Source organism: Pongo abelii, chromosome 5 (assembly GCF_028885655.2).
Source record: "Pongo abelii isolate AG06213 chromosome 5, NHGRI_mPonAbe1-v2.0_pri, whole genome shotgun sequence".
Taxonomy (NCBI): Eukaryota; Metazoa; Chordata; class Mammalia; order Primates; family Hominidae; genus Pongo; species Pongo abelii.
In genome coordinates, this window is record NC_071990.2 from 109159236 (window position 1) to 109645951 (window position 486716).

At 41.2% G+C, this 486716-nt stretch overlaps 3 protein-coding genes, 2 long non-coding RNA genes, 2 other non-coding genes and 3 pseudogenes across 12 annotated transcripts; 7 read left to right on the plus strand and 3 right to left on the minus strand.

Moving 5' to 3' along the window:
• Positions 1 to 32172: 32172 nt before the first annotated feature.
• LOC129060019 (uncharacterized) lies at positions 32173 to 70716 on the plus strand. Of its 4 annotated transcripts, XR_008526336.2 has the most exons (6): positions 32358 to 32813; positions 33988 to 34028; positions 34926 to 35004; positions 37050 to 37389; positions 69503 to 69574; positions 69863 to 70658. It is a non-coding gene; the product is annotated as an uncharacterized LOC129060019 (long non-coding RNA). The 4 variants fall into 4 exon arrangements; XR_008526334.2 differs by lacking the exons at positions 33988 to 34028; positions 34926 to 35004 and adding an exon at positions 32173 to 32236 and having other exon boundaries at positions 32663 to 32813; XR_008526335.2 differs by lacking the exons at positions 33988 to 34028; positions 34926 to 35004 and adding an exon at positions 32177 to 32236 and having other exon boundaries at positions 32657 to 32813.
• On the minus strand, positions 46829 to 50683 carry LOC129060020 (uncharacterized). Its single transcript, XR_008526337.2, has 4 exons — positions 50537 to 50683; positions 49563 to 49709; positions 47833 to 48045; positions 46829 to 47403 (listed from the first exon to the last, which is right to left on the minus strand). It is a non-coding gene; the product is annotated as an uncharacterized LOC129060020 (long non-coding RNA).
• Positions 70717 to 79680: 8964 nt separating the features above from the next.
• Positions 79681 to 102412, plus strand: NR2E1 (nuclear receptor subfamily 2 group E member 1). Its single transcript, XM_002817218.5, has 9 exons — positions 79681 to 80450; positions 85127 to 85272; positions 88494 to 88581; positions 90160 to 90395; positions 91753 to 91899; positions 93976 to 94072; positions 94460 to 94609; positions 95198 to 95303; positions 100923 to 102412. Exons 1-9 carry the CDS (start codon positions 80426 to 80428, stop codon positions 101083 to 101085), a joined length of 1158 nt encoding a protein of 385 aa, XP_002817264.1. The 5' UTR covers positions 79681 to 80425; the 3' UTR covers positions 101086 to 102412.
• A 23481-nt stretch (positions 102413 to 125893) lies between these two features.
• On the minus strand, positions 125894 to 175599 carry SNX3 (sorting nexin 3; the record flags this gene model as incomplete). Its single annotated transcript, NM_001133205.1, is given in 4 exon segments — positions 125894 to 126634; positions 128880 to 129004; positions 137303 to 137398; positions 175412 to 175599. Coding segments are annotated over 4 exon segments (489 nt in total). The 3' UTR covers positions 125894 to 126528.
• Positions 157552 to 157655, plus strand: LOC112134070 (small nucleolar RNA U13). Its single transcript, XR_002915653.1, has one exon. It is a non-coding gene; the product is annotated as a small nucleolar RNA U13 (small nucleolar RNA).
• Positions 175600 to 210126: 34527 nt separating the features above from the next.
• Positions 210127 to 210226, plus strand: LOC112133966 (U6 spliceosomal RNA; annotated as a pseudogene).
• Positions 210227 to 212225: 1999 nt separating this feature from the next.
• Positions 212226 to 454456, plus strand: AFG1L (AFG1 like ATPase). 3 transcript variants are annotated; one of them, XM_054557953.2, is made up of 14 exons: positions 212235 to 212554; positions 243949 to 244172; positions 267140 to 267191; positions 275769 to 275870; positions 276807 to 276937; positions 286353 to 286452; positions 323491 to 323549; positions 368683 to 368765; positions 398371 to 398441; positions 398698 to 398798; positions 433705 to 433845; positions 444111 to 444224; positions 446722 to 446846; positions 453831 to 454456. In XM_054557953.2, the coding sequence occupies exons 1-14, from the start codon at positions 212416 to 212418 to the stop codon at positions 453865 to 453867; spliced, it is 1479 nt and encodes a 492-aa protein (XP_054413928.2). In that variant the 5' UTR covers positions 212235 to 212415; the 3' UTR covers positions 453868 to 454456. The 3 variants fall into 3 exon arrangements, with proteins under 3 accessions (XP_054413930.2, XP_054413928.2, XP_024104359.2); XM_024248591.3 differs by lacking the exon at positions 453831 to 454456 and having other exon boundaries at positions 212236 to 212554; positions 446722 to 446891; XM_054557955.2 differs by lacking the exons at positions 444111 to 444224; positions 446722 to 446846; positions 453831 to 454456 and adding an exon at positions 435165 to 435256 and having other exon boundaries at positions 212226 to 212554.
• Positions 292580 to 327586, minus strand: LOC129060021 (mitochondrial import receptor subunit TOM5 homolog; annotated as a pseudogene).
• On the plus strand, positions 313380 to 313484 carry LOC112133965 (U6 spliceosomal RNA). The gene has a single exon (XR_002915563.1). It is a non-coding gene; the product is annotated as a U6 spliceosomal RNA (small nuclear RNA).
• Positions 378613 to 378736, plus strand: LOC112131765 (U2 spliceosomal RNA; annotated as a pseudogene).
• Positions 454457 to 486716: the final 32260 nt, after the last annotated feature.

Here is a 486716-nt window from a genome sequence, read left to right on the forward strand (position 1 = left end):
TACAAATCTTGTGGGATTTCAGGAAGGAACAGATCTAATCATGTGTTCAACTTGCTGTCTTAAGTGGCAATCTTTTCTGTATTTTACCTTGCTCTTTATTAAAGTCAGCATGTATATCTTATGTCACCTCCAGCCATGAGATGATCTTATGGAGGATGTGGACTGAGTCCTATTTATATTTGTATACTTAGAAGCACTTAGCCTGATGTCTTGTACAGAGAAGGCACCCAACACAATTGTTACATTGAATTTGTATAATACAAATGCACATCTGCTTTAAGTGCTTTTCAGATTGATACATCAATGGAAACATATTTTTATTTTTGTAATTCTTTAATGGGCAAAACAATGCTGTAAGTAAATGCCCATAAGCTTTGCATGCCTGAGCAGAATGACCTGAACACATGGGACATGTAAATCATATTGTTCATTCATGATACTTTGCAAAAGTCTAATCTACTCACTCCAGTGGCCAATCTCATTTCCAGATCTCTCACCTAAAGATAGATTTTTTTTCACCGGAAGATAGATTATCTTGTAGCTTCGGCATTAGGAGATATTTTTAAAACAATGAAGTTGAATCACATTTACTTGACAGACTCTCTGGTTGTAAATGTATATTACAACCAGAACTTTGAGTTTGTATCAACATAATTTTAATAAATTTGTTCAATTTACAAATGAAAATATACATTAAAAATATGTGTGCTTCAGTAGATATATATTATCAGTGACCAAAGTCTGATCACTGAACCCATTTCCTAATATAAGAGAAACTCTCTTGTTAATTAGATGCCTAATATGTGGTACTATTTCTTGGAGAGCCAGCATTCATAAGTAGAAATGAGAATGGCACCACTCACTATTACTCCTAGTGACCCACTAGCAAAATTTTTGCTTCCTGTTCTAATGACTTTATGCCCTGCTGGGCTAGAGGTCTTAGTCCCAAAAGGAGGAGTGCATCCAGCAGGAGATACAAGAATGACGGAATTGGAATTTAAGGTTGCCACCTGGCCACTTTGGGCTCCCTCTAAATCAATGGTTAAAGAAGAGAGTTACTGTGCTGGCTAGGGTGATTGATCCTAACTTTCAAGGGGAAATTGGACTACCACTCCACAGTGGAAGTAAGGAAGAGTATGTCTGAAATACAGGCGATCCCTTAGGGTATGTCTTAGTATTATTATGCCCTATTATTAAGATTGATGGAAAACTACAACAAGCTAATCTAGGCAGGACTGTGAATGGCCCAGGCCTTTCAGGAATGGAGGTTTGGATTGCCCTACAGGTAAAGGATCACCACCAGCTGAGATGCTTGCTGAGATCAAAGATAATACAGAATGGGCGGTAGAAGGTAGTTATAAATACGAGCTATGACCATGTGACCAGTTACACAAATTAGGAATATAATTATTATGAGTATTTCTCCATATTTTGTTATGAATATGTATGTGTGTATATATATATACACATATATATACATACACATACACATACATATATACACACACACACACACACCCCCCCCCCAAAATCTTTATTTTCTTCTCTCTTTTATTCTCTTATAAGATATATTGACTTTAGGCTGGGCGCAGTGGCTCATGCCTGTAATCCCAGCACTTTGTGAGGCTGAGGTGGGTGGATCACCTGAGGTCAGGAGGTCAAGACCAGCCTGACCAACATGGCAAAACCCCATCTCTACTAAAAATACAAAAAAAATTAGCCAGGCATCGTGGTGTGTGCCTGTAATCTCAGCTACTCCAGAGGCTGAGGCATGAGAATCGCTTGAACCCAGGAGGCAGAGGTTGCAGTGAGTGAGCCGAGATCATGCCATTGCACTCCAGCCTGGGCAACAAGAGCGAAACTCCATCTCAAAAAAAAAAAAAAAGATATATTGACTTCATATTATCATACTATAATATAATATGTAAGTATTGTTAATTTTATATCATAATATTTAAGTTACAAAATATCAAGGACAAGAGTTAAACATCACTCAAGGACTTTATCTCCTTTTCTGGAATAGGGGTTAGTGCATGTTCAGTTGTATGAAGATAGTTGTATCATACTAAGTATAATTATGATCTTGCTATTGTCTTTATTTGGAGATACATATAGATGCCAGGTTAACAAGGAATGGATTTATGATGGTTAATTTTTTGATCAAATGTCATTCTGGGTGCATCTGTGAGAGCATTTGTGGATGAAATTAACATTTGAATTGGTAGACTGAGTAAAGCAGATTGCCTTTCCTAGTGTGGGTGGGCTTCATTCATTCAGTCCATTGAAGACCTGAAGCGAATAAAAATGCTGAATAAGAGGGAACTCCTCCTTCCTGACTGTTGAGCTGGTACATTAGTTTTTTCTGCCTTAGGACTCAAACTGAAACATTGACTTTTTTTGAATCTCCAGCCTGCTGGCTTTCAGACTGGAACTACACATTAACTCTCCTGGGTCTCCAGCTTGCAGAATGCAGATGTTGGGACTTCTCAGTGTCCGTAGTCATGCGGGCCATTTGTTGTAATTAATCTCATTGTCTACCCATATCTAGATACATATGTTTCCTATTGGTTCTGCTGTGACTCATAAAGATACATTAATTATATGTAGAAAAGTGATTGCACTATTTAAAAATCTTGTTGTTCAGGCTGGGCATGGTGGCTCATGCCTGTAATCTCAGCACTTTGGGAGGCCAAGGCAGGTGTATCACCTTAGCTCAGGAGTTCAAGACCAGCCTGGCCAACATGGTGAAACCCCACCTCTACTAAAAATACCAAAAAATACAAAAATTGGCTGGGCGTGGTGGTGCATGCCTGTAGTCCCAGCTGCTTGGGAGGCTGAGGCAGGAGAATCACTTGAACCCCAAGTAAGCAGAGGTTGCAGTGAGCCAGGATCACGCCACTGCACTCCAGCCTGGGCAACAAAGCAAGAGTCTGTCTCAAAAAAAAAAATTGTTTTTCAATGCTTATTAATAACCACATATGGATTTTATATGTCTCTTGACAGTTTTAAAGTATGTTTTATTATTTATTGCTTATTATCCATTTAATTTCCTAAAATATATAGATTATTAGAGAAATCAACAAGATGTTATTTCTATGCAGCATGTCTTTAAAAATATATCAACATTTAAATATTCTTTGTAAATAAGTTATATTTCATATTCACTGTGTACATAACAAGAGAAGCATAGGAAGCAAATGTTACAGTCAAGATGAAGTGTACGAATGTTCATGTCTCAGAGAAGTGGATGTTCCTGAATTTACCTATGGCAACATTTGGAACAAGTACCACTTGTTACCATCCTTATGCTATGCTTACTTGAAGACAGGGCCAGTGTTAAAATGTTTGCTTCTTTTATAAGCTATTTTATTTTCCTTTCAATTCTAATTTTGCCCAATTGCTCTATTCAAATAAAGTCATTTAATCTCTGCTCTTCTGATTGATATTTTAATTATTCAGTCCTTTCCAGCTATGTCCACCCCAGCTCCTTATGAAGAATGGAGAACTATGCTTTCTATATTTGAATGATAAAACTATTGACAGCGTCATTTTTTTCTTCCAAAAAAAAAAAAAAAAAAAGAAATTACCCACCATTCTGCTGCTCAGAATACCACAGGGAAGATGGTTGCATATCAGTTCCCTTTTATTGGTCTATTAACATTTTAAAGACTATGACAACTATTTAAACTAATTATTTGGTTTTACAACAAAGAAATATGTATACATTAATGTATACATATAAATCTTGGATTAGTCGGATGTAAGCCAAGATCTCATTTTGATTCTCCTGGGGTACCTTGTTTGTATTCCTAGGTCTTCAGAGACTAGATTCTCTGTGCATCTGAGGATAACTACTGGCTGATCTGGTAGAGGCAATAATGTGACTCTGGGACTGACCAATGGACTTCCATCAAGACAGCCTATCTGTTGGATCTTTATTGGTTTTAAGAAACAGAAACCAATGCAAGTTAACTTCAGCAAAAAGTGAGAAATTCAAGGATGAAACCAAGACCACGTCTCAGAATGGGACTGGAACTATGGACCAAACACTCTGGAACTATGGACCAAACAGTCTGTCTGTCCTTGTTCTACTCTACATGTCTTCCCAGGCTTTGTGGTGGAAAATATAGCTACACAAACTCCATTATTATTATATATATATATTTTTTGAGGCAGAGTTTCGCTTTTGTCACCGAGGCTGGAGTGCAATGGTGTGATCTCAGCTCACTGCACCACCGCCTCCCAGGTTCAAGTGATTCTCCTGCCTCAGCCTCCCGAGTAGCTGGGATTACAGGTGCACACCACCACACACAGCAAAGTTTTGCGTTTTTAGTAGAGACAGGGTTTCACCATGTTGGCCAGGCTGGTCTCGAACTCCTGACCTCAGGTGATCCACCCGCCTCAGCCTCCCAAAGGGCTGGGATTACAGGTGCGAGCCACCTTGCGCAGCCTAAACTCGTTTTTATATGTCTTGCATTAAAGATTTCAACCCAGACAAAGACCAGACCTCTTATTCCCAACCCCAGATTTTCCAAGGAATCTTTATTTAGCCCAGACTGTAGCCAACATGATGGTTATGGGCCATAATATATGTCTCAGGTGAGCAGCAACTATCTGGGCTGGTGGTGAGGCGTGGGATTTGGGGGGGATAAGAATTTACCAAGGCAGTTGTAGGTAAAGAAAGGCAGATTCATTAAAGAAAGTATGAGAATATGTTGCCAGGGAGCAGTGGGCAGAACCAGCAGAAGAGGAGCTGACTACAAGGAAACAAAGGCTTGCTGGAGATTTTACTGGATGGTTCTTGGGCTGATTGATAATGCGAAGGTAGCAGAAAGCCAGCTTGTATTCTTCTGTCAGCCAATGTGTTTGATGATGAATTGAAGCGTTTGGTGATAAGCAGAAAGTTTGTGAGTTGTGTATGTTATTTGCTCAGGAGGACTATATGTCCTGGGCCATAAAAAAAGACAGACTTGTAGTTTATCTGCTTCCTCTTTTTGTTTATATGTTCTGGACCATGAAGAAAGGCAGACCTATAGCTTATTTGCTTTATCTCTTTGCTTTCCCTTCATCCCGCCAGTCTGGCTCCTTTTCCCTAATTAGGACTCCACAATATATAACCATGGCTGCTTGAAAGCCAACCTGTGACCATGTGGATGAGCAGAGAAGAGAGAAGTTTGTAGAAAAGAGGAACTGGGTGCCAAACCTAACAGGTGCCCAATGCAAGGCCCACTCTTCCCTCTTAATGGAAAATGGATCTTAAACAGTGCCCTTCTGGAGACCATACTGGGGAAAAGGAGGTAGATGGTATTAAGTAGGTTTGGTAAAGGGAGGAATTTTGAGGCAACTGGACCTTTCTGGGCCCCTTCAATTCATACCATATGTATGGTTCTTTAAAAAATATATAAAGCTCATTATTTGGGCCATTCTTTTTTAAACTTACATTTTATGTTTTATTTTTAAATTTTTATCTATTTACCTATTTTGAGACCAGGTTATAAGACAGGCTAATTTTTGTATTTTTGGTAGAGACAGGGTTTCACTATGTTGCCCAGCCTGGCTCAAATTCCTGGGCTCAAGCGATCCACCTGCCTTGGCCTCCCAAAGTGCTAAGATTACAGGGATGAGCCACCACGTACAGCCGCATATTTGGGACATTTTTATACAAAAAGATTTAATTGATTGTGGCAAACTTATTCTTGGATTATGATCCATCTTCAAATGCAAATATATGTTGATTATCTGGATCATCTTTGCAGAGATTCAACTCAGTTACCATAGTGCCTGAAATGACCATAATGTACATGCAGTGACTCCGTTGTTTCCATTCTGTAAACCAATGGGTTTCAGCCTCAAATCCCGGGACATCTAAGGATCTACAAGGAAAAAACTGAAGATCCATAAGGTATTTCTAGTATTTCATAAAGTCTAAAGCAAATGATACACTTACCTGGCACAAAGCCATGATGGACTACCTAAAATATCAAAACCATCAAATTTCTCTGCTTTAGAATGAAATGATATCAACTCAGGACAGCAAGTCTGTTATTCCACGCTGGTCTTAAGTTCTGTTTTAGTGCGTGTGTGTGTATGTGTGTATGTGTATCCTTGGTTATACATTCTGAGCAAATGAATGCCATCCTGGGAGAAATGGGATTTAATGTCATCCTGGGAAGCATTATATGTGGCCACTACTATTCAGGTTATATTCTAAAAATTGTAGAAAAAGAAATTTAAGGCTCAAGGTTAATAAAGTCATCTTTCCTGGAGATCTTTAAACATGAGATAATTAGCCACCTCTCTAAAATAATTACCTCTAGAAGATCCTTCTACTTCCTCTCAAAATATATTAATATATCATCTACCCCATTATTAGAAGTTGTACTGATTAGGATAGTATATTGTCTTAATGACAGAGACCTGTGGATAATAAATTGTCTCCAGAGATGCTCTGCATTTACAGCATAAATTCTGGGCCACCCTCTGAATGTCAAGACTTTGAGTGTTCTGGATTTCCTGTAATTTCTGGTCTCCATGTTTGCAAGCACTTGGTTATTTCTCTGCTTCATCCCATGATTGGGCCCTCTGGACTTGGATGTAAAGAACAGGATGGATAGAAAAGATTTCTATGATACTAATCTACTTATAGTCCAGGTTATCAGAAACCTTTCAGGACTTATACATATAATTTCCAGAAATCTACTTTGGAGCAAAGTCACTCCTCTTTCTTATAGTCAACTGATATCAATAGGTCATTTTCGGCAGCCTCACCAAAGCTCACAGGTCTACGCTAAATTGCTATTCCAACCCATCATTCAGAAAAGCAATTAATCTCAATTCAAATGAGAAGCATGTTTAGGGTGGTATGGTTGTAGATGCAAATCACCTTTAAATATACCCTCTGTTTCAGTCTTTGAAATGGTATTTCTAAATTTGAAAAAAAGTTAATGGTATTTCTAAATTTGAAAAAATGTTAGAAGACCCAAATTCTAGTAAGTATTAGTTTTTGAAAGCATTGTTTAAAGTTATATATTTATTAAAAATCAATTCATATGTGATGGACAAATCACTTCCTAAACGTGCATCTTTGTGAGGCTATAAAAAAGTGGGAGAGGACCAGGCGTGGTGACTCATGCCTGCAATCCCAGCACTTTGAGAGGCCGAGGCAGGTGGATCACGAGGTCAGGAGTTCAAGACCAGCCTGACCAACATGGTGAAACCCTGTCTCTACTAAAAATACAAAAATTAGCCAGGCATGGTGGCGCGTGCCTGTAATTCCAGCTAGTCAGGAGGCTGAGACAGAAGAATTGCTTGAATCTGGGAGGCGGAGGTTGCAGTGAGCCGAGATAGCACCACTGCATTCCAGCCTGGGAGACAGAGAGAGACTCCATCTCAAAAAAAAGAAAAAAAAAAAAAAAGGTGGGAGAAGTAGGTAGGACATGTATTAAGGAGAGTAAAGTCTTCTTCTCACCCTTGAATGCTTGTACAGGATGTTCTTTGTAAAGCACGTGTGCTGAAAATTCCCCTTTTCTTCCTTGAAGCATCTGTGAGCCTTTCTTTTTTAGATAAAATGAATTTTTTTGGTGGACACATGACAAGGAAGAGGTTCAATGTAACAAGTAATCATGTTATTTTAAAAAGCTCCATCTCAAATTAAGTTTACATATGGTAGCCTTTTAAGGCTGTGGGTTGCAACATGTGAACAATTTTAAAGTGTAACATTTCATCTACAGGTTCAGAGTAGCTTTCAATTCCCTTACTAGTGTGCTTCTAATTAAATCTTAATTGTACCATTCATTGTGAAAAGAAAGAAATGCTGTTATACTGGGTTTTTCCTAAGGGGAAATCAAGATGGCCCTCATAAAAAACTAAGTCATCCATGGAAAAGGAATAAAACTATGTGGAAATGAGCCATAAAATTAAAGCCTAACATTTGGATTTGCATAATTAAAAAATTATCACAAGTAATACCTTTTTTGATAGACCCAAGTGATTTAAATATAGGTGATTAGTTATTATAAATCATTTGAATGCATGAAGAACACTGAGTAAGTGGCAGGCAACATGTAATGAAAATGACATATTCAATAATTTAAGTTGCTACTTTACCATATACTAATTTTAAAATATATCCTTGTGAAATTTTTTTTTTTTTTGAGACAGAATTTCACTCTTGTTGCCCAGGCTGGAGTGCAGTGGCACAATCTCAGCTCACTGCAACCTCCACCTCCCAGGTTCAAGCGATTCTCCTGCCTCAGCCTCCCGAGTAGCTGGGATTACAGGCATGCACCACCACGCCCGGCTAATTTTGTATTTTTAGTAGAGACGGGGTTTCTCTATGTTGGCCAGGCTGGTCTTGAACTCCTGACCTCAGGTGATCCACCCACCTTGGCCCCCCAAAGTGCTGGGATTACAGGTGTGAGCCACGGCACCCAACCAATAATTTTGTTTTTGAGACAGAGTCTCACTCTGTTGCCCAGGCTGGAGTTCAGTATATGATCACAGCTCACTGCAACCTCGATCTCCTGGGTTCATGATCTTCCTGCTTCAGCCTCGTGACTAGCTGGGGCTACAGGCATGTACCAACATGCCTCACTAATATTTGTGATTTTTAGTGGAGATGAGGTCTCTCTATGTCGCCCAGGCTAGTCTCCAACTCCTGAGCTCAAGCAATCCTCCTATCTCAGCCTCCCAAAGTGATATGAACCAACACATGTGACCTTTATTTTATATAATTTTCTATATCTGACCTATTCCAATTTTGTGTAGGCTTTTGTGCCACTCTATCACTATTTTAATCAATGTCATTAGTGTTATTCATAACTCTCAAACTGAAGCAACCAAGATGTCCTTCAATAGGTGCATAAACTATGGTATATCCACATGATGGCCTATTTTTTGGCAATTAAAAAAATATCAAGCCATAAAAGATGTGGATAAACCTTAAATGCATATTGCTAAGTGAAAGAAGCCAGTTTAAAAATACTACATGCTGGCCGGGCGCGGGGGCTCACGCCTGTAAATCCCAGCGCTTTGGGAAATTTGGGAGGCCGAGGCGGGCGGATCACGAGGTCAGGAGATTGAGACCATTCTGGCTAACACAGTGAAACCCCGTCTCTAGTAAAAAATAAATTAAAAAAAAAAATTAGTTGGGCGTGGTGGCGGGTGCCTGTAGTCCCAGCCACTTGGGAGGCTGAGGCAGGAGAATGGCGTTAACCCAGGAGGCAGAGCTTGCAGTGAGCCGCGATTGCACCACTGCACTCCAGCCTGGGAGACAGAGCGAGATTCCGTCTCAAAAGAAAAAAAAAAGAAAAAGAAAAAAAATACTACATGCTATATGATTCTAACTATATGGCATTTCTGAAAAGGTAAAACTGTAGAGACAATAAAAAGATTCGTGGTTGTCAGGGGTTTGTGAGGAGACAGGAGGTCTGAACAAGTGAAGTACAGGGGATTTCGAGGAGTGATGAAACTATTCTGTCTGATACTCTAATGGTGGCTACATGATTACTATGCATTTGTGAAAACTGTAGAAGTTTCTAGCAGAAAGGGTGAACTTTAATATTAGGCAAATGTAAAAAAATAGTCATTTAGGATGCTGGAGGATAACAGGACAGAATGCATACAGTGACAAGAAAATGAAACTGTATTATAAATGTACAAAACAACCTCACTGAGGAGGATGGGCAGTAGAGGGGGTTCTGATCTAAGTAACTTTGGAAATGAGTAGAATCTGTAAGACTAAATACATCCTAGTCAACATACTACTGAAAGTCCTAGCCAGAGCAATTAGGGAAAAGAAAGAAATAAAAGGCATCCAAATTGGAAAAGAGAAAGTCAAACGATCTCTGTTTATTGATGACATGAAAACCTCAAGACTTCTCCAAAATACTCCTAGACTTGATAAATGATTTCAGTAAAGTTTCAGGATACACAATTAACGTACAAAAGTGAGTAGCATTTCTATACACCAATAATGATCAACTTGAGAACAAAATAAAGAAGTCACTCCAACTTACCATAGCCACACATAAAAATAAAATACCTAGGGGCCGGGCGCGGTGGTTCACGCCTGTAATCCCAGCACTTTGGGAGGCCGAGGCGGGCGGATCACGAGGTCAGGAGATTGAGACCACGGTGATACCCCGTCTCTACTAAAAATACAAAAAATTAGCCGGGCATGGTGGCGGGTGCCTGTAGGCCCAGCTACTCAGAAAGGCTGAGGCAGGAGAATGGTGTGAACCCGGGAGGCGGAGCTTGCAGTGAGCCGAGATCAGGCCACTGCACTCCAGCCTGGGTGACACAGCGAGACTCCGTCTCAAACAAAATAAAATAAATACCTAGGAATACACTTAACCAAGAAGATGTAATATCTCTTCAAGAACCATAAAACACTAATGGAAGAAATCATATGACACAAACAAATGGATAAACATGCTCATGGATTGGAAGAATTAGTATCACTAAAATGACCATCCTGCCCAAAGCAATCTACAGATTAAATGCATTTCCTATCAAATTACCAATATAACTTTTCACAGAATTAGAAAAACCAATCCTAAAATTCATATGGAACCACACAAAAGCCTGAATAGCCAAAGCAATCCTAAGCAAAAAAAAAAAAAAAATCAAAGCTAGGCCAGGTGTGGTGGCCCATACCTGTAATTTCAGCGGTTTGGGAGGCTGAGGCAGGATGATCGCTTGAGCTCAGGAGTTTCAGACCAGCCTGGACAACATGGTGAGAACCCATATCTACAAAAATCACAAAAAAACAGTTGGGCTTGGTGTCACTCACCTGTAGTACAAGCTACTTGGGAGTCTGAGATGGGAGGATCACTTGAACCTGCGAGGCTGAGGCTGCAGTGAGCCAAGATCATGCCACTGTACTCCAGCCTGGATGGCCGAGCAAGACCCTATCTAAAAAAAAAAAAAAAAGAAAAAGAAAGAAAGAAAGGAAGGAAGAAAGAAAGAAAGAAAGAAAGAAAGAAAGATAGATAGATTAACAAGTAACAAAGCTGGAAGCATCACATTACTTGACTTCAAATTATTCTACAGGGATATAGTAACCAAAACAGCATGGTACTGGTACAAAAATAGACACACAGATCAATGGAACAGAAAGAGAATCCAGAAATAAAGCCACATACTACAACCAACTGATCTTTGACAAAATCAACAAAAATACACAATAGGGAATGGACACCCTATTCAATAAATGGTGCTGGGAAAATTGGAGCGCCATATGCAGAAGAACGTAGCTGGACCCCTATCTCTCACCATAAACAAAATTTTTAACTCAAGATGGATTAAAGACTTGAATGTATGACCTGAAATGGTAAAAGTCATAGAAGAAAACCTAGGGAAAACTCTTCTAGACAATGGCCTAGGCAAATAATTTATGACTATGACCTCAAAAGCAAATGCAACAAAATCAAAAAGAGACAAATGGGACTTAATTAAATTAAAAACCTTCTGCACTGCAAAAGAAATAGTCAACAAAGTAAACAAACAACCTACAGAATGACAGAAAATATTTGCAAACTATGTGTCCAACAAAGGACGGATATCCAGAATCTATAAGAAACTCAAACAGCTCAACAAGAAAAAAAAATTAAAAAGTGGGCAAAAGACACAAACAGACGTTTTTCTAAAGAAGATACACAAGCAGCCAATAAACACAAAAAATGTTCAACATTACTAATCATCAGAGAAATGCAAACTAAAACCACAATGAGATATGATCTCAACACCAATCAGAATGGCTATTGTTAAGATGTCAAAAAAGATGTTGGTGAGCATGTGGAGAAAAGGGAAAGCTTATACACTGTTGGTAGGAATATAAATTAGTACATCCTCCATGGAAAACTGTATGACAATTTCTCAAAGAACTAAGAATAAAACTAACATTCAACCCAGCAATCCCACTACTGAGTGCTTATCCAAAGAAAAAAAAATGTTATATCAAAAAGATACCTGCAAAAAAAAAAAAAAATGTACAGGATCTGGATTTTATACAAAAAAAAAAAAAAGACACCTGCATTCATAGGTTTATCCCAGTACTATTCACAATAGCAAAGTCATGGAATCAACCTAAATATCCATCAACAGATGATTGGATTAAAAATATGTGGTATAGGCCAGGTGCGGTGCCTCATGCCTGTAATCCTAGCACTTTGGGAGGCCGAGGCAGGTGAATCACGAGGTCGGGAGTTTGAGACCAGCCTGGCCAACACGATGAAACCCCATCTCTACTAAAAATACAAAAATTAGCTGGGCGTGGTGGCGGGCGCCTGTAATCCCAGCTACTCAGGAGGCTGAGGCAAGAGAATGGCTTGAACCCAGGAGGCAGAGGCAGAGGTTGCAGTGAGCCGAGATCATGCCACTGCGCTGCAGACTCCAGCTGGGGTGACAGTGGGAGACTCTGTCTAAAAAAAAAAAAAAAAAAAAAAAAAATGTGGTATATACACACCATGGAATACTATGCACCCATAAAAAAGAATGAAATTATGTCTTTTGCAGCAATGTGGATGAAGCCAGAGGCCATTATCCTAAGTGAACTAACTCAGAAACAGAAAATCAGATACCACATGTTTTCACTTTTAAGTGGGAGCTAAACAATGGGTATACATGGACGTGCAGAGAAAAATAATAGACACTGGGGACAGCAAAACGGGGGAGGACAGGAGAGGGGGAGGGTCGAACAATTACCTATTGGGTACAACGCTCACTGTTTAGGTGATGGGTACACTAGAAGCCCAAACCTCATCATTACATAATATATCCATGTAACAAACTTGCACATGTACCCCTTGAATATATAAAAATTAAAAATAAATAAAAATAAATAAATTGCAAAGAAAAAAAGGCTAAAGACAAAAGGGACTCTACATGAGCAGTATACTCTGGTTGATGTCATTTCTCACAGGGGTACAGGTTAACAATTCTGATACTATTGTATATGTATGCTGCAATTGAACAATTAAATAAACAAACCCTACATTGGTGGGAATATGTCAAAAGGACACAGGAGCCAACTGAAAGAGCTTCCAATGGTGAGAGGTGGAACAATTTGAGCAATAAAATAAAATAGTTCAAGTTGAACATCCCTAATCTGAAATGCTCCAAGTCCGAAACTTTATGAGTGCTGACATGATGCCACAAGTAGAAACTTCCACACCTAAGTACTTAACACAACTTTGTTTCATGCACAAAATTATGTTTAAATATTGTGTAAAATTGCCTTCCAGCTATGTGTATAAGGTGTATATGAAACACAAATGAATTTTATGTTAGACTTGGGCCCCATCTCCAAGGTATCTCATTATGTATATGCAAATATTCCAAAATCCAAAATCTAAAATATTTCTGGTCCCAAGCAGAATACTCAACCCACACTGAATTATACCATAAATTATAAACATTCAGGAGTTCATACTGATATAAATAATTGAATATATAAATGGGGGAGGAGACAAATCTCCTTTGCAGAAGAATTCCAAATAATTTATGTAGATGCTCTGTCCTCAAGAAGGTGGAATACAGCTCCCCATTCCTTAAGTGTGGAATATTTATAGTGGCCTCCTTCCAAAGAGTACAGTATGGAAAGGAGGGGGAAAAGAAGAGTAGCTTTATGGTGGAGAACTCTGACAAATACCACCTCAGCCAGGTGATCAAGGTCAAAGGTAACAATGGTAGAGCGTGTTAATAGTAGGAGCCCTTGCTATAATGTGATGAAAATGGCACTTTACCTTTGTGATATCCCTCATAAAAACCCATAACTCCAGTCTAATGATGCACAAAACATCAAATAAATCCCAGGAGAGGAACAGCACACAAAATATTTGAGTCATATTCATCAAAACTGTCAAGGTCATCAAAAATAGGAAAAATCTGAGAAACTCACAGTTAAGAGGAACCTAAGGAGACAAGAAAACCAGATGTAATGTGGCATCTTGGACAGGATCCTGTAACAGAAAACAAATATTTCCTAGAACAAAGGAAACCTGAGTAAATAGTGGGCTTTAATTAATAAGAACATATAAACAGTGGTATGTTAATAGTAATAAATTTATTATACTAATGTAAGATGTTAATAACAGGGGAAAAGGTATGGGGTATATGGGAACTCTGCACTATCTTCTTGGTTTTGTAAAATCTTTAAAAAAAATAACTGCTCAGAATATTTCCCTCTTTCACTCTTTTATTTGAAAATAACCTTTAATATTTTCTCTGAGTTTTTCTTCTGTTAAAATTTTGTTTTCTCAGGTCCCAATCTGATAAAATTGGGAGTTATTTGGGGCATATAATAAACCTATACAATAACTTTAGGGAGCGGCGCAATCAGGCATTCTGTATTACTGATTAATAGGAGACCCAGCTGTTCTAGCAACCAGGCATAGGAGAAACCATATGAAAGAGTAAGGCTTTGCAGGCTTAGCCAAAACTTTTCCCAAACAGATCTACACCACAAACAACCATTGAATTTTGAAGTCAGGAGTTTCTATATAAACTGCTTCCACTATTCAACAAAGTTCATATTGTTCATGTAGAATGCTTAAGTTTGAGTAGTACAGTTACCTTAAGGATCTTAATAAGGTTCCCCTCTTTAATCGAAATGTTAATCTGATGGGTGGAGTTGTTTAAAATTACCCAACTGAGAATTGTGGTTTTCGAACTGTGATCTGAAAGTCTTCAAATACTATTATGAGTTGAACTGTGTCCCCTCCCAAATTCATATATTGAAGTCCTAACCCCCAGTACCTCAGAATGTGACCTTATTTGGAGATAGCCTTTAAAGATGTAATCAAGTTAAAATGAAGTCAATTAGAGTGGGCTCTAATCCAATGTGACTGGTGTCTTAATAAAATGGTGATAGTTGGATTCGGGGATACATAGAGGAAAGACAAGGTAAGGAGACACAGGGGAGAAGGTGGCCATGCACAAGCCAAGCAGACAAGCCTGGAACAGATACTTCCCTCACAGCCTGCAGAAGGAACCAGCCCTGCTGACAGCTTGATCTCAGGCTTCTACCCCCAGAACTGTAAGACAACACATTTGCTATGTAAGCCCCCTACAGTCTGTGCTACTTGGTCATGGCACCCTAGCACGCTAACACAAATAGATTTTAGGCACTTTCTGGAAGCAGGATACAAGTGGAAGCCCAGTTCTCTTTGTTTGTACCCTGGATTTCTGAATAAGATTTCTTTATATAAAGAGCTCCAAACTAATGTTTGAAAAACATTGTTGTTCAAAAATGATTTTGATGTAACTAATTTTGAATTATTTCTAATAAACAGGTCCAATTGTTTCTTGAGGCCAGGGCATTCCCCACCCCCCACCACCCCCACCCCCTTTTTTTTTTAAAGAGACAGGGTCTTACTTTGTTGCCCAGGCTGGAGTGCAGTAGCACTATCTAGCTCATTGCAGCCTTGAACTCCTGGCTTCAAGTGACCCTCCTACCTCAGCTTCCTGAGTAGCTGAGAAACTAGAACTACAGGCACATGTCACCATGCCAGGCTAATTTTTTTTTTCTAATTTTGTTTCTTTGTAGAGATAGGATTTGCTATGTTGCCCAGACTGATCTCAAACTCATAGCCTAAGTGATCCTCCCACCTTGGCCTCCCAAAGTGCTGAGATTAGTGGCGTGAGACATTGCACACAGCCTGAAGCCATTCCTTGATAGTAAATTTCTGTCACTGTCTCAACCTAGATGCTTCCAAAAAACAGAGCTTGAATTAAAGACTTGTGCTGAGGCAGTTTATTTAGGAGGTGATTCCAGGGAGTTTCAGGTGCTTCTCCAGTGCTATGCATTCATTATTCTCCTTTTGAATAAACCATTGCCAGCTGTGATGTATTGTTTTTGCTCAGTGTTTTTCTTCTTAGATATTAAACAGTTAGATTTCAAAACAGCATGTATCTAAAGAGTTAAAATTCCACACTAATAAAATTCTGAGAGGAAGCCAAACTAATTTGCAATATACACCATACATATGCTCAAAATTATTCTGGTCTATAAAGCAGATTTTATCAGTTAGGGTTCTCTGGAGAAACAGAACCAGTCGGATATATACTGTATATATTAGATGATTTCTTTGTGGAATAAAGGCATTGCCTCACACAATTGTGGCAGCTGGCTAGTCTGAAATTTGTGGGGCAGGCCAGCAGGCCGGAAACTCAGGCAGGAGTTGATGTTGCAGTCTTGAGGCAGAATTTCTTCTCAAGAAACCTGTTTTTGCTCTTAAGTCCTTCACTGATTAGATGAGGCCCCCCCTACCTATTGAGAGTCATCTCTCTTATGTAAAGTCAACTGATTGTACATGTGAACCACATCTACAAAATACCTTCATGGCAATATCTAGATTACTGTTTGATTAAATACCTGGGTACTGCTATATCTTAGCCAAGTTAATACTTAAAGCTGGCCATCACGCTGGTTAAGAACTAAAAACCTAGAGGCATGCATCTCCTTCCCTGTGTCACTCTGGGGAAGTCCGAAAATCTTCTGGTTCAGTTTCTTTTAAGGGGCAGCCACAGTGACACCATCATTTTAACCCACCTAAGTAGCATCACAGAAGAAAAGAATAAGGAGATAGTGAAACAAGTGTATTCTTGTAGGGAAAAAATGCTACCTTAGATAGAAATAATGTTTGCGACTATGATAGAACAATTTCTTTCTGCATCATCCCTGAACTATCCCAACAATGTATGAAAATACAGCCAAATAATCCTTAGGCCTACAGGTTATCAGCTCTTCAAATACTGGTCCGTCCTCTTTGTTTACAAGCAAGAGACAAAGAGGAATTAAGCAACATATAAGTGGCAGACCCAAAAATAGAACCCAGGTGTCCTCAGCCCTAGAATGCTGTTCATAACACCAAGCTACCTTTGTGGACAATAAAGATGAATATCAGTCGCTAGAGAATGGGTTTCTATACTTAATGTTCATAATTCCATTTACCCATGAAATGACCCTGTGAAGCTTATTTTGTAAAGTAGATATTAGAGAATATTTGCTAATTTTGTCAGGTGTGATAAGGCATTGAGGCTGTGTAGACAAATTGTTCTTAACTTTTAGGGATGTATACTGCATGTATTTTCTTCAAAATACTTCAGCAAAAAAAAAAATTAAGCAAATGAGGCAAAATACTAACAATTGTTACACATAAGTGATTGATATATGGGTGTTTATCATATTATGTCCTCACTCCTTGTAATGTTTTAAATTTTTCATAATAAAAAGAAAAAAAAGAAACAAGTTCACTTTCTCTCTGTTCATAGGCTTGTAGGCAGCTAATGCCTACATATATCCAAATACATCCATTTTCATACATCCAACATGCACTCTCCTTGCATGGTCACTGAGTCAATAAACTTATACCACAGACCTGTGCACACTCACTTTTCTAGACTAGGAAGTTTTTTTTTTTTTTTTTGAGACAGAGTTTCTCTCTTGTCACCCAGGCTGGAGGGCACTGGCGCAATCTCGGCTCACTGCAACCTCTGCCTCCTGGGTTCAAGCGATTCTCTTGCCTCAGCCTCCTGAGGAGCTGGGATTACAGGCACCCACCACCATGCCCAGCTAATTTTTGTATTTTTAGTAGAGACAGGGTTTTACCATGTTGGCCAGGCTGTTCTCGAACTCCTGACCTCAGGTGATCCATCTGCCTCGGCCTCCTAAAGTGCTGGGATCACAAGCATGAGCCACTGTGCCTGGCCTAGACTAGGAAATCTAATTTCATGGCAGGGGATCCCAAATTGACCCTACTTTGGCATGCCCATTTCCTCTTGATACTTGTTCTAATATTTTCAAAAAGAAAAATTATCACAACGTGTTTATATCTCTTAAAAAGGCACAAAATCTTTGTATCCTTTCCTTCATGGGTCATCAAATTTTAAAAAAAGAAATTGAAGATTGAGCTAGAGAAAGAATGCTTACAGTGGTCTCTCAGCTTTTTTTTTTTTGAGACGGAGTCTCACTCTGTCGCCCAGGCTGGGGTGCAGTGGCACCATCTCGGCTCACTGCAAGCTCCGCCTCCCAGGTTCACGCCATTCTCCTGCCTCAGCCTCCCCAGCAGCTGGGACTACAGGCGCCCGCCCCCAAGCCCGGCTAATTTTTTTTGTATTTTTAGTAGAGACAGGGTTTCACTGTGTTAGCCAGGATGGTCTTGATCGCCTGACCTTGTGATCCGCCTGCCTTGGCCTCGCAAAGTGCTGGGATTGCAGGTGTGAGCCACTGCGCCTAGCCTTATTATTATTATTTTTTTGAGATAGGGTCTCACTCTGTTGCTCCCAGCTTTGCTGCTCAGCATGAAGACAAAGTAGGAGCTCTGGAAAGAGGAAATAGGAGGTAAGAACCTCTTACAGCCTAAACTGGGATCCTGCTCAACCCAGCCACCTCCTCTCTCATGCCTCTGTACTACTCAGACCAATTGTGAAAACCATTGATTTGTCTGCCTACCATCCAATTTCCCAATCTGCAAAGTCAGTTTTGCCTCAAGCGATCCTCCCACCTCAGCCTGAGGAGTAGCTGAGACCACAGTCACTCACAACCACACCTAGCTAATTTTTAAATTTTTTGTAGAGATGAGGTCTCCTTATGTTGCCCAGGCTGGTGTCAAACTCTTGGGCTCAAGTGATCCTCTCCCCTCGGCCTCCCAAAGTGCTGGGATTACAGGCATGAGCCAGCATGCCAGGCTAATCTCCCAGCATTTTTATTCAGCCTGAAACTATACAACATACAATGAAGCTTTTATTATTAGTAGTACTTTGTGTGTAAAAAGATTTGATGGAGACGACCATGCTATAAAATGTTAGTTATCACCCTCATCATTAAGCATTAATTAAGCACCCACTGTACACCTATGTTAAGAACTGGATTTGGGAGGCCGAGGTGGGTGGATCACTTGAGGTCAGAAGTTCGAGACCAGTCTGACCAACATAGTGAAACCCCATCTCTACTAAATATGCAAAATTAGCCAGGCGTGGTGGTGTATGCCTGTAATCCCAGCTACTTGGGAGGCTGAGGCAGGAGAATCACTTTAACTCGGGAGGTGGAGGTTGCAGTGAGCCGAGATCGCACCATTGCACTCCAATCTGGGCAACAAAATTCTGTCTCAAAAAAAAAAATTAAAAAATAAAAAAAGCTAGATTGATTAACATGATAAAATCTAGGCTTTGGACTCTAAGTTACTCAAAATAAGCTACCTAAGGGTTCAAATGAACCAAATAATTACAAATCTCTGCTTCATTGACTGTTATTTGGTTATAGCCATCTCTGTGTTCCAAAGTCCCACAGCCAGCACTCACATTCCAGAGACATCTACTAACAGTATAGTAAACTGCATATAAACTGTATAAGCTAATGAATAAAAATTGCATTGTCTGCTACAGTAAAATTGGAAGCACTCCATTCCTTTGTGATTATCATTTGCTTGACCTTTAAAGAATTTAAAGATTGTGCCGATGTGGTAAGGGTTGGGAGTGGGAAGACAATGTTCAAACTGAAATTCAGTTTAGTTCACAGCTAAAGCTCAAGATTACTAAAGAATTTTTACCTTCTCAAATTAGAATATGTACGCTAATGCTATATAGATATGTAAGTTCCCATTCAGATATTCCACTTTGTAAAAGTTTCACTTAATTTAGTCCTTTGACTAATCAACTCTGTGACTCTAGACTAGTCATTTAATCTCTCTGAGCCTCAGCTTACTTATCAAATAAGAGAGGCAAATGATTTTAAGGCAATCTTAAGATACAATGTTCTATTGGTATTATAATTTTTAAATTCGGTGATAATTTAAAACATTTTAAATGAATGTTGTTGCTTACACACAGTTTTGATGAAGTTCTCAATACTATTTCACGTATTGCTTTTTTCCTTGGTTTTCACACGTGTGGGACTATATTTTTCAGGCTTAGTATTAACTTTTTCTGAGGACATATAAGGTAGCAGAAAAATAGAAAAGCAGTGAAGCAGATGGCATACATAACAAAGGCCCCAGCAGATACATAGCAGATGTGGGCACAGGGATTTACACAGGAGCATGGTAAGGCCCTGGAGGGGAGGCGGCCCACTAGAGGACTGGAACTTGAGAAACCCAGGAGCTTGCTGGGGTGATAATGGCTTCCCAGGGGCAGGGACTTGACATTTGGTTCAAAGACAAAGGGCTGGGTAGAGGAGAGAGATGATATTGAGCACGCCAGGAAGTCTGACATGGACTCCCTTCCCAAGGCCAACCGCCTTCCATTTCTTCTGTTTCGAGCAAAGGGGCTGCAGTGGAACCAGCAGGAACTAAAAGATGTTGTTTTGTTTTAAAAATTATAGTAAGTTAAGAGGCACCAATATCCCCAGGGGCAATATCAACAACTCTACAGGCAGCATTAGGGACTTGTCATTGATGGGAGAAAGGCCAGCAATGTGTTCTAATGGTGGCATCAGGGGCCTTGCACAGCTAGGCTGTGCACAGAGACTAGAAGTGCTCAGCATGGGGACTTTGGCAGGCAGCCATGGGATATGTCACCAGAGTGCATCAGAGGAAAGGGGTTAACACCCCAGGATTGCCACAGGACTAGTTCTAGGAACAACATGCAACTCTCCCTAGGGCTCTCAGAAGCATAGGGCCTGGAGCTCTCATAAAGTAACGATAACTTGACTGTTATTGTGATGAACAGAATTCTTACTACCTATTTGGAAAAGATAAGTTATGTTTTTCTGACCCTAGACTTAGCCTTCTGCTCATTTCCACATTTTGTAGTTCTGCCTTACTTCTTTTCTTCAGACAATCCTTCCCCACTCAGAGGAGCTAATATTGGTTCTTGAATGGACATTACTTTCCTATTGCACTGGACCTCTTGCCAGCCCCCAGCTGCAATTCTCTTTCCCTGTTGTATATGAATGTTGAGGCTGTGGGGATGGTGTCTTTTATTCTGATATGAATATCCTGCAAAGGTCATAGTCAGGCCCCAATCTTGTGAATACACCTCTCAGCTGAAGAGGGAGGTCATTTGGGGAGTCAGTCATGTGAGTAAGTTGTGGGAGATCGGACAGGGAACCAGAACTCTAGCCAGAATCTAAAGGGGCATACCTTCAAAAGATCTCTTTCCCTGGGTTCCCTGAATAATGGCATGGGTCTTTAATCATGGAGTATCAGCTGTGTCTGAAAAACTGGATTATTAAATCAAGAAAAAAAATTTTTTTTAAAGAAAAAACCAGAAACTGTATTATCTATGAGCTATTTGTTTCACTTTTATTATGCCTTTTGCTATTTAGCTTCCAGCAAAGTCTTTGGTTTTTTGTTGTTTGTTTGTTTGTTTTTGGAGATGGAGTCTCACTCTGTCGCCCAGGCTGGAGTGCAGTGGTGTGATCGCAGCTCACTGCAACCTCTGCCTCCTGGGTTCAAGAGATTCTCCTGACTCAGCCTCCCAAGTAGCTGGGATTATAGGCACCCACCACCACACCTGGCTAATTTTTGTATTTTTAGTAGAGATGGGATTTCACCATGTTGTCCAGGCTAGTCTTGAACTCCTGGCCTCAAGTGACCCACCCACCTCAGCCTCCCAAAGTGCTAGGATTACAGGTGTGAGCCACGGTGCTCAGTCCCATTTGTTTAATATTCTAACTAGAACTCTGCTGTGCTACAGGACACAAAAGGACTGATTTCTTACTCTTGGCCCCTGGAAGTGAAGAATCTGAACTTTATTTGTTAATATAAAAAAATGGTTTTTTGTAGGGACAAGCTCTCCCTGTGTTGCCCAGGCAGGTCTCGAACTCCTAGGCTCAAGAGATCCTCATACTTTGGCTTCCCAAAGTGCTGGGACTACAGGCATGAGCCACCGCATCTGGCCTGAACTTTATTTAAATTAAATAAGAATGACATTATTTTTCCTATCAGCCCTTTATATTTTGAAAAAAAAATTAAGTTAAGGTTAATTTTCCAGAACTATTTAAATTTTAACATTATTGCTAACTATGATACAGATTTTGTCCACTGTAACGGGGAGTTTCAAACATTCAAAAATCATATGTGGAAGATATTGAACAGAGGTAGCTAGAAATCCTGCTAAAGTGAAAATCTCTTGATGTCAGGGCTACTTTCTGACTCATGATACGCTGGCTTCTGTTTTGTTTTCTGCAAATCTGCCCTGGCCTCTCACTCTCACCCCAACTCCATTCTCATATCATTAATGTCCTCTAATATCCTTAAACCAACATAGAATTGTCAGATGAGTCAAAACCTAACTTTAGGCCAGGTGCAGTGACTCATGCCTATAATCCCGACACTTTGGGAGGCCAAGGTGGGAGGATCACTTGAGCCCAGGAATTCAATACTAGCTTGAGCAACATAGGGAGACCCCCATCTCTACTAAAAAATAAAAATTTTTAAAGTTAGCCAGGTGTGGTGGCACATGCCTGTAGTCCCAGCTACTTGAGAGGCTGAGGTGGGAGGATTGCTTGAACTGGTAGGTCAAGCCTGCAGTGAGCTGAGATTGTGCCACTGCACTCCAGCATGGGTGACAGAGGAAGACCCTGTCTCAAAACACACACACACACACACACACACACACACAAAACTTTATCTACCTTAGTGTCTCGGAAAATACCTGAGATGGGGCAATTTATAAACAATAGAAATTTATTTTCACATAGTTCTAGAGGCTGGGAATTCCAAGATCAAGGCACTGGCAGGTTTGAAGGCTGGTGAAGGCATATTCCTCATAGATGATGCCATTTAGGTATCCTTACATGGCAGAAGGAACAGAAGGGCAAAGAGGGGACAAATGCTGTGTACTTATATGGTGGAAGAGCAGTAGAGAGCAAACCCATTTCCTCAAGCCCCTTTATAAGGGCCCTCATCCTATCCATGAGGGCTCTGTCCTCATGACATAATAACCTCCTAAAGGCCCCCACCTCTTAATGCTATCACATTGGCAATTAAGTTTCAACATATGAATTTTGAGGAACACAGTCGGAACACATTCAGAACACAGTACTTAGCATCCAAGGTACTCATTCGCTCCTAGAGGTTGGAGGCAATCTTTGTCTGATTGCCATCTGTTTGGTCATTCAAAGTGGTTTATGGACACACTTATTCCTTTCCATTTGTCCTACAGAATGTATGGCTAGAAATTTATGAAAATGTAGGAGACAGGATATGTCAGAGGGCAAAGACAGATAACATTGGTGTAGGGGGATATGCATTTCACTTAAGTCCAACCCCCTTTTTGGCTCCAATATAGAGATTTAAAAGCCAAATACTGTTTCCCCAGCCTCTCCAGCAGCTCAGGATGCCACATGAGCCAGTTCTAACCCAAGAGAATTCTGCTAGGGGGACTTCTGATAAAGCACATGTTTTCCTATTAAAAGGGACAGAGGTGGCTGGCACAGCCCTTTCCTGCATTGAAAGCAGACATGGTGGTTGGAGAGGCAGTGGCCATCTTGAGACCAAGTGGACAAAGCTAAGAAATAACATGTGCCCTGTCATCACCAAGCTGCTTAAGCAAAGCCAGCAACTACTAATTTCTGGCCTTCTTGTGTGAGAAAAATAAAATTCACCTTTAAATGACATTGATGTGTGGAATTCACCTTAAAATACCCTAGCCAAACCAGAAAGGAGGTATGAAACAAGAAAGCAAAATATGGCGGGGTGCGGTGGCTCACACCTGTAATCCCAGCACTTTGGGAGGCCAAGGCGGGTGGATCAGTTGAGTTCAAGTGTTCGAGACCAGCCTGACCAACATGGTAAAACCTCGTCTCTACTAAAAATACAAAATTAGCTGGGTGTGGCAGCGCGTGCCTGTAACCCCAGCTACTCAGGAGGCTGAGACAGGAGACTTGCTTGAATCAGGGAGGTGGAAGTTGCAGTGAGTTGAGATCACGCCATTGTACTCCAGCCTGGGCAATAAGAGCAAAACTCCATCTCGAAAAAAAAAAAAAAAAAAAGGCAAAATATGATGGTTATTAAAGCTAGGAGATGGATTTACAGGGAGTTATTATACTCTATTTTTGTGTATAGTGGAAATTTTTCTTTATAAAAGTTATGAAACAGAAAGATTTCATGTGCTATATAATGCAGCATATTAAGTTTTGACACTTTGCATTGAATACTAATTTGTGTTCATTTTTCTTTTTATCTCAATATAACATGAGTGGATTTTCAGAGTTTGTTTCCAAAGGGATGATGGAGTCCCAACAAACCATTCAGAGTACTAAGCTTTTCCTCATACACTCTGAGAATACCCAAAAAGTTTCTCCTAAAGAGCAAGCTTGTATCTGTAGTGAATAAAGCAAAGAAAAATGAGACCATCATCGGGTGACAGAGAGAGTGGGGTACACAATTCAGGTGATTAAGTGTATATTCAGAGCTGAATCATGCACTTTGGCTGTCTCAAAACAAAAAGTGCTTTGGGGCTGGGTGTGGTGGCTCATGCCTGTAATCCCAGCATTTTGGGAGGCTGAGGCAAGAGGATTGCTTGAGCCCAGGAGTTCAAGACCAGCCTGGGCAACATAATGAAACCCTGTCTCTACAAAAATTAGTTGGGCTTGGTGACACACACCTGAAGTCCCAGCTACTTGGGAGGCTGAGGTGGGAGGATCTCTTGAGCCTGAGAGGCAGGGGTTGCAGTGAGCCTAGCAGAGATTGAGCCACTGCACTCTAGCCTGGGTGACAGACTGAGACTGTATCCAAAAAAAAAAAAAAGAAAAAGAAAAATGCTTTGATAATTGTACACTCTTCTCTCTGCTTTGTACTGTTTAGACTCAGTCCAAAATGGAAAAAAGAAATCAGGAAATCACCTTTTAAATTAGCCGGAGCCACCATGGGTGTTTTCAGGACAGTGGTTAAAATACTAGGATGAGCTGATGTGTCATGATGCTCTGATGAACAGGAAAGACTGAAAAGGATGCCAGCTAATGAGGGTTCAGGAAAGCCTTAAAGATGAGACAGAGTGGGCTGGGGAGAGTGCCCTGGGCCAAAGTCGGGTTGCCATAGCTCTGCCTCTGGCTCTGGTTCATTTGCCAGGGTTCTCTTTGTTGACCTGGTATTTCTCATCTCAAGTCTAAGTCATGTACTCTGCATGTCTTGCCCTCTTTCCAGCCCCACTCATGTTTGGCACTTCCATGAGAGAGACACAAGCACAGCATACAGTTGTCCTCCCTGTAATACTCAGACACAACCTCCAACAGCATCCTTGAATCACACCCATCAGCAAGGGCTGTTCTCAGTTGCCAAGGAGTGGCTGTGGTTCACACCAGAGATTACAGAAAAACCAGCCCAAAACCTCCCTGCTTCTAGCCTAGGTTATAAACTCAAACTCTGAATCTTAGAAAATAGTCAACAAGGCCAGGCATGGTGGCCCATACCTGTAATCCCAGCACTTTGGGAGGCTGATGCAGGTGGAACACTTGAGGCCAGGAGTTCGAGGCCAGCCTGGTTAACATGGTGAAACCCAGTCTCTACTTAAAAATACTAAAATTAGCAGGGTGTGATGGTGCATGCCTGTAGCTCCAGCTACTCTGGAGGCTGAGGCAGGAGAATCGTTTGAACCCGGGAGGCAGAGGTTGCAGTGAGCCGAGATCGCGCCACTGCACCCCAGCCTGGGCAACAGAGTGAGACTCTGTCTCAAAAATAAATAAATAAAAAGAAAATGGTCAACAATTCAACAAACATTTGCTGAGAACTGATGCAGGGCAAGGGCAAAGTCCTAGATTCAGTGCCATGGGCTATACTAGCTGCAGGTACTTACAAACTAGCAGAAAAAATAAAAGATTTATACAATTAACTGCCTTATGAGGTAGCTATGATATAAGAAGAAAATGGAAGGAAAAGTTAGTTATGATATGAGTAGAGTTTAAAGGTGGAAGAAATGACAAGGAAGTCGTTTTTGGAAGAGTGGCATTTGAGCTTTACTTTAAAGATGGGTAAGCCTCCAATAAATGAATGGATTAGGGTGGTTTCCAAGAAAAGAAAATGCTTGTGGCTTGACATGGATGCAGGAGAAATAGGATGTTTGAAAGAAGTCCCTGCGGAATATCAGTACACATAGGAGAGTATGGGAGAGAAGGTAGAAAGATGAGGGAGCAAACACGGAGGCACATAGTGATTGTGGATTCAAGAGAGGCTTTAGAAGGAGCTCAACCACACTAATGCCATCTTTGCTCTTCCTTGATTAACCCAAAGTGCTCACTCCAGGTAGACAGTGATACACTCACCAGTGAGATCTTGTCTCTGATTTCACTTTTTCTTTCTTTTTTTCTTTTTAACTGCTTGGCTCTGGACATCAGCAGAGGCTTCAGGACAGTGGTTCTTCCTTGTTTTTGTTTTGTTTTGTTTTTTTGAGATGGAGTGTCACTCTGTCACCCAGGTTGGAATGCTGTGGTGCATCTCAGCTCACTGCAGCCTCCACTTCCTGGGTTCAAGAGATTCTCCCGCCTCAGCCTCTCAAGTAGCTGGGACTACAGGTGCTTGCCACCAAGCCCAGCTAATTTAGCTAATTTTTTTTTTTTTTTTTTTTTTTTTTTTTTTTTTTTTTGTATTTTTAGCAGAGACAGGGTTTCACCATGTTGGCCAGGCTGGTCTCAAACTCTTGACCTCAGGTGACCCACCCGCCTTGGCTTCCCAAAGTGTTGGGATTACAGGTGTAAGCCACTGGACCCAGCCCTTCCTTCACTGTTTTGCTCTAGTGTCTGAAATTCCTCTATCCCTTGGGCTCCAACCTGTGCCCCAGATGTTGCCTACTAAAATTGAATAACAAATAAATACTAGAGAGGAATGGGGCTTGTATTCTAGCCATTATAGATTGGAGTTTTGTCTTAGTTGCCATCACCTGTAGAAGACTGAGAGGTCAAGATGGGAGGCAGAGGTTTGTTTGGAAAAAAAGAGAAGGAATATTCTGGATGCTCTCTAGGGCAGGCAGGCAGACAGTAGCTGCAATGTCCAACAGAAACCTCGATCTGCCCTCTGTAATCACAGAACTTCCAGACTTACACTGGAGAGAAATTGAAAATTAGGTGTCCTTGCCTGACTCCTGACACTGGCCAGGCCACAAGGATTAAGGAAACAAGCTTGATCAAGGCATAAAAGGTCGGTCTCTCTGAGCCTCATTCCTCCCAGCTTTCTCCACCTGAATTCCATCTGCTATATAGCCTCTCCTGTTCTCCGTCTTCCAATTTTCCTTTTCATTATTTATCCTTTCCTTCCCCTCTACTCCCTCTTTCTTCCCCACACTTTCTTGTACAGAGGTTTAAGCATGCGATTCCCTCAAACCTTATATTCTTAAACTTTCGTTTTCTTCCACCAGGGGTCGGCTTTGTTTCTTTTTTCCAAGACTGATGCGGCTCCCCTACTGCCAGAGATCTTAGTCCAGAAACAGCCTTTTTTGGGAGGTGTGGGAGATGCCGTGGTCAGGCCAAGGGCGAGATGCGCCTCCGGGTCGGAGTCGCCCGAGTGGAGACTGGACACTCCACGGGGGAGGCTGGAACCCCCTGTGCCACAAATAAATGCTCGTTCTCCACCACATGTGAGGCATTTGAATAGGAGCAAGTCTCCCGGGTTGGGAATACCAGGAAGTGCTGGGGGACAGGCGAGGTCACGGCATCCAGGCTGCAATGCAAATGCCTAGGTAGTGCGCACGGCGGCGGTGATCCAGAATCCTGCCCAAAGAGGGTCCCGCAATCACCGCCCACTTCCAGGAGGGCTCGGGGAGCCAAGGGACTTCGCCTGCTTGGGTCAGAGCCCAGGAGGTGGCGTGGTAGTGGTGGAAGGGCCTGAGCGTCTCAGCCCTGACGGTCTAGGCCAGGTTTGTGCGCTGGGGCCAAGACTCAAAGGCCGAGGTCTGTGCCTCCAGCTGTCCCACCAGTCAGCCAGTGTACTAGGCGCAAACAACCAAAGCCCACTCCCCTGAGAAGCCAGGATGGGACATTCATCTCCAAAAGCCTTTTCTTCCTCTTCTTCTGTTTCTTCCCATTTGTATCCCTCTGGCTGCAAACCAAGAGAGGCCCCCAAATATAAAAGTCAAGTCGAATTGAAAGCGTATGGCTTGTGCGCTCCCAACGACCTCCCCTCTTTTTAAAATTGTGTTTCAAAACAACATGGTGACTTTTGGACAAGATTTTTCTATTTCGCCCACACCACAATAGAGATGCAATGAATGCTGCTGGTGAAATGTTTGGCTGTGTCAAATTCAGTCCCGCAGGCTGGCTTGGGCCAGCACTGGGGCTCCGCTTTGTGTTATGTTCACGGAGAAGATATTAATTAAAAGAAATACATGATTAAAAAGTAATGAGTTGAATAAAAATTATCTCAGCTCATTTTCTGATTATGTTAATTGTTAAAAACCCTTCAATCACGCCGTTGCAGTCAATGGGCTTTAATGTGAAATTAGTGGGCTCTTGATAACTTACAGTCCAGAATAATCCTGGCGGTTTAGTCATCATTCCTAATAACAAGGATGTTGCTAAGAACAGAAATTTTACATGATTTTGATACATTCAGCCCTTCCCCCCACGTGTCATTAAAAAAAAAAAAAAAAAAAAAAAGGCTTAGCCTGCCTACGATTTCCAACTTCTCTTTCCACGGATCGACCGCGGCCTTGGCAAGGACTTGAGTCTGTGTTCCAGCCCCTTCCGCTCCCAGCGCGTACGCAGCCTCTCGCCTTTGCGTCGGAGGGTTGCTGGTTGCCGGTACCCGCTCAGCAGCTAGGAGCCTTGGGGAACCCTAGCGCGTAGCTTCCCCGCCTGGCGAGGCCAGAGCGCCAAGTTGCTCACTGGGCTGTGCTGAGGGATGAGGGGAGAAAAGAACGGAAATCGCAGCTACGAGGGCTAGAGGGACGGCGCGGCTGCTTGAGGACGGGTCGCCTAGCGGTGGGCGAGTAGGGCTGTGCGTAAAAGGATCTAGACAGACAGTCGTGCGCCCGCAGGGTTGCAGGACAGGGGCAGGCCGAGTTGTGGCGCGTGTGTGTTTGTGTGTGTTCGCCTCCGGGTTGCGCGCTTTCAGGGCTTTGGATGCCAGGGATTTTGAGGACCCATTCAAAGCCCCGAGGGGGCGGAGGCTCAAGCGAGCCAGGGAAAAGGTCCCCTAAGCCTCAGAGCCTGGGCTGCGCCCCAGACAAAGTGCCTAATGCAGAGTAGGCTCTTAATAGGTTTGCATTGGATCTAAACGAAAGCTAGTGAAATTCGTACCTGATTCTAATGAGAGATGACGGCCAGGTGTTCTCAGCAGCCCCTGGCCCTCACGGGGCGACCTGAAATTTCCCACTCTACCCGAGACGAAACTCAGAGCCGAGGTGGGGGCGAAGGCTGGGTAATGCACTGATCGAGGATGAGGAGGGATATTTCATATCCTTTTCCGACATACCTCACGACAAAACACCTTTCACTCTAAGAGCAAAGGAAAGAAGAAATGTCTCATACCCTCTATTTTGACTTCTTGGGAAACACAATGCCTCTCAAATTGGGCCTGCGAGAAAGGTGTGACCCAGGAGGGTTGTGGGGTCCCGGGAACTTGGCCGGGTGTGGGTGACGGGACTGCCCGAGGCCAGAGGATAGGTTCTAGGTCTCAGTCCACCTGGTGCTGGACGTCGAGGAACCCAAAACTGTCCACTGGAGGCGCCCTGACGCTTTGGTCAACGAGGGCTGCTTCTGCACACTCGAAGGGACTCAAGCACCATTTTTCTCCCAAGAGAACTATGTGAGGGACATTGCATTTCCCGAGGTCGGTCTGAAATTAGACATACACACACGAAAGCCTATAGATACTGGTATGCAGAAAGAGGTGGGGCGGAAGGGTTGTGTCTGTGTGTGTGTGTGAGAGAGAGAGAGAGAGACAGAGACAGAGAAAGAGAGAGAGAGTTATTCCCAGAACATGAGGCTCTGTGTCTCAAAGTGCCTTTTTCGAGGCTTCCACCTTTAAGACTACCTGGATGGGGTGGGGGCCTGGTGTTTTAAAAATTGTCTTTCTATTTCTCTGGCCCCTTTACAAGAGCAAATTTCTTTTAAATACTTTTAAATATCTTTATTTTCCACCTTTTCAAGCCCCAGCAGTAAGGAGTCTTCCTTTGGGATTGGGGGCAATGGAGTCAGGGGCTGGCTGGGACGATTCCCAAGGCTAATTCTCCTTGTTCGCCTATTTGCATCCGCTGTTAGGCTGAGGATCATTTTAATAAATAACAATGAACAGGAATGGCATCTAGAGGGCTTGTCGGCAACATTTAAAAGCCAATAGAGTTTATAATTCTACTCTATCATTTCTTATTGATTAGAGTAATCAAGATAAAAAGCTAGCCGGGCTCGGAGAACTTCAGCAGCATATCATTAAAGATAAGAGTCAGTTAATTCTGGAGCTGGGGTAATGTGGCTGAAATGAAGAGTTCATTTGCATGAGATGCTGAGCCCAGTAACAAGGGGACAAAAATCACTAATTAGGATTGCAGAGTGTCGGCCTCTCGGCAAGCACCCTTTCCAGACTGCGGACCAAGCGGAGATTCGCATTAATGTAAATCTGAGGAGGACTAAAAGCTCTCACTGGCTTTGTAGAAGAGGACAATCACTCCCGCCCTCTACGACGTCCTCCCCGGCCCGGGCAGCCCAACTGGGGCGGGGATGGGGGTTACTCGGGTCGGATCCCCTTTTCTTCCCTGTCTATCCTACCTCCACTCCCGCGGCCACGCGAAGGCGTCTCACCCACCCCCTTAGGGGGCACGTGGGCGAGTGTCTGGTGGCCGGGTGAGTGGAACCCGCTGCCCAGTCCTTTCTGCGGGCTCTGGTCGAGTGGGTGAGGATCCCTGGGGAGGTTCCAACTCCGGTGCAGCGTCCGCGGGGTGAAGGGCGCGAGTGCATTCAGGCCCCAAGGGAAACTCGGGGACATCTGCACAGACAAGAATCCCCAAGGAGGCCCAGGTCCCACGGCCAAAGTCCTCGACCCCCACCAGGCTGTCTCCCTCTAGTCCTCCCCACACCTGACCTGCCATTCGGGACGGAGCCAGTCCGCAGGCACCCAAGGGCGCAAGCTGGTACAAAAAGCACCCGCAGGGGTGTGCCTGGATGCGCAGGAGTATGTGTGTGTGTGTGTATGCGTGTGCAGGTGAGTCCAGCTGTCGTGTAAATGTGACTCTACATAGGCTTGTTGCTGCGTAAATGTGTTTTTTCTTGGTATAGGCACAAACGTGTGAACGTTGGTCTAAATGGTATGTAGTGTGTGTAATAGTACACATGTGATGTGTGAGCGGTGTGTGATGTGCGTGTGGTGCGAAGAGGGGAGGTGACAGGCCAGAGAGATTTCCCCAAACGGAGAGGTACGCAGGGCTTCCAGGGTGAGGGTGCCCGGGGGTGAGGCGGGAGCTGGGCACTGCCCCCACCCAGCCCGGTGCCTCGAGAGGCTGAGGCGCGAGGCGGGAGCCGGGCCGCGGGGGGCAGCGGCGTCTCCTGGGCCGGGTGAGGTAGGACAAGGGGAAGAAGGAACCGCCTCCGCGCCTCCCGCGGCCCTGCCCCACCGCCCCGCGGCCGGCCGGTGGAGGCTCTGTCGACCCATCCCCTGGAAAATGAAAGTACCCCAGAAGCACAAGTTGGCCTGCGGAGCGCGAGAGCGCGGAAAGGCGGCTGACAGCAAGGACCGCGCGTGCACCTTGCGGCCCCGGACCCTTCTCAGCCAGAGGAGTTTGGGCTTCAGGCCCTCCCAGACACGGTGCAAGGAGAGGCTCGGGCTGCCGCCCCCGAGTCCATGAGCGCCGGAGCAGTTCCCGCCCTCGAAGTTCCTCTCCGGGAGAGAGGGAGAGAGCGAGGGAGAGAATGAGACAGGGAGGGAGGGAGAGAGGGGCGCGCGGCTTCTGGGGCGACCCCTCCCGGAGATGCGGCGGCCGCGCCCGGAATCCGCCCAGCGACCTGCTTTGCCCGGCCTTCTTAGAACTAACTTTGGCCCTCACTTGGCTGTAGCAGAAAGGAATCGAGGCCCCGGTCCAAAATCGCAGGTGTCGGCGTGGAAAGGAGCCATGCGTGCACACTCACGGGTCTCACCGCGCGGGCTCCCGCGGCGCCGCAAACCGCTGCGCCTGCTTCGCCCGCGGCCCACAGAGCCCGTCCGCGCGTGCCCCGCACACCTGCGCCCGCGCGAGGGACCCAGCCGCCGAGGCCGTGCGCCCGCGGGGCTGCGGGGGCCGTGGGCAGGGGGGGCAAGGGGCGCAGGAGGCGGCCGGCGCGGCGGCTGAATCCGGGCGGGCGAGGCCCAGCCGCCTGCGGGGCCCGGAGCGGGAGGTACCGGCTAGGGGCGCGTTTCTTTGGCATCCACACCCCGCCCCCAACCCTCTCTCCAGGGATTTCTTTTTTTTTTTTTTTGTATCCAGACACAGCTGGGGGCTCCCTCACCACCCACCCCTGGCCTCCCCATACAGAATAAAGTCAGTCTGTATTTAATGGTTATGGCGGATGTGAGGGGGATTTGGCAGAGGCAGAAGAGAGGCCTTTCGCTCTCAAATATCGCCCCTTACGTCGTGTGAGTCTACCAACCCACCACGACCTCATATTCTTGTGCGGGTGTCTGACTCGAATGACAAGCGAGCTGATTTTTTCAGTACATAGCTGGGAAATGTAGTGAGTGATAATAGAGATTTCTCTTTCATTTTTTACGCTTGACTTGGTTATTGTTGCTTTTCTTTTCCCGTGATTCCTTCTGAGGATTAGCTCTGACTTCCCCACTATTGGCGGTCAAAGTGGCCCCGACTCGGGATGACAATTGACGGGGATCAAGGGATTGCCCATTCTGTGCCTGTAAGAACCGATTCGTGCCAGAGAAACTCATCAAGTGGAGGCGGAGAATAAAGACCGTTCGGGGGTAAATGTATTCATTGAGAAGGGTTCTCCCAAATTGCTTCTAAGTTTTTTTAATGAAAAGTAACGATTGCGGCAATCAGCGGCTTTTTGGCGGATTACAAATCTGAAGGGAGCTGCGGCGCTGCATTGAAAAGTGCCCCCGCCTTCGCACCGGGCAGCCGGTTCACAGGAGCAGTGCGAGGGGCGGGGGTCCGATCGCGGGACAAAGGCGGGGAGGGGGCGAGCGGAGGAGGGCGGCTCGGGGCGCCGGGGCGCGCATCGGGCAGGAGACGCGGAGGTGCCCACCCCAGCGCAGGCGTGGCAGGGCGCCCCCCACCGAGGAAGGCGAGGGGCAGGGTGCAGGAAGGGGACCGAGGGAGGTCTACCCCAGCACCACTAGCACTGGGGAGATTCGGGGCATCTGGAGCGAGGAAGGTGTGCTATAGGGGTTGAGTCCATCACCGTGGAAGTCCGGGGAATGGGAGGTGCGACTCGGTCCCCCACCTCTACCCCGGGCACGCTGGTGTCTTCTTTTAAAGACGCCTCACTTTGCAATTGGAATCGGAGCGTGGGCGGGTGTCGGGTCTTCCTGGTGTTACAGGCAGGAGGAGGGAAAACTGGGTCCTTCCTGGGGTGGGGCAGGACCCTCACACGCAAGAACCCACTGAGCTGGACTGGAGCGGGGGCGGATCCCTTCTCCCAAATGCTTCCGAATGGCGCGCGACCTGGTCCCCTCTGCCACACGGACCCTGCGCGCACGCCCTGGCCCTGGCGGCCTCTGGGGACACGGTCTCCAGGCCCGCACGGCGCCCCGGACTAGGCCGCAACGCCCCCCGCCCAGAGGAGTTGCCTCAGAAGATGGGCGGGGGACACACTAGAGGGCAGGGACAAATCACTGTTCCCACAGAGGCCGAAATCAGCAGCAGCAGCCTCAGGCAGCCGCATTCAGCCTGACTTTTTATACATTTATTTTTAAAATAGTGTATCTTAGCAAGGGGGTGGGAGGTATGTTTCTTTGCTCCGACTTCTTTAAGGCTCTCTGAAGTAAATAGCGGGTGGGGGGGGGGGGCGCAGAGAGACAAGGGTGGAGAAGAGGAGAAGAAAGACTCTCCCTCTTCTTCTCCCCTCCTCAAGTTTAAGAATAAATCCAGCAGGCAAGTCCGCAGCCCTGAAGGTTTAACTTTTTTTCTTTGCAGCTTGTCAATGCGACCATTGCTTTGATGGGAGGCTCCTCAAGGTGACACATTTCTGAACTTCACCCTCTTTTCAAACTAACTCCCTACCTCCTTGTTAGTGGCCAGCTCTGAACTTCTGCAGAGTGTTTTTGTGTGAGTCAAGGCTCATTCACGGGCGCCTTTGTGGGCCTCTCCTCCTTTCAGGCCTCAGCGTGTTACACCAATTAAAGGGCGACGTGCTGTAAATGTAATGGGCCGCGCAGCGATTGTTTCTGACAAGCAACAAAACACATAGATCCACCCCTTAGATTAGGCCGTTGAAGGGGAGGTTGAGGCCGGTCAGTTTACTGAATAGTTTGTGAACTGTAATTCTGAGGGCTCATGTGAAAAAAAAAAAAAAAAAGTCTCTTCCCACCTCCCTCGCCTTGCTCCTCCTTCCCAAAAGCTAAAAAAAAAAAAAAAAAAAAAAAAAAAAAAAAAAAAAAAAGAAAAGAAAAGAAAAAGAAAAAGAAAAAAACAAGTGACATCCATGGGGCAGAATGGGGTCACTAGAGAAAAAACCTATGTGAGGGGCTTGGTCTGTTACTTGGACAGTCCTGAGAGCCCCTTCAGCTCTTTGCCCTCCCCGCTTACTCTTTGAAAACGTCCAGCCTGGCCCTCAGTTTTACTGGCCACAGCAGCCTTCTCCTCTGATGGCAGGCCTGACCCCCCGCATGAGGACTTGAGATCAGGGTGGGAATGAGAGAAAGTCGGGTTGTCTTGGAGAATTCCGCTGGGGTTTGACCTGGTCCTGGTGGGACACTGATGAGTCACGGGCTGTGGACACCCCCACCCATTCCTCCCCTGGAAGGAACCTCGCCCTCTGTCTCTCCCTCCAGCCCCCAGTTCTTTCTGCAGCCCCGGGTGCTGCAGAGGCCTGGGCTGTCTCTAGCCTCCTGGGATTTCCTCCTCTTTTCCAGCACCTGGCATCCATCCTGGTTCCTGCAACTCTGTCATCACCTGAGTGTTAAGGAGCACGATTCACCTGGAAAGGAAAGGGTTAGAGATAATCTGCTCCACCATCCTTACAAATTCTGGGGCCCAGAGAAGTGACTGGACCAAGATCACCAAGCCAGGCACTGAGCTGCAACTGGAATTCAGCTCTCTCACCTGCCAGGTCATCCCATCCCACATATCACCACCTTCCCACACCTCACTGTCTGACCCCTGAACTTGCCCAAAGGACCTCCCCCCCCGCCCCCGCCCCAACCCAAGGATGGCTGACCTTTCAGCCCCCATCATCTTTGTCCTCAGGCGATTCCAGCTTGAGGCTTCACGCAGGTGTTCCTCCCCCAACTCCCCCAGCTCCTGTCCTTCCAGCCTCTGCCCATCTCCAGCCTTCTCAGCCCAGCTCCGTTCAACAAATAGTTATTGACTGTCAGTTATGTACAGCGGGTGTTTTGCCTTTTCTATGAAACTTCCCCAGCTACTCTTCCTCAGTATGCCCCTCCCCACTCAGACTCCTCTACCTCCCTTGTCCATCACTTTCTGTTTGGAAACCTATGCATTATTCAAGCCCCTGCTCACATAACACTTCTGTAAAGCCATGCCAGGGTGGAAAGACCCCGAGGGAGGAAAGTGAGCCTGATGGAGGAACTGAACGAAGTCCCATGTGGCTGGAACAGAATGAGGCTGGGGAGAGGGGCAAAGGTCAGGTCTCAAACAGCCTTGTGGGCCACACAGGGATTTTGGATTTCACCCTGGAAGCAACGGGAAGCTATGGAACAGGTTTGAGTAGTGAAGCCCCCCTTGTCTTGACTGAACTTCTGGAGAATAGAAACTACATGCTTTTCATCTTCGTGTTCCTCTACTCCTACCAATGTCTGGCACACGATGCTCAAGAAACTTTTGCTGAACCAGTGAATCCATAATTCATTAAGCATATACTACCCAGCTCTTCCTTAGCTCTTCGTGGTGGCTAACCAGGTTGTAGTAACCAAGAGGGCAGAAACCAAGTTATGGTGTTTCTGAATTCTCAACAGTACCTGATTGATACTGAATTCATGCTAGGAATACAGTATGGTCATCCTTTGGTATCCATGGGGGATTGATTCCAGGACACCACCTCATGCCAAAATTTGAGGATGGGCCGGGTGCAGTGGCTCATGACTATAATCCCAGCACTTTGGGAGGCCGAGGCAGGCAGATCACTTGAGGTCAGGAGTTCGAGACCAGCCTGGCTGACATGGTTAAACCCCATCTCTGCTAAAAATACAAAAATTAGCCAGGCGTGGTGGTGTGTGCCTATAGTTCCAGCTGCTCGGGAGGCCGAGGCAGGCGAATCGCTTGAACCTGGGAGGCAGAGGTTGCAGTGAACCGTGATTGCACCACTGTGCTCCAGTCTGGGAGACAGGGTGAGACTTCATCTGAAAATAATAATAATAATAAGTTGAAGATGCTCAAGTCCCTGATATAAAATGGCATAGTATTTGCATATAACCTATGTACATCTTCCTGTATACTTTAAATCATCTCAGATTTAATACCTAATGCAATGCCTGCACATCAGTCCCAAGGAATTCAATGTAGTACTTAGTGCCACAGATTCAAATGTGTTTGCTTTTTTAAAACCTTGTGGAAAAAGTTTCCAAATATTTTGGATCTGCAATTGGTAGAATATACAGAGGCAGAACCCACAAATACGGAGGACTGACTGTCCTCTCCTGTCCATTGACTAAAGGTATGCAAGGGGAAGAATTCAAATCAGGAGGCCAGATTCTGAGGACACTTCTTGTCCTTGCCAGTAACTAATGGCCTCACCTTGGGAACACATTGCCTAACTACTCTGAAGCCTTGGCTTCTTCATTAATAAAATGGGGACAATGCCCCTTAATTCACAGATTGTGAGAACTAAATAGCATTCATATGTGAATGGCTTGATTTTGAAGGAATACATTAATGAATGAAAATTAGTGCATGTCCTGGAGCCAAGGTAAGACCAGTGATGACAGCGCCACTTTAAAATGACAAAAGACAGTCTCGGAGCAAGTGGGATCCTTGGAGAACTGCTCTGTCTCTCATAGCAGGCTTCCCCTCTTTTGCAGTTGGCCCAGGACCCAGCTGGTCCCCCATCTTCCCCCAAGGCGTGCCACCCCGGCTGACATCCTTCACACTTGGCTGCCTACGCTCCTGCTCTAAGAAGCCTGTTTCAAAGAAGCCCACATTCCCTTGTTGCACGTAGAAGGCTGCAGTTGGAGACGGGACAACTAGGTTCTGGGAAGCCATGGCAGAAATCACGCAGACTCTGATTCCCACCGAGAACCAGGCTAAAGAACCACTCATGGCAAGACGGGGGCACACCGGCCTGCTGGCTCCTCACCAAACTCTACTCCGCATTGACTGTGGGCTCTTGTTCTAGAAGTCCCCGCATCCTCAGGATGAAATGTGAGTACAAGAGCAGAGACTGCCGGTGCTGGTGTGTGCGTGTATGTGTGTGTGTGTGTGTGCACGTGCGTGTCCACAGCAATTAGCCTCTGATACACATAGTGGGAGAAAAGAATCCCCAAAGAGGAAATAAACAAGTCTTTTTGTTTAAGTTTCTACATCCGAATCAAATTCTTCTTTACAAACTATCTCTACATTTCCACTCAAGAACAGAAAGGAGAGAGACACAGGCTTCTTACCCTCGTAGCGCCTTCATCTGAAGAGATTTTTAAGCTCAAAGAGCAGATGTAGAAGCTAATGTTTGTAAAACCTGATGAACTGTCAGCGAGCCACCACCCTGCCAGGGAGAGCTCCGGGAGCACAAGGGGGGTGCCTGCCTGGGGTGGGGATTGTCCGGCAAGCCTGTCCTCCCTGTGGAGCTGGTTTCCCGTCCCCGGGCTGAGGAGATGCCCAGCCAGAGGCCTGAGGTCTCAGAGGCTATCATGGGAACGAGTGCGTCCTTAGAAACCTTTCACTCCAACCTGTTGTAGGTACTGCTAAATCCTTTCCTGAGCCCCACACAACAAAAGCTAGGGATTCGTGCTCATGCTTCACGGATCCCTTAGCCACTAGGAATGCATGTTGCTTCAGCTCAGTGGCAGCTAGTGCAATCCTAAGTGATTTCAGTCAAGAGTTCTAGACTTTTTGTTCATATTTTCTCCCACTCAATTGCTCCCAGAGACTATCTCTTTCTCAGCAAAGGGGTCACTCATTTTCATAGTCGAGTAAACTTTGGTGATTGGGGTGCAGAGAGGTGGAGGGGGGAGTTGATAAGTAGATGGGGGAGTACAAACAAGGTCTGGAGGAATTTCTCAGGGGTGGGGGGAAAACAGTAGCTGTAGAAGAAAGGACTGAGAGCCTCAGAGATCTCTGGCCAATCCCTGGAGAAGTGGATCCCAACATGGCCTGCAGACTAAACCGTGAGCCCTGTGAGAGCTAAGCCACACTCGTATTGCCACCGGATGAAAGGTGGAGGAGGCAGAAACCTAAACAAGTGAAGTCAATTACATCTGAAAAAGAATAGGCTAAATTAGGATTCATTCCTTGGGCCAGTTCCAGGAAATATTTGTGAAAAGTTGGTTGAAAGAGTACCACCATCTAAACCCTAATTTTGCTATTACGTAAAATCCCCGATTCCTTTGCAGTAAAACATTAGAAAATGTTTTCCTCATTTGGTCTTTGCTACTCGTGTGTGACCTCTTAATTTAATTTTGGTTTTTGCTCATATAAATCAATGGCCGTGGAAACTTTTTCCTGTGGTGCAGCAAAGACAGGGGAAAAGTAGAACATCAGTAATTATATTTTAGGCACTTAATTTATTTAATGAGCAGTTATCAAGCACCCTTAATGGTTCCAGCCATAAACTAGGTTTATGTTAGAGGATATCAGCCTGCTTCAGAGATCCTTCATGTGTGTCTCCAAGATGCAGAAAGAAGGAGTGTGTTCTTAGGCGAGACATTAGTGGACTGAGGTTAGAATTCATCAGCCTGATGCCCCGATAATTTCCTGCTGCCTTCTGCCTCTGCTGTGCCCCCAGTTGGAGCCCAATCAGTGATGCCACTGCCCAATTTACCCAAATAGCCAGCCAGTGGGAGTAAAGACCCAAACATCTCATATTTTTAAAATTAATTTTTTACCTTTCTGTCACCTGCCTAAGGTGGTAAAGAAAATGTTTCTCGGGTTTCTTCAATTCCTCTTCTCAAGGAGTGCTGTTAACCCTTTGAGGGAACTCACATATCTATGGGATATGTTATACATTTGGAATGTTTTACACTTGGGAACAGAAACTAAATTAGGCAGATAGCTCAAATTTAGAATACAGTACATGCATTTTTTTGGTCATGTGCCATTTCATGGTGGATGGAATTCATAGCTGCAGCTTACAGTTATATAGGTTCCACATTGCACTGTGCTGGAGGGAAACATTCACACAGACTATGGGTGGACAGAATTGTGTCTTCTGCTCATGGCGGTAGGAGGTGAAGACAGAGGGGTCACTCCCATCCTTTATTTCAGCAACTTAAGAAAACTGTGATAGATGTTGAAAGTAGTGTACTTATTTGGGATGAAATAACAACTTTTTTTTTTTTTGAGATGGAGTTTCATTCTTGTTGCCCAGGTTGGACTGCAATGGTACCATCTTGGCTCACTACAACCTCTGCCTCCTGGGTTCAACTCAGCCTCCCAAGTAGCTGGGATTGCAGGCGCCTGCCACCATGCCTGGCTAATTTTTTGTATTTTTGTTAGAGGCGGGGTTTCACTATGTTGGCCAGGGTGGTCTCAAACTCCTGACCTCAAGTGACCCACCTGCCTTGGCCTCCCAAAGTGCTGGGATTACAGACATGAGCTACTGCACCCAGCCTGAAATAACAATTTTTAAAGTTCTAGACTCAGGCAACTTGAGTTCAAACTGCCTCTGCCATATTGCTTAACCTCTCCATTTCTTATCTATGAAATAATAGATAGATAACATTAAATAATAAGAGTAACCACTCATAGGTTTATGAGGATTAAATGAGTTGATACATGTAAAGATCTTAGAATAGTGCCTGGCACATAGTAATTGCTCAATTAATATTAGCTATTGTTATCATTATTCTTTGATGTGTTGGAAAAGATGTGCATTTCCCTCCTATTGTGGGAAGAAATAGGAAAACAAAGTTCCCACTGTTCTGTTTAGAAAAGACTATAGGCCCTGCATGGTTAGGCAGGAAGAGGAAAGGCACTCAAGTAGGACAGAACTGGGTTTATTTCTGTTGTAACCACCTATTGTGATCTTGGCCACATCCTCTACAAGCTGCAATTTCTTCAAATGCAGATCGAGAACAGTAATAGTATCTACCTTGCAAAGTTGTTATGAGGATTAACGACAAAATATGGAAAGTGTCCAACACAGTGCCTGACCCTTCATAGGCTCTCAAAAATATTTGTTACTGTCAGATTGAAGTTAAACCAAGACATGGCATTTGGATACTGTTAAAAAAAGCAGGATCACTGAGAATATTCTAGCCTCAGTGACAAAAGAAGAAAAAACAAGCTTTCCAACTCCCAGCCAAGAACTGTGATCTGAAAATCTTGATGTGGGGTTTGTGTTCAGTCCCCAGCCCTTTTCTGGACTGCTGGACCCTCATGTTTGTCCTGCTTTCCCCACTTCTTTCTAGTCCTGGTCAAAAGTGACTTTGGAAGAGACTGAGAAAACCCATGAGGGAGAGGTGAAGCATCTCACCAGTGCCTTTTTAATGTATGAGGGTACTTCAATTACCAGATTGTCAGCTCCATGAGGGCAGGGGCCATGTTTGTTCCTGTTCAACAACATAGCCCTTGGTAAATATTTGTTGAATAAGTTAAAAAAACAGAATACATTATTAATGACTTTATTGTATAGTAGCAGCTCAGTTAAACCTGAACTCAATGAACTGAACCCTCAATTTACTATTTTTTTTCTACATCTCACTTTGTGAAAGAAAGTGCTAACAGGACAAGCTCATATGAGGAATTTAGTATCAAGAAAACTAATCACAGTTTTTCAAACTGTGATCTGGGATTGGTACAGATTCAGCCCAATTTCCTAAGTCTTGTGCATGGAGCTCATTAGCACTGTAGAAATCATTCAACAAACATTTATAGAGCTAGTCCTATGTGCCAGTGGTCCCCAACCTTTTTGGCACCATGGACCGGTTTTGTAGAAGACAATTTTTCCACAGACAGGTGTGGAGGGATGATTTTGGGATGAAACTGTTCCACCTCAGACCACCAGACATTAGATTCTCATAAGGAGTGAGCAACCTAGATCCCTCGCATATGCAGTTCACAATAGGCTTCGCACTTTTATGAGAATCGAATGCTGCCGCTGACATGACAGGAAGAGGAGCTCAGGTGGTCATGCTCACTCGCCTTCTGCGGCCCAGTTCCTAACAGGCCATGGACCAGTACTTGTCCATTGCCTGGGGGTTGGGGACCCCTGGTATATGCCAAAGACTAAAATAACAACATAACTTTCAATTTACTAATTACTTTCACATATAAATTTAAAGTAATTATCCCTGATGAAAAGGGCAAGTATGACCACCTTCATTTTCCCTCCCCATAGTAGGAAAGCAGGACTCAAAAAGGTTCAATGACATGCCTGAGGCTCCTCTGATGTCACCGCTGGGCTGAGGCGTGCTCTGACCCATAAACCCAGTTCTGTTTTAATTTCTTCCTGTGATCCCTTCCATGGGAACTGCTGTTTAAACTCATGACTCACACATCACCAGGAGAGCACAAATATTGTCACTATATTTACAAAGAGAGGAAAGTAAATATTTTAGAAACACTTTTGGGTACAGTTGTTTTTCTTTTCTTGTCTTTTTTTTTTTTTTTAAGAAAAAAGCATTTTCCAGTTAACTTGAAGTTTTCATCAGAAAATAAAATGAATCAGATTACTTCATTCCCCAGTGTACCCATTAATCCAAATTTGAATCTAGTTATTTAGGATTTAAAATAGAAAAAAAAGGTATATTTGGCTGTTTCTAACGATCTGAATAGGAATTTTCAGCATAAATTTCCTCAGTAGATGCTTGGTAACTTAAACCCCTTGCCAGGTCCATCCCTGACTGTTGTGGCTGAGAGAGCTATTGTGCAGAGGGAGTGGGCACAGCTGCCCAGGTGGTAAGCTAACACAAGAAGCTACAGGGCCACAGAGAGGAAAGACACACAGAGGGAGAGAGAGAGAAATACCTACAATTTCCCAAACGCTCTGCTATATTTCCAGTTTCCACTCAATAACCACCATCCCTTCTCCCAATACATAAGGAAGTTGGAAGGGTTCTCTTACCCTTTGATATGGTTTGGCTGTGTCCCCACCCAAATCTCATCTTGAATTGTAACTCCCACAATTCCCATGTGCTATGGGAGGAACCTGGTGGGAGGTGATTGAATCATGGGGGCGGGTCTTTCCCGTGCTGTTCTCATGATAGTGAGTGGGTCTCAAGAGATCTGATGGGTTAAAAATGGGAGTTTCTCCGCAAAAGCTTTCTTCTCTTGTATGTCGCCACGTGAGACATGCCTTTCACCTTCCGCCATGAGAGTGAGGCTTCCCCAGCCACAAGGAACTGTAAATCCATTAACCCTCTTTCTTTTGTAAATAGCCCAGTCTTGGGTATGTCTTTATCAGCAGCAGGATAACGGACTAATACTCTCTTACAATTTGCTCTGATTAGGACAGTTATGATAAAGGTCACCCTCAGGATGACTTGGATGGGAAAGATGGAGGGTTCGTTTGATCAGAAAGCCTGGGGGAAATGGCAATGCAGGCCAGGTTTGACTTGTATCCTTCAATCTCCCATTGCCCTCCCTAACCTGCTTCCTAGCCACTTCTCCCATGGGTATCCCCTACCCGTGCTGTCCTTCGCTCCTGAAAGTTTGTACCGCTACACACTTCCTGGGCTTGTCCTTTTTGGAAGTGCCTCAGGCTTCAAAACTACTGTCACAACCAGCTTTTTAGTTGAGTATTAAGATTATCTGACCAAGTTAACTCACTGTAACATGAATTATCACCAGAGAAGACACAATTCAAAAGAAGGTCTTCTTAACCTAAAGGAAGCTCTAATTTGTGGATTTCATGGGGGAAATGTTACAGGGGCCTATGACCGGGGTGGGGGTGCGTTACCTGGGTCAGGTGCTTACCTCTGGTCAATAAACTGAGGGCACCAGGAGCATGTGGCCCACAGGGCAGCTGGACCAGTGGGCCAGAGTGGGTTATTTTAAAAGGGAACATGGGTTGGGGCAGTGATTGGTATCACCTTTGTATGATTCTTATATTAGTCTGCTCAGGCTGCCATAATAAAATACCATAGACTAGGTGAGTTAAACGACAGAAATTCATTTTCTCACAGTTCTGGAGTCTGAGAATTACAAAATCAAAGTGCTGCTTGATTCGGTTTCTGGTGAAGGCCCTCTTCCTGGCTTGCAAGTGGCTGCCTTCTCTGTGTCTTCACATGGCAGAGACAGAAAGAGCTCAAGTGTCTCTTCCACTTCTTTTAAGGGCACCAGTCCTATTGAATTAGGGCCCCACCCTTATGAGCTAATTTAACCTTTATCACCTTCTTACAGACCCTGTCTCCAAATACAGGCACATGGGGGTTTAGGATTTTAACAAATGAGCTTTGAGGGAACACACATATCCAGTCCATAACATTCTGCCCCCTGGTCCCCCCAAATTCATATCCTTCTGACATGCAAATACATGCATTCTACCCCAGTAGCCCCCAAAGTTTTAACTAATTCCAGCATCAACTCAAAGTTTCAGGTCCAAATCTCATCTAAATATCACCTAAATCAGACATGGGTGAGACTCAAGGTAGGATTCATCCTGAAGCAAAATTCCTCTTCAGCTAGCAACCCATGAAACCAGAAAAATCATATGCTTCCAAATTACAATGATGGGACAGGCATAGGGTTGACATTCCCATTCTAAAAGGGAGAAAGAGCAAAGAAGGAAAGGGTGATAGGTCTCAAGCAAGTCCAAAACCTGGAAAGGCAACTTCCATTAGATGGTAAGGCTTGAGAATAATTCTTCAGCTCAGAGGGTGCCTCACCTCTCCAGCTCTTGAGGAAGGCCCTGCACATATGGCTGTCTTCAAGTTCCCCACCTTCTGAAACTGAGGAGAAAATAGTCTTGCCTCTGGGCTTGTGGCGGGAGTGACAGCCTTGGTGATCTCTGAACTGGCTTCAGGTCACTCTTTTTCTTAAAGGACAGCTCATGTTCACAGCCTTCCTTCATTCTGGCCAGATTTCTCCCAGCTGGTGATGTTTTGCTGGTATAATCCTACCTCTATTCCTGGCTTCTGCTGAGATGGCTGATTAGATCATGGTTCACATCCACATTACGTCATTATTAGTCACTCAGCCACACCCATAGTCTTCTCTTCAGAACATGATTCCTCATTTTTTTGCAATATGAATAGGCTAAGAATTTTCCACATCTTCAAGTTCTGATGCCTTTTCGTTTAACAACTCCTTCTTCAATGTATCGCTGCCCTCTTGCATTTTACTATAAGCAGTAAGGCAGACCCACGCCTCACTTTCAATACCTTGCTTGGAAATCTCTGCTAAATATCCAATTTTATTGCTCACAAATTCTACCTTCCACAAAACACTAGAACACAGCCCAGCAAAGTTCGTTTTCCCTTTACAGCAAAGAGCACCTTTCCTCTAGTTTCCAATAACTGTTCATCATTTCTGTCTGAGACCTTACCAGATTGGTGAGGTCTACATTTCTACCAACATTCTGTTCATTGCTATTTATGTGTATTCTCTAAGAAAATGAAGGCTTTCTCTCCAGCTCTCTTCTCTTTCTGAGTTCTCACCAGAACTGTCTTTAAAGTCCATATTTCGGCCAGCCATGGTGGCTCACGCCTGTAATCCCAGCACTTTGGAAGGCCAAGGCAGGCTGATCACTTGAGACCAGGAGTTCGAAACCAGCCTGGGCAACATGGCAAAACCCCATCTCTACCAAAAATACAAAATATAGCTGGGCGGGTGGTGTGCACCTATAGTCCCAGCTACTCGCGAGACTGAGGCAAGAGAATTGCTTGAACCTGGGAGGCGGAGGTTGCAGTGAGCCAAGATCGTGCCATTGCACTCCAGCCTGGGCAACAGAGCAAGACTCTGTCTCAAAAAAATAAATAAATAAAGTCCATATTTCTATCAACAACCCCTCCTCAGCAATCTAGACATTTTCTAGCATGCACCTCAAAAATTCTTTAGCCTTGGTGGGGCACAGTGGCTCATACCAGTAATCCCAGCACTTTGGGAGGCTAAGGTGGTGGATCAGTTGAGGGCAGGAGTTGGAGACAAGCCCAGCCAATATGGTGAAATCCTGTCTCTACTAAAAATACAAAAATTAGCCAGGCGCGGTGGTGTGTGCCTGTAGTCCCAGCTACTCAGGAGGCTGAGATGGGAGGACAGCTTGAACCTGGGAGGCAGAGGTTGCAGTGAGCCGAGATCCTCCAGCCTGGGTGATGGAGTGAGACCCTCTCTAAAAAATAAAAAGAAATTAACTAACATAGTTCTCAACTTCATAAATCTCGACTACATAAATCACCTTAGATTTAGATTTATAAGTGCACATTGGAATCCCCTGAGGAAGCTTTAATAAACATACCATACTCTAGTTTCCCCCACCAGAAATTCTTATGTAATTGGTCTGAGGTGCAGCTTAGGTCTTGGGAGTTTTTTAAAGCCCATCAGGTAATTCTAATATGCTGTTTAGGGGCAGACATGGTACCTCATCAAGCAAAGTTAGGGGGACGGAGGAGCTAGATGGGGCCACTTTATGTAGCTCAGCCCCAGAGCTACACCAATTGACTACTAACAGTCTCTTAGTTCAATTGGTTGAGGGCCTTTATACTCTTCTAGCTGTACCTGCAAAGGAATATCGAGCAATTTAACAACATAGGTGTGCTAAGTACACATGCAATAAAACTGAAATCAAAGGCACAGAGCTTTCGGGGGAAATAGAGATTCTTTGGATATGGGAATGGTGGGGTTTTGTTTAAACTATGGTGTTGGTGATAAATAGAGCTCTGGCTTATGTTTCATAATGTATGTAGTTGTTTCCATGCACTTATCATCATTTAGCTGATTTGTTTTGTTTCTTTTTGTTTTTGAGATGGAGTTTCACTCTTGTTGCCCAGGCTGGAGTGCAATGGCTCTATCTCTGCTTACTGAAACCTCCGCCTCCCAGGTTCAAGTGATTCTCCTGCTCAGCCTCCCAAGTAGCTGGGATTACAGGCTAATTTTTGTGTTTCTAGTAGAGACGGCGTTTCACCATGTTGGCCAGGCTGGTCTCGAACTCCTGACCTCAGGTGATCCACTCCCCTCGGCCTCCCAAAGTGCTAGGATTACAGGCGTGAGGCACTGCACCCGGGCCCAGCCCATTTGGCTGATTTTTGACAATTACTACTTTTTCTTCTGGGAAGTTGGGAGCATACCACCCTCCCTCATTTTTCCCACTTTTCCCAGCTCACAGCCAGGAAAAGAGGGATGATCCCACTAAAGGGCTACTGGGTCTAAGTTTGGCCTCCTGCAGGGTGGGGAGGAGATGGGGCTGGGAAGACGACAGGGAGAGAAGCTCCTCTCCATCCTAGCTGAGGAAGCCACTGGGCCTGGATGTAGGTGGTGTCACCAGATATGATTTTGTCTGTGGTTCTTTCCTCTGTGCTGCTAGGAGCGGACAGTGACACTTCCCTCTTTGCTAAGGGGCAGCACCTCTTATCCACTCTGCCATGAGGGAAGTAAAGCAAACCAAAATGGCAATGTACCGTCGAGGCGAGGTTTTGTATAATATTCATTAAATATCAATATGGTGAGAGGCCAAAAGTACACTGACATTTTTTGCATGGTAAACAAGGGCCATGTGACATTGTTCCAGCTTTTGCCATAGAGAACTACGCAAAAACTCCAATCCATTAAAAGATGCTAATTCCTTAAAGAGAATCCATTGATGATAACTTGAAAAAGATGGAACCAACCCTGCCATGTAGTTTCAAAAATAAGTTCCACCGTGCATACAGAGTTGCCATTCGGGAAGATGACAAAATTCTGGAGAGGACTGTGGTGATGGTCGCACCACAATACGAACGTACTTAGTGCCACTGAACTGTACACTTTCAAATGGTTAACATAATAAGAAGCAAAAAAAATCCACATTGAAAACTAAAGGCATCCCATACTCAGAGTTAACACCATCTTTAAATACATGATATTCAAACCGAAACCCTTTAAATACATGATATTCACACTGAAAGATACAGTCTTGTATGTGCAGGAGAGAAGGCGAGCGAGGGCATGGCAGGCGGGGCGTGTCTGTGCCACCACCAACACCAGACTTTCCATTCGCAAACAGCTTGTCAGACTGGAGCTCTTCCTTCGTTCAGCTGGTGTTTCGGTGCCAGACAATCAAAGGAAAAGGAGAGAGAAACCAGGGAAGCCCTAGAGAGACAGGGAGAAAACCTCAAAGCAACGGAGACAGAGCCGGGCCCCACCGCACGGCCGGAGGGCCGCCCCCACACGGAGCTGCCCCAGCCCAGGGCCTGCGGGGCCGAGTCGCCTCCCGGCAGCTGAGTGGCAGCCTCGGCTGCGGACCCAAGCGCAGCTTCCCCCAGAGGCCGGCGCTATTAACTCCCGGGGCCTCCTGCGGCGGCGAGGCGGTGGCACGGCTCCTCCCGCTCCCTCCCGCTCCCTCCCGCTCCCTCGGCCTCCAGGTTCAATAAGGATTACATCATGGAGCAAGTATGCGGGGCAGCCTGAGAATCAAAGCCGTCAGCACCGGCGGCTGGTTAACTGTACTGTTGCTGAAACACATCCTTCCCACCCCCTCCCCGCGCCCCTCTCCCTGCCCCGGCCCTCTGCTTTTCGTACCATTAAGGATAGCATTATTGGGGAGAGGAAAATCTGATCAAAACTGTCGACCTCCAACGACAGATTTTCTATGGATTCTATAAAGGCCACCTTAACGATTTCCCTAATTAATGGATGACATCTTTGGCTGAAGGAGAGGCGATGGATTCGACTCTGTCTTCGTCTTTGTTAACCTTCTAATTAACTTTCGTAGGTCACCCAGGTCTCCCAAACCTGAAAAGTGAAGAGGCCCATTGTGCGAGGAGCAGTAAACTTACTTTTTCTGCTGGGGTACTTAAAAGGGAGAGCGGCTATAGGCCGAGAAAAATAACTCCATTTAAAAGCTTTGTGGCCGCAGAGAATACATAGGTCCCTCCCTTAGAAAATAATTGAAACACCTTTTATACCAATATTTCTATGCATAATAAAAACAAATTAGCAAAATGCATCTAAATTCAGCAGCACTTTCAAATTACCTTTTTTGGAATGTAAGCCTCTGCAAGTCAACAAAAGGAGTTGGGTTTAGAGAGAAAATTGCAACTGCAACAGCTATCAGCCTTTATGCTGAGAGAGCAAGGAACTCGGATGCCTCCGAGTCAGGGCCAGGAACTCTCGTATACCTCGCAGTCACCTCCCTGAGGAAATGCTCCAAAATACACTGCCCTTGCAGAAGCTGAGCTATAAACTGCCTGAGGGACCTAAAGACTCTTCACAAATGAGCAGGACTTTTTCTGGATAGAGTGATCTTTTGGGGTTCAGAAATATTTTAATGGTGTCAGTGAAAAACAAACTGCAGTGGAAAAGCCAGAAAACGAAATAAAGCTCCACTGTGATCATAATATTGATAGAGCAGAGCAATTTATTTTAAAAAGTTAAAAAAAATTGAGTTTTATTTTTGGTAGATTTGCCAAACTATGCAGATGAGTTGTGGACACTACTCTAGTTCCTTGGCATCTTTGAGGGCAATGTAAAGGAGATACTGAGGGAACAAACAGCAGGTGCCCAGCCTAAACTGGAACCAAATGGAGAATCCTTTAAATAATTTTGCTAAAGGAGCACTCCTCTGAGATAACTTGCAAGGGAATGAGATTCCTAGCCCAAGGACAACAGCAGCTATTTGATCATTGTTTTCTGGTTGTAAACAAAATCAGAGCTAATTATCGAAAAGCACAAATCTTTAAACACTGTCAATATTGTAATTTTATAAATTAAATTATAATTTTATAAATTTAATTGCTATTAATATTTAATATTTTAATGCAATATTTTAATAGTGTCTGTTCATTTTTCTATGTCCCCTCAAATTTTTACATAGTTCAGATTATATTCTACTTTTTGTTACTTTAATACCTTAATACCATATCATTAGCATTTTTCTTTCTTTCTTTCTTTTTTTTTTTTTTTTTATAAGGAGTCTTACTCTGTCACCCAGGCTGGAGTGTAGTGGCATGAACTTGGCTCACTGCAACCTCCGCCTCTCAAGTTCTAGCGATTCTCCTGCTTCAGCCTCCTGAGTAGTTGGGGTTACAGGTGCAAGCCACCATACTCAGCTAATTTTTTGTATTTTTAGTAGAGATGGTGTTTTACCATGTTGGCCAGGCTGATCTCAAACTCCTGTCCTTAAATGATCCACCCGCCTCCACCTCCCAAAGTGCTGGGATTACAGCCATGAGCCACCGCACCCAGCCTGTTTTTCTTTTTCTTTTTTTAACATTAAAAAAATTGTTTTTCAATTTAGAGATAGGATCTACCTGGTTATGTTGACCAGTCTGGTCTCGAACTCCTGGCCTCAAGCAATCCTTCAGCTGCAATCCTCCTGCCTCAGCCTTCCAAAGCCCTGGGATTACAGGTGTGGGCCACCATGCTTGTCCATCATTAGCATCTTCTGTTCCCTTTTTCTGTAAAAATGGGAACAAGATCCCTTTTGGGTCCACATACCCAGATTAAAGGTGGGGGCAACTTGATAATCTATTTCTAGAAAGCTCTCTGTCACTTGTGGGGAAATAAGTGCTCTCATGCACTGCCACAGGCATTTAAATTGTTACAATCTCTCTGGGCAATTTGGCATTATCTATCTTGGTAATTTTTGTAAATTTTGTAATCTTGCTTTGATGTAGCAATTCCTCTCTGGGAATTTTCCCTAGAAGTATATACTTGTACATGTAGAAAATATTATATGTAGAAGGTTATTCTTTGCAGCATTGTTATAATAGTGAAAGACTGAAAACAATCTAACTGTTCAACAGTAGGGAACTGGTTAAAGAAATATGCTACATCCTAGACAGGACTATTATGCTGCCATAAAAAATAGATGAGGGTGCTCATTATGTACCAATTTGGAATAGTCTCCAAAATAGCCTGCTAGGTAACAAAACAAGCAAACAACAGCAACAAGGAGCAGAACGTTGTGTAAAGTATGTCACTGTTGGTGGGGAAAGGTGGGATTTGACATAGAAATTTCCTAGTAGTAGTTGTTTTCAAGACGAGAATGGAGTGGCTGAGGAATGGCTGTGGGAGGGACACTGCACTGGAACTTTCACATCTTTTGAATTTCCTACCGTGTCAACACTGGTTAAGCATCCCTAGAGTCCAAAAACCTTACATCTGAAATGTTCCAATGAGCATTTTTTTTTTTGAGGATCACGTCAGTGCTCAGAAAGTTTTGGATTTTGGAGCATTTCAGATTTTGGATTTTTAGATCAGAAATATTTAATGTGTATATTACCTATTCAAAAAATAAGTTAACTCTTGAGCCCAGGAGTGTGAGACCAGCCTGGGCAACATAGCGAGACCTCGTCTCTAGAAAACAAAACAAACAAAAAAATAAGTTAAAACATACATCTACATTTTTAAAAGAGAATGGGTTGCGATTTTCCAGTGCGCTCTCTGCATAGCTCTGTACAATTCAAGGGTGGCCCGGTCTTAAAAGTGTCGTTGTTCATTTCCGTATACTAAATAGCTCATTTTAGACTTCTCAAAGTCTACCTGGGTTAAAAGACCCCTAAAATGGAAGGTACACAGTCACTCTCTCTTTGAAATTTTTAAATGTTTTATAACAAAAACAGAATAATGCATTCTGTGATTTAATTGTTCAAAATTAAAATTCAACAAACTGTTAATTCTGTATAAATAAAACATTCACAGGCTTCATCAGCACGTGCGTCGGGACAAATGCTTTGGGCCTTGGAATTGTGAAAATATTTCCTAACATTTGAGATGTGCCAAGAAAGAGATAAAGAAATCAAATAAGATCTTGTATTATGCAAATTCTTCTTGCTCACAGGAGTCTGATTTACTTGTATCAATCAATGTAAGTGATTCACACTTCATGAGCTATATTAAGTGATTGAACTAAAACCTAGGGCCAATATTATTCTCTCCCCACCCCTCAACCCAGGCTGTCTGTTTAAATAGGATTGGAAATTACTAGGTTGAAGATATGAAATTAGTGTTGTGTCAGTGGTTCAATACCAGCACTTTTTTTCTTAGAGAGAGGGTCTTGCTTCGTCAGGCTGGAATGCAGTGGTGTGATTATAGGTCCCTGTAACCTCAAACTCCCAGGCTCAAAAGATCTTCCCCTCTTAACCTCCCTAGTAGCTAGGACTACAGGCACATGCCCCCATGCCTGGCTAATTGTTTTACTTTTCTTTTCTTTTTTCTTTTTTTTTTTGAGATGGAGTCTCACTCTGTCGCCAGGCTGGAGTGCAGTGGCACGATCTCGGCTCACTGCAACCTCCGCCTCCTGGGTTCAAGTGATTCTCATGCCTCAGCCTCCCGAGTAGCTGGGATTACAGGCGCACGCCACCACACCCAGCTAATTTTTGTATTTTTAGTAGAGACAGGGTTTCACTATGTTGGCCAGGATGGTCTCGATCTACTGAGCTCGTGATCCGCCTGCCTCGGCCTCCCAAAGTGCTGAGATTACAGGCGTGAGGCACTGGGCCTGGTCTACTTTTTTTAAAAGATGGAGTATTGCTATGTTGCCCAGGCTGGTCTTGAATTCCTGGCCTCAAGCGATCCTCTCCCTTCAGCTCCCAAACAGCTGGGATTACAGGTGTGAGCCACTAGGCCCAGCCCCAACAGCAGCAATTTTAAGATTCAACCTAATATTTCACATCATTGTGATATTATGTATCACATCATTATGTATCACATCTGATACAGATATCAACAGATATCTGTAGCAGAGACACTGTTAGTTGCCTGTCCAGCATCCATTTTTCCCTTTTTCTCTGTTAGTACTCCCATTTAATTCCCATTTAGGAAGGTAGTAAATCTCACTTCAGCTAAATCATAGAAATGGAATTCCAACTTCTTTTGCCTGTGATGGGTTTAGATTTGGGCATGTGATAAAGTTCTAGGCCCTTGAGGTGTCATAAAAGACAGCCAGAGGTTTCTGGGAAAGGTTTTTCTTCCACTGGATATTTTCAGGTCTAGAATTCCAGCGGCCACCTTACCACTACAAAGGCAGTCAGCATACAGACAAAATGAGCATGCTAAGGAGACACAGAAGAAAGGAAGGAAGTTGGGTCGCAATGATAGTACTGGGTCATTATATTAAACAACTATGTAATCCCCCAAACTTGCACTTTTGCTGTGTGAAATAATAATTTTCCTTATGATTTAAGCCATTTTGAGTTGGTGTTCTATTACACATTTTCACCACATAAAGTAGTGTGAGGCTCAGGTAGTATTTTTTAAAAGCTCTTCAAGTGATTCTATTGTGCTCCTCTGGTTGAGATTATTGTATTATTTTATTTTATTTTGAGACAGAGTCTTGCTCTGTCACCCAGGCTAGAGTGTAGTGGCGCCATCATGGCTCACTGCAGGCTCAATCTCCCTGGCTCAAGCCATCCTCCCACCTCAGCCTCCTGAAGAGCTGGGACCATAGGGGTGCACCACCACACCCAACTAATTTTTTTATTTTTTTTGTAGAGACAGGGCTTCTCTATGTTGTCCAGGCTGGTCTCAAACTCCTGAGCTCAAGTGATCCTCCTGCCTTAGCCTCCCAAATTACTGGGATTACAGGTGTGAGCCAACACCCCCAGCCAAAATTATTTTAAATCATAAAAATAAATGCCTCCTCAACATCATTAATCATTAGGAAAACACAAGTGAAAACCACAATGAGGTACCACTTTACACCCACTAGGATAACTATAATAAAAAGGATGGACGATAGCAAATGTTGTCAATAATGTAGAGAAATCAGAACCTTCATACGTTGTTGGTGGGAATGTAAAATGGTGCAGCCACATTGGAAAACAGTTTGGCAGTTCCTCAAGAAGTTAAACAGAGTTACTGTATGATCCAGTGGTTCTGCTCCTAGATATATGCCCTAGAGAACTGAAGACATACATCCATATGAAAACTTACACACGAATGTCATATTAGCATTACCCATAATAGCCAGAGAGTAGAAACAACTCAAATATCTATCAACTTATGAAGAGATCAACAAAATGTGGCATATTCACACAACAGAATATTATTTGACAAAAAAAAAAAAAAGAAATGAAGTTCGGACACATGCTACAAGATAAACTTTGAAACGTTGTCCTAAGTGAAAGAAGCCAGAGGCAAAAGGCTATATAGTGTATAGTTTTATTTATATGAAATGTCCAAAATAGGTGAATCCATAGAGATAGGAAGTAAATTAGGCTGGGTGCAGTGGCTCATACCTGTAATCCCAGCACTTTGAGAGGCCAAGGTGAGTGGATTGCTTGAGCTCTGGAGTTTGAGACCAGCCTGGGCAACATGGTAAAAGCCTGTCTCTACAAAACATTTTTTAAAAAATTAGCCAGGCATGGTGGTGTGCACCTGTAGTCCCAGCTACTCAGGAGGCTGAGGTGGGAGGATTGCTGAAGCCTGGGAGGTGGAGGTCGCAGTGAACCAAGATGGCGCCACTGCACTCCAGCCTGGGAGACAGAGTGAGACTCTGTCACAAAATAAATAAATAAAATAAAATAAAAAAGGAAGTAAATTAGTAGTAGTTGCCAGGGGCTGGTATGGGGAAATCGGAAGTGACTGCTAATGAGTATGGAGTTTCTGTTTTGAGTGATGAAAATTCTGGAATTTGAGAGTAGTGATGGATATGCAACCCTGAATGTATGAAAAACTACAGAATTGTAGACTTTGTAAGATGAGCTTTATAGTATGTGAATTATATCTCAATAAAGCTGTCATAAGCCGGCCGCGGTGGCTCACGCCTGTAATCCCAGCACTTTGGGAGGCCGAGGCAGGCAGACCACGAGGTCAGGAGTTTCAGACCAGCCTGGCCAACATGGCGAAACCCCATCTCTACTAAAAATACAAAAAATAGCCAGGCGTAGTGGCGTGTTCCTGTAATCCCAACTACCCGGGAGGCTGAGGCAAGAGAATTGCTTGAACCCGGGAGGCAGAGGCTGCAGTGAGCCAAGATCATGCCACTGCATTCTAGCCTGGGTGACTGAGCAAGACTGTCTCAAACAACAACAACAACAAAACAACAACAACAAACTGTTATAAAAAATTAAGAAAATAAATGCCTCTTATAATTATTTAAAAGATCCCAAAATTACCATACAACTAAGAGCCAACTTTCAAAATTAAATATAACCAGTTTAATAGAAAGACTACTTTTTCTCTAATTAGATTTGGATTTTTGTAGTCATTTAAGCAAAATCAGTGAAGATTCTATCTCCCAGCAGACTATAAGCTTCCTAAAGACAGTATCCACCTATGTGTCTTTGTGCCAGCATGTCCAAATGGATTACACATACAAATGAATGGATCTTGGTGTATCTTCTTAATGAGCACTTGTGGGCTTAGCCTCTAAAATTTAGGCCTCTGTTTATTTATCTGTAAAATGGGTTAAAGCAGTAACTACCTTACAGGATGGATGTGAGAGAATTAAATAAGATAATGGAGCTAAAGTTTTACGTAGTTCCTGGCATATAGTAAGAGTCAGTAAAAGGTAGTTATTGCCGTTTTATGATGTAGCTATTATGATGATTGTATTTTGGGACTTTGTGTCAACTCATCACAAGAGATAAGAAATTTCCTATCAGCTGGTGTGAGCAAATCTTGAGTGATTATTTTTAGAATATATAGTCATTATTATTACAAAATGGAAGAAAAAGGAATTAGCAATTTTCAGATTTTGAAACAAAAAAATTTGAAATTGGAATTCAACAATCATAAGATTTTACAAGTCTATGAGTATGTGAAAAAAATCTAAAATATAGATTTGAATTCCTATAAATGATTTAGTCTGAAATAGCTTTCTAAATTTCTACTGTTTTTTTTCAGTTACTCCATGAAGTTTAAATACCAAAGGCCTTTCTGTTAAATGGTGAGCTTTCGGCCTGTGCTGCTTACAACTGTTTGAGAGATGTCCCTCCTTCTCCCCAACCCTTGTATCCCTCAGTCATCAGGCTATAAGATGTGCCTTATTTGAGTTCAATGCTTTTCACTTTGCATGAAGTTTAACACACACTGATAGGACACAAATTGAGTTGACAACTGTTTGGGGTAGGTAGGGGTGTGCTAGAGGCCAGACTTTGGTCCTTCCATCTCACACAGAGAAAAGCAAGCATAGGTAAGTGATTTACCCAAAATCATATAACTTGGTAAAGGGACTTTGAAAGGAAAACTCAGGACAAGCCACTTTTTTTCCTGTTACTACAACACATAAAGCTCCTCTATCATATAACACACAGATAAACAAGGGACAACAAGCACCCCCCGCAAACCATCTCCCAGCAGCCATGACAGCAAGTATTAGGAGAAGGGACAAGCACAATGGGGAAAAGCACAAGATTTTCAAGGAAATTCTTCGAAGTTTCAATGCAGGTTTTGATCATTTATCCAGTCACAAGTTTTCATTAGATCAATATGCTTCAATTAGCCTTCTTGTTTGCTTTTGTGAGGAAAATACAATGGCTAGGGAAAAGCAGGGGAATGATGAGCGAGGAAATGTTTTGCTGGAGAGATTAGATAATCTCTGCTAGAATCAATTCCATGTATTCACACCATAGCCACCCACCTGACAAAAATAGAGAGAGCAGAGGGCAGGATGGAAAGAAGAGTCTTCTCACCTGAGGTCAGGAGTTAGTGACCAGCCTGGCTAATATGGCAAAATCCCGTCTCTATTGAAAAAAAAAAAAAAAGAAGAGTCTTCTAATCCCAGGCATGAACGGGGTGAGATATCACCAAACTGGGCCAGAAATAATGGATGGCAACCCCACCATTGCACAGCATCCCTGGTATCAGTTCCTTTTTCTTTGTTCTCAATATCAGTAAGACCCACTCACAAGGGGCAAGATTTCCTCCCAGTGTGAAAAAACTTTCTAACAACTGAGAAAGTTGGATGTTTTCTCTGCTGAAAGGTTACATCTTGTTTATGGGTTGGAGTCTCTATTTTAAAAGTTCATGGGAAGAAGGACCCTGTGGAGAAGTATTATTCCCCATTCCCCCCAATTTAATCCTTTCATTCAATTCACATTTTTTCTTCCTCCTTTACCCTTTCTGGTTTCTCTCTTCTTTTCTCCCCTCCTTCCTCCTATTTTGCACCTCTATTTTTATTTCTCTTATCTATTCTTCCCTTCTCTTTCATCACATCAATCTTTAGTCGTATATTTAATGTTTCTCACCAAAGTGAGAAAGTCCTGCTTCTGAAACCCTAACTGCTCTGCTGTATAAAAGATGGGTTTAACATTAAGAACTGCAAGTGGTCCAGCATTCCTTCTCATATCAGCCACCAAACAAGGAAGCCCTATATCTATCTAGAGATATTTTGTGGAGCTTAATTCAGAATACATGTAATTTACGTGTACATATGAAAGAATTTTCTGGATGTGGTAGAAACCTTTGAAGTCTCTTCTGCATGTTAATTTCTCTGCTAATCCAGATGCCACTGCTCTTTGTGACATTAGAGAGGTCACTGAGCACCATCCCGATAACCCTCCAGAAAACAATGGCATGCCAGTGCAGAACCTTTTTTTTTTTTTCTACTAACCATTTAGTATTCTTTTTTCTTTTCAAGAAAAGCCAGTCAAGTCCTAGGAGGTCTTATCACTAATACTAATTTCTCCCCAGCCTAGTCATTAGTTACCCTCCGCAGCGAAACTTACAAGCGTATCTGTTCACAGATTTACACATTTCCTATCTATGTAATTACTCTCCAGAAGGAACTACCTTGAGCTTCTGTGCCCCTAAACTGATCTTTCTGGCCTTTCCATAATTATGTAGTCCAAAGAATCACAGCTTTTACAGATGAATTTGCCTCCTGATGTGGACTTCTAAGAGCTCTAACTAGAGCTAAACTGTGTATAGACGATAGGGGTCTGAAAGAAGACTGTAGCCTTTTAAGCTACGTCATCGACAAGCAAAATACCAGCTTGAATTGAAAGCTGGGTTTGTGTGTGTGTGTGTGTGTGTGTGTGTGTGAGAGAGAGAGAGAGAGAGAGAGAGAGAAAGGCCTCTCACTCTGTTGCCCAGGCTGGAGTGCAGTGGTATGATCTTGGCTCACTGTAGCATTGACCTCCCAGGCTCAAGCGACCCTCCTACCTCAGCCTCCCAAGTAGCTGGGATCACAGGTGTGCACCATATCCAGCTAAATTTTTTTTTTGGTAGAGACTGGGTCTTTCTCTGTTGCCCAGGCTGGTCTCAAACTCCTGGGCTCAAGCAGTCCTCCTGCCCCAGCCTCCCAAAATGCTGGGATTACAGGCATGAACCACCATGCCCAGCTGGAAAAAATATTTTTGTTTTAGCAAAAATGTAAATGTAAAATTAATAAATTCTGGAGAAGAGCTAAAATATTAAAACTTTCCATAAGTTTATAAAATTATGTTAATTTGTTACTATTTGGTAAGTTTTAATTTTGCTGGCATGAAAATAAGTTTTTTGAAACTAAAATATCTTATTTGGATATGATTTTATAGCATATAAAAGCTTAGTTTTATATACTGTGCATCTGGCCAGGTGTGGTGGCTCACTCTTGTAATCCCAACACTTTGGGAGGCCAAAGTGGGACCATCGAGTGAGGCCAGGAGTTCAAGACCAGCCTGAGCAACATAGTGAGACCCCTGTCTCTACAAAAAAATTTTTAAATTAAATTAGCCGGGCCTTGTGCCACTGCACTCAGCCTGGGCAACAGAGCAAGACACTGTGTCTCTAAAAATAAAAAATAAAAAATTATACTGTGCATGAGAAAAACCCTTTTTTTGTTTGTTTGTTTTGTTTTGCTTTGTTTTTTTTGAGATGGAGTCTTCTTCTGTTTCCCCAGCTGGAGTGCAGTGGCATGATCTCAGCTCACTACAACCTCCATCTCCCAGGTTTAAGCGATTCTCCTGCCTCAGCGTCCCAAGTAGCTGGGATTATAGGCATGTGTCACCACACTCGACTAATTTTTGTATTTTTAGTAGAGACGGGGTTTTGCCATGCCACCCAGGCTGGTCTCAAACTCCTGACCTCAGGTGATCCTCCTGCCTCGGCCTCCCAAAGTGTTGGGATTACAGCATAAGCCACCGCACCTGGCCTGGAATTTTCATTTTAAACACAAATGGGGCTGGGCACAGTGGCTCACAACTGTAATCCCAGCACTTTGGGAGGCCTGGACGGGTGGATCACAAGGTCAGGAGTTCAAGACCAGCCCAGCCAAGATGGTAAAACCCTGTCTCCACTAAAAATACAAAAATTAGCCAGGCATGGTGGCAGACGTGGTGGCAGGCGCCTGTAATCCCAGCTACTCGGAAGGCTGAGGCAGAGAATTGCTTGAACCTGGGAGGCAGAGGTTGCAGTGAGTCGAGATTGCGCCACTACACTCCAGCCTGGGTGGCAGGGCAAGACTTCGTCTCAAAATAAACAAAAAACAAAAAACAAAAGAAGAACATCATGGATAATTCTACCATCCAGATAACTACTGCTCGTATTTTCTCCCAGTCCCTTGGCTATGCATATATTTTGAAATTCCTTTTAAAGATTTTCACTGTCCTGTTTTAAAGCAATCAATAATGTTTCATGCTGAGGCATGGCTCAATTTTCATAATAAAGGAGGAGACAGAGAGAGAGACAGAGAGATCAAGAACAAGGAAGATTCAAATGTCTGGGAGGATTGGTAAAAGAAAGAAAGAAGAAGAGGCAGGCAGCCAGATCCTCTTGCCTCCTTTCCCTTTGACTGCTGACACTGCCCCCCTACATCTTCTTCCCCTGGAGGCATTCCCCAAACCTTCAAATAGAACAAAAAAGCTGTTTCAGACCCAAAAAGCATCACAAGCCAGTCTACTATTATTCCTTGTGAGGAAAATATCAATGTATATGATGGCTAGGTAATTTCTGGATGTTTGCATTTCTATCACGACGTGTTTTTAGGCGTCTAAGAAATCATGAATATATTTTTCCCCAAAGGATTTTTTTCAATCCCCTGAAAACATATTTTACATTCTAACACGAAGATGACCATTATTCTGACCTCCTGGCCATCCAGTTATCACTCTGCATTAAGCCTTCTTCATATTTTTAGGATTTTTGCAAGTTTGAGTAAATAACCCAGTTTCCAGAGTAGCTTGCATCACTATGGCCTAGAACGTGAGACAATTACATGTATCCTCCTTTTCCTGTAATTCCGCAGAGGAAGAACACATGACCTATAGTACCTATAGTGAGCACTAGGCTATGCAAACAGAACAGTCTGTCAGCCTCTAAGAAGATGCTCAGTATCTCCTTGGGCCTCTTTTTACTGAAGTCTCTAAGCATGACGGTACTGGGCTTCCTGATCATACTAACACCTTATCATGAGATAATTATAGCTCTGCCTTCTGTTTCCAGAGCTCTGGTGGATTAGGTACTATGATGGTTAATTTTATGTGTCAATTTGGCTAGTTTATGGTGCCCAGTTGTTTGGCCAAACACCAGTCTAGATACTGTTGTGAAGGTATTTTTTAGAAGTGGTTAACATTTATTTTTATTTTTAGAGTCATGATCTCAGTCTGTCATCCAGGCTGGAATGCAGTGGTGTGATCATGACTTACTGCAGCCTAAACTCCTGGGCTCAAGTGATCCTCCCACCTCAGCCTCCCAAGTAGCTGGGACCACGAGCTCACACCACCATCCTGGCTTATTTTATTTATTTATTTATTTATTTATTTATTTTACAGAAGGGTCTCAATATATTGCCTAGACTGATCTCAAACACCAGGGTTCAAGTGATCCTCTCACCTCAGCCTCCTGAGTTGTTGGGATTACATGCATGAGCCACTGTGCCTGGCTGCATATGGTTAACATTTAAAGTAGACTTTGAATAGAGCAGATTGCTCTCCACAATGTGGGTGGGCCTCATCCACACAGTTCAAGGCCTTGAAAGACTGAGGTCCCTAGAAGAGGAAGGAATTCTGCCTCTAGACTCAAACTGCGATATTAGCTTCATGTGAAATTTCCATCCTTCCAGCCTGCTCTATAAATTTTGGACTTGCCAGCCCCCACAATTTCATGGGTCAATTCCTTAAAATAAATGTCTCTGTCTTTCTGTCTCTGTGTGTGTGTGTGTGTGTGTGTGTATATATATACACACATACATATATATGTGTGTATATAAATACATATATATGTATATATATACACACATACATATATGTGTATATATACACATACACATATATGTGTATATATACACATACACATATATGTGTATATATACACATACACACATACATACACAGACACACATACATATATGTGATAAATAGAAGATATACATACATCTTACATATGTATCTATCCTCTTTATCCTATATATTCTATAGGTTCTGTTTCTTTGGAGAACCCTAACTAATACAGACATACTGAATGACAATCTCAATGGACATAACTAAAATGCTGGGTAAAATATTTTTAAGATATCTTTTAAAATGCATCACTGAGCCGGCACAAAAGGGAGGGATTTTCATATCCCAAAAAATAAATGAAAGCAGGAACCGTGGCAGGTAAGCATTTTCCAAAAAGCACTTCCAGCTTTCACCCTGAAAGTTTCTGTCAGATTCTGGAGACCCTGAATCTCAACTCTGAGATGATGTTTAGGTATTGCCCAAGGTGGGGAACCTGTCAGGAGAATCCTTGCATAAAGCTGAAACCACAAAGGGTTACATCCTCAGTATAAAGATAATTAAGCCGGGCACAGTGGCTCACACCTGTAATCCCAGCAGTTTGGGAGGCCAAGGCAGCTGGATCACCTGAGGTCAGGAGTTTGAGACCAGCCTGATCAATATGATGAAACCCCGTCTCTACTAAAAATACAAAAAAAAAAAAAAAAAAAAATAGCTAGGTTTGGTGGCATGCGCCTGTAATCCCAGCTACTCGGGAAGCTGATACAGGAGAATTGCTTGAACCCAGGAGGTGGAGGTTGCAGTGAGCCGAGATCGCGCCATTGCACTCCAGCCTGGGCAACAAGAGCAAAACTCCATCTTAAAAATAAATAAATAAATAAATAAATAAATAAATAAATAAATAAACCCTGCCCCAAAGAGGAGTGCCATTAGCCAGGACATTTGTCTATCTTGTTGACAGGAAAGGACGGACACAAAAAAAGATCTCCTCTAAGAATTTGAAACAATTAATACAAGGAGATCTCACACAGATTTTCTATCCAGATCCACCATTTATGTGGTCCAAAAAAAGAACCCTAATAATACAGTATTTCAATATAAAAGGACTCCACATTAGCAGTACAACCAGGTGACTTGACTAGAAAGAGCAAATGCAAATCTTCACACAAGTTCATCTTTAACCTTAACCTCCAAGAATCCCCAGATAGAGTGCCAAGGCAAAACCTAGGAGAAAACACAGCACCAGGAAGTGAACTAGAAGAGGCAAGCAGCAGACAACAAAAGTAGTCCCTCCAGAACATCAAATACTGGCATTTTTAGTTACCAAATACAAATATTACATGTTAATTAAATAACAGAGGAGCTTAAAATATTAGCAAGGAACTGAGACTATAAAGAAAATCCAAACAGGTCTGAAACAGAAACAAACAATACTTTAGAAAATGAAAAATACAATGATTCAGTTTTGTTTTTTTTTTTTTTTGAGAGAGTCTCACTCTGTCATCCAGGCTGGAGTGCATTGGTACAATCTCTGCTCACTGCAGCCTCAACTTTCCAGGCTCCAGCAATCCTCCTACCTCACCCTTCCAAGTAGCTGGGACCACATGTATATGCCACCACGCCCGGCTAATTTTTGTATTTTTAGTAGAAATAGGGTTTCGCTATGTTGGCCAAGCTGGTATCAAACTCCTGGCCTCAAGTGATGTGCCTGCCTCTGCCTCCCAAAGTGCTGACATTACAGGTGTGAGCCACAGTGCCCAGGCAATGATCCATTTTTTAAATTAGGGAGGAGGGCCTTGAACAGCTGGTTAGACCCAGCAGAAGAGAGAATTAGTGAACTGGAAAACTGGCACAGACATTTTCCAGAATACATCCAGAATCAAAGAGATGGAAAATATGAAAGAGATGAGAGTTATAATTCATCATCAGGGTTTGTGAAGGAAATAATAGAGTAGGGAAGAGAAAATTTCCAAAGAGATAATAACTGAGAATTTTCCAAAATTGTAAATGACACCAACCTTCAGATTCAAGGAGCCAAGTGCATCTGCAGCAGAATAAATAAAAAGAAATCCACATGTAGAACTATGATTGTAAAAATGAAGCACTCCAAGCCGGGCATGGTGGCGCATGCCTGTGGTCACAGCTATTTGGAAAGCTGAGGCAGGAGGATCACTTGAGCTGCAGAGTTCCAGGCTGCAGCGAGCTGTGATCATATCACTACACTCCAGCCTGGGCAACAGAGCAAGACTGTGTCTCTTACAAAAATTAAAAAGGCAGAACTCCAAAGGGGAGATAAAACCATAAAGGTAGACAGAGGGGGAAAAGTCACTTTTTTTTTTTTTTCTTGAGACAGGGTCTTGAGCTCTGTGGCCCAGGCTGTAGTGCAGTGGTGTGATCATGGCTTATTACAGCCTCAACCTCCTGGGCTCAAGTGGTCCTCCTGCCTCAGCCTCCTGTGTAGCTGGGACTATAGGCACATGCCACCAAGCCCAGCTGATTTTTAAAAAATTTTTTTTGTAGAGATGGGGTCCTACTGTGTTGCCCAGGCTGGTCTCAAACTCCTGGGCTCAAGTGATCCTTCTGCCTCAGCCTCCCAAAGTGCTGGATTACAGGTACTATGCTCTGTCTGACAGGTTACTTTTGAAGATGCAGCCTTAAACTGAATACTGACTTTCCAACAGCAACAATAACAACAATAAAACCAAAAGATAGTGAAATCACATCATCGATGTGCTGAAAGAAAATAACCATGAATCTAAAATTATATCCCACTTGTAGTCCCAGATACTCAGGAGGCTGAGGCAAGGGGATCACTTGAGCCCAGGAGTTGAAGGCTGCAGTGAGCTATGATCAAACCACTGCACTCCAGCCTGGGTGACAGAGTGAGACCTTATCTCTAAAAATAAAAAATAACAAGATAATATTCCCAGTGAAATATCTTTCCAGAATGAAGGTAAAATATAGATATTTTCACTTAACCAAAAATTGAGAGACTTTCCCACTGGCAGACCCTCACCAAAGAAAATTATAAAGGATATGCTTTGTAAAGAAGCAATGGGCTGGGCACAGTGGCTCACACCTGTAATACCAGCACTTTGGGAGGCTAAGGTGGGCAGATCACCTGAGGACAGGAGTTCGAGACCAGACTAGCCAACATAGCAAAACCTCTTCTCTACTAAAAATAAAAAAATTAGCTGGGTATGGTGGCATGCACCTGCAATCCCAGCTACTCAGGAGGCTGAGGTAGGAGAATTGCTTGAACCTGGCAGGCAGAGGTTGCAGTGAGCTGAGATCACGCCACTGCACTCCAGCCTGGGCGACAGAGAAAAACTCTGTCTGAAAAAAAACCCCAAAGGGCTGAGATTACAGATGTGAGCCACCATGTCTGGCCAAATTTTTTTAAATTAAAAAAAAAAAAAGCAATAGAAACCTTCCCAGATGGAAGGTTTGAGAAGAAGAAATAATCAGCAAAGATATAGGTAAATATGTAGGCAACCCTATATAAATCTATGTGATTGTATGAACAATAATAATATCTAATTTGTGGGGGGAAAGATTAAGCTAGAACTGGATCCCAGTACTAGAAACAGATGATAATATATAAAGATTTCTAAGGTTTTCATATTGTTCAAGAGGCAGAAAGATATTAACTTTGTTAACTGAAAATATTAAAATAGGTAACCACTAAAAGAATAAATGCACAAAGAATATAACTTCCAAACAAGAATGGGAAAAACTGGACTGAGAGGGGAAAAAAATTCTCAGTCAATGCAAAAGAAGGCAAAAAGGAAGAGGTAAAACATGGAAATATAAAGCACCAAAAAGATGGTAGTAACAAATTGAATATATCAGTACTCACAATAAGATAAATGTAATAAAGACTCCACTTGAATGATGAAGATTGTCAGACTAGGTTTTTGAAAATCAGCAATATACTGTTTACATGAGATTTTTAAAACATAAAGTCATAGAAATGTTGAAAGTCAAAGGACAAGAAAACAAATATTAATAGAATAAATCTGATGGGGCTATCTATATTAATATAAAAAAGAGACTATGGCCAAAGCATTACTAGAAATGAAAAGGATTGCTACCTAATTCACGAAGAACATAGACCAATTAATTCTATGCTCATACACACCAAAAATCATGTACTCTTTTTTTTTTTTTTTTTTTTGAGACAGTCTTTTGCTCTGTCACCTAGGATGGAGTGCAGTGACAGAATCATAGCTCACTGCAGCCTCGACCTCCTGAGCTCAAGTAATCCTCCCACCTCAGCCTCCTAAGTAGGGGACTACAGATACAAACCACCACACTCAGCTAATCTGTCTTATTTTTTGTAGAGATGGGGTATCCCTATGTAGCCCAGGCTGGTTTCAACTCCTGGGTTCAAGCAATCCTCCCACCTTGGCCTCCCAAAGTGCTGGGAATACAGGGATTAGCCACTGTACCAGGCTGAAAAGACATTTTTAAATTACTTAAATAAATGGAAAAACAGCAAGTTGTTAGTAGAAAGCTTTATCAATAGCGTGAAGATGTTAATTCTCCCCAAACTGATTAAATCCAATTCCAGTGAAAATATCAACAATACTTTTCACCAAACTTGACAAGCTAATTCAATTTAAAGGGAACAGCAAAAGGTCAAAAATAGCTAAGTGTCCCTAAGAAAAAGAATAAGGCAAGGGGACTTGCCCTCCCAGATATCAATACTTACTACATAAGCTAAGTAAATAAGACAGTGTGATATTAGCAGAGGTATCTCACAAAGGGGCCAATGGAAGATGATAGGGAACCTGGAAACAAACCAATGCATATATGGAGACTTGATTTTATAATAGAGTGGGCTCCAGAGATGAGTAAAGAGTCAATCAATGAGCCAGGTGCGGCGGCTCACGCCTGTAATCCCAGCACTTTGGGAGGCCGAGGTGGGTGGATCACAAGGGCAGGAGATCGAGACCATCCTGGCTAACACGGTGAAACCCTGTCTCTATTAAACATACAGAAAATTAGCTGGGCGTGGTGGCAGGCACCTGTAGTTCCAGTTACTCGGGAGGCTGAGGCAGGAGAATTGCTTGAACCCAGGAGGCGGAGATTGCAGTGAGCCAAGATCACACCACTGCACTCCTGCACTCCAGCCTGGGAGACAGAGTGAGACTCCCATCTCAAAAAAAAAAAAAAAAAAAAGTCAATCAATAGTACTAGGAAGTTTGATTTTTTATTTTTTTTTATTTTTCAAGACAGGGTCTCACTCTGTCACCCAGGCTGGAGTGCAGTGGCACCATCTTGGCTCAATGCAACCTGTGCCTCCTGAGTTCAAGAGATTCTCCTGCCTCAGCTTCCTGAGTAGCTGGGATTACAGGCGTGCCACCACACCCGGCTAATTTTTGTATTTTTAGTAGACATGGGTTTCACCACGTTGGCCAGGCTGGTCTCGAACTCCTGACCTCATGTGATCCACCTGCCTCAGCCTCCCAAAGTGCTGGGATTACAGGCGTGAGCTACTGTGCCCAGCCAGGAAAATTTATTAAACAACTGCAGGAAATTAAATTGGAACCCTACTCAAACCATACACAAAAATCAATTTTAGTTGTATTAAGGACTTAGATGTGGAAAGCAAAGCTATAAAACTTTTAGAACATGGTTTAAGAGAATACCATTACAATCCAATAAAGGGTAAGTTTTTCTAAAACAGGAGACAAAAATATCCACTCATGAAGGAAAATGTTGATAAATTCTACCGCATAAAATTAAAGCTTTGTTTCACCAAAAGACATTTAAAAGAGAGGAAAAGATAACCACTAAATGGATGGGGGGTGGGGGTGGTTGGGGAATGGTTTGGAATGGAATTTGCCAAATATATAATTGGGACAAAGGATTAATATCCAAAATATATGTTTTAAAACTCCTATGAATCAAAGGGAGAAAGAAAAAACAAGCCTGCTAACATAGCAGGACCCCATCTCTCTCTCTCTCTCTCTCTCTCTCTCTCTCTTTTTTTTTTTTTTTGAGACAAGAGTCTCACTCTGTCACTCAGGCTGGGGTGCAGTGGCATGATTTTGGCTCACTGCAACCTCTGCCTCCTGGATTCAAGTGATTCTCATGCCTCAGCCTTCTGAGTAGCTGAGATTACAAGCATGCGCCATCATGCCCAGCTACTTTTTGTATTTTTAGTAGAGACGGGGTTTCGCTATGTTGGCCAGGCTGGTCTCGAACTCCTGGCCTCAAGTGATCCACCCACCTTGGCCTCCCAAAGTGTTGGGATTACAGGCGTGAGCTACTGCACCTGGCCAAGACCCCATCGCTTAAGTAAATAAATAAGCTAAGTGTGGTGTCAGGTGCCCGTGTTCTAGCTATTTGTGAGGCTAAGGCCAGAGGTTCACATGAACTCAGGCGTTTGAGGCTGCAGTGAGCTATGATTGTGCCACTGCACTCCAGCCTGGGTAACGGAGCAAAACCCCGACTCTCAGAAAAAAAAAAAAAAAAAAAAAAAAGAAAAGAAAAAAGAAAAAGATAAACGATACAATGGAAAAATGGGCAAAAGTCACAAACAAGTATTTTACAAAAGAGAAAACACAAATGGCTCATAGATACCTGAAAAATGTTTGATCTTATTAGTAATCAGAGAAATGCAAATTAAAACCACAGAGGTATTTTTTCCCATCTGAATAAGAAAAATTTAAAAGTAAGTCAATAATAAGTGTTGACAAGGATGGGGAGCAATAATAACTCTTACTACCTTCTGGTGGGAGTGTACATTAATACAACCATTTAGAGAAACAGATTGATAGTAAAATTCAGTAGGAAAGTCAATTCTACTCCTGGGTTTATATGCTAGAAAAATTCTTGCATATGTACACCAGGAGGCATGCATTACAGATTCTCATAGCAGCATTGTTCAGAATTACTAAAAAGAGAGAGACAGAGTAAGGGAGAACCAAATGTGCATTCATAGTAGTAAGGAGTAGTCACTTGCGGCATATTCACACAGTGGAATACTATACAACAATGAGAATGAAGAAACCCCACTGTGCAAATGTAACACAATTAATTTAATATCAACATTAAACAGAGTGTTGGGGAAAAACCCAAATCACTGAAGCTATATAATGTATGCTTCTGTTTATGTAACATTCAAAAAAAAAAAGCAAAACTTCACATGATTTTAGGGATGTATATGTAGAAGTCGTAAAATTATAAAGAAAGCAAGCAAACGAATAAAACACAGCTCGGAGTGGTGATTATCTCGGTGTGTGTTGGTGGGGAGGGGAGACACCATCTAAGAGGGCATGAAGAGGTTCCTGTGGATACTAAGATTCTATTTTTTTAATGTAGCTGCTAGGATATAAACATTCATTTTATTTCATTCTTTTAGTTGCACAAATACATTCATACTGTATTTTATATGTATGGTACGTTTCACAATCAAATGGTCAATGTGGCCGGGCACGGTGGCTCACACCTGTAAATCCCAGCACTTTGGGAGGCCGAGGCTGGTGGATTGCTTGAGGTCAGGAGTTGGAGACCAGCCTGGCCATCACGGTGAAACCCCGTTTCTACTAAAAATACAAAAATTTGCCAGATGTGGTGGCATGTGCCTGTAATCCCAGCTACTCGGAAGGCTGAGACAGGAGAATTGCTTGAACCTGGGAGGTGGAGGTTTCAGTGAGCCAAGATTGTGCCACTGCACTCCAGCCTGAGACAGAGCAAGACTCCGTCTCAAAAAACAAACAAACAAATGGCCACTGTGTGTTATTTCTGGGATCTTGACTAAACACATTGAGGCTGGGCTATGTCTCCTCTGTTTCCCTCTCCAAGAATGAGTTAGAAAATTCCATCTGGCCAGGCGCGGTGGCTCATGCCTGTAATCCCAGAACTTTGGGAAGCTGAGGAGGGTGGGTCACCTAAAGTTAGGAGTTCGAGACCAGCCTGGCCATCGTGGTGAAACCCAGTCTCTACTAAAAATACAAAAATTAGTCGGGCATTGTGGTGCATGCCTGTAATCTCAGCTACTTAGGAGGCTGAGACAGGAGGATCACTTGAACCTGGAAGGCAGAGGTTGCGGTGAGCAGAGATTGCACCACTGCGCTCCAGCCTGGGCAAGAGAGCAAGACTCCGTCTCAAAAAATAATAAATAAATAATAAATTTTTAAAATGAAAATTCCATTCTCTTATTGATTTAAATCTAGTCGACCTCTGGACAAGCCCTTCCCTTTGGCTTATTACTACCATATTCCAAATCTAGTGCTATACTTGTCCCTGCTCCGCAATTATCAGCAGTCAGATTTTTGTACTTTTCTGGCAACCTAAGCTTAGGGGTACCAAGATCATCCTCCTGCCTTTCCAACAGTGTTTGCTCAGCCTGCAAGTGTAAGAGGAAAAAAAAAAAAAAAAAAAAGGTTTAATTATAATCACTTCTCCAGGAACTGCTTTCCTCTAATGATGTCCACATCAAGTGACTCCAAAATAATTCTTCATTCTAAAAGAGAGTAATTCTGGCCGACTGTGGTGGCTCACGCGCTTTGAGAGGCCGAGGCGGGTAGATTGCCTGGGCTCAGGAGTTCGAGACCAGCCTGGGCAACATGGAGAAACTCCGTCTCTACTAAAATTACAAAAAATTAGCCAAACGTGGTGGTGCGTGCCTGTAATCCCAGCTACTTGGGAGGCTGAGGCACAAGAATTGCTTAAACCCTGGAGGCAGAGGTTGCAGTTAGCCGAGATAGTTTCACTACACTCCAGCCTGGGCGACAGAGCAAGACTCTTGTCTCAAAAATAAATAAATAAATAAATAAATAAATAAATAAATAAATAAATGTAATTCAAGGCCTTGAATATCAACCAGAGTGAGTGATAGCAAGGCTTGATAACAGTATTTCACTCACGCCTTTCATGGGTAGACCTTTTCAAAATCATCCAGTGTCCCCCTCTCTGAAGACCTTCATCTGTAAAACAGAAATAATAAGCAACTGTGCTGAATGTTCTTAGAAGGTGTGGTCATAAACTTTCTGTTAATAGGCAGTAGAGCCTGTTGTTAACTCTAGCTAAATCTACACATTAATTTGGAAGTTTCATCAGTCTGACTCATATTTTCTTTTTTCTTTCTAATAATTCAGTATCCCAGCCTTTACACCCTCACTCAACTTCTGGCATGGACATTCTCAGCATTGCCACACTTGCTAATAAAGGTAAAAACTATACTATTTTTTGGCAGGCTTTAATAACTTTCATAATGAGCTACCATTCCTGTTATTTATTTGATTTGAACTTGCAAAGGCATCAGTAAATTAAAAGAAAGCACACTGAGATTTGGTGTAGGAAAAAAATGTCAATTCCCAAATTCGTCTTTTGGGAATTCAAAATACACAATAGAGCAACAGCTGTTCTAGATTTCCATCAGAGATTAGCAGATAAGTTATTATTGAAATTCAAAGTTGTGACATCTTTAGATAAATATTTGCCCTTGATTTTCACAGCCTCTGATTCAACAGAAATCTGGAAGGGTTCACAGCTTGGCCCAGAGAAGATCGTTTTAAATCTACAGCTTTAAAATGTGGTTGAAAAGGAGCCCAGGTTGGATCCTGCCAGCAGGTCCGCTGGCCGCTGTTACCTCCCCACTGTCAATGCCTAGGTCTCTGCCTCCAGCCCTATTTCAGCCTGTCCTTGAGGATTTGCTTCACCTCATTTACTGAGCCTGCCACAGATTCATTACCTGGCATCAGAGCTCCCCTCTCACTGCGCCTGCCCAGAGGAGTGCCAGTATACTAGCCAGATGCCGCTGGAGGGACTCCACAATAAAGCCTGGCTATTAAAGACTTCAACAGTCTCATAAAGTCACTTTGCCAACTGTAGAGCACACAAGTGCCCGCAGATCCAAGCCTCCTTCCTTCCCCAAAGAAACACCTTGGATAAAGCCTTGGGATATCATCCATTAGCACATGGCTCCAGCCAACACATGAATTCCCTTACACCAGCACATGGTCTCTCTTTCCTGTTCATTCACTTTGGAAGACAGTCCTTGAAATGACAAGGCCTGGAGTGTCTTGTACAACCACCCCCAATCCGGTTTCCAGCAGAGGCTTGTGGGCTGGGGAGTGTATCGATTTGTATTGTTAAAGGAATTTCCTGCTCCTCTCAGTGTCAGCTGAAGAGCCCTCTGCAGTCATTCTCCTATTTTGAGAGAAGAGAAACAAGAGGAGACAAACTCCTGGTTCCTTCCTACGGGGTGGACAATGTTAGTCCTACAATTTGGATTTATTTGTTTATTTTTTAATCACCGCCACTTCTCCAAGTACAAAGTCTGTGTCTATAAAGTAATTAGATATCTTCCATATGTTACACCGGCAAGTCCATCTCATCATTTTACAGAGGGATGGTGACTTCCTTTAGCCCCCCATACTGACCGCGGTCCCTCACCTACTGACTGATTGACTTATAAATCTGCCCCCCACCCACTTGTCTGTCCATTGAAGGCAAATTCGCCATCGGGAACACAGTAGTTTCTCAATAACTATCTAATGCATGGCCACCCTTCCCGGGATTTAGAATATCAAAGGGGCGTGTTCTTTCCTCCGAAATCACCTGCCTGCGCTTCCCCCAGCCGGGTGTCCCCAGCCTTCACCTCGGTCCTGCCACCACCTCATCCCGCTTCTTCGCGGCTTCCAGGCCTCGGGCTGGGATCTCAGCCCCTGCCTGTAAGTGCGGCCCAGAGGTTGCGACACGCGTCGGAGCGGGGCAGCGGAGGCGGGGACAGGGACGCGGCAGCCACGCCCGCATCTCTTTCCCCTCTCGGGCATCCCCGAGGGCCCTTCTGCCTCCAGTTCCTTGAACCCCCGAAGCCCCCCGTGCGGCAAGAGCGAGTCGCAGGAACAAGTGGGGAATCTTGGCCGCGGCCCCCTCCCCCGCCTTATAAAAAAGAAATTGACTTTTGTTTGGAGTTTGTGAAAAGTGGGGCTCGGGGCCCAGTCAATGGGGCGCCCCGCGGCGCGGGCTGAGTGGAGCTAGCGCGAACCGCTCAGCCGCGGCCCCAATTAATCCGCCCTTTGTGCGGCCCGCCCGGCCGCCCCCGCCGCAGCCGCACCAGCGGCCCATTGTTCGGCCTCGCCGGGCCGCGGGATTTACCCTTTTCAAACAGCCGGTTTTGTCCAGGGCAGTTCGAGCGGAAGTTTCTCACTGACAATTTGCCCCAAATAGATAGATTTGTCAGAAGCGACCTTCGGGAAGGAAGCAAAAAGCCACCGGCCCGAAGGTTGGGCCCGAAACAGGGACTCTGCGTCCCACCCGCGGCCGCGCCGCCCCCCAGCCCCCCGACCCCGGCCCTGCGGTCCCGAATCCCCGCGGGGGTCCAGACCATGGCGCCTGCTGAGCCAGACACTCCGCGGACCTGACCTCCGTTTTACCCATCTGTAAAATGGAGCAGCTGGGCGCTGGCAAGCCGTAAGTCCAAGAGCTTTGGCTCCACCAGCGTGTACGACGCTCATTTCCTTTCTCTCTCCCCACACCCTTTCCAAAAACTGTAAGCCAGAAAACCTGGCCAGGCCTCCGCGACGGCGAGAAACGATCTTGAAGGTCAGTCGCGGTAACGCGGTCCGGATCGTGCACGTGCTGTTTCGCCGCTGCCCTCCGGCTCCTCCTTAACAAAGATGTCAACCGTGCTAAATCACAGGTGGTGCCTTTGTAAGACCAGCTATTGTCCCCTCATAAGTCAAGATATAAAACGCTTTGTACTGAATGGCCCATGATCTGGAGCTCTCAACTTGGGAGTCGAGCTGTTAGATTTTTTTTCCCCACCCACCAGAGCCACTCTTCTCCCAAATGACCTCACTTAATAAGCAAAATTTAAATGGGGAGTGGGGGGAACTCAACATGCTGTGGATGAAAAGAATAGTTACTGATTTCTTAACACTTAATGGCATGTAGGAGTCTTTTAAAATACAGTCTCATACCAAACAGATCTGTGAATTTTAAGCAGAACTGAATTGTATTAATCAGTTGATGGGTTTGTTCATCTTCTATCACTAGATGAGAAATACAAAGGTTGGGAATCCACAGCGTCTAATTCTACTGTACTTAAGCAATCTCTCCCTTTAGTCCAGAAAATTTCCTGCTAGTTGCACATGAGAGAAAAATTGAAGCAAAAAAAAAAAAAATCTGTTTTTTTGTTTATCCATCAGGTGAATGAATACACACTTCAGCATCATACAGAGGAAACCCTAGGTGGTCTTTAGCAAGATTTCAGTGGTTAAGAGCTACAATTTAGAAAAGATGACAATACATACACAGTGTCAATAGTATTTAAACAAACATCCCAGACAACAGAATAATGGTTATTAACTATGATGCTTTGGGCTTCTGACTAATTTCCCATGTCTGTCTGCAGCCAAACAGCTGCAGGATTTTTCCCCCTTTAAAAACTGTTTGTGCATCATTTTAAAAATTGCATTTAACAGCCATATTCTCCAGAGCAGTCCCTCTGTGTGGAACTGAAGTGAATAGTTTAGCAATAGCGATGAAGCCAGTAAGTAGTAAGAATGTCTTTCATGCCAAAAGAACTCTAACCACTCTGCTAGAAATGGGCTACTTTAAAAGATTTTACTCTCTGAAATGTAGACAGCTGTCTGCTACTGTATGACCTTCAGTATGGTTTACATGTCTAAATAAATGGAATTCTTTAACCCTGCTCACACTTGCACTAGTGTTTTCAAAATTGATTAAGTTGTGCAACTGTACTAAAGTGTACCTTTCTTGGGGTTTGAAAATATTAAAGAAATCAAAAGAGAGGGTAAGATTATTTTGCAAAATTGCTTTCTCACTCTTCCAGATAAATATTACATTTTAAAAATTACTTAGTGATCCAAAGATTAAAATGAATGCATTTCTGTACACCCCAAATATGCAATTCCAATGATTATTTAGCTACTGCAACTAATATATTTAGGGATACAGATATGTACAATTATGAATACTTGGGTAATTACACATTATAACTAACTATTAATGCATGGACTAAAGTCAAATTACCTCCACTGTTTTCATTGTTATTTAGTACTTAATAAGTATTCACTTGGCACTAAAAGATGGTCAAAATATATCAAACAATGTTAGCCTTCCAAAAAGGCATCAAAATACTTATATCCTAGATAGATCCACATATGTTGTATGTAGTGCATGTTGGTGTTTCAAATATCTCATTATTTAATGTTCTGATCTGATAGAAATGTTAGATTTCAAATCACTGTTTCATCTACCCCAACAGTTATACCTGAAATTTTAGAGGCTGAGGAGAAATGTCTGCAACCTACCTCCTCAGTTGTGAACTCCTGTACCTGAAAGGCCAAATCCTCCTCCTCCCAGCAGGCAATCATCTTATGCCCTGAAGCATGAGATCTGATTACCCCTATCATCATCTTAGCTTGCATAGATACAGATGTTATTAACGGCTGTAGTTTATCCAACCCTTTTTTAAAACGCAGCTGCAGCATTTGACTTGGGGACCTCCTGTGAATCCCACTGGTTGACTCCGTCTTGCACAAAGCACGTGGGGTTTGGGGGAGGGAGAAGAGAGAGGGAGGTTTGTTTTGTTTTGGAGGGTTTTTTTTTTTTTGGAATCAGAGTTCCCTAAATAGCCACTCGGCATCTTTGTAAGTGATGTGAATTCTGAAATTACTTACTAGAATAGGACAACAGAGTACTGTGTGAACTAGATCTGTTGGAAACAAAGCATAGTAGAATGTATGATGCTTTTCACTTCATTGGCAGAGATCAAATATGTGGTCCTGATATGCTCATCCACATAATGAAGAATTGTAGCTTATTTTCAAATATATTGGCCACATTCAAACTGGAGTACCTGGTTTTACATAACAATTGTTTCTACAAGTGTTGAAACAGTAATCTGGGTAAAGTAGGTCCTAAAGCTGCTGTGAAGGGAAGACAGGGACGTTTTTAAAATCTGATAGGCCCAGATTGGCAATCCAGGTAGATCAAATTCAGCGATTAATTGGTCAATCTAATCATTGACTTTTTCGCAGCATCTATGATTTGTGTCTCTAAGTATTGTTCCTGTAGGTCACATCATCCTTTCTATAAAACAGAGAGGACACCTCACAGATTTTCTATACCTTGGAACACAGCAAATTTTAGGTACTGGCAGAAAGGGAATTTAGAAAAAAAACCCTGTGAAGTAAAGGAGGCTGACATTGCACAAATACTGAACTATAGTTTCAAGATGCACAAATCACTGTTCTTAATTCTGATTACTTCACTAGTAAGTAAGTGAAATTGCTTTAATTGGAGCTTCTAGAAGCCCTTCTGGGAAATGAGAGGTAGCTGGATGCAGTAGAATGCAGTGGAATGAGTATTTCAAAGAGCACTGGACTCAGCATCAGGAGATCTGGGTTCTGGGGATGATCTCTGTCTCTCAGTGAGTAAGCAAGGACAAGTTGTCTCTAAGGTTCTCACTTTCCTCATCTATAAAATTACTACATTAGAGGAGTGCCTTGTAACTTATGTGCTCTGTGATTCCAGGCTAAATGGAAGCCAAGTCAGACTGTGTAATTCACAGGAAATTAGGAGGCTGAAGAAAGCTTGGCAGCCAGTATCTCCCTGGATGTAGTCTGTATTCTGCTTTCTTATTTCTCTAGTCATTCTTTTGTTTTCAGAAAGCCAAAAATGACCTGCACTGCTTCCCAAGGTTTGGAGATCCAGAGGACCTGTCCCTGTTCCCTTCCTACCCCATTGCTGGGGCTGAGCAAAAATGAGCCCTTCACCTCAAGCTTCAGTAGCTTTCATTGAGTATCATTAGGCAGGTTCACTCATACATTCCACATTTACAAAGCACCACTATGTGCCAGGGTGCAAGGGACTAGAAAGATGTTTCTACTTGATTATTCTTGGAGCCAGAGAATGTCAAGATGCAGCAGGACTCTAGAAGCCTTGGAGTTTCAGCCTGACCTTAGAACTGAATTTTTGCCCAACCAAGGGTGTGAATAAATGCAAAGACGTGACTTGTTATTTGTTAAGGTTGTAGGGTGAGTGGGGCGGTCACACAGAGCATTGTCTTCTTGTTGCTGTTAGCAGCATTCATCTTCCTACTTGTGGGGAGTAACAGACTACTTTTGGCAACACAGTGCTCAAAAGTGTCAAGAAAAAACTCTGCAACTCAGGACCCACTGGATTCTAGAGAACAAGGGTCCCTTTTCTGGATTGTTCTTGTTTATTTGGGGGGTAAATTTGGATAGGAATCAAACACTTGTAGAGAGATCCACAGCAGAATCAAGAGCAAGCCTGCAAACACTGTTTCTTTCATTTGGCACTTAGCAAGCACCTACTATGTGCCAGACACTGCTCCATGACCCACCTCTTCTCTCACCATTCACTGGGCAAACAACAGCCATAGGTTGAATTATGATGTGGAAGCAAATGCAAATCAACTTCCTCCTTCATATAAACAAACAAACAAACAAACAAACAAAAACTTGTATCAGAGTGTTTTTGGATACTAAACATCAAAACTCAGCCAAGCTCAGCTGGTAGGTTTTCCCAGCCATTTCCTGGGTCTGAGCATCTCTTAACTCTGCATGTCAGTAAGGGGAATGGTATTTTAAAGGAGTGACTCTCTAGAGGTTGAATGGCCTCTGTGAGGGGTTGATCACAGGGGATTGCGGAAGGGGTCTCTTTAACACCAATTCCATCAGCTCTGCTAGCTGATGGGAAAGCTTGTCCTTTCACCTTCGGTATTTTAATTTAGAAGAATGTGTGTGTGTGGAGGGGGTGTTAATGGAAAAAATGTCACTGTTTTTAGAGAAGCTAGTGAATGGCAGGGCTAGCAGTCAACCTCAGATAGCCTGAAACTTAGAGGGGTGCTCTGTACCCCTGCCTCTCTCATACAACCTAGTTAATAGGATTCTCTTTAACAGGGCATTAGCAGAGGAATGAGCTATAATACAATACAGTCCTCAGAGGACTGTAGAATCAGTAGATTCTCCTAACACAAGGCCAGCTTTCCAGGGCAATTCTGGACAGCCTATCTCACCACACACTGGTTTAGGGGCTCCTTGTATATATCTCCAGTGTCCTGTGTTTCATCCCAATCTAAAACATTTATCACCTTTTATGTGTCTGCTCCCTGCTACATGGAGAAAGGAGTCATGTCATTATTCTCCTATATCCCCAGGGTCTGGCATATAGTGGGTGCTCAGTATTTGATGAGTGGGTAGATTGATGGATGGGCAGAAATACCCCTTGATCCATGGTCCTCTCATGGTCTTATTTCCTATCTCTTGGACCAAAATGTAAACATTCTTTGATAAAAGATACCTTCCCTGCGTTTTAGGCTTTGGTTTTGGTTGAGAGCTCCATACTCACAAGAGCCTACAGAGGAAACTAGGGGCTATGTCTGAACCTGTTTAGAAGGGTTTCAGAACCTCTGAGGGTGTGCCTATCCCCACCACCTTCCAAAGCAATAAACTTATCCTTGTAACTTAAGGTCTTGTCTCTGTTAAAAGATAATTTTGAGACAGATGGCATTTGCCCCTTATCAATCATTTCCTTTAATGGACTCACAGGAAAATCTTTGAAAATTAAGACTGAACAGGGTGAGAATCCTTTTACAAATAACAATCTGGAACCCAGAGAGGTATAGTCACTTGCCTAAGGTCACACAGCTTGTTGGCACAGCCCTGAATCCCTATCTCGTGGTTTCCAGCGTTTAGCCTGGCTGTGCCTCCTGTGGCCCCTCAGGGCATCTGCAGGTGACTTCCCTTCATTTGCCCAACATTTATGCAGCACCTACTATGAATCAGGCAGCATGCTGGGGCCTGAGGATAGAAAGATGAAGAGCCATAGTCTTTGTCCTGCAGAGGCTTTCTTCTCTGAGCTGTACCCAAGGTAGCCCCAAGTTTCTACGCCTTAAATCCGAGGTCCCCCGTGGCCTGCAGCAGCTTTGCCTGAGTAGAAGGCAGCCGGCACTAAGGCTCCAGGCTTATTTGGGACCTGGTGGGCGACGGGGCCTCAGCCCCTCCCGCCTACCCTGGAGATTGTTGCCGCCGTTACCACTGAACCAATCATGCCAGAAAGTCATCACGATGATTTCAGAACTGTATTGTGATTTATGCAAAGCGCGCCGATAATTACAGCCGGGCGCACAGAACACAGGATGCATATGCTGCGGGTGTGTGCGCGCAGTGTTGTGCCTTTTGCCAGGGCTGAATGGGGTGTGTGTGTATTCCGTAGGCATCTTCTTGACACCCTGCTTGATTAGGGACTGGTGACAGGAAAAAGAGGGAAGATACCCATTTTGATTTTGAGACAATTTGATGAGCCTTTTGAGTATTTTCCAGAAGTTTTGGTGCCTACAAATGAGCCAGCCTGTCAGGAGTGTTCGAGAGTAGGGGAAGAGGTGGTTTGGAGCCCAGGAAAGCCATCGTCCAGCCCCCGCACAGGCAAAGCAATTCGTAGTTCTCCTTCTCGAAACAGACCCCTAAATGCTTCCCCTGGAGACAGGCCTGGGTCTAGTCACCACCCCCCACACTGCCCTCATCTTCGCCCCAGATAAATTAGTTCCACCCTTGAAGTTCTTTGTCCTGAACCAAGCACCCTCTTTCGCGTCCGCGTTATGGGGGTGGTGGTGGTAGGTGGCTGAAGCAAGTGGATTTCTGGCGTGAACCAGAACCCGAGGATTCCACACGGAGCCTGGCATCTTATTGTGTTTCTCAAATCCTGCCCGAAATTCCTCCCCTCTCTGGGCGCCGAGTTCGAGAAAGTGCTACGCCGCCGGTCAGGCTAGCTCCACAAGCGGCTGTACAAGTTGGTTGTCAAAAAACGCTGATTTCTCCTCCTGTCACCTAATAAAACCCTACGCGCTTATGGCCTCGTCCCACAATTCCCCAGTCTCGTCCCAATTCGAAAAACCCAGGAGGAGGGAATAACCTGAGAGATAAAGATCCCCCATCTTGCTCTTTCCCCGGGACCCCAGCCTTGGTAGCGGCGCTCCACTAGGGAGGACACAGGCTCTGGTGTGTGTGATGTGCGCGACCCCCAGCTCGAGGCCGAGCCAAGGCTGGGCAGAAAGTTGCAATCACGTGCTGTCGGAGCCCACTGGAGCGCACAGCCCGCTCACCCTGGGACGCCCGGGCGGAGGACCTGCTGCGCCCTCCCAGGGCTCGGGGGACTCCAGCATTCACTTGCACGCACAGGCAAACTCTGATTGAAAGCCCAGGATGACACCCAGTCTGGAGAAAGAGGGACCGGGGGCTGGGCTGGCTGAATTGCAGAGCGCCGGCCACAACTCCCCTCCCTGCGAACGTCGGGAGGAGGGCGGGAGGTGTAACCTCTGACCTCTGGCCGGGCCCACGCCCTGAGGAGGGACTGGCAAGCTCTTGTTCGACAAGTTCAAGCTGCCGAGAGAGCTTAAATAGAATTAATCTCTTAGAGATCGGGGATCATCGCTCCCTCGGCATGCGCTCTCCCAGCGCCGCGCACAGAGCAAGGCGCGAGAGAGCTCAGGAATCGCGGGAAGGCAAGCGGAATGGGGAGGGGGTAGGGGATGAGGGCCGCTCTTCACTATCCCTCCGCCCGGAGAGCGGGATCCCGCAACGCCCGCCGAGGACGAGCCGCGGGAGGGAACGCTCTGCCCTCCAGCCGCCCTGGTGCAGATAATGGAGGCGACAAGAGATTCGCTCAGCGTCGGATGGGCCAGCTCTGCTTGGGGAAGCTGGCGGCATCCTCCCCTCGGCTGGTGCCCAAACGCACCGCGCGAAGGCCGAAGGAATGCGGAACCTCCAGAAGACCCCATCCTCAGCCGTGACTTTCCGTAGATATGTGCAAAATGAGTAAATTACTCACCTCGGGCCAGATCCAAGTTTTACCCAACAGAAGGGGCACCGGACCAAGAATGAACCAACTCACATGGCCATGTCCGGCGCGCACAATCACACGCCAGCACACAGCCACCCAGTTTCTTCCGCGAATCTATCTGGCACTCTGGGAGAGGGGGAAAAGCGTTTTGAGAAAGCCCCGTCACCCCTCCCCTTCCTTCTTGCCGTGAAATATACGAATTCATTTTTATTACGAGCCGCACCGTCCTCACCATCACGCACTCACAGAGCCACACTCCCATATTCACACTTTCCAACTCGTAAGCTCCGACAGCGACTGCATTTTCTTTGGGAGCCGCTTGGAGGTTCATTAATATCATTAGCATTTAACCCCCTCCCTCTTCCCATCCCCTCCCCGCACATGGCTGACGTCAGACCCCGCCAGGAGTTGGGGGAAAAGCTAAGTGGGCCAGGGACGCCCTATTCCCCTCCCCGCGGCTGCCTGTCAGAGCGCTTCTGGAGATATTACAGAGGACCCAGCCCGCAGCGACAGGCACAAAGTCACGGGGTAATGAACTTCGGGGACCCTTCGCCGCTGCGTGCGCGGCTCTCCCCGGAAACCCGGACCTGGCCGCCTCTTCCCTCGGAAGATTTCCCAGCAATCTAGTTTTCCCACTCTGCGCTCGGGTTCCGGCAGCGCGGAGCCCGTCTGCCTCTGAGACTGCGGTTGTGTTTTCCTTCTTTCCTTGGGAGACCAGCGGTCGGCAGAGATTGCCCACACTCTGCATGCCTATGTAGAAGGAGAGATTGAAGACTGAGTGACAGGAATGGGGAAAAAGAGGGATTTCGCTCCGTAGGAAGGCCATTTTCGTGTCTCCATCTCTGTCTTTCAACATCCCTCTCTTGCTGTTCTTCCTTCTTCTTCAGTCTTCCTGTCCATCTCTCCATCTGTCTGTCCATGTGTGTGTCCATATCAAGCAGCATTCCCAGCAGCTGCGGTTTTGCAAGAGCCGGGAAGAAACTTAAGGATGCTTAAATTTCCACTGTGGAACGAATTCTGAGCGCCCAGGGAGCAGCGCAGCGCGCGAGACACCCACCTGTCCCGCCCAGGAGCCTTGCAGGCTGGAGGGCGGCTGGAGAGCGGCGGCGCCCGGCGGCGAGGCGGGCGCTGCCGGCCGGGACTCGGGCAGCGCCCACCAACCGCTCCGCCCCGGGACAGCCAACATGAGCAAGCCAGCCGGATCAACAAGTGGGTACCTCTCGGGCCGCCGTGGGGCCTAGGCGCGCAGCCTGGGGCGGGCGAGCGGGGAGGCTGGGGAGGTCCTGCCTGGAGCGCTGCGACTCTGAGCCCCTGAGAGGGACTCCAGCGGGCGTGTGCCTTCGGCCCAGCCCTGTAGACCATGAGGTGGAGCATTTCGTGGTGAGGGGAGAGCTGCTTCGTTGCCTCTGGATTGCTTGATCCCCCCGTCTGGTGCGGTGAGAAGGTTACGACCCGCGCAGCCCACCAGTCGGATGAGTTGTCTCCGTTTAGCCGCCAGGTGCTGGGTGGGGGGGCCATGGGGGCGGGAACTGGGCCGCAGCTCCAGGCGGTAGCACAATAACACACTCGCTCAAAACTCCGAGCTCCAGCGCGCAAAAGCAACTCTGTGCAAAGCGGATTTTGAATGGAATGCTTTGCACCCCGTTTCTAACTATTTCAAATAATCCTGCAAACTGGGAAGCAGAAACAATTTAAAAGTCACATTTTCCTTAATCCTAAATCCGCGTAGGTCATAACTGGGGAATTTAAAGTATGGCGAACCACTCTAGCAAAGAGAGGACCAAATCCCTAATCCCAAGGACTTTTCGAGCCGGAGCCCAGCAGAGGCAGGAGTGCGAGGCCTGCTTCCTCCGTGCGCTTCTCTCCTTCCTCGAACTTCCTTAGCTGCCGGCTCTCCGAACGCCAGGCCGCAGCTGACCTCTCACCACCCCGAGACTCAGGAGCGCAGGGCTAAGTGTGTGTGCGAGGGCATTTGCTTGCACCCTGCTTGCGGAACCCAAGAATGTGCAGGCCCGAGCCAGCGTTGAGCAGGCGCGACCACGGTGCTCAGATCTCCCGGGGGCATTTCAGTTCCCGCCATCCCGTGGCCCACGGCTGCGGGCTCCAGGGTCTGAGGCTGGGGACGACCGTTGCCGCCGCAGTCACCATATCCCGAAGTTGCCTTGCTGCCCGTGTTGTTTTCGCAGATAGCATTTTTGGCGCTCTATGCGTTCCTTCCCGCCCCCTCCCCCTTTCACTCGCCCTCATTGTCCTGAGTCTTTGAAAGTTGGGAGAATCGGAGATACTTCTGAGGACTGGTAATGAAGTCTCACTTAAGTGGGATGCAATTCCCGCCCTCCTACCCCACTCCAGGAAGGAGGTTGTGTTTTCATTTTGTTTTGCTTTGGGTGCTGACCTTTTAAAAATTAAAGTAAAATGAACGTGAACAAAAAGAAAAGGAGAAATATTTCAAGCTGGGGCAGAGGGAGCAGAGAAGGAGCCCTCACCGCGGCCGGAATGCAGAGCGGACCCTGGCGCAGGACTGGGTTTCCCTTTAGGCTCGGGCCTACCCTGGCCCTCGCTGTTGGAATCTCCAGGAGGCAAAGCTCGATTTTTGTTGCCCGCATTCCCGGGCGTGAGTGTCCTTCCCAGGAGGCGCAGGAGGCCGTTTCTGTTGCATTCTGAGCCTCCATTGCAAAAACTGAAGCCCGTGGGTCTCGGCAGGCCTCCTAGTTCGCTCGCCCCGGGACAGGCCCTCGCCTACACCCCTGGAAGTAAGGAGCCCCGGGCTCTTTCGTCCTTTTCGGGGTGTGGAGCCCCTGGGGCCCTTGAAAGGTGAGGCCTCAGAGGCGAGGGAGGGGTGAGCGGGGAGCTCTGCCCGCCTGCGGCTGCGCCCCCGCTGTGGACTAGGAGGCAGGCCAACCCTCCGGACTTTGGGGGAAAAACCACAGCGGGCTCCTTGCGGAAACTTTGGTCGTTCTAACTTCCCAAGAGCCTGAGTGAGGCCTTGGAAGCCTCCAGCCCCGGCTCAGGTCGGGACGCGGCTGCTGAGCTTTCTCAGGCCCGCAGGACAGCGGCCCCCGCCTGTGGCGCCGCTGCATCTAGGCCCTTTCCAGACCAGTGGCGGCAGCCAACCCGAGACCTGCGTCCCTCGGGCCCGGGGCAGCGAGGAGGTCGGCGCGCAGCGGGCCGGGTCAGGACTGGGTCGAGCAGCCAGAGCTGCAGCCCCCCGCCTTGCCCGGCTTCTCGCGGCTGGAGAGCAGAGCGATGTCACCCGGAGCCCCGCCTGGGTGGTAACGAGACCCTGGCCAGTCACCCCTGCAGCCCAGACTAACTTCTTTCAACAGCCTCTGATGGTAATTACAGTAATCGAAGCTGCCATATATCTTTAGGCAATTATGACACACAAAAAGCCCCGAGGGGACCCCCTGGCGAGGGAAGTTAAGAACGGTTTTCCAGCTTCAGGAAACTCCGGCTCGCCTCACGTCGGAGCTCGCTCGGCTTGCTAAATGAGAGGAGCTTTGCAACGGGGTCAACCAGCTTGTCTCGTGACCCCAAGTCACCCTAACGTGGCTGGGTGGCGGAGTCTGAGGCACAGACCCGCTATGCCCCGGAATTTTCGCGTCCCTCCCTCCTGGGCCCCGCCCCAGCCCGGTTGCCTGTTTCTAATCTGCCCCGGGAGCCGCGGCTCGGAGGTCTGCTCAGAGGCAGGACTCGCACTGGTGGTGGCCTAGGGGGCAACAGTCCGGAAGCTCGGGCGGGGGAGTCCGAGGAGGGGCCCCCACCCTGCACTGGTCTTCCCTCCACCTTCATCGGGTTCTCCAGAGATGCTGTCATGGGCCTCCTGTCCGGATGGGAAGTGGGGGAAAAGAGACCCCACCACTGCTCCTCCCACTCACTCATCTTGGCATCTTCAACAGTGCCACGGGGAAGAGGACAGCTGGGGTGACAGTACTGCTGGGCCCCAAACGTGGACCCTGGAGCGGTCAGAGGGCGCGTGTTAAGCAGAGGATGGTTGTAAGATATGGAAACCAAGTTTACTGCTTCCAGAGTGAGTGCCGTGCAGCGCAGCTCCAGACCCGGTTCCTGAGAGACCAGGAACTCCCTTGGGCGCAGTGACAGGCCCGAAGGAGTGGAGGACAAGACCCGCTGTGCCCTCGCCTGGCCCTCTCCAGCCCCTCCCTCCCACAGCACAATCTCCCCTCCCGCCCTGTGGGAGGGGGGCGCCGAGCCGGTGGCCGCCGCGCCGCGCGCCTCCCCTGCCCGCCTTTGTCGCCGTCCGAATTCCCATGCTACTCTTTTTGACGGGTCACTGGTGGCTCTATAGGCAGGTGCTGCCGCGGGGTTGTAATTATCCGGCCGAGCCTGGTCGTTACCGAACACCCCCCCACCCCCAAGCACGGTCCCCCGCGCTCTCCCTCCCCCACCCCCTCCACCTGAGACGAGTCTGGGACCCACGGTGCAAGCTCGCACGGACGCCTCGGGTTTCAGGAGGAAGTTTACACCTCCGGTGCCTCGAGGCCCTCCCCGCGCCACGCCCTCACCTCCCCTGCTCCCCTCGCCCAGACGTTTCACTGCCGCCCCTCCCCACCTCAGTCTCATCGTAGTCCCCAACCCAAGCGCTTTCGGCAGCAGTTGTCGAATTTCAGGGAGGCCTGAGGCCGCTGGGGCCCAAACTGGAGGCCTTCGGATAGGTAGAAGAAGAGAAAAGCAAGTGGATTTAATAAGTCAATTGTTATCAACTATTGTTATTTTTAAAATTAAAGTGTTAATTAAGTTAACAGTTTAATACTCCCTTTGTTTTGCGGGAGGAAGCATTTCTAAGTCCCTATAAACCGCTTCAGGCACTTGTTGGACTCTTGAACCTTAGAGAAAAAGAATCCCTCCCTTTCTAAACGGCCAGATATTACCCTCTCCCTGACACTCCTCCAGGGTCGGTGGCCACCCCAAGCTTGAAGGGATTCCAAGGAAAGTTCTCTTGAGGTGGGGTCCATGGGGGGTGGGGGGGATACAGCCTAGATAAATCAGTCAGATTCTTAATAAAAAAAAAAAGAAATCAGGCTCAAAGAGCACTGGAAAAACCGGGAGGAAGAGACCCACACAGGACCAAGTGCGTGGAGGCCAGTCTTCTAGGGAGAAAGGGCTTAGGAAATGGAGGGAGAAGGACGCCTGTCCCAAGCTAACCCGACAGGGAACCGACAACTTGCGTCGCTCCCCTCTCTCTTGCCTAGTCCCGAACCACTTTGCGGAGAAAATAATTTTTTCCTAAAAGAAATAATTTCTCTAAAGCGACTCACCAAGCATTTTTTAAATAGGTAAAGCGAAAGTTGGCCAATTACCACTACCCTTATTATCATTAATAATCCAAGTATTAGCATTACAATAATAATCCTAATAATAACACCGCCCGGCGGAGCTCAGAGAAAACTCGATTGCCTTCCAGCTGCCATCCCTGGTTCCAGCCGTGTTTGTTTTTCTTCTTTTCCCTTTTACATTTCAAGTTTGTCTCCTCGAGCGCTCACTAACAACTTTCTCTGTTAAATGCAAAAGCGAAGGAGGGAGGCGGCCAAAGTTTCCGCGGAGCAGAAAGGCAGTGGAGGGCCGCACTGCCGCCCGGGCCTGCTGTCATCTTTTATTCCAAAATGGGTCTCGGCGATTAGAGGAGACCCAAATACATGTAGCGGTGCATGAATAATGCTCATTGTAGGAAACTGACACTTGCTCAAGGAAAAAAAGTTTGGCTATAAAATCACTTCATTATTTGCTTTTACCGCAGCTTCGGTGCTAATCCCTTCAGAGGTCAGATTGCTTAGCATCTCTCTCTCCCTCTCCCCTTTTCTCCCTCTTCTCCGCCCTCCTTTCCCTCTCGCCCCTTCCCCCCTTCCCCGTCTTTCCTGCGATTTCAGGCCGCATTTTAGATATCCCCTGCAAAGTGTGTGGCGACCGCAGCTCGGGGAAGCACTACGGGGTCTACGCCTGCGACGGCTGCTCAGGTTTTTTCAAACGGAGCATCCGAAGGAATAGGACCTATGTCTGCAAATCTGGAAACCAGGTACCTTAGCCAAGGCTGCACTGCTCGGCTCCGCTCTGCTGCCTCCTCACTCTTTTGTTTGTGCCAAGGCCTCCTCTGAGTTTCCACGCAGTTGAGCAGAGACCCGGCCCTGACCTCTCCCTTCCTCTCCCCTCCTTCTTGCCTCAACTGTTGGAGGCCCTTTGGCGGGGGAAAGGCGGGAAGAGGTAAGGGAAGATATGAGTTTACAGGAGGAAGTCTGAAGTCCTAGAGCCTCCCTACACTTTTTTAAAATTATTATTATTCTGATAGATTTTGACACTGGGTAAGGCCCACACCCAGTGGCTCTAAAGCCGGCCCAAGGGACCTAAAGAATTTAGCATCTAAACCACAAGTAGCAAGCAGGAGAAAGAGCTTTGTTACTGTGCCTGCCTACCCCACACTCACTCCTAGCAGCATCAAGCTCAGTCCCCTGATCACTTGCCTGGGATGCAGAAGTAAGTGACACACAGACATCTGAGTCAAGGTCACCACCACCTTTAGCCGAGACCACCAAGTGAGTGCTAGCCACTTGGAAGAGAGGCAGTGCTTTCTGAAGGGTTGTGCCTTTTCAACTCCAGAGAAGCAGGGCTGCTCTGGAAGTGGGCAGTGGGAATTCAGCACCCATGTGACCTTAGCTATGCCTTGTCAGAAAAGGGCAGGGTGAGGAAGAAGAGAAGATTCAAAAGGAAGGTGCAACTGGGACCCTCCTCAAGCTTCCATATCCCTGTCCTCTTTCTCTGCTTAGAATTTGGGCCCAGTCGGTTGTTTTGGTCTTGAGTAGGCAGAACTGTCTCAAAGAGACAGAGGAATCTGGCATGGGCTGAGTATGAGCCAAAGCTTCTAGAAAGAGTGAGCAGAACCTCTTGACTCAGTTTCCAGCTCAGTAATAGGCTGATTTTAACTAAGGAGATCAACCTTCTGGTCCCACACTTTGCCCTCTGCTTATCAGCGACTCAGACCCTCAGTACAGAGGTCTCTATTTCACTCTTGGAAAGATCCCTGAGGATGCATTAGTCAGGAGTCATCCTTTGGTAACAAAATAGTAAAACACTTTTCACTAATTAATAAATATAGGGTACATGTATACACATGCATATATTGTCTGCTGCTAGTGAATTGTTCTGACGTCTTTTTCTGAAGTCATGTCTGCTCATATCGTTTTCTAATAGTTTTGGATTAACCACAAAAACAGAAGATATTTGCGTTGAGATAAATTTTGCTCTCTAGCCCTGTTATCTGTTTAATTGGATACTGTATCAGTTTCTAGCTTCACCATATGGACACATCACATTTTACACGCATAGGACTGTATCCCAATAACTCCACAGGATTGTGCGATTACTGGGGGTTGTCAGATTTGAACCAACTTCTACTTAGATTGTCTTTTGCTTTTATGCAGCGAACAGAATTAGAAAATCAAGATCTCTGATGTTGTGCTTGATCTTTTAAAAGGGGATGGCTATCAATTCAAGCATATTGATATCAGTCCAAGTGCTTGTAAAGGACTGATAATAGACTCATCAGGCCTGGTGTTCTTCTTGCAAGGAGAGTAAATGATCAGAGCTGAGGCGTTTTTCCTTCTCTCTGGCGCTAGATATTTATATACATTTGATCTGATTTGAAGACACAGTTAAGAATTTATGAAGGTTTCCATTTTGCATTTGCATGCTTATAAGCATACTGGAAAGATACCATCTGAGGATAGATATATGATTACATTTAATAATAAGTTTTAAAAAACCTATTTACAATGAACTATTACATTGGCCAGCAAAGATGCCCTAAATAATTCCCTTTGGACCCCAAAATTATTTCCTTTCTCTCTTATTCTAGGATTAAATTATATTCCAATTTATTATTAACAGTAATGAGTACATTTAGAAATGGATATGAACATCTGTCCCACCTTTATTTTAAATAATCATATTTTAAATTGGAGAAGTGTGAACTCATAAAACTGCATTCTAATGTGTAATTTTCCCCTAAAGGGTTTCAGGGGGAGGAAAAACATACTTACTCCAACTCCAGAGTATATGAATTTTTGAGATTATGAAGAAAATAAAAATACATTTATTATCTTTCTTCTCACTACAAATGTAACAGTAGCAACTTCTATAAATATAGGAGAGCACACAATGTCTTAAATATTTTCTGTGTATAAAACTCATGCACATGACTCTTTACGTATCCCTCAGTAATGTGTCCCCTCAGTAATGACATCTAATACTGAATAAATTCCAAAGGAAACTTTATCTGTAGATTTCCTCTTTCAATGGCTAATGTTTTTTCAGAAAATTGCATTAGGTAAAACATCTATTTTCTCATGCATCTCAGATAAATATTTCTAAAGAAGTGACTACCTTTATTCAGTTACCATGTTAACAGTCTCAGCCCATATTATCATTTAGTCTGACAGTCCGTCACATTACCTTCCTGGTCCTGTTTACATGGTGAGCATTTCTATATTTTGCTCAAGCCTTGAGCTCTTCCTTTTTCACCCTCACCTTCTCTAGGCCTTGCCCTCCTAACCTGTCACCTTCCAGGAAGGGCTGTGTTTCTATGCACCTGGGCCGAGGCTAGTCTTTAAGGCAACTCTCAACTTGCTGATAATAAGGTTGGCTTCATACAAAAGCAAAAGTGAGGTAATAGGAGAGTGAAGAATAAATGGGAGAGATTTATCTGATAGATAAACGGGCTCTCCCAGAAAGTGGCAGAAAGAGGTAGACTCAAGTACTGAAAGCAGAAAGAATCGTTGGTGGGAGGGCGGTATGGCGTGAATCCTGACCCAAAAACCAGCTGTTAACGGAACTCAGAGGCCTCCTTCTCTGGGGCCAAGTCGCTGTCTTCGGTCCTGAAGTCTCCTCCCCGTTTCACCACTCCGCGACTGGCGGAGGTTCCCCTAGCGAGAGCCCCGAAGGCCTGCGGGGTCTGCCAAACCCGGCTCTCTAACCTTCACCTGCTTGGAGAAGGACGTTTCCCCCTTATCCGCTTTCTTGGGGTCCGGGACTGGCCCTCTTGAAGTAGCCTGGGACGTCTCAGCCCCTTCTCGATCTGGCGCTGCTCATGCCCAAGGCCCTCGCGTTTTGCAGGCCCAGGCTCGGGGCTCCAGGGCCTGCGGCCAGGCAAAGTCGCGCCTCCACGCCGTTTTCCCGCCCAGGTGCGGGCTCCGGGTCTTCAGCCTAAAGGCCCAGGGGACCGCTGACCCCCGCACTCTGTTCCAGGGAGGCTGCCCGGTGGACAAGACGCACAGAAACCAGTGCAGGGCGTGTCGGCTGAAGAAGTGTTTGGAAGTCAACATGAACAAAGACGGTAATCAGTGCATCCCTTTATTCCAATGTTGATTGAGTAGTAAGTAAATTATATGTACAGAAAATACATGGCACTCCTATGCATGTAAATCAACCCCGGAGCGCTTCTTTCCAGATGCTGGGAATTGGCCTCGGGCTTTCAGTAGTATCCTTCCCGTCTTTCAGCAGGAGCCGCTGGCGACCCTTAGAATTCCCCAGGGCAAGACCCATGCCCACATCAGGAACTTGCGCCCCACAATCATCTCCACACAGGCAGCGCTTGGCGGGACCCCATTCTCCAGGGCACCGGCGTGCATTTTCTGCCTCCGGTCCTAATTCCTCTTTGCAGCCCTTCATGGCCACCCTTAAGCCTGCTAGCCTCCACCAGGATCTTAAAGTCTGGATAGTCTCACGGGGAGGAGATCATACAGGCTTGAAGATCGCAGTGTGTTGAAAAAGGGAGGGCAGAGACGCGAAAAGGCAGAATTTCCAGCCCCTGTTTGCAAATTCTCCAAGATGCCAAAATCAGTACGGCCATTGGGTCGATGTGAGTCCAGGGCCTTCTCTCTGTTCTACAGAAAAGAGGGACGGGGGCTGGAGAGGCAGGGTGACGCCCGTGGGTGCCTCGGACACCCAGCTCTCCCAAGGCTCTTAAGCGCGCAACAGCAAGAACCAGGACGTCAGAGTGCTTCCTGGGCCTGGAGCACGGTCCGAGCTGCGTCCCCCGCTGCAGCCTGTCGAGGGCGCCCCAGGCCCAGGCAGGGGGCGAGGGTAATGGGCTGGAGGACACTGTGGGGCCTGGGAACAGGGTGCGAGTGGGTTTTGCTGTGAGGCGGCCCGGGCCGGGTGGCAGCTCCAGGAGGAGAGAGCCCCTTCCTCTGCGGCGCAGGAAGCCGGAGGGAGCGTCCAACCTGTTGAACTTGTGTATTGACAAGTTGTCAAGCTCGGCGGGCGGAAGATTGCCCTGAATTAATTTGTTTGTTTAAACTGTTGGTGGTAATTGTCACATCTCCCCTGCCTTTCTCCAGCATACTCGGAGACGGGTTCTCCCTCGTTCCATTCCCTAGCAATCCCGGGGCTCGGGTCCTTTCCTCCTGCGGCCCTCGAAGGCCAAAAGCTATTTCTGTGGGGGCGGGGCCTGGGCGTAGGGAGGTTTGGTCTTGGACGGAGCTGGAAACGTCTGTGCAGAGACGAGGTGTCTGGCGTGCGCGACGCCCCCTCTTTTTTGGATGGGGGCGAGGATACCTGGCTACTCCAGCCCAGAGGGTCTCTGGTTTCCCTGCGAACCCCCTTCCCTGGTGGGGAGGAGCCCTGGACCGAAGGAGAACACACCTAGTCTTGCTTGAGGCTCTGCCATTATCGTGGCACTTTGAGCACGGGCCCCTCTTCTAAGCCTCAGCTTCCGAATCTATTCAGTGTAGTGGTTAGACGATCTCAGAATCCCTTCCTCCCTCAGATTCCCTCTCCCTTCTTCTTTTCACCTCTTGGGCGATTTTGCCTGCCCAGACTTGACATTGGGGCGGGGCTGAGGGGAGCGCCGCAGCGGCTGTGTCACGACGTCTCTAATCGCCGGCATGCGTTTCTCTGTTTGCCTCTGCAGCCGTGCAGCACGAGCGGGGGCCTCGGACGTCCACCATCCGCAAGCAAGTGGCCCTCTACTTCCGTGGACACAAGGAGGAGAACGGGGCGGCCGCGCACTTTCCCTCGGCTGCGCTCCCTGCGCCCGCCTTCTTCACCGCGGTCACGCAGCTGGAGCCGCACGGCCTGGAGCTGGCCGCGGTGTCCACCACTCCTGAGCGGCAGACCCTCGTGAGCCTGGCTCAGCCCACGCCCAAGGTCAGCGGCCTTGCTAGGCCCAAAGAGACTCGTGCCAGCGAATGGAGGAGAGGGACGCACCCAGTTCTTCTGAGCTGTGATTGGAGTCAGGCAAACTGGGGAGAGAACTCCAGGGTGCTTGGCTGGTCTCTGCATGGAGCTCCAGCCCGCCTGCTCTCCCTTGTTCAGCCAGGGGTGCTCAAACTTGAGTGTACAGTAGAGTCAACCTCCGAGTGGCTACCAGTGTGCACTCCCGATCTTATCCCCCCAGAAATTCCGTTTCAGCAAGTTTGGGGTGGAGTCCAGGAACCCGCACCTTTAGGAAACACCCACTGGTAATGGGTGATGAGTGGAGACCTCCTCTAAATCCAGAGGGCAGCCTCAGGTGTTCCTAAAGGCTAGAAGAACCAACGTTCATTTTTAGAGGAGAAGAATTGGCTACAGCTGGAGGAAGGGCTCCAGAATTCCAAATCTTGGCATGTATGATCTTGGGCAAAGCCATGAGTTTCTAATGCAAGAGCGAAATGTGGAGATCACACTGTTAGAACAGTATGAGGAATCTGAGTTCATTTCCCATGCTCCCCTCACCTACTTCTGAGGCAGGCGGATTTACAGCAGGGTTGATTCCATAGGAGCAGGGCCACAGCCTGAACCACCTGGAAAGGCTGCCACCTAAGGCCTACCCTCCAGGCCTCCAGCTGATACCTACTAACACCCCTACTCCAGGCCGATGAGGGCCTAGGATCTCCCTCAGAGGAGGGCCAGCTGCAGCCCCACACTGCAGGGAAGCCAGACACCTGGGCACATGCACACGCACAATATTTAATATTGCTTTCTTACCCTTGATGTGTATAATAAGCTCAGGAAAGTAGTGTTATGAATATGTTGTCAGTTATGAATGGGAATGCTCTGTGAATGATTAAGATGTCTAATTGAAATATTTCCATAATATACTAATCCTTTCTAAAAATACTCGTATGCATATTTGTGTTTGGGATGCCTATTAATTTATACTTTTTCACATCTATTTTTATTTACACAAATGCAAGCAGCTCTTGTCTAAATTGGGAGCCAGGCTTGGCACTTGGCTCAGCCCAAAGAAAATTTGCTGCAGGGGATAGAAAAGCCAGAGGACCCTTTGGAAGGGAGAGGCTCCCAAAGAGTGGAAATAGACCTCCCCCAACCAGTATTACTTTTCAAACTCTATAGATAGAGATGTTCGATTTTTTTACCCACCAATGTCAACTGCATGTTTAAGCAAAACATCCGAATTCTTTTTTATCCCCTTCCTTGCTTTAATTAGAAATTAAAAGTTTGGTTCTTCTTGCAAAGCTGTGGTTTCCTCACTTCCAGGTGTCTTTCTTTCTCCCCCACCCAGTACCCCCATGAAGTGAATGGGACCCCAATGTATCTCTATGAAGTGGCCACGGAGTCGGTGTGTGAATCTGCTGCCAGACTTCTCTTCATGAGCATCAAGTGGGCTAAGAGTGTGCCAGCCTTCTCCACGCTGTCTTTGCAGGACCAGGTATGACCACACTGAGGCCTTGGGAGAAAGAGAGCTGGGAAAGAAGCAGTAGCACTCAGCCTTATAAAACTCCCTCCATCCCTGGGTAAACCACCCAAGGCAGGCATCCATTCTTAATAGCAATGAGGAAACTACTTGTTTTTACTTGCTTCTTCCCATGGGTTCAAAATATCTACCTATATGATCCTTAGTAAGAAACGTAATTACATTATTTCAGAAAAGCTGGGTCCAGTCTACGAAAAACACACATACAAGAACATTACCTCTTTTTGTTTGATTGAAACAGCAAATATAATCTCAAATTTTAAAATTGTAATGATTTTCTAAAACTATTGATGAAACAATGTTTTACTAAGAACATTGGAACTGAGAGAAGTAGAAGATGGTAAGAGTATGCCCTCATGAGATTTTTCAGAACTGATGTTATTATTTTATATTCCCAGCTTTACGTTCTCCATTGCGATGCTCCCAGTTTTGGTCACTAATTGATCAGCATGTAAGACCAAGGGGCACAGTGCACACCTCCTGTAGGCTAGGATCTTCCTTGATTCTTCATGTACTTTTAGACATTTTGTAAACAAATAGGCATTTTGCATAATTCCGTGGTTGTAAATGACATTCAGAGGAAGAAAAAGTGTGTGCAGCAAAACATTGTATTGTACTGAGACCCAGAAATTTTGTTGTTAGGAATATCAGAAATGCTAACATTTTTCTAACCTTAAAGGAAAGAAAGAAAATAAAGTGTTCCCAACCATTGGCTGTTACCAGTGCATTCACAGGAATTAATGACAAATTTTCCAAAAGGCTAATAAGTAGTTCTAAAAGCAAAGGATTTATTTCTTCAATTCATTTCATACCTAATTAAAGCATAATAGTGCCCCTTTATATGAAGTATGTTTCCTACGGAAAGATCGGGCAATGTGCTAAAAGTATTTCATTTTCTAGCATGAGATGTTCTTTTTTCATGGCCTGCCCTTTCAAATATGGCCAGAATTAGATATTGTTTACCTTGCATTTTACAATTATTTCCTGTACTTGATGCAATAAAACTAAAAATAAAACATTAAAAAAATTAAACTCTTTGGTCTAATTGTGATTTTGGTTACAAGCCTTCATGATTCAGCTCTTAGCTCCCAAAAGAAATCCTTTTACATAAATCATTTAGAGTAGACTGGCTTTTGAGTTTTGAGATTTTTTAAGGTAGTTAGGTCCTATCTTTGACCAGGTTTACTGGTTAGCTTTAACCATTTGCTGTTTGTGTGTGCGTGAGTGTATGTGTGTGTAGATTGGCTATTTTTTTTTTTTCAAAATAAGTATTTGTATACTCTCACCCAAACAAAATTTACTTACTGTCTGCCACTTAGCCCTTTGGTAGAAATCCTTCGACAACAAGCAACCTGCAGTGAAGTGGAATCTGGTGTATTAATTTGGAAAAAGAGACAGATTTTCATTTTAAATATTCAGTAGCACACTTTATTAGAATAAAATTGACAAGCACCTTGATGCTGTCCATTTATGGGTCTCAGAAAAATCAAGCAGTGAGACGAGGAAAACTCAGCAAAACCCGATTAACATAATTACACCCTGATTTCCCCCAATGCCTCTTGGGAATTAGTGATCTCTGTCTCTCTCCCAGCCCAGCCCCCTCAACCCTCCAGGAAGATGGGGACCCAGCTCTGCAAGCGTCTGAGGAATCCTCAACCCTGCTAATAGCAGCATTCTCTGTGAGGGGAATCCACCTGCTGAGCTGCTGGCATTTCATAAAGCCTCGCTCTCTAGAGGAGCTTCTAGGTGGTCAGGAATGGGTGGATACAAGGACAAGAGGGGCAAATCCTTTTCTGAGAGAAGGAAACTTTGGAGAATTGGAATGGCTGACTCTCAAATCCATGTGCATATCTATAGGCACCTTTTCAAAAGGAAAATATGGGAAAATAAGGGAAAGCTAGAATATTCAGAAAAAATTACCAAGACAGGCATTTAAAACACTTTTTAAAATAATGGAAATTTACATAGTGAAATTGTTTATAAATTTATAAATTACACACTATATTATATTATACATCTATTGTATGACAGCTGATGCTTTTGGAAGATGCTTGGAGAGAACTGTTTGTTCTAGGAATAGCACAATGGGCCATTCCGGTTGATGCTAACACTCTACTGGCTGTATCTGGTAAGAATTGCACAATTTAATGACTTTGTTGTAGAAATTACCATAAAAATACATTACTGAAAAAAGAACAACATGTAAAGAATAACAAATTCCTGCTGAACAATAGAGTATACCTGTCATTTATAAATCTATATTTAAATGCAAATAATGTTGTTTTGTTGTATTCATGACTGCTTGCATTGTTATTTAAATGCAAATTACTGTGTTTGTTATCATCCAAGAGAAGATTTTATATTAACTTTCATACAATATAGCCGGTTTACATGGAATCAGATATCTTAGAGTGACAATTGAATAGATATTGATATGCAGGATTTTGTCAAAAATCAATATTAAATCATGAAAATGCCTTCATATTAGGGTATTTATCCCATATTTTTATTCTAGGCATGAACGGTGACAACACAGATTCCCAGAAGCTGAACAAGATCATATCTGAAATACAGGCTTTACAAGAGGTGGTGGCTCGATTTAGACAACTCCGGTTAGATGCTACTGAATTTGCCTGTCTAAAATGCATCGTCACTTTCAAAGCCGGTAAGCAGACACAGACCCCTGTTTCTTCTCCTTCCCCAGTTTTGCCACCTCACTAATTCAGCCACCTCGAAGTCTGAACTGACCCTTGCAAAAAGAGGTGACGGTTTTCAAGGGAGCTGATACTCTTAATCTGGACCCATTTTTTATTGCTATGGGAACCTGCATGTTCTGCTGGGCATCCACTTCCAGAGAGGTGCATTCCCAGACCCAATTTCTTTTTTTCTTTCTTTTTTTTATTTTTAAAATTTTTTTTGAGATGGTGTCTTGCTCTTGTCACCCAGGCTGGAGTCCAATGGCGCCATCTCGGCTCACTGCAACCTCTGCCTCCAGGGTTTAAGCAATTCTCCTTCCTCAGCCTCCCAAGTAGCTGGGATTACAGACATGTGCCACCACGCCTGGCTAATTTTTGTATTTTTAGTAGAAACAGGGTTTCACCATGTTGGCCAGGTTTGTCTCGAACTGCTGACCTCAAGTGATCCGCCTGCCTCGGCCTCCCAAATTGCTGGGATTACAGGCGTGAGCACTGCGCTTGGCTCCCAGATGCAATTTCTATGCTGTCTATCACAGTTTCCTGGTCTTCATTTCCAGTTCCTACACATAGTGGTTCTGAACTGAGAAGTTTCCGGAATGCTGCCGCCATTGCAGCCCTTCAAGATGAGGCTCAGCTAACGCTCAACAGCTACATCCATAACAGGTGACCCTTGTTTGCCTTGAACATGTACTTAAGAAAATTGCCTCCATTGTGAATGCCTGAGCAGGCGGTAATAAGCCAGTTCAAACATTGTGACTAATTATCTTGTTGCCAGCCAGTTAATTTAGGGAGAATCCATGTCCTTACCTATCTCTCAGGGTGGGTGAGAGGAGCAAATCTAATTAGATGAGCAAAGTGAAAGCACTGTCAGACATATTACAGTTGTCCTGGTGGAACAAATTGATCCATCAAAATAATGGAACAACATTTGTGTGAATGGGTATGGAGGGGTCAAAAATGAAGCCTAGGCTGGGCACAGTGGCTCCCAGCACTTTGGGAGGCCGAGGCGGGTGGATCACAAGGTCAGGAGATCGAGACCATCCTGGCTAATACGGTGAAACCCCGTCTCTACTAAAAAATACAAAAAAATTAGCCGGGTGTGGTGGTGGGCACCTGTAGTCTGAGCTACTCGGGAGGCTGAGGCAGGAGAATGTCGTGAACCTGGGAGGTGGAGCTTGCAGTGAGCCAATATTGTGCCACTGCACTCCAGCCTGGGCAACAGAGCGAGACTCTGTCTCAAAAAAAAAAATGAAGCTCAAAATATAATGGTTGGTATGTGAGAGAGTGGCCACATCATCCTTGAGAAAACACAGGTGCCTTTCTTCAGATGCCAATCTCAAATAAAAGGATGAGAGAACTTTCCAGAGAGGCTATCTTTTTTTTGAGACAGGGTCTTGCTCTGTTGCCCAGGCTGGAAGGCTGAAGTGCAATGGCATATGAGCATGGCTCACCGCAGCCTTGAACTCATGGGCTCATGTGATCCTCCGACCTCAGCCTATTGAGTAGCTGAGACTACAGGTGCCTGCCGCCATACCCAGCTAATTTTTTTTTTTTTTTTTTTTTTTGAGACGGAGTTTCACTCTTTCACCCAGGCTGGAGTGTAGTGGTGCAATCTCGGCTCACTGCAACCTCCGCCTTCCAGGTTCAAGCGATTCTCCTGCCTCAGCCTCCCAAGTAGCTGGGATTACAGGCGCCTGCCACCACACCTGGCTAAATTTTGTATTTTCAGTAGAGATGGGGTTTCACCATGTTGGCCAGGCAGGTCTTGAACTCCTGACCTCGTGATCTGCCTGCCTTGACCTCCCAAAGTGCTGGGATTACAGGTGTAAGCCACCACGCCCGGCACACCCAGCTAATTTTTAAAGTTTTTGTAGAGACAAGGTCTTGCTATGTTGCCCAGGCTGGTCTTGAACTCCTGGCCTCAAGTGATCCTCCCACCTAAGTCTCCCAAAGTGCTGGGATTACAGGCCTGGGCCACTATGCCCAGCCTAAAGAAAAGCCATCTTTTCACCGATCATAACTGTTGTTTGGCCTTGGTGACTGGTATCTGTTATTTTGTGTCATAACATCTACCAGGTTACTTCTGGCCATGCAGGGCCCACAGGCAGAGGCTGTTTTCGGCTGTTTGTAGGAACTCTCAGACACTGGGGCTCCAACAAAGCTCTTGCTGTCCCAGCACTGGGCAAACCCATTAAGAAGTATAGACTGGGGGCTGAGGTGGCTCCACACCTGTAATCCCAGCACTTTGGGAGGCCAAGGCAGGCAGTTCACCTGAGCTCAAGAGTTCGAGACCAGCCTGGGCACAACATGGCAAGACCCCATCTCCATCAAAAATTAAAAAAAAAAAAAAAAAGAAGAAGTATAAATTGTATTATGCCATTTAAAAAAAAAAAAAGCCAGGCTTTTAAAGAGAAATGGAATCTTTCTAGTTTCCTGAGTTAGGACTGGTAGATTTGAAGTTAGAATAGAGTTACTGTTCTCTAGGCTGATTTGAAAGGAACCTGCGAAAGCTCAGCTCCATAATCTCAACATCAGCTGTAGACACTGTGTGGGGAATAAATATATCAAATGGGGAGAGGCTGTGGGTCAGAGAAATCCCAAGTCAACTCTGTCCATTTGGGGTGATACCACTTCTGCTAGAGTCTCCCTATTTCTATCATAAACCCTTTTTTGAATACTAAATGAATGAAACTGTTACCTGTCCATGGAATATCACTGAAACTATGTTGACAGATAGTGCACCTGAATATGTTTTTTCAAATTAAAATGCCAGGATTTGAATTTTAAATGCATATTGAATTACAGAATATATATAGTAGGCAGTTAATATTTGTTCAAAATTATTAAATGGAGCAGTACATAATCTGGGTGCTTCTACTAACTTGTAGGCCGGGCACAGTGGCTCACACCTGTAATCCCAAGCACTTTGGGAGTTCAAGGAGGGCGGATTACCTGAGGTCAGGAGTTCAACACCAGCCTGACCAACATGGTGAAACCCGTCTCTACTAAAAATAGAAAAGTTAGCTGGGCATCATGGCATGCACCTGTAGTCCCAGCTACTCGGGAGGCTGAGGCAGGAGAACCGCTTGAAGCTGGGAAGTGGAGGTTGCAGTGAGCCGAGATTGTGCCACTGCACTCCAGCCCCAGGTAACAGAGTGAGTGAGTGTCCGTCTAAAAAACAAACAAAAAAATTAAAAAGACAAAAAAAAAAAAACCAAACTAACTAACTTGTATGTCCTAACTGACCTTTGACATTTAGAGCCATTATAGTATTAAGAACTTACAGATGAGAAGGACGTGGTATCCAGTTATTGATCTAGTCAAGCCTTTGCCAAGTACTGGCCACGTGCAGGGCTGCAGGTGGGCGTTATGGGATACCAGAAGGAGCAAGACGCTGCCCCTTACCATCGCAAGAAGTGGGCAGCAGTGTCACTCCAATCCAAACTAGAGAAGAGAGGAAAGCAATGTGGGGAGTGTGAGAGATGAATCCTAGTCAGAGGGAGTGAGGGACAATCGGAAAATCTGAAAGTCTGATGGGTGGAGGAAAGAACATGTGAGTTGGTCCTTCAATGGGAGCAGGATTTCAGCAGGGGAGAAGGTGTGTCCTGAGAGTGGTGGAGGAGCTGGTAGGGGTCCTGTGGGAAGTGCCAGAGAGGTGAGTGAGGAGGGGAGCCTGGTGTGCCAGGAGCTGCTGATAGCGTGGCCCGAGAGAATTTAACCGTGGGTTAACAACAGCCTATTTTAGAGAAATGGCAAGTAAACTACATCTCCCTAACACCGCAAAAGAAGAAAATTATGTGTGAAAAAAACACATCTGCTTTGCCATGGAATTCTTATTATTTCTATTAAATATTAGAATAGTAAATATTAAATAAGTATCTTATTTCTTATTAAATAATGGAATTATGGAATTTCTTATTTCATGGAATTCTTATTTCATTCTGATATCAGCTACAGCTGTAATTTAATATTTATATCTAGGGTCATACATGTGACAAAAATGACTACGCCTTATTTCTTAGCCCTTCAAATCAGTGAACACTTTTTCCTCCAGCACTTTCCTGTCTAGAAAAATAAAACCTGAAATAGAAATGAAAAGTTAACATGCAAACTGAAACTGAGCCTAATTGTATATTACAGCTCTCTAAGCTATTTCTCTAATTATCCAGGACGTAAGGAGAAGGCTAGGAATTGACATTCCATACAAACTATATTCTATAAATGAAGATCAAATATGCAAATCCATAATAGACCTAAAACACTTAAACCTAAAAGAAAATCCAATTATTGATGCTAATGGATGAAGACAAGGGCATAGGTATTCTAAAAAATAATTTTGATTAGTCAGACTGTCTCTCTCTAACACACACACACACACACACACACACACACGCATTGTTTTTGTTTTGGATGCCCAGGCTGCATTGCAGTGGTGCAATCATGGCTCACTGCAACCTCTGCCTCCGAGGCTCAAGCAATTCTCCCACCTCTGCCTTCTGAGTATCTGGGACTACAGGTGCCCAGCGAATTTTTGTAGAGATGAGCCCTTGCTATGCTGCCCAGGCTCATCTTGAACTCCTGTGCTCAAGCGATGCTATTGCCTCAGCCTCCCAAAGTGCTGGGATTACAGGTATGAGCCACCACACCTGACCTCATACATTGCTATTGTTTCTGGTAGTACCGTATGCTACATGTAATAGACAATTAATTTTTGTTGACTGACTAACCAACCCTTTCCCAACTAGAGAATAAAATAAGTGGGAGAGTAGATGAGTGGGTAATCTATTCACAGAAAATCAGGAGTTGGTTGTCTATGGATTCCCCCAAATTCATCCTTTCTGAAGGTGATTATTTCTCACAGTGGTTTCTCACCATGGGAAATGTTCAGCATGTTGGGTGGATGCTGCAGATGGCAGAGGTTGTCGAGGCAGCCACTGCCTCTGACTCGCTGCAGAATTATCTCTACTATGCCTGGTCCTGGGAAGGGAAATAGAGCTGTTGAAGAGAAGTGGCCAAGGTGAAAGGGAGACATGGATTTGGGGATTACTTTCCAAGAAACATTAGAAATACATTCAACAAGGAGAACAAGTGATAGGATTTAAGTATTTTTTTTTAATGTAGATAAGCTTCACCATTTCCACACCACACTACTAGATGTGGTCTGGTGGCCCCTATTCGCAGGTGGTCATGAAGCTGGGCAGTGAAAGAGCCAGCTGAGGTCCTGAGAGGCCCAGAATGAACTATAAGCCTTGTATTCTGTGGAAGAGAAGGACTCTCATGTGCCCAGAGCTAAATAGACAAGCATGAAAGTTGCTCCCCTGAACTTTATTTGCAGGGTGGAGTTATCAGGCAGTTAAACACAGCCACCTGACTCCTTCGAAGGAATTTTGATATCCCTTAGTTTCTAGCACCTTGTGGCCTGGGTTGAACCCAGCTTAGTCACAGATGTGTATCTCGGAAGTTCAGTTTTTTAGGTGTTTCATTTCAGTGGAGGGAGCCCTCCTTATGTATATTGATATCTAATTCTAACTATTGGCTGAAGAAGTATCAGGGCTGCAGTGAGGAGGTGGCTTGCAGACATCTAAAGGCAGCAGAAGATTGAACTTGCACATCTGAGCACCGATATATGTTGGACATCAAGAGAGGAAATTGTTAAGCAATTTCTCACATCTTTAATTACATGCCAATTTCATTGACATGAGAGTTGGGTGGCACTGCCACCCAAAAGAACTTAGTCTTTAATTTGCAGTGTAATAAGGATGGAATTATTCCTGAGAGAGACTAAGTATAATGCCTGAATAATAATTTGGAGAATTGCTTAGAAAAAGAAGCCATTTTATTTGAGGGAAATAGCCTTGTGAAGGAGTCCTGAGAATTAGAAAACATGGGTTCTGTTGCTAGCTTTATCCTCAACGCCCTGGTCGTTTTCTATTATAGAAAGAAAAGGTTTCCATTATGGAAACCTTAAATTTATTATTTGGCTTAAAATTAGTATTATGTTTCTTAAATTTCTTTTTTTTCCCAAACAAAATGCAATCCTTTTGTTAATATAGAGAGAGTGTCCGTGTGATTTTGGCAGCATCATTTATGGTCTCCCTGCCTCAAGTAGTCTACCTGCAAAACAGGGACAACAGTGCCTGTCCAGAACTTTGCTGCAGGGATACTGTGTTATTCAAGAGACCTAGATGAGCAATGCTGGAGATGATGTGTGTTCCAGTATAAGACATTAGTTTCCATGAGTAATGGCCTCTGACCTTGTTTTCATGGCTTCTCGCATTCCAGATATCCCACTCAACCCTGTCGCTTTGGAAAACTCCTGTTGCTTTTGCCAGCTTTACGTTCTATTAGCCCATCAACTATAGAAGAAGTGTTTTTCAAAAAAACCATCGGCAATGTGCCAATTACAAGACTGCTTTCAGATATGTACAAATCCAGTGATATCTAAGCTCACAAGGTACCCACTTTTCAGGATGGGACAGTATCAGATGAACTTCAACCCATGGAGAACAAGCCTCAACTAACAAACCCTTCAGGAAGCATATACCGGGGAATGTGTAGCCTTCAGGAAAAAAATGCCAATTGACACAAAGCATTCCAGTAGCTATGACCTGCCGCCCTGACCAGGGTAGGGTGGCTGGGAAGGAGAGAGGTGCAACAGGACCGCCTGCACTGAAAACTCACTGCTGCCATGCCCTGGGAGGGGGCAAACTGGGGGTTGCCACAGGCCATGCCATTCTGCCTCTTACCTGGAAGATCAGGCTGAACGATCAAAAGCTGAAACATAAGTAGTGCTTTCTCTTCCTTTTTAGCATATAAAGTTTGGTAACCAAATATAGCTCTGTGTATAACATCGTACTGCGGCCTTCAAAACTACGTTATGTTGGAGCATTTATTTTAAAAATAATGGTAGGTTTTAAATTAAAAGTGTTATCAAAAGTTTCCCCTCTATTGTAATACATTATTAAGTGGCCTTCAGAACTGAGTTAATAAGTGAAAAGTAGCTTATGCCATGTGATTTGCTCTTTCTCTATCTTCTTTTTTCTTTTCTTTCTCTTTCTTTTGTTCTTTCTTTTTCTTTTTTAATACCATAGGCCAGGCAATCTTGTCAAAGGAATTGGTGGACAAAATGAGATTCTCACCAGGACTTCAGGTTGGATAACATGTCAAAAAGAGAAGAGCTTTACTAAAAGAACATAAGTCAAGGGAGGATGAATAAAAACAGCAAAACCAAATAAAGTGGAGATGAGTGATTGAGTGAGGTAGATTGCTGTCCCGTTAACATAGTGCTGAAACCAAAGGCAGTGGGGGTCCAAACTCGTGGTGCAGCAAGTCACACCGGACAGGAAACGAATATGGACGTAATTGCAGAAGGAACTTCAAGGAGATGAATGCTAAAAGGGTTCTTGATTGATCCATTGCTAACAGCCTGAGACTCTTCAATGCCTTTCTGAAAACTGGTTTCTAGTAAAGCCTTGAATGAACACACACACACACACACACACACACACACACACATCGTCCTACACTTTAAGCTGCTCCTTTGGTATGACTCTATACTTATGGAAATGTAGAAACAAACATTTTTAAATAGCTGCTGTACTTTTCACATTTTGATTTATTAGGTACTAGCACTGAGGAAAAAAATTCAGCACTTGGACTATCATAGGATGAGTAAAACTTTTCTTGTACAAAGTGAATTAACTGATTTGTGAAGTTAAAAGGTTGTACTCATTGTATTTACAAAGAATAAAAATATATTGAATTTAAATGAACTCTTTCTGATTTCTTACCCTCTCTCCCTGGCTGGTTCTCACCCACCAGAAACAAGGTAGGGGCAGCAGCTGGTGTTAAAACTGAAGCTCGGAACACTCCAGCACAGAGCCTGCAGAACTGAACTACAAAGGCAATTTCCTTCTTACAGTGAATACCATTTGGAAAATGATGAATAAAGAAATAAAACATAAGATTCTGTTCTCTACAGCTCTCAAATGTAATTGCATCTGTTAGAAAAATTGCTGTGTGAGGAGGAAGGAGGCCGATTAACAGAGCCTTCGTTCCTTCCTCTGTTTCTAACTCTCTTGCCAACATTTCAATCCTGACCAGTCACTTGAAATCATTTAATGATCAAAAAGATAAAGTATGTTAAAGTTCATATGGTGAGTAAGATGTGGAGGGAGCAGTAGCAAGGTCATCCAGATGTTCCCAGCAAGTCTTAAGGCACGGGTCCCACAAGCAAAGGCCAGAGATGGAAATCAGAGGTGCCCAAGGCCACAGGCACTGTGGACTCCTTTTGAGTGGCAGCTCCAGCAAGAGATGCTCGTGCCTCTGCTCTTGCTAAAATGGCCTTGCAGACTGTATATGTGAAATTTCAATCAGCCATGCACTTCTTGTCTACTTATTCTACAAAGAATGAGAATTGGTCTTAAACAAAAGCATAGTACTCAAAGATTGTGTAAGAATGTCCCTCACAACACTGTTCGTATTTAACAACTTTAATATCCATTGACAGAGAATAGGTACATTGTGGTGAATACAGACAATGTTATCGTAGGCAAAATGAATGGCTAGAGCTAATCAACATGGGTAAATCTGAAACACAGTGTGTTTGTGTGTGTTATGGGGAAAGTAAATTGCAGAGGGCACATACAGCTTGGTATCATTTATATAAAGTTTTACAACCTACAGAACAATACTAGACAATGTTTATGGGTATGTAAATGTATAGGAAACATTTAAAACAGCATGAGTATTATAAACACTAACTGCTTGATAGTGGCTACTTCCAAGAAGAGATGGGATGGGTGAAGGGTACTTACAGGACCCTCAAATGTTTCTGTAATGGTTAATTTCATAAGAAAAAAATCTCAAACAAATATGAGATCAATGACAAGATTTAGTAAAGATGAGTGATGGGTCCAAGGCTGTTCATCTGTGTATCAGTCAAGTTTTCCTTCAATAATACTGAATAACAAACATCCCTCAAAGCTTACAGCAACAAACTCTTATAACTTGCTCACAGGACTGCCAGTCTTGTGTGGCTGTGCAGGGCTTGGCTGGGCTCAGCTGGAGCTGACTCCAGGCTATAGTTTGGGTTAAAATATGCTCCAGGGAGTCTGGGGGAGGTGACTCACACCTATAATCCCAGCACTTTGGGAGACTGAGACAGGCAGATCACAAGCCCAGGAGTTCGAGACTAGCCTGTGCAACAAGGTGGAACCCAGTCTCTACTAAAAATACAAAAAATTAGCCAGGTGTGGTCACGTGCACCTGTGGTCCTAGTTATTTTGGAGGCCAAGGTGGGAGGATCACTTGAGCCCAGGAGGTCAAGGCTGCAGTGAGCTGTGATCGTGCTACTGCACTCCAGCGTGGTGACAGAGTGAGACCCTGTCTCAATAATAAATAAATAAATAAGCTTCAGGGTTTCCTCATCCTGAGCTAACAGCTTTCCTAGGATAGCTTCTTTTCATGGCAACGTGCAGAAGTGCAAGAGGCTGATGCAAACACATTTACAGCTGCTACTCACTTCACATTGCTTACTTTCCCCTGGCCACAGCTAGATCGATGGTCAACCTTCCCAACCTTAAGTGGGCAGAGAAGTGCACTCCTCCCATAGAGGTGGAGTGAGGGGAGAAGATTTACTGAATTATAACAAAATCTAGTATAATCACAATCTACTTTAGTCTATTATAAATATTCTCAGGAAAATTAAAAGGGAGTAAGATTCTTGTGACAAGCCACAGAATACTGATTCCTACTGGGATTGCTTTTCTTTTGGGCATCTCTGCCATTATTAAAAAAAAAAAAAAAAAAAAAGAAAAGCAAGCCTGGCTTTCAACATTTGAAAAGGCCCAGAATTTAAAGCTCAGTAGCAGTCTTTTCTGGGATTTGGGGTTTTCTGCTGGATGTAGCCTGAGGATGGGCTCCTTTGCATCCTTGAAGAACATTACTACTTGCATGGACTTAAGTAGATATTCTCTATGGCTGGTGTTGTGGGGGAGGCTCAACAGTGGTCCGTGAATACACAAGTTCGAGATATACAATCCAAATGGACAAATAAGAGATGCATTCAGCCAAGTGATTATTCCAGTAAAAAAGAAAAAATTGTCTTCAATGCTTCTCTTTTTTTTTGACAGAGTCTCACTCTGTCTCCCAGGGTAGAGTGCAATGGCCTGATCTCGGCTCACTGCAACCTCTACCTCCCGGGTTCCCGGGTTCTAAGTGATTCTTGTGTCTCAGCCTCTGGAGTAGCTGGAATTGCAGGCGTGCACCACCATGCCTGGCTAATTTTGTGTTTTTAGTAGAGATGGGGTTTCCCCATGTTGGCCAGGCTGGTCTCAAACTCCTGACCTCAGGTGATCCACCCTCCTCAGCCTCCCAAAGTGCTGAGATTACAGGTGTGAGCCACCATACCCAGCCTAGTGCTTCTCCTTTGATAAATGTTTTTTCTAAATCTTGGAGGGTCACTTTTCAAAAGTGTTATTTACATACCATGGCTGTTAGCTATGATGTCTTACATTTGTGTTTAACTTACTTTTAGTTATCCTTTGATACAAGAGAAGAGAGAGAACAGGGGGTGAGTTCAGTCTCTAAATTGAGACTCCTAAATTATTTTACATATAGCTCAAGGTTTTCAGTCCAATGTAGGAGCCCAAGCACTGAATCCATTGGCCAGAGATTACTCATGGCTGCCTTCCTTAAACATTTTTATAAAAATGGAAACACTACTTTTCTGCAAGTTTCTTTTTTTGCCTAAGGCTATCTCTCCTGATGAATACATATGGCTCTACCTCATTCAATTTGACATCTATCTAGTATTCCATTTTAAGGATGGACCACTGTTTACCCAACTAATTCCTTGTTCAGGAACTTGGGTTGCTTGTAGTGTTTCACTATAATAAATTAAACTGCAAAGAACTCACCTTCCATATACACTTTTGTGGGTTTGTGGGGGGTGTTTCTGTAGGATAAACTCTTAGAAGTGGCATTTCTGGGTCAAAGATTATATGCATTTTTGATTTTGGTAGATGCAGCCAAATGGCTCTCCAAAGGGTTGTATCAATTTGCACTCCTGCCAAGAGGGTATGAGAGGGCCCATTTCATTGCTCAGAATTTAAAAGTGCTTAATCAGACACAGCCTTGATGAACACTTCAGAAGCTGTTAGAAAAATACAGAGAATGCATATGTTTCTATTGTGAATATGCCACTGCTACAATGCTTACTGGACTCATTAAGTAGGTCTCACCCTGTACTGATAGAGCTTGGTTCCACCAAATTTTTAGTGCAGGCCACTTCTAAGAACTTTTGGGAGTGCCCATGCTACAATGAAGGTTGAGAGAAAGGGTAAATGAAAATGTGAAAATGTAGAACCAGGTTGGCTGAGGCTTTTTATTTTATTTTAAAATTTTAATTAAATTTTTTTTTTTTAAGATAGTATCTCACTCTGTCACCCAGGCTGGAGTGCGGTGGCACCCTCTAGGCTTACTGCAACCGCCGCCTCCTGGACTTAAGTGATCTTCCCACCTCAGCTCCCGAGTAACTGGTACTACAGGCATGCGCCACCATGCTCGGCTAATTTTTTCTATTTTTTTGTAGAGATGGGGGTCTCGCCATGTTGCCCATGATGGTCTCGAACTCCTGGACTCAAGTGATCTGCCCATCTCAGCCTCCCAAATTTCTGTGATTATAGGCGTGATAATTTTTTTTTTTTTTTTGAGACAGTCTTGCTTTGTTACCCAGGCTGGAGTGCGATGGTGTAATCACAGCTCACTGCAGCCTCCAACTCCTGGGCTCAAGGGATCCTCCCATCTCAGCCTACTGAGTAGGCTAGGAGTAAATGTGCATGCCACCATGCTCAGCTAAATTTTTTACTAAATTTTTTTTTTTTTTTTTGTAGAGACAGGGTCTAAGCTATGTTGGCAAGGCTGGTCTCAGATGCTGGCCTTGAGTGATTCTCCTACCTCAGCCTCACAAAGCACTGGAATTACAGGTGTGAGTCACTGCACTTGGCTGGCTCGTGCTTTCTCCTACTAAGATGCTGCTCTAAGGATCTTGTACTATGCATTTTACAATATCTTTTTAAAAACAATCACTTATGGAAATTGAAGAACAACAACTCTCTTTAACTGAATAACTCCAGTACCTTTACCACAAATTACAAATGGTTTCTTTTCAATGTAGTCTTCATTTTTAATAATGTTTTCAGATTTTTGAAACTCATTTTGTAACATTGCTGAATATTGAATATTGCTGACCTCAATATAGACCATCAGGGAGTCTCATCAGAGCTTTCACCACATACTGTTAGGCAGGCTCGTCAGCAATGTAGCAGAGGGCAGACTCTCAGATGAAGAAACAAGGATGTTGCCACATATCCTGGGCATCTTCGCGATGTGCCAAGATGTTGCAATGCTCTGCTGGGAAACCATGGGTGGAGTCAATGTATTGAGGAGACTAAGGTCATAGGTTGGATTTTCAGGTGAACCAGGTGGCCTTATTCTGTCCATGGAACTGGTATCTCTAATATCTGTCAATCACTATGTCCCAGGAAACTGAGCAAGAGTCAGGAGAGACCTGGACTCTTCTACCATGCAGGCTAGAAAATAGCTCACAGCTCCCAACCCCCGACGGTCAGAGCAGAGCATCTTGTTTAACACAGCAATGGGCCTAGTAGAAGGAGCATCAGCCAGGGGGAAGAGGCTAACTTTCCAGCTGTGACCACTGTGATCTCTGGCAGGTCAGCTAACCTGTTTGCACCTCTGGGTTTTCATCTGTGAAAAGAGTATTAGGCTCAGTGATGCCTAATTTTCCTCCTTCTGTTCTAAAATCTCATCATCATCTTTAACTGGTGTGGTGCCAAGAGACCCCAGAAGAAATTCTCCTTTGTGGGAAGAGCTAATCAGAGTGCCCAGGTGCAGTGACTCATGCCTGTAATCCCAGCACTTTGGGAGCCCAAAGTGGGAGGATTGCTTGAGGCCAGGAGTTTGAGACCAGCTTGGGCAACACAGTGAGAAAAAGAAAGAAAAGAAAGATGGGAAGGGAAGGGGAAAGAAAGGAATGAAAAAGAAAGAAAGGAAGAAAAGAGAGAGGAAGGAAAGGAAAGGAAAGGAAGGAATAAAAGAACAAATCAGATTAAGTACATTTGCAAATGTGTTCAACCTTGGCCACTTGCTTCTTTTAGACTGGTCCTTCTCAATCTTTGTTGCATATGGAATCACCTGGGGAGTGTTAAAAATGCTCGGTACCCCAGATAGATTACACTAGCATTTCTGGGGCAGGGCCCAGGCATCAGTGTTTTTTTGTTTGTTTGTTTTTTGAGATGGAGTCTCACTCTGTTGCCCAGGTTGGAGTGCAGTGGCGCTATCTCGGCTCACTGCAACTTCCACCTCCTGGGTTCATGCCATTTTCCTGCCTCAGCCTCCTGAGTAGCTGGGACTACAGGCACCCACCACCGCACCCAGCTAATTTTTTTTTTTTTGTATTTTTAGTGGAGACGGGGTTTCACCATGTTAGCCAGGATGGTCTCAATCTCCTGACCTTGTGATCCATGAGCCTCAGCCTCCCAAAGTGCTGGGATTACAGGTTTGAGCCGCCGCGCCTGGCTGGCATCAGTGTTTTTAAAGCAATTCCAGTGTGCAGCTAAGGATGAGAAGCACCGATGCTGGCCTTTGGTCAAGAACCCTGGAAAATGGGCTTATCTTCAGGCTCCAGAGTCATCTGTACCCTCATCCGTCATGCCTGGTTGCTCTCCCCCTACTCTCTGGTGACCTTTTAAAAAGTTAATTCTTTCCCCTATTTTTTGCTCTGGCTTGTCATTGAACTCACCCAGCTGATTGTGGCGCTTATGATTGAGAACCTCTTCTGACCGCTTCCCTTTCCCCAGAAATTAACATGATCATTAAGGCTTATAATTTTACTCACCAGTGCTATCAATCAAGGGGCTGCAAAAAGGAGTTAAGAGTCCTTTTGTAATTGGCAGCAGCCTGTGATTTGGAGCAGAGCATCCAGGGTCTGTGGGAGGCTGGAGGTGGGGAGGGCCTGGGGTGCAGGGAGGGGCTCTGCCCCCCTTGAGCTGACTCCCAAAGCTTCCCCCAGGGGTTAGCAAGCTTCAGTCTTCCTCTTCCCCGAATATCAAAATAAGGAAGCCAGTTCTTGCCAACAGGACTCCAGGCTCACCCCAAGCTCTGCAATAGGAAGGAAGGTCTCTCACAGCATCCCTGGGATAAGGAAGATCAGGGAATTCTGTATACACTAGGCAACCCAGGTCTGGCTGGGGAGGGGCAGTGGGCCCAGATTATCTGTAGTTCAGAAGTGGGGTTGAGACTGTCAGGCCTAAGGAGGTGTATCCATCCTTCCCTAGTCCCCTTGGAACTTTGTTTAGGGCAACAAAAACGACAACTGAGCCTGATGCAACGCACCCTCTGCTGCTCTCCGCAGCCCAGGTAACTCCATGCTCCTTCCACATGCAGCGAGCTGCAGAATCACAGTGCCCCGGGACAAGTGCTGACCTTCCCTTCTGGGAGGGCTGGGCTGTCTGAAGACATTTCTGACCCATGCAGTGCCTTGTGGAATATTTTATAGATACATGGTAAGTGCTATGTATGCCAGAAGTGATAGGATAGTTATTCTCTCTCTTTTTTTTTTCTGTTTTTGAGACAGCGTCTCACTCTGTCACCTAGGCTGCAGTGCAGTGGTGCGATCTCCACTTACTGCAATCTCCACCTCCCAGGTTCAAGCTATTCTCCTGCCTCAGCCTCCCAAATAGCTGGGATTACAGGTGCATGCCACCATGCTTGGCTAATTTTTGTATTTTTTAGTAGAGATGGGGTTTCACCATGTTGGCCAGGCTGGTCTTGAACTCCTGGCCTCAAGTGATCTGCCCACCTTAGTCTCCCAAAGGGCTGGGATTACAGTCATGAGCCACCACGCCCAGCCCTATTTTATTTCAAATACAACATTGTAACAACATGAAAGTGATTTATTTTTATTTTCATTATTTATTTATTTAAGATGGAGTATCACTCCGTTGCCTAGGCTGGAGTGCAGTGGCGCAATCACAGCTCACTGCAACCTCCGTCTCCTTGGTTCAAGCAATTCTCCTGCCTCAGCCTCCTGAGTAGTTGGGATTACAGGCGCCCACCACCACGCCTGGCTAATTTTTGTATTTTTAGTTTTGTATTTTAGTTTCACCATGTTGGCCAAGCTGGTCTTGAACTCCTGACCTCAACTGATCTGCCCGCCTTGGCCTCCCAGAGTGCTGGGATTACTGCCAAAGTGGCATGAGCCACTGCATCTGGCCTTTTTTTTTTTTTTTTGATAACACTATAGGAAAATCTGGAGAGGGATAAATCACCTATAATTCTACTTCTCTAATACAACCATTTTATTTTTGCCTATTTTTTTTCTATTTCCTGCACATGTACCTATGTATTTTAACATAATTGTAATCAGAGTAAACATGTTTTGCATTCTGATAGCCCTCTTAACATTCGATCAGTGACATTGTTAGTAGTGGTTATGAAGTCTAGAATTCCTTTTGGTGTTTGCATAATAATTCTGTTACTTGGTGTGTGCCATCATTTTACCTGCCACTCACTGTTTTGGCTAATTAGGCCCAACAAAAATGTTTAAGAAAATCAGTTCACAATATACGAAACAGCATGACTATGACTTACCCGTGGAGATTATATTCCCAGTTCTTACCTCCTGAGAGTGGGACTCAGCAAATGTGAGGTAGGGCCCTGGCACCTGCATTTCACAATGCTGATGCCATTGGTCCTCACTCTGTACTTCCTGAACACTGCCCTGAGGCTTGCTGAGTTTCTTCAGGGACCATCAATGATAGGGGCTTGGTTACAGCCACCAGAGAAACACCAAGAGCAGTTGCTTTCATCTTCCCTTCCAATTAACACCAAGGTTGGGCAGAAGATTGGAGTTAATATCTCTTAAAAAATCATGGGTAGGGGCCGGGTGCAGTGGCTCATGCCTGTAGCCCAGCACTTTAGGAGGCCGAGGCAGGCAGATCACCTGAAGCCAAGAGTTCAAGACCAGTCTGGGCAACATGGTGAAACCCCATCTCTACTAAAAACACAAAAAATATAAGTAGCGGGGCGTGTTGGTGCAAACCTGTAATCCCAATTACTAGGGAGGCTGAGGCAGGAGAATCGGTTGAACCCGGGAGGCGGAAACTGCAGCGAGCGGAGATCACGCCACTGCACTCCAGCCTGTGTGACAGAATGAGACTCTGTCTCAAAACAAAACAAAACAAAACAAAAATATATATGTATATATATATGTGAAATACATATACATGCACACATATATATGCATGTGTGTGTGTGTGTGTGTATCTCACATGGGGGTGGACCAGGTGCGGTGGCTTATTCCTGTAATCCTAGCTGCTTGGGAGGCTGAGGCAGAAGGATGGCTAAAGCCCAGGAGTTCAAGGCTGCAGTAAGTTTTGTTTGTGCCACTGCACTCCAGCCCAGGCAAAAGAGTGAGATCCTGACCTGGAAAAAAAAAAAAAAAAGAAAGAAAAGAAAAAGAAAAGAAAAAAAACCCCAACAACTGTGGGTCACACTGGAGCTTCTTCTCCATGGGGCTGTTCTCCCCCACCTGGGCACTGGCTCTCCTGGAAGGCGGTGCCGCAGGACATGTCAGCACCTTGTGGCCCTAGGTCACATCTGCTCCAGGTGCCTTTGTTCCAGTAACTCAATACTCAGATGATGGGGTAGTGGGAGGGGCCCACATTTTCCAGCTGGTGGAGATCTGGGCAGTCAGCACAGGGAAGGGGGCAGTGAGGGATGGCTTGGCTCATGCTGGGCCTTGCTCCCGGCAGCCCGTGCCTCTCTCTCTGCACACACAGGCTGCACTTGCCAGCATCTCTTCTCTCCCAAGCTGAAATCGTCTGGCAGTCTCTTTGACCTGTTCTCTTTCCTCCTTTGTGGTGTCTTGGTGGTCCAGAATTATCTGCAGAAAGGAAAATGCCTGCCTTACCTTCCTTTATTTGCCTTAAACCTCCCAAATCTGGGTCTAGCCCAGCTATAAGCAGAGGCTGAGCAAGCAGGCCCCGGGAGTGAGGCTGGGCTCAGAAAATGGCTCCAGAAACCACCAGATGACCACGAGTAGACTATGGTGAGCACTTGGAGTAACTGCCATATGATTCCACCCAAAATCTGGCTGCGGCTCAACTTCTTTCAGAAAGGGAGAGGGAGCTGCCACGTCTGAAAAATCAAGTCAGTGACCAGCCCAGCCACCTGCCATGTCCTAGCCTGAGTTTTGTTTCAGGGCCGCAGTCATGAGCTTATTCTTCGCTTTGTTACAGGATCTCTGGGGTGTTGATTTTTCTGGCTAGAAACCTCTGTGGCCTGAGTTTCTGTCCTGCGTCCAGGAAGAATGAGGTACATAGACAAGTGAAGGGTGAAGAAGATGAAGAGTTTTATTTAGTGTTAAAACAGCTCAGAGGAGACCCACAGTGGGTAGCTCCTCTTTGTGGGCAGATCATCCCGTGGAGTGTTCAGCTCTCAGCAGAGAGGAGGCCCTGGAGAGGTGGGCTCCTCTCTGCAGGCAGGTCATTTGGATGTCTCTGCAGGTCTCTGAAGCTCTCAGCAGAGAGGTTCGTCTTGTCTTCCCACCGTCTCTCTGCCCTCTTCTCCTCTGGCCATCCTCTGCCCCACTCTGGCTGAGCCCAGCTTTCATGGACCTCAGACGGGAGGAAGTGGGTGCCAATTGGTCCACGGGCGGCCATGGGTGCCGTGAAGAGGCACCACCAGTCCCCACTCCAGTCTGTGGGACTGGCAGCCCGGCCTTCAGCCTTCAAGCCCTCTCTGGCCTGCAAGTGGGGACTTGCTGGAGACCTGCCCCCTTCAGGCCAGGACTCTGCCACTGCCATTCAACGCCCGGGGGGCTCAGCACCAACCCCACTCCAAGATAGGAGCAGGCGCCAGGAGTGGAGAGAGGCCAGGCAGTGGGAACAGACACCCTCGAGCCTGTAGGGATGCGGAGGAGGTGGGGAGTGTCCTTCCTGGGGCCCCTGAATGTGCAGGCTGCAGCGATGCAGAGGTCCTGCACCTAGGAGGGCCAGGCAGTGGGAGAAGACACCCCCGAGTCTGCAGGGATTGGGGCGGGGAGTTTCCTTCCTTGGTCCCCCCGAGGGTACAGTACAGGCTGCAGAGACGCCAGGTCCTGTGCCTAGGAGGGCGGCTGTAGTCTCAGCAGATCCTGCCTGCACCCGGCCCTCCTCCAAGAGCATAAGGAGGCTCGAATCCACAGCTGCAGTTTGGGTGGCTGTAGCCCCGCCCAGGAGTCGCGGGACTACTGCCTGCTCCATAGAGCAGGAGGCCTGGGTCTGCAGCTGTGGTTTGGGAGGCTGCGGCAGCTCCGGGAGTTCCCATCCCAACTCAGAAAGGGCAGAGCTCCCGACGGGGCTCCCGCTGGCTCCACGGAGTGTGCAGCGCCAGCTGTGCCTCCCTGCTGCAGTCGGCGTGATGGCAGCATTTAAGTACAAGCCATAAGAATCGTTATAAAGGACCAATAAAATAACTGGGATGATAATTTAAATATATATATTGCCTGGTTTCTGAGGGGATAAAAACCAACTTACATTTTCTCATCAGCTTCATATCCCTCATATTGTCTTAATTTTAGTTTTGTTTCTTAATTGCCTTATTTTATTTTATTTTACTTTTTTTTTGAGAGCCGGTCTTGCTTCGTTACCCAGGATGGAGTGCAGTGGCATGATCTCATCTCACTGCAGCCTGCATCTCTTGGGCTCAAGCGATCCTCCCACCTCAGCCTCCTGAGTAGCTAGGACTACAGGTGGGCACCACCACGCCCAGCTAATTTTTGTATTTTTTGTAGAGACAAGGTCTTCCTATGTTGCCCAGGCTGGTCTTGAACTCCTGGGCCCAAGCAATTCACTCACCTCAGCCTCCCAAAGTGCTGGGATTACAGGCATGGGCCACTGAGGCTGGCCTTAATTGCCTTATTAATGTAGATTCACGGCATGAAAGGAAGGGTGCAATGGTAAAACCTACCAAAAAAATTGAAGCTGTGTAACTAGATACATCAGCTCTGAAAAATCAACAAATTATTCTCTAGGACTGTAGTCCTTTATTTCAAAAAGGATTCTCAAATGCATATTTTAGTGGAATTGGCAAATTTACTAAAATTTCCATTTGCTTTGAATTTTTATGTGGTGCACACATTCACTCTAGGAGGTGCTGCCCGTCTCTGGAGAGAGAATCAAAGAGAGAAGAGGAAGCTTTATGACCTGACCCCCGGGGGCCCGGGAGGCTGGACCTCACACCGTCAGTGCCTTCTTCCTCCAGAGAGGTGCAGTCATGGAGGTCAGCAGGCTTGCAAGACAAGATCTGGACAGTTTGAATTTTTTTGGCGGTGGGGGTGGTGGGACGGAGTTTCGCTCTTGTCACCCAGGCTGGAGTGCAGTGGTGTGATCTTGGCTCACCGCAACCTCCGCCTCCCAGGTTCAAGCGATCCTCCCGCCTGGAGACAGGGTAGAATCCCAGACTGGTCTCAAACTCTTTGCCTCAAGGGATCCTCCCACCTGGGCCTTTAAGTTATCTTTTCATCTACATTTTCCAAAAAATCTATCATGTGGTTTTTAATTTGCATTATTTTATTTATTTATTTAGAGACATGGTTTCGCTCTGTCACCCAGGCTGGATGGAGTGCAGTGGTGCACAGCTCACTGCAGCCTTGACCTCCTGGGCTCAAGCCACCCTCCCACCTCGGCCTCTTGAGTAGCTGGGACCATAGGCACACACCACCACGACCGGCTAATTTCCCCTGCTTTCTTTCTTTCTTTCTTTATCGAGACGGAGTCTCGCTCTGTTGCCCAGGCTGGAGTGCAGTGGCACCATCTCAGCTCACTGCAAGTTCTGCCTCCCGGGTTCACGCCATTCTCCTGCCTCAGCCTCCCGAGTAGCTGGGACAACAGGTGCCCACCACCACGCCCGGCTAATTTTTTGTATTTTCAGTAGAGACGGGGTTTCACTGTGTTAGCCAGGATAGTCTCGATCTTCTGACCTTGTGATCCACCCGCCTCGGCCTCCCAAAGTGCTGGGATTACAGGTGTAAGCCACCGCGCCCGGCCTCCCCTGCTTCTTTCTTAATATGGAGGTACTGACTCAGTGTTTACATTTGAGGCTTTCTTCTGATTCCCCCTGCCCGAAGGCTTTGTCTCACAGTGCTCTTGCCAATTGCTTCCCTGCAGGCCCTCCCCAGCAGCAGTGCCCGGGCTGAGGACAAAGTGCACCAAGCAAGCTTCTGTTTGGTGCTGAAATGTGCGGGAATGTCTATAGGAAGGTGAGAGAGTGGTCAGTGGTGTCGCATTTCTGCACAAGTACAGATCCAGGATAGAGAAACATACTTCCTTTTCTCAGTAAATTCTTAGAAATCAGGAATACTTCTTCAAGAAACTATTTTTAATTTTTTTTGGTCTTTTAAGCAAATTATTGATTTGCCCCACTCCATGTGTGCAACATGGATGACTCTTAAAACATTATGTGGAGCGAAAGAAGCCAGTCCGAATAGAATAGAAGTGTAGTGACTGGCCCAAGTCTGGGTGACTTCAAAGCCTGTGTTCTTTCAACCACTCCCCAAGGGCCCCCAGCTCCCTGAATCCCAGGCCCCTCCCCTTGGTTTCTAGTCTGAGTCCCAGGTCTGCTGTTAGGGGAGGCCCTTGGACAAGTCCCTTCCCATAATGAGAGGCTTAGATGAGATTGCTTCTAAGATTTGTTACAGTTCTAACATCCTAGCACCTTCCAAGTCTATTTCTTTTAAAAAATTTACTTGTTTTTGGCTGGGTGCGATGGCTCACACCTGTCATCCCAGCACTTTGGAAGGCCGAGGCGGGCGGATCACAAGGTCAGGAGTTAGAGACCAGCCTGACCAACATGGTGAAACCCCGTCTTTACTAAAAATACAAAAATTAGCTGGGCGTGGTGGCACATGCCTGTAATCCCAGCTACTCAGGCTGAGGCAGGAGAATCACTTGAACCTGGGAGGCAGAGGTCATAATGAGCCAAGATGGCACCACTGCACTCCAGCCTAGGCAACAGAATGAGACTCCACCTCAAAAAACAATAAAAAAAAATAAATAAAATAAATAAATAAATAAATAAATTTACTTGTTTTTGAATAGTTAAGAGTCACATGATACAAAGTTCAAAAGGATATACATGTCACAGACCAGGAAACTAAAGAGACAGGAGGACTAAGTGAAATATGGTTTCCTGAATTGGACCCTGGAACAGAAAAAGGATATTCTTTTTTTTTGTGAGACGGAGTCTCGCTCTGTCGCCCAGGCTGGAGTGCAGTGGTGCAATCTCCGCTCACTGCAAGCTCCGCCTCCCTGGTTCACGCCATTCTCCTGCCTCAGCCTCCCAAGTAGCTGGGACCACAGGCGCCCGCCACCACGCCCGGCTGATTTTTTGTATTTTTAGTAGAGACGGGGTTTCACTGTGTTAGCCAGGATGGTCTTGATCTCCTGACCTCATGATCCGCCTGACTCGGCCTCCCAAAGTGCTGGGATTACAGGCGTGAGCCACCGCACCTGGCTAGAAAAAGGATATTCTTTAAAAACTAGTGAAAGTGGCCCAGCACTGTGGCTCACACCTGTAATCCCAGCACTTTGGGAGGCCAAGGTGAGTGGATCACTTGAGCCCAGGAGTTGGAGACCAGCCTGGGCAACACAGTGAGACCTGCACCCCTATCTCTAAAAAAATTTGAAAAATAATTAAAAAAAAAAACAAACTAGTGAAAGTCAAAGTTTGGAATTTGGTTAGTAACAATGTACCAATGCTAGTTTCTTTCTTTTTTTTCTTTTTTTCTTTTTTTTTTTTTGAGACGGAGTCTCACTTTGTTGCCCAGGCTGGAGTCCAGTGGCATGATCTCGGCTCACTACAACCTCTGCCTCCTGGGTTCAAGCGATTCTTTGGCCTCAGCCTCCCGAGTAGCTGGGATTACAGGTACGTACCACCGCGCTCGGCTAATTTTTGTATTTTTGGTAGAGATGGGGTTTCACTATGTTGACCAAGCTGGTCTCGAACTCCTGGTCTCAAGTGATCGCTCGCCTCGGCCTCCCAAAGTGTTGGGATTACAGGTGTGAGCCACCACACCTGGCCCACTGCTAGGTTCTTAGTTTTGACAAATATGCCATGGTCCTGTAAGATGTCAGCATGAAGGGGTGTATAACTCTTTGTACTCTTACAACTTTTCTGTATATCTAAAATGACTCCAAAATAGGCCAGGCGCAGTGGCTTACACCTATAATCCCAGTACTTCGGGAAGCCAAGATGGGTGGATCACCTGAGGTCATGAGTTTGAGACCAGCCTGGTCAAGATGGTGAAACCCCGTCTCTACTAAAAACACAAAAATTAACCAGGTGTGGTGGCAGGTGCCTGTAATCCCAGCTACTTGGGAGGCTGAGGCATGAGAATCACTCGAACCTGGGAGGTGGAGGTTGCAGTGAGCTGAGATTGTGCCACTGCACTCCAGCCTGGGTGACAAGAGCAAGACTCTGTCTCAAAGAAAAAAAAATTATTCCAAAATAAAAAGGGTTTTCGTGTTTTTTGTTTTTAAAGTAATGTTTTCCTTTTGCCCCTGTCCTTGAGCCACCCAGTCCCCAAGCCAGACAACCAATGTTCAATGTTATCTGTTTCTTATATAATCTTTCAAATATATTCAATTAATATTCAAAGAAAATTTATATTCTACAAATATATCTCCAAATAGAAAGTGTGCCTCTGAGATAAATTCCTAGAAGTGGGATTCCTGGGCATATAGTTTTCATAGTTATTGCCAAATTGCCTTCCATAGAAGTTGTACCAATTTATCCTCCCACCAGACAATGTGTGTGAGGACCTGTTGTCTCATCAACTCAGACTGTGGTCTGAGAGTGAACTGGTATTCACTTACTTCAGTTTAAGTCAGACTGTCAACTCTCGAAGTGCTCTTGAAAAAAACTTATCTAGAAAGCTGCCACAAAATGGCGGCTCCATTCTCAAGGAGGGAGTAGAGGCAAGCGGGGAGCTGGCTGCAGTGGCAAAGGGCAGCAAGGCCATGAAGAAGCGCTTGCCAAATGATTAACATTCCTGTCGCCAATTACTACTGTCCTCAAGAGGAGAAGACATTCACAGAAGGGCATTGTCTCTGCTCCACAGCACACAAAGGGTCAAGCCTCACAAATTTGCTCCTAGTTGGGGGAAAAAACCCTCACAGGTCAAAGTGTTCAGATTACAGATCCAGGAAAATCCCTTTGCAGAAAGAAGACAGCAAATCCCCAGTGAAGTTGAAAGGACAAAACTTTCCTCACCTCAGAGACACTCCAATGAATAAACCGGTTAAACATGGTTTGGATTTAGTGAACATGAAAACAACTGGATTAAAGTGTAATCTAGCTAGAAAGGAAAGGACATGAGCTGAGATAACTAGCTAAGTAATGACAAAGCTTCAGTGTTTACATCTGTCAAGCAGGAACGGCCATTCCAGCTTTATAACTGAATTCTCTTAAATGTTTAATTTTTCTTTAGCTCAACGTGAGCCTCTGCTCGTGTTGGCCTCTTTGATAACACTGGCACCAAGGCAACTGTGTGAGCACGAGGGGTGTAGAGTCCAGGAGTCTGCAGGCAGCAGCTGTCAGGGCGAGTGTTCGGCATGGGCCTTGGCCAAGCTGCACACGGTCCAGCTTGGAGGCAGCATCCATCGCACAGGTGCAGGTTTTAGAATCACAAAGACTTGGGTTTAAATCCCAATTGTACTTTTTACTGGCTGTGTGACCTTGGACAAATTAAACTCTGTCCCATTTCCTCTCTTGGTAAAATGAAGATAATACCCATCCAATAGGGTTGTTTTGAGAATTAAATGAGGTAATACATGTAAAAGCCTACACCGAAACCTAAACACTCAATAAGTGGTCGGATAACCAGTCTCTTTCTGTCTCTCCTGTTCCTGCTCCCCCTCCCCCTTGCACACACACCTGAGCACCAAGTGAACCTGTTCCACTTCAGACTAACTCCAGGCACTTCAGATCTTACTCTGTGACAGGAGCATTCAGTTTTTACATTAGGGCTTCTTAAACGTGTTTGTGAAGATCCCTACTCAAATATCTGTTTGTAAAAGTATAAAATAAAATACATAGGATTATAAAAGAAACCAACTTATTGAAGTATGTTTATTAAAATATTTTTAAAACTTGTGATAAAATATGTGCTTCTTTGGAAAATGTTAAACAAGCTGGGTGCGGTGGCTCACACCTGTAATCCCAGCACTTTGGGTGGCTGAGGAGGGTGGATCACTTGAGGCCAGGAGTTTGGGACCAGCCTGGCCAACATGGTGAAACCCTGACTCTACTGAAAAATAAAACAAAACAAAAAATTAGGAATGTGTGTGCCTGTAGTTCCAGCTACTTGGGAGGCTGAGGCTGGAGAATCGCTTGAACCCGGGAGGCGGAGGCTGCAGTGAGCCGAGATTGCACCACTGCACTCTAGCCTGGGCGACAGAGTGAGACCCTGTCTCAAAAAAAAAAAAAAAATTAAACAAGATCAGGGAGTGAGTCTGATAACTACAATAATTTTCAAGCAGTGATCAATGTATTTCAAGATTTGCAACAACAAATGTGATATAATTAATATACTTGCATTTTTTAATTGGTGACAGTCAAAAGTCCTGCTTCTATTAATACTCTGGTTTACTTCTACATTCATAATGGAAGAAATAATAAATTTCAGTTACAGAATATTAAATATGACCCCCTATCTCTCTTCCTTAGAGCAGAAGAAAAAAAAGAATATTAAAGATACACCATTTTCCCATTCAAATTAGACTCCAGGTATTATAAAATATTACCACCTTTGTTCTCAAGACTACTGATAAAAGATACTTACAAACTGTCAAGCCAGCAGTCCCTTACTTTACTTTTTTCTCTGACTTCAAGATTTTATCTTGGTCTTTGGTTTTTTTGCAGTTTGAACGTGACATACATGACATCCCTAGGTGTTTTTGTTATTTTTTTTTTTTTACCAACAAGGTTATCATTTTTAAATTTATTCTGCTTGGTGTTCTCTCAGCATCCTGGATCTGTGGTTTGGTTCACTAATTTTGGAAAGGTCTCAGCCATTATTACTTCAAACATGTAGACAGTTTGAACAATACAGGTTTGAACTGCGCAGGCCCACTCATACGTAGCCTTTTTCAATAAAAGTAACAACGTGCCTGTCCCTCCTGCCTCCCCTTCCACCTCCTCCACCTCTCTGCCTCCCCACCCCTGAGACAGCAAGACCAACCCCTCCTCTTCCTCCTCCTCAGCCTACTCAATGTGAAGATGAGGATGAAGACCTTTATGGTGATCCACTTCCACTTAATGAACAGTGAATATGTTTTCTCTTCCTTATGATTTTCTTAGTAACATTTTCTTTAGCTTACTTTAAGAATACAGTATACAATACATGTAACATACAAAATATGTGTTAAGTATGTTATCAGTAAGGCTTCTGGAAAACAGTAGGCTATTAAATTTTGGGGGAGTCAAAAGTTATATGCAAAGTTTCAACTATATGCAGGGTTGGCACCCCTAACCCCTGCATTGTTCAACTGTATATATTTTTTTGCTCTACTCTCTTTCAGGTATTCCAATTACACATACGCTATACCTTTTGAAATGATCCCAGTTTTCGGATGGTCTGGGTTTTTTTCCTACTCTTTCTCTTCCCATTTCAGTTTGGGAAGTTCCTATTGACCTACCTTCAAATTCACTAATTGTTTCCTAAATTTGTCAAGTCTACTTACGAGTCCATCAAAAACATTTTTCATTTTTATTATAGTGATTTTGATTTTTAGCATTTCCTTTTGAGTTTCCATCTCTCTGATTACCCATCTATTCTTGCACATCTACTTTTTCCATTACAACTTTTAATAGGTTGTAATTATCAAACAGGGAATCTGTGTCATATCCAACTCTGGTTCTGATTACTTTCTCTTTTCAAACTGTTTTTACTTGCTTTTTGGCATGCCTTGAAATTTTTTGTTGAAAGCCAGGTATGTTGCACTGGGTAATAGAAACTGAGGTAGACGGGCCGTAAGTGTGAAGGTTCATGGTAATCTGGCTAGAGGATGGACTATGTTTAATGTTTGCTGTAGTTACAGGTGCCAGAGGCTTCACCTTCCTCTAGTGTCTTTGCTTTTGCCTGTCTCTTAACTTTGGGTTTCCCTAATTACTCCTCCACAGAGGGGGACTTCCAGCTGTAATCCACTATGATTACACTCGAATCCCATTGGTGCGGTGGTAAGGTGTGGGAAGGGGGATATTCTATAATCTTCAGATTAAATCTGTGTCTTAGCGGGCCTGTGAGCTTCACCAGTGTTTTTCCAGTGGTAGAGCGTTTCCTTTCTGGCCCCCTACTCCCTTCCCTGGCTGCAGCATTTCCAGTCTATTTCCTTGAAATCCTGACCCCTCTTGACTAAGTTCCCATCCCCGCCCCATGTAAGTAAGACAGGAAGCCTAGAGCGGGGCTAGAGTGGGAAGAACGCCCTTCTCCAAACTGGCATAAGGCTCTGGCAGTCTTTCACCCTGGAGAGTAAGCCTTCGTAATAAAGGTTTTGGACATTATTTCATAATGATTATTAATCCCTTTTCACGTCAGAGCCACAGATCTTACTAGATCTTCACTGAGAATGTGGTAGGATTCTTGGAGGTAAAGCCCACGAACTTGTGGAGACCCCTCTTAACACTGTGATCCCCAGGGACTTCTCACTCTCATGCTCGCCACACTCAGCCGCTAGCAATTCATTACCATCTATGTGTTTCTAACTAGCTTATGGCTCCAGTAGCTTTTGCTCCAGATAAGCAGATTTTGGCTGTCTCTCTCTAGATAGCCCTGTTTCTCCAGATTTTAGGGTGGTGGTTTGCCCTTCAACCTCAATTCTCTGATGGGTCCAAGAAAAGTCATTGATTTTGCATTTGTACAGATTTTTCTTGTTGAAAGGACAAAGTGATAACTTTGTCTCTTGAGACAGGGTCTCACTCTGTCACCCAGGCTGGAGTGCAGCGGCGTAATCATGGCTCACTGCAGCCCCACCCTCCCAGGCTCAGGTGATCCCCCACCTCAGTCTCCCAAGTAGCTGGGACTACAGGTGTGTACCACCATCCCTGGCTAATTTTTTTATTTTTATAGAGACTGGGTTTTGCCATGTTGTCCTGGCTGGTCTTGAACTCCTGGGCTCAAGTAATCTGCCTGCCTCAGCCTCCCAAAGTGCTGTGATTACAGGTGCACACCACTGTGCCAGGCTTGGTGCCAACTTTCAAGCTTTTTACCTGTAGAAGCTTAAACCAGAATTCTTTTATCTCATTTTGGCCATTCCCTTCCATCTATCTGAACTGCTGTGTCCCTTCTTGTCCTCACATTTGCAATGACTACTGTCCCTCTTAGTGAGTCTTTTCATGACTGGGTTTGAGGAAAGGGCTGGTGTTCGATCTCTCCTGTCTGTTAGCACTTTGCACAATCAAGTGCTTGGTGTTGCTAGTTGAGTCCACTGGGTCGCTTTCATTTCTGGCACTCACTCTACAGTAAAGAGCATCTGGGATGAGGTGTTGTTGCCCAGCATCCTCTAAGCTTCCTTTGTGCTTTTAAATTAATTTCCCTGGCCTCCAAGTCAGTCTTATTTTCTTAGCAAGGTTGGAATAAAGCAAACTTCACTTCCTGTAAATCAGGATTTACAAAAGTAATTTCTCAAGATCTGGTAAGTCCTTTTTTCTCAATTTCTTGATTTCTTTTTGTAATGACTTAAGTAGCCAGGTAAGATCAGATTTGACCAAGTTCAAGGAAATCATAGGGCCTCATAGCTAAATGACTAAACCTAACGATTTTAGAATTACTTGGGAAACTTTAAAAAAGAAAATCCTAAACTCAGTCCTAAGAGAGTAATTGTGGTGGGCAGCTATGTTTAGGAAAATACGATACTTCTAGTAAGCTGTGCATGTCCAAAAGAGCTACTTACACCTAAACTTAAAATCAAAACTAAAAAACATACTAGGGAGACAAAGTGAAAATACTATTAGAAAAACCAAACCAAACCTATCCATTCATAACAAAGGATATAGGAATTGTTTCTTAACATTCACCCTTTTCACTCATTCAGTAACTGTACTGAAAGTCATAGGCACGGCTGGGCGCGGTGGCTCACGCCTGTAATCCTAGCACTTTGGGAGACTGAGGCGCGTGGATCACTTGAGGTCAGGAGTTCGAGACGAGCCTGACCAACATGGTGAAACCCCGTCTCTACTAAAAAAATACAAAATTAGCTGGGCATGGTGGCGCACGCCTGTAATCCCAGCTACCTCGGGAGGCTGAGGCAGGAGAATTGTTTGAACCCAGGAGGCGGAGGTTGCAGTGAGCCAAGATCACACCACTGCACTCCAGCCTGGGGAACAGAGTGAGACTCCATATCAAAAAAAAAAAAAAAAGTCATAGGCCCTGTCCACAAGAAGGAAGTACACCAAGCCATGGCCTTTAGAATCAAACGTCTTCACAGTTTAAATGCAGTACCATCCTCTCCTGGTTAACCTTGAAAATTTTGCTCAAGCTTTCAAAGCCTCAGTCTTCTCATTTGTAAAAATAACATTATCTACTTCATAGGGAAGTTCTGTGACAGATCACAGTGGAATTATTACAAACTTATTCTCTCTATCCCAAAACAGTTTTAACTCCTTTCCTAGCCTAAACACTGGCATATTGTTAGCAACAGCAGCTGGCACCCACTGAGTATATGCGAGGGAGTGGGCTAAACTCTGTCCATCCATACCTCAAACACATTTTATCTGTAAAGGCCTTGGAGGCCACAGCCTTATTCTTTCACTGGCCATATTCACCCCACTCATGTAACCAAAAAAGGCAAAGCAAGCGGAGGCAACAGGATGGAATTTTAATCTAGGGTGGCCTCCTAGCAAAGAGGGCTGAGTGGAAAAACCATGGGATGTATAAAAAGGAGATGCTCCTCCTCTCCTAACACCCCTTCCTCAAAGTCATAATCACTACCAGGGGTCACAATGTTAGAACCTGTGCGTAGGAAACCAAATACCAGATAAACCTATTCTGGAACTGCCATGGCAAATGAGTAAGAGTGGTACCATTTGCTACTACTACTATTGTATCTATGACTACCACTGCCAACCGATAACTATTATTACGCTTTTATATGTTCCGATGCTGTTCTATGAATTTTACATGTAATCCTCAATGTAAGTTACTAAAGTTACCACTGATATTGACCCTTTATAACTGGCAGGAGTTGAGACAAGGCAATTAAATACTTTAATAATGGACACAGAGCCTGAGATTCCTTAGAATTACCCATCTATTGCTTTGTAACTCACTGCCAAATTAAGTTTTTTTTAAGGAAGATTCTTAAGGGATTCTGGAACCCCCTCCTATGTAGTTAGAATTAAGAGCACCTGCATTTTTACTTCAGTGGGTTAAAGGCATAGTTTTACTATAAACCATGGTCTCAGTTCCCTACAAGACAACACTGAAAAGCACCTTCCTCCATCAGGCAAAAACATGTTACCTGGAATAAACTTTTCACCTACTTTAAAACCCTTGACTTTTCAAGAGCATGCCTGCCCTTAGGAAATTGTGGTAGAGGTTAAAAGTGGGCAGGCTGGTTAAAAGTGGGCAGGCTGGTACAACCCATCCTAAACCACACTATTCCTTGTCTGTAAGTGATCAAAATCAAGACTCCACAGTGAGTGGAAACCTTGACACTACTGACATTTTTGTGTTGTGGGAGGCTGGCTTGTTCATTGTAAGAGGTTTAGCAGCATCTCTGACATCCACCTGTTAGAGTCCAGTAACATTCCCCAGTTGAGACAACCAAAAATATCTTGACATTGCCAAACGTCCCCTGGGGGACAAAATCATCCTTAGTTGAGACCCACTGCTTTATTTTAATGTTTAACAGAAAAAAAAATTTTCTTTTGAGACTGGGTCTCACTCTTGCCTAGGCTAGAATGAAGTGGCATGATCTTGGCTCATTGCAACCTCAACTTCCTGGGCTCAAGATATACTTCCACCTAGCCACCCAAGTAGCTGGGACTACAGGCACACACCACCATGCCCAGCTAATTTTTAAACTTTTTGTAGAGACATAGTCTCACTATGTTACCCAGGTTGCTCTCAGAACTCCTGGCCTCAAGCAATCCTCCTGCCTTGGCCTCCCAAAATGCTGGCACTACAGGTGACAGCCACTGTGCCTTGCTGAGAACCACTGCTTTAAAGGAATTATTTGGTTTTGCAGAGCTACCATTATTCTGTTCTGCATATCCAAAACTGACAGCCTCTGACTTTACTTCTCTAGTTCACTGAAATAAAATTTACGTGTTGTTTAGCTTTGTACCTTCTTACTTTACAGTAATTGAAACATCCAGTATTAAGGAACTGTGAAACACTGAGCAACAAAAGGCCTTATGGGGCAACTCTGACTTCTTCCTATGACTTCCATCTGCTTGGTGGACATCCTAGTTTGGCCAAGACCTAAGCTTGTTTCCTTTTAAATGGACTGATCCATCTTCAGAGGAGACGCATCTGCTGTAGGAGGACAAAATTTCTTTACCTTGGGATTTAACTCCAAGTCACAATGGGTCCCCAAACCACCAGAAGTTGTACAGACTCAAACTAGAGACCACATTCTGGCTGAAAGGTCTGAACACAACACAAGTTAGGCAGCAAGAAGTCATGTGTTTTCTGGTATCTTATCATTTTTGCAGGTCAGGCTAGAAGATTGTGCCCTTCTCTTAAAGAGGATAAAGTGTGCTACTATCCCAAACCAAATTAAAGAGAAAGCACAAACCTGCTGACTAAGAAGAGTTATTACAGCCTTGCTAAGTTTGTTTAAACAAGTCTCTCAGTTGAACTAGAAAAAAACTTCTGAAAAATAGGAGAAATGGCATTTTATCTTTAAAAGTCCTTTTAATAAATGAATTGAGATTATAAAGCAGTTTTCAAATACACAAAGTGCTTCAAAATGATTCAATAAGCCTTAAGCAATACATTTTTTAGTATATCACTTTTGTTGTTGGAAATACCCCATTCAATGGATGGAAGTATATTTGATATCACCACTGTTTAAAGGGAATGGAGTTACAGTAATGAGAAGTATATAATTAGTAAATAATCCCTCTCAACAAGTGACTTAAGTAGTCACTCAGAGAGAGCAAAGAAAAGCTGGAGGCAACACAATCAGTGCATATCAGAAATGCATTTAATTTTTATTTGAAAACAACTTAAATTTTTAGACAAATGATTTTAGTATATAAATTTGCTTTTGTTTTTATACAGAATATAAAGATTTCCCTCATCAATCTTCCATGTGAAGGGTATTACAAGCCTGAAGGAAGATACTTTCTGCACACAAGTATGTATCTTATGTGTGCAGTATTGGAAACCAATGGTGTAGTGCTCCTACACATAAATGGGGTCAAGTGACATCACACATTAAAAGGGGGAAAGAGAAATATTCTAGTTAATCAGATGCAAGAAGCAAACAAGACACAAAAACTGTGCAAATAAGATCAAGCCAGTAACTTTAGTTACGACACTACAGATTACATTGGAATAACAGGTTTGTGAGGCTATAGTGTGCACCACATTAAAACAGCAAGAAAGAGTTATTTATATAGAAAGGCTGGAATGAGGGATTTTTACTAAAGCAAATTAACTTCTTGTCAACTGCCAAAACAAAACAAAACTGAGCATATGAGTGTTAGTATACTGAAGGCATGTTATACCAGTTTCTGTGCAGCATGCTAAAAGTTAGAACTTCTCCACTGGTGCTTATCAATCATTAATAGTCATGTTTTTGCCCCTTCTTGCCAAATTTCAGGCATGTCTTATTTTAGATGGAGTATAGCTTTTATCTATTATTTCATCTTGTAAAAACATGTGAAGACAACGTTCATTCTGTGCCAGAGGATGACCAGCGACCCTGAGAATAAAAAATATAAATTTAGTCCAATATTTTATACAAGGTGGGGGAGTTCAAAACACATATTTTAAAGTTGAGAAGCATGTATAATTTTTTTTTTTTTGAGATGGAGTCTTGCTCTGTTGCACAGGCTGGAGTGCAGTGGCTGATCTTGGCTCATGGCAACCTCCATCTCCTGGGTTCAAGTGATTTCGTGCCTCAGCCCCCTGAGGAGCTGGGACTACAGGCATGCGCCATCATGCCCAGCTAATTTTTATATTTCTACTAGAGACGGGGTTTCACCATGTTGGCCAGGCTAGTCTCAAATCCCTGACCTCAAGTGATCTGCCCACCTCAGCCTCCCAAAGTGCTGGGACTACAGGCGTGAGCCACCGTGCCCGGCTCAGAATCATGTACAGTTTACTAATAAGTATTATTCTGGACTGTCCATAAAGCTATACACTACCAACTAATGGTATATGTTCTTTTGTTTGGTTCACAACTCTAATTAAGAAAACATTAATCGCAAATTTTTCACTGCTTGTGGCACATATACCCAATTAGCTTTACATAATAGCTGGTGTATTCATAAGAAACTTAAATTAATTGTAATGTTAAAAGTGAAGCATGTCAATTGATCCTAAGAATTTTTTTTTTTTTTTTGAGACAAAGTGTTGCTCTATCACCCAGGCTGGAGTGCAGTGGCATGATCTTGGCTCACTGCAACCTCTGCCTCCCAGGTTCAAGCGATTCTCCTGCCACAGCCTCCTGAGTAGCTGGGACTACAGGCACATACCACGACGCCCCACTAATTTTTGTATTTTTAGTAGAGACAGGATTTCACCATGTTGGCCAGGCTGGCCTTGGAACTCCTGACCTCAAGTGATCTGCCCACCTCGGCCTCCCAAAATATTGGGATTACAGGCATGATCCACTGTGCCAGGCCAGAATCTATTTTAAAGAGGAGAAGATACAGGATTGAAGTTAGAAATACAATGAAGTTCAATAAGAGCCCAAAATAGTAAAAAAAAAGGCACAAATATCCAGGTATTTTGTTTGTTTTTGCCTGCTTAAAACCAGACTGGGCAACCAGACTACTATTTCAGAATTTAAAAACATCTAATATAGGCCAGGCGTGGTGGCTCATGCTTGTAATCCCAGCACTTTGGGAGACCAAGGCAGGCAGATCACTTGAGGTCAGGAGTTTGAGACCAGCCTGGCCAACATGGCAAAACCCTGTCTCTACTAAAAATACAAAAATAAGCCAGACATGATGGTGCGCAACTATAATCCCAACTACTCAGGTGGCTGAGGCATGAGAATCACTTGAACCTGGGAGGTGGAGGTTTCAGTGAGCCGAGATTGCACCACTGCACTCCAGCCTGGGAGATAGAGCAAGACTTTGTCTCAAAAAAAAAAAAAATAAATAAATAAAAATCTAATATAGTACTGCCTTCTCCAAAAGGAAAACAGATTCACAGACAATGAAGACTGAATGCTACAGTAGATAACCAAGGGCTTTATGTAACCCTTTCTCTCCTGTTTACCATTCATGGATCTTCAAATCACTAGATAAAATTTAAAGTGTAAGCTCACATTACCATATTCTGTAGGATTTGATTTACTTTTGCTAGTTTAAGGCCAATGCACAATTACAGTGAGGTCTTTCTTGGCATAAATCTTTCTATCACTCTGGCTTTCTATTACTTTACAAAATAGCTATATTTCAAATGGGAATAAAATTAAAAGCTAAAAATATTGGTTTGAGCTTATCAAGAGTTTCTAAAGTAAAAAAGAAACAATCCTAAGTCTTCTTACATTTTCAAAAGAATACATTTTACCATGAAAATGAAAAACACACACCTTTATACAAGACATGCTAATACCTCCATCTGCAATCAAACAAGATGATTGCAAGTGTATTGTAAGTTTTATTGTTCATGCTAGAACATACCTTAAATCAGAAAGAATCATAAGTAAAACTGTATTTTTTAAATGCCGTAATTTTAAATGTAATTTGCATAAATTAACCAAGAAAAACAAATACAAAACTTAGGTCAACACAAAGATGCTCATTTCAATCACTCAAGTGTGTTAATATTTATCACATGATATTCAACTTGTCAGATACTTTTACTTTGTTTAAATGATATGAAAAGTTAGGAAATGGCTGAAAGAAAAGGCAACAGTGCAGTTTAGCTTAACATCTAAACTACAAGTAGTCACTTAAAGTAGTCCTACACTTTGAGGAATAGGAGGCACTTACTTGTTTATAAACTGCTCCAGCCCTTGTTTTCTTTCCTCAATAAAATTGTCATCAAATATTCCATCATCTCCTCTAAAAGGAAGCTGACGCAAAAACGCTTTCCCAGGGAGCGGGGGAACTACGACCTAAAACGTGAAGACAGAAACTCCTTGATCATGACGACTGGGTTGTGAAAATTTATAGAGCACAACATGAAGACAAAGCATGTCCTCACTATCACAGCCATCGCCCGGTCAAACTAGTTTAAATATAAAAGAGCAAAAAATACACTGAAAAAAGACCAAATGTTTAGACAAATGCACAATAGCCCATCAGACAAAAGCTCCTAACTCAAAGGCGGGGCCCACAGCTTATATCATTTTTCTTGGCCATCAAAGCCCAGGTATACAAAGAGAACACTCACAACACTGAAATAAAGGTTACCATGCCCCTCAGACACTTTGTGATGCCACTTGGAGAAGGCAATGCCTTACTGCAATGGAAACAGCAGAGATCAAAATCAACACTCAATTAAATGAAGAAACATTAATGTTCTCTCTGCAACATGGTTAGATAAGAATTCTGGTTTCAGCCGGGTGCGGCGGCTCACGCCTGTAATCCCAGCACTTTGGGAGGCCGAGGGCAGGCAGATCACGGGGTCAGGGGATCGAGACCATCCTGGCTAACACGGTGAAACCCCGTCTCTACTAAAAAATACAAAAAATGAGCCGGGTGTGGCGGCGGGCGCCTGTAGGTCCAGCTATTCTGGAGGCTGAGGCAGGAGAATGGCGTGAACCAGGGAGGCAGAGCTTGCAGTGAGTGGAGATCACGCCACTGCACTCCAGCCTGGGCTACAGAGTGAGACTCCGTCTAAAAAAAAAAAAAGATTTCTGGTTTCTTCAACCTCTTACACATCTGCATACAGTCTTTCCTACTTGTGTTTGAGGTGATGACAAAACACCAATAACTCTAGTTGTCACTATTCTGTTTCCTAAATTAAGAAACAAGTCAACTTTCTCCCAAATGCCCTATCCTGCTGTCTTTTCCCAAAGACCCATCATTTCTCCCTTCTCGCACTATAGGAAGATCCCAAATTTTCCCCTTCAAAGCCTAACCAAGGGTCAACTCCTGCTGATCTCTCCCTTCTGGGAATTATCTGGAGCTCAAATATTATTCTGGGCCAGGTGCAGTGGCTCACGTCTGCAATCCCCGCACTTTGGGAGGCCAAGGCAGACGGGAGGATTGCTTGCGGCCAGGAGTTCGACACAAGCCTGGGCACATGTCTACAAAAATAAAAAAAACTTAGCTGGGTGTGGTGGTGTGAGCCTGTAGTCCCAGCTACTTAGGAGGTGGAAGTGGGACGATCACTTGAGTCCAGGAGTTCAGGACTGGAGTGAACTAAAATCATGTTGCTGCACTCCAGCCTAGGGGACAGAGAGACCCCGTCTTAAAAAAAAAAAAAACTTTTAAAAATGTTATTCTGGAGCTCAAAATACTTGTTTTGATTAAATAGCACCTAGCTCTTTCACAGGTTAGTTTGGTGTCTCTACCCTAGCACTATGAGAATCAGATAATTTTTGTACTGGGGGGCTTTCTTGTGCATTCTTTTCTTTCTTGAGATGGGGTCTTGCTCTGTCACCCAGGCTGGAGTTCTGTGGTGCGATCACGGCTCGCTGCAGCCTCCCCCAGACTCAGGTGATCCTCCTGCATCAGCCTCCCAAATAGCTAGGACACTACAGGCACACAGCGTGCCACCATGCCTGGCTAATTTTTCTATTTTTTGTGGAGATGGTGTTTCACCATGTTGACCAGGCTGGCATTCTTTTCTTTAGCAGCATCCCCAGCCTCTACCCACTAGACATCATAGCACCCCCAGTTGAGACAATAAAAAATGTCTCTAGACAGTGTCAAATGTCTCCTGGGGGATAAAACTGCCTTTGGTGGAAAACCATCAATCTATCATACTAATGTCTTCAAATCAAGACCCTTGTCTTAGGCTTCTTGTGGTTATTTTAAGAAAAACTGGGCATACAACAGAAGCTCAAATATCTGTTAAATGACCAACCACTTAGCTGGATCCTTACTTTAAACCCAAACAGAGAAATGTGTAAGCAAACAATCAGAACAAGGAGAAATATATATAGTAAACTGATACATACATATTTTTCTTTTCACCAATAATACAAATTACACATATTCAAAAAAATTAAAACTTTAAACCATAGATATAGTTTCTACAACGAGTTGTTTATCCTCAAACAAAATCCAATAGGGTAAAAAAGGGAAAGAGCAACTCGACTTAATATAGATTAACAAAAAACAAAATAAAAACAAAAAAACCAAATGTCCAAATAAACTTTATAATCCCTTCCTAGATTTACTCTCCTCATATGACCAATGATGAAGATATCTATGGATTTGTCTCTGTAAATTTATGCTAGCATTCTCAGATCTCACCCCCATGTTAGCATCTGTTTAGTTGAGAGTTAAAATCTGCAGGGACCTTCTATAACTGAGAAACAAAGGAATGCTAACCATTACGTTCCAGGAGAATGGCTATCTGGTGGGCAGGGAAAAATATCTGTATCTACACAATTATTATTTAAAAAAAGAATTCTGGAACCAGTGCGTTAAATAAATGACCACCATTAATTCAGGGTAGAATTTAGCATGAAACTTAAGAAAAGTATAGCTCAAGGATGTCAGTTAAAGAAAGAAGGAAAATCATAAAAAATTTAAGAAAATATATATAATTAAATATACATAAATTTCATATATAACGGGAATTTAAGAAAAGGATAGCTATGCATTATCCTCTGTAGAGATACATTCTTCCTAACATATTCAAACTAGTCATTCAAATGGATGGGGAGGTGGTAGGCAACAGGATTAATGATCTATAAAAATCATAAATGGCTCATCCAGCTAAGATTCTCTTCTACATCAAATTATTTTTGCTGAAGCAGTCTGAAAACACCTAACTGGAATTCTAACACCAGGTTGGGTGCGGTAGCTCACATAAGTAATCCCAGCACTTCAGGAGGCCAAGGTGGGTGGATCACGTGAGGTCAGAAGTTCGAGACCAGCCTGGCCAATGTGGTGAAACCCTGTGTCTACTAAAAATACAAAAAATTAGCCGGGCATGGTGATGCATGCTTGTAACCCCTTTACTCAGGAGGCTGAGGAGAATTGCTTGAGCCTGGGAAGCAGAGATTGCAGTAAGCCAGGATTACTCTAGCCTGGGCAAGAGCTAGACACTGTCTCCAAAAAAAAAAAAAATTCTAATATTAATTAAAAAGTCATGAATACAAAGATACGTGCGTGCATGTGGGGTGAGAAATAGGAGAATATCTGGTGAGCACAATATATTGAAAGCTTAAGCAAACTAGAATAAAAGCTAAAAGATCTGACCATAATACATGTCAGCTAATTTCTAGCTTAGTTTAACAGATCTTAGTTAAAAGTACTAATATACCACAAAATAACTTGATTACATTGTTCTTAGCAATACTGTAATACGAGTAAAACTTTCACATGGATTTAACTCTCAATATATTTAACTGGTATAATGTTAAATGTGAAGTATTGTGCTTCAAAGGACAACATCAAGAAACTGAAAAACAACCCAGAGACTGGGAGATATGTGCAAATTATGTATCTGATAGGGAACTCTAAGAATCTTATATATTCTTGACATACTCCATAATAAAAAGATGAACCCATTTAAAAAGGCAAAAGATCTCAATAAAGATTTCTCCAAAGAAGATACATAAATGACCAATAAGTACATGAAAAGAAAATCAACATTAGTGGCCATTAGAGAAATAAAAATCAAAACCACAATGCAATACCCCTTCACAAACAGTAGGATAGCTATAATAAAGAAGACAGGCAATTAGTAAGGATATGGAGAAAAGCAGAACCTCACATTGCTGGTAAGAATGTAAAATTATGCAGCTGCTTTGGAAAAACGGTCTGCCAATTCCTCAAAAGGTTAAAAAGAGTTATGATATGACCCAGCAATGTACTGGTAGGTATATACCGAAAAGAAATGAAAACACATGCAGACAGAAACCTATGCACAAATGTTCACAGCAGCACTACTAATAATAGCCAAAAAGTAGAACAAAATGTCCACCAAATAAGTGTATAAATAAGATGTGGTATAAGCATACAATAGGATATTATTTAGGAATAAAAAGAAATGAAGTAACTGATGCATGTTAGAAAAGCATGAACTGTGAAAACATGTTAAGAAGCCAGACAGAAAAGATCACATATTCTGGGCTTCCATTTACATATGCCCAGAATGGGCAAATCCACAGAGAAAGGAGACTAGCAGGTGGTTGCCATAGGCTGAGTGAGGAAGGGTTGGGGAGAAATCAGCAGTGTCTACTAATGGGGACAGGGTTTCTTTTATTGGGTAATAAAAATGCTCTAAAATTGACTAGTGCTCTAAAATAGTGATGGTTGCACAACTCCGTGAACATATTAAAAACCAGTGAATTATACACTTTAAATGGGTGAATTGCATGGTATGTGAATTATATCTCAATAAAGCTGTTACTAAAAACAAAAGCGGCTGGGCGGGGTGGCTCACGCCTGTAATCCCAGCACTTTGGGAGGCTGAGGCGGGCGGATCACGAGGCCAGGAGATCGAGACCGTCTTGCTAACACGGTGAAACCCCGTCTCTACTAAAAATTAAAAAAAATAAATAAATTTACCAAAAAAAGCAAAATATACATTCAGCAAAAGTTTATTAAACATTTCCAGTGTGCCACATGGTATGTTAAGCAAAGCCCAAAGCCTATGTATCAAGACACTTCTCAGCTAAGTGCGGTGGCTCATGCCTGTAATCCCAGCACTTTGGGAGGCCAAGGCAGGAGGATTACTTGAGGCCAGGAATTGGAGACCAGCCTGGGCAACATAGTGAAGCCCCATCCTTACAAAAAAATTTTAAAAATTAGCTGGACATGGTGGCTCATGCCTGTAGTCCCAGCTACTTGGGAGGCTGAGGCAGGAAAATCACTTGAGACCAGGAGTTAGAGGATATTATAGTATGCTATGATCACGCCACTGCATTTCAGCCTGGGCAACAGAGCAAGGCTCTGTCAATCAATTAATCAATCAATCTCCTAACCATCTGTAAGTTGTATATAGTGAGATATAAATCTTTATTTCCTAATAGACAAATATCTCAACTCCATTTGCTGAATTCCTTTCCCACTGAATGACAATGCTATTTTTGTTATGAACTAAATTCCCTATAAATACATGGGTCAAAGTCTAAACTCTATTACATTCCACTAATCTATTTGTCCAACCTAAAGCAATATACACTGCATAACAGTGTTTCCCATCAGAGATGGACCACTTAAGATAATAACTGTGGTGCCTTAAGATTATAATGGAGGTGAAGAATTCCTATTGCCTAGAGATGTCTTGGTGATCCTGACTCTGTGCAGGCCTAGGCTACTATGTATATTTGTGACTTAATTTTTAAGAAAAAGTTAAAAAAATTTAAATAGAGAAAAGCTTATAGAATAAGAATATAAAGAACATATTTTTGTACATTTGTTCAATGTGTTTGTGTTTTAAGCTAAGTGTTATTACAAGAGTCAAAAAGTTAAAGTGAAAAGTTTAAAAAGTAAGCTAAGGTTAATTTATTATTGAAGAAAAATATTTTATAAATTATAAATTTCAATGTACAGTGTTTATAAAGCCTACAGTAATAAACAGTAATGTCCTAGGTCTTCTCATTCACTTGCCACATACTCACTGACTCACCCAGAACAACTTTCAATCCTGCAAGCTCCATTTATGGTAAGTGCCCTATACAGGTGTACCACTTAAAAAATCTTCCATGCTTTAAAAAAAAAAAAAAAATCTTCCACACTTTATTTTTTACCATATCTTTTCTATCTTTAGATGCACAAATGCTTCCCACTGTGTTACAACTGCCTGTAGTATTCAGTACAGTAACATGTTGGATAGGCTTGTAGTCTAGGAGCAATAGGCTGTACCATATAGCCTAGGTGTGTAGTAGGCTACACCACCTGGGTTTGTGTGAGTATACTCATATGATGTTTGCACAAACAATGAAATCACCTAACGATGCATTTCTTAGAATGTATTCTCATCATTAAGTGCCATATGACTACACCACATTGTCTGAATTACTATAGCCTTAAGATATGTTTTGGGTCAGGTGCAGTGGCTCACATCTGTAATCCCAGCACTTTGGGAGGCCAAGGAGGGAGGATCACCTGAGGTCAGGAGTTCGAGACCAGCTTGGCCAACATGATGAAACCCCATCTCTACCAAAAATATAAAAAAATTAGCTGAGTGTGGTGGTGGGTGCCTGTAATCCCAGCTACTCGGGAGGCTGAGGTAGGAGAATTGCTTGAATCCAGGAGATGGAGGTTGCAGTGAGCCGACATGATGCCACTGCACTCCAGAGTGAGGCTCAGTCTCAAAAAAAATAAAAAAATAAAAAAAAATAAAAAGAGATGTTTTGATGTCTGGTAGAACAAATACCTGCTGCCCACTATATACTGAAAATATTTTTTGGTTATTCTTGAGCTTTTTCCAGTTCCAAAGCTCATACATAAATCTGCAACTTTATAAACACCCCTACTGAAATTTCTACTAGAATCTTATGAATTTATAAATAAGTTAGAAGATACGCTCTACTTCATGCAGGTCTCTGCTAATGTCACCTAGAGTGAGGCCTTCCCTTGTGCTCTATATGAGAGTGGCTCCCCTGGCACTTCCTACTTCCCTTAGTTTAGCTTTGTTTTTTTTAGAGCTTCTCATCATCTGACATCTATATATTTTACTATATTTTTCCTGCCTTCTCTTCAACAACCCCCTCCCCCGCAATTTATCTAATGGGATATAAGCACCATAAAAGAGGGGACCTTAATTTGTTAATAGCTCTACCTGTAACTCCTAGAACACAAAGAACGAGCTAAAATGTTCATAAAATAAAAAAATCTTCAAAAGTAAACATTCCAAATGAGGAATACAGTATTACACTTCTTTTTTTTTTTTTTTTTGAGACAGGGTCTGGCTCTGGTGCCCATGCTGGAGTGCAGGGGCGAGACTACAGCTCACTGCAACCTCTGCCTCCTGGGCTCAAGTGATCCTCTTGCCTCAGCCTCCTGAGTGCTGGGACTACAGGTACATGTCACCACGCCTGGCTAATTTTTGTATTTTTGGTAGCGATGGGGTTTCGCATGTTGCCCAGGCTGGTCTCGAACTCCTTGGCTTAAGTGATCCACCCGCGTTGGCCTCCTGAAGTGCTGGGATTATAGGCGTAAGCCACTGCACCTGGCCCCTCTTTATTTAGGTCTTGTCTTTTGGTAAAGTTTGAGAGCTTTCTTAACACAGATTTTGTATTTCTAGTTTTATTCATATTTTAAAATTTTGGAAGAGATGGGGCCTCACTATGTTGCCCAGGCTGGTCTTGAACTGCTGGGCTCAAGAGATCCTCCTGACTCAGCCTACCAAAGTACCGAGATTATAGGCATGAGCCACCATGCCCGGCCTTCTTTACATTTTTGTTGGAATGCTATGATCTGCATATTTTGTGCTCATATGCAGCCACTTTTATCTTAAGCTAGAAACAGAAAAAAAAAAAAAAACCCCTTATTAAACTTCAGAAATGAGTACAGACTAGCCTTCATCTAGTTCAGGACTCCTACCATACCCATACCTTTTTACCTACTTTCTAGTCACAAAATAACTTTTCATCATTCTGAGCACACCACGTCCTTCCATGACTCCTTGCCTCTGATGTCATTCTGAGGCAGGGCTGAAATGAGAGACATGAGTGAGACCTTGCTTTAATTTATTTTGATGCCAAAGCTACCAAATTCTATTCTAAGAGAAGATCAGGCATGTAACAGTGTTTTTAAATTGCAGGCAGCAACCCATTAGTGGATCATGGCCATCATTTAAAAATGCTAATCTGAAGAATATCAGCACATATCACACAGAGTGAAGTCATTACTGCTTTATGAAACTTCTGTTACATGAACATATGTGTGATGAAAAAAACTTATGTGTCACTAAAACAAAATTGGAAATACACTGACATTTATAAAATGTATTGAGGAAGAGAAACTTGGCTTAAGTGTGTGGAGAAGGGAAGATGGAATAGGACGATGAGGGAAAGGAAGGAAGTAATAGCAAGAAGGTTCTAAGAAGTGTTATTAAAGTGTGAGTCAGCAAAGACCTCAACTGGGCCAAAGTAGACAAGAGAAAGAGTTCTAAGGAAAATTTACACAGACTCTACCTCTATAAAATGACACTGAACTATTTGAAAAAAAGGAATCATATTTGCTTTTACCCATTTTATTCAATATCATTTTCCTGAGAAATATTAAACATTAAAACTTGGAATGTTTTGCTTTAAAGTTGCATTATAAATCATTCTTACCTTGCTCTCTCTTTCTAATTCACTTCGCAGCCATTCAAAGTCACTGTATCTTCTTCTAACAGTAGATTCTTTCAGCTTGAAAATAGGAAGATTTGTCTGAAACAAAAAAAGTTACTCCTAAATTGAAGCACATTAAGGAAACTTCAAAAAAATGGGGGGACGGGGGAATCTAGGCTTGCCAATTGATAATATGGCAAGCCTGATTACCTTAACAAAAGAAATCATGACTTTTTCTTTTTTTGAGACAGAATCTCGCTTTGTCACCTAGGCTGGAGTGCAATGGCACGATCTCGGCTCACTGCAACCTCCACCTCCCAGGTTCAAATGATTTTTCTGCCTCAGCCACCCAAGTAGCTGGGATTACAGGCACCCACCATCATGCCCAGCTAATTTTTGTATTTTTGTAGAGATGGGGTTTTATCATGTTGTCCAGGCTGGTCTTGAACTCCTGACCTCAGGTGATCCGCCTGCCTCGGTCTCCCAAAGTGCTGGGATTACAGGCATGAGCCACGGCACCCGGCCAAAATCATGTCGTTTTTAAGATGAACTTTTACCCATAACAAAATAAAACTTTGCTAGTTCCTTTTTTTTTGAGACAGAATCTCACTCCGTCGCCCAGGCAGTGATGCGATCTTGGCTCACTGCAACCTCCGCCTCCTAGGGTCAAGTGATTCTCCTGCCTCAGCCTCCTGAGTAGCTGGGATTATAGGCACCCGCCACCAGGCCTGGCTAATTTTCTTGTATTTTTAGTAGAGGCGGGGTTTCACCATGTTGGCCAGGCTGGTGGTCTCAAACTCCCGACCTCAAGTGATCTGCCGCCTCAGCCTCCCAAAGTGCTAGGCTTACAGGCCTGAGCCACTGCCTGGCCCACTAGTTCTTTAAAAGTATTTACACAAGAATACAACTTTTAAATGTACCTTTGCATGCATGCTTTTGGATGTCATTCTGCCTGAGGTTATTTGCATAAATGTAGGTCATTTTCTTATTATTTCAGTGAGCTTTAAAAATGTCAACTAAGCAGGGGTGAAAAAAGGCTAGCTCTTGACTATTCTCCAGCTTAGCTAGTACCTCAGCAAACAGTCCTCATAGGGTAAATATACCTTACCTTTTAATTTTTAAAATTTTATTTTCTTGGTGCTCATTCATTATAGCAAAACCCCAACTTATGTCTCAATGCCTATCACACTGCCCGTTGATGTAGAAACTCTTTTTCTTCTCCCAGAGACAGGGTCTCACTCCATTGCCCAGGCTGGATTTAAATTCCTAGGCTCCAGCAATCCTCTCGCCTTGGCCTCCCGGGTAGCTGGGACTACAGGGTCATACCACTGTGTTGGCTCACTTTTTTTTGATTTGATTTTATTTTTTTGAGGCAGAATCTCACTCTGTCGCCCAGGCTGTAGTGCAGTGGCGCGATCTTGGCTCACTGCAATCTCCGCCGCCTGGGTTCACACCATTCTCCTGCCTCAGCCTCCCAAGTAGCTGGGACTACAGATGCCTGCCACCATGGACGGCTAATTTTTTGTATTTTTAGTGGAGACGGGGTTTCATCGTGTTAGCCAGGATGGTCTCCATCTCCTGACCTCGTGATCTGCCCACCTTAGCCTCCCAAAGTGCTGGGATTACAGGTGTGAGCCACCACGACTGGCCCACTTAGCTGCTTCTAAATGAAACCAAAATATTTTGTTATGAGGACTAGATTAGATCTTGCATAATAAAAGACCTAAATAAAACATTATTCTTAATGGCTTTCTAAAAAATGCCAAGAAGAGCAGGGAAAGTGCTGCATACAGTGTCTGTGGGTCTTACCACTAGTAGGAAATTAAATCGTACTCAGTAGACCAAGCTCATAAACCCAGAGCTTTGAAGGCGGAGGGCAAGTTCAAGAACTGAAAACATAACACTCAGTACTTTGAAGTTACACCTGAATGTAAGAAAATTTCTGGACACTGTTCTTTATAAGATTGCAAAGGCTACTTGTTGCCACTTCAGTCAACTTCTAAATTTAAAAAAAGTAACAAGAAAGATTTCTATTATCTTTTACTGGATCCCCTTTAAAGAAAAAACATGTGGCAGGGCGCGGTGGCTCACGACTGTAATCCCAGCACTTAGGAAGGCTGAGGCGGGCGGATCACGAGGTCAGAAGATCGAGACTATCCTGGCTAACGCGGTGAAACCCCGTCTCTACTAAAAATACAAAAAAATCAGCCGGACATAGTGGCGGGCGCCTATAGTCCCAGCTACTCGGGAGGCTGAGGCATGAGAATGGCATGAACCCAGGAGGAGGAGCTTGCAGTAAGCTGAGATCGCGCCACTGCACTCCAGCCTGGGCGACTGAGCGAGACTCCATCTCCAAAAACAACAACAACAACAACAAGAAAAAATATGCTAGGCCTGGCGTGGTGGCTCACGCCTGTAATCCCAGCTCTTTGGGAGGCCGAGGTGGGCCGATCACAAGGTCAGGAGTTCGAGATCAGCCTGGGCAAGAGATCAGCCTGGCTAATACGGTGAAACCCTGTCTCCACTGAAAATACAAAACTTAGCAGGGCATGGTGGCGGGCGCCTGCAATCCCAGCTACTTGGGAGGCTGAGGCAGGAGAACTGCTTGAACCCGGGAGGTGGAGGTGGCAGTAAGGCGAAGATCGCTCCACTGCACTCTAGCCTGAGCGACAGAGCAAGACTCCGACTCAAAAAAAAAAAAAAAAAAATGCTACCAAATCCAATAAAAAATGGTTTATGACTAACAACACTAAAGACTATTAGGAGTGGTATGAGACCAGTATTTTATCATTAAGAATAGATTTTAGACCGGGCATGGTGGCTCATGACTGTAATCCTAGTGCTTTGGGAGGCTGAGATGGGAGGACTGCTTGAGGCCAAGAGTTACCAGCCTGGGAAACATAAAAAGATTCCATCTCTACAAAAAATAAAATAAATTTACTGGGTATGGTGGCATGTGCCTGTAGTCCTAACTACTTGGGAGGCTGAGGTGGGAGGATCTCTTGAGCCCAGGAGTCAGGAGTTCAAGACTGTAGTGAACTACGATTGCACCACTGCACTCCAGGATGGGCAACAAATGAGACCCTCTCTCAAAAAAAAAAAAAAAAAAAAAAAAGGGAAGAAAAATTTTATTTTATTTGAGACAGGGTCTCACTCTGTAACCCAGGCTGGAGAGCAGAGGCATGATCATGGCAGGGTCAAGTGATTTCTCCTACCTCAACCCCCTGTGTAGCTCAGACTACAGGCACATGCCATCACACTTGGCTAATTTTTGTACTTTTGGTGAGACAGGGTTTCACCATGTTGCTCAGGCTGGTCTTGAACTCCTGAGTACAAGCAATCCATCTGTATTGGACTCCCAAAGTGCTGGGATTACAGGCATGAGCCACCGTGCCCAGCCAAAAAGATTTTAAAATGTGCAAAATATCACAAAGTTTGTAGGAGACAGAAATGACTTAACATAATAACTAATGCCATACCCTACCAAAAATACTACTCAACACTATATATTCTCTTAGATTACATTCTGTCCGTTAATTCAGACTTTGAACTAATTAGCACAGAATTTGCATAGAACTGCAAAGTGTTTTACAATTGGAAGAAAAAAGTTAAGTGCCACCTGAAGCAAAGACTGGCTTCCTACTGTGTATACAGGGACATCATCTTGTAATATTCACTCCTAAGAAAGTTCTACTTATTTGTTAAGCTTAATGCTACTGGTAAGTAGCTGTCATTCAGTACAAGAAAAGCTTTTTATTCAGGACCTTAAATCCATTTTGTAGTGGTCTCAAGTTTTTCCTAAGTGTATTAACTTCTCTATGTTGTATACCTTATAGCTTAGGATTTTCAACAGATGCTATTGGGCATAACAGTGTATAGGTTTCAAGCATGAAACCAAATCTCACAAGAGATTTAAAAGCACTTGAATTTTCTTTCCCAGGTAACCACAACATTTGTTCATTGTATTAATGACTAAGGAAAAAATTGCACCTAACAAGACTCTTATTATACTAAAAGTCAAGCTTATATTTAAAGATGCTGGCTTGTTGTACAGAGGGTATTCTCATTCCCCACAGGGAATAAAATTAGGTCCCCTGGAGAGTAGAATAATTCCCAGAAAGAAAGCACTGGATTATTTCTCTCTAATTTCACCTATTGGCTTTTTAACCAAGTTCACCCTTCCGCATTAAAATATTAAGTCTTTGTAAATGTCTTAAAGATAAAAAGGCCTTTACAGAGTTGAGTGTTTTCTGCAGGTGAGATTTTACATTCTGAATTCCCTCCTCTCAAATTACTTTACAAAGGGGATTAACTGCTCTCTTTATTCAAATACGTTAAGATCAAGCTTGTGAAAAGAGTCCCCTAAGAATTTTCATACTTCTGGGTATGGAAGTCTATAAAGTTAATCTCTGAAACAACATATCAAGCTTACAGGTACCATGTTGAGAGAAGAGTGCCAATTCAGCTCATTTTACCTTCCATTTTCCCTTTTGAACTTTTGACACAATCATGATTATATCTGATTCACTCTAATAGAAAGGGGAGGGGTGAGGGGGAAAAGTCCTTTCCCTTCTATGATTAGCTAATAGTTTGACAGTTTATATACTTAAATTTAGAGGACCATGATAGCTTAAGAAAGTTCTTTTAGTTTTCTTAACTGGTTATGATTTCTCTTTTTGCATGAGGACTGCTTTAGAGTTTAAAGTCACATCAAGAAATTCAAACATCACTTGCCCATTACATATGCAGTGGTTAACTTACTTAGCCTGTTAAACGTCTTCCCGATCATTACAAGGACTTGTAATTCAATGTAACTGATTAAAATAACTAAGTGCAAAATGTGGGGTTTTTGTTGTTGTTGTTGTTGTTTGTTTAAGGTACTGAACTATCACTGCTGAAACTCCTGTGATTGGTCACTTTCAATTTATTTAACTTTTATAAAATGATTGAAGGGAGGAGAGGTTTTTTACCTACAGCTTCAGGAGGACTAAACTATTATTTACTGATCATCTATAAAAGGGCACCATGCTAGATAAGGGAGAATCATTATTTATAATGATGAATAAGATGCAGACCTGGCCCTTATGAAACATACACCAATCAAGAAGGTTAGAAAATAAGCATATAAAAAGTTGAATTTCCATGGTTAAAAATACTACAAACTGGCTGGGCACGATGGCTCAAGCCTGTAATCCCTGTACCTTGGAAGGCTGAGGTGGGAGGATCACAGGAGTTTGAGACCAGGCTGGGCAACATGGTGAGACCCCCATCTCTACAAAAAATAAAAAATTACCTGGGCAGGCTGGGTGTGGTGGCTCATGCCTGTAATCCCAGCACTTTGGGAGGCCGAGGCGGGTGGATCATCTGAGGTCAGGAGTTAGCGACCAGCCTGGCCAACATGGTGAAACCCTGTCTCTACTAAAAATACAAAACTTAGCCAGGCATGGTGGCGGGTGCCTGTAATCCCAGCTACTCAGGACGCTGAGACAGAATTGCTTGAACCTGGGAGGCGGAGACTGCAGTGAACCAAGATTGCGCCATTGCACTCCAGCCTGGGCAACAAGAGCGAAACTCTGTTTAAAAAAAAAAAAAATTAGCTGGGCATGGTGGCACATGCCTGTAGTGGGAAGATAAGGTGTCAGGATGGCTTCAGCCTTCGAGGCTGAGGCTGCATGAGCTGTGATCACATCACTCACTGTACTTCAGCCTGGGTGACAGAGGGAGACGGTCTCAAATAAAAGGGGAGCATTTTGGTGAATACATTATCCATTACTCTATTAAATGCACATAACTTTTAAATCAACAATTTCAATGGGAATTAATCCTACAAATATTTCCACACATACAAAAATATTTTAGCATTGTTTGTAATAGAAACAAAAAAACCCAAAAAAGACCAGAAACAATAAATCTTACATTACAAACTTATATTACACAGCTTTTTACAAAATATAACTCAGCCATAGGTTAATCAGAAAAGCTGTCTAGAATGTATGACATGTAAAAAGTTTCAGGCCGGGTGCGGTGGCTTATGCCTATAATCCCAGCACTTTGGGAGGCTGAGGCGGGTAGATCACTTGAGGTCAGGAGTTCAAGACCAGCCTGGCCAATACAGTGAAACCCCATCTCTACTAAAAATACAAACATTAGCCGGGCGAGGTGGCACGAGCCTGTAATTCCTGCTACTCCGGAGGCTATGGCAGGATAATCGCTTGAACCCGGGAGGCGGAGGTTGCAGTGAGGTGAGATCATGCCACTGCACTCCAGCCTGGGCGACAGAGCGAGACTCCACCTCAAAAAAAAAAAAGTTTCAGAACAGTATATTATATAGCATAATACCATTTGTATAATATGAAAAGCACGGAAGAATTGACAATTGATTTGGCCCAGATTCATTCATTCTTTCCCTTCCTTTTTTTTCCTTTCCTCAGACTCTCTGCTTCCCATCCCTCTCTCCCTCCCTTCCTTCCTTTAGAGACAGGGTCTCCCTAAGTTGCTCAGGCTGGTCTTGAACTCCTGGGCTCAAGGGATCCTTCCACCTCAGCCTCCCAAAGTGCTGGAATATGAGGTGTGAGCCACCGCGAACGGCCAGTCAGGACTCTTTTTTGTTTTGTTTGTTTTTGATACAGAGTTTCGCTCTTGTCGCCCATGCTAGGGTAAAATGGCGCGAGTGCAATGGCCTCAGCCAGGACTCTTTTAACACAGAGCTAGCCATACTATAAAACAGTTGAAAATGGTGAAAATAGTGTGAGCTAAATGCAGAGAAGAAACAAGTACAGGGTATATTTAGTATATAATTCTAAATATTCTAAAGCATAGGGAATGATGGGAAATAAAACTGAAAAGTTTAAATTGCACTCTAAATATGGGGCTAAGGCGACTGACTACCTGTGAGCGCCAGGAGTTAATAAATATGTTTGAATAGAAAAATGATAGCTATGAACAGAAAAAACAGAACAGAGAAGTTACTACAGAAGTAGAAGCCACAGATGAGCTGCATGTAGGATTAAGGTGTAGAATTAAGAACAGATGGCTCTAGTTGATTCTTAGGTTTATCTGCTTTGAAGTGTATGGACAAGAGTCAGACTACTGAGGCAAATTACAGCAAAAATCCCTTAAAGGTTTTATCTTGGATGCCACTTTAAATGCTCTAGATTTACCCAGAAAGAATGCCGAATTCTGAAATTAAATGTAAATCAGGCTTAAATATTGTTAACTTACTTTAAGATGACTAAAACTTTTGAAATTTAAGTAGCAAAGATTTAGTATTCTCTCACCCTAATATTCATATTTTCCCCCTAATTTTAAGAGAAGTTGCTTAGTATCAGGCTGAGTATAAAGTGGAAGCCACAATTTTCTTCCTAGCTACTGTTCATTTTATTTCTTAACAGGCAAAAGTGTTAAATACAACCATCTGTATGAAATAATATTTGTAGGAAATACAAGAAATATGTTATTTGTGGGAAATAACAATAGATCAGCTGATACGGGCACAGTGATCACAGACAGGTAAGATGGGAGACAAGCAAAAGTAAAGTACAGCATGGGGCAAGAACCAAAAAGCAAGCCACAGCCTTCATCTATTTGTATAGGTATATACTAGTAAATGCTGAAGAAGATGAGTTTGAGTAACCCTGGACTACTTTAGACTTCAATTTTGTTCATGGAGTTCAAAAGTTCTGCAAATCACATTTCATTATAAATCTGAAGCAAAGACAGAGGCTCAAATAATCTGGATAGCTCTCAAGGGTTCTATATAAGAAACCCAATATTAACAGTCACTTAAAGCTATGTCAGGGCCCAAACTAACATTAAAAGAGCAGAGAACTGTAATTGTCTGCATCTCAAAAAAGTTAAGTTGGTTTCGTGGAATCCACTGAGTCTATAAAACTATCTTATTCCACACTCAAAATATGCCTTTGTTAATTGTTATTTGCCAAATGCTAGTTAATTTGTTACCACTACTTAGTAACATTTCTTTGGAAAACTATAAAATAGATTACCAACATTATCAAAGAAGACAGGAAAAAAAAAGAGGGTCTCCCTGTGTTGCCAAGGGTGGAGTACAGAGGCAAGATTCTAGCGCACTACAGGCACTCGGGCTGGAGGGATCCTCCCACCTCTGGTGGGTTTTTTTTTTTTTTTTTTTTTTTTGAGACAGAGTCTCCCTTGTCGCTCAGGCTGGACAGAGTCTCCCTTGTCGCTCAGGCTGGAGTGCAATGGCGCGATATCTGCTCACTGCAACCTCCGCCTCCTGCCTCAGCCTTCCGAGTAGCTGGGATTACAGGCACGTGCCACCACGCCCAGCTAATTTTTTGTATCTTTAGTAGAGACAGGGTTTCACCATGTTGGCCAGGCTGGTCTTGAACTCCTGACCTCGTGATCCACCCGCCTCAACCTCCCAAAGTGCTGAGATTACCGGCGAGAGCCACTGCACGCAGCCCTCTGGTCGTTTCTTTAGTCACCTTTAATCTAGAAGAGTCACCCCCTGTCTTGTTGTCATTCAAGACATTGACAATAAAGAGTTCAGAGCAACTCTACATTTGGGTTTGTCTGTTTCCTCATGACCAGCTTTGTTTTGCATTGTTGGCAGTAATGTTCCTAAATGGCAGGAATGTTGACGCTTTCCATCAAAAGGCACATAATGTCAGTTTGTCCCATTACTGGGTCACTTGGTAAGGAGAGGTCAGATTCCTCCAATAGTTAACTTTTCCCCACCTTTTAATACCTTTTTCTTGAACCAGCCTTTCATAATAAAATTTATTGCCATTTAGAATTTGCCTAGCTAATTCGAACTTACAAAACTATCAGACTACAAAATAAACTCTGCTTCCTAGAGAATTCACATTTTTAGGTGAAGTTATTTATCTAACTTTAACCATTAGGAGAGAGATTGCTTTATTGAAGGAAAGCCCCACTCCCTGCCAAATACAGTATGAATATACCGATGTATTAAGTACAGAATGTTCTCAATTTGTTGATTTAATAAACAGAATTAAACAAGGGTTTATAGTCTACTTGGATATTTGTACTCTTCTCGAGAAATTCGGGGTAATGCTCAAGCTGCTGGGTATCTTGCTTTTCATTTGCAAGATGAGAATATATTTTGCTTGGCTTATGAAAAAGTGATGAAATAATTACAAGATCCTGAGACATTCAAAGAACTAGAAAAGAACAAGACTAAAAACCTGAAGAGAATTGTTCAATGTTATTTTGTTGCTGTCTATTTGTTCTAATATACTAGGAACAAAACTGCAAAGCAATAAAATGTTAAAACAGATATGTGTATGCCAGATACTCTTAAACTACTATTTTTATAAAAGAGAAACCAGCCATTTTCCACAAAAAGTATTACTAATCACACAGGGTAAGAACATCAGGAATGCAAATGGATATTATATACTAAGGAAAAGATTTCTGAAACCATGGTATAGAGGTCTAAAACAAGTGTTCCCTTCAAGTCTAAGCACAGGAAACTACCACATTATTGGTCTCCAAAAAGGTAGGTCTTATACACTTACACGGGCTGACCTATTAAAGTCAGCAGCTCACAGATACCCTATATGTTACCTGATTATCACTGATAGCCAAGCAGAAAACCAAGCCTCAAAATGTGATCACCTGAATATAGCTTAACAATAGATATTAGAAAAATGTTTACTAGGTGTTTCTAGTATTTCTTCAGATAGTGTCACGTGTACATTTGAAAAGAGACTGGCAACAACATCAAAAGTATATTCAATAGGCCATACTCTATTCAACCAACCCTAAGAGATGTAAATGGATGCCCCACTACAGTTCTCATTAAACAGCTGCATTTCTCCAAATATCTACATCTAGAGATAAAAGATAAACTGAGAAGTGCTTAAGCTATTGCTTCGCCCTTCAGTACTTTTGATACCTGTTTTACCCAATCTGGAACAGCATGAATAACTGGAGATATGGTTTATAACCTAGATGAACTCTTAGTAAGGCTGAGAAGAAGTCATTTAAATGAAGAATAAGCTTTTAGTCCAGAGAACCTTTGAAATGTAGATTGTCACTAAGCCAATGTATTTAGTTTCTTTCTTTAAAAAATAAGGACATGCCTTCCAGTGATACAATTCCTCATTATTTTAAAAGAAGTATCCATTATGGTATAATTTCCCAAACAGTAGAGAATAAATTATCTAGACTAGCTTAAATGCATAAACCAAGGAATTCCAGATACTTTTCCTACATTGTCCATATTCTTCATTTGTGAATTAGCAACAAGACTCATTGGAGAGCTCACACAAGGTTTTCAATGAGTAATCTCTAATGAAACTGTGCAGTAATAATTCTATTTTAAAGGAAAATTCATTCATAACAATTCATGAAGATTTACATAATCCTACAGGCTTATGCTGAAATAAAACTTTCTATTAATAGTATAACACCTTTTTTGGACAATCTTTAAAATGCAAAACTATTTTCTGGTATCTTCCCAACTTGTCCAATCCTAAGAAACACACTCAAGTGACACCAACTAGAGAATCTCATGCAACTGATCTAGGGTGGAATCTGAACATCAGTATTTTCAAATGATTCTCAAGTGCATCCAGGGTCAAGAACTGCTGCCCTAGGAGTTCGAGACCAGCCTGGCCAACATGGTGAAACCCCGTCTCTACTAAAAATACAAAAATTAGCTGGGCATGGTGGCACACGCCTGTAATCCCAGCTACTCGGGAGGCTGAGGCAGGAGAATCACTTGAGCCCAGGAGGCAGAGGTTGCAGTGAGCCAAGGTTGTTCCAGTGCACTCCAGCCTCGCCAACAGAGCGAACAACTGCTGCCCTAGACTTAACAAATGTGAAAGAGGGTAGGAACTTGGGAATTTCTACAATCACCAAGTAATTCTGGTTTAGCTTAGCTGGGACAGATATGGGTGATAATATTTTACCTCTTTAAGGGTAGTGATTTGGAATAATACTGTGAGAATGGAGTGTAAAGTCATTATAAGTAAAACTATGATGTGGAAGCCAGTTAAAGAATATTGGTTAAGAAGCTCTATATTCAGTAAGTACTTGTATTTTCTAAGCTTCTACATATGATGCATCAGGCAGCTATGGACTACAGGGACCTCAAGACATCCTCCTCAAGGGTTATATTTACAGTGTAAAGAGCGGGTGGGGAGGGGAGAGTGGAATACTCTTCCAAGATTCATTACATGTACCATTTACAGCCGCAATTTATCACACAGCTCTTTGATGTTTGAATGAAAGGATGGAGACCAGTATTTGAGTAATCAGGGCAAAATTAAAACATAAAAAACATATATATAAAAAAATATACATATAAAACATATACATGTGACAGCTGGGTGCGGTGGCTCACGTCTGTAATCCCAGCACTTTGGGAGGCCGAGGCGGGTGGATCACCTGAGGTCAGGAGTTCCAGACCAGCCTGGCCAACATGGCAAAACCCATTTCTACCAAAAGTATAAAAATTAGCCAGGCGTGGAGGCATATGTCTGTAGTTCCAGCTACTCGGAGGCTGAGGCAGGAGAATCGCTTGAACCCAAGAGGCGGAGGTTGCGGTGAGCCAAAATTGCACCACTGCACTCTAGCCTGGGCAACAGAGTGAGACTCTGTCTCAAAAAAACAAAACAAAACAAAACAAAACATATACATGTGAATATACTGAGTTTGCATAGTGGACTTATAAAAGATATCCTTACAATTAAAAAACATACATACTGACTTGTAGATACACCATTTCAGTATATAGCCTTTTAGATTTTTACATATACAACTCTTATTTTTATTAAATATATTATCAGTTTCTCATATCATTAACATGATTATATATAGACATCTCTGGGTGAGAGGCTGTATAGTACAATGATGAAGCACACAGTTCTGGAACTAGAAAATCTGGGTTTAATCTGAATTCCTGCATTAACCAGCTATCTAACTCTGGGCAAAATGCAATGGATGAAAACTAGATGAAGCCTTGATACAGATCCAGGGAGTTTAAATATTTTCCTTAGAATAAACCCTAAAGGTGAAATTACTAGGCCAAAGACTATAAATGTTAAGTCTTCAAGTTTTCCTCCAGAAAGGCTACTTTGCTATAGAATGAGAAGGAACACTGCAGTAGTAGTAGCTACTTTGGTAGCCTACAACAAATCATGACACTCAATATTTAAATATCTTTCTGTATCCTCTCTCACACTGGTTTGGCCATATGACTGCCTTTGATCAAACATTTGTGAATAGGGGCCTATCCTCTTGGAACATTTGTTCATAAAGACATTCTCTCTTGCGGTCCTGTCACCGTTATTCTGTGAGAAGTCTAGCTCTCCCCATGAAGGAGAACTGAGGACCTGATCTACATCCCCATCTGAGATCCCAGCTGGCAGCCGGCCATATGACTGAGTTATCTCAAAAATAAATCCTCCAGTCCCAGTCAAGTGGCCCCACAGATATCAAGTGGAATAGAGACAAGCCATGACTTCAAGACCTGACCAAACTGTAGAACTGTAATGAAGTGAATGTTTAATTGTAACTGTTTTCGGTCACCAACTTTTAGGGTTTTTACATAGCAATAATCAACTGAAGCAATAATCTGACTTTGGTAGAGTTATGCTAAACAAGATGCAGATCATGAGAGGATAGTATTTCATCTTTAAAAACTTGGTAACTCAAAAGTACACAGACTTGGGCCAGGCGCGGTGGCTCACACCTGTAATCCCAGCATGTTGGGATGCCGAGGTGGGTGAATCACTTGAGGTCAGGAGATCACAACTAGCCTGCCCAATATGGTAAAACCTCGTCTCTACTAAAAATACAAAAATTAGCCGGGCATGGTGGTGCATGCCTGTAGTCCCAGCTACTTGGGAGGCTGAGGCACAAGAATTGCTTGAACCCGGAAAGCGGAGGTTGCAGTGAGCTGATACCACGCACTGCACTCCAGCCTGGGCGACAGAGTGAGACTCTACCTCAAAAAAAAAAAAAGTATATAGACTTGTTATTTATTTAACTCTTCGCTCTTTACTTCTTTTCTACTTCCTTAATTAGCTTCTGATTATATTCTGAGTAGTTGAAGTTCCTCAGTAATATAGAAAAGTCAATTAATTCTTGATTATTCAGCAAGGAAAGTATTCCTTCATAACTTAGAAATCTGATAAAATCAGCTAAGTTTTTCTATGCTAAAGAAAGGTAAGATTCTAAATAAAAACTGTAATTTAAGACTGAGTTGCTCTCTACAATAAATAACTTAATAAACCTCTAAGAATAGTCATATGAAACAGTTTTGGCTGGGCACAATGGCTCGTGCCTGTAATCCCAGCACTTTGAGAGGCTGAAGCAGGATGATTGCTTGAAGCCAGGAGTTCAATACCAACCTGGCCAACATAGCAAGACCCTGTCTCTCTCTCTCTCTCTCTACCTCTCTCTCTTTATATATATCTATATCTATATCTATATATATCTCTATATATATCTATATGTCTATCTATATATCTATATCTATCTATATCTATCTATATATATATCTATATATATCTATCTATATATATCTATATATCTATATCTATATATATATAACAGTTTGCAACCTATATTATAAAAGAACAAAACTAAGCTGTTTCTTCAAAGCTTGAAGTATTACTTGGAAAACTATAAAAAACATGAAAATGAATGTTTAATAAGTCTAAATTCTCTAACACATGAGTGATACATATATTAATAAACTCTTCTAGTCAGAGTGATTAGCTATAATAACAGCAACTAGACATCATGACATTAAACACTATACACATGCATATGCTTTAAATTTGCAGATGGACAGTAATGCCATTACAATACTTTACTCCTTTCATAAAGTTCCACAAAGAATGTTTATTGTTCTAACAGCCTGACAGTACTCAAATCACTTAACATAAATATCTTTTTATTAGAAATGGAAAGAAACTCTTTGGCTAAGAATCCCCTAAATAAACCATGGCTAAGAGGAGCTGCAACTTGCCATCAAAAGTTTCAATACATAATCAGCTTAGCACAATTTAAAATATTTTCTGGCTACTATATCTTCTTTAACTGTTAGGTATAATAAGTGTTTGAGGTGGAGCTGGAGAGCAGAATATTCTGGTTCTTTTCCTTACAATTTAAAATTGATTTCTAAGTACTTTGGCCACCTTTCTCTCCACCTTCCAATACCTTCCCCTCTACTCTGAGTTGCAGAGTTTGTAAGAAAAGGAAATCATTCCAGATCCTTTATCTCTAGCCCTCAAATCTTACTTGGAAGCATGGTAAGATTTTAAACCATGACATCTATAAATATTGATTATGGCAGCTCATTAGCCATTAAAATGATGTTACTTAGAATGCTAGTAAGTATACAGCATAAAAGGCATTAAGAATCTACCATGAGGCCAGGTGTGGTGGCTCACGCCTGTAATCCCAGCACTTTGGGAGGCCGAAGCAGACGGATCGATCACCTGAGGTCAAGAGCTCAAGACCAGCCTGGCTAACATGGTGAAGCCCCATCTCTACTAAAAATACAAAAATTAGCCAGGCATGGTGGTAAGCGCCTGCAATCCAGCTACTCAGGAGGCTGAGGCAGGAGAATCATGTGAACCAGGGAGGCGGAGATTGCAGTGAGCCGAGATCGCGGCACTGCACTCCAGCCTGGGGGACAAGAGTGAGACTCCGTTTCAAAAAAAAAAAAAGAATCTACCATGATGGGCTGGGTGTAGTGGCTCGTGTCTGTAATCCCAGCACCTTGGAAGGCTGAGGTGGGCTGATCACTTGAACTCAGAAGTTTGAGATCAGCCTTGGCAACATAGCAAAACCCTATCTTTACTAAAAATACAAAATTAGCCAGGCATGGTGGCACGCGCCTGTAGTCTCAGCTACTCGGGAGGCTGAAGTGGGAGATCACCTGAGCCCAGGAGGTCAAGGCTGAAGTAAGCTGAGATGGCACCACTGCACTCCAGCCTGGGCAACAGAGTGAGATCCTGCCTCAAAAAAAAAAAAAAAAAAGAATCAACTATAATGGATACCCCTCTCCTCCAAAAAGAATCTACCATGAACTAAGTACATGAACATTGTCCCTGTATCAGCTGATTTTATGACCCAGTTAAGAATTGTAAGAGGATGCCCAAGCAGAGTAGGTGTCACAGAACAGACAAACATAGGTCAGGAAAGAGAATTAAACAGATGGAATACCACTGGGGAGGTTTCTGTAAGAGAGTACATAATTTTTGGAGTACATTGTGATAAAAACATATATATAAAATGTTTTAGGCTCAGAGGCTTTAAAGCTAACAAAATTTTTCTAAGTATACTTTTTATAGCTACTTACACCACTATGTATCAAAAATGTTCATGAGAGCCAGGTGAGGTGGCATGTGCCTATAGGCCCAGCTACTAGGGAGCCTGAGGTAGGCGGATCCTTTGAGCCCAGAATTTGAGGCCAGCCTAGGCAACACAGTGAAACCTCCACCTCAACCCCCTTAAAAAAGAAAATTTTTTTAAAAAGTGTCCAAGTTTTGATGCTCATATTTGTGGATGAAGAGTTTAAAGCCTCTTATTTTTCCGCTCATCTAAGAAATTCCAGGTTTTATTCACTAAGGCTGTATCTTAGAGAAACACACAAGGTTCAAATAATTGGTATATCACTTTTGTAGTGGAAGTTCTTGACATGTTGCATGGGGTGGGGGGAAAATGCAAACAAACATATGTAAGTATAATTCAATATTTGCTTTGTACCAATGATAGGAGCTAACCACAAACTTGTGACACCTTTTCTTTTTTTTTTTTTTTGGAGACAGAGTCTCACATGGTCACCCAGGCTGGAGTGCCATGTGCAATCTCGGTTCACTGAAACCTCCACCTCCTGGGTTCAAGCGATTTTCCTGTCAGCCTCCCGAGTAGCTGGAATTACATGCATGTGCCCCCACACCCAGCTAATTTTTTTGTATTTTTAGTAGAGACGGGGTTTTGCCACATTGGCCAGGCTGTTCTCGAACTCCTGACCTCAGGTGATCCACCCGCCTCAGCCTCCCAAAGTGTTGGGATTACAGGCGTGAGCCACTGTGCCCAGCCCTTGACGCCTTTTCTGATTTCTGGAAGTAGCAGGGAAAAATGAATTAGTCAAGCAGACCCGGGTTCAAGTCCTCTTTCTGGAACTCATTAACAGTATGATCATGCCAAATTACTTTCCTTCTCTGAGTTTTACCATCTTTAAAATGAGCCAGGTGCAGTGGCTCATGTTTGTAATCCCAGCTACTCAGGAGGACTGCTTGAGGCCAAGAGTTCAAGACAAGCCTGGGCAATATAGCAAGACCCTGTCTCTTAAAAAAAAAAAGAAAGAAAATACTGTCAGTTACCTTAATAATTAAGTAGAAACTATTATTATATATTCTTCTCACACATTCTCACAAGTTATCACTTACTGAATACTTAATGTAGGGCAAATATTATGCCTTAAGTCACATTTACTCCTCTGAAGTTTTATTTTATGGCTGAAGACATTCAAAAGAGAAGAATTAAGTAACTTGTTCAAGGTCACATGTCCATTAACAGAGAGAGGATTCTTGCACACATTCAACTTCAAAGTCCATGCTCTAAAGTCACACTATGGTTATAGTACCTGACCCAAAGCAGATATTAAATAAACCTTTAAAACTCTACTAAATGAGCATTTAATGAATATCTCAACAACTACGTTCAAGGGGCCTGGAAATATTTGATTAAGAGGCTTCTAAAAACATTTAAACACTGCATAAAAAGTGTTTCTGAGCACCTATAAATTAAAAGCATAAGAATGTAAAGAAAAACGTAATATGAATAAGACCATTTCTCTTAAAAATATGAGAACCTAAAAGAAAGGTATAAAATAAAAAGGTAAAGGGGGAACTGCTGGAATAGTAGAGAGAGAAGCTCAACAGAGCCTCTCTCCAAAATTCAATGAAAAAACTAGACAAACATGTCAAACCACCATATCAGAACTCAGGAAAGTGGGCACAGGTGTATAACAAATTGAAAAGTAATCATTCAAGAAAAACTACTCAACTCAGTTAAGAAGAGAGAAGTCTGTGTGTGGGTTTGTTTTTGTTTTTGAGAAGGAGTCTTGCTCTTGTTGCCCAGGCTGGAGTGCAGTGGTGCGACCTTGGCTCACTGCAACCTCCGCCTCATGGGTTCAAGCAATTCTCCTGCCTCAGCTTCCCAAGTAGCTGGGATTACGGGGACCCACCACCATGCCTGGCTAATTTTTGTATTTTTAGTAGATATGGAGTTTCACCATGTTAGCAAGACTGGTCTGAAAATCCTGACCTCAGCTGATCCACCCGCCTTGGCCTCCCAAAGTGTTGGGATTACAGGCACGAGCCACCATGCCCAGCCAGAAGTCTGTGTGTTTTAACCTAGGGCTATTGTTACCATGCTCCACCAGCTCTATCAATGGTAGTTCTACCAGGAAGTGGCAAGCTGTGAAAACCAACACCATCACTGCTGGAGGGGGGCCACTGGTCAGGAGTAGAATATAGAAGTCCCAAATGCAGGACTATTGTTGAAACCAACAGCAACACTGGCAGCAAACAGTGGGGAAGGCTAATATTGCAGCAACCCAAGGTTGCAATACTGGGGGCAAGCAACAAACCAGCAGACTTACCAGAAGAATTACACAGCCATGGTGGGGGCTTGATTAACTTCCAGGTATCTGCGGAGGTCCGAAAATCTGTGTGATGTCGGGCGCAGTGGCTCACGCCTATAATCCTAGCACTTTGGGAGGCTGAGGCGGGCGGATCACAAGGTCAGGAGTTCGAGACCAGCCTGGCCAACATGGTGAAACCCTGTCTCTACTAAAAATACAAACAATTAGCTGGGCATAGTGGTACATGCCGGTAATCCCAGCTACTTGGGAGTCTGAGACAAGAGAATCGCTTGAACCTGGGAGGTGGAGGTTACAGTGAGCCGCGATCGCACGCCACTGCACTTGAGCCTGAGGGATAGAGCAAGACTCCGTCTCAAAAAAAAAAAAAAGTATGTGTGCTTACACAAAGCTGTATGCATGCTCAGCTGGAGAGAACCCTAGTTATCTAAACATCCATGGCTGAATGAGACCTTTCACAGACAAGGGAGAGCCATGGACATGAGAAGACGGCACGAAGTAAAAGCTGGGGCAAACTTGTAAACTGCCTGAACTTTGACTTTGTTTCCCAACCTGCATTGGCAAAAAGCAGAAGCTGGTCAGGTGCAGTGGCTCACGTCTGTAATCCTAGTACTTTGGGAGGCCAAGGTGGGAGGACTGCTTGAGGCCAGGAGTTCAAGACCAACCTGGCCAACAGAGCAAGATCCTGTCTCTTAAAAAAAGAAAAAGGCTGAACCCTCACTGGCTCAAGTAGCTACGCATAACCTTTGACCAGTCATTTCTGACCACTGAGATAAGCTGACAAACTGACTCAGGGTGACCCTTAGAAAACCTGGCTTAAAAAAAAAAATTTGATCCATGCTATCACCACCTCATACTGCAGACTTAATGTGGGCAAGTCCCTAAAAAAAATAAATAGCAACAACCACCTCCCCTTTGGGGAGGGGCAGGAGGCAAACTAACTCAGAGTCTCTACAACGTATTATCTAAAATGTTCAGTTTAACAAAAAATTATGAGACATGCAAAGAAACTGGAAAGTGTGAGCCACAGACAGGAAGATAAAAAGTCAGAAACCGTCTCTGGGGTGGTTCAGCTGTTCAGCTGTCCAGGATTTCCAAGCAGCTATCAATATGTTCAAATTAAAGGAAAACATGCTTAAAGAACTGAAAGACAGCATGATGACAATGATTCAAGGAATAGAGAATCTCAACAAAAAGATTATTTAAAAAACACTGAATTGGACCTCTACAGCTGAAAAATATAATAGCTGAAATGAAAAATTAACTGAAGGGGATCAACGTGGATTCAAACTGGCAGACAAAAGCATCAGCAAACTTGAAGACACATCAAGAAATTGTCCATTCTGAAAAGCAGAAAGAACGAAAAAAATAAGAATGAACAGAGCATCAGGGACCTGTAGGATACCAACAAGCCTATCAACACACATGTAATGGGAGTCCCATGATGAGAGAAAGAAACAATAAATAATGGCTGAAAACTTAAAAAATTTGACTAAACCCTTAATCTATACATCCAAGAAGCTCAATGAATTCTAAGTAGGATAAACACAAAGAGATTCCCACCCAACAAACATCACAGTAAAACTGTTTAAAGCCAAAGAAAAGCAAAATCTTGAATACAGTGGCAAGAGAAATCTACTCATCACTACAGGGGACCCATAATAAGATTAACAGCTGACTTCTCACCAGAAACAGTGGAGACAAGGAAGCAGCAGCATATTCAGAGTGCTCAAAGAAAAAAAGAAAATCAACAAAGAATTCCCTATCTAGTGTGGTAGGCTGAATTCCAAGATGGTGCCTAAAATTGCCACCCCTTGGCATACACACCTCCCCTAGAATGTGAGTGAGGCCTATGAATGCAATGGATGTCACTTCCATAATTAGGTTACATTACATGGCAAAGGTGAAGGGATTTTACAGATGTTAATTAAACTCCCTAATCAGTTTGACTTTGACTTCACCAAGTTTTGTGAGTAGTCTTGACTTAATTAGGCGAGCCCCTTAAAAGGGGGCTTTAGTCTTCCCTGAGATCAAAGAGATTTTTTCCACTGGCCTTTAAGAGGAAGGCTACTCTAAACTCTACAGCTCCAAGAAAATTAATACTGCCCACAACTATGTAAGCCTGGAAGAGAACTCCCAGGCCTCAGATGAAACCACAACCCTGACCAACCTCCTTCATTGTAGGCATTGTGAGACCCTGAGCAAAAAGTCCAGATAAGCCATATTCAGACTTCTCATTTACAGAAACTCGTGAGATAATATTTGGTGGTGTTTTTTAAATAATTAAAAACTCCATTTATTTATTTAAATTTTTACTTTTTTTTAAGAAACAGTGTCTTGCTTATTTCCCAGGCTGGAGTGCAGGCTATTTACAGGCATGATCACAGCACACTGCAGTTGCCTCAAACTCCTGGGCTAAAGTGATTCTCCTGTCTTAGCCTCCTGTGTAGATGAGACTATAGGCACAAACCACTGCACCTGTCTGGGGGTGTTTTGAGGGCTACAATTGTGGTAATTTTTAATTCAGCAATAAAAAACTAATACATCTAACAAGACTATCCTTCAAAAATAAAAATATAAGACAGTCTCAGACCAAAAAAAAAAAAAAAAAAAAAAAATCCTTCTGTAGTTTGTAAGCATGATGATTGGGTTTTCATGCTCATGTGTGTGACATGCCTCCTTCAAACCTTGTTATGACTTCAGCACATTACCCATCTGATGGGAACCTTAGAAAAAGAAAAAAGAAATCCTAAAGAAAGCCCTTCCGGCTGAAAAAAATGATACCAAATAGTATATGAAATCCACATGAAGAGCCAGGCGTGGTGGCTCACACCTGTAATCCCAGCATTTTAGGAAGCCGAGGGCGGGGTGGATCACCTGAGGTCGAGAGTTCGAGACCAGCATGGTCAACATGGTGAAACTCCGTCTCTACTGCAAATACAAAAACCAGCCAGACATGGTAGTACGCGCCTGTAATCCCAGCTACTTGGAAGGCTGAGGCACAAGAATCGCATGAACCCGGGAAGTGAAGGTTTCAGTGAGCCAAGATCATGCCACTGCATCCCAGCCTGGGTGAGAAAGTGAGACTCTGCCTCAAAAATCAAAACAGGTTAAAAGTGAAAGGACAGAAAATTACACACCCTGCAAATACTCATAAGAAAACTGGACTGGCTATATTAGTATCAGGTAGAGTAGACTGTAAAACACAATAGATGACTAAGAACTGAGAGTTCTTGGCAAAAAAGACATAAGAACTACTTTTTTCCTTGCTTTGATAGTTTGAAGGGAAAGAAACTGCCTCTCCAGTTTCCACCCCCCCTTTTTTTTTCTTCTTTATGAGATGGTGGGTCTCACTCTGTCACCCAGGCTGGAGTGCAATAGTGCAATCCTGGCCTACTGCAACCTCGACCTCCTGGGCTCAAACAATCCTCCCACCTCAGTCTCCCGAGTAGCTGGGACTATAGGTGCATGCCACCATACCTAGCTAATTTTTGTATTTTTTGTAGAGAGGAGGGTCTCACTATGTTACCCAGACTGGTTTTTAACTCTTGACCTCAAGTGATCCTCCTGCTTTGGCCTTCCAAAGTGCTGGGATTACAGGAGATAGCCACTGTATCTGGCCCCTCCATATTATTTGTTTCCATATTTATTACTGTGGTAAAATGTACATAATATAAAATTATTTTAAGCATGTTTAAGTGTACAGAGTTCTGTGGCATTAAGTAAATCCATATTGTTGTGCAAACATCACCACTATCAATCTCTGGAATAACCACATTTAAGATAATATAGTCTATAAGAATATAAATAAGGAATTCTTTTTTTTTTTTTTTTTTTGCTCTGTTGTTGCCAGGCGGGAGTGCAGTGGCACGATCTCAGCTCACTGCAACCTCCACCTCGTGGGTTCAAGAAATTCTGTCTCAGCTTTCCTAGTAGCTGGGACTACAGGCATGCGCCACCATGCCCAGCTAATTTTTTGTATGTTCAGTAGAGACGGGGTTTCGCCATGTTGCCAGTCTGGTCTCGAACTCCTGACCTCAAGTAATCCACCTGCCTCGGCCTCCTAAACTGCTGGGGTTACAGGCATGAGCCACTGTGCCCAGCCAAGAAAATAAGAAATTTTATTTTTAGTTCTGGGATACATGTGCAAAATGTGCAGGCTTGTTACATAGGTATACATGTGCCATGGTGGTTTGTTGCACCTATCAACCCGTCATCTAGGTTTTAAGCCCCACATGCATTAGGTATTTGTCCTAATGCTCTCCCTCCCCTTGCCCCCCAATCCCCGGCAGGCCCTGGTGTGTGATGTTCCCCTCCCTGTGTCCATGTGATCTCATTGTTCAACTCCCACTAATGAGTGAAAACATGCAGTGTTTGGTTTCCTGTTCCTGTGTTAGTTTGCTGAGGATGATGGTTTCCAGTTTCACCCATGTCCCTGCAAACAACATGAACTCATTCTTTTTTATGGCTGCATAGTATTCCATGGTATGTACGTGCCACATTTTCTTTATCCAGTCTATCACTGATGGGCATTTGGGTTGGTCCAAGTCTTCACTATTGTAAATAGTGCTGCAATAAACATACGTGTGCATGTGTCTTTATAAGAGAATGATATATAATTCTTTGGGTATATATCCAGTAATGGGATTGCTGGGTCAAATGGTATTTCTGGTTCTAGATCCTTGAGGAAATGCCACACTGTCTTCCACAATGGTTGAACTAATTTACACTCCTACCAACAGTGTAAAAGCGTTCCTATTTCTCCACAACCTCACCAGCATCTGTTGTTTCCTGACTTTTTAATGACTACCATTCTAACTGGCAGGAGATGGTATCTCATTGTAGTTTTGATTTGCATCTCTCTAATGACCAATGACGATGAGCTTTTTAAAATGTTTTTTGGCCGCATAAATGTCTTCTTTTGAGAAGTGTCTGTTCATATCCTTTGCCCACTTTTTGAAGGGGTTGTTTTTTTCTTATAAATTTAAGTTCCTTGTAGATTCTGGATATTAGACCTTTGTCAGATGGATAGATTGCAAAAATTTTCTCCCATTCTGTAGGTTGCCTGTTCACTCTGATGATGGTTTCTTTTGCTGTGCTGAAGCTCTTTAATTAGATCCCATTTGTCAATTTTGGCTTTTGTTGCAATTGCTTTTGGTGTTTTAGAGATGAAGTCCTTGCCCATGCCTATGTCCTGAATGGTATTGCCTAGGTTTTCTTCTAGGGTTTTTATGGTTTTAGGTTTTACATTTAAGTCTTTAATCCATCTGAGTTAATTTTTGTATAAGGTGTAAGGAAGGAGTCCAGTTTCAGTTTTCTGCATATAGCTAGCCAGTTTTCCCAGCACCATTTATTAAACAGGAAATCCTTTCCCTACTGCTTGTTTTTTGCCAGGTTTATCGAGGATCAGATGGTTGTAGACATGTGGTGTTATTTCTGAGGCCTCTAAGTAAGAAATTCTTAAAAGAGCTTTGAGCGTTCCTTTTTTTTTTTTTTGAGATAGGGTCATGCTCTGTTGCCCTGGCTAGACTACAGTGGTGCAATCTCGGCTCACTGCAACCTCTGCCTCCCAGGTTCAAGTGATTCTCCCGCCTCAGCCTCCCGACTAGCTGGGATTACACGTGTATACCACCACGCCTGTCTCTTTTTTTTTTTTTTTTGTATTTTTAGTAGAGATGGGGTTTCACCATGTTGGACAGGCTGGTCTCAAACTCCTGATCTCTGGTGATCCACCCGCCTCCACCTCCCAAAGTGCTGGGATTATAGGTGTAAGACACTGTATCTCCTGCCCCCCCCTTTGTTTTCTTAAAATTGTATTTTTTTTTTTTAATTCTTTTGCCTGGGAACACAAATTCAGTATAGAATAGAATGTGTTCTCAGCATTCTCATCAGAGATAGAGTTCGCTGTGTTGTCCAGGCTGGAGCGCAGGGGCAAGATCATAACTCAGTGCAGATTCTAATTCCTGGCCTCAAACGATCCTCCCACCTCTGCCTCCCAAGTAGCTAAGGCTACAGGCTCAAGTCCACACTGGATTAGCTTTTGGCAAGAGGAATCAGGAAAGATCATTAGAGTTTAGCATGGGAAAAGAGCAGGTAGACTTTCTTAGCTATATCATAAAGCATGGTCAGGATGTGATATGGTTTGGCTGTATGTCCCTACCCAAATCTCATCTTGAATTGTAATCCCCATGTGTAACCCCCCAAGTGACCGTATCATGGGGGCGGTTCCCCCATGCTCTTCTCGTGATAATGAGTGAGTTCTCACGAAAGCTGACAGTTTATAAGGGGCTCTTTCTGCTCACTTTCTCTTTCCTGGGGCCTTGTGAAGCAGGTACTTGCTTCTTCTTTGCCTTCCATGCTTGTAAGTTTCCTGAGGCCTCCCCAGCTATGCAGTACTGTGAGTCAATTAAACCTCTTTCCTTTACAAATTACCCAGTCTCGGGTAGTGAATTTATAGCAGTGTGAAAATGGACTAAGACAGGAGGAAACAGTAAATGATTATTGCTAAGTAAGAATGATGAAGTGGTCAATATCTAGGATGTATTTTTTGAGTGTGACCGGGTCTCACTCTGTTACCTAGGCTGGAGTGCAGTGGTACGACCATGGCTTAATGTAGCCTCAACCACTTGGGCTCAAGTGATCCTTCTACCTCAGCCTCCTAAGTAGTTGGGACTACTAGTCCATGCCACCACGCCCAGCTAATTAAAAAACAAAAAACAACAATGTTTAAGTCTCCGTATGTTTCCCAGGCTGGTCTTGAATGCCTGGGCTCAAGTGATCTTCCCACCTCTGCCTCCCAAAGTGCTAAAATTATAGGCATGAGCCACCACGCCCAGCCTATCATTTGTTTTAACCGGAAATAAGAGTAATTAGTTTGCAAGAAAATGCAGTAGAATAAACTGTATCAGAGAAAACACAGAGTGAAAGTGCCTACCATACTGCCTGAACATAGATGTTTAAAACAAATTATAGCCGGGTGTGGTGGCTCATGCCTGTAATCCCAGCACTTTGGGAGGCAGAGGCAGGAGGATTGCTTGAGCTCAGGAGTTCAAAACCAGCCTGGGCAACACAGCAAGACCCTGTCTCTACTTATTAAAAAATAAAAATTAAAATAACAATTTTAAAACCAAATTATACATTATATATAAAATTATAAATAAAAATCGAGAAAAATGTTTGAGTCAGAGAGTAACAAAGAATCACTCCAGTATTACTACTGAGTGATTCTGGCATGTCATTGACGTCAGATGCTGGCAGTGAAGCACAAAAGAGACAGGTGCTCCCCCTACCTAGAATACTACTGGCTCACTTTTTGCCCACACACACTCCTGGCCCCTCAGGGCAGACCTGGGTTCCCACTACACATTATGCATATTTTATGAATTTACCTCTCCCCACTCTCCTTACCACCAGTTTGGAAGCTTCCAAAGGCTAGGCATATCTTATTCATCTCTTAAACAAGCATCTAGCAATGTCTGGAATATAGCAGACAGTTCATAAATGTTCATTTATTGGACAGCTCTGGGGAAATCTTATCAGAGAAATCTAGCCCTGTTTCAGGTTGCTGTGAACTTACTGAATGCAGTAACATGTGTTATTAAACTTAGCATTCCAAGTACTCAATAAAGCAACTGGAGCTACTCAAATTAAAGTTAACAACTCTAAAAAAGAAATTTAGTTAGAAAAAAACAATTGATCAGATGTCTTGAGGGAAGAAAACTGAGCAAATATCAATTATAGATAAGAATCATATCCTGAGGTCTAAACAAAAACGCTCTAAAACTGCAATTTATCCCAACTTAAGCATATCAACATAATCTGGCCTTCTAAACTAAGACAAAAATTCTATCAATTTACTATGTTGTCCCATTTAGAGCTGGTATCACAGTTTCTCAATTTTCAACTTAACTCCTTCCTTTCTTTTTTTTGAGACAGGGTCTCACTCTGTCACCCAGGCTGGAGTGCAGTGGTACCATTATAGCTCACTGCAGCCTCAACCTCCTTGGCTCAAATGATTCTCCCGCCTCAACCTCCTGAGTAGCTGGGACTACAGGTATGCACCACCACACCCAGCTTTTAGACAGAGAGACAGAGAGTTTGTAGAAAGGACTTACCTATGTTAATAGTTCAACCAATACCAACTTAAATATTATTAAAAATTATTTATATAATGGCACACTGCCATATTACATGGGGGTTAACATGTAAGAACACAAAACATTAAGACAGGTGTAATGGCTCACATCTGTAGTACCAGCTACTCAGAAGACTGAGGCAGATAAGAGGATCGCTTGAGCTCACCAGTTCAAGACCAACCTGGGCAATATAGTGAGATTCTGTCTCCTAAAACACACACACACAAAACCCCACAAATCGTTAAATAATGATACTGTATAAGAAATTAATTAATTATACAAAAATTAGCTGGGCATGGTGGCACACGCCTGTAATCCCAGCTACTTGGTAGGCTGAGGCAGGAGAATTGCTTGAACCTGGGAAGTAGAGGTTGCAGTGAGCCGAGATTGCACCACTGCACTCCAGCCTGGCAACAGAGCGAGACTCTGTCTCAAAAAAAGAAAAAAATAATAAATTAATTAATTCTGGCTAGAAAATATCTAAACCATGATCGTGGCTAGAACTGATTGCAATCAATCTTGTTTGGCATCATCTTCAGTGTTGGCACTGGTTTGCTGACCGACCCTGAACCACCATGAACCTGCTGCCCACTAGTTTATCAGCACTAACTTTCTTTCCTTTATGCGGGTATTCAAAGGAGTTTACATAAAAGGTTTCGAGTGAGAAAATAAACTTCAAAAGTTGAAAAACCTTGTGCCTGGCCTTAATATTATCAGTGGGATGACAACACAAAGTTACAATTTCTATGTAAAACTGGGCCTATAGGAGTAAAGAATGGTATCTAATATTTCATTTACCACGCAACAATAGGGTTATGCATTAAGATCTTATTATTTGATGAATGTGCAGTGTTATATTTAACGACTATTTCCTCAGTCGTTTACTACTGGCTTCCTAAATGAATGTTTTTTCCATAGCCTCATGATATTTTTTAGGGTTTGAGACAGGGTTCTACTCTGTCACACAGGCTGGAGTGCAGTGGTATGATCTTGGCTCACTGTAACCTCCGCCTCCAGGGTTCAAGTGATGCTCCCACCTCAGGTTCCTGAGTAGCTGGGACTAGAGGGGCACACTACCACAGCTGGCTAATTTTTGTATTTCTAGTAGAGACAGGGTTTTGCCATGTTGGTCAGGCTGGTCTTGAACTCCTGACCTCAAGTGATCCACCCACCTCAGACTCCCAAAGTGCTGGAATTACAGGAGTGAGCCACCATGTCCGGCCTCATGTTTTGATAATAGATTCTCCAAGTGCCTTTTGATTTCCATTATTTCAATGTTACATGAGCAAACTCTAGATATAAAATTGGCAAACCTTTTCTTAAAGGGCAAGATAGTAAACATACTGTTTCAACTACTCAATTCTGCCCTTATAAAGTGGTCTTAGATAATATGGGAAGAAATGGGTATGCTGTGTTCCAATAAAACTTTATTTATAAAAAAAGGTAAGCCCACAATTTGCCAACCCTGCTCTATCTAAACTCCTCAGTGTCCTAAGAATGTCCTCAGTTATATACCATGGGGGAATCTTTAGGTGTAAATTTAAGACAAGACCTGGTGATATACACATACATGCCTAGCTGACAAGATTTTTCTCTACTTGTTTCCACTTGAAGATAACCAGTAAAGTCAAGACAAGAGAGGGGTGAGATACCAAGACCAGACACAAGGAGGGGCTTTGAGACTCCTCTGTTTCTCAATATGGATGAGACTTATACAACAGAGAAGTTCATCCCACAAGCGCAGGACTAGAAAAAACAGAAAGCAAACAAGCTATAGGCGGCAGGTGCTAAAATAACTTTAGGAAAGCCAAAAGAAATGCTCCATCAGTGATAAAATCAAAGTTTACAGAACAAATAATTATCAAATGACCATTCCAATACTGCTGGACACAAAATAACTTTACAAAATTATTTTAAGTAATTCTCTGCTTCTCTGCTAAGAGATTAAGTGATTCTCTGCTAAGAGACACTGGCTTCATTTATTTTGGTGGCTCAAATTATATACTCCATCATTCAATGTCAGCAACTACAATGGTGGTCCTAAGTAAAACCAATATAGTTTTAAGCAGCCTTGGAAGGAAAAAAAAAGGTTAATCAACTATTTTTAGAATCTCTAGCCCAATCTCAAGGTATACCCCTATCAGATATGCCATGTTTTCATGCTTACCTTTTTTCTCAACTTAACAAAATTAATTATCATGAAAGAATCGAAACTTACTCATTTAAGACTTCCAAACTAATGAAAGTACAATTTTATTTCTTGCAAATCAAATGAACTTACTCTAAACTGAAATTCCAGGCATTAGCAAAAAAAGGAAATAAGAGATGATCACAGTGTAGCTTAAAGCCATATCCTAGAAGGGCCAACCACAATCATTTGTTAATGTGGCAAAGCAAAGAACAGTGTCTACTCTCCACTTCTTCACATGGCCACCTGGTTAAATTTCCCAGCTTCTTTTGTAGCTAAGTACTGCAATGGGGCAGAAACAGAAATAATACAACTTCCTGGTTGTGTCCTTCAAGGGCAGAAATAAACCTTCCCCTTGGCTAGAATGTGAATATGATGTTAGAAGCTGATAGTCAAGCCACAATACTAACCCTGGACTGTACCTGAAACCTCTCCATGTGGAGAAAAAAACCAAAAAAACAAAAAATTATCTTCTTTATCTGAGAACAGCCCAAACTCTATACTACTTGATACAACCTTTCTGGCAAGCTATAGCAAACGTCACATTTTACCAACACATTCCAAATTCCTAGGTTGTCAGTTAAATATTTCTTTAAAGAAGTAGCAGCCAGGTGCGGTGGCTCACACCTGTATTTTGGGAGGCTAAAGTGGGCATATCACTTGAGGCCAGGAGTTCGAGACCAGCCTGGGCAACACGGTGAAACCCCATCTTTACTAAAAATACAAAAATTAGCCAGGCATGGCGGTGCACGACCTATACTCCCAGCTACTTGGGAGGCTGAAGCACGAGAATTGCTTGAACCAGGGAGGCAGAGGCTGCAGTAAGCTGAGACTGCACCATTGCACTCCAGCCTGGGCAATAGAGTGAGACTATCTCAAAAAAATAAATAAATAAATAAATAAAACAAAAAAACAAAAAACAAAGTAGAACTCTGGTTGAAAGCTTTGTCTTTTAACTAAGGAATCAAAACAGTAAACTGCAGTTCCAGTTTCCTGTGCTGGGTCTAAGGAAGGGATGGCAGGCACCACGTCCAGCTTCCTGACAGGCACTTACAGCAAGAAGCCCCTGACAAGAAACAGGCCAAGGAGATGTATGAGGAAGACAAGGATTTCAAGCAGAAACAAAAAGAGGAGCAGAAAAAAACTTGAGGAGCTAAAAGCAAAGGCCACAGGGAAGGGTTCCCTAGATAGGTGGAATTAAGAAATCTGGCAAAAGTCTATGGCCATCTATCCTGAATGCACCCAATTGCTCGTCTGATCTCAGAAGCTAAGCAGGATTGGGCCTGGTTAGTACTTAGAAGGGAGAAATCTGGAAAACAAGAACAAAAACCAAAAAACAAACCACTGTGTCCGAGGCAATGATGACCCTTGATCCTATTCCTATTTAAATATCTGTATTTCCTACTATAAAATCTTCTGCTTCCACTCTAGGAAGCAAAGGATGAAATGTCTTGGATCTTGGAGCCTGTTGCACATTTAAGAATAAACTTTTTTTCTCTTTTTTTTTTTTTTTTGGCACAGAGTCTTGCTGCCACCCACCGCAACCTCTGCCTCCAAGGTTCAAGCAATCTTTGTGCCTCAGCCCCCTGAGTAGCTGGGATTATAGGCATGCACCACCACACTGGCTAATTTTTGTATTTTAGTAGATACGGTGTTTTGCCATGTTGGTCAGGCTGGTCTCGAATTCCTGATCTCGAGGGATCCACCCGCCTCAGCCTCCCAAAGTGCTGGGATTACAGGCATGAGCTACCGCACCCAGCTCTAAGAATAAACTTCTGGAAAAAAGAAAACAGCAGTTCCAAGATTTTCTTGGACACCATCTTTCTTATCTGATGTTCAAGAAATTGCTGGCTCTGTTTACATGAAAGCAGCATAACATGGTACAAACATCAAAGTATCTAATAATAACAGTCTACTCTTTTTTGGAAAGGATGAGATAAGCATGATGATGAAGGTGAGCAGGAGAGGAAAATGTCTATTGCATGTGATCACCAGGATAGCTCAAAGCATTTTTTTAGATTTTCCCCTTTACAGGTATAAAGTGACAATATTTACAAAGATTCCTTTTTTGACTCAGCCATCCCATTACTGGTTATATACCCAAAGGACTATAAATCATGCTGCTATAAAGACACATGCACATGTATGTTTATTGCGGCACTATTCACAATAGCAAAGACTTGGAACCAACCCAAATGTCCAACAATGATAGACTGGATTAAGAAAATGTGGCACATATACACCATGGAATACTATGCAGCCATAAAAAATGATGAGTTCACGTCCTTTGTAGGGACATGGATGAAATTGGAAATCATCATTCTCAGTAAACTATCGCAAGGACAAAAAACCAAACACCGCATGTTCTCACTCATAGATGGGAATTGAACAATGAGAACACATGGACACAGGAAGGGGAACATCACACTCTGGGGACTATTGTGGGGTGAGGGCAGGGCGGAGGGATAGCATTAGGAGATATACCTAATGCTAAATGACGAGTTAATGCGTGCAGCACACCAGCATGGCACATGTATACATATGTAACTAACCTGCACATTGTGCACATGTACCCTAAAACTTAAAGTATAATTAAAAAAAAAAAAAACAGAATAATCTAAAAAAATAACAATAAATAAATAAATAAAGATTCCTTTTTTGAGGCATGTTTGATGGCATGCAACAGTAATCCCAACTACTTGGCTGAGGTAGGAGGCTCACTTGAGCCCAAGAGTTCAAGACCAGCCTGGACAACACAGCGAGAACCTGTCTCCAAAAATTCCTTTCTTAAATGAATACATATGTCTTTTTTTTTTTTTTTTTTTTTTTTTACTTCTGGCTTACTTTCATGATTATTATACAGGGATATAGACATGGATGATGCAAGACAAGGGCAAAAAGATCTGGCTTGACTGAATGTAGTCTGTGTCTCCCCTTCCTCCCAAAAACTTAAGCTGTAGAGATTGGTATGCTTTCAGTTAATATTTAAATGCCTCCCCTCCAAAAAGTTTTCTATCTTTGACAAATGTCGCTGGTTTCCCTCTCTGTTGCCAAGATCTGCTATTCATTTTATGTTTTACTATTTTAGAATCTATTTTTTTTAACCCCATCAAAGCTACCAACCATTGTGGTTCTACGTAAATTTCTCCTCCTTCTCTACTGTCTATCTCAGTGAGACAGACAGCATGATAAGCAGCAGGAGAAATCCTTGCTGCATATAAGTGTCCTTACTGGGATGCTTTTTAAACCACCACTGCCGGCCGGGCTTGGTGGCTCACGCCTGTAATTCCAGCACTTTGGGAGGCTGAGGTGGCCGGATCACGAAGTCAGGAGATGGAGACCATCCTGGCTAACATGGTGAAACACCATCTCTACTGAAAATACAAAAAAATTAGCTGGGCGTGGTGGTGGGTGCCTGTAGTCCCAGCTACTCGGGAGGCTGAGGGAGGAGAATGGCGTGAACACAGTGGGTGGAACTTGCAGTGATCCGAGATCGCACCACCTCACTCCAGCCTGGGTGACAGAGATTCCGTCTCAAAGAAAAAAAAACCCGCCACTGCCCAAACCCCACCCCACCCCACCCCAGTAAAAGAGAACCTGAATGATTTCAAAGGCTCCTCAGGTGATATGAATTTTCTGTGAGGGCTCTGGGCAACCATGGTGAAACCTTGTCTGAGACAAGCCTGGGCAACATGGAGAAACCCTGTCTCTACAAATACAAAAAAATTAGGCAGGCATAGTGGCATGCTCCTGTAGCCCCAATTACTCAGGAGGCGAAGGTGGGAGGGTTGCCTGAGCCCAGGAGGTCGAGGCTGCAATGAGCCCAGATTGCACCACCGTGCACTCTAGCTTGGGCAAGAGAGTGAGACCCTGTCTCAAAAAAAACTATGGGCTCTGAAGGTCAGAAAATCTAGGTTCAAATCCCTGTTTTACCATTTAATAGCTGTGACCTTGGGGAAGTTAACTTTCCTAAACTTCATTTATTTGTAAGTGTCCACTATGTGCCAAGCAGTGTTGGATATTGAGTAAGGGTGATTATGACAGTCCCTGTCCTCTAAGAGCTTATAATGGGTGATATAGGAACTTACAGGAAGCCAAAGACAAGCAAACAAATTTATTCCTAACAAGGCTACCAGGGCACATAGGAAGGAAATCTGGTCCAGAGTCAAGGGATCAGCAAAATCTTTTAAAAGGGGACATTAAGGCTGAGTCCTGCAGGATAAGTGATAGTAACCAGATGAGGCTGTTAAAGGAAGCCTGTTCTTAACAGAGGAGGAAGTGTGTGCAAAAGGCCTGGATACAAAAGAACCCAGCTTAATTGGGAGATACCAGTTCAGGACCGGAGTTAAAATGAGGAAAGGACAAGAGATGAGGATCAGTTGATCAGCTTCTACAGGAATATTATCTACTCTGCTTGGTTACCTCAAGATTAAATTTTATAGATAGAGCACAGTGCCTTGCACATAATAGATACTCAAATGATACATCCCTTAACAGAACAGAATCCCTAAAAACTCAATATAACAGGACTACTTTAAAATTGCCACTGTCTTCCTCCCCCACTCTCCATTCTCTTAAGGGATGGATTAGATAAGGACAGAATCTTCACTGCTAATAGCATGCTTCTCCTTGATGGAGATCCTGGAAAAGTCAGCCGTAGCTGGCAGCAACATGTGTAACAGACAACATCTCATAGGCCAATTGATAGAGCTACATAGATTCTGCAGATGTCCTTTGGCATCAAAATGCCCTGATTTTTTCTTTTCTTTTCTTTTTTTAGAGGCAGGATCTCACTGTGTCACCCAGGCTAGAGTGCGGTGGTGTGATCGTGGCTCACTGCAGCGTTGACCTCCTCCTGGGCTCAAGAAATCCTCCCACTTCAGCCTCCCACATAGCTGGGACTACAGGCACACACCACCATGCCTGGCTAGTTTTTAAATTTTTGTAGGGACAGGGTCTCACTGCATTGCCCAGGCTGTTTGGCAACGCCTGAGCTCAAGTAGTCCTCCCATCTTGGCCTCCCAAAGTGCTGGGATTACGTACAGGAGCCACTGTGCCCGACCCCCCGATTCTTTAAAATACTATTAATATTTTAGCCCTTCAATTATACATGTTTATAATTCCTAAAAATAAGTCTAAGATTTTAAAATTTATTTCTCAGCTTCCAATCTGGATATTAATGACTCCTAATTTAAGATTAGATGACTGACCCAGAGGAAAAAACATACACGTTTAGAATGGCAAGCACTGTCAAGATAAGATGCTACATTTATTTAGCATCTTGTCAAAATTTTTATCAGCCAACATTATTATTCAGCTTTATGCTTTAATAAAGCTCAACTTTAAAAGATTATTTGGAGCCTGGCATGGTGGCTCACACCTATAATCCTAGCAGTTTTGGAGGCTGAGGTGGGAGTATCACTTGAGCCCAGGAGTTCAAGAGCAGCCTGGGCAACATAGGGAGATCTCGTCTCTACAAATAATTTAAAAATTAGCTGGGCGTGGTGGTATGTGCCTGTGGTCCCAGGTACTAGAGAGGCTGAGGTTGGGAGGATCACTTGAGCCTGGGAGGTCAAGGCTTCAGTGAGCTGTGACTGCACCACTGCACTCTAGGCTGAGAGACAGAGGGAGACCCCGTCTTGAAAAAATAAATACATACACAAAGGTTAGTTGGTTAAGTACCAAATAAGATGGCTTCTTTTTATACCATGCTTACTTAATGAAGGTATACTTCCATGACAAGTAGGTTTCTTGATAAGAAAATCTAACAATTTTAGTAACTCAACTACACATTAACACACAGAAAATGTAGTTGATCACTGATGTTTAATTTAGAAAATGTCTATCTTTAGAAAGAGCTAAATTTTGCATGCTTATTATGTGCCAGGCACTGTGCTAGAAAGATTCATGTGCCTTATCCCATTTAGTCCTAAGAGGTAGGTACTATTATTAGCACACCTATTTCACAGAGGGGAAGTGGAGCTTTGATTTTGTACCTTACCCAGCTAGGAAATGTTAGATCTATTCTTTGAACTGAGGACTATGTCAGAGCTCAAGAAAGATTCTAATTCCATTCCTGTTCAAAACAGTGGTCTCCAGGTAAAATAGATCTTGATTAATTTAAAAATCTCCAGAATATTAAAGTTATATTACAGCACAAACTTCATAAACAGCAACTGAATTTTACTTTCAGCCTTCTCTTTAATATGCCTAAATAATTCTAGACCTTGAACTTTCCTAAACCTTTAATCATTTATGGTGCTCTGTGCTGTACCCACCCATTAGAACAATTTTTAAAAACATAACACTGTGTAATTATTTTCAAAAGCCCAGAGATACTAATCAAGTGATCCTAATAGTCTTAAACACTATCCTCAAACCAAAAGATAAATGGAGACTGGGAAACTTGCATTCTAAGTGCCACCATCCAGATAAAATTGCCCTGTGAATTAGAGTAATTTCAATCAGATCCTGTAAAACTGAAAATTTTTCTCAAGACCAGAATGAGACAGTAACTGTAAGATAGTTTAAAAGCCCAAATTCTGGAACATAAAATGGTTTTCCACATAGCAAATTCAATAGCAAAAGGTAGTCAGTAGGGGTTCGGGAGAGCAGCAACGTTTAGAGAATAATAAATAAAATTGCAGGGCTGGGTGAGGTGGCTCATGCCTGTAATTCCAACACTTTGGGAGGCTGAGAGGGGGAGGGTCACTTGAGGCCAGGAGTTCAAGATCATCATGGGCAACATAGCAAGTCTCATCTGACAAAAAATAAAAAACTAGCTAGGTATAGTAGCACCCTGTAGTCCCAGCTACTTGGGAGGCTGAGGCGGGGGGAACACTTGAGTCCTGGAGTTTGAGAATGCAGTGAGCCACGATCATGCCACTGTGTTCCAGCCTGGGCTACAGAACGACTCTTATCACAAGAAAAAAAAAAAATTACAAAATATGCAACTATTCATGTCATAGCCACTCTGCCTTAATGCAAGACTATAATTACTCTAAAAAATCATACGCTGCTCACATAAGGCCTAATTTCCTTACTATATGGTGTCCTTAGTTTTAAGTTAACACATTACATACTAAAAGAAATCCAAGCCGGGCGTGGTGGCTCACGCCTGTAATCTCAGCACTTTGGGAGGCCAAGGCAGGCAGATAATGAGGTCAAGGGATTGAGACCATCCTGGTCAACATGGTGAAACCCCGTCTCTACTAAAAATACAAAAATTAGCTGGGCGTGGTGGCACATGCCTGTAGTCCCAGCTACTTGGGCGGCTGAGGCAGGAGAATCGCTTGAACTCGGGAGGCAGAGGTTGCAGTGAGCTGAGATCGCGCCACTGCACTCCAGCCTGGTGACAGAGCGAGGCTCTGTCTCAAAAAAAAAAGAAAGAAATCCAAAGGCATTTCATGCATTAAAAACTCAATTAGGTTTTCACATAGGCACCGGCACTTATGACTGTTAACAGCTATTAACACCTAGTGAGTTGGTTTATACAAAAATACAAACCAAAGTAAGTGTATAATTTGTTAGTTCCCTGACTCATTAATCATTCTTAAAAAAGATTATTTTCAGGCCGGGTGCGGTGGCTCATGCCTGTAATCCCAGCACTTTGGGAGGCCAAGGCAGGTGGATCACGAAGTCAGGAGTTCAAGACCAGCCTGACCAACACGGCGAAATCCCATCTCTACTAAAAATACAAAAATTAGCCAGGCGTGGTGGCACATGCCTGTAATCTCAGCTACTCAGGAGGCTGAGGCAGGAGAATCACTTGAACCTGGGAGGTGGAAGTTGCTGTGAGCCAAAATAGCGCCACTGCACTCCAGCCTGGGCGACAGAGGGAGACTACGTCTCAAAAAATATATATATATATTTTCTTTAACATGTAAATGACTATACCAAAACCCTTTTTTCTCTCTCTCTCCTGAGATAGGGTCTCATTCTGTTATGAATGAGTATAGTGGCCTAATCATAGCTCTCTGCAGCCTCAACCTCCTGGGCTCAAGTGATCCTCCCACCTCAGCCTCTGGAGTAGCTGGGACCTCAGGGATGCGCGCCACCACGCCCAGCTAATTACTTTTTTTGTGGGGAAGGGGTTTCAACGTGTTGCCCAGGCTGGTCTCAAACTTCTGAGCTCAAGGGCTCCACTTGCCTCAGCCTCCCAAAGTGATGGGACTAGAGGCGTGAGCCACTGCGTCAGGCTCAAAAACCATTTTTAAGTGTCACATCAGCTATTTGCTAAGGTATTAGGTGTATTAAAAAAAAAAAAGATGATTAAATTATTATACTAGAATCCATTTAATATAATGCACTCAGCAAGATAAACTCAAAGTAAGTGGAGGAAGTGTAGCCAGGAGATTCCAATTCAATTTTGTGACAGGAAGTACCTGCTATGGAAGTCTAGAAACAAGAATACCAAGTGCTGTTTTAGCACAAGAAAGAAAAAAAAAGAAAATACTAGTGAATAGGGCAAAAGAGGAAGTTCTTTTTAGTGAACCATCTGTCATGTATTACAGACAATTAGAAAAACATTCACTTTTCCACTAGGTTTATGTGTGAATGTAGTTCCCCAGGTGTACTGAAGTCTGGATTTTGAGTTTCCCTATGACAACATATCCTATGATTCAATTTTTATTTATTTATTTAGAGAAGGGATTTCGCTCTTGTTGCCCAGGCTGGAGTGCAATGGCCCGATCTAGGCTCACGGCAACCTCTGCCTCCCCAGTTCAAGAGATTCTCCAGCCTCAGCCTCCGGAGTAGCTGGGATTACAGGCATGCGCCACCACACCCGGCTAATTTTGTATTTCTAGTAGAGATGGGGTTTCTCCATGCTGGTCAGGCTGGTGTCGAACTCCTGACCTCGGTGATCCGCCCACCTCGGCCTCCCAAAGTGCTGGGATTAACAGGCATGAGCCACCGCGCCCGACCTATGATCCACATTTTACACATCCATAAGAAGACAACACTGGCTTGAAACATTAAACTACTCGTTTCATACCTTAAAGTTTGATTAACTTTTTAAAATCAATGCTAACTACATAAGAATCATTTTTTAAAAATACTTAAGTTTCACAACAATGTGAATATACTACTGAGCTGTACACTTAAAAATGGTTAGGATGGTAAATTTTATTTTTGTGTTTTTCACGACACAAAGTGCATAAGTTAATGAGAAATTTTTTCACTTAAATGTTAACAGTAGCTTGTCATATAAATTTTGATTAAAGGAAAAATCGCTTTACACTTAATTTTTAATAATTTGCTGTCATCTTTAAATTAATGTAATTAATTTTTAAAGATGCTTCCATACATGGGCAAATTCTTTAATCCTGAATTATAGAGTGAAAGTGAAGCACTATTTTCAATTAACATCTTTCAAATCATCTGAATTATTGCCAACAAATACTAGTTACGAAATTAGGTATATTTTATTTCTGTTGATTTCTTTATTCAGTTAAGTGCAAATCTCGAATTAAGAGAGCAAGATCCCTAGTCTTTTCTTAAAGCAACTGTAGTTTTGGATTATGAGGTAGGTGACACCACCACACCTTAGCCTTTAGCAGGGCGGTGGCCCAAAATGCTGAAGTCAACCATGTCCAATCACCCTTCTGGTCTGGCTCAGCCCTATCAAAAATTGTCAGGCTTCTGTGAACTTTCATTAAGTCCCATTCAGAAGACTGCACAACCCAGGTTACTTTAGCAGCTCGGGAAGAGCCTGGAGCAGCCGGGTTGGCTTGCTACCTCTGGGAAGTCTCCAGGAAGACAAAACTGGGAAACGGCTTTAACTTTGCGCAAGCCCCTTTTCTCTGTCAACATCTCTTTCCCTTCCCAGTGAAGGGATGTGTTCTCGAAAGATCTACCCCTTTCCAACTCAAATGTCATTCCCTGATCAGCTGCTGGAGGGGCAAGCGGCGCTCAACCCACGCCCTCCTCTTCGAGCACCTTCTTCAAGTGCCAGCGCGCCGGGCTCGCTCTGCAGCCCCCCAAAACCATCCCTACAAGAAGAGGGGCCCTGGCTCACGACCCCGGCCCGCCTCTGCAAGGGGGCTCCCGGCCTGGGAGGCTGTGGCTGCCCGCGGGGGTCCACTCCTGGGCCGAATGGGGGTGACCAGAGCCAGCGGGAGGGGTTTCTTGGGAGAGGGGAGAGACGGCCTCACCTTGACCCTGATTTCGTAAGTGGTGAAGCGGCCCCGGCCGACCCCCACCGTCTGCGGGTTGCTCACATCGATCTCGAGGAAGTTGCTGGGGGGTCCGTAGGCGTCATTCAGGTTCTGCGGCTTAGTGATCAGCCGCCGGGTGTCAGCCACGGTCTCCGCCATTTCGCTGTAGCTGCTACCGCCGCCGCGGGCTCCCTCCGCCCCCTCTGCGTTCAGCCGACGCCGCCGCTGCTGCCCGCCGTGGGGACACGGGGCTCGCGCGCAGCGGTCGCGAAGCGAACGAGCACGTACAGCGGGCGTTCACCCCGCACGCGAAGCTCCTCCCCGCGCCCCTCAAGCTTCCGCCTCCGAGCCCAGGGGAGAAACGGCTGACTAGCTGGAACGCCACGCCCGGCTCCCGGGAGGCCCGGCCGAGGCTGGGGAGGGGCACTGCGGGCTGGGGTGTGAGAAGCGGTGTCATGGGACTTGCGGTCGCAAACGGGTTCCGGCCGGACTACAGCGCCCACAATGCACCGCGAGCGCGCCGCCGCGGGGCTGCGGCCGAGAAGGCGAGGACCCAGGCGCCCAGAGCTGGCGCTTCCTGTCTCTCTGCGCCAGCCTCGGCCTGCGGCGGGGCAGAGCGCCGGAAACGGCCTTAGCGGCTTTGGGAATTGCGGGCGAAAGTTAAACGGAGAGATCTTAGAGATTTGCCCGCAAATCGAAACAAAACTGCTCCTACTAACTCTGTGCCAACCTGTGCACCGTCTCACTGTGCACCCCTGAAAATGCCTTTCTGGAGAGGGTTAAGCAAATGCCTGAGATGATTTTGCCATAAACCCGAGCGTTCCACCAGACACGCGTCTGGATTGATAGGTTGAAACCAGTAAAGTGGGGGAGTGAAATAAAAACTAAAGCCCTAGTTAAATCCTACCATTATGGTCAAACCGATTTTGGAGACAGGTCGGCCCGCTAAAACAAAGTAACAGTAGACCGGCTGCAAGCTGCTTTGGGTGTCCACTTTCGTTTCTCACGAAGTCCTGATAAGTTTTTTTTTGAAAAGTATTAAACGCACCTCTACAGGACTGGAAATGCAACTCACATGAGCCTTTTTAAGAAACGGGGAGGAAGGCCGGGCACGGTGGCTTATGCCTGTAATCCCAGCACTTTGGGAAGCCGAGGCGGGCGGATCACGAGGTCAGGAGTTCGAGACTAGCCTTGCCCACATGGTGAAACCCCATCTCTACTCTGGAGGCTGAGGCAGGAGAATCGCTTGAACCCGGGAGGCAGAAGTTCCAGTGAGCTGAGATCGCGATATTGCACTCCAGCCTGGGCAATAAAGTGAGACTTCGTCTCAAAAGAAAGAAAGAAAGAAACGGGGAGAAAACCCAATTAATTAGGTCCTAGTTCATCTCTTATGCTCCAATGGGAAATGCAGATTTTAAATGTTGAGATATGATACATTTCTATCTCTGCCCGGAGAGTTATCCCTCACAACTATTTCTGCATTTTTTAATATGTCAAGTTTAACCCTAAAATTACTTTAAATAACCTGATCTTCCCCGCCCCCCTTTTCTTTAGATTTTAAATTATTAGTAATTATTGGTGGAGACGGGATCTCACTATGATTCCCAGGCTGGTCTCCAACTCCTAGCATCAAAGTGATCCTCCCGCTGTGGCCTCCCATATGTGCTGAGATGACAGGCATGAACCACCGTGCTTGGACTGATCTGTCCCTTGAACTGCAATTTTCTTTTCTTTCTTGTTTTTGTTTGTTTGTTTGTTTGAGACGGAGTCTCGCTGTGTCGTTCAGGCTGGAGTGCAGTGGTGCATCTTGTCTTACTGCAATCTCCACCTTTTGGATTCAAGCGATTCTCCTGCCTCAGCCTCCCGAGTAGCTGGGATTACAGGCGTCCGCCACGACACCCAGCTAATTTTTGTGTATTTTTAGTAGAAACGGGGTTTCGCCTTATTGGCCGGGCTGATCTCGAACTCCTAACCTCAGCTGATCTGCCCGCCTCAGCCTCCCAAAGTGCTGGGAGTACAGACGTGAGCCACCGTGCCTGGCCAACAGCAACCATTCTTAATAACACTAAGAAACAATGGAATAAAAAGAAATTACTTGGCTGGGTGTGGTGGCTTGCTCCTGTAATCCCAGGCCTCCCACCTGGGAGGCCAAGGTGGGCAGATCACCTCGGGTCGGGAGTTCAAGACCAGCCTGACCAACATGGAGAAACCCCATCTCTACTAAAAATACAAAATTAGCTGGGCGTGGTGGTGCATGCCTGTAATCCCAGCTACTCGGGAGGCTGAGGCAGGAGAATTGCTTGAACCTGGGAGGCGGAGACTGTGGTGAGCCAAGATCTTGCCATTGCACTCCAGCCTGGGCAACAAGAGCAAAACTCCATCTCAAAAAAAAAAAAGGCATTACTTAAACACAATGTATACTATTTTTCAGAAAACAGCATTCATTTATTAATTCAACAAATATTTGTTGAAGACCTACTAGATGTTTTCATTCTAAGTACTAGAGATGAAAGGGGAGATGTCAGGTTTATAGCCTAGTATATAGTCTATCTTAGGGAGACAATTCAGTAAATAATACACCTGCCAATATGGTTGGTGCTATGAGGCAAATAAAACTGAATAATGTGGGGAGGAGCCAAGATGGCCGAATAGGAACAGCTTCGGTCTACAGCTCCCAGCGTGAGCGATGCAGAAGACAGGTGATTTCTGCATTTCCATCTGAGGTACCCTGTTCATCTCACTAGGGAGTGCCAGACAGTGGGCGCAGGTCAGTGGGTGAGTGCACCGTGCGCCAGCCAAAGCAGGGGCGAGGCATTGCCTCACTCAGGAAGTGCAAGGGGTCAGGGAGTTCCCTTTCCAGGGGTGACAGACGGCACCTGGAAAATCAGGCCACTCCCACCCTAATACTATGCTTTTCCGACAGGCTTAGGAAACGGTGCACCAGGAGATTATAGCCCGCACCTGGCTCAGAGGGTCCTACGCCCACGGAGTCTCGCTGATTGCTAGCACAGCAGTCTGAGATCAAACAGCAAGGTGGCAGCGAGGCTGGGGGAGGGGCGCCCGCCATTGCCCAGGCTCGCTTAGGTAAACAAAGCAGCCTGGAAGCTTGAACTGGGTGGAGCCCACCACAGCTCAAGGAGGCCTGCCTGCCTCTGTAGGCTCCACCTCTGGGGACAGGGCACAGACAAACAAAAAGACAGCAGTAACCTCTGCAGACTTAAATGTCCCTGTCTGACAGCTTTGAGGAGAGCAGTGGTTCCCCCAGCACGCAGCTGGAGATCTGAGAACAGGCAGACTGCCTCCTCAAGTGGGTCCCTGACCCCTGACCCCCGAGCAGCCTAACTGGGAGGCACCCCCCAGCAGGGGCAGACTGACACCTCACACGGCCGGCCAGGTACTCCAACAGACCTGCAGCTGAGGGTCCTGTCTGTTAGAAGGAAAACTAACAGAAAGGACATCCACACCAAAAACCCATCTGTACATCACCATTATCAAAGACCAAAAGTAGATAAAATCCACAAAGATGGGGAAAAAACAGAGCAGAAAAACTGGAAACTCTAAAAAGCAGAGTGCCTCTCCTCCTCCAAAAGAACGCAGTTCCTCACCAGCAACGGAACAAAGCTGGACGGAGAATGACTTTGACGAGCTGAGAGAAGAAGGCTTCAGACGATCAAATTACTCCGAGCTAGGGGAGGACATTCAAACCAAAGACAAAGAAGTTGAAAACTTTGAAAAATATTTAGAAGAATGTATAACTAGAATAACCAATACAGAGAAGTGCTTAAGGAGCTGATGGAGCTGAAAACCAAGGCTCGAGAATTACGTGAAGAATGCAGAAGCCTCAGGAGCCGATGCGATCAAATGGAAGAAAGGGTATCAGCCATGGAAGATGAAATGAATGAAATGAAGCGAGAAGGGAAGTTTAGAGAAAAAAGAATAAAAAGAAACGAGCAAAGCCTCCAAGAAATGTGGGACTATGAGAAAAGACCAAATCTACGTCTGATTGGTGTACCTGAAGGTGACGGGGAGAATGGAAACAAGTTGGAAAACACTCTGCAGGATATTATCCAGGAGAACTTCCCCAATCTAGCAAGGCAGGCCAACATTCAAATTCAGGAAATACAGAGAACGCCACAAAGATACTCCTCGAGAAGAGCAACTCCAAGACACATAATTGTCAGATTCACCAAAGTTGAAATGAAGGAAAAAATGTTAAGGGCAGCCAGAGAGAAAGGTCGGGTTACCCTCAAGGGGAAGCCCATCAGACTAACAGCGGATCTCTCAGCAGAAACCCTACAAGCCAGAAGAGAGTGGGGGCCAATATTCAACATTCTTAAAGAAAAGAATTTTCAACCCAGAATTTCATATCCAGCCAAACTAAGCTTCATAAGTGAAGGAGAAATAAAATACTTTACAGACAAGCAAATGCTGAGAGATTTTGTCACCACCAGGCCTGCCCTACAAGAGATCCTGAAGGAAGCGCTAAACATGGAAAGGCACAACCGGTACCAGCCACTGCAAAATCATGCCAAAATGTAAAGACCATCGAGACTAGGAAGAGACTGCATCAACTAACGAGCAAAATATCCAGCTAACATCATAATGACAGGATCAAATTCACACATAACAATATTAACTTTAAATGTAAATGGACTAAATGCTCCAATTAAAAGACACAGACTGGCAAATTGGATAAAGACTCAAGACCCATCAGTGTGCTGTATTCAGGAAACCCATCTCAGGTGCAGAGACACATATAGGCTCAAAATAAAAGGATGGAGGAAAATCTACCAAGCAAATGGAAAACAAAAAAAGGCAGGGGTTGCAATCCTAGTCTCTGATAAAACAGACTTTAAACCAATAAAGATCAAAAGAGACAAAGAAGGCCATTACATAATGGTAAAGGGATTAATTCAACAAGAAGAGCTAACTATCCTAAATACATATGCACCCAATACAGGAGCACCCAGATTCATAAAGCAAGTCCTGAGTGACCTACAAAGAGACTTAGACTCCCACACATTAATTATGGGAGACTTTAACACCCCACTGTCAACATTAGACATATGAACGAGACAGAAAGTCAACAAGGATACCCAGGAATTGAACTCAGCTCTGCACCAGTGGACCTAATAGACATCTACAGAACTCTCCACCCCAAATCAACAGAATATGCATTTTTTTCAGCACCACACCATACCTATTCCAAAATTGACCACATACTTGGAAGTAAAGCTCTCCTCAATAAATGTATAAGAACAGAAATTATAACTATCTCTCAGATCACAGTGCAATCAAGCTAGAACTCAGGATTAAGAATCTCACTCAAAACCGCTCATCTACATGGAAACTGAACAACCTGCTCCTGAATGACTACTGGGTACATAACGAAATGAAGGCAGAAATAAAGATGTTCTTTGAAACCAATGAGAACCAAGACACAACATACCAGAATCTCTGGGATGCATTCAAAGCAGTGTGTAGAGGGAAATTTATAGCACAAAATGCCCATAAGAGAAAGCAGGAAAGATCCAAAATTGACACCCTAACATCACAATTAAAAGAACTAGAAAAGCAAGAGCAAACACATTCAAAAGCTAGCAGAAGGCAAGAAATAACTAAAATCAGAGCAGAACTGAAGGAAACAGAGACACAAAAAACCCTTCAAAAAATTAATGAATCCAGGACCTGGTTTTTTGAAAGGATCAGCAAAATTGATAGACCGCTAGCAAGATTAATAAAGAAAAAAAGAGAGAAGAATCAAATAGATGCAATAAAAAATGATAAAGGGGATATCACCACCGATCCCACAGAAATACAAACTACCATCAGAGAATATTACAAACACCTCTATGCAAATAAACTAGAAAATCTAGAAGAAATGGATAAATTCCTCAACACATACACCCTCCCAAGACTAAACCAGGAAGAAGTTGAATCTCTGAATAGACCAATAACAGGAGCTGAAATTGTGGCAATAATCAATAGCTTACCAACCAAAAAAAGTCCAGGACCAGATGGGTTCACAGCCGAATTCTACCAGAGGTACAAGGAGGAGCTGGTACCATTCCTTCTGAAACTATTCCAATCAATAGAAAAAGAGGGAATCCTCCCTAACTCATTTTATGAGGCCAGCATCATCCTGATACCAAAGCCTGGCAGAGACACAACCAAAAAAGAGAATTTTGGACCAATATCCTTGATGAACATTGATGCAAAAATCCTCAATAAAATACTGGCAAACAGAATCCAGCAGCACATCAAAAAGCTTATCCACCATGATCAAGTGGGCTTCATCCCTGGGATGCAAGGCTGGTTCAATATATGCAAATCAATAAATGTAATCCAGCATATAAACAGAACCAAAGACAAAAACCACATGATTATCTCAATAGATGCAGAAAAGGCCTTTGACAAAATTCAACAACCCTTCATGCTAAAAACTCTCAATAAATTAGGTATTGATGGGATGTATCTCAAAATAATAAGAGCTATCTATGACAAACCCACAGCCAATATCATACTGAATGGGCAAAAACTGGAAGCATTCCCTTTGAAAACTGGCACAAGACAGGGATGCCCTCTCTCACCACTTCTATTCAACATAGTGTTGGAAGTTCTGGCCAGGGCAATTAGGCAGGAGAAGGAAATAAAGAGTATTCAATTAGGAAAAGAGGAAGCCAAATTGTCCCTGTTTGCAGACGACATGATTATATATCTAGAAAACCCCATTGTCTCAGCCCAAAATCTCCTTAAGCTGATAAGCAACTTCAGCAAAGTCTCAGGATACAAAATCAATGTACAAAAATCACAAGCATTCGTATACACCAATAACAGACAAACAGAGAGCCAAATCATGAGTGAACTCCCATTCACAATTGCTTCAAAGAGAATAAAATACCTAGGAATCCAATTTACAAGGGATGTGAAGGACCTCTTCAAGGAGAACTACAAACCACTGCTCAAGGAAATAAAAGAGGATACAAACAAATGGAAGAACATTCCATGCTCATGGGTAGGAAGAATAAATATCATGAAAATGGCCATACTGCCCAAGGTAATTTACAGATTCAATGCCATCCCCATCAAGCTACTGATGACTTTCTTCACAGAATTGGAAAAAACTACTTTAAAGTTCATAAGGAACCAAAAAAGAGCCCGCATCGCCAAGTCAATCCTAAGCCAAAAGAACAAAGCTGGAGGCATCACGCTACCTGACTTCAAACTATACTACAAGGCTACAGTAACCAAAACAGCATGGTACTGGTACCAAAACAGAGATATAGATCAATGGAACAGAACAGAGCCCTCAGAAATAACGCCACATATCTACAACTATCTGGTCTTTGACAAACCTGAGAAAAACAAGCAATGGGGAAAGGATTCCCTATTTAATAAATGGTGCTGGGAAAACTGGCTAGCCATATGGAGAAAGCTGAAACTGGATCCCTTCCTTACACCTTATACAAAAATTAATTCAAGATGGATTAAAGACTTAAACGTTAGACCTAAAACCATAAAAACCCTAGAAGAAAACCTAGGCATTACCATTCAGGACATAGGCATGGGCAAGGACTTCATGTCTAAAACACCAAAAGCAATGGCAACAAGAGCCAAAATTGACAAATGGGATCTAATTAAACTAAAGAGCTTCTGCGCAGCAAAAGAAACTACCATCAGAGTGAACAGGCAACCTAAAAAATGGGAGAAAATTTTCGCAACCTACTCATCTGACAAAGGGCTAATATCCAGAATCTACAATGAACTCCAACAAATTTACAAGAAAAAAACAAACAACCCCATCAAAAAGTGGGCAAAGGACATGAACAGACACTTCTCAAAAGAAGACATTTATGCAGCCAAAAAACACATGAAAAAATGCTCACCATCACTGGCCATTAGAGAAATGCAAATCAAAACCACAATGAGATACCATCTCACACCAGTTAGAATGGCAATCATTAAAAAGTCAGGAAACAACAGGTGCTGGAGAGGATGTGGAGAAATAGGAACACTTTTACACTGTTGGTGGGACTGTAAACTAGTTCAACGCTTGTGGAAGTCAGTGTAGCGATTCCTCAGGGATCTAGAACTAGAAATTCCATTTGACCCAGCCATCCCATTACTGGGTATATACCCAAAGGACTATAAATCATGCTGCTATAAAGACACATGCACACATATGTTTACTGCGGCATTATTCACAATAGCAAAGACTTGGAACCAACCCAAATGTCCAACAATGATAGACTGGATTAAGAAAATGTGGCACATATACACCATGGAATACTATGCAGCCATCAAAAATGATGAGTTCATGTCCTTTGTAGGGACATGGATGAAATTGGAAATCATCATTCTCAGTAAACTATTGCAAGAACAAAAAACCAAACACCGCATATTCTCACTCATAGGTGGGAATTGAACAATGAGAACACATGGACACAGGAAGGGGAACATCACACTTTGGGGACTGTTGTGGGGTGGGGGGAGGGGGGAGGGATAGCATTGGGAGATATACCTAATGCTAGATGACGAGTTAGTGGGTGCAGCGCACCAGCATGGCACATGTATATGTATGTAACTAACCTGCACATTGCGCACATGTACCATAAAACCTAAAGTATAATAATAATAAAAAAAAAGAAAAAAAAAGAAAAAAAAAAGAGGTGGGAATTATGAACTGTGAAAAAAAAACAACACTGAATAATGTGACAGATAGTGACAGACAAGCTCATTAGATATTAATGCTGGGCATGTCTCCTAATGCAACAGACCAAATGGGAATTTTACTGGAATGATTAGAAATGTAAGCTCAAGAAATATATATAAATGACTCTGAATTGAAGTCTATGAAAGCTAAGAGACCAGGAACTACTGTATTATGTTGTCATCGGTGACACCTGAACAAAGCAATCATGGAATATTCTCATAGAATGCTTCTGTCTGATTCCTTGGCGACCACTCAGGGCAGCCTTGGGCAGCCAGAACAAATGTCTGCAGTGGGGAAGTGGCTAGGAGGGACAGCAGCACAGCATCATAGCACAGTTGTATAGCCAGAGAAGACCTTCTTGGTGTAAATATCAGGAAAAAAATTATCTTTATTTTTCAGGAATTGTGATTGCATTTCTAGAATACAAATCCAGAAATAATAAGCTACTAGAATTAACAAGCGAATGTAGTGGCAAGATAGAAATAAAGAGTGTAATAGCTTTCCTTTGTCTATGCAATATCTAGTTAGAATGGAAATGGAAGAAAATACCCTGTTTGCAAGTGACCAGAAGTACAAAATACTAGGAAGGAAGGGATAGGAGCTATAGGGAGCAAAGGGAACATAGGACTAAAACTATGAAATTGTATTCAAAGATGTAAGACAAAATGTAAAGAGAAAAGAGTCTATGTTCCTGGATGGGAGGACTTAATATCAGAAAAATGTCACTCTATCTAAAATTAATAACTTAATACAATTAGAATCTCAATGTGGTTAGTTTTACTCACCCACTCCCACCCTGGATGGGTGGGTGGCACTGAGTCAAGTTTTTTTTTTTTTTTTTTTTTGAGACAGATTCTCGCTCTGTCACCCAGGCTGGAGTGCATTGGCACAATCTTGGCTCACTGCAACCTCTGCCTCCAGGGTTCAAGCTATTCTCCTGCCTCAGCCTCCCAAGTAGCTGGGATTACAGGTGCCCACCACCACACCCGGCTAATTTTTGTGTCTTTAGTAGAGACGGGGTTTCACCATGTTGGCCAGGCTGGTCTCGAACTCCTGACCTTGTGATCCGCACACCTAGGCCCCCCAAAGTGCTGGGATTACAGGCGTGAGCCACCCCACCTGGCCCAAAGGTTTTATCATTCAGAAATGGCAAAACTAGGCTGGGCGCGGTGGCTCACACCTGTAATCCCAGCACTTTGGGAGGCCGAGATGGGCGGATCATCTGAGGTCAGAAGTTTGAGACCATCCTGACCAACATGGTGAAACCCCATCTCTACTAAAAATACAAAAAAATAGCTGGGCGTGGTGCCGGGCGCCTGTAATCCCAGCTACTCAGGAGGCTGAGGCAGGAGAATGGCTTGAACCTGGAAGACAGAGGTTGCAGTTGAGCCGAGATTGCACCGCTGCACTCCAGCCTGGGTGACAAGAGCGAGATTCTGTCTCAAAAAAAAAAAAAAAAAAAAAGAAATGGCAAAACTAGCTCCAGAGTTTATATACTTACCAATATTTTATGCTGCCTCTTAGGCAGAAAATTCAAATGGACAATAAGCATAAAAAAGAAATTAAATTACTATCAGCTGACTGTTTAGTGAGCTCAGAATAAAGACGAATTGATAATCTTAATGGCCAGAGCCTTCAAATTGTGATAATTAATACTCTACTCAAATGACACACCTCTCAGGGCACCCACAGCAATACCAGTATACAGACAATGTATTTTTCTAGAATTAGGCCACTTTAGGAAAACATAAAATTGATGATAGTTTTCTAACATTTTAGCTCATCCTTAGAATATGTTCATGTCTTCTCCTCCTACCTCCACTTCAACTGCCACTATACTCAAACTCACTAATCATATAAATGCACATTAAACATGAAATACTTTTTTCTGTCTATCAAAATGGCAAAAATCCAAATGAACAGAAACACACAGTAGGAAAGTAGGAAAACAGGCATTCATATTTCAATGACATGAGTATGAATTGTTACATATTTTTGGAAAAGTAATTTGATGATATTTATCAAAAGTAAGACTATTAGAGTAGTTTTACCTGCAAATCTAACTTTTGCTGCAAAAGACCATGGTACATAAGGTTGTAAGGGAAGGATGTTTATCGCATCTTTTTTTGTAGTGGCAAAAACTGGAAACAGCTCCAAGGCTTATCAATTTTTAAAAATGCTTGAATTAGGCTGGGCAGTGGCTCATACCTGTAATCCCAGCACTTTGGGAGGCCAGGTCAGGCAGATCACTTGTCAAGACCAACATAGGGAGACCCCATCTCTACAAAAAATTTAAAAATTGCAGGGCATGCTGGTGTGTGCCTGTAGTCCCAACTACTTGGGAAGCTGAGGTGAGAGGATTGCTTGAGCCCAAGAGGTTGAGGCTGCAGTGAACTATGATCATGCCACTCTACTCCAGCCTAGGTAACAGACAAATACCTTGTCTCAAGAAAGAAAAAAAGAAAAAAAAAAAAAGAAAAAAGACAAAGAAAATGCTTGAATTATAGTATGTTTAAACTGTGGGAAACTGTATAATGATTAAAGTAAATGAACTAGTTATATTTCATTTATTAGAATACTCTGTTATTTAGTTATTAGAATTAGAGGAGGAATATCCATGATGTATTGGTGAAAGCACTGAATCCTAGCCACTAGACTACCAGAGACCATGATACTGGTAAGTGAGGATCACAAAATAATCTGTCTGCTATGGTCCATTTGGGTAAACAAACAAAACCCTATCAGTAGGCCGGCCACAGTGGCTCACGCCTGTAATCCCAGCACTTTAGGAGGCTGAGGCAGGTGGATCATTTGAGGTCAGGAGTTTGGGACCAGCCTGGCCAACATGGTGAAACCCAGTCTCCACTAAAAAATACAAAAAAATTAGCTGGGCATGGTGGTGCATGCCTGTAATCCCAGCTACTAGGGATGCTGAGGCAAGAGAATTGCTTGAACCCAGGAGACAGAGGTTGCAGTGAGCCGAGATCATGCCACTGCACTCCAGCCTGGGTGACAGAGTGAGACTCTGTCTCAAAACAAACAAACAAAAAAACCCACCTTATCAGTGATTATACGTACATTTATATTTGTATATGTTTATATGTGCATGGGGAGAAGTATAGAAGGATATACACCAGGGTATTAGTGCTGGTAGCTTAAGAGGGTGGCAATTAAAGTGGAGGTAGGAGGAGAAGACATGAACATATTCTAAGGATGAGGTAAAATGTTAGAAAACTATCATCAATTTTATGTTTTCCTTAATGGCCTAATTCTAAAAAAAAGTTGTCTGTGTACTGGTATTGCTGTGGGCAACCTGAGAGGTGTGTCCCTTGAGTAGAATATTAATTATCACAGTTTGAAGGCTCTGGCCATTAAGATTATCCATTCCTTAGCTGGGCATGGTGGCACATGCCTGTAATCCCAGCTACTTGGAGGCTGAGGCAGGATAATCACTTGAACCCACAAGGTGGAGGTTGCAGTAAGCCGAGATTGCACCATTGCACTCCGGCCTGAGCAACAAGAGCAAAACTCCATCTCAAAAAAAAAAAAAAAAAAAAGATTATCCATTCCTGGCTGAGCATGGTGGCTCGTGCCTGTAATCCCAGCACTTTGGGAGGCCAGGGTGGGCAGATAACTTGAGATCAGGAGTTCGAGACCAGCCTGGTCAACATGGTGAAACTCTGTCTCTACTAAAAGTACAAAAATTAGCTGGGCACAGTGGCATGCACCTGTAATCCCAGCTACTCGGGAGGCTGAGGCAGGAGAATCTCTTGAACCTGGGAGGTGGACATTGAAGTAAGCCGAGATCACACCACTGTATTCCAGCTTGGGTGACACAGTGACACTCCACCTCAAAAAAATAATAATAACTAATTAATTGGGATTCTGTTTTATCAGCCAGTCCCTTGTGAACTTGATTAATGTCTCACTTCCTCAAAACCTGATCACTTCTAAAGGAAAAGGATAAAACCAAGTCACTGAACCTCTGAAGTGTCAGACTCTGGAATTATGGCTATCAACGAAAAGAGTCAAACTGTGTGAAATATTTGAAGAGATTTATTCTGAGCCAAATACGAGTGACCAATGGCCCATGATACAGGCCTCAGGAGGTCCTGAGAACATGACCCCAGGGTGGTCGGTGTACAGCTTGGTTTTATACATTTTAGGGAGACATGAGACATCAATTAATACATGTAAGATATACATTAGTTTGGACCAGAAAGGCGGGACAACTGGAAGCCAGGGCTTCCAAACCATTAGGCAGATTCAAAGGTTTTCTGATTGGCAATTGGTTGAAAGAGTTATTATCAATAAAAAAGAATGTCTGGGTTGTGATAAGGGGTTATGAAGAAATAAAAGTTTTATTTTGCAGATAAAGCCTCCAGGTGGAGGGCTTTAGAGAGAATAGATTGTAAATGTTTCTTTTTTTTTTTTGAGATGGAGTCTCGCTCTGTCACCCAGGCTGGAGTGCAGTGGCGTGATCTCAGCTCACTGCAAGCTCTGCCTCCCAGGTTCATGCCATTCTCCTGTCTCAGCCTCCCGAGTAGCTGGGACTACAGGCGCCTGCCACTACGCTTGGCTAATTTTTTGTATTTTTTAATAGAGACGGGGTTTCACCATGTTAGCCAGGATGGTCTCGATCTCCTGACCTCATGATCCGCCTGCCTCGGCCTCCCAAAGTGCTGGGATTACAGGTGTGAGCCACCACGCCCAGCCGTAAATGTTTCTTATCAGGTCTAAAGAATCTGTTCTATCAGTAATTCCAAAAGGGAGGAGGGTATAATGAGGCATGTCTGACTCTCCCTTCCTGTCATGGCCTGAACTAGTTTTTCAGGTTAACTTTGGAATGCCTTTGGTTCAGAGGAGGGGTGCATTCAGATGCTTGAGGGAACTTAGAATTTTATTTTTGGTTTACATGGCAAACCTAATGAGACCTGTCAACTTCTCAAGTGCCAGCTGGGTTTCTTTCACATCATTTTTCCTATGTGGAGCATTTCAATTCTCACACCCTGACCTACTCCCCAAACTTCTGCTCCCAGGCTGCTGAGCATTCCTGAAGGAAATCTCAGACCTAATGGCACTCTTGCAAATTTATGGTTTCCAACTTCAGTTGATCCTTAGACACATCTCAGAAATCCCATTTAATTCTTTTTAAAAAAATTTTTTTTTAGATGCAGTTTTCCTCTTGTTGCCAGGGTGGAGCGCAACGGCGTGAGCTTGGCCCACTGCAACCTCCACCTCTGGGTTCAAGCAATTCTCCTGCCTCAGCCTCCTGAGTAGCTGGGATTACAGGTGCCTGCCAACATGCCAGCTAATTTTTGTATTTTTTTAGTAGAGATGGGATTTCACCATGTTGGCCAGGCTGGTCTCAAACTCCTGACCTCAGGTGATCCACCTACCTTGGCCTCCCAAAGTGCTGGGATGACAGATGTGAGCCACCATGCCTGGCCTCCCCTGTTTAATTCTCTTCTCACATTTTGCACTCCTCTTCCTTACTCTCAGCAGATAACCTTACTTCTTCCTGCACAAAGAAAAGTAAAAGCCATGAAGCTCAGTATCTCCCTCCTCACCACCAAAAGACTATTTACAGTATGAGTCAATTTCAGAACTTCTGAGAGCATGAGGCAGACCCACACCACTTCCAGCTTTTGAGGATCTGGACATTTTCAACTTTGGTACTGAGGAAATTATTTAAGGGCATTGTGAGTTGTTTGTTAATTTTAAGTAGGTAAAGCATTTACGTTATTTAAAAATCAAAATGTATTTAAGGGTATTCGTTGAAAAATCTGTCGCCAATCCCTATCTCCAGCCATCCTCCCTTTTCTACTGACAGCCACTGTTGGCAGTTTCTTATGTATCTCATATATATATATGTATCTCATATATATATGTATCTCATATATATGTATCTCATATATATATGTATCTCATATATATATGTATCTCATATATATGTATCTCATATATATATGTATCTCATATATATGTATCTCATATATATGTATCTCATATATATGTATCTCATATATATGTATCTCATATATATGTATCTCATATATATGTATCTCATATATATGTATCTCATATATATATGTATCTCACATATATACACAAGAAATAGTACAATAGGATACAAACACTTTTGCACCTTACCTCACTTAATGTTATATGCCCAGGTAGTTACACATCTGTATCTGTACAAGAGCAAAGTATTCTATGATATGCTATAATTATTTAACTTGTCCTCTACTGACAAATACATGTTGATCCCAATCTTTTACTATTATAGTGCTATAATGAATAACCTTGAATATGCCAGTCATTATACACATGGGAGTATATCTATAGCATAAATTGCTGTGAATAGAATTACTGAGGCAAAGGATATATGCATTTGTAATTTTGAGAGATATTGTAAAAATTTCCTTTCGTATAGATGAGAAAAAAATAGTTTAAAGCAGCCTGAGCTAGGAGAGCTATGCAAAATTTATCAGGCCCAGAGAAACTTTAAGCAATAAAGACCTTTTTTTTAATTTTTATTTATTTTTATTTTTTGAGACAGGGTATCACTCTGTCACCCAGGCTGGAGTGCAGTGGTGCAATCATGGCTCACTGTAGCCTCAACTTCAGCTTTGACTTGCTGGGCTCCTGCAATCCTCCCACCTCAGCCTCCTGAGTAGCTGGACCACAGGTGCATGCCACCACCCCCAGATAATTTGTGTATTCTTGGTAGAGTTGGGATTTCGCCTCATTGCGCTGGTTGGTCTCAAACTCCTGAGCTCAAGCTATCCACCTGCCTCAGCCTCCCAAAGTGCTGAGATTACAGACATGAGTGACCGTGCCTGACGAGACTTTTTTTTTCTTAATAGGCAAAAGGAGGTATTGCCTTGTGGGAGCAGATAGTTTATATTTCTTATTTTAAATTAGTAAATTGGAATTCTGTTTTAACAGCCAGTTCCTTGTAAACTTCATCAGTGCGTCACTTCTTCAAAATCTGGTTGAACATGGTGGCTCATGCCTGTCATCCCAGCACTTTGGGATCACTTAAGGTCAGGAGTTCAAGACCAGCCTGGCCAACATGGCAAAATCTCGTCTCTACTAAAAATACAAAAAAATTAGCCGGGCGTGGTGGCTCATGCCTGTAATCCCAGCACTTTGGGAGGCTGAGGCAGGCGGATCATGAGGAGATCGAGACCATCCTGGCTAACACGGTGAAACCCCGTCTCTACTAAAAATACAAAAAAAAATAATTAGCTGGGCATAGTGCTGGGCGCCTGTAGTCCCAGCTACTCAGGAAGCTGAGGCAGGAGAATGGCATAAACCCAGGAGGCGGAGCTTGCAGTGAGCTGAGATGGCGCCACTGCACTCCAGCCTGGGCGACAGAGCAAGACTCCATCTCAAAAAAAAAAAAAAAAAAAAAAAAAAAATTAGCGGGGCGTGGTGGTGCACACCTGTAATCCCAGCTACTGGTGAGGCTGAGGCAGGAGAATCCCTTGAACCCAGGAGGTGGAGGTTGCAGTGAGTTGAGATTGTGCCACTGCACTCCAGCCTGGGCCACAGAGTGAGATTCTGTCTAAAAAAAACAAACAATAACAATAAAAAACCTGATGAGTATGGGACTTGAATCATGACCCCTCACCCCCATGTCCAGGGCAATTACTTAAAGTCATTTTGTTCCTGACTCGCTGCCTCACCCATTATCTTCATGTTTCTGGAGTCTGTGATACAAAGAATAAAGTATAAGCAATCAATAGCTTCTGTTTACTTTTTATTTTTTAGAGATGGGGTCTAGCTCTATTGCCCAAGCTTGGGTGCAGTGGTGCCATCATAGCTCCTTGAAGCTCGAACTCCTGGGCTCAAGCAATTCCCCTGCCTCAGCCTCCCACGTACCTGGGACCACAGGCACAGACCACCAGGCCCAGCTGCTTATGTTATTTTAATGTAAATTCTTGTGAAACAACTTAGGAACTATGTCTTCTTTTTTCCTTTAAAAACCCACTTATGGCCAGGCGCAGTGGCTCATGCCTGTAATCCTAGCACTTCGGGAGGCCAAGGCAGGAGGATCACTTGAGCTCAGGAGTTTGAGACCAGCCTAGCTGGGCAACAAAGGGAGACCTCGTCTCTATCTTAAAAAAAAAACAAACAACACTAGTGGCTGGGCACGGTGGCTCACACCTATAATCCTAGGGAGGGGCAGGAGGATTGCTTGAGTGCAGAGTTTGAGACCAGACTGGGCAACATAGTGAGACCTGCCTCTACAAAAATTTTTTAAAAAAGTTAACCAGGCATGATGGTGTGCCCCTGTAGTCCCAGCTACTCCGGAGGGTGAAGTGAAAAAGGAGGATCACTTGAACCAAGGATGTCGAGGCTGCAGTGAGGTGTGAAGGCACCATTGCACTCCAGCCTGGGCAACAGAGCAAGATCTGTCTCAAAAAAAAAGAAAGGAAGGAAGGAAGGAAGAAAAAGAAAGAAAGAGAAAGAAAGAAAGAAAGAAAGAAAGAAAGAAAGAAAGGAAGAAAGACCCACCCCACTTGTAACTGCTGTTAATAGTGCATATTCAGGGCAATTTGAATCAATATTGCTGGGTGGCCATCCTCAAGCTTTGGGCTCAGTTAAACTCTACATTGAACATATTTCCTAAATCTCCTTATTGAAGGTTGATGTAGGTTTTGCCAGTTTATACCCTGTTCAGCAATGTATGGAAGTGCTTGTTGGAATGTATGAAAAGGGTGTGTGTGTGGCGGGGGGCGGGGGGGCGGTTATGAGAAGTACCAAATTAGTAGGGGGCTGGGCAGAAGTGTGGGTAGTCTGGACATCCTGTTTGCAACTGGCAGCTGAAGTGGGAACAGTCTTGTGGGACTGAGCCTTAACCTGTGGGATGTGCACTAACTCTGGATAGTTAGTGTCAGAATTGAATTGAATTGTTGGATACCCAGTTGGTACCAGGAGAATCAGAGACTACACACATAACCTTGGAGATGATGTTAATGTTATTTGAAGTCCTTTGTGATGGGACCTATGTGATCTGCTCCTTTGTGATGGTCCTCCTGCAAACCCCTTACCAACCCCCATGAAGAGCCCTTCTCATCTTAGTGTGTTCTAGTAGCATATCAATCAGTCTCCCTGCTCTCAAAGGCTAACTACTTCCACAGTAATGGAGAGATCAGCACATGGATTGCTCTCTGGACAGTCTGAGTTTGATGTCTCTGGGAGGCTAATACTTTAGTTGAACACTGATTTCTTTGTATATTTGTTCAGTTTTATTTAGAGAAGAGGCTAAGTACTGCTGAGGCAAGAGCAGGAAAGAGCCAGGCCCGTGCTTGCATGCCATCTCAGCAAAATAAGCCCGGTGGTAACTTTTAATTTTCTTTTTTTTTTAATAGAGATGGGGTCTCCCTATGTTGCCCAGGTTGGTCTTGAACTCCTGGCCTCAAGCAGTCCTTCCCCCTTGGCCTCCCAGAGTGCTGAGATGACAGTCATGGGCCACTGTGCCAGGCCCCTCGTGGTAACTTGACTTTCACTCTTGGTAGGTTAGGGAGGAGTGACCATCTGTTTTGTTTTAGGCATGCTCATTAAGGGGTCTCACTCCCCACTAGGCTTTACAAATTATCTCTTCCGAGGCACAAGTTTCTGTTCTGTTACATTTTTTGTGCCTTGCCTCTTGTATGTTGGTAAATCAGGCAGTGCTGGGTTGGTTGTATGAACATCAGAACCACCTTTGTCAAGTTCTTCTCCATCAATTATCACATTCTTATCTTCTCCTTACGCGTTGTGGCAGCCATGAGACTGCGTCTCTCAGACCTCCAACTGCAGAAAGCATAATTAACCTTTGGCCTCAGCTGCTGTACTCTGAAATTCATGACTACTGCGTTTGCTCAGAGGCTACATTTTCCATGGGCTGCTCCCAGCCAATGGCCAAGCACATCAGGGATACTAAGGCAGGCTCATTCCTTTGATAGATGATTTTGGATACAATGTCTGAAAGAGTCAAAGGCAAGCATGACATATGCAACATGTGCAATTCTTGTCTCAAGTCAGGAGGTTAGCTTCTGAAAAAACATAGGCACAGAATTTTTGTTGAGATAGGGGAGCACCTGATGTCATGCACAGTGTGTGATTTCAGCCATGTAAGGCCATGTTACATGTTAGTGTAAACCTGGATCAGGGCAGAAATAAAAAGGTTCTCAGCCACAGGAATCCTGGAAACCAGGCATTTTCACTGCTTCTCTCAAGAAGATGAATTATGCACTTTCTGAGTAAAGAACCACCAATGTATCTATCTAGAGCAGTGTTTCTTCAACTGTTGTTGTTATTTTGTTTTTTTTTGTTTGTTTGTTTTGTTTTGAGACAGAGTCTTGCTGTGTCACCCGTGCTGAAGGGCAGTGGTACCATCAGAGCTCACTGCAGCCTTGAACTCGGACTCAAGTGATCCTACGGCCTCAGCTTCCCCAGTAGCTAGGACTAAAGGTGCGTGCTACCACCACACTTGGCTAATTAAAAAAACTTTTTTGGGCTGGGTGTGGTGGTTCATGCCTGTAATCCCAGCACTTCAGGAGGCCAAGGCGGGTGGATCACGAGGTCAAGAGATCAAGACCATCATGGCCAACATGGTGAAACCCCGTCTCTACTAAAAATACAAAAATTAGCTGGGCATGGTGGCGCGTGCCTGTAGTCCCAGCTACTTGGGAGGCTGAGGCAGGAGAATCGCTTGAACCCAGGAGGTGGAGGTTGCAGTGAGCTGAGATCACACCATTGCACTACAGCCTGGCAACAGAGCAAGACTCCATCTCAAAAAAAAAAAAAAAAAAAATTTGTAGAGACCAAATCTCACTTTTTTGCCCAGGCTGGTCTCAAACTCCTGGGCTCAAGTGATCCTCCCACTTTGGCCTCCCAGAGTCCTGGGATTATAGGAGTAAGCCACCTAGCCATACCAGAGCAATGTTTTTTCAAACATTAATATGCATACAGATCACCTGGACCTTGTAAAAATGCAGATTCTGATTCAGGAGTTCTAGGATGAGGCCTGAGATTTTGCATTTCTAGCAAGTTCCAGGTAATGCCAATGCTGCTGGACCCCAGACCACACTGAGCAGCAGGGATGTAGAGAATCTCAAGAATGCCAGATGTATTTGATTAATTGATGGGATCTTTAGGAGGGTGCCATTCCAGAACCATTAGCATCATGTGATCTCTTTGGCTGAACAGATATGGCTTTCTTAGGATTCTCAGACTCTCTGGCTATTCATGTGACTGAGCACCTCAAGAAACCAGGGACTGTGCTAGGTGCTAGGGTGGGTGTGGGGCATATGGAGAGGAGACAAAGTGGTAAACAAGATACAGTTTTTCCTTCCATGATCTTTTTTCTTTTAAGCTTTTTTAGAGACAGGGTCTCGCTCTGTTGCCCAGGCTGGAGTGCAGTGGCACGATCATGGCTCACTGAAGCCTCGACCTCCTGGGCACAAGCTATCCTCCCATCTCAGCCTCCTGAGTAGCTAGGGCTGCAGGTGAGTACTACCATGCCTGGATAATTTTTTAATTTTATTTTTTGTAGAGACAGGGTCTCACTATGTTTCCCAGACTGGTCTCCAACTTCTGGCCTGAATAGATCCTCCTGCCTCACCCTCCCAAAGTGCTGTGATTACTGGCATGAGTCACCATGCCTGGCCACGATCTTTCAGTCTGGTCATAGGGGCATGAAAATGAACAAAGCCATGTCAGGAGAGTGTCATAACAGCCACATAGCCCAGTCTTGGAGGAAGAGTAATGGAGGAAGGATTCCAGAAGGAAGCAACAAGGAAACTGAGACATGAAGTTGGTGTTTGACACGCAAATTGCGTATGTTTTGGGTGTGCCTAAGTGTTTGAAGTATATTCCAGAGGTAGAGATCAACAGCTGAAGAGGTTCAGAGGAAAGAAAGAGCATGGCACACTTAGGGAACTAGTATAGTTAAGGACTATTGGAATGAAAGGGAAAGAAGATCAGGACTCAGGTCATGAAGAGACAAGAGAGACAAGGTCATGAAGGGCATTATAGTCCAAGGTTATGGTTCTAGACATTATCTAAAGACGTTCTAAAGTAAACCATTGAATGAGTGTAACTTATTTTTAGCTCAAAAAGATCAATGTGATAGAACAAAGACAGTAGCAGTAGGAATGTGGAGAAATTAATGGACTTCAGAAATACTTGGCCTGTTTCTCTGATTTGACCCCAAAGAAGGTACAACTGAGGATTGCTCAGACCAGAAGTCTGTGAGATGCCACGTCAGAGGAAGATGTCAGGATATAAAAAGCACCATGACTTCTATTGGGAGTGGAGGGCCTGGCAAATCTCTGTCAATTGTTCTCAGAGTTCTAATGAAAGGCCTTAGCCACAGGGATATACAATCCCAGGAACAACAGGTTTGATTCCCAATTGTATTTGCAAAGGAAGTTAGTTCTTCTAGCTTTTCATTTACACATCCTCACAGGAGGTATATTTGTCAGGAACCCATGGGTTGGGTTTGGTAGAGTGTCTGACCAGGCCTGCCAGACAAGGCTTGGTGTACTAAGCTGTCCAATATTCTCAAAACTTTAATTACCTCAACCTAAGTATGAGAATATCATTATAATTTTTGCCACCTATCACACCACATGCTCACACAGGCACCCGCATGCTATTTCTGTTTGTTATCCAACTCACTAAATAAAGCTCAACTTGTCTGAAGTCGGTCTAATCCCATCTACCCCCAAGCATTTGCCAATATTTATATCCTTTCTGCTGCAAATATTATCATTACTTATCTAATTACTTGGGCTCATACCTCTGAGACATGTTTTTCTCTTCTTTCTCATCTACCCCTCACCCCACCTCCCTGCCATAACTTAATTTATTTAATGTTAGACTACAGAGTTCTTCATACACTGCTTTGCTTTCTCTAATCTCTTCAGTCCATTGTGAATAATAGCATTATGTGCATATCACTATCCTGGTATACTTTGCTTTTATAGTATAAATTATTTCTTGGCTATAATTTTTTTTTTTTTTGAGATGGAGTTTTGCTCTTGTTGCCCAGGCTGGAGTGCAGTGGTGCAATCTCAACTCACTGCAACCTCTTCCTCCTGGGTTCAAGCGATTCTCCTGCCTCAGCCTCCTGAGTAGCTGGGATTACAGGCACCCACCACCACGCCTGGCTAATTTTTTATTTTTTTTTATTTTTAGTAGAGACGGGGTTTCATCATGTTGGCCAGGCTGGTCTTGAACTCCCGACCTCAGGTGATCCCCTGCCTCAGCCTCCCAAAGTGCTGGGATTACAGATGTGAGCCATGGCACCCAGACTAGAATTTTATATTTTATATAAATCTGTCTGGTTTGAAGACAGTACTATAAGCAAATCAATTCTATTTAATCAAGGGTTGGTAGAAATGGGCTTAGTAGCTGTGTAACCTTAGGCAAGTTATTTTACATGTCTGTGTCTCCATTTCTTCATGTATAAAATGGGGACAATAATAGTACCTAATTCACAGGGTGTTATGAGGATTGAAAGAGTTAATATTTGTAAGACAGTTGGAACAGCGCCAGAAACTTGGTAAGCTCTGAAATACCTGGAATCTGTGTAGAAGTCAATGAGGAAATGAGTTTATCAAGAAAGAAAGAACATGGTTGAAAATGAGACCTTGAGTCCCACAATAAGGAGTGGCTTTGGTGGTGTTTGGCTGGGTTTGTTATCTGAGGATAGTGAATGAATGTTATATCTAGGTGAATCTAATAATGGAATTGATGATTCTCTTGACCAGAAACCTGAGCTTAAATCTATTGATAGAATGTTTGAACTGTTTGACTTACTATTGTTTTAGATTCAAAACATTGGTTTTCGTAGGCATTTCAGTTCAATGCAATGTCAATTAATTAGGTCTGAAGTAAAATAGTTACCATGAGAGGTTTATATTACCATAGCTTGCATTTGAGAAAGTCAAAATTTTCAAAATATGGTTAGTTCCAAAGTATATTTTTGATAAACCAGCTTCAATACTGCATTGTGGATAACAAGGTTAAATAAAGGTTCTAATAAGACAAACAGTGACAATTTAAATAAATCAGATGTTTTTGTCGAAGATTACTCTGTGATTTTCTCCAATTATTCATGACATTTCACCCATTCATATTGTGATCTGCTTTAATAGTGGAAGAAAAAAAAAAACCCTTGTCTCCTTGTTTATTCTTTGTTCTCAAGGAGATAAGCTGTTTATAAAGACACGTTATTTGTTATTTAAATCACTTTTACTGAAGTTGTTTATTTCCTTGTTTCAGTTTCTAAAAATATTGCAACAATTGTAATGCTTCTTAGAGATGTCTATTCAATTCAGAGTGATTTGTACTGAAATTCTTTGCTAAATGGGCACAGGTGCTGATGTGTATAACATGCTAGTGAGTCAAAACTAGTAAGTGCTAAAAAAAAGATAATGGGGATATACTTGTGTCAACTTTAAAAATCTGTGATTAAAAACATTTTAGACCTAAAGTCTTAGATATTTGTAAAGGTCTATCGCTATACATGCTATTTAATAAGTATTTAATAATAGTAATAATAACAGTAATGAAAACAATAAATTAGGTATAACACCAAAACCATAAGCAGAAAAACTGCATAATTTAAATACAGAAATCTATTTCCTAGAAAATGCCCTTTAATCACTTTGCAGACTTTGAAGATCATAATTATTATATAAAAGTAATTACATTAAAAGATAATTTACCTGGTAGTAAAGTATCAAATTAAAGCTGAAAAACTATACTTGTAAACAGAATTATATGTTTTAAAATATTGTTAAACAGCAAACATGTGAAATTATATCTCCTGCTTCTCTCTTTGCTATGCATAAAATTACCTCCAGAAAAAATTTTGGTGATTTGGTACTATAAAGCTACATGATACTAAAGTATACAGCTACATTACATGTCTTGCATATCAACCTAAACTATGACTTATCCTAGGTAATCAACAAGATTGATGTGTGAAATAAAGCCAAGCAGACTTGATATTTTAAGGGACAGCTGATTATTTCTAAGAACTAAAGGTTGAAAATCCAGCTGGGTTGATTTGGCTTAAAAAAATGAAGTCTGGTAACATAATTTATAGTATCTATTCCTGCTGAGTAAGCCCTGGATACTGCAAACTCGTATTTGTGGATGCACAATTCTCCCTTTGAAATTGATGAGAATTGCTTGGGCTAAGTGAGAGGCATGCTGGGAAAATTGGGCCCTTACAATTGGTGTGTATAGACATTAGAGGTTTCATGACACTTTCCTCATCTGGTCCCTCAGTTTTCTTCAGTTCTGGTTTTGGCAGAAGACACTCAGCTTTGGAAGGAATACTCCTTGAATTAGATATGTCCAGACTAAAAATTATTCAGGTTTTATCACCTAGAGAGTCTTACTTGAGAATTTCTTCATTATCAGTAAAGTTGGGTAAACAAAACTTAACTTGATTTAAATCTTATGCAAGTAATCTCAAGATGTCCATTTGAAAAACAAAACAAAAACCAGCTGATTTCTTTGAAGTCTAGGCCAAATCACGGCTAATTTTGAGTGTAGTCACCTGGAGCAAGTACTACACTTATAAACAAATGAATTCATATAGTTGTATCATGGCATCTTTGAGTTTTGAAGATTGGCTACATTTTAGGCCAACTTCAGTTGCTCTGAATAAGTGGTCTATAGAACTGAAAAACACTCAATTTGTTTGCCTGGTTGCATCTCATTAAATCCAACTAACCAATCAACAAAACTAGATTGGTCATGACTATCAATGAACAGCAATCAAAGTATTATGTGGCATGGTCTACTTTTTGTCTATCTGTTGATCTGGTTTAAGGGTTATTTCCATTACCATTCAGTTAACTTCAAGAAGGTATAGTAGCTGTATTATATTGGACAAGTCACTTACTGTATCTCTCAGAATCATGGAGTTTTTTTGTTTTTTTGTTTGTTTGTTTTAATTGAGACAGGGTCTCACCCTGTGGCTCAACCTGGAATGGAGTGGCTCGAAAACAGCTCACTACAGCCTTGACCTCCCAGGCTCAAGCAATCCTCCCACCTCAGCCTCCTGAGTAGCTGGGACTACAGGTGGACGTCATCATACTTGGCTACTTTTTAAAAGCATTTTTTGTAGAGATGGGGTCTTGCTATGTTGCCTAGGCTGATCTTGAATTCCTGGCCTCAGCAATCCTCCAGCTCAGCCTCCCAAAGTGGTAGGGTTACAGGCATGAGCCACAATGTGCCCAGCCACCTTGAGGATCTTAAAATAAATGTATTCATTAAGTCTGAATATCAATAGTAGTATGAAGTATATAATGTACATGTAATGATGGATACTAAATACATATTGCAGTATTAAACCTGGAACATTCTTTTTTTTTTTTTTTTTTGAAACAGAGTCTCGCTCTGTCACCCAGGCTGGAGTGCAATGGCACGATCTTGGCTCAAGCGATTCTCCTGCCTCAGCCTCCTGAGTAGCTGGGATTACAGGCATGTGCCACCATGCCCAGCTAAGTTTTGTATTTTTAGTAGAGATGGGGTTTCACTATGTTGGTCAGACTGGTCTTGAACTCCTGACCTCAAATGATCCACCTGCCTCGGCCTCCCAAAGTGCTGGGATTGCAGGCATGAGCCACTGCACCTGGCCTAAAGCTGGAACATTCTTAAAGTTGCCTTGAAAATATTAAAAGCCAATTGATAGTTTGGGTAATTATTTTTATTAAAATTTTCTTTCCTTTTTTTTTTTGAGGTGGAGTCTTGCTCTGTCACCCAGGCTGAAGTGCAATGGCGTGATCTTGGCTCACTGCAACCTCCGCTTCCCGGGTTGAAGCAATTCTCATGCCTCAGCCTCCCTAGTGGCAGGGATTAGAGGTACCGGCCATCATGCCTGGCTAATTTTTTTTGTATTTTTGTAGAGACGGGGTTTCACCATGTTGGCCAGGCTGGTCTTGAGCTCCTGACCTCAGGTGATCCATCCATCTCGGCTTCCAAAGTGTTGGGATTACAGGCGTGAGCCACTGTGCCTAGCCACATTTTTTTTTTTCTAATTTAAAAAATATCTTGAACCTAGCCTCAAGTGATTCTCCCACCTCAGCCTCCCAAAACGCTGGGATTATAGGCGTGAGCTACTGCACTGATTTTTCAAAGTAAAAACCATCAGAACATGCAGAGGAAATAAAGGGGGGGGGGGTGTCCAGTGGGTGGATGGGATTAGTTTACCAGTTTTTCTAGAATAATATATACAAAGGTGCATGTAAACAAATAAGATGCTTGGTAAATCACCCATGATATGTTGCTTTCTGAGCATAAATTATTTGAGTGATCTGAGAGGATGGTAAGGTAAGCAGAGCCAGATATTGATTTTCTAAAAGGTCCATAATAAAGAAATTGTACTTCATTCTGTAGACAGTAGGGAGGCACTGCAAATTTAGAAACTGTGAAGGATTGTAGTCAGATAGGTGACATCTTTGGAAAGACGCATCTGACAGCAGTATGGTGTGGAGGGGAAACAGCCAGAGCCAGAGTTGGGAGATGACTGCATCAGCCTCTGAAAGACAAGAGGGAGACCCAGTGGTAACGGATGGATTTAATCATATTTGGTGAAGGACTGGATAGGAGGGATGAGGAAGAGAAACTAGGTGATGATTCCCAGATTACAAGTTTGTGTGTCCAATTGGGGAACGTTAGTATTGGTTGGGGTTTGTTGCTATTTTTAAAGGGAGGATGGTGGCCGGGTGCAGTGGCTCATGCCCGTAATCCCAGCATTTTGGGAGGCTGAGGCAGGTGGATCACTTGAGGTCAGGAGTTCGAGACCAGCCTGGCCAACATGGTGAAACCCCATCTCTACTAAAAATACAAAAATTAGCCAGGCGTGTTGGCACGCACCTGTAATCCCAGCTACCCGAGAGGCTGAGGCAGGAGAATCTCTTGAACCCACGAGGTGGAGAATGCAGTGAGCCGAGATTGCACCACTGCACTCTAGCCTGGGCAACAGAGCGAGACTCCATCTCAAAAAAAAAAAAAAAAGAAAGAAAAACAAGAAGAAAAAAAGAAAAAAGAAACTGGCTGGGCACGGCAGCTCACGCCTATAATCCCAGCACTTTGGGAGGCCGAGGCAGGCAGATCACAAATGAGGTTAGGAGTTTGAGAGCAGCCTGGCCAACATAGCGAAACCCCGTCGCTACTAAAAATACAAAAATTAGCCAGGCATGGTGGCACGCACCTGTAGTCCCAGCTACTCGGGAGGCTGAGGCAAAAGAATTGCTTGAACCTGGGAGGCAGAGGTTGCAGTGAGCTGAGACTGTGCCATTGCACTCCAGCCTGGGTGACAGAGTGAGATTCCATCTCAAAAAAAATAATAATAATAAAAAACAAACTAAATAAAGATTTGAGCACTGGACGTGGCTTCAAATATTCTGTCTTTGGCCAGTCTCTAGTTATGAGTTAAACAATGTTTCAGTAAAGGGGAAAAAAGGTAACTTTTGTTGTAAGGTTAGCAAAAGAATAAGAAATGGACTGCTTGTAGCAAAATCTATACTTTGTATACATTTGTAAATCTATATTACTGAAGTATGTACATCTTGGTTAGAAGTTACATTTCTCATAGTTAATGAGGTACTTAGGTATATTTGTTTATCTAGTTTGTTTAAATTAAGTAACCTAGTGCCTATAGTGCCAGCTACTTGGGAGGTTGAGGCAGGAGGATTGCTTGAGCCCAGGAGTTTGAGGCTGTACTGAGCTATGATTGCACCACTGCACTTTAGCCTAGGTTGACAGAGTGAGATCTTGTCTCTAAAAAAAAAGAAAAGAAAATAAATTAAGTAACCTAAGTTATATCTTTGGTTAAGGATATTTAAAATACAAATGTTTTGAATTTAGAAGCTAGATATTTGACTCTATTTGAATGTAGAAACTAGAAGTAATTATGTAATGGTTTCCATGTGAATTTATTTATTTATTTATTTATTTATTTATTTAGTGTAGAGATGGGGTCTTGTTATGTTGCCCAGGCTGGTCTTGAACTCCTGGCCTCAAGCAAGCCTCCCACCTCTGTCTCTCAACGTGCTGAGATTACCAGCATGAGCCACTGTACCCCTGAAATAATTTCTTATGTATCTTCAAATGGACCACATTGTTTTTCATAGCTCTAAAGTGTTTCTTCGTTAAATTAGAAGAAATTATACTTACAAAGAACCATGTGTAATGGCAAATAAATAAATAAGCAAATGGAAAAAAGGGCTCTTGGGTTGTGTTTCAATTACTTCTGTAATATTGAATTTAATGGTGTTTTAAAAAATTAATCTTTAAAATGGATCCACAGTATGTATGTTTCTAAAGAAATTAGAAACAGAACTACCCAGACTACGGTGGCTCATGCCTGTAATCCCAGCACTTTGGGAGGCCAAGGTGGGAAGACTGCTTGAGCCCAGGAGTTTGAGACCAGTCTAGACAACATGGCAAACTCCGTCTCTACAAAAAATACAAAAATTAGCCAGGCATGTGGTGCGCACCTGTAGTTCCAGCCACTTGGGAGGCTTATGTGGGAGGGAGAATTGCTTGAGCCCCGGCAGTCAAGGCTGCAGTGAGCCAAGATTGTGCTACTGCACTCCAGCCTGGGCGACAAAGTGAGACCCTGTCTCAAAAAAAAAAAAAAAAAAAAAAAAAGAAAAAGAAAAAGAAAAAAAAACCCTCAAAACCACAGAACTATCATATAAACCGGGGAATCTCCCTTCTGGGTGTATACTCAAAGGAGATGAAACCACCTCCTTGTAAAGATATCTGCATTCCCACGTTCTTTGCAGCATTAGTCACAATAGCCAAGATGTGAAGACGACCTGTGTCCATAGACAGTTGAATGAATAAAGAAAATGTAGCACGTGCGCGCGCGCATACACACACACATACACAAACACACACACACACTGGAGTATTATTTTATTTTTTTGAGACGGAATTTCACTCTCATTGCCCAGGCTGGAGTGCAATGGTGCGATCTCGGCTCACTGTAGCCTCTGCCTCCCGGGTTCAAGCGATTCTCGAGCCTCAGCCTCCCGAGTAGCTGGGATTACAGGCATGTGCCACCATGCCCGGCTAAGTTTGTATTATTAGTAGAGACGGGGTTTCACCGTGTTAGCCAGGTGGTCTCGAACTTCTGACCTCAGGTGATCTGCCGACTTCAGTCTCCCAAAGTGCTGGGATTACAAGCGTGAGCCACCGCAGCCAGCCTGGAGTATTATTTAGCATTAAAAAAGGAGGAAATCCTGCTATTTGTAGGATGGACATGGAGGACGTTATGCTAAGTGAAATAAGCCAGACATAGAAATAAAAATATTGAATGATCTCACTTATGTGTGGAATCTATTTTAGTTTTCTTTTTTTTTTTTTGGCTAGTTTTTGTATTTTTGTATTTTTTGTGGAGGTGGGGGTCTCCTTATGTTGCCTTGGTTGGTCTCAAACTCCTAGGCTCAAGTGATCCAGCTGTCTCGACCTCCCAAAGTGTTGGGATTATGGGTATGAGCCACCGGCCTGGCCTTAATTGTTTCATTTTATTTTTGAGATGGGATCTTGCTCTGTCATCCAGGCTAGGGTGCAATGGTATGATCATAGCTCACTGCAGCCTCGAACTCTTGGGCTCAAGGTATCCTCCTGCCTCACCCTTCCAAAGTGCTGGGATTATAGGCAGGAGCCACCGCACTCAGCTTAAAATTTTAAAAAGTTCAAACATACAGAGATAGAGAATAAAACGGTGGTTACCAGGGTGAGGTTGGGGTTCAGGGGAGGAAATGAGGTGATGTAATTCAAAGGATACAAAGTAGCAGATCTGTAAGCAGTCTATAGTTAATAAAATTACACGGTATTTGAGATTTTTTGCTAAATAAGTAGATTTTAGCAGCTCTTGTCACAGAAAAATAACTGTGAGATGACAGATGTTAATTTGCTTCACCATAGTAACCATTTTACAATTATATGTATTCTATAACATCATGTTGTAAACCTCAAACATATACAATAAAATTTACTTAAAAAATTAAAATGGGCTCAAAATCTTAGAAGCATCACTTATTTCATGAAGAAGGTAAAGTAGTCTTTTCTTTTTGCAGACAGAAAATAAATTTTATATTAAGACTACTCATTTAGTCATTTAACAAACATTTGAGTTCCTTATAACCTAGGTACTGCTATAGGCCCTGGCGATATGGCAGTGAACAAAACAGACATAAATCCCTGCCATAGGGAGCTTAGATTCTAGGAAGAGTAGTAAGAGCAGATAATAAGCTAATAAATTAGTAAAGTACATATTATGCTAGATGGTAGTAACTGCTGTGGAGAAAATAAAGCTGGGAAGAAAGAAAAGGAGTGCTGGGCAAGATTGTAATTTCATATAGATAGTAGTTAGGAAAGGCCTTAACTAAGAAGGTGTCATAAGGAAGTAAAGACAAGAGGAAGTGAGCCAAGTAGATATTTTGGAGCAGAGCATCCCAGGCAGAAGGAACAGGACATGCTGAAGCTTCAGGAGTGAGAAGCCGGCTTGGTGAGTTCCAGGAACAGCAAGAAAGCCAACGTGCATGGACAGAGATGGGGCAGGAGAATGGCCTGAGATGAGATCAAAGAGGTAGTTGGGACCCTCATCATGAGACCTCATAGGCTGTTTTGATAACTGAGTGGCAGGGTAAGCCACTAGTAGGTATTAAACACAGGAAAGTAATGATGCAACTTAGAATTTTAGAAAATATATATGGCTCTTGTAACTGCCCAATGGTTTCATTTTGCCCGCTGCCCAGATAGAGTCAATTTATCGAGACAGGGGAATTGCCATTAGAGAAAGAGTTTAATTCATGCAGAGCCAGTTGAACAGGAGACCAGAGTTTTATTGTTACTCAAATCAGTCTCCCTGAAAATTCAGAGACTAGGGTTAAGGATAATTTGGTAGATAGGGGGCCAGGGAGTCAGGAGTGCTGATTGATTTATTAGCACTTACATCAGTTTCCCTGAAAATTCAGAGACTGGGGTTAAGGATAATTTGGTGGACCGGGGGCCAGGGAGTCAGGAGTGCTGATTGATCAGGCTGGAAATGAAATCAAAGGGAGTCAAAGCTGTCCTCTTGTGCTGAGTCAGTTCCTGGGTGGGGACCACAAGACTAGATGAGCCAGTTGATTGATCTGGGTGGCACCAGCTAATCCATCAGGGTCTGAAAAATATCTCCAGCATCAATCTTAGGTTTTACAAGTGATGTTATCCCTAGGAGCAATTGGGGAGGTTTAGATCTTGTGGCCTCTAGCTGCATGACTCCTAAACCATAATTTCTAATCTTGTAGCTAATCTGTTAGTCCTACAAAAGCAGTCTGGTCCCCAGGCAAGAAAAGGTTTTGTTTTGGAAAAGGGCTATCATCTTTCAAAGTTAAACTATAAACTAAATTCCTCCCAAAGTTAGTTCAGCCTATACCCAGAAATGAACAAGGACAGCTTGGAGGTTAGAAGCAAGATCAAGTCGGTCAGATCTCTTTCACTGTCATAATTTTCTCACAGTTATAATTTTTGCAAAGACAATTCCCCTGTGTGGAGAACAAACTGTAGGGGTAGAGAGTGAAAGCAAGGAGACCAGTGACAAGGCAACTGCAATAATCCAGGAGGGAGATGATAGTGACTTGGATCAGGGTTGGTGGTAGCAGTACTGGCAGTGAAACATGATGGAATTCTGGAAAATTTTGAAGATGAAGCCAACAAAATTCACTGAAGGACTGGGTGTAAGGTGAGAGTGAATGGTGAAAGCAGAGGATGATGTCTGTGATAAATGGTTTGACCTACTGGAAGGCCAGTGTTGCCATCTACTGAGATGAAGAAGGCTACAGACGAAGTGGTGGAAGTGGGAATCAATTACTAGGTCCTTTCCTCCCTAGGTTGGTGGCTACAAGAAGAGGAACAACAAGAGTATGAGGAAGGCCGGGTGCGGTGGCTCACACCTGTAATCCCAGCACTTTGGGAGGCTGGGGCAGGTGGATCACAAGGTCAGGAGATCGAGACCATCCTGGCTAACACGGTGAAACCCTGTCTCTACTAAAAACACAAAAAATTAGCCAGGCGTGGTGACAGGCACCTGTAGTCCCAGCTACTCTGGAGGCTGAGGCAGGAGAATGGCGTGAACCCAGGAGGCGGAGCTTGCAGTGAGCCGAGATCGCACCACTGCACTCCAGCCTGGGCGACAGAGTGGGACTCTGTCTCAAAAAAAAAAAAAAAAAAAAGAAAAAGAAAAAAAAAAAGAGTATGAGGAAATGGTGAAATGGTATTTTGGCTGCTTCATGCCAATGGCCTATTCCATCTGCAGTCTGTCTCTGTCAATGGCCCAATGGCATCCTCTAAAATGGCAACCTCATGAACCTGGAAATGGAAAATCCCCATCACCCATATTTATTATGGATTACCATCTCATTTACTTAGATCCTACTTGAAAAATATTTTTCTTTTGCCTTTAATGAGTTTCATGAATTTGCTACTTGACGTTCTGTAGCACTTTCTTCTACTTAAAAATTTCTGCTGGGCACAGTGGCTCACACCTGTAATCCCAGGACTTTGGGAGGTTGAAGCAGGCTAATTGCTTGAGTCCAGGAGTTTGAGACTAGCCTGGGCAACATAGTGAAAGCCCATCCCTACAAAAAATTAGGTGAGTGCATGGGGCATGCCTGCAGTTTCAGCTACTCAGGAGGCTGAGGTGGGAGGATTTTTTGAGCCCAGGAAGCAGAGGCTGCAGTGAGCTGAGATCATGCCACCGCACTCCAGCCTGGGCAAGAGTGAGACCCTGCCTCAAAAAAATTTTTTTTCCACCGTTTTCAAGCTTAGAGTGCATTCCTTATTTCTACGATTCTTGGATATCATGAATCTATGTTGTCCTAGGCATACCCTTATTTTATTTTATTAAAAAAAATGTTGGCCAGGCAAGGTGGTTCATACCTGTAATGCCAGCACCTTGGGAGGCCAAGGCAGGCGGATCGCTTGAGCCCAGGAGTTTGAGACCAGCCTGGGCAACATGGCAAAATCCTCTCTAATAATACTAAAACAATTAGCCGGGCATGATGGCATGCACCTATAGTCCCAGCTACTAGGGAGGCTGGGGTGGGAGGATCACCTGAGCCTGGAAGGCAGAGGCTGCAGTGAGCCGAGATCATGCCACTGTACTCCAGCCTGGGTGACAGAGTGAAACCCTGTCTCAATCAATCAATCAATCAATAGATAGAGATGGGGTCTCGCTATGTTTCTCAGGCTGGCTGGCCTCAAGTGATGCTCCCACCTTGGCCTCCCAAAGTGCTGGAATTATAGGCATGAGCCATGGTGCCGGGCCTGTTCCTTATTTTAGGCTTTGACATTATTCTTCTCAATTCCTATTTACAATCATTTCTGATTAACAGTTTGTGTATACTGTATATATTATCTCATTTAATTCTCACAAAACCTGTGAGGTAGCCGACACAGAAACCACCCTAATTTTATAGATAAGAAAAACAGGCTGGGCGTGGTGGCTCAAGCCTGTATCCTCGGTATATTGGGAGGCTGAGGCGTGAGGAACACTTGAGGGGCCTGGGGAATATAGGGAGGCCCTGTCTCTAGGAAAAATGTAAAAATTTTAGCCGGGCATGGTGGCACATGCCTGTGGCCCTAGCTACTCGGGACACTGAGGTGGGAGGATTGCCCTCTTAAGCCAGAGAGGGCAAGGCTGCAGTGAGCCAAGATCCCACCATTGCACTCCAGCCTGGGCGGCAGAGAAAGACCCTGTCTCAAAAAAAAAAAAAAAGAAAAAAGGAAAAAGAAGAACAGAGAGAGCTTGAATTAGTGACAAAATCAGAGCTCAAATATATCTCCTGACTCAGGAGAAAACTCAGTTTTCTATTGACCATTTTCTTTCTTATTTCCTCATTTCTTTCATTGTATTTGTCCTTCTCTAGACTATTTTAATTTGGTTTTATCCTTAATATTAGATGCCAGAGCTACTTGCCATTTTCTCTAGGAAGATTTTTTAAATAAGGACAAGAAAATACCTCATAATTTTATGACTTATTTCAAATAGCTTTCCTGACAATGTTAAAAAATTTTTTCAGGCTAATTATTTTGTTTAATTTGTTTTAGGAATTGCAGGAACAGCAGGATTAATGTTTTAATAAAATGGTTTACAATGGCTACTTAGTCTTCTGGTCATTCTCTTGACTACATCAATTATAATATAATTGAATACATCAATTACAATCTAAGTTATTAAGTTAATCTAAGTTATTTCCCTCTAAATTAGCTTACATTTGTACAAAATAAAGTTAATTTCTTATGTTTCTACTTGCACAACCATGTGAAAATTTCCTGTAGGTCTTCTTTGGCATCAAATTATCCATGAGTGCTTATATTATTACCTCCATAATTATTAAGCTGTTGGAATTTCTAATAAAGGACAATTTCATTGGCCAAGGCAAGTGATTTTTCGGAGCAAACATAATGAAATCTAAATACTCTCTGAAAGTCTTTTGAGTGTGATAAATACATATGCAAGTCAAGGGAGAAACAATCAGATTTTTCAAAAGGTCTTTCACAAAGTATCACACCAAAAATTAGCAACAAAATAAAAAGAAAAATCACCATAGTATGAAGAACAGTTTGTCATGTCAGGCAGTGAAATTACAGATAGAAGATAAATAGTACGTGTAAATTGGCTTATTTTGACAGATACAATCAAAATAATTTTTTCTATAAATGATTTGACCAAGTTGGTAGAGACATCTCTAAATTATTATGCCATGCTACACTTTCTCTTTCTTGTTTCTTTGGAATCCCTCTTCTAGTGTGGACCAACTGTCTGACTTCCTAGAATTCTTCTTAGTGTAGTCTTTTCATTTGTTTTCACACAACTGAACTTTCTTCTTCCTATACTCCAGACTTTCTTGCCTGCCTGACTTCACTCTATTGCTGTTCTTGGAAGGTCTTTATCTCTTAAAAGTTAAGCTTGTAATGCTTGCTTTGGCAGCACATATACTAAAATTGGAACGATACAGAGATTAGCATGATCTCTGCGCAAGGCTGACACACAAATTCGTGAAGTATTTCATGTTTTTAAAAATTAAAAAAAAAAGCTTTAAAGCTTGGGATGGTGGTTGGGACCTGTAGTCCCAGCTACTGGGGAGGCTGAAGCAGGAGGATCATGTAAGTTCAGGTGTTCAAGGCTACTGTGCACAATGATGGAGTCTGTGAATAGCCACAGCACTTGGGCCTGGGCAACATAGTGAGGCCACTTCTCTTTAAAAAAAAAAAAAAAAAAAGTTGAGCTTTTAGAAGGCCTTTTTGATTTACCAGCCAAACTGCTCTTTCATTGATTCCACAACACTGAATTATCTTTATTTTTTAAAAAATTTATTTAAAAAATCTTTTTATTTTATTCCCTCCCCTTTCCCCCTTCCCCTCCCCCTTCCCCTCCCCTTCTCTCCTCTACCCCTCCCCCTTCCCCTCCCCTCCCCCCTCCCCCTCTCCTCCCCCCTCCCCCTCTCCTCCCCCCTCCCCCTCCCCTCCCCCTCCCCTCCCCTCCCCTTCCCCCCCTTCCCCTCCCCTTCACCTTACTTCCCCCTCTTCCCTTCCCCCTTCCCCTCCCTTCCCCCTTCCCCTTTTCTCCTCTCCCCCTCCCCTCCCCCTTCCCCTCCTCCTTCCCCCCTTCCCCCTTCCCCTTCCCTTCCCCTCCCCTTCCCCTCCCCTCCCCCTTCCCCTTTTCTCCTCTCCCCCTCCTCTCCCCCTCCCCCTTCCCCTTCCCCTCCCCCTTCCCCTTCCCCTCCCCCTTCCCCTTCCCCTCCCCTTTCCCCTCCCCTCCTCTTCTCTTTCCTTTTTCTTTTTTTCTTTTTTTGGGACAGAGTCTTGCTCAGCCGCCCAGGCTGGAGTGCAGTGGCACGATCTCGACTCACTGCAGACACCCTCTCCCGGATTCAAGCGATTCTCCCTGCCTCCGCCTCCTAAGTAGCTGGGATTACAGGCACCCGTCATCATGCCAGCTAATTTTTGTGTTTTAGTAGAGACGGGGTTTCACCATGTTGGCTAGGCTGGTCTTGAACTCCTGACCTCAGGTGATACGCCTGCCTCAGCCTCCTAAAGTGCTAGGATTACAGGCGTGAGCCACCGCGCCGGGCCTTCTCCTTTCTTTTTTTGTTTTTTTTTTGAGACAGGGACTCACTCTGTCTCCCAGGCAGGAGTGCAGTGGCACAATCCCAGCTCACTGCAGCCTCCACCTCCTGGACGCAACCCCACCTTGGCCTCCCTAGTAACTAGGACTACAGGGCGCAGGCCACCATGCCCAGTTAATTTTTGTATTTTTTGCAGAGACAGGATCTCGCTATGTTGCCCAGACTGGTCTCAAACTCCTGGGCTTAAGCGATTCTCCGGCCTGGGCCTTCCAAGCATGAGCTACCTAGCCCAGCCTGTATTATCTTTTCTGGAATTCATCTCGCTTACTGGATTGCCAGCCTCTTCTGGACAGCAATTTGTACTCCTAATTCGCTTATTATAGTATGTCAAAGCATTTATTGTTTAATCAAATTAGGGCTGATCAACGAGAAGTTACCCTTCGGATACACTGTCCCATGACTTCTCCGTCCACCAACAGTCCTTCTTAGGCCCTTGGCTTTCCCATGCCTCTTATACATTCTTTCAAAACATTTGAGTGCGTACCATTTATGTTATTCAAATACGAAAAGGGAAAGCGGTAGGCGCACATTTCAGGTACTCGTCAAAGATGAGTTGGACGCTGGAGGTAAAATAAAAAATGGGCCTACCATTTAGGGAGGTGTGACGAAGTGACATCACTCTTCCGTTAAAACCCGACGGCCCATTGGGTCACCTCCATTTTATTCAGGTTTCGGAATCTCGGTCATGTGAGCTAACTTAAAAGGCTCAAGAGTGGTTACCTGCCTACCCGTCATAATCACTTCCCAATTCCTTGAAAACTTCGGGTTCCTCGGCCGGCCGCCAGCGCCGGGCGGAGAATCGCCCTCCCTCCCACTGCCCAGACTGGAGCTGCCCGTTCCGTTCCGCCCCGCCCCACTGCATGCTGGGAGTCGTAGTCCCGGCTGGCAGCGTCCGGAAGGACGGGAGGGCACGGGAGTGCAGCCCGCCCATGTGGCTAGTGGAGGTCACGTTCCCTAACTGATCCCTTGGTTCTCTCGGGTGGAGCCTTTAGCGTGCACGGCGGGATTTGACTTTGCTACCGTCTCTTTTCTGGGTTTCAATAAAGTTTTCCTCTTCCTCTCCTCGTACGGAGTTCAAGATGGCGGCCTCCTGGTCGCTCTTGGTTACCCTGCGCGCCTTAGCACAGAGCCCGCTGAGAGGGAGATGTGTTGGGTGCGGGGCCTGGGCCGCCGCTCTCGCTCCTCTGGCCACCGCCCCTGGGAAGCCCCTTTGGAAAGGTCAGTGACTGTGCCATGAGTAGTCCGAGCCGACTGCGTATGACTAGAGAAGCCTCTGGGGTTACCCTCCTTGTCCGATCTACCCCAGGTGTCTCCTGCTTTCACGAAGCTGAGGGCTCCTCGAGAGGAGTTTCTATTTCTCTTGACCTTTTATACTGTCTGTGAATGAGCCCTGAGCACTGAGGGAAATGACCCTGAGTGACTTTCATTTTGAGGGTCAGAGGTCGACTCAGAGTTTGTTCCCTTCGGGACATTTAGAGAGCTGAGCCTAGTGGGAGTGCCTGGCTTGAAGTGATGCAGGTGTGCGGTTGGGGCCTGGGGGCCTGGGGGCCTGGGGACCCCTACCCTCTGCGTTTTCCACGCTCTCGGGGCTGGTGACTGACGGGCACTGGAGGAAGAGCCGCACCTGGGACCTCTTGCAGGCCCTGATGTCTCTCGTGATTCTAGGAAGGAAGGTCCACACACATTCTCAGATTGAGGAATCGATTCTTGGTGGTGTTTTCAAGTCACTAGAGGCTTCAGTGGAATTATTTTGTCACCGGGCTTTCTTTCTCCTTGGCTTCCTTCATTCAGTTATATGTTCATGAATGAATGAATGAATGTATATTCTGAGTAACCAAGTCAAGAGTGCCAGTTTTACTGCTCTATTCATATATTCGCACTAAACTGCACGTTTTTCAAAGGCAAGGACATTGTGTCATTGTTTCCTAAGCACTTAGCGCAATGATTGGTACTTGATGTGCAAATATGATTTTTGAATGAATGAATGAATGAAATTATTCTCATTGTCTCCCTCATCCACATACTCGTTTTCCTTTTTCTCAAATCGAAGCAACCCCTGTAATATACCTTAGTAGACTGATAGACCTTAATAAAGTATATACCTTAATAAATAGATTCTTATTTATTAATTTAGCTAAAAATATGACAATCTTTGACCCTTATCATCAATGCAGTTGAAATTAATACTAGAACTTTGATTAGGTCACCTTACGTTTTTCTCCAAAGATTAGCATAATGCACTTAGTATAATGGAATAGGCTCCACACACAGCCTAGGGGTTAGCCGTGATCTGCTGGAGTAGTCGTTAAAAGTAAATAAATAAATAAAGATATAATGGAATATTCTGGTAGTGTAAGCTGTGGATTATAATATAAATTTTATTTTTCATTTTTGGTAGTCAATAAAAGCAAATGCTATAAATTTCAACAGGTGCAAGAAAGAATATGGCAAAATGTAAGGCTTTTTTCTATCCCTATCCCTTAGCTGCTTAGTTTTCCTCCTCGGAGGCAATCTGTGATACTGGTTTCTTATGTATTCTTCCAGATACATTCTGTGTATGTACAAGCATATACATATATAGATAACCGTATTAAAAAAATAGAAGTAGTAACATGCTGTATACATTGTTTTGTGTATACAGCAGTTAATTCTGTTAATTGTTAATTTCTTTTTAAATTTAGTAGCTTGGAGATCATTCCATATCAATACCATATCAATTTCATATGAATAGAACTGCCTCGTGTTTTAAGTTTTAAAAATAGTATTCCATTCTATGTATATACCATGATTTATGAACATTAAAGATTCAAGGAGCATCATTATAACATATAAAATTCACTGAATGCTTATTCTGTGTCATACAATATACTAAGTACTTTCTACATACATTATCTTATTATTCCTCATTATCCTCATTTTGGAGATCATGAATCCAAGGTTGCTGAAGATACATGGCTAGTAAGTGTCAGAACTTCTGGATTCAAGTAAAGGCTGTGCTATTAATCTATACTCATACTTTCTCCAATACACAAAATTTAGCCAATTCTGGGTGTGAAGATTTGATGAAAATGCAGTTAGGTTAGAGGTCCATTTAATTGTATCTAAGGATGCTCCCTTCCCCTCTTTATTTTTATTTTGTTTATTTATTTATTTTTTTGAGATGGAGCCTTGCTCTGTCTCCCAGACTGGAGTGCAATGGCACGATCTCGGCTCACTGCAACCTCTACCTCCCAGATTCAAGCAATTCTCCCTGCCTCAGCCTCCCTAGTAGCTGAGATCACAGGTGCCCACCACCACGCCTGGCTAGTTTTTGTATTTTTAGTAGAGATGGGGTTTCACCATGTTGGGCAGGCTGGTCTCAAACTCCTGACCTCAGGTGATCCGGAGCCTCGGCCCCCCAAAATGCTGGGATTACAGGCGTGAGCCACGGTGCCCTGCCCCCATCTTTAAATAAAAGGAAAATTTTAGTTGAAATTTTGTTCAGTATTCAGAGTCTGATTTACAAATCGATTTTCTATCCCTTTCCTGTTTTTTTGGGGGGGTACATTTCTATTTTATCTTCATTTTTCATCTTTTGAAGTCTACTATTTAGTACAGTGTAATGTGGCTGGGTGTGGTGGCTCACACCTGTAATCCCGGCACTTTGGAAGCCTGAGGGGGTAGGATCACTTGAGCTCAGGAGTTTGAGACCAGCCTGGGCAACATGGCAAAACCCCCTCTCTATAAAAAATACAAAACTTAGAAGGGTGTGGTGGTGCACACCTGTAGTCCCAGCTACTTGGGAGGCTGAGGTGGGAGGATCACTTGAGCCCAGGAAGTCGAGGCTGCAGTGAGCTGAGAGAGATGGCGTCACTGCATTGCAGGCTGGGTGACAGAGTGAGACCCTGTCTCAAAAAAAAAAGGAAAAGTGAATGAAACTGAGTTCTAGCCCTTGAATAGCCCATAGTCTTGAGAGGCAGATGGAATTATGGTAGCCAGCATTTGATGAGCCCCTTCTGTGTTCTAGGCACTTTGCTAGCAGTTTCTGTTTTGTAATTTAATCTTCATAAAACCCTATAAAAATTATCTTTATTTTATAGATGAATAAACAAGGATGGTCACCCAACTTGGATTTTAAACCCAGGCGTTCTTGCTTCAGAGTCACAAACTTAACTGCTATTTGTACTAGCTTTTTAATGTAACGGTGAACATTAATAACATATTGTACCATGATCTAAGCCTGTTTGAAGTGTTATAAGACTACAGAGGAGGAAGCAGCTCTGCTTGGAGAGGGGAAGTTTTTTTTTTTTTTTAGACAGAGTCTCGCTCTGTCGCCCAGGCTGTAGTGCAATGGTGTGATCTCTACTCACTGCAACCTCTGCCTCCTGGGTTCAAGCGATTTTCCTGCCTCAGCCTCCTGAGTAGCTGGAATTACAGGCGCCCGCCACCATACCCAACTAATTTTCATATTTTTAGTAGAGAGGGGATTTCAACATGTTAGTCAGGCTGGTCTCGAACTCCTGACCTCAGGTGATCCACCCATCTCGTCCTCCCAAAGTGTTGGTATTACAGGCGTGAGCCACTGTGCCTGGCCAGATTTTTTATTTTTAGCAAAAGTGTGGATGTGAGCTGTACATGGCCCTTTTTGGTTTATGGTCTCTGAGAGAGCAGCTAGAGATGAAGCTGTAAAGGTGAGCTGATGTGGTTGAGAAGAGTCTCTTACAGTATATTAAGATGTCTAAGCTCAGTGGGACACTAGTGGAAGTTTCTCAGGAATAGAAGTGATCAGATCTGTTTTAGCATGATTGTTCTTGTGGCCACCTGAAAAACAACTCAGAAATGCCTGGGTGGGAGAATACTGGAAGCTGGGTGATTATTTAGGAGGAAGTTGAAGTAGATAGAGTGTTAGGGAGTGGCTAAGGGGCTGAATTACTGCTCTGGTGAAGGAGAGCAGGGCAGCTGAGGGAGGGAATTCAGAGACACTTCTTTGTTAGAATTAACATACTTGGCCAGGCCCAGTGGCTCATGCCTGTAATCCCAGCACTTTGGGAGGCTAAGGCTGGCGGATCACCTGAGGTCAGGAGTTTGAGACCAGCCTGGCCAACATGGTGAAACCTCATCTCTACTAAAAATACAAAAATTAGCTGGGCGTGGTGGTGCTTGCCTGTAATCCCAGCTACTTGGGAGGCTGAGGCAGGAGAATCGCTTGAACCCAGGAGGCAGAGGTTGCAGTGAGCCAAGATCATACCACTGCGCTCCAGCCTGGGGAACAGAGCAAGACTCCATCTCAAAAAAGAAAGAAAAAAAAAAAATTAACATACTTGGCCATACTTGGAGGAGACAAGGAAAGGGAGGAGTGAAGGTAAATTTAGGTTTCCTATTGCAGGTGAAATAATGACATAATAAGTAAAAAGTAAAACAATAAAAAAGCAATTTAGGTTTCTGAGTTTGGGCAATTTAATCAAAAGAAACAAAACAAAAATGAAACAAAATGATAGGGCCAAAGGATTTTAGAGGGAGATTCAATTTGGGGCTTGTTAAATTTGAGGGATTTATTATAGTTCCAGGTAGATAAGTCTAGTTAGTTGTAGGACATTTGGGGATCTGAGACTAAGAAAGAAAATATGAGGTGTTGGGAGCCATGAGAATAGAAGAATGAGCCTGGGAATATACGTGTAGCATGAAAAGAGCCTGTGGCTTGTGCCTGAAATCCCAGCTACTCATGAGGCCAAAGCAGGAGGATTGCTTGAGGCCAGGAGTTTGAGACAAGCCTGGGCAGCATAATGAGGCCCTGTCTCTAAAAAAAGAAGAGAAAAGAAAAGAAAAAGAAAAAGCTAAGGGCTAGTGCTTGAGGAAACTTGACATTTTGGGAGCAGAAGAAGGGGCCTCATAGAGTGGTCTTAGGAGACTAGGAGAGAAGCCAGGGAGGGAAATGTTTATAGGTTTTCTAAAACCTAAAAATTAGCATAACCGAAATTCCATTTTCTTTAAGCTAGCCGTAGAAATTCAATGTATTTCATAGAAGCAAGGTAATATGAGGATCACGTCTTGTGATTTCTTTTTATTATGCTGACGATATCACAATATTATATTTTTAAAAAGGTGCATCTATTAAATGATGATTCATATTTAACTCCACAATCTCTTTAGTATACATACATAGGAGTTTATTCCCTACTGAGGTTTTTTGTTTTTTTTTTTTGAGATGGAGTTTTACTCTTGTCGCCCAGGCTGGAGTGCAATGGTGCGATCTTGGCTCACTGCAACCTCTGCCTCCTGGGTTCAGGCGATTCTCCTGTCTCAGCTTCCTAAGTAGCTGAGACTACAGGCATGTGCCACCACTGCCCAGCTAATTTTTTTGTATTTTTAATAGAGACGGGGTTTCGCCACGTTGGCCAGGCTAGTCTGGAACTCCTGACCTCAGGTGATCTGCCCAACTTGGCCCCCCAAAGTGCAGGGATTACAGGTGTGAGCCACCAGGCCCGTCCCCTGATTAGGTATTAATGTGAGTAGAACTAACCCTCCTCAGCCATATGAATTGGTATAGTTTATTTTTTATTTATTTGTTTATTTATTTATTTATACATATTTTGTTTCTCTTTTACATGTTACTTGCCAGGTACAATTTATTAGTAGTACATATTACTAGTTAAGAAAATAGTCTTTGGACTTACTTTCTGTTTCCCTTAATACTCATTGGTTATAGCATTTGAACTTAGTTTTTTTTTTTTTTTTTTTTTGAGACGGAATATCACTCTGTCATTCAGACTGGAGTGCAGTGGAGCAATGTCGGCTCACTGCAACCTCTGCCTCCTCCCAGGTTCAAGCGATTCTCCTGCCTCAGCCTCCTGAGTAGCTGGGACAATAGGCGCATGCCATCACGCCTGGCTAATTTTTTGTATTTTTAGTAGAGTTGGGGTTTCACTGTGTTAGCCAGGATGGTCTCTATCTCCTGACCTTGTGATCCGCCCGCCTTGGCCTCCCAAAGTGCTGGGATTATAGGCGTGAGCCACCGCGCCTGGCCTGAACTTACTTTTTATTATCCAATTAGATGAATATCTTTATGTGAACTTATTTCATGTTTCTTGGATTTTTGTTAATATTTATTATATTAGAAAAGAATGTCATGCCTATCCCTGAGACTGATTATCTTTATGATAATGGAGGATTTTGTGGTGCTGGTGGGAGTATAGCAGTAAGGCCAACCAGAGGTCACTCTCATTGCCATCTTGGTTTTGCCTGGCTTCTTTACTGCAAGTTGTTTTATCAGCAAGGTCTTTATGACCTGTATCTTGTGCCAACCTCCTATCTTATCCTGTGACTAATAATGCCTTAGCCTCCTGGGAATGCAGCCTACCAAGTCTCAGACTTATTTTACCCAGCCCTTATTCAAAACAGAGTTGCTCGAGTTCAAATGCCTCTGACATTTCCCCCACTCCCTTTTACAAGGGAACCCTTAATAAGGGTTGAATAGAAACAAAGATCCATCTTCTGCAACTTCTTCAGGCTGAATAGGGGCAATGCTATTCCTGCCTAACTATTAGGGTCTCTTGTATTCAGGGTAGAGAGGAGCTCAGTCAGAAAGCGTCGGTATGGCAAGGGCCATTCATAACTCTTGAGTTCTGACAAAAGGTGATATCTGGAAGATTAATAACTGTTCAGTTTAAGAGAACATTGAGTAAGCTTATCCTGCATTCCTTCACGAAGAGTACAATAGCAATATATTCCACAACAGTAAGGTAAAATAAATAAAATTATCCCAAGTAAATGAACTTAGAAGGCTTTCCATGAACTGGGCAACTGTTGGAACCAAGCTGATATGGGGTTGCTAGCTGATTCCAATATGTGCCCAGAATTAGAATATTGATCCAGATTTTTACATTACCCATACCTCTTGTTTCTTCTGAGTAGCAACCAGAGATCACTGATTGATTTACAAGAATAAGCAGAGTCAGTCTAAATTGCGGAAAAACCTTAGAAACAACTGACGAGACTAGATTTTTTTTTTTTTTTTTTTTGAGACAGAATCTCGTTCTGTTGCCCAGGCTGGAGTGCAATTGGCATGATTTCAGCTCACTGCAACCTCCGTCTCCCGGGTTCAAGTGACTCTCCTGCCTCAGCCTCCTGAGTAGCTGGGATTTCAGGTGCCCACCACCATGCCCTGCTAATTTTTGTATTTTTAGTAGAGACGGGGTTTCACCATGTTGGCCAGGCTGGTCTCAAACTCTTGCAGGTGATCTGCCCGCCTGGGCCTCCCAAAGTGCTGGGATTACAGGCATGAGCCATCGCTCCCAGCCCGAGACTAGAATTTAATAACAGGTACCACAGTTCTTGAAACATAATTTTTCTCTCCAGTCTCCCATTTTTACTAAAGACAAATCATGGTAAGACTGATTTGCTTTGTTATACTTGGCCTGATATTTGTATAAATTGCAGGAAAAATAATTATTTTTCACATAGGCTTTTAAAATTGACTTTGATGGAACTCTGTTCCATAGAAGGAATCTCAGATAAGACTTTTTTTTTTTTTTTTAAAGCCAAGCCCAGCCATGGGTTTGTACCCTCAAATACCTATGAGTTGAGTAAATACCTCTTCTCTTGAGGTTGCAAGATAACTTGGGGCTCCTGGGCCTGTACTTTACTTACTACAGGTCAGGAACTCTGGGCAGGGACTGTGTAGACAAGATACGAGGCCAGTTTCCAAAGGAGCTTTTATTGGCTCTATAAGTCAAGTTTGATTACTTAAAGGAAAGCACACCACTCCAGTCAAAACCTTGGTAAAATAACCAGTTTCTCCAATTGTGCCCTGTTACAAATGAAAACAGATTTTTATTGCACTTATGCAAATAACTATTGCTGTAAGTTAAGATACTCACTAATAGTTTTCAAGTTCTGGAGAAATCAGGTAGAGAGAAACAATTATGCTCCAAATTTTGTTTACAGGAGTATACTTTACTTAATTGTTAAAAGCTGTCAATAGCTCAAAATAAAAGTTTCCTTGACTCTGGAAATCAGAGTTTCGCTCTGTCACCCGCTGCAACCTCCGCCTCCTAGGTTCATGTGATTCCTGTGCTTCAGCCTCCTGAGTAGCTGGGATTACAGGTGTGAGCTGCCACACCCGGCTAATTTTTGTATTTTTAGTAGAGATGGGTTTTGCCATGTGGCCAGGCTGGTCTTGAACTCCTAATCTTAAGTGATCTGTCTGTCTCAGCCTTCCAAAGTGTTGGGATTACAGGCGTGAGCCACCACGCCTGGCCTTTTTATTTTTTAAAATTAGAGACACAGTCTCACTATATTGCTTGCCCTGGTCTGGAACTCCTGGGCTCAAGCTGTCCTCCTGCCTTGGCCTCCCAAAGTGTTAGGATTACAGGCGTGAGCCAACATGCCCAGCCTGGTCTCTAATTTGAGCTCAAGTGATCCTCCAACCCCAGTCTCCAGTAGTAGACTTCAGTTGTGCTAGCTCTATCTTCTCTCCTAAAAGCATTATGGATGCTAGCTCTTCCTGCTGTCTTTTGCCTCCCTTGCCCAAGTTCTCTGTTGAGGACCATTTCTACTCCTTGCCTGGAGATACCTGATACTTTAATTTCCAGAATCTCTTTCATAACCTCTTTTTACCATCCTGCTTATCCTTCTTATTTCTTCTCATCATTGTTCCCATCCCAGAAGCTACTCTATAAACATGTTATCTATCCATACTCTTGACCAGGTGGCAGTTTTCAACAAGTTTTTAAGCCTGAACATGTAATTCTTTATAGTTGTTCCTCCATTTCTTCATAATATCATTTAAATGCAACTCCTGTAGATTCCATTTTGAAATTCTCATTTATATATGTGTGTGTATAAAATTTAAACTAACATAACAAATGAATGGGTTTAAAAATCTTTTGAAAAAAAATTAGATCCCTTAGATGTCTTTATTAAATAGTATGTGAACAGGGTGAATATTAAGGAGTTACTCAGTATGCTGGGCCATGCCTGCAATTACTTCAGAATAGCTTTATTCAGATTTTTAGGCATTATTTTACTGATTTGTTATCATGAAATTTAAAGTACAATTTTTTTTCCTTTTGTAAAGTTACACACATTGGCACATTTAAGATTAACTAGATTCTGAAGGAAAAGAATGATAACCACCAAGCATTTAGTTTTAATTTTCATAATTTTTCTATTTAAATCGAAAGCACCCTTTTAAAGCCCCTAAGTAAGCCTTTTATAAATAAAGTAAATCATCTTGCAATGCATTCCTTGATGATGGCTTATGTTGTTTTTCTAAAGAAAGTTTAATTAAGATTTGATTTTCTTCTATTCTATACTTTGTTTATTCATCACAGAATGAAACATAGGTCTTTAGTGTCAATGGTAAGTCTGACTTTTTGGGTCATTGATGACCATTGCAGTTTTCAAAAAAACAGCTGAATATTTATCTTTTGGGTATGATTAGAACATAATAGAGCATAAAATGGGCTGCCTATGACCTTAGCATGGGCTTCTGTCATTGCAGGAGAACATTTCTGGTCAGTGGCCACTGTTTACAGTTTGTTAAAATCAGCACAAATGTACAAATAACTCATGAATAATTGTGAACACAGTATTTAAATGGATGTTTAATAAATATGCATTAAAAATCTCATTACAGTAATGAAGTTTACAGCTGAAATTTTAATCCAGCCCTTTAGAAATATTAAAGTGCTTTTCCTGATTGTGCATTTTTCTCACAGCAGTTGGGTAAACATTTTAAACTGGAAATCTGAATTCCTTATATAGTTTTGATTTCATTTAACTAAGCATGTATTCTTTTTGGCAACCCTCTTCTTTCTCTTTGTGAAGAAGTGAAGCTCCTTTATTCCATAACTGTTACTTTGAAGCATTTTGATCAGTTCTGTTTTAGGAATGGTGAACATATGGGATACCAGATGACTAATAAAACCTGATCTGGAAAAGACTAGATTGCGATTTTGGTTTCATTCTGCAGTGCTGGATCAATCATTTGATTTGGTATTTCCATTTGTCATCTGTAGAATGCGATGCATTTTCCTAACTCCACCTTTCTTGCAGGTAATTTATGAGACTCAAATAGGTTATTATGTGAGAAAGTCTTTTGAAAACTGTAAGAAATGTTACATCAATGTATGTAATTGAAATATTAACAATGACATGCCAGAGGTGGTGGATTCTAGTCAGTGAGTAGAAATGGAGTGTACTCAACTTTATACAGAATTTCTAGAGCCATTTTAATTCTGTAGAGGCTCATTACATTAACAATGGCCAAGGGCCTAGTCTGAATTCAGTGCTTTGAATTCCAGAAAATGCAGTTTTGATTTTTCTGAGATTGTGCAAAGGGCCTCTGTAGATAACCAGGGGTGGCTTTTGTTCTCCTGGACTTCACTATCTTTCCTCTGGATACTCTGAAAACCTAGAGGTTCTTAGAAATTATGAATTACCTCTTTTTTGAGACAGAGTCTTGCTCTGTTACCCAGGCTGGAGTGCAGTGGCATCATCACAGCTCACTGCAGCCTCAACCTTCTGGGCTCATGTGAGCCTCCTGACAGCTTCTTGAGTAGCTGGGACCACAGGCACAAGCCACCACCACTATGCCCGGCTAATTTTTGTATTTTTTTCTTGAACCTCTAAGTCTACTTTATAATTTTTTTGGGGAGAGGTAGAGACAGGGTTTCAGCATATTGCCTAGGCTGGTCTCGAACTTCTGGGCTCAAGCAGTGCGCCCGCCTCAGCTTCCCAAATTGCTGAGATTACAGTTGTGAGCTACCACACCAGGCTATGAATTACTTCTTTTGCCATTATGTTTCAGAGAAAGCTGTTGAAATTTGATTTATACTATGCAGGTAAACTATCTTCATTTAGTAGGAAATGGATACTGGTTTCAAAAGGAACTGGAGTGATTGTGAATTATTTGCTGTGCAGTGAGATCTAAAGATGGCTTTTTGTTTTGTTTTGTTTTTTTTGGTTTGTTTTGAGAGTTATGCTCTGTTGCCCAGGCTGGAATGCAGTGGTGCGATCTTGGCTTACTGCATCCTCTACCTCCTGGGTTCAACTGATTCTCCTGCCTCAGCCTCTCGAGTAGCTGGGACTACAGGCGCCTGTCACAACGCCTGGCTAATTTTTGTATTTTTAGTGAGATGGGGTTTTGCCATATTGGCCAGACTACCCTTGAACTCCTGACTTCAGGTTATCCACCCATCTCATCCTCCCAAAGTGCTAGGATTACAGATGTGAGCCACTGTGCCCAGCCTCAAGATGGCATTTCACAGAAGCATAGAGTATTAGTGCTGCAGAGGGCCTCTGGGCCATATAGTCAAACAATGTTAGACATGTAGCTTCTGCCTTAACTGCTTCTTTTTGAGGCATCCTATTTTTGGATAGCCTTAATTTTGAAAAAACTCTTAAGTAGGATGAAATTTGAGCATTTATGTAACTTCTCCCCATTCATCTTGAATCTTTCCTCAGGTGCGGTATATATAACACTAATACTGATTCCATGTGTGACCGCTCTTTTAACATATCAAGACTGATAATATTTCATTCATTTATTTACTCATTTACTCATTCATTTATCAAATTATTGGGTGCCACCTTGTCCCAATTCCATTTAATCACCTTTAAAACATTAAAGGCTTGTTATATTTCTCCCATTCATTCATTCATTTCCCAAGCACTTCTTGCTGCCATCCATATGCTACATACAGAATGCTGGGATGTATGCTAAGTGTCTTGTTAATGTCAGCAGTCTTTTGTGCTGTCAGTCAAGTTCACAACATAGTTTCTAGATCCTTGAACTCCTTCCCTTCTTGAGATTACTATCTACTTTCTGAATGACACTCTGAAAATGTGGCCCCCATATCACAATATATTCCTTCAAGTATGTCAGCCTAGAGCCTTGTTTAGGTTACCTTTTCTGTGTCCTGTTGCATTAACTTTTGGTGGTCAGGTCACATTCATATCTCACTTGCGACTCTTAGAGTTATTAAAACAGGTCTCTCCTATTTGTATTTGATTTATTATTTTTTCTATTTAAACATAAATTACTTTTTTTTTCTTTCTTTTTTTTTGAGATGGAGTCTTGCTCTGTCACCCAGGCTGGAGTGCAATGGCATGATCTCAGCTCACTGCCATCTCTGTTTCCTGGGTTCAAGAGATTCTCCTGCCTCAGTCTTCTGAGTAGCTGGGATTACAGGCGCATGCTACCATGCCTGGCTAATTTTTGCATTTTTAGTAGAGACGGGGTTTCACAATGTTGGCCAGGCTGGTCTAGAACTCCTGACGTCGTGATCTGCCCAACTTGGCCTCCCAAAGTGCTAGGATTACGGGCGTGAGCCACCACACACGGCCTAAAAATAAATTACTTTTAATTATAAAAATACTACATCATGTTTACAGTAGAAAATGTAGAAAAGACAACTGCTGTTAACTTTAATTTTTCTTTCCTCTTTTTTTTTTTTTTTTTTTTGGAAACAGGGTTTTGCCCAGTCGCCCAGGCTGGAGTACAGTGGTGTGATCACAGCTCACTGCCGCCTAAACCTCCCAGGTTCAAGTGATCCTCCCACCTCAGTCTCCTGAGTAACTGAGACTACAGGCGAGCACCACCACGCCTGGCTAATTTTTGTATTTTTTGTAGAGATGGGGTCTCGCCATATTGCCCAGGCCTATGGTACTGCTATGAATATGTTTGTACATATATTTGGTGCATGTATGTATGCTTTCTGTTGGGCAGATACCAAATAATAGAATTGCTGGATCATATTTTATACATATGTTCAGCTTTAGTAGACAAGGCCAGTTTTCTAAAATGGTTATATCAATGTATCTTTCCATTAGCAGTGTGTGAGATTTCAGTTACTATGCATCCTCACGAACAGCTGGTATTCTTTTTAATTTTAGTCACTCCGATAAGTGTGTACTGATGTCTCATTATGATTTTATTTTGCTTTTCCCTGATACATTTTAAGGTTGAATACTTTTTTGTGTATTTACTGGACATTTGGATAGGCTCTTTTGTGACTTGCACATTGTTTCTTAATGAGTTGTAGTTCTTTATATAATCTTGATGTAAGTCCTTTGTCAGATACATAGATTGCAAGTATTTTCTCCTAGTCTGTAGCTTGCTTTTTAATTTTATTTTTTCATTTATCTCTTATCTTATAAGTGGTGTAAGGTCAGCTTTTTCATTAAAAACATTTTTTTTTGAGACTAGATCTGTCTGTGTCATCCAGGCTGGAGTGCAGTGGTACAATCATGGTTCACTGCAGCCTGGACCTCCTGGGCTCAAGCAATCCTCTTACCTCAGTCTCCCGAGTAGCTGGGACGACAGGCATGTGCCACCACACCCAGCTAATTGTTAAAATTTTTTATAGAGACAGCATCTCTCTATGTTGCCCAGGTTGTTCTCAGACTCCTGGCCTCAAGCTATCCTCCCACCTTGGCCTCTCAAAGTGTTGGGATTACCAGCATGAACCACTGTGTCCAATTTAGCTTTTTCATTGCTAATGGAGTCTTTTCATGAACAGAAGCTCCAAATTTTATTTTACTTATTTAATTTTAATTTTTTTAGAGATGGGATTTTGCTCTGTTGCCCAGGCCAGAGTGCAGTGATGCAATCATAGCTTACTGCAGCCTCAAACTCCTGGGTTCAAGCGATCCTCCTATTTTAGCTTTCCAAGTAGCTAGGACTATAGGGTTGTGCCCAGATGAAGAAGTTCTAAATTTTATTTATTTTATTATTTATTTATTTATTTATTTTGAGACAGTCTCACTCTGTCATCCAGGCTGGAGTACAGTGGCACAATCTCGGCTCACTGCAACCTCTCCACCTCCCAGGTTCAAGTGATTCTTCTGCCTCAGCCTCCTGAGTAGCTGGGACTACAGGCGTGTGCCACCACGCCCAGCTGCTTTTTTGTATTTTTAGTAGAGATGGGGTTTCACCATGTTGGCCCCGCTGGTCTCGAACTCCTAACCTTAGGTGATCTGCCAACCTCAGCCTCCCAAAGTGCTGTGATTACAGGTGTGAGCCACTGCACCTGGCCAAGAAGTTCTAAATTTTAATGTAGTCCAGTTTAGCAATCTTTTTGTGTGTGTCCTATTTAAGAAATCTTTGCTTACCTCAAGGTCACGAAGGTATTTTTATGTTTTTTTAGAAGCTTTATTGTTTTACCTTTCATGTTTAGATCTACGATACCTCTGGAATTAAGTTTTGCGTATGACATTAGGTTAGGGTCAAGATTTATTTTTCTTTGTATGGATATCCAGTTGATCCAGCAACATTTTTTATATAGAGCATCTTTTTTTTCTGGGCTACTGCAGTGCTGCTTTTGACATAAATCAAGTGACCGTGTATGTGTGGGCTTCTATTTTGTTCCATTGGTCTATTCTTGTACCAGTATCACACTGTCCTAACTCTGTAGCTTTATAATAAGTTTTAATATCTGGTTGTGTAAGTCTTCCAACTTTGTTCTTTTTCAAGATTGACCAGACCTGAGCTTTGATACCATCGCCATTAGCCACATGTGGACACTGACCACTTGAAATGTGTAATATGACTGGGGAACTAAATTTTTAATTTCATTTAATGTTAGTTAAATATAAAATTTAAAAAGGATACTTGATTCTGCTATTGGAAAACTGTTCAGCTATTGGAAAACTTTTAAATATTCTTGGAACATCTTGGGAAAGTGAATCTACTTTTTCTCGACTGTAGATTTTATGAAGTCTAAATACAAATTAAATATTTCCAATGAAAATTTAGCTTCCAAATTGAGATGTGTTGCAGGTGTCAAATACTTTAAGACCTAATAGAAAAAAAGAACACGAAATATCTTATTAATAATTTAAAAATTTTTATTATATGTTGATTACATGCCAGTTACAATTCTTGATGTCAACAACTCTCAGGGGTCTGAGATTTTTACCCAGCTTGCAAGACAACACTTTAGCCTGTTACTGTTTCATGGATGTTGGAAAAAGATATGGAACTCCTGGATCAGAGATAAAGAACTTTATCATGGACTAGCAGGCAATGTGAGCTTTATGTGTGCCTCAGTTCCCCTTGTTCCTCAAGTCCCATGGGGCTATTCAGAGATCAGTCCAGGTGGGTGATGTATACTTAGCAGGTTTGTGTCATGGTTCAGGAACCCCAAGCTTAGGAAACCTCATCTTTTATAAGGGTTGCAAACAAGCCTTCCCAGCTTTTGACCTGGGGGAGCTTTTGACCTGGGGGAGAGAGCAAACAACCCTGCAGCATTTACATTTCCATCAGCAGTGTATGAGGTTCTAATTTCTCTGCATCTTCTCTAACACTAGTTATTGTCTGTCTTTCTTATCATTGCGATCCTAGTAGATGTGAAATGGTATCTCATTTTAGTTTTGATTTATATTTCCCAGATAACTAATGATATTGAGTGTCATTTCATGTGTTTATTGACCATTTATATATCTTAGGAGAAATGTCTACTTAAATCCTTTGTCCATTTAAAAATTGCATTTGTCTTTTTATTGTTGAATTGTAAAAGTTCTTTATATATTCTGGATACAGATTCCTTATCAGATATGTGATTTGCAAATATTTTCTCCCATTCTGTGGGTTGTATTTTCACCTTCTTTTTTTTTTTTCTGAGACAGAGTCTTGCTCTGTCACCTAGGCTGGAGTACAGTGGAGTGATCTCAGCTCACTGCAACCTCCACCTCCCAGGCTCAAGTGATTCTCGTGCCTCAGCCTCTGGGGTAGCTGGGAGTACAGGTGTGTGCCACCGCACCCGGCTAATTTTTGTATTTTTATTGGAGACGGGGTTTCGCCATGTTGGCCAGGCTGGTCTCAAACTCCTCGGCTCTGAAGCAATCCTCCCACTTAAACCCCTTGAGTAGCTGAAGGTACAGGCCAAGTGTGTCATTGTGTCTGGAAGTTAATATTATTTTTATTCTAGAATTCTTATTGTAATTGTGAATGGGATCCTTTTTTTTTCTATTGTATTTTCCAACTGGTTGTCTATGGTATGCTGAAAGATAAAGATAGTAAAATGTGTTTCTCTGTTTCCAGTATCCTTCTTTTTGGCTTAAGAGAAGGCATAAGCCACTGCATTCTTTAAAACTTTTAAGTGGCTCCTGTGGCCTTTAAGGGTTAAATTCAAACTGCTTATCATTGCAATGCCCTGCCTCACCTGACTCCCTTGTACTCCTCCAGTAGTTCATCTCTTACCTCTCTCCGCCTTTCACTTTACGTCTCAGCCAAACTGAACTTGTTCTTTCTAGTGTTCTACACTGTCGTGTTTCTGGGCCTTCTTTCAGGCTAGAACATCTCCCTCCTTCCTTCCCTCTCTTCCCATGGCACATTTCTGTCTGCCCTTCTGATCTCAATGGAAACATCATTTCCTCTGAGTACCCTTCCTAAACTCCCTAACCTAGATTACTAGCTTTGGCCCTGTGATCTTATAGCATCTGCCCCTTCCCCTTATGACATACCATACACTTTATTAGAGTTGTTTATCCACTTATTTGTGTCTGTTTTTTTGTTTTGTTTTCTTTTTTTGTTTGTTTTGTTTTTCTTTTTCTTTTTTTTTGAGATGGATGTGTTGGTGTGTTGCCCAGGCTGGTCTTAAACTCTGGGGCTCAAGCGATTCTCCCACCTCAGCCTCCCGAGTAGCTGGGATTACAGATGAACTCCACCAAGCCCAGCTGTCACTGCTTTGAGTGCAGTTAACAGCATCCATCCAGCTCGCCACTGATTGTATTTGCAGTTTCTAGCACAGAGCTTTGTACACTATAGACACTTTATCATTATTTTTGAACCATTTATTACTTCACTAAACTCTCTATTTTATACTTTTTAAAACTGATTCTTTCCAGGATAATTAAGTTATTTATTTATGTATGTATTTTGTTTATTTATTTATTTTTTTGAGACAGCGTCTTGCTCTGTTGCCCAGGCTTGAGTAAAGTGGTACTATCTCTGCTCACTGCAACCTATGCCTCCTGGGTTCAAGTGACTCTCCTGCCTCAGCCTCCCGAGTAGCTGGGATTACAGGCATGCGCCACTGTGCCTGGATAATGTTTGTATTTTTAGTAGAGATGGGGCTTCACCATGTTGGCCAGGTTGGTCTCAAACTCCTGACCTCAGGTGATCTGCCCGCCTCGGCCTCCCAAAGTGCAGGGATCACAGGTGTGAGCCACCGCGCCCAGCTAGGATAATTAAGTTTTTAAGCCTAACTGCACTTTAGTTAAATTTTATGTTGGTAGTTTCATCCAACTTTTGTAGCACATCAACATCTTCTTGAATTGTGATTGTGAGCCAGCATGATTTACTTCCTAATTTGGTGTCATCTTCAGATTTGAAGACTAGGTCATTTATGTCTTCATTTAGTGCTAAATATATTAATATTTTATACTTGGAGTTCAACAAAGGGTACTAAACCAAGTTATTATCAAAATTCTTAGGAGCCTGTTATGTAAAATATAAGGGCTTTTAGTTGTATATGAAAAGGAATTTCTTGGCCAGCGCAGTGGCTCATGCCTGTAATCCCAGCACTTTGGAAGGCCGAGGTAGTGGGATCACGATGTCAGGAGTTTGAGACCAGCCTGGCCAACATGGTGAAACCCTGTCTCTATTAAAAATACAAAAATTAGCCCGGTGTAGTGGTGGGCGCCTGTAATCCCAGCTACTCGGATGGCCGAGGCAGGAGAATCGCTTGAAACCAGGAGGGGGAGGTTATAGTGAGTGGAGATTGTGCCACTGCACTCCAGCCTGGGTGAAAGAGTGAAACTCCTTCTCAAAAACATAAAAAAAAGGAAAAGGAATTTCTTCCCTCCAACACTTTGGCTTTGGGATTTTCATAGAAAAAGCTCCTGCTGCTGATAGGCTTTAGAAGAGTGCCACTTATTAGTAGACGCAGTTGACCTTAGCGTGTAGGCAGGGCCAAGCTCTAGCAAGGTTGAGGAGGATGGAGACCCAGGAAGAGTGGATTGTTGGTTGCTCTAGGAGGCTTGAGTACTTCAGATATGAGAACCTGAAAGAGGTTTGTGTTTTGATTTTCTGTTACCTGCCTGTGACAAATAGGAGCACAGCCTTCATTAGTCTATAGTATTATGGTTGTTTGAGTAAGAGTGAAATCCTGGTGTTTTGGGTCACTTAGCTTCAGATCCTGGCTTGGACACTCACTTAACTTTTTAAGGTATTTTAGTTTCTTCATGTATAAGGAATAATAATGCCTAACTCAGGTTTTTCTGGAGAAGTAAGATAATCTACAGAAAGTGCTATTTGTGCACTGGCTATATACTAAGCACTTTTTTTTTTTTTTTTTTTGGAGATAGGGCTTCTGTTGCCCAGGCTGGAGTGCAGTGGCACCATCTCAGCTTACTGCAGCCTCGACCTCCAGAGCTCAGGTGATCCTTCCACCCCAGCCTCCCAAGTCACTGGGACTACAGGCGCATGCCACCATGCTCAATTAATTTTTGTATTTTTTGTAGAGATGGGGTTTCACCATGTTGCCCAGGTTGGTCTTGAACTCCGGAGCTCAAGAGATCCGCCTAAGTAGGTACTTATTAATGTTAGTTTTCTTTTTCTTTACCTTCCAGAATGTTGTCCCTCATGAATTTTCTTTATTTTTTTCTTTTTAAATTTTTGTATTTATTTTACTTTATTTTATTTTATTTTATTGTATTTTATTTTATTTTATTTTATTTTAAGACAGGATCTCACTCTGTCATCCAGGCTGAGTGCAGTGATATGATCATGGCTAACTGTGACCTTGACCTCCCAAGCTCAAGTGATCCTCCCACTTCAGCCCCACAGAGTAGCTGGGACTATAGGTGCATGCCACCCCACCCAGCTGATTTTTGATTTTTTTGTAGAGACAGGTTCTTGTCATGTTGCCTAGGCTGGTCTTGAACTCCTGGACTCAAGCGATACTCCCTCCTTGGCCTCCTACAGCCATGAGCTACCACATCTGGCCAAAAGGATAGTTTTCTTTACTTTGGATACACCTTACATTTGTATAGATATATGTCATTTTGCATGTCTTCAATTATTTCCTTTAATCATGGGTGTTTTTGAGTTGGAAATTTTTTATAGAATGTTTCTAGCTCAATGCCACTTTACTAATAAGTTGTAAGTTTTGTGCACATTATACCACATCTTTATTGATTTTGAGTATGCAGTTGGAGATGGATTCTCAAAAAATATTGACCTCAAGTATTAAAATAACCTTAAGAATGAAGCAAAGCTTTTACATATATGTATAAATATATATACATATATAAATATATATACACATATATAAATATATATACATATATAAATATATATATACATATATAAATATATATACATATATAAATATATATATACATATATAAATATATACACACATATATAAATATATATACACACATATATAAATATATACACACACATATATAAATATATATACACATATATATAAATATATACATATATAAATATATACACATATATAAATACACACATATATAAATATATATACACACATATATAAATATATATATACACACATATATAAATATATATACACGTATATATAAATATATATACACGTATATATAAATATATATATACACGTATATATAAATATATATACACGTATATATAAATATATATACACGTATATATAAATATATATACACGTATATATAAATATATATACACGTATATATAAATATATATACACGTATATATAAATATATATACATATATAAATATATAAATATATATACATACATATATACATATATAAATATATATACATATATAAATATATATACATATATACATATATAAATATATATACATATATACATATATAAATATATATACATATATACATATAAAAATATATATACATATATACATATAAAAATATATATATACATATATACATATATAAATATATATACATATATACATATATAAATATATATATATACATATATATATAAATAAATATATATATATATTTTTTTTCTTGAGACAGGGTCTTGCTGTTTCGCCCAGGCTGGAGTGCAGTGGTGTGATCTCAGCTCACTGCAATCTTCACCTCCAGGGTTCAAGTGATTCTTCTGCCTCAGCCTCCCGAGTAGCTGGGACTACAGGCATGTGCCACCATGCCCGACTAATTTTTGTATTTTTAGTAGAGATGGGGTTTCACCACGTTGGCCAGGCTGATCTTGAACTCCTAACCTCAGAGGATCCGCCCGCCTCGGCCTCCCAAAGTGTTGGGATTACAGGCATGAGCCACCGTGCCCGGCCTAAAATATAATTTTAAAAAGAAAATGTTTACTTTCTGTTGAAAGATTCTGGTCCCTCATTTTTCCTAAGTTTCTAAAGCGTATCAAATATAGAGGCCAGGCAAGTGGCTCATGCCTATGATCCCAGCACTTTGGGAGCCCGAGGCAGGAGGATCACTTGAGGCTGGAAGTTCAAGACCAGCTTGGGCAACATAGTGAGATCCTATCTCTACAAAAAAGTAAAAAAAATAAAAAATTACCAAGGCATGTAGTGCGTACCTGTAGTCCCAGCTACTGGGGAGACTGAGTTGAGAGAATCACTTGAACCCAGGAGTTGAGCCCAGGAATTTGAGGCTGCAGTGCTACGCTTGAGCCACTGCACTCTAGCCTGGACAACAGAGAGACCTTGTCTCTAAAATAAAGTAATAATAATAAAAAAGAATATAAATACAATAAAGATATTGAATCCAGTCCAACTTAAAGCACCAAAGAACACATAGGCCCCATATTCTCTTTGCTATTATCACCCTAGCTATGTGGAAACAGTGTCAATACAATTAAGCTTTATGACATATGTCAAGATTAAGATTATCTTACCTGTGTCAACAATGTTTCCCCTTATGTTCTTTTTTTGGTTGTGAGATAGAGTCTCGCTCTGTTGCCCAGGCTACAGTGCACTGGTGCGATCGTAGATCACAGTTCACTGTGGCCTTGAACTCCTGTGCTCTGGTGATCCTCCCACCTTGGCTTCCTAAAGTGCTGGGATTACAGGTATGAGCCACTGCACCCAGCCTTCCTCTCACGTTCTTAAGATGCAGCAGTCCAGGTATCCTGATTTCACAGGTAGAAGTACAAAGGCAGGAAGGAGCAAGTCCCTGTCCTGGTCTCCTTTTGAAGAGCATCGGGGAAGACTTTGCCAGAAGCTAACTTCCCCATTAGGCATCATTGGCCAGGATGGTGATCAGATGCTCAGTCCACCATGGAGAACAACGTTACCATGTTTTAGAGCTGAGATGGTGGAGTCAGGTGAGGAATCTGGAGGTTATTATTCCAGAGCCCACATTCCTTCCACTACTATAACATCCTGCCTTCCTGCTTTACTGGGGGCAACAGATGCCACTTCCTGGCTTTGGGAACATGGACAAGTTACTTCGCCTCTCTGTGCCTCAGTTTCTTCATCTTTAAAGTAGGGATAATATTAGTACCTACCTGAAAGGGTAGTTGCAAAGATCGAATCAGTTAATGTACAAAAATTCCTTAGAAAAGTAACCTGGTACTTAGTAAATACTCAGTAAAGGTTAGCAATTGCTGCTGTTATTAACTACATGATCTTGGTCTATTAACCTACAATGCTAACTCTCTGGCCCAAATCATAGACATTGTTTTCTCTCTTTCTTTTATTTATTTATTTATTTTCTTTAAGACAGGGTCTCACTCTGTTGCCCAGGCTGGAGTGCAGTGACATAATCACGGCTCACTGCAGCCTTAACCTTCCAGGGCTCAAGTGATTCTCCCATCTCAGTCTCCTGTGTAGCTGGTACAACAGGTATGCACCACCACACCTGGCTAAGTTTTGTATTTTTTGTAGAGACGGGGTTTCACCATGTTGCCTAGGCTGGCCCTGAACTCCTGGACTCCAGTGATCTGCCTGCTTCTGCCTCCCAAATTGCTATGATTACAGGCGTGATCCACTGAGTCCAGCCCATAGATATCTCTTAACTCAGCTATTTGAATAGTCTTCTAATTTCTACTTCCACGTAAAAAAATACATAGTAGTTTTATTGAAAATAATTCACAGCTGGGTGCAGTGGCTCATGCCTGTAATCCCAGCACTTTGGGAGGCCAAGGCGGGTGGATCACCTGAGGTCAGGAGTTTGAGACCGGCCTGGCCAACATGGTGAAACCCCATCTCTACTAAAAATACAAAAAATTAGCCAGGCGTGGTGGCAGGTGCCTGTAATCCCAGCTACTTGGGAGGCTGAGGCAGGAAAATTGCTTGAACCCAGAAGGTGGAGGTTGCAGTCAGCCGAGATCGCTCCATTGTACTGCAGTCTGGGCAACAAGGGCGGAACTCCATCTCAAAAAAAGAAGAAAAAAAGATAAGAAAATAATTCGCATACTATATAATTCACACATTCTGCTTCCAGTTTGCATTCCTAGTCTTATTTTCTAAAGCAATCTTTTATTATCAAGCTTTATTATCTTCAATAATATCTTGTACCCTGATCAAAACCTTCCTCTGCTGCTTTTTTTTTTTTTTTTTTTTTAAGGGATGGAGTCTCGCTCTGTCGCCCAGGCTGGAGTGCTGTGGTGCGATCTTGGCTCACTGCAACCTCCACCTCCCAGGTTCAAGCAATTCTCCTACCTCAGCCTCCCGAGTAGCTGCGACTACAGGCACACGCCGCCATGCCCGGCTAATTTCTTTTGTGTTTTAGTAGAAACGGGGTTTCACCATGTTGCCTAGGCTGGTCTCAAACTCCTGAGCTCAGGCCATCCGCCTGCCTCGGCCTCCCAAAATTGCTAGGATTACAGGCGTGAGCCACCACTCTGAGCCTCTTCTGCTTCTTAGAGGGGTTAAGTTTAATAATAATAAAAAAAAGAAATAAAGAAAAACAAAACAAAACAGAAAAACCTCCTTGTTCTCAATCCTACTTATAAAACCTGCCTTACTTACCATGGCTTTTAAGGCCCTACATCTTTTAGTGCTTGTACTTTTTTTTTTTTGAGACAGCATCTTGCTCTGTCACCCAGGCTGGAGTGCAGTGGGGTGATCTTGGCTCATGCAAACTTTGCCTCCTGGGTTCAAGTGATTCTTGTGCTGCAGTCACATGAGTAGATGGGATTACAGGCATGCACCAGCATGCCCAGCTAATTTTTGTATTTTTAGTAGAGATGAGGTTTCACCATGTTGGCCAGGCTGGCTTCAAGTGATCACCGCCGCCTCAAGTGATCTGCCCGCCTCAAACTCCTGGCCTCAAGTGATCTGCTGGCCTTAGCCTCCCAAAGTATTGGGATTACAGGTGTGAGCCACTGTGCTGGGCCTCTTATTGTCCTTTCCAACCTCTTCTTGTAGCACATACTCTACCTTGCTCATTTGCATCAACCATATAAACTTCCTTTCTCTTCCCTCAAAATTGTGAAGCTTATTTCCATTTCCACTTTGCCTCATCTATAACCTTAGGCTGGGATGTTATTGATATTTCTCATGGGTGACTCCTTTTGGCATTCAGGTGTCAACTTAATGTGTTTTTCACAGAAAGGCTTTTTCCTGATAATCTGTAGGAGTCTCTGGTCATCCCCTGGCACAGTGCTTCTCAACCTTTAATGTGGATGTAAAACACCTAAGTATTTTGTTGAAAATGCAAATTTTGATTCAGAGGGCTAGGGTAGGGCCTCAGATTCTGTATGCCTGCCTTCCTTCCTTGTTCTCTTTTCTTTCCTTCCTTTTTTGTCGCTTTTTTAGAGATAGGGGCTTTCTTTGTTGCCCAGGCTGGAGTGCAGTGTTATAATCATAGCTCACTGTAACCTCAAACTCCTGGTCTCAAGTGATCAGCCTCCCACAGTGCTGAGATTACAGGCATGAGCCACTGTGCCCAGCCTGACAGTTCTTTTTTAAACAGTGGTTCTTGGGCTGGATGTGGTAGCTCATGCCTGTAATTCCAGATCTTTGGGAGGCCAAGGCTGAAGGATCATTTGAGCCCAGGAGTTCAAGACCAGCCTGGGCAACACAGGGAGAACCCCTCTCTACAAAAAATGAAACATGAGCCAGGAATGGTGGTGTGCACCTGTAGTCCCAGCTCAGGAGAATGGAGGGGAAGGATAGCTTGAGCCTGGAAGGTTGAGGCTGCAGTGAGCCATGATCATGCCATGGCACTCTAGCATGGGCCACAGAATGAGAGATCCTGTTAAAAAAAAAATTATAAAACATTGGTTCTTATCTTGTTTAAAAATTGGAAAGTTGTATATTTAGAGGACTTGCCTCAGATTAAACATACTCACACATAATTTTCTTTCTTTTATAGAACTCATAAATTAATTGACAAATAATTGTATATATTTATGGGGTACACTCTGATTTTTTTTTTTTTTTTTTTTGAGACAGAGTCTCACTCTGTTGCCCAGGCTGGAGTGCAGTGGTGCGATCTCGGCTCACTGCAAGCGCCGCCTCCCAGGTTCACGCCATTCTCCTGCCTCAGCCTCCGAGTAGCTGGGACTATAGGCACCTGCCACCACGCCTGGCTACTTTTTTGTATTTTTAGTAGAGACGGGGTTTCACCGTGTTAGCCGGGATGGTCTCAATTTCCTGACCTCGTGATCTGCCCGCCTCGACCTCCCAAAGTCCTGGGATTACAAGCATGAGCCACCATGCCCGGCCTACTCTGATGTTTTAACAGATATATATGTTCTAGAAAGATTAAATCAAGTTCATAACATCCATCACCTCAACTCCTTATCATATGTTTGTGATGAGACCATTTAAAATCCATTATTAATTTTGAAATATACAATATACAATTTTCTTTTAATTTCAAGAGGCTCCAAGACACCTACCTCCCCTTAAGTCTGTCTTGGATGCCAACTCAGACCTTGTTAAGAAAAAAAGCCCTATATTTATTATATAACAATTCTTGTAAGGTTATCAGTGACAATTTGGATTGCCTCTTCTTTTTGGATGGTGCTATTAAGAAGAACATGATTATGAATTTGTAATTACCTGTTTACTGCACAGACAAAATCAATCCCCTGAGACCGTGGCATTGCAGTAGAGAAAAGAGTTTAACTGATGCAAGGCAGTCCCACACAGGAGAACTGGAGTTATCCCTCAAATCAGTCTCTCTGCAGGCTTGGAGCTGAGGGTTTTTATGGACAATTTCACGGGCAGGGGGCTAGAGAATGGTGCTGTTGATTGGTTGGGGATGAAATAATAGGGGTGTGGAAATCGATCCTCATGCACTGAGTCCAACTGTGGGTGGGACAACAGGACCAGTTGAGTCATGAGTCATGAGTCCAGGTGGGGTCAGTCTGAAAGACATTTCAGCAAAACCAATCTTAGGTTCTATAACAGTGATGTTATTTGTAGAAGCAGTTGGAGAAGTCACAAATCTTGTGACCTCTGGCCACATGACCCCTGAGCAGTAAGGGATTGTAGAAACTTGGCCTACATTTTAGCAGAGTTCAGGCTCCTCCCATAATTTTATTCTTGTAGGCTTTCATTAGTCTTACAAAGGTGGCTTTTGGTTTTTGAGAAAGGGTGGGGTTAGCTTAAGGGAGGGAGCAATAATATTGTCGTCATTATTTTAAAGTTAAACTATAAACTAAATTCGTCCTAAAGTTAGCTTGGCCTGTGCCCAGGAATGATCAGGCAGAGGTTGGAGGTCAGAAGCAAGGTGGAGTCAACTATGTCAGATTTCTCTTACTGTCATAATTTTGTAAAGACAGTTTCAGTTTATTATATATTATTTGTTTAATGTAGTAAGATTAGTTAAGGGGAGCATATTAGCATAAACTTGGGACTCCACAGCTTCAGGAGAATTTTATTTGTTCCAAACTTATATTTTAAAGTGAAAATGGAAAAATTGAAGGAAATCACTTCTTTTCTTGTAGATAGCATTCCCATAAACATGGTGAATGTCTCTAAAACCCTCTAGACTTTCTGTAACATGTGTGGCATGTGCCAAGTACCAACTTCACGCCAAGATCAGGATAAGAAAGCCAAGGATTCTCTGTGTGCCCAAGGAAAGTGGCGTTATGATAGGAAGCAGAGTGGCTATCATCATCATAGGCAGACTAAGCTGATTTTCCAGAAAAAGGCTAAAACACAAAGAAGACTGTGCTGAGGCTTGAATGCATTGAGCCCAACTGCAGATCTAAGAGAATGCTGGCCATAAGAGATGCAAGCATTTTGAACTGGGAAGAGATAAGAGAAAGGCCAAGTGTTGATCTAGTTTCTAAGTATCATCTTTTGTTTTATTATGCAGATAATAAAATCTTGAGGTTACATTTACTTAAAAAAGTTGGAGAAAATAAAAGTAATTACGACTATACACAAAGCTTGAGGAAACTCATTTTTTCCCTGGGGAAAGTAAAACTAAATAGGAGTAATTTTTACAATATCAAGGAAGTTTTAATAGGTTATTCAGATGTAGGACACAAGATTTTGATTAAATCTTTTAGCAAGTGGGCTGTGGAGTATAGTAGGATCTTCCTGAAACTTAGTTTAGGAGAATATAGTGAAATAAGGTACAAAATTGAAGTATTCGAAAGAATAGTGCAGACTTTTTGGGTTCCTAAAATCTTTCATTTATGTTTGTAAATTAGTGTGTAGAACTTCCGAATGGCATTTTCCCACTGTCCATTTGGAGTACAATAAGACAAATTAATACAAATCAAAATAATATGGCAGCATCACATAATTTGTGTACACTGATGTAGTAACAGATTTAATTTAATGCAGCTTTTGAGAAGTCTTTTGTATTTCAATTTATACAGCTGCTATCCAGGGCTAAGCTGGCCAATCTGTCAGCCTTGAGTATCTTGCCTGACTGATTCTCTTTTTATCTCTGCTGACTAGCTGAATTTATGCCTCATCTTCACTGTACCTTGGTTTTCTTTTCCGAAAACTGGGAATGAAGTCTACACTATTAAATCAAGATGTTAGGCTAGTGAAAATAAAAGTAGAAGGACTTTAAGCCTCTCCAAAGGCAGATGCCAAGATAAACAGTATGTTTTGCCCACAATACTGATATTTCCTATGAATAACTTTTAAACACTTTTTAATTAATTAATTAATTAATTTGTTTAGACAGGGTCTCGTTCTGTCACCCAGGCAGGAGCACAGTGGCACGATCTCCACTCACTGCAGCCTCAACTCCCAGGCTCAAGTTATCCTCCCACCTTAGCCCTCTGAGTAGCAATAGTTCCTAGTGGTAGTAATCCCTATAGGACTAGAGGCATATACCATTATGCCTGGCTAATTAAATTTTTTTTTTTTTTTTCCATCTGTAAAGACAGAGGTTTCACTGTGTTTCCCAGGCTGGTCTCGAGCTCCTGGGCTCAAGAGATCTTTTCACCTCAGCCTCCCAAAGTGCTGGGATTACAGGCGTGAGCCACTGTGCTTGGCCAAAACAATTTTTATTTATCTTATTTTTGTTTTTTTTAGAGATGAGGTCTTGCTATGTTGCCAAGGCTGGAGTGCAGTGGCCATTCACAGGTATGATCATGGTGCTCTGCAGCCTCCAACTTTTGGTTTCAAGGGATCCTCCTGCCTCAGCCTCCCAAGTGGCTGGGACTACAGATGTACGCCACTCCACCCAGCCTCACCTTTAAAAAATTAGGTATTATTTATTTATTTATTTTGAGACATAAGTAAATATGCTCTGTGGATGGTAGTCTCAGGCCTGTTGTGTTAACCCTTTTCTGCACATTATTTGTACTAAATATAATCCTCTAAAGTGAGGCTGTTGGGAAATAGGGGTAGTGTGGGTATGTGAATGGGGGGATATGAAGACAGTGGGACTTTGTGCCCCCCTTCCCACTTTTCTCTTTAATAAATTGAGGATTCTATGGAAGATTTTGTATGTAAAAAAGGTACAGCTATTAAAAAATAAAGTTGGAAAACCACTCCTTTAAACAATGAGATGAATTTCAAGCCAAAGATTGATAAAATCACATTTGGATTTTAGTAAGATCAGCCCTGGAGTTGGCAGAAGATATTTTACAGATCGTGGTAGTGGTAAATTTGGCACAGTGGTGGCGATCAGAGTCATACATCAGTAAATGGAGGCTAGGCATTGATTTGACCTAAAATAGTGGGACATCTTGAAGGGAGTGGCCCGCCGGTCAAAGCTGGATTAAAAGATTTTCTGATTTGCAATTGGTTAAGGAAACGAAGCTCTGTCTAAAAATTTCGGGTCAACAGAAAAGAATGTTAGCTCTGGTTCGTGAGCATAACCTCCTCCAGGCCCCTCAGGAAGAAATTTAGAACAAAGAATAGTGGTCAGAATTCAGTCCTCTGTTCCCCCTTATCTGAGGTCTGTGTGCCAGTGGATCCATTTGGTAGGGGTTGGAGTTTCTGAAAAACAACTCAGTTACATATATTAAGATGTTATCTTTAGTTTCTATAGGGAACATCTCTAACCTCCTTGGCCATGATTTTGAGCTTCTGTTATCTTCTTGCTTATCAAGTGGCTCATTTACTTCTCAAGGCTAGCTAGGTGTCTGGAATTTCCCTTGAAGAAATTCCAGATTTTTCTTTATTTCCATGTTGTGGGGGGCATGGCAGGCCCTAAGAGAGACCCCTGCTTCCTTTAAAGGGCTCAAGCTGGGGTGGTAGGATGAGGAAGGAGAGGAGGGAATGAATTAGAGAGTATTTCGCATACAAAATTGAGTAGCATCTATGATTGATTGGCTGAGAACCTGGTTGAGGAGTAGAGAACAGGATTGTGGGAGGAAGAGGAATATATCAGTAATCACTCTGAAGTTTCTCACTTGGTTGACTCCAGAAGTCTAAAAGAGGGGGTAGAGAAGAGTGTTTTTCTCTTGTGAGATTCTCAAATCCTGTAACACTAACTGGGTACTCAGCAGTTCAATTTGATTCTGGCACTCTTTATTTGAACTGAGCATCAGATCCCACAAGTAAAAGGGCTCAGTCCCACAGAATGCCCCCACTTCACATGCCAGCTGCAAATGGGGTCTACAGGCTACCCACATATCTACCTGGCAACTACAAATTCGGGAATTCCCATAGCCTTCCTCCCCTTTAGATTTGATAATCTGCTAGAATAGCTCACAGAACTCAGGGGAAAATTTTGCTTATGTTTACTGGTTTATGATAAAGGATACAATTCAGGGAGCCCGGTAGAAGAGATGCCTAGGGGGATACCTACAGGTTGAACACACCTAGATGTGTTCACCAACCCAGAAGCTCTCCAAGTCTCCTTGAGTGTTTACAGAGCTCAATCTCTAGCCCCACCTTCCTGGGGTCAGTGCGTGGGGCTGAAAGTTCCAACCTTCTACCCACTTGGTCCTTCTGGCTACCAGCCTTACGCTAGAGTCACCTCCTTAACATAAACTCAGGTGTGATGCAATGAATAACAGAAAACACTCCTATTACTCAGGAAATTCCAAGGGTTTTAGGAACTCTGTGCCAAGGACCAGGGACAAAGATCAAATATATTTCTTATTATGCCACGCTGGCAAATATCTCAAATTGCCGGGAACATTTAGGAACTCTCAACCTGCATCTCCAACTTCAACATTGAACCCAAAACTTATCCTGGTGCTGTGAGGCCCAGTGTTCCAGGATACCTTTAGATTCTGTTTTACAGGCCTTAAGCAACTATATCAGTTAGGGTACAACTTAGGCTTCTGTAACAGAGACCCCAATTATACACTACTTTAAAAACAAGATAGAAGTTTATTACTCCCTTTTTATTTCTTTTGGAGAGAGAGTCTCACTCTGTTGCCCGGGCTGGAGTGCAGTGGTGTAGGTCATAGCTCACTGCAGCCTCAAACTCCTGGGCTTAAGCCGTCCTCCCACCTCAGCCTCCCCAAGTAGCTGGAACTACAGGCACATGCTAATTTTAAGCCTGGCTAATTAAAAACAATTTTTTTTTTAAATTTGTTATTTTTGGTAGAGATGAGGTCCCACTATGTTGCCCAGGCTGGTCTCGAACTCCTGAGCTCAAGTGATCTGCCCGTCTCAGCCTCCCAAAGTGCTAGGATTACAGGTGTGAGCCACTGTGCCTGGCCAGAAGTTTATTATTCTTTTACATAAAAATCCAGGTAGGCAATCCAAAGCTGGTTTGGCAGCTCAGCATTGTTGGAGAACCAGGCTTTGTGTATCTTGTTGCTCTGCTTCATTCAACATTCTGTGTGCATCTCATTGCCTCTTCCAGCTGCAGTCATTACACTTTCACTCCAGTTAGAGAGAGGGGAGGAAAAGGGAGCCAGGAGGATATGCCCTTTTCCTTTAATGGAGTATGTCAGAACTACACACGTTTCTGCTCATATCCCGTTGTTAGAACCTGCTCACATGGCCATACCTGACTGCAAGAGAGGCCAGGAGGTGTAATATGTGTCTGGGCAGCCATGCATCCAGCTAAAACTTCTATTTAGAAAAGTGGAACAAATAATGGAAAACAGCCGTCCCTATCTCCAACATTCATGGTATATTTAAGGACTTTTCCCCCTCTTTTGGGGGAAAACATGGACCTAACATTGTGATTGTTAATTCTTTTTGCTAAAGTAATTTTTATGTTATTGTGACAAAGGAAACATGATGTTCAATGAAATGAATAAAGTGCTGGCAGAGTACCTTTGGGAAATCTTGTTCTGAAAAAGGTACCAGGTTGCTGCTGTTTATTGTTGCTTCTAAACAGTAGAGAAGGAGTTAGCTGCTTATTAAACCTGCCCCACATAAGGAATGGAATTATGGTTGGACCTCGCCACAATCATTTCTCTCCCAGGAGAGGCCAAAAATAGGATCAGAACACCACCCTGCTTTGAAGCAGACACTCTTGCTGTGTCTCAACTCCATGTCCAACTCCCTAAAGGTTATGGAAAACAGAAAAAGATCTTAGAAGCAGAGGGCTGATATCGATGTGGTAATATCTGAATGTTGTGTTGTCTTTGGGTAGAGAATTAAGGAACAGTGGAAAACCCTTGGGACTAGTCTTCACGTCTTTGTCTTGGTGCTTAAGAACCAGAATTAGGGTTTACTCAAAGAAAGGCAACTCTCTTGCTTTGGGAAGGAGATGAGGAACCCCAGTGTCTCCTTTAGTGGACTGGAAGCAAAGCAGAAGCTGTAGTAGGAATAGGCCTTCTGGAAGAGAGGTTACAATTATAGTTTATGGGTTTGGGGTTTATTTCCTTTTGTTAAAATAAAACAATTAGAAATATATTCATTGTTTAATTTTTTTTTTTTTTTTTTGAGACCGAGTGTCACTCTGTTACCCAGGCTGGAGTACAGTGGCACAATCTCTGCTCATTTCAACTGCTGCCTCCCAGGTTCAAGCAATTCGTGCCTCAGCCCCCCAAGTAGCTGGGATTACAAGCATGCACCACCATGCCCAGCTAATTTTTGTGTTTTTAGTAGAGATGTGGTTTCACCATTTGGCCAGGATGATCTTGAACTCCTGACCTCAAGTGATCCGCCTGCCTTGGTCTCCCAAAGTGCTGGGATTACAGGCATGAGCCACCATGCCTGGCTGAAAATGTATTTTATATTATTTTTATCAAAATGACATTTACAAAAACTGCTCAAATAGATATACTTGTAACTAGTTAAAAGTTTGAATTTGACCCTTAAGAAACATGTAGAGCACTGTGAAATGTATTTAAGAAAGTCTAAAATTTTATGTTTTTGTTTATAGCCTATATGGTTCAGACATCCGAGAGCGTGACCCCAACTGCCACTTCAGAGACTTATTTGAAAGCTTTGGCCGTTTGCCATGGACCTCTGGACCACTATGATTTTCTGATCAAAGCTCATGAGCTAAAGGATGATGAACATCAAAGAAGAGTCATACAGTGTTTGCAGAAATTACACGAGGACCTTAAAGGATACAATATAGAGGCAGAAGGCCTTTTTTCAAAGGTGAGGCTTGTGTGATATGAAAGATTAAACAGTTAAAAGTGTAAGCATTTTCTAAAATGGATGCAATGCAATAGGACACAATCATGAAACAGCTTGAAAATTTTCACCAGTTCCTTTACACAAATTCTGTTGGATCCCCATTCCTGGCCTTTTGATGTTCCATAGCTTTCTTTTGCCTTCAGGGGTTTGAATAGCTTCATATTTAGGTATTTAAAAAATGCAGTCCAGTCTAAATAAAAACTTCTCTGGAAATCAAAGCTTTCCCTTTCCTCTAGCTCAGGCCTCATCCAGGGATCAGCAGTGGAAAAGGAGGAGTGATGTGTTCTTTCCCTTTTCTTCCTCCTTCTTTCTCTGTTTGCCTGACATCTCTAGGGTCAGAATGAGAAGAATGAAAGATTAGAGTGAAACCGCAGCCTTAAGTGACCAGTTAGTTATTGGGGCCTTTGTATGGTAGATGCTGACATGCTAGCTCTTTGTTGAGGGTCTTATTGGTGGGTTCTTCAAGACTCCCATGGGGACCTCCACACTTCTCCAATCTTTGACTAACCTTTTATGACTCTGGGGAAGCAACTCACAGCCCTGCATTCTGCTGACACCGCCTTGCCCTTGCCCTTAGCCTTCTTGGGTGGGGTTCTTTCAGGACCTTTTTTTTTTTTTTTTTTTTTTGAGACAGATCTCGCTCTGTCACCTAGGCTGGAGTGCAGTGGTGCGATATCTTGGCTCCTGGCAACCTTTGCCTCCTGGGTTCAAGTGATCGTCCCGCCTCAGCCTCCCAAGTAACTGGGTTACAAGTGTGGACCACCACACTCAGCTAATTTTTGTATTTTTAGTAGAGACGGGGTTTCACCATGTTGGCCAGGCTGGTCTTGAACTCCTGACCTCAAGTGATCCACCTGTCTCGGCCTCCCAAAGTGCTGGGATTACAGGCGTGAGCCACTGTGCCTGGCCTGGGACATTTCTTGTTGGTTCATCTTTTATGGTGTCCATGCAGGCCACAGGAAACATAACATCTCCTTTCTCCACCCCTTGCTGCATGGGCAGCCTCAGTCAGCCTCCTGTCCTCAGACTTCTGCAAGCAAGAAGCAGGAACTGGTTTCTGTCTTTGTCATGCATACCCGTTTCTCCTGGGGACTTATATCAAGTTCTCCCATGAACTCTTCCACACTCTGCTCTGGCAGCTGCTTGTGCATTTCCTTACCTAGGCAAGCATCCAGCTGGGGAGAGTGACGTCCATCTCAGTTTATATTCAATCCTCATCTCTTCAGATGCTTCTCTTGGGAACCCCTCGTATTTGTTAGGAGATATCTGAAGGGAACGCCACGGCACTCTACCCAGCTAACAACTTTCTACCTTGATCACTTTCTTCAGTTTCACTTTGGTTTTAGGGCTGTTTTGCCTTTTTTTTTTTTTAAACCTATTTCCTGCATGGATGTGACTAGTGTGTATATTTATTTATTTATTTATAGATGGATTTTTGCTCTATTGCCCAGGCTAGAGTGCAGTGGTGTGATCTTGGCTCACTGCAACCTCCACCTCCCAGGTTCAAGCAATCCTCCTGCTTCAGCCTCCTGAGTAGCTGGGATTACAGGCACACACCACCACACCTAGCTAATTTTTGTGCTTTTAGTAGAGATGGGGTTTCACCATGTTTGTCAGGCTGGTCTCGAACTCCTGACCTCAGGTGATCCGCCCACCTCGGCTTCCCAAAGTGCTGGGATTACAGGCATAAGCCACCGCACCTGACCTATTTATTTATTTGAGACAGAGTGTTACTCTGTTGCCCAGGCTGAAGTGCAGTGGCGTGATATCTTGGCTCACTGTAGCCTCCGCCTCCCAGGTTCAAACGATTCTCCTGCCTCCCAAGTAGCTGGGATTACAGGCGCCTGCCACCATGCCTGGCTAATTTTTGTATTTTTAGTAGAGATGGGGTTTTGCCATACTGGCCAGGCTTGTCTTGAACTCCTGATCTCAAGTGATCCCCCTGCTTCGGCCTCCCAAAGTGCTGGGATTACAGACATGAGCCACTGTGCCTGGCCTATTTATTTTTGGAGATACTGTCTCATTCTGTCACCCAGGTGGGGTGCAGCAGCACAATCATAGCTCACTAGTAGCCTTGAAGTCCTGGGCCCAAGTGATTCTCCTCCCGCAGCCCCCGAGTAGGCTAGGGCTACAGGCATGCACCACCATGCGCCACTAATTTTTTAATTTTTTGTAGAGACAGGACCTCGCTATGTTGCCAGGCTGGTCTTGAACTTCTGGTGTTAAGCAATCCTCCTGCCTCAGCCTCTAAAGCACTGGGATAATTGGTGTGAGTCACCACACTCAGCCTATGTCTTTCTTTAGAGTGAGTGGGAGCTTATTTTCCCTGGTCATCAGCTTTGAGCTTTTGTTGAAATTCTATGACAACAGGAAAACTCTTGTTCCTTATCTAATATAGAAGCCAATAGTCTCATCTTTAAATTCTGGAGAAAACATTAATAGTAATAAGAGTTAAAATATGGTCCAACCTAAGAAACTAGTTTTCCTTTAATTGACTTTCCCCACCCCCTGCCAAATATGCTTTTACTGTAAAGTCTTTAGAAGAAAGGCACCATAGAACAACCATTAGTAGCACTTTATTTAAAAATGAATGAGGGGCCAGACGCAGTGGCTCACGCCTGTAATCCCAGCACTTTGGGAAGCCGAGGTGGGCAGATCACCTGAGGTCAGGAGTTCGAGACCAGCCTGGCCAACATGATGAAACCCTGTCTCTACCAAAAATACAAAAATTAGCCAGGCGTGGTGGCAGGTGCCTGTAATCTCAGCTGCTCAGGAGGCTGAGGCAGGAGAATCGCTTGAATCCAGGAGGCGGAGGTTGCAGTTAGCCAAGATCACTCCAGCCTGGGTGACAGAGTGAGACTCCGTCTCAAAAAAAAAAAAAAAAAAAAAAAGAATAAAGGCCAGGTGTGGTGGCTGAACCTATAATCCTAGCACTTTGGGAGGCCAGGGTGGAAGGACAGCTTGAAGCCAGAAGTTTGAGATCAGCCTGGACGATATAGGGAGATGCTGTCTCTACAATACAAATAAAAAACAAACAAAAATGAATGTAATTTTACTTTTTAATAAAGCTCCTGAGAGTATAATTAGTTTTATTTTTATGTGAGGAAAATGTCTTCCCATTGTGTTAACACTATTAGTTGAAAGAAATAGAGATTCATTTAGATTGCAGAAAGAAATGGAGATTTAGAATAAGATTATTTAAGAACATAGCAATGAAAGGCATCTCCATGACACAGCTAGGCCTTACAGTGCTCTGCCATTCATGTCATTCATTGTCTTGGTCCACCTGGGCTTCTATAACAAAATACCATAAACTGGGTAGCTTATAAACAACAGAAAAAGATTTCTTGTAGTTCTGGGTGCTGGGAAGGCCAAGATCAAAGTGCTGGCAAATTCAGTGTCTGGTGAGGGCCTGCTTAACTATTCGTGGCCAGCTGTCTTTTCACTGTGTCCTCACATGGCTGAAGGGACAAATGAGCTCCCTCAGGCCTCTTTTGTAAGGGCGCTAATCCAACTGAGGAGGGCCTTGCTCTCATGACCTCATCACCTTCCAAAGGTCCTACCTCCTAAGAGCCTCACTTTGGGGGTTAGAACTTCAACATATGAATTTTGGGGCGATGCAAGCATTGAGACCATAGCACCCACTTATTTTGTTGTTCCTTTTCTCTCATGTCTGCTTCCACTTCTGTTCACTCTACCAACTTCTTAATTCTCTCTGTGTGTCTGTAGTTTAAATTCCTGAGTAAGGATCTCATAGGCCAACCAGTGACTTCATCCCTGTTTGGGTAGAGCTTTCACATTGGGTTTCTTAGAGGCCATTAACCAGCGTAAAGATTGGCTTACCTATGGTCCCATGCAGGGCTGCTCCTGTGAGCATGGCAGTTGCTCTCAGAAGTGGACTGTGAGTGTGGTGGGCACCATGAGTGACCAGTCCAGCACAATCGTTATAGGTAATGATGAATTATTTCTTTTGATGACCAATCTCTTTTTCCCATATTTCTCAAAGTTTATAGGTGAGTAAAGAACCAAAAAGTTTGAAAAATATAGACTGCTTATGTTCTGCATATCTAGTTATATGTGATATATATGCAGGGATATATTTGCATATAGTATATAAACTATAACATATAAAACTATGTAATTATATAGTTTGTGATACAGGTGGGCATCCAAGTAAAATAACCATTTGGTTATGTGGCCTAGCCAGGAAACAACACGTTGTACTCAACTGGATATTTTGGTTATCTGAGACTTGAATTGCTTTCCTGAATTTTACATCTTGTTCCCTTTCTAGTCCTCTTCCTTTTGGAAATATATTCCTTTTGTTTGTTTTGTTTTGTTTTTAAGACAGGGTCTCACTCTATTGCCTAGCTGGAATGCAGTGGCACAATCATGGCTCACTGCGGCCTCGACCTCCCGGGCTCCAGCAAGCCTCACACCTCAGCCTCCCCAGTAACTGGGACTACAGGTGCGTGCCGCCACACCCAGCTAATTTTTTGTAATTTTTTTTTAATAGAGATGGGGTTTTGCCATGTTGTCCAGGCTGGTCTTGAACTCCTGAGCTCAAGCAATCTGTCTGCCCCAGCCTCCTGGAAATATATTCCTTTTATCCCTCCTCCCTACTCTATAGCATCCCCAGAACTCATCTTACAGTGGTTGGTGACCTCCCATCCAATCACAGGTATCCTGTAACTATTAACTTATTTGGTTGCCAATTCAACAATGGTGGTTTTTAAAAAAATCATTGGCTCTTCTTAGGGGTATTTTCCCATATGTCCACCTTTGATATCTGAGTTGGCTATGATGGGCCAGCTAGTGAATAACCCTGGTTTTATTGGGTAGTTGAAATCTAATGTAAATAGAAGATTTGATATGTCAGGTAGTTTCAAATGTGTCTAATGAAAGGTCCTATTTGTTAAATCCTAGTGCATGTGAATAAATGTTTAGGAGGTAGAGCAACATCTTTTTCTAATAGTATTTGTCTTATTCCCTCCCTCCCTCCCTCCCTCCCTTCCTTCCTTCCTTCTTTCCTTCCTTCCTTCCTTCCTTCCTTCCTTTCAAGACGGGGTCTTGCCATGTTGCCCAGGCTGGTCTTGATCTCTGGGCTCAAGCAATCCTCCCATCTTGGCCTCACAAAGTGCTGGGATTACAGGTATGAGCCACTGCTCTTGGCCCTTATAGTTTCCTAAACCCACTAAATCTTTATTTTAAATAAAGATTTTTACTTAAAAATTTTATTTTTTATTTTTTTTGAGACAGAGTCTCACTCTGTCACCCAGGCTGGAGTGCAATAGTACGATCTTGGCTCACTGCAACCTCTGCCTCCTGGGTTCAAGTGATTCTCCTGTCTCAGCCTCCTGAGTAGCTGGGATTACAGGCGCCCACCACCAAGCCTGGCTAATTTTTGCATTTTTAGTAGAGACGGGATTTCACCATGTTGGCCAGGCTGGTCTCGAACTCCTGACCTCAAGTGATCCGCCTGCCTTGGCCTCCCAAAGTGCTGGGATTACAGATGCGAGCAACTGTGCCTGGCCCCACTAAATCTTTAAAATGTTGAAAGAGATCCAAACATCTAACATAATTTGAAAAAAAGTATATAAAACTTTAGTTTTTGAAGAGTGCAAAGATGACACAGACCTATTTTTTTCTAAAAACAAACACTGATATGCCAATTATCAGAAAAGGAAACTTTGGGCTATTAGGTTTTCCAGTGATGGAAAAACTTTATTTGGAGAGTTCTTTATTCTGGTGCTATGGTTCGAATATTTGTCTCTTTCAGAACTCATGTTGACATTTAATCCCCAGTGTGGCAGTATTGAAAGGTGAATTCTTTCAGAGGTGACTGGGTCATGAGAGCTCTGCTGTCACAAATGGATTAGTCCATTCGTGGAGTAATGGGTTAATGGATTAATGGATTATCATGGAAGTGGGACTGGTGGCTTTATAAGAGGAAGAGAGTCTTGAGCTAGCATGCTCAGCCCCCTCGCCATGTGATGCCCCTGTGTCATCTGGGGCTCTTCAGAGAGTCTTCACCAGCAAGAAGACCCTCACTAGGTGGGGTCCCTCAAACATGGACTTCTCAGCCTCCATCACTGTAAGAAATAAATTCCTTCCTTTTTTTTTTTGTTTTTGCAACTGAGTCTCACTCTGTTGCCAGGCTGGAGTACAGTGGTGCGATCTCAGCTCACGGCAACCTCCCCCGGGTTCAAGCGATTCTCTTGCCTCAGCTTCCCGAGTAGCTGGGACTACAGGTGCGTGCCACCACGCCTAGCTAATTTTTGTATTTTTAGTAGAGACCAGGTTTCACCATGTTGGCCAGGCTGGTCTTGAACTCCTGACCTCGTGCTCTGCCTGCCTGGGCCTCCCAAAGTGTTGGGATTACGGGTGTGAGCCACTGCGCCTGGCCCATAAATTCCTTTTCTTTATAAATTACTCAGTTTCTGAAGATAAAACTCTGACTTTGGACTGTAAACCTTTGCCTTAGGTATGAAACCTTGACATTGTTGAAAGAATAGTGGAAACTGTAAGGGAAAACAAGTTTCACCACAGCACAGTCTTCTTTCTCTGATAGGCCATGCGAACAGCTAAGGAGAAGACAGATCACTCAAGAACTTAAGTTGTTTATTAGCTACAGTATTTCTGCTGCTGTGATACACATTCAGCCATTTTGGAGGAAAGCTAAGCAGTACTGACTGCCCATTTCCGTGAACTTTAAATAACAAATAGTATTTCTCAAGGTCTTCATTTTATCATTAAATTCAGCTAATTACTACCTGTTTAAAAACAAACAAATAAATAAATAAATAAATTTCAGAATATCTGAAACTCAGTTTCAGATATTCTGTTATAAGTGACAGAAAATGAACTAAGACATGTGCTAAGTAGGATTTATGATTTTATGAACTTTGGATTTTGTTTTCAATACAGTTGTTTAAACTTCATTATAGGCTGGGTGTGGTGGCTCGTGCCTGTAATTCCGGCATTTTGAGAGGCTGAGATGGGAGGATTGCTTGAGGCCAGGAGTTTGAGACCAGCCTGGCCAACATAGGGAGACCCCATCTCTACCAAAAAAAAAATTAGCTAGGCATGGTGGTACATGCCTGTGGTCCACCTAATTGGGAGGCTGAGGTGGGAGGATCACTTGAGCCCAGAAGGTTGAGGCTGCAGTAAGCCGAGATCGTGCCACTGCACTCCAGCCTGGGCGACAGAGAGAGACTATCTCAAAAAACAAAACAAAACAAAACAAAACAAAACACAAATAGACTTCATTATGGTAGACTTATTTTTTTCCCTCATTATACTGCTAAGAAACTTTCTGTAAGTCTATGCTATAATATTAAAATAAAGTATACCTTCTTCATAAGATACCAAATTTATTAACCAAGGTGAAAAAATTGGTGACAAACTACCAGGCTGCTTTCACCTACCTATGTAACAATGTTTTCTCTAGTAAATTAACATTTGAAGATGTTATGAACAGATGACCATGCCATATGAGCAACAAACTATGAAGAATGAACATTTATAAACACTTTACTTTTGTTATTGAATAAAATTTACAACCAGGTTAATCTGACACTTTTAATGTATGCATAATTGTTATTGTGCTGTGAGGTAATTAGGCATAAATGGTAAGTAGTCATGTAAATCACTATAATTAGAATTACTTTTACACAGCCAAATCAAGCATTTCCAGAGTCAGGGAGGGAGAGAATTAGAGTATGGAGCTACTCTGAAAATCTCTGTTTCCATTAATCAGGGGTCTATAGGCAGCCAGGTTTTTTCATCTCTTGGGAGGAGACATCGTAGCCCAAGAGACCTGAGAATTGGGAGCCACAGAACTCCTTTCCTTTTTCTCCTGCCCTCTACCAGATAATTTTCAGTTTTTCCCTAATGAGAACTTATTTCCAACTCCCTCTTATATCCTACCATCTTTTATTTGGATACCCCCTCCTCACCCTTCCAAGAACAATGCGTGAGGCAGATGGAAAAGAACTACTAAATTCTACCATTGCACTCAGAGCAGCCACAGGCAATACATAAATAACTGTATTCCAATAAATCTTTATTTACAAAAACAAGTGTCATGCTGGATTTAGCCCATGGCCATAATTTGCTGGCCTTTGCTCTAGATGACTGCTACCTGACTAGATATGAGGGCTGGTAGATCATTAATTGTATTCAAAGTCCTGCTTGAACTTTACCTAGTCTAGCTTTCACGTTTAATATTCCATTACTATATTGTATCCCTGCTTCTATTCAACAGGAACTATTCACTATTCTATTAAATAGACAAACAGACAAATAGAGCAAAATAGAAAGTTCAGAATATACATGCGAACTTGATATATGATTGAGTTGACATTGTGAATTAGTAGGAAAAGGATCGTCTATTCACTAAATTAGCATGGGATCATTGGTTATCTATGTGAAGATTAAAATAAAATTAGGTACTTACCTCTAGAAATAAATGCCCTAAATTTAAAGTGAAAACTTTAGAACTTCTTGAAGAAAATATAGAGGAGTAACTTTGTGAACTTGGGAAAAGGAATAATTTCTTTTCTTTTTTTCAAGGTAGAGTTTTGCTGTGTTGCCCAGGCTGGAGTGCAGTCATGGCTCACTGCAGCCTTGACCTCCCAGACTCAAGCAATCCTCTCAGCTTAGCCTCCTCAGTAGCTGGGACTACATGTGCATACCACCACGCCTGGCTAATTTTTTGTATTTTGTAGAGATGTGGTCTCACCATGTTGCCCCGGCTGGTCTTAAACTCCTGGCCTCAAGCAATTTACTTGCCTCAGTCTTCCAAAGTGCTGGGGTTACAGGGTGAGCCATCATGCCCAGCCAGAAGAATTTCTTATACAAGATCTGAAAGTCCAATATATATGTTCATATTGTCCTGTAAATTAAAAAAAAAATAAAAAAGTCCAACTTATAAAGGTAAACACTGATACATTTGACTATGTTAAAATTTAAGACTTCTAGTTAACAAAAGGTACCATAGAAAAAGTGAAAAGGTAGACGACAGACTGGGAGAAAAGATTTTTCATCAAAAATAATTGACTACTGGCTGGGCGTGGTGGCTCACGCCTGTAATCCCAGCACTTTGGGAGGCCAAGGTGGGCGGATCACCTGAGGTCAGGAGTTCGAGACCAACCTGGCCAACATGGTGAAACCCCGTCTCTACTAAAAATACAAAAATTAGCCAGGTGTGGTGGCGGGCACCTGTAATTCCAGCTACTCAGAAGGCTGAGGCATGAGAATCGCTTGAACTTGGGAGGCGGAGGTTGCAGTGGGGTGATATCCGCCACTGCACTCCAGCCTGGGTGACAGAGCGAGACTCCATCTCAAAAAAAAAAATTGATTATGGATCTCTCTCTAGAATATGTAAAGAACCCTGATGAGGTGCAATGGCTCACGCCTGTAATCTCAACACTATGAGAGGCTGAGGGTTGGGAGGATCGCTTGAGGCTAGGAGTTTGAAACCAGCCTGAGCAACATAGCAAGACGTCATCTCTGCAAATAATAATAATAATAATAAAGAATATATAAATAACATCTACCATATAATAGAAAAACAGACAACCCAGTAGAAAAATAGACAAAGGAGAGTATTTTTTTTCAGAAATAATTAGCAGATGCCACAAGACTGGATAAACAAATCAGAATGTGTTTATAAAATGGAATGTTGCTTAGCATGGGGATGATAAACTATACATTCAGGTGGCTAATACTGAGGAGGAAGGGGACAAGGGAGGCTTCAACTATACCTAATGCTTTATTACTTAAATTTGAAATAAATGTCAACATAGAAAGATTTGATAAAGCTGGAGGGTGGGTAACGAGGTGTTCCATATAGTCTTCAATTTTGCCTGTTTGTAATATTCCATTGTGAAAATATTTTACATGTGATTGCAAGATATTTCAACAGGTTAGTTTTGTTTTTGTTTTGTTTTGTTTTGTTTTTGAGACAGAGTCTTGATCTGTCACATAGGCTGGAGTTCAGTGGTGTGATCTCGGCTCACTGCAACCTCTGCCTCCTGGGTTCAAGCAATTCTCGTGCCGCAGCCTCCTGAGTAGGTAGGGCTACAGGCATGCGCCGCCATGCCCGGCTAATTTTTGTATTTTTGGTAGATACTGTGTTTCACCATGTTGGCCAGGCTGGTCTCAAACTCCTGGCCTCAAATGATTGCCCACCTCAGCCTCCCAAAGTGCTGGGATTACAGGTGTGAGCCACTGTGCCTGGCAGGGTTAACTGATTTTTTTTCATTTTGAAAAAATTACAGCTTTTCTTGAAAATATAATTTTAGAGTCTACTAGTTTAGCCTTTCCTTCTTACAAATAGACTGAGGGGCCAGATGTGGTGGGTCATGCCTGTAATCCCAGCACTTTGGGAGGTTGAGGCGGGTGGATCACTTGAGCCCAGGAGTTTGAGATGAGCCTGGGCATCATGGCAAGACTTCATCTCTAAAAAATAAAAAAAAATAAATAAAAAAAAAATAGACCGTGGAAGGGGAATTATTAGCACAGTCCTCAGAAAGGCATATGAAATATGTTTATAAGAGGGTTTTAACAATGCAATGTTTTCCTCTTTCTGAAATGTCATAAACTGAATACATATAAATCTGATCACACTCTTCTCCTGCTTAAAGCTTTCAGCCCCCTCAGGATAAACTACAAACTCAGCATGTCCTTCAGGGTTCTTGAGAGCCTAGTCCCTGCCTCTTGCCAGCCTCCTCTGCCATTGTTCTCTGCTGGCAATAAAAGCCCCAGCTATGATGACCTGCTTAAAGATCCTTGGACGAGGCTGAGACCTTATTTTGTCTCTGGGTCTTTGCTAAAGCTGCCCACCCTCCATCCTTTCGTTATGGCTCACTTCACATTGCCTGCTTGGTGACCACATGCTCCTCTGGTAGATATTGTATTTCTTTTTTTTTTTTTTTTTTGAGATGGAGTCTCACTCTGTCACCCAGGCTGAAGTGTAGTGGCACGATCTCAGCTCGTGGCAACCTCCGCCTCCCAAGTTAAAGTGATTTTCATGCCTCAGCCTCCAAAGCAGCTGGGATTATAGGCGTTTGCCACCGTGCTTGGCTAATTTTTTGTAGAGATGAGCCAGGCTGGTCTTGAACTCCTGACCTGAAGTGATCTTCCTACCTTGGCCTCTGAAAATGTTGGGATTACAATCGTGAGCCACTGCCCCTGGCCGGTTTTTCTTTTCTTGGTCTTCTGGGCCTGAAGATCCCAGCCCACTGCCTAGCACAAAGTAGGTGCTCAATACTCAATTCATGTTTGTGGAACGAATGAAACGTGAATGAGTAACAAAGCCATCACTAAAGAGTCACAGAGCCTATCCATATATCTGTGTGAGACTGTAGGTGTCTCCATTGTGTGCCTATATCCACGTATGTCTCTGTGAATGTGTCCTCTTCTCATTCCCTCCTTAACATCAGTTTTTAGCTAACCCTGAAGATGCCTGGAAGGCCAGTTTAATTTCTCAGATTCAGAACAACAACAGCGTTCAGAACAAGGGATATTTTCCACTTCTTTCTTTTGATGAAGCCCAGATTGGCTTGAGAATAACGCTCGTATCTCAGTAGTGGACTGAACTAGTAGTGGACTGGAGTAGACCAGATCTAGCAGAGCTTCACCTAAGCTAGGCCAAAAGCAGAGTATCAGGTAGGAGCAAAGTAAACATGGAAGGATTTGCCAGAAAACTAGCCCGCTGTCATTTGTCTCCCAGTGGTGCACACAGGAACTTATAAATGTTTGTGACTTGAATGCATGAGACATCAAAAAGTCATTTGCATCTTTAAATTGTGTTATAATCAGAAATTGAGCCATTTCTTACACTAGTAGTTTTAGAGTTTTAAGCACACCCCCAACTTATTTAGATACTTAAATAGGCTTAATTATGCTAGTAAACTGAGCAAGTTGGTGTATTATACTTTAGGCTGCCGAGATTCTTTTGCAAATCAGCTAAAGACATTTCAAAAACCATTTTCATTTAAGGAGAATTTATGGGTGCTAATATATAGTTCAGTTTTTTAGTTTTTAAAGATCTTCTTAGAAACCTGAAATGATCTACTTTTATCAAAAAGTGGTCCATGTTGAGAATGCTGTAATGCCAGTTTTTAAAAGATGTAATTATGCTCAGCATTCCAGCTGGAATCATTGTTTCTGATTCTATCATTTTGGGAGATAATAATGCAATGGTGGGGGGAATGGAGAGAAACAGGAAAAGTAGTATTCCTGCATTTTAAACAAATTGAAAACAACACTTTTTATTTTAACAGCACCACCCTTATTATCTAATTGTCCTAGTGGAAATGATGCCAGAGTAGCAGGTGGATAGTGACCCAGAAAGGCAGAGGACGTGCTATTTCAATGTATAACTTTGATGAGAATCACCTTGGATCATTTTTTAATGCTAGAATTTTAATATCATAGGGAACAAAGGATAATATTAAAATCATTAAATCAAAATATTTGGAATGATGGATGACATACATTCTTTTAGTTTGCAGTAAACGAATAGTTTTGATAACAGTTTTGAAAGCAAATGTCTACAATACAAATATGCAGATATTTTTGAATAATTTTAGACTTATTTCAAAAGTAAAAGTAATACAGTAGTCACCTTACCAAATTTTGTTCTGTTTTTTTCCAACTTTTCATTTTGAAAAATTTCAACAATATACTTAGATCCACTAATGGTTAATAGTTTGCCACATTTGTTTAATTTTCTCTCTAAATATCTTATTTTCTAGAACCATCTACAAGTAAGTTGCATCATAACACTTGACCCCTAAATATATCACATATAACGCCTAACAAGGACCTTTTCCTGCATAACTATATTATCATCATCACATTCCAGAAATTTAACACTCATTTAGTAATGTTATCTAAAGCAGGGTTGGCAGATTTAGCAAATAAAAATACAAGCTGCCCAGATAAATGTGAATTGTATGTATGTATGTAAGAGATGGGGTCTTGCTATAGCTCAGGATAGTCTCTAACTCCTGGGCTCATGTGATCCTCCTGCCTTGGCCTCCTGGGTAGCTAGATTACAAGTGCAAGATATGACATTTTTGAAAGGAATGTAGCACGATCTAACCTTGAAGATGTGAACTACCTCAAGCTAATAGTTTACCTGATATATGAGAGATGTTGCTGTGTCTCCCTGAAACATTTAAAATAGCCCTTAGGGCTCCTTCGAGTTTGCTGCAGTGCCCCGGGTGCCTCAGTTTGAGAACTTCAATTCTTTACAATATGTTGTATTGACTTTTTAGTACATGCGAGCATTGTGTGTTCACTACACATGCAGTATATATTATGTTATATGTTGTGTGTTTTATTATTTGTGTTTTGTCCCCCCTTCTATTCCGTGAGTTCCTTGGAAACAAGGATTGTTTTCTACACATTATTGTATCCTCAGCACATAGCACAGTACATGCAGAGTACAGAGTACATGCCCATAAATGCTGGTTGAATTGTATGAAATTGAACCTAGGTTAATCTCCTAATTTTATTAAAGAGACATAAAGGCCTAAGGTTAGCGGAAATATCTCATGTTCAGAAATATTTGTTAGTGATAAAGAGATCTTAGTTCTCAAATACGACCCTGACTTGAGCCTCTGCTTTTCAGTTAAGTAGAAACCTAAATTGGACATATATCATATATTATGGGTAGTAACAATGAGGTATATTGAAATAAATAATCAAAAAATTCCGAAGCTAAATATTATAATGTTCATCTTGGGATTGGTGCTTGGTGGTTACATGAAAGATAGGGCTTTTACTAAAGCTTTTCTGTTTTTGTTACTAAATCCTCAGGGAGATGGTGTAATGAAAACATTTCACTGCAGTGGCTCATGCCTGTAATCCCAGCAGTTTGTGAGGCTGAGGCGGGAGAATCGCTTGAGCCCAGGAGTTTGAAACCAGCTTGTGCAACATAGGGAGATCTCATCTCTACAAAAAATGTAAAAATTAGCTGGGCATGGTGGTGGGCACCTGTGGTCCCAGTTACTTGGGAGGCTAGGATGGGAGGATCGCTTGAGCCCGGGAGGTCAAGCCTGAAGTGAGCTGTGATGGTGCCACTGGACTCCAGCCTGGGTGACAGAGCGACACCTTGTCTCAAAAAAACAAAAGAATCATTTTGGACTTTGGAGTCAGATTTGAAGTGCATTTCCATTTTGGCTCTGACACTATCTTGATCTTTGTCATAGTTTTGCCATCTAATTCGTAAGTCATTTGCTAAGAGTGGGAATATTTATCTCTGAGAAAACTTTTTCCTCTGTGATTACAAAATGTGAAATATTTAAAAAAGAGCTCTGTGATCAAATAAGTTTAGGAAATGCTATGTGAATAACTCTCAGAGAATCACAATGTCGTTAGTATATCAAAGACTCTCAGAAATTCTGCAGTAAACAAACTTTTTTTTTTTGTTTTTAATTTTTTATTTTTTTGTAGAGATGAGATCTCTCTATGTTGTCCAGGTTGGTCTTGAACTCCTGGGCTCAGGCATTCTTTCTGCCTCAGCTTCCCAAAGTGTTGGGATTACAGGAGTGAGCTACCATGCCTAGTCAAAGAAACTTTTAAACTTTGGTCCTGTAATTCAGTGTTTCTCCAACTTGGACACATGGCTTTTTTTAAAATGAACACCCATAAACATAATGCAGAAGTAATGCTTTATGCAATAAACTTTAGAAAACCCAACTTGCTTCATAGGAATTGTTTGATGTGTCTGACATGTAGTGAGAGCTCAACAAAAGATGCGAGACCCCATTACCAAGACACACATCCTGGATTCTGGCTTGAAGACATTCAATGCTTATTTATTTATTTATCCAGACAGAGTAGTCTTGCTGTGTCACCCAGGTTGGAGTGCAGCGGCGTGATCTCAGCTTGCCTGTCCCCCTACATCTTTGTTAATACAGTGTCCTCTCAGATTTTCAGATTTTTGCCATGATGGTATTTCATTAATATTTTAAATCGTACCTCTTGTATTGTGAATGAGAGTATTCTTTCAACGTTAAAGCCATTTGCATTTGTTTTTCTTACTGATTGATTTATAAAAGCTCTTTGTTTATTAAGAAAATAAACTCTTTTTTTTTTTTTTTTGAGACAGAGTCTTGCTCTTTCGCCCAGGCTGGAGTGCAGTGACGTAATCTCAGCTCACTGCAACCTCTGCCAAATGATTCTTGTGCCTCAGCCTCTCGAGTAGCTGGGACTACAGGCACGTGCCACCACACCCGACTAATTTTTGTATTTTTAGTAGAAATCGGGTTTCACTATGTTGGCCAGGGTGGTCTCAAACTCTTGGCCTCAAGTGATCTGCTCATGTTGGCCTTCCAAGGTGCTGGGATTACAGGTGTCAGCCACTGCACCCAGGCAGAAAATAAATTCTTTACATTTTTTTTTTTTTTTTTTTTGAGACAGTCTTGCTCTGTTGCCCAGCCTGGAGTGCAGTGGCATGATCTCTGCTCACTGCAACCTCCATCTACCGGGTTCAAGTGATTCTCCCACCTCAGTCTCCCATGTAGCTGGGATTACAGGTGTGTGCCACCGTGCCTGGCTAATTTTTGTATTTTTCGTAGAAATGGGGTTTCACCATGTTGGCTAGGCTGGTTTCGAACTCCTGACCTCCCACCTTGGCCTCCCAAAGTGCTGGATTACAGGTGTGAACTACTGAAATTCTTTTAAATTAATTTTTAATTTTTAATTTTTGTGGGCATATAGTAGGTGTATATATTTATGGGGTACATGAGATGTTTTGATACAGGCTTGCAATGCGAAATAATCACATCATGGAGAATGGGATATCTGGCCTCTCAAACATTTATCTTTTGTGTTACAATCAAATTATATACTCTTTTAGTTATTTTAAAATCTACAATTATTGACTATAGTCATTCTTTTGTGCTATCAAATAGTAGGACTTATTCTTTCTATTTTTTTTTGTACCCATTAACCATCCCCACCTCCCCCTCCACCCCAGCCTCCCACTACCCTTCCCAGTCTCTGGTCACCATCCTTCTACTCTCTATGTTCATGAGTTCAATTGCTTGATTTTTGGATCCTACAAATAAGTGAGAATATCTGGTGTTTGTCTTTCTGTGCCTGGCTTGTTTCACTTAATGTAATGACCTCCAGTTTCATTCATGTTGTTGCAAATAACAATATCTCATTTTTTTTTATGGCTGAATAGGACTCCTGTGTATTCTTGTCCATAATAACTGATGCAGTTTTTTTTTTGAAGTTTATTTGCTATTTTTCCTTCCTTAGGATTTTTTCTAACAGAAAGTTTTAATTTCAGTGTTTTTTTTTTTTTTTTTGAGATGGAGTCTCGCTCTGTTGTCCAGGCTGGAGTGCAGTGGTGCGATCTAAGCTCACTGCAACCTCCATCTCTCAAGTTCAAGCGATTCTCCTGCCTCAGCCTCTCCCAAGTAGCTGGGATTACAGGTGTGTGCTACCACAGCCAGCTAATATTTGTATTTTTAGTAGAGACAGGGTCTCACCATGTTGGTCAGGCTGGTCTCGAACTCCTGACCTCAAGTGATCTGCCCGCCTCAGCCTCCCAAAGTGCTGGGATTACAGGTGTGAGCTTTATAAGCTGTTGATAAGGATTACAAGAGAAGAGGAATTTGATTTGATGGGCCCTGGTTCCTGAGAAGGTAGATGGAGTATGAAATCAAACACTGATAGAAGGTTGGAAGAAGGACAGGAAGAGGAATCGTTTTCCTTTGTAACAGGAGGAATGTCACAGGAGGGAGGAATGGATGGGTGCAGATGTTGGTGGGATTGCAGCTTCACAAAGGAAGTTGAAGGACTTTCAACCCAATGCCTTCTGTTCTCTTTATGAAGAAGTAGGAGACATCTTCTGAAAGTGATGAGTGAAATGTAGTTTTGCTTAATGGGAAGTAAGAAGGTTCCAGAGATTCTTTGCAGAGACACAGTGAACTCACCAGGAAAACAGAATTGTTGACAATATAGAGGGCCCAGAGAGAGGGTCCTCTCTGCACGACTGTCAGACTTTTTTCAGCAATCCTCAGTAATCTGGGTGAAGTTCATGGAAGGGTATATATTTTAGTATGAGATTTTTCTATTTTTAGCTATCTTTTTATCATTTATATATAATTTTATTAAATTATGGTTAGAGTACATTTGATTCTTTGGAATTTATTGAAGTTTTCTTTCTGGCTTAGCATATGGACTATATTTGAAATTATGCTGCTTATTCTTGAATGTATTCTTGGTTTGTTGGGTTTAGAGTTTATATGGATGTGAATTGCTTGAACTTACTAATTGTATTGTTCAGATCTTTGAGAGGGATGTGTCAAAGGGTGTGATGTTTCTTTTTTCATGAATTACAGGTCTGAGTATAAACAGGTATTGGTAAGCACATTATGCTTGCAGTCTTTGGCATGATTACACATGCAAAGGTGAGCAGTGATGGGGAACTTCCCTGTGCTGGGCCCTGCACCCAACAGATAAGGAGACAGCAGGTTGGAGAGTTGAGAGGGCTTACCCAGGGTCACCTAGCTAATAAATAGCCAGCCAGGATTCGTACCTAGATCTTTTGGGTTCACCTCTAATACTCTTCTGCCATATCTCTTATGCTTGGTGGAGGTAGGTGGTAGGTTATCACTGTCTTCCAACATCATCCTTAAGCTTATGATCTATCTGCACAATCTAAAAGGTGATGTCACTGGATCCTCATCAAAAGCCCATTAGAGAAGATGTCATCATCCTACTTTACAAACTCCCTAAGATACAGGTAACTTGTGACAAATCTTATAACTGGTCGCTAGAGAAACTTAGTCATTTCAGATTTTGAAGTCTGAGTCTAATGTTACGTATGTGCATTTTGGGAGTCCGGGATGTATCAGAGTCCTGGCAGAAAACAATTCACAGCAGATGTTTCAATAAAGACCAAATTTAGAGACTACTTAGAGAGGCAGGGGCAGGCTTAAGGCAGCAAACAGGGGATGGAAGGGCAAAGGAGGAGACTGGTGAGAGCTGGAGCTGTGGCCTGAGGGATGGGCCGCTTGTTGGTCTGGAGGGATGCAGCTCTACTGAGACACAGCTCTGAAGCAGGGAGGGATGGGAGAGAATGATCCGTCTCTTTCTATGCCCTCTCTCCTATTTCCTGCAAGGAATGCCTCCCACGGGCTGAACCAGCCAGGAGCCAGCCAGAAAGGTCAGTTGCTTGGGGTACAGACAGGACGGAGAAGGCTTCAGGGGAGGGGAGCTCGTGGAGAATGACCAGCACCAAGAAACAGTGTAAGGGTGGAGTTCACTGTGATTTCTGAGACATAAGGACAAGTTATAGGGAATTAAATTTAAGGAAGGAAATTTAATAGAATAGAAAAATAGCGTTAAGTTGTGAGAAAATGTAAATTAGGAGCATGCAAATGATGTCGGTTCCTAAGGGACAGCCATTTTGAAGAAAACCATGTAAACCTTCCTCTCCCTGAAATCACTACTATTAATAAAGAATTCAAAAACTTCTTTAGGACCCATTTTATATCCTTCTGATTAGTCTTACTGTTCTCCATTAGATCCTCTGATCTTTCCCTTAAGAAATAGATTTTTAAGCCCCTTAAAATAATTTCAATAATTATTAGAAAACTGAAATTTTTATTAGGAGAAAATTAGCTTGTTTCCCCAAGTAAAAATATGTGGAGTATATAATATTGTTTAGATAGACTATGTCTATGTCTAATTCTCGTTAGGAGGGTATTCATTTTGTTGATCAATTTACTTATATTAAAATCTCCATCTTATACAGTATTCATGTGATATGAGGTATTTGTGATCTTAGATGTTTTAGGATCTTTTCTTTGGCACAGCAGTATCTCTTTGTCATCTTCTAAATATTACTATAAAATATAATACAACATAACAGATTACATATGTAATATATAACGTAGTATTTGCTAAAGTGCTCTTTCTAAAATATATTGAGTTGAGAGGGAAAAATAGAAGAGAGGACTGTGAGTGCAACTTTTTCTTTTTCTTTTTTTTTTTGAGATGGAGTCTTCCTCTGTTGCCCAGGCTGGAGTGCAATGGTGCGATCTTGGCTTACTGCAACCTCTGCCTCCCGGGTTCAAGTGATTCTCCTGCCTCAGCCTCCTGAGTAGCCTGCCCACCATGCCTGGCAAATTTTTGTATTTTTAGGAGAGACGGGGTCTCACCATGTTGGCCACTGGTCTTGAACTCCTGACCTCAAGTGATCCGCCCACTGGGGCCTCCCAAAGTGCTAGGATTACAGGTGTGAGCCACCATGCCCAGCCAACTTTTTTGTTTTTTTAGCAGCATTCAGCTCTCTCCATGCAATCTTTCCCCCCATCTTTCTTCATTCCTTTTCCCTGAACTTCATTTATTCAGCCTATCTTGAGTGTATCATGTAGCAGTATTAGAATAGGCCTTAAACTATTCCCACAAAATGTATTGTGAAGAATTATGAATTGCTATGACACTCTCAGTTACCTAATACAAAATGCTGCTTTCAAAAGATTTCACATACATAGAATATACTTAGAGATTATTAGGTTTTATGCAAGTTTTCCAATTTGAAGCTGTTCTAAAATTAAGAGCATAATGCTTTTTCTGGCAAGTTGAAAATAGAATAACCATTGCATGATAATGGTTCATATAAGAAACAAAAAACCAAGAAAAATTAAGAAGTTTTGGCAGGAGTAGAAAACTGTTTTGAGTGGAGATTTAAGAATAGATGGAGAGTTAACATGCAGAGAGATACCAGCAAGCCATCCAGATGGCAGAGTCAAAGCAAAGAAGATCCTTTTGTCTGGCCTAGACCATGAGTGAGGTCTGGAAGGCACAAGTTACATTTAGTAGAGAAAGAAAGCAAAAAGGAACAGGAAAGCAAGAGAGGTTTCTGAGGCAGGTTGGAATGAACCCATAAATTATAAAACAAAAACAGGCCAGGTATGGTGGCTCATGCCTACAATCCCAGCACTTTGGGAGGCCTAGGCAGCAGTTTAAGACTAGACTGGGCAACATAGTGAGACCCCATCTCTACAGGATAGTTTGTTTGTTTGTTTGTTTTTTGAGATGGAGTCTCGTTCTGTTGCCCAGGCTGGGTGCAGTGGCGTGATCTCGGCTCACTGCAACCTCCACCTCCCAGTTCAAGCTATTCTCCCACCTCAGCCTCCCAAGTAGCTGAGATTATAGGCATGCACCATAGCGCCCAGCTGATTTTTGTATTTTCAGAAGAGACAGGGTTTGACCATGTTGGCCAGGCTGGTCTTGAACTCCTGACCTCAAGTGATCTGCCTGCCTTGGCCTCCCAAAGTGCCAGAATTACAGGCATGAGCCATTGTGCCCAGCCTATAGGATAGTTTTTTTTAAAAAAATTAGCTGGATGTAGTGGTGTCTACCTGCTCCAGCTACTCAGGAGGCTGAGGCAAGAGGATTGCTTGAGTCCAGGAGTTCAAGGCTGTAGTATGCTATGATCATGCCACTGCGCTCCAGCCTGGATGACAGAGTGAGACCCTGTCTCTAAAATAAATAAAATAAGACAAAGCCAAAAGCATTATGGATGAAACCCTGAAAACTAGATTTTGAGAATGTTCTCTGCCAAATTATTGACCACTCTGGTTGATGCTAAGTGGCATAATCTTCACTTTTTTCTGTTTTACCCTCCCTTTCTGAACTCACTCCACCCTGTCATACCTTTTTTTTTGCACAGGTGTTTAGGAACTGCTGCAGAGTATGAAGGTTACTCTTCTAAGTGTAACAAAATTCAAGATGGTTATTTGGGTTGATAATAGCATTAGGTAAGAGAAGTTCTATTTTGCTTCATCTCCAGAGCCCTTCAGTTTCCAGTTTTGCTCTGGACCTGACTGCTTTCCTGACCTGCAGTGCCACTGTGGTCCTGGAAGCAGGCCTCCCTCTGACAAGCTTTTTTCCCTCCCAGGGGCCCTCTACATTTCCCAGAGCCTGTTTTCTTCTTGTTGAGCAGGAAGTTTTGTTCGTACCCTGAATTTATGAAAGGACAATTTTCCATTTTCACACTTGATGAATAGATTGGATGGATTGGTAGGAAATGATTTTTCCTCAATTGAAACAATTTCTTTTTTGTAAAAATGGTGTCTTGCTTTGTTGCCCAGGCTAGTCTCAAGCTCCTGGGCTCAAGCAATTCTAATGCCTCAGCCTCCCAAACATCATTTATTGAAGAGACAATTTCTTTCTCCCACTATGCTTTATATAGTTTTAGTAGCTTCTCTTATTTTTCCTCGGTATATTATTATATTGACTTCACTTTTATTTTTATTGATTGATTGAGTGAGACAGGGTCTTGCTCTGTTGTCCAGGCTGGAGTGCAGTGATGTGATCTTGATTCACTGTAGTCTCCGCCTCCCGGGCTCAAGCAATCCTTCCACCTCAGCCTCCCAAGTAGCTGGGACTGCGGGAGTACACCACCATGCCCGGCTGATTTTTGTAGAGATGGGGTTTTGCTATGGTGCCCAGGCTAGTCTCAAACTCCTGAGCTCAAACAATCTGCCCACCTTGGCCTCCCAAAGTGCTGGAATTATAGGTGTGAGCCACCATGCCTGGCCCACTTTTATTTTTGAGTTTTTTTTTTTCTGACGTCTGAATAGTCCTCTGTTTCCTCTGAGTTTATTCCCCTCTGTATATTTGTTCTGGTCTCTGACTTTTATGTTGGAAGTTTTTTCCAAATATCCATTGACCATTGGTACTAACAAGCTGATTGAAGCTCCAGCTTGAGAGGTTTGGTGACTGGTGTGCTTTACCAGAAGGTAATCTGGTAGGGATCTAGGTCTTTCTTTGGGAGAAGCTTAACCAGTGTAAGTGCCTTCTGGCCTTTTTATCTGGAGATCATTCAGTTTCTCCAGAAAAATTCTTCTACTCTATTAATTGCTGAGAATGAACCTAGCTGCCATTGTTTGGGGAGCCCATCTGGGAAAGAAGGGAAAGACTACATGGCTAGTAAATGGTAGAGGGAATGTACATTCAAGTTGTGTGACTGTGAACCCCTCGCTGTGGGCTACTATGGTTATTGCCTCCTGTGTTGAATCCTAAGAGGGGCTTCACAGCATTTTTTTCCAATTTTCTTTGTGGTAAATACACACATAAGATTTACCATCTTAATCATTTTTTAAGAGTACAGTTCAGTGGTATTAAATACATTCTTAATGTCATGCAACCATCACTACCATTTATCTCCAGAACTACTTTCATCTTGTAAAACTGAAACTCTGAACCCATTGAGCAATAATTCCCCATTCCTTCCTCCCTCCAGCCCCTGGAAACTCCTTTTTCTACTTTTTTTTTAAAATTGAGATGGGGTCTTGCTCTGTTGTCTAGGCTGCAGTACAGTGGTGTGAACATGGCTCACTGTAGCCTTGACCTCCTGAGTTCAAGCAATCCTTCAACTTCAGCCCCCTGAGTAACTGGGACCACAGACGCGTGCCACCATGCCTGGCTAATTCTTTTTAACTATTCGCAGAGACGAGGTCTCCCTATGTTGCCCAGGCTGGTCTTGAACTCTTGGGCTCAAGTGATCCTCCCACCTCAGCCTCCCAAAGTGCTCAGATTATAGGTGTGAGCCACAGCACCTGACTTCTACTTTCTGTCTCTTTAATTGTTCGCTGTTCTAAGTACCTCATGTAAGTGGAATGAGAATATTTGTCTTTTTGTGACTGGTTATGTCACCTAGCATAATGTCCCCAATGTTCATTCATGTATACGTTAGAGTTTTTTCCCTTTTTAAGGCTGCATAATATTTCAGCTTTACACACTTTTATATCAAGTTTTTTTCTTACTTATTGTATATAATAGCCCCTCTTGGTTCTGTATATAGGACAGTTAGGAAGACTATGTATATGATTATATTTAATTATTTGCATGGTAGAGATTTATAATTTGTTCTTAATTTGCAGCTTTTTTCAAGGAGCAAACCTCCAAGGGGCCTGTATGTTTATGGAGATGTTGGTAAGTGTGTTAAAATAAGTTTTGGGTGGGCAAAACAGAAAGTTTCTCAGCTTTTGCTCAGGGATGATTTCTATTTCTATCCCTCAATCTGTTACCAGCAAGGGAATAGGATGAGGCAGGGTAAGGTAGGGAGAGAAGAAAAGGGAGAGAAGGCAGTTATCTTAGCTTTTACTTTACTTCTCATAGGGTACAGCTGTAGTCTAGGGCAGAATTAGTCACCATGTTAGGGTGCAAACATTATTTAATGTATAAAGTAATTAATATCAGGGAAGGAAATCATCTACAGATAGGTTATTAGACAAATCAGGATTCCATGACTCATTAACTCAGCTTAATACTTTTTTAAAAAATAAGCTGTTCTTTTTTACTTTTAATTTCCACCAATATTTCTAGTCATAACCTAAGCCCTTAGATGAATAATTTAGTCGTTATTATCTTTAATGTAGTTGATAGTAGATACTCTTAATGCATAAGTGGTAACATTTCCTTGGTCTCCCAGTTCTAGAGATTGGGCAGAAAGACTCACATTTTGGTGGAAACCTTCTGAGTGGTCACTTCTTTCTAGGTTTTCCTAATCATGTAGTGTCTTGCTTATGAAGTCTTCCCTGACCTTATTCTTACTGAAATATTCTGTTTTGTGGTTTCTATTTTCTTCGAACAAATCCTTTTCTCTTAGTCTTAAACCTCTCCTTGGCCACCCTCAGCCACTGATATCATGAAGGAGTTTCTACTTGGCTTTATTGCCTCCTTGCTTTCAATTATTTCTTTGATGTCTTTTTAAGTTTTTTAATTTTAATTTTTTCTAATCCCTCAGTTTACTGTCAATCAATTACTTCTTCTACTGGCCTACTCAATACTCACATTCACATGTAACGAGGTCAGTTTTGGACCTAGACTAATATTCACACTCTAGGCTCCCCTATAGCCACAACACATTTGCGTTATGAGGGAGTGATGGCAGGGAATATTATCTTAGTGACATTTTTAGGAAAAGAAAAAAAGAAGGGCATTGAATAAGTAGGTGTTTAAAATTTTTTTTTGAGACAGAGTCTCGCTCTGTCACCCAGGCTGGTGCGGTGGTGCGATCTTGGCTCACTGCAAGCTCTGCCTCCCAGGTTCACGCCATTCTCCTGCCTCAGCCTCCCAAGTAGCTGAGACTACAGGTGTCTGCCACCACACTCAGCTGATTTTTTGTATTTTTAGTAGAGACGGGGGTTTCACCATGTTAGCCAGGATGGTCTCGATCTCCTGACCTCGTGATCCGCCCTCCTCGGCCTTCCAAAGTGCTGGGATTACAGGTGTGAGCCATGGCGCCCAGCCGAATAAGTAGTTTTAATGCCTTAAAGATAAAACTGTTCCTTTCTAAACTGTTCCTTCTTTTTCTAATTTGTTTACTGCTGCCTTGCATTGAATGTCTGTTTTGTATTTCCAGATTTAGCTAATCTAATAAGAGAGAATAATTTAGTTCACAAAAGTGAGCATTAGAGATTGCCCCTTAAAATTCTTCAGGTTCTTGAAATCACAGAAAAGAAGCTCAAACTATTCTTTTCTTAGTTCATTGGCTATTGGTACTTTTGAGACCAATGTATACTTACTTCTTATTTAGAAAGCAGTTATAACAGACACTTGATCAATTTTATGTTCCTGCACCTTTGGGCACCATTAATGATTCTCATCTTGTTGTCAGGTCTCATTCTTTGCCCCCTGAGAACATCTACTTCCAGTACCTTCACTTTCATATTAAGTCATCGCTAAAATCAACAACTTTGTTCCTCCTGTTACCTTAACCACCTGACCATAAATGGAGATGGTTAAAAAAGCATAACTACTTCCACTTCTGTAAAAGCACTTTTTTTTTAAAAACCCTATTAATGTTGTTAGATTTTAGTTTAGAAAATACAGCCATATGGTAACTAATTGAAGGGAAGCACATTACACGTTATTCATCTGAGTGTTTGAAAGCAATAGAAAAGATGTGATAGTATAGGATGTTCATATAGTTTGGGTATGTGGCAACCTTTGTTTGGAAACATCCTTATAATATAGAGAGGGGAAGAGAAAGGAATTCTGAAATGGGAAGTGAGATGAACATTTTGGTGGCTGTAATAAGTTTAGTTCAGACCACTTATAAAATACATAATCGGCCAGGCATGATGGCTCATACCTGTAATCCCAGCACTTTGGGAGGCCGAGGCGAGTGGATTGCTTGAGCCCAGGAGTTCAAGACCAGCCTGGGCAACATGGCAAAACCCTGTCTCCACAAAAAATACAAAAATTAGCCTGGCGTGGTGGCATGTGCCTATAGTCCCAACTACTCGAGAGGCTGAGGTGGGGGGATCACTTGAGCCTGGGAGGTCAAGGCTGCAGTGAGCCATGATTATGCCACTGCACTCCAGTCTGGGCAACAGAGTGAGACCCCCATCTCAAAAATGAAATAAAATAGGTAATAAAAGATCAAGTTTTCATTTGAGGGGCTGTCTGTATGGGAGAGTAGCCTCAAAATGCCACCATAAGCTCTTATTCTTTATTCTTTTCCTTTGTTGGACTTGGGAAACAGGTATTAAATTTTAACAAGGCTGGGCATGGTGGCTCATGCCTGTAATCTCAGCACTTTGGGAGGCTGAGGCAGGATGATTGCTCAAGACCAGGAGTTTGAGACTAGCCTGGACAACCAGTTGAGACCCCGTCTCTACAAAAAAATTAAAAAATTAGCTGAGCATGGTGGTGTGTGCCTGTGGTTCCAGCTACTCAGTAGGATGAGGTGGGAGGATCACTTGAGTCTGGGAGATCAAGGTTGCAGTGAGTTGAGATTGCACCACTGCATTCCAGCCTGGGCTACAGAGTGAGGCCCTATCTTAAAAATAGATAAATAAGTAAATTGGGCTAGGTGCGGTGGCCCACGCCTATAATGCCAGCAACTTTGGGGGGCTGAGGGGGGCGGATCATTGAGGTCAGGATTTCAGACCAGCCTGGCCAAAATGGCGAAACCCCGCCTCTACTAAAAATACAAAAATTAGCCGGGTATGGTGGCGGGTGCCTGTAGTCACAGCTACTCAGGAGGCTGAGGCAGAAGAATTGCTTGAACCCGGGAGGCAGAGGTTGCAGTGAGCCGAGATCGCACCACTGCACTCCAGCCTGGGCAACAGAGCAAGACTCTGTCTCAAAATAAATAAATAAACACATAAATAAATAAAATAAAAATAAATAATAATTTTTCAGGAGACTTCATGGGATAGAGAATACCTGCCTGGTAGCACTCCCTTCCCACTCTTCATTCTTGCACTCTATTTGGGCTTTGTCCTGCTCACTTCACCTCTTTCTTCGCAGATGTGTTGAGATGATTGACTCAGATGGACCCTAAATCCTGGGAACTGCAGTAGGGTTGATGTATGAGTTGGAGGGATTATTATCATGGTTCAATCTTGAAATGAATTATTTTTGTTATAAAATGTTTATCACATCTCCTGTAGAAGCCAAAAGCTGTGGTAGTAGTATTTTGTGGCTTCATTCATACCCTACCGCTGGCTTTCTCACAACAGAACCTCAGCTCTTGACCAGGTGACTACAGTGGTGATGGCAGGGTTAATGATTTCTCTGGTACACCAGAAGAGAATAAAAGTACATTTTGCTTATCAGCCCCTTTGCTGCTGCCTCCTGGTTTCACCTCACCTGTTTCACATTGATTCAGATTCTAATTTCACCAGTTGAAAGGTAGGCTGGTTTTAAGGTTAGGAGTTAGGAAGCATAGTTCTCCCTGGCTTGGATACAGGGATACATGTGCCTACTACACACCTAGGCTGTATTATAGAACCTATTGCTCCTGTGCTACAAACCTGTACAGCATGTTACTGTATTGAATACTGTAGGCAGTTGTAACACTGTGGTATTTGTTTATCTAAACATATCTAAACAGAGAAGGTGCAGTAATAATACAGTATAATAGACAAAATATGGGATGCCTGTTTGACCATGAATGGACTGGAAGTTGCTCTGAATGAATCAGTGAGTGAGTGGTGAGTGGATGTAAAGGCCGAGGACATTTCTGTATACTACTTTATACAAGATGTTTTCAGTGCTGTGTACTTGGGCTACACTAAAGTTATAAAAAAAATTAATTGTACTTCCATGTTAGGATAGCTATGACGTCACTAAGTGATAGAAATTTTTCAGCTTCTTTATAATCTTTTGGGACCACCATTGTATATGTGGTCCATTGTTGACCAAAATGTCATTATATGCGTTACTGTTTATAGAAATGCAGTGGATTTTTTGATGACCTTGTAGCCTGTGATCTTGCTAAATTTAATTATTAACTCTAGTGGTGATTTGGTAGATTCTTTAGGATTTTTTTGTGTGTGTACAATTAGGTCATCTGCCAATAAAGATAATTTTACTTCTTTAAATTTTTATGCCTTTTATTTCTTTTTGCTGCCTCCTTGCACTTGCTAGGGCCCCAGTACAATGTTGAATAGAAGTAGTGAGTGTAGACATCCTTGTCTGTGTCAAATTGCAGGGGAGAGTTGTGCAGTCTTTTACAAATAAGCATATTAACTATATGTTTTAAAAAATGTATTCAATTGTTTTTATTATGGTAAAACACATAACATAAAATTTTCCCTTTTAAACATTTCCAGTGTATGATTCAGTATCATTAAGTCTATTCACATTGTTGTACAACAATTAACCACCATCCATTTTCAGAACATGAGTGTAGACATCCTTGCCTTTGTCAAATTGTAGGGAAGAAATGTTCAGTCTTTTACCAATAAGCTTATTAACTAAAGGTTTTTAAAAATGTATTCAATTGTTTTTATTATGGTAAAACACATTACATAAAATTTACCCTTTTAAACATTTTCAGTGTATAATTCAGTAGCATTAAGTCTGTTCACATCGTTGCACAACTATTACCACCATCTATCTTCAGAACATTTTTATCTTCCCAAACTGAAACTCTGTGTCCATTAAACAACAACATCCTATTCTACCCGTCTCCCATGTTTTCTACATCCCGCCCCCTGACTCCCCTGGCCTGGCAACCACCATTCTACTTTCTGTCTTTATGAATTTGATTATTCTTCAGTACCTTATATAAATGGAATCATATAATATTTGTCCTTTTGGGTCTGGATTATTTTACTTAGCAAAATATCTTCAAGATTCATTCATATTATTGCGTATTGCATATGAGTTGGATTCCTTTTTAAGGCTGAATAATATACTTGGTATTCATGGGGGATTGGTTTCAGGATGCCCTTGGATACTAAAATTTGAGGATGCTCAAGTCCCTTATGTAAAATGGTATAGCATTTGCATATAAACTTTTTGTGTTGTCCTGTACACTTTAAATCCTCTAGATTACTTATAACAATGTAAATGGTACGTAAATGCTATAATAGTTGTTATACTGTATTGTTTTTGTTTATGATGATGATGATGATTATTTTGAAGCAGGGTCTTGCTCTGTAACCCAGGTCCTGAAGTGTAGTGGCGTGATCTCAGCACGCTGCAACCTCCACCTTCTGGGCTTAAGCGATCCTCCTGCCTCAGCTTTTTGAGTAGCTGGGACTACAGGCATGCACCACAATGCCCAGCTAATTTTTATATTTTTTTGTAGAGATGGGATTTTGCCATATCACCCAGGCTGGTCTCGAACACCTGGACTCAAGTAATCTGCCTGCCTTGGACTCCCAAATTGCTGGGATTATAGGCGTGAGCCACTCCACCTGTTCCTTCTATTATTTTTTATTTTAAAAATATTTTTGATCCACTGTTGGTTGAATCTGGGGATGTAGAAGCTAGATACAGAGGGCCAACTGTAACATTTCATGTATATACCACTTTTTGTTTATCCGTTCATCCATTAATAGATGTTTGGGTTGTTCCATCTTTTGACTATTGTGAATAATTCTCTGTGAATACTGAAGTGTAAGTATTTGTTTGAATCCCTGCTTTCAGTTGTTTTGTGCATATACTCAGAAGTGGAATTGCTGGATCCTATGGTCACACTATGTTTAATTTTTTTTTCTTTTTTTGGACACAAAGTCTCTGTCTGTTGCCTAGGCTGGAGTGCAGTAGCACAATCATAGCTCACTGCAACCGTGAACTCCTGGGCTCAAGCAATCCTCCCATTTCAGCCTCCTGAGTAGCTGGGACTACAGGCATGCACCACCAAACCTGGCTAATATTTTAAATTTTTAGTAGAGATGAGATCTCACTATGTTGCCCAGGCTGGTCTTGAACTCCTAGGCTCAAGCAATTCTCCCTCCTCGGCCTCCCAAAGTGCTGAAATTATAGGTGTGAACCACTGCACTTGGCCTGTGTTTAATTTTTTTGAAGAACTGCCATACTGTTTTCCACAGTGACAGTACCATTGTTATTCTCACCAGCAATGCACAGGTTCCAATTTTTGTACATCCTTGCTAACACTTGTTATTTTCTGGTTTTTTTTTTTTTAATAGTCGTTCTAATGTATGTGAAGTGGTATCTTGTAGTTTTGATTTGCTTTACCCTAATGATTAGTGAATGCATTTTTGGTTAGATAATTCATGACATTATTCTGAATCTATAAGTATACTACACTGCATGCAGCAGAATTTGAAACTTTATTAACTTTTCTGGGTAAATATAATTATTTAAAATCTACTGCTAATCACTATATCAAGAGATCCTGTACTGAATATTTTTGCAATGAATGACTTTCCATCAAAGTGACTTCTTCATTAAAAAAATGTTTGGTGGATTGTTTTTTCATATACAAAAGCACTCTGACATTCAAATGGCGTGGGCCCAGTGTCATCTTGTGGCATGAAGGAAACCCAAAAGATAAGACTTAGATCTTCTTACTTTCTGAAGTGCCTTTGGATTCTAGTAATTGCAAAGGAATTACTAGACAGGAAGTAATCTTGTGGTGGTGGGAGACGGGGAAGCAGGGAGGATGTGAGACTGGACTAGCACATGCTAGCCTGGCTTACTGAGGAATGCCGGGTACAAACTGAGCTTGGGCCACTGACCCGAATGCCCTAGGCTTTCTGAGAGGGAATAAGGCATTTTATGCTACCTGCATTAAATGCTCAGGCTGTTGGATATTCAATTACAGTAGTTTCCCCTTATTCACAGAGGTAGTTCCAGTGGATGCCTGAAACCTCACATAGTACTGAACCCTGTGTTTTATTTATTTATTTATTTATTTATTTTAAGATGGAGTCTCTCTCGTCGCCCAGGCTGGAGTGCAGTGGCACGATCTCACTGCAACCTCCGCCTCCCAGGTTCAAGCTATTCTCCTGCCTCAGCCTCCTGAGTAGCTGGGATTACAGGCACCCACCACCATGCCCAGCTAATTTTTGTACTTTTAGTAGAGACAGGGTTTTGCCATGTTGACCAGGCTGGTCTCAAACTCCTGACCTTAGGTGATCCACCCACGTTGGCCTCCCAAAGTGCTGGGATTACAGGCATGATCCACCCACGTTGGCCTCCCAAAGTGTTGGGATTACAGGCGTGAGCCACCGCGTCTGGCCTATATACTATGTTTTTAACAGAGAAGGCCACTAAGTTACCAACGAGAGGGTAGTGAATATAGTGTGGATATGCTAGACAAAGGGATGATTTATGTACTGGGTGGGATGGAATGGGATGACATGAGGCCTCTTCATGCTACTCAGGATAGCCGCACAATTTAATACTTATGAATTGTTTATTTTTAGAGTTTTCCATTTAATATTTTTAGACTATGATTGATTGTGGGCCTTGAGTAACTGAATTCTCAGATAAGAGGGTTCTACTGTACTAATGCGATTGTAGTCATTAAAAGTTTTAGAGTGTTGAAAATTAGATAATTTAATTACAAGGATTGACTGTATCAGAATTTCCTCAAGTAGGCTTTATTTTGAGAGATCTATATTCTCAGCTTTTAAAAAATAGAAGTGTTACAATTGGCAATTCTCCAGCTCTAATCTACATATATGATTCATGTTCAATATTTATATTAGATACTAATCTTTATATTTCATCTTTCTTCTCTCTCTTTTTTTTTTTTTTTTTTGAGGTGGGGGTCTCGCTATGTTTCCCAGGCTGGTCTTGAACTCTTGGGCTCAGGCAATTCTCCCATCTTGGCCTCCCAAAGCGCTGGGATTTTAGGCATGAGCCACCGTGCCCAGCCTCTTCTCTTATTTTTCATTTTTGAATTTTCCCATAGTGCCTAAAACAGTTCCTCATGCATAGTAATGACCCAATAAATATTTAATTAAGTTATTTTATTTATGCTAGTGTCTTTTGGAAGAGAAGACTGTAAATCTTGCCAGTTTATGAACATAGTTTTCAGGGGGAAATAGCCCCTGTAATGTTAACTAAATGTTGTATTTCCTATAAACAGGATTTTAACAGAAATGAGTAATATTAACATTTTATTTTTAGCTAGTTTAACATACAAAGTAAGCTCCCCCTTCTAAAGAAGTGACATAGTCTTCAGCTTCCTAGTGGAAGAGTATGGTTTCATTATCTCAAAGCTAATGAACAATCATTACAGCAATCAGTACATACTATTTAATAGTATTCTTAATTTTTTTTTTTATTTTTAAGGCACAGGAAAAACAATGGTGATGGACATGTTTTATGCTTATGTGGAAATGAAGAGGAAAAAACGGGTTCATTTTCATGGTTTCATGCTAGATGTGCACAAAAGTAAGCAATGATCTGAAAGAAGTGCTTTTTCAGTGGGGAAACACTACAAAATGGTTTTCTTCATTGAATGAACATATACTCTTTAAAGATTAGATTTTTGCTTGCAGTAAGATTTTATTTGGTTCCATTTGTTTTGTGCTATGTTGAAACAGTCAGTAATGTGTCCAGAGTTGGTCATTAAGACCAATTTAATACTTTCAAATCAGAGAACAGAGATTGCTATATGAAGCTCAGGCATTTTCTGTTTCTACTAAGGACCAATAAAAAAATGTTAAAAATGCACCTGTTTAAATAAGTGATTGTTGATTAGGTCCTTTACTCTGTGTTATCTTAGCGTGTAGGCATTCAGTTTGAGTACGCATGTGAGCTTTATTGCTTTGCTAGTGATCTTATGTGATTTCACTTTTGCATGATTTGTCTACCAGCTGCACTGTAACCTCCCCAGAGCAGGAATCATGTGTTTTTTTCCTCTAATACTTGCAGCATTTAGTACACACATAATGAATGAAGTGGACTGGCCTTAGTGTATTACACTAGAGATAAGGGCGCATTTCGATTGCATATGCTAGACATAACATGCACTACTTGGGCAGGATCACATCCTCTGCTCTCATCCCTGAAATAAAGGACTAAGGTGGATGTGTTGATGCTTCTAATCACTTGTCTATTACCTTGTCATTTCTGAAATGATTAAAGAGTAGAAATGGAATGACCTTGAAGTTTCCTTACAACTATAAGAACATAATAATATTTGAACAAACTTATTTTGAAGTAGAGAAAATGCAAACAATTTCAATGATCAAATTTGATTTTACATGGAATTTAAACTTAATTTTATGTCCCTACTAAAGTTTCATTTAGAGATTTTAAAAATATGTTATAATTGTCTAAAATGTACTAATATATTTCATCTGTGTTTAATTTCATGCATTTAAGGAATACATCGCCTTAAACAGAGTTTGCCAAAAAGGAAACCAGGATTCATGGCTAAATCATATGACCCAATAGCTCCCATAGCCGAAGAAATCAGCGAAGAAGCATGTCTCCTATGTTTCGATGAATTTCAGGTAAAGTAGAGATTTTTCATAGATATAGAATGGTATATTGAATGAGGTATGAAGATTTAAATTTTGCTCCTGATTTTATCATTGTTTTATAAGGTGATTTGATACATTATCTCTTACTGCTTCAATTTTACTATCTAGTTCAGGAGCTGCAAATCACAACCTGCACAGCTGCACAGGGCAAATCTGACCTTCTTGTTTTTTTATGATTAGTGATAAAAGAAGAGTGTATACACATATCACACACACGTGCACACACACACACATATTTTAAGAGACAGGGTCCTGCTCTGTCACCCATGTCCAGGCTGGAGTGCAGTGGCATAATCATAGCTCATTATAACCTCAGACTCCTGGGTTCAACTTCCTGCCTCAGATTCCTGAGTAGCTGGAGCTATAGGCTTATGCACCATACCTAGCAAATTTTTAAAAACAATTTGGTAGAGATTGGGTCTCATTATGTTTCCCAGGCTGGTTTCAAACTCCTGGCCTCAAGTGATCCTCCAGCTTCAGCCTCCCAAAGTGCTGAAATTACAGGCATGAGCCATGACACCCAGCCAAGTTTTTGTAATTTTAAAGGTAGCTGAAAGAAGAAGAAGAAGAAAAAGAAGAAAGTACAAAAGAGAACCTATATGGCTTGCAAAGCCTAAAATATTTACTATTCAGTCTTTTATAGAAAAAGTCTGCCCACCTCTGAATTTTGGTCGATGACTGTACATCTCCCCTATACCACAAAGATAATGTAATTATTATAAAACAATGTCTTTAAAGATGTTTAAGTATTTTTAAAAAGTGTTACATAAAGAACAAGTGATTCATCTCATTTAAGCCTCACAACATATGTATCTGTGATAAAGGGAGGGAATTGCCTTAGTTGAACTTTTAAAGTTTCTCTTAGTTTTAGGATTCTCTGAAATTATGCGTTTAAATTGGTAGTGAGTTATTTCCTGTTCTTCTGTGTTTTATAATCTGGATTAGTGGGAAGATGATATGGCCAAGATGCTTTTATCCCAAAGCATGCATGATTGGTCTCCTTTAGCAACTGGTACACATAGCTAACAATAGTCTAGATTTATGATGGAGGGGAAAGAATTTTCACCAGCAATGCTGTTACACTAAACCATCTGGGGAAGAGGATCTTTGCTTCTTTCTTCCTTCAGTCATATTAAGACAGACTAGACTCACCTTTGTATTTAGAACTGCAAAGGTCTTCCAAGGAAAGGCTTTATGGAAAAGAACAGATGGTCTCCTGCCGCTCTGAAGAGGCATACTAACCACGTCAATGTTTTGCAGGAAAAGGGCCTCATTGAGTTGTTTGAAGAAGCACTGACTTAACGGTTATGCTGCTTTCAAGAACAAAAGTCAGTGGTGAATCAATAGAGGCCATTTCTCTTGATTTTCCATTACTAGCCTTTTAACCAAAATATCTCTAAATAAAACTGAACTGGCATAGTTACAATTTTGATTAAGGTATTGAAGTTAAATTTTTAAAGAGGTTTATTAATACCTAGCCTTTGTAAAATGATCCATAGTTTACAATGTGTTTTTACATCCTTATCTCATTTAATTCTGCAAAATAGTTGATATCTCCACATGGAGATGAGGCATTAGAATTTCCGAGGTATCATGTAAAAATCATTACCCTTAACTTTAAAAATGTAGATTTCAAAACTTTCAGAGAAATGATTGGCTTTTTTATTTTTATTTTATTTTTTTTTGAGACGGAGTTTCACTCTCGTTGCCTAGACTGGAATGCAATGGTGTGATCTTGGCTCACTGCAGCCTCTGCCTCCTGGGTCAAGTGATTCTTCTGCCTCAGCCTCCTGAGTAGCTGGGATTACAGGTGGGCACCACCATGCCCAGCTAATTTTTTTGTATTTTTAGTAGAGACGGGGTTTCACCGTGTTGGCCAGGCTGGTCGTGAACTCCTGACCTCAGGTGATCCACCCGCCTCAGCCTCCCAAAGTGCTGGGATTACAGGTGTGAGCCACCATGCCCGGCCTGATTGGCATGTTTTTGTGGCGTAAGCGTATTGGAAGGCAAGACTAAGAAGGTTAGGATGCTATGAAAATCTGGCTGTGCAAAGCACATGATCCTGAAGAAGATACAGAGCAAGCAGGGCAACTTGCCCAGTCGGTGCAGCAGACATAGTGTCTAGGGCTTATGATACTTTTAGGGATCAAGAAAATATTTTAATTTCTTTTAAAATTTGTGGACATAAATGAATATATCAATAATGACTCCAGCCTGTATCTATTTTGTATTATATTTGTCCTTATACCAACATAGTCGCAGTGTTTTTTTAATTGAGGATGGGGCTCATGAAAGTAAAAGTTCCTAGGGCTTACAAGAGTCATAATGCCACCTTGACAGTGAAGTCCTACCAAAAACCTGCCTGGTTGTACTGACATACTCCATTGGGTTCAGATTTCAAAAGGTTGATATATAAATATAAAGAAGGAAACAAAAACAACTGTCAGAACACTAATGTTCCAAATGAACTGAGTCTTGCAAAGAAATGCAGGCCACAGAAAGGATTTTTCAGATTACATGTTGAGTGTAAGAGAGATCCAGGGGAGACAGGCTCTTATAAAATGCTGCTTGCTGATGGAGAGAAAGCAGATGTGATAGAGATCCCTGTTATTGCCTGCCCTGTCCAGATTGCTTTGATATTTATTCATTCATTGACTCATTCATCTCAAGGATGCCTTGAAGGCCCTTATTCCATATCACGGGACAGGGCCCTATCTGTCCCATAGCTAAATGGACCATGCCTGGACAGCTGATCTATAAGTAGCTAATCCACAATCTCCTCAGCAGCCTTGGACTTGTATGGTGTGGCTTGGCGAATGGGCCAGTCGTAGCCCCTCTCTAATGAATTTGAACTAAATGGCACAGAGGGAAGCTCTTCTTAGTAATGAAACAGAAACAAAGAAATATAGAAAGTAATTGAGCTCCGGTTCCCATAAGGTGCCATCAGTATTTTCCCTATCCTGGAGTTTCAAGTAAATCTCTTTTCTTCAGCTGGACCTCCGGTGCCTATTTCTTACAAACAGTCTTGATGAGAATAGAACTATTCAAGTCATATTTTGCTCCCATCTGCTATGTGAAGATGTATTTCCCTATGATCTGTAAAAGATAGCATAAACATTGGTAAGAAGTACTGTGAGGAAATGTCACTTTTCTTAATATGAAATCTCTTACCTCCAGTGGAAGAATTAATCGGTGAGCTAAAGCCCAGGAAGAGAAAGATGAAGTATCTGCTAGGAATGCTTTTGGCCACAGGAAACAGAAAACCCAACTTAAAAGGGCTTGTACTCTAACAGGGAAATATTCTGTTATATAAGGTAGTGTGATTTTCCTTGCTCAAACCCTTCTGCTTCCTCTCTGACCTTGTCTCCTACAGGTTCAGCCTCACTCATTGCTCTCTACTGTTCCCAATACTATTTTCTTCATAGATTAAGGAACCGCAGTTAGTAGTTGGGTATTATACCAACTACTTATTTCTCACAGGGCTTCTGAAGAAAACATGCACAGAGATGACAAGACAATACCAAATTGATTGCTTTCATTTGATCCCAAATTTTAGTGTAGCATTTTTTTTTTCCATTCCCAATTATTGCATAATATAGCATTCCTGTATGTTAGAGTTGACAACATGGGAGACCCTATTCCCCTGAGCAAGTTTGTCCTGAATGTCCTAGAATGCAAAATGTTAATAGTCTTGCTCTTTTATTTCTTTTACAATTCCAACTTGAATCTTGGAGATTACTGCTGCATGCAAGAAAAGGCCAATATCTGCATATACCCAGTGTTAGAAGAGCCAGAGAAAGTGAAAATGTAAGGGCAAGAGTGTGCCCCCTAAGGGAAGAAGTGATCTCTGCTAGTTTCAGTATCCTGAACTGTCTTCTACAGGTCTTAAAGAAGTTTCTCCAATACACCAAAATTAGATGATCACAAGTCCAAATCTCTACTTATCCCCCTTCCCTAAAACTCAAGAGGGTGAAATATACTCCAAAATGTTGCTGCACCAGCACTCTGATCCCCACCATCCACACAATGTATAACAAACAAGCAGAGCCTTTGCACTGGGCATTCTTTCTGCAGAGTGGTCCCTCTGTTCTGAGAGCCCCCAGCTAAATTGGGGTTCCAGCACCAGAGCGGCTGGCAACCCTGCCCTAACAGGAAATGCAGGGAGCTGGATATAGGTGTTTACAGCATGCCTTTCACAGGATACTTCTTTCAGCTGGAGGACGGCCTAATGCCTGGTTGTCTGACCCATGACCAGGGGGTCCCTCACACAGGAAACTTGTTTATACTGGCATATGCCTTTGTGGCTCTTGTCTGACCTATGTCCAGTTTATGCCTGTCTTACCATTGCTCTGGCACTGGGAGCTTGATCTTGTGTTCTTCCTGGCATCCCAGGAAAATCCTGGCCTGGGGCAGACCCTGGTTCTTCAGATGCAAGGTGCAAATCAATACACCACAATAGAAAATAAGTTCAAAGATTGATTATTTACAGATGCTGGGCAGGGAGGGAGCAATGAGTCAGAAGTCCAGTCCTTCATCCCCGGTCACAGGAGGCAGTAATGAAGAGTCAGGCAGAGAGAGTATGGCAACTAGCAGCATGCGTGTATGTGTGTATTTTATATATATGTAGGAATAGGACGGGGTAACTATGTTTGTGAGCAAAAGCCTGAATGGTTCATTTAAAGCAAAGGAAGCAGCAGGAAAAGTGAGGAGCCCCATCTTGTAAGCAAGAGCTATGCCTCTAAGCTCTTATCTCTGGCCACAGGCTTGAGCCATTGGGTTCTACTTTTAATGCCTAGGCAGCAACCGTTGCTGTGTGGTTTCCCTCACACCCTTACATATTCCTAAGAGCAACTCCCTCATATCTTTGCTCAATTACCTCCTTAACAAGGCCCATCTTAACACCCTATTTGAAATTGCAGCTTACCGTTGACCCCCACGCTTCTGATGCCCCTTACCCACCTTTTTTCCCATATCATATATCACCTTTTAACATATTACATGTAACTTACTTATTTATTGTGTTTATTGTTTATCTGTATTCCCAGAATGTAAACTTGAAGGCATGAATCTTTATTAATTGATGTATCTTAGGTTTCTAGAACAGTGTCTGAGAATGAATGAATAAGTAGTGAATAAATGAATGAATGAATGAATGAATCTAATACCAAATGAAAACTATGCAAGTGGTTCCCATATTAAGTCCCACTCCCCTTACATATAATAGCATTTCTCAAGCAAAATCAGCATTTACAGAACCCTAGGTATATTATAACTTCAACCCACATTTTTTCCTGTCATCATTCTGAATTATCTGAACATTTTTGTCTAATTGAATACATAAAAAGTGGTGTCTTGTTTTAATTTGTATTCCTTTAGGAAATAATATGGTTTTTTTTTTTCATGTTTGTTTACATGCTAGTTAAGTCCATCTTTTATGAACTATTTGAGGTATTGCCCATTTATTTATTAGAATGCTTATATTCCATCTATTATATATGTTCTATAATATTAGTTACTGTTTATTGAGTGTTTTTCTATGTGCCTGTGTTCTTAATAACTGTATAATGCTAAATATAATTCTAGCTACAGCTAAAATTCTACGTAGCTATACGTTAATAATACAGAATTATATTAATACTAGCATATATACCATACATAGGTAATAGTCAAAGTTAATGGTCTCTCATTTCTTGAGAGTTTACTTTATGTCTCATAACAATATTGCAAGGTAAGTATTATTACTGCATTCGTTGCATTGATGAGGAAATTGAGGGTCAGAGAGGTTCAGTAACTTGACCAAGGTCACACAGCTGGTAACTAACAGTTTAAGTCTAGCACTAATGCTCTTGTTTACCAGTAACAGCTATGCTATACATTTTCCTTGGTATATAAAGTCTTGTATTATGTGTTTAAATATGCAGTTCTAGAGCTGGGTGGGGTTTTGGTAGCTGTTTTAGTGATGGAACCTAAAAATTATCCTTAAGCCTATTAAGCCTAGTACAATACTTGCTGATTTATTAGAAAAGAGTTTTTAAGGCACTTTATTCTTAGTGACAGTATATCTACAATCACCACTTCACTTTTAAAATGGAATCGTATTAGTAGCCTTGATTTTTAGCTAGTTATTATTGGCCCTTAGGTAGTGTTAATTAATATAATATTTATTTTACTAGGGAGACGAATGGTAATTATTGCTGCTTAAAAATATGGATATACTCCTTTTTTGTGCCCTTGAATTTAAGGAATTTTAAAGAGTATGTTTTGGTAAGCATTCAGATTACACTTGCAGAATGCTCTTCATTAGTTTGGTCTTCCTTACTAAGTGTAGAATTTCAGCTTTTTTTAACTTTTATTTTAGGTTCAGGGGTATGTGTGCAGGTTTGTTATATAGGTAAACATGTGTCACAAGAGTTTGCTGTACTGATTATTTCATCACCCAGGTACTAAGCCTAGTAGCCAATAGTTCTTTTTTCTGCTCTTCCGCCTCCTCCCACCCTCTACCCTCAAGTATTTCAGTTTTACCTGAGATGTTAGATACACGATTCTTATCTTGGTTGAGAAATGTGTTTGGATAGGTTTTTTTTTTTTTTTTTTTTTTTTTTTTAACAGGTGTTTTTGTTGGTAAAATAAATAATAGCTTATCTTCAGAGTTTTCCTTAGGATCTTCATTATGTCCTCTTGGAATATTTATGTTACATGTTAAACTGTTAATGATTCTGAAGACATCAGATTAGTGAGGAAAACTGATTTTTAAAACTGTTATTTCTTCATATCTCTTCTGAGAGGGACACTGAATAGATATTTTACTAACATGGGTCCAGAAAAAAAAAAAAATTCTGATGAGCAGAAGATCATGCAAAATTCTCCTCTATAAGCTATCAATATCATTTAAAAAATAGTTTTAACCATTTTTATGAAGCAGGAAGAAAGCTATTAAAAACTGCTAATAAAAAATAGGTGCTTATTTTTGTGCTAATCCTAATTACTGATAATGCATGCTTATGTTTGTCACTCATTATATGGCACTGTACCAATCAGTGGATGACTGAGACTCAAGCACTCACACATGTAAATTAACCATTAGATTTTTTTTTCTTTTTTACTTAAGTGAGTCATAATGGAAAGCAACTCTAGGTTATAAAAAAATCTTTTCTCTTTAATGCTAATGAAATGTCTCCACTCTCTGTATTAGCAGACTACCCTTATTGGTAATCTGTAGCCTTCTCTTTTGTTCGTGGTGGTAATGAAATGCTGGGTACTGAAAAAGCCAGCTCTCCAAGAATGTGTGGCCAATTGTCTTCTGTTCACTTATACTGTAAAATTACTGTTCCCCGGCAAGGCCGAACAAGTGCGGGGACAAGATCAAAAGAGTATACATTGGCACCCGGCTACACCAAGTGACTCCTGCTTTATTAATTAGTCATAGCTTCTCCAAGCTAATTTACTCTGATAGGGCAAAAACATTCTGAAATATAAAAACAGCAAATTATAACTCAACCACAAGCCTTTACTGTTTGCTTTCTTCAACTTTCAGTTTAAACCTTTGCATTGTGTTACAAGCTAAATGTCCCTTCAGTTTTCTAAACCTTAGGGCACAAAAGCTATTTTACATTTTTTTCAAAGACATTAATGATACAGTCAAATGACCATTTTTATTCTCTAAAATCGGGTAACCTTTCATTGATATCGTTCTTTTAAAAAGTCAGTGTATTGGCAATGTAATTTAAAAGTGCAGTTGCTATTAAAATGTGCAAGCTTGTTCTGTCCTCTCATCAGAAATGCCACTGGTGTTCAAGCATTTGAAAAGGACTTTCTCTGTCAGTGTTTTTGCGGAAGCCAAATTTGACAGTGATCCTAAACTCCAAATTAAATAATATCAGCACCACTTTCCTTTTCATTTAATCACCATTTTGAAGTTCCTGAAGTCTTTTTAATGTAAGGAATCTTGAGCAGTTTTTTAGTTATAACCTGAGACAGCAAAAAAAAAAAAAAAAAAAAAAAAAGTACATCTCTATTTCATGGTTTTGTTTTCAGGTGGGAAAGAAATAATTAAACCTTTGAGTAAGATATTAGCTGTAAAAACAAAAGTGATTTAGACCTGTGCAACCCAGGTTATTGTTAATTGCGTTATAACCATTCAGTTTGTAACTTTTAGTATTTTGATATAATTGAAAGAATTCACCAATTTTTATGTCCTCTAATGGGGTTTAAAAATAAGGATATACTATATCTTGTGGATATATGTAAAGCAAGTTGTACTGAGATTATTTGAGATGTGCTATCAAAGAAAGATCAAAACATTTTTACGCTGGGAATATCTAAAGTCCACGTTATTATATACTTAGGGGAAGTTGCAATGATTGGTGTCAATCTTCATTACACATTTATTTTTGGAGTCAACTTCTTTCCCTCCTTAATTGTTGTCTTTCTTTGTGAATTTTAAAAGCCTTTAGAAAAAGTTACATCATTAAGCTTACTTCGTAATTGTGAATTTAAAAAATAATTTTAGAAAAGATCAATAGTTATATTTCTCTGTAACCTAACTTGGATGGAATAGTTTTATCTGTATTATGCATTTCTTGTATTGTCACAAGTTATTTTTTTAAGGGACTATATTAGCCATTCTTGAAAGGTTGTTTTGGTTTTTTTTTTTTTTTTGGTAGAAGGAATATTTGTGTTTGTGAAGGTTAGCAGAGGCTGGCTGTGCTGGAAGTGACTGCAGTGCCTTTTGATTATTCATGGACAGTAATAGAAGGCACTTAAAAAGAACAATGAAATTGCTTATTTTTGTGATGGGCCATCTGTTGAATTGTTTTGTGCAACAATTGCACAATAGTATCTATGTCATATCATTCTATTTTCAACAGCAGCTGATTATGTCTCACTGGCTACTTGTCCTTATTTCTAAAGGCCCATGACCATTTAAAGTCACCTTTCCAGGGACCTTTGCCAGAAAGGTATTAGAAATCTCGAACAGCCTGTGTATTTTATTATTATTATTTTCTCATCTCTCTTTCTTGGGGGGACGTGGGAAGCGGGTAGGAAGAGGAGGAGGGTGTTGGTCATGTTAGTTCTAATTAATTAGACTTCCTAAATGTTTAGGACAATTATCTATGCTTTCCACCTGTAGTTCTATAAAAGAAGTTATCATAGAACCATTTGGTAATTTGTGTAGAAATGATAGGCTTGCAAAAAAGAAGAGTCAAGTTTAAAAGACTGCTATACAGTGTTTCATGCTTTTAATTATCTACTCTTTTCTTCATGATGATAATTAGAATTTTTCTCTTGGAATTTACTTCCATCTTAAAAAAAAAAGATGATCCACTAGCAAATTTGTTACAGCAGAAGTTAAATTAAAATTAAACAAATGTGTTGTTGTCAATAGGTCACTGACATTGCTGATGCCATGATTCTGAAACAGCTTTTTGAAAATCTGTTCAAAAACGGGGTCGTCGTTGTGGCAACATCCAACAGGCCACCGGAAGGTAAAAACAAATATTGTGCTAGTCTCATCCAATTAGGTGGAAACTAACAAGCTTTTAAAAATCCATAATTTTGAACTAAATTTATTGTGTTAATAAATCTGATGACTTTGCTTATTATTGGTTTTATAACTGGCTTAATCTGAAAAATCAGTTGGTATTTGTATTTGAAAAGTTTTATATTCTCAGCAAGCTAAATCCAGTTGATTCCCATGTTTGGTGCACTTGCTGTTTTTTTGTTTCTTTTTTTTTCCCTAAATATTAGATATGTCATATGTGCTTAGCAAAAAATGCAGGCCTTTTGGACTCAACCAAATGAAAGACGAAACTCATAATTAAATTTTAGAAAAAGACCGAAAACTTGCTTGCATGAATAGTTTCTAATACTTCACTTAAATTATCATTTCTAAAAAAGCACTTGTGGCTTATTAGGAAAGTGCTTAAAAATTAAAATACAAGTAATATTTAGATTAAAAACAACAACTTTAAAATCTTGCATCTTTCAGCCCATCATGTGCTCAGTTAAAGGTCTAAGAAACCACAAATATTTCCTGAGAGACTTAATGGGAACATCTTTCTGCCTGGAGTGCTGTTTCTCCAGCTAAGCCCTCACCTCCTTTGTCTTTGCTCAGAAGTTACATTGCCAGTGAAGCCTAGACTTGTCTTCCTGTTTGAACCTGCAAGACATCCCTTTCTTTTTGGTACTGCTTCCCTTTACCCTGCTCTCTCTTTTACCCATAGCGCTATGGGCCTACCATATAATTTACTTATTTATTATATTTATAGTTTATTGTCTGTTCCCTTCCAGGATACAAAAGCTTCCTGAGGGCAGTGATTTTTATCTCTTCTGTTCTCAGATGTGTTCTCAGCACCTATAACAGTGTCTTACACATAGGTGGTTCTCAGTAAATAGTTTTAGAATGAACATTGGATGATTGCATGTTTTAAAAAGATCTCTCTGGCTGCAGTGTTGAGAATAGAGTGTGGGTATGGGGTTTCAGGGTTAGAAGTAAGGAGACCTTTTAGGAGACTACTGCAGCAATCCCAAGGGGAGGTGATGGAGCAGTAAAGTGGTGAGAAGAGGGCAGGTTCTGGATATACTATATAGGCAGAGTCAGCAGGATTTACTGATGGAATGGAGCTAGAGTATGAAAAAAGAGAGAGGGATCAAGAGTAACTCAAAGGTTTTGGCCTGAGCAATTGGAAGGATGAAGTTGCTGTTTACTGAGATGGGGAAGACTACAGAAAAAGCAGATTTGGTTAGGGAGGTGGAGGTAGGGGTTTCTGTGGTGACAAGGGGGATGCATATAAGAGTTTGGACTTCATTGGAAAAGTCTGGGCTGGAGATACACATTTGGAAGTCATCAGTCCTAAAGGAGGCAGGAAAGAGTAGCTGGTGAGGTAGGAGGAGAACCAGGAGAGTGTCAAGTGAGGAAATGAAAAGTAGTACAAAAAGGATTGATGATTACTTCTTTAAATGCTGCTACAAGCTGAAAATGAGATTGAGAATTAACCATTGCAATTAGTAACATGGAATTCATTAGTGAGTCTGAAAAGAGTAATGTCATGGTGGGAACTTTTTTTTTAAAGTAAGCTATGCCACATTGATGGTGTATATTGAATTTAAAATTGCTAACAGACCCAGATCTTAGTATGTAGCCTGCTGTGAAACTAGGTCTCTCTCATTCTATGTTTGTGTAGTGGATTTCTTTTTCTTCTATTACATTTCAGCTTATTAGTCTATGTTGTTCCATTTTATTGATTTTTATTGAAGTATTTTTTTATTTTTATTTTTGTTTTTTGTTTTTATTTATTTATTTTTGTTTTGCAAATGGAGTATGTTTGAAGTATTTTTGAAGTATGATTCTAACATAAATTTTTTTTGGCTATCCCTACTATGACATTTATACATTTGATAATCATATTTCTATATCTTTAGCCATTCCTTAATTAAAATGTGTAAATCAGATAGGACTAAATTAAGTTACTTGTTGCATACCACTGGAGGCCTTATCTTAGGAAGACATCAATTAACTAATCAACACCTTTTGGATACAGTTATTCAAACAATTATAGTTATACCTCATCCATTGTACTACAAAAGAATTATGAGTGATTTTGCAGATGTACTTATTAAAATCCATATAATGTTATATACAGCATTCTTGTGATTAACTAGTGTTAGCAACCCTATGAGCCAAGGGAGTGAGCTTTTTAATATTAGATCTTCTATCTAGGTGGAAGTGAAACTTGTCTCTACTACAGCTGATGTGTTGATTTGACAGTGGCATCAGTATTACCTTTAGACATTCAGTGACAAGCTATGCTCGTAAATAGCAAAGAGCTAGAACAATTTTGGAAGCCCTTTAGCAAAGACTGCTGAAAGGATAATTAGGCTGCTCAGACTATGGCGTGTGGTTAACTAACTGAGGAAGGACAGCCACCAGGAGGGGTTAAGGAATATTTTGCAGCTCCTAGCTTTGTAGGAGTGAACAAAGCTAGCGGTGTATCAGGGTAGCCTGCAGAAATCTGAGCTGGAGCCACCCTTCTGGAGAAGACTGGAAGTTCAAGATGCGGAATTGCAAAAATTGGTTTAGAGAAAGCCTTTTCTAAATATAAACTGTGGAAGGAAAGGGATGCTTGTCATAGACCAGGTTTTTTAGCCACAGCAGACAATCGTCATAAATAACTTAATATTTTAATGTAATGAAGATGACATGTATATGTGTGCCTGTGTGTGTGTATAATTTTATTTGTGGAGAAAAAGACTCAGAGAGCCTAAGCATATCAGGAAAAGGTAAAACTATAAGACGAAGAATGAAGCAGTGATTGCCAAGGTCCGGGGTGAGGAGGTGTTTGACTACAAAGGGGCAGCCTCAGGATGCAACTGCTGCATCCAGATTGTAGTGGTGGTTACATGTGCTAAAAACTCATAGAACTGTAGGCCAAAAAAGTTACATATTTTATGTAAATTAAAAACAAATCACATGGATAGTGAATGACAGAACAAAGACTAGAACTTAGGTTTTGTGACTCTTTTTACACATTGTTTTCTATCTTTTTGCCTTGTGGTCATCACTGATCTCTGTCTATCCTGTCCCAGAGAAAGAATGTCCTTTTCTTAAAACAGCAACTCAAAGTACTATATTAAAAAAAGGTGGGGAGGGGGAGAAGAAAATAAAGAAGAGTGTCCTCTTTTCCAGCCATCAAAATGCATTCAACTTTTTTTTAAGGTCACAATTTTTTTTTTTTTTTGAGACGGAGCCTTGCTCTGTCGCCCAGACTGGGGTGTAGTGGCGTGATCTTGGTTCACTGCAACCTCCGCCTCCTGGGTTCAAGCAGTTCTCCTGCCCCAGTCTCCCAAGTAGCTGGGATTACAGGCACCCACCACCATGCCCAGCTAATTTTTGGTATTTTTAGTAGAGACAGGGTTTCACTATGTTGGCCAGGCTGGTCTTGAACTCCTGACCTCAGGAGATACACCTGCCTCAGCCTCCCAAAGTGCTAGGATTGCAGGCGTGAGCTACCGCACCCAGCCCCAGATTGCTCTGTCTGTCTATCTATCTATCTATCTTATCTATCTATCTATGTATCTATCTATCTATCTATCTATGTATCTATCTTTTAAAATAGAACCAACTTCTTAGACTGCTACAAGAGCTGGCAGAGGGTTGAGGCAAAGCCGAGTGGCTGGAGATAGAATGACCCATTTGAGGTAGCCAGTGGGGCTAGAGTGGAGAGTGAGGGGGAGAAGGATGCAATAAGGTACAAGTTGAATCTGTAGAGGTAAGAGCTAAACCTTGTAGCAATAATAAGGATTTTGGATTTTATTCTAAGAGAAACACTAAGCCACTGAAGCTTATCTTAAGCAGGGACTGACGTGATCTGAGTTGGAAATATCCTTCTGGCTGTAGTTTGGAGAATAGGTTACTGGATGGGGTATAGTAATATGGTGCATGCAGGGAGACCTATTAGGAAGCTGTTGTAGCACACTAGACAAGAAATGATGATACCTTGGTATAAGGGTATAAGGCAGTGATTCTCAACGAGGGGCCTCTTTTGCTCACCAGGGAATATTTGGTAACATCTGAGACATTTTTGGTTGTCTCACCTGGTGGAAGAGGGCTGCTACTGGCATCTAGTAGGTAAAAGCCAGGAATATAGCCAAAGTATCCTATAATATAACCCCTGCAACAAGGAATTATGTAGCCTAGGTTAAGAAACCCAGGTACAAGGTGATGGCAATGGATATGGAGAGAAAGATAGATTTGAGAGAGATTTAGGGGGTGAAGTAGACAGCACTTGGATATAGGTTGGATACTGAGGAAAAAGGAAAGGACACTTTCTAACTTTCTGGCTTGTACAGCTGGGTGAATGGTGTGTCTGCCATTCAACAGAGACAGAAAACTAGAGGTTAGGAGTCCAGAACACACATTTTCTTTTTTCTCTCTATTAATCCTTTAGCCCTTCTGATTAATTCCTTCTGCTTCATTCATCTCATTCCCTCTATTTCTAGTTATAATGCTTCAATAATTGGTGGTCATGTAAAGCAACACCAAGTTTAGGAACCTAAGAGAGTAAATAGCTGTGGAATGGAGTGTCTCGGAAGGTCTTGTAGAAGAGAAGGGGAAGTCATACTTGAGGCAGGTGGAGGGAATAAGGTACCAAAGACTGCTGTCCTGCACTTCACTGTTTTTTCTAGCCCTAACTTCCAGTTCATGCCTTGTTTGGGTCCAAGGCCTCACCCTTTGCACACCATGCAGCTGTTAAAACCCCAAATCAGTGTCAGCTTGTGATTACTACTTTATTTTTTGTTTTGTTGTATTTTTGTTTTGTTTTGTGACAGTCTCACTCTGTCACCCAGAGTGGAGTGTAGTGGTGTGATACCACTACAAGGCACTAGAAATGTTGTTTAAAATAAACTGAACAGGCTGGGTATAATGGCTCATGCTTATAATCCCAGCCTTTTGGGTGGCCTAGGCAGGAAAATTGCTTGAGCGCAGGAGTTTGAGACTAGCCGGACAACGTAATGAGACCGTATCTCTACAAAAAATTTGAAATTAGTTGGGCCCGGTGGCAAGTGGTACTGCTCACTGCATCCTCGACTTCCTGAGCCCAAGTGATCCTTCTGCCTTAGCCTTATGAGTAGCTTGGACTACCAGGCCCAGCAAATTTTTAAATTTTGTGTAGATCTGCCTATGTTGCCCAGGCTGGTCTCAAACTCCTGTGCTGAAACTATTCTCCCGCCTTAGCCTCCCAAAATGTTGGGATTATAGACTTGACTCCCTGTGCCTGGCATGATTACTACTTTAGTTTTTAGCTTTCTCTTTGTTTTTTGGTCTCTAGGGATTTTCCTTTCTGGCAGTCTCAAAATGTTTATTAAATTTAATTAATTAATTATTTATTTTTAGAGACAGAGTCTTACTCTGACCCAGGCTGGAGTGCAGGGGTATGATTAGAGCTCACTGTAACCTTGAATGCCTGGGCTCAAACCATCCTCCTGCCTCAGCCTCCTGAGTTGCTAGGACTACAGGCATGTACCACTGTGCCCAACTAATTTTTAATTTTTTTTGTAGAGTTAAGGTCTCATTATGTTGCCCAGGCTAGTCTCAGACTCCTGGGCTCAAGTAGTTCTCCCTCCTAGTCCTCCCAAAAGGCTGGGATTATAAGCATGAGCCATCACGCCCAGCCTGTTTAGTTTATTTTAAATAACATTTCTAGTGGTAGTACTATTATGTATGTATATATGTGTGTATATATATATATATATATATATATTTCACTTTATATAAATTATTTCACTTTATATAAATTATATAAATTCACTGTTTTTTCATTTATTTCAAATATGTGATGACATAACTATAAAATTAACATTTGGTTATTTTCTTTATTTTTTAAATTTATTTTTATTTTTTGCTAGGAAAAGATTTTTATTTTATTTTTTTACTTACCAAATAGTTTTATATTTTAGCTATGAAGATCAATTACCAGAGCTAAACTTGTTCTTTTTTTTTTTTTTGAGACAGAGTCTTGCTCTGCCATCCAGGCTGCAGTGCAGTGGTGCAATCTCGGCTCACTGCAATCTCCGCCTCCTGGGTTCAAGCGCTTCTCCTGCCTCAGCCTCCTGAGTAGCTGGGATTACAGGCGCGCACTACCATGCCTGATGAATTTTTGTATTTTTAGTAGAGATGGGGTTTCACTATGTTGGCCAGGCTGGTCTCAAACTCCTGACCTCGTGATCCGCCCACCTAGGCCTCCCAAAGTGCTGGGATTACAGGTGTGACCCACTGTACCTGGCCCAAACTTGTTCTTAACAAGTAAAATTGTTATGTCCATTAAGTCAAAGAGTCTCTTAAACCTTTCTGGGCCTATTCACTTGCAGAGAGGAGTAGAAACTGTAACCAGGTTCTTCATGTCATGCATTCACATGTGATGCCCAGTCTTCATGTGCTGTCCAATTTCTTTAAGATAAAAAGAGTGATTCTCAGCAGGGCCATGTACGGGAAGAAGTTCTATATGGAGGAGAACACATCCTCATGCATCTTCTCTTTCACCTCTTCCCAGTCCAGCTTTGGCATGAGGCCCTCCATCCAGAACATCATGGTCTGACTCAGTATATGCCATGCTCTGCTCTTCTCAGTGGTTGCCTTGTGCCCAGAACTCAGCCTAGATTTTTATTTTTATTTATTTTTGTTTTTTACTTTTTTATTTTTCAACTTTTGTCTTAGATTCAGGGAGTACACGTGAAGGTTTGTTACCTGTGTATATTGCATGATGCTGAGGTTTGTGGTACAAATGATCCCATCACCTAGGTACTGAGCATAGTATCCAACAGTTAGTTTTTCCAGCCTTACCTGCTTCTACCCTTCCCCTCTAGTAGTCCCCCGTGTCTATTGTTCCCATTTTTATGTCCGTGAGTACCTGATGTCTAGCTCCCACTCATAAGTGAGAACATGTGGTATATGGTTTTTTTGTTCCTGCATTAATTCATTTAGGCTAATGGTCTCCAGCTGCATCCATGTTGCTGCAAAAGACATGATTTCATTCTTTTTATGGCTGTGTAGTACTCCTTGGTGTATATGTACCACATTTTCCTCATCCAGTCATCATTAATGGGCACCTGGGTTGATGCTATGACTTTGCTGTTGTGAATAGTGCTGTGATGAATGTGCGAATGCATGTCTTTTGGTAGAACGATTTGTTTTCTTTTGGATAGGCACCCAGTAATGGGATTGCTGGGTCAAATGGTAGTTCTGAGATTTTTTTTTTTTTTTTTGAGATAGAATCTAGCTTTGTTACTCAGGCTGGAGTGCAGTGACATGATCTCGGCTCTGCCTCCTGGGTTCAAGTGATTCTCCTGTGTTAGCCTCCTGAGTAGCTGGGACTACAGGCATGCGCCACCATGCCCAGCTAATTTTTGTAGTTTTAGTAGAGACGGGGTTTCACCATATTGGCCAGACTGGTCTCGAACTCCTGACCTCAAATGATCTGCTTGCCTTGGCCTCCCAAAGTGGTGGGATTACAGGTGTGAGCCACTGCGCCTGGCCGGTAGATCTGTTTTAAGTTCTTTGAGATGTCTCCAAACTGCTTTCCACAGTGGCTGAACTAATTTACATTCCCACCAATGGTGTATAAGCATTCCCTTTTCTCCACAGCCTCACCAGCATCTGTTATTTTTTACTTTTTAATACTAGCCATTCTGACTGGTATGAGATGGTATCTCATTGTGGTTTTCATTTGTGTTTCTCTCGTGATTGGTGATGTGGATTTTTTTTTATGTGTTTGTTGGCCACTGTGTGTCTTCTTTTGAGAAGTGTCTGTTCATGTCTTTTGCCCATATTTTAATGGAGTTATTTGTTTTTTGCTTGTTTAGTTGTTTATTTGTTTATAGATTCTGGATATTAGACCTTTGTTAGATGCATAGCTTGCAAATATTTTATCCCTTTCTGTAGGTTGTCTGTTTACTCTGTGGGTAGTTGCTTTTACTGTGCAGAAGTTCTTTAGTTTAATTAGGCCTCACTTACAAATTTTTGTTTTTGTTGCAATTGTTTTCGAGGACTTAGTAATAAATTGTTTCCCAAGACTGATATTCAGAATGGTGTTCCCTAGATTTTCATCTAGGATTCTCATAGTTTGAAGTCTTATGTTTAAATCTTTGATTCATCTTGAGTTAATTTTTGCATATGGTGAAAGGTCCAGTTTCATTCTTCTGCATATGGCTAGCCAGCTATCCCAGCATCATTTATTGAATAGGGAGTCCTTTCCCTATTGCTTATTTTTGTCGACTTTGTTGAATATCAAATGGGACAGCTTTATTTCTGTGTTCCTTATTTCATTCCATTGGTCTATATGTCTGTTTTTGTACCAGTACCATGCTGTTTTGGTTACCATAGCCTTACGGTATACTTGCATTACATAATCCCACATTTCTCAAATAATTTACTTATTTTTAAAAATTCTTTTTTTTTTTTTTTTTTTTGGTCAGATTGGGTTCATTCAAAAGACCAGTCTTGAAGTCCTGAAATTCTTTCTTCTGCTTGGTCCAGTCCATCTATAAAGCTTTCAATTTTATTTTGAAATTCCTTAAGTGAGTTTTTTAATTCTAGAGGCTCTCATTGATTTCTTTTTGAGATGTTTATCTCTTCATTTCCTGGATTGCTTTAGAAGTTTCTTTGTCTCAATTTTTAACTTTGTCTTGGATCTCCATGAGCTTCCTTGCAAGCCATGCTTTGAAGTTGTTTTTTGTTTTGTTTTTTTGTTTGTTTGTTTGTTTGATATAGAGTCTCACTCTGATGCCCAGGCTGGAGTGCAGTCATGCAATCTGAGCTTACTGCAACCTCTACCTCCCAAGTTCAAGTGATTCTCCTGCCTCAGCTTCCTGAGTAGCTGGGATTACAGGCACATGCCACCACGTCCAGCTAATTTTTGTATTTTTAGTAGAGATGGGGTTTCACCATATTGGCCAGGCTGGTCTCAAACTCCCAACCCCAGGTGATCTGGCCACCTTGGCCTCCCAAAGTGCTGGGATTACAGGCATAAGCCACCATACCTGGCCTATGCTTTGAGTTCCTTATCTGTTATTTCTGAGTTTCTATTTTGGTTAGGGACCATTGCTGGAGATCTAGTGAAATTTTTTGGTGGTGTCACTACCTTCAGCTTTTTCATGGTGCCAGAATTCTTGTGCTGGTTCCTTCTCATCTGGAGACACTGGCACTTCTGATTTTTGTAATTATTTTCATGCAGGTAGGATTTTTTTCTTTTCTTTCTTTCCCTATAATGTTATCATTATTATTATTAATTCTTCTTTCCTTTCCCTTTTCCCTGCTTGCCTAGGGGATTTGACTGTAGAGAATGCTTGGTAAGATCTTTTGGCTTTGCTTGAACAGCCCTATGCTGCTGCTGCTGCTCTTCTCCTCTTTCTTTTTTTTTTTTTGGAGATAGAGTCTCACTTAGTCACCCAGGCTGGAGTGTGAAGTGCAGTGGCCCGATCTTGGCTCACTACAACCTCCTCCTCCCAGGTCCAAGCAATTCTCCTGCCTCAGCCTCCTGAGTAGCTGGGATTGCAGGCACCCACTACCATACCTGGCTAAGTTTTGTATTTTTAGTAGAGACAGAATTTCACCTTGTTTGCCAGACTGGTCTTGATCTCCTGACCTCAGGTGATCCGTCCACCTTAGCCTCCCAAGGTGCTGGCATTACAGGCATGAGCCACCGCGCCTGGCTGCCCTGTGTACTTCTTTCAGCATGTTTTATATTGGGCTGTGAAGTTTGTCTTACAAGCCTGTAGATGGCATGCACAGGTGAGAGCCAGCTACAGCCAGTGTGTTTGGGTATATACTTGATCCTTATTTACTGGCAGAAGCTCTCTGTTGCTCCAGGTGATTGATTAGCTGATTTGTAGAATGCACAGTGCTCTGCACTCCTTGTTCCGCCCTGGTGGTGACAGGGGTTGGGAGGGTGGCAATGGGAGCCATGAAGGGCAGAGGCAGACCTGGCAAATCTGCCTGCAGGTCCCCTGATGGTACACACAAGCACTAGTGCCAAGGGAGAATCCAGTGGGTGACCATGAGGTACCCAAAGGTTTTCCTAGCTGTGGAGCTGGGAAACCTGCTCAGCTCCAAATTCTCTGCATGAGGATAAGGGGATGGCCTAAGCTCCTAATCCAGGAGAGTGGGTGCTCCAGATGCCTGGCGCATTGCCTGGACATGGAGCAGAGAGGGTCTTGCTGCACTATGATCTATACCCCGGAAGCGTGGGGCAGCTTAGGCTGCTGAACCAGATGAGAGGGTGCTCTGAATGCCTGGAGATCTGCCTGGTTGTGAGGCAGAGAGGGCCTCTCCGTATCAGACTCTCTGCACAGGAAGAGTGGGGCAGGTCAAGCTGCTGATCCAGGTGAGTGATGCTCCAAATGCCTGGAGATCTGCCTGGGCATGGAGCAGAGAGGGCCCCCATGCACCAAGATCTCTACACAGGAGGGGTGGGGCAACTTAGGCTGCTGGACCATGCATGCAGGTGCTCTGAATGCCTGGAGATCTTCCTGGGCATGTAACAGAGAGGGTCCCCCTGCACCAGGATCTCTGTTCAGGAAGGGTGGGGCAGCTTAGGCTGCTGAACTGGGCAAACAGGTGTTCTGAGTGCCTGGAGATCTGCCTAGGTGTGGAGCAGAGAGAGCCTCGCAGCACTGCAATCTATGTCCAGGAAGGGTGGGGTGGCTTGAGCTACTGGTTCAGGCAAGTACGTATTCCAAATGCCTGGATTTCTGCCTGGGGTTGGAAGAGAGAGGGCCCCGCTGCACCACGATCTCAGGGAAGCAGAGTGGGGCACCCAGTAATGGCACACACACATCAGTTGCAGGTTTCCAAGCTGGCCCTGGCTGCAAGTCTCGCCACCCAGGAGAAACTGCAGCTGTAGCAGCTCTCTTCCGTGCCAGACTTGTGACGGGGAGAGCACAATTCCAGCACCTACTGCTGAAGCACTTTCCACAGTTCTGGATGTGGAGGCCCCCTATCCAACTCTGGAGCAGGTGCTCCAATCTCTGGCCTGAGGCTAAAATGCCCATACAGCCATGCTGCAGGTCATCAAAGAATGGCCCAGATTAAAAATGGTGTCCTGCTCTCAGTCTCAGATCTGGGAAAATGCCTGCAGCTTTTCCCAGTGTCTTTCCTTCACAGTGTCTCCAGTCCTCTCCTCAAGTTAACTCCCGGGCTTGGGAGAAGCAAAATGCTTTTCCTTGGCCTGGGTTGCTTGGATCCCCAGTGGAAAGGTGAGTCACAGAGGAGACTTCTTCCTTTCTCACATACTAGGGCTTCACTCACCTTTATCAGCTGGATGCTATCATGGGGGCTGTTTTCTGGCATTCTCCTCCCTGGGTTCTGGGATGTCCTTTATGATTCCGGTAGATTTCCATTTTCCTCCTTGAATTAAAACTCACAGAGTTTATCTTTATGTACTATCTTGCTATTTCCAAGTGTCTGAGGCATGCTGAAAGCCGCTAATCCACCATCTTGGAAAAAACCCAACCAAAAACACTCATTTTATATTTCATGGGACAATCTGGTTAAGGCTCTTGAACCTGAAATAAAGAGGATCTTGGATCAGATCCATAGGAATGGGAAATTATTTGAAAAGTTTCAGATAAAATATACGCAGAGAGAGTTCGTATTTAATTTCTTATTTTTATAAAGCTTCAAGTAAATTATTCATTCAGCATTTTTGTCATTTAGGTAAATATCTTAATGTCTACATACAAGTAGATACATTTTTACTTTTCTTTTTTTTTTTTAAATCAGAAGAGACCTGGATTATGGTTTTTACTTTTCAAAGATTCTAGTATCAGGAGCTGGGTGCATTTGCACATGTCTGTCATCCTAGCTACTTGGGAGGCTGAGGCAGGAGAATCGCTTGAGTCCAGGAGTTCAAGGCTACAGTGAGCTACGATCATGCCTATGAATAACCACTGACTCTAGCCTGGACAACATAGGAAGACCTTGTCTCTGGGAAAAAAAAAAAAAAAAAAAAAAAAAAAAAATTACAGTGTCAAGTCATCAGAATAGCTAGAAACAAAAATCCATAATTTAAAATTTCACGTACGTGATTCTCAGATTTTAGGTACTGCAATAAAATTTTGTTAATTTCATGACATTCCAATAGGGAAATACAATAAGACTGATTTAAGTGGATGAAGACTCTGACAACAAATTAATAATAGACTAGTAGGTTAAATTAGTTAAACATTTGAAATTAAATTAATAGTTCAACTTGAGGAATTTATTCCATCAAAAATAGAAATACATTTTTATGGGGAAATAGACCACATGAATTGAAATGACTAGCTTCTTTGGTAGATTAACACAAGGTGCTAAAAATGTCCCATGCTGATTGACCCTAGAGCTGTAAGAGCAGTGAACTTTGGAGTTTCTGGTTTTTATTCACTGTTTTTTTTTTTTTTTTTTTTTGAGATGGAGCTTCACTCTTGTTGTCCAGGCTGGAGTGCAGTGGCACAATCTCGGCTCACTGCAACTTCTGCCTGCCGGGTTCAAGTGATTCTCTTGCCTCAGCCTCCCGAGTAGCTGGGATTACAGGCATGCGCCACCACGCCTGGCTAATTTTGTATTTTTAGTAGAGATGGGGTTTCTCTATGTTGGTCAAGCTGGTCTCCAACCCCTGACCTCAGGTGATCCACCCGCCTTGGCTTCCCAAAGTGCTGGGATTACAGGTGTGAGCCACCGTACCTGGCTATTCACTGTTTATTATAATGAAAATGCATTAGATAGCATTAGAATGTCAAAATAATACTATTTTTCTTAGATTATCAGGCAACGGCATTATGTGATTCCTACTCAGACCAGCATATTCATACTAAATAAAAGACTGAATATCACTAGAAAGTTGGCTAACAGTTATGGGTATGCACGTACACACACATATTAATTTTAATTTATTATTTTATTGCTTCTAGGGGGAAAAATACAATGTTCGTCACCTTAAAGGCCAACAAAGCATTTGGCAAAATTCAACATCATTTCTTCATAGAATAACTTCATAAAATATAAGTAGATGAATAGTTTCTTAATATGAATACCAAATATATGTATCTTAGTTAAAAAGTCTGAATTATGCTTAGCAGGGAAACTATGGAGGCATTTCTGCCACAGTTATGAACACATCCAGGATGACAATGATTACTTTTTAATATTGAACTGAAGTACAGACAGATTATGACAACAACTAGGTGGGAAGTGAGGGAAACTAGGTAAAAGCCACATATCTTGATTGTAGAGTTGCACCAAAATTAGACCTTGTTCAAGATTATATACACTTGCTTAAGAAAATACCCTAATATGAGAACAACAAAAGATACTGCAGCAATAAATCTAATTCTTAAAATGTGAAAGAAGCTGAGTGCTGTGGCTTATGCCTTATAATCCCATCACTTTGGGAGGCCAGGCGGGTGGATCACTTGAGGCCAGGAGTTGGAGACCAGCTTGGCCCACATGGTAAAACCCTGTCTCTACTAAAAGTACAAAAAAATTGGTGGTGGTGCACACCTGTAATTCCAGCTACTCGGGAAGCTGAAGCATGGGAATTGTTTGAACCCAGGAGGCGGAGGTTGCAGTGAACTGAGATCAGGCCACTACACTCCAGCCTGGGCAACAGAGCGAGAGTCTGTCTCAGTAAATAAATAAATAAAATAAAATAAAATAAAAAAGGTGAAAGAATAACATCCTTTTACAGATGATCTACTAGAGCAAAGAGAAGTATGTTTTAGGAATTTTTTTGTTTTATATTATTCAAAAATCAGGAAAACATAGACTCTGCAATACAGATGATCCAAGCTGAGAAAAGACAACAGATTGAGCTGAAAACTGATTTACTGAGATCAGCTGTGATAAAAGAAAGCAAAATGAAATAGATTAAATTAATTAAAATTACATAAATTAAAATTTTCAGTAGAAGCACTAAACTGTACACTTAAAACTGAAGAAAGTAAAATCAGTCATGTAGGAAAACTAACATAAGAAGCTCTGCCAGAATACAGAAATAGAATAATAGAATGATGAAGAAAGGAAAAAGTCCTTTGGTTATAAATGATAATTTTGTTCCCTTTGCAGGGAGAGTTTACAGATCTTGAGGGGCAGTGTCATCAGTTGTAACACTGGTAATTGGGGACAGATACAGTCAAGTATTTTAAAATTTGAAATATGCCTTCTACTTTTCAAATTACTTGAAAATCTTTTCTACAAAAGTAGAAAAGATGAAAGATCAAAGAAAAAATATTTCTTAGAGCAAAAGCTAGAAAACAGCAAAAAAGTATGAACAAAAAGTGTGAAACAAGATCAGATATTTCACTGACAGGGAATATAAATGGGTAGAGTTCCCTATTAAAAACTAAAACCTCTTCAGTATATGTAAGGCCATAGCCAAATGATCTTTCTGCAGGTAATAATGATAAATTCTGAGCAAAATACTCTACACAACTATGTGAAGGTCCTGGAGAGTAAAAAAAAAAAAAAGGCTGGCAGATTCTTGAGGAAAGACAACACTTGGAAGAATGTCCAGCATGGAGAGTTTCCTGTTTTTTATGATACCAGCCTCAGGGCAGGGTGAAGTCAGTGCTGCATTGATACCTGCTATTCTCATAGAAAATCCAATCTTTCTGGCCTGAAAAACCAGATGACAGAGTTTGCAGTAAGAACTACTGCTGGAAAATGAGAAATGGATCCCAGAGAGAACAAGATTGGTATAGCCTGAGGTTCTGTGTGTAACCCCTGCCCAAATCTCAGACTGACTTCTGAACCATGCATGTGCAGGGCAGACTAACAGCTGCCCAACTAGGGGTAGGTCCAGAACTGAGATTTGAGTTGCTACTCAAGAGAAGAGTTTGTAGTTTGAATCCAAGCAAGATAATTTCCTACTAAAGCAAAAATATCAACACTCTTCAGTGAAGAAAATGAAATTCACGGTATAGCATTCACAGATCCAGGATACAATCCAAAATTGAAAATGAGGAAAATGTGTCCCATTCTGAAGACAAAAAGCAGTTAACAGAGACTAACTCCCAATATGAACTGGATTAGCAGACAACTACTTTAAAGCAGCTGGGGAAGAAATTGCTGGGAACGGGTGAGGTAAAGAAAATATGTTCAGAATGAGTGAAAAGACAAGAAATCTCAGCAGAGAACTGAAACCATAAAAAATTTAATTTCTAGAACTATAAAATATAATATATAAAAATTCACTTGATGGGCTTAATAGCAGAATGGAGATAACAGAGGAAAGGTTCAAATAACTTAAAATTATCCCATGTAAAGAATAGAAAGAAAATGATTAGAAGAAAAGAAACAGAGCATTAGGAATGTGAGGAACTGGGCAGGCTTCTAACATATTTCTAATTAGAATCCCAGAAGACAAAGAGGGAGAGAATGAGGCAGAAAAACTTTTGAAAAAACAGTGACTGAAAAATTTCCAAATGTGAAACACATAAATTTATAGATTCCAGAAACTTAGTGAACTTAAAGCAGAATAAATTAAGCACACTTTAGTAAAACTGCTAAAAACCTAAGGTAAAGAGCAAATCTAGAAAGCAACCAGAGAAAACATGACACATTAAATATAGAGGTGTTGGGAACAGGCACCCAAAATCTGGCCATAAACTGGCTCAAAACTGGCCATAAACAAAATCTCTGCAGCACTGTGACACGTTTGTGATGGCCATGATGCCCACGCTGAAGGTTGTGGGTTTACTGGAATGAGGGCAAGGAACACCTGGCCCACCCAGGGTGGAAAACTGCTTAAGGTGTTCTTAAATCACAAATGATAGCATGAGCGATCGATGCCTTAAGGACATGTTCCTGCTGCAGATAACTAGCCAGAGCCCATCCCTTTATTTCAGCCCATCCCTTTGTTTCCCGTAAGGAATACTTTTAGTTAATCTATAATCTGTAGAAAAAATGCTTATCACTGGCTTGTTGTCAATAAATATGTGGGTAAATCTCTGTTCGAGGCTGTCAGCTCTGAAGGCTGTGAGACCCCTGATTTCCCACTCCATACGCTGTATTTCTGTATGTGTGTCTTTAATTTCTCTAGCACTGCTGGATTAGGGTCTCCACGAGTGAGCTGGTCTCTGCATGGAGGAACGATGATTGGGAACTGATGACTTCTGTTAGAAACTTTGGAGGTCAGAGACAGTGGAACATCTTTAAAATGTTGAGAGGAAGAACCATCAACTTAGAATCTTATTCCAGAACTTCCTGCAAGAATGAAGACAGTAGCTCACACCTGTAATCTCAGTGCTTTGGGAGACTGAGGCAGGAGGATTGCTTGGGGCTAGGAGTTTAAGACCTGCCTGAGCAACATAGTGAGACCCCATCTCTACAAGAAATTTAGAAAAAATTAGCTGGTGTGGTGGCACATGCCTGTAGTGAGAGCTTCTCAGGAGGCTGAGGTTGGGGGATCACTTGAGCCCACAAATTTGAGGCTGCAGTGAGCTATAATTGTGCCACTGCACTCTAGCCTGAGCAACAGAATGAGACTCTGTCTCTCAAATAAATAAATACATAAATAAATGAAGGCAAAATAAAGCCATTCTAAGATTAAAAAGAAAAATGCCTCTCCTGGGCATGGTGGCTCATGCCTGTAATCTCAGCACTTTGGGAGGCCAAGGCAGGTGGATCACCTGAGGTCAGGAGTTTGAGACCAGCCTGGCCAACATGGTGAAACCCTGTCTCTACCAAAAATACAAAATCAGCTGGGCATGGTGGCGCATACCTGTAATCCCAGCTATTTGAGAGGCTGAGGCAGAAGAATCGCTTGAACCCGGGAGGCAGAGGTTGCAGTGAGCCGAGATTGTGCCATTGCACTCCATCTTAGGCAACAAGAGTGAAACACCATCTCAAAAAAAAAAAAAAAAAAGAAAGAAAAGAAAAATACCTAAGAGAATTTATCACCAACAAACCTGTACTACAAGATATTCCAAAACATGTTCTTCAGGCAGAAGGAAAATGATGGATGGGTACTTCAGTGATGAAGAAGTGAAATGCATCAGAAATGAAAATGGTGAATATTGGGGTAAATATAAGCACTAGTTTTTTCTCTTAGTTTCTTTAAAATGTAATTGATTGTTTTACATAAAATTATAGTGTTGTCTTATGGAGTTTATAGTGTATGTAGATATGATACATGTGACACCAGTAGCAGAAAGGGGGATGTTTAGATGGTTCTATACAAATGCAGTGTTTCCACATTTTTTTGAAGTGATATGATATTCTAAGTAGAGCATGAAAAGCTAAGGATATATGTTGTAATCATAGAATGACAACTAAAATAAAGGCTGATAGATTAAATTAAAAAGGAATTTTAAAATGTATTCAAATAATCCAAAAAATGTAGGCAAAAAGTAAAGGAAGGGACAAAAGGAAAACAAATGATAAAATCATGGACCTAAATATTAAATGTTAATGAACTAAACATTCCAATTAAAAGGTAGAGATTATCAGAACAAATTTAAAAAATACCAAGAGATATACTTTAAAAATAAAGACACAGATAGATTGAAAGCAATTGTATGCAAAAAGATATAGCATCCAAACAGTAATGATACGAAGGCTAACATGGATGTATTAGTGCCAGATTAAATAAACTTCAGGAAAAGCTGGGCTTCTCTTTCACAGCAAAGATGGATTCTGAGGTGGATGGGGAGGTCAGCTTTCCAGGGTGGCTTCCCAAGGTGGTGAAGGCTGTGGCCACACCATGGTCTCAGATGCCGAGGCAGGCCTGTGTGACTGCCAGTGGGTAGGCCATAGTGAGTGGAGAAAACAGGCAGTTGTCCCCTCTGCATGCCCTGCACATACACCTGGGCTGTGGGCCCCACCAGCGGATACTTGTGCAGGGCTCAGCCTTTCCCTCATTGGTTTCTGGCAGCACTAGGCCTGTGTCCCTTGTTCCTGGGCCATAATGCTGAAGTTTGTCTTCTAGGGATTAGGTTGTAGATAAATCAAGTATTGTATGGTGGCTTGTGGAAGACAGTTTTGATTCTAAGATCAGTTCAACAACCGTTAGCTTCAACTATAATCATTTATGATATCAAAAAGAAGAAATATTTTCAACATTAAGGAATTGATTAAATGATTTTTAAGTTTTTTTTTCTTTCTTGTATCAAGGGACAAGTCATAGATTAAAAAATTTTTGACAGCAAGCCCTATCTAATTTTATAGTTGACAAATGTGTGCTATTATCACAAAGGAGAAGTCAGAGAAAGATGCTACAGACTGCACCAATTCATTCATACAATTTTTCTGTAGTTCAAAAACCACAATGTCTCACATTGTCTAGCAGCTAGAAATTTTTTTTTTTTTTTTAAGTTTAAGAAAAGCAAAAGACCACAATGAACTTAAATGAACTCTTTAAAGAAGTGAGTTGAATAATTCCATCCACTCACACTAACATCCGATCTGGTAGTAAGGCCTTTAGACTCCAAAGACAATCTAGAGGCAAAGTGGAAGCTATTGTTGGCTGAGCCTCAGTCGCTCACACTTCATAATAAAATAGATAGTTTTAAAAGTTAACAGGAGGATTCTGGTCACTGCCATTAGTTTGTACATGGGTTTTGGGTCTTCTTCACACACAAAGGATTCCCAGAAATATCTAAGTTTTGTTCTCTTGTTGAAGACTGTAGTCGTGATATTTAAGTCCATTGACTTCTATTATATAAAGAATCTCTGGTGCAAAAAACTACATCATTGGTGTTTGACCTTACTGAAAATAAATATGTAAGTATATGGATGGTGGTAGTTTTGCAATCAAATTTTATGGAGCATTTTATAAAGAGAAAATTAGGGTCAGGTGCAGTGGCTTATGCCTGTAATCTCAACACTTTGGGAGTCCAAGGCGGGAGGATCGCTGAAGCTCAGGAGTTCAAGACTAGCCTGGGCAACATGGCAACATCTCTCAACACACACACTTTAGCACTTTCATGGTTCTAAAAAAAAAAAAAAAAGGACCTTCTGGAGCCTATAGTTTCCTTAGATTCCCATTACCTGTTATAGGGCATTGTACTATTTAAAACCAGGGGCTAGGCACAGTGGCTTATGCCTGTAATTCCAGCACTTTGAGGGGCCAAGGTGGATGGATCACTTCAGCCCAGGAATTCAAGACCAGCCTGGGCAACATGGCAAAACCCTGTCTCTACAAACAACTAGCCCAGTGTGGTGGCATGTACCTGTAATCCCAGCTAGTAGGGAGGCTGAGGTGGGAGAATCATCTGAACCCAGGAAGTTGAGGCTGCAGTGGGCCATTGCACTCCAGCCTGGGTGACAGAGTGAGACCCTGTCTCAAAAAAAAAAAAAAAAAAAGAAAGGTAGGATATCTAAAGTGGAGGGTTGACAATTATTATTTGAATACAAAATTTAATTTATAGGACTATTTATTTGTAGGGTTGATGGAAAGAATTTCATCTTTCTGCCATCTCTAAAGCAGTTTCCATTGAAAACATTCACCAGGGACGCATGCAGTCAGTTAACATCAACAATAGATGTGTAGATCACCCTAAGTTTTCTTTTTGATGTTTTAGTTTGTGTGTCAACAAACATATTACAGGTTGAGCATCCCTAATCTGAAAATCTGAAATCTGAAATACTCCAAAATCTAAAACTTTTTAAGGCCTGACATGACACCACAAGTGGAAATTTCCGCACCTGACCTCATGTGACAGGTTGCAGTCAAAATACTGTGATGGGCCTATTGAAGGACTAGAGCAGTGTGTATTCCTAACAAAGCAAGAAATCATGTCACTTTATAAAATCAAAGAGAGACTTCAAAGACAAAAACTATTGTTAATTAGGCAGATGACTCTGGAGGAAACCTTTAAAAAATTTTTTTTTATTTCCATAGGTTTTTGTGGAACAGGTGGTATTTGGCTACATGAGTAAGTTCTTTAATGGTGATTTGTGAGATTTTGGTGCACCCATCACCCAAGCAGTACACGCTGAACCCAATTTGTAGTCTTTTATCCCTCACCCCCCTCCCACCCTTTCCCCTGAGTCCCCAAAGTTCATTGTATCATTCTTATGCCTTTACATCCTCATAGCTTAGCTCCCACTTATGTGTGAGAACATACAATGTTGGGTTTTCCATTCCTGAGTTACTTCACTTAGAATAATAGTCTCTAGTTCCATCCAGGTTGCTGCAAAACCCATTAATTTGTTCCTTTTTATGGCTGAGTAGTATTCCGTCTTATACACACACCACAATTTTTTTTTATTATACTTTAAGTTCTAGGGTACATGTGCACAACGTGCAGGTTTGTTACATATGTATACATGTGCTATGTTGGTGTGCTGCACCCACTACCTTGTCATTTACATTAGGTGTATCTCCTAATGCTTTTCCTCCCCCCTCCCCCTACCCCACAACAGGCCCCAGTGTGTGATATTCCTCTTCCTGTGCCCGAGTGTTCTCATTGTTCAATTCCTACCTATGAGTGAGAACATGCGGTGTTTGGTTTTTTGTTCTTGCGATAGTTTGCTGAGAATGATGGTTACCAGCTTCATCCATGTCCCTACAAAGGACATGAACTCATCCTTTTTTATGGCTGCATAGTATTCCATGGTGTATATGTGCCACATTTTCTTAATCCAGTCTATCATTGATGGACATTTGGGTTGGTTCCAAGCCTTTGCTCTTGCGAATAATGCTCCAATAAACATATGTGTGCATGTGCCTTGATATAGCAGCATGATTTATAATCCTTTGGGTAATGGGATGGCTGGATCAAATGGTATTTCTAGTTCTAGATCCTTGAGGAATTGCCACACTGTCTTCCACAATGGTTGAACTAGTTTACAGTCCCACCAACAGTGTAAAAGTGTTCCTATTTCTCCATATCCTCTCCAGCACCTGTTGTTTCCTGACTTTTTAATGATCGCCAATCTAACTAGTGTGAGATGGTATCTCATTGTGGTTTTGATTTGCATTTCTGTGATGGCCAGTGATGATGAGCATTTTTTCATGTGTCTGTTGGCTGCATAAATGTCTTCTTTTGAGAAGTGTCTGTTCATATCCTTCACCCACTTTTTGATGGGGTTGTTTGACTTTTTCTTGTAAATTTGTTTGAGTTCTTTGTAGATTCTGGATATTAGCCCTTTGTCAGATGAGTAGATTGCAAAAATTTTCTCCCATTCTGTAGGTTGCCTGTTCACTCTGATGGTATTTCTTTTGCTGTGCAGAAGCTCTTTAGTTTCATTAGATCCCATTTGTCAATTTTAGCTTTTGTTGCCATTGCTTTTAGTGTTTTAGACATGAAGTCCTTGCCCATGCCTATGTCCTTAATGGTATTGCCTAGGTTTTCTTCTAGGGTTTTTATGGTTTTAGGTCTAACGTGTAAGTCTTTAATCCATCTTGAATTAATTTTTGTATAAGGTGTAAGGAAGGGATCCAGTTTCAGCTTTCTCCATATGGCTAGCCAGTTTTCCCAGCACCATTTATTAAATAGGGAATCCTTTCCCCATTGCTTTTTTTTCTCAGGTTTGTCAAAGATCAGATAGTTGTAGATGTGTGGTATTATTTCTGAGGGCTCTGTTCTGTTCCATTGGTCTATATCTCTGTTTTGGTACCAGTACCATGCTGTTTTGGTTACTGTAGCCTTGTAGTATAGTTTGAAGTCAGGTAGCGTGATGCCTCCTGCTTTATTCTTTTGACTTAGGATTGTCTTGGCAATGCAGGCTCTTTTTTGGTTCCATATGAACTTTAAAGTAGTTTTTTCCAATTCTGTGAAGAAAGTCATTGGTAGCTTGATGGGGATGGCATTGAATCTATAAATTACCTGGGCAGTATGGCCATTTTCACGATATTGATTCTTCCTACCCATGAGCATGGAATGTTCTTCCATTTGTTTGTATCCTCTTTTATTTCCTTGAGCAGTGGTTTGTAGTTCTCCTTGAAGAGGTCCTTCACATCCCTTGTAAGTTGGATTCCAAGGTATTTTATTCTCTTTGAAGCAATTGTGAATGGGAGTTCACTCATGATTTGGTTCTCTGTTTGTTATTGCTGTATAAGAATGCTAGTGATTTTTGTACATTGATTTTGTATCCTGAGACTTTGCTGAAGTTGCTTATCAGCTTAAGGAGATTTTGGGCTGAGATGATGGGGTTTTCTAGATATACAATCATGTCATCTGCAAACAGAGACAATTTGACTTCCTCTTTTCCTAATTGAATACCCTTTATTTCCTTCTCCTGCCTGATTGCCCTGGCCAGAACTTCCAACACTATGTTGAACAGGAGTGGTGAGAGAGGGCATCTCTGTCTTTTGCCAGTTTTCAAAGGGAATGCTTCCAGTTTTTGCCCATTCAGTATGATATTGGCTGTGGGTTTGTCATAGATAGCTCTTATTACTTTGAGATACGTCCCATCAATACCTAATTTATTGAGAGTTTTTAGCATGAAGAGCTGTTGAATTTTGTCAAAGGCCTTTTCTGCATCTATTGAGATAATCATGTGGTTTTTGTCTTTGGTTCTGTTTATATGCTGGATTACATTTATTGATTTGCGTATGTTGAACCAGCCTTGCATCCCAGGTATGAAGCCCACTTTAATCATGGTGGATAAGCTTTTTGATGTGTTGCTGGATTCAATTTGCCAGTATTTTACTGAGGATTTCTGCATTGATGTTCATCAGGGATATTGGTCTAAAGTTCTCTTTTTTTGTTGTGTCTCTGCCAGGCTTTGGTATCAGGATGATGCTGGCCTCATAAAATGAGTTAGGGAGGATTCCCTCTTTTTCTATTGAGTGGAATAGTTTCAGAAGGAATGGTACCAGCTCCTCTTTGTACCTCTGGTAGAATTCGGCTGTGAATCCATCTGGTACTGGACTTTTTTTGGTTGGTAAGCTATTGATTATTGCCTCAATTTCAGAGCCTGTTATTGGTCTATTCAGAGATTCAACTTCTTCCTGGTTTAGTCTTGGGAGGATGTATGTGTCGAGGAATTTATCCATTTCTTCTAGATTTTCTAGTTTATTTGCGTAGAGGTGTTTATAGTATTCTCTGATGGTAGTTTGTATTTCTGTGGGATCGGTGGTGATACCCCCTTTATCATTTTTTATTGCGTCTATTTGATTCTTCTCTGTTTTCTTCTTTATTAGTCTTGCTAGCAGTCTATCAATTTTGTTTATCTTTTCAAAAAACCAGCTCCTGGATTAATTAATTTTTTTGAAGGGTTTTTTGTGTCTCTATTTCCTTCAGTTTGATCTTAGTTATTTCTTGCCTTCTGCTAGCTTTTGAATGTGTTTGCTCTTGCTTTTCTAGTTCTTTTAATTGTGATGTTAGGGTGTCAATTTTAGATCTTCCCTACTTTCTCTTGTGGGCATTTAGTGCTATAAATTTCCCTCTACACACTGCTTTGAATGTGTCCCAGAGATTCTGGTATGTTGTGTTTTTGTTCTCGTTGGTTTCGAAGAACATCTTTATTTCTGCCTTCATTTCATTATTTACCCAGTAGTCATTCAGGAGCAGGTTATTCAGTTTCCATGTAGTTGAGCGGTTTTGAGTGAGTTTCTTAATCCTGAGTTCTAGTTTGATTGCACTGTGGTCTGAGAGACAGTTTGTTATAATTTCTGTTCTTTGACATTTGCTGAGGAGTGCTTTACTTCCAACTATGTGGTCAATTTTGGAATAAGTGTGATGTGGTGCTGAGAAGAATGTATATTCTGTTGATTGGGGGTGGAGAGTTCTGTAGATGTCTATTAGGTCTGCTTGGTGCAGAGCTGAGTTCAATTCCTGGATATCCTTGTTAACTTTCTGTCTTGTTGATCGGTCTAATGTTGACAGTGGGGTGTTAGAGTCTCCCATTATTATTGTGTGGGAGTCTAAGTCTCTTTGTAGGTCTCTAAGGCCTTGCTTTATGAATCTGGGTGCTTCTGTATTGGGTGCATATATATTTAAGACAGTTAGCTCTTCTTGTTGAATTGATCCCTTTACCATTATGTAATGGCCTTCTTGGTCTCTTTTGATCTTTGTTGGTTTAAAGTCTGTTTTATCAGAGACTAGGATTGCAACCACTGCTTTTTTTTTGTTTTCCATTTGTTTGGTAGATCTTCCTCCATCCCTTTATTTTGAGCCCATGTGTGTCTCTGCACCTGAGATGGGTCTCCTGAATACAGCACACTGATGGGTCTTGACTATCCAGTTTGCCAGTCTGTGTCTTTTAATTGGAGCATTTAGCCCATTTACATTTAAGGTTAATATTGTTATGTGTGAATTTGATCCTGTCGTTATGATGTTAGCTGGTTATTTTGCTCGTTAGTTGATGCAGTTTCTTCCTAGCATTGATGATCTTTACAATTTGGCATGTTTTTGCAGTGGCTGGTACCAGTTGTTCCTTTCCATGTTTAGTGCTTCCTTCAGGAGCTCTTGTAGGGCAGGCCTGGTGGTAACAAAATCTTTCAGCATTTGCTTGTCTGTAAAGGATTTTATTTCTCCTTCACTTATGAAGCTTAGTTTGGCTGGATATGAAATTCTGGGTTGAAAATTCTTTCCTTTAAGAATGTTGAATATTGGCCCCCACTCTCCTCTGGCTTGTAGAATTTCTGCAGAGAGATCCGCTGTTAGTCTGATGGGCTTCCCTTTGTGGGTAACCCGACCTTTCTCTCTGGCTGCCCTTAACATTTTTTCCTTCATTTCAACTTTGGTGAATCTGACAATTACGTTTCTTGGAGTTGCTCTTCTCGAGGAGTATCTTTGTGGCGTTCTCTGTATTTCCTGAATTTGAATGTTGGCCTTCCTCGCTAGGTTGGGGAAGTTCTCCTGGATAATATCCTGCAGAGTGTTTTCCAACTTGGTTCCATTCTCCCTTTCACTTTCAGGTACACCAGTCAGACGTAGATTTGGTGTTTTCACATATTCCCATATTTCTTGGAAGCTTTGTTCATTTCTTTTTACTCTTTTTTCTCTAAACTTCTCTTCTCACTTCATTTCATTCATTTCATCTTCATCACTGATATCCTTTCTTCCAGTTGATCGAATTGGCTACTGAAGCTTGTGCATTCGTCACATAGTTCTCGTGCCATGGTTTTCAGCTCCATCAGGTCGTTTTAGGTCTTCTCTACACTGGTTATTCTAGTTAGCCATTCGTCTAATCTTTTTTCAAGGTTTTTAGCTTCTTTGCATTGGGTTCGAACTTCCTCCTTTAGCTCGGGGAAGTTTGATCATCTGAAGCCTTCTTCTCTCAACTTGTCAAAGTCATTCTCCGTCCAGCTTTATTCCGTTGCTGGCAAGGAGCTGCGTTCCTTTGGAGGGGGAGAGGTGCTCTGGTTTTCAGAATTTTCAGCTTTTCTGCTCTGTTATTTCCCCATCTTTGTGGTTCTATCTACCTTTGGTCTTTGATGATGGTGACTTACAGATGGGGTTTTGGTGTGGATGTCATTTCTGTCTGTTAGTTTTCCTTCTAACAGTCAGGACCCTCAGCTGCAGGTCTGTTGGAGTTTGCTGGACGTCCACTTCAGACCCTGTTTGCCTGGGTATCAGCAGCGGAGGCTGCAGAACAGCGAATATTGCTGAACAGCAAATGTTGCTGCATGATCATTCCTCTGGAAGCTTCATCTCAGAGGGGTACCCGCTGTGTGAGGCGTCAGTCTGCCCCTACTGGGGGGTGCCTCCCAGTTAGGCTGCTACTGGGTCAGGGACCCACCTGAGGAGGCAGTCTGTCCTTTCTCAGATTTCAAACTCTGTACTGGGAGAACCACTACTCTCTTCAAAGCTCAGTTGGAAATGCAGAAATCACCCGTCTTCTGCGTCGCACACGCTGGGAGCTGTAGACTGGAGCTGTTCCTATTCGGCCATCTTGGAACCCCCATCACACCACAATTTCTTTATCCATTTGTTGATTGATGGGCATTTGGGCTGGTTCTGTATTTTTGCAATTGCGAATTGTGCTGCTATAAACATGCGTGTGCAGGTATCTTTTTTGTATAATGACCTCTTTTCCTCTGGGTAGATATCCAAGAGTGGGAGGTAGATACCTAAGAGTGGGATTGCTGGATCAAATGGAATTTCTACTGTTAATTCTTTAAGGAATCTTCACATTAGTGGTTATACTAGTTTACATTCCCACCAGCAGTGTAAAAGTGTTCCTTTTTTACCGCATCCACACCAACATCTATTATTTTTTGATTTTTTGATTATGCCCATTCTTGCAGGAGTAAGGTGGTATTGCATTGTGGTTTTGATTTGCATTTCCCTGACCATTAGTGATGTTGAGCATTTTTTCATATGTTTGTTGGCCATTTGTGTATCTTCTTTTGAGAATTGTCTATTCATGTCCTTAGCCCACTTTTTGATGGGATTATTTATTTTTTTCTTGCCAACTTGTTTGAGTTCCTTGTAGATTCTGGATATCAGTCCTTTGTCAGATGTATAAATTGTGAAGATTTTCTCCCACTCTGTGGGTTGTCTGTTTACTCTGCTGACTGTTCCTTTTGCTGTGCAGAAGCTCTTTAGTTAAGTCCCACCTATTTATCTTTGTTTTTATTGCATAAGCTTTTGGTTTCTTGGTCATGAAGTCTTTGTCTAAGCCAATGTCTAGAAGGGTTTTTTTGATGTTATCTTCTGGAATTTTTTGGATGAAACATTTTAAAAAGCCATCCAACAGAATGCGTTTCTAGAGGATGCATTTCTTTGTCCCTCAACTGCTTCATGTCTTTTCTCACCTAAAAAAAAATAATAATAAAAATACAGCGTAGAGTACGAGGCTCAACATTGTAGGTAGAGACTGAAAGCCTGCCATTGTTAATGTTGTTTGCAACCAGTGTAGGTGTTCTGATGATGCTACCATGCTGCTTACTTACCATGAACACATTATTTTTTATTGTATTAATGATACGTCATATTTTTTCCTGTTGAATACTTATATGTGAATAAGTATAAGAAAATGATTGCCGTGCTTGCTTTGGAAGCACATATATTAAAATTGGAATGATACAGAGAAGATTAGCGTGGCCTCTGCACAAGGATAAGTTTTATTTAAAAGATGTAAAATTTTTTAAAAAAGAAAATGATTGCTTATTGGTAGCATATAAAGACAGGAATGATGGCGATGCTTAACAACCACAGATTGTCCTCATGGGTGGCAGAGATAGTGATACCTTCGGTTTCTGATCATTAAATGTACACAGTCTTTGTTTCATGCACAAAATTATTAAAAATATTGTATAAAATTACTTTTAGGTGATGTATATAAGTTACATATGGAACATAAATGAATTTCGTGTTTAGACTTGGGTCTTACTTATTATGATTTGTATACAGTGCCTGGCAAATTGTGTAGCTTCTAGTAGGTATTCTGTAAATTTTGGTTCCTCTTTTTATTTATCTGTTGTCTTCAGCACTTGTTTCAGTAAAGACATAGTAGAATTCATCAATGTGTGTTGAATTGAATATCAAGCTATAAGATACTATCAAATGGGAACATTTAATGAGCTGTACTATCTACAGATTTAGTAAAATGTTGTTTGAACTTTAGTTCTTTTAAAAGAAGCTATTTCAGCAACAGCTGCTTAAATAGTCTATAAGTAGTCTTTTCTTTTAGTCTGTAATACAATAAGAATCTCCTAGAAGGATAAATCAAATTGGTTCCATGAAACCATAAAATTATTGTGCGATAATTTATAGGAAACCTCCTTTAATGACATGTTTTAAAAGTTTTTCTTACTCTAAATTGATATGTATATATATAAATAAGCATTATTCAGCTTCTTGGTTTGACACTTGGATTTTTAAGGAAAAGATCTGCGTATCCATGTGCATCTCCAAAATATTTATTTAGGTACTTGTAATTACTTTAAAAATCCTCTTTGCTTGTGTTTCATCTGTAGGTATTATAGCTATTCACTGTTGAGAATTTAGAGGTACTTATACCATTTTTTACAAAATGAATGTCCCGTAATTCTAGTATTCTGTTTTATATGACCAAGTGCTCATTTCACTCTGTTTAGAGATCATGAAGGAATCATAGTCAAGAACTCCTGAATTTTAAAATAGTATTTAGTAATGACAAATGTTGATATAAATGTATTATGAAATCTTTATGTCTAAGAAAAATAATATTAAACAGCTAATATTAAAAATTTTGGTGGCTAAATAACATTTCAAGAGATGGATTATTGCATTGATAATTAGCATGATATTTGAATTACAAAAAACTCTTCAATTTAATGTGTATGGTCCATTTTCACTTGTGTTCTATAAAAACCTAAAGGTTCTTAAGCCAAATGATTTCTGTTTAGAATTCTGTTTAGAATACACTTCTCAGAGCATATAGTTTTGGATGATATATCCTTGTAAAGGCTGATTTTTTAAAAAGTTCATCCTTTAAAAAATTAAGTCTCTAAGACTTAAAGGCATTGGTATTCTACTTTAACTTTGTTGATGAGTGGAAATCTTTTAATCAAGAATATTACAAGTGGGCCTTTACATCTCTCATTGTCATTAATGAACTAAAAGGTGCATGCTTGTTAAACTACATCTCAGAGCCTTATACATCCATAAAAAAGATGTTATTCTACAAGTAGGACCAAAGTGTTACCTTAACGTAGATGAACTTTCATTAGAGTAGTATCTTAGTTTTAATTCGATAACATTGTGCTCTTTAATAATCACTAACGATATGTATGGCTTTTTTCCCAATAAAATTTTTAAAGGGCTTATTGAAATAGAGTTGACATATAATAGACTGCACATAGTTAAAGGATACAGTTTTTAAAATACTGACGTATGTATACCTTCATGAGACCATTGCCACAACTAATAGAGTGAACATTTCCATCACCCCAAAAAGTTTCATCTTGCTCTTTTCTCTCTTTTTCTTCTTCTTTCTTTCTGTCTCTCTGTCTTTCCCCTTCCGCTTCCCCTCCCTCCCTCCCTGCTCCTTTCCTTTCCTTCCTTTTCTCTTTCTCTCTTTTCTTTCCTTTCTCTCTCTCCTCTCCTCCCCTCCCCTCCCCTCCCCTCCCCTCCCCTCTCCTCTCCTTTCTTTCCAGAGTCTCACTCTATTGCCCAGACTGGAGGGCAATGGTGCAGTCTTGGCTCACTGCAACCTTTGCCTCCTGAGTTCAAGTGATTTCCCTGCCTCAGCCTCCCAAGTAGCTGGGATTACAGGCATGTGCTACCACACCTGGCTAATTTTGTTTTTTTTAGTAGAGATGAGGTTTCACCATGTTGGTCAGGCTGGTCTTGAACTCCTGACCTCAGGTGATCCACCTGCCTTGGCCTCCCAAAGTGATGGAATTATAGGCATGCATGAGCCACCATGCCCGGCCTTGCCGTTTTTTTCATCTGTCACTACCAAACCTGTCGTCCCTTCCCCAAGCAGCTACTGATTAGCTTTCTGTTGCTATAGATTTGTTTGCATTTTCTAGAGTTTTATATAAATGGAATCACATAGTATGTACTCATTTTTTTGGTCTGGCTCCTTTTACTCTGCATACTTATTTTGAGATTCATCTATTTTGCTATGTGTATGAATAGTCTATCCTTTTTATTGCTGAGTAGTATTTCATTGTACAGATATGGCACAATTTGTTTATCCGTTCCCCTGATGACGGATATTTAGATTTATTCATGTGTTTGGCTATCCCAAATAAAGCTGAAATTTTTAGCTTATTTATGAACAAAGCTGCTGTAAACATCGAGTATGTTTTAAAAATTGTCGGATTTTCCATTTTTATCACTTCCCACAATCATGGCTATCAACTCTTAACATACACCAATGTTTTTATCCACCTTCCTCAGCAACTTGGCAATTAGGAAAGACTGAAAATATTTAACATTAAACCCATTTCCTGCATTTTAATCCTTTTACTCATTAGAGGTATTTATTATAGGGAAGAAAAAAATCTCATTTTGAATCTTGAAATCTAAATAGCCTGGCCAGCATTATTTTACCTTTTATGATATTCCTAAATAAAATTTTTAAATATAACCAAATTGAAACCTGTAGTCTTTAATTACCCAAAGAGCTTATGCAAATACTTTGCTTACTATAATGATGTTATGATGAATCTTTTCTAAAGAGAATAAATGTTTCCTAATGACTATATTTTATTTCCATAAGCATATGTGGCATTTGAAGTCTATCATAGTTATCGAATTTTCTCTAAACAAGGAAATATGGAAAAAATCCCATAATGCCATACTTTTAAAAAAAATTGAGACACATAATCTAATTTGTGTTTTTTATTATTGAAAATTTTTTACTATTCCTTTTTTCTTTTTTTTTGAGACAGTGTTTCACTCTGCACCCAGGCTGGAGTGCAGTGGCACTATCATGACTCACTGCAGTCTCAACCTCTCAGGTTCAGGTGAGCCTCCCACCTCATCATCCTGAGTAGCTGAAGCTACAGGCATGTACCAGCACTCCAGGCTAATTTTTCTATTTTTTATACAGACAGAGTTTCACCATGTTGCCCAGGCTGGTCTCAAACTCCCGGGCTCAAACAATCCACCCGCCTTGGCTTCCTAAAGTGCTGGAATTTACAAATGTGAGCCAACGTGCTGGGTCTACTACTGTATCTATTTTCATAAAATTTAAAAAATCTCATAATTTTATAGAATGACCTTGAGGGATGGAGGGAGGGAGGTAGAGAGGGAGGGAGGGAGGGAGGGAAAGAGAGAGAGAGAGAGAGAGTGGGAGAGAGAGAGAGAGAGAGAGAGAGAATGGAGTCTTGCTCTGTCACCCAGGCTGGTCACCCAGGCTGGAGAGCAGTGGCGCTATCCAGCTCACTGCCACCTCGACATACAGGGTTCAAGCAATCCTCCTACCTCACCCTTCCAAGTAGTTGGGCCCACAGGTGTGTGCCACCACACTGGGCTAGGTGTCTTTTTTGTTTTGTTTTGTTTTGTTTTTTTGTAGAGATGGGGTTTCCCTATGTTGCCCAGGCTGATCTCGAACTCCTGGGCTCAAACGATCCTCCTGACTTGGCCTCTCAAAGTGCTGAGATTACAGGCATGAGCCACCATGCCCAACCTATAGAATGACTTTTAAAAGGAATGTTTATATGAAATAAAATTTCAACCTCCATTTTTTTAAGAAAAATATGCAGAGCTTAAAACTTGTCCCTTTTCATTTGTTTGTTCTTGACAATACGTATGTTTACGTGTATGTGTGTGTAAATATACATACACTGTGACAGTTACGTATATTGAAAAACATCTTCCTAAGGCAATAAATACTGCCTGTTTATGATATAATTGCATTATATTTACAGCTTATTAAGAGTTTTTAAGAAATAGTTTTAAAATTTTCTGTGGATACATAGTGGGTGTATATCTTTGTTTTGTTTTGTTTTGTTTTGTTTTGTTTTGTTTGAGGCAGAGTCTCACTCTTTTCGCCCAGGCTGGAGTGCAGTGGTGCAATCTTGGCTCACTGCAACCTCCACCTCCCGGGTTCAAGCTATTCTCCTGCCTCAGCCTCCTAAGTAACTGGGATTACAGGTACTCACCACCACCCCCAGCTAATTTTTGTATTTTTAGTTGAGATGGGCTTTCACCATGTTGGCCAGGCTGGTCTTGAACTCCTGACCTCAAATGATCCACCTGCCTCAGCCTCCCAAAGTGCTGGGATTACAGGCTTGAGCCACTGCACCCAGGCCGTAGTAGGTGTATATCTTTATGAGGTATGTGAGATATTTTGATACAGGTGTGAGATTATTTGGTAATATTCACATCATGGAAAATTGGATATACCATCCTCTCAAGGATTATATTACAATCAATCCATTATACTCTATTAGTTATTTTAAATGTACAATTAAATTATTATTGAACTATAATAATTCTATTGTGCTGTCAAATACTAGGCCTTTTTCATTCATTCTTTTTTGTTTTCGTTTGTTTTTTGAGACGAAGTCTTGCTCTGTTGCCCAGGCTGGAGGGCAGTGGCGTGGTCTCAGCTCACTGCAACCTCTGCCTCCCAGGTTCAAGCAATTCTCCTGCCTCAGCCTCCTGAGTAGCTGGGATTACAGGTGCACACCACCATGCCTGGCTAATTTTTTTTTGCAATCTCCACCTTCTGGGTTCAAGCGATTCTCCTGCCTTAGTCTCCCAAGTAGCTGGGATAACAGACGTGTGCCACCACACCTGGCTGATTTTTGTATTTTTAGTAGAGACAGGATTTCACTATGTTGGCCAGGCTGGTCTCAAACTCCTGACCTCAGGTGATCCACCCACCTTGGCCTCCCAAAGTGCTGGGATTATAGGCGTGAGCCCTGGCTGATTTTTGTATTTTTAGTAGAGACGGGATTTCACCATATTGGCCAGGCTGGTCTCAAACTCTTGACCTCAAGTGATCCGCCCACCTCGGCCTCCCAAAGTGCTGGGATTACAGGCATGAGCCATGACGCTCCGCCTTTTTTATTCTTTCTATTTTTTTTTTTTTTGTACCCATTATCCATCCTCACCTTCCCCCATCCCCCACTACCCGTCCCAGCCTCTGGTGACCATCCTTCTATTCTCTGTGAGTTTAATTGTTTTGACTTTCAGATCCTACAAATAAGTGAGAATATGCAATGTTTGTCTTTCTGTGCCTGGCTCATTTCACTTAACCCAATGACCTCCAGTTCCATCCATGTTGTTGCAAGTTCCATTCTTTTTTATGGCAGAATAGTACTCCACTGTGTATAAATAACACATTTTCTTTATCCATTCATCTGTTGATGGACACTTAGGTTGCTTCAAAATCTTGGTTATTGTGAACAGTGCTGTAACAAACATGAGTGTACTGATATACCTTTGATGTACTGATTTCCTTTCTTTTGGATATATACCCAGCAGTGAGATTGCTGAATCATGTAGTAGCTCTTTTTTTAGTGTTTTGAGGAACCTGCAAACTGATCTCCATAGTGGCTGTACTAATTTACATTCCCACCAATAGAGTATTGAGGGTTCCCTTTTCTCTGCGTCCTCAGCAGTGTTTGTTATTCCCTCTCTGGATAAAAGCCATTTTAACTGGGGTGAGATGATACTTCATTGTAGTTTTGATTTGCATTTCTCTTATGATCAATGATGTCGAGCACTTTTTTGTATGCCTGTTTGCTATTTGTATGTCTTCTTTTAAGAAATGTTTATTCAAATCTTTTGCCCATCTTTTAATCAGATTTATTAGATTTTTTCCCTATAGAGTTGTTTGAGCTTCTTATATATTCTGGTTATTAATCCCTTGTCAGATGAGTAGTTTGCAAATATTTTCTCCCATTCTGTGGGTTGTCTCTTCACTTTGCCGCTGTTTCCTTTGCTGTGTAGAAGCTTTTTAGCTTGATGTGATCCCATTTGTTCATTTTTGCTTTGGTTGTCTGTGCTTGTGAAGTATGACTCAAGAAATTTTTGCTCAGACCAATGTCCTGGAGAGTTTCCCCAATGTTTTCTTACGGTAGTTTCATAATTTGAGGTCTTAGATTTAAGTCTTTATTTTTATTTTATTTTTCTATAAGGTGAGATAGGGGTCTAGTCTCATTCTTCTGCATATGGATATCCAGTTTTTCCAGCACTGTTTAATGAAGAGATGGTCTTTTCCCCAATGTGTGTTCTTGGTACCTTTGTCAAAAATGTGTTCACTGTAGGTAGGTGGATTTGTTTCCGGGTTCTCTATTTTGTTCTGTTGGTCTATGTGTCTGTTTTTGTGCCAGTACCATGCTGTTTTTGTCTATAGCTTTGTAGTATAGTGTGAAGTCAGGTATTGTGATTTCTGCAGTTTTGTTATTTTCGCTCAGGAGAGCATTGGCTATTTTGGATCTTTTCTGATTCCATATAAATTTTAGGATTGCTTTTTCTATTTCTGTGAAGAATGGCATTGTGATTTTGGTGGGGATTGCGTTGAATCTGTAGATTGCTTTGGATAGTATGAGCATTTTAACAATATTGATTCTTCCAATCCATGAATACGGAATAGCTTTCCATTTTTGTGTTTGTGCCCTCTTTAATTTCTTTCATCAATGTTTTATGGTTTCTATTGCAAAGATCTGTCACTTCTTTTGTTTGTTTGTTTGTTTTGAGACAGAGTCTCACACTGTTGCCAGGCTGGAGTGCAGTGGCATAATCTCAACTCACTGCAACCTCCGCCTCCCGGGTTCAAGCGATTTCCCTGCCTCAGCCTCCTGAGTAGCTGGGACTACAGGTGCGTGCCACCACACCCCGCTAATTTTTGTAGTTTTTGTAGAGACAGGGTTTCACCATGTTGGCCAGGATGATCTCGGTCTCTTGACCTCGTGATCTGCCTGCCTCGGCCTCCCAAAGTGCTAGGATTACAGGCGTGTGCCACAGTGCCCGGCCATCTTTCACTTCTTTGGTTAATTCCTAGGTATTTGATTTTATTTGTTACTGTTGTAAATGGGATTACTTTTTAAATTTGTTTTTCATATTGTTTACTGCTGGCATATATAAATGCTACTGATTTTTGTTATGTTGATTTTGTGTTCTGCAACTTTACTGAATTTGTTTATCAGTTCTAGTAGTTTTCCTTTTTTTTTTTTTTTTTTAATACTGGGCATGGTGTTGTGTGCCTATAGTCCCAGCTACTGGGGGTGGGACTGGAAGTATAGGCTGGGGTGGGGTGTGGAAGTATCTCTCTCTCTCTCTTTTTTTTTTTTTTTGAGATAAGGTCTCACTTGTGTTTCCCAGGCTGGAGTGCAGTGGCAAGACCTTCTGTCTCTCTCTTTTTTTTTTTTTTTTTGAGATAAGGTCTCACTTGTGTTTCCCAGGCTGGAGTGCAGTGGCAAGATCTTGGCCCACTGCAGCCTCTGCCTCCCAGGCTCAAGTGATCCTTCCACCTCAACTTCCTGAGTAGCTGGGACTACAGGCACATGCCACCACGCCTGGCTAATTTTTGTATTTTTTGTAGAGATGGGATTTTGCCATGTTGCTCAGGCTGGTCCTGAACTCCTGGACTCAAGGGATCCACCTGGCTCGGCCTCCCAAAGTGCTAGGATTACAGGTGTGAGCCACTGTGCCCAGCCCTCTTGTGGAATCTTTAGGTTTTTCCAAATATAAAAGCTCGTATCACCTGCAAACAAGGATAATTTGACTGTTTCCTTTTCCTTTCCAATTTGGAAGCCCTTTATTTCTTTATCATCTGATTGCTTTAGCTCAGACATCTAGCACTATGTTGAATAACAATGGTGAAAGTGGGCATAGTTTGTCATGTTCCAGATCTAAGAGAAAAGGCTTTCAGTTTTCCCCCATTTCGTATGATACTAGCTGTGGGTCTGTCATATATAGTTTTTATTATGTTGAGGTCTGTTATTTCTATACCTAGTTTTCTGAGGGTTTTTATTATGAAGGGATATTGAGCTTTATCAGATAATTTTTCGGCATCAATTGAAATTATTATATGGTTTTTGTCCTTCAAAGAATGGAGTTTTAATTTTTAGGCAATTTCATTTAAAGTGACTTTTTAAAACCTTGATATCAAATATATAATATAATTTGCATTATATATATAAATATATATATTTATTATTATAATATATAATATATATTACAATTTATATATTTATATATAATTTATATAAATTATAATTTATATATTATATATTTATAATTATAATAATTATAAAATTATTATAATTATCTATATAAATATATATTTACATATAATGCAAATTATATTATACATATTTATATATAATAAAATATATTATACATATTTATATATAATAAAATATATTATACATACTTATATATAATAAAATATATTATACATACTTATATATAATAAAATATATTATACATACTTATATATAATAAAATATATTATACATATTTATATATAATAAAATATATTATACATATTTATATATAATAAAATATATTATATATATTTATATATAATAAAATATATTATATATATTTATATATAATAAAATATATTATATATTTATATATAATAAAATATATTATATATATATAATAAAATATATTATATATATTTATATATAATAAAATATATTATATATTTATATATAATAAAATATATTATATATTTATATATAATAAAATATATTATATATTTATATATAATAAAATATATTATATATTTATATATAATAAAATATATTATATATTTATATATAATAAAATATATTATATATTTATATATAATAAAATATATTATATATTTATATATAATAAAATATATTATATATTTATATATAATAAAATATATTATATATTTATATATAATAAAATATATTATATATTTATATATAATGCAAATATATATAATGCAAATACATGAGCAATTCTATTGATGTATTTTCTAAAAAGGCTAATCTTATTACACAATGTTTAATTCTTCTTTTTTTTTTTTTGAGACAGTTTTGCTCTGTCACCCAGGCTGAAGTGCAGTGGTGTGATCTTGGCTAACTGTAACTTCCACCTCCCTGGTTCAAGCGATTCTCTTCCCTCACCCTCTGAGTAGTTGGGCTTACAGTTCCCAACACCATGCCTGGCTAATTTTTGTATTTTTTTATTTTTAGTAGAGTTGGGGTTTCACCATGTTGGCCAGGCTGATCTCGAACTCCTGACCTCAAGTGGCCTCCCCAAAGTGCTAGGATTACAGGCATGAGCTACTGAGCCCGTCCAAGTTCTTTACTAAGAATTTTTGTTATAGATTGAGAAAAGGAGAGAATTTTTTTTTCATAGTAGAATTCTATATATTCATGTATTAAATGCTTTTACATATCTAATCTTCTCATATTGGGTTATTGATTTTGAATTTTGGAAGCGATACCTTCCAAATTCTTTTATTGCCTTTTATTACAGTTTAAAGCTAATTTGATTGAATACCTTTTCATCTTCTTTCTGTGGCTGTTATTTTTTTTCTTTTATTAAAATTATAATAAAACGTGTGTAGGACCCAAAGAGAAATCAGTTTTGGTCTTTTTCTCTTTTTGCTCCTTTATCTTTTTTTAAAATCAGTACAAAGCTTTATTTGCGAGGCTAAACGATAAATTAACATCATGATTTAGGCTAAGTAAAAAACTAATATCATTTTTTTCTTTCAGATCTCTATAAAAATGGACTCCAAAGAGCTAACTTTGTACCATTCATAGCAGTCTTGAAGGTAAAAACAAATCATTTATTTGTGTTTACTAAGATCATACTTATTGATAATCAAGGGCTTTGGTAGGATTGTCTTGGTCTTGGCATTCAAGCAGAATTTATTTTGGCATTTAGATAGTAATAGTCAGGGGCCAGGCATGGTGGCTCATGCCTTTAATCCCAGCACTTTGGGAAGCCAAGGTGGGCGGATCACAAGGTCAGGAGTTCAAGACCAGCCTGACCAACGTGGTGAAACCCTGTCTCTATTAAAGATACAAAAATTAGCTGGGTGTGGTGGCAAGCACCTGTAATCCCAGCTACTGGGGAGGCTGAGGCAGGAGAATCATTTGAACCCTGGAGGCAGAGGTTGCAGTGAGCCGAGATCACGCCACTGCACTCCAGCCTGGGTGACAGGGCAAGATGCCGTCTCGGAAAAAAAAAAAAAAAGAGACTACCCAGGGCAACATGGCAAAACCTCTTCTCTAGATAGTAATAGTCAAAGACACTAAAGGAGAAAAGAATCTTTTGATATAGTACTCATCCATGTGTACACTGAAAAAATTGCAAAATATAGTCTAAATTATTCTCTAACTGAAACATTGAATAGTTTGCATTTTATAAATTTTAAATTGAGGTATGCTCATAAATATTATAGTGGAATATTTAAACTTATACATTTATTTCTGAAAAAAATGTTTAATGTTCCCTGTTTCCTTCAGGTTAATGGCCATTATTAACATGTTTTCTTAGCTATTAAAGTTGCTATTCTAGAATAGCATTATTACAAAAATATTCTAATATATTTAAATGTGATTGCCATCAAGTTATGAAATTATGTCAAGTTGAGGCACATAAATAGTTTAAATATTTGTGCATATCATCACTGCATAGAGTTTAAAATAGTCTTCATTACAATATGATTAAGAATAAAATAGCCTCCTTTTTTACTATTAATTTTAAGTAATATTTTACATGATTATTTAATGATTTCACATTCTGCCAATATTTATTGAGAACCTACTATGTACAATGTGTTGCATTAGGCATAATGGATAATAGAATTATGAACTAAGCTGTTTTTCTGGCACATTATTTATAACCTAGTTGAGGATGTAAAATATATTTAAAAATCCCTATAAGAGAAAGCAAAATTTGCCAAAATATAATTCCCATAATTTTAGATAAATACTTTCTCCCCATGCACATCAACAAATCTGAAGAAAGGATAAAGAATTTTTTAAAAATTGAAACCTTAAAAATTCTTACCCAAGAAGGGTTAAAATATTTTACCTTCAGACATTCTAAAGGCATAATCAGACAATCTTTTTGACGTGTACTTTGGTTGGAATTATTGTTGGTGCCAAACTTTATTCCCTATGCTATACTTAGGAGAATTCAAACATCTGTTTCCTTGACCAATTTTAGGTTCCCAAGGATTTTAATTTCTCGGAGATATTTATAGATGTAGGAAAAGTACTTTTGGAAGATTTATGCTGTTAGTAATTTTTTTCCCTTTATATTCACGCTTTGCATTTAGGGAGAACATAGACTTGCAACGTTTTCTCCATGCTAGGAATCCAAAGTAATATGGTATACACAGATACCAAAATATAAAGAGGAAGCTAGGAAAAACAGGTGCTAAAAATAGTGTCTTCATATAGCATAAAATACACAAAATATAAAAAGAGAAGTCTCAGAAAGAAACAAGTTAAGGGGTTCTGAGGGAATAACTTTGTAGCTGTACTTTTTTTTTTTTCCTCCGAATATTTTCTTGTTGTTTTCTTTGGCCAGTAATTAGTCATACTTCAATATATAATAGCAGTATTAATAGGCAAAATGAATAGTAACAATTTGAAAGTGAACATGAACTGAGAGATATAATATACAATTTAAAGTTGAATGGACTGAACTTCCCAGGAAACTAAATACCAGATTAGATGAGAAAAGGTCTAAAATGTCTAATTTATTCAAGAGAATTTTCATATATGACAAAACATCAATGAAATGAAAACTAGAGCTGGTTTCTCTGAAGCTTTTCTGTTTGGGCATATAAAGTTTCTTTTGTAAGGAAAGGTAGTTTAATATTAACTTAAGTGACATTTTGCCTCTTCACAGATGCTAGTGTTACTTTTCATTCTGGCCTAGCTGAGAGAAAGGTATAGCAAAAGTCAATCTTAAAACAAATTGAGACTCTTAGTTTAATAAAAAGAAATTATTATAAACAAGATAGAAATTTGTTGAGGAAAAAGTATATTGTAAAATTCATTTTAAAAAAGTTCTTCTCTATAAACCAAGTAGTTACAAGTTTGTAATTCACCACAGAAGCTTGTGGTTTGTTGCTTGGGATATTGAAAAATAACAAAAACGTATATAAGCTCTTAGTAAAGCCTGCTTTATGGCCCAACATGTGGACAATTTTTGTAAATATTTTCTTTAAAATATTTCTTCAAAATAGTACTCTTCAGTTGTTTTGTATTATTGTGTAGGTTTGTTAATTATGCTGTTCAAATCTTTATTCTCATATTTTTTTCCTATCAATTACTGAGAGACTCAGGGGATGCATCTTTCACTATAATTGTGAATTTGTCTATTTTTCTTGTAATTCTGTCATTTGCCTTACATATTTGGAGGCTGTGTTATAAGTTGCATACAGATTTATAATAATTATTTTATTTATTTATTTATTTATTTATTTTGAGACAGAGTCTTGCTCTGTCACCCAGGCTAGAGTGCAGTGGTACAATATTGGTTCACTGCAACCTCTGCCTCCCAGGTTCAAGCAATTTTCCTGCCTTAGCCTCCTGAGTAGCTGGGACTACAAGTGCACACCACCACACCAGGCTAATTTTTGTATTTTTAGTAGAGATGGGGTTTCACCATGTTGGCCAGGCTGGTCTCAAACTCCTTACCTCAAGTGATCTGCCCGCCTTGGCCTCCCAAAGTGCTGGGAGTACAGGTGTTAGCCACCGCACCTGGCCAGATTTACAGTAGTTGAATACTGCTTGTGAATGGAGATTTTAAATATTATTGAGTAGCATTGCTCCTTCTTTTCAAGTGTATTTGTAACCGTCTGTTGAAACATTGTTATCATGACTGCTTTAAAATCTTTATCAGATAATTCTAACGTCTCTGCCGTCTTGATGTTGCCATTTCTTTACATTCAGTTTGAGGTCTTCCTGATTTTTGGTATAAGTGATTTACAATGGAAACTGACATTTTCATAATTTGTCATGAGACTTTGAATCTTAACATTTTAACCAAATTTTTTATTGTGGAAAATATACATAACAAAAATTACTATTTTAATACATTTTGAGACAGGGTCTCACGGTGTTGCCCAGGCTGGAGTGCAGTGGCACAATCATAGCTTACTGCAGCCTCAACCTCCCCAGGCTCAGGCGATCCTCCTGCCCCAGCCTCCTGAGTAGCTGGGACTATAGGCGTATTCCACCATGCCCAGCTAACTTTTGTATTTTTTGTAGAGACAGGGTTTCACTATGTTTCCCAGGCTGGTCTCAAACTCCAGGGCTCAAGTGATTTGCCTGCCTCCACCTCCCAAAGTGTTGGGATTAAAGGCAAGAGTCACCACACCTGCCCTATTTTAATGATTTTTAAGTGTACAGTTCAGTGGCCTTAAGTGCATTCACATTGTTGTACAAGCACCACCATGATTCATCTCCAGAATTTTTCATCTTATGAAACTGAAACTCTGTACTCACTAAATGATAACCACCCATTGTCCCCCTTTCCCAACCCTGCTTACCACCATTCTGCTGTCTGCCTCTGTGAATTTGTCTTTTCTAGATACTTCATTTAAGTGGAATTACCTAATATTTGTCTTTTTCTTTCTGGCTTATTTCACTTAGCACAGTGTCTCTAAGGTTTATGTTTGTAACATGTGTCAGAATTCTAATCCTTTTTATGGCATAATAATATTCCATTGTAAGGATATGCCACATTTTGTTTATCCGTTCACCTGCCAATGGGCATTTGGGTTGTTTCTACCTTTCAGCTATTATGAATATTCTGCTTTGAACATTTGTGTACAAATATCGGTTTGAGTCCCTGCTTTCAATTCGTTTGTGTACATACCCAGAACTGAAATTGCTACATCTTATGGTAATTGTATGTTTAATTTCTTGAGGAACTACCATACTGTTTTCCATAGCAGCTGTACCATATTACGTTCCCATCAGCAATACACAAGCATTCCAGTTTCTCTGCATTTTCCCCAACACTTTTCTTTTTCCTTTTTTTTTTTTTTGATAATAACCATCCCAGTGGGTGTGAAGTGATATCTTATTATGGTTTTGATTTGCATTTCCCAAATGATTAATGATATTGAGTATCTTTTCATGTGCTTATTTTATTGATTGACTGATTGATTAACTGAGATGGAGTCTTGCTCTGTCACCCAGGCTGGAGTGCAGTGGCACGATCTTGGCTCACTGCAACATCTGCCTCCTGGGTTCAAGTGATTCTCATTCCTCAGCCTCCTGAGTAGCTGGGATTACAGGCATATGCCACCACACCCAGCCAATTTTTGTATTTTTGGTAGAGATGGAGTTTCACCATGTTGGCCAGGCTAGTCTCAAATTCCTGACCTCAGGTGATCCGCCCACCTCAGCCTCCCAAAATGCTGAGATTACAGGTGTGACCCACTGTGCCTGGCCTTATCTTTTCTTTTTTCAAATTGGGCAACATCTCATTCTACAAAATAGATTGTTATTCTGTTTGTCTTTGTGGATCTTATTTGAACTTTCTGTTTTAGTTAGCTCTTTTTAGACATTATTCTGTCAAGAGAAGGGGAGGCACTGCTTGCTTCCTTTATTACCGGATATAGCTAGAAATCCAGGCTCCCTATTCAGCCTCCATTGACACCTGAGCTGTGGTTTGGGGTGTGCTCCTTGTTATCTGTTACTGCTGGAAAGAGGGTTCTGACTCCCATGTGATCTCCACTGATACCATTGTGGGAGGAGGATGCTCATTACTGGTTGGCTGGGATGAAAGTTCCAGTTCCTACTTGGCCTTCTGTGACATCACCCTGGCAGTGGTGTTGGGACTCCTCATGACAGCCTTATGAGGGTGGAATTCTAGGCTTCCCTTAGCCTTTGCCAGCATGGTTGGGGAGGTGGAGCTACAGTTTTTCTCTGTGGTATTTGCTTTAGTTAGAACAGTTATTGTCTAAAAGTTTTATGTTTTGTTAAGTTGCCCTTTTCCTGCTCCTTTGGCTAAAGAGAACAGACTTTTATGGGGGCCTCATTTGTATGTTTCCATCAGCATTTCTTGGTTGCTGGCTTCTTTAGCTCTAAGTCTGGGATATATGAGTCAAAGTAAACCCTGTGGCTCACACTTGTAATCCCAGTGCTTTGGCAGGCCAACATGGGAGAATCGCTTGAGGACAAGAGTTTGAGACCAGCCTGAGCAACATAGTGAGTGCCCATCTTTACAAAAAAAAAATTTTTTTAAATTAGCCAGGCATTGTGGTATGTACCTGTCCTCCAAGCTACTTGGGAAGCTGAGGCAGGAGGCTCACACAAGGCCAGGAGGTAGAGGCTGCAATGAGCCATGATTGTGTCACTGTACTCCAGCCTGGGCAACAAAGCAATACCCTGTCTCTGAAAATTAAAAAAAAAAAAAAAAGTCGGTCCCACAGGAGGGAACCTCACCATCTGTTGTTCTTCAGGTCTTGAACAGGTCTAGCTGTTTTTCCTTCTTTCTACTTTTCAGGGTCTCTTGATGTTTGTTTTATATATAATTTCTAGAGGTTTTAAATTGTACGTATGAGGAGGGATAGGGAAAAGTACATCTCCATCTTCCCAGAAGCAGAAGTCAGCTTATTTAAGGTCCTTGTCTGTTAATTCCATCATTTCTGGTTTTGTTTCTACGGTTTGATTTTTTCCCCCTGGTTGTGAGTCCTATTTTCCTGCTTCTTTGCAAGTCAAGTAAGTTATGATTGGATGCTGCATGTAGTGATTATTACATTGAGTCTCTGTTACTTCCTTTAAGGGTGTCAAATTTTATTTTGGCAAGTGGTTAAGTTTCTTGCAGATCAGGTTGATCTTTTTGAGGCTTTTTTTTTTCCCCCTGTGCCGGAGTCTCACTCTGTTGCCCAGGCTGGAGTGCAGTGGCGTGAGGCTTATTTTTAAACTTTGATAGGGTGAATGTAGATTAGCCATTATTCCAGGTCTGTTTTAGCCCTTCTAGGTGTTAGGTTTTAGGACCTTTCTAAGCTCTTTACTGAATCCCCATGGTATTCATTGAGGTATTTCAGCTTTGACTATATCAGAATGCTTATATCTCCCAGATTATGTGTATTGTTCTTTGCCCAACTCTTCATATGCAATTTGTTATTCAGCCAAAGATTACATTCCCTATGCAGATATCTGGAACTTTTCTTCTGCATAGCATTTTCCTGTGCTGAACTCTTACTGTGCAAATTCCAACTGTTTCAGCATCCCAAAACTCTGAGGACTGTCTCTTCAACTCATTTAGATTGTTCTATTGCAGTCTAGAAATTGCATCTAGATAGAAAGCCAGGGAATATGGCCAGCTTGCTTGCCTGATTTTTTTCCCTCATATCTCAGGGATTGCTGTCTTTTGCTACCTATTACGTAATGTCTGGTATCAGCTGTTTCACATGTTTTGTCCAGTGTTTTAGTTATTTATTGCAGAAGGGCAAAATCCAGTTCCAATTACTCTGCCTTGGCCGAAAGCATAAATCTCTTTCTTAGTTTTTAGTTATAAAGGAAAAGAAGAGCAGGTTTTTTTTCTTTTTTCTTTTTTTTTAGTAATTTAGGAACTTAGAGCCATGTTTTATCATAGAAACAAAAAAATAAATAGGATAACAATAAAAAGACAGTTGTGGGCACAGGAATTTTGTTTCAGCTTTCTCTTACACATTTAGAGGAACAGTTAGGTAAATGATGATGCAGTCACGAGGGGATATAACAGTTATACGGAATATTTTTCAAAAGCTTTCAATAATGTAGAATAATGTTTACAGATAATGTGAGTGGAAAAGTATGATGCAAAGGTGCATCTATTCCTGTCTCAACTGTGGAAATAACACACATGCATGAAAAAATACTGGAAAGAAATATCCCAAAATGTTAATAGAACCTATTTCTGGATATTAAGATTATGAGTGATTTAAATTTTCTCTTTTAGACTTTTCTAAGATTTCTGGAATGATCTTGTATTATTTTTATAACGAAAACCATTTTTGAACAGGTGAATTTTGCTCACTCCTCTTTGGAAATCAGCAGACCTGACTAGGAGAACTCATAATCAAAGTTGAGAAATCAGCAAAAAGCAAAAGGGATTGAACATGGGTCCTATCTGTAGAGACCATTATTACAAAAATAAATGGGATGACAGGCACAGGGAGGAAGGAGCAGGAGCAGGGGGAGAGGCAGAGATGAACTAACAAGTAAAAGCACGTGTAAAGTAGTCATGGTACTGATGACATAAGAGATTAGACATGAAATAATTATAAGATTAGATGATAAGTGAGCTGGCAGAGCAGCTCTCAAATAAACTGAGAGCAGACCATTAAGAAAAGGAAAAACATCTTAGAAAAAGCAAATGATAGAATCAACACTGCTGAAAATAAAATCAGTGATAAAGAGACCAAACTTATGAAAGATCATATAAAATGATGCTGGAATAATCAGAGATGAACACTACTGCAGAAAAAAATGCTAGATATGGAAAGCAGACAGCAGAGATCATACATTCACATAACTCATATTTCTAAAAAAGAAAACACAAAGATAAATCAGAAGAAAACTTTCATGAAAGTTAGGTTGAAAGTCTAGATTCAAAGTGTTCATTGTTTATTTCCCATTGTATGATCCCCCCATCAAGAATCATACATTTTTGGCTGGGCGCAGTGGCTCACACCTGTAATCCTAACACTTTGGGAGGCCAAGGTAGGTGGATTACTTGAGGTCAGGAGTTCAAAACCAGCCTAGCTAACATGGTGAAACCCCATCTCTACTAAAAATACAAAAAAATTAGCTGGCCATGAGGTGGGTGCCTGTAATCCCAGCTACTTGGAAGGCTGAGGCAGGAGAATAGCTTGAACCTGGAGGGCGGAGGTTGCAGTGAGCCAAGATGGTACCACTGCACTCCAGCCTGGACAAGAGCGAGACTCTGTCTCAAAAACAAACAAAAAAAAGAATCATACTTTTTTTGATGCACAACTGAGCCTGAACCTGAAGGATTATAAAAAGAATCTTACAATCATATGGAAGAAAAATCAATGGGAAAAGAAGTCAAGCTGGTCTGAGGCTTGTAAATTACAAGTAGATACTAGAAGAGAAGAGAACAGTTTTTACTATATTCAATTTTTAAAAATGTGACATCTGGTCAGCTAGGCTGTCATGTACCTCTACACCCACAGATATATATTTTGGATATATGATAATTTAGGATTTATAGTCCTTAGTGAAGTTCCCTCAATAAACAACTTTAAGATTTTATACCACCAGTCAAAATTAATAACATAAATGGAGATATTGTGGTAAGAAAATATTGGTGGTCATTGAATCTGACTAAACATTTTCTTCTTCTGATCTATAAGTCAGACAATAAAAATTTTTATCATATTATGTGAGAACTTCTGTAATTGAGTTAACTAAAGGATGCTAAAAAATAAAGGGGCCCTAGGAGGTTCCAAGATGGCCAAATAGGAACAGATCCAGTCTACAGCTCCCAGTGTAAGCAATGCAGAAGACGGGTGATTTCTGCCTTTCCAACTGAGGTATTGGGTTCATCTCACTGGGGCTTGTCAGACAGTGGGTGCAGCCCACGGACCAGGGCGGGGCATTGCCTCACCCAGGAAGCGCAATGGGTCGGGGAATTCCCTTTCCTAGCAAAGGGAAGCCATGACAGACGGTACCTGGAAAATTGGGACACTCCCACCCAAATACTGCGCTTTTCCAACGGCCTTAGCAAATGGCACACCAGATTATATCCTGTGCCTGGCTCAGAGGGTCCCAAGCCCATGGAGCTTGCTCACTGCTAGCACAGCAGTCTGAGATTGAACTGCAAGGTGGCAGCGAGGCTGGGGGAGGGGCATCTGCCCTTGCAGAGGCTTGAGTAGGTAAACAAAGCGTCCTGGAAGCTCGAACTGGGTGGAGCCCACCGCAGCTCAAGGAGGCCTGCCTGCCTCTGTAGACTCCACCTCTGGGGGCAGGGCATAGCTGAACAAAAGGCAGCAGAAACTTCTGCATACTTAAAAGTCCCTGTCTGACAGCTTTCAAGAGAGTAGGGGTTCTCCCAGCACGGAGTTTGAGATCTGAGAACGGACAGACTGCCTCTCAAGTGGGTCTCTGACTCCCAGCCTAACTGGAAGACACCTCTCAGTAGGGGCCGACTGACACCTCCTACTGCTGGGTGCCCCTCTGAGATGAAGCTTCCAGAGGAAGGATCAGGCAGCAACATTTACTGTTCTGCAATATTTGCTATTCTGCAGCCTCCGCTGCTGATACCCAGGCAAACAGGGTCTGGAATGGACCTCCAGCAAACTCCAACAGACCTGCAGCTGAGAGTCCTGACTGTTAGAAGGAAAACTAACAAACAGAAAGGACATCCACACCAAAACCCCATCTGTACGTTGGTTGCCATCATCAAAGACCAAAGGTAGGTAAAACCACAAAGATGGGGAGAAACCAGAGCAGAGAAGCTGAAAATGCTAAAAATCAGAGCGCCTCTTCTCCTCCAAAGGAACGCGGCTCCTCGCCAGCAATGGAACGAAGCTGGACGGAGAATGACTTTGACGACTTGAGAGAAGAAGGCTTCATATGATCAGTAATAACAAACTTCTCTGAGCTAAAGGAGGATATTTGAACCTATCTCAAAAAAGCTAAAAACCTTGAAAAAAGATTAGATGAATGGCTAACTAGAAAAAACAGTGCAGAGAAGTCCTTAAATGACCTGATGGAGCTGAAAACCATGGCACGAGAACTATGTGATGCATGCACAAGCTTCAGTAGCCGATTTGATCAAGTGGAAGAAAGGGTATCAGTGATTGAAGATCAGATGAATGAAATGAAGTGAGAAGTTTAGAGAAAAAAGAGTAAAAAGCAATGAACAAAGACTCCAAGAAATATGGGACTATGTGAAAAGACCAAATCTACGTCTGACTGGTGTACCTGAAAGTGATGGGGAGAATGGAACCAAGTTGGAAAATACTCTTCAGGATATTATCCAGGAGAACTTCCCCAACCTAGTGAGGCAGGCCAACATTCAAATTCAGGAAATACAGAGAATGCCACAAAGATACTCCTTGAGAAGAACAACTCCAAGACACGTAATTGTCACATTCACCAAAGTCGAAATCAAGGAAAAAATGTTAAGGGCAGCCAGAGAGAAAGGTCGAGTTACCCACAAAGGGAAGCCCATCAGACTAACAGCAGATATCTCAGCAGAAATCCTACAAGCCAGAAGAGAGTGGGGGCCAATATTCAACATTCTTAAAGAAAAGAATTTCAACCCAGAATTTCATATCTAGCCAAACTAAGCTTCATAAGTGAAGGAGAAATAAAATCCTTTACAGACAAACAAATGCTGAAAGATTTTGTTACCACTAGGCCTGCCTTAAAAGAGCTCCTGAAGGAAGCACTAAACATGGAAAGGAACAACTGGTACCAGCCACTGCAAAAACATGCCAAATTGTAAAGACCATCAAGGCCAGGAAGAAACTGCATCAACTAATGAGCAAAATAACCAGCTAACATCATAATGACAGGATCAAATTCACACATAACAATATTAACCTTAAATGTAAATGGGCTAAATGCTCCAATTAAAAGACACAGAGTGGCAAATTGGATAAAGAGTCAAGACCCATCAGTATGTTGTATTCAGGAGACCCATCTCAGGTGCAGAGACACACATGGGCTCAAAATAAAGGGATGGAGGAAGATCTACCAAGCAAATGGAAAACAAAAAAAGAAGCAGTGGTTGCAATCCTAGTCTCTGATAAAACAGACTTTAAACCAACAAAGATCAAAAGAGACCAAGAAGGCCATTACATAATGGTAAAGGGATCAATTCAACAAGAAGAGCTATCTTAAATATGTATGCACTCAATACAGGAGCACCCAGATTCATAAAGCAAGTCCTTAGAGACCTACAAAGAGACTTAGACTCCCACACAATAATAATGGGAGACTCTAACACCCCACTGTCAACATTAGACAGATCAACAAGACAGAAAGTTAACAAGGATATCCAGGAATTGAACTCAGCTCTGCACCAAGCAGACCTAATAGACATCTACAGAACTCTCCACCCCCAATCAACAGAATATACATTCTTCTCAGCACCACATCACACTTATTCCAAAATTGACCACATAGTTGGAAGTAAAGCACTCCTCAGCAAATGTCAAAGAACAGAAATTATAACAAACTGTCTCTCAGACCACAGTGCAATCAAACTAGAACTCAGGATTAAGAAACTCACTCAAAACCGCTCAACTACATGGAAACTGAATAACCTGCTCCTGAATGAACTACTGGGTACATAAAGAAATGAAGGCAGAAATAAAGATGTTCTTTGAAGCCAATGAGAACAAAGACACAACATACCAGAATCTCTGGGACACATTTAAAGCAGTGTGTAGAGGGAAATTTATAGCACTAAATGGCCACAAGAGAAAGCAGGAAAGATCTAAAATTGACACCCTAACATCACAATTAAAAGAACTAGAGAAGCAAGAGCAAACACATTCAAAAGCTAGCAGAAGGCAAGAAATAACTAAGAACAGAGCAGAACTGAAGGAGATAGAGACACAAAAAACCCTTCAAAAAATCAACGAATCCAGGAGCTTATTTTTTGAAAAGGTCAACAAAATTGATAAACCACTAGCAAGACTAATAAAGAAGAAAAGATAGAAGAATCAAATAGACACAATAAAAAATGATAAAGGGGATATCACCACCAATCCCACAGAAATACAAACTACCATCAGAGAATACTATAAACACCTCTATGCAAATAAACTAGATAATCTAGAAGAAATGGATAAATTCCTCAGCACATACACCCTCCCAAGACTAAACCAGGAAGAAGTTGAATCCGTGCATAGACCAATAACAGGTTCTGAAATTGAGGCAAAAATTAATAGCCTACCAATCCAAAAAAGTCCAGGACCAGATGGATTCACAGCCGAATTCTACCAGAGGTACAAGGAGGAGCTGGTACCATTCCTCCTGAAGCTATTCCAATCAATAGAAAAAGAGGGAATCCTCCCTAATTCGTTTTATGAGGCCAAAATCATCCTGATACCAAAGCCTGGCAGAGACACAACAAAAAAAGAGAATTTTAGACTAATATCCCTGATAAAGATCGATGCAAAACTCCTCAATAAAATACTGGCAAACCGAATCCACCAGCACATCAAAAAGCTTATCCACCATGATCAAGTTGGCTTCTTCCCTGGGATGCAAGGCTGGTTCAACATACGCAAATCAATAAAAGTAATCCATCACATAAGCAGAACCAAAGACAAAAACCACATGATTATCTCAATAAATGTAGAAAAGACCTTTGACAAAATTCAACAGCCCTTCATGCTAAAAACTCTCAATAAACTAGGTATTGATGGGATGTATCTCAAAATAATAAGAGCTATTTATGACAAACCCACAGCCAATATCATACCGAATGGGCAAAACTGGAAGCATTCCCTTTGAAAACTGGCACAAGACAGGGATGCCCTCTCTCACCACTCCTATTCAACATAGTGTTGGAAGTTCTGGCTAGGGCAATCAGGCAAGAGAAAGAAATAAAGGGTATTCAATTAGAAAAAGAGGAAGTCAAATTGTCCCTGTTTGCAGATGACATGATTGTATATTTAGAAAACCCCATCATCTCAGCCCAAAATCTCCTTAAGCTGACAAGCAACTTCAGCAAAGTCTCAGGATACAAAATCAATGTACAAAAATCACTAGCATTCTTATACAGCAATAACAGACAAACAGAGAGCCAAATCATGAGTGAACTCCCATTCACAATTGCTTCAAAGAGAATAAAATACCTTGGAATCCAACTTACAAGGGATGTGAAGGACCTCTTCAAGGAGAACTGCAAACCACTGCTCAATGAAATAAAAGAGGACACAAACAAATTGGAAGAACATTCCATGCTCATGGATAGGAAGAATCAATATCGTGAAAATGGCCATACTGCCCAAGGCAATTTACAGATTCAGTGCCATCCCCATCAAGCTACCAATGACTTTCTTCACCGAATTGGAAAAAACTACTTTAAAGTTCATATGGAATCAAAAAAGAGCCCACATTGCCAAGACACCCTAAGCCAAAAGAAAGCAGGAGGCATCATGCTACCTGACTTCAAACTATGCTACAAGGATACAGTAACCAAAACAGCATGGTACTGGTACCAAAACAGATACATAGACCAATGGAACAGAATAGAGCCCCCGGAAATAATACCACACATCTGCAACCATCTGATCTTTGAGAAACCTGACAAAAACAAGAAATGGGGAAAGCTTTCCCTAGTTAATAAATGGTGCTGGGCAAACTGGCTAGCCATATGTAGAAAGCTGAAACTGGATCCCTTCCTTACACCTTATACAAAAATTAATTCAAAATGGATTAAAGACTTAAATGTTAGACCTAAAACCATAAAAACCCTAGAAGAAAACCTAGGCAATACCATTCAGGACATAGGCATGGGCAAGGACTTCATGTCTAAAACACCAAAAGCAATGGCAACAATAGCTAAAATTGACAAATGGGATCTAATGAAACTAAAGAGCTTCTGCACAGCAAAAGAAACTACCATCAGAGTGAACAGGCAACCTACAGAATGGGAGAAAATTTTTGCAATCTACTCATCTGACAAAGGGCTAATATCCAGAATCTACAAAGAACTCAAACAAATTTACAAGAAAAAGTCAAACAACCCCATCAAAAAGTGGGTGAAGGATATGAACAGACACTTCTCAAAAGAAGACATTTATGCAGCCAACAGACACATGAAAAAATGCTCATCATCACTGGTCATCAGAGAAATGCAAATCCAAACCACAATGAGATACCATCTCACACCAGTTTTAGAATGGCAATCATTAAAAAATCAGGAAACAACAGGTGCTGGAGAGGATATGGAGAAATAGGAATGCTTTTACATTGTTGGTGGGACTGTAAACCAGTTCAACCATTGTGGAAGACAGTGTGGCGGTTCCTCAAGGAACTAGAACTAGAAATACCATTTGACACAGGCATCCCATTACTGGGCATATACCCAAAGGATTATAAATCATGCTGCTATAAAGACACATGCACACATATGTTTATTGCATCACTATTCACAAGAGCAAACACTTGGAACCAACACAAATGTCCATCAATGATAGACTGGATTAAGAAAGTGTGGCACATGTACACCATGGAATACTATGCAGCCATAAAAAATGATGAGTTCATGTCCTTTGTAGGGACGTGGATGAAGCTGGAAACCATCATTCTGAGCAAATTATCGTAAGGACAGAAAACCAAACACCGCATGTTCTCACTCATAGGTGGGAATTGAACAATGCAAACACTTGGACACAGGGTGGGGAACATCACACACTGGGGCCTGTCATGCCGTGTGGGGAGGGGGGAGGGATAGCATTAGGAGATATACCTAATGTAAATGACGAGTTAACGGGTGCAGCACACCAACTTGGCACATGTATAGATATGGTATAGATATGTAACAAACCTGCATGTTGTGCACATGTACCCTGGAACTTAAAGTATAATAATAATAAAAAATAAATAAATAAAGGGGCCTGGGCTGGGTGTGGTGGCTCAGGCCTGTAATCCCAGTGCTTTGGGAGACTGAGGTTGGAGGATTGCTTGAGTAGTTTGAGATCAGCCTGGGCAACATGACAAGACCTCATCTCTACAAAAAAATAAAAAAATTAGTCAGGCATGGTGGTGCATGCCTGTGGTCCCAGCTACTCAGGAAGCTGAGGTGGGAGGATTGCTTGAGCCCAGGAGTTCCAGGCTGCAGTGAGCCACGATTGCACCACTGGATTCCAGTGTGGGCGACAGAGCGAGACATTGTCTTAAACATACACACATACACACACACACACACACACACACACACACACACGAAAATGGGGAAAAAAAGAAAAAGAAAAGGGGCCCTGACCCACACTGGCAGTTTGAGTGGAGGTGGTAGCACATGTCAGGAGTATTTTTCCAAAGAGCTGATGATGCTTAAACTGAGACTTAAAAGACAAGTAAGTTACCAAGAAAAGTGGGAAAGGATGTTTACCATGCAGGGAAAAGACATAGAAGTATGAGAACTGTAATTAAAAATTTTATTTTCAGTAATCAGTTCATTGAGAAAAATAATTTTCATAAAATAACTGTCACTAGTCTGTTTACTTGAGGTTGGCAGATTTATTTAAAACTCAGATTTTTCTCCAAATAAAAGCAAGATATGTTTTGTGTTGTATTTAAATAGAAAAATTTAGGTAATTCTTATTCTCTTGGTTGTAATTATAATAATTGTCCCTCCTTCAATAAGTCTGTACTTTAACTTGAAATTTCTTTCTGATCATATGACTTAGTATCTTGATTTTACCAAGATTAATAAAACTTAGGTAATTCTCCTAAAGTATAAGAACAAATATAATTGTTTTGTTTTATTTTATTTATTTTTTTTTGAGATGGAGTCTTGCTCTGTCGCCCAGGCTGGAGTGCAGTGGCGAGATCTCGGCTCACTGCAAGCTTCACCTCCCAGGTTCATGCCATTCTGCTGCCTCAGCCTCCCAAGTAGCTGGGACTACAGGTGCCTTCCACCACGCCCAGCTAATTTTTTGTATTTTTAGTAGAGACGGGGTTTCACCACGTTAGCCAGGATGGTCTCAATCTCCTGACCTCGTGATCCACCCGCCTCGGCCTCCCAAAGACAAATATAATTGTTAAAGCATTTGTTGGTATCTATATAGCATCATTTTATAAAGTTAAAGGCATTCATTTTACCCTCTGCACTGAAAGTATTTTAAAGTAGCCTGTGATAGTTTATATCAGGGTGGACAAACTATAGCCAGTGGCCAAATCTGACCTGCTGCCTGTTTTTATAAATCAAGTTTTATTGAAAAATTTTATGCTCATTTATTTATGTATTACCTATGGCTCTTTTTGGAGTACGGTTGCAGAGTTGAGTAGCTGCAGTGGAGACTTAATGGCTTTCAAAGCCTAACATATTTACTATCTGACCCTTTACAGGAAGTTTGCTGGCCCTGATCTATATAATATACAAAGGGCAAACAATTGCTTAAAACGACATATGTCAATAGCACGTTTTTTTTTCTATGAAGTATGACTTGTTTTATGTGATGAAAATCCTGTGTCAGCATAGATTTATTAGTAGATCTTGGAGAAAGGGGCATTCCAAGAGCTTGCTGGATAAATGGTTGATCGAAGGGAGGAAGCTTGGTGAGTGAACCAAAAGCAAAGATAGTGGTTCAGTATCAATTTCAGATAATTTAGTAACTTGAGAAATATCAGCTTTGTTAGGATCAACTTTCTTAGAAATATCTTCAATTTCATACATTTAAAAGGAATAATATATCTTAAATGTACATTCATTGAATAGTATTTATGGAGTATAATCTCACTGCATTTGTAAACATTATTTAAAATTAGTGTGGTTAAAAGGAAAAGAGAACCAGTTGATATTTTGAACAGAAGAATAGTTTATTAGGTTACTTTCAACTTACTATTACTAGCCTTCTTGAAGATTAGATTGCCTGGCAAGCATTGCTATTCTCATCTGATCAAGGTCCAGCAATTCGTGATATTTTACACAAATTTTTCCATTTGGGTAAAAATCTGTCTGTTTACTCCATCACTTACACTTTCATAAACCATTTAGTTTGTTTCATTCCATAATGAACCCTAAAAGAGATAAATGCTATTCATAAGTTTTAAGGTTAAAAAAATTCTCAATGTGAATTTCATTAGCTTTCTTTTTATGATTCTCTTGATCAATTTAACAGTGTGAAATAATCTAAAATAATCTCCCCAGGGGAAATGTTCCTGTGCAAGATTGTATGTAGTGTTTTTGCACACAATGATAGATTTTAATATCAGTAATTTAGCACTTTGATTCTCATTCACAATGACAGCTTAGCATGCTATCTTCTTTCTTAACTTTTAAATTTCTTCTTAAAATTAAATGTTTGATGATTAGATTACTGAATGATAACTAAACTGCTGAAAAATAACCAACAAGGCATTCTACAATAGAATTTTCTCTTTGATGAATTTCAGATGATTCGATTAGAGAAAAATAATTCCAGCATTAACTCTTATAAATATGAATTTTCCTTTTCCTAATAAAGAGTTGCCCATTTGGAAGGCATCACTATCTGATTTATTTGTTCGGTTTAAATATGTAACATAAAGAAGTGATACTTTATAATCTGAGGTAGTAACAATTTTGTTCTTATTATTGCTACTTTTGTAATTTGTTTAATGTTCAAATAATGACATCATATCTTCTACTTGGTTGTTAGTGTTTCTTGACTGTTGTGCATCCTTTATATAAAACTTAAAAAAATTAAGTGATATATTAGTTTTTATGTTTTTATTTCCTGAGAAAAATTTTCCAACGATAAGAAAATTTTTCCTGATAGTAAACTAGAATATTCCCATGGTGTGATTTCCAGTTACAAACTTTAGAAAAGTTGTTTGATTATAACCCTTAGATAAAATGCTTCAGTGTTCAGCCTTTGTCCAGCCACCTGCATTAGGATTTATAGACTTGCTAAATAAATGTATATTTGCCATTTTTCCTGCCACAGTTTTCATTTCATTGGTGAAATTGATTTGTCAGTTTGTTCATTATAATTTTCAATACCAGAGCTTTCAGAGTGCTAAATAATCAGAATCAGCCTTTGAGGTCAGTGTCAGTCAGCCTCTATGACCTCTACTGCGTTGTCACCTGAGTCAGCCTTGCAGGGATTAACCCTTTGTTAGTGTGATAATGTCTTTACTTATGAGTTGGCTTTTTAATACTTAAGATTGAAAGAAACAAAAGACAGAACAAAAGTAGCAGACAACTCCTGAATTGGAAAGAGTTGTTGCTTTCCCCCACAAACTGTTTTAAGTGTGAAATTTGAATTCTGGTATTCAATATTTTACCATATAAAATGATCATTTTATATGAGATAATTTTATCTCAAAATGATCATTTTATATGGTAAAATATTTCTAAAATTATCAAGTTTTAGCTAACTAAGTCTAGGAAATCTATCCAAGATATTTTCTTAGATTAACCTATTCCATATATGTTTGAGAAAATTTATTTAAGAAAATTGGCTGTAGTAACAGGCACTAAAGTTTTATTTGTAATGGTGTTTTTGTGCTGTGTCCTTGCAATTAATAAATATCTAAGACGAAAATGGTTGTGATGTGGATTTAAAATACAATCCTTTTCCATCTTCATAACAGAATGTAGACTTTGTATTAGTCAGGGCCTATGTATAGAAAAGTAATTTTAGGTGTATGCCTTTTAAAATATTTTCTCTAATTATCTCATATAAAATAAAAATAAAGATTTTTCATGAAATATGTAAATTGTATATTTGTAGTTTTCTGGAAAAAAACAAGCTATTGCTTACATGTAAAATATATACTGTTTAGGACTTGAATTCTCTTCTCTTAGAACAATAAATAGTTATTTTTGGTTAAATCACAAGATATCAATTATTTGATGACAAAAATGGCTTAAAGGAAGTGTGTCTTAAATATGGATTAGCTAGTTCTTTGAATGATGAGATAAATTAGTTTAATTACACGTGGCGATTTTCTTGGCTAGTGATGTAATGTGAAATAAAATTCTCCCTTTCCACTCCCTGAAAACTCAAGCCAATTAATAGAACTTTTAAGCTCTTTGTCATAGGCCACCATGGAGGTCTGCAGAGAAGAACTTTAATCCAATAAACATTTCATTTAGATCATGAAAAGAAAGCATGAGGAGAAGCTCCTGTAAGAGAGGGCGTTACTATGATTCCAACCATGAAGAGATGTGAGGAATTTGCCAAATTAACCAAGAGGTCCTCATATTGAATGCATAAATGTGTCAAAACTAACAGAATCATTATTTAATTTGCTTGAACTCTATATTGAGGAAACTCTAAAAAGCCACAACTGTTTTCTTCAAAGCCTTCACTGTTGGGCTAGATGGACAGGGCAAAGGGAGGTTGTGAGAAATCCAGATACCAAATAACACTGGCCGAAGCTGGTCAGAAAAGGGAATAGATAATTAGGCGTAATTAGCGTGTATGAATCGTTGTCTCTCTGCCCTTAGCTTGAATAAATTTTGAAGAAAAAAACCCTAGTGGTGAAAATCCTTTGATGTAGGAAGAGTCATTGTGGCTTGGCAGCATAAAGGCAGTGTTTTATACTTTTTACATAATGGTTGTGATACAGACAGTGAATGGACCCTGCACCCCCCCGTCTGCTTTAGACCAAGGACTTTTGGATTCTCTTGAAACAAAATGCATCACAAGTTTTCGGTTGTTCATAATGAGGTAGCGGACCTCATCAGGGCTCAGAGGAAGCCATCTTTAGCTTTTGTTTAAACCTTAATCAGTTTTTTTTTTCTTTCTGGGAAATCTGTTTTCTTAAATCAACACTTCTTTTTTCTTCTTTGCTTGCACCTCCAATAAGAGATGGGAATCATGCTTAAGAAAGCTAAATGGAAAAGTTAAACAAAAATTATCACATAAAAGATGTATACATTTTTTAATCCCACATGAAAAAGATGCTTCTATATTCCCTTTTGCCTTTAAATCAGTAACATTCTAGTAAAGTTGTTTATAATAGAAAATATAAGAAAACATATAGGGAATAATTTTAGATTGTTTTTGGAAAGAACTTGTTTTCAAATTGAAATTACACAAAGTAAAATGGTAAGTAGGTTACTGTTTCACAGAATTTAAGTTTTTAAGTGGAAATCAGTTCGGTTAAAAATATTAGTAGATTTACTGCAAACTTTGTTTATTCAAGAGGCATAGTTAAAACATAGGTTTGAGAACCTGTGTCCAGATTAGTCAATTTGTCCGATATCCACTACTGGGAAATCAAGAAATTATTCTTGAGAAAGCATTGCATTTATTCTGAGGCAGGTGGATTACTTGAGCTCAGGAGTTTGAGAAAGCATTGCATTTATTTTGAAATTTTCTGAAGCACTGAAACAATAAATCACCTAAAATGCAGTTATCAACTTTTTCTGGCAGTTGAATTATGTTCACTTTGTCTATCCAAAATATTTTTTTTTAAATTAGTCCTCAGCAAAAAAAAAAAAAAAAAAAAAAGAAGAAGAAATGCTCTATTTCAGAACTCTAAAGTAAATCAGATATTTTGTTGGGGGAAGGAGGTGCTGAAATAATTTGTATATTATCCTCAATATCAGAATAGCATCTCTAAGTAAGTTTTATAATTCTGATAAATGTTCAATCTCTTTATTAGCTACTTTGAAACTACGTTTAAAAAAACTACCCTTCAAATACTTCAGTGCTCAGGTTTCCTTCTAATTAATATTATTCTTTTAACGTATTTTAATTATAGGACTTTCTGCAGTAGTCATCAGTGATCCATTCCTTAATGTGTAATCTGTGAAGCTATTTTTATAAGCATTGCCCTGCTTTAGAGTAGTTTTACTATGACGTTTTGATTCTGGATAGACTTCTTTCAAGCCACAATGCTCTGAGATGCTTTTGGCTACTTAACCCATTTTGCATATTGTGCCATTTGTAGAATAAAGTAGCCTTTTATACTTGAAGTTGATTTGAACTCTGAAAGGCAACACCTGAACATCTCACAAAACTGGATAATTATGGCTGATTGTGTTTTTCAGGTATAGGTCACAGGAAATTCATTTGGGGTAAAGTATGCACAAAGCTAAGAAATATGCAGATTTTCTGTTGTAGGACTGTGTAAAAATTATTTACAGTTAATACTTGCATAAAGGTTAGAAAGGTTGATGAAGTGATATTTAGTTTTGCTTTACTATTCACTGCATGTCAGAATGTAATTATGACTGATTCATGAAACTGTCTTAGAAACGAACCATCTTTATTAAAATGCTGATCAAGATAAGAGCTGACAGTAATAAAGAATAGAACATTTTAGTCTTGTTGCTTTTGAATGATTGCTAATTACCCCAGAGGTCATGTATAGTGCTTGGTAGGATTCATTGACATTATTTCTTTTAAGTCTGCTGTTTCAACAACATCTGAGCATGAAGACACAAACTGTGTGCACATTGAACAATAGTTTGGCTAAGTTTTTAGGGCTTCAAGATAGCTAAGAAGTCTTCATCTGCCATAGTGAATTTAGTTTTTCTCTATCAAAATTATAGTATATTAGGGGTGCTTGGTACAAAATACATTGTATATTTATTTACTATTGACTGTATCTACACCTCCCATTTTTAAGTTGCGTTAAATAATATATATAGGTTGTTGGGACAGTGTCACCTCTAAATATATACACAAGCATATACAAGTAATAAGAACAAAATGAGTACTAACATTTAAGTTAGAATACATAAAAGGACTTTTTAATGTGTAATCAGAATATACTCTATCAGAATATACAATTTGAACACTAACTACTGATAGTTTGGTTTTTATTTAATGTGAACTTTGTAATTTGTCTCTAAATATATGTGGAAATCCTTATCATGTATTCCTTAGCCAATTATGATTGATAGGATTCATATATTATAAATACATAGTTGATTAACTGAATAAACTCTGACATACTGTTTAAAATAACTTAAATCTTTATAATTATTAACTGAAAGTAGAAGAATGTGGAATATATATGTAATATGCATGCATGTATGTGTGTGTTAGTATATGTATATATACAAACTACACAATCACATCACACTTTTCTTTTTTTCTGGTTTCCATGATGTAACAGAAAAATCAATGGGATGAGAAGGCAATCTTTGTGGACCTGGCTCTGTCACTGACTTTGCTCTGTCACTGGCAAGCCTCTTAAACCTGTGTGAGCTCGTTTCCTCTGTAAATGATGGGATTGGACTACAAGGTTGCTAAGGCTCTCATGAAGCTATGGATTTTCAAAAAGATTAAGTTTCAGAAGTTTACTTATAAATTATTTCTTTTAAACTATGATAGATTTCTCCCTCAAATAGTGTTCTAAATGTGATAATAAAGTCTTAGGCTACCTAGTCTACAAAAGCCTAGTTGCCCCAAATAGCTCATATTATTATACCCTTGTAAAATGAAGTAGAAGAAAGCAATAGTTAGATTTCAACATGCATTTACGAAGGGCTTAGTCATTGGGGTTACAATGATAAATGTGTTACTGAGTTGAATCCTGCCATCAGGGAAATTAGGATGTTCTAGTAGGGGAAGTAGACAAAAAATGATTATTATATAGCATATAAAAATATTATAATGTTAGAGATATATTGTAATATATATAATAGAGAATGAGTTAGAAGTGGTTAGCTGTGTGGTGGGAGGTTATAATACTAGCAATTATGTAAATTGCAATATATTAAATTAAAAGCACAACTTTTAAATACATTTTCTACCTCTGTGATGCTGGTAATTGTGGAGGAGGAATGGATGAGATAGTGATGTTTGTGAATTCTGAAAGGACTCCTGTATGTGTTTACAGATTTCAGAGGTTGATGAAACTGGAGTTTTGTTTTGCCTTTTGTTTTCTTTATATAACTGTGTCACTGCCATCACTCCTGGTTTAATAGTCATGCTTATGATACTGGAATGAAATGGAGATTTCCTAAGAAAACTGGACAAAGCTTAGAAGGTAGACAGAAAGAGTGGAGGAAGAAAGCTAAAAATGTTTCAGTGTATACAGAAGAAGTTACCTGATGTAGAACTAAATAAGTTATGCGTAGTGAGAGCTGAGAAATACAGAGCAAGGCATATGTAGAAACCCTTTTTGAGGGGGGGCAGTGGGAAAGGGATGGCACTCTAGTTTGAAACCAGAGGTTAAGAGAGCCTTTTTAACTCCTGGAATGTCACTGTGTGTAGAAGGCAGAATACAAACAGAGTGTTACACATGGAAGACATTTTATAATTTAAGAATGCTTGTAAATAAGGATGGTTGTTCACACTTTTTAAAAACTGGTATAGCATTGACAGACCAAACATAGCAGATGCTGGTTGTGATCAGTTGCCCCATACTGGTGTATGCTAGTGAGTACCAGCCTTACCTATAAATAGAAGTGTATGTGTGTGTGTGTATGTGTATACTCACAGAATTTGAAGGCACTTTAGAAACACTTATCCCACCACCTTATTATACAGTGGAGGCGACTGAAGCTCATGCCTGAGATCATCTGACCTAAGATTGCCCAGACAGCAGCAGAGCCAGGTCTACAATCCAGATTTCCTAGTTTTCATTGAGAGCTCTTTCCGCCAAACCATGTTGCACAATATGTGTGTGTGTATGTGTATGTATGAAGACATATATACATACACATATGTACATATATTCACTATATTTACATATTGCATACCTTATTGTCTTTAGGTGGAATTAATTATATTCCGAATTGCTCTTATTGATAAGGAACTCTTTATCTTTCTTTTATATAAAAGTATAATCTATCTTATTAATCTAGCTTTAGTCATACACAATGCTAAGTTAAATATAGTGATATCCAAATACTGTTTTAGATAATAGCTTAAAATTTACTCTTCAGATCTTTTATCAGCGATAACAATTGACTGTTGTTAAGAGTGACTAAATTTGTCTCTTTTCATCTTTAGATAAAGGTGCTAATAAGCAGTGAAATGACAAAAAGTTGAGCAAATACAATGAAGAAAGAACAGAACCAAAGTTTAGAATATTTATAAATGCTATCCTGGATACTAAAACTCTAAATAATGAAGCCTCTGTAAATGGGTAGGGGTCATTTTTTAAGGTAAATATTTTATTGAGATATTCTTTTTCTTGATTATTCCCGAGTGGTAATTACAGTATAAATGAATCATATGCCTTATGGGCTTTGTGTAATTATAGTGCACTTTTTTTTTAGTTAGAAAAGTTTTGCTTACCTATGATTATTTGTACACAAGAAGAAAAAATCTTGTGGGTAAATTTACTGGATGTTGGAAAACTAATTTTGCAAAGCTGCATGTATAGTGGGAACTTCCTATTAGCTTGAAGCTGTATTGCACAGTTCCTTTCTGTGGGAGAAAATTAAAGCTTACAGGAGGTGCAGTTGTGTGTTTGGTAGTATAGTTATAAAAAAGATTCTCAAAAGGTGCACATTTCAACTCCTTTGCAGCCTGTGGTGTGCTACTCTTCTACTTTTCTTTTCTTTTTCCCCCTAGGAATGAGGACTCTGGTTTTCTTGGATAAGGTAAACAGTGGGAGAAGAATGGAATATTAATTAAAATTCTGTTTGTTATGACAGAGTTGGAAATGTATAATGGTTGTGATTTCCATAAGACAGCTATCAGCTTTTTCCCAGCACCAGCACCAGTCTTTGGGGACAATACTCAAAGATCTTTCCTTTTGTAAATTTTCATAAGAGACAAATGAATGCATGATAGGCTAACAAATGCCAACATCACATAAATATATAAACTAAATATTAAAACTCCCCCTTCACCACTCTTCCCTCTTCCCATCCCTCCTCCACCTTCTACTCCACCTCATTCCTACTTCCCTCTCCAGGAGTAGCCACTATTAAAAATTTAGTTTGTATCTTTTCAAGCATTTTTCTTTACATTTATATGCATACATATCTATATATATGTCCAAACATATAGTTTTGTTTTGTTGTAAGTTAATGAGGGTAATATATATACCTTAGTCTGAGTTATACTTTTATCCCTCAGAGATATCCTAAAGATCTTTTGATATTAGATATAACTCAATCTCATTTTTAATTTTTTAATTTTTATTTATTTATCTTTTTGGAGACAGTGTCTTTCCCTATTGCCCAGGCTAGAGTGCAGTGGTGTGATCATAGCTCACTACAGACTCGATCTCCTGGGCTCAAGTGATCCTTCTGCCTCAGCCTTCTGAGTAGCTAGGACTACACACTTGGCTAACTTTTATTTTCTGTAGAGATGGTGTCTTGCTATGTTGCCCAGGCTGGTCTCAAACCCGTGGCCTTATATAATTCTCTTACCTCCCACTCTCAGTTTTAAATGGCTGCATTATTATTTTAAAACTAATCTGCTATTTTTGTATACTTAGGTTTATTCTAGTTTAATTTACTCTACTTTTAAAGTAATGCCTTAAAAATATGTTTGCAAATGTATTTTTAGTGCATACGAGCCAATATTTCTGTAGGTTAGATTTCTCAAAATGGAATTTTTTTTTTTTTTTGAGTTGGCGTCTTGCTCTGTCACCCAGGTTGGAGTGCAGTGGCATAATCTTGGCTCACTGCAAACTCTGCCTCCCGGACTCAAGCAATTCCCTTGCCTCAGCCTTCTGAGTAGCTGGGACTACAGGTGAACGCCACCACACCCGGTTAATTTTTGTATTTTTAGTAGAGACAGGGTTTTACCATGTTGGTAAGGTTGATCTTGAACTCTTGACCTCAAGTGATCTGCCTACCTCGGCCTCCCAAAGTGCTGGGATTACAGGCGTGAGCCACTACCCCTGGCCTCAAAATGGAATTTCTAGGTCAAAGGCTCTTGTAATTAAAACTTTGCTGGATTTTGTCATATTGCTCTTTACTTGTGTATTAGCTAACATTAAAAATTAAATTATAAAGTAAATTTCTAAAAAGTTATTATATATTTGTATTTCAATAGCTTTTGGGGTACAAGTGATTTTTGGTTACATGAATGAATTGTATAGTGGTGAAGTTTGAGATTTTAGTGTACCCATCATCTGAGTAGCGTACATTGTACCCAATATAGTTTTTTATACTATACCCAGTATAGTTTTTTATACTCACCCCTCTATAACCACTCCATCTTCTGAGTATCTAATGTCCATTATATCACTGTCTATGCTTTGCATACTGATAGCTTAGCTCCCACTTGTAAGTGGGAACATGTGGTATTTGGTTTTCTGTTCCTGAGTTACTTCACTTGGAATAATGGCCTTTACCTCCATCCAAGTTGCTGCAAAAGACATTATTTAATTCTTTTTAGTGGCTGAGTAGCATTCCATGGTGTATATATACCACATTTTCTTTATCCACTCATTGGTCAGTGGGCACTTAGATTAGTTCTCCATGTTTGCAATTGTGAATTGTGCTGTGATAAACATATGCATGGAGGTGTCTTTTTGATGTAATGGTTTCTTTTCCTTTGGCTAGATACCCAGTAGTGGGATTGCTGGATAGAACGGTAGATCTACTTTTAGTTCTCTGAAATCTGTATGTTATTTTCCATAGATGTTGTAGTAATTTACACTCCCACCAGCAGTGTATGAGAGTTTCCTTTTTACCACATTTACACTGACATCTATTGTTTTTTGACTTTTTAGTAATGGTCATTCTGGCTGGGGTAAGGTGATACCTCATTGTGGTTTTAATTTGCATATCCCCGGCAGTTAGTGATACTGAGCATTTTTCCATATGTTTGTTGTCCATTTGTATATCTTCTTTTGAGAAGTATCTATTTATGTTATTTTTCAACTTTTGATGAGATTATTTGTTTTTTTCTTTCTGATTTGCTTGTCTTCCTTGTATATTCTGGATATTAGTCTTTGTTAGACACATAGTTTATGGGTTGTCTGTTTACTCTGATGATTATTTCCTTTGCTGTTTAGAAGCTTTTTAGTTTAGGTCCCATTTATTTATTTTTGTTTTTGCTGTACTTGCTTTTGGGGTCTTAGTCATAAATTCTTTGCCTACTCCAATGTCCAGAAGAGTTTTTTTCTAGGCTTTCTTCTAGAATGTTTGTGGTTTAAGTTTTCAAACCATCTTGAGTTGACTTTTATATAAGGTAAGAGATAGGGATCCAGTTTTATTCTTCCACCTGTAGCTATCCAGTTTTCCCAGCACCATTTATTGAACAGTGTGTCCTTTCCCCAACTTATATTTTTGTATGTGTATTAGTCTGTTCTCGTGCTGCTAATAAAGACATACCCGAGACCAGGTAATTTATAAAGGAAAGAGGTTTGACTCACAGTTCCACATGACTGGGGAGGCCTCACAATCATGGCTGAAGGCAAATGACGAGCAAAGTCATATTTTACATGGTGCCAGGCAAGAAGAACTTGTGTAGGGGAACTCCCCTTTATAAAACCATCAGATCTTGTGGAGACTTATTCACTACCACAAGAAAAACGCAGGAAAGAACCATCACCATGACTCAATTTCCTCCCACCAGGTCCTTTCCACACATGGGAATTATGGGAGCTACAATTCAAGATGAGATTTGGGTGGGGACACAGCCAAACCATGTCAGTATACTTTGTCAAAGATCAGCTAGATGTAAGCATTTGGCTTTATTTTTGGGTTCTCTGTTCTGTTCCATTGGTCTGTGTATCTACTTTTATACCAGTGCCATGCTGTTTTGGTTACTGTAGCCTTGCAGTATAATTTGAATCTGAGTAATGTAATACCCCCAGATTTGTTCTTTTTGGCTAGGATTGCTTTGGCTATTAGGGCTTTTTCTTGATTCCATATGAATTTAGGATTTTTTTTTCTAATTCTGTGGAAAATTGCTTTGCTGCCCAAAGCAATTCCTATCAAAATACTGTAGTTTTTTTGGGCAGTATGGTCATTTTCACAATATAGATTCTTCCAATCAATGAGCATGGGAGGTAGTTTCATTTGTTTGTGTCATGTTATTTTTTCTTTATTTTTTTTTTTGAGATGGAGTCTTGCTGTGTTGTTCAGGCTGGAATGCAGTGGCGCGATCTCAGCTCATTGCAGCCTCCACCTCCTGGGTTCAAGCAATTCTCCTGCCTCAACCTCCCGAGTAGCTGGGATTACAGGTACCCGCCACAATGCCCGGCTAATTTTTGTGGTTTTAGTAGAGATGGGGTTTCACCATGTTGGCCAGGCTGATCTCAAACTCCTGACCTCAAGTGTTCCACCCGCCTCGGCCTCCTAAAGTGCTAAATACAGGTGTGAGCCACTGTGCCCAGTCATAAGATGGTATTTTTTAAGAAGCCACATTAACCTTTCTAGAATACAGTAGGGCATATAAATAAATGACAAGAAATCATCTAAGTTGAGGTATCATACTCTGGAAATTTTATTGGGTGTTGCTTATACATATTGAATTAACAACAAGCTATTGCAAAATTATCATTACCAAAATATTTAAGGGTGGTAGAAGTTTTGAACTTTTATTCTGTGCCTTGTTCTGGACATGGGAGGTGTGTGTAGTGGTTAAGAGCACATAGTCTGCAAACCTGATTTCAGCTACTGCTTCCCACACCCATGAACAGGCTTAATAACTCTAGACAGAGATCAAAATACTTGATCCTTTTGAACTTCAGGTAATGCATTGATAAATTGGAGCCAATGAGCCTGTCTTTAAAGAATCTTATCTTTAAAGCTGTAAAATTAACTGCACAATAAATGATTGCTCTTGTTATTTTTATTCTTCTGTAACAGTGTTATAAAGATAACTATGACTAAACATTTATCCTCTGGTTTAAAAGGCAGTGGGGCATTTTCTGTCTAACAGATAAAAGCACATAAGTACTATATAGTGCCCCTTACCTCAAATTTTACCATTTTGTAAATTGTTTGGATGAACAGAAGTAACTCTTCATATTAACATTAGGATTTTTTGTTTCGTTTTCCACTCCCATGCCAAATAATTTGAATAGTATAAGGACAAGACTTCATCAATTCTTACTTGCTCGGCATCCTGGCACATAGCTATTAGAATGCAAACTAGTACCTTAGAATCATTCACGTCAGTTTTCTGAGATGCTAATAGACCTAAGGTCTTGACCAAGTTGACAAAGTTGGTACAGATTTTTATTCTTTATAATTTCTTTTTCTTTTTTTTTTTTTTTTTAGAGACGAAGTCTTGCTCTTGTCACCCAGGCTGGAGTGCAGTGGCATGATCTCGGCTCACTGCAACCTCCGCCTCCCAGGTTCAAGCGCTTCTCCTGCCTCAGCCCTCTGAGGAGCTGGGATTAGAGGCACCTGCCACCATGCCTGGCTAATTTTTGTATTTTCAGTAGAGACAGGGTTTCACCATGTTGGCCATGCTGGTCTCGAACTGCTGACCTCAGGCGATCTGCCTGCCTCAGCCTCCCAAAGTGCTGGGATTACAGGCGTGAGCCACCGCCCCTGGCTATTCTTTATAATTTCTTACTGATATTCTAAAGATGACAAATACTATATTTTACAAGAGTCTGAATAATTTATAGAAATTATTATGTCTAAGATAGAGTATGGAAGAAAAAGTAAGTCATTGACATTCTGAACAAGACCTCTGGTTACACAGTAACCAGTCAGATGTTTTGCCTTTCTTTGTTGCTTTTTTTTTTTTTTTGAGACTGAGTTTTGCTGTTGTAACCCAGGCTGGAGTGCAATAGCGCAATCTCAGCTCACTGCAACCTCCTCTTCCCAGGTTCAAGTGATTCTCCTGCCTCAGCCTCCTGAGTAGCTGGGATTATAGGCGCCTGCCACGATGCCTGGCTAATTTTTTGTATTTTTAGTAGAGAGGGGGTTTCACCATGTTGGCCAGGCTGGTCTCGAACTCCTGACTTCAAGTGATCCACCCGCCTCGGCCTCCCAAAGTGCTGGGATTACAGGCATGAGCCATTGTGCTCGGCCCGGCCCTCACCTTTCTTTTTATAATTAGAGTGATGGTGTCTTTGAAGCACCATGGTCCTCCTCAGAGTTCCAGACACTGACAGGGAGACCCTACAACTCTCTGTGCTGGTCTTCAGTGATACACTTGTAGTTCGATCTGGTATGCCATCAGATGCCGGTGCTTTGCCTGGTTATTATTATTTTTGGTTCTAAGTACTTTGAAAATATTTTTAGTGACATATCCAGAAAGTCTTTGTTTCAGAGGGAGATTGGTATGTTCCAAATCATAGTGGTCCTCAAAGAGATAAAAATGTCACCTCATTTACAATGTGAGTTGGAAATCCAACTGCATAACTTACGGTCATCTGATTTGAGATGTTGAAATGTCTAACTGAATAATCTGTAGTATCTCACCACCCAGGACTTCTTCTACCCCTTCTGTACATTCTTATGTGTTTTCTCAAGCCCTCTTTAAACTACTTCAGCTTTGGAACACTTCCTTAGCTTTACCAGTCCTTTGTTTCCACAGTACCCTACTCTTCTCAGTTTATTCAAATAGTTCTGGACTACTCATATACTTTTATGTCCTTTACCCCCATTGCGGAGTAATGGTGGTTTTCTTTTCATTTTATTTTATCCAAATATAAACCAGAAGGAAGTTATTCCCACCAATCTCTGCCTCTGTGTTTCTAAGATCAAAAACACCAGCCCTCGATGATCCTATGGCGTTAGTTGCCTCCCATGGTGGACATTGTGGTTGTCTCCCCAGAATTCATTTCACTCTCTGCTACTGTGTAGTAGCCATGTGGTTTGGATGGAACTGACCAGAGGTGGGGCCTGATTAGGCTAAGCCAGTGGTTCTCAACCCTGGCCCATTGGGATTACCTAAGGAGCTTAAAACAAAACAGAAAAAAATCAGCCAACCAAATCCTTCTCCCTGAAATGTCTGGGAGTGGGGCCTGGAGGTTGGCACTTTCTAGATACTTCCCAGGTGAGGCTAATGGGCAGCCACTGTTGAGAACCACTGGTCTACCGTCTTCCCTGCCACTGGCATTGGTTCAGGAAATTCACACCTATGCCAGTTAGCTTTTGCCATTCCCCAAGCTACAGGAACTGGTTGTCGTGGTTATAATCAACATAATCAGGGTAGCTCAGAACTTTTGTTTTACAGACATAGAAAAGTTCTCAGTCTCCTCTCTTTGTTATGAGGAAATCCTGCCGTGGGATGAAATTGTTACTTGGAAGAGGGCAGAAATGACAGATTTGAAGAGAATAGAACCAGGGCCCTGATTAAACTCTTTATACTCCCGGGCTTTTCAGTTATGTGAACGAATAAATCTGCTTTATTATTTCATTGGTCTTCTGATACATGTGACTAAGTTAACCACAAACATTAACTTTATTATTGTTATTATTATTATTATTATTTTTGAGAGACAGAGTCTTGCTCAGTCACCCACGCTAGAGTGCAGTGGCGTGACTTCAGCTCATTGCAACCTCCGCCTCCCGGGTTCAGCCAATTCTCCTGCCTCAGCTTCCCAAGTAGCTGGTACTACAGGCATGCACCACCACACCCAGCTAATTTTTGTATTTTTTTTTTGGTAGAGACGGGGTTTCACTATGTGTTGGCCAGGCTGGTCTCGAACTCCTGACCTTAGCTAATCCACCCACCTCGGCCTCCCAAAGTGCTGGGATTACATGTGTAAGCCACCACGCCCGGCCTTATTGTTTTATTATTTTATTTTTTGAAATGGATGTTACTCTGTTGCCCAGGCTGGAGTGCAGTGGTGCGATCTCAGCTCACTGGAACCTCTGCCTCCCCGGTTCAAGCGATTCTCCTGCCTCAGCTTTCTGAGTAGCTGGGATTACAGGCACAAGGCACCATGTCTAGCTAATTTTTGTATTTTTAGTAGAGATGGGGTTTCATCATGTTGGCCAGGCTGGTCTTGAACTCCTGATCTCAGGTGATCTGCCCGCCTCTGCCTCCCAAAGTGCTGAGATTACAGGCGTGAGCCACCGTGCCCGGCCACATACATTAACTTTAAAAATCACAGAATTTTAACTTAAGAAAAAGAGACTATTTCTTTTAAAGGGTTACAGCCTGCAACATGGCCATCCCGCAGGCTGGGAAGCACAGCCTTTGACAAAGACCAAGACAGGCACTTAAAGGGAACAGGAATTGGAATAGGAGCTTTATGCTGAATGGGTTGTCTAAATATACATATTGAACAGGTTATAGGAGGAGCTATGAATATTTATGAATGTGGTTCTGACACATGTATATTGAACAAACATGCAAGTAACATAGTACCCATGTTCACCTTGGGATGGAGACTTAACATTTAAATGTATTACAGCTCTATGCTGATGGCTCCTAACTCAGAATTTTTGTCTTGGCTCCAACTCCTAGAGCGCCAAGCCTAATATCTAGGCTGGACATCTGCACCTAGAGAAGTCCCAAGATCCTCAAATTCACCATGCCACCGAACTGAATGATCCTCTTCCCCACTTGCTCTTACTCCAGTTCTTTGTTGAATGGCATAGCCATGTGGTTGCCTAAGCCAGAAACCCAACAGTCTTCTTGACTCTTTCTTCCTCATTCTTTACCTTTAAAGCAATCAAGCTCTGTTGATCTATCCACTTCTCTCTCTCCTTATTGTGTTGCTTTTCTAGGCTACTTTTGCATCTTTCCTAGATTTTTCTGACACCTGCTAACTCAGCAATGTTTATGCAGTTTTTTTCCCCCTTCCATTGTTTTCCCAACTCTGGAGCAGTGATCCGAGCCTGTCACCTCCCTTCCTAAATCTTTACATTATTTCCATTTTATGGACTTAGGATATTTAACTTGCAAAGCCCTTTACGACATGAGCTCTTGCCAGCTTCTATAGCCCCATTTTGGGCCACTCTTAGAATACATGCAACTGAAAGCATCCTAATGCTTGAACTCTGCATTCTTGCTATGCTGAACTAATTTTAGATCCCCAATTCACTAAGTTGTCTTTTGCATCTATATATGTATAGGTGTTATTTCTTGAGTTTGAAACATTCTTTCCTACATCTTCTCCCTCACCTGCTAAATGAGGCTACTTGCCACTTTTTTGGGGTTAGTTGTTACTGTTCAGTGTTCCAGAGCATCCTGTTCTGATTCTTAACCATCTGTCTTCCTTGCTAGACAGATGTTCTGATCACCTCCTATTTACCCTGTCAGTAAAGGAGGGATCCCCAACCAAATAGTGATTAAGATGGCCAAGCACAAGATGCCCGACATTGGACAAACGAGATTGGCAGCAGTATATTAGTCACATGAACTCACAGCCTGAGGGATAGGGACACTACACACATAACGATTATAAACCAGAAGGGGCTATGGGAGGCAGGCTTTGTAGTAAGATGAAGGTGGGATACAGCTGGTCTGGCTGATAGGGATACCGGCCAGGTAGGAAGACTTTACCTCTGGGCATGGGAAACACTGGGTGTATCTGACAAGAGCAGGGAGTGGCTCTGTGAGGCTCAAAAATGTCAAGGTAGCACCTGAGTGTTTAGGTCTTACAACAGGGCTGGGCACGGTGGCTCACGCCTGTAATCCAGCACTTTCGGAGGCTGAAATGGAAGGATCGCTTGAGGCCAGGAGTTTGAGACCAACCTGGGCAGCAAAGCCACACTCTGTCTCAACAAAAATTACAAAAATTAGCTGGGCATGATGACACATGCCTGTAGTCCCAGCTACTCAGGAGGCTGAGGTGGAAGAATTGCTTGAGGCCAGGAGAGAAGATGTTTCCTCATATAGACTCGAGTGTGTAGCACTCAGGGTGTGGGTAGTGAGACCTGATGATGAGTAGGTAGAGATGGGCTGTGAACTCCAGGGTGCAGTCTTTTCGAAATCCTGCCGTTTTCTCAGTTGCTGACCTTATAACTGGCAGAACATAGCTGGAAGAATGCTTCATTTTGTCATAAAAGCTCCTTGAGAAAGGGACTGCACTGGTTGGCTTCTTCCTGTAGTTCCTAACATACTAACTTGCACTAGAGCTTTACACATATGTGTCTGCTAATGGTTTGTTCAGTTGATAAATATTTACTGAGCATTTACTATGTACTATGTGCCAGATAGTAACTGCTGAAGAGACAATGATGACAAAACAGACATGATCCTGGTAACATAGAACTTACAGGCTTGAAACCCAAATCTGTCTCTACAATCTCATTCAGTATAGAAAAATGACCCATTTTGTTATGTTACAATGTAATATATAACAGCTACACAAAGTTTCTTGAAAGCTGCCCCATATCATTTTTTTATGAGATTAGTTTTTTTTTTAGACAGAGTCTCGCTGTGTTGCCAGGCTGGAGTGCAGTGTCACAATCTCGGCTCACTGCAACCTCTGCCTCCCGGGTTCAAGTGATTCTCCTGTCTCAGCCTCCTAAGTAGCTGCAACTACAGGTGCACACCACCACGGTCAGCTAATTTTTGTATTTTTAGTAGAGACGGGGTTTCACTATATTGGCCAGGATGATCTCCATCTCTTGACCTTGTGATCTGCCTGCCTCGGCCTCCCAAAGTGCTGGGATTACAGGCGTGAGCCACCGCACCCGGCCGAGATTAGGTTTTAAACAAATAAACCAATCTGTTTATTGCAACATAGCTATTTCTCAGGAAAGCAAGCAAGTTTGGGCCTTACTCAGTGAGCACAGGAGCAGAGGGCAACAGATGTAGGATTTTGCAAGGCAAGCTGACAGTACTTTGAAAACCTCCCAACAAGCCCGTGTGAATTTTCCATTGCCTTTTGTGTATCCAAGCAAGAGCCATAGTTGCCTGAGCATATCATGGGCTATGATGAAACACCAGAGCCAAAATGCCTGCGTTTGAATCCTGGTTCTGTCACTTTTGGGCTGTTTGACAGTGGACAAGTTACTTAGCCTCTCTGTGCTTTAGTTTCTTTATACATTTGTAAAATAGAATAATAATAATTTCTACCCCATAGAGTGGTTGAAAGAATTAAGTGAATACATTTAAGGATCTTAGAATAGTCCCTGGCACATGGTAAGCCCTTATACCAGTGTTTGCTATTACCATGGCGTCTTAATCCAGGCTGAGAAGTCTAAGATGAGGGCACCAGCAGATTTGGTGTCGAATGAGGGCTCCCTTTCTGATTCCAAGATGTTACTTTCTAGCTGTATCCTCACATCATGGAAGGAAGGGACAAACAACCTCCCTCAGCCTTTTTTTTATAAAGGCAGTAATCCCATTCATGAGGGATCTGCCCTCAGGACTTAATCACCTCCCAAAGGCCCTACCTCATAATGTCACACTGGAGATTAGGTTTCAACATATGAATTCTGGGGGGACACAAATATTTAGACCATAGCAGATGATAATGATGGACTTATTTATTTACACCTCAATCCCTTACCAAGTTTATGCCAGGTCTTATTATGGGACCTATTAAAATGTGAGAGGAATTATCATGTGTGTTTTGTGTGAGAGGGTAATTGTCGGAGATTACTTTGCACTTTTCATTTTGGCACCTCTGAGAGAGAGAGGGGAAATCATCATCCTTGTTAGACTCTCTTCTGCTTTGAAGGATCTGTGAGTATATGGTGCTATGTAGGATTAAGAGGCAGTCCCGCTGTCTTGGAGTTTCCAAGACTGACGTCCTTGGTTTAGATGATCAAGTGAAAGCCATAGGAACAGTGGACTATGAGTTGAGCAGACATTTTAGATAAACATAGAAAATGTCCTATGTAATGGAAATTTACTTTAATATAACTCATTATAGTATAGAATTTAGTATGGGGTACATTTATCTCATACATGGTTTTGGACTAAATACCTAAAGGAAATCATATAAAATCATATTGTATGGCCCCCAGAAGAGTAATTAGCATATTTACACTGTGCAGAGGTAATTAATTTGAGATGGGAGGGAGAGGTGGAGGAGCAAAAATGAACTATGTAAGTTGTGTAAGACTAAAGAAAAATGATCCTGTGGCTACTGTTGAATAACTCAGTGTGACATAGTGGGAGGACCATGGCTTTGGTGGAGACAAGATTGTCCTGGTCAAATCACAGCTCAGCCACCTACAAACTATGTGGCCTCTTTTTGGATGCACTGTGAATTATGAATGTACTGTGATGTTTTCTTCTGGCTGTGGCTGCAGAAAGAGTCATTGTGACTCACCTCACAAGCAAGTGTATGGAGGTGTGCTTTTAGCTTCTGTCCTGACTTGCTTGCTTGCTTTTTTGAATCTTGCAATTATTCTTTCTTTTTTTACTCTTTTAGAAAATGCCTTTCTGTATGCTTATTACTGGAGCAAGGTAGCGTATTGGTGATTGTATTGGTTTATTAGGACTGCTAAAACAAAATTCACCAGACTGGATGACTTAAACCATGGAAATTCATTTTCTCATGGTTCTGGTGGCTAGAAGGACAAAGGCGTCGGCAGGTTTGGTCTCTCCTGAGGCCTCTCTCCGTGACTTGCAGGTGGCCACCTTCTCGCTGTGTTTTCACATGGCCTTTCTGTGGGGTACACACATGACTGTATCCACATGTCCACATTTCCTCTTCTCATAAGGATACCAGTCAGACTTCATTTTAACTGAATTAAAGGCTCTGTCTCCAAATACAGTCACATTCTGAGGTACTGAGAGAGTTTCAACATGAATTTTGGGGAGATGCAATTAAGCCCATAGTATTACTTTTTTTTTAAGTTACCTCTCTGATCCTATGTTTCCTCAACTGTAAAATGGGGATTTAAAAAAGTATTGCCTTGCCCTGTAGATGGATATTATGAGGGATATAAGAGATAAAGCCAAGTCAGTTGCCTAGCACATCTGAAGCACATAATAAGCACTTTATGATGCTTAAATATCCCCCTTCCTGCTCTTTGGAAGGAGAAAGAAATTCTGAAACTGCTTGATAAAAAGAAGGGATACAGACCTTACCTAATACGTTAATCAGGTATGGGTATTTGAAGTGTGAGACAAGTAGGGTAGCTAGGGAAAGAGGAGTGGGGAGATATGGAAAAAGATGTTTTTGATTTACTTTGGTACATGAGATGATCAAGAAAGCAAAGGAGGCTGATACAGCTTGAGGTAGACTCAGGCTGTGCGGTCTGCTGTAAAGTGAGGTAAGCTCAAGGAAGAACTCAGCCCTGGAGAGCCCTGAAGTGAGAGAACTTTGCGATAATGTTAAGAATTTAGAGCTTAAAGGGATCATAATCAATTCCTTTATTTTGTAGAGGAGAAAACTGACATCTGGAGAGGTTACATAACAGGCTAAAACCACACAGCGTGACAATTGGCAGAGGACTTCTCAATTTATCAACTTGAAAAATTATGTCTGTGATTGAGAGAAGAAAATGATAACTTGAACAAATATCTGATTGCTACCAGACTGTCAGAGCAAACGCTATATCTTATTCATCATTATATCTCTAGTAACCAGGGAAGTGCCCAACCTGTAGTATTCAATTATGTTTGTTAGGTTGATCCAAAATAAATATTAAATTTGGAGGGGACTTGTTAAACCATAAGTGCACATTTTTGTGATATAAAACAGTGTGGCATATTTTATTAAATATATGAAACACCTTTAGTATCATCCTGATCTTCCATGTAGATGGAAGAATCTCACAGACGTAAAAGAACCCTATCACAAAAGAATACATACTGTATGATTTCACTTATAAAAAGCTCCAGAAACAGGCAAAATTCTATGGTGCTAGAATTAGAATAGTAGTTACCTCTGGGGAGTCGAAGGTGATATTAGGGGGGCTTCAGAGATTCTGGTGATATTCTGTTTGATGACTGAGCCAGACACTTATAATTTGTATACTTCCCTGTATTAAGTTATACTTAAATTATAAAAACCTTAAAATATGGAGCAGCTTATGTGTTGGATTTTGTTATATCATTGTTTAAGCTTAGAAGTAGTAGTACATGATTACTTTAAATATGACTCAAACAGCTGTCTTAGAATGTATAGCTGCCTCAAAATAAAATAAAAGACACCCTCCACTGAGTCTCCTACCCTTAATTGTATTCTTAGCAAAAAAGTTAGTACAGTATGCAATTAAGCTTTTCTGCATTTAAGTGTTTATTTTCTCTCATAGAACTTTTAAGATATCAACAAAATTAAGCATAGAACTATGTATATAATCTGATAGATGTCTACCTCTGTAATCTCCATATGTATAGGAAAAACTTATATAAGCTATAAACAAACTTTTTTCTGAGAAAGGGATATTCATTTCTACTGTTATGCTTTTAATATCATTTGAATGTTTTATAATAAGCATGGATCACTTTTTCAGTTCAAAAAAGATACATTTTTATTTTATTTTTTGAGTTGGAGTCTCATTCTGTTGCCCAGGCTGGAGCAGTCTCGGTTCATTGCAACTTCCACCTCCCAGGTTCAAGCAATTCTCCTGCCTCAGCCTCCTGAGTAGCTGGGATTACAGATGTACGCCACCACACCCAGCTACTTTTTGTATTTTTAGTAGAGATGGGGTTTCACCATGTTGGGCAGGCTGGTCTCAAACTCCTGGCCTCAGGTGATCTGACTGTCTCAGCCTCCCAAAGTGCTAGGATTACAGGCGTGAGCCACGGCACCCGGCCTAAAAAGGATACGTTTCTTAAAGAATCAAATAAAATGATATATCTTAGTTATTTAAAATTTTATTTCCTGGAATAAGAAAAAGTCTCGATTGGGCGCGGTGGCTCACGCCTATAATCCCAGCAATTTGGGAGCCTGAGGCAGGCATTCAAGACCAGTCTGGCCAACATGGTGAAACCCCGTCTCTACTAAAAAACACAAAAATTAGCCAGGCATGGTGGCAGGCACCTGTAATCCCAGCTACTTGGGAGGCCGAGGCAGGGAGAATTGCTTGAACACAGGAGGCAGAGGTTGCAGTGAACTGAGATCATGCCACTGCACTCCAGCCTGCACAACAGAGTGAGACTCCATCTCAAAAAAAAAAAAAAGAAAAAAGTCTCAACCTTTTTTCTTTTTATTGTTTACTCATTAAAAATTTATAAAATAAATTAGTTGACTGTTATCGAGAAAAACACTAATAATTTTGATTCTTTAAATGCCTATTTAGTATAGTCACTTAGATAAGGGATAGAAGTTTGATTTATGTAGTTGGGATTTTTTCCTCATGTTCCAAATTTCTATGATAAGTGAAATTGCTTTTATAATAAAAAATGCTAAGATGGGCAAATCTGTGTTTATTATTTCAATCTTTGCTTAAGAGGTTAGTATGTTATAGTTTTAAAAGATTTTCTCCACAATGTCTTTATTCTTTGTTCCAACTGGGATGGAGTGGAAGCTATATAAAGTTATTTTGTGAGAGGGCTGTTTTTCTAATGGTATTATTCAGGATTGCTAAAAATACACACAATAGATTTTGGGGACAATATAAACTGCTTTAATACAGTTCTTTTAGTCATACATTTTTCTTTCCAAACTCAAAGGCCTTTGACACATGAGTATGCTCAGAAGGGTGTGTTAACCTCCCTGCTTTTCCTCCGCAAATTTTCTAATTGCATTTTTTTTAGATTGTGTAATTGTATTTGTCCTTTGTATATATAAATATGCAAACCATTTTAAAATAAATTTTGTTTGCTGGCTGATTAGTGTTGTATATTAGAATCGGATGGTGATAAGAGGTCACAGGCCTTGTAAATATCACTGGAAATTAGGAAATTACTTAGAGAGCATGCTCTTTTGACTAGATTCACTGTCAACTTGCAGCTTAGCTTCCCCCCTCCTCCACCCTTCTGCAAAGAGCTTTGAAGAATCTAGTGTAAGTGAATGAAATCTGAAAATCTGAGGTTTATTTAAAAAAATATAAATATATATATATAAACTGAGTGTTAGTATTTTTCAGACAATTAAGTGCTAACATCTAAGGGCTTTGGTAATAGTTCTTTTGCTGCTGATTAGATATTCCTCAGTGGTGATTAGTGAATGTACAAATGCAATCATTTGGTAGGTCTTAATCACTCATATGATCGAGAAGTTAGTTACCCAGAAAGAGAACTTGAAGCTGTATAACTTTCATTAGCTTTATTTTTTAATAGCAAAAAATAAGAAAACTTTTTGACTAAATTAGGAATACTGAGTCATATAAGATAAATTGTAGTTTAAAAGAAATAGAGAACCTGGTAAATATATTTATATGACTGTATTGTGACACTGTATTTGATGTCTGTAGTAAAGATAGCTTATGAAAAATTGACCATTGCTTACCATAGTAGGGCAGGTTTTTCTCAGGGAGATTGAGTAAGACATGTTCCCTACATAAGGACATTTTTCCTTTTTTTTTTTTTTTTTACTGGGTGACTGAGCTCTCACAATTATAGCAGGAACAAGGGAAAGAAAGTATTTTTTCACATTTATGACATCAAGAAAAACACAGAACATCTTGAGGCAAGGGGAGAAATATATATTCATATATCTCTCTTCTTCTCAAGAAGTAATGTAGTATATATATAAAACACAGGACATCTTGAGGCAAGGAGAGAGTAGAATGCATGTGTTTGGACAATGCTGTATTCTCCTCTGGTGGGATTGGTTATAGGGCCCATGTCCTGAAGGAGAGGCCTGGGGAGTTGGGTTTGGACAGCTTGGAGTGATGAGCTAGGGATATCTGTGTGGAGACTCCAACAGGTTGCTCATGTCAGCATTGCAGGGAGCCATGACTTTTGCTAGTTTTTCAGGGCTGTTCTTCAAATGTTAGTTCAAAAGCCTAGGTTTGTAGGCCTCCCTAGGGGACCAGCTTCTTGGGTGTTATTTTATGCTAATCAAATTCAGAATTGCTGATATATAATCAAAATGCTATACCTACACTAGCCACAACCCAGTCTTCTGGGTCTTCACTCAGGGTAACCAATCATCCCAGATTGTCTAGGATTGTCCTAGTGTTAGCACTGAAAGTTCTATATCCAGAAACCCCCCTTAGTCTTGGGGAAACCCCTCATTTCCAGGGGATTGTTGGTCACCTATTTTACTCTCCTGAGCCCCTTAGCAGCTGCAGCATGGGAGGAGGGGAAATGCAATCTATGCCCTGGATGCAGATGATAAACAGCCCTCAGCCCTTGCGTAACAGTACAACCCAGGATGCACTTTCAGGGAGGAAGAACATTGCTACTTCTCAAGTGTGCCCAGATATTGCTGTTCTGATTATCTCTTGCTGCATAACAAATTACTGTAAAATGACTGTAAAAGAGGCTTAAAAAACATTACTTTATTCTCTCATAGTTTCTGTGGGTCAGAGATTTGGTAAAGGCTCAGCTGGCAATTCTGGCTCCCTCAGTAAGATAGTGGCTACAGCTAGAACAGCTGGGGACTGTCAACACCTCTGTCTTCATGTCATCTCAGTGCCTCTTCAGGGCCTCCTCTCTCTGAATGGGATAGTTTAAGCTTTCTCACAGCATAGTAGCCTCCAGGCAATTAAATGCTCAATTGGCACTTCAGAGTTCCAGAGCAAGCATTCCAACCAATAAGAAGCTGCCTCAAGTGTCACCTAGGATATTATTGCCTAGACCATTTCCATCATAGTCACAACATTCAAGGAGTGGGACATGGACTTCACTTCTTGATAACTGGAATATCAACATCACATTGTAAGAAGAACATGTTGGGATGGAGAGATTATTTTACAATGTACAAGTCTTAAAACCCACCACAATTACGTTGGTTCCGAAGGTTTGAAAAATGCAGTTTTTGACTGGGCGTGGTAGCTCATGCCTGTAATCCCAGCACTTTGGGAGGCTGAGGGGAGCAGATCACTTGAGGCCAGGAGTTCGAGACCAGCTTGGCCAACAGGGAGAAACCCCGTCTCCACTAAAAATACAAAAATTACCCGGGCATGGTGACACATGCCTGTAGTCCTACCTACTTGGGAGGCTGAGGCACGAAAATTGTTTGAACCTAAGAGGAGAAGGTTGCAGTGAGCTGAGATCATGCCACTGCACTCCACCCTGGGCAACAGAGTGAGACTGTGTCGAAGAAGAAAAAAATTGCATTTTTTCATTAATAAAAGTACTGATGTTGTTAAAATATATTTTTTCCCATGAATTGCCATTAAGACAATTTTCATTTTGAATGCAAACAAAATGTCAGCCTATAATTGTTTCTTGACTTGTCCTGAAATCCGTTAGTCGCCGTTCTTCTACTGAAGTAAATATCTCCCTATCTATCTATCTATCTATCTATATCTGCACAGGCATACCTTAGAGATATCGAGGGTTTGGTTCTATCTATATCTGCACAGGCATACCTTAGAGATATCGAGGGTTTGGTTCTAGGCTACTGCAATACAACAGTATTGCAATAAAATGAGTTGCAGGAAGCTTTTGGTTTCTCAGTGCATATAAAGGTTATATTTATACTATACTATAGTCTATTAAGTGTGCAATAGTATTATGTCTAAAAAAAACCTTAATTTAAAAAATATTTTATTGCTAAAAATGCCAATAATCATCTGAACCTTCAGTAAGTGGTCATCTTTTTGCTGGTCTTGCCTCGATGTTGATGGCTGCTGACTAATCAGGATGGTGACTGCTAAAGGTTGGAGTGGCTGCGGCAGTTTCTTAAGATAATGTTGAAGGTTGCTATATAGATTGACTCTTCCTTTCACAAAAGGTATTTATGGCAGATATAGCCTTACAAAATGTATTTCTTAAATCATAATACTTATAAGTTGAAATTACCTCTTGATTCATGGGCTGCAGAATGGATGTTATGTTAGCAGGCAGGGAAACGACATTTATCTCCTTGTGCACTTCCATCAGAGCTCTTTGATGACCAAGTGGATTGTCATGAGCAGTAATCTTTTGAAAACAATCTTTCTTCTAAGCAGTAGCTCTGAACAGTAGGCTTAAAGTATTTAGTAAACCATACTGTAAACAGATGTGCTGCCATCCAAGGGCTTTGTTATTTCATTTATAAAGCACAGGCAGAGTAGATGTAGCATAATTCTTAAGGGCCTTGGGATTTTCAGATTGGTAAATGAACATTTGCTTCAACATCAAGTCATCAGTTGCATTAGCCTCTAACAAGAGAGTCAGCCTGTCCTTTGAAGCTTTGAAGCCATGCATTGACTTCTCCTTTCTAGCTATGAAAGTCCTAGTTGGCATCTTCTTCCAGTAGAAGGTTGTTTCATCTCCAATGAAAATCTGTTGTTTAGTGTAGTCACCTTCATCAATGATCTTAACTAAGTCTTCTGGATAACTTGTTGCACCTTCTGCATCAGCACTTGCTGCTTTACCTTGCATTTTTATGTTATAGAGATGGCTTATTTATTGAAACCTCATGAACCAACCCCTGCTAGCTTCCAGCTTTTCTTCTGAAGCTTCCTCACCTCTCTCAACCTTCATAGAATTGGAGGGAGTTAGGGTCTTTCTCTGGATTAGGCTTTGGCTTAAGAGAATGTTGTGGCTGTTTTGATCTTCTATCCAGATCACTCAAAGTTTTCTCCATATCAATAATAAGGCTGTTTTGCTTTCTTATGGTTCATGTGTTCACTGGAGTAGCACTTTTCATTTCCTTCAAGAACTTTTCCTTTTCAATCACAACTTAGCTAACTTTTTGGTGCAAGAGGCCTAGGTTTTTGTCTGTTGTGGCTTTTGTCATACCTTCCTCACTAAGCTTAATCATTTCTAGCTTTTGGTTGAGAGTGAGAGATGTGTGACTCTTCCTTTCACCTGAACACTTAGAGGTCATTGTAGGGCTATTAGTCGACATAATTTCAATATTCTTGTGTCTCAGAGAATAGGGACACCTAAGGTGAGAGAGAGAGAGAGAGAAAGAGAGAAACAGCCAGTTGGTATAGCAGTCAGAATGCAAACAGCATGTATAAATTAAGTTCACCCTCTTCTATGGGTGCAGTTTGTGGTACCCTAAAACAATTACAGTAATAGCATCAAAGATCACTGATCACATAATTAATATGTGATCACCGATCATATACTTAATGACAGATATAATTTTTAAAAGTTTGAAATATTGCAAGAATTACCAAAATGTGATACAGAGACACAAATTGAGCACATGCTGTTGGAAAATTAAGGCCAATAGACTTGCTTCATGCAGGGTTGCCACAAACCTTCACTTTGTAAAAAATGCAATATTTGAGAAGCACAATAGAGGGAAACACAATAAAATGAAGTATGCCTCTTATCTATGTAGAGATACACACACACACACACACACACACACACACACACACACACACACACACACACACACACACACACACACACACACACACACACCCCCCTACATATATTCCTCTCATGGCCCCCCAAATCCAACTGACCAAGAAGACAGGTGTTGCAAAAGTACATTTGCCCTCAAAGTAAGAATTTGGGATGTGTGTGTATGTGTGTGGTGTATGTGCTTGTGTGCACATATGCACCCTGGGGGAATGGAAAGAAAGGAGCACTTGGGAGAAGAGAAGGGCATTAGTGGCACAGGGTGACTCGGGTTGAAAGGAGGCATCCACAGCAGGAAAGCGCACTGAAATGTTGGTGGCCAGAGAGGAAACTAAAAGGGAGACATGGGCAGTGGTGGCCATTTAGAAGCAAAGGATGGGCATACTTATAACATCATTCTAGTTTGGTCATTTGGTTTAAAATGTGGACATTAATGTTCTGGCCCAGCTCTCTCTCTCTGTTTTTTTTTTTTTTTTTTTTTTTTTTGTGAGACAAGGTCTTGCTCTGTTGCCCAGGCTGAAGTGCAGTGGCACGATCATAGCTCATTGCAACCTCCACCTCCCAGGCTCAAGCAATGCTCGCACCTCAGCTGGCCAAGTAGCTGAGACTACAGGCGTGTGCCACCACGCCCAGCTAATTTTTGTATTTTTTGTAGAGATGGGTTTTGCTATGTTGCCCAGGCTGGTCTCAAGCTCCTGGACAAACACAATCTGCCCGTCTCAGCCTCCCAAAGTGCTGGAATTACAGGCGTGAGCCACCATTGTCCAGTCCCAGCTCTCTTATGCTGCCTCTGCCCTCCTGTGGTGCTTAAGACCCATGAGTTATTCTTTCTGGTAGCCTCTAGTTTCTCACTCCAGGGTATTAGAAATTGGGCTATTTAAAAAAAAAACCCAAATGAAGTTATTTGGGGAATTTGCTGACAGCACTTTTTGGGCAATGTTTCAGAAAACATGATGCAAATTTTAATTTTTTTAAACTGATATTTCAGTGGCTTGATATATTTAATATTGCAACTTTAGTTTTATGAATCTTGCATGAGTTCTATTGTTTTCTTGTCATCTCATTATATTAGTTTTTGAGCAAACATTTGAAAAATTTTAAAAATGTATAGTAAAAGGGAAGGATTGTAATTCTGAGCCACTACTTGTTTAAAAAGGCACTTTATTTGTTTGGATTGTAGGAATATTGTAATACAGTCCAGCTAGATTCTGGGATAGATTACCGGAAAAGGGAACTTCCTGCTGCAGGAAAACTCTACTACCTGTAAGTGTTTTTAATTTTTAAAGTTTAATATCTAATTGTTAATCAGAAAAAGAACATAAAAATAATCAGTTTAATTATTGGAATGTGAAAGGCTGGTTCTGAAGCCCATGATTTTTAAATTGCAAATGTTCTCATGTTAACTTCTTCAACCCGTGTCTTTACCATCCATATTTGCATCATTTATAATGTGTGATTGGACAAAACCCTAATTAGTTTTTTGGGGTGGAATGATGACAGATGGTTAGAATGTAATGAGTATCCTTTTATAAGAGACTCTACTATTACGAGAATATCTTTAATGTGTGAAGTAATTAATTATTTGTGGATATCATCTGACAAGTGTGCCATTTCCATTCCTCCCAAAATGGTTGTTTTATTTGTCAATCTGTTTGTATTTATCATTGTTGACTGACTTCCATATATAACTGATATACAATATATATACACAAATACAACTGGATATGTTTTTGTCTTTTAAAAGCTAAGATGCTCCTGAGTAGGAGCGATTTATAATAATAGATGTATTCAGCACGTGCAGTTAATACTGAAAAACAAATATAGTTTGTTTTAAAATGTCCTTTGTGAGAACCTGAAAAGGAAAAAGTGCTTTATAAAAGCAAACTTGTTTAGTATATGCCAACAGTGTTGGGCACATAGCAAATTCTCAGTAAATAGATCTGTCTAAGAACTAATTGTAATTTAACTAAAAGGCATGTTTCTGGTAATTTAAATTTTGATGACAACGTGCATTTGAGAGGTTGAGAAAAGTTCTTGTCTCTGCCACCTTGTAAGCAGAAGTACTTTACTGTTTTTGAAGCAGAAATTAGCTAGAAAAATCACATAATTAAAATTGCATACTTTACAGTGTACCAAGGGGACTATTTTAGTTTATTATTCAGATCTTGATGATTATTATAGGAGAGTCTTCATTTATCCTCAAGTACTTTGTCTTTAAAGTACTTTATAATTTTAAAAAATTCATAGAGCACATTTTTCTGCTTTAATTTGGACTTTTTCTTCCCAGTTTCTTTTATGTTTGTGTTTACTGGATATTTTATTTTTCTAACATTCACAGACTTTCCCTGATTTTTTGCTACCTATGTCTTGATATTCCAGATGTATGGTACCAATACATTAATTAATTATTATTCTCTTTATTCTTTTTTTAAAGGAGGTAATTCTTGTTCTCTGTTTTTTTTCAAAAAGTGTATCCTCATGTGGAAAAATAAAAATATTTTCCTGATTGGAAGTTCCTTAAATAAAGATGGTAGTCTGAGTCTAAATTATGAAATTTGTTTCATAGTGCCGAAGAGGTCTTGGAAGTTACTGGAGGTGAAAAGGCTACTTTTGCTTGGAGCATAGCCATTTTTTGTCTCTGACTTACCCTTGTTACCCGTTCCTTTTCCTGATAAAAGTAATAACATTCTAACCCAGTGAAGTTCAGTTTTGATCTTTAAAAATATGCTAGAGGAAAACCAACACTAACAATGTCCAGAGTCCAGGAAACCAGACCTACAAAGGACACCAGGAAACTCTGGACCAGCTTTCCTGAGAAGTATATAAATTCAAAGGCCAGGCACAATGGCTCATGCCTATAATCCAGGCACTTTGGGAGGCTGAGGTTGGAGGATCACTTGAGCCCAGGAGTTTGAAACCAGCCTGGGCAACATAGGGAGACCCTGTCTCTACAAAAAATTTAAAAAATAGTGGGTGTGGTGGCACCTGCCTGTAGTCCCAGCTACTTGGGAGGCTGAGATGGGAGGATCGCTTGAGCCTGGGAGGTGGAGGCTGCAGTGAGCTGTGATCATACCACTGTACTTCAGCCTGGGCGACAGAGCAAGACCCTGTTTCAAAAAAAAAAAAAGTATATATATATATATATATATACACACACACATATATATACTTATATATATATACACATATATATACACACTTATATAGATATATATAGATAGATAGATGTCTATCTATTATCTATCTATCTATCTATCTATCTATCTATCTATCTATCTATTCATTTAATCCTCAAGGAAGATAAATTTGTTCCTGAATTTAACATCCAAAGGGCTTGACCATAGTCAAGAATAGAAAGCCTGGGGGCATCCCTCAGTCAGAGGAGAAGGCAGATATGTAAGTATCCCTGAAGAGAATTAGCAATTAAAATCATCTCAGAAGTGGGAAAATAATATGAGTTACTAAGACAGGATGCTAGAGATGTGTATTATATTGTTTTACATGAGGACTTGGGTAGAACTTCTTTCATGAAGATTTTCTGAGGTTATGTTAACATTTGATTTAATTAGGTTTCTTTTTATCTTGTTCTTGTAGAAAATCTTTTTTTCTATTATTATACTTTAACTTTTAGGGTACATGTGCACAACATGCAGGTTTGTTACATATGTATACATGTGCCATGTTGGTGTGCTACACCCATTAACTCATCATTTAACATTAGATATATCTCCTAATGCTATCCCTCCCCCCTCTCCCCACCCGACAACAGGCCCCAGTGTGTGATGTTCCCCTTCCTGTGTCCATGTGTTCTCATTGTTCAGTTCCCACCTACGAGTGAGAACATGTGGTGTTTGGTTTTTTGTCCTTGCCATAGTTTGCTGAGAATGATGGTTTCCAGCTTCATCCATGTCCCTACAAAGGACATGAACTCATCATTTTTTATGGCTGCATAGTATTCCGTGGTGTATATGTGCCACATTTTCTTAATCCAGTCTATCATTGTTGGACATTTGGGTTGGTTCCAAGTCTTTGCTATTGTGAATAGTGCCACAATAAACATAACGTGTGCATGTGTCTTTATAGCAGCATGATTTATAATCCTTTGGGTATATACCCAGTAATGGGATGGCTGGATCAAATGGTATTTCTAGTTCTAGATCCCTGAGGAATCGCCACACTGACTTCCACAAGGGTTGAACTAGTTTACATTCCCACCAACAGTGTAAAAGTGTTCCTATTTCTCCACATCCTCTCCAGCACCTGTTGTTTCCTGACTTTTTAATGATCACCGTTCTAACTGGTGTGAGATGGTATCTCATTGTAGTTTTGATTTGCATTTCTGTGATGGCCAGTGATGATGAGCATTTTTTCATGTGTCTGTTGGCTGCATAAATGTCTTCTTTTGATAAGTGTCTGTTCATATCCTTCGCCCACTTGTTGATGGGGTTGTTTTTTTCTTGTAAATTTGTTTGAGTTCATTGTAGATTCTGGGTATTAGCCCTTTGTCAGATGAGTAGATTGCAAAAATTTTCTCCCATTCTGTAGGTTGCCTGTTCACTCTGATGGTAGTTTCTTTTGCTGTGCAGAAGCGCTTTAGTTTCATTAGATCCCATTTGTCAATTTTGGCTTTTGTTACCATTGCTTTTGGTGTTTTAGACATGAAGTCCTTGCCCATGCCTATGTCCTGAATGGTATTGCCTAGGTTTTCTTCTAGGGTTTTTATGGTTTTAGGTCTAACATGTAAGTCTTTAATCCATCTTGAATTAATTTTTGTATAAGGTGTAAGGAAGGGATCCAGTTTCAGCTTTCTACATATGGGTAGCCAGTTTTCCTAGAACCTTTTATTAAATAGGGAATCCTTTCCCCATTTCTTAAGATGAGATAGTTGTAGATATGCGGCATTATTTCTGAGGGCTCTGTTCTGTTCCATTGGTATTAAAAAAAAAGAAAAAGAAAAACATTAACTTTACCCTGTAACAGACTTTAATGTGCTATGCTAAATATTGCCCTATTAAAGCATGTGTTTCTCTTTATTACCATTTGGCCAGACATCTGGAATCGATTCCTGAATATGCAAGTCCAGACTACCCCCTTGTCAGTTTCTCTGGAGCCCCAACTGCCAGAAAACAAATAAGCAAACAAACAAAAACATAAAAAACAAAATTTTAGCTTCCTTCTAGGGGAACACCAAGCTCTATCTCAGAATTTCATACAAGTAGAATCCCACATAAGATATTTAATGAAACAGAAATATTAATATTCATCAACTCAGTATTTTATTAGTCTGATTTCCCAATGCCAATTAAAAATATCCAAAATACAATCCAAATAATATCAAGAATTACCACAGATTTCTAAAACTACCCAAAAAGTTGACATGGAGCAATTTCTGTAGTTCGTAATATTGCCTGAGTCCCACAAGAACTAATTCACATAAGACATTGCATGTTTGTATGTAATCTATATCACATTAAATTTAGGAATCCTAGAGTACCTTCGTAAGTAAGTTTCAGACGTTTTTGGCCCTGTAACAACCTCACATACAGCAAATTCAGAGAATTTAAATTTAGCAAGCTACAAAACAGAGACCTTCATTGCGAATATCCAAACTTTTGCATAGATTAAAACACCCCATGCTTGTCCAGTTTTTTATTCTGTACTAAATGCATGATCACTCCAGAGATGAGCACAGTTTGTTTCTTTTTTTTTTTCATTTTTTTTTTTGTGGGGGGCACAGAGTCTTGCTCTGTCACTGGAGGGCTGGAGTGCAGTGGCGTGATCTCGGCTCACTGCAACCTCTGCCTCCCGGGTTCAGGCAATTCTCCTGCCTCAGCCTCCTGAGTAGCTGGGATTACAGGCACGTGCCACCACACCTGGCTAATTTTTGTATTTTTAGTAGAGACGGGGTTTTGCCAGATTTGCCTGGCTGGTCTTGAACTCCTGACCTTAGGTGATCCATCCACCTCAGCCTCTCCAAGTGCTGGGATTACAGGCGTTGAGCCACCACGCCCGGCCAGTTTGTTTCTTTTCTAGTTGCTTGGTGAATAGCACTCAATAAGGTCCCCATGCTGAAGTCCAAACAGATCAATCAAGCACTGGGCTTCCATTTGCATCTGGATGGAGACTTGGACAGTAATCTATTTTGAATCGTCTGGTACTGATCAAGGGTGACCCCATCTCATGCTTACAGAGAATTTAACTGCTTCAGATTAGCTCTCTGTTTGGGGCTGGTAATACTAGAGGTTATTATTTTATATATGCATATCTTTTTAAACAGGAAGCACCATTGCTGAAGGATCCATGATATGCTGCCCCAGGCCATTTTGCTGTCCCTATTGTGAGGCGTTACTGGTTTCCTGGGGAGAGGAGTTCACATCACCCTGGACTCACATTTGCTGTCTCTTTTTTATTCCAAGGCTGAGTCCTATAGGTTCTTTTCTCTACTAAGTCTGTTGAAGGGGGGGTTCTATTCAAACACCATATCTTTCCATACTCACATACAAACACTCTGCCCTCCACACAGATGCCATCACCTCAAGAGAAGTTTTAAACTGAACCAAAAGGGATGGGGGCAGGCATTGGTCCTGGGATTTTATTTTACCCCACTTACGAGCCTAAACCTAAAATAGGTTTGCCTTTTATTATTTCATAAGTGCTGGCAGAAGACAACAGAGACCTGGGTCAGAGACACAGGATCTTATTAGCCTTGGCACAGATAGCAGCATGAGCATTAGCATGTTGTGTCAGTTCCCTCCTTGCTCCTTAGTCCCATAGAGTGGAGGGGAGGGTGTTTTGCTGAGGGCCTAGATAATTCCTGCAACAGGCAGTGAATTGTGTTACAGGAAAAGAGCTCTGAGCTTGTGGAATCTGCCATTTTATAGCCAGACATAAGCAAGTCTGCTTTTTGTCTCGAGGGAGACATTGTCTCATCTTTCAAGGTTGCTCACTACACACACATCCTTGAGAAATGGTTAGGGCCTCGCATTCTTGGCATACTCAGCAAGATGTGATGGGGAGACCCATGGAGGGGCTTGTCTCTCCCAACAGGGGGCATTTACCAGACATTAGACCTTAAAGAACCGGGCTTCCTCCCTTTGTTTCAGTTGGCTTCTGTCCACTGAAGTCATCCACCACTTCAACAAAACTACATCTGAAGCGCATTGTTCAGTTGCTTAAAACTTAAATTGTCTCAAGACCATTTCAATTTCATGTATATGGGGATTTTGGATCATCCTGAAAATGGTGAAAAATCTAATTTATGGCTTTTTAGATACAGCCCAAATATTCACATATTTGTACTTGGCTAATATAATGTATTTACCTATCTTTTGAACAGATTTGAAAAAAAAAGTTTTTTCTTAAATACTTTTACTAGTGGAAGTTTTATGTCTCAAGCACTCTTAGTTTTCCACTTGGGAAATATCTATTCCAAATAGAAAATCATTTTGGAGAATATAACTTTGAACACCATTTTTAAAAAGAATAACAATTAGCTGACAAAAAGACACACAGCTTCAAGGTTATAGCTCTGTTTGAGAAGAAAGGTCTGTAAAAACTAAGACTGAAGCTTGTATGTGTTAAAACATACTTCCCCATAATTAAAAACCTCATGTTTCTTGCCTGTGATATTACTTACAAACATTCCTCTGCTCTCAACTGTGAGAATCAGATTAATGAAACTTAAAAACATTTCTTAGCTTGATCATCACATCTTCCCATACCTAAACTTTGGCTGAGACCCAGCTTCTGCCTCTAAGCTTGCCACCTTCGGGTTTAGTGGAGTGTCTAGGACAGCTTGGTACCTTCTCTCCATCACGCGTCATTACCATTACAGTTCTGTCCCAGACACTGGAATCTGCAGTTTCAGTCTCAGTTTTTCTTACCAGTTAGACAGCTAGCCCAGTCATTTCCAATTTCAATTCCCACTGAAGAACCTCTGAAACATTCACCAGTGCAAGCAACTTCAAAATGCTTAAGTCCAGCCCCCTTCCTTTTAGGCCGTCATTTGTTTCAATACGTTGTGCTAGACTGCCCAGAGTCCTGTAGCAGGCAGTATGCACACCCCATTGAAATATTTATTTCATCCTCTACAACAAAATTTTTATGGTCTTATGCCAAATATGAGCCAGCTCTACTCTTCCTCCAGTTCCTTAAATTCTCTCATGTGTCTTTTAGACTCCATTATATTCGTATCATTTCTACTTCTCACACTAGTTTGCATGGTGTCACAATGGAATAGTGATGGTATCAATGGAAAAATACCACACAGTTTAAGACTATAAAATTTATTTAGCAGTCAAGGTTGCAGAAATGTATCCACATGGAGACACTTGCACAAAACAGAAGATAATAGAGCTTATTCCCAGATGAAGCTGTAAGTTTTTTTGGCCTTTGAGGGCCCATTAGGTGACAAAGATAGCACCTGATCAAGATAAGGGTCCCATTAGATCACCTTTGTCATTCTTAGGTGAGTGGGTTTATACCCTCCTGGTAAGTCTTGATTGCTGTGGAGACTCTGGCTATATGCCTGCCTGCTTGCCAGGTACAATTACCAGGTGCAAACTCTAAGCCATGACTGAATGTTTATTGTCAGTGTAAATCAAAGGTCAGTTTCCCATCCTTCAGCAGCACCAGTCACTGGGCCTTCCTGAAGTCTGTTCTTTTTTATTATTATTATTGAGACAGAATCTCACTCTGTTGCCCAGACTGGAATGCAGTGGTGCAATCTTGGCTCACTGCAACCTCCGCCTCCCAGGTTCGAGCAATTCTCGTGCCTCAGCCTCCCGAGTAGCTGGGATTACAGGCGAATGCCACCACGCCCAGCTAATTTTTGTATTTTTAGTAGAGCTGGGGTTTCACCATGTTGGCCAGGCTGGTTTCAAGCAGTCCGCCTGCCTCGGCCTCCCAAAGTGCTGGGATTACAGGAGTGAGCCACCGTGCCTGGCCCTGAAGTCTGTTCCTCAGAGAACAAGAGATAGAATTTCTGTCTCTGGCAATCAAAGAAACTGTCTACTTTCTTGAGGTTCTGACTGTTGTCTGGCTAATTCCTCAGTCTGGGGAAGGGATGAAGATATTTGGGATATTTTTGATGTTTACAGATTATGTCTTACTTCTTCTTAGCATCATGGCACAGAAGAACATTTAGGTTTTTCTACATAAGAAATAATCAGAAATGAAAATATTTACAGATAAATAATACAATGTCTAGGATTTGCTTCAAAATAATCCAGTGTAGGGGAATTGAGGGGGAGGTATAGAGGAAACAAGACTGACCATGCCATGTATTGAGTGGGTGATTATTACATTGGGGTTTTAATAGAACTATTCTCTTCACATGTGTTTATGTGTAAAATTTTTCATAATCAAAAGATTTTTAAAAAGATCGCCTTCTTTGTTTTTTTCTGATCATGCTTACTGCAGTTTTAAGTCTATTGATCTTCCCAACGAAACTGCTTTTGTTGTGTTGATTTTCTCTATTATTACTTTCTGTTTTCTATATCCTTAATTTCTGAACTTTCATTACTTCCTTTCTTCTGCTTAGTTTGGATTTAATTTGCTCTTCCTTTTCTAGTTTTTTAAGGTAGAAGATTAAGTCCTTGATTTTAAACCTTTCTGCTCTTATATAAGCATTTTAAAACTATAAATTTTTCTTTACTACTTTAGCTGCATCTCACACGTTTTATTATGTCATGTTTTCTCTCGTGATTTATTTTTTGGCCCATGGGTTATTAAAAGTGTGTTATTTACTTTCTGAACGTTTGGTGATTTTTTTATACATCTTTCTGTTAATGATTCCCAGATTTAACTAATTATGGTTACAGAATCTATGTTGTATGATTTGAATCCTTTTGAATTTATTGAGGCTTGCTTTATGGCCCAGAATATGATGCATCTTGGAACAAGTTTCTCATGCACTCGATTATGTATTCTGCTATTGTTAGTAGTGTGTACTTTAAATGCCATTGGGTCAAGTTGGTTGACAGGGTTGTTCAAGTCTCCTATATTCTTACTGATTTTTTGTCTACTTTTTCTATTAAGCATTGAGAAAGAGGTGCTGAAATTTCCAAGTATAATTATGGACTTTTCTATTTCCTTTTACAGTTCTGTCTGGTTTTGGTTCATGTATTTTGAAGCTCTATTATTAGGTATATAAATGTTTAGGATTGATATGTTCTCTTGATGAATTGACCTCTTCATCATTATGAACTGAACCTCATTATTCCTGGTAATATTCCTTCTACTATGCTTAATATTAATGTAGCCACTTCAGCTTTTTTAAAATTAGTGTTTGCATGATATATCTTTTCTCATCTTTTTACTTTCAGCCTATCTGTGTCTTTATATTAAAATGGGTTTCTTGTGGCAACATGTATTTGGGTATTTATTTTTTATGCAATCTGACAATTTTTTTCTTTTAATTGGGGATATTTAAACCATTTACACTTGATGTGATTGTTGATATGGCTGGGTTTAAATATACTATCTTCCTACTTGGTTTTTTTTGTACTTTTTAGAAAAAAATTATTGAGATACAGTTCACACTTTTAAAGTCTATAACTCAGTGGTTTGTTAGTATATTTAGAGTTGTACTACCATCACCACTATCTAATTTCAGAACATTTTTATCACCCCAGAAAGAAACCCATAACCATTAGCAGTCATACCTCTCACCCCTCTACCCTCTGCCAATCTACCTTCTCTATGGAATTTGCCTATTTTATATATCTCATATAAATGGAATCACATAAGATGTAATATAGTCATGCACTGCATAGTAATATTTTAGCCAATGATGGACCATAGCATAGATATGATGGTGGTCCCATAAGATTATAATACTGTATTTTTATTGTATCTTTTCTATGTTTAGATACACAAATACTTGCCATTATATTGCAGTTGCTTACAATATTCAGTACAGCAAAATGCTGTATAGGTTTATAGCCTAGGAGCATTAGCTATACCATACACCACTAGTGTGTAGCAGGCTATGCCATCTAGGTTTGTGTCAGTATACTCTATCATGTCTGTATGATGACAAAATCACCTAACAACACTCTTAAAACATATCACCATTGTTAAGTAATGTGCCACTGTGTATACGATGTATATTACTTCTCAGTCTTTTGGTTAAGATCAAGTGTATTATCTGTTCTTACCAGTTTAATACTATAAGATGTGGTCTTTGTGCCTGGCTTCTTTCACTTAGCGTAATGTTTTCAAAGTTAATCCATGTTGTTTGCTATTTGTTTTCTATTGTCCCATCTGTTCTTTTTTCCAATTTCCCCCTTTTTCTGACTTCATATTATTTTTTTAAGATTCCCTTTTACCTCTTATTAGCTATACCTCCTTGATTTTTTTCTTTTAATAGTCACTTTAGGGCTTAGCGTAAGCCCTAACTTATCATAGTTTGCCTTCAAGTAAGAGTATAACACTTGATGTATAACATAAAAACCTATAGTATACTTCCATTTTTACTATCCTGGGCTTTGTGCTTTTATTGTCTTTTTTTAATTTTATTATGTAATTGTGTATTTTATTATATAATATTATTATATGCAGTACTTTATTATCTTTTTAGGTTATAAACTCCATAATACATTGTCATTACTTTTGCTTAAACAGTCAATAATCCTTTAAAGAGATTTTTAAAATAAGAAAAAGTCTTTCAATTTACCTACATATTTACTATTTCTTGAATTCTTCATTCTGTTATATAGATTGAAATTTCCCCCGATATAATTTCTCTTTTTCCTAAAGGACACTGTTTAACATTTCTTATAGTAGTGGTCTGCTGGTGATGAATTTTCTCATATTAAAGTTTTTGTTTTGCTTTTATTTTTGAAAGATTTTTGCTGGCTAGAGAATTCTAGGCTGATAGGCTGGCTGGCTTTCCTTTCTTCCTTTCCCCTTTTATTCCTTCCTTCCTCTCTCTTTCTTCCTTCCTTCACTTTTTCTCTTATAGTACTTTAGAGATGTTGCTTTCTTCTCTTCTGGCTTGCATTGTTTCTCATGAAAAATCTACTGGCATTCTTTGTCCTTCTCTACATAAGGACATAAGTCTTATCACTGGCTGCTTCTACAATTTTATTTTTATCTTGGTTTTAAACAGTTTTATTATGATGTGCATTGGTGTGGTTTTCAGCATGTTTCTTTTGCCTGGATTTGGTTGTGCTTTTTGGATGTGTGGGTTTATAGTTTTCAATTAATTTGGAGAATTTTCTCTTATTTCTTTACAATTTCTCCCCATCCCTTCCCCTCCTCTTCAATTTCTGGGACTCCAGTTACACTTATATTAGACCTCTTTATATTATCCCACAGCTCACTGATGCTCTGTTCACTTTTCTCATTCTTTTTTTCTTCCTGTGTTTGTGTTTCATTTTGGGTAGTTTCTTTTGCATTGTCTAATCTGTTATTAATTATAATCCAGTGTATTTGTCCATGTTAGAGGTGGCGTTTTTCCTTTTTAAAAGCTAAACTTGGGTTTCTTTCCCTTTTTTTTTCTTTTCTTTTTTAAAAGGCAAAGTCTTGCTATGTTGCCCAGGCTGATCTTGAACTCATGGACTTAAGAGATTCTCCCCCCTTAGCCTCTCAATAGTTGGGACTACAGACACACACCACCATGCCAGGGGGGTTCCTTTTTTATATCTTCTTTGTTTGTTCTTATACTCATGCCTTCCTCTACCTTATTGAGCATATGCAGCATATTTATAATTGCAGTTTTCATGTCTTTGTCTACTAATACTATCATCTATGTCATTTCTGGGTCTGTTTCTATTGATAAATTTTTGTCCTTTTTATGAGCTGTTTTTCCTGCTTTTCATGCTTTTTTTTATTGGGTTTCAGATACAGTGAATTTTATATTGTTGGGTACTGGAGTTTTTTGTATTCCTTTAAGTATTTTAAGACTTTGTTCTGGGACACAGTTAAGTTACTTGGAAACAATTTTATCCTCTTGAGGCTAGGCTTTGTAAAGCAGAACCAGAGTGCCTTTATTCTAGGGCTAATTATTCCTGAAGCAATACCCTTCTGAGAATTCCACCTGATACCCTATGCTTTAGTAGGACTTTCCTCTGACTAGAGGGAACATGAACTATTCCTGGCCATGTATGAGCTCCAGGGGTAATGCTTTGTGATTCCAGTGGGTCCTCTCCCACCTGCCCGTTTCAAGTAGTTGCTTCTTATGCATACACAGTTTAGTACTCAGCTAAAGACTCAGGGAAGCCCTCTGCAGATCACTGGACTTCTGTCTCTATATCTTTTTTTCCAGTATTATACCTTGCAAATTCTAGCTGTGCTAGCCTCCCCAAATGCTGAATTCTATTTTCTCAACCTCCTAAATGCTGAGCTGTGTTTGTGTCCCTATTCCTGAAGTCTGGAAACTCACCAGGCAGTAAATTGAGGCTAAACTGATTTGTTTCCCTTCCCTGGGGATCGCTGTACTGTGCTTTTTGTTATCCAGTGTCTGCGAACCATTGTTTCATATATTTTAGATTGTTTCTGGTTGTTTAAGGCAGATAGGTAACTCTGGGCCCTCTTATTCCCATCATGGCCAGAAGTGGAAGTGTCTAGACCATTATTCTGAAAAATTGGTAAATAAAAGGAAAGAATCAAGTATTTTTCCTGCCTGTTTTAAAATAGCTGATCCATAGTATAACAAAATAGTTGATGAGGGGAAGCTTCTCTTTATAAAAGTTTTCTAGGTAGCAATTGAAAAAATGTTGAGAGAATTATAATAGAATTAGAATATCACCATTTTGTAAAACACTCATAATTTAATGGATCTAGTTTATGATCACAAATTCTATAATCATTGCTACAAAATGAAACCTGAATTTTATCCATTTACAGGAAATATGGGGCAATGGAATATGTTCAATAACATCACAGGAATACATCCATCAAAATGTAGACTGCAGATTTTTTAAATGACATAAATCAATTGTTTCTTCAACAAATAAATAAGAAAGAGAGAGATGGATAGGGAACGTTTAGTTTAAAGGAGACGTAGAAACATATCAACCAATTACAGTGCATGGGCCTTATGTGGATCCTGAATCACACAAACTATAAGAATGAAAACAAAGACAAAACAAAAAAAAAGCTACAGCACAATAAAAAATGCAAATACTACAGAATATTTCATGACATTGAGGAACTATTGTTAACTTTGTTAGGTGTGATAGGGTATTATACTTATTTTTAAAATTTATTTTTATAGCTTTATCAAGATGCAATTTTAAATGACATAAATCAATTGCTTCTTCAATAAATAAATAAGAAAAAGAGAGAGAGATGGATAGGGAACCTTTAGTTTAAAGGAGACGTAGATAATAAAGATTAGTAGAAATTAATGAGATAGAGAATAGAAAAACATCAGGAATCTATTTGTATCTCTGAATCCAAAACCTGTCTCCTATAGACAGCATATAGTTGGGTCTTTTTTTATCCAGTATGATAATCTCTGCTTTTTTATTAAATTGCTTAATTCATTTGCAAATTATGTTATTGTAGATGGAATTAAATTTACATTTGCTTTTTACTTTTTGTTTTCTTTATGTTTCCTGTTCATTTCCCCTCATCTATTCTTCCTTTACTGCTTTATCTTACATTAAGTGTTTTCTGTTTTTTGATTTTTTGAGACGAGGTCTCACTATGTTGCCAAGGCTAGTCTCAAACTCCTGGGCTCAAGAAGTCGTGGCCAGGTGTGGTGGCTCACGCCTGTAATCCCAGCACTTTGGGAGGCCGAGGCGGGAGGATCATGGGGTCAGGAGATCGAGACCATCCTGGCTAACACGGTGAAACCCTGTCTCTACTAAAAATACAAAAAATTAGTTGGGCATGGTAGCGGATGCCTGTAGTCCCAGCTACTCAGGAGGATGAGGCAGGAGAATTGCGTGAACCCGGGAGGCAGAGCTTGCAGTGAGCGGAGATGGTGCCACTGCACTCCAGCCTGGGCGACAGAGTGAGACTCCGTCTCAACAACGACAACAACAACAACAACGACAACAACAAAAAGAAGTCCTCCTGTCTCAGCCTCTCATGTAGCTGGGGTTAATCTGACTTTTTAGTAACATTTTAATTTTTTCAATATTTTTTTCGTTGTATTTTTGTTACTTTCTTAGTGAAGAACTATTTATTTCTATGAGAAATACAAAGTATTCAAACTGAAATGTCTCAGATTCAAATCAAAGCATTGTGTGTTGCCATATGTTTTTGATAAGTAGCTGATCAGTAATGGTAATGAATCTGTGCTCAAAGAACACCTGGGAGGGGGAAGGGCTCTGTGGTGGGGAAATATAGTTGGTTCTCAAAAGCAGATGCACAGTAGTATCTTTGTCATAAGAACTCCTGTTGATATTTTATGAATGAGTAAAGTCCTGTTGTACACTTATAGCTGTATATTATAAACAACTACAAAACAACAACTTTTTGTTTTGTGTTTTATAGGACATGATCCAGTAGACTGTTTCTTCTTGTTTGTTTGTTTTTGAGACCGGGTCTGGCTCAGTAGTAGCCCAGGCTGGAGTGCAGTGGTGCCATCTCAGCTCACTGCAGCCTCCTTCTCCTAGACTCAAGCCATTTTCCCACCTCAGCCTATTGAGTAGCTGGGACTACAGGCACGTGCCACCATGCCTGGCTGATTTTTGTATTTATTTTGGTAGAGATTGGTTTTTACTGTGTTGCCCAGGCTGGTCTCAAATTCTTGGCCTCAAGCAATCCACCTGCCTCAGCCTCCCAAATTGCTGGGATTACAGGCATGAGCCACTGTGCCCAGCCCAAGTAAACTGTTTTAAAAAATTTTTTTATGTCTATTGAAAATGACAAAAGGCTGGCAGTGCACGGTGGCTCACACCTGTAATCCCAGCACTTTGGGAGGCGGAGGTGGGCGGATCACGAAGGCAGGAGATCAAGACCATCCTGGCTAACACAGTGAAACCCTGTCTCTACTAAAAGTACAGAAAAATTAGCCAGATGTGGCTGCAGGCACCTGTAGTCCCAGCTACTCGGGAGGCTGAGGCAGGAGAATGGCGTGAACCTGGGAGGTGGAGCTTGCAGTAAGCGGAGATTGTACCACTGCACTCTAGCCTGGGCAACAGAGCAAGACTCCATCTCAAAAAAAGAAAAAAAAATCACAAAAGGCTGGGTGCATGCCTATAATTCCAGCACTTTGAGAGGCTGAGATGGGTGGATTGCTTGAGCCCAGGAATTTGAGACCAACCTGGGCAACATGTAGAGACCTCATGTCTACAAAGGTTAAAAAAAACTAACTGGGCTTGGTGTTGTGTGCCTGTGGTCCCAGCTGCTTGAGAGGCTGAGGTGGGAGAATCGCTTGAACCCAGGAGGTCGAGGATGCTGTGAGCCATGATTGTGCCACTGCACTCCAGCCTGGGTGACAGAGTGAGACCTTGTCTCAAAAAACAAACAAACAAACCACCCCCGAATCACAAAATTGTACATTTGGTATAATTTAGATGTCCTTCTAAATCTTTATTAATTAATCTTGCATTAACTCAAAAACTACTGAATTAGAAATTAATTTCACTATTTGAAACAGCACCTATAAAGTGGTACAGCAACAAAAGAAGTCCATCTAATATAGACTTCAGTATCAGATTCCACCAGTCAGTTTAGTATGCCTTTTATCTCCTATTCCTTTATTGAATAGTGTTTGTTTTCCAGCAGGAGAACCAGAATAGAGCTGGCCCACTATATCCAGCTAAACACATTGACAAAATATCCAATTAAATGGCCACAGTCATCTAGTAGAGTGTAAATAATAATTGTGTATATATATAATGTGTATATTAGTAGATAATATGTATTCTTATACATATAAAAATACAGAAGAGGGTTTTTAGATTTCCTTAGAATTTTCATTGCGTTATTTCATCTCCAAATAGATCACAGTTATAACTGAAGATCAATCTGCTGCATAAGAAAAGCTGATCTGGTAAAAACCCTAGGTCTTTAGTTATTTGGTATGTTCATTTTTAGCTATTAAAACTCCCTGGCCTCAGCCGGGTGCGGTGACTCATGCCTGTAATCCCAGCACTGTGGGAGGCTGAGACTGGTGGATCACTTGAGGTCAGGAGTTCAAGATAGCTTGGCCAACATGGTGAAAACCCATCTCTACTAAAAATACAAAAATTAGCCAGGTATGGTGGTGCATGCCTGTAATCTCAGCTACTCAGGAGGCTGAGGCAGGAGAATTGCCTGAATCTGCGAGGCAGAGGTTACAGTGAACTGAGATCACGCCACTGCACTCCAGCCTGGGTGACAGAGTGAGACTCTGTCAAAAAAAAAAAAAATTCCCTGGCCTCTGGCCTCTTTCCCAAGTGGATGTGACCATCTTTTTCTCCTGAAGAGGAGTTAGAGCTTTTTACTCTCCAACTTCTTCTCCCTCTTTTTTTTTTTTTTGAAATCTTCAATAATTATAGCCTTTCTGAAATTCCATTTTAAAAAGAAGTATTTTTCTATCTACCAAGTTGCAATTCTAGATGTTATGGCACTGATTTATTTGGGGAAAAATACAATATATAGATTTGACAGAAATTTTATATGGGAGTTTGTGGCTGAGAAGTGGAGGTGAAGGTCTGGAATTTGAGAGCTAAAGGTGCTAGATACCACTTTCTGCATAATGTACAGGTCAAGATTAATGGAACCAGGTAAGTTACTCTCCAGGTGAATGAGAAGGGTGGGAAATTTAGAGACTGAAATGGATCTCTGAACAGTCAGTTAAGCCTTTGAGTGATTGAGAAGATAAATACTCAGACAAAATCCATTCTAACAACTGATTTCGTTATGTAAAACAAACCTACAGGATTTGAAATGCAACCAAGTCTGTTTTATATTAAGGCGAGTATAAACCAACTTAATTTTAGACCTGCCTCCAGCCCCAGATTATGTTTGGTATGAGGACAAAGAGCTGTACAGCATGAATGCACAGGCAATCAGTAGAGTGAGAAGGCTCACTGCCAGGGAAGTTTGGCAAAGAACTCTAAGAGGAAGGGGAAATTTCTGCGTCGAATCAACTTTGGCTCTCTGGAATAGAGAACATGGAGAGAGAGGGACTAAGGAAAGCCAACCCTATTCTACTTGTTGATACCTTAACAAGCTGTTGATTTTTGAAAAGGGATAAAGAAGCAAAGTGTGGGTAGCATTCTGTTCCCTTGAGTCAATCCTAATGAAGTAGGAGGTTCTTGAAGAAATTAATTTCCATTTAAATTCATGCGTGACCCTCTTCCAGAAACCCCCAAGTGTTTTGGAATTTTTGTTGAGAATTTCAAATGATCCAGCAATAATAAGGTCTTTTTTGACATGTTCTGTTTCTTTGAGTCTAAGTTTTATGTTGAATGCCTGATTTTAGCTGTAGAAATTTTCTCAAAATGGAAATGACTTGATTACTTTCCTCTCTGTTCACTAATTTAATATGGAAAAATAAATCATGATTCTCATACTCCCAGAGCACTCAGGCTTTTCATCCAGGGTACTGTACTCACAGGATTCCTGTAGGAGTTGATGCCAAATTTCCTGGCAACTGAACAGCGGTCGATTCCAGGGTTTTTCTGACTTAAAGACACAGTGGTACTACTCAATAGAAAATAGAAACCTGCCCCTCCGCTGCAGTTTCTGAGTTTAACAAAAGGTGACAGAAGCAATGAAATGGATGGGTTTTATCAGGGCATTGCACAACAAAAGAAAAGAGAGCCCATCTTCTGTTGAGCTTTGCTCCTCAACCCTACCTCCCAACCCCCTCCCCTCAATAAACAAAAAACAAAAAAACGCTTGAAAAGGGTGACTCTGCTTCTTCATCAGAAATGACTTCAGTTTCTTTACTGTGATCAACTTTTGATTATCTGTGGGAAGACTTTCTTGTTTGCATTATCTGCACAAAGGCCTACTTTATAGTAGCATCCCACTGATGGGGCAATTACTCAGAATGGAGCTGTTTCACAGGAATGAAAGGAAGTCACTTAAATTCTTTATCCTTACTCAGTGTCTGTCTCTCCTTAGGAGAAGAAAGGGGAGATGATTTATAGCATCTGAACTTAATTTATTTATTTCCACCTGATCATTTTTATGCTACCCAGGTCACTATTACTCAAGATACTCTTCTTTGTGGTTAAAATGGAATTATACAAAGCTGAACGGGATATTTTCTTCTATGCTATGTGACATTATATTCTTGCAGCCCCAAAAGAAAACTCTAAATTTAGCTCCTTATTTACACTGAAAAAAAAATCATGTTAAATTTAGTGCCGTCTTCATGCTGTGCTCTTTCCATACAACTACTGTTGACTACCAGATGTCTCTACTTCCTCAAATTTTACTGGTTAGGCTGGAATATCTTTCAATTTACAGTTTCAGTTTAATTTTAATCACTGTTTGTATTTGTATATAATCTATAACCTTGCATATTTTTTTGTACATTTGTTTTTCATATAGGCTTGTTGCTGACCTTAGGTCTTATGTCCCAAATACCAGATTTTTAAAAATGAGATAATCCTGGTCCTTCTTTAGAGCCTCACAAGCATGGATATATTTCTGAATAGAGATTTTTAGTGTAAGGCAATATTACTATATTTTTAAATGGTTTCACTACAGAACTAACAAGAGGGCCCTAAAGTTTTTACAATAAAGTTGTGTTCTTAAATTTTCCTACTTTAAAAAGTGAAGATATCTTGAAACATGGGTTTTAAAATTTTATGTGTATCATGACAATTGAGAAAATGTTTCTAGATTAACTATATTGTTTATTTTTAATTTTTAATTAATTCTTTTAATTTAACTTTTTTAAAGAGTTATGTTTAACACTTTAAAACATAGTGACACTTTTTTAAAGTGTCACTATGTTGCCCAGGCTGGCCTCAAACTCCTAGGCTCAAGTGATCCTCTTGCCTCAGCCTCCCTAGTAGCTGAGACTATAGGCATGAGTCACTACACTATGGATTAAGTCTTTTGTTAATTAAATTATATTTGTGTTTTTATGCCCCACCCTTGTTAAAAAATAAACTTGAGGCAACTTATATTGAAGTCATTTATAATTTATCCACCATAATCACTAAAATGGAATAGATGGAAAATGCCAAGTATTGGCAAGGATGTGGAGAAAATGGAACTTTTTTTGTATCACTGGTGGGAGTATAAATTGCTACAACCAATTGGAAAACTGGCAACATCTCCTACACTGAACATAGGTATACCCCATAAGCAGCAATTCTAGCCATATGCCCAACAGATATGTATATATGAGTTTACCAAAAGGAATGTACTAGAATGTTCATATTAGCACTGTTCACAGTATCCCCAAAATGTGAACTACACAAATGCTCATTGTTGTGGACTGAATTGTGTCCCCCAAAATTCACAGGTTGAAGCCCTTACCCCAGTGGAACTATATTTGGAGATAGGGCCTTTAAGGAGGTACCTAAGATTTACTGAAGTCATAAGGATAGGGCCTTAATCCAATAGGACTGGTGGTCTCATAAGAAAAGGCAGAGACCCCAAGAGTGCGTGCACACAGAGGAAAGAAAGGCCATGTGAGGACATAGTGAAGGCGGCCATCTGCAAGCCAGAAAGACAGCCCTCACCAAAAATCGATCCTGGCAGCACCTTGATCTTGGCCTCTAGCCTCCAGAACTGTGTGAGAAAAAAAAATATATATATATATATATATATATATATTTTTAAATATATTTTAAAATATATATATATATTTTAAACAACGTATATATATATGTTGTTTAAGCCACCCAGTCTGTGGTATTTTGTTATGGGAGCCCTAGCAGATAAATGCACCCATCACCGGTAAAATGATAATAAATTGTGATATTTTTATGCAGTGACAAAAATTTTATACAATGACAAAAATAAACAAACTACTTCTACACACATCAATATAGATGAATCTCACAAACATAATATTGAGTGAGAGAAGTCACATACATGTGAATAAGGGAAATGAGCTTATATGAAGCAATATGTACTTATACCCAACTTGAAATTGATTTAGGATGCACTCTTAGAGATTTGACCAATGTCAGTGCAAAATGAAAGAATTTTCCTATGTCTGGAATATTTGTCAACCAGCAAAGATCAGGACTGTCAGGGTAATTAATGCATTGTGTTTCAGAAGTTTTTAGTTTTAAAAATAATAACTTTTACATATTAAATATTTGAGGTACTTACTTTTTTTTTTTTTTTTTTTTGAGGCGGAGTTTCACTCTTATTGCCCAAGCTGCAGTGCAATGGCGCGATCTTGGCTCACTGCAACTTCCTGCTTTCTGGGTTCAAATGATTCTGCCTCAGCCTGCCGAGTAGCTGGGATGACAGGCCCCTGCCACCACACCTGGCTAGTTTTTTATATTTTTAGTAGAGATGGAGTTTCGCCATGTTGGCTAGGCTGGTCTCAAACTCCTGACCTCAGGTGATCCACCCACCTCAGCCTCCCAAAGTGCTGGGATTACAGGTGTGAGCCACTGGGTACTTACATTTTAAAGGAATTTTTACTTAGCATTTATTTTGTGTTAATGGTCTTATGTTTTCCACTTTACATGTCTGTATCAGGTAGAGATCACTGTTACATGTTATTGCAACATATAATCTTGTCACAGTACATTGATTTATAATAGTGATAAGCCATGCATTTATTATTATACTGTTATTTTACAGAAAACTACTGAATATAACCCTATGGTAGAGAAATGATTCATTATTATTATGGGCATGCATTATTGTTTGAAAACACATAAAATGTAATAAATACAGAATAACTTATGGTTTCAGGATATTTTTTAAGATTAATATCTATTGGGAATTTGAGAACATATTTTCTGGGATTCCCCAACTTTCAACTTTCCTCTGGTTATTCATGTCAGAAGGACTGCAAGTTTTCTACTGGAGTGTTAGTTGACCTGAGCAGTACTGACTGCACTGTCTTCAGTCTGAAAGCTGCAAGACTGGGTAACTAACCCCATATTTATCCCTTCTCCCAAATGTCAGCACCCCACCAGAATCTGTTCACTTCTGTCCACTGTCCCATGCCTTCAGATTCCTGTTTTTATATTTTTCCAGAGTTTACATATAGTTGTTATCAACAGGGAGGGTTGGTTGAAGCAGAGCCAACTTGGTCCTGTTAGAAGCAGAACTCTTCTCCCTTGTTCTAAATAGAACACACCCTCGAGTATCATCCTGAGAAGGGTACATGGGAAATATATATTTTGAAAACTCACATGTCCAAAAAATGTATTTATTTTATTTGATTAATAGTTTGACTGATCATGGTTATCACACAATAATATTCTCTTAGAATATTTTAGACACTATACCATTATCTTCAAGCTTCCATTATTGCTGTTACAAAGTTGGATGTGAATCTGTTTCTTGACCTTTTATATTTGACCTGTTTTTTCCTCTTGAAGTTTTTAGAATAGTCTCTTTGTTCCTGGTTTCCTGAAATTGCATAAGGATATGCCTTGGAATGGAGCTTTTTTCCATTCTTTGTGCTGGGTATTCATTGAACCTTGTCAACTTTAGAAAGTCATGTCCTGCAGTTCTAGGAAAGTCAATTTTATTCTGATTCTTTTCTTCTCCCCACCCCTCCACCCCACCTCATATTCTCCGGAACTCCTCCTGAACTTTGTGAATTGAACTGAACCTTGTGAATTGATCTTCTAATGTTCTTTTGTTTTCTCTTCTATTTTCCTTTTTTTTTTTTTTTTTTTTTTAGTCTTTTTGTTCTATCTTCTGATATGACCTCAACTTTTTCCTTTAATCCTTTTCCTGCATTTTGGATCTAGCAGTCCTATTTAGAGCTCTTCCTTATGCCTTTGTTGTTCTTTTGGTTTACAGCATTCTTCTTTGTCTTATGAATGCAATATCTTATTCTCTCCAAGCATATTATAGTGTGTTCTTCCCTTTCTGCTCTCTTATTTTTTTCTTTGCTTCCTCCAAGGTCCTTTTAAAAATGTCTTTATTTTGGGTCTTTGTCTTTTACCTTTGGAAATACTTGGTTGTCCATTCACATGTAAGAATGAGGCATTAAAAAGCTGATCAGAAGTTCTGAGTGCATAAGCAAAGTTTTACTGATTGGTGGGCTTCACTGGAGGGTGATAAGGTGGCTGGTCATGTTTTTCACTGGAGATCTCCAAATGTGAATATCTGTAAGTCTTTCTTTTGGCTATTCAGTTTCCTCCAAAGGTAAATCTTTCTGTCTAATTCCTGGGATAGAAGTTTTGCTGGTAGGGTTCTGGATGCTGAAAAGGTACAGATTGTTAGTTACACTATTTAATATGTAGGATTTTATACGACTCAAGGGACATTAAAAAAAAAAGAAAAAAAAATTTTAATGTAGGCTTTCAGTATGGTATCTCTCCCTTTTTCTTCATTGTTAAATCTACCCCAGCTGCTAAACTTACTGTTGTGGGTAATGACTATCTGGCTGGTTGTGTGAGTGATAAGAAGAAGACAGTTGTGGGTAAAGAAAGACAAATGTATTACAGAAAGTATGAAAATACATTGTAAGGGTGCAATAGGCAGGTCAGCAAGAAAGGAGGTGGCTGCAAGGAGACAGAGGCTTGCTGGGGATTTTATAGGATGGTACTTGTGCTGTGTGCTGAAGAGGGCTTTGTGCAGTGATAATGCCAAGGTTGCAGTGAACTAACTTGCATTTTTCTATCAACTGAGTGGCTGGTGATAGCTGGGCATAGGAAGATTGTGAGTTATTTGCACAGGAGGAGTATGTGTCCTGGACCATCAAGAAAGACAGACTTATCTGCTTTCTCTTTTTGCTTTCCTCTGGTCCTGCCAGCCTGACTTTTTCCCCTAATTAGAATTCCAGACTTGCCAGTTTCTGCTGGAGTGGAGGAGGGCAGGAATCTGGCTATCCAAGCAGAAGGAGAGAATCTAAGGAACTGTCTTTATCTTATTTTCAAACAAATACCCCTGTTTGCAGCCTAACTCCTCACCTGTATATTCAATTGTATCTGCTAGTGCCAAGCCTTTGGAGAGTTCTTTTGTGAGAACTGGTCTGCTTAATTTTGGCTCTGTACTCCACCTCTCACCTTCTGATTTCCCATCAATTAAGGTTCTGCTCATCCAAGTAAGGAAAGCAATGCCAGTCGTTCCTTCTTCTAGGCTCCCTAATCTTTCCAAGTCATTCTCTTAGAGAACACTTCCCCCATCACTTGCCTTTGGGGAGGATAAGTCGTCATCCTCTTCTCTCCCAAGGGGAAGGGAGGGAAAGGCTCTTATCACACATACTATACCCAAAAGCTAGTGACTGTTGTTCCATTTCCCCCTCCTTATAAAGACACTGTGTTGTGGGGTATAACAGGAGATGGTGGAGGAGGGGTGGCAATAGAAGTGGCACTGCTTATATAACCATGAGGGCAGAAGTCTAGACCTAATGGCTGTTGGCACTAGGTGGCTCATTGGCAGTTCTGTTTAGAAAGTAGAGGGATACTTAACACTCTAACCATCAACTTTGTGCCTTAATTGCAATTCTAGGACAAGAGGGAAATATTGCACTTACAGAACTGCTTACTGTTCCATTGTATAAGTGTATCCAAATGTACTTAACCAAATTCCCCATTGTGGGACATTTCTTTTTCACTTTTGTCATGCTAGGAACAGTATTACAGTGATCACCCTTGTAGTAGTTAACCATTATTATGTCCATAGGTAAAATTCCTATGAGTTTCATATTTCATAAAAACATACACATTTTTAGTACTTTCATTAAGTATTATGTTTGCCTGAAATCTGGTACTATTTTTATACTCCTCCCAGCTGTACATAAGAGTGTTGTTTGAGATAACTGAACAGGAGGAGATTGACAGGAACATGAACAAGAACTCATTCACATGTTAGGAGGGTGGCACAGCCCAACTCCAAGGGGACAGATACTCCTGTGCTAAGGACCCTTGCAGAGCCCATTGTATGTATCTCTTCATCTGGCTGTGTATTTATTTCCTTTAAGATATCCTTTGTAATAAACTATTAAACAAGAATCTTGGTCGACCGGAATCTTGGTCAACCATGAGGAGGGAGAAATGGTGAGGACATGCTGACAGAATCATTTCAACTCTTCTCAATTGATCATCTTCCTAAAAGGTGACTAAGTGGAATGTAGTGAATGTGAGTGAATCTTTCTTGAGGGCAAGATTTGAAACCTCTGGAAATAATTCATGAGAACACAAATTCTCAACCTTCAGAACTATGACGAAGGCAGAGACACTGTAAAAGACTGAACTAAATACCACTGGCCCCAGGACTGGACCTGATCGTTTTTCTTGGACTAAACCTCTGATGCAAATATGTTTTTATCAATACTCTTGGATCTCCCATCACTCCTAAGATAGTATTGGTCCATAGAAATGAAATTCAGAATGTTTCATTTAAATTGATGTTCTATCATGTTCTTCTTCTTCTTTCTTTCTTTCTTTTTTTTTTTTTTTTTTGACACTATTGCCCAGGCTGAAGTGCAGTGGCACAATCTTGGCTCACTACAACCTCCCCCTCCCGGGTTCAAGTGATTCTCCTGCCTCAGCCTCCCGAGTAGCTGGGATTACAGGTCCCGCCACCATGCCCTGTTAAGTTTTTGTATTGTTAGTAGAGATGGGGTTTCACTATGTTGGCCAGGCTGGTCTTGAACTCCCAACCTCTTGATCCGCCCACCTTGGCCTCCCAAATCCATCATGTTCTTATTAAAAATTTGAAAACATGCTGCCTCCTATTTACACCAGAGGATACTTCGACAAGAAATATAATTATGGGACCATGTTTTCCACTTGCCTTCTTGCTTCATTCCGAAACTTGCTTACTCTTCTCTTTTCATATTTCCAAGTTCCTCTGGAGTCATTATACAGAACAGAGCACAGTGGGAAAGCATTATGTTTAAAAGTCTCTAAGGACGCAGTGTCCATTGATGGATGAATGGATAAATTGTGGTCTATATACACAATGGAATATTATTCAACCTTAAAAAAGGAGATCCTGCAATTTGCAACAACATGAATAAAACTGGAGGACATTATATTAAGTAAAATAAGCTAGATACAGACAGAAAGGTACTACAAGATCTCACTTGTATATGGGATCTTCTAACAACATCAAATACTTAGAAACAGAGAAATCAAATATGTAGAAATAGAATAGAGTAGTCATTACCAGGGATGGGGGGTTGAGTGAGGAGAAGGGGAAGGGATGAGGAGAGGTAGGTCAAAAGGTAGCAAGTTGCAATTACAAAGGATGACTAAGTCTAAAGATCAAATATACAGCATGAGGACTATTGTTGAAAATAGTGTATTGTATACTGGAAATTTGCTAAAAGAATAGATTTTAGGTGCTCTTACCACCCCCAACCCCTCACACACAAAAGGTAACTATGAGATGACAGATATGTCAGTTTGATTGGCTGTAGTCATAATTTCACTATGTATATCAAAACATCATGTAGTACACCTTAATATATACAACAAAAAAGTTTAAAATTTTTTTTAAATGAATGTCCATTTTCTTTGCTTAGGATAGTTTATCTTTTTCCTTCTCTCTGCCAATTTGGATAGAAGAATGGCATCTTATTATTTTACTTTGCATTTGTTATTACTTGTTAAAAACAGAATGATTTTACATATGCTTCTTGTTCACCGAGCTATCTTTTTTTTTTTTTTTTTTTTTGTTGAGACGGAATCTCGCTCTGTCGCCCAGGCTGGAGGGCAGTGGCACAATCTCCCTCCCTCCCTGCCTTCCTCCTTTCCTCCCTCCTTCCCTCCTTTCTTTCTTTTTCTTTTTCTTTCTTTCTTTCTTTTTTTTTTTTTTTGAGTCATGGTCTCCCTCTGTAGCCCAGGCTGGAGTCCAGTGGCATGATCTTGGCTCACTGCAACCTCCACCTCCCAGGTTCAAGAATTTTCTTGCCTCAGCCTCTTGAGTAGCGGGGATCACAGGCATGCACCACCATGCCGGCTAATTTTTGTATTTTTTGTAGAGATAAAGTTTTGCTATGTTGGCCAGGCTGGTCTCCAACTCCTGGCCTCAAGTAATCTGACCACCTTGGCTTCCCAAAGTGCCAGGATTATAGGCATGCGTCACCACGCCTGGATTACACCAATAAAATTTTTTATTTTGCATTTTGTAACTTCTGAGTGACTATAATAGAATTCTTATAAGACACTGTTATAATAAAAATAATTTTGTGATATTTCACATGTAATTTCACTATATAGAAAATCAAGTATTGTAATTTCACAGGTGACTTAGGAGAGGTGACCTGATTGAAGCTTAGTGAGTCACATTTTGATAATATAGTATATACGAGACCATAGAGTAATAAAGAAATCACCACTGAGGAAGATTATAAGGAATTATTTATTCACCAAATATGCTTTTGGAGGCCTGTCTTCTTTCTTGGTTGTTTTTCAGAATTCAGTTTTTCCCCTATGTTGAGTAATGTGCCTGTCCTAAGGAAAGATTAACTTTCTAAATGACAGCAGACCATACTGAGCGGGTGGTGTTGCTCTCTTTTCGCTATGTTCCTTAAAAGCAGCTCACTTTTTAAAAAATTTTATTTATTTTTTGAGACAGAGTTTTGCTCTTGTTGCCCAAGCTGGAGTGCAATGGCACGATCTTGGCTCACTGCAACCTCCGCCTCACGAGTTCAAGCGATTCTCCTGCCTCAGCCTTCCTAGTAGCTGGGATTGCAGGCGCATGCCACCACGCCCAGCTAATTTTTTGTATTTTTAGTAGAAACGGGGTTTCACCATGTTAGCCAGGCTGGTCTCGAACTCCTGACCTCAGATGATTCGCCCACCTCAGCCTTCCAAAGTGCCAGGATTACAGGCGTGAGCCACCATGCCCGGCCAGCTCACTTTTTAAAAATATATATTTTATTTTAAGTTTGGGGATACATGTGTAGGATGTGCAGATTTGTTACATAGGTAAATGTGTGCCATGGTGTTTGCTGCACCGATCAACCCATCACCTAGATATTAAGCCCCACATGCATTAGTTATTTATCCTGATGCTCTTCCTCCGCCTCCCCCCGGCTCCTGACAGGCTCTGGTGTGTGTTGTTCCCTCCATGTGTCCATGTGTTCTCATTGTTCAGCTTCCACTTAGAAGCAAGAACGTGTGATGTTTGGTTTTCTGTTCCTGTGTTAGTTTGCTGAGGGTAATGGCTTCTAGCTCCATCCATGTCCCTGCAAAGGACGTGATCTCCTTCCTTTTATGGCTGCATAGTATTCCATAGTGTATATGTACACATTTTCTTTATCCAGTCCATCATTGATAGGCATTTGGGTTGATTCCCTGTCTTTGCTGTTGTGAATAGTGCTGCAACAAATATACATGTGCATTTAACTTTATAATAGAATGATTTCTATTCCTTTGGGTACATATCCAGTAATGGGATTGCTGGGTCAAATGGTATTTCTGGTTCTAGATCCCTGAGGAATCACCATATTGTCTTCCACAATGGTTGAGCTAATTTACATTCCCACCAACAATGTAAAAGTGTTCTTATTTCTCCACAGCCTCACCAGCATCTGTTGTTTCTTGACTTTTTAATAATCGCCATTCTAACTGGCATGAGATGTTATCTCATTGTGGTTTTGATTTGCATTTCCCTAATGACCAGTGGTGTTGAGCTTTCTTTCATATGTCTGTTGGCCTCATGAATGTCTTCTTTCGAGAAGTGTCTGTTCATGTCCTTTGCTCACTTTTTGATGGGGTTGTTTGTTTTCTTTTTTCTTGTAAATTTGTTTAAGTTCCTTGTAGATTCTGGATATTAAACCTTTGTCAGATGGGTAGATTACAAAATTTTCTCCCATTCTGTAGGTTGTTTGTTCACTCTGATGATAGTTTCTTTTGCTGTGCAGAAGCTCTTTAGTTTAATTAGATCCCATTTGTCAATTTTTGTTTTCATTGCAATTGCTTTTGGTGATTTCATCATAAAACCTTTGTCCATGCCTATGTCCTGAATGATATTGCCTAGATTTTCTTCTAGGGTTTTTATGGTTTTGGGTTTTACATTTAAACCTTTAATCCATCTTGAGTTAATTTTTATATAAGGCGTAAGGAAGGGGTCCAGTTTTGGTTTTGTGCATATGGCTAGCCAGTTTTCCCAGCACCATTTATTAAACAGGAAATCCTTTCCCCATTGCTTGTTTTTGTCAGGTTTCTTGAAGATCAGATGGTTGTAGATGTGTGGTCTTATTTCTGAGATCTCTATTCTGTTCCATTAGTCTAGGTGTCTGTATTGGTACCAGTACCATGCTGTTTTGGTTACTGTAGCGTTGTAGTATAGTTTGAAGTTCACTAGCGTGATGCCTCCAGCTTTGTTCTTTTTGCTTAAGATTGTCTTGGCTATATGGGCTCAAAAAGTAGCTTACTTTTAAGCTTTTTTTCTTCTTTTTTTGCTTGTATACACCAAAGGTGGTGTTGGTTCCAAATGAATTCTCAAGAATAATGTCTAAACAGACATGTGCTTGGCATGAGCATTGACATTTACATTGGTTTGTGTGATTTCTTTTTCCTTTAAGATTGTTTCTGTCTCTAAAATTACTTTCTATAGTATCATTTCATTATTTTAATACTGCTTTATTTGAATATGACACCAGACCTCATGGAAGTCAAATAGCATTTCTCCTGCAAAGTTGCCCATTGCAAATGATGTTTTTAATGTCATTTGAGGTGGAGTGGTTATTACTTGGAATGTGACAATTTCAAACTTTTCATAATAACTATATGCTTTGTTGCATTTTAAAGACATTTGCTCTAGAACAGTTGAAGAATTGGGTGCTTGTGTATTAAATGCCTACCACCTGATAATTATCTCAAGGGAGAATTTGTTTAGTTTAAGCTTAATCTAAATAAAAGATAACCTGTCACACTAATTTTCAGTAAGACTTTAGTAAGATGGATGTCCAGAGTTTAGTTTAATTGCTTCCACAGCTACGTAATAGTGATTTGTGTGTCAAAATTAAGCATACTGGCAGGTCAACCTGTAAAACTTTGTAAGTGGAGTTGAAGTAAACTTACATTTTTACTTGAAGCTCTTTTTAACAGTTTATTTCTTCTGCCAGTTATTTTATTGACTGTTAATTTACCACCCCTCTTAAAAAAAAAAAAAGGTGAGAGGAAAAAGGCCATAGCATCATCACGTTTATATATGAGTTCCCTAAACCATATGGTGATTTCTAATTAGAATACAAAAGATTCTGTGATGAGACTAACTTCATAGTAGCTGTAACAGTGGGTATCACAGAAGGAGAGAGTTTTCTTCAATTTCCAACAAGGAGACTTTTGAGAGAAACTGTGTGGTCTATAATTGTCCTTATACTAGAAGTCTGACAAAGTTATTGATGTGCAGATCAAGTTGGTATTTCGAAGGTAGTAATTTAATTCTGGAGGTTTGATCCTCTCAGTCAGTGGCTTGACTTGATTTTTTTAAAATGCAGCTTCAATATTTAATTTCACATGTACCCTCTCAGTAGAGATTTCAAAGGATACTTTGCTGGATGCTTGACTGCCTTGTCTATTTGCTCTTGTTTTGCATGCAAGAGAGAGCCAGAAGCTTTCTTCTCATTGTGTACACATGGTATTAATGGATTTACTCTGCCTGTATCGTCTCATTACTGGAAACAGCTAGAAGCACAGAAGTCTTTCAGTGTATGCAAATAAGGCAGAATCATCTACCTGAGAGTTAATATTCTCTGCTTTTAAGTGTATTCTAAATCTAATGTTTGTATTTAGAGCATAACATCCTGTTCTTTTTTTTTATGGGCAAAAAGCTAAGCAGGCTCAGGCAGCTGTTTGATGTTGGCTTCAAGTGTTATTAATTTCATATTCTATTATTCTTTTCACTGTAGCACAAGTGAAGCTGATGTGGAGGCTGTCATGGATAAGTTGTTTGATGAGCTGGCTCAGAAACAAAATGATTGTACGTAAGTTAATTTCTCTTGAAAGAGAATACATTTAGAACACAATGCCCAATCTCCACTGACCAATTAATAAGTTCCATTGCTGTATATGGGTTGATGCCACGCTCAAGTGGCAGTCATTGTATCAGCATTTTGTCTAATTTATGTGTTGAATCATGTGCTATTATTCATCAAGCTATGCATTTCCTATCTGTAAGAGATGAATTTTATAGTAATTATCCAGACAAGATTGAGTCTTTGTTCATGTTCCCATAGTAACTAGACCAAGGATTCTAAAAGTGCAAGGCAGAGAGCTGCGCCTGAATAAAGCCTGTGGAACCGTTGCCGACTGCACATTTGAAGAGCTGTGTGAGAGAGTAAGTATCCAGGCACGTCCAGACTCACTGGCCTTTTCACATGTTAAAATACTTCATGTTTTCCTCTCTGCCCATTTCAGATTTTAAAATACCATTCACAGAGTCAGAATCAATTGAAAAGTCTCATTAAGGGAAATACTCATCTATTTTTGCCATATGCTTTTTATAGATATTGGCACAAAATTTGCACTTAGAGAGGCTCTAATGCAAAATTAGAAATGCAGAGAGAACTGTCAACTGTTGCTAGAAGCAAAAATAATATCAGTTTTGGGGCTGTTTTGTAAAAGTCAAACATAAGAGAATTTGGAAAAATATTTGAGGTGAGAGTTAGGGAAAAGGAAGATGAAATAATGCTATCATGATCCAAGTAAGCATCACATAAAAGAATTTCCACTCCTTGTACTCATTGCCCATCTGATATTGCCATAACATCGGACCTACTAGGGCCAGGGTCAAAGAAGGTGAATTTTTATAACTGTGGCATCTATATTATATGTTAAATAATATGTTCAACAGAGAAAAAATGTTCAGCTGTATATGCACACATTCATATAACTGAGAAAGATCTTGACTGCAGATTCATTATAGATATGAATTCTGTCTTTTAAAAAATCTGGAATTCTCAGTACTCAGTGGATATTCAATGTATTTATTGATTGCAAATCTTGAGGAAAACAAATCCAAATTAGATATAATTTTAAGCATAATTTTTCAATTGACATGCTTAATTCATCATTCTAGCTGGTCTCTGATTTATCTTGACTTTTAGGTGACTAAAGAACAGTGCTTTTCAGTAAGGAAAAAGACAAAATACTTATACCTGTGGCCATTTTATGAGTGCTTTTCTTAAAAGCTAGTGACGGCTGGGTGCGGTGGCTCGCACCTGTAATCCCAGCACTTTGGGAGGCCGAGGCGGGTGGATCATCAGGTCAGGAGATTGAGACCATCCTGGCTAACACGGTGAAACCCCGTCTCTACTAAAAATACAAAAAATTAGCCGGGTGTGGTGGCGGGCGCCTGTAGTCCCAGCTGCTGGGGAGGCTGAGGCAGGAGAATGTCGTCAACCCGGGAGGCGGAGCTTGCAGTGAGCCAAGGTCGCGCCACTGCACTCCAGTCTGGGTGACAGTGCGAGACTCCGTCTCAAAAAAGCAATTATCTAGCACTTCAGAACCAGTAAAGTTTAGGATCAATGAGGATCCTCCGACAGGGTGGTAATGTTGATCTCTGATAGTGCATTCTGTGTGATATGGACCTTTCAGACCTCTCCTGGATCAATCTTTAAGGTCCTGATAACCTAACATCTCCTGACAAAATTCTATTAAGGCTCCCACTTAGGTTTGACTTATTTTGCAAGAAAAATAAACTTGAGAAGAATCTTGTATATCCAAAAGATGAAGCTCCTCCACTTTCTGCAGAAGAGGGGAACGGGAAAAGACAGGCCTGTTGAATCTTGGGGGAGGAAGGCAAAGATGGTCTCTTTTGGAGCAGACACTGAGTTTTATCTACATTTAAAAAATATGCTCATTGTTTTAGGAGTCTTAGTAACAGGAAAAGGCCACTTATCAGGAACCAATATCTTCAGTTTATTTACTGTCCGGGGGTGATGGGGAAGAAGATTGATTGAGACTTTATCTTGAAAAATGAAATAATGGTTATAAAAATAAATTGTCTTGTCTTATTTGACAAAAATATGGATTATAATAGCAACTACAAACTAAACTCTTAGATTAAACAATGAACAAGTGCAGTGGCATGATCATGGCTCACTACAGCCTCGACCTCCTGGGCTCAGGCAATCCTCCCACCTCAGCCTCCCTGGTAGGTGGGACTGCAGGCACACAACGCCATGCCTGGCTCGTTTTTTAAAAAAGTTTTTGTAGAGATGGGGGTCTTACCATGTTGTCCAGGCTGTTCTCAAATTCCTGGCCTCAAGAGATCCACCCACCTCAGCCTTCCAAAGTGCTGGGATTACAGATGTGAGCTACCATGACCAGCCTTGTCAATTATTTTCTTTTGAAGTTTTTGTGATGTTATTATTTGTTGATTTTTTTTTTTTCTCCAAGTTGGCCAGATCTTCATTTGTCAGTGAGTTTGCATGGACAGGTTTGCCCTTTATCTAGACTGTAATTGTGGGGTGTTTACTACATTACACAAGCACTGAATGACCTGCAAAAGGCATCGACGTGATAAGTGGGATTAGGTCTCAGTGTTAAGCTATGAGGGATCTTTCAGGAAGGGCTAAGTTTTTAAGTAGCTAGTTCCTTTGTGACTATTTTCTTGTTATGATGATTTTGCATTCCTTTGCAACCTTGTAACTGCAATTCAGATATTGATTTCTTGCATGAAGAGGACAATTGAAATCCCTCAACTTCAGATGTAGCCTAAAACTCTTAATGAGTTATAATGATCTTATGAGCCATGCTAAATAATTGCCAAAAACCATTAAGTAAAGATAAAAACACATCCAACCTAAGGTAAAGAAGCAGGCATCTATCTGGTGTGTCTGGGACAGTCCTAGCTTTGGATCATCTATCCTAATTTTCTAGAAGGCTCTTGAAGCCCAAGACCTGCCCAATCACCTGATACCGTCATGAAAAAGTCTTTGGCAAGAAATAGATTGGTTAACAGTCCATAATGATTATTTTTGAGCCATGGCCTCTTCCAAGGAAAAAATAATACGGAAACTTACCTGTGTCTTGATAAGGTAAAAGAAGGTTTAGGTTGGAAGCCCTTGACATATGCCGTGAGTAAAATGAAAAAGCCTGGCACATTCTGCTGTTTGCACACCTCTTCCCTCACTGTTCCAAGCACAGTTCCTCAGATTTAGAATCCTGCAGGTTAACATCTAGCCTCTTGGTATCTCCTGGATTCTCTTTCTTCGTAAATTTGTAATTTAGTACCGTCATGTTCAGCAGTCTGAATTAGGAGACCCTTTCTTCGTAAATTTGTAATTTAGTACCGTCATGTTCAGCAGTCTGAATTAGGAGACCCTGCAACACATACATAATAATAATAACGAATATAGCCACACATCAGGTATCATTCTAAGCGCTTTTATATATTAACTCATTTGATACTTACAATAGGTAGGCACTAATATTGTCCCCATTTTATAGGTAGAGAATTTGAGACACCAAGATGTTAAGTTACCTTCCCAAGGTCACAAAGCTAATAAGTGGTGTAGCCAGAGGTCGGACTTCTTGGTAGTTTGGGAGTCAGATTCTGTGCTTTTAATCACTACATTGTATCTGAAGATGTTCTGGACAAGTTTTTCCTCAATCTTTAATATACTTTGGACTCTATCTTAAAGTGTAATCATTTGGGAGGCCAAGGCAGGCGGATTACATGAGGTCAGGATTTCAAGACCAGCCTGGACAACATGGCAAAACCCCGTCTCTACTAAAAACATAGAAATTAGCTGGGCGTGGTGGCAGGCGTCTGTAATCCCAGCTACTCAGGAGGCTGAGACATGAGAATCGTTTGAACCCAGGAGGTGGAGGTTGCAGTGAGCCAAGATTACACCACTGCATTCCAGCCTGGGTGACAGACTCTGTCTCAATAAATAAATAAATAACAACAATGAAAATAAATAAAGTGTAATCAGATAATTTGTGAATTCTCACATCTGAGCTAAGCTTTAAGAATTTTATGGAGCATGAAGCTGAATGGGGAACAGACATCCTCCAGTCCTGAGAACCTCCCTCTGTATTGAAAACCTTAGTACAGACCTGCCCAACTCATGTGTGTTGGCATACCCACTGGGAAGTCCAGCTATGAGCCCCTCTGCTCTTCTGAAGGCTGTACCTCCAGGTTTGTGGCTCCAGGCAAGAGGCCCCAAGCCTTAGGCAGCCTCATCCCTTTGCACATTAATAGAAATACTTTCTCTTCCTGCCATGACAAAGGTTTGGAAGTGCTGCCTTAGAGAAGTGCGGGAGGGTGGAGGAGAATATGTTTGGGTGGTCTTTGTTCCCTGCTGTTCCCTCCATATCAGAGCTGTGGCAAAGAAACATGAAGCAGATCCATCTCTGTGGACACGACATGTGCTTTCAAGTTTCCTTTCCTTACCTTGATACAGCTACTTGGTTTAATCCAAGCGTAGTAGTGAAGTCAGAAATATGGTTATTGAAGACAGTGGTTCTCAAAATGTGGTTTATAGACCTTTAGGGGTCCCCAAGACCCTTTTAGGTTTCCTGGGAATCTAAACTCTGTGTAACACTTCTTGCCTTTTTCACTCTGGTAGTATTTACAGTAATGATGCAAAAGCACTGATAGGTGAAACTGCTGGCACCTTAGCAGGAATCAAGGCAATAGCACCAAAAAATACTATATTTTTCACTGATCATATACTCACAGTAAAAATAAATAAATAAATAAATAACCCAGTTTCATTTAAGAATATCCTTAAAGAAGCAGTAACAATTATTTTGTTAAATCTCAACTTTGAGAACATGTCTTTTGAATATTCTATGTGATGAAGTGAAAGTACACGTAATAAAACACTTCTGCTCTGTATCAAATATGAAGGCTGTCCTGGGGAAAAGCACTCGTACAGTTGTTAGAGTTGCAAGCTGAACTAGCCACTATTTTCACAGAATACCATTTTTACTTGGAAGACTGCTTGACAGACAGACTATGGTTATTCAGATTTGGCAGACATTTTCTCACAGTGTTTGACAGACATTTTCTTGAAAATGAATGAAATAAGACTGTCATTTCAAGGAAAACAACTGACAATATTTGTTGCCAGTGATAAAATTTGAGCAAACAAGTGAAAATTAGAATTTTGGAAAACTTGTTTCTGCCATCATGAGCTTGACAGCTTCCCAATTCTTAAACATCTTTCAGATGAGATTGATGGTGATATTAACACATGCAATGTTTTGATAATTGTTTAATTAAATGTGTCAACATTTGGAAGATCTGCATAATTCAATGAACCAATACTTTCCAGTAACCAGTGCGTGCTCTTACAAAATCATACATGACAAAAGATCCACTTAAAGTGCGGGAAAGACTAATGGATTTTAATATAACAGAATTCAAAAAGTATACTGATACTACTTCAGTTTCTACATTGCAACTAACAATTTAAAAATGACCTCCTTTCAAGTTAAAATTTTTTAATTCTATTTTTTAGAACAGTTTTGGGCTTATAGAAAATCAAGACTCTAGTACAGAGAGTTTCCATATACTTCCTATTCTAGTTTCCCCTATTAACATCTTACATTCATATGGTATATCTGTTACAATTAATGAACCAATATTAATATATTATTATTAACTAAAGTCCATATTTTATTCAGATTTCCCTAGTTTTTACCTAATGTCCTTTTCTGTTCCACAATACCACATTACCTTTAGCTATGTCTCCTTAGGCTTCTCTTGGCTATGGCAGTTTCTCACAGACTTTTCGTTTTTGATGATCTTGACAGTTTTGAGGAGTACTAGTAGGTATTTGTAAAATGTCTCCCAACTGGGATTTGTCTGATGTTTTCCTTATGATTAGACTGGAATGATGGTCTTTGGGGAGTAGACCACAGAGATCAAGTACTACTTTCATCACATCATGTCAAGGATTCATACTGTCAGCATGGCTTATAACTGTTGATGCTAACCTTCATCATACTTGTCTGAGATAATGTTTGTCAGGTTTTTTTTGCCCTAAAGTTATTCTTTCTCCCCCTTTCCACAGTGTACTCGTTGGCAGTAGCTTCTTGTTGAGTTTTCATGTAGCATCAAAGAATATCCACAATTATCTGATAAGGCTATTAAAATACATTTCCCTCTTTCAACTACATATCCATGTAAGGCTAGATTTTCTATATACTTCAACCCAAATAACTGAGTTGCAATAGATTGGATGTAAAAATGGATATGAGAATCCAGTTATTTTCTATTAATCCAGATATTAAAGAGAGTTACAAAAATGTAAGACAATGCCATTCTTCTTAGTTATTTTCATTTCAAAAAACAGAAGTATTTTTTCATAAAAATGTGATTTGTGTTAATTTGATGGGCTTAATGTAATGGCTTTATCATTGTTACTTTAAATGAATTAATATTTTAAATTTTTCTCAGTTTTAATTTCTATTACAGTAAACACTGGGAGAAATAACCCATATAAGCAAACATTCCTTGGGTTCCTCAATAATTTTTAAAAGTATAAAGGAGTCCTGGAGCCAAAAAGTTTGAGAACTCCTTGCTTTAGGGTTAAACTTTCATGGACCAAAAATGAAAGAATCCTACTGAAAGAAAATAAGCCAAAGCTGAATTCTAAAGGCTTAATGAGTAAACTGACTAGACCCAAATTTTCCTTGTTGAGAAATATAATTTTTACACCTGCAGAAAACTGTTTCCTTAACTGATAACTGTGCTCACAAGTAACTGTTTGCAAGAGCAGTTTGTTATTTGTGTCTTAAAAATAATGACAGGTGGCCAGGTGTGTTTGCAAAAAGTCTAGGCAGAAAAATATATCAGTTGATGCATATGCATGGGTGTATGCATTGCTCACTATCAAGTTCTTGTTTATTACCTTTCTTCTTTGGTTTTAGTACTCAGGAAATGAAAGCCTATCAGATAAGTGTATTGGCCTCCATTTTTCTATTAATCTTTATTATATCATATTAGTGTATATATCCTTAGACTTATAAGTATACCATATAGTATCCTTAGGGAGTTGTTAAGTGACATTTCCCTCCTCTTGCTCTTTTTATGCTTTATTTAGCTTTATTCCAAGTGAAACCACTGATTGGGAGCTACTTCTGGTTTGTGTCCTGTGCTTCGTTCACTCTCAGTAAATATCATACTAAAGGATGAATCGCTTTTATCTCTACTACTTGGCCAAGAGTCAAGGCTGATGGTGTTGGGATGCCAACAGTGGTAATTAGCATCAAGGAATAAGGGCATTAATCACCAGAGCTGAGGCGGCCCAGGAATCTCCTTGGCCTTTTACCTTCCCAGCAGCAAAACCATTTTTATAGCATTGCTGATCTGTGTATGCTCATTTCCCACATTTCCTGATTTCTGGCCTTGCCGTGTCCAAATAAGGCAGCCAGCCAGCCTGGCCACAGCATAGTGACAGGGAGGACAGAAGTGAGATTGCAAAGAGCTTAATAGATAATGGGTCAGATTCTTGTAGGGAGGAATATGAATCCGTTGTCACAAATGAGCCGTAAGTCTTTTGTCTGTCTTTCCCCATCCACATTCCTAGTCAATCCTTAAACTAAAGAGTCATAGTCTTGGTGTTGCAAGGCACCTCAATGGTCACCTTATCTAACTGTTCAACCAACCCTGAATCCTACAAGACCCCAGGCCTCCACTTGCCTTGCAATGCCAAATTGGGGAATTCAGTTAAATATGTGAGAAGAAATATAGGACATGTTCAGATAGGTGCAAAATTTTACCATACACACCTAGACCTAGGCTATTTCACGAGTCCTCAGAATGATAAAGAAGGTTTTTGGAATAAAATCTCATAATTGACTTATAATTTGATTTTAAAAAGTAAGATGTACACAAGTAACTTCTTATATGAATTTATTTTGTTCTGATATTTTGTACATAAAAGAAAAAGTGAACTCTCTGTAAGACTGGAGACTGGACTGAGGGATCCATTTTTGCTAATTGTTGATTGATTATATCTTCCAAAGAAATCACGGTATATCAGGTTAAAAGTTATTGTTTTTTTTATATCTTACTATTTTAAAGGAAAAAGAAATGTCTGAAAAAGAGGGTCTGAATTAGAAATTTGAAAACTGTAGCCTCTTAGAATAATTGTGAATGTTTCCATGATGAAAAGGGAGTGAAGAAGGATTAAAGGAATAAAGAGAACACCTTCCTCCTTTCTTCACTGGCAAATTTTCTGTAGTAGGACACATAGTGAGGCTGAACAATCCTGCCCAGCTTCTGCTCCCAAACTGAGGCAAGAGCAGCTTCTTAGATGATGCCACTCAGGGCTGCAGATTTTAAGCTCTGCAAGCCATGGTCTTCTCAGACTCAGCAGCCTGAAGCTCCTCTGTGGGAGAAAACGTGCTTTCATTTTCTGTGAATATACTTATGTCATGTTGTTAGCTGAAATGGTTCAAAAATATTGTCTCTCCTGTAATGGGGAGAAAATTCCCAAGGATTCCCAGAGGGTCTCAATGGAAGAGTAAGTGTGCCCAAAACTGTATACTTTCAATATGTTCTCCATAATATTATTTTGAGGAATGGATCTAGTAGTAGACACAAGTCCTCATGTTTGTTTTAAGGTCACTTCTACTCTAGGAAAGTATGAGAAACTAATATTTAATATTTGCCTCAGTCTTTGAGAGGAATATATCATTCATTTTCTGAGACAATAATTAAGAAGTACAAAGATTAAGAAATATGAATTTAAAAAAAATATATATATATATATATATTTTTTTTTTTTTTGAGACAGGGTCTTGTTCTTTTGCCCAGACTGGAGTTCAGTGGTGTGATCACTGCTCACTGCAACCTCAGCCTCCCAGGCTCAAGCAATCCTTCCCACCTCAGCCTCCCAAGTAGCTGGGACTACAGGTCTGTACCACCATACCCAGCTAATTTTAGTATTTTTTGTAGAGACAGGGTTTTTCCATGTTGCCCAGGCTGGTCTCGAACTCCTGGGCTCAAGCAATCCACCCTGCCTCAACCTCCCAAAGTGCTGGGATTACAGGCATGAGCCACCATGCCCATGGTCATTAATTTTTTAAAAATAGAATTTGTTTTTAATTAAAGATAAATTATCTCATTTGACTTTTAATAATAAATGTATCAGAGCTCTAAATAATAATTAAGAATAGCTCTCTAAACAGAAGACCTGTATGAAGAGATTGGTAAAGTGCTGAGAGAAAACAAGTCTAATTCAACCAATTAATATGAATATAAAACACTTTAAAAGTACTTGTTTGATTTTTTAAAAAAGCTTTAACACCGATAGTTTTTCTATTGCTTACCTGTCAACTGGCCTGCTTTTTCTTAAACAGAAATTTTTTTTTAATCAAGTAATCATTAAGTGTTTGTTTCCTATCATAATGATTTGCTATTTTCCATAGTACCTTCTCCCAGATTAGATCAGTTGACCCAAAATTAGTAATTACTTATTACATTGCCAATTAGAATATTTAATAAGGTGTATTCCATTTTATCACTTTGAAATATATTTTATGGAAAAAAGTTTAGAAATTGTTAGAATATGCTATTTTTGTTTTTTAAAATGGCTTGGTGAAGATATTATTGAATCAGGCAAAAGATTTTGAGAAAAAACTAGAAAGGAGCAAAGGAACCATAATACCTTAAGAATTATAAGATTTTCACATATTTTAGGGTTAAATATTACTTCATTCTTTTCTCTTTTATTGTTAATCAAGAAATATATGCTATGTAAGATCCAACCCTCCAAGATTACTACATTGACTTTGGTCAGCAACTATTTCTTTTTCTTTTTCTGGTTTTTTTTTTTTTTTTTTTTTTTTTGAGACAGAGTCTTGCTCTGTCACCCAGGCATGATCTTGGCTCACTGCAACCTCTGCCTCCCAGATTCAAGCGATCCCTGTGCCTCAGCCTCCTAAATAGCAGGGATTACAGGCACACCTCACCAAGCCCAGCTAATTTTAGTATTTTTAGTAGAAATGGGGTTTCACCATGTTGGCCAGGCTGGTCTTGAACTCCTGACCCCAAATGATCCACCTGCCTCAGCCTCCCAAAGTGTTGGGATTATGGGCATGAGCCACCATGCCCAGCCAGTCAGCAACTAGTACTTTTGTATCTGTATGCCTATGTTATGAGGAATATAAAAGAAGTGTGTAAGAAGTTTCTTTCAAAGAGTTTACAGTTTAGTAAAGGAAATAACATGAGCCAAATATTATACAGTGAAGCAGAGTAGAAAGAGGCCCAACTGAGTCAGGAGATATCAATTCCAGTCATTAATTCAAATACTGTTTAGCTGACACTGGGCGCTGTGGCACACACTTGTAGTCTCAGCTACTTGGGAGGCTGGGGCAGGAGGATCACTTGAGTACAGGAGTTCTTGGCTGTCCTGTGCTATGATCATGTCTGAGGATAGTCAAGGCACTCCAGCCTGGGCAACATAGCAAGACTCTGACTACCCCCACCAAAAAAAGATACTATTTTGCTGAGTTGCCTTAGGCAGATCACTTAACCACTTCACCATTCTGGGTCTAAGTTCCTCACTTGTGAAATGCATGATGTGATCAGCACATCATTATTTTATTTCATTTTATTTTTATACCATCAGTTTTGATGAATACTGATCTGTCATTCCTTTTAGCTGTAACAGTCTCCTTTAAAGAGCAATGCTCACTAGTTAACTACATAATATGAGTGTATCAGGAGTTCAAAGTAAGGATGCTAAAGGTTGGAAAGGCTCCAACAAGATATGAGATTTAAAGAGGAAATTGACCTTGACCTGGAAAGGTGAGCAGAATTTAGACGAGTGGAGTAAAAGTATTTCAACCATAATCAGAAGCCAAGCATCACGTGTTTCAGGAGGACAGACTGATGCCTAATGAGAGCAGAGTGCATGTTGGGGAGGAAAAGGAAATAAAGATGAAACAGATCTCAGACAGATTCTACCATCAAAATCAGGCAGAGAAATAGTCTTCTTACTGTAATCCAGAGAGAGTCATTTTAGGTTTTGAGCAGGAATGTGGTACCTAGAATAATGTTTTAGGAAGATTAACAGGTCAGTATACTCTGGGAGAGGTTGTAACTTTCACCAACATGTCCAGTGGACCAGCAAATAGTATCTCCTCTTGGGAAGATTCTTCTTTCCAGAAGGAAACTTGGTTAAATAAACTAACATGCTAGATATTTGTTTGTTCCCTTATGCAGGGTAACAGACACAGTCCTACCCTTTTAATATTTTACTCACACTTCTCCCTAATCATCCACCAAATATTTATAGAGTACTTAATAGAAGGCTGTCATATTTCTAGGAACTGTAGTGGGTACCAAGATGTGAGTAAAAGTCTCAACTTTTATGGAGTCTTAATTTAGAAGAGAAAATGAGATCAGTACGTAGATCACTAGAATGTGAGGCAGATTATAATTAGTACTACAGGATCAGTATGACCAGAATGCTATGGAAGATCGAAGTGGAACTGGGCCTTGAAGGCTGGAGGGTTGGAAATTCTGTTGGTGCAAAGGTTGGGGGTAGTATGAGGCAGTAGCTGTTTGGTTTTTCCTAAGCAAAGGAGATCATGAGGGGCATCTTTATCATCTCTTCCTTCTCTGAAGTTTTATGTTTCTGGGAAAAACACAAGAGTTGGGGCTGGGCGCAGTGGCTCACGCCTATAATCCTAGCACTTTGGGAGGCCAAGGTGGGCAGGGCAGATTGCCCGAGCTGAGGAGTTCGAGACCAGCCTGGCCAACATGGTGAAACCCCATCTCTACTGAAATACCGAAAAAAAAAAAAATTAGCTGGGTGTGATGGCACACATCTATAATCTCAGCTACTTGGGAGGCTGAGGCATGAGAATCACTTGTACCCAGGAGGCCAAGATTGCGCCATTGCACTCCAGCCTGGGTGACAGAGCGAGACTCTGTCTCCAGAAACAAACAAACAAACAAAAAACCAGAGTTGGCAATTACAGAGTATATTCAGAGAACTACAGACTCAGAAAGGTTCTACTTCCATTTATGTCAGAGTAGCTCCTATTTGATCAAATTACCTATTGATCACCTCTGCAAACTCTGGACAAAATCTGAAAAATAACTATCCAGAAGGCACTGCTTATCAAAAGCAGGGAGAAAGTAGAGCACAGGCAACACTTGGAAGAAAGGATTGATACTGGTGAGTTTCTCATTTTTATAGTTTTTCTCCTGAGGGCAGATCACAGTTAGTCTTATATGGATGTCTAAAATGCAGTAGAAACCTGCTGTTTTTAGCTCGAAGAACCAGAGAAGAGCAAATCAGTGACCATAACAGCTGGAAAGTATAAGGAGAAATCTGGGAAAGGAGAGAACCACAGAGGAATAGCCTCAAATTTTTCCTATAAACTCTGCCCAAATCTTGGGCTGACCTGTGAAATATACATACACAGCAAATGCTAAAATAACTGAACGAAGATTTTCGCTGCTATGCGTCACGGAGGAGACAGAGTTTGGAGCTTGAGGCTAACCAAGTTAATTACCTGCTAATATAGCAACAACAACAAAAAATCAGTACACTTAAGAATCCCAAGTCTCCACGACATACCATATACAGTGTCCAGAATACAGTCCCAAGTTACCATGCCCCTCATCAGGGTACATGGCTGGACAGAGTATGGACTGGATTTCAGCTCCTAATTGCTCCCTCGAGGGGGGGTATGAACCAGGTATACTTGAGAGATTGCACGAAACAAGATAAATAGAAGAGAAATCAGAGGATAGGGCATGGAGGAGGTCAGGGACGAGGACAAGCCACCTAGGGCTCCAACGGTTTCAGTTTGAATAACCAGAGAAATGGCAGGACCCTTAACAGACAAACCAAAATGCTACAGGTAGGAGAATGGGGCTTACAAACAGTTGGAAATTTAGGACTGAAGATAAAGATGTAGAGGTCATTTATAAAGGTGTGTTAGTTTGGAGCCTAAAGGAGTCAATGACATCATCTGAACTGACATAGAAAAAGGAAGAGATGAGGGTGTGGGTGGGGTTGGAAAGTATGTTTTCACTAGAGTCAATGGAAGGAAACAGAGCCAGAGGACTAGTATAGTTTAATCAAAGGCACAGGAGAAACTATACACATTCCTCACCATTTTACTGAAGACTTTTAAAACATAGAATTAATTTACTAGGCTAGGCGCGGTGGCTTACACCTGTAATCCCAGCACTTTGGAGGCCAAGGTGGGTGGATCACAAGGTCAAGAGATGGAGACCATCCTGGCCAACATGGTAAAACCCCATCTCTACTAAAAATACAAAAATTAGCTGGATGTGGTGGCGCATGCCTGTAGTCCCAGCTACTCGGGAGGCTGAAGCAGGAGAATCACTTGAACCCAGGAGGCGGAGGTTGTAGTGAACCGAAATCACGCCACTACACTCCAGCCTGGTGACAGAGTGAGACTTCGTCTCAAAAGCAAACAAACAAACAAAAAAACGGAAGTAATTTACTAGATCAGTAATATCTTAGGGTTTGGATGTTACTTTGTAGAAAATCTTAATGTAATAAGCCACTGTCATAAGTTTATTAATAACCTAATCTTACTGCTTTTTAGCCTTAGCATATGTGAAAAACTGTAAGTTGTAAATTACTATACACATTTACATGGGAATATAAAAATTATCTTGCATACATGTTTGTATTGTCAATTTCTTTCCTGAACTTTCTACATTGTCTCCCTATCATGTCCTATATAAATCCAAATAGTTACATAGTCACATCATCTGAACTGCAGCCTTTGCAATGCACTTCTTAATCTCCCCCTTCACTGCTTTACTAAAGCCAACGATGCTTTGTCTTTCTCAGGCTACTTCTTTATGCCAAATTCCATTCAATTTCGTGCTCATGAAATAGATTTCTACTTCCCTACACTGGGCTATTTCCCTCTGTTGAAAACCCACCTTCTCTAAGAATATCTCTCTCTACTGACGGATGCTCAGTACATACTTGGTAACTAACAAAATCAAAAGAGGCACTGCTATTTATTATCTGAAGTTCTTACTGACATTTTATTTCCCTGATTCTCTTTTGCCTCCTGTTTAACTGAAAGTAGATGAAATAAGCTTTAAACAGAAATAGAATAATTTTAGCATGGATTTATTTATGTCTTATCTGATTCCAAAAAGTATTTTATATGTGTGTACAGATACACACACACAACCATATACACACAGAATTAAATTTTTTAAAAATCAGGGCAAAGGGAAAATAATGAATACTTACGCTGAAAGACAGAAAAGTTAATATACATAAATCCACGTCATAAACTTCTACATAGTTCTTAAAATCAAACAATTAAGTCAACACTCAGCCTTCTATCAGCCAAAGAGGGGAAAAGATATTCAGTAAGTTAGAGGATAAAAACAAACCAGTTACTCAGAAGTGATGATTTTTACTGGCACTTGTACCTTTCGTAAATGGACTTCTGAAAGATGCCAGGAGACATTTCCTCAGCACCATTCCTGCTGCCGACATATGATTGTTTCTGACAGATTCTTATATCCAAGCTGAGAACATAGTGACAAAGTAAAGTTTAATGAAACTGTGCTATAAGGGCAAAAATAGTGCTTTACAGCTGAGCTTTTCTCTTTATTTATCTGGCTTGATCCAGAAAAATAGTTCTAAATGTTTAGAGATTGAATAGATGCATGTTTTTCTGGCCTTTCATGGATGTTTTTATCTTTTAATAAAATTTGGGCAGCAGATAATTCAAGGTTGTCTTTTGGCAAGAAGATGAAGTGAATAATTCTGTTGGTCTTACTCATAGTTTGAAGGGCTTGGCCCTTTATTCCAGCAGCACGGGGAGGTATTCAGTCTTTCCCTGATTCACTTTTTAATATCTTTTGAATATGAATTAGAATTTTTAACTGAGTATTTCCATGATTTGGAAAGCAGAAGAGTGGGAGGAAGAAAGCAATTCTTCAATATCCACTTCTTTTCCAGCTCTGATTAGGCTTTTCAAATATCCAAGCCTGAGAGAGTTCCATTTCTTTCCAATGGACTCTCACAAAGAAAGCAAAACAAACAAAAACAACAGCAAAAAGCAAAACAAAAGTAACAAAACCTCTGCATTTACAAGACTTTAACGTGTTCAGAAGTTACAGTTCTCAAATTTAAAATAACTTCTTAGCTATTCTAAAGCCTTTTCTCCTTTTTCATTTTGGGATCCTAAATATCTCTTTTCGTGTCACTTAGCTCTGATTTCCAAAGGAAAAAGTTAACATTCGTTCACCTTTCACGTCACATGCACATGCAAGACTGGTGTCAGAGAGTCTAGAACCTGACCTTGCACTGTGCAGCTCATCTTTCCCATTTCTTCTGGGGAGATCTCAAAGCCAGACAAATGTATAAGTCTTTCCTCCCACGGAGATGTAGCAAATACTGCCCTCTACCGAGGGTACAATCAGGATGGCTTGATTATGTTAATAATTAAGTACTGATTTCAATGATTATGGTAGAATAATGCTGGTACTAATTACTTCATCATTATTATATACTTTCTTATTAAAATCATTATATTCAGAAAGAGAATACAAAAGCGGTGGAAACATATTTCAGCCTTGGCCACATTCACTTATTATGTTCTGTAGTCTGGACAATCAGATATCACAGCACTATGTCTGAGGCATTCATGATAATGTTTAAACTTCCTTTTGTTTTGAACTAGCTAAGAAAATACCTTTTCCAGTGGGAAATTAGAAGGAGTTGTTACAGCATTATTTTAATAAAGAGCTTGTGAAATAATTCCAGCAACAAGTTGGGCTATTTTTCTTCCCCTTGCCAGTATTTTTTTTTTTTTTGTATCTACTGGATTGCTAATATTCAGAGTAATTTCACAGGACTAGCTGTTAGTGCAGTTACAATAAATTTTTTCTTTGTTCTTTATGACTTTAAAGGGTGAATTGTACATGTTTAACAGTAGAGGATCATGTTAAAGTAACTGCCTTTTAACAAAAAGCTTCTCAAAAATATTAAACTAACCAATCAAATAATTATATATACACACACACACACACACAGAGAGAGAGAGAGAGAGAGAGAGAGAGAGAGAGAGACATATATTTGTAACGGCATGTTTTTAAAAAATGTTATATTATCTATGTTCCTGGATCTGGAGAGTATGGGTTCTTTTATTAGGCTAAATGCTTACTGTAATGTACTATCCAGCTCACTTGTGCTGTTCCTGTTTTTCTAGAACAGGGTTTGCTTAGGATTGGCCTGAAGCTAAACAAATTTTAGCAAGGGAGCCGTGAGAATCAAAACCTAGTGATCCGAAGTGTTCCCACAGCATGTGATAAACTCCAAAGCTTAAACCTCTGGTTTCTTTAATTCAGAAACCTTAGATACTGTGAGAACTAGGAGGAGAGTTGAGCCAGGCTAAATCATCTGGTGGTGAAGATAGCTTCCAGAACATGGTGAGCCAAGATGTGTGAAGACCCTTTTCCTCCAGCCTCACAAACCAAAGCAGCAGCCTTGTTCTTCACAGACTCCCTCTGCCTTCTGACTGCCCCTCACACTACAGTTAAGCTGAAAACTTAAGCTGAATAAAGTAGCTAGGCAAGACTTTCTAACTCTAGAAATATGGAGGGTCTTTGTGAGTGGGGGCTCTGAGCTACACTAGCTCATTTGCTGTTGTTAATTCTGTTGTACGGTCAAACCCAGTTTATCCCATTTCCAAAAGGAGCAACTTGACTTCTCTTAGATTTTAGATGTCTACCAAACAACAGATACCAGCTAATTAGCAAGGTATAGTCTGATTCATTCAATCCCAGGTGGTTAGTACAACCCATTCCACTAATTTTTACCATGTCGTGGATATGCTTTTGCAGTTGTTATGTATTGTCTTGAAGTTGTATTGATGCTTACATTTAGCGATGCTCATTAATGACAATGATGCTAATTAGGACGATTTCCTACTTCTTCATCTTCTTTTTCTTTTCTTCTGTTTTTGAGACACAGTCTCACTGTCACTCAGGCTGGAGTGCAGTGGCATGATCTCAGCTCACTGCAGCCTCCGCCCTTCAGGTTCAAGCGATTCTTGTACGTCAGCCTCCCAAGTAGCTACATGCCTGTGCCACCATGCCTGGCTAATTTTTGTATTTTAGTAGAGATGGGGTTTTGTCATGTTGGCCAGGCCAGTCTCGAGCTCAAGCAATCCCCCCACCTCTGCCTCCCAAACTGCTGGGATTACAGGTGTGAGTCACCACACCCGGCGTCACATTTTCATTTTGGTTTTCTGTTTTTATGCCAATTGTTTCGATCCCCGCTCCCCCTGCTCCCCTGCCCCAGTGAGTCCAGCACGGTGCTTTTCACATGGTAGATCTGATTCGATAGACCTGACTTGATGTGGCTTGTGTCTTGAGAAAATTGTCAGTTTCAGGATCCCCAGAATTAGACATCTCCAGAATTTGGAGATCTCTTTATTATATACACAAAGCTGGTCAAGTAGAGTAGAGGAGTGTACCCTCCTCTAGTTTGTCACATTGATTTTTTTGTTAAGTCATTGTTTCTACAAGCAAAATATGCCCCCCCCTGCAAAAAAAAATACTGTATTAACCATTAAAAGGGGATAGAGAATTTAGCAAAAATCTGGCAGATTTAGGTAGAACCAGCCTCCTGCCATTGAGACTGTGTAAATCAAATGGCAAAACTTACCCTCCGCACTCCAAAGAACACCCTGAGAAGTAGAATGTGTTAAGAATTGGTGATATTTTCTAGAATGGTGAGATATTTCCCAGCTGGGTGTTTGGACTTCATATTCATGAGATTTCTCATATTGAGGTGCCATATGAATCTTGGGAAATTATTTACTCTGCAAATACACACATTTCAGTGCTCCGCTTTTCTTTCTTTCTTTTTTTCTTTTCTTTCTTTTTTTTTTTTTTTTTTTTTCAGACTGTCTTGGTCTGTCACCCAGGCTGGAGTGCAGTGGTCCCATCTCAGCTCACTGCAACCTACGCCTCCCAGGTTCCAGTGATTCTCCCGCCTCAGCCTCTTGAGTAGCTACGATTACAGGCATGAACCACCCTGCCCAGCTAAATTTTTTTTGTATTTTTAGTAGAGGTGGGGTTTCACCATGTTGGCCAGGCTGGTCTCCAACTCCTGACCTCAAGTGATCCACCCATCTCAGCCTCCCAAAGTGCTGGGATTACAAGCATGAGCCACCACGCCCAGCCTTGTTTTTCTAATTATTATATTTATTATTTTGGAATCTGGCACATAAAAATAGTCTTAACATCAATTCATATGGTATTTTCAGTTTGTTTTGAAAAGGATACATTCATCCGAATTCCATTCAAGCATTTTCTATTAAAAGGTACTTCTCTTTAAGATATGAAGTATTGTGATTGCCATGTAAATAAAGTAAGATGCCACGCATGTTTGTTTAATGAAGAGCTATCAGCGTATTCCTACAAAAGGTTTATAAGGAGGAGTCTATACAGATAAAGAGTAACCCTTAGGACCGTATAATCTAGATAGAGCTTGAAATCATAATCGTCCTACTTCAGCTGAAATAATGGTAGCAGATCAAGCATTAGTGAGGCGGAGAAAAAAGAAACTCCAGCTGACAGCTCATTTGGGTATACTGAAGTGGATCGTTGCAGGGCAGAAAGTGGTCTGATGGTAATGCTTGTGCATTTCACATTGGTGTGGCATTGAGAAAATTCCCACTTCTGGCACCAGGGTCAATACCAAAGCAGACAACTGGGCCATTTCACATATAGGAGAAAAAAGACAGCAAGCAAGCTCTTTATTTTTAAGTTTGTTAGAGAAACTGGGCTACATATAATCCAGCTGCATACTCTTGGTAATTAAGGAAAACAAATACTCTTTGCAAAGTCATTATAGATTTAAAGTTCTTAAGTTTTCATCAGGTTTCCACAGAAACAAAGAGTTTGAAACAATAGTGGAGAATGCACAAACCATTGAGTAAGTGGATTTTAATTGTTCCTGTTAAGAAAATTATTCAGATAACCAGCCACATCAGACTATTAAACTTTTTAATTGCTCAGGTGGAAAGATGGAGAATGTCATCATTATCTATCATAAGAAGAATCAGCCTTAGATAATCCTACTTGAATTTTGAGTTAGAATAACATACTCAAGGATGCTACTAACTGAAGTGCCATTTAGTACTCAAAAGTAATCATATGCTTTAATTATTCATAGGGCACAATGCATGAATTCACAATACTAATTATGGTTTCAAAAAGTGTATTATGCTATGGTTTAGTTACATAGGAGGATCAACTAATGCAAAACAAAAGTATAAATATTTGCAACTGCCGTAGATATACTGTGCATGTAATTTAGTTGTATGTTAGTGTGGTCAAAGGAGTAGAGAAATGTCTTTCCCCTGTGTTTTGCAAAGTTCTTGTAGGATTTAATACAATGCCTCATATTTATTAAGCATTCAATAGTTATAATTGATTTTGAAGACTTGGTGATAGTGTCTTTATTTATTCATTAATTATGTATTATGCAAAACTCTGTTCCCTAGTCTGTGCTAGGTGCTGGGGACACTGAGGTGAATAGAACTCCCTGTCTTGTACAATGACGTAAATGAGTGTGGCAACAGCAAATGTAAATGGCGTTGTAGCTCCTCAAGGTCTTTAGTATATGCTTTGTGTTGAATATTTTACATATTCATGATGTATTATAATATTAGGGAAGATACAGGGGACGAAATAGCTGAAAAATAAAAACGCACAGTGAATATACTTCGGAATTAATAAAGATCTTCAATGTTGTTTTTCTACATCATTATTTTGGTTTTACTCTTTTCTGTCATTATTTTGCTTCTTTCTCCTTTGGAAAATACTGACAAATCTAAAAAAAATGAAGATTATTAAACATACCTCTAAGTCTTTCACTCCAACCATTTAGAAATAACAACTAACATTTATATTTACTTATGCTTTTTTCTGCATATATATTTTGAGCAAAACAAATATATAATTTTGCATTATGCTTTTTCACTTAGTTTTTTTTTAAATCATGGCATGTTTCCATATCATAAACTATTTTTCATGGACACCATTATTTGTTGGCAAAATATTATTTTATTATATCAATGTGCCATAATTTATTGAACCATTCTTCTGTTATTAGATATTAAAGTTGCTTTTTGGTGACATAGTTATAAATAATCTTATGTATAACCTTTGGTTGAATTTCTGATCACTTTCTCCTGATTGATTTCTAGAAGTGAAATGACTGGTGTAAGTTTATAACTTTTTTTTAGGGCTCTTACTACAACCCAACAAACTGTTTTCAGGAACAACTAAATTAATTTGCTCTTCCAGCAGCAATGGATGATGCATTACATGTTTGCTGGCATCAAATTGCATAATTTATTTTTCTTTGTGAAATTGCTATTTGAAAAATGATATAACATTCTTATTTCTTTGAAATAAGAATTCCTTTATTACTACTGAGCTTGACTATTTTTTTCATTTGTTTATTAGCCTCTTTTACTTACTATATTCTTTGCTCCATGAATTGTCTATTCAAATTCTATATTCATTTTTTTTCTGTTGGAATGCTCTTACAATTTTAGTTTTATTGTAGTCAATCCTTGTCTCACTTAATTCCTTTTTCATATCAGTTTGCTCTCTCCCTGCATTTCTCTGCTTGTATTTGATTGGGTCCATGTCTTGTATTCTAAAACGATACCACAAAATTTTCCAGCTTTTTCCTTCTAGTTCTTGTATACAGTAAATCATAAGTTTTATTTCTGGAGATAAGTTTTATATTACACCATAAAAATTCCAAAATTGATTATAAAAATAAATGAACATAAAATAAATGATATATGTGTTTAAATATACTTATCAATTATGCAAAACTAATTCTTAACTATAAAAGCTGGATCATATTTTTCTACAGGGGCTGGACTCGCTAATGACTTAAAAGCTTTCACTAGTAAATCTCTGTAGCAAGTATAGTGTTTTTGTTAGCTCTTGCTGCATAATAAATCACCCCAAAATTCAATGACATAAACTGAGTAACAATAAGCATTTGTTATTACCCTCTAGTCTACAGGCTATGGGGGAGTTCTTTGGATCTCTGTTGGGTTCATATGTGCGTCTGCAGTCAGTTTGCTGCTCTGGGCTAGGCTCTTCTCATCTGTGTGGCGCCAGCTGGCTGTATGCAGCCTAGGATGCTCTCTTGGCTTTTGTCCTTCTTGTGTTCTCTCCTCCTCCAGCAGGCTAGCCGAGGTATTGGAAAAGAGTGAACGGAAGCATGCAAAGCCTCTTGAGACCTAAGTTCAGAACTTGAAAACTGTGACTTTTGCTTCATTCTGTTGGCCATGGTAAAGAGTTGAGCCATGGTAAAGAATAGACTCCACGTTGCAATGCAAGAGCTGGAAAGTTGCAATCCAAAGGATATGGACAAGGAGGCAAGAACAACTGCAGCCATTACTATAATCAGATGACCCCCCCACCCCACATAGGCCTTCTTCAATTCTCCAATGGGTTTTAAATTATCATAATTTAGTTCTAGAGAATTTTTTAGTTAATCCAGGTAAACATCTTTAAATAACCCAAACATTTTTAAATAATGAATGCTTGGGAACAAAAGGGTGAGTGGCAACGTTGTATTTAAATCAGTATTGGTCACATTGATCAAGATGTCACACATCAAAAATGATATCCTTTATGTGATACACAGGGTTATATAAGATGATTTGGCAGCATCGATATGTAGTTTGGTGAAAACATTCATTATATTTCTGTATATTATATAATCATGAGAAGAAAAATAAACTTACAAATATATTTTGAAATATATCGGCTGGGCATGGTGGTTCGTGCCTGTAGTCCCAGCACTTTGGGAGGCTGAGGCAGGCAGATCACCTGAGATCAGGAGTTCGAGACCAGCCTGACCAACATGGTGAAACCCTGTCTCTACTAAAAATACAAAAATTAGACAGGCGTGTAGCATGCACCTGTAATCCCAGCTACTTGGAAGGCTGGGGCAGGAGAATCGCTTGAACCCAGGAGGCGGAGACTGCAGTGAGCCAAGATTGTGCCACTGCACTCTAGCCTGGGTGACAGAGTGAGACTCCATTTAAGAAATATATATATATATGAAATATTGAATTTGAATAAAACTATCAAATAAAATGTTTTCAAATTTGTAATGAGAAACTTCCCTCCATAAATATAACTTTTTTTTTTTTTTTTTGAGACAGGTTCTTGCTCTGTCACCCAGGCTGGAGTACAGTGGCGCCATCTTGGTTCACTGCAACCTCTGCCTCCTGGGTTCAAGCCATCCTCTCACCTCAGCCTCCCAAGTAGCTGGGACTACAGGCATGTGCCACTACATGTGGCTAAGTTTTGTATTATTTGTAGAGATGAGGTTTTGCCATGTTACCCAGGCTGGTCTCAAACTCCTGAGCTCAAGCAGTCCACCAACCTCAGCCTCCCAAAGTGCTGGGATTACAGGTATAAGCCACCATGCCCAGCCCATAAACATAACTTTCTAAAAGTCAGTTTTGATACTTGAAATGGGATAAATGCAATTCCTGATTAAGACTTTTAAAATTTTAATCCAGGCCAGGCATGGTTGCTCATGCCTGTAATCCCAGTTCTTTGGGAGGCCAAGTTGTTCAGGATTGCTTGAGCCCAGCATTTTGAGACCAGCCTTGGCAGCATAGCAAGACCTCATCTCTACCAAAAAAAAAAAAAGCTGGGCTCCATTGGTAGGTGGAGCACATCTGTCATTCCAGCTACTCAGGAGCTAAGGTGGGAGGATCACTTGAGCCCAGGAGGTCAAGGCTGCAGTGAGCTGACATCACGCCACTGCACTCCAGTCTGGGCCAAAGAGCTAGAGCTAGATCCTGTCCCCCTCACCCCAAAAAAAATCTGAAGAAAATTTGAAGAGGAATTTTTTTAAAAAAATAATAGATTCAGGGGGTACATGCACAGGTTTGTTACATGGGTGTATTGTATAATGCTGGGATTTGGGCTGCTAGGGTGCTTGTCATCTGAATAGTAAACATAGTGATCAATAGGTAATTTTTCCAACCCTTGCCCCCTTCTCTTGCTTCCTGCTTTTGGGGTCCCTAGTGTCTATTTTTTCCATCTTTACGTCCATGTGTACCCATTGTTTAGCTCTCATTTACAAGTGAGAACATGCAGTATTTGGTTTTCTGTTTCTTTGTTAATTTGCTTAGGATAATGGCCTCCAGCTGCATCCATGTTGCTGCAAAGAACATGATTTCATTCTTTTTTATGGCTGTGTAGTATTCCATGGTGTGTGTGTGTGTGTACATGGTGTGTGTGTGTGTGTGTGCATATATGTACACCTGATCTCAGGTGATCTGCCTGCCTCGGCCTCCCAAAGTGCTGGGACTACAGGCATGAACCACCGTGCCCAGCTGTTATATTTCTTTTCTTTATTTTTATTTATTTATTTATTTATTTATTTTTTATTATTATTATACTTTAGGTTTTATGGTACATGTGCGCAATGTGCAGGTTAGTTACATATGTATACATGTGCCATGCTGGTGCGCTGCACCCACTAACTCATCATCTAGCATTAGGTATATCTCCCAATGCTATCCCTCCCCCCTCCCCCCACCCCACAACAGTCCCCAAAGTGTGATGTTCCCCTTCCTGTGTCCATGTGTTCTCATTGTTCAATTCCCACCTATGAGTGAGAATATGCGGTGTTTGGTTTTTTGTTCTTGCGACAGTTTACTGAGAATGATGATTTCCAATTTCATCCATGTCCCTACAAAGGACATGAACTCATCATTTTTTATGGCTGCCTAGTATTCCATGGTGTATATGTGCCACATTTTCTTAATCCAGTCTATCATTGTTGGACATTTGGGTTGGTTCCAAGTCTTTGCCATTGTGAATAATGCCGCAATAAACATACGTGTGCGTGTGTCTTTATAGCAGCATGATTTATAGTCCTTTGGGTATATACCCAGTAATGGGATGGCTGGGTCAAATGGTATTTCTAGTTCTAGATCCCTGAGGAATCGCCACACTGACTTCCACAAGGGTTGAACTAGTTTACAGTCCCACCAACAGTGTAAAAGTGTTCCTATTTCTCCATATCCTCTCCAGCACCTGTTGTTTCCTGACTTTTTAATGATCACCATTCTAACTGGTGTGAGATGGTATCTCATTGTGGTTTTGATTTGCATTTCTCTGATGGCCAGTGATGGTGAGCATTTTTTCATGTGTTTTTTGGCTGCATAAATGTCTTCTTTTGAGAAGTGTCTGTTCATGTCCTTCGCCCACTTTTTGATGGGGTTGTTTGTTTTTTTCTTGTAAATTTGTTGGAGTTCTTTGTAGATTCTGGGTATTAGCCCTTTGTCAGATGAGTAGGTTGCGAAAATTTTCTCCCATTTTGTAGATTGCTTGTTCACTCTGATGGTAGTTTCTTTTGCTGTGCAGAAGCTCTTTAGTTTAATTAGATCTCATTTGTCAATTTTGGCTTTTGTTGCCATTGCTTTTGGTGTTTTAGACATGAAGTCCTTGCCCATGCCTATGTCCTGAATGGTAATGCCTAGGTTTTCTTCTAGGGTTTTTATGGTTTTAGGTCTAACGTTTAAGTCTTTAATCCATCTTGAATTGATTTTTGTATAAGGTGTAAGGAAGGGATCCAGTTTCAGCTTTCTACATATGGCTAGCCAGTTTTCCCAGCACCACTTATTAAATAGGGAATCCTTTCCCCATTTCTCGTTTTTCTCAGGTTTGTCAAAGATCAGATAGTTGTAGATATGTGGCATTATTTCTGAGGGCTGTGTTCTGTTCCATTGATCTATATCTCTGTTCTGGTACCAGTACCATGCTGTTTTGGTTACTGTAGCCTTGTAGTATAGTTTGAAGTCAGGTAGCGTGATGCCTCCAGCTTTGTTCTTTTGGCTTAAGATTGTCTTGGAAATGTGGGCTCTTTTTTGGTTCCATATGAACTTTAAAGTAGTTTTTTCCAATTCTGTGAAGAAAGTCATTGGTAGCTTGGTAGGGATGGCATTGAATCTATAAATTACCTTGGGCAGTATGGCCATTTTCATGATATTGATTCTTCCTACCCATGAGCATGGAATGTTCTTCCATTTGTTTGTATCCTCTTTTATTTCCTTGAGCAGTGGTTTGTAGTTCTCCTTGAAGAGGTCCTTCACATCCCTTGTAAGTTGGATTCCTAGGTATTTTATTCTCTTTGAAGCAATTGTGAATGGGAGTTCACTCATGATTTGGCTCTCTGTTTGTCTGTTATTGGTGTATACAAATGCTTGTGATTTTTGTACATTGATTTTGTATCCTGAGACTTTGCTGAAGTTGCTTATCAGCTTAAGGAGATTTTGGGCTGAGACAATGGGGTTTTCTAGATATACAATCATGTCATCTGCAAACAGGGACAATTTGACTTCCTCTTTTCCTAATTGAATACCCTTTATTTCCTTCTCCTGCCTAATTGCCCTGGCCAGAACTTCCAACACTATGTTGAATAGTGAACCACCGTGCCCGGCCGTTATATTTCAAAATATATTTGTAAGTTTATTTTTCTTCTCATGATTATATAATATACAGAAATATAATGAATGTTTTCACCAAACTACATATCGATGCTGCCAAATCATCTTATATAACCCTGTGTATCACACAAAGGATATAATTTTTGATGTGTGACATCTTGATCAATGTGACCAATACTGATATATATACATATATATTTACACACACACACACGTACATTTTCTCTATCCAGTCCACCACTGATGGACGCTTAGATTGCTTCCATGCCTTTGTTGTTGTGAATAGTGCTGTTATAAACATGAATGCAGGTGTCTTTTTGATAAACATGAGTGCAGGTGTCTTTTGCACTACCTTTGGGTAGATACCCAGTAGTGGGATTGCTGGGTTGAATGGTAGTTCTATTTTTAGTTCTTTCAGAAATCTCCATACTGTTTTCCATGGGGGTTGAACTAATTTGCATTCCCACCAACAGTGTATAAGCATTCCCTTTTCTCCACATTCCTCCCCAACATCTGCTATTTTTTGGCTTTTTAGTAATATTCATTCTGACTTGTGTGAGATGATAGCTCATTGTGGTTTTAATTTGCGTTTCTCTGATGATTAATGATGTTGGGCATTTTTTCCTATCTTTGTTGACCACTTGTATTTCTTGTTTTAATAGGTGTCTGTTCATGTTTTTTGCCCACTTTGAAGATAATTTTTTTTTTTTGAGACGGAGTCTTGCTCTGTCGCCCAGGCTGGAGTGCAACGGTGTGATCTCTGCTCACCGCAACCTCTGCCTCTTGGGTTCAAGTGATTCTCCTACCTCAGCCTCCCAAGTAGCTGAAATTACAGGCACGCACCACCACACCTGGCTAATTTTTTGTATTTTTAGTAGAGATGGGATTTCACCATGTTGGCCAGGCTGGTCTCGAGCTCCTGACCCCATGATCCGCCTGCCTCGGCCTACCAAAGTGCTGGGATTACAGGCGTGAGCCACCGCGCCTGGCCGAAGAGAAATTTTTGATAGTTACCATCTGCATGAACAAGAATCCTCATTCATACAAGGAAACATTAAGAAGTTTTGATTTTCAGTAATGGTCGACTCTTTGTAATTTGCACCACCTTTTTTGTTAGGGCAATGAAGGAAGCTAGATGAAATTAGTAGTAGGATAGGCTAACTGCTGCAACAAATAACCCCCAAATTAGAGGATTAATAAATAAACATGTATTTCTTGATCATATTACTGTCCAATGCGGGCTGACAAGGAAATGTAGCTCCATGCAGTCCTTCATGGACTCAGACTTCATCTCTCCTTTAAGTCCTTAGAGTCCTCTCTATTCAGCTGCAGATGAGGAAAAGAAGGAAGATTCTGTATAGAATGTTTTTATGGGCTAGACCTTGAAGTGATCATATTACTGTCTCTCTCACTCCCTGATCTGAACTTGATCACACAGCCACACTTAAATCCAAGGGAGACTGGGCAGTAATACAGACATACCTTGGAGATATTGCTGGCTTGGTTCCAGACCACTGGAACTGATGAGTCGCAGGAATTTTTTGGTTTCCCAGTACATATGAAAGTTATGTTTATACTGTAGTCTATTAAGTGTGTAGTAGCGTTATGTCAAAAAAATACATACCTTAATTTAAAAATGCTTTATTACTAACAAATGCTAACAACCATTTGAGCCTTCAGTGAGTTGTAATGTTTTTACTGGTGTAGGCTTTTCTTGCCTCAATGTTTTGTTTCTTTTTACCCAGACAGAGTCTCACTCTGTTGCCCAGGCTGGAGTGCAATGGTGTGATCTCGGCTCACTGCAACCTCTGCCTCCCAGGTTCAAGCGATTCTCTTGCCTCGGCCTCCTGAGTAGCTGAGATTACAGGTGCAGCCACCATGCCCAGTTTTGCTTTTTGTTTGTTTGTTTGTTTGTTTTTTGAGATGGAGTTTTGCTCTTGTTGCCCAGGCTGGAGTGCAATGGCGTGATCTCGGCTCACCGTAACCTCTGCCTCCTGGGTTTAAGTGATTCTGCTGCCTCAGCCTCCTGAGTAGCTGGGATTACAGACATGTGCCAGCACGCCTGGCTAATTTTGTATTTTTAGAGAGACAGGGTTTCTCCATGTTGGTCAGGCTGGTCTCGAACTCCCTGCCTCAGGTGATCCACTCGCCTTGGCCTCCCAAAGTGCTGGGATTACAGGCATGAGCCACTGTGCCTGGCCTAGTTTTGTATTTTTAGTAGAGACAGGGTTTCCCCATGTTGGCCAGGCTGGTCTTGAACTCCTGACCTCAAGTGATCCGCCCACCTTGGCCTCCCAAAGTGCTGGGATTATAGGCGTGAACCACCATGCCGAACCTCTTGCCTCAATGTTGATGACTGTTGACTGATCAGGGTGGTGATTGCTGAAGGTTAAGATGACTGACAATTTCTTAAAATAAGACAATGAACTTTGCTGTACAATGGACTCTTGCTTTCACAAAAGATTTCTTTGTAGCAAGTGATGCTGTTTGATAGCATTTACTCACAGCAGAACTCCTTTTGAAATTGGAGTCAGTCCTCTCAACCCCTGCCACTGCTTTAACAACTAAGTTTATGGAATAGTCTAAATCCTTTGTTGTCATTTCAACAGTGTTCACACCATCTTCACCAGAAGTAGACTCCATCTCAAGAAACCACTTTCTTGCTCATCCATAAGAAGCAACTCCTTATCAGTTCAAGTTGGTCATGAGATTGCAGCAATTCAGCCATATCTTCAGGCTCCACTTCTAATTCTAATTCTCTTGCCACATCTCTCTACCACATCTGCAGTTACTTCCTCTTGAACCTTTCCAAGTTATCCATGAGGGTTGGAATCCTCTTCTTCTAAACTCCTGTTAATGTTGATATTTTGACCTCCTCCCCATGAAGCACTAATGTTCTTCATGGTATCTAGAATGATGAATCCTTTCCGGAAAGTTTTCAATTAACTTAGCCCAGATCCATCAAAGGAATCACTATATGTGGCAGCTATGGCCTTCCAAAATGTATTTCTTAAATAATTAGACTTGAAAGTCAAAATTACTTCTTGATCCATGGGCTGCAGAATGGATGTTGTGTTAACAGTCATGAAAACAGCATTCATCTCTTTGTACAGTTCCACCAGAGCTCTTGGGTGACTGAGTGCATTGTCAATGAGCAGTGATCTTTTGAAAGAAGTCTTTTTTTTCTGAGCAGTAGCTCTTAAAGGGGGCTTAAAATACATAGTAAACCATGCTATAAAAAGATGTGCTGTCATCCAGGCTTTGTTGTTCCATTTTTAGGGCACAGGCAGAGTAGATTTAGCATCATTCTTAAGGGCTCTAGGATTTTCAGAATGGTAAATGAGCATTGGCTTCAACTTAAAGTCACCAGCTGCATTAGCCCCTAGCAAGAGAGTCAGTCTATCCTTTTGAAGCTTTGAAGCCAGGCATTGACTTCCGTCTAGCTATGAAAGTCACAGAAGGCATCTTCTTTTGATTCATCTGCATTGAAAATCTGTTGTTTAGTGTAGCCACCTTCATAAATGATCTTAACTAGATCTTGCCGCAGCTTCTACATCAGCGCTTGCTGTTTCACCTTGAACTTTCGTTATGGAGATAGCTTCTTTCCTTAAACCTCATGAACCAACCTCTGCTAGTTTCCGATTTTTCTTCTGCAGCTTCCTCACCTCTTTCAATCTTCATGTAATTGAAGAGAGTTAGGGCCTTGCTCTAATGTCTTAGGGAAGCATTGTGGCTGGTCTGATCTTCTATCTAGACCACTCAGACTTTCTCCAAATCAACAATAATGCGTTTTTACTTTCTTATAGTTTGTGTGTTCACTGGAGTAGCACTTTTTATTTCCTTCAAGACGTTTTCCTTTTCATTCACAACTTGGCTAACTGTTTGGCTCAAGAGGCCTAGCTTTTGGCCTGTCTTGACTTTTGACATGCCTTCCCCACTAAGCATAATCATTTCTAGCTTTAGCTTTTATATGAGAGATGTACGACTCTTCCTTTCACTTGAACACAGAGGCCACTGTAATGTTATTAATTGACCTAATTTTAATATTGTTGTATCTCAGGGAATAGGGAGGCCTGAGGAGAGGGAGAAAGATGGGGGAACAGCCAGTGGTGGAGCAGTCAGAACACACAAAATGTATCAATTAAGTCCACCATCTTATAAGGATGTGGTTCATGGCACCCCAAAGCAATTACAACAGTAACATGGAAGATCACTGATCCCAGATCACCATACCAGATGTTATAGTAATGAAAAAGTGTGACATATTGTGGCAGTTCCCAAAATGTGACACAGAGACATGAAGTGAGCACATGCTGTTGGAAAAATGTCACCAACAGACTTGCTTGATGCAGAGTTGCCACAAATCTTCAACTTGTAAACAAAACAAAAGTATCTTCAGAATGCAGTAAAATGAAGCACAATAAAATGAAGTGTGCCTGTAGTCTATCTGTGTGCCCAGAAAGAAGAGAAAAACATGGATATTGGTATGCACTAAGCAATCTTGTTTTCAAAATGAGGTGAGCTGAGCTTACTTTTGGCAGCCTTATTGGGTTAGTGGGACAAAAGTCAGAGACAAGGGCCATCCAAGGATGGGAACCTATTTAACTGCCTTCTCTCCCCCACTTTGGATAAGGTCCTGAGTGGATTTCATCCTGAAGTCCTGAAGGACTGCACTTAGGAATTAGTGTAAAGCGGAAATAAGCCAGCCCTCTCATGGACTTCAGCGAGATTTTCAGCTGAATCCTTAGAAAACCTCAAGCCCTGAGCTTGGATTTCTTTTTCTTTTTTTTTTTTTTTGTTTAGAGATGGAGTCTCACACTGTTACCCAGGCTGGAGTGCAATGGCACGATCTCAGCTCCCTGCAACCTACACCCCTGGTTTCAAGCGATTCTCCTGCCTAAGCCTCCCAAGTAGCTGGGATTGCAGGTGCCTGCTGCCACACCTGGCTAATTTTTGTATTTTTAGTAGAGATGGGGTTTCACCATCTTGGCCAGGCTGGTCTTGAACTCCTGACCTCATGATCCACTCACCTCGGCCTCCCAAAGTGCTGGGATTACAGGTGTGAGCCACTGCGACTAGCCAGATTTTTTTCTATATGTATTTTTTTTCAAAGGTAAAATCTAGGATGTACAAAGATAACCAGGCATATGAGGAGACAAGACATTGTGAATGAGAACAAACAAAAACAACAGACAATAAAATTAGGAACTCCAGATATTGGAAGTATGAGTCTATATTTTAAAGTTAGACTTACATATTCAAAGAACTTTTTTTAAAAAAAAGTGGGCTTGGAACTATGCTTCAGAAGGGATCTAGAGATAATAAAAAGAGACATCTCAACCTTGAAAAAGAATCAGTGGAAATTCTAGAGCTACAAAGTGCAGTAACCAAAATTAAGGGCTCAAGGGATGAGCTTAAGAGCAGATTAAACACAGCTAAGGAGAAGCACAGTGGATCAGAAAAACTATCCAAAATGAATCATGGAGAAGTAATAAAGAAATATACAAAATAAAAGATAAAAGGGAGAGTATGACGTTTAAACTAGGTGCATTTAAAGTATCAGAAGGAGAAGAGAAAGGGAATGGAGCAGAGGCAATATACATATGTAGATATACTTGATATTGTCTGACATTTATGGAGAAAAATACTGACAACACAGTAGTCATCATGCTTACATGGGGAAAAATTGCTAAAATTAAGACATGCTATAAATGGGAGCATATTAACCTGGACTGTGTCACGGGTTTTGACTGGTTTACTTTAAAGTACAGTCACCCCTCTGTATCCATGGGTAATTGGTTCCAGGACCTTCCACAGACATCAAATCTGCAGATCCTGAAGTCCCTGATATAAAGTGGAGTAGTATTTGCATATAACCCATGCACATCCTCCCATATTTTTTGTTTGTTTGTTTTTGAGACAAGGTCTCTGTCGACCAGGCTCGAGTGCAATGGTGGTGATCTCAGCTCACTGCAAACTCAGACTCTCAGGCTCAAACGATCCTCCCACCTCAGCCTCCTGAGTAGCTGCAACCACAGGCACATACCACCACACCTGGCTAACTTTGTGTATCTTTTGTAGAGATAGGGTTTCACTATGTTGCCCAAGCTGGTCTCCAACTCCTGAGCTCAAGTGATCCACCCACCTCAGCTTCCCAAAGTGCTGGGATTACAGGCGTGAGCCACTGGGCCTGGCTTCCTTCCTTCCTTCTTTAATTATCTCCAGATTATTTATAATACCCAGTGCAATGTAAATGCTATGTAAATAGTTGTTATAATGTATTGCTTTTTAATTTGTATTGGTTTTTATGTTATATTTTTTTCCAAATATTTTGATTGGCAGTTGGTTGGATCTGCAGATGTGGAACCCACAGATATGGAGAGCCAACTGAATTGTTTTTCTTGTTTATCTTTCCTATTTATTATTCTCTTTTTTATTTTTGACTTTTTTGAACTTTTCTTTTTAGAAATATGCTTACCCATGAATTTATTGAAAACCAAAATGTCATTATTTTAAATTAGTCCTATTCTTATTGGATCTGATTTTTTTGGGAGAAAAAACTTCCTTCTTTGATAAATACATTTCATTCTTCTTTCTCATGTTTTTAAAGAAAAAAGTAATATTGCTATCTCTCGTGACCTAAATTGAGAGAGATTTCTTTGGCAATGAATAACCTCTCCTTGTTTGAATGACTTTTTTTTATTGTAGTAAAATACTATATAACATAAAATTGACCATTTTAACTAATTTTAAGTATACAGTTCAGTGGCATTAAGTACATTCATATTGTTGTGCAGTGATCAACACTGTCTACCTCTAGAACTTTTTCCTCATCCTAGACTGAATGTATTAAACAACAATTCCACATTCCCCCAATGACTGTTGTCTTGAAAGGAGATAGATAACTCTATTGAGCTTTGTTTTCTTTATGTGAATGAGCATGTAATTGTTTTAGGGATATGAGGGGAAGGAATAGTTGCTAATGTAATGGCAAATGCAGAACCTACTGACAAAGGTATGTAATTTGTAAAATAGCTGAATGGGCAAAATTCTGATTTTTCAGTTGCCATAGGCACTTCAGTGCACTTCTGATAATGATTTTCCTTGGGCATGTAGTTATTCTGATAGAAATCACATCCATGCATAACGAGTGAGCTTAATTATACATAACTACATACCTAATATAAGGTTTTACATTTTTTTACATATACTTTCTGGTTTACAAAAGATGAGACACTAAATCCTAACTGATCTCAAAAAAGTAGTGTACCCTCAGAGCATGAGAGTCTTAATGTATGAGTTTTCCTTTTTACAAAAAGACACTATATTTTGCCCTCCCCTCTCTCCCTTTTGGGGATTGTTTTCACTATTTGGTGATTCCACAGTCTCATCTGGTGCCTGCTGTGACTCCCAAGACAGACAAGTGCACAAAGGCTGATTTAGGGTCTTGGATTCCTCTTGAGAATGACATACTCAATTCATTTGTACTGAGCCCAATCATTTGAGCTCAAAATAATAAAAATAAAAGTAGCCAAGATGGTTTGAATACTAATGTATGCCCCAGGCGCTGTGCTAAACACTTTGCATATATTATTTTGTTTAATCCTTACAATTCTGTCAGATAGGAATCAAATGCCCATTTTACAAATGGGAAAACTAACGAACAGGAAGATGATGTAACTTGCCAGTGGCACCCAGTTGATAAGTAGCAACTGAGGAGTCAGATCCAGGCCTTCCAGAGCCCTCACTCCCACCTTCTCTATTAACACGTGCTCCTGGTCTGTACTGGGCTCAACAGCAGGATTCTCTTGGAAGAGAAGCAGGTTTAAACCAACCCCACTCCACTCCCAGAAAAACCCACAGCATGCTGGAACCCTCCATGGCTGAGGTGAGTGGCTTGTCTCAGCTAAGGCCAGGCACGAGGTCTGGAGGTAGAGGCTCTCCAGCCAGGGAAGGAAAACGGGAAGGGCGGAGCTTCCCTCCTCCTGGCTGCCATTTGTTATCTGGTTGGTGAGAAGAGATGGGAGGAAGGGGCACTGTCAGCACATTTCCAAAGGACTCGGGTCATTCTTCATGCTCTTTGTCTCTGGTTTTGTGCCCATTGCCTAGGTCCCATAATTGCTGCATCCTTCTTAGAACTGCTCTCTATTTAGGGAACCACTTCTCCAGAACCTAACTGTCTGGATTTACTTGTACCTCCCCACACCTCCGTGCGAATTCTTTTTTCCTGAGCATAACTGATTTCAGCTGGTTGGTAGGAGAGTGGTAGGCTTAAGTGAATGGACAAAGGTGAGAATGACTCTCCTCCTCCTCACGGTTTCCTAATTCTCCCAGGAATATCGCCATATCAACATTTCTGAAAGAAGTTTCATACAAAGGACTTCCCAAATGAGACAGACATTTCTGGACAGGGAGGAATATTGATGGATTCTGCCAGAAACTGAGGCGGCTCAGCCACCTGTGTCCTAGAGGTCGGTCAGGGTGACCCAGGAGCTTCCAGAGGGACTTCAGAGCAGCTCCTGAGCCACTCAGTCTCTGCCTTCTCCCGACTCCAGCAGGGCCAGAAACACTCTCCCAACATTTGCTCATGGTTTGCTGCTCACAGAGTACAGTCCTCCACAGGCAGCTTAAAATGAGCAGAGGTAACATTTCCTGGGAGTGTTTCTAACCCCAAAGAATGTGTTTGCAGATCATGTTCCTAATGTTCAGGAGTTAAATTCATGTTTCAGAAACAAGCGCTTTACATCTGTAGGTGGCACTTTTGTGAATAATATTGTGGACCTTGAGTCCCATACTCTCCTCGTGTCAGGAGGCGGTGCACTGCCTCCAGTTATTCTGGAGCTCTCATCTGCTCCTGCTTATTTAAGCCCTTCAGTATTTCCTACAGAGGTTAGCAATGTTGCACTTGAATAATTGTACCTTAAATTAAACTAAAAATAATTTCTGATGATTTTCATACTGAAGCACAGTCTTTATTTCAAAATGGTGGCATAATCTTCAGCATGCCGTTATCAAATAGCTCCATTGACCAATAGTGGCAGTTTGCAGTTGAGTCATGGGAAGGATTTATTAGGACATGTTTAAAGTAATGTCATAGAAATAAAAATATGGACAGGGACCTAAAGACTACCAACTAAGGCTGTGGCTAGAGATATTATTTAACTCCCCACCACACTCTTGTCTTCTCTCTTGCCTCTTTTTTACATCACTATTAAGGCAACACAGTGTATGTTATCTGTGTCCTTAGCCTACTCTGAAAACACTGCCCTTGATTTCACCAAATAGTGAAAACAATCCCCAAAAGGGAGAGAGGGGAGGGCAAAATATAGTGTCTTTTTGTAAAAAGGAAAACTCATACATTAAGACTCTCATGCTCTGAGGGTACACTACTTTTTTTGAGCTCAGTTAGGATTTAGTGTCTCATCTTTTATAAACCAGAAAGTATATGTAAAAAAATGTAAAACCTCATATTAGGTATGTAGTTATGTATAATTAAGCTCACTCGTTATGCATGGATGTGATTTCTATCAGAATAACTACATGCCCAAGGAAAATCATTATCAGAAGTGCACTGAAGTGCCTAGGCCAATTGTCTGTGAGTAACTTGGTCAAGTTACCCAAAGCTACCACCTAGATCACACCATGACAAGAAAGAGGTGTTTTTACACTAAACCAATCCAAAGGCAACCAGAATTGGTTTATTTTTTAATTTTCTTTATTTCATTTTATCATAGCCACTTGGAGCCAGTGACTATTTGGAACTATCAAAGAATTTTGATACAATATTTTTACGAAACATTCCGCAATTTACTCTGGCAAACAGGACTCAAGGTCGAAGATTCATAACTCTCATCGATAACTTTTATGATCTCAAGGTAAGGATGTAGTACATTTTCTTAAAACTAAACACTTTGTATTGTGGAGCCAGATTGCCTGGGCTGGAAATCCTGACTTAACGTACTTCTATCACTTACTTCACCTCTTTGTGCCTCCATTCCCTCATGTGTGAATTGGGGATGATAATATTATTTACTTCTGAGGGTTGTTGTGAGGACTAAGAAGGCAAATCCATGTAAAGCATTTAAAACATTTGGCACAAGCTGAATGCTGTATAAGCACTATCAGTAGAAGCAGCAGTAGTACTATAGTAAAACTCCCATCACAGGACACACTGCTATATGAATGATTGCGTCATTCTACCAGACAGCTTATGTGCTTCATCTATCACATTCTAAAACACAATGTCTTGCATAAACTGAATGCTCAGTAAGTATTTGTTGCATGAATAAATGATTTCACTGATAGAATAATGCATGAGCAAGCCAAGTGTGATGGCTCATGCCTATCATCCCAGCACTTTGGGAGGCCAAGGGAGGATCACTTGAGACCAGACGTTCAAGACCAGCCTGGACAACATAGCAAAATCCTAGCTCTACAAAAAATAAGAAAATTAGCTGGGTGTGGTGGTGAGGGCCTGTCATCCTGCCTACTTGGGAGGCTAAGGTGGGAGGATTGCTTAAGCCCAGGAGTTCAAGGTTACAGTAGTGAGTCATGATCATGCCACTGCACTCCAGCCCTCCAGCCTGGGTGACAGAGTGAGGCCCTATCTCTCAAAAAAAACAAAAAAAGAAGAAGAAGTAGAAGGAGAAGGAGGAGGAGGAGGGAGGAAGGAGGAAGGAAGAAGGAAGAGAAGGAGAAGGAGGAGAAGAAAACAAATAAGTGAATGACTAGAGGACCCTTCTGAATATTGAAGCTCTCTCTCTCCCTATGACCCAGAAACCCCAGTAGCTACATTATACCATCTTGCTGTTTATTTGTTTTTAATCCATATGTTTTAGCATGAATTGCCAAGCCACTGCCCATTCATCAAAGGCAGCATGGCCTACTGGTTCAAGAGTGGGCCCTGGGGTCAGGCTGTCTATCCTAAAGACCACCTTAATCTCTCTGAGCTTCAACTGCCTTTTCTAGAAAAAGCAGATAATAATGGTACTTATAAAGTTATTGTGAGTATTAAACGAGCATGTAAAGCACAAAGAATGTTGTCTGGCCTATGGTACACTTTCAATAAAGGTGAGCTATTAGTAGAATGTATCTGTAAATATAGATTCATAGCAAAAGTACAATTTGAAATTAGTGTTAATTTAAATATTATTTAACCATTAGATATACTTTTTTCTCCCTATTCTTTGCACAGAATTAGATAGAGCAGTGATTCTAAATTGAAGGGGCTTTGTGGGAAGAAGATAAGCAACAGAATCTGCTGGGAGAGAGAGGTGACAATTTAATGTTTCATTTGCTCATTCATTCTGTAAACTTCATCATGCCAAGCACTAGAAATTCAGCGGCAAGTGAAACTAGATGGTGCCTGCCTTCAAAGAGCTTAGATATAGATAGCCTGACATCAGAGAAATGTGAATCAGATGTCCACAGAACTCAATGTAAAATCACCACTGTGGGATGACCTCTTAGACAGAGAAGGAGGCATATGATGCTGTGAGAGTCTAGCAGGGGAGAGTGCACTGATCTATGGGGTGGGAAATCCTCTGAGGGCCACCTGTGGCAGAACCATGTGGCCTACTTAAAAATCCAGATTCCAGAGCTCACCCATCCCCACCCCAGCAAATGAGTACCAGGCATGGGGCCAGGAACTGCATGTTCTCATGTTTCTCAGGTGCTTCTTATAAATGCTGAGAAGAGCAAGGGCTAAACTCTATGCACAGAATGAAAATGGGTAACCAGCATGGGGAGTTTGCAGCAACCACTCCGGGATGGGCCGAGTGTGAAAGGCAGCAAGTGTGGCTCTGATGCAGAAGCTGAGGGAAGCCCACCTAAGGGAGTGCTATCAAAAGCTGCTGTGCGTCCCCGCGGAGCCCACACACATGTGATCAGGGAATCTGGAGAGGCAGAAGGCTGAGGACACAGAGATGGGGATGGAGGCCCATCAGCTGTGAGTGGTGGCCTTCCACAGACTCGACTCTACAGTAATGGTGGGGAGAGCAGGGGCGGAATGAAGGGCCGGGGCCTGGAGGCTGCTGTTTTTACCGGACTAGGCTTCAAGAAGAAGACAACGGAGGGGCATGAATAGGATGGCTCATAGTGGAGGATTGAGAGACTCGTTATTTTGATATTTCAGCTAGGAATGCCTTAGAGAAAGCTTATGGCCCCCATCCCTCAGTCCTACCCCCCAACCCTACCTCACCCCCACCTTTTCACTTCTTAATTGAAGGAAAAAAGAATTCATCTGGCAATATGATAGAATATTCAAACTACCCTCCTAACATTCCCTTTAACTAAATCACACATTTAGAGATTACACTCTTTATTAAAGTGTAGTCAAAACCATTTTATTTCAAATATTGGGAGCATTAAACAGACATTATTCTAGAATGTATTCATGGAGATTTGTGAAAGAAAGATATTCCCATGTAAATAATGAAAAAGTGTCTTTGATTAAAATAACTTATAAGAGGAGGTAGAAGGCCATTTGGATATGGAAAATCTAGTGTCAAATGTCAACACATGATTTTTAAGTACTGGTGTATTATTATTTAAATAATGATTTTAAAAGATAGCTATGAATCCTGAAGACAAATTCAGGACTTTTAAAACATCAAGAAGAATATGTTTTGTATGGTGGAGCCAAGATGGCCGAATAGGAAGAGCTCCAGTCTACAGCTCCCAGCATGAGCGACGCAGAAGATGAATGATTTCTGCATTTCCAACTGAGGTACTGGGTTCATCTCACTGGGGATTGTTGAACAGTGGGTGCAGGACAGTGGGTGCAGCACACCAAGTGTGAGCCGAAGCAGGGTGAGGCATCGCCTCACCCAGGAAGCACAAGGGGTCAGGGAATTCCCTTTCCTAGCCAAGGAAAGGGGTGACAGATGGCACCTGGAAAATCGAGTCACTCCCACCCTAATACTGCGCTTTTCCAACAGTCTTAGCAAACGGCACCCCTGGAGATTATATCCCACACCTGGCTCAGAGGGTTCTACGCCCACAGAGCCTCGCTCATTGCTAGCACAGCAGTCTGAGATCAAACTGCAAGGCAGCAGCGAGGTGGGGGGAGGGGCGCCTGCCATTGCTGAGGCTTGAGTAGGTAAACAAAGCCGCTGGGAAGCTCCAACTGGGTGGAGCCCACCGCAGCTCAAGGAGGCTTGCCTGTCTCAGTAGACTCCACCTCTGGGGACAGGGCATAGCCAAACAAAAGGCAGCAGAAACCTCTGCAGACCTAAATGTCCCTGTCTCACAGCTTTGAAGAGAGTAGTGGTTCTCCCAGCATGCAGCTTGAGATCTGAGAACGGACAGACTGCCTCCTCAAGTGGGTCCCTGACCCCTGAGTAGCCTGATTGGGAGGCACCCCCCAGTAGGGGCAGACTGACACCTCACACAGCCAGGTACTCCTCTGAGACAAAACTTCCAGAGGAACAATCAGGCAGCAACATTTGCTGTTCACCAATATCCGCTGTTCTGCAGCCTCTGCTGCTGACACCCAGGCAAACAGGGTCTGGAGTGGACCTCCAGCAAATTCCAACAGACATGCAGCTGAGGGTCCTGACTGTTAGAAGGAAAACTAACAAACAGAAAGGACATCCACAACAAAACCCTGTCTGTACGTCACCATCATCAAAGGCCAAAGGTAGATAAAACCACAAAGACGGGGAAAAAAACAGAGCAGAAAAACTGAAAATTCTAAAAATCAGAGTGCCTCTTCTCCTCCAAAGGAACGCAGCTCCTCACCAGCGATGGAACAAAGCTGGACGGAGAATGACTTTGATGAGTTGAGAGAAGAAGGCTTCAGACGATCAAACTACTCCAAGCTAAAGGAGGAAGTTCGAACCCATGGCAAAGAAGTTGAACACCTTGAAAAAAGATTAGATGAATGGCTAACTAGAATAACCAATGCAGAGAAGTCCTTAAAGGACCTGATGGAGCTGAAAACCATGGCACGAGAACTACGTGATGAATGCATAAGCCTCAGTGGCCGATTCGATCAACTGGAAGAAAGGGTATCAGTGATGGAAGATCAAATGAATGAAATGAAGTGAGAAGAGAATTTTGGAGAAAAAAGAATAAAAAGAAACGAATAAAGCCTCCAAGAAATATTGGACTATGTGAAAAGACCAAATCTGCATCTGATTGGTGTACCTGAAAGTGACGGGGAGAATGGAACCAAGTTGGAAACACTCTTCAGGATATTATCTAGGAGAACTTCCCCAGTCTAGCAAGGGAGGCCAACATTCAAATTCAGGAAATACAGAGAACGCCACAAAGATACTCCTCGAGAAGAGCAACTCCAAGACACATAATTGTTAGATTCACCAAAGTTGAAATGAAGGAAAAAATGTTAAGGGCAGCCAGAGAGAAAGGTCGGGTTACTTACAAAGGGAAGCCCATCAGACTAACAGTGGATCTCTCGGCAGAAACTCTACAAGCCAGAAGAGAGTGGGGGCCAATATTCAACATTCTTAAAGAAAAGAATTTTCAACCCAGAATTTCATATCCAGCCAAACTAAGCTTCATAAGTGAAGGAGAAATAAAATACTTTACAGACAAGCAAATGCTGAGAGATTTTGTCACCACCAGGCCTGCCCTACAAGAGCTCCTGAAGGAAGCACTAAACATGGAAAGGAACAACCAGTACCAGCCACTGCAAAAACATGCCAAATTGTAAAGACCATCAAAGCTAGGAAGAAACTGCATCAACTAATGAGCAAAATAACCAGCTAACATCATAATGACAGGATCAAATTCACACATAACAATATTAACCTTAAATGTAAATGGGCTAAATGCTCCAATTAAAAGACACAGACTGGCAAATTGGATAAAGAGTCAAGACCCATCAGTGTGCTGTATTCAGGAAACCCATCTCACGTGCAGAGACACACATAGGCTCAAAATAAAAGGATGGAGGAAGATCTACCAAGCAAATGGAAAACAAAAAAAGGCAGGGGTTGCAATCCTAGTCTCTGATAAAACAGACTTTAAACCAACAAAGATCAAAAGAGACAAAGAAGGCCATTACATAATGGTAAAGGGATCATTTCAACAAGAAGAGCTAACTCTCCTAAATATATATGCACCCAATACAGAAGCACCCAGATTCATAAAGCAAGTCCTTAGAGACCTACAAAGAGACTTAGACTCCCACACAATAATAATGGGAGACTTTAACACCCCACTGTCAACATTAGACAGATCAACGAGACAGAAAGTTAACAAGGATATCCAGGAATTGAACTCAGCTCTGCACCAAGCAGACCTAATAGACATCTACAGAACTCTCCACCCCCAATCAACAGAATATACATTCTTTTCAGCACCACACCACACCTATTCCAAAATTGACCACATAGTTGGAAGTAAAGCACTCCTCAGCAAATGTCAAAGAACAGAAATTATAACAAACTGTCTCTCAGACCACAGTGCAATCAAACTAGAACTCAGGATTAAGAAACTCACTCAAAACCACTCAACTACATGGAAACTGAACAACCTGCTCCTGAATGAACTACTGGGTACATAACAAAATGAAGGCAGAAATAAAGATGTTCTTTGAAACCAATGAGAACAAAGACACAACATACCAGAATCTCTGGGACACATTCAAAGCAGTATGTAGAGGGAAATTCATAGGACTAAATGCCCACAAGAGAAAGCAGGAAAGATCTAAAATTGACACCCTAACATCACAATTAAAAGAACTAGAGAAGCAAGAGCAAACACATTCAAAAGCTAGCAGAAGGCAAGAAATAACTAAGATCAGAATAGAACTGAAGGAAATAGAGACACAAAAATCTCTTCAAAAAATCCATGAATCCAGGAGCTGGTTTTTTGAAAAGATCAACAAAATTGATAGACTGCTAGCAAGACTAATAAAGAAGAAAAGAGAGAAGAGTGAAATAGACAAAATAAAAAATGATAAAGGGGATATCACCACCGATCCCACAGAAATACGAACTACCATCAGAGAATACTATGAACACCTCTACGCAAATAAACTAGAAAATCTAGAAGAAATGGATAAATTCCTCGACACATACACCCTCCCAAGACTAAACCAGGAAGAAGTTGAATCTCTGAATAGACCAATAACAGGCTCTGAAATTGAGGCAAAAATTAATAGCTTACCAACCAAAAAAAGTCCAGGACCAGATGGATTCACAGCCGAATTCTTCCAGAGGTACAAAGAGGAGCTAGTACCATTCCTTCTGAAACTATTCCAATCAATAGAAAAGGAGGGAATCTTCCCTAACTCATTTTATGAGGCCAGCATCATCCTGATACCAAAGCCTGGCAGAGACACAACCAAAAAAGAGAATTTTAGACCAATATCCCTGATGAATATCGATGCAAAAATCCTCAATATAATACTGGCAAACCGAATCCAGCAGCCCATCAAAAATCTTATCCACCATGATCAAGTGGGCTTCATTCCTGGGATGCAAGGCTGGTTCAACATATGCAAATCAATAAACGTAATCCAGCATATAAACAGAACCAACGACAAAAACCACATGATTATCTCAATAGATGCAGAAAAGGCCTTTGACAAATTCAACAGCCCTTCATGCTAAAAACTCTCAATAAATTAGGTATTGATGGGACGTATCTCAAAATAATAAGAGCTATCTATGACAAACCCACAGCCAATATCATACTGAATGGGCAAAAACTGGAAGCATTCCCTTTGAAAACTGGCACAAGACAGGGATGCCCTCTCTCACCACTCCTATTCAACATAGTGTTGGAAGTTCTGGCCAGGGCAATCAGGCAGGAGAAGGAAATCAAGGGTATTCAATTAGGAAAAGAGGAAGTCAAATTGTCCCTGTTTGCAGATGACATGATTGTATATCTAGAAAACCCCATTGTCTCAGCCCAAAATCTCCTTAAGCTGATAAGCAACTTCAGCAAAGTCTCAGGATACAAAATCAATATACAAAAATCACAAGCATTCTTATACACCAATAACAGACAAACAGAGAGCCAAATCATGAGTGAACTCCCATTCACAATTGCTTCAAAGAGAATAAAATACCTAGGAATCCAACTTACAAGGGATGTGAAGGACCTCTTCAAGGAGAACTACAAACCACTGCTCAAGGAAATAAAAGAGGATACAAGCAAATGGAAGAACATTCCATGCTCATGGGTAGGAAGAATCAATATCATGAAAATGGCCATACTGCCCAAGGTAATTTATAGATTCAATGCCATCCCCATCAAGCTACCAATGACTTTCTTCACAGAATTGGAAAAAACTACTTTAAAGTTCATATGGAACCAAAAAAGAGCCCACATTGCCAAGACAATCTTAAGCCAAAAGAACAAAGCTGGAGGCATCACGCTACCTGACTTCAAACTATACTACAAGGCTACAGTAACCAAAACAGCATGGTACTGGTACCAAAACAGAGATATAGACCAATGGAACAGAACAGAGCCCTCAGAAATAATGCCACTTATCTACAACTATCTGATCTTTGACAAACCTGAGAAAAACAAGCAATGGGGAAAGGATTCCCTATTTTATAAATGGTGCTGGGAAAACTGGCTAGCCATATGTAGAAAGCTGAAACTGGATCGTTTCCTTACAACTTATACAAAAATTAATTCAAGATGGATTAAAGACTTACATGTTAGACCTAAAACCATAAAAACCCTAGAAGAAAACCTAGGCAATACCATTCAGGACATAGGCATGGGCAAGGACTTCGTGTCTAAAACACCAAAAGCAATGGCAACAAAAGCCAAAATTGACAAATGGGATCTAATTAAACTAAAAAGCTTCTGCACAGCAAAAGAAACTACCATCAGAGTGAACAGGCAACCTACAAAATGGGAGAAAATTTTTGCAATCTACTTATCTGACAAAGGGCTAATATCCAGAATCTACAATGAATTCAAACAAGTTTACAAGAAAAAAACAACCCCATCAAAAAGTGGGTGAAGGATATGAACAGACACTTCTTAAAAGAAGACATTTATGCAGCCAAAAGACACATGAAAAAATGCTCATCATCACTGGCCATCAGAGAAATGCAAATCAAAACCACAATGAGATACCATCTCACACCAGTTAGAATGGCAATCATTAAAAAGTCAGGAAACAACAGGTGCTGGAGAGGATGTGGAGAAATAGGAACACTTTTACACTGTTGGTGGGACTGTAAACTAGTTCAACCATTGTGGAAGTCAGTGTGGCAATTCCTCAGGGATCTAGAACTAGAAATACCATTTGACCCAGCCATTCCATTACTGGGTATATACCCAAAGGATTATAAATCATGCTGCTATAAAGACACATGCACACGTTATGTTTATTGCAGCACTATTCACAATAGCAAAGACTTGGAACCAACCCAAATGTCCAACAATGATAGAGTGGATTAAGAAAGTGTGGCACATATACACCATGGAATACTATGCAGCCATAAAAAATGAGTTCATGTCCTTTGTAGGGACATGGATGAAGCTGGAAACCATCATTCTCAGCAAACTATGGCAAGGACAAAAAACCAAACACCGCATGTTCTCACTCATAGGTGGGAATTGAACAATGAGAACACATGGACACAGGAAGGGGAGCATCACACACCGGGGCCTGTTGTGGGGTGGGGGGAGGGGGGAGGGATAGCATTAGGAGATATACCTAATGTTAAATGATGAGTTAATGGGTGCAGCACACCAACATGGCACATATATACATATGTAACAAAATACCATGGACTGGGTATTTTGTTATAGCACCACATACTGACTAAGATGATTACACTGTGATGTTGACATTTATACCTGGCTGTTTGGAGCTGGTCTGTGCACCTAAGACGCTCCCCAAAGACACCGTAAAGAGGTTAGTTACCCTTTTGCTGCACAGCAGACTGCTAAGTTCAGTGCATTGCTATTCTAATTAGGCCAGTGAGTGTCCAGAACCTACATTTATTATCTTAGCATCCTGCTAGGACCTTCTTCAAAAAGACTAAGATTTACATTAGTATCTCTTGATTACATAAGTATTTGAATGAGTATTCATATGTGATCATATATTGGAAAGAGCTTTTATTTTTTTTGTATCCACTAGTTTAAATACAAAACATATTTTTTTTATTATTATACTTTAAGTTTTAGGGTACATATATAAAAGCTGTTTCCAATATATGATCACATATGAATACTCATTCAAATACTTATGTAATCAAGAGATACTAATGTAAATCTTAGTCTTTTTGAAGAAGGTCCTAGCAGGATGCTAAGATAATAAATGTAGGTTCTGGACACTCACTGGCCTAATTAGAATAGCAATGCACTGAACTTAGCAGTCTGCTGTGCAGCAAAAGGGTAACTAACCTCTTTACGGTGTCTTTGGGGAGCGTCTTAGGTGCACAGACCAGCTCCAAACAGCCAGGTATAAATGTCAACATCACAGTGTAATCATCTTAGTCAGTATGTGGTGCTATAACAAAATACCATGGACTGGGTAATTTATAAATAATAGGAATTTATTTCTTCCAGTTCTGGTAGGTCTGAGATCAAGGTGCCAGCAGGTTTGGGTGTTTGGTGAGGGCTACTGTCTGCTTTGTTGCCACCAGAGGGCACAAATGTTGTGTTCTCGCATGGTGGAAGGAATGGAAGGCAAAAAGTGGTGAACTCCCTCCATCAAATCCTGTATAAGGGCACCGAGTCCCACGCATGAAGGCAGAGCCTCATGACTCAATCGTATCCTAGAGGCCACACCTCTTAATCCTGTTGCATTGTGGAGTAAGTTTCAGCATGAATTTTGGATGGGACAAAAACATTCAAACCAGAGCAGTAATGGCAAAAGCATTGGACTAAGAACTGAAGATCTGGGCTGACATCTTGAGCTGAGTCCTTTCCAGCCCTGAAGTCTCCCAATAAACCTTTGTGCCCTACTTCACAGGGTGGTATGAGTTGTGTGGAAATATTCTGAAAACTACTATGCAGTTTTAAAACACTGCTTTAAAGAGATAAACAATTAGGAAAAAAAAAATATGGACGTCTTAAAAGCAAAGATCCAAGCTCCTGTATGTGAAAAACAGACTTTTATTTTGAGATTTTTCTTACCTTCAGCTTGTGAAATATAAAGAGTAACACATTTACTCATTTTCTTCTATTTCAGGTGCGTATAATTTGCTCTGCGTCGACTCCTATATCAAGCTTATTTTTGCATCAACATCATGACAGTGAGTTGGAGCAAAGCAGAATACTGATGGATGATTTGGGGCTGAGCCAGGTAGGTGACATTAACATAATCTCTTTTTATTATAAAATAGCTTAATTGTTTTTGGTTTGATGCATGGCTACATTTTGAAGAAGAAATGCAGTGTATAGTTAACCATTGATTGGCTGCTTCTTCTATAAGCTCGTGTAGCAAATTTATCATTCTCAATATCACTAAATATAGAAAATTATAAACTTACAGTGGAAGGAACCTTAGTGGTCATGTAGTTCAGTGCTCCATTTTTGCATGTGAGAAAAATGAAGCCCACAGAGGTGGACTAAGGTGCCCACAGTCACACCGCTGAATAATGGCAGGCCAGAGCTGGATGCCAAGCCACCTGTGACTGGTTCTGGGCTTGCTCTGCTATACCATGCTGACGTTTCTGGATATCTTTCTAAATGATTGCTGGATTTGTAGAGTGCATGATACAGTATCCAAGCATGTAGCCTGGCTAGTCCAGGACCATGGAGTGCCTAGCAAGGCCCCGGGCTTGAAAAGAAATCCCTAACTAATCTCCCAACCTCCATTCTGCAAACATTTATGGAGTACCTGTGGGTGCCAGGCTCTGGAGACACTCTGTAGGGAACAAACAGATGCTAGCCCAGTTCTCCTGGAGCTTGGAGTCTGGTAATTCACCCCAGGCCAACCAAAAGTGACTTTGCATTTTCTTCTTCTATAAGAATGTTACAGGATGTGTTTCTCAACTATCGACAACTGAAAAATTAGTCAAAAGTTTACAACTATCAACACTCACCCCATAAGGGGAGCCCAATTCTTCCAGCCCCACAGGTGAAAGACCGTCTGGAACAAGGAAACAATTCCTTATCAACCTGAGTAGAAATGAGGCATTTTCAGGAGTTTGGGAGAACGAGGCCAATTTAAAAAGTGAACTTTCCAATATGATGACTTAAACCTGTGTATGTCTTAGTCTGCTATAACAAAACACCATGAACTGGGTAGCTTACAGACAACAGAAATTTATTTCTAACAGTTCTGGAGGCTAGGAAGTCCAAGATCAGGGTGCCAGATTTGGCATCGGATGAAGGCCCACTTCCTAGTTCATCAGCCTCTGTCTTTTTTGTATAAACCTCACATGGTGGAAGGGGTGAGGGATCTCTCTGGGGCATCTTTTATAAAGGCATTAATCCCATTCATGAGGGCTCCACCCATAAGACCTAATCATCTCCCAAAGGGACAAAAACATTCAGTAGCCTCCAATACCATCACCTTATGGGTTAGGATTTCAGCATATGAATTTTGGATGTACATAAACATTCAGATCTAAGCTAGAACAGTTTCATCCTGAAACCATCCCCCTGCCCCTGGTCCATGGAAAAATTGTCTTCCACGAAACTGGTCCCTGGTGCCAAAAGGTTGGTAAAGTTTACATCATTGGCTCTTAAAACTTTTTTCCCCTAGGCTGATGCAATGGGTCATTCCTATAATCCTAGCACTTTGGGAGGCCGAGGTGGGCAGACTGCTTTGAGCTCAGGAGTTCCAGACCAGCCTGGGCAACATGGTGAAACACCATTTCTACAAAAAATAAAAATAAAAATAAAAAAATTAGCCGGGTGTGGTGGCACACACCTGTAATCCTAGCTACTGGGGAGGCTGAGGCAGGAAGATCACTTGAACCCAAAAGGCAGAGGTTGCAGTGAGCCAAGATGGCACCACTGCACTCCAGGCTGGGTGACAGAGTGAGACCCTGTCTCAAATTCCTCGAGGATCAAGAAAAAATAAGCTCAGCAGATAGAGCCAATCATATATGAAGAAATCAGGGAATGTGATCTCAGGGTCTTGAAGGTTCACAAATGGATCAGTGGAGAAGATGGATTTAGGAATCTAGAATTTTTCTCTGAAAAAGCATACTAGCAAACCCCTAAGGAAAGAGAAAAATTCCAAGCCCACTTAGTGGCCATGAGTCTGTGTTGGTGTCACCAGTCTGGGGTTACCAGCCTCACAGAGACAGGGCTTCCCAACTTGGTCCTAGATGGTGGGATCAATTGTCCCAGCAGCTGAAGACTAAAAACAGCCCTGGCTTTCAGCCCTGGCTTTTAGATCCCAGGCACATTCTCCAGAACCCAGACCCACTGTTCATTTGCATTTGCTCTCCTTTAGTCATTGGTTGAATTGGAAAAGGCTCTCCAGAGGTTTGTCCTTAGGGCCTCCCCCTTAGGCACTGGTACCCTGTCTGGAGGCCTACACCAGCCTCTTTCTGGCTTCTCAGAACTACTGGGGGTTTTTTTGCCATTACTTATTTCTGGTGTGCACTTTTGGAGAAAGTTTTCCCTTTTAAGTTTTCTCTCTGATAATTTGATGTGTTTACTGCCTATCAGTTTAAATTGGTTGACTCTCTAGTCTCATTTAAGGGATTGTATATGAAAAAAAAGTTATAAAAAAAGGCATAATCTAAACCGGTAAGCCTAAAAAGTTTTTTTAAACCTATACTTAGGTTCTGTAAATTTTCATTTGTGATAGCTTTAATTTAATTTCTTTGTTTTATAACCAGGATTCAGCAGAAGGACTCTCCATGTTTACCGGAGAAGAGGAAATCTTTGCATTTCAGCGCACGATTTCCCGACTCACGGAAATGCAGACTGAACAGTACTGGAACGAAAGAGACAGAACCAAGAAGTAACTGTCACTTTTGCATAAATAAAACTCTAGACAAATGGTTAACACAGGCAGAACTCCTTATTGTGGGACTTGAAGGAATCATTTTCTCATCATTAATTATGCACTTTGTCCTCCGGACCATTTTAATCTAAAATTGCTGTCAAGGATCTAGTGGATTAGTAAGTTAAACACTTAACATTTTTTAGGTCTGCTTTTTCTTATTTGGCCTTATTTCTGCACCATGAAATTAAAATCATCTCATTCCTGAAGATGAATGTAGGACCAGACATTTTAGCTTCACATTAAACCACCTGAATGGACCTTGAATGTACAAGTAAGACATCTGGGCTGCATGGTGGGGGCACGTTAGAAATACGTCTTTTATAACGGGGGAAGAATGCCTATGTTTCAATTCAAAACAAAGACAGTTTTCCAATCTGATATAAACTAAAAGGGATAATATTTTAGAATATGGGCTTATATGTGGTTTTTTTTTTTTTTTTTGGTTATGAATTACAGTAAATCTCCCAGGCCTTCAGATTTCTACATAATGGAAGAATATGTTTTTTTTGTTGTTGTTTTTTTGTTTTCTTGTTTTGTTTGTTTGTTTTTTCTTTATTATTATTATTATTATTATTATTATTATTATTATACTTTAGGTTTTATGGTACATGTGCACAATGTGCAGGTAAGTTACATATGTATACATGTGCCATGCTGGTGCGCTGCACCCACCAACTCGTCATCTAGCATTAGGTATATCTCCCAATGCTATCCCTCCCCCCTCCCCCCACCCCACAACAGTCCCCGAAGTGTGATGTTCCCCTTCCTGTGTCCATGTGTTCTCATTGTTCAATTCCCACCTATGAGTGAGAATATGCGGTGTTTGGTTTTTTGTTCTTGCGATAGTTTACTGAGAATGATGATTTCCAATTTCATCCATGTCCCTACAAAGGACATGAACTCATCATTTTTTATGGCTGCCTAGTATTCCATGGTGTATATGTGCCACATTTTCTTAATCCAATCTATCATTGTTGGACATTTGGGTTGGTTCCAAGTCTTTGCTATTGTGAATAGTGCCGCAATAAACATACGTGTGCATGTGTCTTTATAGCAGCATGATTTATAGTCCTTTGGGTATATACCCAGTAATGGGATGGCTGGGTCGAATGGAATTTCTAGTTCTAGATCCCTGAGGAATTGCCATACTGACTTCCACAAGGGTTGAACTAGTTTACAGTCCCACCAACAGTGTAAAAGTGTTCCTATTTCTCCACATCCTCTCCAGCACCTGTTGTTTCCTGACTTTTTAATGATTGCCATTCTAACTGGTGTGAGATGGTATCTCATTGTGGTTTTGATTTGCATTTCTCTGATGGCCAGTGATGGTGAGCATTTTTTCATGTGTTTTTTGGCTGCATAAATGTCTTCTTTTGAGAAGTGTCTGTTCATGTCCTTCGCCCACTTTTTGATGAGGTTGTTTGTTTTTTTCTTGTAAATTTGTTGGAGTTCATTGTAGATTCTGGATATTAGCCCTTTGTCAGATGAGTAGGTTGCGAAAATTTTCTCCCATTTTGTAGGTTGCCTGTTCACTCTGATGGTAGTTTCCTTTGCTGTGCAGAAGCTCTTTAGTTTAATTAGATCCCATTTGTCAATTTTGGCTTTTGTTGCCATTGCTTTTGGTGTTTTAGACATGAAGTCCTTGCCCATGCCTATGTCCTGAATGGTAATGCCTAGGTTTTCTTCTAGGGTTTTTATGGTTTTAGGTCTAACATGTAAGTCTTTAATCCATCTTGAATTGATTTTTGTATAAGGTGTAAGGAAGGGATCCAGTTTCAGCTTTCTACATATGGCTAGCCAGTTTTCCCAGCACCATTTATTAAATAGGGAATCCTTTCCCCATTTCTTGTTTTTGTCAGGTTTGTCAAAGATCAGATACTTGTAGATATGTGGCATTATTTCTGAGGGCTCTGTTCTGTTCCATTGATCTATATCTCTGTTTTGGTACCAGTACCATGCTGTTTTGGTTACTGTAGCCTTGTAGTATAGTTTGAAGTCAGGTAGTGTGATGCCTCCAGCTTTGTTCTTTTGGCTTAGGATTGACTTGGCAATGCGGGCTCTTTTTTGGTTCCATATGAACTTTAAAGTAGTTTTTTCCAATTCTGTGAAGAAAGTCATTGGTAGCTTGATGGGGATGGCATTGAATCTGTAAATTACCTTGGGAAAGATGGCCATTTTCATGACATTGATTCTTCCTACCCATGAGCATGGAATGTTCTTCCATTTGTTTGTATCCTCTTTTATTTCCTTGAACAGTGGTTTGTAGTTCTCCTTGAAGAGGTCTTTCACATCCCTTGTAAGTTGGATTCCTAGGTATTTTATTCTCTTTGAAGCAATTGTGAATGGGAGTTCACTCATGATTTGGCTCTCTGTTTGTCTGTTATTGATGTATAAGAATGCTTGTGATTTTTGCACATTGATTTTGTATCCTGAGACTTTGCTGAAGTTGCTTATCAGCTTAAGGAGATTTTGGGCTGAGACAATGGGGTTTTCTAGATATACTATCATGTCATCTGCAAACAGGGACAATTTGACTTCCTCTTTTCCTAATTGAATACCCTTGATTTCCTTCTCCTGCCTAATTGCCCTGGCCAGAACTTCCAACACTATGTTGAATAGAAGTGGTGAGAGAGGGCATCCCTGTCTTGTGCCAGTTTTCAAAGGGAATGCTTCCAGTTTTTGCCCATTCACTATGATATTGGCTGTGGGTTTGTCATAAATAGCTCTTATTATTTTGAGATACGTCCCATCAATTCCTAATTTATTGAGAGTTTTTAGCATGAAGGGTTGTTGAATTTTGTCAAAGGCCTTTTCTGCATCTATTGAGATAATCATGTGGTTTTTGTCTTTGGTTCTGTTTATATGCTGGATTACATTTATTGATTTGCGTATATTGAACCAGCCTTGCATCCCAGGGATGAAGCCCACTTGATCATGGTGGATAAGCTTTTTGATGTGCTGCTGGATTCTGTTTGCCAGTATTTTATTGAGGATTTTTGCATCAATGTTCATCAAGGATATTGGTCTAAAATTCTCTTTTTTGGTTGTGTCTCTGCCAGGCTTTGGTATCAGGATGATGCTGGCCTCATAAAATGAGTTAGGGAGGATTCCCTCTTTTTCTATTGATTGGAATAGTTTCAGAAGGAATGGTACCAGCTCCTCCTTGTACCTCTGGTAGAATTCGGCTGTGAACCCATCTGGTCCTGGACTTTTTTTGGTTGGTAAGCTATTGATTATTGCCACAATTTCAGCTCCTCTTATTGGTCTATTCAGAGATTCAACTTCTTCCTGATTTAGTCTTGGGAGGGTGTATGTGTTGAGGAATTTATCCATTTCTTCTAGATTTTCTAGTTTATTTGCATAGAGGTGTTTGTAATATTCTCTGATGGTAGTTTGTATTTCTGTGGGATCGGTGGTGATATCCCCTTTATCATTTTTTATTGCATCTATTTGATTCTTCTCTCTTTTTTTCTTTATTAATCTTGCTAGCGGTCTATCAATTTTGTTGATCCTTTCAAAAAACCAGCTCCTAGATTCATTTATTTTTTGAAGGGTTTTTTGTGTCTCTATTTCCTTCAGTTCTGCTCTGATTTTAGTTATTTCTTGCCTTCTGCTAGCTTTTGAATGTGTTTGCTCTTGCTTTTCTAGTTCTTTTAATTGTGATGTTAGGGTGTCAATTTTGGATCTTTCCTGCTTTCTCTTGTGGGCATTTAGTGCTATAAATTTCCCTCTACACAATGCTTTGAATGCATCCCAGAGATTCTGGTATGTTGTGTCTTGGTTCTCGTTGGTTTCAAAGAACATCTTTATTTCTGCCTTCATTTCGTTATGTACCCAGTAGTCATTCAGGAGCAGGTTGTTCAGTTTCCATGTAGTTGAGCGGTTTTGAGTGAGATTCTTAATCCTGAGTTCTAGCTTGATTGCACTGTGATCTGAGAGACAGTTTGTTACAATTTCTGTTCTTTTACATTTATTGAGGAGAGCTTTACTTCCAAGTATATGGTCAATTTTGGAATAGGTGTGGTGTGGTGCTGAAAAAAATGTATATTCTGTTGATTTGGGGTGGAGAGTTCTGTAGATGTCTATTAGGTCCGCTTGGTGCAGAGCTGAGTTCAATTCCTGGGTATCCTTGTTGACTTTCTGTCTCGTTGATCTGTCTAATGTTGACAGTGGGGTGTTAAAGTCTCCTATTATTAATGTGTGGGAGTCTAAGTCTCTTTGTAGGTCACTCAGGACTTGCTTTATGAATCTGGGTGCTCCTGTATTGGGTGCATATATATTTAGGATAGTTAGCTCTTCTTGTTGAATTAATCCCTTTACCATTATGTAATGGCCTTCTTTGTCTCTTTTGATCTTTGTTGGTTTAAAGTCTGTTTTATCAGAGACTAGGATTGCAACCCCTGCCTTTTTTTGTTTTCCATTTGCTTGGTAGATCTTCCTCCATCCTTTTATTTTGAGCCTATGTGTGTCTCTGCACGTGAGATGGGTTTCCTGAATACAGCACACTGATGGGTCTTGACTCTTTATCCAATTTGCCAGTCTGTGTCTTTTAATTGGAGCATTTAGCCCATTTACATTTAAAGTTAATATTGTTATGTGTGAATCTGATCCTGTCATTATGATGTTAGCTGGTTATTTTGCTCGTTAGTTGATGCAGTCTCTTCCTAGTCTTGATGGTCTTTACATTTCGGTATGATTTTGCAGTGGCTGGTACCGGTTGTGCCTTTCCATGTTTAGCGCTTCCTTCAGGAGCTCTTTTAGGGCAGGCCTGGTGGTGACAAAATCTCTCAGAATTTGCTTGTCTGTAAAGTATTTTATTTCTCCTTCACTTATGAAGCTTAGTTTGGCTGGATATGAAATTCTGGGTTGAAAATTCTTTTCTTTAAGAATGTTGAATATTGGCCCCCACTCTCTTCTGGCTTGTAGGGTTTCTGCCGAGAGATCTGCTGTTAGTCTGATGGGCTTCCCTTTGATGGTAACCCGACCTTTCTCTCTGGCTGCCCTTAACATTTTTTCCTTCATTTCAACTTTGGTGAATCTGACAATTATGTGTCTTGGAGTTGCTCTTCTCGAGGAGTATCTTTGTGGCGTTCTCTGTATTTCCTGAATCTGAATGTTGGCCTGCCTTGCTAGATTGGGGAAGTTCTCCTGGATAATACCCTGCAGAGTGTTTTCCAACTTGTTTCCATTCTCCCCGTCACTTTCAGGTACACCAATCAGACGTAGATTTGGTCTTTTCACATAGTCCCACATTTCTTGGAGGCTTTGCTCGTTTCTTTTTATTCTTTTTTCTCTAAACTTCCCTTCTCGCTTCATTTCATTCATTTCATCTTCCAGGGCTGATACCCTTTCTTCCATTCGATCGCATCGGCTCCTGAGGCTTCTGCATTCTTCACATAGTTCTCGAGCCTTGGTTTTCAGCTCCATCAGCTCCTTTAAGCACTTCTCTGTATTGCTTATTCTAGTTATACATTCTTCTAAATTTTTTTCAAAGTTTTCAACTTCTTTGCCTTTGGTTTGAATATCCTCCCGTAGCTCGGAGTAATTTGATCGTCTGAAGCCTTCTTCTCTCAGCTCGTCAAAGTCATTCTCCGTCCAGCTTTGTTCCGTTGCTGGTGAGGAACTGCGTTCCTTTGGAGGAGGAGAGGTACTCTGGTTTTTAGAGTTTCCAGTTTTTCTGCTCTGTTTTTTCCCCATCTTTGTGGTTTTATCTACTTTTGGTCTTTGATGATGGTGATGTACAGATGGGTTTTTGGTGTGGATGTCCTTTCTGTTAGTTTTCCTTCTAACAGACAGAACCCTCAGCTGCAGGTCTGTTGGAGTACCTGGCGGGCCGTGTGAGGTGTCAGTCTGCCCCTGCTGGGGGGTGCCTCCCAGTTAGGGTGCTCGGGGGTCAGGGGTCAGGGACCCACTTGAGGAGGCAGTCAGCCCGTTCTCAGATCTCCAGTTGCGTGGTGGGAGAACCACTGCTCTCCTCAAAGCTGTCAGACAGGGACATTTAAGTCTGCAGAGGTTACTGCTGTCTTTTTGTTTGTCTGTGCCCTGCCCCCAGAGGTGGAGCCTACAGAGGCAGGCAGGCCTCCTTGAGCTGTGGTGGGCTCCACCCAGTTCAAGCTTCCAGGCTGCTTTGTTTACCTAAGCGAGCCTGGGCAATGGCGGGCGCCCCTCCCCCAGCCTCGCTGCCGACTTGCTGTTTGATCTCAGACTGCTGTGCTAGCAATCAGCGAGACTCCGTGGGCGTAGGACCCTCTGAGCCAGGTGCGGGCTATACTCTCCTGGGGCACCGTTTCCTAAGCCTGTCGGAAAAGCACAGTATTCGGGTGGGAGTGGCCCGATTTTCCAGGTGCCGTCTGTCACCCCTGGAAGGGGAACTCCCTGACCCCTTGCGCTTCCCGAGTGAGGCAATGCCTCGCCCCTGCTTCGGCTGGCACACGGTGCACTCACCCACTGACCTGCGCCCACTGTCCGGCACTCCGTAGTGAGATGAACACGGTACCTCAGATGGAAATGCAGAAATCACCCGTCTTCTGCGTCGCTCGCGCTGGGAGCTGTAGACTGGAGCTGTTCCTATTCGGCCATCTTGGCTCCTCCCCCAAAGGTGTATGGAAGAATATGTTTTTAACCCTGAGATCAAGCTTAGTAGGCGGGACTTGATCTCAAGTGGTCACAAAGTTTTCTAAAAAAAAATAGAGAATTATGATGGGATCAAATAAGGAGCAAGTATCAAATTCCAGCCAACAGGCAGATCTGCAGGCAGAGCTACGAACTCCGCAGCCAGGAAAGGGGACCAGTGAGAGAGTGTGGGCGGGGGGTGGGGGGTAGGTGTCAGAGTCGTAGGCACTCCATCAGCAGAGGAGACTCCCGCTCACATGAGGCCAGCCGTACCCCAGTGGACAGCAGGCTCCTTCCCACTGTTGTAGACACTTGTTCTCCTTGCAGCATGCTGCCCCCGCCCTTGCCGCCGACTCTGCCGTGAGATGGACCTAATAGGAAATAGGAAAGAACGCCTGACAAGCCTGCTTCACAGGAAATCTGATTTGTCCTTCACTGAGCTCATTTTTTGCTTCTTTGAGTAAAACCTGGCTTTACTAACTATTGTCACAAAGTGGATCTTCGGCTGTGGATGAGTGTGAAAAAAAACAAAAAATATAAAATCCACAAAATCTTGTGAAAATTAAGCATTTGGGGGAAGGTAAGGCATAGGTGAGTCAGTTCAATGAATACAATGGTCAACATAAGTAAGCTCTTTGAACCTATTTATTTTTTATTTATTATTATTTTTATTTTTTATATCTTGGCCACTCCAGCCATCTTCTGGCAGGGGTAGTGTGGCACGGCATGGCCCTGTTTAATTTCTTAGTCAGTAATGCATCACATCGTCTCTTTTAGACATTAACCTAATTAAGGCAAGCAGATAGATGGATGAGTACCCAAGCCGAGAGAAGAGTTTAAATGAAGCCTTCTGTAAATGAAATGTGGTTTAAAGATATTTTTATTGAAGTGAAACACAGTAATTTCAAAGAGGTTACATAATAGGGAGAAAGGATGGGAAATAACCACTTTGTGCTGGATTAAATGCTACATATTTACATTAGCTCAGTTAAAAAAAATAGTCTTAGAAAGTGAATATTATAATCCCTCTTTAAAAATAAGAAAACTGAGGCTTGGGAAAGTTAAGTAGCTTGACTTGAGATTCATAGTTTACAACTACAAAACTCATATACTATATTTTATACCACACTGTCTCTTACTCTTACTATTTAAAAAAAAGAGATTGTTTTAAAAATTGATTCATTTAACTCAGTGAATGAAGTTGAAGATAAATTTACAACAGAACCATTGATTTGAACTCAGTAAATATAAAATGTTTAACTTTATTCTTTAGATCTTAGCTTTTTACTTTTCACATTCCTTTGGTAATTATTCTGTATCTTAATTTTTAAAAAAATCATGTGAATGGATAGACAGATAGATGGACAGTATGACCGATAGACAGAACTGTCCCTGAGTATGAGTGTATGTAGAAGAGTCCCCCTGTCAAGTTATGTTATAAAAGTTCATTTGAGGTCAGATATTGGGAATAAAGTTTCATTTTTTCCATTGAAACAATCATGTAATGTTAGTTGGGGTGCTGGTCGAACGCATAGGAGCCTATGTAATTCTCAGTGTAGCTTCCCTATAATGTCATTTTGGTACGAAAGAACTTAAACCCTGAGAAAAAAAACTGTAGCTCAGGCTCCACCTAAGTAACTGGAGCATGTGCCCACTTCTGTGCCCCCAATCTGCAATCTCCTTCCCCAGTTCCAGGGGCCTGGTGGGATTGGCTGCAGTGGAAGAGGCTCTTTGAGCTGGGAGAAGGGTTTATGCAGAAAGTGGGGCTAGAAAGCTTTGGCCGATCTCTGGAGGGGAGGGAGTTCCATGGTGGCTGGAAATCTACAAAGTTTGTTTCATGAAATAGCATGCAAGAAAAAAGCCCAAGTCTTCAAGAAGAGCCATCACTAGGAAACAGTATGGTAGCTCTACTGAAAGAAAAGTGATGCCAACATGAAAAACAACCCCATTTCACTTTGTATGTCTTTCTTCTGAGCCCTGCCCCTATTACATTCTCAGCATTCCAGTCTTTCTCCATAGAAGTCTCTCAGCAAATGCTCTTTTTTTTTGAAATGCTTTAAATGTATACTTTGAGACAGAGGTTTGAGCTGAGTACTGCTGTGGAAAGCTCCCACTCAATTCAAAACACAGACGGGGGGATGTCTTTAGAGTCAGGAGAAAACATCACGTGCCAAGGGTGCTCTCCAAACTGATGCCTAGTTCCCAGACTTAATAGAGGTCAAGCGGAGAAAAAGGAAAACTTTCTTTAGAGAAGAAAAAGAAAAATCTTATCACTTCTCATATTTCTTTAGGCAGCGTATGAGCTTATTTGCTGATATCACTAATCCTGAGATGAAAAACAGGATGGACTTAAGTAATTTTTAACGTATTTCTGAGGCCAAAAAGACTGTAGTATTATTTTAATCAAATTTAGGCATTTTCAGTGGGACTTCAAATTTTAATAATAAGGCAATACTTTTATCTTCTTAAAGTATATTTCCTGTACTTACAAGTGTGCAAATGACATAATTTTAGTTGGAATATTGAAAAAAATTAAAATTTCACTTGTAAAATAAGTGGATGTGCTTATATCCATTTATTTATTTAAGAAACACATGATGTTTTCTGTGTCCTGGGCATGGTTCTATGCGCTTTATAAATAAACTCTTTTGATCCATATAACAGTCTTATGAGATAGGTGCCATTATAATCATTTTATAGACAGGGAAGCTGAGACACAGAAAACAGCTAAAACAGATTAAGGAATTGCTAAGATATACACTGAAGTCAATAAAATTAGCAAAGTGCTAACGTATTAAATTTTCCATTTCATTGCCTCTGTCCTGAAAGCAGTATTGCTGGTCCATGTAACTTGAACCTACACTTGACGGCTGCTTTATCTGAGATTAAAAACAGGCAGAAGGATTGGGCGCCTGGGTCCCTGACATTTGGGTTCCTGATCAGTTTTGGGAATCTGTCTTGCAGCAAGTCTGTAAGTTACCGTTATTAGATTTACTAATCTCAAAAGAAGTCACTTGCTGGTAGGAAAGGATTTTCTTTGGAAATGAATTTATAACTTCTTTTACCGTCAGAATTAAGATGAATGTTCCCTATTGACATATAGCAGTTCATTTTTCTGGAACAGAAAATTACAAATGTTAAAATCTGCCCTCTTGTCGAGTGTCTACCGACTCAGTCCAGCAGCTCACTAGGACCCTCACATCTGTTGCCCTAGCTGGTCACTCGGTCCAGTCAAACATGCCTGTCCACTGGCCTTTCGTCTGTGCTGCGTGGAGCCATCAGTCTGTCTTACCTGCTTGCCTAGGGGGCTTTCCGGATGTTGTCCCGAGAATTTTCCTGTCTCAGGGCTGTACTTTCTGGGTTCACGGTGGTTGACTGCTGGTCTCTAATGATGCAGTGGGAAGGGCCTGAGATCTGGCATTGGAAAATTCAGTTCTGCTAATTACTGTTTTGTGACCTCGACCAAGTTAGTGCTCTGAGCCTCAGTTGTGTCATCTTATAAATGGGAATCATAATGCCCATTTCATAGAGTTACTATGAGGATTGTTGGTGAAAAGCGCTTTGCAAATGGCAAAGGATTAAACGAACACAGTTGTTATTAATACTAATGATTATGATTATAAATCCTACTTTCTGCTTTGTGTTATAGCCTTTTGAGGAATGCAAAACAGAAGACACATTCCAACCCACTGGTTTCTAACAGTAGGGAAAAGATACGCATTAAATGGCTAGACACCAAGAGCACACAGGTCTGGCTTAATGAGATGCTGGAGAAGGTTGTTAAATTCAAATCCATGTTTTCAGGATTAATACAGAAAATGAATTGTTGCTTGTTTGGTGAACATCAAAGATTTCTTAGAAAGAGGGCACCATCTTGTGGTCAGTAGGCTGAACTGACAGGAAAAAAAAAAGTCCAGTGGTTCTCAAGGCTACACATTCCTAGGCCTAGGTCCACCTCCAGGGTCAGGTATGGTGGGTCAGATGTGGGGCCCCAGCATCAGCACTTGTTAATGTTCCTTGTAAGATTCTAAGGTGCAGCAGGGTTGATCACCGCCAGTCAGGCAGGCCGTGGAGCTCTTGCCTGTGACTACACAGCGCGTATGCACAGAGAGCCCTGCCTGCAGCTGGGTCCTGACTCTGGGCGCCTGATGCAGAGACCAGAGGCTGTTGCTATGATTCCTGGAGCCCAGGTCAATCAGCACACTGGCACACACAAAGGCACCTCCCAGAGCCCACCCCTCTCGTCCCTGGAGACCTAGGCTCCTCTGCCTTTCTTCTCCACCCACACTAACAACGCCAAAATAGGTAACCACGCAGCACTTCCTAGTTTACAAAGCACTTTAGGAGGCCGAGGCGGAAGGATCGTTTGCTCGTACCATATCCGTCGTCCATAGCAAATTCTGCAAGGGAGATGCGATTATCCTACTACCCATGAGGAAACCGGGGCACTCGAAGGGTAAGTGGTTTCACAAGCATATCGAGTAAGCACATGTCTTCTGGATCCCAACCCTGTGCTCTGCAGCCCTTCTGGTAGTAGTAATAATAGTAGATCCCATTTTAAAGTCATCATGGGTCTTGAGGCTAGAACAGGAAAGATGTGGGTGTAGGGGTATGTACAAGGGTATTGTTTTGCACAGCCCCATATGTGATGACAAAGAACTGGAATCAGTGGTTGGCAAACTTTGAAATATTTAATCTTCACAATAATTGAGACAGTGTCCTACTCTGTCACCCAGGCACAATCATGGCTCACTGCAGCCTTGACCTCCCAGGCTCAAGTGATCCTTCCACCTCAGCCTCCCAAGTAGCTGGGACTACAGGTGTGCACCACCATACTCAGCTAATTTTAAAAATTTTTTTAAAAACACAGATGGGCTCTGGCTATGTTGCCAGGGCTGGTCTCGAACTCCTGGGCTCAAGTGATCCTCCCACCTTGGCCTCCCAAAGTGCTAGAATTATAAGCATGAGGCACCACGTCTGGCCCCACTTTCCACTTTCAAAATGCTTGCAGACCCCAAAGAGCTTTTATGTGGGTGGGATATATAATCACCAGTATTAGAAATCAAACAGAAATTGTTAGATATTTAATTCATTTAAAAATAACAATAAGCACATGAAATATTACCTAAATAGCATTATGAAAAGTAACAGCATTTCCAAAACAAAAAACAAGTTAGTGAGAAAAGTGGCATTGTTTTAAATTTTTGCCAATGTCTGGTTTAGCAAAATACAGCCAGATTCTCATACCTGCCTCTGCATTCAATCTGTTGGAATATCACACATTATGTAGCTCCTGAAAAAATCAACTGTATGCATGTGGGAGAATGAGTGAGAAAGGTAAATAATGTCTTAGTGGTTTTATGGAAAATGACTTTGACCTCATCGACTCACTAAGAGGCACAGGTCCCTCAAGGGTCCCTGGACCACACTTGGACAGGGCTGAGTTTATTGCTAATGGGATGAAGGATTCCCATGTGCCCACTGGAGCCCACTGGTAAGAGCTGGTATTGGCAACTGGAGTGGAGAGAGGGTGCTAAGCATGGGAAGGGTGGGGCCAATCTGGATGGGAATTTGAATACAGGAGAAGATGGTAGCCAGTTTACCCATTGAGACTGAGACCCCCTAGCCACTGCCTCGCATCATCTTCGTTGCTGCCTGCTGCTCTGAGCCCTAAGCACTTTGCCAGCCCAGCCCCAACCTTGCAACTCTCTTCTCTAGCTTCTCCTCCTGTGTCTCAGCTCTTCCTTCTCTGAAAGCTTCTGGTTCCTTTTCCTTTTCTCACCATCTAAGTTCTTTCTTGGATCCACATAAAAATGGTAATTATAAAAAACAACACCCAATATTATACAAAGTACTTTCACACATAACATCTTTTTCACACACTCTTTTCTTGATGTCCATAGCAACAAATACCAGCTGATGCCAGTTATTCTCAAGTGTGTCTTCCCATCCCTGACTCCACCAGTCTCCTGTTCTGTACTTCCAATTGCCTACTGGATCTCTCCTCTTGAATGTTGCTTAAACTCAGTGTGTCTCAAATAGTTACCCAACCCAATCCTCCACACTGAAATATCTTCTTGCAGTGGTACACTTTTTGCAATGATACTGTCTCAGGCACTCACACAGCTGCAGTACTCTAATACTCTGCCACTGGCCCCTTGGCAGTCGACAAGAGCCAGTGATGTTGGGAACAGAAAGGAAGGGATAGACATTCGAATCATGTTACATGATGGAGAAAGGGTCCAAGATAAGTATCAGTGCAGGACAGGACTTGGAGAATGGTTAGTTATTGGAATGAATGGCAAATCCAACAATCTGAAGACAGGAGCAGTTCGAGCAAAGGTGATCCCAGGACTTTCAGCCTGTCCTGAGTGTTTCTACAGTTTCTTCTACAGTGACTGGATCAGTTCTGGAGTCTCCCAGTTCTCATTATCCACCTGGGGGCTGGGGATGAGACTCCAGAGAGTCCTAGGACAAGCTGGCTTTTGGGAATGCAGTAGATAGTTCTCATTTCTCTGATTCATTCTTTAATTTATTGAATAAACACTGTCAAGTGCTTCTTATGACAAGGCACTCTGCTAGATGCTATGTGGGACATAATGAAGTTTAAAGCTTTAAAAAAAAAAAAAAAGTCATTATTTTGGCCAGGCACAGTGGCTCACGCCTATAATCCCAACACTTTGGGAGGCCAAGGTGGGGGGATCACTTCAAGCCAGGAGTGAAAAGAAAGAAAAAAGAAAAAGAAAAAGAGTGATTATTTTAATAGGAGAATCTATATGTTGGTTATATTGCTCCTTAAGGAAAAGTCAGCAATTTAAATCAAAATTAAAGCTTGAATCTCTAAAACTGGCTAACCTCATCTGGAACATGTGGCTCCCCCTTGCCCCTAAGATCACCTTCTCCGTAGTCTACCAGGCTAGCATGAGCCACACCTGTTCGGTTTTCCAACTCTCAGCTAAGAGAAAGACTTCATTAATATTTAGGGGATACAGGCCGGGCACAGTATCTCACACCTATAATCCCAGCACTTTGGGAGGCTGAGGTGGGTGGATTGCTTGAGGCCAGGGGTTCAAGACCAGCCTGGCCAACATGGTGAAACCCCATCTCCACAAAAAATATGAAAATTAGCCAGGCATGGTGGTTTGTGCTTGTAATCCCATCTTCTTAGGAGGCTGAGGCAGGAGAATCACTTAAACCCAGGAGGCAGAGGTTGTAGTGAGCCGAGACTGTGCCTTTGCACTCCAGCCTGGGCAACAGAGTGAAACTCTCAAAAATATATATATATTTTGGGGATACAGATAATAAATTCAGAAAATACTTGGAATCTAGATGATATGGCTAATAAAGTTTAATGTGATCATCTTCAGCATGAATCTCCGTTTTGTTCTAGCTCCCCTTCCAGATTCCAGATACCTCTTCTATCCTCTCCACAAGACGATACTCATAGACATGCATATACCTCTGAGTGCTTCCCGGAAAGGGCAGAGTCCAAAAAGAAGGCTCTTCTCCATGACAGTCATTGCTAGAACTTGCCCATAACCAGTTCTCTCTTTCCAAGCACACAGGCGGGTCACACTTTCTGGCCCCTTGGCAGTTAGGCAAGGCCATGTGACTATTTCTGAGCAGTTAGTTGGCAGTGAGTGGAAGTGATGTGACATGTGTCATTTCCAAGGTGAAGCACTTACTAGCTGGCTTGAGAGCTTTTAGATCTCTTTTCTTTTGCATGGAAAACCTGGAAATACCATGTTGAGACAGAGACACCCAAGATAAAATAGCCTGGAAGGCTGCGCCACCACATGGAAATGCCAAACCACCCATGGCAAATGCTGTGTGAGCAAGAAATAAAATTACATTCTGTTTTCTCTTGGAGAAATAAGGGAAAAAATAAAAATAAATTACATTCTAATAAACCATGGAGACCTTTGGCGTTATTTGTTATGGCAGCATAATCCAGCTTGTCTTGACTATACACCAGCTGGCCTGCAGGCCACCGCCTTCAGGGTCTGTTTCTTGTCTGAGGACCTGACCCTTCCTTGGGAATTGACACTAAGAATGGCTGCTCTCCTTGGCTTCATCTCCAAACCCATGTGGCTTGTCTCTGGAGGGCTTAGCAATAGCAACACATCTCTCTATTGCCCCAAACCTCAACATTCACACATATGCTATAACTGCCCCAAGAATCCCCCTGCATCCCTTAACTTTAAATACTGTCTTACTTGGGTTTTGTTTTTTGGGTCACAGTGAAAATATTAGGTAGACAGGTTTAAATGTATCCAACGACTTTAAACCCGACTTTGATACTCAAGTGGCCAAGAAAGCTGCTTCCAATTCTTTAGGGCTTGGACTTGAGCCGTCAGTTGTTTAAAACTCTAAGCAGATGCAAGTTATAGAAACCATTTGTTCACATATGAAGTCTGCAACCATAGAAAACCATTTTCAGAGTTGAAATCAATCTAACCAAAGAAGAATAAGCAGGGTATAAAATCAAGCAGTGCCAAGGCACATGCTTACCCTGACCCATGAGGAATCCAGCCTTTCATTCCTCCAGCAGGTGGGGATCCAGAGGCATCCTGAGAGAAGGGGCAGGTGGGAAGAACAGAGCACCATTTGGAGTCAGGAGTGTATCTGAGATCCTGTACTGCTACTAACCATAAGCACATAACTTTGGGTAAGTCACTTAATGTTACTCTTTGGGCCTCATCTAAGACCTTTATTTCTGTGAAGCTCTGATTATTTATAATTTGATCAAAGGGTGTATACAGATGACCTATAAACACACGAAAAGATGCTCAGTATCATGACTCATTAGGGAAATGCAAATCAAAATCACTGTGAGACACCACTTCACACTACTAGGATGGTTAGAATCAAAGAGATGGAGAATAAAAAGGCTGGCAAGGACGTAAAGAAATTGGAACTCATACGCTGCTGATGAAAATGTAAAATGGTGTAGCTTTGGAAAACAGTTTGGCAGCTCCTCAAAATATTAAGCATCTAGCAATTCTACTCCTAGATACCTAAGAGAAATAAAAATATATATCCTTACAAGAACTTGTACATGAATGTTTGCAAAAGATTATTATATTAGCCCCAAAGTGAAAACCCAAATGTCCACTACCTGATGAATGGATAAACATGATGTGGCATTACATACAAAGTAGTAGTATCCAGCAATGAAAATGAAGTCCTGATACGTGCTGCTACAAGGATGGACCTTGAAAACATTATTCTCAGTGAAAGAAGCCAATCATGAAGGGCACACATATGTATGGAACAATGTGTATGATATGTCAAGTAGGCAAATCTATAGCGATAAAGAGTAGGGCCTGGGGGTGAGGGCAGGAATGAGGAATAATTGCCAGTGGGTACAAGATTTCTTTTAGGGGTAATGAAAACATCTGAAATTAGATTGTAGTGGTGATCACACAACTCTGTGACTAGACTAAAAATCGCTGAACTGTGTGCCTTACTTACATGGTTGGATTTTATGGTACGTGAATTATACCTCAATCAAGCTGTTAAAAATAGTGTACAGGGCTGGGCGCGATGACTCACGCCTGTAATCCCAGCACTTTGGGAGGCCGAGGCGGGCGGATCACTTGAGGCCAGGAGTTCAAGACCAGCCTTGCCAACATGGCAAAACCGTGTCTCTACTCAAAATACAAAAATTAGTTGGGCATGGTGGTGCACATCTGTAATCTCAGCTACTCAGGAGACTGAGGCACAAGAATTGCTTGAACCCAGGAGGTGGAGGCTGCAGTGAGCCGAGATCATGTCACTGCACTCCAGTCTGGGTGATAGAGTGAGACTCTGGCCAAAAAAAAAAAAAAGTGTACAGATATTCACCATTCATTCATTCATTCATTCATCATTTACTTGCTATCTACTCTGTGCCAGGAGCCGGGCACACTGAGAATAATGAGACAAACTCCCTCACCATGACAGGCTTGTAATCTTTTAGGGACAACACACAGACATAATGTGGTAAGTGTCAAGGAAGAGCCTTACCCAGGTATCTTGGGAAGACCAGGACACTCAAGTCAGCCAGGAAATGTAGTAAAAGGCTTAGAAAGGACCGAGGGACAAACACTGTGCTGGGGAGGAGAGATGCAGAATGACAAAACCCATCCCTAGTCTCCAGGAGATGAAAAGAGTTGAGAGAGCACCAGTGCGGGGCCGAGTGTCATCCATACAACGAGAAATTACAAAGTGCTCTGGCAATTCAGAAGAGGGAGCTATAATGAATGTTATTCTTCTGAATGTTCAGAGAGAAATTAGACATAATTTGGTCCTTCAAGACGTAACAATTCCCCTTTAGAACTCAAAATTCAGGGTGCACAGTGTAAAAACTGCTGCTATCATCGAAATGTGTCCCTTGTTTTGCACTAATAACCTATCATATTTTAACCAAACTTTGAAAAGGCAGAATATTAAATTCAATTGCTAAAGAAGTATCAGTTGATTTCTATTGATTAGAGCAACATAGTTTGTAGAATTAAAAATAATTGCTTATGCTTTTGTGGTACTGACATAATTAGATTTAACAGCACAAAAATAATGCTCAAGCCATGACAAAGCAACTTTAAGTTTGGGGCAAAATAGACAGCTGATGTATGGATGAGCTAAACTCCCACCTTACGATCACCACTTTGTAGCCCATAGTTACACGTGGGGAATAAGGAAGAGAAGGGGCCAGGTGCAGTGGCTCATGCCTGTAATCCCAGCCCTTGGGAGGCCAAGGCGGGCGGATCACCTGAGCTCAAGAGTCCAGCCTGGGCAACACGGTAAAACCCCGTCTCTACAAAAAATACAAAAATTAGCCAGGCATGCTGGTGCAGGCCTGTAATCCCAGCTACTCAGGAGGCTGAGGCAGGAAAATCGCTTGAGCCTGGGAGGTGGAAGTTGCAGTGAGCTGAGATGGCACCACTGCACTCCAGCCTGGGTGACAGAGCGAGACTCTTTATCAATGAAAGAAAGGAAGAGAGAGAGAGAGAGAGAGGAAGGAAGGAGAAGGGGAAGGGAGAAAGAGGAAAAGAGAGAAAGGAAAGGAAGGAAGGAAGGAAGGAAAAGAAAGGAAGGGAGGAAAGAAAGAGAGAAAGAAAAGAAGATGAAGAAAGAAAAAGAAAAAGAGAGAAAGAAAGAGGAAGGAAGAGAGGATTTGCTGTGGTGGTTGGGAGGGGACTCCTTCATGGAGATGGAGAAGGAGCGGGCAGAATATTGGCACTCAGAGCTCTTGTCATGGCTTAAGTTAGAGGGCCCCACGGCAACCTGATGACAGCTAAAGACAGGTTCCTCTTCTTGCTGTGACCCAGGGCACCGTCCTTATTCAGACTGAACTGGATCTGCAGCCTGTGTGTGCTCTCTAGACCCACCTTGACGCTTGGTTTGGGGAAGGCATTCTCCTCCAAGGCTCTGGTTTGTCCCCAGTTTGTGCCACTGAGTTTCAGTCCCCTTCAACTGTGCCTCAAGGCTAGAATTTATGCCCCAGGGGGCAGGGGCTGGGGATGGTGTCCTCAGCCTGCTGTTTACTTGACAGCCTGCATCTGCCCCTATTTACATCCTCTGCAGAGCCGAACCTGCTTTCTGTGTTCATTCATTCTTTCCAAGCTCCACATGTGGCAGAAGGGTCTGGACTGGGATCGAGAGAGGCCGGCTATGTTCTCAGCTCCATGATGGGCAAACCCCAGTTAGTATGGAGCTCGGCTTCCTCACTCACCCAGCTTTGTTTGGATTCAGACCCGGGTTAAATACCTGCTGTGTGACCTGGCGTGTTAGCCAAAATTGCTCAACCTTCATCTCCCCATTCGTAAAATGGGGGAAAGAATACCAACCTTGCAGGGTGCTGTGGGCATCAGAGATCATTACTCACAGTGCCCAGCACCGCGCAGACATTCATTAGCCAGCAATTGTTATCTACGATTGTCCTCAAACCCCCTTCCTGTTCTGAGAGAGATGCTGGGTCACAGGCTCCCATTCTTCAGGCTGGCATTTCAGTTGCATCTGGAAGATGAGTAGAGGCATCCCTGAGGAACCTGCTAGGGGCTCAGAGGCATGGATGATGGCCAGATGTCACTCCTCCACTCCTATTCTTGGACTCTGGCCTGGGGTAGCTTGGCCTTCACCTTCCGGCTTCTCTGCGCAACATTCATGGCCCTTTATGTTTGCATGTGTGCCTTCCGCTCCCTCTGCCTACATGAAGCCGAATGGAGGGTGGGCTTTGGGTTCTTCTTCCAGTGCAAACCTTCACCTGTGAGACAGACTGCAAAGGGCCGAGGATAATCTGCGCTTGGTGACGTGAACTCATTCTCTAAGCTGAGGCCCTAACCTTTTGTTGTCATGGGCTCCACCAAGACGCTGAGGATGAATGCTCAGAAATCTCCACTGTAACCAAGTTCTGCACAAAAATCTGCTGAGGTTTTGCATAGATTCTCCAGGGGCCCATGACCACAAGTTCAGATGCCTGAGCTCTGGTCCCTCCTCGTGTGTGTGTGGCAGCCTCTCCCAGGGGCTTGGTGCTCGCCTGCTCTCTGGAAGATTAACAAAGTCAGGGTGTTGCTTTTTCCAAGGGCTGAGTTGCTGCGGTTGGAAGTACTGAGGGTAACCTGTACGACCCTCCTCTCAGGTAGGGAGGACTGGGGGTCCTCGGCCACCCAAGAGGCTCCTGAAGAGGGCACCCCAAGGTGCCGGCATGTTCTGGGCATCATCATTCATTGGGAGAATCTGACCAAATATGTCATTATATTACATATCAGAACATTATAATCAGCACATTCTCAGCAAAAATGTTCACTTCTTTAACACTATTTTCTTCACACTATTGAGCTCTCAAGCAAGTAGAGTTCACCATTGACACTGTTTGCTGGATGATAATTAAGGATGACTTCCTACATTGTTCCCCAAACCTAGTGAACCATCAGAACCACCTGGGAAGCTAATACAGACTATTCAGCCGCATGCCAAACTTATTGAACTTGGATCTTCTTTGGAGAGGCCCAAAAAACTGTACTTTTAAAATAAGTGTCATCAGTGAACCTAATGGTTAACTAAGATTAGGAAACAAGGACTTAATATTGAGTAACATTTAACCTTCCTAAAGAAGGCTTTTTTTTTTTTTTTTTTGAGACAGGGTCTCACTCTGTCACCCAGGCTGGAGTACAGTGGCACGATCATGAATTGTTGCAAGCTCAAGCCCAACCTCCTGAGCTCAAGCCCAACCTCCTGGGCTCAAGTGATCCTCCCACCTCAGCCTCTCAAGCAGCTGGGACTACAGGCACACACCACCATGCTGGGCTAATTTTTTTTTTTTGAGATGGAGTTTTGCTCTTGTTGCCCAAGCTGGAGTGCAATGGCGCCATCTCGGCTCACTGCAACCTCTACCTCCCAGGTCCAAGCCATTCTCTTGTCTCAGCCTCCCAATTAGCTCGGATTACAGGCATGCGCTACCACACCCAGCTAATTTTTTTGTATTTAGTAGAGACAGGGTTTCACCATGTTAGTCAGGCTGGTCGTGAACTCCTGACTTCAGGTGATCCACCCGCCTCAGCCTCCCAAAGTGCTGGGATTACAGGGAGGCAGGGCCGGCTACTTTTTATTTATTTTTATTTATTTTTTATTTATTTTTATTTTGTAGAGACAGGGTCTCCCTATGTTGCCCAGGCTGGCCTCAAACTCCTGGGCTCAAGTGATCCTCCAGCCTTGGCCTCCCAAAGTGCTGGGATGACAGGCATGAGCCACTGAGTCTGGCCTAATAAAATTGTTTGAGAAATCAAATAATTGATGTTATATCCCCAGAGTATTTTAAATATATTTATTAGTTTGATCACTGTTCTCTGACAATTTAAGGCAGCTTTGAGAGATACATGAAGCACAATAAGTTTTTGTTTGTTTGTTTTGTGTTTTTTAACTGAAGCTAGAGAAATGAGGCAAAGTAGATTGAAACAGGCATTAAACTAAAACTGCGTGGTAACCTCACACATCAAATTTCACTAGAGCAATCCAACTCTTTTATATTTCTTTCTCACTCTCCCTCTCTCTTTTTCCATTAAATGGTTTTGAGGTCATCTCAAGTGAGGCCATTTCATCAAACTAGCCTTTATAACAAAGTACTTTAAGAGGACCAGGGTGAAGCCACTCACTCCATTTTTATGGTCAGTGATCACAGCATCCCTGACCCTTATAGTCTAGTGTGGAGGTGTTGGGTGGAGTGGGGGAGACAGATAGTAAACAGATCACCATAAAAATAAATGAGACAACAACAGGATGTGTTTAGGACTGAGACAAAAATGAACACAGGTGCTGTGCTGGAGAGTGCCCGGGGTGCCCTGGGATCAGAAGGTCAGAGAAGGCCTCTGAGGAGATAGCTTTTGTGTGGAGCCCTGCAGGGCATGGGGCCCAGCTGGGTGACCCTTGGGGCAGAGCATTCTAGTCAGAGGGAAGCTGGTGCAAGGGCCCAAAGGCAGGGATGTGTTTGGGGTATGGGAGGAACAGGAAGAACATCTGTGAGTTGGCAACTAATGGCTTTTTTCCCCAGCTGGGTAAAAAGTATTATTAAAAACCCAATGTGTCTGGAATACTGTAGCGGGTGCTACTGCTACATCCCAGGCCACCACCTGTGGATTTTTGTTTGTCCTTGAGAGCAACCTGGTGAAGCCTTTGCCCTTCCTCCTCCGTCTGTACTTTCCCCTGATGGGTGCCCCTCTTTGATGGCATCTCCAGAACTTCCCCTTATCACCTTTTCTTGGTCCTTTTCCTCTTGCTGCCATAGTACAAAAGCCTGTACCACTGAGCAGAATGCCACCTCCTCCAGGAAGCCTTTCTCAGTCCTAGTCAGCATGAACCAGCAGTAAGCGTCTTTGACTCCAGTCTCCCACAGCACTCTGTGAGTATTTCTCCAGCAGCTCTTGCTTCTCTCTACCCTGGACTGTATGGCATGTCTTGCAAACAATTCCCTCATCCCAGTACCTCAGACAGCCTCAGGAATGGGATCTGGGCTTTATTCTTCACTGTGTCCCACCTATGCTGGGTCCGAATGGATATCTGCAAATTATAGAGCTTATTGGCTGTTCACAGGCAGTTCATGAAGCCAGTGTCATGGAGCAGCTGAGCTTTGCTCACTCTGGGTTAGGCGCTTGGGAGCGATAAGAAGGACAAGGCACAGCTGTTGCTCTTAAGAAGCTTAGAAATCTCTGGTGGTGGGGGCAGGCAGGCAGGCAAGGCTAGCACACTGACAGTACCAGTGTGGGGCAGTGGTCGCCAAACTGAGGCACGAGGGGCACACCACAGAGCACTTGACAACCACGGGTACCCAGCAGGAAGAAAGCACAAGAAATTCTATTTTGTTGTATTCGTGATCTGAAAAATTGGAAATAAAAATTGTTTTACTCATTTTTGCCATCTGGATGGTCCTTAGCACCTCCCTGTGTCCATTGTGAGGCAGCCATGGCCTAACACCTTCATCCCCAAGGAGACGTGGCATTCGTAATGCTGAGGCCTTGAGGATGGCATCGTCACTTGTGCACTCACCCACAGTGAGTCACCTCACACTACAGTTTATGTGCTACAGGATGTTATGGACATAAGTTTATAAAGACAAGACTTTAAGAAATTTTCTTAAACTTTTTTCTTTCCCATTAACTTTTACAGAAGGCACAAGATCTTTACAGCAGAATCTTTACAGTATTTTGTAAATGAAATGGTGGGGGTAGGGGGTGGCCATGACAATCTTTTGTACCACATAAAGGGTTTTGGATTGCTCATGGCAGTGCATAAATGAATTGTGGGACTTAAAGATGAATTACACACTTTCTTTGAAAAACAATTTTTAAAATCCTTGATTGTCCTAAATTTGCTGACCTTTCCTATAGGAAGTGGTTCACTAGTATGCTACTACAAGTATTTTAAAAATTAGTACTTTCAAGGTATGGGTGATGTTATTTATTTATTTATTTATTTATTTTTGAGACAGAGTTTTGCTCTTGTTGCTCAGGCTGGAGTGCAATGGCACAATCTTGGCTCACAGCAACCTCCGCTTTCCAGGTTCAAGTGATTCTCCTGCCTCAGCCTCCTGAGTAGCTGGGATACAGGCATGCGCCACAACGCCCAGCTAATTTTGTATTTTTAGTAGAGATGGAGTTTCTTCTTGTTGGTCAGGCTGGTCTTGAACTCCTGACTTCAAGTGATCTGCCCGCCTCAGCCTCCCAAAGTGCTGAGATTACAGGCATGAGCCACCACACCTGGCCGGGTGATGTTTTTTAACAAGAGTGAGAAAGAAGGGCCCTTATAACATCTGTGACTGCTGCTAGAAAGAGAACATCTGAGCATCTCTGGAAATGTTGCATCATGATGTGATTTGTAGCCAAAAATTATATTAGGTATTATTTATTTTAAAACTCCCACATCTGCACACAAAAGGATAATAAAAAAAGGCTGAACATCTGTACACACATAAATTTCACAACTTAAATGAAATGGATTTATTCCTTGAAAAGCACAAACCACTGAAACTCACCAAATATGAAATAGATAATTTGAATAGCCCTATAACTGTTAGGGAAATTAAATCACTAACTAAAAACCTTCCAAAAAAAGAAGTCTCCAATCCCAGGTGATCTCACTAGAGAATTGTATCAAATGTTCAAAAAAGAAGTAACACCAAGTTCTACTCAATGTCTTTCAGAAAAATCTCAGTCTCTTCCAGAGGTAACACTTCTCAATTCATTTTATGAAGCTAGAATTACTATGATACACAAACCAAAGACAGTATGAAAAAATAAAGCCAAAGATCAATATCCCTCATTAGTGTAGACACAAAAATCCTCAGCAAAATATTAGCAAATATAATTTAGCAATATATAAAAAGAATTATACACCATGATCAAGAACGGTGTATTTCAGGATGCAGGGCTGGTCCAATCTAAGACCCAGATGAAGGCAAGGATGTCTATTCTCTTAACTCTTATTCAGTATAGTAGAGTTGAGGTTCTAGCTTGTGCAATAAGGCAAGAAAATGCAAACAGATCAGAAAGAAAGAAAGAAAGAACAAAAATAAAAAACCTATCCCTATTTGCAAGTGCTATGATTATGTAGGAAATTGAAAAAAATCTACAAAAAGTTTCTAAAACTAATAAGTTCAGCAAAGTCATAGGATACAAGATAGACATACAAAAGTCAAGTGTGTTTCTATATATTGGCAATGAATACATGGATACTCAACTTAAAAATATTATACCATTTACAATTGCCAAAAAAAGAAAAAGAAAAAGTACTTTGTTCCAAATCTAACAAAACATGTACATGATTCATATGCTGAAAACTATAAAATACTAATGATGAAAGAAGATCTAAACGAATGGAAAGACATACCATATTTATAGATTAGAAGACTTGGCTGGGCATCTGTAATCCTGTAATCTCAGTACTTTGCGGGGCTGAGGCAGGAGGATCCCTTGAGCCCAGGAGTTCAAGACCAGCCTGCACAACATATAGAGACCTCCATTTCTACAAAAAAATATATATTTTTTAAATTAACTGGGCATGGTGGCATGTGCCTGTATTCCCAGCTGCTCTGGAGGCTGAGGTAGGAGGATTCCTTGAGCCTGGGAGGTCAAGGCTGCAGTGAGCTGTGATTGTGCCACTGCACTCCAGCCTGGGCAACAGAACAAGTCCTTGCCTCAAAAAATAAAATAAAATAATTTAAAAAATAGAATAGAAGACTCAACATAGCAGAGATGACAATTCCAAAATTGATACATAAAATTAATGCAATTCCTATCAAAATCCCAGCAAGATTGTTTATATATCTGGACAAGATTATTATAAAATTTACATAGTTGGGAGGCCAAGGTGGGAGGATCATTTGAAGCCAGGAGTTTGAGACTAGCTTGGACAACTTATAAGACCCCCATCTCTACAAATTTTTTTAAAAAAATTAGTCTACCATATTGGCACATGCCTGCAGTCCCAGCTCCTCAGGAGGCTGAGGGAGGAGGATCACTTGAGCCTGGGTGTTTGAGGCTGCGCTGAGCTACAATCATGAAGCTGTACTCCAGCCTGAGTAACAGAGCAAGATGCCATCTTAAAAGAAAATTAAAAATTATATAGAAAAGCAAACAAAAAGCTAAAAAAGGTAAAACTATTGAAAAATAAAAATAAAGTGAGAGTAATCACTCTACCCAATTTTAAGACTTATAACTATAGTAATCAAGACTGTGTAGTTTTGGTGAAGGGATGGTCACAGAGATTAATGGAGCAGAATAGAGAACTGAAAAATAGACCTACACAGATATGTCCAACTGATTTTTAGAAAGGTGTAAAAGCAGTTCAATAGGAGAAGGATAGGCTTTTCAACAAGTGGTGCTGGGACAACTGGATAAACATAGCTATCAACAAAAAGTAAACAAATCTCTACCTGGAACTCATATCTCATACGAAATTTAACTTAAAAATCAATCACATACTTAAATGTAAAGTGTAATTGTTTAGGAAAAAATAGAAGAATATATTCAGGATCTATGACTAGGCAGAGTTCTTAGACTTGACTTTTAAAACATAACCTATACAAGGAAAAACTAATTAATTGGACTTTATCAAAATGAAAAAGTGCCCTGTGAAAGACTGCTGTGTGTTGAAACAGTACCTTGCTTTTCAGGATAATAAAATACCGTCTAAAATGAATGCTGATAAACTACTCTAGAGCAGTGGATCTTTTAAGTACCCGTTTTGCGGACCAACCCTTAGCGTAGTGTCCAACACCCAGTAGGCACTCCACAAAATGTCAATGGAACTGAATGGCTTGTCTCCACCATACACTGACGGTTCTCAGTAGCTGAATGGAGGGTGAGAGGACCTAAGGAAGAACATACAATGAAAGCCACAGGTACATGCCTTTTACATTTTCTCTCCTCTTTTTCCTCCTCTTTCTCCTCCCTCTCCCTCCTTCTCTCCCTTTTCCCTTTCCTCTCTCCCCTCTCCCTTTATCTTCACCTTTCTCCCTTTCCTCCTTCCCTCATCAAACCTCAGAAGATCACGGAGCATGGGAGTTTGAAGTAAGGAGTACAGGAAATAAAGATTGAAATTTGCATGTATGCTCAGCTCACAGCCACCAGATGGCAGGAGGAGATCAGGAAATTCAGGCAAAGCCCTTCTGCTCCAACTTAAAGAAACCACAACCTGCCAGCACCTGGCCAGCTTGCTTTTCTGGGTAAGTGATTATGTACAGAAATATTTTTTGTTTTCCATAACTCTCTGTAAAGCAATACCAGGTGCTGGCCAAAGCAAGTAGATGCTGTGTAGTTTGATAGTGAAAGTACCCGTAGGAAGGGACACTGTGTTTCTGCTTCTCCTTCCCTCTGCCTTTTCTTTCTGCATCTGCAAAATAGGGGTTCTGGCTGTGACCTGCCTCACTGTGATAAGGCCGCTGAGAGATAAAATGAGCAAAGTGCCCTGCGTGCCACAGATGACAGATGTTTTTCTAGGAAGAATGGCATCAGTGCACTATGTGTGTCTGACCACCACCCCCCACAAGGAACACATGAAGTGCTCCGGTACTGTGGTAGCTGTGAACCTTGGGGTGATCTCTAAACATGCTTCCAATCCTGATGTCATTCTTTAGCTAAGCAAGACAATGACACTCACTGAGTTACACTCACCAGAAAAAGTTGCCCCATGACAGGTACCAGAGTCAATGGAGAAAGAGATTTTCATGGTAAGAATGGTTCTGGGGGGGACAGATTTGGAGCCAGGAGCTGTAGGTGAGATTTCAGCTCTGCTCTAACCAAGTCTGACCCTCCAGCCTTGCTCTCCCATCTGCAAATGAGAGTGATGCCTGTTCCTTAGCAGAGATGATGTGGAAGCATTCATTCTGACCTGAATAGACTTGGTATATATATCATGTGTGGAAGTTAGAGATGTTTCCTCCTCATTCTTCATGTTGAATTTCACCCTTTTCTGAGGATATCTGAGTGTCTGCACTAAGGAGAGGTGGAGTCCACAGGCTGAGAGGTGCCTCACCATACTAGAGGCATGCCGAGTAGGCACTGTCTCAGGCCAGCTGGTTGACCAGTTTTGGCTTCTTTCTCCTTCTAGTGGGTAACTTCATCCTATTTTACAAATATCATGGTTATTTCTTGGCATATTAAGCTATGAGATGAGCAATGTAACTGGGGTCAATGTATGTTTTCATTTTAATCAGGAAATTCTTGAGACTTCACCAAAGGTCTTTCTGTTCCCATAGTGTCCCTCCAAATATCTTACACATGGCAGATAGGAGGTAAGATTAAAAACAAACGGTAGGAGATGCTACAGTTACTATGATGAAAGCCCTTGGAGCAGGCGGCAGAGTGCTCAGGCCTTGAATGGGAGTCAAGGGATCTGGTTCTCCAGGTGCAGTCAGGGACAGCCTCAGGCTGGCCCTTGGGAAAACCAGAAAACCTGACCTGAAAACACGCCCTTCTTCAACGGCAATGTTTTCTGGAATGAGCAGTTGGAGAAAGTTTGGTGGTTCAAAGGAAAGGAACCTAAGGAACAGAATGAAAGTGAAGGCATGTCATTGGTCAAAACAACTTTGCAACAAGGGAGGCACTAGCGGAGGCACCTTCTAGAAGTACACTGGAAGCCTGAAGAAGGCTACAGTCCAATGCACAGCCCGGCTGCTGGCTTGCAGCACAACTTGCTGCCCCCCGCCATGTGGCTGAATGCACACAGGGGTGCCCTGACACTGGCCATTTTGCAAAGATCCAGGGGACAATGGCAGCTGGTAGCAGCAGGAGTGGGGAGCCCACAGCAAGGGGATTAATGATGATCCACAGGGACCCCTGTGGAGAGATGTTAAACAGCATCTGCAGATGATTCTAGCAAGTACAGCAGTAGCCAGGGGTATTAGGAGTATTAGGATAACATGTGGCTCAGGTTGCAAAGTGGACCAATCCACCTGGTTAACTGTAGGGTTCACTCAGGCAAAACAATGGTGCAAATACCAATGAGGCCTCCATTGACAAGACCCAGTTTCACCTCCCAAGATTGTTGTGAAACATCATCCCTCCAGGAGAAAGATGCTCCAACCTTGGGTCTCATCCCTGAGGTGAATCCCTTTTCAGCAACTATTCAATTTTTTTAAACTATGCAAGATTAGAATAGGGTGATGGTGGTGGTTATAAAACTCAGAATAAATATTAAGCTTTATTATATAGCTCATCTCTTTTTTAAAAGGGATATTTTTCTCCCATATGAATCTTTCCTGTGACAACAGTTATAGGTCAAGGAAGGCAGAACCACAAAGACATTAAGCCCATTCTCTATTAGGGTAGAATTCCCTTGCTGATGCAAAAGTGCTGGCATTTCTTTCTTTAGCCTCATCCCCAAAGAAAAGGAAGCCAGGGATATGGGCATAGGCTAATTGGCAGTCAGGAAAAAAAAAAGAGCCACTGATAGTTTTGCCCAATTTTTGTGCACAAGATAGCCCTTTTTAATGTCAGACGGTTTCAAGGCATCTCCCATGATTGCTTTTACCCATTGATTGAGAAAAATTCATAATGATAAATATTTATAAGGCATATAAATACCATTCAAAAATAGTAGCACATGGTTGTGTGAGGTATGGTTTCTCAATCTCAGGCAATGTTTGGAGGCCACTGGCAGAGCTGTTGTAACAGCTCCAGGAAATCCAGAAGGGAAAAAGGCTAAGACACATCCCTTCCCCGAAGAACTCCACCATCTGGTTTTTAAAGAATGGGCCTACATAGGGCTTAGCTTCACAGCCTTGACATTAGCACGGCATGCATGGGACCTGGCACTTGACAGAATGCCTTCCCCGCAGGGTTCCTCTGGAAGTGTTCACTGCTAAATAACTGAGGACTATGGAGGAGAGGGGAGGGGAAGAAAGGGGAGGTGGGGGATTACCATAATAAAACTGCAGCCTGATAGGCCAGCAGCTGCTGCAATGAGCCCCCCACCCCCTACCCTAGGGGAGCCAGACCGGACAAAAGCAAGATGATGGACCCATTCTCTTACCTTAGGACCTCAACTCCTGACATTAGCATAGCCTGGTATAGAGCTGAGGACAGTTCACCCCTCTGCACTCCCACGCCACATCAGGGTAAAGGCCAGAACACCTGTGGTCAGATGCTGTCTCAGGACCCCAGAACCTCAAACAGGGGAGGAGCAGGTGGCTGTCAGTGGTTCCGTGGCTGAGGTCTTCCTGCAGAACCTCTCCAAGGCCCAGCCGGCTAGAGAGATGCAAGCCTTGTGAGATAGGAACTTAGCCTGAAGCCATCGATTGGGCTATATTACAGGGTCATTCCAGCACTTTGAAAAACAGATTTTGCTTCTCTACCTAGAAATTAGTCCTCTTATCTTGGATACCTTAGAGGGAAATGGTAAAGAAAAAAATTAATCAGTGACCTGATCCTCCAAGCCCAGCCAGTGATCAGATTTTGGTTGGGGATGGGGGCAGTCTGTTTCCCACTCCCTGCCGTCCAGGAGGAGCTCTATAGTCCAAGGCTTCTTTTGGGAGGGCAAGGGGTTGCCATGTGAGTGCAAGCAGGTACCCTGGCTAAGCACAGAAGAACACAAGAAAAATTTTATATTTTATGCTCAAGTGAGGAGTAAAGTGGTAACTATGGGAAGGAAAGCTAATTGGGGCAGATTATAATAAATCACAGATCACCAGGAAGTTTGAACCCACAGCTGGATGCAGGTAAAGAAAATGAGGTCTTCCTAAAGAACATCTCTGAAACACTCTAACAAAAACTAACAAGAACCGGTTGCCTTATGGCAATGCCAATTCAGCAGAAATGAGGATCTCCCAGAGCAGTAGATTTTCTATGATTAGAAGTCAAATGAGTCCCATAACTTAATTATAATATTTTTCTCTCCTCTTTTGCACTCAGGAGCACTTGGCATCCTTTATCAGGGCCATGATTACATTAGGTACCTGCAAAAAGCTTTGATAAAAATAATCTGATTTTCTATAGCTCTGATGATTTGCTGATTTGGTAAAAGGTCAGAGCCTGCTACCAATGGCACCCTCTGTGGTCAGGAACTGTGGCTTAACTACCAACTGTTTCTTGTACCCAGTGATATCATAGATATGGGAAGAGTCCAAGGATTAAACCTTCCTTCCTCCCTCCCTCTCTTCCTTCATTCTACATTTATTGAGTGCCTGCTATGTGCCGAATATACAAAGACCAGTTAGACACAATGCCTAGCCTCAGTGAGCTTCCAGTCTAGTGAGAAAACAGCCCTTGCTAAAAAATCAGCTAAGTTCCAAGGTTAGAAATAGCTACACCATGAAGAAATAATGAACATTCACAAACATGGAAACAAGGGAAAACACAACAGCTTTGTGGAATTTTACCAGTCAGTGATATAGGCCAGAAGTTTTGCTCATAAAGTGGTGCACACAGAGGGTGTTGGGTAAATGCTTGTTGAAGAAATTCATTAACACAGTCACAGAAGCTAGCACTAGAAAGTGCGTCTGAGATTCTCTAGTTCAGCACTTCCATTTATAAAAGAGGAAACTGAGACTCGGGAAGGTCAAATGTGTTGGGTGAGCCAAGGATGGAGCAGGGTAGAGCAGCCACATCTCCTGGTTCCTGTGCCCTTTCTCTCACATTGATTCCTGACCTGGGCAACCTGGGCAACCTGGGCCTTCAACATGTGCTTTTCCGAAAAGGGATCAGGAGACGGACTTTACCCTCTAGTAGCTCAGAGTAAGAGAGGAAAGATCCCACTGCAAAAGGACTTAACAGAACTAAATGAGGCTGAGGCTGTGAGAGAAGGAAGTGGGTTTCTCAGCATTCAACAAGACAGAATAAACAGTTAAAAGTGGCTGGGCACGGTGGCTCATGCTTGTAATCCCAGCCCTTTCGGAGGCCGAGGCAAGCAGGTCACCTGAGGTCAGGAGTTCGAGACCAGCCTGGCCAACATGGCGAAACCCTGTCTCTACTAAAAATACAAAAAAGTAGCCAGTGTCGTGGCGCCGGGCTGTAATTCCAGCTACTTGGGAGGCTGAGGCAGAAGAATCGCTTGAACCTGGGAGGTGGAGGGTGCAGTGAGCCAAGATCACGCCACTACCCTCCAGCCTGGGCGACAGAGCAAGACTCCATCTCAAAAAACAAACAAACAAACAAAAAACAGTTAAAGGAGTATCTAAGAGAAATAATTTCTAACAGGAGAATTGTGGTTCAACTGGGCTAGTGCAGCATGACCCTCCAGCAGTGTTTCCTTGGGTGGTAAACTTCGTTAGTTAAAGCAGAGTGTCTGTGAGGACAGAGCCAGGGCCTGGTTCCCAGTGAGGGGCTCATGTGGGCCAGAGGCAACATGCCTCCAACCCAGCCAGTTGTCTTCCAGGTGAGGATGAGGGGAAGCAGGGTGCAGGGATGGAGACTGTAGCAGCATGGGGAGAGTGTGGTCTTTACAGTCAGCCAGGCCTGGGTTCAAGTCTCAGCTCTGCCAGCACCTCAGCTGGGAAATCTCAGGCCTGTGGCCAAACTTCAATCTCCTCATTTATGTAATGGGGAGAAAATTATCTCCTTTATAGGAATGATTTTATAATCCTTTATATTATGATTTTTATGATGATTAAATATATATATTTAGAAGCTTCTAGTTATAGGCACTACTTCTTAGTAGGTATGCAGTAAATCTTAGTTAAATCTGAATTGTTTAAATCCATCATCACTAAAAGAAGAAAACACAAAAATTAAACAGTCCAACAAATCCAAATGCTAGTGAGAATGTGGCCAAGTAGATACTCACACAGTGCTGTGGAGAGTATAAACCCTACAACCACTGTGGAGAACAATCTGGCAGTGATGTAGAAGATGCATAGGGCTATAACCCAGAAATTCTTCTATTAAGTATATACTAAACTCGGGTCAGGCATGGTGGCTCACATTTGTAATCTCAGCACTTTGAGAGGCTGAGGCAGGAGGATAACTTGGAGCCAGGAGTTCGAGACCAGCCTGGGCAACACATCGAGTCTCCATCTCTACAAAATTAAAAATAAATAAATAAATAAAAGCATATATTAAACTCATGCACATGTGCCCAGGAATGTTTAGAACAACAATGTTTGCAATTGCCCTAAACTGGAAACAGCCCAATTAGCCATCAACATTAGAATAGATCAATAAAGTATTATAGATTAGAGATAGATAACTATTCATATAATGAAATATCATATGGCCATGAAAATGAATGAACTACAGCAACACACAGCAACATAGGTGAATCTCAGGAACATAATATTGAGAAGCAGCAGCAAGACACAAAAGAACACATGCAGTGTGATACAATTCATATGAAGATCAAAAACAGGAAAAAAACGAGATTACAGTGTTTAGGGATGCAAACACAGCAAACTATAAAGAAAAGCAAAGAGATGATTACCACAAAAGTTAGGAAAATGATTACTTTTAGGGAGAGAGAAGAGGGGTTTGTTTAATTGGAAACAGGGAGTCTTGCTCTGTTGCCCAGGCTGGAGTACAGTGGCACCATCATGGCTCACTGTAACCTTGAATTCCTGGGCTCAAGTAATCCTCCTAACTTGGCCTCTCAAAGTGCTGGGATTACAGGTGTGCGCCACCACACCAAGTTGAGAGGATGGTTTTGATGGGGAAGGGCACTCCAGGGATTTATAGGGGAATAGTAATGTTCTATTTCCTGATCTGGGTGATAGTTACACTTGGTTGTTCTCTTTATAATAATTAATTAAACTGTACTGTTAACGTAAATGTTTTTCAGTTTTCTATAGGCATGTCATATTTCTTTTTTTCTTTTTTTTTTTCTGAGACGGAGTCTTGCTCTGTCATCCAGGTTGGAGTGCGGTGGCGCAACCTCTGCTTACTGCAACCTCTGCCTCCCGGGTTCAAGCAATTCTCCCACGTCAGACTCCCGGGTAGCTGGGATTACAGGTGCCCATCACCATGCCTAGCTAATTTTTGTATTTTTAGTAGAGACAGGGGTTTCACCATGTTGGCCAGATTGGTCTTGAACTCTTGGCCTCAAGTGATCCACCTACCTCAGCCTCCCAAAGTGCTGGGATTATAGGCATGAGCCACCGATCCTGGCCTATATGCATATTTCTTGATAAAAAGTGAAAAAAAAAGTATATGCTAAAGAAGGAGACAGAAGTACCATCCTTATAGATGTGGGACAAGTAAAAAATATAGGTGTTTTATAAAATATTTCTTTATTTCATTTTGGATAAGTTGAAAGATGCAAGGTTAATAAACATTTTTCACATATGAGAGAATGAAGTAGCACTAGGTAGGATACTATTAAAGACTTCTGGACAGAATTTTCCAAGCCATCTAACATTCTCATCTTCTGAGTATTTCTTGAATGCAGAAATTAAGCAACACGACATATAAATTTTGACCTGGTCTCATTCCAATATTAATGTACAACAATTGTGAAAAAGTGGAAAGGGATTAACTGAAAACATATATAGACAAACTAGTTTTTATACTTTTGTGAAAGGAATGCAATTCTCATTGTTCACTTGGGGATCAATTAGTTTGACAAGAAAATTTTTTTTATAATATCAAGTTTACAAGAAGGAAATGGGTCAAGATGGCTGCCTCTTTTGGACTGGGCCTCATGGAATTCTTCTGCCAGTAGTTTTCTTCAGATCTGATTATTTAGCAGGTAAAGAAACCTGATTTTGCTACTTAACCAGAGTTTTCAGATCTGGGGGACTGCTGACAGTGGTTTTTGAGGCCACTGACATTTCCTATAGCCCCTACTCTGCTGCCCATCCACTGCAGAAAGGCGAGCCTGTGCAGGCCACAACCTCTCTGGTTCCCAGGCTCCACATAGGTCAGTCACATGGACCCTACTGGTCATGGTTGTCATGACAACCTACTCCCTCTTCAACAACATATTAATATTTTCATGGCACAAGTGAAAAGAAAGGGCCCAGCTCAAACCTCATCTTTTTACCGAATGGCGGTATCCCCAGAAACTCCAAGAAGGGTTTCACTTTCCATAGAGAATAGGAAGGCCTGACCCAAAGTGACTGGATTTGGTCAAGTTCCCTAAATAGGACGAGGACCACAGGGATTGGGTTTGTTTATGGAATTACTCACTTGGCTTCATTATTTGTTTCCAGAATACAGATTTTATAAAAGTCATTTTAAGTGTTAAAAAAAAACCCTTCAGATTATACATTTGAGAAGTGAAGTTGCAAAAGGACTCTTGATACTGTGTGAATGTGTGAGGTTCAGATGTTATGCTTTCATAAAATAACTTGTGTTTGAAGGCCTGGAGACTTCCTCCTCACAGATGTCTCACTTAGTGATTTTGTCACCTATTTTGGCGGCTTCAGCTGTCTCTCCAGAAATGAGCACAAGGAGCCCCTAAGGAGACACAGATATGGGATATTAAAGGAATGTGAACCATGCCAGGGAGTGGGAAAGGAGTGGAGGTAAGCCTTTCTAATGCGTGGAGCAGAGCTGCTTTCTGAGGAAAGTGAATCTGACCCCCAGCCAAAACCACTTCTCTGGTGAAAACTCCGATGGTCTCAGGCCAGATGACTTGGACACCATCTCTTGGAGTGGGAAGACAAGGCCTCACAAGCTTGTCCCACTAACACCATTAGGACCTCTACTCTGAGAGACCACCAAGTAGGGCTCAACCAGGACCTGAACTGAGAGAAAAGTTCCTCCAACAAAGGAAAAATTTTCTTCTGAGACAGTTGAACCATCGCTAATGGATAGCATTCAGACTCAAATACACTATCTTTATAGTGGCTGTGGTAGCTTGACTTGGTACTTTTCTTTCTTTGTCTACAGGTAAACAGAACCCAATGCAGCTGGAGAAATGAGAGGAAAGGGTTCCCCATCTGTCCATGGGACTTGCCTTTCCCCCATACTCATGCTCTTCTATGTGTGCCACTGTCTTCTGACGGGGCAGGAGAGGCCTTGCAAGGCTGAGGACTGTCATTTAGCTCCATTTCTTTGTTTCTTTGCTTCATTCTGTGCCCCTGCTATTAGTTGATCTTCTTGTTGACCCTCTACTGGGTTATTACACCATCAACCAGGGTCATTTACACGGTCCTAATATCAGGACCTACGGTGTTTTCTACGTCACTGGAGCCTTTGCCTTCCCCGGGCACTCTACGTGTGTCCTCACCTAGACGTTTATAGGTTTATTATAAAGAATATTACAAAAGATACAGAAGAAGAGGTATAGACGGCAAGGTATAGGGGAAGGGGTGTGGAGGTTCCGTGCCCTCCTGGGTATGCCACCCTGAAGGAACCTCCTTCTGGTCAGCTATCTGGTAATTCCTTTACTTAGCAGTTTTCTATGCCAACATTTGCTGTCACACGCGCACAGGCCTCGTGCTAGCTTGAAAATTTTAGACTGATGTTTACATCAGAGTCGCAAAATTTGCCAAACATTTTATTTTGCCTCTGCTGTTTTCCAGTTTCACAGGTTTACTCCATTTCTAGATATGGCTGTGGGAGGAACAATAATCAGATTTAATGTCCCTGGAGCCCCAAATCACATCCTTTGGGGGGCTTCAGTACCAGGTTATTCCAGGAAACTTTACACATAAGTGGACATGCCAAACCAAACCAGGGAGATGCAATGTATTCTGCAGAGTAATGAATGGTTCCACATGGCCTTGATTTCTTTGAAGTACCACATCAATTTTTTTTTTTTTTTTTTTGGGCAGGGACGGAGTCTTGCTCTGTTGCCTAGGCTGGAGTGCAGTGGCACAATCTCGGCTCACTGCATCCTCTGCCTCCCGGGTTCAAGCGATTCTCCTGCCTCAGCCTCCCTAGTAGCTGGGACTACAGGCACCCACCACCATGCCTGGCTAATTTTTGTATTTTAAGTAGAGACGGGGTTTCACTATGTTGGACAGGCTGGTCTCGAACTCCTGACCTCATGATCCACTCACCTGGGCCTCCGAAAGTGCTGGGATGATAGGCGTTAACCACTGTGCTCGTCCCACATCAATGTTTTAAAGTAATTTGTATTTAAAGTTCCAATTACTAGGCATTTTATTTATTTATGTATTTATTTTTAAGAGTCGTGCTCTGTCACCCAGGCTGGAGTGCAGTGGCATGACCTCAGCTCACTGCATCCTCTGCCTCCCGGTTCAAATGATTCTCCTGCCTCAGCCTCCCGAGTAGCTGGGATTACAGGTGCGCACTACCATGCCCGGCTAATTTTTGTATTTTTAGTAGAGATGAGGTTTCACCATGTTGACCAGGCTGGTCTTGAACTCCTGGCCTCAAGTGAACCTCCCGCCCCTGCCTCCCAAAATGCTGGGATTATAGGGGTGAGCCACCACGCCCAGCCAGCATTTTAAATAGATTTTCTAACAAGTGGACATGGACACATGCTCACTTCACAAGTTTTTGCAAGATGAGAAATGGAGTAGATGGACCACTTACAAAGCTCAATGCCATTTGCTGGAGGCCAGTCAGCCAGAAGCATTGCATTAATTTTGATTTTGTCTTCCTTTCCTCTAGAGGAGATTGACTGGAATTTACAACAGGAGTTTTTACATTTACATTTTAAAAATGTAGTCACAACTCTCATTCTTACTGCTGGGTTTCAAAAAAAAAATTAAGTACTTTGTTTCTAACTTCCTTCAATTGACAAACGATAACATATAAAGTGTTTAGCCTGATCCCTGTGTCTTCAAGGACATAATATCTAGTTGGGAAGAAAAACAAAGAAGTATTTTGATTTCAAATCTACTCAGTTGTTTTTTATAGACTCTTGTTCCTTTCTTCTATTTTCAAACTTCCTTTTTGTTTAAACCTATTAAGTACACTTATTTTCTGTGTCAGCTTCTCATACCCAAGCCTTTGTGTATCTGACCTTACATTTTGTTTCTGTCTGCTCTTACATGGAGCCTTGCTTATTATATGTTTTGTGTTTTCTGATTATGATTATGGAAATTCTTTGGGGCCTAGGCTCAAGATAGCCCTCCACGAGGATGTGTCTTTCCTTCTGCCAGTTGTTAAAAGCACCACAAACTGGGGCTCATGAAGTTTTTAAAATAATTCCATGGTATCATGAATTTTGGTCATAATATTACATATGGACCACACCATAGTTATGAATTTTCAAGGAAGAATATTTTTTATACTCTTTTATTCAGGACTTTGATCAAGACAGACGATTTTTCCTGGGATCCTCTTCTGCAAAGCCAGTTAATTTCACATTCACCTTTACTTTGGCCCTTTGGACTCCTGGTTTTAGGCGGGTAGAGTCTTCTTATTCTCCTGATCTTGGGCAAGACTGAGGATTTATCTTCTGTGTCCCAGACTCTGCACACTTGTCAAAGTAGAAGCTCAAATGTTGTCAGATTTTCTAGGAGTGTGCTCACTTCCCACCTTAACTTTGTTTTTGGTCTCTGTGGGTTTCTTGCTTTTTTGCCAACTCAATAAAATCCATTTACAAATTTTTTAAAAATCTTATCCAGCTTTAGTTTTCATCAGGAAGTTTGTTCTGGTTATTTGCTTCATTGTGTTAAATTGAAGTACTTTAAAAACAAGGTTAGATAATGTATAATCACTTGCTAAGCAGAATCAAGGTATAGTTTCTCCATTGCTTCTGTTTCCTTTACTTTCTATTCAGAACAAATCTTCCTCCTCAGATTGCAAGACAGTGGCTGAGTGGAGTAGGGGCAATGGTGTGCTGGCAGACTGGCCCTCCAAAAGAAGAAAAGGAAAGAAAAAAAAGCAAGCAAGCCTTGATGGTTACTATTTGCCAATATCTGTGGTGTAAATACTCCTATAATAGTCCATTTCAAACTACCAAGGGATGTGCACAGTCTTCTCTCATGAACTGGAGTGGGTCAATGCCACTGTGAAGGTAGAAGATACAAATCAGGGTGGCTAAGTCACCCAGAGATTGGTGGGGAGAGCCTGATGAGGAAGAGGCGAACTAACTAGAGCACATACCAGCTAACTGTTGCCCTGTGGGTATAGTTGCCAGTGTTACCATATCTTCCAATTTCTCAAGAAGAGCTAGAAATCCAAATTTTAGGTGAAATCTCTTCCTTTTAAATGTTGGCAACAGACTAAGAAACTTTTTTTTAAGAGATGGAGTCTTTTTCTGTCATCCAAGCTGTAGTGCATGGCACAATCATATTTCACTGCAGCCTTGAATTCCTGGGCTCAAGTGATCCTCCCACCTCAGCCTCCCAAGCACCTGGGGGACTACAGGTGCATGCCACCACACCTAGCTAATTTTAAAAGATTTTACAGGTGGGGGTCTTGCTATCTTGCTCAGGCTGGTCTTGAATTCCTGACCTCAAGAGATAAAAAATTTAAAAAACAGCAGAGAGAACCAAAAACTAACCCTATTGGGGCAGATTTGGCCAGATAACCACTAGCTTTAGACAGGCTGGGGAAGTGTCTCGGGTTATGTTTGCTTATCTGGTTCCAGCCCCTTTTCTCTAGGCCAAAAGGCTCACATAAAGCCGCCTTTCTTTAGGCCCATTTTGGAGAGGCAGTGCAGTACTGGGGAAGAGGAGAATGCACCATGGACTCAGAATCCTCAGTTCGAACCCTAGGCCTGCCACTCACTATGTGACCTGAGGCAAATCATGGTAAAATGAGAGGGATGGTCCCTGCTGTGGTAGGTTGCTCTAGAAATAAACCGAGATGTTTTGTGTACGGAAGCTGCCCCCTGTGTGTAGTCAGTTCATGGCTCTGTCCTCATTCTAAGCAGGAACCAGAGAGTCAGAGCTGAAGGCAAACGCTGGCATGTGCAGCACAGAGACCTCTATCTCAGGGTTCTCAACCTTCACTGCCTTAGATTCACCTGGCAAATATTTAAAAACAACAACAACAACAATCAATCAATGCCAGACCCTGCCCTCAGAATTTCTAATTCAGTTGGTCCAAGGTGGAGCCTGGGCATGACTATTTTTAAAGCACCCCCCAATGCTCTAATACTAAGTACTTTAGATTCATAATTTCAATTATCCCAATCCTTCCAACAATCTTAGAAGGTATTCTCATTTTAAGGATAAGGACATGAGGCTCCATGATTAAGTAACATCCCAAGGTCGCATGGCTGGTAAATGAGGAATCAGACTTAACTCAGAGCCTGAATTCTCAACCCCCATGCCACTTACCGCTATTGTATGTACCTCACATGGTCTTTGTGAGGTCTAAGCACTGCAAATAAAGTGCTTAGTTCAGGACCTGCAACTTATTGACAAATCAAGGTTGGGTAATGACAAATATCATTACCTCCTATTACCAAAACAGAGAACTCTTCCCAATTTCTCTTTTATCCAATTCCATTTCAGGTAAATATTCACTCTTTTTTGGAACCCCGGCTTTTTTTACCCTGCAAAGCATACATACTTGCCCTCCAAATGCACCACAGACAGTCATCGTAACAACCTTTGCCAGGTTTTGCCAGGCTTTGCCAGGGTTTGTCATGCTCAAGGGAAGAAAGAGGAAGAGAGGACAGGAGCTGCAGATACTTGTGGAGAGCGTGGTGATGAAACCTGTCTGGAATGATGCCCCAAAGGGCAAGCCACAGCTCATAGCTCTTTGGTATACGGTGTTCAATAAAGACACACTGCATGAGAGTAATTTGCTGAGGAGAGGGTAAGCATGGAAAGGGTCTAATGAGGGTGTCAGACATAGACTGGGGAGCAGCTATACCAGATGGGTCACATATTCATTAGGAACTTCATCCTACTGGTTTCCTGTCTTCATCGAGAGGGACACAGAAGCCAACCCAAGAGGAAAATGTGCACTTGCTGAAGGGCAGTAGTCTCAGTTCCTAGAATGTGGGCTCTGGAGTCAGAGGGAGGCTCCAGCTGGCTAGGTGCAAGGAGAACTGGGCTAGCACACAAGCGCTGAGTGAGTGGTGTCCCCTCGGAGGGAGAGCCCTGGCCTCTACCACAAATCTCCTCACAACTAAGTGTTTGAAATGGTGATTTTACCCAGCTTACTTAGGTAAACATCTTAAATTTTGTCCCTCCAGTGACTGGATTTGCAAAATAGAGTGAACAATCACCACCTTAAATTATTAATAGAAATAAATAGGGTATAAAATTGTTCAGTAAGAGGTGGGAAAGTTTTGGCCAAAAATTCTGCCTTGAAGGGAATGCTGACATTTCCTCTCAATTAACAACCATAACTTCTGGTAGGAAGAAATGGAGAAGGAACAAGGAGGCTTACAAGAGGAAGGCAAAGGTCAAGGCAATTTGTGGCTAAAAGAGAA

Excerpts from the sequence above, each read along its gene's own strand:
- AFG1L (XM_054557953.2), top strand. The coding sequence starts at position 212,416 with ATGGCGGCCTCCTGGTCGCTCTTGGTTACCCTGCGCGCCTTAGCACAG. Across the intron at positions 368,766-398,370 it reads GCAGGAAAACTCTACTACCT|CACAAGTGAAGCTGATGTGG; the intron begins GTAAGTGTTTTT and ends TTTTCACTGTAG. Across the intron at positions 444,225-446,721 it reads ATGATTTGGGGCTGAGCCAG|GATTCAGCAGAAGGACTCTC; the intron begins GTAGGTGACATT and ends TTTTATAACCAG.
- NR2E1 (XM_002817218.5), top strand. The coding sequence starts at position 80,426 with ATGAGCAAGCCAGCCGGATCAACAA. Across the intron at positions 85,273-88,493 it reads TCTGCAAATCTGGAAACCAG|GGAGGCTGCCCGGTGGACAA; the intron begins GTACCTTAGCCA and ends ACTCTGTTCCAG. Across the intron at positions 90,396-91,752 it reads TGGCTCAGCCCACGCCCAAG|TACCCCCATGAAGTGAATGG; the intron begins GTCAGCGGCCTT and ends TCCCCCACCCAG.